At 38.5% G+C, this 576,716-nt stretch overlaps 4 protein-coding genes across 7 annotated transcripts; 1 reads left to right on the top strand and 3 right to left on the bottom strand.

Moving 5' to 3' along the window:
• Positions 1-57,582: 57,582 nt before the first annotated feature.
• On the bottom strand, positions 57,583-81,952 carry RAB38 (RAB38, member RAS oncogene family). The gene is made up of 3 exons (XM_040544294.1): positions 81,708-81,952; positions 73,014-73,294; positions 57,583-60,119 (listed from the first exon to the last, which is right to left on the bottom strand). The coding sequence occupies exons 1-3, from the start codon at positions 81,910-81,912 to the stop codon at positions 59,967-59,969; spliced, it is 639 nt and encodes a 212-aa protein (XP_040400228.1). The 5' UTR covers positions 81,913-81,952; the 3' UTR covers positions 57,583-59,966.
• Positions 81,953-100,157: 18,205 nt separating this feature from the next.
• CTSC (cathepsin C) lies at positions 100,158-119,364 on the bottom strand. Its single transcript, XM_040544293.1, has 7 exons — positions 118,911-119,364; positions 117,394-117,539; positions 107,194-107,360; positions 106,590-106,745; positions 104,868-104,983; positions 102,058-102,189; positions 100,158-101,319 (listed from the first exon to the last, which is right to left on the bottom strand). The coding sequence occupies exons 1-7, from the start codon at positions 119,071-119,073 to the stop codon at positions 100,817-100,819; spliced, it is 1,383 nt and encodes a 460-aa protein (XP_040400227.1). The 5' UTR covers positions 119,074-119,364; the 3' UTR covers positions 100,158-100,816.
• A 55,077-nt stretch (positions 119,365-174,441) lies between these two features.
• On the bottom strand, positions 174,442-462,854 carry GRM5 (glutamate metabotropic receptor 5). Of its 3 annotated transcripts, XM_040544290.1 has the most exons (12): positions 462,823-462,854; positions 461,191-461,353; positions 452,740-453,618; positions 330,150-330,399; positions 241,832-242,067; positions 226,171-226,417; positions 220,160-220,328; positions 216,199-216,325; positions 203,981-204,920; positions 189,823-189,918; positions 188,116-188,277; positions 174,442-178,827 (listed from the first exon to the last, which is right to left on the bottom strand). In XM_040544290.1, exons 3-12 carry the CDS (start codon positions 453,416-453,418, stop codon positions 178,005-178,007), a joined length of 3,729 nt encoding a protein of 1,242 aa, XP_040400224.1. In that variant the 5' UTR covers positions 453,419-453,618; positions 461,191-461,353; positions 462,823-462,854; the 3' UTR covers positions 174,442-178,004. The 3 variants fall into 3 exon arrangements, with proteins under 3 accessions (XP_040400224.1, XP_040400225.1, XP_040400226.1); XM_040544291.1 differs by lacking the exons at positions 188,116-188,277; positions 462,823-462,854 and having other exon boundaries at positions 461,191-461,813; XM_040544292.1 differs by lacking the exons at positions 188,116-188,277; positions 189,823-189,918; positions 462,823-462,854 and having other exon boundaries at positions 461,191-461,813.
• A 31,425-nt stretch (positions 462,855-494,279) lies between these two features.
• Positions 494,280-553,825, top strand: TYR (tyrosinase). 2 transcript variants are annotated; one of them, XM_040544289.1, is made up of 5 exons: positions 494,280-495,259; positions 512,794-513,010; positions 522,915-523,062; positions 545,421-545,485; positions 553,346-553,825. In XM_040544289.1, exons 1-5 carry the CDS (start codon positions 494,417-494,419, stop codon positions 553,567-553,569), a joined length of 1,497 nt encoding a protein of 498 aa, XP_040400223.1. In that variant the 5' UTR covers positions 494,280-494,416; the 3' UTR covers positions 553,570-553,825. The 2 variants fall into 2 exon arrangements, with proteins under 2 accessions (XP_040400223.1, XP_040400222.1); XM_040544288.1 differs by having other exon boundaries at positions 545,304-545,485.
• Positions 553,826-576,716: the final 22,891 nt, after the last annotated feature.

Genomic DNA, 576,716 nt, shown 5'->3' with positions numbered 1-576,716 from the left:
GTAACAGCAGAGGGCACTCATCGATTCTTAATCTTTCACCTTTCAGCACACACCACTCACCCATACTCCACTGTGTTACAGGAGTACAGCCTCTCCTGGGGTAGAGGATTTATAAAAGCATAATTCCTAATTTATTATTGCACACATTGAGGTACAGTTTTTCAGTGGGGTGCTCAGATCCTACCAAGCAATTTCCATCATCAGCAGTGGGGGAGTTGCATGAGTGAATCCCACAGTGTGTTGAAAATGCTGTCGTTTCAGCTTCTACCCACTGCACTTTCCTGATTGTTTTTCCTGCATTGTATCAAAGTCTGCTGTAATGCAAATCTGGCTGTTCTGTTATTTGTGTTTAGCAGCAGGATCTCCAGGTTAGTTCCCTGCTTGACGCTTTACGTTAATCCATTTTCTTGTTGGAAAAGATGTGAAATTTACTCAAGAATGAAATTGTATTCCACATCATTACACTGTTCTCATTAAATCTATTATTTCCACATCATTGCCCGAGAAAATACCCAATGCGAGAATCCTCCGAGAGTTCACTTCCCTAATTCACAGGACAATTACAAAATTGTTTTTGCCACAGTGGGAAATGTTGACTGCTGGGTCACTTAAATTCTTGCGGTGCCAGATAATAAAAAAGAGCAACTATTTCTCCTTGCAGAACTAGAATGCAGCAATGCAGCCAGACAATACAAAAATGCTTTATTTTGACTTTTTTTCCCTTTGTTTTGTTATTTAATTTTCTTTAATTCTAGAAAAAAAAAAGTTTTCTGGAATAAATAAAAAAGATTTTTTTTTTTCAAGGTTGCTGCCTTTGTTTTAATAAATGAAACAATGATTTGTAAGTCAAGCAATCTATTTGTGTAAGTAGATAGCGATATAATACAGAGTATAATCCCCCCTAAACTATTTTGACATCCTCTGGATAGAAAAACAAATGTTCTCATATAATCATTTCTAAGAGTATATTGACAAATTATAACAGCTTTAACAACAAATTTGTGGGATTTTCTCTCTACACATTCTCTGCCATTCTGTGCTAATTATGATAGCATTCACAGAAACATTTTCCTGTCTTTTGCAAAGATTTCAGTATTTTTTTTTAGTACTGAAAATGGGTGAGTACTCCCTCCACACAGAGTTGAAAAAAGCTCACTCCAAGCAGCTGTGTGGGCTACAAACTGATCCATATTATTCTGAGAAGGGATACGATCAGCAAAACCACTTACACGTCTAGCTGAAATAAGTGGCAAAATCTTGTTTATTGCTTTGAGTGGAGATTCAGGGCAGTTTTGAGGATTTTGGACGTCTCACCTGACATTCTCAATGTCCAAGACTATTCTGGAAATGTAAAATCTGCTTCCCAGATATATTAGGCTGAATATGTAATCACCATAAGACTGTTACTTAATCACTCACAAAGACAGATTTTAATGATGTTTTGGTGGTCTTGTTTCTACTTGCTGGAAGAAAAGAAAAATATATATATATATATAATATATAAAATATATTTTATATTTTTATATATATATATATATATATATACAGGTTTTGCAAATAGTCCCACAAAAAGGAACTGTGTAAATTTGTGTAAATTCTGTATGCAAATGGAGAGTTTGGTTTATCATTTAATTAGTTTTTCTCACTTGTATTTCTTTTAAACATTGACTTCTCTTCCAGAGGAAACCTGCGGGATAGTTGATCCTAAACGGAAAGAAGGCCAATATGGGAGTCTGTAATCCTTGTGTTAGACATTTCCATAAAAGCTACTTTTCTAACTGCTACTTGTAAAATTGTACATTGCAGAGAGAGAAACTTAGTGTTAAATTGAATTTCTCCTCATCTTAAATTATACACCACACCTTAGCTGAACCCTCTCTCTCTTCCCAGTGTGTGTAAAAGGAGCCTCTAGTGACTGTTCAGATGGAGCTTCTGCACTGTACATGTCTGACATTAGGGAAGAATATCCTAGTCTATTACTGTGCCAGAAAAAGAGCTTTCTTAAAAATATGACTTCCTAAAGCACATTCAAACCAAAGAGAGGAAAATATTGTACTGTATAAGCTTGTTCCCTAAAAACCAACAAAACAAAACAGAAAATCAAATAAACATTTCTTTTCAACTTTATTTTTCTTCTTGCTAAAAGGAAGAAAAATAGAACAAGAGTTGAGGTCTTATTTGAATAATGCATAGAATGGCCTTGGTTGAAAAGGACCTTAAAGATCATCTAGTTTCAACCCCCCTGCTCCGGGTAGAGTTGCTAACCACTACAGCAGGCTGCCCAGAGCCGCATCCAGCCTGGCCTTAAATGCCTCTAGGGATGGGGCATCCACAACCTCTCTGGGCAACCTGTTCCAGTGCCTCACCACCCCTTGAGTGAAAAACTTTCTTCTAATTTCTAACTTAAATGTCCCCTGTCTTAGTTGAAAACCGTTCCCCCTTGTCCTATCACTATCAACACACATAAACAGGCGTCCCCCCTCCTGTTTATATGTTCCCTTCAAGTACTGGAAGGCCACAATGAGGTCTCCCCGGAGCTTTCTCTTCTCCAAGCTAAACAAGCCCAGTTCCCTCAACCTTTCTGCATACGAGAGGTGCTCCAGCCCTCTGATCATCCTAGTGGCCCTCCTCTGGACCCTTTCCAAGAGCTCCACATCCTTCTTGTGCTGGGGGCCCCAGGCCTGCACGTGGGGTCTCCTTCCACGTGAGGTCTCACAAGAGCAGAGTAGAGGGGGACAATCACCTCCCTCTCCCTGCTGGCCACCCCTTTTTTAATACATCTATATTCATATCTGTTTTTACATATGTACAGATTATTGTGTCTGTCTATAGTGTCTTCCATTTCATCACGACAAATATCCCACTGGATTTGCCTCTAAATATGCTACAGATTTTCCATATGTGCAAGGAAATTTGCACACTGCCTGCACACCTGATTTTCACATGTATTTACCAGTAATCACAAATATTCATGTAAGATAAAAGTTACACACCTGTTTGAAAAGGTAAATATATTTACAAAATTACTCTTCATGTATATAAGGTCTCTGCTCTGCATACATGCCTAAATTAATGTACTGCTCATGTATTTGCACGTTCACATTAGCAGCAAATGCAGTGACTAAGCTTGGCTGTTTGTAAGATTGAATGTTAGCAAAGAAGAAAAAGACTAAAAAGAGGTTGATGAAAAATTAATAATCACAAGGCTGTTCAGCATTTCGCTATCAGGAACTATATACATAGCAGAAGAGAAAATGCATGAATTTCCTCTGTTTCTGAGTGAATGCAAAAGCAGTGATACTTCTGAAACGTAATTATGAGCATGAAAGATCTGTCCTAGCCTTGTTTTATATATATTTTAGATATATATAATATATATCTATATATATAAATATATAGATATATTTAGATATATTTTAAATTATTATAGATATATTTTATATATATCTATATCTATATATAGATATACTCTATCTATCTATCTATATCTATATCTAATATATATCTATATCTATATATAAATATATGTAGAGATATATAGATATAGATAGATAGATAGATAGATAGATATGTATATATAGATGTATATGTATGTATACTCACTTTCACTAGTACCAGATGGCATTTTTTGTTTTGTATGCAATTAAATATAACTATATGTCAAAGTTGAATTAACAGATTTCATTTTTTTTAAAGCATTCCTAACCACTTCAGTGTTGGAGACCTAATAAAAGAAAAATAATATTTAAAAATATGCAAACAGCTCAGGCTACCTTGGTGATGATTTGCAAGATGACTGAGACAGAAGATTGGTATAAACATACTACCCTCTCCCTTAAACTATTTTATTCCTTATGAGTTCAAGCTTAATAATAAATATAATCCCAACAGAGCGAAGCACTTTCAGGTACAGAAATGTACAGAAAACAAAAGAACTATCAATGCGCTTTTTTTTTTTTTTTGTGTGTGTGTGTGAAAGAGAATTGCTGCAAATTTTCCTTATACACCATGAAATTATCTGTGCTGTTATTCATATATGTCATATTCCTTTTGATACTACTGTTATCATAGTCAGTGATTGTACTTAGCATTATGGAAGCTGCCTGTAGAAACCCCGCAGTCATTAGTATTATTCTTTTAAGGATTTTTATAGTATGGCTGTAAAAAATTGCAGTCTCAGCCCTAATCTACTTTTTGTTGTTGTTATTATTTCCAGTTGTTCTAAGTTAAAAAAGAAATCCAGATTTTCTTAATCAGTGATGTTATATAGTCCCCATGTTGGAAAGACATGGAATATTTTGTATATATATCGTGGGTTGACCTTGGCCAAGCAGCTAATCCTCACAAAATTTCTTGTTCATTCCCCTTCCAGCAGGGGGAGAAAGGCAGAAGTGTGAAAAACTCATGTGCTGGGATAAAGACAATTTAATAAGTGGAGAAAAAAAAAATGTTTTGTTTTGTTTGTTTGTTTGTTTTGTTTTGTTTTAATCTTTTTTAATAGTAGAGCACAGGCAAATTAGCTGTATATTAGAATCATAGGATCATTAAGGTTGGAAAAGACCTCCAAGATCATTTGGTCCAACCATCATCCTACCCCCAATGTCACCTGCTAAACCGCTTCCCTAAGCACCAGGTCTTACCTTTCCTTGAACAACCCCGGGGATGGTGACACCACCGTCTCCCTGGGCAAAATGTTCCAATGCCTGACTACTCTTTCTGGGAAGAAATTTCTCTTAATTTCCAACCTGAAAGACTGGAATATTCTGCAGATTGTACTTGCTGTGAGGTATTAATGGATATTGTTGAAAAAACAGAGAAATAGCTGATCTTCTCAGAACCTCGTTGAAGTTTCTTATCATGCATCATTTTTTTTTTTCTTTCCCAGATTTTTAAAACCAAAGGAGAGACCTACAACTTTTTTGTTGTTGTTGTTCTTAGGGAAAAAAAAAAAGGAAGTTCAAATTCTCATGTTCTTACTCCATTTTACTTTAATCCTTTGTTTGAAGCAAAACTCTGCTACCTTCACATTGATCAAATCCTCATCCCTGAAACTTTATTAGACCTTCTGTCTGAGGAAAGGCTGTGTAATAAAGACACAACTTGATGAGAAACTTTTATATTGTTCAGGAAGTTATATATGGAACAGTAGTATACTCTATCTTGCTGAAAGAGTGAATGCTTCAAGTCTTTCCCTCACCGCATATAACAAAATAATCCTTCTGGTTCTGTACAGATACTCACTCATTTATAATGGTTTTATGGGGTGAAACAAATTGTACTTTCTTTCACACAAATCCTTCATTTTTTATCCATCAATATCTAAATCAAAGACCTAGGGAAGAATGCTGCCTATATGCAAGTAAATTACTCATCACCCTTTGATGAAGAGTGTCCCCACCCAGAATAAACTCAGTGGGTGTTTTCAGATCTCTAGCAAAGTTCTTTAAACATAATCTATTCAAGCATTTTCATACATACTGTAGGATGAATAACAATTTACACTTCACTTTTATTTTAACTTTTTAATATTTTTCTTCTAAATTTCAGTAACACATCAGTGTTGCAGAGCACTGAGGAAGCAGCTTGGAAATGTTTTTCATAGTCTAAATGAGTGAAGCCCATAAATGTTTTAGTACTGGAGGTTTTTGCAAATGCTGTTTTTTAACGCTCCTAGTAAATTCCAGCTCTGCATATTGCACTCTCTAGGGTGACATGCAATATGTCAAAAATTTTTCTGCCAGATTTCACAGGTCTTAAAATATACGAGATTCAAAATTGTTGATAGACTGGAGGCCTTAGTAAAGCTAAAGAGAAGGAGGGCAGTGAAAATGTTTATTTTCTTTTAGGTTCTATACAGATATTTGCATCTTCACAGTTACATTTTATCTAACATTTACTAATCACCATTTAAAGTTTGTAAAGTTGACTGAGGGATCAAAGAAGTCTAAGAACTTTATGAAGTTTAAATAGACCCAAACTTTTCTGAAAACTTAAGCTAAATGAGAAAAATACCCGACTAATATTGTTAGGAATTTTACCTATTTTATAAAGAAAAGGTGTCAAGCTATTTACAAAAATCATATGAAATAGTGAAAGCTGATTAGAAGGGCATATCTAACAACTGTAAAATTACAATTCTATATCGTCTAACTGCTGCCTGTATTGTAATGCCAAAGACACTTTCTTCAGTTGGCTTAACAGGATGAGGTTTATAAGTGCAGGGTCTTTGATTTGAAACTTGCGACAACAGGTGGTGTGTTTAGCTGTTGAAAAACAGAATTTTCCTTGCAAATAAAGCAATTATTAAGTATGTTATTAGTAAGTTAAGTTTTATTGGATATGAAGTATTTTCATGAAGTCAGATAAGGCATTTAAAAAACAAAAAAACAGGCATAAGTTATTCCATCTCCATACAGACTCTGCCTTGGTGGTATTCTTCAGCCATTGTGCTATGACACCTTATTTTATTAAGATTTCTAAGAACAGTATAGTTTTAAAGTAATGAAAGACTTTCCAGCTTATATCAAGAAGGTTTGTAAATCCATCTTAACTTTCTTTTGAATCCAGTGGAGGGTAATTAAATTGGGCAGGGCAGGGAGTTGAGTCCTACATTGTTTCTTGCTCTCACTGTACCCTGTCCGTCCTGGCTGTTTTCTGAACTTAAAAGTATGCAGAAATCTCTTCTGTTCATAATACCAATGTGCATTAGTCTGGAAGAGAGCCCTCCACTGTCCTCTGTTCATTAAAATGATTGATTTAGACAATATATACCATTTCAGGACAGTACACAAAAAAGGTCTATGGTATCCAGGGCTGCATTAAGAAAGTATTGCCAGCAGGTAGGGGGAGATGATCCTTCCCCTGTATTCAGGGCTGATGAGGTCATACCTGGAGTAGTATGCCCAGTTCTGAGTCTCCCAGTACAAGAGAGACCTGGGTATACTGGAGACAGTCCAACAAAGGGCCACCAAGATGATCAAGGGACCAGACATCTCCTATGAGGAGAGGCTGAGAGAGCTGGGACTGTTCAGCCTTGAGAAGAAGAGGCTTAAGGGTGACCTTATAAATAAATATAAATACGTGAAGGGAGGGTGCAAAGAAGATGGAGCCAGGTGCAGTGATGTTCAGTGACAGGGCAAAAAGCAATGGACACAAACTGAAACACAGGAGATTCTGTTTAAACATTGTGTCAGGAGATTCTGTTTAAACATTCTGCCTAAACATTGGGAAGAACTTCTTTACTGGCACAGGTTGCCGAGAGAGGCTGTGGAGTCTCCCTCCTTGGAGACCTTTGAAGGCATTTTGGATGTGGTCCTGGGCAACCTGCTCTGGGTGTCCCTGCCTGAGCAGGGGTTGGACTAGACGTTCTCTGGAGGCCCATTCTAGCCTCAATCATTCTGATTCAGTGATATTATTAAGAGGTATTAGTAGGATAAATTATTTCTTAGGACTTAGAGAAGAAATATATTTCTTGCTGTCTTTTTAAAGGATCTTGGCATGCGTTTGAAAGTCAGCAGTGGTTTTGGTGGGAAAAAAAAGTGTGGAACTTATCAAATATGTTTGGTAAATATTTAAAGGATGGATTTACAGTTTATCACTTAGATATAACTGTTAGGAAACACACCTACAATTACTAGAGCACTTTCTTTTTATACATTCATTTATGCAGTGTACAAAGCCCCAAAGCTTTATTTATTTATTTATTTTGGTGTCGCACATTTATAATAATTAAGAAAGCAAAACAATAGATAAACAATACTGTTTTAGATACTTGTATTGATGTTCTTGAGGCTTCCTACTCTGGTCCTCCAATTAGGAATCTTGCAAATAGTATAGATAACTGACTTTCACTCCATGGTGAACAGTGTACTCCTACAATAGTTTACAGGACTTTTCAGATGTGTATCCTTGAAGTAGGACTTTTTGAAATGCAGTGCAGGGAATAAATAATAATAGTAATAATAATAATAATAATATAATAATAAAACACACAAAAATGTCCTTAAAATAGTATACTAATAGTGCCACATCCAGTGAAGATTATATGATTCTATACAAGGGTGTTTTCATCTTCTCAAATATATCCCTGTTGCAGTTCTGATGTGAGCTCCTCCTAGTTCCTTCATCTGTTTCTGTTGTTGAGTTATTTACCTGATTTGGTTCAGGAACACAATTCATATGACTCATTTTCTTGGTGCCTCTACTCTGAAGAACTATTTGATGTAAAAGTTGAATAGGCCCTATGCATTTAAATGCTGCATATACACAGCAGACATATGCAATCAGTCTCACAGAGCTACTACCATACAGGTTGGTTTTCAATTACCAATGACTGGAGTGTTTTAGTGTAACAGTTGATTTTAACTTTGGTTCTTTATACATGGGAGCATCCTTCTGTTCTGCTTCCAATGCTGGCTAATAAAAGACATTTTAAAAATCTGACAGAAACATTTTCATAGGCAAATTCAATGGCATGAAGATAGAAAATATCTGGTGATACCTGTGATAATTTATAGAATAGTTTTCATAGTGAAAACTTATATATATATATATATATTTAATTTCACTTAAATATTGAAACCTTCTCTTTATTCATTTTAGCTTTGTTATGTATTCTACATGCTAGTATTAAATATTTGTAAAAAGTAGTATTTGTGAAGAGAAATTAAGATAATACGGTAGAAAAATCATATTTTATTTTATTAAAAAAAAAAAAAAAAAAAAAAAAAAAAACACTGTAATGGTCTCAAATTCTTTTGGGCTATGACAGAAAGCTTTGGAAGATTTTCTTCAACCTTATCATTGAGGGAAAATTTCCAAATCTATAGGAACTTTCATTTTCAACTTTTCCATTTAGAAAGAATACGATAATACTGAAGTAGCTCAGTCATGCTTGTTCCTTGGGGTGTGGATTATTGCAGTCTAATTTTCTCTTGCAACTGAAGCAGGAGGTGCTTGATAGAACCTCTCTAAATATTGCTCTTGGCTGCAATAGGATTTGGAAATGTCAAAATTTTGTCTCTTGCAAGAAAAGGACTACCTGAGAACCAGTGACAGGGACAGCTGAGCCTAAACAGGCGTTGCTCACACAACAGAAGGTCAGGATGCCACTTGCTGCATTCTGCAGTTGTTTCTGCGATCAGCTTGCATGTGAAGCATACAGACTGGCTTAATGATACACATTCACAGTTCCTTTGTCTGTTCAAAACCACTCAGTCCTTCCAAGAACAGCGAGGTTTAGAGAGTTTGGCAGTTTAAATATGTGTTGCAGGCAAAGGCGGTTTAATAGTTTGTTTGAAAATTTTCCTGGTCAAAACCGGATAATTTCTGTCTGCAAATTGTATCTGAGATGAAGGGAATAAAGTTTGGACCTTACTTTTAAAAATCTCTTTCATAAAAAATAAAGTCTTATAAATTCAAGCCTCTACTGTCAAAATCTCACAACAGCTGTCACTGGAGGAGAGCCTGTTTGCATGCCTACCTCTCTGTAGACTGGTTTGGAGCTCATTGCATGGCACATTCTTGTACAGACAGAAATACAATCCATGAACCGAAGCTCTGCTGCTCTGAGATTTCTTTACACAGCACTGCCTCGTCAGTCAATTTGTAGGCATTTTAGAAAGCTTTTCCCCAGTTGCTAAAGTTTCAAGGGGCATCAGATACAGTTTTCAATATTTGATGACTGGAGTTAGCACTAAGTGAATTTTCAGAATGTTTACAGAGCAAAGAATGTCATTTCTGTGGATGGGATCTCTGTCTGCAAGTCAGTTCGTTTCCCACAGGCCAGGGAGCAGCTATAAGACTGTAATAACTCTCAGTCACTGTTAAATGGGCCTGAATATGACCCAGATGTTGAAAGGTTTTTACTTTTCATTTGAAAACTTCTGTGTGCTTTATAACAGTCTCTTAGCATCTGTTTTCATTACCAGTTGTTTAATTCTCCTTTTGTTTCTGTTGATGGAAACTACTTACAACTGGATTATAAATGTCTGTATTACAAGAATCCTGGCAATAGCAAAAAATAAAAATTAAAAAAAAAAAAAATTGCAAAGCAAGAAATATTGGGACAAGAAAATTGAGTTTTCATTGGTTTCCCATTTTCATTGGAAAATGTCTAATAAACCTGAACAATTATGTGGTATATTTCCTTTCTTTTCTGAGAGTACACATTTTGAATGGATACCATGAAAAGTGATTGAATGGAAAAACAGGTGACTGTGAGGTTCAAATTGTTACATATTAAGCAAAACCAGTAAATGTAAGGAGTAATTCTTTACACATGTAATAACTACTACCTTTTTCATTACAGGCAAAATGAACCCACGACCTACAGGGTTAGAACATCCATTTACAGGTCAAGTTTTTTTTAATGAGTAAAACCTCACAGACATATTTTCTTTTTTTTTTTTTTTTCTTTTTGTTTATTTTCTAAATATAAAACTTTGTGTAACGCATTTTTTTCCTTTGTATTAGCAAAAATTAAAAAAGAAAAGAAGAAAAATTAAATAAGAGAATAATTTTTAAAGTAGAGATTATAAAGGTAATAAGCAATTGTAGCTATGGAAATTTGGTGTTGCCAAATTCCTTTCTGGACCATTGTATTTATAAATAGACCAGCAGTTCAATTGAGGGATTTTTACATTACTTAGGGAATAAAGAGAGAAATATTTCTCAGTGTCTCGTTTTATTTCATTGTACTATGGTCTAAGCTAAAAACTCCTTTTATGATATACAGCATTTCAGACAGACATGAAAATTCCTGTCTCTGCAGTCAAAGCAGTGTGCATCAAACACTGAACTTTTGGAAACCTATTTGCTTGGAGCTTCACTAATCCATTTCCTGTACAGGATGATGATATACCTTGTTCTTTATTGGTTTATTTCTGTCCCTTTTTGTGTGAAAGGCTGTTTAAAGAGAACTTGCTTCAAAATTGCATGCAAGTTATTCTCCCCCTAAGAATGCTGCTAGAGAAACTGTGTGGACCACGGGGAAAAAATCAGGTGATATGCTAATAAAAGTGTGTACATGCCTTCAGCATTTTTCAGAAAAGCTTTAAAAATTCTTGTTATTCTTTCCACTTCTTATGCTCTGAGAAAAGATGATCATGTGCTTTAGATCAAAGCTCTAAAAAAGGTTGCAAAAGTCTCAGCAGACATCTGATCCCTGATCAGTTTAACCAAGAATGAGTTATATAGCAAGGTATTTCCATTTCTTCAGACTTTTCAAAAGATGTGGGTCAGAATTGTTTTGCAACTCATAGTGCAATGTCCATAATATATCAACTATCTGTATAAAAAAGGTTGGATATGTTGGATATGATGCCATTTACACTGTTACTGTACTAATGGGCTTACCCTGATGTTTCTTGTGTGGTTGATGGGCTGTGGTGTTGATAAACTTTCTGAATTTTCAGCATTGTTCCTACTTTGTTGGTGACTGTTCTGGTAGCAGTTTCATTTTGCAGTATTATGTGAAATGCAGCAATTGTGCACAAAAGAATTTGCATTCAATTCTTCACTGGATGAAGTCTGTATTACTAAAGGACTAGCACAGGCTAGAGCTACTCCCTGCTTTTTTCTGGATACACGCAGTAGCAAAGTGTTCTTATTTATGATGAACTCTTTCAGGTCAGGAATTTCATCCAAGGAGCAATTTTATTTAAAATGGTTGAAATAAGTTTCTCCCCTATTCCAGACAGAGCTCTGTAGGTCTCCACTAAGGACAAGAGCACAGACAGAATGTGTTCACTTCCTTCCACATTGTGTATATCTATACTTCCATTCCTGCAAGCATTGAAATAACATTTTTTCTCGAGCTAAACCATTTAGTTTCTGTTCTTGGTCTCCTATATGCAATCTGGAAGTCACAAACTCATGTAATCTTTCTTTAGAATGGTGATTATCAGGATTTAAGACTACACCTTTCATACAGTCAGCAAGAACTTGCCCTCACTTCTTAAAGCTAGATTCTTCAAAAAGCCTTTTCTTATGCTGTTATCTCCCAACACCTGTTCTGTTGCTCTCATTGAAATGCACTTCTCTAAAGAAAGTGTCTTTTTTTTTTTTTTTTTTTTTTTTTTTTTTTTTTTTTTAAGTAAGGAGGGAGAAAATGACGTACAGGGTTTTATAGCTGAATAACTAGTCAATAATCTTCATGGTTCCAGAATTTTATACTTGTCTTATAAAGTTAAATGCCTTACATGCAGGTTAGTTCTCTTTTTATGTTTTCAGTATGTTCAGAGGAATCTTTCCCTTTCCTTATATCTTGGGAAGTCCAACCAAGTTGTCTCTTTGATTTGTTTCTGCTGCAGAATGACATAATAATCCTTACACCTTCAGCCTGCCCTATGTCTGTCATTCAAGAACAGGTGGAGCTGTTTACTCATGGATGAGTTCCAAGATATTAGTTTGATTTCTGCAGATAGATGTTTGTTTCTCATAGTCTTTTTAATTCCCCAAGGGAATCCTTAAAACTGTGGAAAAATCTAAAACTATGAACTTTTTGGTTGGTTTTGTCAGATCAATTTTTAGCCATTATCAAGCAAAGAATGTATCTTAAATCTGATTTTCCTTTACTGATGTATGTCATGTGCTCAGCAGTGGCCACATCCCCACATATGGTTGAGAGTTTCATAAATCCATGCCTTGGGTAGAGGGTGTAGGAAGGGTTGTAATGGACATCCTGCAGCATTACTGCATTACTGAGCCTATTATTTCCCCTTTGGTTTTCCTTTAAGGAACACCCCCAGAAGAATTTATGGCCATCTCTCCTGCTGCTTCAGGCACAGACCTTCCTCTGCATTCTCCATTGCCTCCTGTGACTTATGAAAACAAGATGTAGCTCTACTTGTTTATTTTTTCAATGATTTAGCTAATCAAGGATTTATATTGTCCTTCTGAAATGGCTGTCACTGGAGATGGATTGGAGATGCAGTCTATCACTAGCTCAGTAAACGATATCAGTCATTTCTCAAAGTCCTTTTCATATAGCGATTATGTTGTATACATTTTTCTTGGAATATATGATATATCTGTAGATGAGAAGCAGGTGTCAAAATGATCTCATTATTTTTTTTTTCTGAAAATAGAAGTAAAATCAAATACTTTTGCTACTCTCATTTGATAGTCAAGTCTGTAGCTTAGTAATTAAGCTGAATATCCTGCTATCCTGATGAGTGTATTTTTATGAAAAAATGTGTACTTCTATTACTTTCTCAATTTGGTTTTGACTTGGTTCACAGAAGGCAGTTGAACAGTTTATGGGAAGTAGGACATAATATTTTTGTCATCATATTCCTTTTCTACCAGGTTCTTAGTGTCGTTGAAATATGTGCAAAAACTGGAATGTCTGTGTCCCCTTTTCAGCTCTGTTGATTTGACGTATCCTTACATCAAAAATTAGATTTTTTTCTGATGAGGTGATAATGACCACCTATCACACTTGTTTGTTTGCAGCTTTTCAGGGTTTAGTCATTTTTATAATAATGCTTCATGAGTGGTCTATTTTATTTATTTATTTATTTATTTGCCTAAATCTGAGCTTCTGCTGTGCTGTATGATGCATTTTGGTATATAATGCAATCAGTACAATTGAACGTCTGTCTTTAGAATAAATAAATAATAGAATAAATAAATATTACTCACATCCCATTTTACAGTATGAGGATTCCAGGCAATCATCACAAAGTCACCAGGCATTGGAATTAAATTCTCAAAGACATATTTCTCTTCAAAAATATTATTATTTTTTCAGTGTCATGAAGGGGTAATGCACCTTCTTTTTACATATTATACAGGTACCAAGGGTTATTCATTTTTAAAGTCTAGTTCAAGAGATTTGTGGAGATGGAAGAAAAGCTACTGTTTCATATCACTAACTTGTAGTGAAATCTTCACACATGCCACACAGATATATATCTGTTTATTTTTGTCTTTCTTTCCCCATATTCTGTTTGATATAGCTGTTGTATCTATTAGAGGTTTCAGTGTGTAGAAAATTAGATATAACTCTTTCAGGAAAACATTTTCCTGCAAGAGCAAAAATGTCATCCACGTGTCCTTGTCTTTACAATTAACTCCTTTTCTTTTGCCACTAGCTTGCATGCTCCAGAATTTCTCCACCATAAAACAAGCTTTCTGGAGAAGAGCAATAATATTCCCTTCAGAGACAATCAAAGGAGTCTTAAAACATAAACTAGTTATGCAATCAATAACTTCTTGGCTCATATAATATAAATGCAGTTCAACTGAAAATGTTAAAGGGAAATATCTATTTTTACTTCCTGGGAGGTAGAAGTTCATTTAAAAACATCTGTGAAAATAATGTCAGTCAAAGCTTCTAGGCTGGTATGATAGAGATCTTTACACCCAAGCAAATAAAACCAAACGTCTTGACATGCCGAGTGTTTCTTTCCAAATATGTTCATATCACTGTTTTCCACCTGGTACATCATGTGTTGCTGACATCTTTTTTCCTTTTTGCTAAACTTTGTCTTTTTTTTTTTTTTTTTTTTTTTTTTACCCACAATAAGAAAATAAGAGCACACACCCTATAGGTATTTCTCTATGGATCAAAGTCATCTTTCATTTTTCAAAAGAAGCAGTACTAGGACAGATAGGTAATATTTTATTTTGTTACAGCATTCTATTTCTTGTAGCTGCCCTTTATCCAAGGTCTATATTTCTTCCACTGGTATGTCATATCAACAAGTGGTTCTTTCTTTTATTTGCAGCCTCTTTTGAAAACCTTGAATAATCATAGTCTGACATCTCTTCTTTGCATTTTAAAATATCTGTTGTCAGGAGTAGTGTATTTGGACTTATAGCTTGTAACCAATGTGACATAAATTTTCAATGTTCTTTTCAAAATTTGGTTTTCCTTAAAAGCAGTTGTATTGAAATCTTCCTTGACGTGTAAAATAGTATTGAAGAGACAACAATACTGTTATATATTTCTCCTTCCAATTATTACCCTTCTGTGCAGTCAACACAGATAGTGAGACATGCCCAGTCTTTTCAGAGATTTTTTAGTTCTAGCCCTGCATTTTGAGGTATGGAAGTCCTGCGCTGTGGCCTTGCGCTTCTGATAATACATGTTACTGTTACCCAGACTTGTCCACTAGATATGTACTGAATAGCTACTTTGTGTCAAATGTTTTCAGAATTCCCCTTAAACCTTCATCACCATCACTGTCATGGCTGATGGAGGAGTGCTCTTTGCCCACTTGGTCTTTCTCCTCCAAAGATATCTCAACAATTTGATTTAATGTTATTATCAGTGCCAATACAAATATACCACCTTTTCACCTCTAGGAGAGAGCACTTGCTAAACTCAGTTCCAAGCAACTGTAACCATTCTTCCAGTCACAGAAGTAAGTTGTTTCCCCATATGCCCCTCCATGTATCTCAAAACCAAGACTCAGAAGTTTTCTCTAGGAGCTTATGCCACAAAAGCTGCTACAATCAACCAGACCAAAGGGCCAAGGACATGCAAATCCTTATAAGACCGATATCTGACACTGGATTGAAGTCCCATATCACTTTTCCAGATCATTCCAGATCATTGCTTTGTTAATTTTAAGCAGGAAGCTGGAGGCACTCAAACTTTCTGTGTTTGCTTTGGTATAAGAACTTCTCAGCTCTCAGAGCTCTAAGGGAGGCAGGGTGTCAATCTGTACATATTCTGCAGGAAATCAATCTTGTTTCACAGTTCCTGGACTGACCCCAGAGTAGACCCATTGCAAATGAAATGTATACGTTCCACTCCATTGTTTCATGCCAAGGAATCACCCAAGTGTGTGCCTGCCTTTGCTGATACTTCACAACAGCCTGGCACTGCCTATGAATGAAGGAATTCTGCCTACCTATCAGATGGGCAGCAACTTCATTTGCAGCCACATCCCCTATGTTGCAGGAAAAAGTCCCATGAAAATGTTAATTTTTAAAAACTGATTTATATATTCCTACCATTTACCTTTGGTGGCTCCTGAAGCCTCAAAAGGAAGTAGGTGGTCATGAGAGACGACCATATTTCTATACAAGCTCATGACCTTTAAAAGTCTGTAGATTATGTAGAACAGATCACTCACCTAGGACACGATAAATTAAATCCTGAGGTTGGTCAGACAACTGTCATTCTAAGAGTGACCATTTCTATTGCCTACAAAGGAGTTAAAGGGAGACAAAATTGGATGCAGACATTTTTACACTATAAACATCAATGAGATTACGCATTCATCTCAGATATTTGAGCCCATCACAAATCTTGCAAAACGATGGCCAGACGCTGCTTTCATTTTGCATGCAAGCAAATACCTCTTCGGTTCCCAGTTACAGGTGGGTATCCTTCCACATATTTTTCAGTGTGGACACCCCCTGAATGGTCTTTGGAAGAAAAAATATTAAAAGAGTTTAATTCATATTTTACAGAAAAGTCCAGTCCTCAAGTTTTAAAGCAGAAAGGTCAGAAGACTTAAACATTGTTTTGTTTGAAGGTCATTATGTCTCCGTTTGTTCTACAAATACCCAGGAAATGAAGACCAGTTGGTTTCCATTTGCAGTCTAAAGCTGGATGAAAGCTGTTTGCATGCTTTACAGGAAAATATGAACTTGCTGTATCTTCAGAAACTTTTTTCCTCCTATTTCTGAATAAGCACAGTCATTCACTTTTTGAGTTGTCTCATGCTTTATAGAAAGTAGGATATGTTTTTTTTTTTTTTTTTTTTTTTTTTTTTCCAGGTGCATCTCATCTTCAGTCTTATTGTTGTACCAAAATATTGTTGATGTTTGGCAATTCTGGGAATTAAATCAATTAAAATTTCTTTGTATTCTTCCTTTCCCGTGAGATAGCTTATTACTACAACAGAGCTTATCTCATTTTTCTCTGGCAGATTTTTTTTTTCATTCCACAGATATGAGGAACTCTGATGCTACTCTTCTTTATGTACCAGAGCCTGTCCTCAATTAATCTTTACAGAAAAGACCAGTTTCTTTTGTTGCACTACAAATAGATCTTCTACATTGCTTTTGGTAAGGTATTAAATTAACAGAAAATTCTTTCTTCTTTGCTCTTCTGAAAAACCTGGGTAGTAACAGATTTATATGGTCTTCCTTCCCCATGAACCACACTTATCTGCTACAATTGGATTTTGTGGGACAAGAGTCACAGTCTATATGCATGTGGACTTGCTTTTTTTTTTTTTTTTTTTTTTTTTCTATTTCTGAAAGACTTGATCTTTCCGAAAACAGAAAGAGAATAGGAGAACAGGATTATCAAAAACATTAATATTGTCAATACCTTTCAGCACTTTTTCAGCACTGTTGCAGGTTTTCCTTCTCTATTGGTAATATTAAGAGTCTATATTCTACATTTCTTTATGAACTATAATCTTTGCCCTCTGAGGCAGAAATGACCCCAAAACACATACCCAAGCCATATGCCACCTTCTGGTAAATCTCCTTCTCTTATGATTATTGTCAGTATAATGTTGTCCAACTCACAATCAGTAACCATTTCTTAAAATCTTGCTCTTCTGAAACTACTGCTGTCATTAAAAAATCTTGCCACATGCACTGCTGGGTGGGAGACTGTAAGAATATGTTTTTGAAGGACACAATTCCATCCACCAGTACTCTGATGGTACTTCCAATCAGTATTTGTGATAATATAACAGTAAATTCAGTGCCTCCACAATAAAGCTGCTAGCATAGCAGAATAAAAACTTCTATAGAAATACCACGGGTCTCCATTGGTCTTTGTTATACATCAGGAGATGAAGAAAACTGATTGCCATTTTTCTTCTTCCAGAATTTTGTTCAGGCAACTCCTGTAGAGCACCCAATTCCCTGAGTACCTGATTCTTCATTACATCTCTTCAGAGAAGGAAGCTATACATTTTTGCAATGATATTTCACTTGTATGAATTTGTAAGGGTATTTTTTTAGGTCTATAATACTCTTCTGTGCACAGCTTCTTAGTATCAATATTACTAATTTTTTATATTCTACTTCTTTATAGAAAATGATCTGTGGTTTGTCTTACTATTTGGTATAATTAAAGAGACTCAGCATGGATGGAAAGATCTTTTCCATTGTTATTCTGAACAAGGTTCTCCAATTCTGGTATAAAACATGTGGCCTCTTTATTCTGCTAGATCATGCTCCAGCATTGTTGAACTTATGCATTTGTCCTGGATGTCAGATTTCTCTCTGCTAAAATCATTTTCTTATTGTTTTCATACCCTGCATGGGAGAAAATTATATATGGAAGTGTATCCCTTATTTTCAACAGGGATTTACCAAGAAAGGCTGTGATGCTGTTTAATGGTTAACAAGAAACCATATGTCATCTTCTGCATTGTTTGAAAAAACATGAATTGAATAAATCAACATTTCTGGTGCAAGTCTCCAGCACTTCTTGAATGATCTGCAGGGTCGCAGGCTGACAGTGCCTGTGCTTGTAATAATTAACAGATGTGACTGAATGTGGATTTGAAGATATTCTGTCATAGATTCAACATCAGTTGGACTTGTTTCTCAAAGTCCTATTCCTCTTCAGAAAGGAAAATTACTGTTGTCAGAAGCTCTCCTGCAATTTAAACTATCATTATAAGTGAAATGCAGGTGTCAAAGACAATTTCTTTCTTTCAGACAGCAAGTTCAGCCAAGGATTCCTATGAAAAAATGAAGCAATCAATCAGTATTGCTGAAATTCCTTGACATGTTGGGTACTGTTGGTAAAGTGTTTTCTTCCTTACCCTGTATGTTCACATCTCTACCTTCTCCTGGAAACTATAGTGACTAAATTCTCATTTTTTGTTTTGAAGCTACTTTAGAAAAACCTCCAGGCTGTAAGATGAATCATCCATCTTTACTCTCAGCATTGTATTGGTCTTCTGTAAGGAGCAGGCAGCACCATTACCTCTTTCACGCTGTTTTTATAAGATTGCCTATTTCTTCACCATCAGAGCAACCTCAGCCCCTGCAATGTTATTCCTAAAATATCTTTAATGCATATGAGAATTGCAATACATTTTGTTTTGGGAAAATGTCAGTCCTTATTAATTCTGTTTCTCACCCCACAATTAGAAGAATCTGTGTACCAAGAAATTGCAAATCACATTTCTGGGTTACCTTAACTAAGAAAAGTGGTGGGATTCTCATTTATGTCATCAAATCAGATATAGTATAAAAAAATTCACTCCTCTCACCCAGCAATCTAGACTTTGTAGACTATTAGAAGGCTATGTTCTGCTTAAGGCAAAAGCATATATTATGCTGTTTTTCTTAATATAGTTGCTTTTCATTTGGGGCATTGCTGCTATCTAATATGATTTCCAATAAGAGTAGTTCTGGGCAACCTGCCCTAGATAGCCCTGCCTGAGCAGGGAGATTGGACCAGATTACCCCAGAGGTCTGTTCCAATCTCAGCCATTCTGTGATTCTATGAAATACAGAATATTTCAGGTCTTTCAGAGATTTGACATGCATTTCCACTTATTTCTCCAAATCCTTTTTCCTGTAGAATGTTTACTGTAATCAGAAAATCTGTTGGAAAAGTTCTCTATTTCAGGTAACACACAGGGTTATAAGATACAACTATTGTTCACATAATCTCATATGTGAATTTTGACAACACATTACCCTATTCAATTTATTGTTTGTTTTTACCGTGAACTGCATATACTTGCTAAACACTTAATAATGTAGTATTGTGACACCTATTTTTCCAAAATGCTCATATCTCAAAAATTTCCTCTTTTGAACAATAATAATTTACCCTCTTTTTCAAATCTGTAAGGAAGTGGGTGCAGGGCAAAGGGCAGTATTGACTGTACCAGAGAATCATTCCTGGGAGTTAATCTTCAAATTTCAGTAGGAACTCTGTGAATGTCTCTGTTCTCCAAGACCCGTCATCTTTATCTGAGGTACATTGTTTGAAGAAACATGAAGTAAATAAATCAACATTTCTGGTACAAGTCTCCAGTATTTCTTGAATGATCTGTAGGGTCACAAATTGACAATATCTGTATTTGTAATTTTCCCTTTCAGTTTTGGAAATTTAGGACCATTGCTTGCTGAAAAAGTACAGTTCTGGAACTATCATATTTTGTTACTGGTGGAAGATTTAGAACAAATATTTTTCACAAAACTCAACATTCTCCTTGATCTATCTATCTATCTTTCTTCCTTCCTTCCTTCCTTCCTTCCTTCCTTCCTTCCTTCCTTTCTTCCTTTCTTCCTTCCTTTCTTCCTTCCTTTCTTCCTTCCTTTCTTCCTTCCTTTCTTCCTTCCTTTCTTCCTTCCTTCCTTTCTCTTCCTTTATTCCTTTCTTCATAACTTTTTCTCTTCCTTTATTCCTTTCTTCCTTTCTTTCTTCCTTTCTCTCTTTCTTCCTTTCTCTCTTCCTTCCTTTCTCTCTTCCTTTCCTTCTTTCTTTCCTTCTTTCTTTCCTTCTTTCTTTCTTTCTTTTATTTCTTCCTTCCTTCCTTCCTTCCTTCTTTTTATTTCTTTCTCTCTTTCTTCCTTCCTTCTTTCTTTCTTTCTTTCTTTCTTTCTTTCTTTCTTTCTTTCTTTCTTTCTTTCTTTCTCTCTTTCCTTCCTTCCTTCCTTCCTTCCTTCCTTCCTTCCTTCCTTCCTTCCTTCTTTCTTTCTTTCTTTCTTTCTTTCTTTCTTTCAAGTCCTGTTCCTCTTTCAGATGAGAAGTTACATTACATCACTCTTTTGGCACAAAGTGCAGGATGTCTAAATTGATTCTAATTTGATTGTCTTTTTGCTGGATGAAAATCTAACAAGCACTCATGCCAGGTCTTCTAGTCGTCTTAATTTTCAATGGTAACTTTGTAAAAAAAAAAATGCACCGATGCACTGATCTAGGTTAAAAAAGAAACAGGCCTTGTTCTCAGTTCACTTTTTTTTTTTTCCTCATCCACTCATGTTTTCTCAGAGCATCCACCAATAGAAGAACATCAAACTATTGCTGTGTCTGAGGAAACCTTTTCCTTGACTTGTATCTTTAATCCAATATAAACAAATGCATATTTTAGGTCAGGAGCCAAAATGTCTATTTGTTGGTATTTTTCTGCCTCCGTAGAAGGAGAGAGAAAAGAAATATTATTTTTCTATAGCTTGCCCCATCCTGGCTATTGGAACTTCCTCTTTTTTGACTTTAGCAAAAAATACAGATGTTCCCCACTACTAGTGCTCCAGTGAAACCACATTACCCAGGCAAGCATTGCTGTAATTTTCATACATACAGCTGTTGATCTCTTAGCAACTGCTGCAGGGCCACAATAGTCTGCTCATGGATCTTCTGGCTTCTATTCTGTCTCATACAGGCCAGGCAGTGACATTCCACACACCCTGTGTGGTGACTTTACCCAGCTGGGCAGCTGAGCTCCACCACAACCCCCTCATTCCCCCTCCTCAAAGGGAAGGGGGGAGAAAATACGATGAAAAGGACTCAAGGGCTAAGATAAGGACAAGGAAATCATTCAACAATTATCATCACAGGCAAAACAGAATCAGTGTACGGAGATTAGAGAAATTTATTACCTACTACTAACAAGCTAGTAAAGTGAAAAACAAACAAAACAAACCAAAAACACCTTCCACTCCCCATCCATCCTCTTCCACCTCCTCCTCCTGAGTGGCACAGAGGAACAGGGAATGGGGGCTGCAGTCAGTCCCTGATGCTTTGTCAGGGTCACTCTCTGCCCCTGCTCCACGTGGGGTCCCTCCCATGGGATGCCGTCCTTCCCGAACTGAGCCTGCGTGGGCTGCCCACAAGCTGCAGCTCTTCAAGAACTGCTCCCACATGGCTCCGTACCACAGGGTCCATCCCTCAGGAGCAAACTGCTCCAGCACAGGTCCTCCATGGGCAGCAGCTCCCCCCAGACCCCCTGCTCCTGTGTGGGCTCCTCTCCATGGGCTGCAGCTCCGGCCCGGTGCCTGCTCCTGTGGGGGCTCTCCATTGGCCGCAGATTCCTCCAGGCCACATCCATCTGCTCCGCCAGGGGCTCCTCCACGGGCTGCAGCATGGAGATCTGCTCCATGTAGGACCCATGGGCTGCAGGGGAACCACCTGCTCCACCAGGGGCCTCTCCACAGGCCGCAGGGGAACTTGTGCTCTGTGCCTGGAACACCTTCTGTCCTCCTTCTGCACTGACCTGGGGGATGCAGGGTTGCTTCTCGCTCCTCATTCTCCCAGCTGCTGTTGTGCAGCAGTGTTTTTTTTTGTTTGTTTGTTTTTTCCCCTTTCTTAAATCTGCTCTCACAGAGGTGCAAACATTGCATCGCTTATTGGCTCGGCTCTAGGCAGTGGTAGGTCCTTTTGGAGCTAGCTGAAACTTGCCCTTGTCTAACATGGGGCAGCTTCTGGATTCCTCTCATAGAAGTCACCTCTACAACCCCCTGCTACCAAAATCTTGACACATAAACCCACTACATCCCCATGAACCTCTTAGTTCTTTTCCTGCTTCCTTTCTGCTTTACAGTGATTTTTGTTCCCACATTTTCTTTGTTTCGCTCAAATATGAGAACAAATTTCCATTTAATTTCCAGTTTCTTTATAATGGTAGGAAAGACACAAAGTTTTCCTCTGCTCTTCCACTATACCCACCTGCCCTTCTCTTCAGCACCCTTCCTTCCTTCCATATTTTCTTTCCCAAATCCTTCCCATGGGTGAAGTACACTGACCAAATCTCATTCAGGAGTGAAGCCAGAAGCTGAGCCCACTTAGGCCCTTCAGGTGTGGATAGAAGTCTTTTCCAGTGCTAATTCTCTACGAACACAAAGAAGAGGACAGACAATCATGAGGAAGATGAAGTCAGTTCTACTTATCATTATGTGAGGATGATTTCTCGCTCCTGAACCAACTCCTTTTGCTGATCAAAATAACTCTCTAGCACAAAATCTTTTCATATCTGTGTCCTAAAACCTTTGTATTTAAGATCATGAAATGGAAAAGTCACTCACTGCAAAATATTCCCTTCCTATGTATTCCAAGTATCCCAAAGTCCCATTTGGGGTCTCTCAACAGGTGTTCTGTTATACATATGTATATATTTACACATGTACGCACACACAAGGAGCTTTTTTTTTTTTTTTTTTTTTTTTTTTTTCAATCTCCAGGACAGGTCCATCCTATCTCCTTCCTAACTTCAGTTTAATGGTAGATTTGGATTCCTTTTCAGGACTATTTTCCAATAGCAGAAATTACACCTTATACAGTCACTGAACAATAAATAAAATATTTCCACTGCCTGGTAACTTATATTTGAAGAACTCTTGACATGGTTTCCTTTTTTAGATAATTAAACAATTCCCTGCATTTTGTTATTGATATTATTTTCTGTCATGAATCTATTACATACTTCTAAAATTATCTACTTATATTTTAAGTATGCACTCATAAAGTGGCAATCTGGGGTCTTCATGTACATTTACACTTCACTCTGTTTCTTCAACTAGATATACTGGATTGAAGATCTTTCTCACTGTATACCATACTGTAACCAGGTAGCCCTATAATACAGTATTGCCATTGGCCATAAGTTGTGTTCTGAGTCTGTAGGGTCTCAGGCCTGAGGCTTTCCAGGCTCGTTCTGTCTGGACATTTCCTGACCTGTCCAAAGTTTTGTTTGACTTCATGTAGCTGTGACAGCAATGTCTCTACTCTTTCAGGTGTTTGTTGTTAGTTTGTTTTACCTTTGTTTATCTTTGTGCGGTACCACTATAGTTTTATGTAGATAGCAGTAGCAGCCAGTTGTTCTAGGTAGAATGACATATTTATGACCAACACATTGATGTAGTGTACAGAAATACAGGTAAGTGAGCATAGGCCTTGAGAATTGGAGGCACAGGGTATGGTGCAGGGGAGTACAGGCACGAGATAGTAGGAGATGGGGCACAGGCTGACACTGGAGAACCCATGCTACAACAACTCATCAGTATTCAATTAAAAATATCTCCAGATCTAGAGATGGACAAAACTGGTTTTAGGGGTAACAGAATGAAAAAAAAAAAAAAAAAAAGTGTGTGTGATAGATATTTTACATAGATGTGGCCTGGTGCTGCAAGCAAAGACAGAGAAAAGTGTAAATACACATATAAAAGAGGACTACTTCCTCTTTGCCCATAAACAATCAATATCTTGAACATAACACTACAAATATGACATGATGATGTGTTATGACAATAACTGGGACTCTGATCCACAATGTGATTGATCATCTGAGGACATAACAGCAAGCTTAGAATGGAAAAGTGTGCTATTTCAAGAGGAATGGGATAACAGGTTTCACCAGCCCAGACTTTATCTGTATAATGTTCTTAGCATTATTTCATGTAGATTGTTGTGTTTGCTTGTTTGTTGTTTTTTTTTTTTTTTCTTCAGACCGTGCTGTAAAATACCTCCTAGTTACTATAAGTTCCTATGAGCCTTTTATCCTGTTACGCTGTTGTAATTCTGTGCAACTGACAGTGTTTATACTGAATCGTTAATTTTCTTGGGTTAGAGCAGCACAGATGCATCTATTATCCTGAAATAATTTGAAAATAGGATATTTATTGCTTTCATTTATTTTGGAACATCAAGACAGAAACAGTTCTGATCGATTCTCTCAATTTTCTACTCATCTAATGCTGGGTTGCTTTTTGCAGTAATTTCTCCCCATTATTTGTAGATACGACATGATGTAGTCTATTGTGCTGCCAAGATTCAAAGGAGTTTCCTATCATCTTTTCTTCCCAAGGGAACTGCAATCTATAGCTATTTTCCGCTGCTGAATTTTCATAAAAGCACTTGTCCTGAAAGTTTGTATATAATAGTCTATTATAGTAGATAGTTTTATTGCCAAGGAAAGAGAAGCAGTAAAGTTATTCAAAGCTCACAACTTCACACTTGCTCTTTCCTCCTTCAAAACGGTAGAGTAGGAAGTATTATTTATTCTCCTTTATAACAACTAAAGAATCAGTCAACACCCAAATAACAGAATATATTTTTTTAACAGATATATACTTATATATTTCAAAAATAGATGATATTAATCAATAGCAGGGATATCTGTCCTTGGAATTATTTATTTTTTTTCCTAAGATATATTGCACTCTGAGAGTGTTTCATTAAAATTTCTGTGATGGGATGTTTTTACTACTGTACAATATGCAAATAACCTGAGCCAGAAAACAAAAGAAAACAAAGTATGTCTTCAGGTCAATGTTACAAGTAGATGTGTGTATATGTGTGTGAGTATGGAAATTATATATATATATTTATTTCTATATGCATTCAGTAAAAAATTCCATTCTGAGGGATTTCAATTCCAGATGGAAATCTTTCCAGAAAGCCTTTCCTCATAAAATATTCTTCCTATTCATTTTGAAGCTGTAAGTTCAGACATTCTTTATGAGTGAGACCAACAGCTAGGATCAGCCTTTGAATTTTTTGCTCATCCCTTGACTGGGACAGACAGATAAGAAAGAATTTAATTTAGGTACAGGGTGAGAATTTCAGTTTTACTCACATTTATAGGAGAAAGTACCACAGCCAACATTTCTATCTGTGCTTTCTCTTTAAGTGTTTCTGTGAGATCTAGGTAGAAAAGGCTTCAATTTCTTATGCATGGTGAGAGCTATAGACACAACTATAATGTTCCTGTTACTTTTGGCAAAAGTAAAAAACATGGTAAACTTTTATTTTGCAATTGTCCTTGTCATCGCAGTAGAAACTAGACTAAGAAATTGTCATTTGGGCCTCTATCATCTAGAATTTTGAGGAAAGAATATTGAAGTCATCCAGGAAAGACAGATTTCATTTATTTATTTATTTATTTTTATTTATTTATTTAAGAAGACAGTTAAGAGTTCCCTTGTAATGTAAATTTGCATATTAGCTAGGCTTTGGTATAAGTTTTGCTTAAAAGAGACAGAATTCCATGGTAAGGGTAAATATGAGATTAATACATCTACCTTTAGGCTACATTTATATTAACAAGGAATTTGTCATAACAGAACTAACTCAGAAGACTGAGACATTTTGTTGTTGGCATACCTGTATCTGTAGTATTTGTCACTTTATGGGTTTATTTTGACCAAGACTTTGACTGGAGTTGTGGATTGAAGGTGCCCGTAGTACATATGGACCGATGTTCTGTGAATGCCCATCCTTTGGCTTGGTTCCTCATGTACATATTCAAGGTGGGACTGTTTTATGAACTGAACCAATGCACTGAAAATGAGAGGAAATTGAAGATTGAAGCCAAACTACTGCTCCAATGTTGCTAGGGTTGATAGATACAATATATTAGGTGTCAATGTGTGAACTCAGTGCCTTCCCTTCTGTCACAGTCAGCTGAGATATACAGAGTAGATTCAGCTGCCTAGGTTTAGATGCCTAGCACCATTTCATGCACTAATGTATCCTGCCTGGCTTTGATGTGCTGTTCCAGAATATTAGGGGTTTTCTATAGGTCTTCCACCAGATTTTTCAAATACAGAGCTTTTGGAGCCTTGATAGGTCATGCCTTTAGGCATCTACTTTGAGTGAGATGAGTTACTCCATGAGCAGTATCGAGTAACTACATTGATTATAGCATGGTTCAAACACCCAGTTGATGTGCAGGCACTTAGATATCTTGTTTAGAAGCTGAATCCCACTCTCAGGGTTTAGTTTAGTTACCTAATTGTAGGTATTTATTTATTTGAAATCCCATAGGCTATGTGAAGTATTTTCAAAGTGCCAGAATAGACTCAGAGGAGCCCATGCTCATCTGCAGCAACTGCTGGAGGACACAGATTGCCCTGGATCAGAGTAGCATACATTTAGACAACAGAATTGAACTGCTGATGTAAAACCTTTAGTTTATTATTTCCTTGACTGCATGGCATAATATATGTTAGAAAATCAACATTATTTACTCTGTTCATGATAAACACTTGCAAATTTTTTTTTTGAAAAAAAAAAAAAAAAAGATCATTGCAAATGATCTTATTGGTCATGACATAAATATCAGGCCATTCTATAAATCAACACTATATTGTTTACATCTATAAGAAGCTGTTCTGTCAATGTTGTTATGGTCAACTGATAACTGTTCTGCTTATATAAGGTCATATCTTAAACCTGTTGGAACATCTGCGGAGAGATTTTGAGGGTAAACTTCCAATCGCTGTTATTTAACATCATTCTCTTACATGGCCTTGTGTACATACATTGAAGAGTGGTAACTTCAGTAAATGAGTTCAAGTATACTGTTTTTGAAATGATGGGACCAGCTGTGAAGACATAAAAATCATTGTTGATTATGGAAAATTTCTTGACATCTTTCACAACAAAGGCGTCACAGTTATTTTGGCATGGTACAAAATGATATTTTTCAGCTGTCAATGATGTCTCAATAGAGAAGAAAAAGCTGAGACAATCATTATCATTGAATCACTGGAGTTTTACAACTCCAGCAACAATAGTTTAGTTCATAATGTCTTTCACTAAAAATGAGACTTTTGTTAAAGAATGTTCTCTTAGCTGTTTTCCTGGCTCTGCCTTTTCCTTTTACAAAATGAAATGGAGGAATATTCTGGAAACAAATTTTGTTTATAGGAGCAAAAAATTCTGTCTGAAAGCATTACACATCCACATCTTGTAACTTTTCCCTGAAAACCTTTATATTACCTCTACAGTAACTTCTTGATCAACAACAAACATTACTTTGCAAATTTTCATCATCATTAGACCTTTTGCCATATGGAGGTGACTCTATTCTCACCTAGGAGGAACCAAATCTGTTGCAAGCTCTATCTCAAATTCTCATAATCTTTTGCAAAGTCTGATGAGTCATACACAGATGTCCTCTGTCTTTTGAACTGCCATCTGTTGTAACTGGATGGAAGATGTTTGGAGATTTCTGTCAAAGTGTATAAACTTTTTTTTTACTGAAAAGCCTATTCCTCAGACAGTATGTGTTAAAGAGTAGCCCTGGAAAGACAGCAGCTGTTTTTGAGAGCATAGCAAGGCTCTGCTTCTGTTAATTTACTTGCAGTCCTTTCAGAATGAAAATTGGATGCCATTCTCATTCATCCTGAAAGTTTTAAGGACTGTCCAAGCTGTACAATTAGGATTTCTTCACTGCCATCTTCTTTTGCTTCGTTCACTCCTGTTGAAACAGATGGAGTCATAACAGTTCTCTGAGTTATTCTTTAGCTGGTACAATATGAGTGATGAATGTTTGTATATGTTTGATGTGTTTTTTTTCATCCAGAGGTCATACCATTTGAGTCCAAGGATATTTTACACTAGCCTGTAAAGTGAGTTTTGTAAGCATTATGGTAGGTATGCACTTTATGTGGATAATATTTGTGAAAAATGTGCCTATTATGTACATCTATTCATATTATTTTAGCCTTAAAGATAGAAGCTTATGAAATTCTCTAACTTTTTTAATTTCCAGAGACAGCAACGTAATTGTAATAGGCATCTGAGATATTTTATAAGTCTTGGAGCTTTTTGCATCTTGTATTGTACTGTATGAAGCTCCTTACCACGACAGTATTCCTACTCTACCCAGACTGGAACCTATCAGGATTAAGTCAGACCCATGTGACTATTTATTTTGCTCTACATTAAGAAAGTGATTTCTGTGGTCTCCGTTCTTTTTTCTTTTTCTGTTTCAACACCATAAATTACATGCCAGGGAGAGACAAATTACAGTGGTGCTTTAATTGTGAGTAAGATGACTTGTCATAAAAATCGCCAAGTCCATTTAGAAAATTAGTTAGTGGTGAAAGAAATCACATCTTAAATGCTGCTTAGAACCTTATCCTCAGCTATGAAATAGTAGATGCTCTGAATGCCATAGATCCTCTATTCTTTTAATCATTCACAGAATTATTGCCCAGTGGTCCAGTGACTTTGCAGATTTGGCTGTTTCACTTGGTGACCCGAAGAAAGTTACAGGTTTTCACCCCCAAAGAGCAATAGCTTCATATCATTCCCCTACGTCAACAGCTAACATCACTGTTCAGCAAAATATTGATTCTCTACATCAGGAGAATACTTCAGGGAATTTGAAATTCACTTTCTTCTTAATTTTCAGCCCAGTGCATAGCTCTTCAGCACTGTATCTACTTTTGTCCATTCTGTTTTTTAATCAAAATCGTCTGTGTATAAAAGAATATTTCTGTGACATACATTGATAACCTAAAATAAAAGATGATAACAAGATAATATGATGTCTTAATGTGTATTCTGCAGTCTTCTACATGTACCTGTGTATCTGTCAGTTCATCTATCCATCCACCTATCCATCTGTGATGGATGAACTTGGAAAAAGAACTGGGAAATAAAAGTTGTTTTGCCTGTGTTTTTAGAACATTATTGCATTTGAATATGATTCTGTCAGATCAGAGTTCAAAACAGCTCAGGTTATTTCATATTTTTATTAGAAAAGATAGGTTATGAATGGCATTTTCCACCTAATATTCATAGCCATACTATCATAGAGTTTTTATGTAGGGAAGGCTTTCTACAATGTTTTAAATAATAGGAGTAAATGTAAAAGTGAAGATATGAGCACATGAAACAGAGATAAGATCTAAAAATGAAAAAGAAGAAAAGAAAGAGAAGATGGAAAAGAAAAAAAGGAGTTGGGAAGGAACGTGCCATGAAGAATGGGAGGAACATATGAAATTTTGTAACATTTCTTCCTGTTATTCATACTGCTGTTTTAACAAGGTGAATCACTTATTCCAGGACCAAAGTCAATTTATTTTTCATTTAGAAAACATAGTTCTGGATTTTCAGTTAAAATAATTTTGGATATTTTAATATATAGGAAACAATAGCAAAGATTAAGGTTAAACATATGCAAGAGATCCCTTTACTTATTGCAAGAGATCCCCTTATTCCATTCTGTAAAATCCTTCATCAACCTTTCTTCACATGTGAGTGGCAAGTGGTTAGAAATGTAAAAGATCACTAGAAGCTAGATATTACTTGATGACAGCAGCTAATGAAAACAGTTGCTTCTGACTCAGTGGACACAGGCCAGTGAAGAGGATAAAAAGTATGAGGTACATATGGCATTTGTAGAACTATACATCCTTTGAAATTGAACCAAGATAGCACAGCCAGAAAGAAATGTTGCTGAAGAAGTGACTAAGCAAAGAAAAGTAGAAATACTATTTTGGATCCTTACCAACATAACTAAACCATTGCTCTAGCTTTGTTTAATTGTTACATACCAGAGGAGAGGTTCTTCCAAAAGCCCAGATCCTCCCTCATGCCCAGAGACCTGAGAAAAGGAAGAACAATATGACAGCTGTTATTGGGCACTCCTCTTCTGAGGAACTACATTCCTGACAGATGCTCTTATTTACAGGGGATGCTGCAATAGCCTTCAGCCCTCTAAATCTAATATTACTGAAGTGCTGTATCAGTATTAACTAATTGTACTCTCACCATCAGCCTGTGGCATACATAAGCAAATGAGAGAGTTTTGTTTTGTCAAAGGAAAAGCAGGCTGTAGGGGAATAACTAACACTCATACGATTAGACTTTAGAACTTCACAGTGAGTATACCTGTGTTTCTGCTTGTTTACTGTTGCTGTTAAAGAAAGAAAGAAAACAAATGTTCCACCTGCAGGTCAAGCAGCTCAAGGCTTTTCACAGCTCTCCTGGCACTTTCATTCCTGCCTTGCATCATGGTGTGATGACAGAGTGTCTCTGAGGGACAAAATGTCAAGTTCAGTTGTAACTCTTCAGCCAGGTGGGTTCAGAGTTTATTGGCAGTGGTGACCAGCACATGTTAACAATCTAGAGAGTTATTTAAAAAAACTGGAGGAAAAAAAGGCTTTTTGATCTGTTTCATTGCTGTCATAAGCAACCCAAGAGAAGTGAGAGGACAAGGGACAAAAAGTCCCTCTAACTTTCATTATTCAGTATCTTCAATTGTGCCCAGGCCGTTTCTAAATCTTTGGGAAGATTAGTTTTTGTTTGTTTGTTTGTTTTTGTTTTGTTTTGTTGGTTTGTTTAACAAGTACTCCCTCCCCCTTCCCCCCCCCCTTTTTTTTTTTCTCTCAAATGTTGTGTTTATAAGTTTTTTAGATTTGCAGATAATGTAAAGGACTTCAAAGGGTTATACAGTCACTCACAGTTGTCTTCCTGAATACAGCTGGGAGTCAAACTAATTGGCAGTCTGCAGTGAGGCAATTAGCCACAGGATGAAGTAAAATGGAGAAAAAGACCTAACATTATGTACGCATCATTACTTGGCTATATGTTTTGTTTTGTGTGAGTGAAACTACTATCAGAGTATTAAGATATTTTAAGTGTTAGATGTTTTAAAACACAAATACACAATACAAAGATGAAATTCATCTGAGGGGGGGAAAAACACTGAACCCTCCATTCTCATTCTGTAGGCAAAGCTGGCAATCTAAGTATGATAAAGACACTACATTTTAAAATGGTGTCTTTGTACTACAAACTTTATACTTGATAAGCTAGTACTAAAGCAGGAACTGAGGGAGTTCCTCATCTCTCTTGCACAGTAAAAAGCAAAATAACTCCATTGACTTAAATTATATTATTCTGTTTTAATTCTGAGGTAGGAATCAGACCCATCTCCATTGTATTTGCATCATAGTCATTATATAAAGAATGTTAAATAACTTTTACTTGGGTTTATGCTGGCAGTAAGATAACAGGACTGCTTCTTTCCTCTTTTCTTCCTCCAGGATCACAGGGGCTGCAGCAAACATTCAAAGAGTAACTTTCTTTTATAAATACAAAAATGTAGTGGTGCCATTCAGTGTGAGAGATTGAAGGATTTGAAAATGTCATAAGACTGAAAATATTTTCACTTTATCGGCAATGTTCACTCATAATTTTTCTCTGGTCTATGGGGAATCACACTACAGTCATTTGCAATGAGATCAAGCATAGCCCTCACTGCTCAGAGACTGGGCAGAAGAGTGATTGGACTTGTTACCCTGAATCATGTAGATTCAGCAAAACAAATCTTCTGGAGGAAAATGGAATCTCAAATTGAGACCAGTTCCAAAGGCTCAAAGGAAAATATTTTTTGACCACAGAATTTTTTGTAGGAAGGAAGTATCATTGCTATTCAGGCTTCAATTGCTTTGGCTTTTCAGGAATGATGTTACCATTTATTAGTAATTTTTTGTATTTACCGTACAAAAAGGTTTACATTTCACACGTTCTTCTCAAGTGTGGCATGTGGAGAGACTCATATCTACCAATTATCAAGAGATAACTGGGATTCAGAAGCCATACAGAAATTTTCCTCCAATAGGAAAGGGAACACTGAAACCCTTCCAAGAGGAAGGTGACACTGAAACATCTCCACTAAGTAAAAAGGTTACAAATCCAGAAGAGGAGATCTGATTTTATCTTACAGTTGTGAGTGGAAGGATCAAGCAAGGAGTTAAATGCTAAATGATCAGGAGCAAGAACTCCTTGCTGACTTACAGCTTTGTTACATTTTTCCTTCTTACTCCTTCTCTTCTAATTCTGCAATGGATCACCTCCAAATGCTCGAGTGGTATGATACATATTCTGCTTGTTTAGTAAATGGAAATACATGGTTGAATCTGTGTTTCTAGATCTGGACTGCTCTACAGGATAAGTTTGCTGATGCTGCTCATCCTTCTGCCCCCCATCCTGACCTAAAATGAAATACTCTTTTGGATTTCTACTTTGAGACTCTTCATTTCTCAGTGTATGCTTCTGGTGTTTGTTCCATTTCTCATTCTCTCTTATAATCCTTTGGGATCTTTTAACACTATAAGCTTTTGACAAGAGGAGAAGGACTTGGGTGTGTTGGCTGATGAGAAGCTCAATGAGTTGACAATGTCCATTTGCAGCCCAGAAAGTCAAATATATCCTGAGTTGCACCAAAAGCAGTGTGGCCAGCAGGATGAGGGAGGGGATAGTTCCCCTCTGCTTTGTTCTCATGAGACCCCATCTGGAGCCCTGTGTTCAGCTTTGGAACCGCCAGCACAAGGAGGACATGGAAGTATTAGAACAGGTCTAGAGGAGGACCACGAGGATGATCAAAGTCTGGAGAACCTCTTCTACAAAGACAGGCAGAGGGAGTTGGGGTTGTTTAGCCTGGAGAAGAGAAGGCTCTGGGGAGACCTTACAGTGGCCTGCCAGTACCTAAAGGGGGCTACAGGAAAGCTGGGGAGGGACTCTTTGTCAGGGAGTGTAGTGATAGGACAAGGGGGAATGGCTTTAAACTAAAAGAAGGTAAGTTTAGATTAGATATTAGGAGGAAACTCTTTACTGTGAGAGCGGCGAGGCACTGGCACAGGCTGCCCACAGAAGCTGTGGATGCCCCATCCCTGGAGGTGTTCAAGGCCAGGCTGGATGGGGCTTTGGGCAACCTGGTCTGGTGGGAGGTGTCCCTGCCCATGGCAGGGAGGTTGTAATTAGATGATCTTTAAGGTCCCTTCCAACCTAAACCATTCTATGATTCTATGATGCCAATTCTTTTTAAGCATGTTTCTAAAAAGTTGCTGTTGCAACTAGTAATGAATAGACTCATAAAACTTTGCTAGTTTAGGTTTAGCTGTGGGAAAGAAATAGTAAAATGAACATGATGGAATGTAGCTTGATGAGATTATGCACTACTTCATAGCAGCACATGTTATTATGAGCTTGTCATCACCAATAATTTATCTAGGTTTGCTAGATATTATTCCACAGCTAGTTTGGAATAGTCTTCAAGTGGCCACTGTATTCTGAAATCACAGAATCGTTTAGGTTGGAAAAGACCTCCAAGATCATAAAAACCAACTGTTAACCCAGCATTGCCAGAGCTACCACTAAACCATGTCCATAAATACCACCTCTACATGTCTTTTGAATACCTCCAGAAATCAGTGACATAATTCTGAAATAGATATTCTTTTCATGAAGTGCCTTTGCATATTTCTGAATTAATTACTTTTATTTCAAAGCAGAAATCATAGAGAGGTTATACAGAGACAGACTAGTTGGTTGCTTTCCACCATGCATTGTTGATATCTTCATTGCATTTTTCTACCCGCTTTTCCCTCTTGAACTGAATTTCATCCATTCAACAAAGTTGCTAGGGATAATTAGGAAAGATGGGGTATTGTCACAACCTTGCTGCCAAGAATAGGAAGCTACTCTTTTGAGCTGTAGCTTGTCCCACTTTTGGGCTAAACTTACCTAGAAAAGAACAGTTCAAGATGAATGACATGTTGGAACATCTGATATAAGTTTCTTTCCTATTAGTGTCTTTTCTCTTGTAACAGTTAATGAAGAGAAGCTCTTATAAAGGAAGGTCACCTGTTCTATCCACCTCTGTATGCACTATCTCTTATTGTTATTCATGTCTCAGTTGGGTAATTTGAATACATTACAGTCTACTGCAAAGAGAGATCTGAAAAGGTAGAAAAGATGGAGGGGAGCAAAATGATATATCTTTCCTGAGTCTGAAAATAGTGTTGTCAAAAAAAGTAAAAAATAGCTTAAGAGTACATAACTCTTAGGTATAAGTTACTCCAGAAACACTAAAAGTTCTTTGTAGCATTTTATGAGTTTGAATTAAAACTATATCTCTTATGATTGCTCTCATGGTAGACTGGTAAAGGAAGATTAAGCTTTGAAACATTTCCACTTTTTTTCAAATACCAGATCTTCCTAACACCAGAGGAAACTGCTACCTAGATGTTGTGGTTTAGCCCGGCTGGCAGCCAAACACCACACAGCCGTTCGCTCACCCTCCCCCCTCCCTCTCCGGGATGGGGGAGAGAAACGGGAAAGTGAAGTCTGTGAGTTGAGATAAAGACAGTTTATTAAGACAGGGAAAAGAATAATAATAATAATAATAATAATAATAATAATAATAATAATAATAATAATAATAGTATTAATAGTAATAATGTGTACGAAATAAGTGATGCACAATGCAATTGCTCACCACCCATTGACCGATGCCAAGCCTATCCCCGAGCAGCCGGCCCCCCCCACCACCCCGGCTAGCCACCCCTATATATTGTTCAGCATGACGTCAGATGGTATGGAATACCCCTTTGGCCAGTTTGGGTCAGCTGTCCTGGGTCTGTCCCGTCCCAGCTCCTGCTGCATCCCTAGCCTGCTCGCTAGCAGGACAGAGCGAGAAGCTGAAAAGTCCTTGGCTTGGTGTAAGCACTGCTCTACAACAATTAAAACATCAGCATGTTATCAGCGCTCTTCTCATTCTAATCCAAAACATAGCACCCTGCCAGCTACTAGGAGGAAAATTAACTCTGTCCTACCTGAAACCAGGACACTAGATTTTTCGGTCTGAAGGGATGGTGAAGAAAGACAATGCTGGCAAAATTATTTATTCAACTATAGATCATCTCTATCTAACTAGAGATTAGATAATCTTTAATCCCCCCACATAACTGCATTTTTTTTGTAACGATGAATTGTGTTTTTCTAGGTTTATTATGCTCCTAAATTACCACTGCAATGTGTACCACCAGCACATTAATACTCCTCAGACAGCCCACTCTATCAGTCAAATCACTTCCTACCATGTATAACAGCATTTATTAGAAAGGCATATATACTGTTTTCTTGTGCTTTTGAAAATATTTTATTGTACTCTGAACACAGATATGCCATATGTGGTGTCATACACATTAAAGGTTCAGCAGCAGATTAACTTCTGCTACACTTCCCCATTTAGCTTTTTAAATATTTGTTTGGATGTTTGTTTCTGCAGTGAGCAGGATTTAATATGATATAAAACTGATAATGAAACAATAAGCGTTCCCCTGTGCAGAATTCTTACTGCATTTAATTGGCACAATGGAGCACTTTATGGCTAGTGTTCTTGGATATGTGAAAGTTTACTGCTATTGTGCTGCAGATGTTTCTAGGTAACCTTTAATAAGAGTGGGAAATATAGATCTTTGAAATTGTTGCTCGTGCTTTTATAAGCATATTTTATAGAAATCTAAGGAATTGGGGCTGACCTGCTGGGAAAGCAGCTCTGCAGAGAGAGACCTGGGAATCCTGGTGGACAGCAGGATGACCATGAGCAAGCAATGTGCCCTGGTGGCCAAGAAGGCCAACAGTATCCTGGGCCTGTTTAGCCTGGAAAAGAGAAGACTGAGGGGAGACCTCATCAATGTGTATAAATATCCGAGGGGAGGATGTCAAGAGGATGGAGCTGGTCTCTTTTCAGTTGTGCCCAGCGAGAGGATGAGAGGCAACTGGCACAAACTGAAGCACAGGAGGTTCTGGCTCAATATGAGGGGCCACTTTACTGTAAGGGTGATAGAGCACTGGAACAGGCTGTCCAGAGAGGTTGTGGAGTCTTCTCCTCTGAAGATATTCAAAACCCGCCTGGATGCCATCCTGCGCAATGTGCTCTAGGTGATCCTGCTCGGCAGGGGGGTTGGACCAGGTGATCTTCAGAGGTTCCTTCCAACTTCGTCCATTCTGTAATTCTGGGAATGACACAAAATATTGGAGACATTATCGCCTGAGAGCAGGGCACCGGTAATGTATCTCAGTGGGAGTTCAGTAAACCCCACAGTCATGATGCAGCTTAGTGGGAGACTCGCATTAGTCTTCTGCAGGGATGGAGACTTGTGGAAAATCATTAGAGAAAAGTACAGGAAAAACTCACAGTCAAGGTTGGAAAAAGGTTCTGAAGCTATTCACAAGGTAAGAAAATGCATTACTTGTAATATTATTCTAAAGTATAAAGCAGTTATATATATATGTGCCTGTGCATATATATCATATAAGAGTTCTAAATACTTTCTGAATATGATGCCATGACTGTTAATTACATCTGTTAACAGCAGCTCTGTGAATAACTGTGTGAAAATTTTGGAATATACCCTCCATCTTGTTATTTCTGTTGTGGTTTGGTCTGAACAGTTAATAAAATCCATGTATCTGTTTGAAGCCCCAAGAAGTCACTAAACCTGAAGTGATTAGCAATGGCTGAGATGTTAGTAGACAAGACCTGCAAATGGAGTTGTCTAGGTTTCTTAAAAGAGCTTTAAAACTCTTTGGGATTGGCGGGGCTTATCTCTTCATGCTTTTTTCCTATGGTGTTACTGTAGAAAGTTTTTTGTCCCCTTCATGTTCATTTCCGTGCTAGCCCTCTTTGCATTTTTGCCATATCATTAATGAGCATGTTTACCAATATGGAGTCCAGGATGGCTCACTGGATGAGGTGCAATATTCTCAACTGAAGCTCAAACTCAAGCTCCGGTACAAAGGACAGTAATCCTGGAGAATCCATGGACATCCAGGTCCATGGATATTCTCCTAGGGAAAATAAAAATAAAAATAGAAATAAAGAATTAGACATATTAACAACCAAAATTTGTCAACTGGGGAGTAATACAGATGTCTAAACATAGGTGTCTGGTTGTCTGATATTTCCATTGGAGTTGTTTTCTGGTAAATGGGAGAGAAGGGTTCAGTTTTCCTTAGCATGATTGGGGATTTGAACATGTGTTTCTCATACTTTTTCTGTACTAATGTCTGGATAGAAATAAAAGTGAGCAATGCACCAATCTGTCCCCTTATTTTCTTGAATTTTATTACAAATGTCAGACCCACACACACAAGCTCTGCTGGAAAATCCAGGCGATGCATTCTGACTAATACTCTGTCTATTTATTTTAGCTGTACTCATCTAGTAAATTTGACCTGAACTTAGGAAACATTCTGGTTGCCCTCATAGTATGGAGGTTTAATATATGTAACAAATAAATGGTTTATTATGGTGAATTTGTAGAAAACAATCACTCTAGTTATATATATCCTCCAGCTGGAGGAGTTTCCTATAAACGGAAGCACACCACAACTTTGGGTTTTGGATGTATTCCCATTCGAGCTAGAGAGCCCCAGCAATAAAAGCATATTTAACTATTTTAACATTTATCATCTTATGTGACATTTCCTAAACCTAAAGTAGTTTTCATTGGATCTGGCAGTGAGAACCACCCTTAATTATTTTCACTGCATGTTTGATTCAAGATCAGATACACGCTTGATTCAAGATGAGATACATGTTTTTTGCGTGACTAGAGAGAGCATTACTCTGTGCAATAATTCAGGAGATGATTCCTGAATGTATCCTAAATGGACTTAAGGTAGGTAATAAAGAAAGTGGAACTAGAATTTTCTCCAAGTGCACAATGAAAACAAGGAGCAACAGACACCACTTCCAACAAAAATTTTCAGTGAGACAGTGGAATTATCAATCTTAAAGATTTTCAAAATTTGTCTAGACAAGACCATGAGCATCCTCCTCCAGTTTTAGATTAAACCTGATTTGGGGAGGCAGCAGGATTAAATGAGATGCAGAAGTCACTTCCCACATATATTATTCCAGGTTTCTATGCAGCTAAGTAGGAACCTGAAGCCTGACACAATGAAAATGTTTGCTTTGGTCATAGAAAATAGAACATAGATCGTAGATCATGGAATGGCTTGGGTTGGAGGGACCTTAAAGATCATGTAGTTCCAACTCCCCTGCCATAGACAAGGATGTCACCCACTAGATCAGGCTGCTCAGGGACTCATCTAACCTGCTCTAGAACACCTACAGGGATGGGGCATCCACAGCCTCCCTATTGGTCCATTTTCTTGTAGATTTCATAGGCCTGCAGATATCTTCCAGTCTGAGAGGCCTCTGTGCATGCTCTCAGCATTAGCACACAACTGCTGTACAGAAGATTACCAAAACCCCTGTTCTGCTCATTTGAGTCGTAAAGTTAAGTAGCTTTAATTGTTACAATATCTGTTCCTTTCCTGCAATACTGTCCAGCCTGAAACACTGTGGAAGGTTTTAAACATACAGCATGCAGTCACAAATTTAAATGTATGGGTTTGATTAGAAAGGGATTGAACAGGGTTGCAGTTAGTAGGAATGAAATTCTGTTTAATAGCAACTGCAAACACCCATTCCCACAAGGTATGAGGTTCATGACTTTGAAGTGCTACTGAAACTCTTCTCTAGTTTAGTTCTTCATCAACATGCATTAGCCAGCTATTATCAACTCTTTGCTAAAGATCCTGGTTTCACATTTCTCCTCTTGCTTAAAAAAAAATTGAAGCATGCTTTACTTCTGTCACTTAACACATGTACTAGCTCCATTTAGAGAGTTCACAATAATGAATTGTGCATATTGCCAACTGATTTGCACAACTTCAGCAATGAGTGTTGTATTTTCTCCAGTGCCCTTTTGGGTTTTATCTCGTTTACATCTTCCTCTACAGATGAAGACTTTTTTTCCACTAAAGTCTCCAATCCTTATATGATTTCATTTGTTTCCATGGGCAAAATTGACATTTTAAATAGGAATTTCTCTATTTTTGTTTTGTAAGCAGACATAACCTATATTCAGTATATTCCATTAATATACTCTATACATTCAACCTAGAATAGCACATCAGTGTGTCTGGCTGAGGACTGTGACTTAAAGGTAGGATCCCTGACTGAGATTGACATTAATTAAACCTGACAGCCACCCAACACTCAGGCTCAGTGCAGATCCTGCAAGTGTCAGGAGCTAGCACATAACAAGCAGGAGCCTCTGTCCTTGACAACAGAGTGGTGAATACCAATCTAACATGCTTGAAAAGGACTTTGCAGTATTCATTGATTAAAATGATGGGAGAACTACCATCTCATTAAGTGTGGGATTGTTTAATTGTTTCTTGCATTTTTAATGTGATAAGTAAAATACTTTCTCAACAGCACAACAAAAAATACAGATATGGTAATGCAAAAACGATAAGTTTCTAGCTCTGAGGGCTGTCATACATTCAGCTATGCAGTACAGGCAAACTCAGCCAGATGTTAAAATTGTCTGTGCATGACTCAGATAGAAATGCCTCATCAGGAACTGTGAGCACAAAGTACCTTTAAAGATTAACTTAGCCCCAGTCTGATAGACATGATTCCACGGAGTGGTTGGGCATACCACGTCTGGGGACATCTCCAGAATAAACGTCTGCTCTGGGTCTTCTTAAAATCACTGAGTTTTGAACATGGATTTCAAAGTAAACATGTTTAAGAGCAATGAGAATTGGGCTTGGTGGAAATGAAAGGAGAAAAAGAATGTCAGACGATATAAAGCCCAGAATCTTGGTTTAGGAGAGCACGTCAAATTTAAGCACAAGCCAGAAACACTTTTCTGCCCAGGATATGCAGTATGAATCCATACATTGCAAAGTATGGTATAATGCATAATAAAGGGTGAAAATAATAAGAAAACATGACTGTTTAGATCTTTAAACAAATGTTTAAATCTTTTGATTCCATCATTACTAATGGCCTAAAGCTTCTTCTTGTAGGTTGGAGTGGTTTCTTGAACTTACAGTCCCCTAGTTTCTTAACCTAAGCTAAAGATAGCAAAATAATGTTAAAGGGAAAAGAACAGCATATTTTCATCTATCGATATTGGCTGAAGCACATAATTTTGTGTTAACTATCCTGATTAAAGTAGACATGAAGAGACAAGACCAAGTGGAAGACTGCACACAGGGTGTGAGTCCTTCATCTTCCATGGGTACTTCATCTTCCAACCTACTGAGTCGTCTTCAGTTAATATTTTATAAGGGAAGCAGAATATTTTAAGAGTTACATGTATTGTAATTTTATATGTTATATATATATAGGATTGTATTATACTATATTAAGATTTAAGTATATTTTATATATGGTTTTATATTATGATTTCCATGTAGTTTTATAAATTTAAGAAGTTTGAGAAAATTCAACACTAGATACTGTGGAGAGTTTTCTTGGCCCGTCACAGTGGAAAGCTGCAGTGCTCTCCAGTGGGAGCTGTCATGAAGGGATTACAGTGTATAACTACTGGTTATTTGTTTTTCCATGCGCGATGTGTGATTAGCCAAATGGAGCCATGCTGTGAAAAGAAGACCAGACATGCATATTCCAGAATTTAAAGGGTGGCTACAAAGAGAATGGAGGCTCTTATCTTCACGAGGAACCACATGGAGATGACAAAGGGCAATGGATACAAGCTGCACCATGAGAGGTTTCATCTTGATGTAAGAAAGGAATTTTACAGTTGAGAACATCAATTTATGGAACAACGTCTCCAGGATGTGGTAGAATCCCCCTCACTGGGGTTTCAAGATACAATTGGACAGCATGCAAGACATTCTCATCTAGACTCTCTTTTCCAGTGAAAGGTTGGACCTGATGATCTTCCCAAGGTCCCTTCCAACGTGGTCTGTTCGATGATTCTAAATTCTCTGATTCCTCTGAGAACAGGGAGTATCTTGGCTTGGTAGTATCCTTGACTGTCTTTTCATGGCATGATATTATTTCTTTTTCCTCTGTTATTTTTCGTCTAGTGATTTACTGACATGATTATATTTGCACAAACTAGGTACAAAGAAACATCTTTACCAAAGACGGAACAAAAAGAAAAGCATTGAGACTGATCATATGGAAGTCTCTAAGGCAGACCCGTTGATTTCTGAATCATGATGTAAATCTGTATTTATATATTTGTATGTAAATAACTTGATCTTCAGAAGTTTGGCAACATTCATTGTCATTTTATACTATTTCACAAGTAGTAGCATCTGTCAGAGTTCTTATCTACGTTATCATTCCTCTTACAAATCTCAAAGAGTTTTGTAGTTGTAAGAATTGTGGAACAAGAAACATATGTTATCAGCCAAGAAGCCAATAATCTCAGTTACAGAATAATTAAGATTGATCTCCTGCACTTTGAAGATTGTGTTTTCTATCCCTCTGCCTGTTTAATGGCACACTGGGTGCATGGTTAAGTACTATTCAAAACTCTTATTACAATAAGACTGTCTTCTAGAGCTGAAATGAATGCATTCTACCCAGCTTTTCCTGATGGTTGCATCCATTACCACAAGTAAATGCTGCACTATGAAACCATTTTCTCTGATGATCTTTGGCAGTAGAAGGGTTCTTTAAAGGAGTTTCTATCGTGTTTTGCCAGTCATGATTTCAGAAGGTAGGCTGCAATGCTTTGCTTACCATGTATCTTTATTCACTTCATAGGCAATAAGAGGAAGAAAGGATATATGTTCCTGGGTGCTGCAGAAATAATGTACAAGATTTATTCCTCTTCATTTTTCCACCCAAGTCAGCTCATTAGCTTCAGATGTAGATTGAGAATTTTGTCCATTGACTTAGATCTTGGTCAAACAACTGAATGTTACCACAACATTTCACTCAAGACTGCTGTGAGAAATCTTTAAATCTTTTTGCTAATTTGTGGAGGGAAGTACCCGATTTAAAGCGAGGTGTGCTCTAACATTCTAGAGATGAAGCCCCTTGCCAAGTCTCTGTTACCTGTTATGGTAGTAATGACTGTATAATTATCCTCCGATCTAGGCAGTTATTCTTTCCCTCACAAAGCTTGTCTCCAACCATTTTTTTCTGTCCTGAAAGCTTATTTCCTCAGTATCCACCCAAACTCAATATAATATGCCCACAAGAAAGTTCTTGGAGCAGTGTCAGAACCCAGAGATAGATCTCAAAACATTGTGTTTCTTCCAATCCTTCCTCTTGCAACTCTGAGGAATACAGTACAGGAGCAAAGCATATTCATTTCATAGTGTCTGGGTAAAACTTGCAGTGAGCATAGGAGTGAGCCAAACTCAATGAATTTGTGTGTCCTAGAAACATGGTTTTGGATGCCAAAACCTTCCTAGGAGAAAAAGGTGGGAAAAACAGAAAGCGATTCCTTTAAGACCTTATCCTAAACAGATGTGAACATTATTCTGTCATATAAAGAGATTTCTCTTCCAGCTCAGTAGTCTGCTATTCATGACCCGGTGGAAGCTGGACACAGCAAGATGTAGGTGGGGTGGATCTAGCCCCAGAGACAGACAATGAGGCAGCCACACATTTTCCAGTTTAACAAGGACAGAAAGAATAATCTTATGAAATAATCAATGTGATGGATGTAATGAGAAAGCCTTAAAAAAAAAAAAATCCACAATGTTTCTTGCTGTTATGGCACAATGGGAGTTAAAAATCAGCATCTTATTTAGCTTGGCAGATTGTTTACAGTGTCAGCATTTCAAGATGCTTCTGCCACCATGACTTTTACTTTACTAAGAAAACCATTACATTTTACATCAGTAAGTTAGATTGTTCACTTACCTAGGTGCAGATTTCTTCTAGAAAGACATTTCATAATCTTTCTGCTTCACTGCAAGCAAGAAACATGCATAAAAAGATATTTATCAGAAATGCATGGAACTAACATTTAATGCCATTCTTAGGATTCTGTAGGAAGAATAATAAAGCCAGATAATTTTAGAGAATTATTCATCATCTGCAAAACCATTTTATTCCCAGTAAGAAGGCTCAAAGACCATTTTAGCTAACATGCTGCATTATTCCTTTTCTTTCAGATTCATCTGTGAGAATAGCTCCAATACTTTTGAAACCTTCAATACACCAAGCAAGAAGAATACTTTATCTTAAAAGACACATATAATTGAGATAAGGTCCAAGAATAGAGTAAACGTGTAAGATTACTTCAGTCACACCTGTGTGGCCTCATACTTCATGTACAGTCTGTAATTATATTGAAAAACCCTTTGACACAAGATGTGTTACTTTTAATTAACAACTTTTAGCATTACTTCCATTACATGTAGCAAAATAATAAGGCTGATTTTATCCAATATAGCAGGCTGTTGGTCCACCTACAAAATAATTCTGTTGTGTTAGTGTAAAAGCAAGTCTGTGGGCACTGAGATATTAACAGATTCATGAGCTTTGAAGTTATGCTGAGAGAGAAATTCTTGAAATTGTGCTAAAGAAATCAATACCTTTGCTATATCTTTTTAATTCAGTTACCCAGCACCTTGCATACAAGGTCTATACACTGAGCTTCAATACAAAACAAACATTTCATGATGCAGTGTGGTGATAGAGGGGTGGTTTCCACTAGTTATAACACAGCTCTTTATAAATCCCCTCTTTAAGAGAGTATTTTGTGGACATCTTGCTAGGCAGAATGCTTAACACTGGAGAAGCTACAAAGCAGGAAAATGCTAAGTATGAACCAAGAAGTGGTATTGAAAAAGTGGGATAAATTGAGTGAAGTTCAGTGTTATGCTAACTTGACTTCATTTCTATCAAGGACATGAAACATAAGGAAGATCACATCTACTCAGAACATAACTCATGCACCCAATCTGATATGTATTCATGTAGTGACATGACAACGTATGGACAATATAAGGACAACATATGACTTGCAAGCCAATTATGAGATTAAGTGTTGCTGAGGTTCTGTGTTGCTCCCATGGAAAAGGGTGCTTCCCAACTCAGATTTCCAAATTCGCTTATCGTTGTTGTCCATGTAAGTCAGGCAACTACAATGCAGACATAGGTATCTGTCCATCTGCCTACGTAAATAGGCATTCATTATATCAAATTGTGGCATCACTGTGTACAAACTATCACAAAGTTAAGACAGGAAAATACTAATGTTATCTACAGAACATTCTATTAACAAAAAATTCAACCCAAAACAGTATGAATTGCTTCATATGACCTCAGTGAAGACATTTGTTTCTTGTTTCTTCTATATAGAATGAGATAATGAGGCAAAAAGATTTCCCAGGTGTCCTGGTTTTAGCTAGGATAGAATTAATTTTCCTCCTAGTAGCTGGTAGGGTGCTATGTTTTGGATTAGGATGAGAAGAGTGCTGATAACATGCTGATGTTTTAATTGTTGTAGAGCAGTGCTTACACTAAGGCAAGGACTTTCAGCTTCTCGCTCTGTGCTGCCAGCGGGCAGGCTGGGGGGTGCAGCAGGAGGTGGGGGGGGACAGACCCAGGACAGCTGACCCAAACTGGCCAAGGGGTATTCCATACCATCTGACGTCATGCTGAACATATATAGGGGTGGCTAGCCGGGGGGGGGGGGGGGGGGGGGGGCTGGCTGCTCGGGGATAGGCTGGTCATCGGTCAGCAGGTGGTGAGCAATTGCATTGTGCATCACTTGTTTTATACATATTATTATTATTATTATTATTGTTGTTGTTATTCTCTTCCCTGTCTTAATAAACTGTTTCTATCTCAACCCACAGGCTTTTCTTGTTTCTCTCCCCCATCCCAAAGAGGGAGGGGGGAGTGTGTGTGAACGGCTGTGTGGTTTAGCTGCCGGCTGGGTTAAAACCACAACACCAGGGCAAGGTGAAAACTGAGCACGCTTCATTCATCTTGGTAAATATTCCAAGTCATTTTCAGAGATAGGAAAGAGGAAAAACAAAAAAGCTCTTCAAACCTTCAGTCTGTTTTTATATACTTCAAAATTGGAAAGTTTACAATTCACATCTTTTAATGTCTATGATGTTCATTCTATCTGCCTGCGCTAAAATTAATATTATTTGGATATTTAATATACACAAAATTTGGTTTTAACGTTGTGGGAAAAAAAAAAAAAAAAAAGAATACTAAATCACTAGAAATTATGAGACTGATTTCTAAACAAAATAAATGGATTTTGTGGCTAAAGCTTCAGTTGAACTGATTGTTCAAAAGAACTTAACGTGTGGACATAATATTCTGAAGGATTTCCCAGAAGGCTAATATGATAAAACAAGTCAGATATGTTACAAGATTAATACAGCTGCTTCGTCATCGTAATTCAAACAGTCATCAATTAGAACAGTGTAATGGGGTCAACTGTAAACTGTCGAACCTGTACAGAGTACAAAGGGGACAACCACATAGATAAAGAGGGGAAAAATAAAATTCAACAAATGGAAAACATACATCATTTTGTGGGCTGATAGGACATATCTTACCATAGGTTGACTATCCAAAACCTCACAAATGGGTTATGACAAGTTTAATAAGCCTACAGTCATATGGATGTGGTAGTACACCTTATATAAATGAAACATGTGAATATATATCTTATATAAGATATATACATATATATACATGTTTCATGTTTTATATATACATATATATACATGTTTCACTTATATAAGTGAAACATGTGCTGCAATCAAGCAAGCCAAATGGTCAAAGCCTCTTGGTATGGGGGACAATGCTGAAATATAAATATGGAGAGGCCTGGCAGATTGATTACATCACACTCCCCCAAACCCGCAACAGCAAGCCCCACGTACTTACAATGGTGGAAGCAACCACCGAATGGCTGGAAACATATCCTGTGCCCCATGCCACCGCCCGGAACACTATCCTGGGCCTTGAAAAGCAAGTCCTATGGTGACATTTCCCTGGAGGGGAAAATTTACTGCAGCATGAATATTGGTTAGAATTGACTAAAATCTTGGGTTGGAAAAAAAAAATATATATTCATCACCTATTAGTGTTTTTGACAAAAGATAAAAGACAGCCAGGTAAGGTGCAACCAAGAAAGAGCCAATTTACAAGAAAAGAAGAAAGGAAGAAAGGAAAAAAAGAAAAAAAAGAAAGGAAGAAAGAAAAGAAAGAAGGAAGGAAGAAGGAAGGAAGGAAGGAAGGAAGGAAGAAAAGAAAGAAAGAAGGAAGAAAGGAAGGAAGGAGGAAAGGAAGAAAAGGAAAAATGCACCTGTAACCTGACATCTTACTTGGTTTTGTAAACAGGCTCCAAAGCAGATGTAGATATGACAAGCAATTTCAAATACCAAAGAAAACTACAAACAAATGGACAAGAAAATAGAAATCTGAAGTCGTTTGCCTTGTAGAAAATCTGTAGTTCTTGGGAGGGGAAAAAAAAAAAAAAAAAAGAGACATTCTCAACATATTAAAAAAATAAAAATAAATGTATATAGAGGATGTTAATCTAAGATTATTAGAAGGGACAGGATTTTTTATATGTTATCTACTTTTCCACATTTATGCTGTACTTCTTACATTTTAGTACATTTGGAGATTATTATTTTTTTAGGCCTCATTTTCCATAGTTGTAGTCAGTACATCATGTGATAATGCACCTCCCTTAAAATTCAACTATTTATTCTGGTAATGTATGCTTCCGTGACAGCCAATGTCAATCATACTTAAGGATCGTCTCAAAATAGAAACCTCAACAAGTGTGATTCCTTGATATTTTTTTCTTCCTCTCCAGAGCCGAATGGGAGAAAAGGAAATGAGTTTAGGTTAGACGTTGACTTCTTAGGAACCAGAAGCCTGTTGTGGTAAATCCAACCACTGATGGTATGAGTAAAAGAAAATCTAGGATAAGCCATTTGTCATGTCAGAGACATTATGCAAGGTGACATTTTATGTGATGTTAAGAATATGAGTATAATTACTTAGGATGTCAAATAGCTTGGCTTCAAGCTGCTATTGCAGAACTGTTTTCCTAATATATATATAATTCTGCTTTTTGAGAATACAGGGCCAAAAAATTTTTACCCAAATACCCTGACTTTCTACTGGAAGAAGGCTTGTAGTCCCCAGAAAAAAGACTTCAACTGACTTCATTCCCTGTCCTGCATAAAAGGAATCATTCTGGGTTAGAGCAAAGGGGCAGTGCCTCTTTTCCACTAATCACCAAAAGCAATGAAGGGATAATAAACAGAGCATAACTACCTGATATTGTCTCAGATACCTTCTGTTCTCAGCTCATGAACTTTGTAAGCTGAATGTGATTGTTCAGTAGATTCCTCATCCACTAATTAGTTTAGTCTTTGAGTACATTTAAAGTCCTCCCTGGCTCTCACATAGTCCTGCTACCCTCAGATTCCTGCTGTGTTAGGGAAATGATCTGAGAAAAAGCTAGAACAATTATCTGAGAAAATCTTATCTTGTTGTCATAGTTATAAACAAATTAAAAGATTTCTTATTAATGGCCGCAATCTTGAGAGCTTAATGACCCAATTGATTGTGCTGATTTCTGTGGCTGAGGCTACCCCTGGTTTTAGTGAAGATTTCTCTGAGCCCAGTAATTCACTGGTGGCAAAACAAAAATGGACACAAGAAAAAGAGACAGAAAGGGATCTAGATGTCCCAGTGAGGTGGGGGACCATAGTGGAGATCTCATAGGGAATTGGTCCATATGCTGAATGACAGGTATGGTTCAGTGGCTCAGCTACTGAATCTTTCTCCTTTCTGTTTCTGTCTTTCTAACCTGTAAAAGAAAGATGCACAGGGGTCTTAATCTAAGAGGGTGATTTCCTTTGTTCTTCACCCTTTTAGAGGTATGGCTTTTGCATAACAGTCATCAAGAAATAGGAAGGTAAATTTTACATCAACCTTTCAACCTGTACATCAATGTGCTGAGACTGATAAATCCCAAGAGACTACAATGAACTGTCCTTTTGTGAAGGTACTTTAATCAGCATTCTGTAATGTAAAACATTCTACCTTCCATTGACCTATCATAACATCTGCTTTTAATTTTCTAGATCGTTCTTAGTTATCTGCCTTCAGAGGTTGGTCTCATTGATTTCAGTGAGTGCAAGGTCTTGCTAGGGATTTTTAAAACTGTCACAGCAATTGTGCTGCTAGAAGCAAAGGAAGGGCAAAGCTTGGCTGCCTTCTGCAGCTAGTCAAAATGGTGGTCTACAGCAAGAGTGCAGAACTGGGGGCCAGGTCCATGGATACTGGTGGATGAGAGGAGACTTGATGGCTCTGTATTGTAAGGGAGAGGAGGATACAGATACCGGTGTGAAGAAACAGTCACATTAGGTTCAGCAGCACTGGGCTATCGATAACGTGAAAGGTCCTAGGGCAGGAAGAGTGTTGTGTGCATGGCGTATCTAACAAAGATCCCTATTTAGGTGAGAGGACACTTACACAGGACTGCACCTCACCTCTGTCACAACTCTTACCCATTCCTTTCACTGGACATTATTTTTTCCCTTTGTAAATTTAGCAGCCATACAAAACTGCACACATCACTAACATCAGTTATATGTTGTATTGATATATATATATAATACTATATATGCATATCTATATACATATGCACATACATATACCAGACTATGTATACTGTACTAAAGCCGACATTTTCAGCAACTGACCATTGAATTTGGACCACAACTTGAGGTTGCTTCTTAAAACAAGTTAGTGGTGAGCCTTCTGATGAATTTTGTTAATCTCCCACATTCTGGGATCCCATAGGTCTGTAGGAATTTTGTCTTTCATTATCTTTTCTAGAAAAAAGGATGATTCTAAATCTTGTCTGATGAGAAAAAATGGGAGGAAAAAATGCTCAGAAATCAGAACGGAAGGTTTTGCTTTTAAAGGGGTCTTATGTCTCTGAAACCAACATGTCATTATTTTGGAATGGTTTTCCTTGTGACTTTTGAATACTCCAAAAGTGATGTTGTTAGTGTCATATTTCCTGTGTCTCTCATGCAACAGTAACATGTCCACCTACAGCTCAGCAGGAACTGCAGGGCTCCCTTAGTTCCAGGATTCAGACTATATTGAATTCTTTGTTGTAGATACTTCACCGTGGCTATTCAGTGGACAATAAATATATAAGAATCTGAGACCTGACGTAAATCTGTGTGATTTTTGGTGCCATTTGCAATCCTGATTTCCCTTTTGTAAGTATCGTATTCCTGCAGTAATTTGATATGCTTTCTGTTGCTGATATATCTTTACTCAGTGTGTTACAAGAACTACAATACCTATTGTTTCTTTTGTGATTTTGAAATGCTGTCTTTATTTCCTGTTTAAACTGAAATAATGTTATCATGTTATTTCCTACTTCCTTGTTCTTTTCTTTAATAATTTCAACACATTGCTCCACCATGTTCTTAGTCTGTTTGACATACGCATTTATTCTGATTTGCAATTGTTTACTTAATGAGAATACCTTTTTATGAATCTCCATTGTAAGATTATCTCTTATTTCTTCCTCAACACTTAAAAGACATTTTGCAATGAATTTCTCCATTTGCATTTTTTAATTTGCATTTTTTATTTTACCCTTCAATTTCTTTATTAGGTGGTAAATCACATCACAAATACATTTATTGTTGTCACAGCAGAAGACCAAATTGCATCCAGATCTATTTATAGCTTTTGTAGCTCTTAAATCAAACATGGCTTTGCATGAATATAAAGGCAGCCATTTCATTCATACGCACAAAGTTTACCATAAATACACAGAGGCTATATATAAAAATGAGAAGAGACAGCTGTTATAAAGCTGGATATTTTATAGATTTTATAGAAGTTGCACCTGTAATTATTAGACTTGGTTCTCATCTGTACTTCTACAGCAGTCTCCAGATCACCAGGATATGGGGTGTGTGAGCAGAGGTGTGAGGCTTATAAACAGTGTCATGAAGATCATTCACCCTCCATTAAGCAATTCAGGATTTCTTGAGGAAAATTAAGCCCATGACCATGTGGCTTTTTACCATGTTGGTTATTGCATCCAGCCATGGAGGAGAGAGGTAAGAGTACTGCTTTCTTTGCTTTAATAAGTAAATAAATAAAATAAAATAAATAAAATAAAATAAAATAAAATAAAAGTGAGTGTTTTTGCTGCCAGGTTAGATAATCTTTTGACTAATTAAAGTCTAAACCCTGCTCCCAGTATGTTTATTCTAGGAAGGCAATTGCTTGCTCCACCTCAGGGCAGCATGAGATAGGACTTTGAAGCCCACCAGGAAGGAAAAGTTGAACACTTTAACTAGTGGGCAATTACATAGTTAAGAAGGTGGCAGTAAGACTTTGAAGTTGTTATTTAAAAATTAATAATTGAGGGCTGTGTGGTAGAGGAATACTGAAAATTAATTGGGTACAGAACTGCTCAGAGTTATCACCAGAGAGGCATCCATCAGCATGCCAGGAGGCAAAACATAGGCACCTGGAGAACTGCTGCTGCCAGGAACTGAGGCAATGCAGAGCTGGGTGTCAAGGGGCTGGCAGCTGCCTTGGTGTTTTGAGGACTGCAGTTTTGGATTTCAGGCAACCCCACTCAGCAATGTCCCTGCAATTTCCTTGATGGTTGGATTAGTTTCTAGCTGAACTACCTGAATTGAAGAGCTCTTGTAATCCATTTGGGCTAACAGTCTCTGGAAACTGGTCCCCTTCCTCCTTGCAGCTTGCTTCCTTTTTGAACTTCAACAGCAAGATAGCTAGGGAAACTTCCCCCTGTATCCCTTCCTGAGGGTATTCTGATTTTATCACTTCTCCCAGACAGTGGTTTTCCAGAGTGAATTTGTTCTGATAGACTGAAGTGGAAAAAAGAAGCACAGGTATAATCACAGGTCACTGTTAGCACTGAACAGTTACCCAGACCCATTGGTGTAAAATCAAAAATTTGATCAGACACTGAAATAATCTATTAGCGCATGCACACACAGAAATGCAAATGCAAAAAAAAAAAAAATCTCTTTGTGTGAATAAGTATTCAGCAAAAAGTCTGAGGCTACTGTTATGTAAATGTTTTAAAAAAAAAGTATGTTACATATTTTTTCTTTTATTGACCTTTATTGCCTTTTTTTTTTTTTTTTTTCCCTAGCTGATTTGTGCCTCCAGATTGTCCCTATCTCTCCTTTCTTTCTATGTGTTGGTTCTCTCTTATAGAATTGTAGAATAATTCAAGTCAAAAAAGACCTCAGGAAGTCAGCTAGTCCAGCATATTTTACCTGTTCTCATTAACTGTCTGCTCATGTAGTCTCATTTCTGTTGTCCCCAGGGGTCCGTATCACCCCTGAGCTCCCACCTCCCGCTCCTGTAATGCCATCGTCTCTCCAACTGCCTGCCTCCTGCCTTCAGCAGTGTTCATACAGAGGAAAGGAGCTGAATGGCCTGAAGAGTCCTGACTCACACGCTTTTTAAAGTATAAGTGTCAGCGTGTCATTTTCTAGCCCTGAAAAGATGTTTAAGAAATGCATCATCACTGGGTTTTTTGAGGTCTGTTAACTCAATATTGGTCCAGTAAAGCAGAAGTTATGGACCAGATGAGATTGCATGAGACACATCTGTTTTTTTACCTGGGCAATGCATGTTTTGAGTTGCTGGTGGCCACCCAAGTTAAAATAAAACCAGACTTGGAACTTAGGGTAGAAGAAAATGGGTTTCATTCCTGGAAGGGGGAGGAAACATCAACCAGAAGAGCTATGCTCTGTATATCCCTGTGCCTCTTTGCCCTGGGATTAGTTGATTCCAAAGAAGAGTTTCTGTCAGTGCTGGTGCATCCAGACACCAAGGGTTTCTCTGTTTCATCACCTCTGCTTAAAAACGACCCAGCCAGTACTAGGATGCTCATCCACTCCAGTCTGGAGGAACAATGAACCTCAATATCAAGGCACTGTGAGGAATATAGACTAGTACAAATGATTGTTTTTGCTTTTGCCTATTAGAGAGCTGCTGGCCAAGGACAGTCCTGCTATACCTTGGCAGAACTGCCACACTCCTGGAAGATGCTCAGAGCAATAAAGTGACCTGGAATACAGCTGGAGGTGCCATCCCTTACCACGACCCTGGCAGAAGGCTGACCTGACAGTCTGTCCCCAGATTCGAATCAAAACTCTTTCCATGCAGCCTGTGCAGGATGTCTCCCATCTGCCTTGCACACACGATGCCTAAGCAGTAACAGCCAGTCAAGCAGAATAACAAAACTTCTTTTGACCTGTTAATTTCTCTTCCTTTCATCATTCGCTTCCATTTGCTTTTCATTTAAATCCCCCCTTCATTCCAATCAGAGTTAATTCTGTTTACTTCATGTCTAAATATCTGATGTACTGTCATATCCTCCAAAAGCACCTTGATAAGTTGTCTTATTTTAAAATCACTTAGAGCTAAATGATGCCTGCCTAGCCTACAGGTGGCCTTTACACGGACGGAAAACACACGATACTAATTTTGCATTTACAAGATGGTTAAATAATTATAGATCTTTGATGTTTTTATGATGGGAGATTCATATTCTCGCATATTACTGGAAAAGGTTCATTGCCTTAAAGGTCTGTTTTTGATGTTGACTACATGTACACTCCAGGCCTTAGGATTTCATCTGCCTATGATGCCTGGATCTCCCCCATATGGCTTATAGAGTATAAACATCCTATTTATAACATGTCCAAATAGAGTGGGAAGATCTTGTCATTAATTAACCCCTCTTCCCATTGCAATACTTGACAGTTGGAAGATACCTTTTCTCCTGGCCCATTTCACCAATTCTGACTACTCTTTAGGAAGAGAAATACATTGGTCTTAGCTAAAGGAATGAGAAGTTTATGCTTTATAAAAAGCTGTGCTTTAAGAGTGAATTAACCAAATGAACTTTTACTACATTTACTTAATGGGAAAGGTAATAGGTTTGTAGCTCCTTTTTACTTTTAGCAGATACAACTAAAGCACAGACAGTTGTGCTCCACAATTTGAAGACACCACCCAGCTTAATAGCTGCAGAGGCGTCATGTGCAGAGCCTCCAATTGCATTGCAAACATAATAGCAAACAGGGAAATAAGGCTCTCTTTAGCAATCAGTCAGTAGTCTGACAGACCTCTCAGGGTTTCATAACATGTTATAGCTGTCCTCTCAGAGATTTACTTCCATCTGGAAAAATGCCTTTTGTGCACACATGTCCCAGCGAAGATACAGAGTCCTGTCACGTAGTCCACTTTGTCAATATATTGCTTCTGTCAGGGAAAATCAAAGAAATTCATAAAGTAATGCAGAATATTTAATACTGTTGCTTCTTCCCATATGCTGTCTGTGTGCTATTTTCCAGCCTCTGTCTCACTCTCAGGTTCCTCTTTAGGAAACCAGAGGAAACAAAGTTTTCCTCCAGAATTTAAACCCCTAGGATGGGTTTGACATGCTAGCCAGGAACAGATGAAGCCTAAGATATCCATTGCCTGTATATTGCCCAACAGCATACATAGATTTCATGCTAATGCAGGATGACAAGAGGCTCGTGGAGGTACAATCTGGATGCAAGAAACATAGACACTGCAGCATGAGCCTCAGTGCTAATGACTGATAAAAGCTCCTCACTGAAGCATCAAGACGAGGAGATGAGATGGCACCAAAGACCAAAGAGAGAAATCCTGAAAGAAGCCAGGAAGCTTCACCAAGGTAGCCAATGAAGAAGTGAATTTCAAGGCACACAAGACAGAAGCATAGCTCTTTGTGCCCTGGAAAATTCGTAGACCTCTAAGTGATAAAAGCTAAACAGAGTCAGATTATCACTAAGCAATTTCTGCAGTTCTAAGGAACTTTTTGAGCATCTTTTCATTGCCCTTGAGCACTTCTTGAATTGGTCCTGGTGGAGTCCCAGATGCTTCTCTCTACCCTGACTCTAGGGTATCCAAACCATTCTATGATTCTATGATATTCCCTTCATTATGTTCATCTCCTTTGGGTGTGGTTGAAATGTCTCTGCTAAAGGAGCATCTTATAGTTGCCCTTTCCTTGCATGTTTTGTGAAAGCCAAAGGCATGAATTCACAAAAGCAGGAGATGTGGATAGATTAGTTTAGGAAACTGGATACCCAAATGATCTTTTGGGTGCCTGATAAAATATTTAGGCACCACTGACATTTAAACTTTTAACAAAGATGCCATTTCTGAATGAAATAGTGGCTGGTCTTTTAAAACTACATAAACTCCAGATGCCAGGTGCAAATACTGCCAGCAGCACTTTTTTGATTCTGGAGAATTCAGATACTAAAACTTAAATGAAAGCTCATTTCCTGGAATCTGATATTTCCAGGCAAATATCAGACTGGAGAAACTTTCTCCTGTTACTAACATGCAGAGAAGTCTGCCAGGATATGTTCATTAGCTTAGCTTCCACTCTGGGGAGTTGTATGCTGTGCCTTTGCTCAGTTTAATATCTTATCTTTGTAAACTATTATTACTACATTTGAAACATAAAACATGCAGATTCCAGTCTTAATTAGGCAGCTGATGCACTGCAACTGTAAAGGGAGATGGTTTTCAGGAAATGAATATTCCCAAATTGTTCAGTTAAAGATGTTTCCTCATTATAAGGTGATTGTTCAGTGTAGCAGAAGCAGTATCACTAAATTCCAGGGATTTTATTATGGGTCTTGAAGCATCTCCAGCCATAGGGTGAGAGAATGTCAGTTTTCATTACCAAACAAACAAACAAACAAAAATTGATATATTTTTTTTTGGTGGTTACAGAAAAACTAAAAACTGTAAAATAAACACTAGACTCACATTGTAAGGAAGCTGCTTTTTATTATTATTTTTTAAACGTTAATTATTAAGACAATATAATAGTTGTAGGGACAAGGAAGGAATCATGAAAGGTCAAGTGTGTAACATTGCTGCAGGTACAAGTTTGCCCTGACAGCTGAAGATGAATGCAGTTTCTACATCCTAGATATGCAGCTGGCTGAATTGCAGATGTAGCCCACTTATTACCCAGCCAGACTTCCAAGAATGGAGCTTGTGGTTAATAATGAGCCCCCAAACTGATGATGCATCTATTTGTGAGCCAAAAATTCTGCCGGTAAAATCAGACTTTGAACTGTGGTTCTTTCAAGAGCTGGAGCCATAAACGCTGCATCTGGAATTGCATATCAAATAGGATGATGAAGGGAGAAAGGGTGGAAAGTTTCTGTCTCTGATAGGCAAGCCTTTAATCAATGTCAAACACTAACCTGGACAGTTTAAGAGAGAGGGTGTACAGAAACTAAACAGTCTAAATGAAACTATTCTGGGGAAAATGAAAAATATATATATCGTGGATTGACTATGGATGAGAACAGTTGACTTAGCTTGTGATACTTATATCTGCTTTTTTTTTTTTTTAATGAATTAATTTTACAAAACATACATATTCCACGTCTTGTCAGAAATATATTTGATTACAATAAAACCTGCAGTCACATGCATAAATACCGGTGAAGTAAAATATATTTTCATTGACTGTTTGCTGGCAATTGACATAAAATTGCATTTCCTGCATATATTTAACAAGTTCACTTCTTTCAGCTGTTTTAAGAAATAAAACAAAACTGCTATTTAAACATGCTCCTTCTCCCTTCATCCCTCCTTTCTTCCCTCCCTACCTCTCTCCCTCCTTCTCTCCCTCACCCTTTAATATGGTCAGGTAGACTAAAATAGAAGCAAAAAAAAAAAAAAAGAAGTCTGAAGACAAAATATTGACATACAACAATCCAGGCTGCGTACACAAGGTACAGTTGGAAACAACTATTTCTAAATAGAAAAGTTCAATGAAAATACATAATCTTAAAAATAGTGTATAAGAAGAACAAAGCCTGATTTTCAGAGTCCAAACGGCTCTTTATTGAAAACCCAACCTGGTCAAATTAATTATGATCTTTCTGGAATAACAGAGCATAATTTACATTTCACTCTATTCATTTTCCTATCTGAGTAATATGTATGTGCTTTCCAAGGTATATAGGATCACCATTGTATTTAGGATTGTCAGATACTGATTGTATGGAGCTTCAAAGTTGGAAAATAGAAGACACCCCATCATTGCTGGTGATGTAGCTGAGTTGGAAATTGAAGCTTTGGGTGGAGATGTTCATCCACCATTTTTCATGGGTGTTTGGAACTAAGTCTTTATGCCTGGCAACTCACCTGTGTGAGTGCATCAGCCTGTGGTCCTAGGTGCTGGGATACGCAGAGGTGGTTTTATGGAGAACTAGAATGAAAATTAATTTTAAATCCATTTTGTAGTATCTTTACCCACTTGGAAGGCAATAGAGACTCATACATTTTATTATTTATTGCAGAACGGGAAAATGTTTCATTTTGAAATGGTCATCTAATTAAGACAACTCATCTCTAATGACCAGTAAAGAGGACATAATATAGAACATATCAATTAAAAAAAAAAAAAAAAAGGAAAGAAAGCAATGTTAGGGCTTGAATCAATATAATTAAATTTTACATTTGCTCTTGAAAGGGTATCAGAACAAAGTGAGCTCCTTAACTCCAAATTAAATCTTTCATTCTGGCCTGCCTATGACAACCCCTTCAGAAAAGGCTCTGTTTACTAGATACCCAGGTGACATTCACACATTTATTGCATTATAGAAAGAGACTTGACAGGTTCTTATCACTTCAGTAAAAATAAAATTGAACATTTAGAATTATGTAACCACCTAAACAGGCCTTATTCTTCATGATATTGTTTTAATTCTTACATTGTAAATACGTTCTGTCCTCCTGCTATCAAAAGCAGAAAATACGGCCCAAAACTGTGACTGCAGTGGAACTTGATGCAACAGAAGCAGGAGGAACAAATGGTAAGATCAGAGTTTAATGCAGGTTTATAAATATATTGAAGAAAGAAAAAAGAAAGAAAGAAAGAAAAGAAAAAAAAAACACCAAATGAACAAATAACTATATATCCTCTAAGTGTTTGATTTTTTAAAATTATTTTTAATTGCTATTATCCCAGATTTTAAGTCATAGCTCTCATAAATATTTGTGAGAGGAAGTTATCATTATGCTTTCTGAATGTTGACTGTAAGCCACCAAAGACAAGCGATCAATAGAGACCTAAAACACATCAGCAACTGCTAAGTTGGTTGCAAATTGAGTACATAATTGTTTTTGGAAGAAGCAACGACTTCCTTTGCTTCACCTGAGGCACCTAGATTTTTAAGTAAAGCATGGGATTCAGCTCATGAAGCTTAGCCCTTTAGAAGCCATCTAAATATCTAGGTGCTTGCATTCACCCCAGTGCTGACTGAAGGTATGAATTACGTGTTATCCTTAATAAGGCATCCATACAACTTGACTTAAATAATGTTTTAAATTTGAAATAGCTGACCTGGCACTGGGTCTAAATTACAGCCTAGCTGCTGAGATTATTAAACCAGTAGCATGACATCCATGCAGCCAGTTTCCATTTGCAGCACATCTGCAGCTAATCAAATCATCCCATACAACTTGACTTAAATAATGTTTTAAATTTGAAATAGCTGACCTGGCACTGGGTCTAAATTACAGCCTAGCTGCTGAGATTATTAAACCAGTAGCATGACATCCGTGCAGCCAGTTTCCATTTGCAGCACATCTGCAGCTAATCAAATCATCCCATGCAGTCACATGCTGCTTTATAACCTCAACTGGGTTAACTGAGGTGGAATAATTGAAGCTAATTGTTGCAGCTCAGGCAAGCCCTGGATAGATTTAAAATGTTAAGGCATTACAGCACCATGTACTTATGCTAGAGGGCACTCATAATTCATTCTGAGCAATAATACAGCTTGGCATTTGTATAACATATATCACTGAGGCACTATGCCAACAGTAACTTTCAAGGAGTGCTGTGAGGTAGGTGTGTACATCAATCCCTATTTTACAGGTGAGGAAATTGAGGCAGAAAGATATTTGACCCAGATCACAGCAGGAGTCTGTGCTGAAGGATAACACTGAGATCAAGACAACTGGAAGTTATTCTCCTTGATTAAAAAAAGCCAGTTTATTCATATATATATTTATATATATATATATATATATATATATATATGAGTCCTTATGTCTATGTGTGTGCACAGGTTAATTCTGGATGTGGATTTTTATTTTTAAAATTATAGACCTTATTTTCTTGTTTTAAAATTCTGTGACAAAATGTATCTGTCCTCCCCTCCATGGTGTTACACATCTCTAAGGACAGAAACCTATCTCAGAAGACAGCACTTGCCACTGAAAGTTCACAGCTTAGGAAGGAAAGGACTGAGTGAGAGCAAGAAAATGGAAGTAATATGTCTGTGGCAGGAGACAGGTAAAATTTGTCTTGCAGGCTTGCAGCCAGGTGTCAAGACTTCTTGTCTAGACATGCTTGCCTGAATGACTCCACCAACCTGCATATTTTGTGATATTCTGAAAATCAGCCACTTCATTTCCACAGTACAGCTCAACAATTTCTGCAAATAAATATTCCAGGAGTATTTACTCTCAAGACTGTTTCGTTTTGCTTCCTATGGTCATTCACACAATTGTTTTTGTTTGTTTGTTTTAAAGAATGTTCTTCAAAAACAAATACCCCGCTATTCAACAAAGACGTATTCCTTAAAGGTTCATCTGTTATGTTATTGTATATTTTCCCATGAGAATCAACATAATGGGGAGGTTGCATTCAGGGGTTTTTGGCGTACAGACAGTTTAAACACATGGGGACAACATACATGGATGGAGGGGCAAGAACAAAATTAAGGAGTTCTTTTTTAAGGAGATGCTGGCTTTCTGAAATAGATAACATTTCTGAAAACTGTCAGCCACTTCACCTGTGAGACTGTATCCCTGATTCCCTGTTTGGTCACCTCTCACCCTTGACTTGTTCCATTTTGCTTCATCTGAAGATAATTATAACAACTATGAGAATGTAACTCCTCAGGGAGGGACAGCAAAAACTATCTCATGTTCAGTTTCACAGGCTGAGACTTTCTGGGGAATTGAATGACATGAAAGGTTGTTTCATGTTCAACCTTACCACTTCATCCAGGAGACTGAACTTGGCAATATTTCACTGTAGTGTTGTTGCCCCTTCCTGAACAGCTATATTGTCATCATCACCTTCCTCATACGAAACAAGATTATTCAACTGTAATAGGGGGACAAAACAGTGTAATGATTATGGTTGTCTGGTCAGAGAATTGAGAAGATGGGCTGGAGGACCAAAGGATAAGTAGGGTGTTGCTGCAGTCACGTCACAAATAAGAGATTTCAGAAACCACACCGCAAGGAAATAGATTTTGATATCAGTGATGGTGCTACCCAACTAGGAAAACACAGCCATCATTATGAGACTTATTTGACTAGTAGTCAGACAGTTTTGAGTAGTTGCTATCAATGAACAGTTCACAACAAATTTTAGCTGTTAAAAATTTCTGGAAAATTTTAAGTATATTTTTGAGATAACTGAAATTTGCTTATGGACAATCTGTGCAGGTTGGGTACTTTTGGATACAGTATACATTGCGAGTCATAGTTGCTCAGCTCTTGTAATAGTCTGGAAGTCTCTTAGGATTTAAAGCAAGCTGAACAACTGACAATCTTGCTGGAATTCAAGTGTGGTTTTATAATATCTGGTTCAATAGGCTGAACTGGATCACTCTCACTAGCAATTATGTGTTTCACCAGGCATCTGGAAGCTTCATTGATGTTTATATTTTCCTGCAAGTGAAAGAGAAAGAGAGGGTGTTTAGTCAATATTAATTACAATATGCTGCGTATTGCCTGTGTATAATTAAACTTTTCTCTAGGCTACATCAAAAGTTTACTTTTCTTAATAAACAGCTTTTAAAAATTGATTTTGACATTTTAAAAATGTTTACTTTCATTTTTTAATTAGTTACATTTTATGTATATTATGATTCACATCTCCTTTAAACTATGCATAGAACTCACTTTAAATTACCCCAAAGTCTTGGTGATATGATTGCTTCAATAAACTATACAAACACTAAAGAGATGTTAAAGACAAATGGCTGAAGTAAAGCTCCAGAATCCATATTTCACTGCTTGAATAATGGTTACTCTGATTTTCAAATTGTTAATTATCTGTCAGCAACTACAGGCATAAATAGCTCTTATTTTTTTAAACTTTATCCATAGTTTCAGGAGGGTTTCTTTATACCATATTCACAATGAAACTTGTGATGAACAGATTCATTGAAAAAATAATACAATCTCAAATTATTCACAAAACAGCAAGAAAAGTTCTATATCATTAAGATTTCTTATTTATTATTTATTTTTTGTTATTTTTTGTTGAGGCTGTATCTCCAATGTACTGCTTCAGAAGACATATATTAACATTGTTTTCATTTTCAAGACAGAAATCCTCACTCTAGAGACTTTCTTCCATAGCATGATTAACTTGCAGCAACCCATACTCTATAGAATAAGCAAAGTTGAAACAGCCTGATCAGTGAGACACAGCTCAGCACAGCATATAAAATAAGCAGGAATACTGAGTAAGGATTTTTTTAATGACAGCAACTGGTATGGCTGGAATGAGAAGCCAGGCTTTCTGGCATAAAATACACTCTCCTACTCTAGGTCTTGGCACTGATCACTTATTTCATATGACAAGAGATAGAAACTCATTGCACCTTCAGTCTTACAGGAAATCATATCACACCTACATGCACATATATATATATATATATATGCTTATATATATAAATATAAGTATGTATTTATTTGTATGCACATACTTCTCTTGCTCCATGAAAATTATGTGTTACTTGCAATTTAAGACTGACCCAGGTTTCCAAGCTGAATCTGGGGCCTGCTGTACTGAGACCACACCCACACACACACACAATGCCATAAAGTCTACCTTCAGCAAATGCTCAGCATCAGTGCAGCATCACAAACAAAATAATCTGTAAAATTCAATGTGAAACCCTTTTTTATGTGTGTTCAAAATAGTCAGATGAGATGTTTAAGTATGTAGTTCAGCTATAAAAAAAGAAAACAAAGCGCATGTGTGTGTTTTAGTAGAGACGGTACAATTATATGAAAGATCAAAAGCCAAAATAATGGATTCTGTGAGGCTGATTTCTAATCCTCTTGCAGTCAATTGCAAAGCTCCATAAACTCCACTGGCCATAACTTTGCACCACAACAAAGAGTTGAAATCTGGAGATTTAACTGGAAATGTTAATTAGTGCCAACATTTCACAGGATTCTTCAACTACACAAATGAATTGAAATATTTCAACTTTGACCTTTGAAAAGAATATCATCTGGTTTTAAAAAATCAAAACTTTAGACAAGCCATTTACATACTAACCCCTGGAAAGTAATAAAGAGCTGAGAATCAGGTCTGTACTGAGCTGTCAAAACGCAACTCTATCACATGATTTTCCTGACCCAGACAAGTAAATTCCTCAACTGTGTATGGAAAGCTTTTTTTCAGGACACTGTGAAATGTTCTTAGAAAAAATAGACATCGAAAAATATCTCAGTACTGCTTAAAGAGCTGACAATAAAGAAGGTTACCAAAAGGAGAAAAAAAAAAAGAAAAAAGAAAAAAATCCGTCCCTCCTCCACCCCCCCAAAAAAAGTCTTTTCCATTATGTATTCTGTTATTAATGGACTGATAATCATTTTGTTTACCCATGTGCTGCTTCTCTTCTGGGATGGGAGCATTTAGTTTTTTTCAAGAATGTCTTAGTGACTATCTCAGTTTGTGCCTAAATACATTAATATTCACATGTATTAACATGTGAAAGCTCTTCGTCAGAGACTTAAGATCAGCATTTTATAGGAGTGGGAAAGAGGAAATGAACCCAAGCCCACAAAGGCTTGGGTATAGCTGAATGTCCCTTATCCGCACTGGTGCTAGATGGAATTCCAGGTGCCTGAGACTAAAAATTCAGACAAAAAAATACCATCAACACCACCAACAACAAAACACAATGCTGTTCTATTTCAGCCTGAACTAAAACTAAAGCAAAACTAGGTTATTAAATCCTCTATTGATTTTTTGGGGAAGTAAGCCAAATTTGAACAGGCAAATATTGTTTTGACATAAAAAATCAAAATATTTAATTTTGGAAGTATCAAAATGAAATGTTTTTCTTTTTCTGTGTTACTCATTCTCCTTTTTTATGAAATTATTTTCCAAATTTTACTCATATTGCTGATTTCACTGCTAGTTGCATCTTGGATTGAGTCTACTGTTTCACTGGTAGGTGTCTGCCCAGATCTGCTGATTCTCTGTAAAGTAGGATTAAATAAAGCTAAGTTTTGTGCTCAGCTCTGGCCTTTCCACCCAAATAGGATTCCGCTTTCAGTCCATGCCCACCTTCCTCTCTGCCAGAGCACCATCCCTTAGATGTGCCTACAGAAGTTTATGTGACTGAGCTCTTGCTTCTTCAAGCAAAATGTGCTGGTTTGCAAGGTTTCACTATTTAAAGCATTTGCAGCCAAGCAGTTAAAATTCTTCTCTTTGTTCTGTATAAGAGGTAAGGTATAAAAATAAGAGGTATGTAAGAGGTAAGGAATAAAAAGTCCTGTCCATAGTGTGTGCTGGATCAGAGTAATATTCTCATCCAGCTTTTGTCCCAGTCATTCCTGAACATTTATATGTATGGTCTAGATATGGGGATGAAAATTTTTGCCAGGGGACAAGGGAGCAAGAGGTGGCCCTTACAGCCAGCAAAGCTGTTTTTAAGCTTTTGTCTAACTCCACCTTTCTCCCATGGTTCAGGTGACAACAGGTACATGGTACAAATAAGAAGCAGTGCATTAAGTCGCTCACTACAAGGAGGTTGTTCTGCCACCAAAGCAGCTCCAGCAGTCCCAGCTGTGCCTTGACCACCTCCCTTCTGATGCTGTTGTTGCTGTTTATTCTAAACCTAATCCTTGTCCCAGATCTGTTGATCAGACATTGCTATGTTGCTATGTTCTGGTCTGTCTAATGAAATATTGATTTCTGCACCTCTCATCCTACAGTGTGTTTTGAAAAAAAAAAAAAAAAAAATCAATATTCTCTTAGGCAGCAAAGCAGCAGCTGCAGACAGTAGAAGGTGATCTGCTCTCCAAACAGACACCCAGAGACCTGGCAATTTTAGAGAATAGGAGGTGTTGAAAAGCAATCTAGGGAAGGACAGAGAAATAGAAGCAGGTGAAAATCCATCCAACAAATACAAAGAAACCAACAAACAGGATGCAAGACTGGACAGAGAGGAATAATCACAGACACCTTACTAATTGTACCGAAACAGGGAAACTGGCCCCATTATGCCTAAGAATAAAATTCATCATTTGAAAAACAGAAAAGAAAGTAAAAGTGAGACAACAGAGTGAAATGATGTCTTTCTATCAGTCTCTAGGTAGAAATCCTTTAACTGTCATCTCTCTTATGACTTTTGTTCTACACAAAACACCACAGAAATTGTGATGGTGCTGCAGATCACCTTTCTTTTCCTTTCTTTTTCATTTTTACTTTGTTTCTTTCATGTTCTGAGCAAATTCTTTAGGCCATCCTGAAGAATGTACCCTGCCTTAATGGTGGAGGAACTTTTGACTATCAGGATGGGGTTACAGACTCATCTAGTCCTTGACATGGTACTAGATGCACTACTGTTTCTGTAGCTTATTTTCTAGGCTCCTTTGAGGTTCCTTCTACCTTCATAGTTATCCAAAGACTAGGGAAGGTCTGTCTACCTACACTACTTTAAGGCTGTTAATACTTAACACTGCATCTTTGATTTGTTTTTCTCCACAACATCTTTCTGAGATAGGGAAGTTCTCCCAGAACCATTTACCAAACGAGGAAAATACAGAGCCCCAAACAAAGCAAACTGCAAGAAACCTGGTCCAGTTCATAGTGACTAATTGGGAAGTGGGTGAAGTGTTCAAGTGTTCTCATGATGAGGTAGGAGCTCAAAACCTTTTTATTTTGTTTTGTTTTATTTTATTTTATTTTATTTTATTTTATTTTATTTTATTTTATTTTATTTTTCCCAAGGCTTGTGCAGGGTTTATACTATAAGACCAAGAACTAGGGATCTTGCCACAAACATGGTGCCTTTATTGTTTTGGGTCCTCTCCCTTCTCTTTTCCTCTGCCTCTCACATTGACTTCCTGCATGATAGCTTTTATGAAACCTTTTCCTGGGCATCTCTCCTTGAACAGGAGGTGCCATTTCTGTGGCTTCTGTGGCTTTTGTGCCTTAGTAAGCCCCAGCACATGAAAGATGCTGTCGCGGTCAGTGCTGCAAAAACTGAGTTGTGAATCCAGCCCCAAGTGATTTACCCTGTCTGCCAGGGATCTGAAACCAATTCCTGTGGTGATGTCTGACTACTAGAGTCAGTCTTTCTCTTGACCCCATTAAGAAGGAATGCAAAAGTGAAAATCAAAACATGTTACTGTTAATTCTATTACCAAACAAAGTAAGGCAAATAAAATAAATCTATGCAATCTTTGAAAACCAGAAAGGAACACTGAAAGAAACAAATGTAATTACAGTTTGCTGTGTAGATAGATCTCCTTCAAAAGTGTCTCAAAGGACAGTTTTGCGGAAAGAATAGCAACTCAGGGGAGCGGAAGGTTGCATGACTTAAAACATTTGATCCCACTGCTATGGGAAATTTCATAGTCTTGTAATGCAACAATCAACCGAAGGGAAAATAAATAATCTGTTGAATGTCTCACAGTAGTATACAAGCCCAGCAAGCTTCTTTGTATTCTGGATTGTTTTCCTCCTTATCTGCCACCTCTAACACAAACATAGAACACAAATATTTAGAGCATCACATTTGAATATAAGAAAAAAAAACTCAAAATGGACTGACTCTTAGCTCTTTACTGAAGAAAAAAGACATTTATTAGTTTTATGGGCCTGTCTCACTTCCAAATTAAACTTTATTTATTCATTTTTTCTTTTCCGTATAGATATCTTAGGTTTGTCTTTCTGGTTGTTTTCAGATATAAAATTGCTCCCGCTCTATATTCAGGTATTTTGTTTCTCTGACTGAATCTGATGCTTCTGAGTCTTGTCTTGAAAGTCAGGGAGAAGAGCTGGAAACTAGCCAGTGTTAGACCCATGTACAAAAAGGGCATGAGAGAAGACCCAGGAAACTACAGACCTATTAGTCTGACCTCAGTCCCTGAAAAAGTTATGGAGAAGATGGTCCTGGGGGTTATTGAAAGGCAGTTACTGAACAAAGCTATTATCAGGCATAGTCAACATGGGTTCCTGAAGGGAAAGTCCTGCCTTGGTAATTTGATATCCTTCTAGGATAAGGTCAAGGATAAGGTGGATGAAGGGAGGGTGGCGGTTGTCATCTTTCTGGATTTTAGTAAGGCCTTTGATACTGTATCTCACAGCACCCTTCTGGATAGATGGTCTAACTGTGAGATGAGCCAGCAGTGTGCCCTGACAGCCAAGAGGGCAAACCGCATTTTTGGGTGCATTGAACACAACATGGCCAGCTGGTCAAAAGTGGTGATTCTCCCACTTTATTTAGCATCTAGGTGTGGCATCACCTTCAATATTGTGTACAGCTCTGGGCTCCACAATAGAAAAAAGGATGTTAACATCCTTGTAAGACTCCAGAGGAGGCCAACAAAGATGGCAAAAGGGCAAGAAGGCATGTGTTGTGAGGAGAAGCTGAGGATCCTTGAGGTATCCAGTCTGGAGAAGAGGAGGCTGCAAGACGACTTCATCATTTTCCAATTTTATTTCTATTATGCACTAAAATCCAGGAGAAGGGATATGACTTAAAATTCATTTTAATGTGCACTCTCCCAGTGCAAGCAATCTGAGGGAAAAGCTACACATACTTGCTTATCAGAGTGGATAATCTTGTAAATCCCGGGCAGCAGAGACTTATTACGATGTTGTGTTGTATTGCTGTGGTTGGGTTTCTAGGAAAACATAACAGCGTGAATTAAAAGGCATCCAGGTGAATGAACATGAAACTCATGGATGTGAAGTTCTGTGACTGCACCCCTGAGAACAAGATAATTTCTGGGACTGAATTCTTAGAGTTGTTTGGAAATCCTGCAACAAAATCCTTTCCATCAGAAGAAGCTGATTGTGTGGTTTCAGGGCAGTCTGCCTAAGGAAACATTGGCTGCACACAGAGGCAGCTTGCATTGCCAGGCCTCACAGCTGAGGAACCAGAGCAACATGTCCTTCGAACCTCAGAGCTCAGCCAAGGGCTCTCTTAGATTTTAGATTTTCCTAAGCAGAACAATTTAATTATTTTTAATAAAATTTTTTGAATTTTCATTTTGGAAGGAAACATCAAAATTTCCAGGTTATTGTGAGCAGCAGATGTACTGGAACTGAAGTAAAACACATGAAATTGAATCTAAACATGAGAACACTTTATTACAGTGGGGATGACTGAGCACTATCACAGGCTGCCCAGAGAGGCTGAGGAGTGTCCAACCTTGGAGATCTTCAAAACCCTACTGGACTCCATTGGGCTAAACTAGATGACCTCAAGAGGCACCTTCCTCAATAATTCTGTAATTCTGTGAATTTTCAGCTTTTGGCCAGTACTAAATAATGTATTTAAGAACAGTGATCCAGAGAGCTATAAGACAGCTCTGATACCTCTAGTATGCTCTGAAGCAACTCTTCTTTCAGTTTCAGGAAACAAAATCTGCAGAGGGCTCCATATAGAGTGACTGTATATCTGAACTGGAAGCTTCTGCCTTAGGTGTCAGCTTCGTTTCACACGTTTTATGGCAGAAACAGAAGTATTTTCTAAGTCTCTGTCCAGTAAGATGGATTAGACTTTTTTTTTTTTTTTTTTCACGAATTAGAAAGACAATGTAAGGAGCCATACATTCCTAACCGTGTCTGGCAGCCTCAAATAGATTGCTTTGGTTTCAGTTACCAGATCAGTAAATTAGCTGTTGTGTGTCAGCATAATCCATACACATGTCCAAATTACATACACATGACCTTATTTTGTATTCATGGAAATCAAAACCATGTCCTTCTTTGAGTCTACCATATAGCTTCATTTTCGTTTGTTTGTTTTTTGTTGTTTTTGGTTTGGTTTGGTTTTTGTTGTCTTTTTTTTTTTTTTTTTTTTTTTAACTTTCATGATTGTACAGTCAGAAGAATTTATACTTTAAACAAGGGACGGTAGAGCTTGCTTCATTCACAGAGCTCATTGGTAAGACAAGCAGAACTGCTATCCTTGCTTGGAAGAAGAGGCTGGGTCAGAGGAGAGAGTGACTTTCTGAAAGGTCACCCAGCAGATTAATGGCAAAGAGGACTCCTGATTCCTGTTGCACTACAACACATTATGTATAGCTTGTCTAACAAGAGTGGAAAAAGGACACATTATTACCTACCTTTTCTAGAGAAGGAAAGATTATATAACTTTTTCTAGGTCCAAATAGGATGTGTCCAAATAGCCCAAAGACTTGGTGTTCAGTCTCCCGGTCACAGTGCTCAGCACAGAAGGAACTCTGTGCTTAGCCTAGGTTGGTAAGGATCTGGAAAGCATGGCTACCAGACCTTCTGGGCAATATGGACAAAATGTGACTGTCTTTTTACCTAATTCTCCATTGTTGACAGTGGAATTATAGCATGGAATGAGAAACTCAAATACGATCATATCACAGCGATGGTAAGTGGTAAGGTATTTCAATTCATTTCTGAAGTAGGTATTTTCAAGCACATTTAGTTTTGCCTGACTTGTCTGTTTTGATGCATGAGTTCCATTTTCATTATGAAGTGATAATAAGCTTCAAATTGCTGCTCTTCTAATCCAAGTGAAAAGCTAGTCTCTTTGAACTGGGAATGGTGGGGATGACAGTTTAAAGGCTTGGAAAAGTGAGTGGACTTCTCAGCTACTCTGGCCACATGCTGGATGATTGAAGGTATGACAAGAATGAAAAATTTCCTTCCTTTAAATAAATGTACCTTTCACGATAATTGTAATGAAATTGATTAAATAATTTGCTATTAAGGATTATTTTGTGAATATCTGGGGATGTGTTTTTAAGGCTGCAATCAATATGAGCAAACCGAAGATATGTGTAAAAGAGAAAAAGCTCCCCACTGGAAATATGGTGTTATATATAACATGACTATACTGCATTGTGCTGTTGTCCAATGAGGTCCTTCTTACATGAGAAACTATCAAAAGAAGTTTCTATCTTTGTAGGGAGCAGAAGATTGGAATAGGTTGAATATTTCCTTTAGATTAATGTAAGAATCAAAGCTAATACAAGAGAATACATTACGTGGCTCAAATAGTTTACATTAAAGTTGTTAACTTAAGAAAAACCAGCACCAGGAAATAATACAGTGATGTCTTTTGGTGTAATCTGCCAGTGCCACAGACAAAAATTTCAAATCATTGACAGCTTGAAATATGGTAGGTACATATATAGCATGCTACTTTAGGCATGGCAACTAGAACTTAAAAAAAAAAAAAATGTTTTTATAAATAATCACCTTTGTTTTTCCAAAACACATAAATCATATTCAGTTTGTTCTGAAGGCTATAACATTTCCAGGCACGTTGGCAGAAAACCTCTGGAGATCTAATTATTCCAGGATACCACAAAAAAAGAGTTATTACTTATTTGAACTGCTAAAACTGCTAGCTGCAATACGATGACTTCTCTGTCAGTGTTTTTCTACTTCAGAAAACGAGTTTCTATTCTCTATAGCAAACATAGCTAGCTTTTTATTTTCCCTGGAGCTGAGTTCAACTATTTAATATGCCTTAGGCTGAAAGAATACCGGATACATGTAACATCCAATATTTTAAAATAACAGTAATAACAACTTCTGTTTAGGGAAAAAAAAAAAAGAAAAAAAAAGGCAAAAAAACCAAAAGCATAGGTTTAGTTCAGAACTTAGACCAAATGGGGAAATTATTTTGATATAACTTAGCCTAAATGTTGTGATTTTACAGTCCTTAGTGGGATTACTTTGCTTTGAATCATTTTAAAGTCAGGAGTCTACAATTCTGGATGGATATCAGGTATGCGAATTGAAGAATATCAGATCCTAGGCTATAGATTCAAAGAACAATCTACAGTAGTCATGTGGCTTCAACTCTCACTGCTCCTATCACAATGGGTGTTGAAGAAAAGTCTTGTCATAACTGGATTTCTTTCTGTTCAAACATGTCTGGACTGGTAAACAAAGGACTGCTTGGCTAGCAGTTATTTCTGAGCTAAATAAAGTAAGGAAGATCTAAATAAAGTAAGCTAAAAAAAGTAAGGAAAAGAAGTAGTGTTTTTTTTTTTTTTTTTTTTTTAAGTCAAAATCTTATACCTGTTTGTCTCAGAAAAACCCAGACTGAATTTTCCTCTGTTGTCACTTCTTTTAGGTTTAATTGTCCTTTACATTTCCACAATTCTCCACAAGAGTGCCTACCTTCTACCATCATGGTAAAAACTCTTCCTCCTTTGAAATTGTTTGTACATTCATTCCCTGCCTTGACTCGAAGTAGTCCATAGCACAATAAATGTTTTTTGTTTTTTGTTTTTTGTTTTTTTTTTTTCCTAAGAGGAGGACAGATGCTTGCTGTGGACTAATTCATGGAACTCACAGTATGGATTCCTTCCTCATATGCTTTTTCATATGCTAAAGAGCAGTGACCAGCTGCTGATCCAAACCACCTAGAATAACGAAACCTGTGTCCTTTAAACAATGGTCCATCTTGTTCCCCTGTTCCATCTCATTCTCTTTGTAAATCTTTTAGATCCAGGCATTTTAAAAGAACCTGTTATTCATTTCTCTCCAGATGATTTTTGTGGTGATTTTGCCCTCAGGCCTGAGTTTTCAGTGAATTGGTTCTTGTCCCCAGGATATGTAGAGTCATGTAAATGTCAGAAATGAAGAAAAAGTAGTTTTGAAGAAAATAGCCACATACAATGTTATACATCACTGGTGAGCTGGATCCCAAATGCTCACAACTAGATATTTCATGTTATTTGTGGCCTGAAATGCAGCTAGACACCTAAGAAAATATTGAAAAGGTCCAGAACATGTCATTCTTACACAAATGATAATTTGTCCTGATAAAATCCCCTCACTCTCCAGATCTTCTACTGACAGCTGCTATTCAAAGTGTTTTGCTCTCTGGGTTTTTCTTTCCCTTTTAAAATTTATTTATTTATTTTATTATTTCCTGGAATAATTAACTCTCTGCCAAAATCATCATGAAGAATCTGATGTAAGACATCTCAGCCTGTTTTCTTAAACAGAACTAGATACCACCCTTACTGGATTCTGGTGGCTTCATCTAGCAAAAATCAGCAGATAACCACACTGAAATCAGCAGATAACCACACTGAATTCAAACCATGTCCTGCAAATGCTGCAATGAAAATAACCTTATATATAGAGAAAGATAACTTACACATGAACCTAGACCAAAATGTCTCCCTAGAAATGCCATTTTGAAGAGACAGTGGCTAGTTTTGAGGCCCATTCAGTAGGAAAGTAAAGACACTGGTCACAATGACCTCTCAGCCAACAATTCATACAATGCTTGAGGCAATTACTTGCTGTTACCTCTGCTGATTGCAAGTGATATTTCTTTTAAATTTTAATATTTTAGAAGATATCAAGACCAGAAAAGTAAAATACAGGTATACATTTCAAAGATTCTTAAGTAATTTTCTCAAAGTGTTTAAAAGAAATTAAACAACTAAATATAACATTTTGGTTTTCAGTCTACTAATAACTTTAGCCAAACCAGTGCCAAACTGTTTACATTTCAAACATTCAAGCATTCTTCTGTGCTGTTAATGATGAGAGCAGCTTTCATAATCAAAGAATACAATAAACATAATATCCACTTAGATGTTGTGTTTAAATCAGTATTTCACATACAATCAAGTTTCTACTAAAAGTCATTGTCATAACAGGAATGAAATAATTTGAATAGCAGAAATTCAAGTTCAAGCAACACGGGACTGATTAGATACCTTTGTTGCTGATGGGAATCAAGACATGAGATTTCCTACGTTTTAATTTTATGTGCTAGAAAAAATCAAAGTCACATTGTGGTAGAGACTATACAAATATAATAAGGGTATAAATCATGTAGCCTAATTTTAGACAGCTATTGAGAGGATATAGAGAGTTAAGATACCCTGATAGTAAATGGAGAGCTAATATTCCTTTTGGGAGAAAATTTTCTTTGTGTCCGATTCAGGGTAGTATAGAAGGGTATGTTTTTTTCAATTGAATCCAAGAGGAGTCTGGACAACTTCTCTGCTCCAAAGCAGTTAGAAAACAGAAGCAAAAATGGATTCAGGCACTGAGATGACAGTGTAGGTGGAATTTAGGTACTTGGGGCCAATAAAACTATCCAAAAACTCCCGTTTAACATCAGGAGAAGCCAAATGCTGCTTTCCTACATTCCATAGTCATGAGCCAAAGGCAGACAATAGGCTGGAGATACAAGAGTATCCATGTTTTATAGATGAAGTATAGAGGACAAAGGCTATATTTAGAAGACTAAAAATACTGAAAGCTTTTGAAAATGTGTCTGTGGGTATTGGTGTTACACATTTATTTATTCCTGGTCATATCTTCTCTTCATAAATAGAAATCTTGTTTCAGAAGCAGAAGTTTTCCATTAGTCCCGTATGGTAACCTTATTCTTCATTAAAAGTTCACTGCATTTTTGAGTATAGTTTTTATATATTAATAAAATTACTTGGGACCTTTTGTCAAAGTCAACCACACATCTGAAAATCCTCAAGGCTATGACCATCTTCCACAAGCCATAGCAATATCCAGGTGCCATGTAGTCACACAGTCTGTGAGACAGTTCCCTTTCAGGAAACCTTAGGCTTACTGTGCCAGCTCTGCAAATTTGCATGTACTGATGTTGTCTGAGAAATCTCAAAGTGGTATACAGGAGCACTGTATGCTGGGCCATTGTGCCCTAAGCACCCCAGTGCCTTTTTAATCTTGAGTTTCTTACCCAGGAAATCTGTACAAGGCAAAGAATTTAACCCAAGAGAAGCTCATTCAGCAGTTTGACTACTGATCTTCTCTTCCTCTCCGGACATGTGATTTTTCTGAAAAGATTTTTGAGGATGAGAACTTACAACAGTCAGAGTAGTACAACCAGAGTAGTGCTACCATGGACTGGCTTTCTGGAATCTAACACAATGAAGCTCTTGTCTCAAATCAGGAGATCTTACCGACAGTGGTTATACAAAAACTTAGAGACAATGTTCATTGTTAAGAATTATGAAAAATATCCTCATATTCTCATAAGAGGTAGTCTTTGTGTCTTGCCAAAGGTCATCTTCTTTCTTAAGCTATTACGCAGTAAATTGTTGACTGTTTACATACTTTACTGCTGGCCTATAATCTTAGAGCTGTAGCATTTCATAACATTGCATATAACTTGTTTTGAAAGAAAAGGCCTAAAACAAATATAAATTGCCATAGAAGACTGTATTACTTTCCAAATTCACCTTTAATTAAATCCACCAAGATAAGACCTTTGCAAAGTACATATTTCAACAGAGTGACTTATTTTGGAAACCAATTTCTCTGTGCTTGGAAAAACACTTAAAAAGAAATGGAAACATTACCTTGGCTGATGTTTCAAACCAGCCCACGAACCCATTTTCTTTGCAGAACTGATCCATCTTGATGCCGTTGTTCATAAGAACATCTATTCCCTGGTCACATTTGTTTGCTAACAGGACTGTTGGCACAGGTTTGCCATTTGGAAGAACCAGCTTAGAGTCCAAGTCCTCTTTCCATTTTGTCACTGCTTCAAATGTTGCGGGTCTTGTAACATCAAAGACAATGAACGCCCCCATGGCCTCTCTGTAATAGACCCTGGTCATGTTTCCAAATCTTTCCTGACCTGTGATCATGAATGTGGGGAGAAAAAAAAAACTGTAAAAATCATTGTTTCCAGTCTAAGTCAATATTTCACATACAAGGTTTTCTAATAAAATATTACTGAAGGTAGGGCTTGATTTTGTAAGTAAGTCTGACACCTCTGGAAGGGTACTATTTATCTAAAGAAAGATAAGTAGAGTACTAAACTCATTTGTATGAAAATGTGAGTACAGCAAGAAAAAGGAGTTTTAAAGCAAACATACAAGGAAATGTAATAAATTTATGACAGCTTGAACTTCAGTGTACAGTCTTATTAAGCTGCCAGATTTCTGTGGACAGTACTCAGACTCTTGGTGTACATCACAGGAATTTAAACGACTCACAAAACGTCTAGGTATAAGATTTGAAGCTCCTTGATACTACAGTATTATGTGGGAAACATCTAATGCAGTTGATCTCATGCGTGACAGAAAGTCCCACACAGTTTCATGCAAGTGATTTTAGTAAACAGTAACTTAATTAAGCTCTGGAACCATACCAGACAGTAGAGTCATTATGAGCCTGCTGTCACTGGCAAAGTAAAGCACAGAGGTGCAAAAGGTGTATTTAAAGCTTTACAAAAGTGGAAAGCATTATCAGAAAACAGAAAACTGCAGTAGCAATACAAGGAGACATATAGCTCCAGTAAGAGGAACTGGGAGGAAAAGTTTTACATTAGATGTGTTCTTAAGTTTTATAGCTTTATTTGCTGAATTCAAAGGGTTCTGTGGAAAGGTATTTAGGGGTCTTCTTTCTTTCGCCTTTTTTTTTGTTGTTGTTAATGATTTCTTAAATGATTGTTAATGTTAATGATGTCAGGATATGATATGACATGACATGACATGACATGACATGATATATGATATGATATGATATGTTGATCATCTGTGTTGTTTTTTAATATTTATGCTGTTTTCATGGGAAATTTGTCAAAAAATATATATATACATATATATATATTTCCAAGAATGGAAATAAAGCACACATAACTTTCCTTATTTGAAAAAATAAAAACATTAAAAAAAAATCATTGATCTCACTGCTGAGCTGTGATCCCAAAAGGAATAATTATAAATGCTTGAAACATCTCAAAGTAACAGCAGATTTAAGTAAGACAGCCATTGTATTTAACCATATGTTTCCATATCTGAGAAAACATGCTGTGAAAATAGACAATACTTCATGGAAACCTGTTTCTAGCCTGATTTTCCTAATGTGCATGGTTTTGAGTGGGTTATGAAGACAAGAAGATTGCCTGTCTGTCTGACCCCAAGAAGTTTACCTGTAGAGGTTTTATGTGATGGAATTTGTGCTGTCAAATGTAAAGCTGGGATGAGACCTGATGTGTCCTGATTGCTGGGCTTCTAAGCCATGCAGTTTCATTTAATGGAAATGACACTGACCAGACATACTTAGGGCCAGCCCCTGGAATTTACTTAATGCATGTTATGGAGCCAACACCATCTATTTGTGTCATTCATCTTTGGTTTTATGCAATAGTTGTTCTAGCAAACATGAAGTCATTCACATGATACAGAAATCAAAAGCAGATATCTGTCATCCCCAAATTTATTCTAGATTTGTTTTATCTTAAACAAACATTGTTTTCCATTGATAAAGCAAGACAGAAATATAAAAAAAAATCTGAAAAATATAAGGTCTGATTGAAAATTTCTTATGGTCATGCTTTATTAAAACGTCTTATGATTCTTATTAGTGGGCTGATCAGATGAATGGCTAAGTCATGTGTTATTCAACAACCCCCTTGTTGAGCAAATTTTTTTAATCTGCAAGAAGGTACTTTCAAACAAAAGTCAAGGACTGATTAGAATCTCATCAGTGAGGTCAACAGCAACATATACAATTAATTTTTGATGCATATTGCGTTACAGTGATACTTTACACTTCTCATGCAGTCTTGAGTTGCTTGCACTGTAGATGAGATGTAGATGATGTAAGAATAAGTAAACTTGGGCCTTACACATATACAGCACTACACGGTTCTCTAAGATAGGTGTGATGTGTTGTTATAGAATATGTATTAAATTATTAATTTGCAGCACAAAGTCCTTCATCACAAACAATGAAGATTAGAGGAATAAAAGGCTCAGAAGATGTGTTCTTCTGGCTAGCGGTGACAAAGTACTGACAAATGGTGTGACTGATGGGTCTGGAGAGCAAGTCTTACGAGGAGCGGCTGAGGGAGCTGGGATTGTACAGCCTGGAAAAGAGAAGGCTCAGGGGCGACCTTATCGCACGCTACAGGTACCTTAAAGGAGGCTGTAGCGAGGCGGGGGTTGGTCTATTCTCCCACGTGCCTGGTGACAGGACGAGGGGGAATGGGCTAAAGTTGTGCCAGGGGAGGTTTAGGTTGGATATTAGGACGAACTTCTTTACTGAAAGGGTTGTTAGGCATTGGAATGGGCTGCCCAGGGAAGTGGTTCAGGCACCATCCCTGGAGGTCTTTAAAAGACATTTAGATGTAGAGCTTAGTGATATGGTTTAGTGGAGGACTTGTTAGTGTTAGGTCAGAGGTTGGACTTGGTGATCTTGGAGGTCTCTTTCAACCTATATGATTCTGTGATTCTGTGATTTCTTGTTCTGCTTCCAACTGCATTTGCAGATACCTAGGTTTTCACTCCATGGAAAAGTCCCTGTACTAGTAAAATCAACTTTATGCAGGCAGACAGAGCTCACCAACTTCCATTACAAATCACCTCAGAGAAAGAGAATGAATGGAGCTGGTGACTGAATGTTAATTTGTATTCAGATGACTGAATATTAATATATGAACATATTTAGCATAAAGATATTATGAAATTTTGAAAAGAGGTGGTTTGTAGCCACAGACATTTAGCTTTATGCCATTTGCATAATGGCTTCACTCTTATTTAAATTACATTGTGAAAAGGGGATCTCTGTGTTTGTGTTGTGCTTCAAGTACAAAATATTTTATCAAAGCACCTGGGAACACTCTTCTTCCAAAGATTCCAAATTAGTTGAACAAATAGTTACCTTAATAGATGAGGTTCCTAAAACCATTTCACTTAGCAGAATTACTCATGAAAATAGGCACCATTTGATGGTGTCAGAATGTGGACTTGTGTTTTCAGAAACACAATGGCTTAGGCAGTAATTATGTTGCAAATCAGGTCAACCATTAGGTATTCAGTGGTATCCCACAAGCAGCCTTGAACATTAGAACCTACTTTATTGCATGAGGGACTGAGGCAGGTGGGTTTTGCTTTTTGTAGGAAGGATCAGAAACTTGTGAAACGCTTGTTTGATCTGGCCCATTGGGCTTTGCTGTATCTCTTGCAAGGCCACTGACATCTGGCATCAGGCCCATGAGTCTGGTGGCTTTTGCCCACTGAGATGGTGCTCTATGGTGGGATTCATCAGCCCTAACTTAGGTTCTAAAAAATTAATTCTCTATCTAAGATTAGGGTCCCTTTGTAGTCAGGGACTGAGAAGAGATATCTAGAGGACATATTCTCAGCAAGGACAGACATTTAAGAGAGGTCACATAAGCTTCCATATGGAGGTATTTACGCTCTGCCCTTGACACCCTGGTGAGCCCAAGGTGGCTAGCTTACACTCAGTTCAGGAAAAGATGTCTAATTGTTAAACCAGATGAATCTTACTCCACTTTGAAGTCATCGCAAAGAGATGAAGGTGCCAAAGCAACAAGATTTCCATTAAAGGGAAGGACTTCCTGTGTGAATGGTACCCGTCCACACTTTTATATTGATCTCAGAGACTTCTGTAGCAGGGTAAGGTATCATTTAATAAGCTTAAAGCAATCAGCATCTGAACAATTGTAGTTTATAAAAATGCACACTGCATAAGCATGACTTCTACAGAACTGCAATCTCCACTAACCACTATTATCTTTGATAAAGTTATAAAAAATTACGAGAAAGTGCTAAAACTCAGATAATTTCCACCATAATATCTGAAAAAATAGTGTAGATAAAAATTGATTAAAATTGTCTAATGCTCAGTTTTACTGTGGGTTTTATTTCTTACTACTATCCCTCATCCTAGGAGGGAAAAGCTTCTGGGAACCACACGGCGTTACACAGAGGGCCTTTAGCCAACACTGAAAAGCTGGAAAATGTGAAAAAGGATTAAATATTTTTTATCTTCTACTTCAAAACAACTTTCAGAATTCTGACTCTTCAAGTTAAGTCATTGACTTTGTGGAAGCAAGACTGAAACATAAACCAGACTAAAAAACACCCCATACTGAGCACATGAGAATGTGGAGAAGCAGGCTCTGAGCTGGATCAGGCCCACAGATACCATCAAATCCCCGCCAAAATAAAACTGTCACAGTGAGGGACTTATTTATGATTGCAGAACAGTGATTTCAAGGTAACTTAGCCTAGAAATCACCATGACTATCTTATTTATGCATATGTACTGAAATGCTTAGCAGCCACTAAAACCCTAAACCATTGAGGATGTACAGTGCCTTGTATCTGTGAATGGCCTGTTTAGTCCTTGTGGAGTATACTGGTCCCCAAAACTTTACAACTATTCAGACATTTGACTATATCTAAGCAAATACTGTTGTTTTTGATTGTAAAAATTGCAGGGAAAGGAAACCAAACTGGTCTTTTGTTACCAGTATGGTGTGAATGTCTCCAATGCAGTGGACCAACCATTTATGAGACGAGATCCAGCCTTGTGAAAGTAAACCAAGCTATTTTTGGTAGCAATGAATAATCCAGCCCACACGTGCAGCAGAAGGGGTAATGGCAGTGATGCCTGCTCTGAAAAAGTAGCTGGGGAGTGGGAGGCTCTGAATGCTGCCCTCTGCCCCTTGTGACTCTCCCAGAGAGCTGCTCCCTTGGACTTCCTGTCTGCAACAGTTGGCTTCATCAAAAATGGTTCCACTCTGCATCTGCAGGACCATCCCACCACAGGAGGGAAGCCTACAGTAATCCTATCTTGTAAGAACCTTGTTCCAAATATGACTAAGTATTTCTTTTAAATCTGCCCTTCCAACAATCTGTCCACAAATTTAAAGGATGATCATATAGAGGTAACAGAACTGCTAAAGAAACAGAACAAAACAAAAGACAGAGGATCAAGATTTAAAGATATTTGACACAACAGTAGAGGTGATAGAACACTTCAAGAGGGACAAGAACACCATAACAGAGAGTTTGGGACATTCAGTGAAATAAAGTGGATGAAATTAAAGACAATGAGAAATTTACCATGTGTATCTTCTCCCACACAAAATAGCAAACATTCAGTCACCTGAATTATTAGACACTTCACTGGATCAGACATAAATTAGTATATTTTAATGCCAGTATGTTGTTACAGACATCATAACATGAGAAACCATGAATTTTTACCTAATTATTCCTGTCTTACAGCCATAGCTTTAGGAACAGACATATTATTTCTCCAAAAACAAAAACAAAACCAAACAAACAATGAAACCAATGTAATAATATGTGAAGAACAACCAATTTTATCTTAGAATTATTTTCTCTAGTGATTAGTTATTGTTCAGCATTTGTCTCTCGTGTAAAAAAATGCATGCTCAACATTTAGCTATTAGATCTTATTTTAGTTTTGTTTACCAAATTAAGGGATACACAATAATATATTACAGAAAAATATATGGTATTTCACTATGAAATGAGATGGCACCAAACAAATTTTCTTTCTTCCTGTTATATCTCATAGGAGGTATGTAATGGGTAAAATTGGTCCTTCTATGGATGGAGTGCACCACTCCTCCCATGAAATCACCAGGTATTTAAATCTTACTAATAACATAGATAAGCTTGATGGTAGTTTTACTCAAAACATTTTTGAGAAAATTATTTATATTTTGTTAAAAAATTTACTACCTACTGATGCACACAGTGAAGTGCAAGGAAGAATACACATTATGCTCAGTAGTAGCGTTCACTGGAGCATAATGAAGGGGGAGGCTAGGATGTGAGAGATGCAAAAATACCTGAAATATATATATTTATATGTTTATATTTATATATAAGTATTGATATGAAATGTTATTAACACATTTGCAGCATTTGTTTCAGTTAAAAATGTCCTAAATGCTAAGCCAACATCCTTAGTTTTGGTTAAAGAGAGAAAATGTATTGCTTTACCCCTAAAGCTAAGCATGACCTAATAACAAGGATTCAAGCAAAAGACAGGGATTGTTCTGAAACCAGATATTTTTTTTATCCCCTCCTACTCCTACATATCTGTGTTTTGCACACGGTGACAAATGAAAGCCACAGACAGGGAAAACGCTTCCATTCCCTCCGTAAGCCCAATCAGTTTCATTTCGTTTTCATTTTGAAACAACTTTTTTCACATCAGCCAGATGCCATATTTATTGTCTATGCCAGCACCACGCTGATCTGAATTCAGAATGTTGCTTGCAGAACTTAATTTCTATGTATAGCCATCAACAGCTAAAGCTCCTTACACAGAAGTCATTAAAACTGAGACAGCAACTCTGTTTATTACTGGCCGCTGTCTTGACCTTCACAGAGATGTTTTGAATTGAGCAATTCATATGAAATTTAGTACTATGCTGTAATTCTCTCTGTCATGTGTGATAACTCAGAAAGCATGCTAGTCATTCAGTACTACAACTCGGTGTAATTGCTTCTGCAGACTGACTGAAAGCTACATCATATGATCTGCCAGCACATGATTAGTAGTGTAATAAATCTCTGAAACAAAGCATGCAAAATACATTCTTTAAGTCCCCAGTGTACTCAGAATTTACTATTAAGGGCTTTTTTTTTTTTTTTTTCTCATGCAGAAAAGTTTTGCAGAATATGTACACATTTATCGTTATAATCAGTCACTGGTGAGCAATAAAAGCAATGCTTTCCCCATTATTCCAACCTGTAATAAAAAACAAAACAAAACAACAACAACAAAAAAACAGGTTTATCTAATATCATAAACCCCCCAAATTATATTACTGTGTAAAAAAAAAAAAAAAAAAAAAGCTGAGGATATGCACATTCTGTATAACACAGTGTTGTTGCATAAGTTTTAGTACCTTGGTGCTAAATTCAGAGCTCAGATATGAACTAGCTAAGCACAGAAGAAAGGCACTCCCTCCGTTGATAAGAATGTTAAGAATTTTCCTATTCCACTGGTTTTACTATGTACAACTCCAGACTAGATCATTGAACCCACAGGCTGGCACAGCTGCCTAACAGCTGATGTAATTTTCACCTTCATTCCCTACTTCATGAACATAAATTCTTATTTTAATTGAGTTTAAAAAATGCCATCATTTTTGCTGTAAGATACTGTGTTATTGCTTAACGTGGATTCTCATGTACACTACACGAAAAATGATTACTTATATCATGTAAAATATGCCATGCACAACTTCTATTTTGTGCACTGAATCAAAAGTGGTTCATTCCTAGGAAGGCATGTGGCAAGAAGAAGCAGCTGTGGTTTTAGTTGGAAGCTATGTATAAAAAATCTGAAACACTGACTGCAACAATGTCAATTCTGTATTTTTTCAATAATGCAGGCATGCAAGGATAGATGGACTTCTTTACTCTTTTTCTCCCCAGAGCCTAAAGTACCTTATTTTGCTTGATGTTAGAAAAAAGAACAAGTAAACCTGAGTAAATAAATTCTAACAAAGAATTGCCAAATACAAACACTAGTCTTTTCAAAGTGTGTCAGAAGTTTTTACATTTCATTGGACACAAGGAATTGGTCACAAGGAAAGTAAGATGGAGAGGATGAGGAAGGAAGGAAGGAAGGAAGGGAGGGAGGGAGGGAGGGAGGGAGGGAGGAAAGAAGGAAGGGAGGAAGGGAGGGAGGGAGGAAGGAAGGAAGGAATAGAGGGAGGGAGGGAAGGAGGGAGGGAGGGAGGAAGAAAGGGAGGGAGGGAGGGAGGGAGGGAGGGAGGGAGGGAGGAAAGTAGGTATTGTGATCAGGTAACCCTGATATATTTTTTCCTCATTTTTTAACTATAAAAATCATATTAACCGTCTTACTTAATCCCTCATCTCTTCCACTAAATTAAATAGACACAGCAAGAAATTCTTGTCAGCCTCCCTCCCATCACAGAGATCTCTTAGTATAATGATGTGGCAGCTGCAGGGGAAGAATCGGGCCATTCAGAGAGAGGAGACCGTGTCTGAGGGCTTGGGAGAAAAATCAGACAAGACAGGTTTTGCTCTGAAATCCCTTGTCTGTGGGTCTGCTGGCTTTAAGGAAACTCCAAAATTTCAAGCTGCCCTGAAGTTCTCTCTCCTCAGTCTCCTCTCCCTCACTGCACAGGTAACTTAAAGACTAGAACAAATGAATTTGGGTCTATGTTTTGTACTGTCTCTAGATGGGTTACAGGGCACAGGGTTCCCTTCTGTACTCACCCGCAATATCCCAGAGCTGCAGCCGTACCACAGTCTCAGCATCCCAGCTGAGGACCTTCAAGGCAAAGTCCACACCGATGGTGGCCCGGTAGTGGGGGGAGAAGTTCTGGTGGACATAGCGTTTGATGATGCTGGTTTTGCCCACTCCCAGGTCCCCAATCACCAGCAGCTTGTAGAGGTGCTCCTTCTGATTGTGCTTCTGCATCTTTCCTGTTGCTGCGACTGCTCCCTGCAAACTGATTGCATGCTCTGCCCCAGGAATCCTGCCAGCCCGAGGGGAAGAGAGGGAATGAGGAGCTGGGGAGGGAAGCGAAGAAGGTAGGTGGAGGCTCCTTCCCTTTGTACAGAAGCAGGATCACCAGGTCCAGCAGGCAGCCCTGCCGGGAGATGAAGTAAGCAAGGGACTCGGGGAAGAAAAGTCTCCCAGAAAGTTTAGTGTGTATATGTGTAAAGGTCAGCACGAGGTGTGTCTGGGATTAGTCTGACTGCTAAAGACTTTGCAGGAAAATTAGTGCCACAGTCCTGTTCCCTGTTTCACTCCTCACTGCAAGGACAGTGTTTCTATTGTACACTAGTTTTGCAAGCTTTTTTTTTTCACTGTCTTCTTGGTGATAATTTATTACCCCCTGTTCATTTCCAGACATGTTTAAAATGACAGTCACCACAAAAAAGGCAGAAATCTCCTTTCAGGATGTCACCCCTCCATTAAAGTGTAAAAATTAAACCAATGTGACTAACTTTAGATGTGATTTTTTTTTTTTAAATCAATGTAAGTCAGTGTGAATTCACTTATATCTCTAGAAGTGGCAGTTAATAACAATATAAAACATCTTTACATTTTTCCATGCTAGGAAGGATGTGTGAATTTAATTATAACAGATACATATTTTTAATTTGTTTTAACATAATAATTTGTTATCATCTGTCTGTACCGATATTCATGCTCAAATCTACTGAATGCAGTACATGGCTCATACTTTGTGTTTTCATACAACAGGAATCTAAAATGCAAAAAATCTAGAAGATTTATCCCATGACTCTGATAATTAGAAGTTATGAAAGCATAAAAGCATTAGAGCATGTGAATGCCAGTGTCTCAACGATTCTCTATTTTCCAATATGACTGATATCAAACTTACAAACAATTAAAAATATTTGAGTAAATCATTCCATTGACATGATTGACCCTATCTTTTAAATGAAAATTACAGTGACAGTTTCAATTAGGCAGCTTTGTTGGCAACCTTTACCTGCTGCCTTGAGATATCTGAACCGTTTAACAGTTTTGATAGCAAACTCCCATAATTTTGATATTACGTGAAACTCATCCATGAATGATTTTAACTTTTATCAATGACAGTGATAAAATGAAAAGATATTATACACTTACTGAAATACCATTTAATGGAGTTCTTATCCAAATGTGCACTGAAATGGCATTAGGAATTTGTCATCTATCCAAAACCTGGATTTTAGAAGACAAAGAGTTCAGAGTACCATTAGGAACATTTATGTTATGTACTGTTTTATAATCACTTTTTAAACTCAAAAGTTTTTTTATATACACATATATGGAAAAGTGTAGTTTGAGGATTAAAAAAAAAAAAAATTTTTTTCCTTGAAACTTTTTATTTTTAATAAAAGGTCTTTTTTTTTTTTTAATTTATTTTTTATTAAGACACTTTACAAAAATAAGCTGTGATTTGTATACTTCTCTTTGGAGAGAAAATTATGAAGAGATTAGCTTTGTTAGCTAAGGGCATCATTAAAGACTGCAATTTGAGAAGCAAATCATTTCACTCCTCTCAGCTACTACCTTTGTGTGATTCAAGCTTATTATCTTTGCTATCTGGCAGTGTGCAAGCTGTGACTCTTGCCTTCCTAGCACTGCCATTTTCAGAGAGTATCCACTAGCCAAGCAATTCAAAGTGTTTACAGCTCCTCTCTAAAGTTGAAGATTCCTGTTTTACAGGTTAGAAAAGAACAGGCCTGGATTGTTTAGATACTCTTTGATATGCCAATGCTCAGAAAACAGTGCACGAAACCTAGTTGTGAGCAGATATTACTTAGGTAACCGTCTCTACAGTCTTATTCTGTTAGTGAGTTTAGTAAGAGATTGGCCTACAACCAGAAGCATGAGGCTTTACCTCCCTTCCAAAGTTTTTGTTAGCATTAGCTATAATAACTGAATAATCACATTATTTAGGTTTCCAATTCTTCTTTGAAACTAGTTAAATTCTTGGCCCCAGCAACACCCTGGTACAATGAGCTCCTCACAGGCTAAATCCAGGTCACCCCAGGATGGCAGCAGGGCCACGAGTGAGGTGTTCAGATGTGGGGTGAGCATGTAAGAACCTCCATTGCCTTTAGAGGAATGATTCTCTGAGTTAATGTGAAGCACACACCAAAGTGTCTCTCTGATGTACAGCTATATCCAGATCTCCTAATTTCTCTCCATGGTAAATCAGGTTTTATAAATGTCCTTTATAGAAGGCTGCTGAGCTGGGATAAGGCTTTCATCCCTGCTTTAATCCATGTTCTTGCAGGACTGTTCCTGCCTCCTGAACTATGTGTCAGTACTGGTTTGGCCTCATTGGCATCCGAAGGCACTGGACAGGGAGGTGTGGATGTACTGCCCATTTGCACAGCTCTGCTGCAGGAACAACAAGCACTGCCACAGACCAAGGCAGACAGTTTGGGCTGGCTGGGTCTTAAATGATAACTGCAAGACTTGTTTGACAACACTGGCTGATCCCTTTAGGCATAAAACCAGGTTACCATGCCTCAATGATTTGCTGTCCAGGGAAGCGTGCTCAGCCTGGAGTGGATGCAAAGCAATCTGTCTTTGCTGAGACCACAGTTGAGGGCAGTTGCTATAAACCATATTAGCTTGCATTAACTGCCCACAAGTAGGTAGTTACCATGGCTCAGATGACACTTGTTAAACCAGGAGAGCCTGATGGTGTCTCTGGGTCCTTACTTCAAGTAAGGATCAAGTAAGGACTTCAAGTCCTGCTTCAAGTTTTTCAACAACATCTAGGCAATAAGCACATGTAAACATATTAAAATTTATGTAATGTTTAAGTGTTTATATTTTGGCTGCCTCTGTTTCCTCTGGTAAAGACATGCATTTTAAATGTTATTAAATCATAATAATTTGAAAATATTCCACATGATACTATGTGTATCTATGTTGTTTTATTTTTATGGTCCTTGTCTAATCACTGTTCTATTTGCCACAATAGAGTCATTCCATGGTCTGCTACCTCTATTTTATGAGCATACTAATACTCTATTTTAATTTGCAGGAATTGATGCAAACTCTACAACTACATTGTAAATAATAATCAAGAAAGCTCCATCAGATTAAGGCATTATGGACTGTGTTGGTCACAGCAGAGAAGCTATGCTCATTTTACAGTGATAATTTACAGGGATTTCTCACTATATCTCTGACATTAGTAGAGATCTTTTCCTCTAGAAGAAGTGATAAAATTCAGGGTGCAATTGCATTGGCAGGAGTCAAGGACAATGTAACTGCATCCTGCATTTTATCACTCCTTATCTTTGTGTGGCATTAAAAAAACACAGAAACCACAGAAAAAGATTGCAGTCTTAACTGAGCACTGTGGTTGTTACCAACACACCTTCAAAAAAACACAATGTTGTCTGAAATATTAAAACCATGAGGTGAAAGTTTTTGGCCAAGGAAATAGATTTAAATTATTGGAAATGGATGTACTATAAGGATTGCCAACTAACTAGATACAGCATTTAAACCACAGCTATCATGGTTGTACCTGGTAACTTTAAATGCCTTGAAGGGATTGGGATATGACATACTTATACAAGTGTATACATATACATATATATATGTATATATACATTTACATCTATCTATCTATATACATACAAATTCATCTGACAGATTATCTTATTAAATGCTTTAAAAACACACACACAACATTAAAATTCTATACACATTTCTGCTAGACTTCCATATCCCAAATAATCCTGGGGTATGGATCAAATTCTAAGTTGTTAGCTACACAGAAGACAGTTCATCTTTTATTAATATATTGTCTTCTTCAATTCAGTCACAACGTATTCACTGACTTCATTAGAGGAATGGTTAATCATGGCAAGAATAACCTCTTACAGAGAAATAGATTGTTTTAACAAAATGGTGCATTTCTCCCAGTTATATTCTTAGAGAAGTAAGATTTAATTAGTTTGGATTTTCCCCTCTTCCATTCCAACTGCTCTTGTGATTAAGACATTTGGTTAAAAATTACTATTGACTCATCAAACATACCCATAGTGGGATGGTTTTTGACTTGTCAAACATAGTTAGAGCTCTCCTTTGATTAAATTATGATCTTTCTAACTTATAATTAACTTAGTAGAAAATACACTTTATCAGCAAAGATCCCTCAGGGAATATCTAAACAAATATTTATGCAACCAGTTGAGATACCATTTAGCTTTCTTTTAAAGTCAGATGCCAAGTTATTGTTATATCTCTGACACTCAGTTATTCTCACTCATTTTAAGCACAGTCTGCACCATGGCTGAAAGCACTCAATCAATAGCATAGCAATATGGACTTAATGGGCATGCCCAAGTGTTACTTCCTGAGAATAAACTTTTCCTAACACCCAGCCTAAACCTCCCCTGTCCCATCTCCATGTTGTTCTCTCAGGTCCTGTCACTGTTGCCAGAGAGCAGAGCTCAGCGCCTGCCCCTCCGCTCCCCTCGTGAGGGAGCTGCAGGCCGCCATGAGGCCTCCCATCAGCCTGCTCTGCTCTGGGCTGAACGAACCAAGGGACCTCAACTGCTCTTCATACGTTTTCCCCTCTAGACCCTTCACCATCTTCATAGTTCTTCTTTGGACACTCTCTGATAGTTTTATGTCCTTTTTATACTGTGGTGCCCCAAACTGCATTTAGTACTTGAGGTGAGGCCGCATCAGCGCAGAGCAGAGCAGGACAATCCCTCCCTCGACCAGCTAGCAATGCTGTGCCTGATGTACCCCAGGGTCTGGTTGGCCTTTTTGGCTGTCAGGACACACTGCTGACTCAGATTCAACTTGTTGATCAAAATCCTCAGATCCTCCTCTGCAGGGCTGTTTGTCCAGCCTTCTGCCTTTCATGCCCCAGTCTGTACATACAGCCAGGTTGCCCCATCACAGATGCAGAATCCAGCACTTGCTCTTGTTAAACTTTGTTAGTGATTGCCTAGCACTATAATTTGTAAAGATTTCTCTGCAAGGCCTTTCGACCCTTGAAGGTGACAACAGCTCCTCCCAATTTAGTGTACATATGTAAACTTACTCAGTATACCTTCAAGTGCTACACCCAAGTCATTTACGGAAAACATTAAAGAGAAAGGGCCCAAAAATGGAGCCCTGGGGAACCACACTAGTGACTAAGATCACTAGTGGAGATTAAAGCCATCTAGGACGTGTGTGTAAGCACAGTCAGTGCTCAAATGCAAACACAAGCTTCTTTTCCAACAGACTCAAAAATAATTAGACACAATTACCTTTTCTCATGGCTGAATTCTGGTAGGTTTTACCTACCTGACTCACATGATCAAATTCTAACAGAGAGCCAAAGATGATTACCTGAATACCTTTGAAGAAGAATTTGTAATATGTTATGTTTTTTGTTTGTTTGTTTGTTTGTTTTTTATTCTCATATAGATCCACACAACCTAATACATTAAGTCTATTCTTTGAAGCCTGCGGCAAAATCTTTGATGGGTTGCAGTGCATTTTACACCCAGTACATTTGAACAATCACCTGGGAATACGTGAACACAGTGCAACTTGAAAAGCAATAAGGGGTAGGAGAAGAATGTCTGCCATGGATAAAATCTAATAACAGGGGGGTCAGTAATACTCTGAGAAAAGAAAAACTGATTTCTCCTCAAGGCTAAATGGCAGTGGAAACATCATACAGCACAAAATTAGTCTGAAATGTGGCAGTTCCAAATACGTTTTGCTGTATCTCAGAATCAATAAGCAAAGTGTAAAAGCATCTCAATGAGGTTGTAGACTAAACCATTACATTCATTGTAGAGTTGCTACTATGCAGCTACCAACAAAAGCCTGGATCAAACTGACAGTACAGCAGTTTTCACTCTCCAGTTACTGTGATTTGTGCAGTGAAGACAGAACAGTTGCAATGCTAGAGGTACGTATGCATGATGAAGAAAATTTTTGATAGTTATCTGTACTATGACCTTCCACAAGGGTTTGTATGCAATCATCACAGCAGGAGCTTGGTGACTAGTCAACAGTGTCCTCAACAACAGAACATCACCTTTAAGAACAGAGCTGAATCATATCAGCAAAATTTCTGTCTGATTCATGTAGATTTAAGCGTGATTCTTGGAGACTATTATTGTCTAATGGTGCTCACCTAGCATGGACTTTATGTGCAGGAACATTTATAAGGATAGATCCAAAATTAATATGTATTGGTTTAAATCATTTTCTTTGAGGTCTGGGTCCCCACACTGCATATTTATACCTTGGAACAAAACAACAAAAGTTACTTTTTTACCTGATCAAGGTTCAACAGGAATATAGTTTGCAAGTCATATCTGCTAAAATTTAAAATATCACAGGATCACAGAACTGATGAGGTGGGAAGGTGTTTTGGAAATTGATGAGTCCAACCCCCATGCTCAAAGCAAGGTCAGTGAGAGCAAGTTGGTCAGGGCCACATACAGTTGAGATTTGAGTATCTTCAAGGATGGAAGCTTCACAATCTCTGTGCAACCTGTTCTAATGTTTGACCACAGCCAGAGTAAAAAAAGAAAAAAGAAAAAAAAAAGAAAAAGCTTTTTTCTTCTGTTTAAACAGAATCTCCATCTTTGTCTGCCTTCTTCATACCCCCTTTCAGATATCTATACGCACTAACAAGACTCCCCTTAGTGTTCTCTTTCTCAGGTTCAAGTCCCAAATCTCTTGGTCTTTTCTCAGCGCTCCAAACACTTAAACTTTGTAGTTCTTTGCCAGACTTAGTCCTCCTTGTTTCTCTTGTACTAGAGAGACCAGCACTGGACACAGCACTCCAGGTGTATCTCATCAGTGCTAATTACAGGGAAAATATTACCTTCACAATGCAGCCCAGGATGCTGTTGGCTTCCTTTGCTGCAAGAGACCATCACTGGCTTGGCTTAGGTTCAGCTCAGTAGCTGCCAAGACCACAAGGTCTTACTCTACAAATCTCCTTTCCAACTGGTAATCCGCCAGCATGCTTGTGGTTATTCCTCTCCAGGCACAGAATTTGGCATTTCCCCTTGAACTTCATGAGATTCATCTCTGCTCAGTTCTCCAGCCCACTGAAGTCCCTCTACATGGCACCAAACACATCTGGTGTATCAATCACTTTGCATCATCTTCAAAGTTGCAGAGGGTGCAACCTGTCCCATCACTTTTCCCCTGCTCTAAGTATCCTGATCTCCACCCTATCGTGGTCACTGCAGCCAAAGCCACCCACAAGTTTCATATCTACATATAGGTATTCCTTGTTTGTAAGCATGAGGTACAGCAGTGAAACTTCCCTTATCAGCTCGTCAATCATCTGTGTCAGGAAGTTACCATCAATACATTCCAGAAACCTTCTGCATAGCTCGTGCCCTGTTGGCCCATCCCTGCAACAGATAATGGGGTGACTGAAAGTCCCCCATGAGGGTCAGAGCCTGCAAACCTAAGGTTTCTTCCAGGTGTCTGAAGAAGGGCAAAATATGTAAGAATATTTCTAATACCAAGGAAAATAAAAGATATTCAGAAATAAATTCAGTTTAAGGAACAGGTCCATCTAAATTATTTAGGTCATCATGGATTAGGAGCCTTACAGTAGTTGACCATCATAAAAAAAATTGACCAATTTATTCATACAGCACTGCCAGCTGCAATCTTCTTTGTTTCATTTGTCTCCTGCTGTAACTGTCTCAGAAGGGATGGTGCACAGCAAAGCCCCCAAGAGAGCTTTACTGTACTAGAATAGACATTACAATGGTATTCGGTAAGAAATATCAGATGTCCAGAGGGCCTGATTCTGTGTGGTCCACAGTATCTCATCGAAGACATGAAATATCCACAGTGCCTTGCAGTCAGAGAAAGTTGAGACCTGTGGGTATCTCAAAAGAAGAGTTCAGAGGCTTTTAATAGCTGACTGATATGTTGAATTAATCAGATTATTGGAGCAATAGGTTTATAGAATAGTTCATGTTGCAGTCAAGTAAGATTCATGCTCCAGTGTTAGTACATTTTATGTCTGCAGAGGCTGAAATGCAGGCAGGCACAAGGAGATGCTTAATTAGAAGACTGCTGCTCATGAAAGTGAGCAGTAGTATGGGGGCTCTGAAACCCTACAGTATGTCAGACAGTTTATTTGTGCAAGACGTCACTATGGTAATGGACACATGCAGAAATAGTAAGGAACCACATGCAGTTAGATCTTCAACAGTCCCCTTTCTCTGATATTTCTGTCCTGTGTTTCTCTTTCTAGTGACTCTCTGTGGCAGGCTACAAAAAGGATTGCTAAACCCTCGACAGCCTAAAGATCACATCCTTAAGCACTCTCATATCAAGGCTCAGTTCAAGTGAGTCTTTCTTCTCAGGGAAAATTAAACACCCACTACGGACTCAGGTGATGAAGAGTGGGAAAACTGATATCCTCAGGTCTCACCTCAGCTGCAAATGCTGCTACATTCAGCATGCAAGAACTATGGGGAAGTGAGCAGTGACTTCAGCTAGCTTGTTTTACAACATCTAGCACAAGATGCATTGCACAGAAACTAATGGCTAAAATGACATCAAAGTTGCCTCACTGGTGACAGGAACAATGCACCCTTGACTGCCAAAACAAGTTGGCAGGAACAGAAGTGCTAGTGGGAATATGTGGAAACTTACAAATCCCAAAGTTATCCATTTGTCTTTTGTGGAGTTATGGGCAGCTTTTCTGGTCACTTCTGTGTTGTCTTGAGTGTGCCTGGTCACCATCACTCTGGGATGCATGTGTTATTAGTTTCCTCTTCCTGAGGCCACATTGGCAGTTTTTGTAAAGAAAGTATTGATACAAACATATGAAAATTATAAACACCAGTCTTGAAAACACCTGTAAAAGGCATAGTTGTGCAAAGCAGACAGCACCGAGGGCAATTTTCAACATCTTTCTGGTATGCTTAATAAGTTCTGCTGAACCACAGGCATCTGTCTACCTGAACAGGGAGGGCAGATCCTGATCTCTTACTCATTCAGACTGATGTTTGGTGGCCTGAGTCTCCATGTCATTCATGACATCATGTCACATGGCTCACTGTAAGTAACATTTATCAGCCTAAGAATAAAGTGCCTGAAAATTACAGACAGTTTCCCGAACTACCATCCTGGTTTCTTTCTTCCAGTGACAACTTAATATTTGCAGAAATTCACCCCAGCGTATTGAAGAGTTTTCCATGGTTACTCAAGATTCACAATCACAGATGGACACTGGTACCCCATCATTACTGATGCTTACTGTGTCTTATCAGAGACTAACCCCCAATGTTCAGATGTAAGAGCATGACATGCAAATGAAATGCAACATGAGTAATGACCCAGTTCTGAGAATTTCTAAATAAGCAGCAACCTCTCCTCCATTTCTGATTGCAGAACTGCAGAGACATACTGAACTGCGCACCTATTACCTTTCGGGGACACATCACACTGCCATTCACAGGCAAGACTGAAACATTATTATTGCTACTTTCAAGAGAAAGGTCAAGAAAGAAGGAATTGCTTTATACTTGCAGAGATGAGGGTTGTTTTTCCTAAGGAAAAAAAAAAGGGGGGGGGGGACACACTTGTTCCCCATTTTCTTCCTAAGAAAGTATGATGATTCTGGACATTTTTACACAGAAATGTTAGTCCTATAGTTAATTTAAAAAAATAAAATAAAAAAATTCTTGAAGCACATTATAAATGTATTACCACAGCATTTCACTTGCATGAGGAGCTAAACCTCAGATCTGATTATATGTCCACACTGTCCTCAGTTAGAATGGCTTTTATTAATGGTATAGCAAAGCCCAGAAACCTTTCCCATTGGCTCTTCACCAGAATCAAGATCTCATTCTTTATTAATATGACCAAAAAGCATATTGTTTCTCCAAGCCTAATGTCTCCTTGCTTCACACAGGCATGGGAATGATCCATTCTGACTGAAGACTTCTGCTTACTTCGTATGGTGATGATGTTGCTCTAACGGCCAAATACTGCCCTCATGCAGCCCACACATACCAACTGCAAAACATTGCCACAAATGTCAAACATCAAGAAAAGCCACATCCTGCTCAAAGTAAGCATTTCTTATAAAAGCAATGGGGATTTTTACCAAATGAGAGATTTAATAGAGTGGTCTCTTCACAAGGGAGCCAGATCTTCACCTGATGTATTCCAGCCAGGCTACATTAAAGTTTCTGCTCCAAAAACCTCCCTTTGCTTTCAGACACTCAATGGCCTCAGTGGAACATGAAGGTCTGCATGATCATCCAAGAGCATAACCAGACACTGAGCTGACCATAAAGAGGAACAGAACTCCTGCCTTGGCCACATCAGACAATGTGGTTGCACCTTTCTCAGTCTACCACAAGGAAATGGGATCTTAAAGGTAGGTTTTAGTGCAATGGGATTTAGAACAAAGCCATGGTTTGTGAAATTCAGAGATATCTTTTTGCAGCACAGGTACATATTCCTTTAATCTTGCTCGCCACAATCTTGCTGCTCCTTCAAGAGGTCTTCCCTTCTCCACCAGTCTCACTCATGCTCCAGGGAAGAAGCAACTCATGTGTCGTTCTAGAAGGAGCCACCTAAACCCAAAATAGCAACTAGGAGTCCATTTTACTTCCTATTGCACAAAGGCAATACTTTGAAAAGAAAATAAGACACAATAAAAGTCTTTACAAAGACAGCACTGGGTTTTTGCTCCTTCCACCTTCTATTATTCATTATTTAGCCCACTCTCCAGAACAGTTCTTCAGTGCTCAACAAGAAAGGTTCCTGTGTGGTGAACGCTGCTCGGGCTCTGGACGGTCCTGGTCAGACCTGGTCCTGAAAACCTTATCTCAACAGGCAAGAAAAGCAAAGGTTAGAGATAAGGAGGGTAAAGTAATATTGTGCCGATCTCAGTCCATCGGATGAAGGGTTTCCAGACCATGATCTTTGGCTGCATTCTGAACTGCAAAAAGGAGAGAAAAAAAAATCTTTTCTGTTTGTGTATAAAAGTAATGCCAGGACATGCTGCTGAGCAGATGAAACTTCATGCATTTATCAAATCTTCCTTTTTTTTGTGGCTTTTTATGAACACATTATTAAATAAGAAAGTTATTAATTCAGAAATGCCAGCTTTTTACATTTTTGACCACTTTTATCCCATTTTTAGCACTCTTTTCAAACAAAAGAAACCATATCCATTTTGAAAGTCATTTTACTGATGAGAGACCTGTCCTTTCCACTGGTAACCAGGCTGACAGCTATGTTTCTTAGCTTAATCTATAATTTATGTAAGAGGGCCACCACCTGACATGGCAGATCCAACATTTCTTTTCTTTGTGGAAGTGCAATTGCAGAGAAGAGTGTAGGCAAATTAGAAGGTAAACATGAGCTTTGCCATACAGGATCAAAACACCACACAAGTTAATGCTCAGGAACGGGGCTGCACTTAGAGTCCTGTAGCTGAACTCTTAAGCCAGAGATTTTGTAATAATTAACATTGCTTCACCGTAAGCAGCAGCATAGCAGAGCTCAATGCAAGATCTATAGGGGGGAAAGTGATTTTATTTTAAAACATACAGCAACACTCTCACACCCACCTTCTCACAAGTTCTAAGATGTGTGTTCAGGTAGCCTCTGTACTTATTCCCACATGCACCTGAGTGTTTTGGCCAGGTTTCCTTGAAGCAATGGGAAGGGAAAGGCATGCCAGCCACCCAGCCTTCACCTCTTCCTCCTTCTTAGGCTAGCTTTCAGCTGCTGGTTTTGGATGACTCTTTCTTGCACTGTTTAGGATCTGACAATGGTTGTGTGTGATCCTTGGCCTCTCCATTCTGTCCCACCTCTGTGAAGCACTGGCACAGGCTGCCCAGAGAAGCTGTGGATGCCCCATCCCTGGAGGTGTTCAAGGTCAGGCTGGATGGGGCTTTGAGCAACCTGGTCTGGTGGAAGGTGTCCCTGCCCATGGCAGGGAGGTGGAACTGGGTGGGCTTTAAGGTCCCTTCCAACCCAAACCATTCTGTGATTTGCCTATTAAAGTATCAACTCTTTTCCCAGCTGCTACTACTGTAAAGGATTTGAATTTCTTGCCACCACCTCTTAATGGCATAGGTAGATGATATCCTTTTTTTCAAACAAAACAAAACAAAAAACAGCTCCCTCTTTTAGGTTTCTCCCCTTTGTTACCTGTCCAGGACTTCATGCAGTTCTGCTGGGAACTTAATGCATTATCAACCCATGTGCAGGGCCATCAGCGCTTGCCTTCTTTACAGCTCGTCCCCTGCTATCCCTCCTGATGTTTCCACACCCAGCCAGTTCCATTCATTTTCCATTTAGAGCTGTTTTAATGCTGCTATTACAAATCTCTGCAATTCAATTGGATAAGAGAAATAACATTAAGTTTTGCTTTGCCAGCATCTTTAATTAAAAAAGAAAAAAATTAACCTCTCAATGTCACAGCTGAAAAATCAGCCCCCAGCAGTCAGAAAGATGCAATCATCCTATTTCTACTTCTTTCCTCAGGGCAGCACATACAGAAAATAGATACATTCTGTGCAAAACAAAAGCATTGCATTTGTTATATTTTATTATCCCACTGTAGAATTTTATGTATTTGATTTGGCCTTTTAGTCAAGTTCTTGTAATTGATTTCCCCCCACCCACACAACTGGATGCTGTTTCCTGCAGTTATTATCCTGCAGAAAATTTTAACCTGTGCATATAATCCCAAGGTTAATGGAGGGCTTCAGGAAAGGAGGGAGAAACATAACTGAGTGATAAAATTCACATCCTCAACAACCTTATTAATGTCTGAGATTTAGAAGGAAATCCTTGTGCACAGTGACAATACAGTACAGACTGCAGACTTAGTCCCCCTATCTACAAACATTTAGCTTTTGAGTATACCTATTTATGCCTGAACAGTTACAGTCTGAGGAGAGATGTTCCCAGAATAGGAACGCAATTTTAAGTGGTCTCAAGAGATTTACCAAAACTCCAATGCAGGAATGTGGCTCGCAAAGAGGCTGGGAGCAAGAAGAGCAGAGAAGGGAGCCAAAAGGCAGAAGAGTGGTACTTTGGGCGTCCTGGTTTCCAGGTGAAGTAGAGGCCTCCCAGGGGTCACAGCGTGCCTGCTTTCAGGAAGGTTTATCTGCTGAGATACTCAGTTTTTTAGTTGACGTCACAGATGAGTGAAAACATCTTAAGGAATCCCTGTACACTCCAGACCAAACATCCTATTTATCTTGGCTAAACACTACCAGAACACAAGAAGAGACCACCACTTTATATTACGTTACTGTCACAAGTGTTGAAGCAGCAGAGAGTATTGGTAAAGGTAATTAAACAGTGGTGGCTTTGTTGTTGTTGTTCTTAATGTATACATTTCAGGTATTTTATTTCTTTTGTTAAATAGAATCATAAGGATTCTGTACACTTAACTTTTTGGGAAATTTTTCCCTGACTACACACAGAGCACCAAGGTTGGAATTGTTGGACATTTAAGAATGTACAATATTTTCCAAACTACTGAAATCCTTCTAAGGCAAAGACATCACTTTTAATAACTTTAGCGATCACTTTTAATAACTTTGGTGCTTATGACTGTACTTAAAATTTATCACCTGTGGTACTGCCAAAATGCTATCAGCCCTTCTACACAACCCTTACAAATATCCTCTGAGTATTTAATGAGTTAACCCAGAGGTCCAAAGGATCACTTCAAATATAAACTTGTATATATGTCTTGAAGTGCAAATAGCAAAATTTTCTGGGGGAAGAAAGAGCTTAGCTATCATCCCGGCAAGATGTTACCACGAGAAAGATTCATTTAGCTTGTACATCTCGTGCTAACTGGCATCTGTAGGATCAAATCAGTCAATCCAAATGAAGTGATTAGGAATAATTGGCAGAAATACATGTCAGAGTCTTTCCTCTTACAGGTATAGAAAATTCCTGCATATATACATACCTGTTCCACTGTAGCCTGCAAGGAGAGGCTTCAACTTCCCCCCTATTCTGCCCCACCTGATATTCAGAGACCTGACAAAAACTGATGCTCTGTTCCTATTCTGCACTTGACCACCTGGGGGGGAGGAAACCTTCAAACTGATTTTGTGGGTCACTATTAATTTCCCAGCTGCCATTAAATGTTTCTTCATTTTCTTTTTTTTGAAACCTAAACATGCACACACACACATGCTCACATGCTGCTTCAGCCTACAGTCACTTCTAGAAACCATAGCAACCAGCAGAGAAACCTCAGCTTGCTTGAACCGTATGCACTGACACTTTTTTCTGATCACACAGTATGCCCTGGGTCTCAGCCAAGAAGGGTGCAAGCCTTTTTGCTTAAAACTTACTGTTCAGAAGAGGTAGGCGAGTACATTTTGTTATTTCATACTGCAGTCAAAGCCTCTGCCTCTTTTTTTTGGCTATCACATGATGCCCATGACATCCAGAATATGGAAAGGATTTATTAAAAAAAAAAAAAAAAAAAAAAAAAGAACAAACGCTTGGGCTGCTTGGGTTCCCCTCGAGTCACTGGTTCAAACTGAGTTCAATTGTACTTTTAAAAGGCAGCTAAATATACATCTACATGCATAATGCATGTGGTGGGGGAAACCAGAGTTAGTTGTGAACCTGTTTTGGTAGCACCCAAGGGCTTCTTGACCTATCTCATACCCTTCATTCTACAACTCAAGTGCTGTTTTGCTCTCTACAGCGTTTGTGCAAATGCCGGCGTTAGTAAGGCTGTGCTGTGACACTCAGCAAGGACAGGCATCTCCACACCTGTGGATCTGAACAGCCCTCCACTAACACATGAACAGGCCAAGATGACTATTTGCCCAGCTTTGATGCTGCAAATACCACGAGCAAACTTTTGCCCTCCATCCTGCATCCAGAAGTTGGGTCTTCAATATATTTACCCTACTCCTGCAACACCCCAAGGTTCCCACAAAGTCACTGGCAGGCCTGACAATAGACACCCCAAAAAAAACTTTTATTATAAAGTATTCGAAGTATAATATTATCCCAGGGTTGTGTGCCATTTTAATAAAGTGCCATTTTTTAATAAAGGTGCACATTATGGTTTTTCCTGTCTTCCCAATGGACACTTGGACCAATACAGCTAAAATTCTCAATCCCAATTTTAGCAGTTTGAATAAATCTAGGAAAAAGTCTCTTCGGTCATTTTACGTGCAGTTTATTGTGTCAAGTTAGACTGACAAGTTGGGAAGCTAGGAGTCACCGTCAATTTCAAGTCTTCAAATCCCATGATGGTCTGGCCAGGTCACCTTAATAAACCACCTACCAGATTTCCCTGAGCAGTTCTTGTACCAGGGAAATGCTCAAACTAGAAGGTCACCCAGCTCTAGAGATGGAGACTCCACCACAGCCCTTGAAAGATTTGCTACACTTGCTGTTTGTTAAACAGCTGTAGTTTATTTGTCCTCTGTATGTAACCAATTTCAAAACTGAATTTTTATCTTTCTGCTGGGCTGATGATCAATTCTGTTTCACCCGTATTTATCAACCATGGCATTATCTATTAACTTTCCTTTGGTAAGTTAAATAGATACTTGTTCACTGCAAGACCTATTTGTCAAATGTGTTCTTTATTTCCCCATTTCAAGCTACTCCAGATAACGCAGGTAGAAGTGTTACAAACTACAGTCTCTTAGAAAATGTGAATTGGAGTTGCAAAGTCCCATACCTCTTCATTTTGTCTATTTTGTGGGTAGCAACTTATTTGCAATCTTCTGCACTTAGAGCCAAGCTTACCCAACACTTCTCTGCTTCTGAGGACCTGGAAGGATACCAGAAGGATTTGCTCTTTGCAACCCAGGATGGGAAACTGTGCCATAGCCACCGTTACAAAAAGGTTTATCAACTCCTGCAGTTGCATTTCTTTTGGCCACTAGGAAGAAAAATCTCTGTTTTTCAGCATCTGGCTCCATAATGTTCTTTCTGTGCTCAGCCTCACAATCCCAAATAAAAGTTGAGAATCCAAATGTGTCACGTTGGCCACATAGCCAGCTCCATCAGGCTGATTGCTTGACATTTCTCTGTGCAACTTTGAAATACAGAAAAGAGGGACATTCTCATACTGCAATCAGCCAGAGGCAAAGAAGTACATCTGATGACAGCTGTCAGGGACAGCAATGGTGACAGACAGCTCTGAGAACTCTCCCATCCTCAAGTTAGCATCAGTGCAGCTGTCACACAGAAGCAGTGACAGGTATATAGACAGACACAGGAATTTCTAACAGAAGATATAATATTTTTTAAAACACATGTAGCTAACATGAATAAAGGTATGGTGAACAGCAAGTCTTTATATTAATAATGCTACAAGTGTCAGCAGTAGTTTGGTGATAATGAGTCAATTAAGACCCAATTTTCTAATGGCTGATGCATTGTAAAACTAATAAGGATGACCTAGCTTTTATATCTGTTCTCAAACTAACCTCCTTAATAAATACCAGAGCTATTAAAGAAATCCAAGATCCTAGCACATCCATGCAAAGCTGTAACTTCAGGAAGATTGCTCTTTGAATTCAAAATGCATTGTACCTGTGTAGTGAACCTACAGGCATTCACAGGTGACAGAACAAACCTGCAGATCACCTACACATAGAAGACCATATTCTGTGCCTCGTAAGAGTTTATACTTGTGTCAACACAGCTGCATACGTACAGAAAAGCTGTCATCCAAATTAGGTCAAGCTGTGGAGCTTTAACACCAATATAGCAGGCAGCACGTTGCTGGCATTGCAGTACAGCCAGTATTGTTGTCTTCCATAATGACGGCACAAGCAACAATTTCTTTCATTCTTGATTACTTTGTTTCAAGCAATTTTCAGCTTTAGTTTTATTACTGTTACTCAAATCAATCCCCGCTTAAAAGTTGTTGTGTGGCCTAATGAGAGCTGTTTATCAGCACATGAACTATCACACCACTTCATTATGCACGGTGACACAGCAGACACAAACCATGCATAGATTGCTTAGGGAAAGCAACCCCTGCCATCCCTCTCCCTGTTCCACAAAAGGGGAAAGGAGAGCAGTATTGCCTCCCCCCACCCCAGCAACATTTTTCCCAGGGACAGCACTAGTATGGGAGGAAATAGGAAGAGAACACAAAAGAAAATGGATGCGTGGTTGTGCGTTTCAGGCAAATAGTTGTGTGGGAGAACTACATATCCTCCTGGTGTAATGCACCCCCCTACCACAGCATTAAGTTATTACAGGACATAGCCCAGTTTTGCAGCACTATCACATAACCCAAGTGGGAAGGAGCATGTTGAAAGTGCCCTGCTCTTCTCCCACCCCCACTTGCCTCAGCTAGTAAGATCCAGTGGACAATATGAACTATTCTTGAGAATCTCGTTAACATAGTTTGGTACTTTTTGGCAGGGAGGTTCAAAAAGAACAGCCAAAAACACAAAGCCATTCTTCCCCTGTCCCTCAGTAAAAGCAAATTTGGGTCACAAAGTTCTTGAAGGGAGTTTTCCCACCTAAGTTAAATGAAACATTTTGATTACAAACAGACAAGCAATGCATTTATAAAGTTCCCCATGCCCTTAAAAAAAAAAAAGGAAAACAAGGATGTATTTTTATATATATATATATATATATATATATATAAAAAAAAATAAAATACTGGTTTGGTCATTAACTGTTGTAGCAGATTACTGAAGTTATCTTCTACTCAAGAAACAAGGTCTCCTCACCGGTAAGCTACTCATACCTACTGATGGGAACAACAAAGACCAGTACTGCAATAACTAAGTACTGTTCTTAAGTTTCATCTAGAAAGAAATGGCTCATTCCAAGTGTTGCAACCCCCTCCTCAAAGCCATTCTTCTACCCTGTATATTTAGTTAATAAGGCAAGAGATGAACAGAGGTTACTGGGGAACTAGCCAATTTATTGAACAAGTTGTCCCTTATCCACAGCAAGGATTACCAGGCTCGTGGACAATCTTGCTTGGCATTGCCAACTTTGCCTGGTGTTGCTGAACCTTGGTCTCACTTGGATGATTTTTAGTTCATCTCTCCTCTCATCTTCCTTCCCCATCAGTTTACATCCTGCTAAAGGAACAAGTTCTTGACAAGTTCAAAACTTAGGATAGGTCACAGAAATAAAGAACTAACTAATTCCACAAGTACAAACTCCTATTGGAATGGGTTATTTTTTATTGAACTCTGAGATGATCAATTGCAAAGCACAGTAATAAAATCTAGAACTGGAACATTTAGTAACAGCCCAAAACATAGAATTGATTTTTGTCATAAGGATTTAACTTGCAGCTTTTGCAGGACACTTAAAGCTTTAAAATTTCCTTTTAATCAATGAAATTGCCCACTCTCTCCCCAGTGCACACTTAAGTTCTAAATTGCAGTGACTTCATGATTTCTGAGAAATAAGGCATTACACAGTGTCCTTTCAGAGTAGCTGCAGATTATCATACCAGTTGCTTCCCTCTGACATCTGAAGTGCAAGATTGTCCATGGAAGAAAATGCAAGTGGTGACTGAAATCAAAAAGTTTATCTAATGATGAATAACCACCACCACTGTTACCAAAATGGCAATTGCATTCTAGGTGATCTACCATCAGATTCCAGAGAGGAAGCCTCCAGTACACACAGCAGAGCTTACGGTGTTCATACTCTCACCCAGGGAAACTGTTTTCTCTCTTCTGGAAAATTTCATTAAAGCTCTCCTGTTTAAGCTAGGGTACAGATTTTAATCATAGTCTCTTAAAAAAAAAATGGTACGTTCTTATGGCTGGGGATTTGTTTCTCAGACAAAGGCACTGGATGAACACTTCTGCATTTATAGTTTTGGGATAGGAGTTGCAGCCACTGCAATGCTTTCAATTGCACATTCATCCGTGCCACGGCGGATTCTGAAGTAACCATCTTCTCCCCATGAAGTGCCCCAGCTGTTCTTGACAATCCAGAACTTCTCACCACTTTTTGGGTCTTTACCGTAGCCCACCAGCAAGACAGCATGATTAGTCAGTTCAAAAGGGTTGAAGTCATCCTTCAGCCCAGTGTGATGGTAGATTCCCTCTTTATAAAGCATGAAATCATCATAAACTTCAAAGGCAACAGCCATTGGCCCACCCAGAACAAGCTCGAGTTTCATCAGGGCTTCATTGCAGCCTCCATAGAAACCACCAACATAGTGGTACTCAGAAGTGTAGTAGTGGTAACAGCTACGCTTGAACAGGCATGGAGAATCTTGGGCTGTGTAAGGGAAGCAGTCCTCTTCCACCACACCAAAGTCTTGGACATATTTCCCAGCAATGAGGTATGGGAAACCACCATCACAACCTAAACCAAAAAAATATCTGGTTAATTCCCTTGCAGAGTTATTTGATGTAGGAGAATTTCCTACTCAAATCTTGGAATGCTTACAGATTACAGTATTGAACACAAGCTGCAGCGACTCTGATAATCCTAGTATTCCAGTTAGATATAGCTATCTTTCTAAAACACACAAAATAAAATTCAGAGCACATTGGAGCTGTACTAGGAACACAAATGCATGGACCACCTCCTCATCCATTTGCTCCTGACACCCCATCAGGAACAGAAGTTAGTTACATGCTGTAAAAAAGCTGTCATATACTGGGTACCATCCTTCCTTTGGAAATTTGAAGCCTTAGTCATTGCTTTTGCTCATCTCCCCCTCCCCATATGTTCCTTCTCTCTGAATATGCTTTTAGGATATTTGGTTCCTCTTTCTAGGCATGCATTGCAACCTAGATGTGTTTTCAGCCCTGTTCCTTCAATCTCTGTTCTCCATCTCTCAGGCAGATCTACTTAAAATCCAATAACATCCTTAGTGTGGGGCCATGAACACTTGGTTCAATACCACCTCTATGCAAGGTGGGCTGACAACTCTGGAATATTTAATATCTTTCAAAAGAAGTACTAAAAATATAGTCTGCCAGGTGACTTGGTTCTGTTGTCAAAATAACAGGTCACAGAAAGGTGTGGAAATTATTAATATACTTCTGCAGTGTCATTATTATTGAAAGTTAACTTCGTATACACTAGTGTACTTACCCTGAGAATACTGGCTGCAAGACACAACCTGCTGGGGACTAAAGATTGGTTTCTGAGTGTTATTTGTGAGGATACGTATTCTTGCTTCCAGCATGCCCATGGAGGCAAACGCATAACAGCTACCACATGAGGCTGAGGAGAGAAATAGAAAAAAAAAACAAAACATGAAGAGCAGACAGTAACATAAACAAGGTGAGTCACCTGCATTCGGGTATTGCTATTACTGGAATGCACTAAGAAGAGTCAAAACCTGCAAGACCGTCTTAGAGTGATTGGAAGTTCAACACTGATAGCACAAGAACTTTAAATATACATTTAGCTATTAAGCATGTAAGCAGTTCTGTTCAAAACACTTTTAGCAACTTTTTAAGGAACACTGAATTTATTCCAGAATAAGAGATGACATATTGCTCCTGAGTACTTTTCAGCAGTATCATGTAACATCCATGCTATTCACACAGAATGCAGCTACAGAGACTATGTTACAGAAGAGAAGGCTTACAACCTACTGCCTCAGGCTATAACCTTTTACGTTGCACATTTGCTAAGGGACGGTGAACTATTTTAAGTGAATACTGATATTGTTCTAGATTATTTCAGCCTATCCATGTATTTAATGCTGTAACTTTCTGTTAAAAGTATTCCACCTCTAGAACTACCCATAAAATAACTCACTTTGGAGAGTCTAGTGGTGTAAATACTGGGTTTGATATAATGGATTCAGCCCACTCCCCTTACTTACCAAGGCCATCTATTTGTACGCTGGCTTTTCAGAGACACTTAAATCTCCCTTCTGTTGCCTGGCAGAGAGCTAAGTCTCCCTACCTTTGAATCAAAATTTAGTATTGCTTCTAGTTTTAGGCCTCTTCACTCCCTAGAAACTTTCTGTAACACATTAAAAGCCTTTGGAAGTAGAATAACAAACATCACAGGAAAGGACAATTACTTGGATGAGGTCCTATTTTATCTACTGATTGTCACCAAGGTGCCCGATTTCCTTTTGTTTTCTGACAGTTGGAAAGTCAAGTATTGCAGAACTATGAAAAAGGAGGGAGGCATGAGGAACAAAACAAAATACTTTTTCCTGAACTGTGTAGGTGTGTAAAAGCAGAGCTATTACAAAAGCAAGACTTTGAAATTGCAGCTTTATTCAGTTAGATGCATCTCTGAGGAAAAGGGGCAAAAATCAGCCTGAACAAGAATGCTTTTTGCCCAGCAGGGCTAACTGAAGCAGTGAAAGGTGCCTCCCACTCATCATACAGTCACAGCATACAAGGTGGGCTGTGCTGCAGAAAACTCTTGTATTTTTGGCACACTTTGCACACCAAATGCAGTTATTTCAACCTGAAAGTCTGTAGGGGCAGTTAGTTTTAAAAAAAAAAAAAAAAAAAAAAAAAAAACCTGTTACCACAAGGGTATTTGTGAGGCTTTTAATGTGAAAACTACACTATCAGCAGAGTCAACATAGCTGCAAGAGTAGCTGCTTTACTGAGGCTTTCTAGAAATTCTCTTCCAGAGTCAACTAAAGCTTCAGCCATATCAGATTCCACTCACTTAACATTAAGGGTTGTTAAATGATGAGGGGTAAGAAGGGCACCTAGTGAAAAATCAGTTGACCAGGCTTTCCACGTACTTTGATCTGCAAAAAAAGCTTACAGGAACTCATAGAAATTGGAACTCTAAGGTTAACAAAATCTGTACATTTCCCTCCTCTCCCCCTAGTAAATTTGATAAACAATGACAGGGCTATCTTCTAGAAGACAAGTTTCTGGCTGAAAGAGGCCATCAATGCTCTATAAGCAACCTGATAAGTCAGCTTTGACTATATAGTAGGGATGCTACCATCTTAGCAGTAAGTATTATAATATGATACAATTCTAGTTGCATGAAGCCTGCCACGTCTTGAGGTATTATACAAAGAATGCACAAGCCTTTCTACGCTTCTGCTACCAGGAAACTAGCTGGCAGAATTTGGCAGAAGAACTAAACCATAAACCAAGGACCAGTAATTTAAGTAGCACTAGCATGGTGGTGGGGAATGTATTCTGTTCCACTAAAAGCTGTAACTGGATAACTACCAGCATATGCAAATTTGTTTGTAAATATAGGAAAGGGACGTATTAACTTAGTCCACACCTGGTTTCCAGTGCATAGGTATCTAATTAAGAGGTAGAAAAGGTATCTTGCATCACAATGCTGTAAAAGCACTGCCTATAGAATAGAAGAACACCATTTAAGTATGTTTAACACATTGTTTTTCCACAGGTATTATATATCTATCAGCATACATATTTTTCATAGCAACCAACAGCTCTTCTTTCAACTAGCCATTTAAATAGCTCCTAAAGTTAACAAAGTGATATGACTTAGGGGCAGCATAAACAATTCTCATGGATTTATTCATTAAAGCTGTGTGCTAATTTGCCATCAGAAGGAATTAAGTAAAGAATTAAACGTACATCAGTTCTGTCAGCATGCAGAAAGCCATGACTGTGACTATCTGGACAAGTCTTGACAGCTGTCTTTATGCAGAGCACTGTGGTTGTCGGCTTTCACTCCAGCAAAAGACCCTGTTGTTTGGATAACAGTACTGCCACCACTAGCACCTACTATTTTGGCAAAGTGTTGCCAGCCAGGACTCCACCCAGTTTCCACAAATTACTCATAGTAAAGACGCCATCTATCAACTACAGGACATTAAAAAGAGTGAGGTAAGATCTTGCTAACAGCAGGATACAGAGTATATCTAAGGAGCTCTAGAGCATTTCATCCAGAGTTTTTTGTTGTTGTTGTTGTTGTTTTTTTTTCACCTTGATTCCGAACAGGGCTGACATAATTGACACCATTCACATTTCTCCAGTCCCAGGATTCTGGTAAGCCTGCAACTTTTTTGAGTAACTCAGGTGTTAGAGGTGCCGGCTTTGGTCTAAAAAAGAAAAAAAAAAAAAAAAAGAGAGAATATACTTCTTAGTAACATATCACAGTAGGTAAGGAAACTATCATGTAACACTATTGTCATCTTTCAGCTTCTACTGGTTGCTTAGTTTCACACTAAGTGGTTTGAAATAGTCTCCATCTATGCTGAGTGGGCGTCGATCTCAAAAGATTATTTTCAGCAGGATGCAAGACCTACTTAAATCCCTCCCAGAGTGAACTGTATTATGAAGCATCTACAAACTGGTTAGGTCAAATACTTTTGAACTAATCAGAAGCACCAAGGTAACTCTCAGCAACCATAGCAATGTAGTTCTGCAACAGCTATTCGATCTCTCTTCTACAACCAGGTATACAGATTCTCTATCTGCAGAGGGCGCCTCGCCTCGGCAGCATGCATTGACAGCAACTACTGACTGTTTAATTGCAGACACAGTGTCATGGCTTGCATCAACACTTCAATAACTGCAGTCCCACTTGCCCAAGAGACTTCCCTGGAGCAAGTTTTTACTGTGACTATTAAAGCAGCACTAAGTGCTACTTGTCCTCATTTGCCACTTGCAGCCAAGTGATGCTCATGTATCAGCAAGCCAAGAGCTCCCTGCATTCGGCATTCACAACCTGATGCTTGTCCCATAAGTCATGCATCAAGTGCCATTCACAAACACCAGGCACTGGAGCCTGTTCTGAAAGCATTAGCAGGACAAAACACTGTCATAGGACTGTGTGGTACAACAGTTTCCAAAGAGGTTTTTGTATTTAACACCACCTACAAGGAAACATCTGTCTATAAATGACATCATGATCATCTGCACAATCCTCCCATGCAAGTCAGTTATTGTATTGTATGAACGTCTTCCAAAAACATATAATTGACACAGCTTGGAAGAATCAGTAGCATTCTACCCACAGCAGTATTACAGTGGAAAATGCGAAAATATAAAGGTAAAATAGCCAAAGGGAAACTCTGAATCAAAGAACTCTAGTTCTCACATTAATGAATGATATAAAGGAGGACCATGCATCCATTCTTATTGCAACTCTATCATGTGACCTGCAAGACCTTAAATATACTCACAAGGCTACTTCATTCTACTTCACTACACTCCAAGCAGGGAGTACCCTGGCTGCTGGCAAGGCAAGTTGCCAAAGTAACCACGAACTTCCCTCAGAAAAACTCTATTTGTGTTTAGTAACAGAATACTGCTTTTTAATTGCAATTATGAACTAGGAGAACCAGGAAGACTGTCATGCACAGGCTCGAGGCTACGGCAAACTACTGATGGGTAGACAGGTGTGAGAGATTGCAGCTAACACTGTCCCTACTTCTCTGTGGGTATGAACACACTAGCAAGTTACTGGGCAAGATTAAAGTGTGGGTAACCCCATATGTCACAACTGCTTGAGACAACAGATGCTAAGAATAGTCATTCAAATGGTGAAATACGTTGGCACTCTATGAAAGTGAGATGAAGGTCTTGAAACATTAAACATCTGAACTACAAGCCAAAACCCAGCTAGGAAAGGTGAAGGTAAATACAAGCAGATTTTCGGCAGCAGTGGATGTAGCTTTATGAGAAAGCAGAAGGCTGTAGTACCTTGAAGTCCTGGAATAGAGACCCCCAGCTCTCCTAGTTAGCTCTTCCAGGGCAAAATTCTCATACTCCTTGTATCTTGTTGCTCTCCAGGACTTCTGTTGAGTATTGATAGCATTTACAAAGTCAAAGTTGTGCACATAGCGTCTGCCTGAAAGTCTGCAAACAAGAAATGAAATAGCACGATAAGAAAAGGACTGGGATTGAAATGTAAAAACATTCTCCACACTAAATATGGAGAAGGCTCTAATTCTGGAAGAGTCTTCTGCTATGTATTAATACGGAGATATGCAATCATTGGATCAAAGCAAGGTTTCTGAAATTTAACACAGACCATAACTGGCAGGATACAACCATCTCTTTTAGACATGCCAGTTTTGTAATTGGACTTCAACAGTAACTGCAGGAAAACACAGACTGAAGGAGCATCTGCGTGATATGACTGGCACAGCCTCCCCTGTCTTTGTACATTCAGGGTTTATTCCAACATTATCACTGGCATTAGCTTCATCCCCAGCCAAAGAATTGATCCATATGGTTCTGCTGAAACCTGAAGCACAGTTACCAAATATTTTATCCAGTGAAAGGTCACTTATCTGTTGCTTACCTTCCTTGGGGTTTCTGGAGAGGTAGCTGGTTTACATGAACATCTGAGAGAGATGAAGAAATCTTCTGTCCACTGAAGCAAGCCCAATTGTGGCCAAGTACATCATGTACCCAGCCTGGTAGAGTTTCATTACAGTAGCTGGTTACCTTCTGGCCTTCCTTTTTATACTGTAATGTGAAGAGGTTATGTTGTGTTAAATACATGCACTTGCTAGCATACCAATGGTCCCTACCCACCCAGCTGCTTTCTGTTCTGTTTCAGAGGAAGTGGCCAAACATTCTAGATCAACCATCATCTTTGATTTCAAAAGAAAGCATCAAGAGAACATCAGGCAAGTAAAAGAAAACAATCTTTATCAACTTGCTAAAGGACTGTGACTTGCACCTTTAACAACAAACCACGTATTAGTACTTGTATCAACTAACGCATAGTAATTCTTTGGGTTGAACAGTTAACTTTCTAGATAAAGTGTAATAGACATCTTAACATTTATTCTTCTCTTCAAGGCCCCTGTGGATTCTTGCACCACATCTGTATCTAGTCAAAAGTAACCCTAGACTGCTGCAAATGTTAGAAGAAACCAAGACCCATGGCAGCCTGAAAAGTAAATGCAGGGAGAACAGCAGGTTTCCTCACATAGTAATGTCTCAGGGCAAATTAGAGCATTCCTCTTTTAGAAGTCACAGCTGAAGGTGGGACATCTTGCAACTGCTTGAAGTCTGAACTGTGGTGAAAGAGCACAAAGAACCAGTTTCACCTGAGCTATCAAAATAAGCCAGTAAGAAAAGGATGATCCATTGAGTGCAACTCAACAGGAATTGGGGGGGTGAGGAGGTGCTACTAAAGCATGAAGTCCCAAGTCCTAATGCTTCCTTATTCTGCCATGGGTCTTCAGTAGTGGTACTGAAGAATAACAATAAATGAATCTATTCAGTGAAGTACTTCTGCATATGACACCTACAACTAACATGCTACCCAGCTGCATGAAAAGTTTCGTAAATTAGCCATTCTTTCACAGTAGAATGCCTTTTTAGGGGGAGGAAGGGTGGGGATGGGGTATCTTTTAAGGTTCATCCTTCAAGGTGCAAGTCTGTTTAGTATTAAGTTACACAGGAACTTGGAAATTCATACTACAAAAGCTTTACCTTTACTTTTCTAATCATAGATTACTTCAATGAAATCCAAGTTTCCTAATCCAAGGAGACTTCATTAAATCCCATCCTGTTCAAGTTTCATATGTACAAACGGTAAATGGATTTGGAGCTGTATTTCAACAAAATGCTGCTCAGCCTCTTCAATGAAAAAGATGATGGCTTACAGCAATAGAAATGCCTGAAGATAGACCACAGAGCAAGTTTGTGCACTGGGAAGTTTGTGACTATGACAGTTCTATAGGAAAACTGAAGGAGAAGACAATGAAATAATTAAGTTTATCAATCAGAAGAATAAAATTAAAGGTTTTAATCCTCTGACTGTTTTAGAACAATGGGAGTTTACTTTGTCCCCAGTTTGGAGATTGCAGAGGCATCAGATCTAAATCCGTGCTTGTCTAGCAAAACAAGCATGGCTGTTGATCAGGCACTAAAAGGCTGAGCTGTTATTTTGTTCTGTTCATCCCATCTTACTGTGAAGAAAGATTTCACAATACAAGGCAGAACTACACTTGGCCAAATACAAGGGCAAGGTCCAGAGATAACTTTTGAGAAATACCCTCTTCACAACAGCATTACTGAAATATACATACACAAACAAAAAGTTACTGACTTTGCATCAGTAAGTTACTGTGAAAGCACTTTATTTGGCTCTACACGATAGTGTAAATGAATACCTACTCGCCTTTCTTAAAAGCTGCCTGATTTTACAGAATGGTTGAGGTTGGAAGGGACCTCTGCAGATCACCTAGTCCAACCCACCCCTTGCCAAACAGGGTGACCTAACACACCTAGAATTACACAGAATCACCTAGATTTAAACAAGACTATGCACAACCATTCTTGATGACCACTGGCCTTGAAGCTGAATACTTGAAAAATACTCAAGGAACAGGCCTGCTTTCTATACCATTCAGATGCAGATCCTGTCTAGCACGAAGAAAATATTAATTTGTAACAAGCAGAACAGATTTAGGACTTATCCACACTGAGAAAACAGGTAGTGAGTTATCCGCCAAATTGCAAATTGAAACTACAACTCGCCTGTTTGTCCATTGTTAAACAACATTTGCCATTAAACAGCATTTGTGCTGAATTCCTAGAACCAGCTAACTCCCAAATGAGCCACATGTTGGAAGAGCCAAACTGAGATTGCAAAGTCATTGCTGCCATAAGAATGACACCAACTGCTTACTACTAAAGGGTACGCAATTAGATCAGTATTCCATTGGTAACCACATCTAGGATTTCATACTCAGATCAGAGAAGAGCTCTGACAAGGTTAGATTTAGCAAATCTGTGAGCACCAGTTTTAGAGGATCTGCTTTGGGTATGCCTGCTCAAAGCACAGGCAAACAGAGGCGTGACCAGCTTCAGGAGTGCTAGTTCAGTGCAGCACCACTGGCTGCACAATCACCAGCTCAGCTGCATATGAATTATGGTGCTGAACTACCAGAGCTGCTGGCACACCAGCACAGCTGCAGAACTCCCAGCAGAACAACGTGCTTCAGAGGATAACAGCCATGCAGCTGTGACCACCAGCAATTGCTGAACTACTACTGAATCCACTTCCTCTGCAGTCTTACAAACACGGTTTCCTCTTTTTTTCTATTTTTTTTTTATTAAAGTGATAAAAGACCACTGCAGCCATGCTGTGTGATAATTTCATCAGCCAATGCTCACGTCTGCAGCTTCAAGTACACTCAATCCAACATAATCTGACTGTATCAGAACAAATCCTGTAGAAAAGACAAACAAACTATATTCACGGTTCAAATTCTAAGACTTGAAAACATGAAACTTGAATTCCATTTCAAACACTTATTTTTTCTAGTGAGACATCTCACATGACTTCATCTAATGCCAGAAGTTAGCTAAACAATTCCAATCCTAACCTCAGAAGATTTCATCTACCTCAACTTCAAGGCTTGCTATTAGATACCTGAACCTAGGTAAGCTTTTTGGTATTTTATTAAAGTCTTGCTTGTGTAGGTCATCATGACATAACCTAAATGTAATTCTAGTGTTGGTAAAATTGTTTAAAATTTTCTTTAAGTTTTAAATCTCCCAAACAGGAAAGAAAGGATTACTATCCTTAATTACTATCACTTGTCTGGATTGCTTATTTCAGCAAGAAGTCCTTAGTTTTAAAAAGATTTGGGTGTGGTGGGAAATAGAAGAAAAGCTGCAAGAGGGAAATGTCAAAGAAAGTCTAGAAAAGCTTAGTACCTTGTGTAGTGGAATAGTCTCTCTCTTTCAACTGGAGTAGTGGTAACATTTTAATATGAAAAAGACAAGCCTTTTTTTTTTCCCCCCTTAAGTACAACTCAAAAGTCAGAAATAATACAATCATAGAACGGCTCAGGTTGGAAGGACCCTTACACATCACCTATCTCCAACCCCCCTGCCATAGGCAGGGACACCTCCCACTAGATCAGGTTGGCCAAGGCCCCATCCAGCCTGGCCTTGAACACCTCCAGGGATGGGGCATCCACAGCTTCTCTGGACAACCTGTGCCAGTGCCTCATTACCCTTACAGTGAAGAATTTCCTCCTAATATCTAGTCTAAATCTATCCTCTTTTAGTTTAAGACCATTCCCCCTTGTCCTATGCTTATCTACCCAAGCAAAGAGTCCTTCTCCATCCTTTTTGTAAGCCCCCATCAAGCACTGAAAGGCTGCGATGAGGTCTCCCCAGAGCCTTCTCTTCTCCAGGCTGAACATCCCCAGCTCTCTCAGCCTTTCTTCATAGGAGAGGTGCTCTAGCCCTCTGATCATCTTTGTAGCTCTCCTCTGGAACCGCTCTAACAAGACATCTTTCTTGTGCTGGGGGCCCCAGACCTGGACATAGCACTCCAGGTGGGGCCTCACAAGGGCAGAGGAGAAGGGAACAATCCCCTCCCTCCACCTGCTGAACCCTTCTCTGTTGATGCAGCCCAGGTTGCAGCCGGCCTTCTGGGCTGCCAGCACATGCTGCTGGCTTATGTTGAGCCTCTCCTGGAAAGAGTCCAGTGGAGGGCCACAGAGATGATATGGGGCCTGGAGCATCTTCCCTATGAAGAAAGGCTGAGAGACATGGGTCTGTTCAGCCTTGAGAAGGCTGAGAGGGGATCTTATCAATGTTTATAAATACCTGAAGTGTGGGAGACAGAGGGATTTGGCCAACATCTTTTCAGTGGTTTGTGGGGACAGGACAAGGGGCAATGGCCACAAGATGGAGCCCAGGAAGTTCTGCACCAACATCTGAAAGTACTTCTTCACAGTGAGGGTGACAGAGCACTGGAACAGGCTGCCCAGGGAGGTTGTGGAGTCTCCTTCTCTGGAGATATTCAAGGTCCATCTGGACACCTACCTGGGCAGCCTGCTCTAAGGAACCTGTTTTGGCAGGGGGGTTGGACTCAATGATCTCTCGAGGTCCCTTCCAACCCCTACAATTCTGTGATTCTTTCATCTACCAGAACCCCCTAGTCCTTCTACGCAGTGCTGCACTCAACGAGTTCTTCTCTCAGGGTGTACTCATGTCTGAGGCTGCCCCAGCCCAGGTGCAGCACCTTGCAGTTGGTCTTGTTGAACCTCGTGCGGTTCACATGGGCCCACTTCTCCAGCCTGTCCAGGTCCCTTTGGATGGCATCCCTTCCTTCTGTTGTATTGACTGCACCACTCAGCTTGATGTTGTCTGCAAACTTGCTGAGGGTGCACTCGATCCCATCTCTTACGTCATTGATGAAGATATTGAAAAGCACCAGTCCCAGGACAGACCCCTGAGGGACACCACTCGTCATCAGCCTCCACCTGGACACAGAACCATTGACCACTACTCTCTGGGTGTGGCCATCGAGCTGATTCCTTATCCACCGAATGGTCCACCCTTCACATCCATAATACCACTTACGGGATAAACTAAGATTTTTACAAGACTCTCTCTCTCCAAAGCAGTAGTCTCCTATAGTATTTATTACACATCAAATGATTGAAACAAATAGGCCTCAATCTTCCTTTCAGACTCACTCTAGCTTTTTATACTATTCCACTGCTGTTTCTATTGCTATCACTTGAAAAACACTTTGCAGCCTTGCATGTTGTGTAGCCATACAGAATCCTTACATTATCCAGCAGAAGCACATGCTAAGGCTTCTGCCAGGAGTCGGCACACTTACTTCACATCCAAGTTCAGCATGTGTGCTGTTTCAGCAGCACACGTTAAATAAGAAGTGAGCAATCCCATAAACAAACAAGTTGTGTGCTGCAAACAAACACCAAGCAGTATCCATGACTTGTGACAAGCCGAATGCATGAATCCAGTAAGAAACTGCATTTAACTTGGAAAGTCTAGATAGACAAGTCTATGCAAAAGAATAATTAGAAGTAAAATACCGCTAGCGCTTATTCACTTATTCTATTAAAACAATCTGCGGAAAACAAATGCATTGGTGAGCTCACCCAATCCACTCCTTTTGTGTTGAAAGTCATTTGCTCATAGTCTCCCAGTGAAAGAACAAATAGCTTGTAAAGTCTGTGAGGTCCTACAAAAGCTTGAGTATGTGGCTGTTTAGTAAGTCCCAAGAACAAAAGACTACTAGAAAAACTAACTGAAACGTGCATTATCAAACAGACTGTATCCATACAGTACAGTAGCTCTGCTAAAGCCACAGTTTAGACAAGCCCACAGCATTCTTTTTAGTTATTAAGTTTGATTCTTTAACATTAAGCAAAAATACACTGCAAATTCAGCTAGTACCTTGTTGAACTTCTATGCTTGAGACACATGAAGTACTGTATTGGCTGAAATACGACTCTTCATTTAGCCCAGCATCTCTGTCTTCGGCTCAATGGCAGAATATGAAGAAAGTGCTAAAGCATCATAGTAAGTCAGGATACTTTTTATCTGTTCTGTTACAACTGGGTTTTCAGCCACATAATTTAACTTCAGTGCAGCAAACAGAACTTCAAATTTATGAGCAAACTTTAAACAATGAATACTTTCCTGACAAGCCCAAACCCACAGCCATGAAAGGAGATGCGCAAACTTTGTATTATGGCTGCTCTGTAAGCATTTTCAGGAGAGCAGAAGTCTTAAAGGATGGTATGAGACCAGCCTCAGAGTTTTATTTTCTGTATTTTCGCATTATAACAACTGAAATATTAAAAAAAAAAAAAAAGGCATTTTAAAAGTGGGAAATAGTTTATCCTATTGTATTTTATTTATATATATATATTTTTTTTTTTTTTTTTCAGTAATTTAGACTATGTTTCTCTTCCAAAGTAACTCATAAATATGAAATCTTTCTTTTGGAAATCAAAATCAAACTGTTCATGAACCAAAAAGGTCAATCCAGAATCTGTAACTCCAGAACAGTGAGTAAATTGGAAAGTTATTTCAGAGTAAAACTAAGTAATTTTATCAAGTAGTAAAAACCAATATGCAATTACTCTGTATTAGACATAATAGTTCTGTATCTACTTGCTATAAACCAAGAGTGCTAACAGACCGATAATTCTTCCTTTCCATGAACTCCAAAGGGACTGTGTCTAATGACTTACCACATTCTACATAGTAATCAAGGCTAAGCAATATTCTAAGAAATGGCTTTCATGCTTTCCTCTTGCTCCACTGCTCCATTTCCAGGTAGGAAGGCCATCTCTAATTAGCTTTCTAGTTCACCCTATTTTACTCCAAGGACTGCTAGATTACGACCATCACTAAGCAAATGAAGTCTGCTATGGTTAAGTTATTTCAGGTGCAAATGGTAGGATTATTTTAAACAATAAGCAATCATTCCTCAAAAAAAAAAATCCTAAGTGTGCACTGAACTGAGTATATTATTTTCCCCTAGAAGTTTTATAGTAGATGACAATGGAATCAATCCTAGAAGAGTGTAAATTGCATTTGAGGGGGAAAAAAAAAAAAAAAACATTGTCAGTTTTTATCAGGACTAGATATTTTGTATTTCTATTTCCTATGTAATGCAACATTGACTGGATTATAAAAAAACAACATATGTCATAAGGTCAGGCAGCTTGTAAGGAATTATTTCTACTCTAGTGCCCACTGACAATTGTGAAATAAGTTTGGTGATGATCAGTATGACAAATTCTTGCCCAAAGTCAACTAGCTGTCTGCAGGAAAAAAAAACGCATTTACTAAGTGCTGCTATATTTCCTCTTGCTTCTTTAGCCATTGCACTTCCATTTTGGTAATCTGTGGTTTCTTTTACAGCAATAACATGAATGAAAGATTACACAGAGGGTAAATGACTTGGGCTCTAATCCTCTCTATAATTTTTAAGGAAACAAGTCTTCAAATTAAGCACATCTAGATGATGGAATCCCTACCACTAAACAATGGGACAAACAAGCTTCCTATTTCTCAATATCAAAAGCAACTGCAAAACTAACAATGAACCCTTTTACCTACAAAAGACTAAGACACATTCACGCTCATGAAATGCAAGGTAACATGCATTACTAATACTCAAGCATGTATTTGACTCTGTTTTTGAATAAATTGGATCTTAAGATGTCCTGAAGTTCCTTTCAGACCAAATTATTCTATGACAACTAAGTCATAGAATCACAGAATATCCTCATTTGGAAGGGACCCACAAGGATCAAGTCCAAGTCATGGCTCCACAGGGGAACCTAAGAGTTGGATAATATCAAGGAGCATTGTCCAAACACTTGTTGAACATTGACAGGCTTGGGACCATGACCACTTCCTTAGGGAGCCCGTTCTAGGAACCCAACCACCACCTCAGTAAAGAATTTTTTCCTAATAACCCATTTGAACATCCCCTAACACTACTTCATGACATTCCCTTGTATCCTATTGCTTGGTCACCAGAGAAAAGAGAGCATTACCTCTAGTCTCTGCTTCCCTTCATGAGGAAGCTGTAGACAGCAATGAGGTCACTTCTCAGTCTGCTCTAAGCTGAACAAACCAACTATCCTCAGCCACTCTTTAGTCACACCTCCTGGAATTCTCATAATCCCTTTTGCCCCCTTTTGGGGACATTCTACTATTTTTGGTATATTGCTTAACAGCACTCTTATCAGAGTACTTCCTTTTCATAAATGTCAAGGAAGATACTAAATCAGCACTTATCGGTCACTTGATTTAGATCTCATCTTTCAAGAAGATATTTCACAAGTGAAAAGTAGTAGTAAATAAAGCCTTCAGAGACTCTGAAGTGCCTTCAAGTTGGTGCCTAACATTGTGGAGCAGGCCACTGTTTCTGTGATCAAATTAAAGAATTAGTTTGATAATCAACACTTCCTCAACCGCTTACCCTACCAGCTTGTGAAACAACTGCATTTCAGTGTAAGGTATCAGCCTCAGGATTCCCATGTGTCAGTCGAACTGCCTCTCCTAAGATGACACGGTTTAGTGGGTAATATCGATGGTAGAGGGGACAGTTGGACTAGATGATCTTGGGGGTCTTTTCCAACCTTAATTATGATTCTATGAACCCACCAAGGACAGCAATGATTGCCGAATTCCAGCTGCTGGAGATGTTCATGAATTCAGGCTTCATATGGCATTACTACAACATACAGTGGTCCACTTCCCACACAGATGCAGCAATTCCTGTAACTTTTGAGGTGAGCACTCCCCCACTGTAGGAAAGCTTGCAGAGCGTCCCTGTCTGAGAAGTTTCAGAGGCAAATCTGCCCAATTAGAGCACTCTTCACTGTCTGTAGTTTTTGTTGTATCACCTGCCAATCTGGGGCATATGTATCATGGTAGTTTAGTGTCACTATCTTGACGATATCTACAGATGAGAGAAAGTCATTTGGGTATTTCTCTCTCAAACTTTGCTCCTGCTCAAATATAAGACCCTGTTTTAAAATAGTAAAACTTCTGCATAAAAGGTTACATTTTTTTAACGTGTAAAAAACATCACTGACAGTCTTAAAACAACAACCTACACTGTCCTTTCTTTTTAACTTAAATGGACTCCAATAGACACGGAGGAAGCTACAGTTCAGTTACAGCTTCATTTATCCTTACTGAATAGGAATGACTATGGCTCCCCAGAAGAAAAGATCACTCACTTTTCTTAACATCTGACAACACTGACTTGAAAATAGCTGCTGTGAAATAAACTATCCACAATTGCTCCCAGAAAACCAATTTGAAACAGAAGTCATTTCTTTACCCTCCTTAAGACTAGCCAAGGTTCAGAGATTTTATGCTTGGACAAGGCCTGGGTGTTTACTATCAATTCATCTGAAACCAAACACAGGATCACACCTTCTAAAATAACCAAGAAACATATTCATTGCTCCTGCTGAGGGCTGCACTCACATGTTCTGTGCAGCAGGACTGTCTGCCAAGTACACAAGTCATCCTGCAGATTGTTTAAATCCACCCGATTCATAACGTCATTCCTCAGCTGACCAGCAGAGTGCTCCTTAGCAAGTGGGTCTTCACTGGTCTATCCCCTGACTACTAGTCGTTTTCAGCTTGACCTGAAGTCATTAACAGGGACTGGAGAACACAGTATTACTTAAAAAAAAAAAAAGGAAGAATTATAAGGGGTAGGAAGGTTCCTTGATGATATAAGGCTTACTCTGACATAAGAATTACAGATCCTAGAAATCCTCCAACATGGAGGACAGATGATCTTTCTACAGTGAGGAGGGTACATTTCACAAGTTTGAGAACATCTTTAAGGAAAGATAAAAGCAATTACGTTTGATATTTCATTTGGGTGCAAGATGTCAGGAAGAAAACTGAAAAAGTTATTTTTCCCAGGCCACTGGGAGAGTTAGCTTCATGAAGGTCTTCAATTGAAGTAAGCACACCCAGAAGCAGAAGCTGCAGCATTGTTACCAGATTTTTCAAATACCTTTTCTACTCTTTTCTCTCTACCCAGCCACTGACAAACATTTGTGATTGTTCTTAATGTAAGAAAACAGCCACTTGTCTGGTTATCCAGGCAAAGAGAAACAAGTGTTCTCACTTCTCTACTGTGGCACTCAGCAACTAAACAGAAAAACAAGCAAAGACCTTTCAGCAAGTCACTGATGCAGACCACAAGTTAACTCACCTTAAAAAATGCAAACCACTTGTAGTTGTTTAGCACAATTTCAAAGCCTTGATTGTAAACCAAAGTGAAGAAACCATAATTGCCCAGACTATCCTGAGCCACATCTAACTTCTGAAGATTCACAAGTACTGTTTTTTCCACAGGCCCTGCAAGAAAGAACATTATTGCAAAGATTACAATTAAAATAAGAAAGAGTAAAGAGAATATCAGATTTTTTTTTTTCCAAAATACACTAAAATACACTTGTTGCATAAAGCCTCCTGCAAAAAGGCATCAAGCAAACACACCTCACAGACCTCACTTACCTATCACTGCAAACATGTTCATTTTGCAATGCTAGACAGTATTTGCACATTTAATTGCTAACAGCAGCAGTACCAAACAGCTGTTACAGGAAAACATCAGCTTAATTAATGTAACTTGCTACACAGCTACGTAGGACTTGGATACTCTGTCACTCAAGACACTGTGTCTGCAGTGACAAATCTTCCTCTGAAACATCTGGTTTCAGGTATCAGCCACCACACTACCTCACACCACTGCTCCAAACCCTGCCAGGTCCAGTATCACCTCCCATATTCTCACCTGCCACTTGCCTGGTCTGATCAAACTAACACAGTTTAGATGCGATGCATTAACTACTTTTACAATAATACCATCAAATAATAATCAAGTAACAGCTCCTCACTACTATTCTATTATGCTCTCAAGAGAAATACTATTTTTACTTCTCCTGATGTTATCAGACTTGAGCTTTTACAGCTGGGAGCCTCCTGGGACACAGGTGTAGCCCAGGAGCAACAACACACTTTGCCACTTAAGAGCCACTTTGTTAAGAGCCACTTTCAGGAGAGGCTGAGCTGAGAGGAAAGACATCTGGAGCTGTGAAGGAGGAAGCAAACCAGCATGAGGCAGTAGAAAAACAGAAAGGTCTAGGTGAATCCAAAATATACAAGAGAAAGAATAATGCAAGAATAAATCAAAACAACAACAAAAAAGGGAGTGCTGTAACTGGGCTGCCCACAGTGGTCACCCTGAGCAAAACAGGTTAATTTTCACACAGTTTAATTCGGATCAGCCCCTTTTTGCCTTAAGCCCAGCTGTCAGGAGCTTCAGCACCAACCTCTGCATGCTGCTACAGGCTCTGGCAAAACCGGCAGCATGTGGGGGCCCACTACTGCCAAAGCGGGTATTATAAACCGAAAACCTTAAATAACACGCTGCTAGCGAGCTTCTGCTGGCAACTAAGTGCTGAGGGCTACAAGGAATAGCCCCAGATGAGAAAAAGAGACCAAAAAAAAAAAAACTGAGCAAACAGGCCGGCTGCAAGCAAGCACACCAAAGGCAGACACCCGCTTCCTCGCCACCAGTTTCGCTTTTCGGGCCTGGCGGCGCGGAGCTTTCGGGGACCCCTCCACCGAGCTTTAGGGGACCCCCACCCACACCCGGGGCCCCCCACACCCGGATCCACCCAGGCGGGGAAAAGGGGAAACGGGACGTGGCCGCCGCGCTCTCACCCGCCTGGGAGCAGTTGCCGTGTCGGCCGCCCCCCCGCCAAACACGGAGCTGCCAGGCGCCCAGCAGGTCGGCGAAGGAGCAGTTGGCCGGGGTATCGGCCACCAGCTCGGCAGGCAACGCCGCCAGCACCATGGCCGCTGCCCACAAAGCCCACCCTGCCATGGCGCCGCGCCCGCCGCCACCCGCTGCAGCCGCCCTTAATATGGACGCGGGAGCCGCGGCCTCCCCGCCCCGCCGCTTCCCTGGGCCCGCCCCGGAGCGGCCCTGGTCGTGCTGCGCTGAGGGGCCGGGCTTCTGGACCTAACCCCCAGCTCTGGGGGGCTGCCTGGGGGTGTGTGGCACCCCCTGAAGGGGGACATCGTCCCCAAAGAGTGACCTTATCCCCAAAGGGTGTCCTTCCCAAAGGACGTCCTCTCCCCTGCAAAGGGTGTCCTCCTCGTCAATAGGCGTCTCCAACCGCTCAGAATGACCTGTCCAAAGGGAGTCCTCCTCCCCAAAGAGTGTCCTGCCCAAAGGACAGTCTCCCCTGCAAACGCCGCCTTCCTCACCAAAAGGCATTGCCCACACAAATAGAATCATAGAGTCATTAGGTTTGGAAAAGACCTCTGAGATCATCTGGTCCAAACATCCCCCTACCACCAATATCACCCACTAAACCATGTCCTTAAGCACCACGTCCAACCTTTCCCTAAACACCCCCAGGAATGGTGACTCCACCTTCCCTGGGCAACCCATTCCAATGCCATTCTCTCCTAAATGGAGTCCCCCTATCCAAAGAGCATCCTCATCCCCAACATGCCTCCTTCTCTCCAAAGTGCCTTGTCCTCCCCAAAGCCCATTCACCTCCCCAGACAGTATATTTCCCCTGAAGGGCATCCTCCCCTGTAAAGGGCAATGTCATCTCTGGAGCCCCTGCTCCAAAATCCAAGCCAAGGCCTCCACTCTCAGAGAAGTCCTGGCAGAGAGGGGCAGGCCGGCAGGCTTGGTCTCTGGTGTTATTTCAGGCAGGAGTCTTGCAGCTGTGGAGGACAAGGCCACTGGTCTACCACAGGTTTTAGCTGTACAAGGTGACTCAGGGTTTCCGCACCAGCTGCACACTGTGGCCAGAAAACCACACAGCACCAGTCCTGCATGGGATGTGGGACCCCAGAAACCTGCGGCAGTCAACCCCAGCCCATAGCCTGCAAAAATGCAGAAAAATCCCCCAGAAGGTGTAAGACTTAGTAACATGCAAATTCTTGCAGGTCCAGTGACCAGACTGTTTGCACAGCATGGGTGTTGTCAAAGGGCAGAGATGTTTCCACCAAACTGAGCCTCTCAGTGCAGCCCAGTGCATGTTTATGAGTATGCACTCAAAGTGGTGCTTGTTTCGCTGCCTCTCCAGATTCAAAATGTACATACTTTCACATCCCCAAAGTTATACGTACAACCAAGAAGGCTAAAGGACTCTCTGATGAGTAAATATACCCTAATTAAAAACAAAGTTATGCAAAAAATAGCCTCTCTAAGGGGAACAATAAATGCCTATAGTACTGTGTTTGCTATGAACATGAAGCACTAGCTTAACTACGGATGTAGATTTAAAATAATTTTGCTAAACTGGTGTAAATCTCCATGATAGATACTCTTATTACTGATCTCAACAGTTTAGTTTTAAACCAGAATCATAGAATGGTTTGGGTTGGAAGGGACCTTAAAATCATACAGTTCCAACCCCCCTACCACAGGCAGGGACAAAACTTACTTCTGAACTAAACTAGATTTAAACTAGAAATGTCCTGATTTTATTTATCTATTTATTTTCATAATAGTTTAAATCAGGAAATTAGAAATAAGTCAATAAATTTTAACGGTTTCAAGCAATATGTTATTTTATGTCCATCCCTTTGCTTTTATGCCATCTTCTCAACCTTTTATGGAAGGATTCATTTAACATTTTATTGCTGACTCATAGAACAACCAGCTAGCATACGTTCATACTCAGGGTGATAAAGAGATAAAAATACATGTCATTTTTTGGGGGGACAGTCTTTTGAGGATCTTGAAACATTGATTTGGTAGGAAAAGCAGAATTTCCTGTGTTACAGACAAGAAAACAAATGCTGTTTCACTTCACTGAGACTGCATTGGTCAATAATGTTATTATGGGTATTAAAAAGAGAGAGAGATCTGGGCCTTTTTTTTTTTAATTTTTTTTTTTTTTTTTTTCAAAGGCAGCTATATTCTGCTGGACTTACCATATCAGTGCATGTGCCTTGCCATTCCTGATAAAGCCTGACTAAGGAGAGGTGGCTATGCAGTCTCTTTTCTTCACCAAAGATATATATACATATATATATAAGCTCTGTAATTTCCAAAGAAAGCCAAAACTTCCCAGTAACTTTAGGAAACATCTGTTACAGTACTTTACATTATCTATGCAGGAGCAGAAAATGATTATGGTATCTTCACATCACAATGCTGGTTGGATGATCCTGTCCCATTGCATATGTACTGTGCTTTGAACTTCAATTTTCAGTTTCATTTTGTAGCCTCTGCAGGTTGCCATTGTACAAAAACATACTGATTTCACTTTAATTGCTTTGGAGTCACAATAGCTTATTGCACATAAAGCTCATTTTACATAATGTGGATGTAAAATCATCACTGTAACTGGGCAGAAGTGATTTAAATTCAGCCTGGCCTGTGCAGTTCACCCTGATTCTGCTCTTCAGGTGTAGTTTATTTTTACCTTTTTGAGCAAAGTAAAGACTCCCTGTGCTCTGTCTCCAATAGTAATGCATATTTAATTATTACTGTGGGAAAAACCAACAACAACAACAAGCAAAAATAAAAAACAGACAAAAAACACTCTCCTCACAAGCACTGACAGCCCTGGTTTTGGCAGTGAAATACAGCCTTGAATTAGTACCCCTGCATGTGTCAGACACACAGGACTTTTTCTGTGTTTGGTCATGACACTCAGGTAAGCTACTCTCTTGAAAGAGAAATTATATCAAATCTGTTATAAGGCCTCTCAATTCTGTGTACTAACAGTGTTACAAAACTCCTGAGACCGAGGGCAAAGTCACACAGAAGAGACCAAGCCAATGGAGTGGTTTATTGCCTCCAAAGAGAGGGGCTGGGCTAGTAACCTGCTGACAGCTGCAAAATGCACCAATCTGTTTTGTAGGGTAACTGAAATCACCGTTGTGTGGCTCAAAACTAAATATACAATCAAAATCCTGCAAGGGAAAAAAAAAAAAAAAAAAGGCTTTCTTCTGGGTTAGGGAGTTGAATCAGCTCCACAAAAGATCCAGCACTCACGAGAACTAGCCCAGGGGAACCCCACAGCCAGCAGCAATTGCATGGGGAAAAGCAAAGAGATTTTCATTCAGTGACAACATATGTGAAGATTAGCTCACCAGATATTGAATGCTTATAGTCAGAATTTGGGCAATAATGCTAAATTAAGCATTTATTTCTAGCTTGTCCCAATCCTGGCTGCTTTGACCTGTCACTGACTGTACAAGTCAAAGAGTTGTGTGACCATTTGTTGAAGTGATGTGAGGAAATGATCTGGCTGAAAATAATCTTGGAAGCAAAAACCCGAGGTGTGGTTGTTATTCAGTCAGGTCAGTTTCCCAGGCTGGGAGCTAACCATGACCTGAGTGGTAATGAGCCATCCACAATTTTAAAGGAGAGAACATAAAGATTACGTGTGGAGTGCTTCGCAAAAAGCTAATGTTAGGGAAAACTGAAATGAAAAAGGATTCCTGTGCACAAAAGCCTATCCACTTATTTCAGCTGTATCTGTCTAATTAAAAAATGATATCTCCTTGCCAACCCTGCTGCAATTTAGTTGGTGTATCATCACCCCCACTGCTGCTGAAGCTGTTAGCACAGTATAACGGAACTAATTGTTAAAAATACAGAAGCTAAACATAACATGAGAATTCTGAATTAATTCTTTTGCCTGTTTTGGAAATATGCAAGAATAAAAGTATTTTTATGATCCTATGCAGTCTTTGATGTTAACTCCTTACTGAGACTGTTGTTGCTGTTCTGCAGATGGTTCTCTGCAAGAGCAATGTCCTAATTACATGCTGATAAAAAGTGAAAAGCTGTACTCTGAGACTCATTTTTCAGAGCATTAATTCATACATGATCATTATCTCACTATATAAAATCTGATTTTTTTTTTCCTTTTTTTACTGCAGGATACTTAAACCAGCTTAACAATATATTCTTTTATGCATGATTGAACTTCACAGTAAAACTAGAATCATAGAATCATTAGGGCTGGATAAGACCTCCAAGATCATCTGGTCCAACCATCACCCTATCTACAACGTCACCCACTAAACCATGTCCTTAAGCACCAGGTCCAACCTTTCCTTAAACATCCCCAGGGTGGTGACTCCACCAGCTTCCTGGGCAACCCGTTCCAATGCCTGACTACCTGTTCTGAGAAAAAAATTTCTCCTAGTTCCCAACCTGAACAACCACTGGTGCAACTTGAGGCCCTTCCCTCTCATCCTATCAATAATTATCTGCGAGAAGAGGCCAACCCCCAGCTCTCCGCAACTTTCTTTCAGATGCTGTTTACTTCACAGTAAAACTACACAGCCTTGCTTCTGGAGATTTTTAGGAGGAGGTAGCTAATGCATTTATTTGTTGCACCTATAAACCTGTTTTGTTTTGATTTGATTTGTTTTAAGTGAAGATACTTGCTATGTGGAACAACTCAAACAGTTGCTAGCAATTATGGAAATTAATTTCACAAACAGAATTAGTAAGATGGGTTCTTGAGTGTGTATGTAATGAACATGGAGAGGTGAGTCACCAGGTCCCATATGCACTGACAAAGTTAGTAAACAACTGCCTTTTCCACTCTGTTGTGCTAGTTCCTTAAATTATATACATTACATTGTTACCTAAATTATACTCACCTTGAAGCTAACTCTGTCTTCCAGCTTGATGGACAGCTGTGTGCCTAGGAGGTCTGAATTCATTACTGAAACCTGTAGCTGACGGGGAAAAAAAACAAACAGTTTTTCAGAAAGTTTGCCTTTTTTATTTCATGACTTATTCTGAGGCAGTGATTAATAATAATAATAATAATAAAGCAGTGCAGAAGAACTCTTTTTAAATGATTCTTTTTAGAAACAGACAGTATATGTTCTCAAATCTATTTTATTATTGTTTTTATTGGCTCAAAAAGATATGGTCAAAAAGATAACTTTTAAAGTACCACCACTATCCCAAGTCTAAGTAATAACAATCATATAAATAATAATGCTCACATAGGAACTTAGCGGAATCTGACTCAATGGTTTAATGTTTATGTGAACTCTGTTCACCAAGATTGCTGCTGAAGCACCCAAATTGTAGAAGGATGTCACTGAAGGCTGTTTTTTCTGACAGCACACTGCAAGGACAAAAATCATAGTGGAATCTGATCCCATAAGTCAAATATAAATATCACCTCTTGGTAAGTTTGTCTGGCTTTTGTCCTCTGATGACTTATTTTTTCTGCCAACTTTTTCTGAAAGATGACACACAGAATACTTGACTACACAGCTTGTGTGTGTGTGCATGCATATGCGTGTATAAATATATATCCCTTGTTCCTGGAAAAACATGTCTTGATTTAAGAGATGTTGAGGTTGCTCCACTGCTTAGAAAATTAGGAAATTTGGGTGGAAGCTTCCCAGATACTATTGTTATTTTAATAGTCATTAAAATAACAATGCTGCTTCCATATTGACTAAAACACTATAAAATTATCCAACTAATTTTCCAATTAGGGCCGAATAACAGGAAATATTACTGTAATTACAAGCAACATGAAAACTGCATTATCTTCAAAACTGCTGCAAGCTCAGCAAGTTTTAATATAGAGAACCCCGTGTTTAGAGTTCTCTTTCTTTCAGGTATTTAAATCTTTAGAATATCGCAGCATATTGAAACATCAAGGAGGTGTTACCTGGAGTGAAAGGGTACACTTTGGGGCAGCCAACCCCAGAAGACATGTCTGAGTTGCTGACAGTCCAGAAACATCTCCCCAGAGCACATCAAGCAAACAGTGGAAGATGTAGGCTGGTACTGAGTGGATGGTGACCTCCTGGAAAGCCCTCCAGCCCTGCAAATCAAAGCAAAAACATGAAGAAGCTCATAAAATTACAGCAAACGTCTAAAATCTGCCTTCACAGAAAAGCAATTCCATTTTTTAGAACCATCACGTTATATGTAAACAGCCTCTCTGTCTGAATGCTTGATACACCTTAATCTTCAAAGGATTTTACAAACCTGAAATAATGAATTATCTACACATCCCTGTAGGTAAACACTTATTTTCACTATTAAGAACTGGAAAAAGAAAAGAAGTTAAATTAATCTAGAGGGTCTTATGTGTCCTGCATTGTACCTGTAGATGTTACAATGCATGAGTCAGGGGGGAAATTGGATGGCCACGGAAAGTAGAAGTCCTGATGGCAATATCATCTCATGTTGAGATAAAGCAATAACAAACCTCCAAGGAGATCCACAACATTTAAGTTTTCCAGTCAGCTTTCAAATCAGTAAACAATTAAAATGATAACACATTTCATGTTCCCAGGGTTTGTTTGCAGTTTGACATTAAGCTTTAGCTGATGTAATTGCAGGCTGCCAACACAAAGAACAACCCTGCTCTGTCTCTTCATTCCCCTCCCTCCAGGCCCAGCTGGTACTTTTGGGACATTCCAGGCATCAGAGACCAAGCAGCTGCAGGTAAGCTAGGTGACCAGGCAAAAAAAATAATAATAACCCATCCTCCCAGAAAGGAGTATTTTATCCATAACATCACCTCTCTGGATGATGCACTAACCTGTGGCCAGACATCTGATGGGTCTGACGGAAGGCAGGAACTAGAGGAGGGGAACAGCAGCACCTCATCTCTACACTCACAGCAGTGGATTTGTTGCAGTGCTCAGCTGCACTCTGTTACAGGCCTAATTAATTCGTGACCTAACCCACTTCTCCCAGGCTTCTGGCATAGTTTCTTATTCTGAGGCACAAGTCAGCAATATGCTAAAAGCACTGATTTGCACCAGACAAAAAGATCATCTATTTTGGTTCTCTCCTGAGAAGGGGTATATGCTCCAACACTGGAAGGCAAAACCACAATTTTTTTTTGTGCCATGCACTTGAACACTGCCTTACTGGATAATGCAAAGTTTGGTTGTGGCACACAGGTCCTCCGTGCATGTGACTTCTGGGAGCTCTGATCATCCAGGAGGATGTTACTGGTGCTTGCCTTGTCTGGCTGAGCTCCCTCAAAAATGGGTGACAAAGACGTATTCAATATAGCTATGGTGGCTACAGTCCTTGGAGCATGTTTCCTGGGCAGGTGGAAAGGTATTTCCAATGCACAGCAAGCCATCACTGCCTAGTAGGAGATGAGGGCACCCATAAATTGTTCCTATGCTTTATCGACTGCTGAAATAAAAATGAAAAAGGTAAGCTCCCACTCAAATGCCAGTGCTTCTCTGCTTGTTGCTAAGTAGAGCTGCCTGCAAACCACAAAATAAAAATAAATAAATAATTAAAATCCAGTCGTATATTGGGCACACTGCTGCCTGATGAAGAATGAAGAACCAAAAGACATTCACCGTGGCAAGTGCTTAGCAGATATCTTTTCTATTTTTGCTATGTGCAACTCATCTGAAGTCCTGCCTAGTTTTAAAGCAAGGCTGCACAGGGTGAATATGCATACAGAAGTGTGTGGTGTGGCCTCAAAGCCAAACATTGGTTACACACCGTGAGTACCAAAGAGCCATGTGCATATGCCAAATATACATTATTGCTTTTCTACCCTGAGTTTTGAAAACAAACATTGTATTCTTTTTATCTTTTATTTTTCTTTTATTCCTTCCCTTGTTACTACAAGCTGCCTTGTGCATTCTACAGCTGATGCATTTTAAGTGTCAAGAGCTTGTCAGTTTGTAGCACTTTTCCTGAAGTGCTGCCAGCCCTAGATGTTCCATTTTTCCATCAAACCTGAAGGTTTGTAGGAAAAAAAAGTAATGTATTCTCCCAAAGAACTCTTTAATTGCCTTTCTGTTTATCACCAATTTCAGTCTTTAATTGGTTTTCAGTCCTTTGACATCAGAGCCATGAAGAAGGGGAATCTGTCTCGGACTCTTTCTCTTTCACCTTGTTTTAGACATGAGATGAAAAAGCTTTTTATCTGAGGCCATTTATCAGCTCATTTGAGGCACAGATGCAATCAGACTTCAGTCCAAATTGCTGGTTTTGCAAATGCACTTTGGTTGCCTCAGTTTGAAGGAGATAAAGAAGATTTTTTAATCAGCTCCAGCTCTGCCAATCACTCCTAGCATCCAGGCACTTGTGAAATACAGGACGTGCTGCTACTGGTATTAATGCACTGGGAGAGAGGATACCAGAGATGAAGATGTGGGTGATCAGAAGCCAAATGGTTGCTGGCAGAGCAGATGGGCACATACTGGCCAGGTCAAAAGTCACTTTGGACATTTGAAGAAGGCTCCTAACCTGGAAGCAGCTGGGTTATTGCAAAGAAGGGGAGGAAACTGAGTGACTCTAAGGTGGAGCACAGTAAAGGATTATAAGATGCTGTGATTGCCATGGCCCAGACTGAGCTCTGTGGCCATGGGGGTATCTCCAGTCCTTTAAGAATAAGTAGGCATGTATATGAAACATATTAAGAGTACTTTAAGGAGCCTAATTTAGGCTGCTGTTTTGAATTGCCTTTTGAAAAAATCCTCTTTCTTTCTGTTGCCACTGTTTCCAACAGTGGGAACCTAAGGAAACTAACGTACTCCAGCATGTTTAAAATTACCTGTTTTCTCAGTGATGCTAAACTAAAGAAATAACAGCACTGAGCTGTTCATTTCTTTTATGCAGTACTCTGATCTTTCTTTAAAGAGACCAAAGTTTCTCTTCAGAGAAAATCTTAACTGAGTTAGTGTTGGCTTTAATAGAATGAATTGAGTATCAGAAGCTGCTGTTCCTGTTTTTAATCTATAAAGCCACAGTTAGCTGTCTTGAGTCTATCTCATCTTTAAACATGAGGCTTTTAGCTATGAATAAATTTGAGAAACTTGCAGTAAGCCATTCAGTGCATATTCATTCGTTTCTCAATAAATAAATAAATAAATAAAGGAAAATTTTCCATCATTTACAAATATAATTTTCTAAAATACAATTAACGAAACCATTATATCCAAGATGCTTAAAGAAATCTGCACCTAATTTGGGATGCCTTAAACCATGCTAATTCTCTGTGATTGCATCACAACCATCTTTTAAACAGCAGAACCCAAATACCAAATACACATGATTTTGTACATCATCCACATTTATAGGGATGCTTTTATTTCTTTAAATGCAGAATTACAAGAATGAGTTGTCTCATGATACTATGAATTGGAACAAATACATTGTGTAGAGTGAGATAACTAACAGGAGGTAAAGGTGTTCTGCTCTGATTGAAGTTGTCATAAATACAAAATACAGCAAAAAAAAGCACAAGAAGACTGTCTTTAAAAATCAACTTTTTTTATTGGGGGGGGGGGGGGGAAGAATGATGGATCAGGGGAGGCTCAGGAGCTCCAGATTTGAGCTTCTTTTCCAATTCATTTCAGTTGTGTGACTCTCATGGAGGTGAACATTCATGTTTTGTTGAAAGGAAATAGGTGCGATCTGCCCTCACATATCTGCACTGCCGCTTAATCTTAATCACTACAAAACAGATGCACTGCCCACACTGAACTAGACCTTTTCTTCCTTTTGCTTAGCATTTGCTCTTTTAGAAACAGAGGCAAAAATGGTAGTTGTTTTCTTTTTTCTTTTTTTTTTCTTTTTAAGTAATTTTCTGCCAGTAGTTGGAGTCACATGTCAAAGCAACATCTGCGCCTTCAAAATTAAAAACTTCTGTCTCCATCTACCTCCACTTTTTCTTCCTCTTCTGTTCAAGTTATTTTGTTTTCTGTGTTATTTCTTTCCTCTTTTATTTATTTATTTATTTATTTATTTTTATCTTGCTATTCTCAGTTTCTCCCTTCTCATTTCCCCTTTGATTCTCCTCTGCTTGTTCCCTCTTGCAAGCAATTTTTACTTTATTGAAAACAATACCAGACCTATTACATAGCTGCAGGGCTTACTTGCGTTAACCTTAAGATTGCCTCACACCTCTCTGAGTGTTCTTCGCTATGTCTTTGCTATGCTAAATTCTTCGCTATGTCTTTGTTTGCCATCTCCATCTATTGTCTCTAGTTATCGTCTTGTCTGGTGCCTGGATAATAATAGGGGGACAGAGCACAAGGGAGTTGGGTCTCATTCTTTATTTTGTTTTTGTACAGAAGCTACCCCAGTGGGGTCCTACAGCTTCTAGGTACTGTTGCAACATAAACAATGCATTATTTTAAATCCAAAAAAAAAAAATCTGGAAGTTGTAAATACAATTTATATGGTTATCTTCATGCAAGTCTGCATATGTCAAAGCAGGAAAAAGAGGCTTCTGTAATACTGAAAATCCTCATTTTCTCCAGATTTTAGCCTTGCAGGCCTAATTATTTTCACAGTGATTGTGTTCCTGTGTTGATCCACTTTCAACGCAGAAAGACTTGCATGGCATCGCATAGTGGAAACCCAGCAGTGTCCTCTGGAGACATGCAGTGATGTTACTTTCACCTACATTGGACAGCTTCTAAGACAGCAGTGCTGAAATAGGAGAGGAATGAGGCCTGAAGCACTGAACAACATCCCAGCACATTTTCTTTGTCTAACCTCCATTTTATATCAGTGTAAACTGATGCACGAAGCTACAACCAGGAGCAGTGTCCTGCACATCTGTTTCAGAGACAGTACAGATCCATCTCTCGCTGCCTCACAGCGATCACTTTGGATGAGAAGTTAGAAAATGCAGAATGCATTCATGCAGTCCTGAAGTAATTACCTTCCCAGAAACCTGGGGAAGATGCTGGAGAAAACATCTTCCAGGCTTGGATTAAATATCGCTTGATTCATAGACAACCAAGATGATGATGACTTCAGTAAGGTAATTCCAAGACCCAAACAGATATTGTTCCACACGAGTACTGTGGTGAAAAATGACCTTTTCTGAACACTGACACTATTTTACAAAGGATGGGGATTTCTGCTGTGAGTATGTATGAAACCAAGCCTTTCTTAAATTCTGTGGACATAATTTCTGTTTCTTCACCGGGCCTGTCCTGTACATCAGGATCCCCATCCATTTTCCTAGTCATTGAAGTAGTGAGGCATGATTGTCATTCTCCTCAGACAGTCCACGATATTGCTGACAAAAACTGCTCAATGGCTATGGAAAGGGCACTTACAGATTTTGATATTGTTTGGAATAATTTGGAATAAAATTCCTTGGATTGGGAGAGAAAATCCTTTGTCTCCTCTGGCTTGTAAAACACTCCTTAGCACCTACTCGAGGCAGTATCAACACCTACTCAAGGAGACACCAGCCAGACAGTGCCTCACCCACAAAGGTACTCAGTGTGCTAGAGCTCTTGGGACATGCACAGGACACGAGGACTTGCCTAAGCACAGAGCTGGCATTGCACTACTCCTCTCTGCATTTCATATCAGCCACTATTATGAAAATTAACTCTATCCCAGCTGAAACCAGAACAATATCCAGACTGAATATCTTCTGTTGTCTCTCACCTGTGTACCATGCACCACTGTGAAGAGCTTGACTGTGTTTTTGTGATGACACAAGAGGGAAAGACCTTCAAAGGAGGCAATGAAAACATAAGATGTAGCTGCAAGCAAACACATGGGACATATGATGCTTGCTTGATATAGAATTGCAGTCACCTCTTTACCCTATGGGCTGGGGCAGGTTAGATGCAAAAAGAGGCTGTGAGAGGTCATAGAATCATTCAGGTTGGAAAAGACCTCTAAGATCATCTAGTTCAACCTTTAAGCTACTACTAAAGTCCACCACTAAAACATGCTACTAAGTTCTACATCTAGATGTTTCTTGAAGACTTCCTGGGCAGCCAGTTCCAATGCCCCACAACTCTTTCAGTAAATAAATTTCTCCTAAAACCCACTCTAAACCTCCCCTGGCCCAACTTGAGGCCATGTCCCCTTGGTTTATCAGTTGGATAGGTCTTGTGAGCTTTAAAGAGTCCTGAAATGGCCTGAGAACCTGGGAGAGCAATCAGCCTTCCTTCCACTGAGCTCTGCAAGTGTATGCCCTGATGGCATCCTGTGGGCTGGAGAGAGCTCTCTGTGATGCTGGGAATGGCTGTGAGGACACAACACAGCCCTGACCTGTACCTGACTGCTGGTACTGCTCCTCTTTTCGGGGCATTGTTGGGTGTAGCACACTCCTGAAGCCCAGCTCTCAAGGATCAGCTGAAATAACAGTCTGTGGTTGTCAGAAGTGAGCAGACTTGTGTGGTCAGCACAAAAGCCTCTGCTTTCTGGTGTATAGTGTCAGCCTGGCAGGATTATCTTGTGTGTGCTGCTTTGCTTTGTGTCGTGCCTGGGTGGAGGGGATGTTATGTCCGCGTTGCCACCGCTCTCCGTGTGACAGCAAGTGCTATCAGCTTTGTGTGTTTGAGAAAGGAAAGGTCAAACCTCCGTGTGACACAGCTTTAAGAGGAAGAAAGAAACCCTGGCTGGGAGAGGTTTGTACTGAGATCAGCAGCAGTGGCCACAGAGAATCTGCAGCTGTTTTGCAAGCAGCACCCAGCTCTCCCCCAGCTCTGGGGCGATGTTTCTGCCCCAAGGCTGTCCTCCCCCAGGCACAGAAGAGGAAAAGTGCAGTCCCTGCCCTGCTCTCTCTAAAGGCTTATCTACAGCAAAAAGGCTTGAATACTTCTGTGTACTCCATTTAATAAAAATTCACGACACTCCTGTCCAAAGAAATGTCAAGCAAGTGTCAAGTGATCACATCATTTCTTTGGTAACCTTCAAAAGGAGACAGAAGAGTTTACTCTGCACTTTCCAAGTGTGAAGTGCCCATTCATTGCTCTTCACGCTTGTTCTTGTGTTTCTCTACTTGTTTCTCTACTTCCTGACTTTGCAGCCTCTCCCACTTACATCCTCTTTTCTGGGCAGTTATGTCCTTGTAGCAAAGAGCTGTTGCAGGGTGTGCAAGGATAGCAGATCTCGTTGCAAATTGGTGCTAAACTGAGATACCCAAAAATATGGGATGTCTGTGTGAAATATTATATTTAAGCAGTCAGGATGGCTTTTACCATGATTGCTCGTTACCTACTAGGGAGGATTTGTTAATTATTAGCATTAAAAGCTAAAATCTATGAAAAAAAATGATTACCCCAGTGCTTGCCTTCATTTTAGGAAGATCACAAGAGAAGAAGAAATTTGATAGCCAGTCAGACATATACTGATTGAGCAAGAGCCTGCCTAGGCAAACAAGTATATTGCAAACTAAGGGCTTCCTCATAACTAGTTTTGCAATACATTTAATGTATGTTATCCAGGAGAACAATAAATTTAATGTTTTCACTTCTCTTATTTCCCAGCCAATGGTTGTGTTGTGAGTTTTGTTTTCAAGTGGGTAAGAAAAAGCAAAATTGGAAGAAACAGAAATATATTATAAATTAACTCCTTTACTGGTCATCATAATTTTGCTAGCTATTCTCTTACAGCTGTGATTTTGAAGTGGTGGTTGGGTTGTATATCCTGCCTAACTTGCCCATGTACAGAGCTCATTACATCTCTGCAGGGAAGAGTCAAGGTCTGAGTGATTTCATGAGGCACCAAATGAAGAAAAACAGGAAACTCCATAAGGGTGAAACAAGAAAAAGACAACATTTTTTTTCTTAAACATAACCCTCAAAGATGTTTGACGACTGACTGTTACTATCTTGACAGAATCTGGATTCTACAGGTCAACCATTGTGCCCAGATAACTCCTTACCTAAAAAGATATTTGAGAAAAATAACAGGTAGGAGAAAAAAGGAAAAAGATAAAGATTTGGGCTCTGATATCTTACTGGGGTTACCATGGTGGTATCTCAGCTGAGCTGGCAGGACAGAGCATGTACTCTACATGTGTCCAGCACATGCAGTACAGCCTTGCTAGACCACAGCCTGGCACGCTAGCTGAGGCTGGGGGTTTACACGTGAGTTACCTGAGGGAGAAGGTTTGCCATGAGGATCCGGGAGAGCTCATCACTTTGGAACTAGTTTAAAGCTTCCAGACAAATGTGAATCCAAGCATGTTTTCATAGATTTGATGTTTAACATAGCCCTCTTTCTCAAGAAAGGAGTGCCTAGAAGAGGTGTGGTTTGTCCTAAAGTAGTCAATAACAATGCTATGCATTTTTCTCTCCCTAAAAAAAATGTTATTCCAATAATGAAAAGGCTTAACTGATACTGATACTTGATACCTGAATTCCTGAGTTTTCTAAATAAATTTCAGAGATGACATTGAGAAACACATTGATGTTTATGATCTTTGACAGTCCCTTCCAACTGAACTTCTATTCTATTCTATTCTATTCTATTCTATTCTATTCTATTCTATTCTATTCTATTCATGGAGGATTCCCCGTGGCTTGTGGGCTCTGGCTGAAGTGAAGTTCCTCTGCCTGACCTCAGATGTCCTGTTTCTCTCTGTTTCATGAGAAAAGCCTGGCACATGCAACACTAAAACTAAAAAAAAGTGTGGTGCCAAGCACTGTTCAAAAGACTCAGGCAAAGCAGAGCACATGGGGTTTAAAACACCATCTTCTGACTGTGGAGAGAGCTGCTGCTGAAAGGGACTAAGCAACAACTCATGCTGCAACACCCACTCACTTTGTGTTCTCAGCTTGCAAAGAAGCAGCTCTCCTTACCCAGCAGCTTGGCTGGACAAAGTCTGGTAGGGTAACATTAAGTTAACATTTGTGGCATGTGTGGGTGGAAGCACAGGGGCTTGGAATCACTCATTACCACAGGGGAAAAGTTCTCACTATGAAGACTCTCAAAGCCTTTTTTTTTTTTTTTTTCTTTTCTTTTAGTGCTCAGAAAAAAAAAATAATAATTCTGTAACAATATTAATTCTGAGAATTTCTGAATTTATTTCATGCAATCTTTACAGAAAGTTTTAAAATCAGACTGAATTTTTGGCAAAATGTTTGATCAAACAGGAACACAAAGATGCAGTATGCAAGGAAGAAGAACCTAAGCTATTTATAGTAGACCATCTGAACTCTTTCTAGTGATACATGAAAGCAAGTAATTAACCTCTTCCCTGGATTGTTATTTCTCTTTCTAGTGATTCCCCTTCCGTGGCATGAAGGTTAACAGAGGATGCTTGTTTTGTTTGAGTGTTGTTTTATTTTATAGGGAAAAAAAATATACAGTACTTGTTAGGCAAAAATCTCTTGGTCTGGATGCTCTGATGCTTTTTCCTTTGACCAGCGCAGAAAGACTATGAAATAATGATCTACAGAGATTTTACATCCCTATTGCTCAAAAGCAGAAACAAAAGACAACATGAGTTTTGGGTACCTGGTGCAAAGGATTAGGTGTGAAGTATCCTGTTGCTGCCCTGCTGGTTTCCCCCTATCTTGTTTTTGGGAGGTGTCAGAGGGCTGTGTGGTTGTGCCATGCAGTTCATGGACTTTGTTGAGAAGGTCTCAGTGTCCTGCTTGGTGCTGGATCTTTGTCTCATGGAGATGGAAGAGATCACGACTTATGGGTCTTGCTGACTGCTGGGGTACTAAAAATGTACACTAGTTGCTGATGCCACAGTGCAGCTGGCAGTTTAAATATATTTCACTGGTTTTATGTCCAGAAAGGAAAATGAACATATGCTTTTCTAAAGAATGAGCTGCCAGCAAAGACATTCATGACAAAATGATCTAGTTTTCAGATAAAATTGGCCTTAATGAAGCAAGAACCATTTGGGTTTTGGAAAATGAATTGGAGATAAAACCTCATGGGATTTCTTCCTCCTTTGAAGTGTTCATGCAATTCTCATTCACAAGTGAGAGCTACACAAACCTGGCAGGCAGATGAGTTTTGCAGAGCACAGCTTCCATGGCAACTTCATATGTAGGGTCTTAGTCTGCATGCTCCTCCTCCAGTGACACACTGGTGACATTGAGTGGCACAGGTGACAAGCATCCTTGAACATGAAATGCATTTTCTATAAGGGCTCTGATTCTCCTGTCAGCTGGACACAGCAGCACCCACAGCTCAGTGGAATAGTTCTGGGAGATCTGTACACTACAGAGTCCCTGCCATGACCTCTACTGTATTACTTCTATGGACTTACACGTAGCTAAACAAAGGATATTGCATGCTTAGAGTCATATTGTATCCTTACTCAAAACATGGAAGAAGGATTATCTTGTAGTGAAGTCACCTAATTTGGACAGATGGGGGAAGGGATCAGTGGAAGAAAGAAGTCTGAGCTGGTGGATAGGCCACAGAATTCACACATGACTGTAGACAACTTGCACATAAGCACCTGAGTTTGCCATTTGTGGAGCTGGGCAGTACTTTATCGTTTTGTTTCATCAGGGCAATGATGAGAGTATAGATCATGTGATTGTGGAGAGGCTCTTGTAGGTGTTCCTTAAAAGGAAAAAATAGATAGAGGAATGTGATGTCTTCATATTTCTTGAAAGCCAAAAGGTTCCCCCCAAATGCATATTAACATACCAAAATCATATTCATCCAGCTGCAATCCAGCCCATTACCCACAAATCCCAGAGACAAATCCTAGCATTTAGTCTGAGCGCCCAAAGAGCCAAGCTGCTTATACGCATGGCACCTCCGGTAGTCAGCTCCATTCAACACTGTTCATAGATTTTCCTGAGTTACCTATTTGTTTTTCAAGCAGCATTTAACTGTTTTCTGACTGTGTTCAGCTGTTCTCTGACTGTGCTAACATAAAAGATAATGAAAACTAGTCATTCACCAATGTTTCATGAATATACATGAGACTAACTGCACATAAAATATTACTTGGAACCTGACAACTGCCTTCATACATGCTGATGATCATTGTGTTGTAATAGCAGAGACTGAAGAAAGGAACAAGTGGTAAGCTTTAAACAGGAAGTAAAGAGCAGAGCTTTATTAAAGTAACTTTACAAAATCTGTGTTTAGTAGCAAACTAGACAAAGAAACAAGGTAATTGCAAACATAGAGCAAATGTAATAAGTTAGTGTTTCTTTTTCAGATAGATTTAATGGTTTTGTTCAAAAAAGAAAAGAAAAAAAAGTGATGCATGTGTCCTACAAACCCTGCATTTACAATCAGTAGATCTAATTACATGGAATATTGCTCCTCAAGTTCAAATGACTTTAGAATAAGCAAAGACAGTTAGCTAACTAGCAGCCAGGATACAGAAAAAAAATCTCTGAGCTGAGGCAGTCAAACCGCAGCATAGTGCCTTGTGACTGCAGGAGGGTGATTAACTCTTGATTCACTGTTCTGAGATGAGCAGGCAGCAGCCACTTCCTCTTGAAGAGTGTTGATAGTGCAGTGTACTACCTTCAGGCAAAAAGTGTGTATCTTGCATGCTTTCCCAGACATTTGCTCATGTCTCTTGCACCGATTCTGCTCATACACTGATATTTAAGAACTGCTTTCTTAACTTTATCATCAGATAAAGAACCTGACATACTGCTGGCAGCTGGTTGCATGTCCACTCTAAGGAATTTGCTGCCTGTAATTTTGATGAGGAATAACCATTAACAAAATGGGGAGATGTCTGTACATTATTTTTTTTATTTTTATTTTTTTGCTAGTGTATTACTAACCACATGGTAAATACCAGATTGTATGAAGCTTCAATCTTATGTGTTAAATGAGGTACATAAGCTAGTAAGCTAGTATGTATTCCTACCCTTTGTCAGTGGAGAAGAAACCAACAGACAACAACCTGGATCCTAGCATTTGGAGGTTGTTGTTGACTCAGAGGAACCCATGGGTGACCATGTGCCTAACTTGAGTGCATAAATTAAACTATCTGTACTACTAAATCAATTATTTATTGCTAATTTATTTTCACTTTGTTTGGGCATGGCCTTCTCTTTAGAAGGTCTTGAGGGCAGCTAGTTGGAATGATCGAGAACAACCACAGGGACAGAGGTAACCAGCTGCAGAAACCATTTATGTCCAGTGCTTCAGCTTGTTTGGGGGAATTCTGGTTTAGCAGCCCAAATGTGCTCACAGGTGCCTAAAGATGGGTGGGACTGATTCAGGGTTCACTACCCTATGGGACTGGAACATTTATCTAGGTGCAACATTTGCAAATATCTTCCTCAAGGTCCTTTTTCTTCTCATTGAACTCCACAAATGGTGCTAATGAATGCAGGATGGTCTACCCATCAAATCTATTCCAGGGAGATTTCTAGGACACCTTTTTCTAACTCCTAAGAATACTAATAGGTATTCAAGATAAAGAAATAACTGCAATGGACCAAAGGCTCTTTAAAAGTGTGTGTCCTGTGTGGGCAATGCAAAGGTGGTACCTCCGATTGTGTTGTCAAACTGTAAATAGCACAGGTCACCCTTGAAGGTCTGATTTCATGATTATTGATGCTGTTTCTGCTGGACCAGGCAGCAGAATATAGTGCACATAGTCATACTGGTGTTTTGATGGCTTTTTTTTTTTTTCTTCCCCACTCAAAGCCTTCTGGTACAAAATTAGCCTACCAACATTTTGTGAAAATATATAGATGGAAGAGTTTCCATTCTTTCAAGCCTGAGGCTGTGATGGTTATCTGATAATAGGAATCTCATTGTCTCATTGCTGTCTTCACATGACCTGCAACCACAGTTCAAAGAAATGAGGAACACAGAAGTGATGAACAGTGAAAGAAGAGCAGTGAAAGAACAAGTCCTAATTGGTGGTTTCACTGCCAGCTAAAAGTGATCTTATTGTTCACTCACGTCTCTTTTGTTACTGGTTTCCATCACGTGTTTTTGTCAGTTCTAAATCTTGCCCCCCAAAAGGGCAAAGTGCAACTAAAATCTTATCTTGTGACATCAGGCAGCTTCATGACTTTGCATTAGAATCTTTCTCAAGATTAACTTATTTTCACCCTGCTGAGGGGCCCAGTTATTCACCTTTTTGTTGTTGACTTTTAAAAATAGTCCTCCTCACTTGTTTCATTTATTTTGAGTTTAAATCCTAGAAGCTGGTAATTGTTATTATATACACTTCAAGTCTTACACATTGATGACCAAAACCAGCCAACCAAACAAAAAAGCCCACCAAATATTAAAACACATCATTCTGAAGAAAACCCCCAAAATACTTATTTTAAAAGTAAACAAAACACAACATATTCGTTGTTATGTTTTAGCAGTGAAAAACATATCTGTAAAACTTAGTTGCAAAGTGTTTCTGAAGTGTTTTTCCTGACACTCCAGGCACAGGTAATTCAGTTTGACTTGACATGAAGAGAGTTTTCAGTTATTGCTACATCTCTAGCTCGCTCAACCAGAATAGCATTGATTGATCAGATGTTCTCACCTAGTATTTGTAGCAGAGGATACTGAGAAAATAATAGGGTACCAGATGGAGATGGCATCATCAGAATCTCACCCTGCACAAATCGTATGTTTCTGTGCATTTTAGAAGTGCTCAATGACCAGATCAAGTAAAAAACACAGTGAAATGCTAGGATCTCGTGGATCCGTTCCTGTCTCCCCTCTAAATCTTGTTTGTCATTGCTCCAGATTCCCAGCTGTAAGAGAACAAAATAATCACTGATTAAATATGATGCTGTGAATGCTCATGAGTTGGTTAATTTACAAGTCACATGAGTAAATCAAAAGGTCTGTTATTTGAGGTGTGATTTTTTTATTTTTTATTTTTTTGTTGTCTTTTCAAATAGAAACTTCTACAATAAGCTGAAAAATAAGCAATAGATGCACACATATGTTTAAAGGAAATATTCATCCACAAGTCCTGAATAAGAATATCTGTCATGTTTTATAAGGAGAAGTACGGATTTGCCCTCCAGATACGTTGATTTGCATTAATACATTGTTCCCCTGAGACAAATGTTTGTTTGTCTGATTATCCTAATGATAGCTACACAGACGGTACAGTAAAGAAAAAAAAAAATTAGACACCTCTGCCACCCCAGTTTATTGTCTGAGAGATCTTGTAGTGCCAAAGGAAACAGAGGCCTTTGCTAGAAAGTGAAAACTGCATCCCAATAATATTTAAAATATCAATTATGTTTTAGACAGAGTTTGCAAATACTTTCCTAGGAAGACTGTCTGACTTGGGAATTCATTTGGGATCTCTTCCAGGATGCTAGGCTAGTAGGAAGAAAGTGACACCCTAGTAGGAAGTAGGATTGCGTCAGATACCAGTCAGAAAATATTAGTTATGCAGCTAATAGAAAAATCTCTTCATTCACCTAAAACCTCAAATCATTAAGATAATTAATTTTTATTTACTGTGTAAAACAGGCCTGAGGATTTCATCTGAAGAATCCTGTACTTACTCCAGTAAAACTCATGGAAAAGAGAGCTTTATTTTCTGGTAAAAGCAGAAACATTCAATATTGTGTTTGGGAGAGATGCGTTGTATGTCATCATAATTTCCACCATTGCTATAAGATTATGATGCAGAAGGATAACTCAGGTAACCCCTTGGTGTCCCTTTTTGTCTCTGTTTTCTATCATTTAAAAATTAACAGTTAACCATGTGTTTAAATCTGGACAGATCTATCCTGCTAGATATTGGTATGTAATATATCTATGGCAAGAGTTTGTCCAGGTAAAACCATCCAAACACTGCTAAAATCTTAGTCAAGAGTCATTTTCTAAATGTCAAGACAGAAATTGCAATAAGGGTTTAACCAGCCAAGTTCCTAGAGTATGAATACGTAATTTTGATTATGTAGAGGGAAATCAAAAGTGCTCACACATGTAATTATTTGACTGACTTTTCATCTTTCCCCTAATGTCTATAAACTCTAGTTTCTTTGATTACAACCTGCTTACCTTGGAGGGTCACAGATTGCTTGGAAAGAAGTCACTTCACAAAGTAGAAATTTTCCCTAGAGGCAGATCTGGCCAAGAGGCCAGATTAGATTATTCACAGCCAACTTCTATATTAACTACAGTCTACGTGAAGCATTTTCTATCAACCATGGTTACCATGTTGTTAATTTTACCGATGGATTCATTACATTGGTCTCATTTTAAGCTTGAAATGCAATTCTTTTCTTTAAACAAAGCATTAATTGAGTTCCACTGTGCAAACAGCATGAGTGCTCACGATTTATACCCAATTATTAATGCAAAGATAAGAATTTAGAAAAGATTTTGGGATGGTGTTTCAAACCTGAAACAGCAATCAAATCTAGATGATGAATTATTTAACTTGAAAAAGTAGTGAAGAGGAAATGACCTCTAATTAATGTTTAAACTGATTAAGATGATTAATTTGCCTTAAATTGAATACACGTGGGGTTGAATCCATTGCACCTGAGACCACATATATAAAGGGTACATGTCTAAGTTCTATTCAGAAGACTAGCCAATGCCTTTTTAAGGCTTTGAGGATGGGAAGGGGAATGGACTAAATCAGATCAAGATTTGTTCATTTTCCTTCCTTGTCTATGAAGCGGAGTCACCTGGATTTAGTCTACTTAGATGATTTATTACTGGGTATCTAAATTTTAGGTCAAGTGAAGATCACCTTTAGTATACTTATTCAACCTGTGCAAGCTGAGAACATACGGTGGTACTGCACATAGAAGGCTACCTCTAGAATAGTCTTTGCTCCCCAAAAGTGGGTAATAGTAGGAAAATTAATCTTCAAGGTGATTCTGGAGCGCTCCTGAGATATCCTTTTCATGATTTAAAATGTGTCTGGGAAGGGGTGTAGCCTGTTGACTAGGCCCTAGCCTGAGGCTTAGCTAACATGAGGAACTGGTGGATATAGCAGCTAACAGAGTGAGAAGTTGCAAAAGACAAAGAGTACCATAAGGGCTGGAAGATTTCAGAGGTGTTTAAGGGAAGTTGTATGAGAGACTGCCAGACCCCAATGATATCTAAAAGCAACACTGGGGACTTCTGGGAAATTGAGGTGTCATAGCCTGAGGAACCATTTCAGTAACACCTGGTATGACTGAGACAACCAAGGTAATCCTATTAGAATTATCAATTTTGTGTACAAATACAGCAAAAGTGCGAGCAACAGGGAAAAAGTAACTAGGAGGGTTGTTTATTTGGGAAGATACAAGGGTGGAGGAAAGGGAAGCATTAAGGTGGACTGGGAAAGAACAAGTTTAGGAAAATGGGGAGAAAGGGAAAAAATGAGCGTGTTATGTGTAAGCAAGTGGTTGGTCAATATCTTTGGCCAAACACTCTGCCCAAACAGTGCACTTTACATCTTTTTCGTATTAAAATCTGTTTCAATTTTCTGCATAAGCACAATTTCAGTTCTGTGAGATGTTTGCCAACTTCACTGTCTGGTGAATAGGACAAGGGGTAAAGAAAAGGAAAAAGTGAGTCCAGAGAAAGGTGAGAGGTGAGACAAGTAATATAGGGATGTATAGACTGCTGTCAAAGGGCAGCTCCTACAGTCTGTGGGGTGACAGACTCAAGGTGTCTGCAACACTTACTCCATTTTGTGGAACTGAGTAGGCGCCAATTCCATTTTGAGTTCCATAAAAATTGTTTACTAGAACCCCAGTCAACAAAGAATTCAACTTTAGGCTCTTCCTACTCTTCAAAGTCCAGCTGTGCTTCTGAGAAAATCTACTTTGTCAGGAAGGTCTGCAGTTTCGCATGCTTGGGCCAGTTCTGATCCAGCAATTAACTTCTGTGAGTCGTTGGGATATAGGAAATTGACTGTTGTGCAAAGTATATCAGCTGTAATTACAAGAGAATGACTGGAAGAAAGGAAAGTATTTCAAATAATGAAAGGATCTCAGTCTGAGATGAAATGTTTTTTTTCAGAGAAGTTCAACAATCTACCTCAATATACAGTGCAAGTGCGTATTTTCTGTTCTGGAATATTCAGTTTAGAGTCTGACTTTGAGCAAGGTAAAGAAAAGCACAGCAGAAACATGAAAGACCAGAGATAAACTCTGTAAGGAATCAGTGCTTCAGTTCTAAGTCAGTCGTTCTCCTAGACAGTATCTTACCCTTTGGTTTCTTAAAGAAAAAAGCCTACTGATAAAGCAAATGACATCAACAGGATTATATATCAACTATTTCTTCTACAAAGGTTTATTTCACCAAAGGTCTTAAATATGGCAGTTTCAAAAGTGCAGAAACAAGCTATCACAGCATTAGCTAGAAAGACTGTTATATACAGAAGTGTTTCTGTATATCACCATTTCCTAAAATATGAGGCCTCACTAATTTATATTCTAGGACTTATTCTAGGATGTTATTCCAACATCATCTTCATGGTGAGAGGTGGAACTGATTTTGCACTACCTTCTGCATGCAATGAGACCGTATTTTTCAGAGGTTCCCTGTGTCCTTAGGCTCTTTGGAGAAAGAGCAGGACTTGTGGATTTGTTGCTGGCTTGGGAAATGTATTTCTCAGTCCTGAGGAGGTAACCCACCATGGCTGAACTCTAAATATTGACTCTAACTCATTATTGGGTCCAGCTTTTGACAGATAAAATACATTTCACTTTCAGTGCACAGTGTTACCAGTGGTTGCCCATCGGCCAAATTTCCTTCACTGTAAAATTGGTTTCAGAGACTTGAGATAAAGCCTTGTAAAGATGCTCCTAATTCACATCAATGACTACAGCACCAGCCTGGGACACAGGTTGTTCAAAATGCTCCAACTGTTTTTGACAGATAGTTTTGTTGAAGCTTACAACATTGAGTAAAACAAACATCATCAGCAACCACTTCCATTCCGTTGAATTTATAACAGCAAGATGCTTTTTTATGTGTCAAATCCTCAGACCATGTAATACTGATATGTTCTAATGGGAAGAAGAAATACAAGGTCCTTTCCTCCCAGCGCTTCATGGTTCAGCTGCCAACAAATCTTTTAACATTTTTTCTTCCCAAAACAAGCAACAGATGATGCTTCTAAATACACTCAGTTTGAAAGGAAAACAGAAGTGAAATAAAATGCTTCCAGATCATCTTGGGGAGTAGATACCTTTTCAAGAAATTAGGAAATGTGCATGATTAAATATGAAGGACATTAGCAATTTGTGATGTCCTTCTTTCTGATGTCCACTCTTTTTCAAGCATTTTTAATTTATAATTTCTGATGGGCTATCTAGGTTTGAAAAGTAATCATAAATAGCAAGGAGACATCAGAAGCTGTAAAACCCAAATACAATAACACATTTAATAAATGTCAGTAGGATTTTAAACTTTGGCCTAGGATTTTCCAATATAGATATCTTAACTTAAGCACATCTCTTTAAGCGCTGGAATATGTAAATGATTTGATAGTCAGATTACTTAGAGCACTCACCAACCTAAATGTGAGATCAAACAAACTATTTGCATATTAGTGACCAGTTCTAGCATCTGTACTTATTATTAACTTTAGTTTTCCTGTGTCTTAGTTTCCAGTTGTATGGTAGGACTACTTACCCAGTTTGATTGAATATGTGGAATACACTGAATAATTGGAAAATTTGACTGTCTTGTACAACCTAACTAAAATTAGTGAATTCCATTTATGGTGTCTAGGGCTGTTAGAATCACCCCCATCTTGATGATGTCCTCAAGAATTTACAATATAAGATAGACAGTGTGTGGACACAACAAATGGGGAGAATGCAATGTGCCACTAAGATCAGTGTATTAGCTGTATTTCAGCTAAGTTAGATACAAAATCTTTCATATGTAAAGATGACCTTTAGCAAAACACTTGCCACACTTCTGGTGCTTTACAGGGAATTGATAATAACACTTAATTAGACGTCTAAAGTTCACGGGAAAATATTGAGTGCTTTGTTTTGTAAGTTAGCTTTAGAAATCAGACTTGAAATCATTCAGCAAATGCATCTGTTCACCATCAATATTTTTCTGTAACATTCTGATTTCTTAATTAGCGGGATCGAATACTAGAAGAGACACTGTGTTTGTACTGTTTTCCCTGAGGGCTACTTATCATCCCTTGATGACCATGTCAAACTCCCGTTCATTTCTGCAATAGCCATTTCCTATCCAAGGGTATAATTTAGCCTAGGGAATTTATCGGCTACAAAATAGACATCAGCTGCTCAGAAGAGGCAATAATACCATATTTTAACTCATCCCATAGTCATTACGCTTGATGAGGCTATTTCTAAGTCTGTCACTAAAGGAAATGTCATTAAAACTGGAAGGCTCCAGATGTTTGGAGCTGCTCTGTAAAATGACTTCAACAAAACAAGTCCAAGCATTATGGGGCAAATATACATGGTATATAATTCAAGAAAATGTCTAGTGAACCCAAAGCCAGTTCATTGGGTGGTTCTGAATTCACACTGAACCAAGGGCAAAAGGTAAATTAATGCTATTTCCAGAAGGTTTCTGGACTGGGCTGCTGGTTAGAGAAATGCTTTTTCAAGATTTTATTCACTGATTAATGAAAAATTGCTCAGTTCTTCCAAAGAAAAAAGTCTAATATTAAAACAAAACAAAACAATTCCCCTCTGGCTTCACAGTCTTCTGCATTTCTGGTATAGAAAACCCTGCAACCACAATGATGTAGGTGAATGTTTATCTGTGTGCATATGTGTAAGTAGCCATGTATGTAGTGTGTATTAGTGTGTGTTGTATGTTGCGTGTGGTTAATCAATGAAACATTTGGACTCTGGCCCTTTTTCTTGAATTTATTATCATGTAATAACAATCTTTTTTACATTTGTAAGGACAGAAAATAGCATAGAAATAAATGTTCAGTCTTTCCCTTATTCTGCTCTCAGCAAAGACTAGAAATCTGAAGAAAACTGGAGGAAGGGGGAATCTTCTGAACTCCTGATTCCTAATAGACCTCTCAGTCCTCTCTCTTACTTGTGATTACGTGTTATGACAGGTCAAGTGAAGTGTGTGGCATCCACTCTGCCAGGTCTTTTAAAATCTGAGCCAAGAAGGCCTGCTGGTTAACCCATTTTGAACACTCTGCCTTGAGAGTCGTCATATTTCATTGGTGTACAACACTGTGGTTTCTCTCCCACTTTGTGATATGTCTTTCTAGATCAACCAGATAATGTTTTTGATATTTAAGAATTAGCAAGGCATAAGAAAGTACCAGTTTTACTCTAAATGCAGGGAATGCTGGGCTAGATGCAGGAGAGAGAAATAGGAGGTGAAAGCTAATTTTGCAGGTGACAAGGCCCAGTTGGTTTGTCTTGGTGATGAGCTTCCTTAATTATCCTGTACTCCATAAGGCCACAGAAATTTACCTTCTTCTGCACTCAGCTATATAGGAGAACAAAATTGCACAGCCATTCACCTTAACTGCATGTGTCTGAAGTTACTGAAAGTTCTGAGCAACAACATATGGAAAGGCTGGATGAAAATCCAACCTTCTGGTCTTGCAGGTAACAAAAAGTAGACAGTTACTTGGATACTGCTGAGATATAATGAACAAAAAGAGAAAAAAACCTTCTGGAGAAGTATCAGCAAGCTGTCTGGACTGTATGGAAATGTATAGAAAATAAAGTGTTTTCTTTATCAAATCAAACTGAGAGTGAGAACAATTCCAGTTAAAATAGTTGGGTGCCATGAGGTGGATAAGTCAAATAACTTAGTTGGCTTCTTGGAGGGATGACTTCCAAAGTGCGACAGAGCTGGAAAATCATCTATAGCCTGAAAGAGCATACGTTGTTAAAAGAAGATGAGCAAAGTATAAGAAAGACTATGTCAATGTATGTATCCATGATACATAGTTAACAAAGACATAGAGAGGTAGATATATACAGTCCATAACCAAGAGTCCCAGATGGACTTTCTTCAACTGAGTTTTACACAGCATAGAGCAAGATGATATGGAGAAGATTTTAAGAAAACTTTTGAAGGAAAAAGGAAAACAATAATGTTTATTCAAGCTCAATCTGGGATGAATCATTCAATATGAAAAGCATTTTATCAGACCTAAGACTTCAGGGCAGACTCAGAAAATAGAGAACGTGCAAATGATAGAGTCATTAGTAAATAGTTAAATAGTGTGAGAGAAAGAAGCTAAATTATTCACAGTTGACTGCTGAGTGTCTGCAACAGCATTCAGGTGTCTGGTCAAAAACAAACAAACAACAACAAAAAAACCAACAACACTAAACTACTTCCTTTCAGAAATGCTAAGGTATTTCAAGGGAGTTTCACCTTAAATTCTGACGTAAGTGAGAGCAAAAGTGGTCTTTGCATTGTTTGTACTCTATACTTAAAATCAAATAACTGTTGAGGTGGAAAGGCACCTCAGTAGACTAGTCCCAAATCCCGCTCAAAGCAGAGTCAGATACAATTATTTTCCCAAGGCCTTGTCTGGTTGGGTTTTGGATATCTTTAAGGATGGAGACTCTAAACCTCTTTGGGCAACCTGTTCCATTGTTTGACCACACTCACTGTGAAAGAGTTTATTCTTATATTTTATCAGTATTTTCTGAATTTCAGTTTGTGCCCATTGAATCTTATTCTATCACTAGAATTAGTGAGCCAAGAAGAGTTAGACTCCAACTTCTTTTCTTTTTCTAATCAGGTATTTATACACATTGGCCAGATTCCCCTGCACCTTTTCTTCTCCAGGCTGATCAGTCATAACTCTCTCAGCCTCTCCTAATGTGTAAGACCCTCCTCACATATTTTCATGTCCTTTTGTTAGACTCATTCCAGTATGTCCATGGGGAGTCCAGCTCTACACATAACACTGCATTTGTGTCTCACCGGTGCTATGCAGAGGGGAAGGATCGTTTCCTGTTGGTGACATTCTGCCTAATGCAGCCCAGGAAGCTGATGATCTCTGCTGTAAGGGTCCACTGCTTGTTTGTGTTCAAGTTGGGATCCACCAGGACCCCCCGTCTTTCTCTGCAAAGGTACTTTCCAGATGTCAGCCCCAGCTTGTCCTGGTGCCTGGGGTTATTTGTTACCAAGGAGAGTATACCTTTCCTTTTCTTGAACTTCATGAGGTTCCTCTTGTCCCATTCCTCCAGTCTGTCAAGGTCCCTCTGAATGACAGCACCAGCCACTCCTCCCCATTTTGTACTGCCAGCAGACTTGCTTAGGCTGCAGCCTGTCTCATCCAAATCCTTAATGAAGATTTTGGGCAGCGTTGGCCTGAGTTGGGACCCCTGGGCCCAACACTACTGACAGATAGCCAGCTGGGCTTTGTCCTGCTTACATAAAAAATGCTTTAATCATGCCTACAGCATTAATGCCCTGGAATACCACCATGCTGTACTCACAAGAAGAGAAAATGGGGAGAAAGAGAGAAACTATCAGGCTGTGAAGACTTAATCCCAACCACTGGCTTTGACTTCTAATCCTATAAAGGAACCATTTTCCATCCAAGACTGACGATATGGGGAATAATCTTTCCACTTTTACCTCCGCCTACTCCTCTGCAGTGTATGGGGACAAAGTAGAAGCAAGAAAATATCTCTTTGCAGGGCTGACTAACAGCATCTACAGCAGGGATGTTCATAAAAGTAGCATGCTGTTGATGCTTCTTTGTTGACAGAGAGGCATTAGACAGCTGTTATCAACAAAGATACTCTCTCTGCTTGGATCCTTACCTGCATATTTTACTGCATGTTGCTAGCCTTTTTCTCAAAGATACTCTCTCTGCTTGGATCCTTACCTGCATATTTTACTGCATGTTGCTAGCCTTTTTCTCCTCTGTCCACAGTAGTCTTGATAAATTCAGGGCCTGATCATAAGCATGATCTCCTATGCTATTCATAGTGCAGCACAATTACACCTATTGCAGCATGATTAGCAGAAGAATTCAGCTCTGGTAGAGGAATAAAAACCTTCATTGCAGTTAGATTAATTAATCTGCAAATAAATATTATGAAAATTTTCTTACTCTGTGGACTGAGTAGAATACATTAGCCCAAAAGAGTATAAGTTTTTGTCAATATAACACTTAATAGTTCATTTTTTAGAGGAACTAAATAAAGGTTTCTAACCAGTTTGAATAAATCAATTTAAACATTACATAAATGCATGAGATGGCATCTAGTTTCTTTTATAATAGGGCAGCATTATGGAAAAATTCTCCATTACAATAAGAGTATGTCAGGTGTAGAATATATTATTCTAGAATAGCTAAAACTAGAATATATTAATACATAATGATGAAAGAAGCTATAATACCTAATGTATTTCCATCTAATGCAGAAATCTGTCTTCCATATAAAACCTAACAAATCATCTTTCCAGTATATCAGACTTTAACTGTCCTACAACAGATACTTTTCACAACAGTGTTACATGGGTGGTAGTATATAGTGCAGTATATGCGGTGTATACAATATATAAAATCCCTTTGTAGCAGGATTGAATTCTTATTCTGGTATTGTGATTACTAGTTAGATTTTTTTTTTTTTAAGTAATCATAGGATCTTCAGTTCCATAAACATATATATATATATATATATATATTTCAATTTGATTTCACATTTAGCTTAAACATTTCATGGACACTCAGTTCTATTTTTCTATGGATTCTTGTAAACATTTGTGTTTACCTTAGAAGTTTCACTATCCCTTTTTTATATAAAACTCAAGACACTGTTGAATTCATAGTACCTTTTGTAATTTTTTGTCAATATCTTTCACTATCTGCAGCAAAGCGAGGGTCTGACAATCTTAGTGTGAGGTACACTGTCTCAGTTACTGGTAACCATAACAGTTTTAAATGGCCTAAACCAGTCAGGCAGTCACTACTGAAGGGTGAGATTGCTTTGAAGTTACCTGGACTAAAACTTCTGTGTGGATTTACTTTTCTTATTTCATTGTTTACCTTGAAGAATACTGCTGTGAAATCACTGCAATTGGTGTTGACCATTAAACTAATCTATATTCTTAATTAAAGCCATGAAATTAAATGTAATTGTAATTTAATTAAATTTAATTGTAATTGTAATTGCCATTGTAATTGTATTTATTAGCCAGACCTTTAAAACATTTTTTTTGTGACCTGACTCTGCTCAGCCTTTCTCAGTGGCCTGTTCTACAGCCACTCCATAGGATGGAGAGTGTCAGGTAATCACGCCAAGAGCAGTCCACGTTGTTACTGTCTATGCTCAACTCAAAGTCCCTACATTTTTATTCCTGTGCTGGAATCTAGTTACATGTTGTTATATATGCTGTATCCTTAACAATGCATTCATTTCAAAAGAATAGACTATTTAAACGTTAATAAAAGATGAGAAACCATCATCTTTTCTTTTTACAATTAAAATTTTAGCAAATATAAGATACTACAATTCAGTAGAAAAGAATATCGTGCCTGGCTTGCTGGCCATTTTTAACTGAATTAGTTTTCCAGACTATTCTTCAGAATTTTCAATTTTCATTTGCAACAGATATCTTCAGTAGAGTCTTAAGATGAGATAACTGGGCAGATAGCAGTACCTTATGACATGTTTAGATACAGGTCCTAACTGAGTTGAATCAGAGTATCTCTGAAGAGCTGGGTTCTAATCTTACTTCGTTCTCAAATGAGAAATTTTTCTTCTGTGACAGAGATTCTGGTCACTAGTTCATAACAAAGTCTGATACAAAAGGAAGTATTGCTGTGCAAAGGCCTTGGATTAGAAGAGGCAAGATGCAGGAATTACTCCAGAATTTTTGAAGAATTTATGGCTCTCTACAGTGGGGTTACAGCACTGGTGGATGGGGAAAGAAAAACTGATGTCATCTACCTGGACACGTGCAAAGCATTTGACACTGTCTCCTATTACATCCTTCTTTCTAAATTGGAGAGACATTGAATTTATGGATGGACCTCTCGGTGGGTAAAGAATTGGCTGGATGGTTGCACTCAAAGAGTTGCGGTCAATGGCTCAACGGCCAGGTGGAGATCAGTAATCAGTGATGTTCCTCAGGGGTCAGTGTTGGGACCAGCGCTGTTTATCATCTTTAGCACTGACATGAACAGTGGGATTGAGTGCACCATCAGCAAGTTTGCTGATGACACCAAACTGTGTGGTGCAGTCTACACACTGGAGGGAAGGGATGCCATCCAGAGGGACCTGGGCAGGCCTGAGAGGTGGGCCTGTGCGAACCTCATGAGGTTCAACAAGGCCAAGTGCAAGGTCCTGCATCTGACTCAGGAAAAAAAAAATCCCAAGCCCAAATACAGGCTGGGTGGAGAGTGGATTGAGAGCACCCCTGAGAAGGACCTGGGGTTGTTGGTGGATGAGAAGCTAGACATGAGCTAGATGTGTGTTTACGGTCCAGAAAGCCAACCGTATCCCAGGCTGCATCAAACGCAGCGGGGTCAGCGGGGCGAGGGAGGGGATTGTCCCCTTCTGCTCTGCTCCTGTGAGACCCCCCCCGGAGCCCTGCACTCAGCTCTGGGGCCCCCACCACAAGAAGGTCATGGAAGTATTACAGAGGGTCCAGAGGATGGCCACGAAGATGATCAAGGGGCTGGAGCACCTCTCCTATGATGTAAGTGTGAGAAAGGTGGAATTGTTCAGCCTGGAGAAGAGCAGGCTCCAGAAGACCTTACAACAGCCTTCCAGTACATAAAAGGGTCTACAGGAAAGCTGGGGAGAGACTCTTTGTCAGGGGTGTACTGATAGGACAAGGGGGAATGGCTTTAAACTGAAAGAGGGTAGGTTTAGATTAGATATTAGGAGGAAATGCTTTACTTGGAGGGTGGTGAGGCACTGGCACAGGTTGCCCAGAGAAAGTGTGAATGCCCCATCACTGGAGGTATTCAAGACCATCTTGGATGGGGCTTTGAGCAACCTGGTCTGGTGGGAGGTGTCCCTGCCCCCTTGCAGGGGGGTTGGAATTGAATGATCTTTAAGCTCTCTTTCAAGCTGAAACATTCTATGATTCTATGATCAGTTTTAGTTTACATGCCTAGAATCCACACCTTAATTAAGCAGTATCTAGAATACGATAATGAAAAGTATCCCAAGAGAATATATGATCTAAAGGGAAGAGAGAACAACTGGAAATGGATTAAGAAAATAGAAAGTTAGAGAAAATAGAAAGTTAGAGAAATTAGGAAGTTATTATTATTATTATTATTATTATTATTCCATTGGAGAAGAATAAGGAGTGAATGATACCCTGCTGTCAAGAAAATATTGCATAACATGCTGGAAGAGCCAGTGAAGGTGACTGACAAATGTTGTAATTCCACACACAATGACACTTTAGAGAGAAATGCTTTAAAGCCAAAAACAGTCAGCAGAAGAGAGAATACATACCAGAGTAAAGAACTTTGCATTGGCATGGATCCGTGGAGGCAGTGCATGTTACATTAATATGACATTACATAGCCTTGTTAAAGACAGCATCATACTCAAAGTGGTTGGTTTCATGTTTTAGGGCATACTCTAGAGAAAAAACAATATAGCTCCATAGAGATCTCACCTACTGTCAAGGGCAGAAGAATTTGTCTACCCTGAAAGTGAAGACAGTAATAGTGATTAGCTCAAAACGAGCTCACAGAACTATGAAAAATAACCTTTTCCAGACAGGGACAGGAGGACCAAAAAGGTAAGTAACACAATCCAGTTTATACATCATAGAAGACAACAGGAAAGCAGTAGTAAAAATGCCTGAACTATGGCCAGTGAAGCAAATAGGTTTTTGAAAGAATCAATTCATTTCCCATTCTGAGAGAGAGAGAAAGAAAGAAAATGAATGAATAAAACAAAGGACGGAAGAAAAGGGAAGAAAGAAAGAAACAAAGAAAGAGAAAGAAGGAAGGAAGGAAGGAAGGAAGGAAGGAAGGAAGGAAGGAAGGAAGGAAGGAAGGAAAAAATCTTGCTTTCTGCACTATCCAGGAAGAGGAGAGCACTTCCAGCAAGTCCTGCAGATCCCAAGGTTCTCACTTCACTGAAGAAGAATGCTGCATTTTATGTTCTGTTTTTACATTAAATAGCAATTTGTACTCTGATAGATGATGCAGCTAGCCATAATATCAACCCACAAAAATGACTAAAGGCAATTTTAGATTGAAGAAAATGCGGCCAAGTAAAGGGCATATACAACACAAGTAGCCTGAAGCTGTTCATGAAAGAAATAAGGGGGAGAAGCAATAAACATCATTGCCTGGAGTTCAAAGGAGCTGAAATGAATACTATCAAGTGCAAAACTAACCTTCAACTAAGTTCTCTAGCTCAGTAAACTTTCAGTGTAAATAAAATCTTGGTGTGAGAGAAGAGGAAAACAAGTCATAGTGAACATGGCCAACATTTTAATAGAAAGTGTGCTTCAAAGTCGAAATTTAGAGGTCAAAAAAAGTTAAATTGCCACAAACTGTCTGTGAGCCCACTAACATATGTAACTCTTTTAATTTGGAGGGAAGCTTGAAGGTTGCAAAGAAGTCACAGAATCACGGAATGGCTGAGGTTGGAGGGGACCTCTGAAGATCATCTAGTCCAACCACAGAATGGCCAAGCAGGATCAGCTAGAGCACATTAAGCAGGATGGCATCCAGGCAGGTTTTGAATATCTCCAGAGAAGGAGACTCCACAACCTCTCTGGACAACCTGTCCCAGTGCTCTGTCAATCTCACAGTAAAGAAATGTCCTCCTGTATTCAGCCAGAACCTCCTGTGCTTCAGTTTGTGCCCATTGCCTCTCATCCTCTTGCTGGGCACAACTGAAAAGAGATTGGCTCCATCTTCTTGAGATTCTCCCATCACATACTTATACACGTTGATGAGGTCTCCCCTCAGTCTTCTCTTTTCTAGGCTAAACAGGCCCAGATCTCTCAGCCTGTCCTTGTACAATAGGTGCTCCAGTCCTCTAATCATCTTCTTAGCCCTCCTCTGGACTCACTCCAGTAGTTCTATGTCTCTCTTGTACTGGGGAGCCCAGAACTGAACACAATATTCCAGGTGTGGCCTCACCAGGGCTGAGTAGAGGGGGGGGGGATCACCTCCCTTGGCCTGCTGGCAACACTCTTCGGAATGCAGCACAGTATCCCGTTGGCCTTCTTGGCCACAAGGGCACATTGCTGATTCGTGGTCATCCTGCTGTCCACCAGGACTCCCAGGTCTCTCTCTAAAGAGCTGCTCTCCAGTAGGTCAGCCCCCAGCCTGTACTGGTGTTTGGGATTATTCCTCTCTAGGTGCCGGACCCTGCAATTGCCCTTGTTGAACTTTATGAGGTTCCTTATGGCCCAACCCTCCAGCCTGTTGAGGTCCCTCTGAATGGCAGCACAGCCTTCTGGGGTATCAGCCACTCCTCCCAGCTTTGTGTAGTCAACAGGTCACATTAATACACCTATTAAATTTAGCACTGAGCATGGTAACAATGTAATATTGGCCAGGTTAGCTGCATTGCTTGAAAGACATTTAACATACAATATAAAAGAAACCAGTGTTTGTAATGAATGGCTAAAGAGGTTCCACTAGGTTTACTCAGGATAAAAATCATACTGGAAACTGATTGACATAAGATTCCTATTCCTCTGAAAGCCTTTTTAACTGAAATAACTGGGTGTGAAAGCCTTTAGTTCTCATCTTCATTGATGGTCAACATTAGCCAACAAACTCTCACCCAGAGTAAGTCCCATGTGCTGGGATTTTTTGTTGGTAGTGTTATTAATATGAGAAAATAAATGAATGGAGTCAGGAAACTGAAGTACACACATCAAGGACAAGCATATCCCAGCCCTCGTAATGTAATAGTGAGTCACAGAACCTGACACTAAATTCAAACAGAAGAACACTGCATGGGAACATGAGCACAAGTTGTCCTGTTCTGCGTATTCACAAAACAACATAAATATGGCATTGATAGTAAAGAGACTGATACCAATGGCAACATAGACAGGAACATTTTTGACACCTCTTGAATTAGAAAACACTAGTGCTGTGGTTGCCTGCTTCACTGGATGGGCAGTCTATTGCTGTCAAAGAGAGTTGGAACTACTGTGCACTGGAGGTGACATCAAATAAATACACCAGGCAAGAACAGCCATCCAAGCTCTATGAAATGCAAAACAGATGAAGAAGCAGCAAATTCAAACATTGATATAGACAACACTGCTGATAGTATTCCTGTCTGAAGATAGATTTTCCACTTTCTCAAACAAGCAGAACATAGACCAAGAGGTAGAAGACCCAGACTTCAGCAAGACTAACACAGACATGTTGGGAGGAAGGAAACATGAAAGATCAACAGTCTAACTGAAGGGTTCTGAATTTTAAGAAGGATTAAGAGTCACAGCAAAGGCACATCTCTTTAGTGGTATGTGTCTTAGTGACTCCTAACAAATTACTAACAAATCAACCAACCTGTTAAAAGAGAAAAGGCAAAGATCTCCATGAAATAGGGAAAGAAGAATCCAGACTACAACAGGGCATAATCTGGAGGAAACATTAGAAAGTTTATAGGATCATCAAATCAAAGAATCATTTAGGTTGGAAAAGACCTTGAAGATCATCAAGTCCAACCTTTAACCTAGCACTGCCAAGTCTACCATTAAACCGCATTACTAAGCTTCACATCTACACGTCTTTTGAATACCTCCAGGTGGATGGTGACTCAACCACTTCCCTTGGCAGCCTGTTCCAATGCTTCACAACCCTTTCAGTGAAGAAATGTTTCCTAATATCAAACCTAAACCTCCCCTGACTCAACTTGAGGCCATTTCCTCTTGTCTTATTGCTTGATGCTTTGGGGAAAAAGACTGACCCCTACCCCACTACAGCCTCCTTTGAGGTAGTTGTAGAGAGTAATAAGATCTTCCCTTAGCCTCCTTTTCTCTATGATCAGTAACCTCAGTTATTTATGAAAGTAATACTCAATTGCAGCTCCTGTGTAAAGGGTTCTATTTACAGAAATCGTTAGTTTTAAAAACACAGTATCAAGATATTATACAGCATATCATATGTGCAGTGTTACAGATATTGATTATGGTTAATTTTGGCTCATCAGTTATGTCCACTGTCCACTGTAGTTTTGGTGTATCTTTTTTTTTTTTTTTTCTTTTGAGATACCCATTACTGCCCATTACTGCAAATCTTTGGTAGGTTAAAATCACAAAAATGGTTCAGAAGAGCTCATCACTTTGATCATATACTCCAAAACTGATACTTGGCAGGTTTCTGTAATGAAGATATACTACTTTCAACTAATACATGTCCAGCATATGTCCTTCTTGCTTTCATCACTCTGGCAATGAAAACATTTGTTGGCACAGTTCAGTGAGTGGTTTCAAAAATCTTCAGAGAGAAGGTCAGAACATCTGATTCATTCTCAGTTCTACAGTAATTGCTGTAGAGTTTACTTAGGCATTGATTACATACACAAATGATTACTTGGAACAACATTCTGGTTTGAAAAATATGTTTTAGCCAAAGTCCTGTCCTTTCCCACAGGAAGAAAAGATCTTGGAAGGGGGCAGATAAAGACAAGAAAAACACCACCAAGTTCTCCAGAACATTTCCCTAAAACAAGGAAGAGTATGCAAGTCTACATTTCCAGCATGCCAGAATTTTAAATCCTTTAGATGAAAGAAAGCTCATGATGAATGTTAACTTGACTTGTATCTTATTTGTTCTATACTAGGTCCCTAACAGGGATAATCTATGTCATTTACTACTTTATCTGTGGCTTCAGAGCAGCCATTTAGGGATTCAGAGGGAATCATGGATGAGAGGACCAGAGGGAGTTAATATTCTTCAAGAGGAACAAAGTGCCCAAATCCAGGCAGTACAGACACATCTTTGCTCTGAGTATGAGGATTTCCATCAACATTCAACGACAAGAAAAGAGAAACCACATTATTCCAGACATACTGACAATGGTACTATTAAAGAAAGATTCTTCACTTTCATCAAGTTTAAAATAGAGGGTCCTCAAGAACGTCTACAGACACCAAATCATGTAAATGTAGTGCCTACACTCTGTATCTACACTGTGTTAAGTGAACTACCTGTTAGTTATTTTACTGGATGTTTGATACAGGCTAAAGTCACAGCATCCTCTCACCTACAGTCTCAGCAATGAGATTAAGTTTTCCTTTGTTCTACAAATAACAGTTGGAGTTACAATCTTTGTTTCATGTGACTCTACTTTCTCATCTTTATTTATTTATTTATTTATTTGTATTACTGCATGTTTTTAGAATGGGAAATACAGTCTCAATCAAGTGAGAAAAATCTTCATGTGTAGTGAGTACCATATATGTATATTTGCAGGAGAGTGTTTTCTTCTGTGAAAGAATCTATCTGTGCACAGTACCTATCTGTGTAATTTACTGTCAGATTACACTACTATTTTAACTATTGGATATTTCTAAGTATGGCTGGCTGTATACTTTAAATAGAAAAGGAGGAAAGAAGACAAGCTTAATCAAAACTGCCTTTGGCACCAATAGATCCAAAAGTGCCACTTGGAGCTGAGCATTTTGGTAGTTATTCTCTCAGTGAGTTTGGAAATGGTCTTCTTCTGCCAGAGCAGCAAAAATAAACAAAGACAGACAGAAAGAAAACAAACAAGCAAACGAAAAGGAAATAAAAAAAAAAGCATTTTAAAGCATTTTAAGTGCAAATCCAACCAATGAGCATAGTGCTTTTGCTTTTCTGGAAATACTTCAATGCGGGAGTTGTTTGCAGTTTAAAATTCTGATTACATGTAGCAGGAGAAAAACAACCCCCTTTAACAGGAATAAAATGCCTTGCTCCGTGGATTTGGATTTTGATAGGGCTCCTAGGGAAGGCAGAGAACACTCAAGCACAGAGAAAACCAATGGCAATTTGTGACTCTTTGTTTTGTTCATTTTTGTACACCAAATTATCTGGGATTAAACCTCAGTTATCGAAGTATCCAGCAGGAGGATTTTGTGAAATATGATTAGAGAAATGATTGGAACAATTTTACAAAGGTCTGCTAGCTAAAGGATCATGCAATCTTTTGATCACCAGCTTAGGTTGAACATGAAGAAAATCTCTAACAGTAAATTATATCAGTAATCTATATGTTATTGTCAATGCCATTGATAATCCTTTGGGTCATCTTACTTCTTTGAGCAGCACTGAAGAACCATCTCATACAACATTTTAATAATAATTTGTCACTTTATACTGATGAAAAAAAAAAAAGGCAGAGATATGAGAACAATCTTGGATTTACTGCTATGCGTCCCACATTGTTCCTCATTTCAATAAATATGATTTTTTTATTTTTTTTTTCTAATTTCCATCAGGAATCAGTAAAAAATGTAACTGCCGTAATTTTATATAGCACATGTTGAGAAGAAATCTCATTTCAGACTAAATGTAGCAGCTGGTAAGACAGTCTTGGGAAAAGGGTCACTGGCTATTACATACTCTTGACATTTTTTTGAAAGGTTTGGTAGCACTATCCAGCTTTCATTACTTCACCTTTCATCAGTCAATCTCAAAAGATGGGATTCAATTTAAGTACTCACGTTTGCCAATCCAAAAGCCAGGCACTCTCTATAAGCTGGTTGTCTAAGTTCTTTCTGAGGGAAATAGACACTCCAAAGTATGATCCGTCTCCACTTTCTTAGACATTGATGTCTGGCTAAAATGAATTTGTACAGACATCACAAAGAGGCCAAACCCCAGCCTGAATTATATACAGATAAACTGACTTGAGGTGATTTCTACCTTGAGAATCTCGGTGTCAATATTTCCATTCTGGAAAGAGGTGTAGTGAGGAATAGAGAACTGAAGCAACTTGTTCAGAATTATCCAGAAACAATCAGGGGTCACTTCTATTAATTGGAGGATCCAGTGAAGTATCAGGTATAGCTATTTTCCTGTTCCACAGTGAGTTAACAACTGTTTAAATCACTTACAGTCACTGTAGTTTTATTATTATTAATTATTATTATTATTATTATCAATTTCCAAATCAAATAGACAAGGGTATTTTAAACCAGATTATATCTCAATTTTAACATATTATAAGACCTACTCTTGCTGTGAAATATGATAGAACAGAATTACAAGGTATTTTGACATTTCCAGTAGAGAAGTATGACGCAATAGGTCTCAGTTTCAGAATGAGAAAGGGTCTTACTCCTTTTGTTATGAATTTTGTGATAATTGCTTGTAATTTTTCTAGGCAAACACATATTTCACAGTCTTTGACAGTAAGATTTTTTGAGAAGTGTTGAAGACTTCAGTAGTGCCGGAGTTCTGATAAATGGGTGAGTTGTTTTAACAATAACAATAGGTTTACTTCAAATGAGTTCCTGGTTCCAATGTAACAAAATCTGAGAAAACTGATATCATTTATAACAAGCAGAATATTAGACCATATGATCAAGTAATCTTAACTGGTCTTAAAATGTTGGATTGTGTGTAATGTTGGCTATAATGGTGGCAGAAAATAATAGCCTTTATGCAATGATTATATTCTCAAGCCTGTTGTCCTTTATGAGTATATTGTGACAAATATATGAGCTGTCTTTCTTATTCTTGTCAGTGATGTATTTGGTGCTTATAACAGTAATGCCAAGTAATGGAAGTAGATCATCCCTTATTCAGAAGGACTGAAAATTTAAAAAAAAATAAGATTTTGAAGTTTCCCTGTTTTTTTGTTTTGTTTTTTTTTTTGTTTTTTTTTTTTTTTTTTGTTTTTCAGAAGATTCATCGTGTCACTTACTGTTGATTTTGTCCTTAGAATGATGTTTATGAAATTAACAATCTATATTGCTAATCAGTGTTTGTTTAGCTGGCCCTGCCAAAACCAGATGTTTTTGCATAACCTTCAACAAATAAGTCTCCAAAAATCAATGTTAAGGAAAATCTCTCTGCTAAAACATCAAGCTGGAGTGCTTTCCAAACTGCTTCTTTTTCATTACTCTTCTCTGGCTCCCAGAAATATGTCAATAGTGTTTCTTGTTATTGATTATGTTTGACTTATAGTCTCAGTGAATCATATTTAACACTGGAGAAAAAGCTCCCTCTCTCTCTTCCCTGCATTTAAATCCTCTACCACTTACATTCCTGAATCTCTTTATACCTATGAATTACTTTATGACAGAACATAATATAGAATGGATGGATGACCATGAATTTTCTGTTTGCTTTCCAATTACTTTATATTTCTTCATTTGCAAGCAAGGCATTAAATAAGCAACAGCCATTTGACATCTCTCTTCACTAGATTTCCTCCTCTCTGTGAATAATGTTAATGACTGTTGTAAAAACTGTTAGTTGCCTAGTAGCTGAAATGAAGAATCGCATTCAGTTTAATAGTATGAAACAAAACAAAACAAAACCCACAGAAATCTGCTACAAATGTTTTCTTGTTTAATGGACAAAACAACACTTGCTTCTATACAGAGGTATTAATGTCACAATATAAGGAAGCACTAGTTTCAAAGAAACTAGTTTTATTTTATTATTCAAAAATTTATTTATTTTATTTTTCAAAACCAGTCTAATTATATACTGTACACATAACTGTTGCAGAAAAATATACAGTAAGTTAATATTTTATCATAAACAATGGAAACAATATTTGAATGCTAACATTTAGCAAATTTCCTCGTATCAGTACAAAACAAAAACAATATTCAAAGGTCACCAGTTTAATTCATATTCATTATGTCAGCAGATAGAGTAGTTTTAGAGCAAACGTCTTAATGACCTCATCAATATCCAGATATACAGCTAAAATAATTGATCATTGCTAATCGGTTGCTTGATTCGATACTTAGTTGCTTACTTATACAAAAGAAAAGTGGACAATGCTACTTTTCCAGCAACCTTTTTCTTAGTTATGAAATAATGTAATTTATATAACAATTTTGTCATTCCTTCATTCCTTGATGTTATACTTGTCATGGTAAAAAGAAAGTGACCTTTCACAGCCTTCAATATTAGCATTAGCTATCAAGGACAGGATTCAGTAATGTTGAGACTGAAATTTGCAATGGTGAAGCCACTGAATTATTTTGCTGTGAAACACAGGCAAACATTTATCGTTGGAGACTCAAGATGCTTAGCTCAGTTCTAAGCAAGAACTTCTTATTGCATAGAGTAAACTGGTGGGGAAATGACACAAACATGGAACATCATTAGTGTAGGTTTTCAAATTCTCAAAACTTTCTTGGCTCATATGCTTTCAACTGCTTAACTGTGAGATATGACAGAGCTGACAAAGCTGATGAGAGCATTTCTCTATTTATATGTTTTGATTTCTGTTTTATCGTAACTACTAAGAAAGAGTCAATATTGTTCTTGGAGAAAAGATCCTATTGACAAAATCTCCAGTTGCTTTCTGATGCTATATTACCTTAATGGATTGTAAATGTCTCCATCTGTGTTAGCCATTCTTGGTGGCTTTTGGAGTTAATGGAAGTAAATGGCTTTTTAAAGGGACATCTTAGTTTGATGTAGCTTGTGTGCCTATTTACAATGTATCTCTATGACTAAAATTGCAAATCTGTCGTTAGATGTGTTTGCATTTCTTTCCAATTACCTACAATTCAAAAATACCAGTTTCAGGTCATGTTTTTGAGGCTCTAGAGGGACTCATGAGAACTCTTACAATGTGTCTATATCAACACTGTCTATCCTGTTCACAGTGGCAGCACTTCATACACATACTGTGCATGAAGATTCATCTCAAATGCAACCCAAGGTAGTTCTCTTGTTGGAAAAGACATCAGGAAAAGTAGGTCACCACTTGGTTTCCAGAATCTAAAAATACAGATGTGAGCCAGTATGTTCTGCTTGATTCACGGGTTACAGGGTGTTCTCCAAAGCTAACAAAAACAGTATCAGTGTAACTGAAACGATGGAAACTGAAATGAAGGAGTGCATAGATGGTCTGATGATGATATACTAAGTTCTGGACTGAAAAATGCAAAGACAGTTAAATGTCGCTCTTTCAGATTCTCTGTTAGTTTTAATAGCTATCATTATTAAAGATCTGGGATCTACCCAGGTTATTTGCCAAAACACAACAGCTTTTTTTTCAGGCTTTGAACGTGAAAGTGATAGTACATATGCAAAACAGCAGGTGGAGTTAGTAAGATATGGGAAAACACATTGTCATGGATGAGTTTATACATTTCTGTTGTTCCAGGGAAAAGCAGTGACACGGAGTAATCTCCAGCTGAAATTTTTTTTCAGTTGCTCAAATCATGCAGATTTTATGGATGATTGTGCTTAAGAGTGAAAATGCAGCAGGTTAGGGAACAGTCTGCTTCTTGACATGGTGTTTGCTGTTGTGATTAGGCAAGGAGGTTAGTAGTGCTGTTCAGGCATCTTGTTTTGTTAGGGGAGGGAGAGTCTTCTTCAGATGAAACCATGTGGATGCAGAAGAGGCAGAAAACTTCCAAAGTGTTCAGAAATCAAATTTTAAAGCTGCTTAGCCATCAGTGTTTTTTGCTGTCAAAGTGTTGCGGTTTAAACTGGCAGGCAGCTAAGCACCACACAGCCATTCACTCACTCCATCCTGCCCAGAGTAGGGTGGAGGAGAGAATCAGAAAACAAAAGTAAAAACTCATGGGTTGAGATAAAGCCAATTTAATAGGGCAGAAAAGGAAGGGATGATGATGATGATGATGATGATGATAATAATAATAATAATAATAATAATAATAATAATAATAATAATAATAAACAAAACAAGTGATACACAGTGCAATTTCTCACCACTTGCTGACCGATGCCCAGCCAGTCCCCAAGCAGCAGTCACCCCTACTCTGGCCAAACACCCCATAATTATTGATGATCATGACACCGCATGGTATAGGGCATCCCTTTGGCTAGACTGGGTCAGCTCCTGGCTGTGTCCCCTTCCAGCTCCTTGTGCACCCCCAGGTACCTTGCTGGCAGGGCAGCACGAGGAGCTGAACAGTCCTTGGCTTAGTGTAAGCACTGCTTTGCAACAACTAAAACATCTGTATGTTACCAGCATTATTCTCATCCTAAATCCAAAACACGGCACCATACCAGCTACTAGGAGGAAAATTAACTCTGTCCCAGCCTAAACCAGGACAAAAATGAAGATAGAACCCTCCTTATTTTAAAGAGCTGAGCTTCTAAGCCATGAACCTTCAGCTATTAGTACTATCACTCCTATGCCTGCTGTGGGTGCAGATACATCTACCCCAGCCTAAATCGCCCAGGTCAGTTATCAATATCATTTAATCTGTGGCAATGAAAAACATGGCATGATCTATGTCTAATTGTTTGCTGAGATCATAGGTCAGTCCTGTGACACCTCTACTAGAATGTAACCTTTCCCCAGGCTGGGTGGCTTAAAACTTTCTCAAATACAGCAACACCTTAATGGCACGAGCAGTGTGGAACCTTAGTGTTAAAACATTTGTGAGAGTGGATGTATCACTTTCCTGGTGTGAGCTTTCTGTTTCTCCTCTTGCTTTTCTATTTAGGTTTTAGAGTCTTTAAGGCCAAGCTGGCTTTAAAAATAAATAAATAAATAAATAAATAAAGAAAGAAAGAAAGAAAGAAAGGTCAAGCTGGCTTTCACCAGGGTTGTTAGCAAAATTGAGCTTGCTTCCTCCTCCATTACCCAGCTGGTGTAAATCAATACAGTTCTGGTGCATCCACTGGTACTTTATGCCAGTTACTCTAGTTACAAACTCAGTCCAGTTTTTCCTGTAACCATCATGGATGAGAACAAAGAATATCAATGAAACAGCATTGCTTCCTGTATTTCTCCAGTGGAGAAGGTTTCTTTCTCAGCATCATCTCAGCAGTCTTTTTATTTATTTATTTATTTATTTATTTCCATTTGCCAGCCCCACTGTATTGTACTGTGAGCTATTCAGAGAACAGTGGTGTAATCTTTTGTTACACTGGCCTTACTGCAGAGTTATCCCCTGTGAACAGAAGGGTAAGCTAAACAGGTTCCAATGGCACTTGCTACTTGATAACTGCAGAGGCTTAAGTAACAATTTTAGACACGAAGAAAAGAAAAGGCTCCCTGAATGCTAAATAACTCTGTGTGGTTCGCCACCCACCCACTCTGCTGAAACACAGTCCATTAACTCGGTATGGCTGATGTAATTTGAAAAGGGGCACCAGTTCATAAAGCAGTCTGCATCTGCCAATAATAACTTCACAGATGCTGGGAAAATAACAAGAAAAAGAAAAAGAAAAACTGACACTACACAATGTTATGCAGTACATCTAATTCACTCTGAAAACTATCTGATACTTACCAGCGACTTTAAGGAGCAGATATCTTCTGAGGTGAAGAATTTTCAGCATGATACCATGCATGAAACCAATGAGCATGAAGGCTAATGTGCAGTGTTTGTAAAAGTTTGATTTCCTCTCTTTGGCTTTGTGCAACATTTATGTGAGACCGAATGAGAGGAAAATAATGAATAAAGATGGATAAACAGTACCTCTGCCAGGATGCAACTATCCATATGTATGTTGGCATTAAGACTAATGTATTTATTCAGTTATGAAAGGGTGACAGCAGTATTTCCAGTATACTCGAAAAAAATATCAAGCCCTAACCTATGCTCTCCTTAACAAACATTAATATTTCCACTGCACACAAGAAGACAGCATGACACGTAATTGTGGAAAGGAGTGGGGAAAATGAGATGTAAGAGGGAGGTAAGAGCTGCTTATCAGGAAACAGCCTTTTTTTTTTTTTTTTAAAGACTTCAGCTGAATTCCTTAGCCAAGTTTAAATGGCCAGCTTCAGAAATGCATATTGGGAAAACAAACAAACAAAAAAAGTTAATGGGGCATTCACTGATAATTTTTAGCTGGCTCCAATCAATCAGGAAGAACCAAAGTGTTATTGATTTATTGGGATGAGAGAAGAGAAGATGAATTAAGGATGTTACCCAGGATTTGGGATGAATGAATTCAATTAATTGTTCTGCATAGACTTTATAGAAGATTTGCGGCCGATCATGGCTACAGTAGCTCATTAGAGATTTGATTCAAAGACAGAGAGGAGTGGCTGAAACTGAGAATCAGCTGAGCCAGTAATAAGACATAAGAAAGAATTGAACAGGTTGGAATGAACTGTACCTCCTCGAAATTTCCTGATATTTGCAGCTTTCTCTACACCATCACATGTTGTGGGTATTATTTCATTTTTCTATCTCTTGTTTTATAGCTTTTCATTTTCTTCACCCTTATGAAGCAAGTTCAAGGAAGAAATAATAGGATTATCTCTGATGTGACAAGACAGTAAAATCCACAGAGCTGACAGCCAGCACCATTCTCACTCCACCAAAGGGATTTCTGACATTAGAAAGTAGGGCTGTGGTAGATGGAAGAAAAACTGCTTAAATAACCCTATTTGGAAATAAACTCTCAGGAAGAGCTTTGTGAAGATATTATTCTTCACAGGTTTTTTTTTGCAAATACTTTAACCAAGTAGCAGTTGAGATGGGAAGTGTAGAAATGGCAAAGCTAAGGTTCTAGCTGTATGATTTATTGCCCTGTATCAGAATATCTGCCTACACAACCTAGGCGGAATGAAGCTATGCTGAGGGAGTAGGATGGATGAGAGGGTTTCAGACCTTTTAAGCTGACCATTAAATCCTTCCTGTAACAGAACCAAACTTGGTCTTTTTACAAGTCATAGAGATAATTAGCTAAATCCTACTGAGTACAAGACGGTTCACAGGGTGTCTTCAGGGTCAGTCTTAAATTATCCACCATGGATTAGCCTCAGGTTTGCTACACTGCATAAAAAATCTGTCACTGCCTTGTCTTCAATAGGATTTTGCAATGCTAATAATATCAGTGCAAAACAAAATTTTATTATCATTTTTAAAAGTGGAAACACAGCTAATGGAATTAGGAAGGTAGAATTTACATGACATGTTTTATTTGTGTCTTTTCCCTAGCCCACATATTGATCTCTTTTACAGTACACCAAAATTTTCTTCCTTTTAACTAACATTAATTTAGAGCCTGTTTTTTCTTCATCTGTTCTCTTTTTAGTTTTTGTTTTGTTCTGTTTTATTTTTTATTTTCCATAACACTGAATTTTTGTTTGGTTAAGGGGAATACTAGGGAGGAAGGGATTTGGTTGTTTAGTTTTCTTTTGGGTTGTCAAGTACTTCTCAGCTTGCTGAGTTACTGTATGTTGAGTGATGCATAACTGACTCTGTGCGCGCTTTAACCTTGTGGCAAAAATGAGCCAAAAGTTGTATAGCTTAAAATTCAGTGAAGAATATTTGAAATAATACATTTTACCATGCAGTTGCATTGCTCCATCAAGATGAATGCATTCAGGTGACCATGGCCAGGCAACTCACAGTAACTACGTGTATCAAGGCCAATAAGTAAGAGATCTCTCAAACAAATTAACTAAACTCATTATCTTTTCTATCCTCATGATTGAGACAAATGTTGTTAATATCACAAAATACTAAAATAATATTAAAATAGTTAATTTTTCTTTTAAAATTCTGTAGCATTTTGTCACAAATGATCCTTTTTTGTTGCTCTACTTCTCATGCAAAGATGTTTATTATGAAAAATCATTCAGATACAGCATGGATAAAATTAGTCACCGAAAATGCCAAATTCAATTATTATAGCTAGTATCACAGTGGCTTTGAATATCAGAAAACCTCTTATTGTCACTTGAATCTAAGCTGACAAATAAAAAGAAATGTTCAAAGCATGAAACCATGTCATACGAACTGTAATTACATTTGACCTATTCTATGACTTTTGTTTTGAAGTGTGGGTGGAAGAAAAAAAATTCTTTTTTCCTTGTGTAGGTAACATGCTTCACCTGTCAGGTGCTGTGCAATGTGAGATGACATGCTGCAGAAATACAGAGTCAGAGGCACTTGTGCTCTAGAAGGAAGTTATAGAGAAAACAGGAAAACAAAGGTGATGAGCAATTAGAATATTTTTACTGCTGTCTACTGATAAAAAAACTTACAAATAAAAGTAGTCACTTCTTCTGTGTGCAGAAGTGACATCTTTAGAAAACAGAACATGTTATGAGAAAGAGGCCTCATTGAAGACAGCTGCTTAAAATGCCACCTTGACCAGTCACGTACAAAACTGCCTATTGTAAAATCATGCAATGTATGTGTAAACTACGTGTTTATCACCTAGCCAATGGGTATAGGGAGTTAATTACAGCCCTTTGGAAAACTTTTCTATCCCTTTGTAGTAAAGCAATAGTATATTTTCTGGATATTGTCTGGATACATTATTGTAGCATCATAGGTGAATTAAAATACTGAAAGTCTATCCCCTTCCTCCCCCCCAAAATGTTGCTAATAATTCACAAGTGAATGTAAATCTGAATAGTGGTGTATTTACTTCTGTCTTTATGCAGAGGAAGGAAAGAATGGTATTTCTGTGAACAAGTGTTCTCCAGGATATTCTCCCCATTCAGCTCTTACTTACCAGGAACGTTACACCTGTTGACGCATATGGGCTGTTACCAGCTCCAACACAAACTGTATTAACAATAAATTTCCGACTTAGTCATGGGGTAAGTAACTCTATGTCCGTTTTCCAATTATTTTAATTATAACTGGGATTTGTTTTTCTGGGTTTTACTTTAGGTAAAAAATAACCAGTACTGGCAATACTAATGGAAAATTTCCAAAGATTGATTAATATAAAAAAGGCAAAAGGTTGTAGGAGATTTCCAATGGAATTCAGATTTTTTTTTTTTTTTTTTTTTTTTTTTTTGTTATAGACAACTTTCTGAGGAAAATTCAAAGACAAGAAAAACTAAAAAATAAATTTTGACAATTACAAAATATAGAGGCTGGGAAAAAAATACAGATTAACAAAAGCTACACATTCTCTGCCAAACGTCTGCTATGGATTTTTTTTTACGAAAAACAAATATAGCAAGTATTTGTAAAGTATATTACACTGTCAGTCATTCTGAACACAGCATCAGACTCTGATCTGTTACATACACATAAGTCTAATTCACACTCATCAGCAGTATTTTCAATGAAATTATTCAGGACTGATAGTGCTGTAACCTGATTCTATTTCTTTACCTTGTTTGGTAAAACACATGTGGTGTTTTGCTTCTTTCAGCTGACTGCATATTGCCTCTCAGCCAATGTTGACTCATCGCTTATATCTCTCAGTCTATTTTGAAGACAACTGCTATCAATGAAGAATCAGATGATCGAATATCTTCTGTCAGTTATCATGTTGTGAATTTGTTGCCTGCTTGGGGTAGTGAAAGGACAATGAAGGAATTAGAAACTCACTACCCCATGGGCTGTCATCAGCAGATAACTGCGGAATAACAGAGCAAAAGTAATTCCTATCCTTTCACGTAATCCTTCACAGTAGAGTTGCCCTTTTCTATGCAATCCTATATATTTTCTCCTCTTTCCTTTGGCATTCAGCCTGTTTTAACAAAGCTACAGGCAAATAAAATTTTGCTGCATGGTACAAGAAATTTGCACTCTCTTGGACTAAATTCAAGTTGTTCTTGCCAGTTGAGCTTCCCTTTATTTCTGTGGGTATTTGCCACAGATGGGACTTCTCTGTAGCCATGTTCAGCTATGGATTTTCATCTACTTTTTTTTTTTTTTTTTTTTTTTTTTTTTTTAATTCAGTGGAGACACACACGTCTTGTCAAAATCAGGCTATCATTTTGCTTTCCCCCAGCCTCAACAGATGCTGCTTGCTGCTGGAGCAACAGTGCAACCAAAAAGCTTGGCATTTTGTAACCAAATGAACTCCTCATTCCAAGCCTCCCAGGGCCACTTGGACAGCAGCTGAGATAAACTGCAAGTGGCACAAGCCAAGGCACTCTCTCATATTGCTTTAAGATGGAGCTTGGTGGAGTCTGCTGTTTGGCTGAATGTTTTCTGACATTTGGTATTCACATACGGGTGATGCTTGCCAGCCTCATCTTCCCAAGGAATGTGGCAAGTCTTTGTGTTTCCAACTTCACTGCACAAACTTAATAACAGATTTTTCTATGGCAGTTACCTAACTATCCAGTGTCTTTCTGGACAGGATATTACAAAGAAAAAGACTCAGAGGAGGAAATGGAAGAAATTAATCTGGGAGGAAATACTGGGTCTCTCACAGTTTATAGCTCTTGGCAGGATTTCAATATGACACTGTCACAGAAATCCAGTGACCTTGTTAAGATCATTAAAGGATTTTTCTCCCACTCTTTAATGCTCTCCCATCCACAGCCTGCTTCCTGGCAATGTGGTATCTAGCACTTTTGACTGGTCAGGTGGGCCTCCACTGTTGTGTTGGCCCCTTGCTTTCTGTTGCTTTCTGAATTCATGGTCTAAAGACTACATTTCTAGTAATATCTCAGAAAACATTTCTAATACATTTTATTTCTGATTCTTATACTGCATTTTTGGTTTTGGTGTCTTTTTTTTTTTTTTTTTTCCTTAGTCAATTTATCTCAATATTCTATATGCTACTTTCAGTCTTTTTACATAGACAAAGAACATCTCTTTTTCTTATTTTACCTTGCTGGCATTTTATTTGTAACCTTGCATTGGCACCATAATTTGTGAACACTCTGTAGTGGTTTTTGTCCTCAGAAGTCAATTGCGTCCTTTCAGTTCTAAACTGAGATTCTTAGAAGTCCATGTCCTTCTTCCATCTTCCTTTCCATATTCAAGAGTGATGTATCTAAACCGTTACATGTGAGTATAAAGTGAATCTTAAGCTGACATTCGACTGACATCCTTGTTGCTTAAATACTTATTTTAAATGTGTTCATAATTGAAGCTCTGGACCAACCTGAATAGTGGCTCAGCTTGAAGGTGCTTAATAGAGAAGATTCAAGTTCCGGGAATTGCTTTCTTTTGGACCAAGCTTCAGCCTGCAGTGTGTATAACACACTACATATATTTCTGACAAGTACTCAAGCATTCCTTACTAAACAGGCACAACTCCGAAGTCTCCCTCCTTTTACATATATATATATATATACATATATATACATATATATAACGTGATAAAACCCAGTCAACATTTGTCAGAGGAGATTTTAGCTTACTATTTTAGTTTACTAATCCTTGGAAAAAGTTAAATGTGATAAGTTATGAGAAGGAAATTTTCCAGTCCCCTGTTGCAAAAAATCACACTGAACAATCATGTTGGCTGCTTTGTGTTAGCTAAAAAATATTGAATAAATTGTAAGACTTGGCTTACAAACAAATAAAAGCAGATGGTGGTTTTAAGCTGAACATCCCTTAAAGAAAAAGTAAATAAATCACAAAGGTCTTCATATCTGTGAAAGCAACTGAGTTAATTCTTTTTCTATAACAAATGGTTTATGCATTCCAGTGTGGTTTGGTCTTAAACTCCTACAAATGGAAAACAAGTTATTAAACAGCCCTGAGGAGACACAAAGACAGATTGCATTTCTTAAAATTCCAGCCTGATTCCCAAGGTCCATCCTTGCTGTGAGCAGAAGGAGGATGGGAGAAGGAAAGAAGCTACTACAGTAATACATGCATTAGTTCAGCTAAGCAGGGGCAAGAGGAGCCGTGAACTTACTTTCTTATTCTTAAGGGACACTTTACTTATTGCTGCTTAATAACCTAACTAGATAGCTGAAATAAGGTGTGTGTGATTAGGAGTGGCATTTTAGAAAACAACCCTCTACATTGAAAATGATGTGTTGTTGTTGTTGTTATTATTATTATTATTATTATTATTATTAATTTTAGTAGGAACATAGCAGTGCTGTCTTCTGGTATCAGATGACATTCATGGACCAAACATGAAAGAAAGATTATAATCCAGGCCAAGTAATTAGACTCAAACCTTTTCAAGAAAGTGAGCTTTTGTTTTTCCAACCCAAAGTGCTCAGCACACAAAGTGCTCTGATATTTCTGAAGGCGTAAGCTGGAATCTTACCCCTCTCCTCTTACGTAAACTCTAATTTGTGATTAAACCTGGGATGGGATTTATAAGTTTATTAGTTTCTGAAGATCAGAATGTATTGATAGTAGAAATTCATAAGAAACACAGTTGGGAGAAGGGGATACAGATGGCAAAACCTTTTTTTTTTCCCACACAAAGACAATCCAAGCCTGTGCTCCAACATATACTCTTAAAATAAATAAATACATAAATAAATGTTCTGCAACATTGTACTTCAGTGAAGCAAGCTAGTGCATGTTGTTTTTAAAATCTTTGTCTCCAAAGTGCAGTATTGTACTGTTTCTTCTGCTAAAACATTCTTCACCTAAAGCAGTGTGTTTCACTGCACTGAAAGTACTTTGGGGTTTGGACTGTTAGGCAATTCAAAGACACAATGGAATTCACATTATTTTTAGCTGGAGATGGTTACTTCCACTTTCTTTCCATTGTGTCATGAAATTCTTCCCCTTAATTTTTCTACAGCATATAAAAAACATCATCCGGCTCTCTGGAAATGTATTTAGAAAATAATATGTATGATGTTTTTTATCTGAGGGCTGCAGTTTACATTCTGTTGCTTTACTGTATGCAGTGCAATTATTCCAGATGCATGACAGTCTAAGTAAGACCAGATTGTGTAATGACATGGAGAGGATTTCTAAAGATGAATTTTGTTGTTGTTGTTGTTCTTCCTTTAGCAAGGAATGTCCATCAAAATCCATTGGCTGGAAACAGAAGGAAGAGAGATTTGAGGTAAGTCATTGATTTCTAGTGGCAACAACAGCAGACCACTATAAACCAAAGCATTAAAGGATATAGAAATTTTCCTCTGATGTTCTGTTTGTAATTCAGGATAGGATGTGATACTGCAATTGTAGGAGTAATGTGGGTTCTTACAACAACTACAAAAATAATATTTTGATGTAGGAATTCTGACTGAACAGCTTTTTGTGTGTGTCTGTTATTCTAGACTAAATTATTTTACTACTTCCTCCTGACGTGATAATCCATGTATGCCTCATCAATGATATTGTGTTTATTTTGAAAGAGAAAAGGATCCAATTATATTAGAGCATTACGTAACTATTATTTATGGATGTAAAGTTAATCCTTTAAAAGTACAGACAGCAAGAAATATTATTTAAGAATTTGTGTTTATGCACACCTGGTTTGCAGAAAAATGCATTGAAAACATAGCTGTAAGCATTTCAAAGGAAAAAAATCAAGATTTAAGTCATATCACAGAATTTTTTTAATACTGTTCAAAAAGTACCTGACTCTACATAAACACCAATTATAACATGATGTAGACAATCGAGAAACAGGCAAATGTGGTTTTCAATGCTAAAATAAATTACATTTGTACAGGTATAAAGCAAAACCAAAGCTGATAAAAATGTTAATTTTATGAAAAATCATTTTCAGTTCACATCAAAATAATAACTTTACATTCTCTATTTTTAATAGTATAAGCAGCAACAACATAAAAAAGAACAAACGCTCACAGAATGTTTGAAACCAGTTGTTCATAAGTTATTAGCAAATCAAAAAAAAAATAAAAATAATTACAAGCACTTGTAGCCCACGCAAATCTTTTAGAATTGGCACCATCTCTCTAAAACATCTATATTCTATATAGATTTCTAATTACAAATACCACCAGCAGCTGCCATATAATCCTATTAGTACATGTAATATACATGGTATATTTGTTCCCATTTGGCAGATCAGAGTGACTTAATGATTATTGTTTGTTTGTACTGTCATTACTCAGATAAGACAAAACCAGCCACATACACCAATTCATCATCTAGATGAATTTTTTACTTACCTTTATGCTTCACTGGTCTGTATCTTTTTCCCTATTCACAGTATAAAATTGTAAGTGGCAATTGCAGAGATTTGAACAGAGGTTATAATAATAAGCTATGGCAAAATAAGTGAATTCAGATAATTCAGCTGAAGTATTTAATATGTGCAGTGCACACTGAAATGGGTAGCAGAGGAATGATTTTGTTGCTCATGGAGAGTATTGACTTCCTTTCATGAGATTCATGAAACTTCAGGAAAACTGTGACCTGTTTCTTATTTTGGGGTTTATTATCTCACATCCCATAACAGATTTAGTCAAAGTACAATTTTCCCACTGGGATACCTGTTAGAGTAGCAGTGCTTACGAAGAATAGTGGGAAGGTACTGTTCACCAAGCCTAGTAAGTTGGTTTGAGAATGAGCCTAATAAAATACATCTGCTGCTTGGTTCAAAAGACAGTGGGAAGAACAAAATGTATTTATTGTTCTCTGCTCCAGCAAATAAATAGCCAAGATCTAGACTTGGCTCATGACTATCAAACATAGATTTTCTCTACATGGATATAAATCTGGAGTGATTCCATTGACTCAAAAAAACCTCAAAAGTTAAAGGGCCAGTGCCAGCAAAGGACTTTAGCACTTAAAGTTATGCAATGTAATACCTAATTTTTTTTTATTGTATCTGGTTCTAGTGTGGAGGCCAGAACCCTTTGTTAAAAGTCTAAGCTTACTGTGAAATTCATAAGAAGAACTTGGTGCCCAAGAAAACAATGCAACAAGGAAAGAGATGTTTGAGATGAATCTACACAAGCCAGTATTGAAATGCAATGTACAGAAAATACCCATTTCTGCAGATGGGTACAGTTTTTGTTCAGATATGGGGTGCCTTTGTAAAAGGTGGCTGAAGGAAAACCAAATGAGCTCTTTTTTTTTCTTTTTTTTTTTCTTTTTCTTTCTCTTTCTTTCTTCTTTTTCTTTTCTGCAGTTTTAGAGAAGAAACAGGAACCCCAAGTTTAATTCCTTTCCCCATCAAAGAAGACTCAGACTCTCTCTTTGCATGGAGAGGGCTCAGAACTCCAGGTGGAAGACAAGATGGTTGCAGACACGGAGGTAAGGAAGGGCATATCCTCCCTTCCTGTCACTAAAGCACTTTGCAGGGAAGATTTAAGGAATTTTTGAGCCAATATATAGCGCAGAAAAAAATGTTGGCTCCACTTCCTTTGAGTTAAAATACCCACCCAGTCCTTGCTTCCAAGATTTTAAAAGTATTTTATATTAAATGGTCATACCATCCCTAACTATACCAAGTGTCCTATCAGCATGCAGAGTAACTCTTCATTTTCTACTCTGGAACTCTTGAATATGTTTCTCTAATGTGAAGTTACCTCAGTGAGATGAACAGAGGGTGCCCTGACACAGAGTCATTAGAGCACTTTCCAACCGGGGGGAGACTTCAGTCATCTCTGACAATGGCAGGGTCTCAATTTTGGTCTCTCACCTTCTACCTGAGTGCTCTAATCTCAAGACTATTATAAAAACAGCAGCAATAACCACATTCACAACCTTAAAACAAAGGAAGGTTTCTTCTCTATAGGGAGTATAATCCTGTTGACATATGTTCTGTAAGCTCTGTATAATTACCCATGGGATATACAGGGATTTAAACTTAGGTACCACTATTTTCTAGATCCCTAATGGATTTTCCATTGAGTTAGATGCAAAGACCTTTAGATGTGTCAAGACGAGGGCAGTTCTGACAACATACAGAGATGCAATGCTAGATGCCTGAGTGAGGTGGCAGTTGATCAGGGGGTTTTAAAATTGAGTGTTGAAGGTAGGTATTACATTTCACTGAAATCCTAACTTTAGGCACCAAAGTCCTGTTTTAGGTCAGCCCAGTAACTGGACCCAATATTTTCAGTACGCTGTCTGTCCCTTTCATGTTTCTTTCCTCTCACCTCATAAATGATTTATTAAGCCAAACAGCAAAGCTGCTCTCTTTCCTCTGCAGAATTTACACACACAGCTTTGCTGTCTTTCTGGGTTTGTTCTCTCTAAAGAAAACATTCCCAAATGAACTCTACTATCATCCAGAGTCTGAATCATGGATTGTCCCTCCCATTTAGTCTTTTTGGAGATCTCATTCTCCCAGCTTTGATCACAAAGCTTTCCTTTTGCAAATCCAGCAACTGAATAAACTTCCAAACAAGCTAACATTTCTTTTAAAAACTTCTACCAGTTAATTTTAAATTAACATTTAACTTTTAATTCATTTTTGTATCTGGAAATCAAAGGAATAAAACATATCATGTGATCAATCAGACTTCCACGATGCATCAGCAAGTGCTTTGTGGATTATGATCTAAGAATCTCTGGTCTGTGTATGAGTACAAGGAAGTACAAGGAAGGACATCTCCAAAGTTATGCAATTATTTTTCAGAGCCAATTGAAAAATATAGATCTTCTTTAGTATTGCTAATATTTCTTCCCAACTGGCCTGCCAGACTGATTCACATATATTTCAGAATCATAGCTTCCAAAGATGGTTACACTTTCAGTCTTCAGGGTTAACCTCAAGCACAAAAGAAACAAATGATTTTCTGAGGTTCCTGTGGTCAAGAATGACAATAGTTTCAACTTCTTTAATTCCCTTTTTGGCAGCAGCACTAAAATGGAAGGCAATTTCAAGCCATTCAGCTGATACTTGCACATTCTTTCATTCTTTAGTTAGACTGGAAAGTGTTCATGATTGTAACCTTTACTTTAATACTTTAATGGATGAAAAACCTTGCTTTTTTTTTTTTTTTTTTTTTAAATCTTAATGTCCTTAAACGAGAGTAGCATACAAACAACATAATGAAATCATAATGTCTGTCACTCATAATTTTCTTCTTTCTTGTATCAAACTCACTGGTTTCTTTCATAGGACTTTTCAGTCTTGCAAATCTCCTACTGGGCACATTACTGCTATGTTCAATACATGATTGTTATTTTCTTCCTCCAGAAATTTTTCCTCCCTTTGGCAAAATCCAAACATTTTTAAAGTAAAGTCATCACATTCCAGTGTGTACAATTGAAATGCATTCTAACTTCTTCATAAGAAGCAGCTAATGCTGACCTAACATTCATTGAGTATAGACTGATAACAGAGGTACTATTGCAGCAGGGTCCATCCTGGGTTCCTTGTGCAATTAAAATTTCTGCTCTGGCTGATAGATATACAAAAGATACAGAACTCTTCCCAAAAATGAGAGTAAGCAAGTGTTTGAAATTTGGTAGTGTAACACTAGGGTTCTAGCCTCTGAAAATATGTACTCAGACATTAGATTGTTTTGTATGTGTGCGTGTATATATATGCACACATACATGCATAAATATATCTTCTTGGCATTACAGACAAAAGTTGTCAAGAATCTCTGAGCAATAGCTATGGCCAGGATTGTGCAGAATTGCAATTTGGTAGCATAAGAGGTATATTTATGCTGTGTCATGGTTTGACAGCTTCTATTTCTCTCTCCTTTTTACTAATTTTATTTTATTTTTTACATCTCTCTGTATAATCCTTATTTCCACTGTTCATTATTTCACAGTGCAGTGAAGCCCACTTATTTCCTCTTAGCAGGATAAGTAAGTGTCTACCAACAAAAGAGAAGACTTCAGAAATGAGGACCTATAAGGTTAGGGAAAGTTCAGGTTGAAGAGGGATGTAGTAAGGACATTAGTGAACAGCTTGAAGTATAAGAGAATGTGTACAATTAGAATTCCTTTGAAATTCACATTAATTATCTCATCACAGTCCACATATATCAAAAAAATATAGCACTGATGGGAAACATACATTATCATATGAATCTGCCATGAACAACATTTAAGTGGTCTAGACTCCCTATATGAGAATGTTTGTGTCATAGGCTGATTGGGTATGCCCTTTCCTTAAACGTGGGTTGTAACCTATGAAAGAAGATGCTTTCTCCTAAAGATGTGGGCAGCTAGAAAATGGTGAGACATGCTAGTACTCTGAACCAGGAGGGCAAAAGCAAGCTCTGGTCTGGAAACTATACAGCTGCACAGAACTGATTCTATGCTAATCACTTGTGCTAGGAAATGAGAATAAGGTAAGGAACAAGGACCTATAATCATAACTTGTATCTACCTGACTTCCAGAATAGAGCTGGGTTGTGACCTGCTGGTTCATGCTATAGGCAAAGCTAGAAAGTGACTGTACCTGGCAAAATAAACATGCTCATACACTAGATATTGGATAACACTGCCTTGTGCAGGATGTACAGAATCCTTAGGGTATGTCTTTGAGGTGTTAGCCTGGACTCATTCATCTAGTCCTTTTTTTTAATGTTGTTGAGAAGCAAATTGGAGTACAACACATAATGGTGAAACTAACTTCAAAAGGAACAGAAAATGTATGTTGCTAAAGTATGTGAATGTGCTTTCATTTTTTTATCTTTTTTTTTTTTTGTATTAAATATTTCAAATATTTGTGTTTTTTTTGGACTTGGGGGAGAGAAAATATATATGAATTTTGATTAATATTTTTGAAGAAATAAGCTCTAAATATTTTGAAAAGAAACAAAGAAGCCTTATTTCAAGGCTTCTTTCCATGAAGCTGTCTTCTGTATAAGGCTGTGTCAACTCAACTATGAACTGAACTATGTTACTCACCACTTCATACTATCCTTAATTAAAATAAAACAAACCCATAAAAGTTTGGCACCTGAGAACAGTTGTGTCGTGAAGTAGTGTCATGAAGCCAATACAGTGTGCGTTTAGGGCCTGACTTACCAGTTCTACTTAACTACACCTAACAAAAATTATTCAGCTTCTATTCAAACTTTAAATCCCTTCCCTGCCTTTATCAAAAAAGTCCCATGACAGTATGAAGTGCACTAAACTGTACTACCTTCATATAGGAAAAAATAGGACTCCGTTCATTTATATCTCATTAGGTCTTCTCTGCTTTAACCTTTACTCTGTATTGCTTTGAAAGTCTTTTTTTTTTAATTATTTTTATTTTTTATTTTTATTTTTGTCACAGTTCATAGCTGCAAGGCATCAGCAGCTAAATAAAGTTAAAATTGTTGCTTATTAAAGAGTAGCTAAACCACCTCTAAGCAGATTTTGACACAGGCTTTTTCTCTGCATATAAATTATGATTATGACAACATTTCCACTGGCAGTTAACATTCATCATAATCCATATTGGTCTCTTAGAATTCTGTCATTCAAAAAGATGGAGAAAATCCTTAGAGTGTTTACCTGTTCCTTACAAGCAAAGACTATGGGAGCCCGAATAAGTGTTTTAACTGGCAATGTTAGCACAAGAACGTCCATAAAAATGTATTAATTTCAGTAGGGAGTGCAGCTGTAATATAGCTTGGTAATGCTGCTAGAAAGAGAATATTCACCACAACAACTTGCCCTGATATGGGAATTACAAAACAGTACTCCAGAAAATATTTTTTGCTACTTCGTTATTAGTTGGCAACATGGTGAAATAGTCAGGAAATCTTCCTTGGGTTCTGTTGCTGTGAAGGTGAATCCAATGTTCACAAATTGATTTTTTTTTCAATACTGATAGAAGAGAATTTCATAAACAAACGTGTAGTTGAGAAGTCACTTGTAAAACCCTCCATATTGCAGTCACTCACTGCAAAGCCTCAGCTTAGTGTTATCCACGTATAACGTATCACAGACACAATATGCTTCAGCAAAATGTTTTGTAGTTATTGAACATACATTACTGCTTTTTGAGATCTTCTTAGAAAAAAAAAAAAGAAAGAAAAAAAAAGAAAAGAAAGAAAGCTTGACAGGTTGGTCCCAGATTTGAGTCTTTGAGTCTGTTAGAAAATGTACATTCAATGTTTGGTCTTCTATTCTTGATAAAAGATCAAGGTTCACTTCTGGGTAAGGAATCAGAGTAAACAAACAAACCATTGTACAGTTGTTTACAATCTAATTTCCCCCCTCCCCCATATATATTGTACACACAGTTCATTGTAATACTAAAGCAAAGCACTTGGTATGTAACTGATTTAACAGACTCCTTATAAGCCCTCAAAAATAGATTCAGTGTTTCTGAAAAGCCCATGTTTTTTTAAGGCCACGATAATCTGCCAAGAGTCATTTTGTCTTTAAAACAGCATCATTAATCTGATGTTTCCACTTATCAAGTAACTCCACTTCTTCCTCTCTGTTTCTCAGAAGATGACCCAATGCCTCTCACTCTGAGTAAACACTGGAGATCTTGAAGGCTCGGCTTGTCCCCTCACAACTTGCTTGTAGTCATTGAGATCCAACGTTTTCTTGAATTACATTCACAGCGAAGAAGAACTTTGAGTATAATCTCTGATGAGGAGGGTGTCATACTTTGGGGAGGATGGGATACAGAGAGCTGATTCAGAAACTGGAGAGCTGGGAGATGCACTTCCAGAATCAATGGAGTCTCTAAAAGGAGAAGGAGGAGTTAAAGCTACCAGCTCCTCAAGGTCTTGCTTTGCTGATGGGGTCTCTGAGGTGCCTTCTTTGACGCTGTCATTTGAAGGTTTCCTGGCTGACTGTGAAGCGCCATTGACTTCAATGGAAGGAAGCGGCTGGATCTCTGCAAATGTGGTCATCGTTGTAGGGAGCTGGATTTCCCGTGGAATCAGGTATGAAGAGCAGAGAGGAGTGGCCACCATTGTCCCTGGAGTGGCTGTTGAAAGCATCATAGAGTTCAGCTCGCTGATATTGGCTGTAAAACGAGTAACCACGCTACTGATCTGCTCCATGAGGGAGCCTTGAGAGGAGCTACTTCGCTGAGGAGGCTCTGACTGGAAAGTAGGGACATCATCTTCTGTTCGGCTAACAGAAGCAGTTCTGTGGCTCACGGTGCTGACAGGTGAGGGAGTCTGCGGTCTGTACTGAGCTGGGTATTGCTCTTCTGCTTCCGAAACATCATAAAGCGTTTTGGCACTGGACTCGGGAAATGTAGCACTGCTACTGTGTCGGCTACTATCTGTGCTTTTTGAGAAAGGCTTGATCACTGCAGTTTGATTGGGGTTCTCTTTTTTGTTGATGTGGATTGATAGCCTCTGCCAAAGGTGTGCTCCTCTGCTGCTTTTCTCATTCTGGGCCCAGGAAACAGATTTCCCATTAGAGCTGTAAACAGAAATGAGATCAGATGGTAACTTGCATCAAAGTTAAAAGTATAATCAATGTACCTATACCATGGATATGTGTTATCCCAGAGTTCACATTTATTATAAAGCTGACTGTAATTTCATCTCTCCATATCTATATCTATAAAATATCTATCTAAATCTAGATCTATATTTATATCTACCTACATCTACATCTATATCTATCTATATCTATATCTAATCTATATCATGTATACCATCTATATCATCTATCTATATCTATATCTATCTATACCTATATTTAATCTATCTATCTATATCTATATCTATATCTATATATAATCTATATCTATATCACCTATATCTATATCTATCTATGTCTACCTATTGCAATATATTTAAATCTATCATTTATACTTATATGTTCTGGAAAAAATAACAGAGTGGGCCAGCTTATTGCACAGGCCACTTGTGCATCAAACTACTCTGTGCTAGTTCATGGCCACTGCTGACCCCTCTGATGCTGCCCCTGGGGCATGGTTGGTGCCTGTCCTGGTGGAAGGAGCAGCTTGGTGGTTTTTCTTCTGTTGGATTGGTGTCATGAAGGGGGACTGTGGGACTGAGGGCTGCATGGAAGAGTGAGGAAAAAAAAAGGTAAATGCTTGAAGGGAATAGGTGGGAGACTTGGACTGGCTTGGCTGCAGGGAACAGTTATGTACGCTAGCCGGGGAGCATTCAATGGTAAGGAGCTCAGTGTAGGGCGCTGACCATGGCTTGTGGTATAGGGTGAGGGTTATAGATTGGGATATGGAGAAGTGTAGTCTGTTATGGCTGGGAGCAAGTTTGTTTATAAGATTGGAATTACTGGACTGATACTCAGAAAGTGTCTATACTGGTAGTGTGTGGAGAAATGTTTCTGGTGGGTGACCTCTTCTTGGTAAAAATACTTGACAGGTTAGCCACCACTAGTTTAAAGAAGCTAATTTTTTAATTGCAGGTCAGCTCAGAGAACGTCTTTCAAGAAGGAAAGAAATGATAGAGTATCAGGGTATACACGTAGTTTCTCATGCTGGCCTGAATTTGGAGACAACAATAAACATTTTACTTTACGATCCTCCAAAATGAGTCCTCTTAGGGTCACTTCTCTTCAGATCCCATAATGATCTGTTTTTCATCAAAGTTGCTTATTTTTCTGCTCTTCCTGCTTAAGGCAACATCTCACGGAGCAAAGCCAGCTATGGTGCTTATAAAAACACACTACGCAATAATTCCTTTCCTTTTACTTGATCCTTAGGCCGAAGAGCTATTGCTTATGTATACTTTAACCTATAGATTTTGGGATTAAGAAAGACCATTAGCAATATTTCTTAGCTGAAACAGACAATGACTCTGAAATGATGTCAACAGGGAAAACATAGTCTCCACATACAGATAAATGTGATTTATATATATGATGCAACAGAACTTTAAACAATTCACTTTGGTTTCTAGAACATTTGGTACAGACATTTAGGATTTTTGGAAATATGAGCAAATTGGAGACCCTGTTGAAGTGTCACAAATTTGCTGTTCGTTTATTTGCTTTTTTAGCCTGAAATAGATGTACTCAGACACGATAGCCTGCAGTGAAACAGTTTGCAAGACACACAGTTTACTAAACACAAATGACTTTATACCAGCTTTCATGTGGAGGCACTATCAGTATAATAACTCTTCCAGGCATCTAAGAAAAAGGTTGTGTGCTGAGAGTAAACAAAATCTTCTCGTAGGTTCACATCCACGATTACATTATATGGAATTACTATGGGTCATGTAACACAACATATGCCAACAGCTTTTCCCTTCAAAAGCAGCATGACAAAGTCCAGCAGACAAACACAATGTAAACCAGGGGATATTTTAAGACAGGCTAGACTGGGAGATAATCTGTATGAGTATGTAAGGGGTCACCCTTCTATTGCAGTCCTCACTAGGCTGTTCTCTGGAACTTGTAGACAACTATTACGCACCTACCTCCAAAATGCCAGATAGAACATTTGATGGTTTGCAGCTTGCTTTTACAATACACCCTTTGCTGTACCTCAATCAGAGCAAGCAGGAAAAGCAAAATCTAACCTGTAGCACTAATCACTTCAACTCTTTGCATATCTGTGGATGTGATTCTGAGCTGAACAGGAGCTTGTGCTAATGTCTTTCAGAAAGAAACCATTGCCTCTGAGGATTGTGTGATTCTCTCGTTAGCACAGATACCCAGCAGGTGCACAGAGCCATTTGAGAGCCCTGACTCCTTGGTCATGCTGAGTCCTGAGCTCACTGATAGTTCAGTGCCAGCAGCAGGACCCAAATTTAGGTACTTTGGGAGGCAAACTCTTGCCGCTATTTCTGTTATGATGATGATGATGGGACTTCCCCCCAGCTTGTGCCAAATTTGAGCTGGACCGGGAGACAGTGTCACCCGGCACTCTTAATCTTGATCTAACAGTATGAGAGCCTAGTTCCAGTCCTGGGTGTCCTACCTGAGGTCTCTTAACTCCTGATGAGCGCAGAGCCCAGAGGAGTTTGTGACAGATCTGCCTGCCACAGGGACAATATAAATTCTATTAACATGGAAAATTTACCAATACAGATAGAAACACTTGCCCAAAGAAAGCTGTGCTTTGTCTGTACACCACTTACCCCAAGCACAGTACTCTAGCGCACCTCCATGGTTGACACTGGCTCAGTAAGGAAGTTCAAACCCTATGGATACAAGTGTGTAACTAAACACTAAAAGCATGTAGACATTTTCAGTTGAATGAAGATCAGATTGTAAAAGGCTGTGAAGGTACCATATTACTCCCTTCCTGGTCAGGAGACATTTATTAAGGAGGACATGTGATATGAGGCTGAGGAGCCTGAGGAAAGAAAAAGGATGAAATCTGGGGATGCATCCAGCTAGCAGTTAAATATTCAGTGGAACAGCTGTTACCAGCCCCCTAAATCCCAGTTTGATTTTGGGTCAGTCTTGACTGATGTACTCACTTACGGGCTCTGTGCTGTGCCAAATATAATTATGCCATATGTGTGGCCCTAATGGAGATCCTGGGGCCCTAAAGGAGACCCAGAGGCTGTTTGATATAAATGTCATTAAAATTTTTGTGGTTAAAGGCCCTGTGGTTAAAATTCCAGTAGTTTGCCCAGCAATAATTGGGAGTATAAATGTATCGTCCCATTTATCATGTTGCACCTACTTACTACAAAATCAACACCTGACCGAGATGTGCAATCACTTATCATCTGTATGAAAGCAACAACATTTGTTTTGTGGAGGTATGAGGCTGGGTTAGGGGTAAATTTCAGGGGGGGAATTTTAAGATCTTGCTTTAACTGTATACTGTTACTCCGTCAAGTTAACTGAAAACCACCACAATGCACACAACTTAGAGAAATAAAGATACAGCAAGGACATAGATTGCAATGTCTCCTGATGTAATATCACAACCAATTGTTTACATTTACTATGACCAGCTGTTCCATATCCCTTAGAATGACTGGAAATTTTAGGTCAGTTAATTGTTTAGAGTTTTCTTGCAAACAGATTTTGGCTCTCTCAGTTGAGAACAACAGAATTACACTTTTGTGCTCCCTAATAATTCTACTAAGTCCATCTGAATACAGGTTATGTTTCTTTACTCTGCTCTGCCCTTTCCACTGGCACAATCCACTGACTGGAGCAGAGCAACGTACAGGTCATGTTTGGAGATGAGCAAACTCCAATTATTGACATAATTTCCAAACCAAAATGTTAGCAAGATATATATATACATATATTAAAGTCTTTTGCATGGCATATTTTTTTCATTGCTTTCACTATAGGTTAATTATGCTCAGTTTTATGTACAATAGGGATTTCCTCAGAACCAGTCACACTAATTATTTTTTCTGTCTCTTTACTAAAAGCTGCTTCGACTTTGATAGCTAGTTTTTTTCCCAGTCTTATAGACATAACATAATATGTACAAGAAATGAAAGTGGTATAAATGAGAGAGCTTTTGAAGTCTCTGATATTTAAAATATTTTCCCTATAGCTGTCCACTTCCTAACAGAATAACAATTAGTACTGTTTCTTATTTATATATTCCATTACTTAAACTTTTTAGAGTCATATAAGTTTTGTCTTTAGGACTTTGCTCTGTATTCATAAGGTGTATTAACTGCTTTTCATCTACTTAGGTGGTAGGAAAAAAAATCCCTTCCATTACATATCTTTTTTATTTATTTTTTCTTTTTCTTTTAACATCCAAAATAAATCACTTTTCCCTGGTTTTGGTTGATATAGCAGTTTTGTTTCAGATTTTTTGCTCTGTGTTATGATTCTCTATGAAACAGTGCATAGCTCTGCCACCAGGGTTTCTTTAGCCAGCTGCCATTAAAGCAACTGTGATTTGTGAAGTCCTTCAAAATACAGAAGAAATGGAAATCAGGAAGTGGAACTGACAGTCACAGCAGCTGAAACCCCTTGTATTTTAGCAAGTGTGCCATTCTCATTAATCTCCTAAAGCTGCTAAAATTAATTCTGATGAAATGTGCCTAGTTACTAGCATTGGGACAGTTACTGAAACTATGTTTAATTAGTTTTCAAGTGAAACCATGTTTAACTTGAAAATAAGTCATTTATACTCTTGTTAACAAGTTTAAATGAAATAGTCAAATAAGTTTAAAATTATGTAATTTAATATTTTCTGAGAAAGCTTAGAATGCATATCTACATACTTAGTATTTATATTTAGAAGGGAAAACTGGTAGCAATGGACATGATTCTATGACTTTATGATTCTATAATTCTATGACATGGAGAAGGTGTTGGTACTCAATGAGTTCCTTGCCTCAGTCTTCACTGTCAGTCAGGCTTCCCATGTCTCTCATTTCCCTGAACCTCTAGGCGAGGGCTGGGGAAGCAAAGTCCCTCCCACTGTAAGCAAAGATCAGGTTCGAGACCACCTGATGAAGGTGAAGAAGTATGAGTCTATGGCGCCTGAGGTCATGCAACCCAGGGTCCTGAGGGAACTGGCTGATGAAGTTGCCAAACCTCTCTTCATCATATTTGAAAAGTCCTGGGAGTCAGGTGAAGTCCCCAGTGACTGGAAAAAGGGCAACATTGCTCCCATGTTATAAGGGGTAGAAAGGAGGACCTGGGGAACAACAGATTAGTAATCCTCACCTCTGTGCCTGGGAAGATCATGGAATAGATCCTCCTGGAAGCAGTGTCAAGGCACATGCAGGACAAGAAGGTGATCCAGCAGCCAACATAGCTTCACCAAGGGAAAATCATGCCTGACCAATCTAGGGGCCCTCTACAATGGAGTGACTTCATCAATCAACAAGGGAAGACTGACTGATATCATCTACCTGGATTTCTGTAAGGCTTTTGACATGGCCCCACATGACTTCCTGATCTCCAAATTGGAGAGAGAGAGAGATATGAAAGGTGAACCATTCAGTGGATAAAGAGTTGGCTTGAAGGTTGCACTGAGAAAGTGGTGGTCAATGGCTCTATGTCCAAGTGGAGGCTGGTGATGAGTGGTGTCCCTAAGGAGGCTGTCTTGGGACTGGTACTGTACCTTTATCAATGACATAGTGGGACCAAGTTCACCCTCATCAAGTTTGCAGCTGACACCAAGCCAAGTGGTGAGGTTGATACAACAGAAGGAAGGGATACCATCCAAAGGGACCTGGACAAGCTTGAGAAGTGGGCCCATGTAAACCTAATGAGGTTCAACAAGTCAAAGTGCAAGGTGCTGCACCTGGGTTGGGGCAATCCCAGCTGTGAGCACAGTCTAGAAGAACTCATTCAGAGCAGGACTTGGGGATTCTGGTAGATAAAAAGCTTGACATGAGCCAACAGTGTGCGCTTGCAGCCCAGAAGGCCAACAGTATACTGGGCTGCATCAAAAGCAGTGTGGCCAGCAGGGAGAGTTAGGGGATTGTCCCCCTCTACTCTACCTTTGTGAGGCCCTACTTGGACTGCTGCATTCAGGTCTGGGGCCACCAGCACCAGAAGGATGTGGATCTGTTAGAACAGGTCCAGAGGAGGGCCACGAAGTTAATCAAAGGGCTGGAGCACCTCCTATGAAGAAAGGCTGAGAGAGCTGGGGCTGTTCAGCCTGAAGAAAAGAAGGCTCTGAGGTGACCTCATTGCAGCTTTTCAATATTTAAAGGAGTCTTATAAAAAAGATGGAGAGCAAACTTTTTCATGGGCAGACTATGACAGGACAAGGGAGAATGCTTTTAAATGAAAAGAGGGGAGATTTAGATTAGAGGTTAGGAGGAAATTCTTCACGCAGAGGGTGGTGAGGCACTGGCACATGTTGCCCAGAGAAGCTGTGGATGCCCCATCCCTGGAAGTGTTCAAGGCCAGACTGGATGGGGCCTTGAGCAACCTGGTCTGGAGGGAGGTGTCCCTGCCCATGGCAGGGGGTTGGAACTGGGTGGTCTTTAAGGTCACTTCCAACCTGAGCCATTCTATGATTCTACTTTTCACCTGTGAAAACTGGAATACAAGGGGGATCGGTGGAGTTTAAAATAAAAAATTAAGAGAAGTTTTGTTCTCTATCATGTAAAAATATTAGTATCTGATTCCAGACTTGAAATGATAGAGCTGAAAAAAGAAGCTGGAAAAAAAATAAAGGGGACCTTTATGGTCAGTATGGAACCACTGCTGACATGAATACAATAAGAATTAAAATTCTATAATTTATAAGTCCAAGGGTGAAAGTTCATGTTTCAGAACATTCATTGGTCTACATTTTTTTTTTAATTTTATTTTTTATATTTTTTTAGCTAAATTTAGTAGTTTAGTGTCTACTTTAGTGGCTAAAGTAGAGCGTTGCTTTCCAACTTGAAGCAACATCTTATTTTTAAGAAGGTGATGATGAGTTACTGCTCCAACACTGTGCAGAGCAAGCCTGTTTATCAAGGACAGTCTTCTCCTGTGCTTAAGGGAGCCTCCTCCCTCCTTGCTCCTGGCTTTTACACAGAAACAGCTGACAGTGGTAAGGAGGTATCACTCAATGATATAATTATTCTACCTGAAAAAGATTTGTGTGATATCTGTATATTTAATTAAAAATTTCTGATGAGGTGATCTGTGTGTGTGCCCACAATGTGTGCAAGTATGGATGCATGAGTGTGTTTCTCTAGTCTTGCCAGTTGAGTCCACTCAGATCAACAGATATTTTGCTTGTAGTGACCCATGTTCTTCATCCCTCAGAGCATGCAAATGCCTCGTAACATGCCAACAACACTGAAATGAACTAAGTAGTTGAAGAGGAGTGCTCCTCTAACCTTATACAAAGAATTGTGTAGTTTCTCTTGTGAATGCATGACAACCTGGATAACTGGCTGAAAGGATGCAGAACTGGAAGGTAGCTAAACTAGCTCAGTTCTACCACTGTAATGGTTTATCTTGTTACCCTTTCTCTTATTTTAAATAGCTGTTTGTTCTGTGGAGATAAATAACAATGAAACACAAAAGAAGAATGATACAGGGGAAAAAAAAATCATTTTGTCCTGTACTAAGTACCAGAAGTAAATGTCTTTCGCAATCACGTTGTGAACAAACAAACAAAAAAGTGCTTTTCTGTTTACAAGGACAAGGACATTTACTAGTATTACTCCTTGAACTGTAATCAGTCATTATCTCCTTTCCTCATGGAAGTCACAGCTGATATTTACAAGAATAACTATAATCTATGAGGATGAAAGAAACTAAAAAGTGAGGGATAGCTGGCAGACAGAACCTTTGCAATTGACCTCACAGCACAGCCACCAGTGACAGCAATGTCAGCATCTGTTTCAGCAGCATGCCTGGTTGGAATGGGAAACGAAGTGTCTGGTGTCTGAATGAAACATTTCTATTGTCATGACCTAAAATGCAAAAATGATTTCAATATCAAATACAACTTTTTCCCTCTCTTACTGAGAATTAATCTCAATTGTTAATCAAGGCAGCTAGTGCTGGGTTTTACTTCTCATCTGAAAAATGTCACTTCAAGCATCTCTGAGCACACCTCTGCTACACTGGAGCATCCTATCAACCAGATAGGGAGAGAAGAATGCCACTTCTTGAACTGTCAGTTCTGCTTCCAGATGCACACAGCTTTAAGATGTTTTCAACATTGCTTAGCTGACATGTTCTGTTATTAATTTCAGTGGACTTTATGATAATTTGCTAAAGGTATGAAACTGAAATGGGAAAAAATAGTAAACATCAGCTTAGCACTGACTGAAATTAGAAGCACAAGCAGTGCACAAGAAAAGCAAATTAAAAAAAAAAAAAAAGAAAAAGAAAAAGAAAGGGAAAAAATATAAAGGAAGAAAAAAAATTAAAAGGATTTAACACCTAGTTTTATACCCAGAAAAAAGGTAAACAAGGATTGATTGGAATTCCATCCTCTGCAAAGCACACACGATTGGCGGAACTTCCAGTGTTCTGCATGCCTGATAAATAACTACAGGAACATTTATGTATATTGGCAAAACAATTACTACACTGAATTAAGTAGTTTCTTATTTGTTGCATTTAATCAAACCAAAAATGCAAATATGACAATGTCTTGATGCTTGCTTTGTGAAAGCCTCATAAAACACCCCATTCCATAATTGATTTTATCTGATATATGTGAATGATGCTTACTGGTGTTACAGATGTATTAACTCTGTTAATCATAAATTGCCTTTCAAAGCATACCCATTTACTAAGTTATGTCACTTTTCATCTTGAGGGAAAAAAAAAAAAGAAAAAAAAAAAGAAAGCTATTTGTAAGACATATTCAGGGATCATTAAGCCCCGATGTGAAAAATATCCACACTAGGTTTGGAACAAAAAAATGATATTGCATGAGGGATTTGAGAACATGAGCTGAACAATCCTGTCCAGATGAAACTGCACAGACTTTTTTAGGCTAACTGGGACTTGGTCAGTGTCATGGGACCTCTTCATTGCCATTACAATACAAGCAAGAATAGATGATGGGATCTTTTCATTTTCCATATGTGGTCAGATGCCTGTATCTGTCTTTTTCCATGTGCACTTCATCACAGTGATGTTCAGCACTGGTCTGGTACTTACTAAGACAGAAGATCTGCGCCTACTTTCCTTTCTGCAACATCTGTGCTCTCTCTGGGAGGTTCCTAGGCTACTCAGTGGCAACTTTACTGAGCTCACAAAATTTGACAGGACCACTGGCCAGGACACTATGGCTGGAGACAACAAAACACAGCCATCAAATGCAATTGCACTCTCTGTTAAGCAGCACATATTCTTAACTGTTTGAGTAGGTCTTGCAGCTGACAGTCTTGCTGTGGTACTATTAGACTGACACAGTTTCCAGTCTTTTTGCCTGTTAGGGCATCCTCTTTAACGGGAACCTCTTTCTCATCTCTACTTGACTCAGATCGATTACTCTCTGGAATGCAAACAGATTCTTCACTGTGAAGATATAAAATATAAAAAAGAAGTTTTTCAAGTGTTTATATATGGCTGGGAAAAACAAAGCTGAATACTGTACAATGAAATACAGTTGTTTGACATGTACATGTACTTTTCTGCTCTACAAAATTCTGTTATATAGCAACTCCATGTAACTTTAAAAGGAAGAATAATTATCACCAAAGGCAATGCAATGTAGGAAAAAAAATAAAAATCTAGACATCACACAGACAAGAAACAGAATCCCGGCTGACAAAAAGTAACAGGGCTGTATACATTTGGTACACCACAGTTATGAACATTCCTGATGTTACTTAAATGGCAGGAATCCCCCAGGTGTGTGCTAAGTGGCATTATAGGTGATAGCCTTATGTACATGAGTGGATATAGTTGCACCCTAGGGGAACGTAACACCGTGAGTGTTTCACTGAACACCCTCCTACAGTAATAAAATCCACCTGTGATGTAACACTTGGGAAAAATAAAGGTATAATTTGGTCAAACTGTGCTCAATGGATGCATTTACAAAAACCTTGCAGGGGTCAATAAAGATCTTTTAATAAACAATAAAGCAAATGTTTCTAACTTGTAGTAGAATGCAACATATAGATAAAATGCTTATTAAGAGTATCATTTTTTGATACCCTTATTTAGGTTTACAGCCAGCTGTGACACAAGTAGTTTATTCATTTTTTTAATGGACATGTCTGGAGAAATGGATTTTCTGTCCTATTGGAGAGTCCAACATTTAGAAATCTGACTGGACTCAAAATGAGATGGATAGTTGAAACCTCCAAATATTTCTTAGAACTAAATTGTGCAAAATATTCATTACAAAAACATAAAAATGTCCATATTAAAATGGCTCATCCCAGGAACACTTAAAAATGTAGTACATAATATTCATTAAAGTCATAACATTGATATATAATGTTATCCAACATGTCTAAAACAAAAAACAAATATTTAAATTAGATTAAATGGAGAAAGTTTTGAAAAATATGTTCTGAGCTCTATTTAAAATGTGTTTGAAACCTTTCCTTAGAACCACTGTACAACTTAGCACTTTTCCACAAGACATTTTGACTGGGAAGAACCAACATTTTCATTTTGCAAACATTTTCATCAATCTTGTTTTCTTTTTATGAGTGCTGTTGATTAGACAAATTATAGCCCCTAATATGTAGTGGGGCCACCATTCTAAAGTGGTTCTGGAGCTGTTGATGTTTGAATGCTGTCTCTCTTTATCTGTCCTACTGGGTCAGGTGTGAAGTTTCTCCTCCCCAAAGCACCATATTATGACAACATCACACAGGACACGTGATTCGCATCACTCAAATGAACACGGTGCAGGTTTTTTGCAGTCAGATGAAACACAGAAATCAGCAGTGGCCATGTGGGTTTTTTTAGATACTTTTTTTTCTAGACATACTATATGGGATGCACAGGAATTACAGAGAGGATCTGGGCTGGCATTGTCCCAGGGCTGTTCCTCTTGTTCACAGACATATCACACTGACCTAAGGCCACTTGCTTTTGGCTTACCTGGTCATTGTAGCTCTCCCACCATTCCCCATACTCCCTTTTGGGGTGAAACACTCTATTTCCGACTTGTGCGGGGCCAGTCTCCTGCCTTTGTACCTAATAAATCACGACAACAACAGGAGCAAACAGAAAGAAGTGATTGTGTGCTCAGCTTTCTGTGACAGCTGCTGTGCAAAGGGCCATGCACATGAGTGTTACTGTGGCAGTGGTGAGATATAGTGCAAAGCAGCTGTGGGAGCGGTAGAATAGCTCCCCAGACCTGTGCTAAAGCAAACAGGGCTATGTAGGAGAGGTGCTCACCATTTATCCATATATATGCATATTGGAAGAGCTAAAAAATTCTACAGAATAAATAACACAGTAACCTTTTGTCTGTAACAAGTTTTGGAGTTAGACCAGCATGTGAAGGCCAGTAGTTTAAGCCAAACAACACAAATTAAGGAGCAGTGAGAAATCAACTGGTGGCCACATTCTCAATTTTAACTTATCCTCTTTCTCTGATACTCCATGTCCGTAACACTTGTCTTCTTCCTCTGCTTGCCAAAGCAAGCACCAGTGTGGTTGACTGCTTGGCTAAAATTTGGGTGGCATCACAGTTCATGTCACGAAAGGGCCTTTAACTCTCCATTTGCAATAAAAGGAGGCTAGATGACTTTCAAGACTTAGATATGAAGTCAAGTGAAAACAATACCAATGCTAGAGCCCAGTGCAGTACTATGAATGCCTTAAATACCATACCTTGAACTTGGATTAAAAAAAAAAAATACTTGGATAAACAATTTAATACTTGAGGATTTAATTAATCCCTGGATAAGATACCAAGATAAGATCTGGTCATCATTTACTCTCTGAGCACTTAAATGGGATATGAATATTGCAGAGATCTTATGCTGGCTCTCTTCCCAGTGGTGATTTTCATCTTAATTGTGCAAATTTCTGTGCTATGTGTTGAAATATCTAGTCAAATGCTTTAATAAAATTTAGGCAAAATGCGTGCAGCAGATCACTTCTCAAAAAGTTGTTTGTGATATTTCATTCCCACATGCTATAAGCTTCATCATGGGTATTTAACAAAATTCTGTGGGAAGAAGTCAGTTTAGTTTAACACTGCTAACATGACAGACTAAATGGATTATTTATTGCTTGTCCATTAACCTGATCTAGATAACAAAAGGTACCTTGAAGACAACAATCCTGAAAAAGAGAAATATCTTGAGTGAACACAAAGTCTTAACTTTGGATGCAATTATGGTAGATCGTCAGGGGTAGTGTATATTGCATAAATAGCTGAGGAAGCAGCTTAGTGAACCTGAGAGTGAACTGGAGACAGTAAAGTGAGATGTGCTCAGTGCAGAGAAGTCCTTTCATTTACAAATTATAACCTTACTGAAAGAAGGAACAACAGGAGCTTTGCAGACTGGCTACCAAGGGTTTTAAGTCAATCCACAGGGTGGTATGTGCAGTGCTCCCAAATAGGTATCAAGCTCACGCAGGACACATACATAGTATATGGAAGTTGATTCCTAGAGCAGAGGAAAAAGCGGACGGGCTTAGAGAACAGCAAAATTCACTGAAAATACAAAGGAAGTCAAACTGCATCATACAAATTCAATTGAGGTAACAAGAGAGAAAGAGCAAAGAGAAAAGAATGTGTGAAAACTTCATAGGAAAGAAAGGAGATAAAGATGGTGTGAAGGTTATATGTCAAAGAAGATAGAGTTTAGGAAGAGCAGGAAGAAAACACAGTTACATTTAGACCTGTTAAGCAAAAGAGATGCTTTGTGCTCAAAAAGACAGAAGGAGGAAAAGGCACGACTAAGAAAAGGGATTTGGAGAACCTAAATGCTCACAATAAGCAGAATTCTAAAAAAGTAGCCAACAGAGGGAAGAAGAGGTAAGTCCTTGGTAATCCATTCTGAAACAAAACCCTGGTTGAGATGCTTGTGAAACAGATAAAAAAATATCCCATTCCCCAGTCACCACCACAAATTTCACTGCCATGCAAGTCATCAGAATGGTTCTCAGAGAGATTTCTATGAATGTCTCAAGTTTTGCTATTCACTCAAGAGCAAATTAATCAACAGAAGAAATATGTTGTCACAGACTGCTCTGAAGTAACTGTTTCATGACAATTCAGTGCTCAAAACTCATATAATTATGAAAGCAGTGACCAAGCTCTAATCAACCTTCCTACTGTGGAAAGTGCGTCTCTGGAAAGAGATACCAGAGGTTCTGCATAAAAAGGGTTTTCAGCATTCAAAACAGATAAAGGTCATAATATGCCCCAGAATGTCTTATATCAGAAAAATGTCAAGGTAATTTGTCCCCCTCTTGGTTGTTAAAACAAATAACTTTAAATTATTTAATATGAGGAGATTAAAAAAGAAAACAAACAAACAAAACAAAAACAAAAACAAACAAACAAAAAAACACCCTGAAACTTTTTTTTTGCAGTTTTCATATCAAATGCTAACACTAAAATGATTTTGCATTTCACCTGGCATATGGAGGAGGCATAAAACACTACAGTGTGAGCAGTGTTTGCAAGAATGGATTTCTTTTCTTAGGGTCAGTTCCAGGACTGTGTACTGGTTAGAAGAGAGAGAGGACTTTGTGTCTGTGCAAAAGAGCAGTTCAGGAGCAAATGCAGCTAAATTCTGTTGAAGGCTTTGAAAAGTTCTGCATTGGCCTTAGGGTCTTTTTTGTATTTTTTATGTTTGTTTGCTTGTTTATTTGTTTCATCTGTGGGCATGGAGTTGCAAGTTGTTTCATTTTGTTGTTTTTCAATCTTTTTATTTATTTATTTATTTTTCACAGAGGTGAGTTGTCCTCAAAAGAAATGTTTAATGATGCACCCCAATATGATTTATGAATGTCAATCAGTTACAAGAAAGTAGAGAATTAATTCCCAGTAATTCAATCACTGCAGTGCTTTGTCACCAAACACTTTGGAAACCTACTCTGTCTTACAGAGCAGTGCTCTGCACTTTCCAGAAGGGATCAGGAGAGAGAATTAAACTCAGTCCTGGGCTGAGAGAAACCACATCTGTATTGCCCGAGCTTTGGCAATACTCGATGCACATATTAGAAGGAAACACAAGTGTGACTGCTCGGATTTGAGGAACCATTACATCTTCTCCTTGCCACCTTCACCTTCCACCAAAACTCACCTTGTAGACCAAAATTAATGGATATTATGGGAAGTAAGGGTGGAATCAACATCCTGAGCGACACCAATAGTCATCTATTGCAATGCTTTAGAAACCATGTTTAGATCTCGATATGTCTCCCCCTACTTTTATATTTTTTATTTTTTCAATGAAGGTGTGAGTCCCTGTATTAATGAGTGCTTTACATAGTCTTTGAATATGGACTATTTTAGACTTTTTTAGACTATGTCTTCACTTTATAGACAGGTGTTGGCAACCTGGATATATATATATATGTGTGTATATATATATATATATATACACATATATACATTGAACGAAGCGTTAAGCAAATCTAATTTGTTGTGTAGGAGATGGAGGTCTATCATCAGTTCATATTTCAAATGCAATCTCATAATGATATGCAGAAATTTATTTATTGAACACCAAATATGTACTTGGCACTGTTTAGACCCAGAGGAAAAGAGTAGGTTTGGACAACAGGATTTTTCTACTGCAAGGTAGGAGTAATGTCTTCATGAAATCGTACCTTGCAGGGGTGGAAAAAGGGACATTTCCATGGGAACATTTAACAAGACAGAGAAAGTAGAGCCAAATCTGATTGTAGGGCAAGGGCTAATCCTGTACTGGGGACAGAAGTTCAGCATTGCAATTATTAATTCCTAAGGGTCTTGTTAATTATTATGATTACAGGTTTTGGTCTGAGATAATGAGCACGGTATAAGTGTCTAATACTTAAGTGTCTAATACTCTTTCTGAATAATGCTTTTCCCCTTAAGTTAATAGTAATAAAAGCAGGTGATATCTATTATTTCAACCCCAAAACTCTGTTTTTCTCTATTTTGGAATGAAACTGAAGCAAGACTTTTTAAATCCCTGAAAAGGGAAATTAATAGAGGAGAGGAGAGGAAAGAAGAAGAGAGGAGAGGGGATTCAGAAAGCTTAATAGGGCATTGATGAAATATTGTCTCTTTGTTTTCCATCACTTTTACTGATTTTTTTTTCAGTGCACTTATGCCTGGTACTTGGACAGACAGCTGAATGTTACAAACCTGCCCACTTTTCCAGGATCAGTTATGTATGTCAAATCTTATGTACAAGTAGTATTTTTCACCTGCAGTATTACTTGGCATTATTATTAAGAAACAACGAAGATCTTGCATTTCACAGCAGCAGAGTTAGGGCTGACCTTTAGACTAGATTAAAATAAATAAATAAATAAATAAATTTATGAAATTTTCATCATAAATGGGTAAAGGATGGACTGTGAAGGATATTTAGCATTGTTACTGTTTTGAACTGCAAACACACTGTTCTTGAAAAGCCATTCTGCAAGGTGGGTCATGCTACTTTGATACTGTACTACATTGCACTGAACAATTTTAAAGAGGTCTAAGTTTATTATGGGCATTTTCCCATCTATATCATGAATAATTGTATATTATTAAATATGACACTTTTTGATTCTTTCTTTTTTTTAAAAAAATCAACATGGAAATATTATTTGCTTAATAGCACAATTTCAGCAAGCAAAATATGTTAAACAAAATGCATAATTAATTTATTTCTTTCAAGTGTAGCAGAATCTTTTTTCTTTTTTCCTTTTTTTTTTTTTTTTCAACTTATTCTAGTTAAGCAATTGCTTATGTAATTGCAACTGGTGGATCAAGATGAGTTTTTTGATGGTGTGCTATACAAAGCATTATAATGAATTAAGGAAAGAAGAATAGTCCAATAATAAAATATTGCCAGTATGTTTATTTCCCTTCCTCCAGAAGCGATATTTCTGAGATGTTGGACAAAGAATTTTATAGGATTTCTGTACATTAGCATATTATTTACACAAAACTTGTCGTTATCCTTAATGTGTTCACTACATTGAATTTCTGTCCTCCCTTTTGTGAGGTTTATGTAACTACAGATGCCATAGGAAGGTCTCATTACTTTATTCATTAATTCATTCTTCACGTTGAAAAAGAAAGATACACTTCATTTGCTCTGAAACACTGTAAATGTTAGAAACTTCTGTAGGTTTGCGAAGTAGATGGATGGGAACCCACTTTGCAGAGGCAAATATCACATTTTTTAAGATATTTTTAAAATTTGTTGACTTATAAGAAAGGTGTTTCTCTTTTCTGATGTTTTTTATCAATTCAATCCATTATGCTATCCTGTGTATTTCATATATTGACTAATATATTGATATTTTCATATATATATTTCATATATTGATATTTTGTTTTCTAATGTTTTGCATCTTTTCTGGATGTTTATAAAATTTTGAACCTTTCCTTTTCTGCTACCACATTATTGAATTGTGAACTGAAAAAGGACTTTTTTTTCTCTCTCTCTCTCTTTTTTTTTTTTTTTTTTGTTTTGTAAATGTGTTGTTGTGTTGCAGTCCTCAATTGTCAACATACTGGGTAAACATTTCAACATATAATCCTGTAACCAAAACTATAGAGAAGTAAAATATAGCGTTTTTATATATTTTAGCAAACCCCTGGCTTGAATTTCAGTTACAGTTTTTAGAAAATATCTGTAATCAGAAACAGTTCTAAATCAGCTGATATTCCGTCTCCTCTACCTCTCTATACCAAATTCCAGTATTCAAGTACAAATACCATATTTGTAATTCATACAGGCATTTTCATATGGATAGATGTCTTGTTTGGACCTAGGCTAGAAGTCTTAGTCTTCTGTTTACCAAATTAAATATAATGACAGTTCATGTACAAGTTTGCTCTGGAAAGAACCAGAAGTTCCTTTCGTAGAAAAACCTGTGTTCAGACCAGATGGTAGTGTGCAACAGAATTTACATCCTGCTTGCAAAATGGACATGAGACCATATGCATGGCTTGTCTCTCATACTCTTCAACGTGAGTGACAAAGATAATATTGATACAGTATAGAGTGACATTTATTTGTCACCAGAATTTCAGGAGACAAGTTGGAAGATGAAACACAAAGCAAAATGTGTAGGCACTGCTGTTAAAAAATAGAAAACTCCTCAGCTCTTCCCCTTAAGAAAACATGCTGGTCCCATCTTCACTGTTCCTTTATTTATTTTTTTATTTATTTTTTTGTAGTACTAACGAGACTGCATTTTGCCGTCTAGAGCATATTTGTGCAAGAGTAGGCAGGGAACTGTTTATAATTTAATTTGAACGGTTCAGCTACAGTATTTGATTCAAAGTGATGGGGACACTGTCCTAATAATATAAATAATTCCAAAAATTAAGCTTGAATACTCAACGTGCTCAGTCAATGCAGTCAAACAATTTATATAAATCAATCAATATTTTAATTAAATTTAAGTTGTGTGGAAATTCAAAACAACAACACTAGCACTGCACACATATTAAAATTCATTGTAATCAGGGCAGTCAAGAATACCAATTCATTGTACAGAGGGAATGTTTTAGCAACAATTCATCAAAATCTTTCAGACCTAATTCCTCTCACTGAGTTTCATAAAATATTCTTCAATCATCTCACAATATTTGAAGTTTAATTAATCACAGCATCAAGCTTGTTCAAAAAGACACCAGGAGTATATGGAAAAAATGAAAGACTTAAACCATTCAGTAATCTCACAATCCAAGTTTCTGTAGCATATTAGATTAGAATATGTCAGAATGATTCATTTGGGAAATGATTCACTAATAAATGCAGACTAATCAGTCAAATGAATAATGACTTCCTCTAAAGAGTCAAAGATTTTTTCCTGTATGTCTCAAAATTCTCTTCTAGCAAGGCTCTGAAGCGACCAACTAATACTTTGTAGTATCATTATGGTTAGATTTCATTTCTGAAATAATAACAATCCCCTTTGACCAGACCTCCAACTCACGTAAATTGTTATGTTCTCTAATGACATTACATAATGTATGAAATTTATCTCCCAAGTCCATACCATACACGAGTTAATTTAAATAATTTAATTTCTTTAAGAAATTATTTTCTTATTCTATAAAACTTCAGGATTTCAAATAACATTGACTTTTTTTTTTTTTTTCCACTGAGATAAAACCAGAATCATAAAGGTCTTTTAGTGTATAGGTCTTTTAGACTCAGGCTGGAATCTCTCCTCTGCCATCATTTGGCATTGAAAATCACTGCTCTTTTCACCAGGTTAGAAAATAACTCTCTGTCTTTTCTAATCAATGCTTATTTTATTCAAGACAAAATGGTTCCACCAGGCTTCAGGAGGAAAACAATCCATCCTGGCATAACTGACAGGCTGCCGATACAGCTCTGTATAGCAGGTGATATGTCTGTCTTGATCTCAGTATTGTGAGGTTACCACCTCTTCTATACTCTCTTACATACTTCTGTGAGAAAAACAGTGCAACTACTTGTAGAAAAGGCAGAACCAATTATTTATTTGTTATATGTTATTCCGTGGATAAGGAGCATTGTGTTTTTCGTGTTTTGCCAGGCAATGGACCTGATGAAGTGTTAGTGTGTCATAAGACCACTCTGATCACCAAGAGTTTCTCAGCCCTTAACCCATAACCCATAATGCATGCCCTGACAAAGCCTGGTAAGTAAACAGTTTCTCAACTGAGTTTGGAGGAAAACTATAACATTCTTTCTATCATCATTCAAAATGTGTCAAAGAAATTGTTCATGTTGCATATAAATGAAGACAAAATTGGCATTTGTACTGTAAGAAATGTGTCTCCATAGAATATGCTGTGGCAGAAATTCATAATCAGTATCTTTCTCAATGAGCATGCACGTACTAAATGCCAGCCAGCTTCAGCTTTCAACAAAACTTCAACCCCTCCCTCCCCCTGCCCTAGCACATACACACACTTTCTTATTTCCTACTCTGCTAAATCAGGTTTGTAGGTCTCCTGTCTTTTTAAGAGGTCTGAAAGCTCCATGTCAGATAACCATCCTGTTTTATCTCTCAGGAAGCTTATCTTACCCCCTGTGTTACAGGGAACTTGAATCTCTTATATTTATGTCAGAATTCCTCATTCTGGTATGTGTACACATATTATTTATTATAACAGCATACAGTTTGATGATGGCCAGGGCTTCAATCCATCTACTTATTCATGTATGTGGCACTCCCAATCAAAATTTAACTTCTAGGCCGTGCAAACTGTATGGACTGTATCTTGGAGCCCCTTGGCAAATTGCACATAACAGTGTCAGAGATTTATTCCAGGAGTATTTGGCTGGAATCTCAATGCTTTCTCAAGGTTCTTTTCATAATAAAATGTTATAGTCAGACTTTTCAGAACTTTATGTAACAGGTAAAATTAGTTCTCTGGTTAGTTCAAGCCTGAGACTTTCAGCCTTTTTTTTTTTTTTCTCCAGTGTTTTAAATGAATTTTTATCAGTTTCAGATTTTTTTGAATGTTTGAAATTTTTCCTGTAGAAAAGAAGGTAGTGCTTTTGTTGTTGTTAGTGGTTTTTGTTTGTTTGTTTTATTTTATTTTGAGAAATTTTGATTCAGGCTTCTGAAAAGGTCATTTCAAGATTTTGGTGCTGAGATAAGACATGCTGCTGTATGACATAGTACTTTAACTGCAATACTTTTAAACCATGAATGGCAGCTTCTAGGTGGATCCAAGCACAGTTTTCTTATTTTGTGGATCAAAATATCTCATTTGAATTGTCACAAAACAGATATAGACAGACATAAGAGGCAAAAAGAGAGAGAATAGATAGAAGAGAGATGGGGAAAAAAAAGAGTCATTCCTTGCAGAAAACAGAGTTCATAATGTAATGGTAGACACCTGTTCCCAAAATGCCTCATTATGGCACAGTCTGGGACATTCTGATGTAAATACTAATTATAGCAACTGGTGGTCCAAGGCTGAATCCAGTTCAGTGGAAAAACCTACCTTTATCATCACTTTGTCCCCATAGGAGACAGGAAATGGCTGTCAACAGCATGTGCGCCTGGGAAGGTGAATGATACCTGTGCAAGGCAGGTATCATATTGGACCCTCACACTGTTGCCACTGTACCAAAATAATGCTTGAGAAAAAAATGCCTCCGAATGACACTAATTCTTTGCTGAAGTTGTGAATATCTTTGTCTAGGTCGAATAAGGAAAACCAAAATTAATAGTGATTTATATGAGTGTAGAATTTCTAGTGGTCCACCTGAGGGCGAGCACTGGTTACCAGAGCAAGGGGACCCCACTCCCAAATGAAAGATTTCAGTTCTATCACTTCTGCAGAGATGAAGAGAACAACACCCAGTTCTGCAATCACACAGTGGAGTGACAAAATTCTTTACAGGGCAAGATAAGGCATTAACATATAAGTGAGTAGTTTATTTGCTTTGACTACTAACATTTCTGTTCAATTATTTAAGAAATAATACCTCATGGACTAGTAATTCCATGTGGAAAGAAACATCACTGCCACAGCGGGCTATTAATCTTTAATTTCAATGAGATCTGTAGATTGCTGGGGGTAGGTGTGTATGATAAGCTGCAGAAATAGCTGTGCATCTTTTCTGTTGTCTGGAGCTGTGCTGTTCACATCTGGATGGAGGAAGTATGCATAGTACAGGAAACATACAATGTATTTTGAATACGGCTAATGCTATCTGACACTCTGGTGATGATTCTTTTCTTTTGAGTGATCATATCCAGCTGCCTGGATAACAGATCAGAAGTAATGCTCAGTCCTTTGCTTAAAATAACAGTCAGATATAATAGAAGAAATCTGAGTGACACTGACACTGTCACAGGGAGAATGGTCAAGTGGCAATTAAAAAAAATTCCTGCAGCACCTTAATTTATTTCTTCTGTCTCTCAATGTTACTGCAAAAAAATAAATAAAAGGGGAGGAACATGAATTAAGGCTCTAATCTTCAAGCAGAGAGCATTACCTTGCGATTACAGTGGTGTTTTCTGAACGTCTTCTTTCAGAGGTTCCCGCTTCACTGCCTGAATAGCTTCACTCTCTGTGTCCAGGTCATGGCTTGATCTACAGAAGGATTCCAGGTTCCTCTTGTCTTTCCCTTAACATGTTACAGGCTGCAGCAGTTCAGAATTTGATGCTCAAGTGACTGAGCAGCTCCTGAAGGTGTTTTGGAGACCTCCAGCAGAAATTAAGGGCAGGAAACACTGTGTCATCCACAACCAATAGTGGGAGAATTCAAGAGGAGGGGCATGGGCTGCACCGTGAAGACTTTGGAGTAATTTGAAGGGCACATCAAAGAATATTGGTAAGATTAGAAAGAATGTCATGTGTGGGAGAGACAGAGTGTTTATGTGTGTTTTTAACACTTCACTGGTTTCTCAGAACAGGCAATTACCTACCTTAAAAGAAAGAAAACTTGTCCTTTTGCAGGTGGAGGGAGATGTGTGTGTGTTTAAAGGGACAGCATAAGCTTGGAAAATGAAAATTCTGTGGTGTGGGTCATTTAACAACATGTTCCTAAAGAAACAAACACCTACAATGGTTAAACTGATGTGTGCAATTTAGGGCTAAAATATTAGAAATGTAAAAGGAGCACTGGAACATCTGCTTTATGTCCCAGGCCAAATTAATGTAACTGAGACCTTGTGGTGTGTAGCCCTTCCTAGAAATACCATAGTATCAGCTCTTGTAGGAGAAATATACAGTCCTTATCTTACCAGGATATGGAGTTACTTGAATCGAGGGGAGGATGAGCCAGCCTGTATTTCAGACAAAGAGCTGTGTAGCATATGTGATAACAATTCCTGGGACCATAAGGTAAGATTTTTTCTCAAATTATTTATGGTCTTCCTAGTCCCCATGAAATTGACTGATAACTGGAAGCAGGAAGTCCAGATGCTTCTCTGTACAGGTTGTGTGGCTTTCACTCCAGCTATGTGGTGTTCAGGATGCTTCTTTGTGGTGTCACTTCTACTAATGTCCACTGTGGTAGCCTTGGTTTGAAATGATGGTAGAATATATTTTGCTGAGTACTGCTGATTCATAATAGCCTACATGAAATAGTTTTCATTTCACTGGGTAAAGAACACTTTACCCTGCCCCTTTACAGACTTCGTTTGTGAAGATACATTCCAACACAAAGCCACAATTTGTCTAAGTTTCTTAATTGAAGAGCACCCCATGCAAAAAGTCTTTTAGTACTGTAACAGATGCATTGCTTTATTTAGGCAAAAACAGCCTTGTTATCTGTCATCTCGCAGCTGATGTAAGAGCTCTGAATGGAGCCTTGGCATTATCTGTTTGACAATGATTTGATGCCATACTACACTGCTATAAATTAGTGTCAAGAAGCAAAATGCTAATGATAGGGGCCCCTCTCTGCACTGGTGATTTAAATAGCATGTTTCTTTAAAATTCAACACTGACTCACTCTCTTTTAAATAAACCCCCTCCATGTTATTTAAATAATACGTAGCTCTACTGCATATTTCCTTTGATTCTAAAAACTTCATTGTTTACCTGAAAAACTATCCAAACAACCTTTTGAACACTGTGTTGAATAACACTGTGAAACATATTAATTTGTGTACTTAAAAAAATAAAAATATTTGAATATTAGGAAAACAGTTGGACTCTAGTTGTTCATGCTCTACAGTGAGCAGAATTGAGGCTGAAAGTGGCTTTCTGTTCTTTCTTGGAGATGATATCAAACATAGGTGAAGTCCTGAACAGCATTTAAATTTTTTTTCAGTACATTTCAGGACTCTGTTTCATTTTCTTTCATGCAAGTAAAGAGGCCTTGATTAGAGAATTTCTCATAATTGATGGAATCAGTTTGCTCTTGGATTCCCAAATCCTTCAGGCACATAATGGCTAAGCACTGATAAACTCATTGATACCATCATAGTTTAACCAGCTGAGGATTCAGACACATGCATTTAGAAGTGTCTCCTTTGTTGCAGTTTCAAGTGTTGATGAGCACTGCTGATGGCATGAAAGCTTTTCTCCAAGTTTTAACTGAAACGTTCTAGTTTTTTATATCTAGGTAAATATGCCAATATATCAACCTTGTGCTTCTTCATTCTTAAACACATACATCAGACACACTCAGTGCTCTTCAGAACTGAAGTCATTTCCAAGACGGTGCTAATGAAAAAGAAATCACTACCAATTACAATCTATTATGTTTTACTAATAACTCTCTACTACGGGTATTATCTACACATTGAAGCATATAAAGAAATGGAAACAGAGTCCTCAAAAAGAAGAAAATACATGTTGTCTTTAAGGGTATTTAGTAGCAAGTTACATTCCTTACTCATCAGAATAGAACAAAGATTTTAGAGCGATATCTTTTAAAACTGAGTCTTAATAGATGACAAACAAATCCTTCCCAAGCCTAAGATCTTCCCGTCATCTAAAACTTCATCTTGCCCAGGATAAAAAAGTTGTGAGATGGCAAACAAGCTCTGCAGATAAAGTGAGGGAAAATAATAATGACCCCAAAGAGCAAGAAGGCCCTCCTGTTGAGGATATATTATGAAGAATGTCTCTTTCAGCCAGGTTATAGGACTTCTGGCCTGAATTTCTTAGGTCATTCATGTATACAAAAAGAGGCTGTAGAGAGGGGTAACCATCACTTAAGCTGGTACAGAATTTATCATTTTGAAACAGCACCTTAATCTGCACCTGGAAATGAACTGGAAGATAACACTGTTTACAGATCATAAGCATTAAATATCTTGTAAAAAACTGATCATTTCTGTACCAATTAAAAGTCACTGAAAGACAATCATGAGTAATGTTCTGGCAGAAACAAATCATCATTTGGCATAATCTGCCCTCTGGGTGTTAATATTAAAATCCTCCCTTGGGTCTGAACTGTGGTTCACACAAAAATTGAAGCATAAATTGCCCTTGTCCCATGACAAGTCCCGTTGTGAAAAATGGCATGTCTGGAAACATTCATATTATCAATCCTAAAATCCATGTATATTTTACTGAGGAAGGAAATACAGCTACCTGTCACTTCTAGGCAAGATATATATGGTTGAGGAATGACAAGACTGTTTTCCTGCTCTGTCATTCATATAGGCCGAATTCCTAGTTTAAGTTAACAATTAAATAACTCCAAATCATCCCCATACCACCCATATCAAAAGTGAAAGGAATAAAAAGATTAAAATGAACCACCAGGATGGTTACACTCCAGTGTATTATGTCTATGAGGCTATACAATATTTCCACTCAAGAATTCTCCTTTTTCTTTGGTGTTCACTCAATGCAGTTTATATACACTGAACATACAAGCTGTCTTCATGACCACTGAATTCAGATAATTTCTTAGGAAGAAACAAGAAATATCTATCAGGGGAGTATCTGGTTAATGTCAGGAAGGGTAGCAAGAGTGGGGCCTGTGAACTTCTGAATTTGATGGAGTTAGGAAAATGAGTATCGAAAAAGGTATCAAGATAGATAAAGAAGAGAAGATAGGTAAGGACAAAAAGAAAAGTCAGCAAGAGATGGTAGAAGAAAGGAAAATCAAGGGAATAGGAAAGTAAAGGCATAACAGAAGAGTCATACGAAACAAGTCCTCAGATGCCTGAGAGTAGCTCACGATGCCACTTGTGTTGACTACTCCACCTTGATTGTGTAGCATTAGCAGCAACCCTATTTTTTTCCTGCTGTGACTAGAGGAAAAATACCGTGCTATGCAATTCATTCAAGTGAAGGAGATTGCAAATGAGTGCTTAAGGACAAGGCAATTAGTTATATTCTCTTTTTTTTTTTTTTTTTTTTTAGCTCCTAAGATCTTGTTTCCTTCCCTGCAACAAGTGTACAGTTGATACAGACCATGTTTCCATCAATGTAATTGTTTGCCCATTGCTCTCTGTCCAGCTTTTGTACAGTGTTTTGACTAAATCAGACCTTGGAGCTGTTACAGATGTGGGAGAGAGGTCTTGTTCTTCTCCCAATGCAGAGGCAAACATAATTAATATATGTCCCTTTGTCTTTTCGCTATTTGTATTATTAATTAACTCTCAGAAGAACATAATTAATTCCCCACACTCACACAGTAGCAAACTTTACCTAAGGGTTTCACCAGATGATCCCCTTCTTTTCCACAGGTTCACCAGGCTGCTTGACCGGCTTGCAGCCGAAGATGACTTTCCATCCCCTACGTGCATGCGGACCACAGTTGATGTGGTGAATGCGCTGCGTACGTTCCTTTCAGGCTTAGCAAGGATGATATAGACCTTGGGCACAAACATACAGCCAAGGGCCACCGTGGCACTCAGACTCACTGAGAAACACATGGTGATAATCTTGTAGTTGCTTCCAAAATATATTGGCACAAAAGCCAGCCAAATGATGCAGGTGGTATACATTGTAAAGGCAATATACTTTGCTTCGTTGAAATTAGCTGGGACATTTCTTGTCTTAAACGCATAAAAGGTGCAACTCAAAATTAATAATCCATTATATCCAAGGGGAGTTACAACACCCAAGTTGGTGGTGTTACAAATCAGGTAGACCTCCCGGATGCTTGGGTAATCATGCATTATATCAGGTGGCTCCATTATAAAGAGGGCAACAATTATGCCTAATTGTATACATATCAAAATAAATGCAATAACCAGTTGGGCACAGGCACTCATGAACCTAGGTTTCTTTGTACAAATTTTCTTCTTGCTGCCAGCCAGGATTCTTGCAATGCGGTTGGTCTTAGTTACTAGAGCAGAATAACTCATAGCTGGGGAGAGACCTATGCCAATTCGTTGAAGATAACAGTAAATCTGTTGAGGTTTTGCGATGAGACAGAAAGTGCACAAGTAACCCAAGCAGATGCCAGCTAGAATGATATAGCAAAGTTCTCGGCTGGATGATTTGACCACTGGAGTATCACGGTACATTATGAATATAGCTGTAACAAACAAGGTGGCCAGCAGACCCAGGCATGCAAAAACAACTGCTGCAATTGGTTCAGGATCACCCCATCTGAGATACTGGACTGGGATGAGGTCACAACCTACAGAAAAGAAAAAGAAAAAAAAAAAAAAAAAAGGTAAATTGAGGTGTGTAGGTCTGAGATTCTTTAATGATAAAGCTACAGATTCTTCTGATATTTCTATTCTTTTTCTCTTTCAGGAATTTGCCTTTCTAATAAAAGTAGGTTAAGATTTTGTTGATAATAATGGCAATATTTTTCAGTGATAGCTTATTTCAGTAACAAAGTTTATCTGTTTGAAGCCTAACACAGTGATTGAAAAAATGACCAAACTGATTAGGAGAAGTCATAAGATCACAGAATCATAGAATGGTTTGGGTTGGAAGGGACCTTAAATATCATGTAATTGATCTGTCCTGTCCCATGGGCAGGGACACCTCCCACCAGACCAGGTTGCACAAAGTGCATCCAGTCTGGCCTTGAGCACTTCCAGGGATGGGACATCCACAGCTTCTCTGGGCAACCTGTGCCTCACAATCCTCGTAAAATTTCTTCTTCATATCTAATCTAAATCTACCCTCTTTTAGCTTAAAGCCATTCCCCCTTGTCCTATCACTACACTCCCTGACAAAGAGTCCCTCCCCAGCTTTCCTGTAGGCCCACTTTAGGCACTGGAAGGCTACAAAGAGGTCTCCCCAGAGCCTTCTCTTCTCCAGGCTGAACAACACCAACTTCCTCAGCCTGTCTTTATAAGAGAGGCTCCAGTCCTCTCATCATCCTTATGGCCCTCCTCTGGACTTGCTCTAATACTTCCATGTCCTTCTTGTGCTGGGGGCCCAGAGCTGAACTCAGGGCTCCAGGTGGGATCTCACAAAAACAGAGCAGAGGGGGACAATCCACGTCTCTCCAATTTAGAGAGAAGCATATCATGGGGGACAGCGTCAAATATTTTGCACAAGTTCAGATAGATTATGTCAGTTGCTCTTCCCTTATCCACCAATGCTTTAACCCCATCACAGAATTCCACCAGATTTGTCAGGCATAATCTGCCCTTAGTGAATCCATGTTGGCTGTCACTGATCGCCTTCTTTTTTTCCATGTGCCTTAGCAGAGTTTCCAGGAGAATCTACACCCTGATTTTGCCAGGCACAGAGGTGAGACTGACTGGCCTGTAGTTCCCTGGGTCTTCCTTTTTCCCCTTTTTAAAAATGGCATGACTTCCAGTCAGTGAGAAGTGCATTGGACTGCCGCATATCTGAAATATGACAGACAGTGGCTTAGCACCTACATCCATCAGTTCCCTCAGGACCCATGGATGTATCTCATAAGGTCCCATGGACTTGTTCATGTTCAGGTTCTTTAGAAGGTCTCAAACCTGATCTTCTCTTACAGTGGGATGTTCATCATTCTTCCAGTACCTGCCTTTGCCTTCTGGGATTTGGCTATGTGGCTAGAGCGCTTACTGGTGAAGACTGAGGTTAAAGTCACCTCAGCCTTCTTCATATCCCAGGTAGCCAGTGTCCTTCTGGAGAGGGCCCACAATTTCCATTGTCTTCCTTTTATCACCAGTATGTACCTACCTACAGAAGCCATCTAGAGATGTTTAAGCCTGGAGAAGTCATCTCTAATCACAGTGGAATTTTCCCTTTAAATTATTTTAAATATAGTAATTTATGAACAAATTTCAATATCAGATTTCATTTATTTGATGTAAAATGTTTCAGAATTGTCTGTATACTATATACCCTTTAAGAACCAGACGTCAATCATATTAATTATAACATATTCTAACTGAATTATATTGGTGCTCGTTTAATGATTATGCAGAGATTCTACTTGTCAAGAAAAAGAGAGTATTTCTTTCTCAGATATGATACCTTTTCCCCAGCCAACCTTTTCTTGGATTAAAAATGCAGATGATATGTAATTTGGGATGTCCCACTATGCTCATTTCTTTACACGTCATTCATGTTTTTGAGACTTTTGAGGAATTAGTTCCCTCATATAATTCACGAAATTAAACTGGTTTTAGATTCAAAGTTGAACTAAAACTTGCAGTGATTTCTAAGGACATTTATTTTTTAGTTTATGCACAGCTTTTAATAAGTCATTCTTTGTGCATACCATAGGCAACAAGCTTTTCATTCTGCAGTGCATATATCAATGGACAGCAATAAAAACTCGCAGAATATTTGTTGTTGATCAGCCTCCTCTGCCTCTCCTTTTCTTTTGCACTGTAAAGCCTGTATGGCTCTGGAAGCCAAAAGGAATAAGGAGAGGACCTTGCTGCTCTGGGACGCAACTTCCTGATGATAGTAGACACACGAGTACTACCAGCCAGGGCGGGACTGATGGAAGAAGATGCTGGAGAGAAGGAAATGCAACTAAAAGCTTTAATTTTCCCCTATACTTGTATTTAGTTTGACTAACCTTGATTGCAAATTATAAATGACTTCACAATTTAGGACTTAAACAATCAGATTGCTTGCTGTTGGCTGGGTTAGACAGAAAGGGGTCTCAGGGTGGATGGTGGTAAGGGACTTTTTCCCCATGGGGAAGGAGTGCTGGGCACTCACCTGTCTATTCTCAGCAGTGAGGGTACTCTGGACGTCAACCAGTCCAAATTAATTAGGGAGTCTGGGACCTCCATATCTTGCTGATCAGGAGTAAATGTAGGCATCATTTTTTGGGGGGATTTTCTACATGACAGAAGTCTAGTCCTTGCCTTTTCTTTTCAGTGGAGCTTAAAGTATTTTCAAGGCTGTAACTGATATTCTTAATGGTAAAAATATTTCCATGAAAATGATATTAATTAATATTACAATTAGATCTTCTGTCATTTCATTATTTCCATATTCTATATTTCTATACAATTAAGGTTATGAAAAATATAAGCAACCAAAATATACTGGTGTAATCAATAGATTTTGTGGCAACAGTAGAAGGCAAATAATTCTGTATTCCTGCAGAAACATCAAGAGAATTGAGGTAACTAAATCTTTGACATTACTGCAGTTAAAGGATACACATTTGCAGTCAATCCAGAGTAACAAAATTTTGCTCTTAGTTACTGAAAGCAGATTAATTTGCCATTTGTATTTTAACTACTTTGGTGTGAAAAGCTTTCTGTTGCAATAATAAAGTTATTGCTATGTCTTAATGTAACAAAGACATTTAGATTTTCATGAAACACTCCCATGAGCATTCATTGAAAATACCTATTTGACTCCTTTTGGTTTTAAAGGGTTTACTTATATAGAGTGAGGGAGACAACAGGGTATTTCATTCTGACCTCATCAAGATTAATGTAGCACAGGAATGGCATCATTAAAATTATTTTATACCAGTGGGAGAAGGGTGAATACCAGAAAGCATACCCTGGTGTGTGAAGATATACCCCATGTGGGTTCTTCCACAAGTTTTATGAATGTGACTTCTAAATCCATCTCCAGATTCACCAAAATTTAATAAATGTTTTGGAGAAACAATTTGTTACTAGCTTCTAATGCTACTATAGATTCTTGGATAAGAAATTTGAAGAGAAAACATTTTTACCTGACAACTGGCCTTTACATGCAGACAATGATATAGAATCTGACTTTTGCACAGTTTCTAACGTTGCAACAGAGGTGAAACATAGCCTAGAATTTTTCAATGTTTTCAGACTATTTCATGCCTTCCTTGCTTTATTACCCTTTTACATTCGCTTAATAAAATACCTGAGAAAAGAGATGAAAACTTTTTTTTTTTTTTTCTACATCACTTGGTGTATTTAGCAAGGGGAAAAGGGGAATGTTAAACTATGCAATGATTTATTCTTCAATTAAGATTTAAGAACTGGATATTCTTTATAAAAGAATGATTGGTGTGGTTTTCATATAACAGTTTTGCAGCTAATCATTTCTAACAGCACTTTGCAGAAAGTGGCAACTGGATCAAGTAAAAGACATATGGGAAAACAGCACTGTCACTGTTCAGGTCAGGCTGATGACCAACATAATACCAAGGTAAATGATGAAAAATACTAACAAAAGAGCTCACTGATATCCCCTAAATAAGTGTATACTCAATGATCATTTGGAAAAGATTCTGCTCCACAGCCCAGCTCTTACACTTCATCAACATCTCCAAGCACCTGGAAAGTCTTCTCTCCTTGCTGGCTCATAAACTGCAGTTGGAACAGAGCCAGCAGCCCAGTCTTGTGGTCTGCAGTGTACTAAGGTAATCTTTCACTTCTGGAAAGGCAGTTAGGAGCCAGTCCAATTTGGAGCAGGTGTAGAGCTGTTGTACTCTGTGCTCAGGAGTGTTCTGCTTCTGGGACCAGAGCCCCAGTAAAATTGACATAAAACTATCCCTATGTTTCTCTAGCCAGAGACATAGCCAGTGGGAGCAAGGTACTAGACATCCATGTGAATAGCAAGAGAAGCAGATATAAAATGTCAGAGTCCTATTTGACACACTAGGGAAAGGTTTTCTAAAAGGAGCATAAAAACAAACAAACAAATAAATAAATAAATAACAGATAAGGAAGATTTTCTTGGGTGGGAAAAAAATAAATAAAAAAATAATAAAATAATCTGTTATTCCAGAAGAATATCTAGTTTCTTTAAGGTTCGGCTAAGTTGTGTCATAAATAAGATGAGAGCCCTTGAAGGCTTGACCACCGTCATAGGTCTGTTAGTGTCTTCTGCTCTCCCTGTAGAGCTAAACTTATCACTTACTTCTGATCTTTCATATTGCTTTAAAATTAGTTCATCTGGGATAAGAGTTCACAAATGTGAGGCATTGTAGTATTGTCCCCATTTTCTGTGGATTTGGTCATGACACTGTTTTAATTTGTTATTACAGCCTCAACACCTAAGAGATTTTACTGTGTCTTCACCATCCATAAACCTGTGTTATTTTAGCACTGAAAATAACTTTAGCAGTAGGCAATATAAAATATATAATTAAACTAGTTCTAAAGGTAAGCATCACAGACTAAGGCTTGTGAATAGGATACATCCTGCAAAGTGAAAGGAATTCAGTGAAATCCCTTAAATCAATGTTATGAACTAAAGTTTACTGACTCTGCACATGGAGAGGAAAAATGAGCAGCAAATTCTGCTGTTTTGTATATTTTTCAGTGGTTTAAAGCATCCTGGACAGTGAGTAAAACACCTTAACATAATACTTGTTTTTTTTCCTTGCTTTTCACAGATTCTTTCATGAATATTAGGAGTTCAAATGTAGTGTAAAAGATTCTCCACATAGGGCTGGCTTAGCACACATTATTTAAAGCATATTGATGCCATGCTATGCTGAGAGGGGACATTTTTAACATTTCATTACTAACTTCTGGTGGCTTTAGCTTTAGTAATTTGAAATATTAAAATCAATAGCTGTTTGTCTTGTTCTGGTGGGACTTCTCATAGTTGCTAAAACAGGAGAGCATGTAGAGGTGACCAAGTGTTGGCTAGGACCTGCTGCAGGTCCTAGGTTGGCACATTTACTGAAACTATCCATGGGTTTGTGTGGTCAATGGGTGAGGCTGAGAACTGAGCACGTGTCCCTTCTGCATCCTCAGCAGAGTAGGAGCTGGGACCTGTCACATCCTAAACTGCAACAGCTGGGGCCTCTGCATCTCAGAAGGTTTATTTTCAAGCAAGTCAACTATAATGATTTAGCTCTGCATTCTAGCAAAAGGCAAGGCCATGAATAGTTAAAGTTTCTCTGCTACCACATGAGGAATGATTCCTTAATAACAAATGTGCAGAGTGACTTGATCAACTGATGAATTGCAACAATTTGGTACATCCATATGTTAGCTCTAATGTTTTTATTTAAATTTCACCCCCCAAAAATGCTGTCTTCATGAGTTTTAAATGTTTTGTTCAGAATATGTCATGATCAGCAAACTTTCCATAATGTAAGGAACAATTACAAGTGGATCCTTCTGGCTTTCTTGACAAGTCCCCCTTCATCCAGCCCAGGAACCTCTAAGAGCTGTTCATTGAGCTCAACATTCTTGAACCAGCTCACATTGGCATGAAGTGCTGTGTGGCTCATGCTAGATACTTGGAATTTAAATAGACTAAAATCTAAAATCCTCATCTTACCTGAAACAAGAAACTGAGGGAAGAGAAGTCCACAAGTCCAATAACAAGGGAAGTGAGAAAATGACAGACAGAGATCCTGGTCATAATATTGCCATCTGAACACTTAACTCATCCTCATCTGCTTTTTCCCAACAGGCTGATGTGAAAAGGAATTATGGAAATGGCTACATTTCATTTGGAATAAAAAGGAAAAGGAAAGGCAGGACGTGGAAGATCAGGACGAAAATTTGATTTTAACTCTGCTGATGTGTATCTATAATGCTGAAATCAACCTGACAAAACATAGTGTCTTTTCTCTACCCTCTGTCTGAATTATAGCCTTAGTAATTATGATCAAAAGCAGGATCTTAATAATGTTTCAGCAGAAAAATCAATGTCAGCACAGGCTAAATTGTGTTCTGCCTTATGCTCACAACTGTCAGACAATTGCTGAAATTACCAATGGTTATAACTTTATTACAAGCTGTGGTAGAAGAAAGCCATTTTACAGCAACAAGCAGTTACTTTGGGAAAATATTTCAGGCACGGATATGAATGTTATTTTTCATTCAGGTTCCAGACTTATGAGACATCCAGGCTTCAGACCCCCCCACATCACAGCCCAGATGGGCAGGTTTCAGGAAGAACCAGCCAACCCCTGCAAGGATGTGCCATATTTCAATACTGAATATTGCCCCTGCCCTCAGCCCCATGGGCGGTGTGCACCAGGGCTCCTGGAGCTCCTGGAGCTACCTGTTTTCTGCTGATCTCACTGACAGCACAAGCAATGCCTGCAGGATGAGGGAGCCATTCCGTTGCATTTCTCAGTGCAGACCAGTGCAAGCCTAGGCTTGGGAAAGAGCATGCTGTGAACAGGATACAGAACCAGTGTGTTCAGAGCCCACTGAAATGACTGTGTCACTTAGAGGTGGTGTCATTTTTTCAGTCCTTTCTGTTCAGGGATTGTTTGGATGCTCCAGTTCTTACCTGGCACTTTCAAATAGGAAGCTTAAATAATGCTGCTGTCCTGGGCGTATTGCATCTTATCAGGTGTAAGAATTTTTAGTGACTATAGCAAAATATATATTTGTGACTGTAATTTAACTACTAATACAATAATTTCACACAATAATTTTTGTGACTATAGCCTTATCCATGAATGTCAACGAAAACTTTTCAAGAACTGTAAAATACTTCAGCTCCTATGTTCATTTGAATCTAATTAAGAAAATCAAATAACCAGCATATTTGGAGTACACAAGGAGTGAGGAAAATGTCAATACAGCCTGAAGATAATCCAAATGTCACTTAATTAATATCATCTGCTTTCTTTATTATCCCTGAGGTTACTAGACAAAACTGTTTCTGTTATTGTTGTGTGTTGTCCCTGAATCACAGAAAGAGGGAATAATTGTCTCTTCCCTCCACTCCCAAATTCCCCTTAAAGCCGCCATTAAAACAATCACTAGAGATACCTGGTGCAAGATGTTCCTACAGCCATTGACAAAGCTATGGATTGCTGGTTTGCTTGTCTGGTCTTCCCAAGGTACCCCTTCTGAATGCAGAAGATCATGTCCTCAAAGTAAGCTGTTTTTCTTGGAGAACCAAAAAGCTGTCCTCATCAGACTACTGAAAAATTCGTTGCATTGAGGTTTGGACCAGAGATGTCAAGAAAATCCCTTAATTTACATCTAAATACACCTAGCATTCATTTCTTTTCCTTCTGCTCTGAAAGTAACACCATGAAGTACTATGAGAAAGAGTGGAGAAGTGGGTATATAATTCTGGATGTCAAACCATGAGATTCTCCTGCTATAATTGAATATGCCTCAGCCACACTAGTTGACTCCTGTGTGAAGTAGAGACTCCTGTCACGTATGGGTGTTTTTAACACAATGCATGAGGAAGAAAGGGAACTACAGTAGATTGAAAAATACATCTTGACACTAAGGCAGGAAGAAGAAATGGACTTGGATTTCATTTTGAGATGGTATACGTAGACTGGGGAGAAAAGGAAAAAAGAATTATTAAGTCTGTGTTCAAGGCAGAGCCTGCTCCCTGGGGAACGTTTTGTGCACAAGGGATGAGAAAAACATTTAAGAGGAAATAAAATATTGGCAGCTAAACATTGTCTTTCTAGCCTCAGCTTCTCTTCTAGATGGAGATATTTTCCAGTAACTGATTTAATCAAGAGAAACTCTTCCTCCCACTTGTCTTTCCCTTTGGACTTGCTAAGCCTTATTGTACTTGAGATCTCACAGCTCTTTTTCTGTTCTGAGAATAACTTTGTTTTCCTACACATATTGCATCCCTTCTGTCTTCTCCCCTCCTGCATCTGAATTCTGATATTCCACAGGTGGCTGAAAAAACAACACTAAACTCTGTTCCTTTCTGTGTGCAACATCCTAGCCATTACACATTTTATATATTGATGTTGGTGGCACAAAAGTGATGCTGGCCATTGAACACAAGAAAGATGAAGTAATGTTTTGTTGTGTGAGCCAAGAAAGCATTCCAAAAATGTTTTTATCTAAGTTTAGATCTCTGGCAGACAGTGAGGTGCTGTGCCACATTGAAAGCCTTCTCAGTTGCATGGATGATATATTTACTGGAGATGCAAAACCAGGACTCTCATATGAAAGTGACAGTGCAAGGAAGACTTACTCCAATGAGCTTTTTATGTGTAGCCTTGTTGAGCTAACCTTACCTAAGATATGGCTTTATTTGGCAGAAAAGAGGCATGGACTGCTGCAGTATCAGACGTAGGGACATTTCAAGGAGACTGGTGTATGCTTTGTAAAAATAACAGGAAATTTCCTAACTAGAATACAAAATACACCTCCCTCTCCTCACTTTTGATTCACATGTATTACTAAATTTTATGCTGTAAACAAGGTTAGACTGAGAGGCAGTTTCTTTACAAGCTGCAAAAGTTGGGGCTATAAATATGATCATAAAAATATACAGCTCAATATATTGTATGGATAAACTGGGAATAGAATTTTTAAAATCTGTTTTTGATACAAGGCTAAATAAGACCAGATCCAGCCATAATGTGAATAGTAATTTAGATGGGAACTACAGAGCCATGAAGCTATGATGATATGATGGGTGTCCTGTTACCAGGAATGCATACAGCAGTACTCGTGGAAGCCTAGCGGGGTTCAGTGTCCAAATACTGTCTGCTGAATTTGTTCCTGGCTGAAGAGCAAGGGCTAGATCTGCTGAGGAGCATTGCTTGGCACTGATGTCCAAGAGGTTGTTTTATTTGTGCATATCAGCTTTGGTCCCTGTAAAGGCATAAAATGCATGTCTAAAGCCAGATGAATGGTTTTCAAAATGTAGCAGCACATGTATTATATGAAGCAGTTGGCTTGACTAAAGATATCTACTTTCCTTTAAAATAATCAGAGCTAGGTAGAAAACTGTTGATTCATCCCACAGGGACTTTCAAAGTGCCACCCTCTCCTGCTCTTCCATCCTGAGGGCAAAGTAATATCTTCAAAAGATAAATCCTCCCACAAGCCCAGACTAATGCCTTGGCTGAGGCCAAGACCTGAGTGCCCTAGGGAACCAGGAGAAAGCATTGAACCCCAAGGCTACCCTGGTGGCTGTTCTCTTCACTTTGCCTTATGCACAGTTCATAAAGGCTAATTACCCCAAATTCTCTGAGTCAACGGGCAGTTCCCATCACCCATGTTTCAGAACTGGACCCTCTGCTGATCAGATTAAGCACTTAGAGCTTTTCCTCCTAACCTAGTTAGCAGCTGCTGATCCAGTTGATCTACTTTGGGTAAAAATTCAGGTGCTCATTGAAACAAACATGTGATCTGGGGTCTGCCACATGTCAGACAAGAGCCCTGGTGTTTGAAGAGTTGACTGTTTGCAATAGTTGACCTTCATAAGTTGACCAGGCTTGCCTAGGCCTGGTCCCTGCAACGATGAGTCTTGGATTCTGATGGATGGCCTAGCTAGAATGTGAACCTGAGCTTACACCATGCCCTGTGTAGTCTGCACTGGGGGAGAGGGTCACATGGGTCAGTGCTTTTTTCTCCTTTTTTACCATTCCCATGACATAAGAAAGCTTTCCCTGATGTGAGAAGGATTATCTGTGTGATTGCCAAGGGCTCAGGAAGGCAGGGCTTTGGGAGCAGGGCTGGAGGAGAGCTTACAAATCTATTTTATTGATATTTCACTTTTCTTACTTCAAAATTTTTTCTCAAAGGAAGTTTCATATTTGAAATTTTCTGATAAATCCCCTATCAGTTTCATGACTAAATGATATTTTTGCAGTAATTAGGTATCCTAGCTTGTATTACCACAATGTAATATTCCATACCAGGGAATCATTTTAATTAACTTCATTGATAAAAATCTATCTATAGGCCAAACCTTGCTTGACTTTCTTTCACTTACATAAATTCATCCAGCAGTGTTTTTCCTTTTGTCTTCCTTCTCTTTCATCTCATTTATTCCTTCCCTCGTCCATAGAAATAAGTAAACCAAGTCTGCGAGCTTCTCTGGAAAAAGCCTGTCTCTTCTCCCTATGTATAGTCTGTCACAATGAAAACTTGATCCCTGAACAGCATTTTGAAGTGTCTGTGTGCTCTAAGTGTCTGCATACTCAAATTCTGCTTTTTAATTATAAAGAAGAAGGACTGTGGGATACAAGTGTTACAGCGATTTTGCCTCTGACGTAAGCAAACTGGCATTCTGCAAGAGCATAGAGATCTACACCATGGAAAGGAGAACATGAATATTATATTTTAGCAGACTCCATGGTGAACAAAGGACTGTTGCAAACCTAAGTCTGTTTGGAGCACTCATGCTGACAGAAGCAGTAATTGCAACTACTAGTTCAGAGTAGAAAGGAGATATTACACAACTCTTTTGTGCCTTCTTGGGAAGAAAATAAAACCATCTAAAATCTGATCTCCCTTAATAACTTTTCCAGTGATGACTCATTTTTTCTACCTGTTTGACGAAGCTCATGATTTACATCACCTGTTTGGTGTTAGGACAGCTTTGAATTCAAAACAAGGATTAGATTTTTTATTTCTAGATCCAGTAATTCATGTCTTTAGAGAGCAGCTCAATTAAATGAAAGACTCCTGGATCTTGAGGCAAGATGACAAATACCAGTCTTAATTCAAATTTCAGTTTTATCCCTTGGTTCAATCTGATTGAAACAGTCCTCATACTCACATATATGGCTTTTGTTTCTTCAGCTTAACAGATGAACATTTTGATTGACAACATAAGCACACCCATAACCTATTTACCTGTAAGTTCATCGTTGGGCCAGGAGCCGAGCTGGCAGGCTTTGCATGTGTATTCATCAAAGACATATTCATTCTCTTTACAAGGGGTGCAGGTCCAACAGCAACTGACTTCTCCTTTACGGATCACCTGAGACAAAAATCAACATTTGGTTTAGCAACACAAATATACTTTCGTGCTACCCCTGTTGCTAATTTGATTTCATTTTTTTTTTATTTTTTGAGAGATTTTTTTTTAAATTTTATTTTAAAGATAACTCCTTTTCATGATATGTTTGCTTATCCAAAACCATGACCCAAGTTCTCAGTTTTCATACCATGTACGTACCAGTAGAAAAAAAACATCAACTGAACAAAAGTATAGATGGGGTTACAGAACCACAACCTGTGATTTTTCCCTCTCTTTGAAGAAAATAAGTAAAATTCAAAATTTCATAGATGTCGATGTGCAAACAGAAACCAATGCATGATACTCAAGACGTATAACTCACTCCATTGTGGTCAATACAGGGAATCATGTCAGCAACATTATTTAACAGAATCACAGAATGGTTGAGGTTGGAAGGGCTCTCTGGAGGCTATCTGGTCCAACTTGTCCTGCTCAGGCAGGTATACCCAGAGCAGGTGGCCCAGGACTTCAAAAGCCCATGGGGTTTTCCAAGGGGGGAGACTCCACAAACCTCTGGACAACCTGTGCCAGTGCTCTGTCATCCCCACAGAACACAAATGTTTCTTTATGTCTTGTGTTCTTGTCTGTACCCATTGCCTCTTGTCCTGCCACTGGGCACCACTGAGAAGAGTTTGAGCGTTCATTACCCAAAGATTTTTGGGTGGTTATTTTTCATCCAGTTGTGAGTAATTTGCTAAAACAGATTTTTTCCAAACATTAAACTGAGCATCCTCTTCCAGAATCATTTAGATTACTGCATTTGTAATTAACATTTAGGAGTGAGAATATTATCTTCATCCATTTTAACATCTGACCTGATTTCTCGTTTTATAATTTGCTACCAAATGATATTGCATACTCATGATTGAGATGCAGATTTTTCAAGATCCTTATTTATCATCTCTGGGCATTGAAAACATCTGTGCTTCTTGTCAATATGTCTTTCTTTTGAAAGAAAAGTATTCCCAGTCTCTCTGTTCTTTCCAAACAATTTATAAACAAATAGTTCCAATTATAGCATAAGAAGTAGGTTGACTTACATTTTGGGTGGCTGGTTTTTTAATGATTAATTTAGAAGGGGACTTCAAAACCAAATGTCTTTTTATAACAATTTCAATAAATGAAATACAAAGGAGTGTAACCGAAAAGGACTGTATTGCTCATATTGCTTTTTACAATGCAGCAGTGAAAAAACGTTTAATTTGCATCTCTTCATCAGCAACATGAGGACTTGAAAACTACAATTTGGGGTTTTGTTTTTAAAACTGTAGAGCATGAAAAGAGGTAAAAATCACCTGAATAGCTAAACTTGGAGAAAAGCCGCAAGAGCATAAATGATTTGTTCTATAAGGGTTTAGACTACAGCTACTTGCAAAGCAGCATATCGGTCCTCCAGAAAAATTCACATCTTTGGATTTGTTCTAGTTCAAAATGAAAGAAAAAGCCAAAAACATGATTTTTTAAAATATATTGTGTTCAGGAAAATAAATTTTCAGAAAACTTGTACTAATTTTTAGACATATTTTGGTAAATTATGCATTATAAAAATCATCATTTTACACCATCTGATACACTCAAGAAAGTGAAATGTCAAAATAGAAACCATAGGGTATTATTAAAACAATTTAATCAAAACAATTCATTTACAGTTTTCTATTAAACTTTTCAACAAACCAACTTCTTCTTGAATTTCTTCTAAAAGACTTAGAATTTGACAAGTCTGACAGAAAACTAGTACACTGAGTATTTTTTTCCCAGCACTAACTGTGATTATGTATCTTTCTCTAGGAATTAAAAAAATTGTTCTCAACCACTCAGAATCATGTCAGATATTTTGTATATAATCATTTAGCCAACTACTTCTTCATCCTTTTATTGGTAATTTCTTGAACATTTTTGTGTGAACACTTTTAACAATAAAACAATCTTTTCTGTCCCTTAAGAAAAATAAAAATACAAAAAAAAATATTTCACCCTCTTCTTCTCATTGTCTAATTCTTTGAACCTGTACTTATTCGAATAATTGTATGTCTTTGCATTATTTCAAATGTATAGAGTTAGGTTGTGTTTGGATTTTATCCTGTCTTGCAGATGGATATACCAAATACTGCTGAGTAAGAGCATATTATTGCACGAAACTTTCAAATTCCTCCATAATAACTCGGTCCCACAAGATTCTGTAAGAAAACCACCATGGAGTTACTCAAGGTCAAGCTTTCCCCATCATCTGTGAAAGCCATAAAGATAAAGGACTGTAACATAAACTTTGAGATTTATAGTCAACAGCGTAAAGCAGAGAATAAAGAAAACTTCAGATACTGGACTTCAAGTATATGTATAAGTGTGTGATGAGCTGCCTTGACAGGGAAGAATCCTCCTGGGAGTTTCCTTGAAAGCATAAGCAGAAGGTGGAAGGAACCTTAATGAAGGTTAATGAAGACACTTCCCATCAACTGAGCTGTGGAAACATTGTAGAGGATCTCAGAGCCATCCTGTTCTGAAATAATATCTGTTTGTCCATATCTATCCTCTCAAATATGTCTTTGTAGCTGGAGCAGGCTAGCATGCTGTAAAACTATGATTAATTACTGTGGGTGTAATTCATCCCACTTTCCTTTATGTGTCTGCTGAAAGTGTGTTCTTATCTGAACCAACTGTCCCAGCTGGACAGTGAAAAGAAATAAGTGCTTCTATATCAAGATTCATCTTATCTATTTTTAAATCCTAACTGAGAATGAGAGGACTCCTGATCTTGAAAAATCTACGTATTTCCGCTGACTATAAAGAAAGTTTGAAAATCTCATATAACTTTATATGCATGCACTGGAGACACATGCATTTAATCTGATGAAACTCGTTTACTGACTGCCAAAGACCAGCTAGTGAATAAATCATGGTAACTGTCCTAAAACTGTACAAGACTGAGAAGAGTTTCACCCTCTGTGTTGCAGAGCATGGTCAGCCTCCCATCAGCCCCTGCTCATCTTCCAGTGAAATGTCAGAAATTAAAATTGCCTTCCCCCCCCGCCCCCAGTCTTAGCCACACTGTTGTCCCTACTCATCCCTTCAGTCCATTAATTTTCTTGTAAATGTCTGCAAGGTAAGCCAAGGACTTGCAGCATTTTTAGATCATTAGTGTCACGGGATGCTCAAGAATAACAGAGTACCATTAATATATGACAGATTTGTGCACCCCTACTCCTTACACCAACAAGGAAAGGGAGGAAGGAAAAATCTAAAACCTAAGGAAGAAAGGAAATGATAAAACAGGTATGATTAAAAAAAAAAAAAAAGTTACTAAAATTTACTTACTTTTGCTGTAGTTCTAAGTAGCAGTAGTTACTGATGTTCTCTGAAGATACCACAGATTCAAGGTCTGAGTAATAATGTCCCAGTTTAGGTGCCTATGTCTAGCACTGAATTAGTAGCAATTATTATTTATGAATTACCTGCAATTGTACTGACAAATCCCAGTCAGGGATTTGCACTCTGCTGAATCAGATATTAATAAAATACTAAACAAAATAAAAGAAAATAAAACAAAAAAGCAAAACCTGCTCTAAAGCATTTGGAATAAAAGTGTAAAAAAGGTAACAGTTCATAGATATAGGAGTACAAGAAAATAGCAATTCATGAAAACAGTGAGATGACTATGATCCGAGTAAAAACCATATACATAAGTTTGTACACTTTAATTAAGATAGATGATACTGTCTCCATGCAAGAGTCAGGAAAATCTTGTTTTCAAATTTCATGGCTATGCATACAACTGAAATAAATGAAGAAAATATTTACCTTTATCTGGCCTTTTTCACAGGGTTCACTGCACACAGATCTGATGATATTATTTTTCTCTGACCATATTTCATCATCATCCATTTTCAGCTCACCATTGTCCCAGCTGCCAACATTGATATAATCAAAGTAGTCTTTGCCCATTTTCTTAAAATTCATGATTTCGTATCTTTGGAAACACAAAGGGAAAATAAGCTGAGTTTAGGAGTGCATCATCTGATCTAGTGAGAGATGTCTCTGCCCATGGCAGGGGTGTTGGATTAGATGTTCTTTTAAAGGTGCATTCTAACCCAAACCATTCTCTGATTTTATGATCACAAAATGTTTCACGTTAAAGTAACACCATACAGTCAACATCAAGCTCATTAAAAGTAAATGAAAAATTTCCAGCATTATGCTTGTCCTTGAGGTTCTCCCTGTATATATATACACATATATTTTCTTTTCTGATTTCACCATCTTTCTTTTCCTTTGCATTTTAATTTGTTTTCTTCTGAGACCCTGAAAATTCACTGAACCCTCAGAGGCTAAACGACTGAGCTCTTTAGACTGTTTATTTTTTAAAGGAAAACAATGAAACAAGACAAGATTCACACTCTCTAACTTTAGGCATTGAAATGTACTAAGTAGGGAACCTCAGCTATTCTAGGTCCCTTTTATAGCAGATGCAGAGAAATCTAAACACATGATGGTGATTCCCAATACCAAATGCTCCTCACTGTCTGCAAGTGCCCATTTAGCTGTTGAGATTAAGCCAGGTAAGTGAGATAGAAGCAATCTAGACCTGCAGAATGAAAAGACTTCGACTGCATAATGCAATTTGGTGTGATACCTGGAGAGGTATCAGGCATCATCCATCAGGCACAGACTCCAGGACTCTGGGACTTGCTGGAGTCTTCAGGGAGACCCGACCAAGAGGCACTGCTTCCTTATTTCTTTTTTTCTTTCACTGCATTGTAGCATCAAATGCTATTATCATCCATCCACACAACCCACTTCACGTTTAAATACCTCAGTGATCAGAACATGTTTAATTCCTCATAGAATACAGTATGGAAGGGAAAGACTATTCATACCTGAGTTCTAGGCTGCTTCTGGGTAAGACCTTTTTGACCTTTATTAACACAAGTGTTAACAGTACAGCCAAAGCTGATCCCAGTGTTCAGGTTCACATTTCTCCATCTCCCTCTTCCTCTTACTTTCTTATTAGCTCCCACAGGGTCCTAAAGAAAGTCTGTGGAGCAGCCTAGGATTCACCAGCCTCCTACTAACATGCTGAACACCAGGCCACCTTTCTGCCGTACAGGTCAGTTCTTTTGGCACTTATTTGTAATTCATGCTTAGACAGTTGGGCAGTTCCTGAAGTAATGACGTTATCTGTTCTTTACTTCCTTTTCAGTGAATTCTGCAGTAATCACACTAAGCAACATTATATTCACTGATGAAAAATAAACAAACAATATAGACAGAAAATGAATATGAATGCCATCATAGGCCTATAAAACCTGGCTGAATCATAAGCGAGGAGCCTATGTTTTCCTGGCAGCAGGCAAAAAAATTAGTCCCCAGGAGAAAGCGTATTGACTGAGCTGGATTAAAAGTGATATTGTCAGAGTACACATTATGAAGCCCAATGTACAGATAATGAAAAGAACCAACCCATTAAATCATACAGTCTCTTAAATAAGGTACTGAAGGATCTCTTATAAGTTTTGAGGTAACGGTTTTGAGGCTGGCAAGCAGTAATCATGCTATAACATCAATATTTTTCCCAGGCTGACATAGTGCATATATACAGTAAAACTCTTCTGAGTAAAACTCTTCTTCTTCTCCATCCATGGATCTTAGAATGCTTTAAACAAAGAGATAAAGTCCAACTGCCTCAGTGGAGAAACTATGTGAGGGAGTCAATGCCAAAGTCACACACAGGTCAGGACCAGGACTGCAAGCAACCTGTGAAAGAAAATGGAAGTGGAGCCTGACCAAATGGGTGATATGTTGTTACCCATATCATGAGAGTTTTGAATCTTTCCAAAACAAGAAGAAATGAAAGATAACACAGCTAGGAAGAAAAAAATATGATTATCCTAGATTTAGAGTATCTTACTTTCCATCCTGTACAAAGAAGTGTCCGCAGCCTTGAGACTCAGCTACTTTGTGAAAGTTAGAGAAGTGAATACCAAGCTGACACAAATTAATTTATTTCAGATAATGCATACACAAACCCAAATAAACAGGTTGATTTTATACATTTAAAAAACTTTTTTTTTTTTTTCCTGAGGTTCACAGACACAGTTTGTTCAAGGATAAACAGACTAACTCAAAAGTTAGCCCAAAATCCCTTGTGGGGTCTTTATTCAGCATTGGCAGGACATCAAAACACTCCTCTGAGGGTTGCGTTGTTAAAGCTGTCAATTCAGAGTTTTATGGGCAGATGAACAAAAGTACTGCCAATGCTCATCAGACCACAGGAACTAAAATAATTATCCCTCCACTAGCAGCAAAGTAGTTCCATGCATATATCCCAGGGGGAATACTGGAAAGAAACCTGACAAATTAAATAAACCTATTGCCTCAATGTGTAGTGTCTCTCACAAGACCTCTGACGAGAACAGTGCTGGTGGACTGATAGTAATAGCCAGACTCAGGAAGTCCATTTCTACAGTGGAAGTTCATGAATCACTGGTTCCCTGGATCTTTCTTGAGTTACCGCAGGGACAGTTTATCACTTTAGGACAGGAGAGACCAGATGGTGCAATAACACATTTCCAGCAGTACCCTAATTGCAGTGCAAAACACTTGTTTCAAATCAGAAGTGCCACAAAGTTGCTGAGAATCCCTATCCTGTTGGTAGCAAAACCAAAGTATTAGCATCTTGTTTTTCTTGTCTTTTCTTGCCTTTTCAATTTTTTCTTTGGAATTTCCATAGTAGTTACATGTAGTTGTTATTTCCCCAAGAAATCATAGATGTTGCTTTTTTTGTTATTATTTTTTTTCCCATGCCTTCTATCCCTCCTAAAGCAAGCTCTCCACCAGACTATCTATCTGTTTAAGCTCAGCATATAGATAAAGGATTTTGGAATAGGGCCAGGACTGGAAGCATCTAGTGAGATTAATCATCTGATGTATAGTATCAAAACCCTTTTGCTATAAATTGAAATCCCAAGCTATCTAGGTCAGAAAGGCCTTTTATGTTGTGTTTCCCTGCTTAACACCAGCACCACAGTACAGCTGCAAGGATTTAAATTTCTGTTTAACAAAGTGAAGATGCAGATATCAACAAAAGTGAACAGGGTACATGAGTCATTCCAGTACAACTGCACCCTCTCCCAGCTGTTGCACATAGTATTTGACAGTGCTCAAATGACTAGAAACTACTGAAACCTGGGAATTAAAGATGGTGCTTACTACAAACCCTTCTTAAACACTAAACTGTAAATTTTTACTCAGTGTTGGCTAATTTAAGCACATAGTCTGGATTTAATCACATGATTTTAGGAGAAGAGGGAACAAAGACCCATATTTCTAAAATGACCAAGTTCTGAGTACATTTTTCCCCTCACACATTTAATTAGTTTGAGTAGACAGAGCACTACTGTATCTCACACACACGGAGGACCCATGCTCTACAGTGAAACACTGATGCTCTACAGTGCCTTGAGCAAATAACTATACACAATATGGTTCCTTCATCTTGTTCCTTAGAATTTAATATTGAATATAAAGAGACAAAAGACATTCAGTTAAATTCCTTGCAACAAATGGAGTTAGTGTTATTGTTAAGCATGCCTACATGAGGAAAAGGTAACAATAAAGGTCTCTTTGAAAAATGTAGATGTTGTCATTGGTGTATGGTGTTACATGTCATTTGTTTGCTGAAGTCTTCAGTCTTTCTGCAAGAAATGAGTGAAAAAGAGATAGGAATAAGGTAGGATGCAATCCACTGCATCCAAACATCACTAAATTCAAATGGGAATCTTTTAAGAAAAGTCTTTTTAAAACATTATATCAGAAAAATCCAGACTGAGCACTTTTCTTCAGAATTCAGCTACTGGTAAAAATAGAAATGTTTAATGGAAGACAGCCTTGCTCACCAAAACAGTGCTGAAAATAAATTTCCATCCAAATTTTTCCTGGATTTCTGCCAGTTTGTGTTTGAGTTCTCCTGCCAGCTCATGGTGCAGTTCCTTAGAGTTTGAGTACGAAGATTTCTGAAATATGTGTCTCCAGAGAACTAGTTAAAGCAGACTGTTTTGTAGGTGGCTGGCCTGCTGTCTTTTGGGGAAAATGCTGACATTACAGTTTTTCAAATAAAATGGGGAAAAAAAATCTGAAATTGCAGAAAACTTTTGAAATATTGCAATATTGTGACCAATAGAATTTCCTTTTCCTGCCCAACATTACACTGGAGTTAATGATTTTGTCTTAATTCACATTACTGGGAGAATACAGAATTTAAATAATGAATACACAGCATAAACAGTTTTCCCGCTAGTCATCTGTTTACATAGCGTCAGCACATAGATATTTAAAAATTTCCCAATAATGCAGACAGAAAGGGCTGCTTCAATCAAACTGGAATAAATGTAGTGAATGAGGCAGAAATCAATCCACTGAACTGTAAGGATAAATATATATACTTTGAATGCTATCATACTTGCTGTTCATCTTCTGACAGTTCAGTAGGCAGAAACCTAGGAAAAAAATCTCATTACTATTCTGAATATGCACTTCTATATGGACACTGCATGTATGTCATAAACAAACAAACAAACAAAACTCTCAGATATTTAAATTATCAACAAAATGAGCTTTGTTTAAATTCACTTTAGTTTATATCACCACAATATGAATTAATAGCTTAATCTGTTATGCAAGTGTTTGTTATGACTTTATTTGGAAGGTGATGAAGTAGTTGCGCCAGCAGTGTGCCCTGGCAGCCAGGACGGCCAACCGTATCCTGGGATGCATCAAGCATGGCGTTGCTAGTCGGTCAAGGGAAGTGATTGTCCCGCTCTACTCTGCGCTGGTGCGGCCTCACCCCCAGTACTGTGTGCAGTTCTGGGCACCACAGTACAAAAAGGACATTAAACTGTTGGAGAGTGTCCACAGGAGGGCGACGAAGATGGTGAAGGGCCTAGAGGGGAAGACATATGAGGAGCGGCTGAGGTCACTGGGCCTGTTCAGCCTGGAGAAGAGGAGGCTGAGGGGGGACCTCATCACAGTCTACAACTTCCTCACGAGGGGGAGTGGAGAGGCAGGTGACCTATTCTCCGTTATCACCAGTGACAGGACCCGTGGGAACGGTGTCAAGCTGAGGCACGGGAAGTTTAGGCTAGACATCAGGAAGAGGTTCTTCACCGAAAGGGTGGTTGCACATTGGAACAGGCTCCCCACTGAAGTAGTCACTGCACCAAGCCTGTCTGAATTTAAGAAGTGATTGGACTGTGCGCTTAGTCACATGGTCTAAACTTTTGGGCAGACCTGTGCGGTGCCAGGAATTGGACTTGATGATCCTTATGGGTCCCTTCCAACTCGGGATATTCTATGATTCTATGATTCTAGTTTGTAATTATTCAGATGGGAAAAAAATCCCAGATAAATCTATACAATGTGTTTTTTATAGTTTAGATTTCTTAATAAAGAAACTATATCCAGGTGATTATTCAAATAATGACTGCTTACCTCTTGAACACAGGTTTTTAAATACTCAAAGAGAGAGGGTAATGCTATGATGGCTGTCATGGTATATGAAAATAAAATTGAAAGTCTCGTGGTTTATTGTTCACATGGGAAGACTGTGTACCTGAAAACTCTTCTCCAACCATAATTTAGATATCATTAAAATTACTCATTAATGAAAAGAGTTATTTTGGAAAAATAAGCTCAGAAAGTATGAAAATATGAAAAATAAAGTGGGAGATCTTAGTTCTGATGTCAAGTGTGAATGCATCTGCTTTGTACAGTTAGCATATCTGGTATTTAAGTAGTTTGACAGATGTTAACATTACCTCCCCGGCGAGTCGCCATTCTCATCAAACAAGATCATGTCCCCAGAGACCCCAGTAAAGTTGGTCTTCATGAGGGACTCCAGGAGCTTCCGGCCATCAATGGGCTTCATGGCGTCGCAGAGGCCTACATAGCCTGGACACAGCGACAGCTGCATGTTGTGGAGGCCGTATGCCATTGAGTATATCGCATTGATTACAAAGCCCATCTTGGAGTCCTGAACGTGCTGTGTCCTCAGAGTCATCTGGCCTGTCGGGGAACATCAGAAAGCAGATGTTTAGTGCACACGGTTGAAATACAATCAGCTCCTTAGACATCTGTTGATGCTATTCATAGTGGAAAAAGTCTTCTTAAGCAGCTCATAGTGGATGCTGTTCTCAGTATGTGCACTGACCATTTTTTTTTTTTTTTTAAGAGGAAAAAAGGAACTAACGAACAGGTTCCCTTTATATGTTTTACTATCCAGCTGATGCCGTTCTCTGTGCAACTCCACAGCATCTTCAAAGCAACTTCAAAGCGTCTGTCACTAACTATAAATAAACCTTCTGTGATTCCAGGAACTTCTCCCAGACTTCAGAAATCTCTCTAAAGCCTCAGAAATCTTTTTGTGAATACTGGAGTTGGAAATGCTAACATGGGTTATATCCAGTAGTGGCCTGGAAGACAATACTTTTATTTCAGAGATATGGGAACCAATCCTGTGTGAACAAAGTGACTTGGCACAATTTCTTTACTGTATCAAAAGATTGCCACGCTAATAACTCTCCTATCTCTATGTCCTTTGCCCCTCTCCATTTGCAAAGTGAGGATAATGATGCAATGCAGATGAATGCATTAAAATGTCCATGAAGAGTTTGATGATGTGCTTAGTTGATGACTCTTAAGTGAGAGAATTGCTGTCTGCTTAAGACAGAATTGGTAACCATACTTTTTTGGCTTTTAATATATAATGTCTAGATTTCTATTTCCTGCTTAAGCTTCTGTAAGATGTACAATAAAAAATCACCCTGAAGTTTTTTTTTTTTTTTTTTTTTTTTTTTTTTTTTTTAAGTGCAGTGTTATTAATGACATATTCACCCTGTTGGCAGCACCAGCCCAGATAAGGCAGAGTAGGCTGGAGGTTTTCTGTCTCACATGTCATCAGCAAAGCTGCCAGCTGCACTTCAGCCACCAGATCTTTAACACAGGGGTGGGGACAAGAGTCAGAGACAAAACAACTTCATCAATAGTGCTGGGAATTTGTCAGGCACCTGGAAAGATTTGGCTCTGGAGGGAGGACTTGCAAAGAGCTCTTCAGTGTCTGTTTTAGAACATTTGCTCTTTTATCAATCGAGCAGCTGTCCCCAGGGAGCCCTGTGTGTGGGCAGCCAGGAGCAAAGGGAATGCAAATAACCCTCTCTGTCCACTGTATGAGTTTCCCTCCCAAAGAGTCACTGGCAAGCGGCAGGGATGGAGCTTACACATGCCCATGTGAGCTGCAGGAGCTGCACAATGTGAGAAGCAAGATATGTCATGAAAAGATGATGTAAAGACAATTGTTTCTTGAAAGAAATGAAGACTAATATATGGCTTTGTGGGTGGCACACATCTACTGTACCATTATCCACCTCAAAGACAAGCATCTGATCTGATGTCTAGGCACTTTCTGTGGATATGAACAAGGCTCTCCAGCAAGTGCCTGATACCATCATAAAATAGGTGCATCTACATTTTGATGGTGAATAATAACATCACAATGCAGTTCTAACTACTGAAAAAAATTTGGAGTACTGAAAACATCAGGAGTCGTAACAAAGATACATTCTTCGTATTGAAAATCATTGCATAGAGGTCCCTTCTCTCCTTCTACTTCATGCTGGAACTGGCACTCCCAGTTCCAGTTCTAGTCAGCCTCAGAAGCAGTTATTAATGTTTCAGATAGTTAAGTGATATGCGCTTGAAGTATCTGTAATAGAATTAAAACTTGGAAACAACATGCAGTGTTGCTTGTTTCTTCTGTTCTACCAAGGTATTGCTTTTTCCTAATTAAAAATAATAGGCATAAAAACTGCAACAGTGGAGTACATGTAAAACCCATACTAATTGAAATTAAGTGGAAAATTGAACAAGCACATTACATTGCAATACACAAAACTTGTTTTAACCAATTATTCACCCTCAAAATTGACAGCTCACAAACCATGCAGTTAATTATAGTAGCCATTAGAATGAATCAGATTTGCATCAGCAATAGTATTTATTGTGAAACAATATTTCAGCTGCTTTATTGCATATGATTGCTTAAAATTTAATAACTAAATTTTTACAGTAGCACTCTCCACTGGGCTTTGTGCTTCAATTTTATTGAATTATTATTCTGACTTTCTTTAAACATTGAATCTCATTCAGTTCACCTGATAATTTGTAATGAGGCTGCTTAGCTCTTCATAGAGGCTGCTAGCAATTGTCAATGGAGTTGTGAGGGAATTAGCTGTTTTAGAGAATTTTAATATACTTCCTGCAGCTGCAGAACATTTTACTGAGATGTTATCTGGCCCACTTTGCTACATAGGGGCATATCCAACCTGCCACGTCTGACTGCCAGCTTACATGACCTCAACACTCTGTAGTTAAGGTGAACATCTCAAAAAATGAGACAAATTTTTTTTTTTTTTCTTTTTAATGTACTGTAATAGAGTCTTCAAAAATGCCAATATTAACAACAGCAGCAATAACAAAAATTAAGTCTGAAAGTGATTTTCAACTCCCGCTTCACAAAGTATTTAAGCATGTCAGACTAGAAGCATATACATAACCCTACTGACATGAGTGATCCTATTAGTGGTTTTAATACAAGTCTGAATACACAAGTTAAGAGCTGGCCTCTCAGCCAGATAAATAAATAAATAAATAAATATTAAGTCTGTCTCTACAGAAAGTACGATTTAGGTAGCCTTAAATGCACTGTTCACTTAAGTGTTATTTTCCACTGTCTTCAATGGAACTCAAACATTCTTAAATTTATTGATGAGTGCTATCTTCAGTCAAGAGCCTTTCCTGATGCAGGGTCATCATGAGATTGAGAGGTGGCACTGATGAATTTAATGATGATGACGCTAGTGATGTTCAACAGTACTGACTGCACCGATTAAACTTTTAATCAAGAAAAATGTAAAATTCTAATAGAAGTTGAGGAGTTCCTAAGAATAAGAGGACAGGGAATAAATATCCACCCACTGAAACTCATATGCATGCTCTTAATACCCATAGCAGAACTTTTCTATCACAGTCAAAACAAAATCTATTTCTATAAAAGATCTTTTTTGCTCTGTCTTGTACATTCCCATATGAGACAAATTTGTAAAGAAGGAAATTAAAAATTTTTGCTTTCCTATGGGCTGTGAAAAGCTAATGTGATGCCACTGAACTTTGGCATGGACAGATAAACAGGCCATGTCGAGGTGAATGTTTTAGTTCAGTTCAGGAGTGGGCTTTCAAAGTCAATCTCCAAATCATTTCTGCTCACTGTACTTTGATTTGCATTGAGTGTCACAGTCTCAGAGAAGTGTACTGAATTTCTTTCAAATTAAACTCAACTGGATGAAGTGCTCCAAGAGAGCACCTGATGTACCACAGCTACAGGTGGGCATTCAAACCATACAACCAGGCTAGTGTCAGTTTGGAGCAAAATTCCCCCAAGCTATGAATCCTGCTTGGCTCCCAGCATTTGAGAACAAACTCAGCACCTCTCCCAGGAGCAGTGCAGAGGCAGCGAGTGCATGGGCCAAGTACAAAGCTGAGCTTTGTAGGTCTCCAGTGGATACCTATTGCAATTTTGACAGGCTGAAGTACCTATTCTGTGGCCAAACTGTTTTTTTTTTTTTGTTTTTGTTTTTGTTTTTTTTTTGAGATGTAGCTTACCTTCCCATAAATATCATTTGAAATAATATCAAACTATTTATGAGTCTATGCTGTACTTGGTGATTATGTCTACAGGATTATAGAAAGTGATCTGTACTGCAGTACATTAAAACCAATTAATATTAGCTCTGTGTCATGCTAATTACTGCAGAAATAAAAAATCTCGCCTCATGCAATTAGGAGGTACAAGGCAGTGGAAGAATGCAGAGTGAATCAAATCATACTGAACCTTAATGAAGAAACTGGGATAACACTTGTTACACAGAATGACCACATTTGGTGGAATTATCCAAGAAAAAAAAAAAAAAAAAAAAAAAAGAAATCTCAGTGGTTAATGCACATGAGCAGATCTCTGTTTATTCCTTAGTCTTTCTTGCCCAAGACATTTTGGAAATAAATAAGGGCTTATCCTATTACTTCCCAAGCTGTGAGATCATGAGGATTTGGACTCTGGATCCGAAGTCACACAGCCATTTCTGTCTAAAAAATACTATGGAGAAACACCCTGTACCTTCTTTGTCAAATCAGGCAACCCACCCGTCCTTCAGTTTCCCATCCAATATTTCTTTTCTACTACATTTTATTTGCCATTTTTCCTTAGACTGAATATTCCTCAGGAAGAGGACTGCTTTTTATCATCTTCTGCCTTTCCTGTGCCTAATGCAATGGGGCTTATTACTGGCTGGAGTTTTTAGGTGCTACTGTACTGTCTCTGAAAAGTAAAATTATCCTTGATTAATTAAAAAAAAATAAAGTAAAAAATATATATATGTAAAAAAAAATAAATCTATAGATCATTTAGAAATCTCTTGTTATGTAATCAAATCACATACAAGATTCAGGGGAGCCTTTCCAATATGGGTAAATGAATTAAACACCAACTTAAAAATTTGCTGCCTTTGGAATGTGTGGTTAATATATATATTTTTTTTTTCTTTCCCCATGTAAATATGCATTCTGCATTCCTGGATGTATCTGTATCTGTCCCTAGGTTTATCACAGGACTGTGACTTCCCCAAAGGTGAAGAGTGGTTTTATGAGTTGTAAACATCCAGAGCATCACAGCCTGCACCTTTTCTGCCCACACTGCTGGGAGAGACCCAGTTTAGGATGCTCCAACAATATCACAACGGAGGATAAATGCAGGGCAATCACACACGGTGCTACTCAGCTACTTAGTGAAGGCAAGCTTGGGTGCGAGCACTTCAGAGTTGTTGAGGCACCCTGACAGGGTGAACGTGGGAGCTGGTACAGGGCACTGGGCAGGACTGGCTCTGAAAGCAGCCTCGAACCCCTTCAGCAGGGGCTGCCCAGCACCTTGTCCAGATTTGTTCCTTAAACTTGTCCCGTCTCCAAAACGCAAACACGTAGATGACGGAAGAGAAACATGTTCTTTCACCAAGAAAAGTGAGTCCAGCTGGCAACGGCTCTTGTCTTGGATCCATTTAAAACCAATTAGTGTTCTTATGGGCACGGAGTCACGAAAGCACTTTAGGGCTCTCGCAGTCCCGCTTCTGCTCCAGCGCGGCCGCCGCACGCCCAAGGCTCCGGCTGGCCTGGCTGCGGCCGCTGGACTGTGGCTCCACCTGCTGGGCACGGCAAAATAACATAAAATAAACGGCCCTTGCAGGAAATTCTGAAATTTCACAGTTTCCTGTACTTGCAATGCAAGTTTTTGAAAAATACTCATCGAATTATAGAATCACAGAATGGTTTGGTTTGGAAGGGACCTTAAAGATCATCTAATTCCAACCTACTTGCCATTATTCTTCAATAAAATTCATCATTGTTCTTTTTTTTTTTCATGTAAATCTTGTCACTTTTTTTTTTTTTTTTTTTTTTTTTTTTTTAACTAACTCTGACTTTTTACCCCCAAGGAAGATAAGATACTATTTTGTCTGTTCTTCTCTTTGCCAGCTGGTGACATCTGGAAGCCTCACCATCTTGGGTGCTAAAGACTGCAAAGCTACCATTGTTCAATATGCTTTTCCTGTTTTCTAACTTTTCTAAAGTTGAAGTTAGTTAGTTTGAAGTTAGTTTGAAGTTAGAAGAATGGAGAAAAGGTAAAAAAAAAAGAGTGAAAATATTTGAAATTCCCAGAAGCCCTCTCTGTATTTCTTTATACAAGGAGAAGCAAGTGAAACAAATGTGAGATAGAATATGTGAGAATATTTTTTTACAACATGCAGAGCAAGTTGCCTTTTTTTTTTTTTTTTGCTATGCAGTGACTTCAAGATTGAAATAAAGGGGAGTGGGTTGTGCTTATTTTTATTTTTCCTTTATTTTTTTCAATGATCAAAATGTTGTTTATGATAAAGTCTTAGAGAACATCACAGAAGAAACAAGAACTATAACTTACAGTCTCAAACTATCCCATGATGTTTCCTTATGACTAATTTACAAATTAGTTTCCATATATGTCATTAAAGATTTCATTGAATCTTTGGGCAAATTTTGTTTTCAGATACAATAAACATACAGAGATGAATACTAGTTTTGCTAGCAAATATGTCCTACCTCCATTTTCTGCTAGCAGCAGTAGAAGCAGTAGAAGTTCAAGCCCACCAGTGAGACTTTTTTCTTTTTATTTCCCCTTTGCTTTAGTGAATAACTCTAACAAAAATCATTAACAGCCTGCCCTTTGTAGCCAAAATATGGCAGGGACAGTCTGTTGTCTATTAAGGTTCAGGACTTTTTAGGGCTGCAATGGGTCCATTGTGCTCCTTGGGAACACATCAGATTCTGCCCCTGGAGCTGCAAATTCTGGGTTTGTTTGTCATCCCAGAAATACACATCACCTCAGTGAAGAAATGACTGTAGTCTATGAAATGGAGGAAAGGCTGTATATGTGAACCAAGGTAAAGCACAGTATTCATACCTAATCAAGTTATTTTTGTTTAAAGAGACAGAAAAAGACTGAGTTGGAAACGTTTCCAAAATCTGTCATCACAGCTTTTTGTTAATGCAATGTGGAAGAAAAAATAAAATTCAGTTCTCTATTATTTGTAAGGTCACAGGTGTATTTTTTCTGCTAAAAATCAAATGTAACAGTTTACTTATTTTTTCATTTCACTAATTTAATTTCCTACAGGCTCTTGGCTTCATGAACAAATATATTTTTCATTTCTATAGAAAATTTCATCTAGTTTAAATGTCCTTTTCCATTCAAAATGAAAACAAAACCTCAAGATTGTATTATATCTTTTCTGAAAAGGAAATTACGAGAAAAAATAGAGATTTGGCAACATTGGAAATGTCATTTTGACGTTGAGGCAAAAAAAAAAAAACAAAACACAGTAACAAACAACACAGCAACACAGACTGAAACAATGTGAAAGCAAATTATAAATTTGAAACAAAACACTTCAGAGTTACTGAAATGAGAAAATAGTACTAATAAAAAAAAAGACTCATTTCAACGTTTTTCTGTTAGAGTGTGTGTCATTGAGTCAACATGCTGGTAGGGAATGTTTCAGATTTGACAAGCAAATATCTTCCAGTTAAGTCCACTTACCAAATTACAGAATTGTATAATCATTCAGGTTGGAAAATACCTCTAGGATCATCTACTCCAACCTCTAACCTAGTACTAACGTCCACCACTAAACAATGCTACCAAGTTCTACGTCTACACCTTTATTGAAGACCTCCAGGGATGGTGTCTCAACCACACCCCTGGGCAGCCTGTTCCAAAGATGCACAACCCTGTCAGTAAAGAAATTTCTCCTAACGTCCAACCTAAACCTCCACTGGTGCAACTTGGGGACATTTCCCCTCATCCTATCACTCAGTGATTTCAAAATGTTTTTGATCAGCCCCAAATATTTTTTTTTCACTGTCCAAAAATGCAGAGAGAACTTCCAGAGGATGTTTTTAACATGCTTAGTTGACTTTGGTGTCTTACTTCTTTTTAAGTCTACAAAAGCAAGATGTATTCAGAGCTCTCACAGCTCTGCCTGGAGGTTGACCTGCATCCTTGGGTGCCTGCATACTAGTGAAAGTCTGGGTTCTGTTGTCAAGTTCAGTAACATCAGAGAAAAGGGTAACAGTGATCATAAGTCTCAGAAGACGGTAAATAAATAGATATCCATTACCTCACACCATTTTCTTAGGAATAATATTATTATTCCACCTTCTACGGAATTCAATTTCTTTGATCATAAATTGCAATGACATACAACTGCTACAGAAGCAAGAGCACATTAAAAGTGGGCCTAAAACTTTCTGCACTTGCAAACATGCTTGTGTGAAGTATTTGAATCTATGTAGGAAGCTGAATTGTTGTGAGAAGAGAATGATGGGAATTACTCTAATTCATCGTTCTAATAGGAAACATCTATAATCTGGATACATCTAATTACAATTTGCATTTATTCTTAAGGCTAAAGAGACATGGTCTACCAGTACAATTGTATTAATATCTCCTAGGTAGTTTTCAGGGTTTAGAAAAGCAGTGAGAAAAGGAATGGTAGCATAAAGGATATAACCACAGTTGAATGGTATATCGTCAAAGGATCCTAATGTATGGAAGGAGGAAGGCAGGGATGGATTTTGGAGGAGTTTGTGGAATTCAATAATAGTAAAGGGAAGACTGCAGTTATTCAAGGGTTTTAGTTGCAGGGGTGTTAAAATCAGGTTCAATGTATATATATATATAAAAAGTCTTTCAAATAGGTGTAACAGAATATATAGCAGTCATCAGTGCCATACTGCTTCTTTCTCTGAGTGAATCAAAAAATTGTGACATGTCTGTGTAGGCTCCTGTATCAGATTATGTCAGACTTCTGGAAAATTCAGAACTGAATCTATACCTTGCAGCTAATCCACCTTTGGGAATTTCTGGACCTGAAACAGCATTACTGTAAAAGTAGTGATAAACAAAATTTGAGCTTCAAATCCGAAATGTTGGGCATAAAGATGAGGCTTGGATCATCTTCCAGCTTGCAAGTGCCCAAACATGATACATCATATATCAAGTAACAAGCTAAGTGAGAGACAGGATGCACTCAGGAGAATTAAAATGTCCTTTAATTCACTGTTAAAAAAATACAAATAAATTTTAACTTAATTTGTTTTGATTTGTTTTCACTAGAAATCTAAAGATAAAAGTGTGGGAATACCACGTTTGGGGAATATGGGGTTTAAAAGTGACACATTCATTGAAATACGGAAAAAAAACCATCCACTCTGACAGGACTTACTTTTTTATCAGCTAGGGTTTGACTAAACCAATTTTGGCATTTGAGTTTAAATTTAACAAACAGATTATTATCCTGTTGCAGTACAAAGACTAGACACTTATGCGTGATTCCTAAATTCTATCTGGAAATACAATAGGGCCATTTGTTATACCAAGTTCCTTTTCAGCTGAAGCTCTAGGATTTTCTGTGGGTTGTTTTGACCTCATTAGAAGTAGCTGGAGCTGGACGATATTGAGCAAACAAGCAGATATTTTTCACATTTATACTTTTTGTGCTTTTCTGTACATTTAGCCACAAAACTTTTCTCACATTTATCCCAGATCTCCCTTTCTGCAAATAAACTCTTTCACTCTTAATCCTGTTACTAATTGCTTGGAGAATTATGGCAATAATTCTCCCATGTGCATTTTAGTACACTTGAAAAAAATTGTTTTTAATCTCACAGAAGCCACATGGTTAAATCAAAAAGGGATGAATTGACTTGCTTCATCTTGCTAAGACTCATTCAAGATGCTGCTGCAAGTCTCATTTTCCCTGATTATTTCTTTACGTTCTTCTTCCCTATAATACCTGCCACTGGCTCCTTGCTCCCCAGCATGTCAGATATAAGTTGCTTTCCTCATTTTCTGTGCCCTCTGTGTCCTGTCTATAGTTGATCTCTGACTGATTAACTCAGCTTCCGTCATTTACCTTTGTGTTTTCTCCCTGGCTGCTTTTAACCACAGTATTTAATGTCAGGACCCTGCTGTAAACACCTGCAAAAATGGTCTATCACCTTTCTTCAGATTCTTGTTTCTATGATGCCTTTACATGAGGCTATGAGTATTTCTGAAGTCCGTAACTTCTGCTGGTCAAACCAAGATGTTACAATGCTTCATCAGCATTAGCCTCTATTACTTCTATCTTCTTTGTCTTAGATCATAGACAATTGGGATATGTATTCTGGTTTTGCTCTGTCTTTAAGTAACACTTTTAAAAATAATGTTCCATCTATGCCTCTGGATTTTAGGAACTATAAGAAAAAAAATAATTCAGAAGCAGAGGCAAAAGGATTCATTTAACAGACAGGTAGATGTAATAAATATGCTTTTGCTCCTGGTGACTTTGAAGGCTTAACTTTTTCCAGTAATGTCAGTTGAGCCAGAGTTTAATGTACTTTCCTTACATTTTGTTTTCTTTCTGTTCTGTGTTAAGATGCATTTGTAAAACACCCTCACCAGGAGAAAAATTCGAGCTTTGATGGGAAGACTTGCCTGTGAGCATGCAAGTGCATACACACCCTGTCTCTAAAGGTGCAAAGACAATTGATAACAAAGGATTGGATTAACCTTTTATGACCTGAAGACAGTCATTGAGTAGAGTTACTTATCTGGTTCAAGTTGCACACCTATTCACAAACTTCACTGAGTCGTGGCATTAGATAATAAAAAAGATATCTGTCTGGTGCCAGAGGAGAAGCCAAATCCAATTCTTGTAAAATCCCTACTGTTTTGAGGCCATTATACATCTGTTCAAGATGCATTATAAATTCTTTGCTCTGACTCTTGGTGTCTGGAGGTGGCTTGTAGCACCTGTCCTGTGGAATGGAACTGATTACACTGAAAATCAACTCAAATAAGCCTGCAAACTTCTCACTTTCTGTAGTACTCCAGCTGGGCAGAAAATCAATGTACTTAGTGACAGCAGTGACACCCATTTGGATTAGGTATGTTCAAATCTGCAAATGAAAAGCATTCTTGATGCTAATATTTTTACCTCATTGTGAACTAAATGTACATGAAGGGATGGATACCTTTTAGAATTTGATAAAAATGAATGAATAAAAAATGCTTTGGGATTGTTTTCTCATATTCTTTATATATGGCTGATTTCACAATCTTATTTTACGTATCTTATTAAACTGCCTCTTCATTTCATAATAATACCTGTGTGTATTTTCTTGCTGTTTAAATAAGTTGTTGATATTATTAACAATTTTTTTTTTCATGATATTGCAACCAGATAATGTAGAATAATTCATTTTTTTCCCTCCAAATTAATGGTTATTGTTTTCTATATAGATGTCATCATTTAATAATGACCTCATCTATCAACCTTATATCTTTTTATCATTATCCCAAGAAGTAATAAATGGCTTGCCTTTTGGTGCAGAGATAGATTTTTATTTGTCTCCAGCATTCCTCTATAAGCTCAACATCTTTGGGATCCTGAGAAACTCCTTAGCCTGTTTGTTTGTTTTTCTGTTTTTAATATGGAGCTGCTGGAGAAGAAAATGTATTTACCAAGGTAAACTAAAGGGCACATTCCTGTTTTCTTATCAGGATAAATCTGAGACAATACTAACATATACATCATCATGCAGAAGCTCTCAGGACAGCCTACAAAATGCTTGTGACCATGGAGGGCAAGTTTTATCTTTATTCTAGGGAAGCCTGAAGTGGGGGAATTCCAGACTCAAAACTAGGCATGGTTAAAGTTAGGAAATCAAATATGAATTTAGGAAATGATATATAAGGTTTTAAAAGCCATGGGGAACATAGGAAATTAAGTAGAACTAAAAGCTACCATGACAAGTCTCAAAAATTCAAGCTAATTTGGAGGTTAAACTCCCAACATCAAAATCTCTCCTGAAAGCAATTCACAGAGAATACATTTGTGACTTACCTGCTGATAAAGCCACCAAGTGATAAGGCTGTATATTACTAACTGCAATATTTCTTCACTTTATTGCACACCCTTGCCTAGTTTGGGGGCTATTGTGAAAAAAAACAGCATTGCTGTCTTAGCACTTATTAAGCAAATGAATGACATGAAATAAATCTGCATGTAATTATATTGGGTTTATGTGGAAGTTTTTTGGCGGGGTTCTGCAAGGAGTGGGTAGCATCTGTGAGCAGAGCCCACCCAGCAGCTGCCCCATGTCAGATCAGAACCAGCTCCAGATGGCTCCAAAAGGGACCTGCCACTGGCCAGAACTGAGCCATGAGCGACGCTGGGTGGGCCTCTGGGAGAGCAGAGTTAAGGAAGGGGGGAAAAAAATCCTGCTGTGCTACAGCAGCTGGGAGAGAGGGGTGAGAGCTGAGAGAGAAGCAGTCCTGCAGCCCCCAGCGTCAGCACAGAAGGAGGGCAGGAGGTGCTCCAGGCATGTAGCACAAGTTCCCCTGCAGCCTGTGGGGAGGCCCCTGGTGGAGCAGGCTGTCCTCCTGCAGCCCATGGGTCCCACATGGAGCAGATCTCCATGCTGCAGCCCGTGGAGGAGCCCCCGGTGGAGCAGGTGGATGTGGCCTGGAGGAGGCTGTGGCCCATGGAGAGCCCCCGCAGGAGCATGCCCCGGGCCGGTGCTGCAGCCCGTGGAGAGGAGCCCATGCAGGAGCAGGGGGTCTGGAGGGAGTTGCCGCCCGTGGGGGACCTGTGCTGGAGCAGTTTGCTCTTGAGGGATGGACCCCGTGGTACAGAGCCATGTGGGAGCAGTTCCTGAAGAGCTGCAGCCTGTGGGCAGCCCCCGCAGGCTCAGTTCGGGAAGGACGGCATCCCGTGGGAGGGACCCCACGTGGAGCAGGGGCAGAGAGTGACCGTGAAGGAGCAGTGGAGACGAAGCGTCAGGGACTGACCACAGCCCCCGTTCCCCGTTCCCTTACGCCGCTCTCGAGGAGGAGGTGGAAGAGAGTGGATGAGGGGGGGAAGGTGTTTGTAGTTTTTTTTTTTTTTTTTCACTGCTCTGTTAGTAGTTGGCAATAAATTATATTAATCTCTCTACACCGAGTCTGTTTTGCCAGTGATAGTGACTGGTCTTCCAGTCCTTATCTCAGCCCCATGAGTTTTTTTCCTTATATTTTCCCTGTGCTTCTGAGGAGAAGGAGCAAGAGAACAGCATGAGTGAGCTTAAGATGCCCATCAGTTGTTAAACAACAACAGTCATTGAATATCCTTTTCAGGAATTTTGACCAATGATCTAGATCAAAATCAGAATGGTAAAATTGAGTAATGTGATGATCAACAATTCTCTGTGTGAAAACCCTGATTAAATGGACAGTTTTAATGATAAGACTTATTGATTGCTGTGGAGTAGTGTCCTTAATCTGGGGAATTCCACAACTGAATTAACATTTTTCTGCCCTACAGCAATGAAAAAGAATTAAAGCTATTATAATATTTATTTCTCTCTCTATCTTTTTTTTTTTTTTTTTCCTTTTAATATAGTTATCATGGCCTAGCAGTGAATATGACAATAAAGCCGGAGAAAAAGTAATTAGAACAATATATTTGGAAAAGTAGTTTTTTTTTTTTTTTTTTTTTTTTTTCCTCTGATCATGATTTGCAAATCAGCGCAGTATGATTCTTACACATTTATTTGTGTGTTTGAAACTCATGGGCTCTAGGAATCTCGTTGAGCTGTGGCTCATTTAGGATTTCTTTGTGGGAAACCTTCCAGCAATGAATGCTGTTCCAAATGTGCTATCAAGCTTTATGATTAAGTTGTCTCATATCCACAACTGGATGACTTCATGTTTAAAATAACATCTCCCTGCACCCCTGAGATAATTTTTTTTTTCAGCAGTGAATTTTATTTTAGGCACTATAAAAGACTCTGTAGGCACACGTTTCACACTTCTCAATCTTTCATATAAAACAGAAATTAGACTCTCCCAGTGCTGGTAAAAAGTATGTAAAATAAAAGATACCCCCAAAAAGTCAATCTGAAGTGTCACTGCTAATGCATCACATTGATAGAAAAGAGGTTTTTGTTAGCTTGTAGCCAGTCATATCCACTGTACTGGTATCTCAAGAAAAATATCTACGTTATCGTGGGGAAATCAATGAAGTTTACTGCTCAATATGCAGTACCTGTCAATAGAGCAAATAAAACCTGTGTCAGGCTGTGTTGGAAGGATAGCAGAAGAAAAATACTAGGGAAAAGTCAGTTGAATGCTGAAGGTGTACACAGAGATTTTGGGATTCTTAGGTTCGATTTCCACTTCAGCCACAAACTTCCCCTGCAGCCTTGTGCAAATCAAAAAAAAAAAAAAAAAAAAAAGAAAAGAGACTTATGAAACATAAGTGGGACTTGAAAGGGATTAGATTTGTGGGGGATTTTTTCTTGTGTAAATCCAAAACTTTAATCCTTAAAGCCATTTTGTAGTCTCACAGGTGTGGAAATTATGGACGTTTTTAGGAGGGAAGGTCCTTTGGGCTGATGTCCAACATGGAACCCCAGGATATCTACTACGGTGTTCCCTCTGTCAAAGGCATGCAGTCCCCAAAGCCACAGCAAATCTGAAGGAAATCTGAAGGAAAACCTGTCATACTATCATTTAAGTATAACTTGGGTAAGGAGGGGGAGACTCAGGTTAATGCCTTACACTGTCTGAAGAGCTTCAAAGCTACAACATCCACTTACCATCAGGACAATTGACCATTAGGTCTCCTCTTTTGCTTCCTTCATTTTCAAATTATTTGAAGCTTTTTCAGAAACTCAAATAATGGGAAAGTGAGCAAGGACAATGACAAAACTTTCTTTTCACAGCCTTGTTGGTTTGCAGTATATTGTCATCATCTGAAGTGCATGGGAAAGCCTTGAAAGCATTCATGCATCTGAAGATGCGTGGAAAAATTCAGCGTTATACATGCAGTGACATTCACTACATGCTAAACAGAGACACTGTCTGCTTGTAAGGCTTGCGCCTATTTTTTCTGTGCTGTAAAACAACAACGTAGTATTTGCTGAGTTGGTGTCAGTGTCATCTTAAACTTCCATTGTAGCTTAAGGACTTACTTCAAGGAAATAAAGGAGAAAGGATGTTTCAATCAGAACTAATAAGCTGTTACCCCTCAAGATAATAATGAAATGGGGCATTGTCTTAGTATTGCAAGGCATCTCATGAAATAGAGAGTAATTAATGGAAGTAATACAAAAATTTTGAGAAGAAGAAGAAAAAAAAAAGCATCACATTTTTCTGGGAAAAAAAAAAAAGTCAGTGTTTTGCAAAAATGACAAAATGTTGTGGCAGTTTTTTGCTAAAATCAGTACAATTTTATGAAAAATATCAGTTTAGTCAAAATGGCATTTCCTGAAATGACTCACATCTGAAAGAAAATTTAATGAAATCCTTCAAACCAACTAGTCTTCTATCTGAAATACACAAATGATCTTCATCATTACCATCTGGACTTCAGATATTTTTTAGTGTATTAACTCTCTGATTGGTCTTGTGCCATAAAGAAATATAGTTAGCCTTGTTTCAGAAAAGAAGCATTGGATTTTGGAGGATAAGATTTTTGAAAGTATTTAGATGACTGTAACGGCACACTAGCATCAAGATTTTCAAATTTAGAGAGGTGTTAGTTACTGAGGCGCTATATATTTGTTTCTCTAGAGATCTGAATACTTTTAAAATTGTGTCTTTTGTCCTTTTGTAAAAAGCAAGTGTTTCCATTCCAGCATCTTCGCTTCCAATCCCACTCACTATTCCATCAGACCAGGCTGCGTCAGCTCAACACGACCTATTCACACCAGAACTTCAGTCACAGTGGTTTATACAGCAAAAGTAATAAATTCACTTACTTGTGCAAGTCTTGTTGTATTTAGGGTTCTCTTGAGGAAACCCTTCCAAACGGCACTGGAACCTGTGCTGCCAAAATTCCTGAAACCATGGGTTTCGGTGATTGGTTTCTGGCCGAAGCTGCAGGTAGTAATCATCAAACCATTTCACGTCAGGAGACTGGAGCTTGATCGTTATTCCACCAACGGCTTCACGCTGATACCCATCTGTCACATCGTACCTGTCTGCCCAGCCATCACTGCAGGGATAAATGAAAGAGAGACAACATTGACAATTCAACAGAATAAGAAAAGAGCTTTCTCAAAAACAAAATTAGGAGCCTAAGAGCACATACCCACACTTGTGATTCTGTGTGCAGTTTAGTAAAACACCTGCAATACTTCTGCTAGGATTCAGTGTTTTTCTTTTCCTTATGTTTGCTTGTAACTGGCACCTTCTACTTAGATAAAATATTCTTTATCCTCCAGGTAATTGAAACAACATTACAAATCACAGATCCTGAAATCTGCTGTGTATAAACAGAGCTCTGCATCACACAAAGCTCCTGTGAGCTTTGGGGAGAAAAATTGTGGAGTGTTTTACTGACACTGGGATGATGCTTCTCTTACTTGAAAGGAGATGACCTTGAGGACAGGATCTCTGACAATGCCAAGAGACAGTGAAACAAAGCACTGTGTTACCGACCATGCCTCTACTGCACAGTGGGACATGGAACAAAGAGCTAGAAGCAAATTTTGAATGAGTTGACACTGCTGAAGCAGAAATGCCAGCTCAGAGTTCAGCTGCTGTGATAGTACAGCATTGCATCTGAAGCAATAAATCCTCTCTGCAGACATGACTAATGAAGTTGGGCAGAGCATTATGCAGATGTCATGTTTTACTTCTGTTTCTTGGTTGTTGGTGGTTGGAGTATTATGGATCTTGTGTGGTACTGTACCACACACAGAATTTTAATTCCCTTTGGTTAACCTCTCTGCTTGCAACACTCTGACCACAGGTAGCTAACATAAGTGACTGAAAACCCAATTCAAACAAAATGTCCCAAACTTCTTAGGGTAATTCCCCTCTGGTTTCATAATGGAGTTCCATGGAAGTACTGACATTTATGAAATTTCACTGAGCTCTATTAAAAATATGCATATCTCATTAGAGCAACGCAGATTTCTGCTCTTTTATCATGAGCATGATATTTCAGATTTTCAAAAGCCTCAGGTCTTACTGTCACAGAACTGTAGAATATTCTCAGATTCTTTTTTACTTTTTTATTTTTTTGTTCTCTAGAAAGGCACTGATGTTAATGATTGTAGAGAACAACTTTAAATACTAAAGGTTGAATAACTGAAGGATTAAAAAGAAGAAAAAAAAAACTACCTTAATTTATTTTATTTTAAAACTTCATGTATTGTTCAAAGGTAGCCCTAACTATTTTAAGCTAGTCATGGAGTAACTGATGGAGGTGACCTTTCACTGTATCGTTCTGTTGTTCTATTTTGACCGTCTGATGTCTGGTTTAAACCTGGCTCCTGTATTTCAGATCATGCATTTCAGTCTGCTGCAGTCACCTGGTCCCTAGCACATTCCGTATTCTCTACATGGAGACTCAGCTGTCATCACACAGTGCGGAAGTCAAGACCTCAGACAGGGACCCCTTCTGCACAAGACACTATTGTCATGAAGCTTGGACCCTTGACTACATCTCACAAACACAGCTGCAATGTCAGTAAATAAAAGTTTCAGCAGTGCAAAAATAATATCCAATATCTGAAAGTAAAAGGAAGGGATTACTAAACATGCTTCAGATTTCAAATGCACTGATTTACTCAGCACAAAGGAGTAAAATACACATTCATGAAAGGAGGGATGAACACTGATTTTCAGCCTGAATACAGCTCTTGGAAAATTTACCTTTAAGTTTAGATCCACTTAGAGATGTTAATGTTAGGAAGTTAATTAACAGGAGTTAATGTTCCCAAACGATCTCAGGAAGCTCACTATAGGCAAACAGTTTCCACCTTCCATCAGGACTCTGTAGTGGTCAAAGACTTAGCACACTTTTTATAGGTTATTTTGTGATAAAAACTGCAGGTTTTTTTTTTTTTTTAACATATGAATGATTTTACCTTTTCTTTGAAACATTTATCTTAATCTTTGGCAAGATTTTAAGCTGTTTTATCCATCCTCACAAAATCTGACAGTTTTTATGAATGCAGGAAGTGATAGATTTTCTGTAGGTTTAAAAAAGTATTAATAATACTGAATGGAATTTGACAGAAATAGAGCTGTGCTGTCAGTATCTGAGCTTTATGAGTTCCCACATAAACAACTTAGAGACTGTTTTCCTGTAATTAATTTCTTTATCATTTTTCTGAAGAATAGCTTTGTAGACCTAATCCAGCAGAGTGCTGTAAAATTTATAGTACTACTTTATGAATAGTTATCTCCTCTAAGAAGATTTGCAGCAGAGATATTATTTTAAAACTTTAAGTTATTAAAAAGATAGAAATAACAGCTTCAAATTGCATAACTCTTCTTCTCAACTTTTCCACAGAAGGACTTCTTAATTCAACAGAGCTGCTTTTCATTCAAATAAGTATTTTAGCTTAGCTTCTTGGGCCAGAGGCTTTTGGGAGGCTTATATAAAAGATTTACTCAAACTGTGCATTGTAGAGACAACAATGTAGAAACAACGCCTCAAACAGACAAGGTAGCAAAGCAAAAACTAGACTAATGCCTTAAAAGCCAGTGAAAGTGATTTGCATAAAAATGCAAAGGCACCAGTAGTGTCTGATATTTTAATTCTGCACCCATATTATAGTAACAATGCTTATGCGATATCAAAAACAGGATGATATAGCTGTATTTGTCAGATGCCTTTGCTATTCTCTGAACTCAGCAAGGGTTGTGAAGGTGAGGGGGAAGAGAACAAGTGTCTCCTTACTTTCATACAGACTTCACAGTCCCTCCTTAGAACTTCTTTCTTCTCCTAATGACTTAATTGTACTGCAGTAGCTGGTGATAACATTGTACTCCATTCGTTGCTGTGTCATGAAAGGTTAACAGTAGTATTACCCATCACTAAAATCTGCTGGTTCAAGTGGAGAAAGGTTTGGAACCCAAAACTAGCTGAAAGGAGGAGCTCCAGCAAAAGCCTGGTATAATCTCCACTGTCACCCACAGAAGCGGTGAGGTTCATAGGCTTCCACTGACACAGGGCAGGACTGTGCACTCATGAGGGAGACAGTTCTTTCTGTTAGCAGTGGACTCGGTAGGATATTTAGGTAAATAAATGTTTAAGAAAACTTCCTTATAGGTGGTTAAAAAAGTCCAAGTGAACAGTACTCCAGTAAAGATATGAAAAGGTCCAAACAGCTTAAGCAGGACTTGAATGTCCTTAACAGATCATTACACATTCTTCCCATCACACCCCCTCTCCCCTTGCGTGGGCTGTGCTTTTCAGTCTTATTCTGATTTACCAACCTCTTGATACTTTTCACTTACGCCCTTGTGCATATATGCTTGTAGTTTGAAATGGAACATTTGACTCGTATAGAATCATAGAATCATTATCTCACTTTTCTCTTCATATGACCACAAATTAACTTTCCTTGAAGGCGTCTAACAGTTTAGCCATTGCTTTTGTTGTACAAGCAAATGAATTAGTTGTTTTGTTTGCTTGTTTGTTTGTTTTTCCTAATGTATGTCCCTGCCGTCACAGCAAGTTACAAAGACCAGGAGTCATCTTCAAGTGTAACACAGAAACATGTAATTTGAGACTTGGGATCATCCCTTTATTTTTCCATATTTTTCTTTTCAAGTAATACAAGACCCTGTTGGAAGAGGCAAGTTATTTGAAGGTGTTGTCCCATACTGAATGCGTACTTCCCTACTGTTTGTCATGATTGCTGTACTAGCAAGTTTCACACAAGCTTGAATTGTAAATTTAGGTTTTAAACTACAACATGGAATTTTAAACAGGGCAGCATAGTCTACTTTCCAGATAGGTCTGGCAACTTACAGTGTGTCTGTGCCTGTTCAGGCTGATGTGTCAGTATGTGAGCCACCCAGAGTAACCTGACAAACAGGGATTGCGAGGTTATAGAGAACAGATAATCCATTTCTCGTCCTTGGGGAAATGTTGTGTATATCCATGTCACCATAGACAGCATCTTATTCTATGATATATAAAACCTTCCAATTACAAACCACTCTTGAGTAATTTATTCCCACACTCAACTACATTTATGAGCAGAATGCTCTTTCCCATTATGCAATAGAATGATTCTGACTGTAGCTTACAGCCATTATTTCTTATTCTATTCAAGAGATGAAGAACAGACTGAAAGTCAGCCAAATACCTCCTCCTTATATCAGTCAGTGCAGTGTAGGTGCATTCTCAACTTCATAGGTGAGACATATATCTATAAAGATATCTTTGCAGTCAAAGAGAGCATTTTATACACTAGAGAAAATATATATTCCTCCAGCTCTGGTACAAATATGCTTCTATGGATTCTATCCTTGACCCTCCACTATATCTCTACAAACTCTCTTCTCTGAGGATTACCTCCCATTGCAAAGGGAATAAACTGAATATCACCTCATAACCTTATGTGCCATTAGTTCTAACATTGTCTTTATTGAGCTAATGAGCCACCTCACTCACATTTCTGACTTTAATGTTTGGAGACAGATATTTTAGTAACAGAATATTCCTAAAAGCTGGAAAAGGTGATATCAGAACTGAAGAATAAAAGACATTTTCTTGCACCAAAACCTAAGTTATTTACCTCTGCAATTGTTCTATGTACCAGAAATAGGTGTTGTTGTTTTTTAACTGATGGGCAAATGTTCTAAATATGATCCCACCTAGACTTAAAGTTAGAGTTGAGTAGGAAGAAATCTTACTGTGAAATGAGGCAGTATTTGCACAGCTGCAGCACCAAACCTAAAAGCCCCTTGCTGAGATATCTGTCAGGTGTAAGTGGTAATGCATATATCTCATTCATCAGCTTGTCCAGATAGAAAGTTGTCAACAAGATAAGATGACTATGACATGTGCAGATCTGGCTGGTGTTAATATTACACTCACATCTAGCACAGTGGGGAATTGTCTTTCAGGATTATGGCATGTTTTCCCTTGTCCAGTTCTTTTGTGTTTGTATTTTTGACAGTCAGACTAATGTCTGGTGCATTTTCCTTAAAGACTTGCTGTGTGATATAGGATAATATCTATACTATATTAAATAAAATATATATCGTTGTTAATGCTTCTAAAAAAAAAGAAAAGAAAAGAAAAAGAAAATATATTTAAGAAAATTCTTGTACTCCAAAAATAAGGAATCACAGAAAGAAAGAAGGGAAAAAGTGACTTTTACTTTTGCAGCACTAGCAAGAGATGAACCTGAAATAGGAGGGCAATCATCATAATGTTCCTTCATCAGATCTTATTTATATGTGTACACTGTCCCAGCTATGAGTTTTTGAAAGATATGCTGGGGTGATGGAGAGTTTAGTGAAAATTATCCTTCAGCAAACTGAGGGGCAGTACTCTGCTCCTGTTTCAAAGGTCTTTTTAGTTTACGTACAGGACATCACAGCATAGTTTTATATCACAGAATATCTCCAATAGGTGACAGAACAGAGTCATCAATACTTATAAAATTTATTAACGAATAAATGTAACAATTATTGAATAAATATAAATATACAATGAAGTCATTCAGTGCTTTAGATCATTGCTGTATATACAATTATTTTTTAAATTTTGAATGCAAAAGTAGAGGCAAATGAAACCCTATTTAAATGACGGTTGCACAGCAGTGACCACAGAATATGTCACAGAGCCCACCACTCCCTTCCTCCCTCACAACTCTTGGTAGTAATGGGAGAGAATAAGTCTTCTGACTCGTCTAGATGAACATACCTGGTCACATAGGACTGTCACTATAGGACAAGTATCTATTATACTGCATGCACATAGAAGATAGAAGTGCAAACTTTTTAGGATTATGTTTGCTATACTAAAATGTGAGAAACCTAATTGTGGCTTCCTGGATTTTCTGTTTTGCTCTTTCTCATCTTTCTTGTAACAAAGCCAGCACCAATAAGAGCTTCCCTGGATGAGTGGCACTATTGTGCAGACTTCAATCCACCTTGCCTGTCATATACAGGGATTGAGAGAGGAACAAAAATGAATCTTTGACAAGAAAGTGTTGATACCCAAGAAAGATGAGATGCAGTACCACACCTGTTGTGAAGCAATCTCCACGTGTTTGAATGAAGTCTGTTGGTCTCCTCTGGAAAGAAGCATCATAGAGGGAAGAGAACATTCAAGCAAAGAAGAGCAGAACAGAAAGCTCATGTTTGAAGTGTTATGAAGAAGTCATTAAAAAGGCAGTTAATGACTATACAGACAATTCATTCAATATGCATGGTGGTGATGGCTGCTTTGGGCTTATACAGTACAGTCAAGAAATTCCTAACCCTCTTGAAAGGCGTTTACAAAAAGGTAAGGTGAGCCATTCCCTGTAAGCAATGAGCTAAACATTTAATTGCAGAAAATGTCTAGGAAAAGACAGAATGGATATTGCTCCAAAACCACTCCACATCTACTTGATATTTAGCATTAGGATCAGCCACATGGAATATGTTACTGATGTCAATCTGATTATCATGGGTAAAAGGGACTTGCAGAGCTGATTGATACCTTCCACAGGACTAGCAAATTATTAGAGTTGCACATTACTGTAAACAGGTCAAAGGAAGAGAACTACTGCCAACTTAAGCTAACCAGTTTATTGTGAAAGGAAGAGTAAAGAAAGTGTTGTCTTGCAGTTTAGTATGGGGAGAAAGCTTCCAAAGACAAATTTAGGACAGCTTTTAGTATCAAACTTCCCAACTGGAAAAGCAAGTGGTTAGCACAGTTGACAGTAGCAACAGAGGTAGGGTGTCAGTGAGGAAGTGGGAAGGTGGTCTAGAGAACAGGCTTGATTGAATTAGCTGTAGATTCACAGCTTGAAGTACTAAACGCAATACTAGGAGAGAGATGTGATAACTGTATTCAAGTATATAAAAAGCTGCAGCAGAAAGACCATAATTTGTTTATCATCTCGATGTAAGCATTCATGACTTAACCTGGAAGGAGAAAGATTTAATTTAGACACCAGAAAAATGTTCCTCACAGTAAAAAGCATAATGGACTAGAATAGACTGGAGACTCAGGGCGGGGGTGAGGAGGGAGGAAGGAGTATGTCAATGAACTGGTGAGGCAAACATCCATCTGACAGAAATGGCCCTGCCTTGAAAAAGGGAGGACAGTTAGCTACCTATCTACATCTGTTCTGCCCTGTATTTGTATTAGTTTATGTTAAGGTTTGACATATCTAGGAATGCTGATTGCATAAAAACCCAGTGGATTAGAATAAAGAATGCAAAGAAAATTAAAATACTGCCCCTCCCTCGCAATTTCCCCAGCTTCTCATGTCATTTTGTCTTGTTCCTTTTCTCATTATTGCATCTTTTTTTCTCTCTGCAGTTGCTGTGTGAAGCATCAACAAACAGCAGAAATTGATTTAGGATTAATCATGTGTTTGACACAGCTAACTCCAGTGATGCAGTCAGAGTACTCAGGGGTGTGAAGGGAGCTCATATCTGTGCCCAGCAGTCAGAATTCCCGTTCTAAAGAGAAATTACCCATCCAGAAATTACCCATCCAGAAAAACACTTCCTTAAGTGCAAGATGAAAGAAATAGGGGAAAAAAAATAATTAAAAAAATATCCTAATTAGAGCCAGCTAACATTTTACAGAGTCGAGATATTTTAAATGAAAAGCCATTTTTTTTCCCCTCTGGATTAGAAATGTTTCTTTATGTTGCATTTTTAATTTTCTCTCTTCTCAAAATTACTCTAAATGAAACTTACACTGGTTTCTCTCCTGTTTTTATTTTTGTTGTTTTTATTTTTTTATTTATTTATTTTGTGAAAGGAAGGGGTTTAGGTATAGTTTCCAAGTAGCACTATCTTTTAGTATAATTCAGTTAATCCTTTGTGCTTTTAAAACAGAAATTCTATGTTCTCTAATTTAAACACTTTGGCTAAAACTCTGAAGTAAACACAGGTTTGGTAGTTTCAGACTACCCACTCATTTCTGAATATCCTAATCTACAATTCTGTATTGTTGTTGCCACAGACAAGATCTGTTACTTTTGTGTTCCATCTCACCTCAGTTACAGGAGCTGAAACTCTAATACCAGTTATTCAATGATAAGACATCAGATCTGAACAATATCAAAGTGATAGCACAAATTGACATGCCTACATACTAAATGGATGCAGAATTTATTTATTTATTTTTTAATGTTACGAGTCTTTTATACCGTTTATGACATTTCTTAAATCTCAACTACAGGGTTCAGATTTTTCTTGATAACTTTGTCTTTAGTGAATGTTTTCAGATTCTTGAGAAGTCTTCCAAGGTAGTAGGAAAGCCTGCAACTTTTGAAGGCCAGCTGGATTAAAGTGTTTCAAAGAAGACAATTCTGCACTGATAAAGGGATGAAATAAATACTATTTTTTAAGTTTTTTTTTTTTCCACATTCCATTTCCACAATACCTTTCAAGGACAGTTTCAGATTTAAGTATCCCTGAAAAATGCCAATTCCTGTTATATTTTTGTTGTCTTTCCATGCAGCATCCTGATATTACAAATCAGAATTGGAGCTTTATTGTGCTGAGAGTCAAGTATATGGAGGAGGATACACAACCCATGACTTGAAGAGTATTACTTATAATCTACTTCAAAGTTTAACAAGTGCATGTGTTGGACAATAAAAGAGAAGAGCAAGCTGGTAACACTGTGCAAATTGGCAGTCCCCAAAACTACTGCTACCCTTCATAGTCCCTGTATTATAAGAAGCTTTTATTGTAAACTTATTTTAACTTTATTTTAATGCTAAATTAAGCAACAGTGAATTATAAATATGACTTTTTGCTAATGGGGAGATTTCCATTAGCTGCTCACTTTGAAAAAGTTAATCTGGTATATAACATCAGGATATCAGGTATACACTACCAATATACATTAGGTATAATCAGATTTATGGGGAAAGATCAAGATTAAATTTCTTCATATTTTGAAATGTGAAACCACCCTCCTTAAAGGGTGTGTTGTATTAATAATATATTTGGATTGTTCAGCTAAGAAATGTTGATATATTATACAGTCAAAATGTGAATGTCCTTTTACACTAGTGGGATACAGCGTAGAAAGTTGGAAATATGACCACTGGTTTATTCCATTAAGTAACTCACTGTATCAAATACAACCTTCTAGTAATTCATTCTGGATAAACTATTATCAACTACAATCAAACGGCATGAGTCAATAACAGTAAGTCGGGAAATGCAGCTTTAGGATCTGTGTAAAAGCTCCCTGGAATATTAAGTGTACATTTCTCAACCACTGTTTCTAAAATTAGACAAAATGCTAAGAGATACATGTATACAACAAAAATAGACTCCCCACCCTCCCTTTTGTAAACATTTCTATTTATTTTCTGAATTGAAAATGCAGCAGTATCTTGGGATCAGTTGGGCTGATTTCTTTTTCTCTAAGGTCCCTCCCCCCCTTCAGTTTATAGCTAATGCTATTACAGTTAATGAGTGCATTCATTAGGCTGTACACTGGTCTTTTTTGTTATGCAAAAATATGTTTACAGGCCACATAATGATGATGGAAACTGCTGTTCTGCCCACGTGTAATCATTCTCCTGCCAAAAAATCTGACTGATAGCATTTGAGAATATATTTGGGAATTTTTCTTCACCTATGTAGGAGTTTGTTGACTGAGTGGCTGTCTTTAATTTTTCCTTCCTTTTTTTTTTTTTTTTTCCCTCTTTCATTTTTTTTTTCCTTCTATATCTTAAAAGCTCTAAAAACATTAAAAAGTCCTCCTGCTCTTCTGAAAAGTGCTGCCAGTTTCCAAAGGTAAATTCATTTAGTTAAATGGTGGTTGTGGGGAGAAATTGCTCATGGTGAGCAGCTGTAAATTGTTGCATTTAGATGAGTTCATTTTATATTATAAGTCTATGCAATGAATGGGAATTCTTGTCTTGCTGCCTGTTTTTTTGTTTTTGTTTTTGTTTTTGTTTTTTAAGATTACAATTCCTAGTCTTTGTCTTCTTTTTTCATGCATATTATAAAGATAAATGAATTTAAGGGTAATTCAAAGGAAAGAAATTAAGTGGTTATTTTTATGCAGCATGACACAGTGTTTTCTACAAGATGATATCTAGAAGTAACTATGCAGTGAATTTGGCAGATACCTTGCACAGGAGAATACTGGTACTAATTACTTGCTGAGTATCCAAACTTCCCCGAGCTGAGAAAGGTTGTGATGGCAACTTGCAAGATTGGTAGTCTATAGCAACATCTAATTTGCATGAAAACAGAGTTTTACAGCTGTCTGCATCTGTAGTTCAGATCTGCACAGTAATTCAGCCTGACTGTAGTCTGTTCTACAGAAAAATATATTTTGTTTCTAGAGTGTGATGCCACTTCTTTATGCTTGCAATCTTTTATAGCTAGTCAGACTAACTGGAGGATGTTGTACTCAGACATATCAATTGTATGGGCCATTCCTTGAAATTGAAGAGATCTAACTGGATGTTACCCCTTACAACGCCAAAGATATTCAATTTGTGCTGTTTTTTTTCTGTTGATTCCTGAATAATTCTTTGATGAGCAGAAGGTAAATATCAAACCTATTACCACAAAGAAAGGTATTTTGGATGCCTAGACAACTTTACAAGCTCTTAAAGTTGTTTTTCCTAAGATCTAATGTAAACCCGTGCTGAAATTTAAATCCTTCACTTCCGTAAGGGTTGTTTTTTGCCTTTGTTTTTTGAGCAATAGTTTGCATAGACTTTCAGGCTTGTCTAGACTAAATAAATTCATCCCACCTTTCCTTTTAATAGATTTTTTCTAGACTTGCTATAATTCCGGGTCTCCTTCTTGAAAGTGACCAGCGGGTCCCTGTCTTTGCAGACACAGTGCACAGTGCTTTGAAAGCACCAACAATCAGTCAATGATGTGTCCTGGCACTCGATGGGGATACTAGTGAACACCAAAGTGAGAAAGAATTTAATGGGCTAAGCATGAGAGGGATTGACTCTCCATCTGGGATCTACATAGACAAGGACATAGTACCTTGGGACCTTCTCATACTTGTCTACACTGAAGTCAGCAGGCAGTTCCTGTATGGTTCCCAGTAGGAACCACTAGGCCTTCAATAATAGGGTCAGAAGAGGAAGAAAGCTTGATGATTTTAAGCTTGATTTTTTTTTTCTCTCATGACAACATGTTGGGAAAAGAGGAACAGGGAGCAGAAACCATTTTTTTTTTCAGCTTTCATATTAGATAAGGGCAGCCAAAAGAGCAAGTAAAAGCAAAGGAAGGAGTATATGCTATAAGAAAACTCAAAAATATATTTGGCCTATCCAGTTTCATCAAGCTGGACACCAGAATTGCTCCTATTGCTCAACTTTGTTATAGAGGAGAAGGACTACTTCAGATCCTTGAAGCACATTTTCCAAATATGGCTGAAGCTTCTCTTTTCAACAATATTAAAGCTGTTGACTCATATTTATAATTCACTCTAAGCTCCTTAAACTGCAAACTTCTCATAATGACAGCCTAATAAAACACCACTTACATAATGTCAGCAGCAGCAGCTAAGAAAAACAGGAAAGAAAAGATGGTTCATCTATAAAACATTTCAATCAAATAAGTGTTTGTACTGTGAACATGCTGATTTCACTAGCAGAAGTGAAGATTTTCTATCTTCCCCAGAATGCCTGAATTCTGTATGGCATCTCAGACACTAAAACATCTGTAATGCAATGTTATGCACCTATTAAGCCTATATAAGCAAACGCTAAAAAAGTCATGCCCAGAAGTCGTGTCTTGGCAGAAACGAAGAAAAAATTAACTGTCTTGAAACACTGTCACAAAGCCATTATATATGCAAACCATCCCCCCCAAATGGAAAGAGCATTAGGATGACCTTGCATGCAGGAGGATCCTTAGTTTGTTCTACGGCAGCACAACATGATTTATTTAATTTGCTTGCATAGATTGCAAGGATTTTTCATTATAAACAAGTCCACCAGGAGAAAAATATCATATTCTGAATCAGAATTAGCTTTTATGAATGATTTACTGGGGCTGCCATTAATGGAATGATTCTCCATTAGACATCCAGGTACTGCTTTTATGAATATGCAACAACATCCTTTGTAATAAATTCAATTGTACTTGTAAGATTGAACTGATAACTGAGACAGCCTTACTACTTAACAGATACTTCAGAAATGGGTAAAAAATTGATCTGAGTAAAACCATGCACTTACTTGACAGAAAATGCAATATATATATAAATGTATGTATAGATGTATGTATAGACCTGTATATTTATATTTCTTATGAGTATACATTTACAGCATTTTTCCCTTAAAATATAGCATGCAACATTTCTATACAGTTGTTATTATGTGCTTTGTTGTAGAGAGTTGTGAAATTGTTAAAACTATTGTAACATCATGAAATATAATTTTAAAGAACATTTGAGATATATCTTATTGTTTTTATAGAAGAATATTTTTAGTCATAACTAATATACTTAATTTTTAGGCATACAAATGAGGAAACAATATGAGTGAATCAGTACATATGCATGTCTATGTGTTCTAAAATGGTGCAAACATTAAACAGTGAGTTTAAAAGACAGACAAAATAAAATTTAAGTGAAAAAATAAATTTTACATATTTTATCAGATATTTTTAATTATAATGTATTAGTACTAACCCTTCTTATTACTTTGGAGATAATTTGACTAATAATAGAAAATTAGAAATTTAGGGGTAAATCTTAATCTTGCGCTCATGTACTAACAAATGGGACATGGAACAAAAAGGTGAGGATGATATGTTAACATTTTTATTTGTATTTTTAGCATTTATTTTAAAACCATACATAACTGTAAAGGTTCCGCTAGCTTAACAGTGAGTTAAGCAGATTCTTATCTATTTTTATAAGGAAAGCTACAGTTCTTAAATATCCAGACTTCAGTGTATGCTCTGTAATAAGTCAAGAGACTAATATCAAACTGGCAACTTTACAATAGATTGAAAGTTTTGTGCGCAAAGTTTTTGAGATGACAATGTTATGTATTTTTTCATAGAAAAAATAAGTCATTTAAAGGTAACAATTGCAATAATTAACACCCAATTAATAATAAAATATAAATAAATTAATATTCACAGCCCCCCAATGAATCAGTAATTTCATTTTATTTTTTTTTTATTTTTTTGACAAAAATGACAAATATGAAAAAGGAAACCAAGTCAGACCTAGAATAATGATCCAAGCAGAGTAGATATTGTGAAATCCTATTCCTGCTGAAATAAACTGGAGCTTTGCTACTGTCATTAGTCAGGACTGCATTCCTAGCTCTGTGATAAGATCAGGACATAGCCCTCTAATTAATTCAGTGCCTACCTTTAGGTAATGTAACTGGTATTACCACTCACATTGGTGATACCATTCGTGTTGGTATTGCCTGTAGTTACCCACAGACTTAAATTGGTAGAACTGCTGTAATAAACCCTTTGTCTTCTTCAGTTCAGAATAACTCAGATGTCAGAGGTGATAAACATAAGTTCTTTCAGTCAACTGTTTGAGGATGTCAAAGAACATGTTAATGGTTATCAGAGGAGGAACATCACAAAAAAAGGTGCAATATTGACTGAAGGAACAAACTGAGTCAAAGACCTTGTAGACCGAACATTTCATCACTGGCCATACAGCTCTCAAAGCCATTTTCTTCTTGAAAAGAGTGTGTCATAATAAATGTGTTGAAATGACATAGCTAATCTATAATATATACATCACAAGATATGTGAAGCCTGAACTAAAAGATTCTTTGCTGCAGCAAATCACAAATTTCTTCTAAGACTCACAGCAGGTCTCCACAGGAATACATTCATATCTGGTTGGTGTAAATAATGTGAAAACAAAGATTGATATCATTTGCTACATATTTTCTTTTGCTGAAGTGGGCGTATTTCTTCTTTCTGCAGAAAGCATATTTAAAAGCATTCTTTTCAAAAGAGAACACATATCTATGCACTCAGGCTGTTTCACATCAACTACTTGAGTTGGCTACTGCTTGCAATTAGACATTTTAGGTGACTCTAATTCCCACAATAAGGCATTGACTTGATTTCTGTATTGATGTCCACACAAGCAAGACACATTTAGTATCATAAAAATACAAAGCCTACTTTACTATACCCAAATCAAAGCCTACAAAGCCCAGCGTTCTGTCCCTGATAGTATCCAGTACAAAATTCTTGTACTCAGTCAAGACCCAAAATAGAATTGGATGGTTTTAGCAAACGCCAACTCATGTTCTCCTACCATTTTACTGGTGAGGATTTATGTCTTTATCATAAACCACCAGAACTCTGATGCAAAGTGGTCTCTAGGCACATGAGATGATTCCAGTTTTGGGTGAAGTGTGTAGATCAAAGAGCTTTTCCCCTAAATTACTTCCAAAATAAAGTACAGGAAATCTTAAAAAACGTGCAGCCAGCCAGACACACAAAATTCACACTGAGAACTTTTATGGCTCCTTTATTGTACAGAGTTGTCAGAATCTGGTCTTAGCGAAAATAAACCTGAAGCCCAGGGGTGATCTGCACCCTAGGTGAGTAATTGTGTTCTGCATAAGAAATTTGCTTAAGATGTGAGTAGGCAATGTAAAAATTTGAAACCAAATGTAGTCCAGAATATATTTGAGAAAAAAAAAAAAAAAGCATAAAAATGAGATCAGATCGTCTCACGTGAAGTCAAAATGTGCCAACTAGGGAAGTGATTGTCCCCCTGTACTCGGCTCTGGTGAGGCTGCACCTTGAGTACTGTGTTCAGTTTTGGGCCCCTCGCTACAAGAAGGACATGGAGGTACTCGAGCAAGTCCAGAGAAGGGCAACGAAGCTGGTGAGGGGTCTGGAGAGCAAGTCTTACGAGGGGCGGCTGAGGGAGCTGGGATTGTTCAGTCTGGAAAAGAGGAGGCTCAGGGGCGACCTTATCAAACTCTACAGGTACCTTAAAGGAGGCTGTAGCGAGGTAGGAAGAACTTCTTTACTGAAAGGGTTGTTAGGCATTGGAATACGCTGCCCAGGGAGGTGGCTCAGTCACCATCCCTGGAGGTCTTTAAGAGATGTTTAGATGTAGAGCTTAGTGATATGGTTTAGTGGAGGACTTGTTAGTGTTAGGTCAGAGGTTGGACTAGGTGATCTTGGAGGTCTCTTCCAACCTAGACGATTCTGTGATTCTGTGATTCTGTGATTTTTGACAATATCTTTATCTAACTATAAATCTGAAAAGAATAAAGGATTAGTATAGGACTCAACATGCTTTGGGTGAAACACTACTGACAAAAGTGCTTACTCTCATGCAAAGTCCTTAAGACATCATAATCAGGCTTTAGGTTTCAGAACTGTGGCTATGGTTACCAACAATGAATACATGTGAAATGTATCAGTATCTCCATGTCTTTGTCTCTGCAAACACAGACTTGTCGCAAAAAGTACACATTCATCTGAGACAGTTTTATTTATTTATTTATTTTGAGCTAAAGATGTGATAGAAAAGGCATAGAAAAAAATAGTGTTATTGGTTTACAGAAAAACTAAGCACTTACAGGTTATTTATAAACTTTAGATATTTGTTCTGTAGTACAATAACACAGCATTTTTTTTTCTTTGACAAGAGCTTTAGAAAATTGTATTGTAAAGTACGTTCCAGAATTGAGTTATATACAGAGGTATAGGAATGACATAAATTTTAGGAAATAGTGATGCAAAGTGAAAAACTGATTCTTTTTAGTAAAATTAATTTTAACTTTACGAAGTGCATACTCTTCTATAATGCAATTGTATTTCACAGAGGATGTTGGATAAGTGACATTTGAGAAGTACCTTTTAAACATTTCACAGTGATATGCAATGCAGAATGATTCCATCTGGAATTTTTTCTTACTTTTCTTGTTGTATCCAGGCCTTTGACATACTAAACCAATAATAACTTATGATAATAGAGTATAACCTATCATGACTTATCAATTAATTCATAGCAAGGCCTTCTTCTGTGACAGCTGAGTAATTGAAAGCTCTCTAACTAACACAGTAAATTATGTGGTTCAAGTATATGATTATATTTTCTCACTATTCCTCTGTAAATAACTGTAAGAATAGATCCCTTGTTTAAAATATGTTGTATACACATTTCCATTTAGTACCCTTTCATTCAGCGTTCATACTTAAGTCAAGGGCAAGACTCTTAATGACTTCAGCTATTTATCACTGGCTTCATGGGCAACTCAAACATCGTTGCTGGGAGTAGTTTCATGAATCTATTTCTGCGAGTGTGTTTGAACCAAACCTTAACATGAATATTCCAGGTACTGGAAAATTGGTTCCACTTTTTATGGATCAATTGTATGCTTCAGAAACTTGATTGTCATCAGTCAGTATGAACTAACAGCAACATGGGCTCTATACATATGCTTTGCTTTTCTATATCTTAACTTCCCAGTTGTCTAGGCCAGTGATCTGTAGTTTTAGTTCAGTGTCTACAATATTCTAGCTATTTCATAAAAGATTATGGGAATATTTCTGTACCATTACAAATACTAAGGAAATCAAATCAAATCTGTTTGTCAAAAGAAAAAATAATTGTTCAAAGCCAGACACAATATAATGATCTGAATTCATATCCATGTTGCCAAGCAACAATTTACAACTAAGTAAAAGTAAATATAAAAGGAAATATTAGATAAATAAATTAGATAAATAAAGATTAGAAATATGAGATCTGTTAGATCTCTGATTAGAAATATGAGATCTGTTCCACACCAGATGACTAAACCATGTTGAACATTAAACATATTTTCCTTAATGAGAGCCACAAGAGATATTCTTGTGTTTCACTGGCATAAAAGAGATATTAATTAAGGACATGGATTTGCTTTACTAGCTACATATGCATGAGAAAAGGTAAATTTCTGTCCTCCTTCAGAGACATTTAAAAGTTTAGTAGAGGGAACCCGCATGCCAATTCTAATTCATTTTCATTTCAAAGTCTATTGGAATATGTATTCTGAAGCAGTTAATCTCAATCAATTTGCAACAAAAGTTGTTCTGACTTTTTTACCATCTAACCCCTTCAGCAAAGCTCTGGCTCACAGTAGCAAACATGCTAGTCTAGCTAGATATTTTAAATGCCTTTATTGATCTTTTGAAAGCAACTCTATCATGATTAAATGAAATTTGATTATTTCAACAGAGTCTTTGATTATTTTTAAACATATGTTGTTTAAAATAATATTTACTGTAAGGCTAGAGTTCTTTTATTTTTTATTTTTTTTCCTTTTAATTCTGCATTAAAGATTGTCCTACCTACTCTAACACCCAGAATAATTTTACTTTTAATTTTATTAATTTTCTGGTATGAAAAGTGTTTCTACTACTTAATAAAAAGAAACTAATACTCTCTCTCTCTCTCTCTCTCTCTTTCTCTCTCTCTCATCTCTCTTCCTCTCTCTTCCTCTCAATTCTCTTTCTTATAAGCAACATGTTGATGCATTCTATTTTATTGTCATTATTATTTTTTAACAAAGCTGTGTCTTAAGCAATTTATGAACTGGGCTGGAAAGGCTAAGAGGGCTGGACTGTTCAGCCTGAGAAGAGGAGGCTCAGAGGGGATGTCATCAGTGCATATAAATACCTGAAGAGAGGATGAAAAGAGGATGGAGCCAGGCTCTTCTTGGTGGTGCCAAATGTCAGGACAAGAGGCAATGGGCACAAACTGGAACACAGGAGGTTCCAGCTGAACACCAGGAAGAAGTTCTTTGCTGTACTGGTCATGGAGCATTGGCACAGGTTGCCTGGAGAGGTTATGGAGTCTCCTTCTTTGAGATTCAAAAGGTGTCTGGGCAACCTTCTCCGGGTGTCCCTGCTTGAACAGGGGGGCTAGACCAGATGATCTCCAGAAGACCCTTTCAACCTCAAACTTTCTGTGATTCTGTGATATGCTCCAAATATACCACAAATTCTGGTGATACAAAAGAAATACCACAGCCACTGATCTTTTTAATGTAGCTTGTGAGAGGTTGGTTACCCAGAGCTAACTGCAGTGTTCGCTGACATTTGCCCAGCCAAGAATATATAGTCACAGGAAACCATCTTCTCCAGTGTATCATGGAAAATCTAGGACAGACATATAGCAGTATATTACTGTATTTGTGCTTTGGAGTTTTCTTGGAGATGTAATAAGAACAAGAAAAACAAGAGGGAAATGCTGTTGTTCAAATGAAAAAAAAAAAGTATGAAAAAGTGTCGTGTTTGAAAAGACAGAAATATGTAGTAGAGGCAGAATTCACATGTGGATAGGTTGGTAGAAATCATAGTGTGTGGACTGCAGGCACCCAGCCGTGCTTGTTAGAAATATAGCTGCTTCATCCACTGATACAGAAATACCAAAGTGGACAGAAGTGAACAATAATTTAGGTAAAGTAGTCATGGCATATGAGATCTGTAGCAAATATGGCTAGTGAGGACTGGTGTAAGAAAACTGTGTTAACTTTGGGCCTGAATATACCAGAGGAATACTATTTTCTTTAAATGAGTAGGTCATCTACTCTGTTACTTCCCTCATAAAGTGACTATCCCAAAAAGTGAAACTGGAAATAAAGTAATATAGTATGAGAAAATGTAAAATATGCACAATTAAAATCAAGAAAATCTAAAAACAAATCATTGCAGATGCAGAATTTTTCAGGAAAGAACTTTGTGATTATACAGAAACCAGGTTTACTTAGATTCCTACATGATGTCTTCATGGATGAAGTTGAGCAGAAAAGGTTTTGTGTCTTGGAAATAACAAAATGCTATCAGTGAAAAAGTGCATCAAGACTGAAGTCTGACAAGCCATCATGCAGATGTCTCCACTTAATTTTCAGGCCAATGATCCTATGAGCAAGAAGTCAGTCATCCTCCTATGGGTTACACGCAGATTATTATTATTATTATTATTATTATTATTATTATTATTATTATTATTATTATTAAATTTTCTGTTTCTGAAAATAAAGTTCTAGGATCTTAGAGCTGCCTGTCTACCCACAGAGTGCTAGTATAACAAGAAGTGAGAACAGCAACTCCAATGAAGAAAACTGAAACAACTTGTGCTTATAACTTTATAGCTCTCAAAGCTTTAGAAACTTGGCAACACTCCTGTACTTGATACTAAAATAGGATTCTCCATATCATAGTATTTTGTGACATATGAGGCTTTTATTTTGAGCTCATCTTTCTGGAGTCTTTGCTATGCTGTAGACCATCCAGCCTTATACAGATTTGGAAGAATGACATTTAATTGGTTTTAGTGGGATAATGCATTTGACATATTTAATGAGAAAGTTAATTAGTGATAGCAGTGATCGTAGTATAATAAGGATTTGGGAGCTTAAGTCTGAAGTCTTCCTGGACTAAGAACCCAAGACTCATACTTGTCTTTATTTGTCACACATCTATATTTATACTCAACCATATTTTTGAAAGTGTTTTAATCACTTGAGTAGCTCAAAAAAAGAAAGATGAAGAAGAGATGGAGGGAGCTGAAGAGGGGAAATTGCCTTAAACTTCAGGAAAATAAGAAATTGGAAGGATTTTTCTAGCAGGAACTTGTCCCAAAATAGACTCAACAATCAGGGCCTGACACTACTGAAGTTTTATTACATTTTGATCTTTCATGACTGGCTTCGAAATGTCTGAAAAAAGGGAAATTTTGATACATTTTGATACATTTTGATACATTGCTCATCACAGAGAGACTTCTAAAATATAAACACCACTTAATCTAAGGTCCCTATGTTAGTCAGTACAAGTTTGTAAGTTTTTTTTTCCTTAAATTATAAAAATGAAGAAATATTTAATGCTTCTGATGAATTTTATAAAAAAAAAAAAGTGAGGGAGAGAAAAAAAGAGAAAGAACACAAAAGAACATAAAAAAAAAAAACTTGCATAGATATTATTTTTATAATCTAGGGCAATCCAGTAGTTCTCACGCCATGAGTTGCGAGCCCGTTACATGGACACAACCCAAACTAATAAGTTCTCCTGATGTACCCTCTGTCAGTGGGATCTGTCATAGTCAGCATGAAATTTGGCTTAGAAAAATTGGGAATTATTGAAACAAACATTGCATGTACAACATCCCTATGTTCCTCAGAAAGCTGTACTTAATTTTGATGTAGCGCGAAAATTCTCTGGAAAAAAAGTAAATTAGAAGTCTAGTTGCTAAGAAACTAGTGACAGGGAAATAAAACATAAGTCTTTGATCACAGCTCATGTAACAGGAGAAAAGATAGAGGGCAGATGGAATGTAGGGAGAGTTTTATATTGGTTGGTTTCTATTCATGGGTTTCTTGGTCTTTTCCAACAGATTGCTGTCAACTGTCTTGGGACACTTTCATGGGGCTGTGTTTGGCAACAAAGATGTGGATCATTCCCTGAACAAAATTAACATTGTAGGATATAGTTTTTACTGAGCCAACCAAACTAATGCACCCAAAAACGTTTTATGCTCCTAGGTCTCTGTGTTGGCTGTAAGCACAGCACTGCCTGTGGCTCTTGGAAAGATAGCAGAGAATTCTTTTTTTCATTTTAATTTAGGGTTTGCTGATCATCAAAGTATTTCTGCAGGGAAGGAGGTGTTCACTGTAAAAGTACACATAGAAAAGTGAATTTAATAATAGAGCAAGAGTGCATCTGCAGTGCCAGATTTAAAAAGGAATAGTTCAGGAATTAGGTTAAATCCTTAACTTGGAATTTGGCAGGATGTATAGCATAAATGAAAATAGGAAGGAAACAAAAGTTGGAGGCTGAAACCACAGAAAACAAGAGGAAGGGGAAGGGGAAGGGGAAGGGGAAGGGGAAGGGGAAGGGGAAGGGGAAGGGGAAGGGGAAGGGGAAGGGGAAGGGGAAGGGGAAGGGGAAGGGGAAGGGGAAGGGGAAGGGGAAGGGGAAGGGGAAGGAAGGGAAGGGGAAGGGGAAGAGAAGGAGAAGGAGAAGGAGAAGGAGAAGGAGAAGGAGAAGGAGAAGGAGAAGGAGAAGGAGAAGGAGAAGGAGAAGGAGAAGAAGAAGAAGAAGAAGAAGAAGAAGAAGAAGAAGAAGAAGAAGAAGAAGAAGAAGAAGAAGAAGAAGAAGAAGAAGAAGAAGAAGAAGAAGAAGAAGAAGAAGAAGAAGAAGGAACCAAAGAGTGTTTGCAGTGAAGGTATAAGAAAATTATTGTAGTGTTGTAGTGACCTCTAGCATATGTATGATAAGAGGAATAAATTTCCTTTCACTTTATCCTCTAGGATGCTTCTAACTGCCAAATGATAACAGTAAAACATTCAGGCAGTGGTGAATCCAGCTCCAAATCTAAAAGGCGACATTACAAAAGTCCTATTTATATTGACAAAAACATAGTGGTTCAAGAAATACAGGGTTTAGATAGCTAACCATCACTGAGCATCCTTAAAGTGCCTGTCTCTGGTGTTTCGCCTTCCTTTACCATCACCTCTTCTATTAACATTTGTTGCTTTTGCAGTAGCCATGCAAATGGATTAGCTGCAATGGTGCCATCTTTTTGATTCAGTGCAGAAATTGTCAGGTTTTGTATGATGCATTTAATTTTCACTATTTATTGCTGTTTTCTTGATCTAGACCTGGACAGGCCTGAGAGGTGGGCCTGTGCAAACCTCATGAGGTTCAACAAGGACAGGTGTAAGGTCCTGCACCTGGGCTGGGGAAATCCCAAGCACAAATACAGGCTGGGTGGGGAATGGATTGAGAGCAGCCCTGTGGAGAAGAACTAGGGGGACTTGGTGGATGAGAAGCTCGACGTGAGCTGGCAGTGTGCACTTGCAGCCCAGAAAGCCAACCGTACCCTGGGCTGCATCAAAAGCAGTGTGGCCAGCAGGGCAAGGGAGGGGATTGTCCCACTCTGCTCTCTAGGCTCCAGGCAGACCTTACAGTGGCTTTACAGTACATTAAGGGGACCTAGAGGTAAGCTGGGTGGGACTCTTTGTCAGGGGGTGTGATGACAGGACAAGGGTGAATGGCTTTAAACTAAAAGAAGATAGATCTACATTAGATTTAAGGAAGAAATTCTTTACTCAGAGAAGCTGTGGATGCCCCATTCCTGGAAGTGTTCAAGACCAGGCTGGATGAAGCTTTGAGCAACCTGATCTGGTGGATGGCATATTTACCCTGGCAAGGGGGTTTGGAATTAGATAATCTTTAAGGTCTCTTCCAAACTAAAACATTATATGACTCTATGATTCTATTAAAATGGAGCTCCCAGTAAAGCTGGACGTTCATCAGGTTTGAGTTCTCCTTGGACCTGAGAATATTTAATGAATCAGCTGTACATTTTATTTTCAAAGATTCATTCTTCTAGAAAGATAAAGATTTCTACTGGTATACAGGTATGCCATGTAAGATGTTGGTTCTTTAAAAACATCTGTAAAAGTACTGTGGATTTGATTTAGATGTCTTCTGTATAACAATTATAATTTCATTAATATGTTTTAAATTGAAGGGTAATTAGAATTGTCTGCTTTATTACAGCTTAATTCAGCGTGCAAACTAAAATACTTGTTCTAGTATTTTATGGAGAAGAAAACGTTAATTTTATTCTATCTTTTGAAATGTTTACTCTAACTGGTTAGAATGATGGACAGAAAGCATTAGGTGAATCTGAGTAATATATCCCATCCATACAACAATGTATTTGGAGAACTTAAGTTAAAAATATAGCAGAATTACAAGTACATTTTTTTTTCACTTTAACAAAAGGGGGTAAAGAGAACTAACAGACTTAAATAAATAAACCTTACTTCCATTGCAATAGATGTAAGGTAGTAAATCTCTGTCTCATTTTACTAAAAAAGTTAAGATTCTGTGAACTTTATGTCATATTATTTTCTTTCCTGCCTCTTAAAAATAGACAATCATATTAGCTTGTGTTTTGTTGTGTTTTTTTGTAGGGTTCAGAGAAGTGTCACTTTATGACTGTGACCTCCAGGCATGAAATAATTAACAGCTGCCTACAGTAGTGAACAGGGATTGCAACCTTCTATGAGACAAATTCAGAAATATGTTTAATTTATGCATTTCTGTCTGAGTGTTTTTCTTTTTTTTTTTTTTTTTTTTTTTTTCTGTTGTGACTAGAAGTAAATCTATTCATTATAAAGAAAGACTATGTCTGGTCCCTACTTTCATCTTTTGTATAAGGACTATTTCATACAAGCTACATCTTCCTGTCAGTAGAGCCCAAAATCCAGCCAATCTTGTATCCCATCCAGGTACGCTTTTAACTTTGTTTTCCATGTTCTACTAATCCCAGTGAAGCCTGTTTTTCATGATGTACACTGTACTGGATTAAGGAGGTGTATGATAACCTCTTTTTTTTTTTTTTTTTTTTTCAAATCTCACTTGGGTGTAGGGTGTTTTCTTTTATAAGTGTAAGTCTGCTGTCCCTTGGACTGAAGAAAGAGTAGAAAGCAAGCTTCTTTCCTCCTGGTCAAGTGCTATAGATTCATGAAAAATAAGTATTGTCTCTGAATATGTGCCTCTGCAAAAGTGATAACAGTGACTGGTTTTTGGGTGGTTAATACTGTGACTGTTTTGCAGTGGCACATTACAGGGTAGTTTAGACTAGAAGGGATCTCTGGAGGTCACCTGGTCAAACCCCTCTGCTCAAGCAGGGATTCTTAGAGCAGGTTGGCCAGGACCATATCCAGGCAGCTTTTGAAGATCTCCAAGGGGCAAAACACCACAACATCTCTGGGGAAATTCTCTAATTAAACACGTGAAATGATTCAGAAACATGAATGTTTGTCTTGCAAATTCCTGCTAGGGATGTTTGCACCTGCTGGACAGCTGAATTCCACCACAGCTACTATCTCACTCCCCCTCCTCAGAGGAAAAAAGGGAGAAAATATGATGAAAGGGGCTCAAGGATTGAGATAAGGACAGGGAGATCACCCATCAACTGTCATCATGGGCAAAACAGATTCAACACAGGGAGATTGATATAATTTATTGCTTATCACTAGCAGATTTGAAGATTGAGAAGCTAAAAGCAAACTAAAAAAAATCTTCCCCCCCCACCCCCTCACCCCCCACGAGTGGTGGTGCAGGTGAATGAGGGATGTGGTCAGTCCCTGACGCTTTGTCTCCGCTGCTCCTTCACGGTCACTCTACCCCTGCTCCACGTGGGGTCCCTCCCATGGGATGCCGTCCTTCCCAAACTGAGCCTGCGGGGGCTGCCCACAGCAGCCCCCATGGGTCCCCCATGGGCGGCAGCTCCCCCCAGACCCCCTGCTCCTGTGTGGGCTCCTCTCCACAGGCTGCAGCTCTGGCCCAGGGCCTGCTTCTGCGAGGGCTCTCCATGGGCCGCAGCCTCCTCCAGGCCACATCCACCTGCTCCACCGGGGGCTCCTCCACAGGCCGCAGCGTGGAGATCTGCTCCATGTGGGACCCATGGGCTGCAGGGGGACAGCCTGCTCCACCAGGGGCCTCTCCACGGGCCGCAGGGGAGGAATTTAATCTCCGTGCCTGGGAACTTCTGCTGCTGCCCTCCTTCTGCACTTACCTTGCTGGCTGCAGGGCTGTTTCTCACTCCCTGCTCTCCCAGCTGCTGTAGCACAGCAGGCTTTTTTTTTTTCCTTTCTTAAATCTGCTCTCACAGAGGCGCAAAGAACATCTCCTGTCGGCTCAGCTCTAGTCAGCGTTGGGTCCCTTTTGGAGCCATCTGGAACTGGTTCTGACCTGACATGGGGCAGCTGCAATATGTTTGGGCATGGGATATCATGATCGTGTTCAGATCTGTGGAAGCAAAGCAATATGCCCTCAAGAAGCCTACTGGCACAAATAAGGGCTTCCTGCTTCCCAGGTCAACGATCAGGCAGAGTGTGCATGACTGCAAGGTGAGCAGTAAGTGCCTAACACTGTTTGCAAACCCCTGGGACCCGAACAACTTCTGTCAGTTTGAAGTCTAAGGAACCTCTGTGCAATAGGACAAAACCAGAATGGAGGTAATGAAGAGAATATTGCTTCAGACCTGCTTGCTATCTGTATGTAGATAAGGACAATCATAACTTAAGGCTCTGATTCACTCTTATAATGGGTTTCTCCATGCTACTCTACTGGTACTTAGGCACCTTTCATACACAGTTTAATGAACTGATTTAATCAACTATGGTAGGATTCCTCCTGTGAAAAGCAGTCTGTAATCAACATAAAACCATCACACCAACTCTGTGTTGTCCCCCGTCATAGCCACATGGAGGAATATAGTTTGCAATAAAAAGGAAAGAATAAGGTCAACTGTTGCAGAAAAACAAATACATTATTATGTAAGAAGTTATGCCTGGGGAGCAAGAACAGAGCTAAAAACGCTGCCAAGATAGGATGTGTGTCTGCAAAATTTAAACAATTAGTGTGATCTAAAGTCCTTGTAGTCAGCTCAGCTTCACTTCACTTGACATTTCTGAAAACTGCAGTATGAAGCATACTCATCATTACTAGGGTTTAAATCAAAAAATTTTCTTCATGAAACATGAAAAAACCTTATAGTACCTCTGTAGCTCCTAAATAAAATTAAAATAAAACAATATTTACTGGAAAGAGTAAAGCACAATTCAGCATACAAGCAGACTGCATTTTAGAAAAAGGTGGAGACGCATGCCAAACCCAACTGTTTACATCTCTGTGCAAGATAGCATGATTTTAATTAATTTTACTACCAGATACTTCATCAAAATGAGACTGTGACATTCACCAGACCTGCAAAATATAGTGACAGGTAAACACCTGTTGTAAGATAAGCAAAATAACTTACAATAAATAATAAAAATAATAATAAAAAATAATAAACCTGTGATCTATACTGAGATTCCTTTAGTTCTCGGTGTACAGTGACATGGTGTAGCAACTGAAGATCCCACACTGATTTAATTATTGGACCTGTAGTCTCAGCCTGGAAGCAACGTGTTAGGGTTATAAAGTAAACAGTGCTTTCAAGGAATATCCCATTTAATTTAGGCACTGACTACAATGTCTGGCCAGACACTCAAAAATGAGTGGTGGCAGCATGCGTTACTGGGAGCACTAGGATAAGGATGGTGTCACAGAAGAGAATCAGAATGAGAAAAAAGCAAAGCTCTTTCTTCCAAAAAGTGTATCACATGGTTCCAGAACAGCCCCTTCCAAAATAGGGCCACTTAAACTCCCTCTGCAAACAAGCAACAAGATATAAAAACAGAAAGCAGAAATTGCAAGGTGTAGACAAGACATCCTTCCCGATGTTAACTAACCATGCAGTGAATATAAGGAATACACTGAGATAAGGAGACATCACTCACGCTTTGGACAAAATACAGGGAAAGGCAAAGAGTGTTCCTACTAAGGATCACGGAAAAAAAAAACAATAAAAATGCAATTGGTTCCAGAGGCTCTTTGTCATGATGGGTTAAAAAGTGTAGCAATGCAGGATTGCCACTGGGAGGGGAAATCACTTCCCAGATACGGGTGTTTCAGGTGCCCAACTTAATGACAATTTCAAAGAGGCTGCCAAGAGGGCCTGTAGAAAGAACAGCAAGTCTTTGTAGAGAATTAGAAATTATAAAGATGGATGAATGCAGATGGGTTTGGAAAAAGTGCTTTATGTATCTCAGCTACACGCCAGTGGTCATTCTGGTGCAATGCAGAGCATTAAAAGATCAAAGAACAGGCACTATTGTTTTTGCAAAATCACCCACTTATACTTGGGAGTTGTAATTTTGATTTCACTTTGACTCACCACATCAGTTAGATTGCCTTCCTTATTTCTATTAGGAATAAGACCTGATATATTTAAAGTATGGATCTGTTAAGGTAATATTAAATTATCTAAGAGGATAAGAGAGTAATTAGAGCTGCAGGTAGCTGTAATAAATTAGAAGGTACCCAGTTGCTTAGTTTTCTTTGCTTTAGTACAGAAGAAGATAAGGAGAGCAACCAAAGAGACTAAATTTTTTTATTATTATTAGTTTTCTGATGCAATATATCAAGTTTTCCTCAAATTTTGAACCCAAATATTTTACTTAAAAATAAAATCCTTATAAACTATTTACAAAATCATAAACATATAGAGGATATCCCCATCTGAAGCATTTACATGACAGTTTAACTGGGTGGGTATCAAGTAATTTATGCTCCAGAATGATTTGCATTTAAATGAACTTCATTCCTGTTTCAGTTATCTGGTTTTTGATGAAGTCATTTAAAATGATTCCAGCCTATGAGAAAGAAGGGTTTTAATCTGAGTTGTAAAATAGGAAACACTGCAAATTATGCAAATTTAGTAGTTATCAACAAACTTATGCTTTATCCCCCAGGATAAAACTGCTTCACATTAAAGTTTTGCTCTGTAAAGGAAAAACAAAGAAACAAACCAACAACAACAACCAAAACTAATTACATGAAAAGATTTATTTGTCTGTAAAAAGTAACTAGACACCACACTTGTAAAACAGCTAATTGGATTAACACCGCTGTAAACTCTTCAGTCTATTATTATGTGCATTGAAGGCCATCTGGAGAGTTTGTGCATATAAATTTAGGGCTAACAAGAGTTGTCCTGAATAAAAGATTTACCAATTTATTTAAATGGGGCCTGGAAGAGTACCAAAATGCTTCTAACTCATGCTAGATAACCTGCATCTAGGAGTCAAAGAACAAAACAAAGTTTGGCTTATCTGGCAAGATCCCTGGGAATAAGATGAGTACTGAGTTAGGGATTTTATAAGGAAAAAAAAATAAATCAAAAAACAACAACAACAAAAACCACCACCACCAACAACAAAACATGCTTATAAATAATTACAAACATGTTACTATGGAGATTAGTTTAGCACCATAGACCGAAGATAGCTTTTGGCCACTGCTGCTAAAGATTGGAAATCCTTTTGCAGTACCACGATGATAACTCTTTGTATCCAGCCTCCAAAGTCTAGTCCCCGTACTTGAAAACCTATGTTAAGTTACTAGGAATATAAAACTAAAATTTCTGCCTCTAAAATATTCTGGGACTGTTTCCTGGCACTGATGACAAATGACACTGTGAAATTTGCCCATTTTTCTTTCTCTCTCTCCCTGCAACAAGGTGGTCCCAATCATACTGCCCATTGAGAACAATTCCTATCATGTCATTTCCTAAATTCATTCTTGTCCAGGAAAGTGATGCTGGGTTCAGGCCAAAATCATGCCCAAGAATGTGCTAATCACATGAGGTTCTGGACAATGATGGATTAGTGTTAGTGTCTGAACTGTTTTCTTAGCTAGTACATACACCAATGAAAGGATCTCCTGAGTTATCAATTCAATTCTCTTTTTTTTCACAGGTGACAGATAGACGCAAGCTCCATCTTTGAATCACTTAATTAATTATTTTTCTCTGGAAGGCTGTTCCAAAGCCTCAGCGGTTTTATCATTAGAAAAATTCTTCTAATGTCTAACTCTTCTTTGCTCATAGCAAACTGATAATTTTTTTTTTTTTGGCAAGTTTTTATTTTCCTTCCTTATGATTGATATTTTTCTTATTTTCTATCTCTCCCACACAATCCTAGGCCTCAGTCCTTCAAAGGGAGCAATTCAACCCTCTCATAATCTATCATCTCAACAAAGTGACTTTATCTGGCCTTCCTATAATACAGGATCTTCACTGTTTACATAATAAGCATCTCCCACTCCAATTTCAATAGATCTTTGTAAAACCAGGTGAGTAGCAGAGTATGAACTATTCCTACCCAAGGCTTTGTACATCATCATTTTCTTCTCTCTGCTGGAAGTACTACACCTGATTGGAGGAAAATCATGGATTTTAGGCAACTGGCCTCTTCTCTGAAGCATATTTAATCTGACAGAAGTCATTAGAAAGACTGTAACTGGCTTCAGAAGTATACACTATCTAGTCCTCTGTGAATTTATGGCCTTTTCAGGATGTTTGTTTTAGAACTGATGGCAATCTAAAATGCTTTATTACACAATTTATTTCATCACCGAATAAATTGTTTTAAATTTCCATTGTGGGAAAGTGAATAGTACTGTTCACGCCTCTGTGATGATTCATGTTGTTTAAGACAAATTGTGTGAGTGATTCCTGTGGTAGCACAAACATTATATCATTCTCTATGTTAGCAAAGACAGACTGTACTTAGATGTGGCAGACCTATGGTGAGAACCTCCCTTCATGGAACACCTTATATTGTGCAACACCACTCATCTTGTCTGCATGGTGCTGTGGCATTTGTGTACATGGATTTAAAAGGTACAAGATGCATTTGCAGTCAAGAATGCTGCCACAGACTTTTCTGGATGAAAGACAAGGAGACTTGTTCACACACTCCTCACCATATGGTCCCGTAAGTTTGACTTATTCCCTGTGTCAACAAGCCCTCATGGATTTGGAGCTAACACTGCTTTTATTCTGTTGTATAATGTCAGTCCTTGTAATTGAGTTTCTTCTGGATTGGATGAAAGGATTCAGCAATTCCATTTTGAATGGATTCCAAGTGAGAATTTCTCTCTGATGCTTGTCTGCTACCCTCAGATGAGAGTCAGCTGAGTTGCACACCCAGAATTCATATATCACTTTCCTCCCTTATTAAGCCAGCAAATTCATTGAAAAGTAAACATGACATATATCTTTAAAATAGCAAGTTTATGCATGCTGGTATGTGCCAGATATTGAAAGTAGCACTTACACTGCTATCTTGAATTCTTCTTGTATGGTGAATTCATACTTAAAAACAAATAAATAGATAAATCAATAGCTTCCCCTTATTAACTCAATTTCTTGATAAATTTAATGTACTTTGAGAAGAAACTCAGTCAAAAGAAACAAGCAAACAAACAAAAACAACAACAAAAACAACAACAACAAAAACTGAAAACTAGAGCTTTATATTCTCAGCTAGCAAATCTGAGTTCCAGAAACAGTAAATTTCCCTTCTGATCAGCAGATAACCCATTATATTTTTCTCTTTTCTTGATATATGAATTTATCAATGCTTAAACCTATTTTTCCAACAAGGAGAAAAAGTCTGAGCCTTTGAATTGTTTTGTAACTTTCATAGGGAAACAGGTTTTATCTCTTCACCAGAGTAATTTTCTTCTCTTACTACAGCAATTCACAGTGATTTCACTTGTAGCAAAACAGCAAGTTCAAACAGATGCAAAGTTATGGCTAAACAGCTATACCTTTCAGCTATAACATTCAAATGTTATATAGTCTTGCCAATAACCTTGAGAAATTACTAGTATTTCTCATACCACTCTCACCATTTGCAGTGGGTCAGTCAATCTGACCTAGCTGTAAGGTAAAACATCTTATCTTAACATGTTTGGAGTATGAAAAAAGTCTTGTTTATGTGGTCTGTTCTTGCTTCTTTCCTTTTACTTTCTTTTCTTGAGCCACCAGCCATTCCTGTTCTAGTCTTTTGGTGCCACAGTGGGGTCATAGGAGGTGATTTTTGTGTTTGGTACAATTCCTTCCACTACATCAGTTCTTTCTCATGGTTAGTATGGACAGGAGTCATTAATCCCACTCACCTGGGAATTGTATCCATTGTCTTCATTGTCTACTCTTTATGTAGGTAGCAAACCCTTCTTTTTCCAAGCTTCCACCCTATTTTTTTAAGTTGGCTGATACGACTCGACAAAGCCCTGAGCAACCTGATCAAAACTAGTCTTGTGTTGGGAAGAGTTGGATCAACTGACTTTACAGAGGTCCATCCAAGCTGTATTGTTCTATGATTCTATGTCTACGGCCATCTCATATGGATATACTACAGATAATTTTCATCTATTTCAAGCTTTTTAAATCTCTCAGGCCTGTTCATCTAATTCTCTTTCTCTCTCTCTCTCTCTCTCTTTTTTTTTTTTTTTAATATAACTTCAAAATACTCTGGCTATAAAATGGAGTATGCTAGTCCATGCAGCCTTGTTCTCTTTTTAAAAATAATTTTCATAATAATTATGAGGGAAACACAGATACTTCCTAATGAAACTGTGGAGTACTGATGGGTATTTAACATGTCTGATTCATGAAGTCAGGGAACTTGAAGAAAATAATACCTTGATCTGGAATATAAATACGCTGCCTATTAGCTCATCATACTTAATATCAGAAGGTGTTCATGAGGTCTTGTACTGAATGATAAGTTGTTGGCAGTTTCCTCAGAGAATCAATGAGATTTCTGGCATTGATTAGTATATGAATTTCAAATAGGGCACTGGAATATCACACTTGTAAGTGTTAACCCAGACTGAAATGGATAATATTATTATCTGTAAGTGCTTGAAAATTTACCTGTCAGTAAAACAAGATATAGGAAAATAATAAAAAACGATACATTGGTTTTTGAATTGGTAATTTCTGTTAAAAGTAGTAATCTCAAACCGGGATAATTATCGTTCTTCATGTTATGTACATAAAATCTCATTTTCCTGATATTAATTATATGGGAGAAATATTTTTGATGTTTTAATATAATTTCATAGAATCATAGAATATCCCGAGTTGGAAGGGACCCATAAGGATCATCAAGTCCAACTCCTGGCACCGCACAGGTCTGCCCAAAAGTTTAGACCATGTGACTAAGCGCACAGTCCAATCACTTCTTAAATTCAGACAGGCTTGGTGCAGTGACTACTTCAGTGGGGAGCCTGTTCCAATGTGCAACCACCCTTTCGGTGAAGAACCTCTTCCTGATGTCTAGCCTAAACTTCCCGTGCCTCAGCTTGACACCGTTCCCATGGGTCCTGTCACTGGTGATAACGGAGAATAGGTCACCTGCCTCTCCACTCCCCCTCGTGAGGAAGTTGTAGACTGCGATGAGGTCCCCCCTCAGCCTCCTCTTCTCCAGGCTGAACAGGCCAAGTGACCTCAGCCGCTCAAATGTCTTCCCCTCTAGGCCCTTCACCATCTTCGTCGCCCTCCTGTGGACACTCTCCAACAGTTTAATGTCCTTTTTGTACTGTGGTGCCCAGAACTGCACACAGTACTGGAGGTGAGGCCGCACCAGTGCAGACTAGAGCAGGACAATCACTTCCCTTGACCGACTAGCAATGCCGTGCTTGATGCATCCCAGGATGCGGTTGGCCCTCCTGGCTGCCAGGGCACGCTGCTGGCTCATATTCAACTTGCTGTCAACCACAACCCCCAGATCCCTCTCTGTGGGACTGGTCTTGAGCGTCTCGTCGCCCAGTCTGTACGTATAGCCAGGGTTGCCCCCACCCAGGTGCAGGACCCGGCACTTGCTTTTGTTAAACTTCATGTGGTTGGTGATTGCCCAGCTCTCCAATCTGTCCAGATCTCTCTGCAAGGCCTTTCCACCCTCATCCGAGTCCACAACTTCTCCAAGTTTGATGTCGTCGGCAAATTTGCTCAGAACACCTTCTAGTCCTACATCCAAATCATTTATAAAAACATTGAAGAGGACTGGCCCTAAAATGGAGCCTTGAGGGACCCCACTAGTGACCATCCACCAGCCAGATGTGGCCCCATTTACCACAACCCTTTGAGCCCTGCCCTTCAGCCAATTGCTCACCCATCGTATGACGTTTTTGTTTAGCTGTATGCTGGACATTTTGTCCAGTAGGATCCTATGGGAAACCGTGTCAAAAGCTTTGCTGAAGTCCAAAAAGATCACATCAGCTGGTTTCCCTTGATCGACTAGATGGGTGATCTTATCATAAAAAGAAATCAAATTTGTTAGGCAGAACCTACCCCTCATGAACCCATGTTGGCTGGGACCAATGACTGCATTGTCCCCCAGGTGCGCTTCAATAACTTGAAGGATCATCCTCTCCATAATTTTACCAGGCACTGATGTGAGACTGACAGGCCTGTAATTGCTAGGTCTTCTTTCTTACCCTTCTTGAAAATTGGCACAACATTCACCAGCTTCCAGTCCAATGGGACCTCTCCAGATTCCCAAGATCATTGAAAAATAATTGAGAGAGGTCCCGCGATGACGTCAGCCAGCTCTTTAAGCACCCTGGGATGAATCCCATCCGGATCCATGGACTTGTATGGATCCAGGTGGAGCAGCAATTCCCGCACACGTTCAGGGTCGGTTGGGATTTTGTCATTCCCACTGTCATGGTCCTCCAGCTCAGGGTACCCTGGGTCCCGAAGCCCATCATCAGTGTTGAAGACAGAGGCGAAGAAGGCGTTAAACGTCTCTGCTTTGCCTATGTCATTGTCTGTGGGGAGACCCTCCCCATGTAGTAGTGGACCTATGTTTTCTTTGGTTCTCCTTTTTCTGTTCACATATCTAAAAAAAACTTTTTTATTGTCTCCCACAGACATGGCCAGCTTCAACTCTAGTTGGGCACAAATTTTCTCCCTACAAACACGAACAGCATCCCTGTATTCCTTCCTCGTCGCCTGACCTTCCTTCCAGCAGCCATACACTTTCTTTTTTCGCCTAAGCTCCAGTAGAAGTTCCCTGGTCAGCCAGGCTGGCCTTCTGCCACGCTTGCCTGACTTCTGATATTTTGGAATTGCCTGATCTTGTGCTTTTAGGAGGCAGTGCTTAAAGACTGACCAGCACTGATGGACGCCAATGCCTTCAAAAGCAGTTTCCCAGGGGACCTTGCTGACTAGTTCCCTGAACAGCCTGAAGTCTGCTTTTCCCACATCCAGGGCTGAAGTTTTGGTGACAGTTTTCCTCCTGTCACCATAAATTCTAAACTCAACCACTTCATGGTCACTATGACCGAGACGGCCGCCAATTGCCACGTCTCCCACAAGACCCTCTCTGTTCTCCAGCAACAGATCTAGGAGGGCACCTTTCCTAGTTGGCTCCCTTAGCACCTGCACCAAGAAGTTATCATCTAGGTGCTTTATGAACCTCCTGGACTTGCTCGTGTCAGCCGTGTGGTGATCCCAGTTGACGTCTGGCAAGTTGAAATCCCCCATTAAGACAAGGGGAGTTGATCTTGAGGCATCTCTTAGTTATGCAAAGAATAATTCATCAGCGTTGTCGTCCTGGCCAGGTGGTCTGTAATAGACTCCCACAACGACATCCCCTTTATTTGTTTGTCCCTTAATCCTTACCCAGAGGCTCTCAACTTTGCCATCGCCAACTTGAAGTTCCACACAGTCCAGCCCATGCTCCACATACATAGCCACCATGCCACCTCGCCTACCCTGCCTGTCCCTCTTGAAGAGCCTGTAACCATCTATTGCAGCACACCAGCCACAGGCCTCATCCCACCAGGTTTCGCTTATGCCGATAATGTCATAGCTGTGGGACAAGGCCATGACTTCTAGCTCATCCATTTTATTCCTCATACTGCGTGTGTTTGTGTAGAAGCACTTCAAATATGCCTCCCTACACGCAGCACCTTGTATAGCCGACCGAAGGGCCTCACTAGCACACAGTCCCTCTGATTCTAGCACACCATCCCTTAGCTCATCACCAGCATGCCTGGTTTTATCCCCTTCCCCCTTCAACTCTAGTTTAAAGCCCTATCTATCAGCCCTGCCAACTCCTGAGCAAAAATCCTCACCCCTCTCTGAGAGAGGTGCATCCCATCTAGTGCCAGGAGGCCCAGTGTTGCGTAGACCTTGCCGTGATCGAAAAACCTGAAATTCTGCCGGTTGCACCAGTCCCGAAGCCACGTGCTAATGTGATGAGTCTGTTTGTCAGCATCGATCCCCCCTATCGGAAGGACAGAGGCAAACGCAACCTGTGCCCCTGATCCTTTAAGTAGTCGCCCCATAGCCCTAAAGTCCCTTTTGATCGCTCTCGGACTTCTCGTTGTTACCTCATCATTACCAGCCTGAAAGACCAGTAGTGGGTATTAGTCGGTGGGCCGTACCAGACACTTGACTTTCTTAGCGAAGTCTCTCACCCGAGCCCCAGGGAGGCAACAGACTTCCCTGCGGTTTGGGTCCGGTCGGCATATTGGGCCCTCTGTCCCTTTCAAAAGGGAGTCCCCCATGACAATAACCCTTCTTTCTTTTTTTGACAGTTGATGTAGCAATGCGGGGGATAGGTTGCTTTGCCTTAGGCATCCTGTCCAACTGGGACAGGCTTTCGTCTACTTCGTTGTTCTGACTGTCATGTTCTAGACCCTCATACCTGTTATATAAGGGTAGATGGGAAGGTGAGGTGGGCAGAGGCAGGGCTCGCCTACCACCCCGAACAGGAACCTGCCTCCATTCCCCCCCTTGGCCTAGGTCTCCTCCTATTGCCTGGCGGGATGAGGGAACTTTTGTCTTCTGCGTAGCAGGAGACATTTGTGCTATGGCAGGCTCGTGAGTCTGTCTCAGAGAGGGTAGAGTACACCTCCACCAGTCAATTTCCCTCTCTGACTCCCTGATGCTCCTGAGCCTCCTCACCTCCTCCCAAAGCTCCGCTACCTGGCTGAGCAGCTCTTCAATCTGGGCACACCTCCCACAGGCATACCCCTCGCTGCTGCTGTCGGATACCGACAGAAGACTTGGGCACACCCTGCAGCCCAAGACCTGGATGGCTGTGTGTTTCCCCGAGCCCTCCGTCTGAGTGGCCACATTGGTGACTGTGGCTGGGGAGGCTGCAAGAGATGTGGAGGCCATGGTTTTCTGCCTGGTTGATACCATGACCAGGTTCCTCGCAGGCAGGTTACAAGTACCGAAGGGAAAGACCGCTGCAAAAGAGCGGTGAGGGGCCCTCCCTGCTCGCCCTGCCTGCGCGAACTGCCACGCAAACTGCCCCGCCCCACCCTTCTGACGCGCCACGCCCTGTTTGCCCGCCCTGTTCGCCGCGCTCCTGGTCGCTCGCGCTCCCTAGGGGCTGCTTTTGAACGGCCGGGGAGGGGGCGCTGCTGGCTCCGCCTACGCCTCGTCAGCCTCCCTCGTGAGGGCTGCCGGGTCCTGGCGGCTCCATTGGCTGCTTTGAGTGGCCTCGATGCCGAAAAAAAAGCCCTGCCTGTCTCGATCCCTGGCTCCACTGCAGAACGTGTCTGCCCCAGAGCCGATCGCCTCGGCAAGTTTTTTCTGTGGATACCTTTCTTTAGAAAGGTGTTTTTTTTTTTTTTTGTTTTGTTTTTTTCTATTTATGGAAAAAAATTGCATACTTCAGTCGTACACATTGGGAATAAAATCTGAACAATGTTTTTGGTAGGGTTTTTTGTTTGATTGGTTGGTTGTTCTGTTTTGTTTTGGTTTTGTATATAGTGTCTATGTTATAATAAGGCAAAAACTCTAAAACTACCTGGACTAACACCTGTGAGTTAACAATGTTGAAGTCCTGCTTCACATGGCACATCATACTAGAGGCTTCCATTTACTCAAGATGAATTACAGAAATATTGATTCTTATTTTCCCTATTACAAATGTAGTTTATTTTCGTAAAGTATATCATTAGCTCCAGTTGAACACTTTGGTTTATCTCAAATAATACAGATGATCATCAGTGGCTGAATCATAGAAGTAATGGCAGTCATGTTAGCAAAACATGTTAGAAAGCAACTTTAGGAGGCCTATGACTTCATAAACTAAGAACAAAGAATTCGATTAGAAACTTCCTAACAGCACTTACAGTTAATTGTATGGGAGTTGTGTGAGATGATTTTTATTATATAAAAAAGAAGAAGCTTTATTTGTAATAGTCTTTGCATTTTGGGGAATGAACACACCATATAGGACAGTAATGGTGATATCCAACTCCAGCATAAAACATAAGTTAAGTTTCTCCACGTGTCTACATGTAATTAAGCCATCTTGACTCATGTTGTAGTGTATCAACATTTAAGGGTGATTCAGTTGCCTAAGGGCAAATATCTGGCATCATTTCAGGCACAGGGCTCCTGTCTGACTCCCTGTTGCCACTCTAGAAGGGTAGAAGTCTCCCACAGGGCCTATGCCAATCTGAAACCTTATCTAGATATTTCATATAGTTTAGCTAGAGCAAATAGATCTAACTACCAATGTTTAGTTAACTGAATTGAGCCCTAGGCTTCTCTTTCAAGGTGACATTTCTCTCTAGATTTCTCAGTCTGTGTTGTTGAAGGTTCGGTTTGGTTGCCTATACATGAGCATCTACAGGTCTTTGAGACAATGGACTGGCAGATATGGACTTATAGGACATCGTTGTATTTCTACAGACAGAAGCCAGAGTACTATAGGACATCTCAAATTACACTAGATAAATATGTGCAAATGTAAGCAAACTTCTAACGGCTGAGAGGTAAATCCTCTCTAGGCTCAAGTGGGTAGTGACTAGACTTCAATCCACTGCAAAAGGATATGATACATCTCTGAGTCCTGTTCAAAACTTCTCCAGCTGGTTTAATAGTTGTCATAGATCCCTTTTAAGTCACTTTTCAATGTTAAAACAGAAACAACAAAGATAGGCAAAATGTGAACATCAAATTTTCTCTTCCTCTCAAGTCTACTTCTCATAATTGCCTGACACAGCTTCTACCCTATTGAGAGTAGCCTTGAAGATTGACACATTGAGGTGATTTATGACCAGAATGCATGGATGAAAAACATGCAGTGGCTAGGGCTGTAAACATAAGGTCTGGATAATCACACATGCGTAAATGGATCCATAAGAAAGATTTACCAAAGAATGACCATGGTTATGCAGTTTCACTGACTGTCCCACACACTGCAAGATATATCTTGAACAAGTTCTATCCATTCTCAAGAAGATGCAGTGAAGCACATTAATGTAGTCATATACGTTAAACTGTATGTGATTCTTTTTATGTGACCCCAAGGAGTGAAGACAGAACCTGAGGTAAGAATACAGAATGAGGGAGCTGTCAGAGCACAGCAGATGTGTGCACAACTCAAGCTCTTAACTTGCCTCTGCTGTAGTAGGAGGAGGTGGAGTGAGAAGCAGACTGGAGACATAAGGGTGTCAAGCCAAGGGTGAAGCTGTGTCAAGTGTGCAAAAGGCTGAAGGTTTCTGAATGGTTTTAAGTCTTATCCCTGCAAAGTGTATGATGAGATGAAATAATTCAATGTAGAGGTGAGAAAATCTTATTAAAATTAGTGTTGAGTTGGACAGAAATAGACACAAGAGAACAGAATAGACAGCAGTATATATATATATGTATATATATATATAAATATATATATATTTTCACATATCCTATTAGTGTAGAAGCTGTCAGACTGACACCCAAGCTGTGAGCACAGATTAAAAGAGCTTCAGCCAAAGATTGAAATGTAAGTCATCCATGTCCTTCAGTGATTTCCCTTAAGTCCTTAGAACCACTTCTGTCTTCTCAGCTTTGGACTTCCCTGGGTGACTGCTGTCCTCATTCTAACCTTGCCACAATAATGGGAAAGGATTCTAGATGAATTCTATCAACCAGATGAGACAGTGATAAAAGACTGGAAGATATGAACTGGCTAAAAACACTTCAATCTCCTTCCTCTATCTTTCTTCTTAAGTCTTGAAACAACCTTACAAACATTGAGCAACAGAAGCAAAGCAGATTGGTTTGACAAAAGATGTAATAGAAATCTTGGGACTGCAGAACAACTCCTAGCATTGGTAGCTAAGGTTTCAGAGGAGAATAAAATAAGCCTTGAGCATAGTCCCGTTCATCTCCATCAGTCTGTAAATCTATCAACATGTCTGTGTGTGCATGTGTATGTATATGTGCATTCATACAATATCCAGTATGGGATAGTAACCCGTGCCACACATTTTCATCAAAATATACATAAAGAGAGAAATGAGTAGATGTGATCACCTTATGGAGAGGAATAAATGCTCTCCTATTCTACAGTTTTGGCTTACAGAAACAAAGAACTCAAAGGACACAGAAATTCACTGTACTTTGTGTTTATTCCCATCACATAGACCCTGGAGTAGCAATAAAATTGTTCAACTCAAGCTGGAAAAGCATTATGGCTGTTGGCAAGCAATGAGCACAGCAAATATCTTACTTTGGCTCTAAAGTTCTCATATCTTCAGAGTGTCTGTTTGCATACCAATAAGTAGAAAGTTGTTCTAACTTCTAAGAAAACTCAGACTTTGTTAAAAATAAAAGTAAAGTGGAGAGTAAATATCTGAACCACAAGAACTAGTACAGTGGGTCAGATCAAAATGACATGGGTATCAGTATTCCACCTCTGATGTTTGCCAGAAGTGGACGTGAGTATAGTTATCTTCCCATTGCTAATTTATGCCAGTTTCCTGCTACTGGCAGTTTAGCAGCTCCCTGAAACTGAGTATGCATTTGTTCCTACTGCATTTAATATTCACTGAAGAAATTAATTTGTCTGATCTTTTTAGAGCCATTTTAGGTGCAAATTTCTGAAATAACTCTCTGTACTCCTACACAGTGTTTCAAATGGCCACACAAGCAGCAAACCTCTTTCACTGCCCTATGGCTCTGTTACCTGACTTTTCCTTTCAGTGACTAGTGTGTTAGACTGGTGTATTCTGCTTATTTTTGAAATAATATCAGAGAATATTAATATTTTGATGTTATTTATATTTCACTTTTCACCTTTTTTTTTTTTTTGTGACAAAGATGCCAGGTTTATATGTGTATATATAAGCATTTCATTCACTTCACCACAATGAAGACTCTTTCTAATGATTGTATTTGAATTTGCTTCTAAGTACGAGTGATCCCATGCTACTTTATAAAACATTGTTTCTACAATTAAGTGTAGACTAATCAAAGTCAATTTTAACATGTAGTGTTTTTAAAGTGTATTATGAGTTTTATGATTTTATTCAAGAGTGAGAAAATATTTTAAATAATCTCCACTGTTTTTTGTTTGTTTGTTTGTCTGGGGAGGGGAGCAGAATGAAACATTCATTCTTTGTTCCACAGTGCTGGTTTTAATAATAAATTCATCTCTGCTCCCCCAAAATTAGCCCTAAAGAACATAAACTTTATTCTGTATTGCAAGTAGGAGAGACAAAGAAAATGCAGAAAGTTGGTCCATTGAAGAGTTTTGTGTGAAACACAATAACATGTATTCAAAAAAACAGTCAATAGTTTCTGTAAAAAGCTAATTATTGGAAATCTGGTTTGTTTGGGAATATTTTTTTGGTAAACTTAATACAATTGGCACAATGCATCCAAATAATATCAAAGATGAACTGTGAGATTCATATAAAGGTAGTTAAAGGCAGCAAGAAATTCATGGCATATAATTTTCTATAATTTAGCTGTAAAATGCAGTACACACTATAAACGGACAAAAATAACCTTCACTTTAGGCAGCCTTCTTTTCAGAAAGCAATTACTACTTGTTAGCTTTTGAATTTTGCTTCTCCTTAACAGCATTAAAAAGAACAGAGTTTTTAGCTTCAGAGGTCCAAAATGTTTTATAGAAGCTTTGTTATAAGGTTATTTCATGTGCCAAATGTCCGCTATCCAATTTTAGAAAAAATAAAAAATAATAAAAAAAAAAAAAGCTCAGTGGTGCATTTTTGGTCTTTCATTTCCAACAGAGACATGCTTCAAATTTCTATTCTTCTGTATTGCGTAAACTAATATGGTATATAATCATGCCTCAATTTTGCACTCAGAACTGTTATCACAGACCTTTATACTGACACAGTCCTATCTACTTAAACCAAACTCTACATGAGTGAGAAGGTCTGCTGTACTACAGAAAGAGATGTTAAATTAGAAAGAGTAAGAATAGCTTTCTCCATACAACATGTGGAAGTTAAGGAGAATTTGAAAAGTACAGTTCAGCATAGTATTTAATCTTCACTGCACTTCTGAGTGTTCAGGGAGGATTTTAGTTCAATAGTGCTATTCTTACTTTCACTTTCCAAAGAAGGGCAATGAAACTGGTGAAGGGTCTAGAGAACAAATCTTATGAGGAGTGACTGAGGAAAGTGGGACTGTTTTGCCAAGAGAGAAGGAGGCTCAGGAGAACTTATTGCTCTCTACAGCTACCTCAAAGGAAGCTGTAGCAAGGTGGGGTGTCAGTGTTTTCTTCCAGTCAACAAGCCAAAGTACAATAGAAAATGGCCTCAAGTTGCACCAGGGGAGGTTTAGGTTGGATATTAGGAAAAACAAATGAAATACTGAAAGGGTTGTGAAGCATTCAACAGGCTGCCCAGGGAACTAGTTGAGTCACCATCCCTGGAGGTATTCGAAAGACATGTAGTTGTGGTGCTTAGGGACATGCTTTGGTTGTAGACTTGGCAGTGCTACATAAACAGTTAGACTTGATCTTGGAGGTCTTTTCCAACCTAAATAATTCTATGATTCTTACCTGTATATTGACTACAACCCTGCCTGGGATGTGACCTATTACTATGTGGGGTATTTTGTCCGAGAAAGAGTAGTCACAAACTAAGATAGGTGTTTCCACAGACCCTTTCTGAACATTCTCTTCTTCATTCTGCTTCTCTTATAGCAAAGTCCCCTACAGCCCTTTGCTTAACAGTCCAACATAGCTGATCACTAACTTCAGCAATGGAAAGCTGGGGTTATTTCATGGCAATCAAGTCTCATGAAATCAGAAGCATGCTGTTTCATTTTTGTTAGATTAATGTTATCTCCTGCTGCAAGCCGTTCACAAACTCTCCTAAAAGTGAGCACAGTCCAGTGCTTACTGTTGCTCTATTGTTCATTTATCACCAGAATGGACACAAAACACAGGCTGGTCTAACAGTGGGCAAGAGCAAGATCAGTGCTTGACACAGCAAGCTGTGTAACTCTGAAATACAATTCACTTTTATGATGACACACCTCATTACTTTCTCATTCCTTTTGAGAAAAAGCAGATTGGGGTTGTACTGTGTGTCTTGCCAACAGCTGATACCTAGTTATCACTGACAGAACGTACTGGCTACAGAGAGTATCTGGTCAATGGGCATTTCCAAAATTAGAAATGTTCTGAGCAAAATGGAAATGTAATGGAATTGGAAATGTCTGCAAGTATGCTCAGTTGCCCTTGTATAATGCAAACAAGGGAAAGAATAATGTCAGAAAAGTGGTAGAATTCTGGTATTGTTTTCCTAAGCGTAATTACATTCCTACCTCTTTTAATGGAAATGTATTATAAACCTAAGCTGGTAAGAGGCCAGGTGCCTGACAACCACCATGTATTGAAGTGCTGAGATTAAAATACATCTGCCAGGAATATCATGCTCATTTTAGCACATGTTCTAGCAACCAGGAAAAGTAAAAGCAACACATATGTTTGATGTGACAGATTAAGCCAGCACACTAAAGCATATGATTAAGAAAATGAAAGACATATTGATATTCAGATGGGTACCTTTAAAAACTTTTTTTTTTCCTTTTTTTTTTTTTTTTTTTTTTAGTTAGTTTAATTTTCTGGTAAAAGTAAGTGTTTTGTTACCCAGTTGCTTTATGAGTTACCATGACAGGTATTCATCAGCTGCAAAAGTAAATCACCAGCCAGTCACAGAAGAGGTCTTAAGCTTTCTATTTGATTTTATTTGAAATTGCCAACATTTTTTTTTCAATATGCGTTCCTGTGTAGATATCCTAAGACATAAAGTGCATGCAAAAAAAGTATGAAGAGAGAGAGGGAGTTTAAAATACCATGAAGCTTCATTAAATAAAGCAAGGATAACAGTTTTTCTGGAGTCCTTCCTAGCTGAAGATGAAGATGCTTATTTTCATGTTTGAAGTCTCTTCCAGTACATAAAGCAGTTGCAAAGGCAGCAGAAGACAGTTACCTCTTTGCAGCAATTGCTGGAATCGAACACCTCTATTTTAAAGGCTGCTTGTGTCTCAGGAAGTATATCTTTTACTTACCCTAGTACAAATTCCCTCCCTATTACATTAATATTACAATTTAGAGATTCGTGTGCTGGGAACTGTTCACCAGACCAGGATTCATGTACCAGTGCCATCAGGAGTGAGAGATTAACCTGAATCAGAAATCTGCACTGCCTCTGCTACTGCTGTGCACAGTGCTCCAGGGAAGACACCCTCCTCGCAGGAGACAGCAGAGAGGACTGAAGCTGTTTGCCAGTCTGTGAAATACTGATACTCCCGATTCCTCCACTATGGATGGAAAAGCTGCAGTGGTGCCAAGAGAGTTAAAGAGCTTGCATCTGGTATTGGCACCTGTGCTTGCACAATTGCAAACCAGTGGGATCTGAACAGGCTTTTCATTCATGAAGGAGAATATGAAGCTCAGTTACTTTGGTGGCATGAGCAAAAACTGCTGGAAATGGCATTTGTGCCTGAGAAAATCTGATACTTTTGTTTAAGCCACAGACACTTTGATATCATCTCTCTGTATCCTTCTACACATTGAATATCTTTCCCTTCACACTAGTATGCACAGTTCTGGTTAGAAGCTCCTTAGTGCTAAGATTATAACATCATACTTTAAATATTTATATTTCAAATATTGAGGGGCCAACAGTTACTGCTTAACTACCAGAATTTCTATTTGAAATAAAAAGATAACCTACAAGCCACAGAAGCTGCATAATTTTGCAGTAGATGTTGTTAATCCTCATTTGTTTTATGACTATACTGATTTGAGTGGATTATAAGAACAGCTCGCTCAGAAAAAGCTTAGCCCAGCTGGGTGCCATATCAAAACAGAGTGGGCACAGGGATACACAGCTTTCATGTTTTAAGCTGTAATGTTGAAAGGAGATAATCAATTTTAAATTACATTTCTGTCTTGGATTGTTTTACTGGCTGCTATTATAAAAACACCTGTGCTTATCAGAACCGTAAACCATTATTTCTCAGAAAATTTGCTATTTGGGCATTTGACATTACTTTACATCTGATCTCTGCTATTTCTCCTGTAAAATCAGTATTTTACTTTAAAGTAAATGATTTTGCTACTGCATATCATTGAATTTTACATCTGAGATCTGCAAATATAATTACCTGTGATATCATCGTTGCTAACAATTTGGCAATATTATCCTGACATGCTGCTTCCAAAGCAAAGAGAAAGTAAATCAGCATTTAAATAAAATATGAAAATATTACTGTAAAATAATTGGCTTGGGCAACTGATTGTAGATATATAGCTAAAACTGTTTTGTAACTGAAATATGACTAAATTTTGCTTAGGTTTCCTGAGTCGTCTCATTCTATTCTTGTTCATGGGCTTTAGATATTTACATTATATGTAACAAATTGCCAACTTCCATCTGTTATTTGAAGTGTTCTGCCTTCGTGTATTTTTGAACTTATGCATTACTTTCCATATCAATAATGGCTATTGGATAAGTATTGATTTTATAATGCTGATAAGAAAAGGTGTTGTATGGTACCAGGGTCACGTAACCTTGTAATAATAAAGAAAGACAATTTTATGATCACTGTTTGCATTGGTGGTAAACAAATGCTATAGAACTGGAGTATAAACTCTTTCTTTTTCAGTGCACTGATTTCACTTTGAAAGAGCTTCAAGAAAAACAGATAAATAAAATTTTGGCTAACCAGATGACTATCCTCATCTGAAAGACAGAAACAAACTTTGCAAGCAAGACTTCCCAGTGATAGTCTGAATCATTCTTTTAAGATTTCATAATCCCTTTTATTTTTCACCTGAGGGACTGGTCACTGGTTATCCCTGTCGTTGCTCCCAGAGAGAGCAGAAAACATCAGTACAGGAAACAAGGAGACATGCCAAGGTAAGCATCTCATTTGATACACAAGGATAAGGTGCTTGGTAATTTTCCAGCAAAATTATATAGAGTTGGAAAAAGTGATTCATCGGAATCAGGCATTCTTTGGGAAGTCTTTTCCTGTCTCCGTTTCAACAGGTCAGAGACAAAGAGCTTCTTCTTCATTGCCATAAGGTCATCAATACTAAGGACACTCTTTGAATATGACACTATGGTTCAAGTCCTTATTCTTGATTTAGATTGGAAACTCAAGCTTTTTTTTTTTTTTTTTTCCATATCAAATATAAATGATATGCCCTGGCACCTACATTGCAGTCTGCCTAAAGGTTTCTATTGCTGGGGTTGTTTCACACACAAAAAAACATTGTACATATTCATTGCCCCAGAAAGGGAAGTTGAGTCATTCTGACTTTATAGTCAAGTGTTTGTAGTACTCATGTAGGAGGATGGTATTACGTACAATCAATATTTAGTACTTTGTTAACAGAAATAAGTCTTGCCAGAGAAATTGGTTATCCTGTGTACCTCTTCAATGGTAGTCAGTAGACTCATGATTCAGGCCCTTGCCTAGGGCTGTTTTTGCAGTGCTGCCACTCAGAGCAAAATGTGTTTCTCTCATTTTCTTATTTGAATGGAAATGGAAAGTTTTATGCAATCTTAACAGCACTCATAATGCGACAAAATACACTTCTGACCAGTGTTAAGCAAGGCATGAGAATGAAGCTCCCTTTCTAAGCATTGCAGGATTTCTGTCCAGAAAAAGAGTAGTAAGTAGGGATATGACATAAATGTCTAGAGCCATTCTAAAATCTGTCTCTAGAATCTGTCTGCATAGGAGTGGCAGGTACAATACAGAGGCAGTGGGAAACCTGCACTAGAAAGGCCAGGGGCCAGGCAGGATTACCACGAACATCTGAAATAGAAGTAAGCTTTTTACTTCTAGGTCATCTGTTAATGACTGGAAAGGCTAGAGGCTCATACCGAGAGTCTAGGAGGCAAAGGGGTAAAGCAGTTCCCAGAAACTATTAAGCTTTTCTTTCATATTTTCCTGTTACATATCCACAAGACAGGATTTGTTTGCCTAATTATAAGCATCTAGTTCCATTTGTGATGCCTGAAGGCATCCCACTCTTCTTCCAACTGCTGCTTCAGCAGGAATTGATAAATCCTGTGTGGTATAATCCAGCTCTGTGAGGTTATCCTGGATCCTCAATACACACACACACACACACACACACTTGACTGGTGTCTGGATGACTTACTGTATAGCTAAAGTCATAATCAGCCCAGGAATTGCAAAACCCTAACTGACAAATGTGGTCAAAGGTATTAAGTGACAGCTATTTGTGAGCTTACATTATGTAATATGCATGTATGGTCTAATTCTATCTAGAATTGGACAAATATTCATTCCATAAAATTGTTGACTTAATTTGAAATCTGCTTTAGTAGACACAAGAGAGAGATAAATATTTTTTTCTTAATCTTTCCTATGATTTATTTAATATTTGCTGTATTACCTGAACTAATGTTACTGCAGTTTGGAGCTTTGATATTGTCCTGCCAATGTAATTGATATAGTGCTGATTTATGTTTGGTGAATATTGTCTCTAGTGTCTAATTTTTTTTTCTGACTCTATTAGACCTTGTCCAAGTACTCCCAAGGACATCAGTATAAGCATATCAATGAAAAGATGAGTTAAGTTTAACATGGCAAGAAGTAAATGCAAAGTAGATGTCAATGTCTGATTAATGACTCCCCTAATAGTCACTGAACAGAAACAGAAAGAAAAAAAAATAATAAAATCCAACCCTAACAGCCCTAAAAAGATCTGAGAATGATCACACTAAAATAGAAAATGTAGTCCAAGCTGAGACTATCTCATTTCCAAGGCAGAGGGGACGAACCAACCCATGGCATCCACTTACAGAATTTTTAAAACCTTGATTAATTTTGGAAGTTCTGTCAGTCACAGTAATAACATTTTAAAAAGATGAAAGTGTCTGAGTTTCTCTTGTATTTTCTACACATATAACCATGTATATCCTGTCTTCCAGAAACACAAAAGTCAAAGATTATGATAAAGCCTTTGGCAATATTCCCAGAGCTTTACCATTATATTATTTAAGAAGAGGGCCAATCGTGTATATCATAAAAGAAATACGTGGTCTTGTAGCCCTCATAGCTGAAGCTCGTTACTCTGCCGGCTGCATGCTTGCTGTACTCTCTTCCTGTGTTTCAGTTGCTGGGAGAAATTCTATGAGAATGGTAAAGGGAGGAAAGATGGTGGAGGCAGGATGACTTCCCCTCACTCCGTCATTCACAAACATTTTATTGGTAATACTAGTTAAAGGTCATTGGCAGTTCTGTGGGAATGAAAGCAATGCAGAGAAAGGGTACAGTGGTTTATTACTTGTGCCACAAAGCTCACTTGAATAGACTGTTGCTTTTGTGTTAACTCAAGGTGTAATATAACTTAAAACCACCATGTCCCTTGCACTTTGGCAGTTTAAAAAGAGAGACAACAGCATTTCAAATTTATTTGCAGCCATCTTTGTAGAAAATTCTTCTCTATCCACCGACTCCTGGAGCCAAACCCACCCCTTTCTGCCCCAAATCCACACTTATTAAAAGAAGTGTCTCTTTTTCTGTGACAAAAAATCTACAGTGCTAGTTTTTTATGACGTCTAAACCAGCCCATGATTTAAAACTTTACTTTAAATTATCCACAGTTGATGTAACAACTATGACCTTTTGTACGGTGGTGATTTTCAGGTTCATTGTGAAGATCTACAGATTACAGTATTCAAAAATTTCAAAACTAGATTCTTATGCCTTTTGTCTTTCAAGTATTACTCAGTTCCAGAATCTCTTTTTCCAGATAAACCAAAGGTAATGGACAATTGCTGTATATCTTGTTTTCAGACAGAAGATTTAGGTTTGATGTCATCATTTTCTTATTCTAAAGTTAAGAAACAGCTCATTTAGACAATTATTTATATAAACTCCAATCATCTTCTGTTCCTTCAGGGTTCCAAAAATGAATTAATTACTTTGGCTATTAAAAAAAAATATATATTATATTATATAATATATATAATATATATATTATATTATATATATTATATATTATAAAGAAGAAAAGACAGAATAATGATAAAAAACGTTTAGATATTTTTCAAAGGAGATGTTACTCTATTTTAGTAGTGCAGAAGGTGCTTCCATTTTATTCTGCAAACATTCTTACATGTTTGTGTGTATAGAGTAAGACATTTATAATTGCTGGAGTACGCAATGCAATCCTTATGAAAGTATATAAGCAAATCTGCTGGATGATACTCATTTTTCTCTATGTATCTTTCGTTCAAACACTTGTTTCCATCTCTTTGATTCTTAGAAGATATATCGAGCAGCATAGGGACATCCGGCAACTGCAAGAAATGACTTTGGTGTCAGAATCTAAGAAACTGAAACTTGTGGTGGCATCATTAGGCTATCTAAACATGATTCTTGAGAACCAGGTAACAGAACTGGAATCTATGTTAGTTTATATATTTCATATTTTCATTGGAGATATCTGCCTATCCACCTATAATTCCTTCTACATGGGTCCAAACAGTAAGATCTTTATGGAGTCTCTGATTAAGCGTAAATCATTGCCATCTTTGGTTTCTATTGCAATGTGTTCCCTTACAGTCAAGGAGCTTGGTGATGATCAAAGGGTAAACAACAGGATTATACTTTGGTAGCACAGAAAACAATGAAAGAAAATTTGTGCTGCTTCAGTGAACCGAATGATCTCTTCTCAGGGTTCTTATAGGTTAACATCACTGTGCAGGGCAGCTTATTTGAAACCAAGCATTCCAGGGAGAAAAAAAAAAAAAAAAAAAAAAAAAGGAAAACATAGCTTTTCTTAATGCTACTGGGGAGGCTGATGCAGGTCTCCATATGGAACATTTGTAATTTTAAAGGGCATTTTGCCACTGCATTTTTTTTCCTTTCTTATCTCACAGACAGAACAATGACATTTCTATCATACACAGCAGAGTACTAGAGAGAAACTGTTTGCTGCATGACATTTCTGTTTAGTACTCAGAGCTCCTGCTGAGCTATGTGCAGACAGGCTCCTGGAAATAATACCCATTTATTTTCCATCCACTAATACAGAGGAAAAAAAAAAAAAAACAAACCTTCTTCCTATAAAAGGAGTAATGACTTAGTACATCCCTCTGAGGTAGAATACATAGTCCTTTAAACTAAGAGTCTTAATACCTCTATGGTTCAGGAATGAAGGTTAATGAAGGTGGAAATGACATCAAAGGAGAGAAACCAGCAGGGACTGGACTTTTAACATACAGTAGAGGAGGGACTTCTTCGAACTTGTGAAGAAGAATAAAATTAAGAAGAGTTGTTTTTTAAGCTGAATATTGCAAAGGAGAGGTGACCACAGTGAATAGTAATAATAAAACAATAACAGCAATAATAATTAAGAATAATATAAAGAAAGGCAGGAAATAGGAAATCAGGGAATATGATAGTCAAGATGCAATGGAAAGTCTTCCTGTGAGGCTTAGCTGAGCAAAACCACATCCAGCATCAACTTCCTGAGAGCATGAGATGGGAGGACAGATCATCACCTCTACATTTCTCCTCGTCTTTGGACAGGTAAGTATTAGCTACACTCCTTTCTGAAGGCTGTGTGGCAAGGGAGACATGGCAAGAAAAAGGAAGAAGAGGAAACAAAGATAGGAAAGAGGAATAAGAAAAGAAGAACACAGGAGACAGCAAGACACATAGACTATGTCAAGGGGAGAGATAAGGCTAACAGGAATAAAGAAGCACGTAGCAGCATATGGATGGGGAACAATATACTTACAGTGACAGCAAGGGAGATGCACTAACAGTAGCATAACTGTGAATGAGATCTGAGTATGAGACTCACGCTGGCAGAGTGCCAGTTTGCCTTTTTACACATTACCAGTGGACCAAACTGCCTGCCCAAAACAGAATCAGGGCAAATCAAGTCATATTGCATTATGTACACAAAATACAGAAACAACAGCAAAAGAGCCCCTACTGTTCTTGCCCAGTGGTAGACACATGATGAAAAATGACAAACCACATGAGCAATTTTTTTATCCTAAGTTTTACCAAGTTCTGGCTGACATTTATGCTTCTGTCTTTTCCTAAATGACATTTTAAAATCGTCATTTTGTTCACATATCTGTACTGCTTTCCTGGGAAATCTAAGTTGCAAATATGTCTTTTGCATTAAACATTTTTGATGGGGTATCCAGTTGCCCAGGAAGACTGTGTGTTATATGTTATTATTCTATGACATCTCTAGGTAATCCTTCGGAAATCAGAGTAATTGCCTCTAATCTTCCCTTAGCTCTCATGCAGTGCTGTCTAAATGTTAAAGTTTATTAGTTTTCTTCAAATATGGAAAAAAAAAAAAAAAAAAGAATTTGTGTTTGACAAAGCAAAAGGCTACAGAACCAGGAGTATTAAAGACAGATGGAAATTATAATAATTTGCCTTTGAAATGGAGAAAGAAGGATTATTGCTAGCCATTCAAGAAGATCAAACTTAGATAGATCAATTAAATAGATTAAAAAAAAAAAACACTTATTAATTGCTTTGATTTAAAGGTCTGATAAAAGATTGAGTATACATAATATTACATTTATTTATTTAATTTAATATATTTTAAATGAATAGAGTATGAGAAATGTAGTTTACTGTGGAACCATATACGTATTATGTATAGCTCCCTCATGAATATAAAAATTAACTGGCACAGAAATAAGAGGATTATTGAAGAATGGTTCTTCAGGATGGCTCATAAGGTGACATATTTATTTATTTTTCCTTTTCCTTGTTAGGGTTTTATGACTTACTACAACTCCCTACCATGACATTGAACTTCAGCTGTTCAGAGGGACAGAAGCAACAAATCTAAAAGGTCTTCAGAAATCCAGGAAATACATCAGTGCTGTATCTGAAGAGAGGATACAGAGGTACCTCAAAAGGCAAAGGATTAAGTTATTCTCTATAACTCTATGTATGCTGGTTTGTAAGAGACATAAGAACAGCCATCCCTACTACCTAAATGTTAATACATGCTCTGGTATATTTTAGCCCATGCCAACCAGAACTGTTGTCTAGGGTAGATAGTCTGGAGGCATGGTATATTATAGCATATTCTAGTAAGTAATTTGGTTGTTACCACCCCATTTGGGAAGTGAAGATAGTTTTGCTATGTATACGCACGTTACAACAATTCGGAAATCCTCAAAACCAGGGAATGGTCCTTAACCTCTTTAATTTATTAGGTTAGATATTTTCTGCATGTCTCATCCATTTTCCACTGGCTATACAGACAGTGACTTTGTGTTTAAGCTACTCTCCCCAGGCGAGAGTTTAATGATGAGCGGATGAATATGGGCCAAAGTGAAAAACAGGGTGGCAATAACGACATTCATTGCTAGTTCACCTTAGGAGGAGATACCAAAGAAACTGAATTTAAAAAATACACCTCACCCAACTGTGCTCTACTTAGAAAGCCGAGATAAGTGAGCTATATCTCACATCTCCTGGTATCACTACGCATGGTATATTGATCTCAGCTTGAAACAGGTCTGTTTGTTCTAAAGGCTGCTGCTCTCTCGTGAAACTTCTGTAATAGCAAAACTCTGTAAGTGTACAATTTAGATGTGTAAATACACTACAGAAATGAATTCAATCTAAAAATAGGTGAATCTAAGTACACAAAGCATAGCTTTGCAGGGCATTTAGAAAGAGCCATTGTAAATAATACGTATTTGTGTTAGTCTAGAGATGGGAACATACTCACATGTTCAAACTTTTCTCAGTTTAGGAATTCTAGATCGTTCCATAGATGAGACTTCAAGAGAATCATTCATTTGCCTCCACATGGATAGATTCAGTATTAGATGTTCTCTAATGCATCTCAACCAGCATCCAGCTGCTATTACAGAGTGCAAATCATAGAATCCTAGAATGGCTTGAGTTGGAAGGGACGTTATAGATCATCATGGGCAGGGACACCTTCCACTAGACCAGCTTGCTCAAAGCCCCATCCAAACTATTCTTGAACATCTCCAGGGATGGAACATCCACAATCTCTCTGGGCAACTTGTGTTAGTGCCTCACCACCCTCTGCATGAATTTCCTCCTAAAATCTAATCTAAATCTTCCTTCTTCTAGTTTTAAACCATTCCCTCTTGTCCTATCATTATCTGCCTGTGTAAAAAGTTGCTCTCCGTCTTTTTATATGTCCCCTTTAAGTACTGAAAGCCCAGTTGGGAGGACTTGGATTTCCTAGATACACCTACCAAAAGTTACTATGGTGAATATGAATAGGCAACAGAAACTAGCTCTGGAATACACTCCATTTATCTCTAGACATTCTAAAGTATATGTCTGCAGCTAAACTACTCATCTAGTCTTTCTTGAAGTCAATAGAGAGAAGGAAGCACCTATGGCCTCTTAAGGCCATTTCCCATTATCTTTTATAGGGTAAAGTCAGCCGTGTCTAAGAAGGATCTCTTTTCTATTAATGAATATAAAAGGTGTCTGGACAATCAATTTATTTACAGTGTACTCACTGGAGATAATCTGGAGTGAGAAAAATCATTTTAATGCCTACAAGCTACTAAAATACTAGTCCTGCCCAGTCCTTCTGTCCAACTCCAGTTTGTCCAGATAAACTTTAAGAACAATAGCTCTTTTTCAGGATGCTAAGCATGTTACTAGGAAAAAAAGGACATTTCCACATCAGAGAAAATATAAGAAAGAAAGAAAGAAAGAAAAAAAAAAAGTCAAGATTTTCAACCTAACACTGAAGCTATTGCAATTTTTTTTCTCTCAACAGTCTTTTCATCCTTCATGAAAAAATCTTGAAGATTCTTCCAAAAGCAGACTTTTTTTCAGGTCTTCTCTAAAGCCAAAGAAGGCAACTTTTGCTGATCACTTAGGAGATATATAAGTGCATTAAACTACACCAATGTGTTTTTTCTAGAACTTCAAGTCTTTAGCCTATAGTAGTTATAGAGGGATCGTCAGTCATTGATATCATTACAAACTAAACTATACATGCACTAAACTTGTGATTTTCATGTGTTGATGATTTATATGCCCATTTATCATTTTGGGTGCTTCTGTATGACAATTATTTTGTCCTTCCAATCTCTCCAACCCAATCAGAATCAGTCCTAAAATTTGAAATTAAAAGATGTTTGTTACAATTGATGCAAGGGTGATGTTTACCTCCTTATAAATTACTCCCCCTTCTGCATCCAGCTCAGATGGGAAGCATACCTTTACTGGCCCTGGCTACTTAGTTTAGTCTAATTTGTATCTACTTGGACCTTTAGACTTTGAAATTCCTACTCTTGCTATGATGTGAACCAGACTGAAGCAAGATGAACTCATTAAACCAGTGGCAACCATTATAGCTCTATATGCTCTATTATATGCCAAAATAGGATTAATAAGTACTACAATGACTTTTTCCTCATCCAGTTTTCCACTCTGTTAAAGAATCTGGAATTTGTGTTCCTATTCCATTTTCAATGTTAAAAACAAACAAACAAACAAAAAACACAACTTATTTTAATATCACCATTCCCCAAAAAACAGCAACAGATTTTTGTCTTTAATAAATGTGTGGACTAAACATGGACAAAAATATAAAATATTAGTTCTGAAACCTTTTGTACTCCAGGGATCTTTGTAAACAATATATAAAGCCAGATGTGTAGTTTGCAAATTGATTCCAAAAACATAAGGAACTGAACCAAAGTCCCAAATCCAAGGCCTCATCAAGCAAGTAAATCAAAGTGCTAAGCTTCCAAATTAAAACCTTTGTATGTGGGGAGTTACTGATCAAAAATATCAATCAGCCTGTGTGTGTGTGTTTGTATGTACATGCGAGACATATATTTTATCACAGATATCTCAACAACCAAGAGAATAGACTTTTTGTCTGTATCTTCTCCCCATCCTGAGTTTATTTCAGTCTTCGACTTTAATTCTTCTCAACTTCTTCCATTTCAGTAACATTTTGCACATCTTTGTCTGAGTAGGAGGAAGCTTGGCCTTTGCTGTTTCTTTGAAAAAGATAAAGAACAATACCCATAGCTACCTTACACCAAGTTTATTGGTTTAACAATGTGCAAAATCACAAACCACAGTAATATGGGAGATCTTTGATATCATTCCCCAAGGTTGACATTGCTTGAAGATAATTTTGCTGCATGTGGCCTTTGACATTTTGTCATTCACATCTAGTTCATCCAGACAGAGAAGCCAAAGCCTGTAGGTATAACTTTTATAGTCCATGACATTATTTCAGCTCATCTCTGTGTAGAGAAATGATATGGAGTCTATTACTGATGACAAAACAAACAAACAAACAAACAAACAACAAAAAAAAAACCTCAGAGCAAAAAAACACAGCCACTCCCAAGACCAACAACAATTATACATCAGGCAGTGCCCTCCACAGATTTTTTTAAGAAGTTTATTTTTCTAATGTATAAACCAAATAAATTAATTAATCAGGATACATGTATTCTGTTTCTTATCTACACAAATATACTAGTTAAGTGCTACTGTGTCAACAGCAGAAAAGACTGAAGTCTACTTCTTACTTTTATTTCATCACACCCCTGAGCAGCTTTTAAAAGCCTCATTCTTGTTCCTCGTAGATGGAACTTGCTCAAACATCTTTTTCTGATGGGTGAAGTTTTTGAAATGCATCATTCATTGAAAGACATTATTTAAATAGTAACTTTTTGTATGCTTGTATGCTTCTACTGTTATCCAAAGAGATAAACTCCTGCCTTGCTGGTTCAGAGAAAAGGCCTGAAAATCTCTCCTGCTTCTGCTAGCAACCTTACTCTTCAATAATTGCCACAGATATTCCAGAGCAATTTACTACTTGGTATGAGTAAAAGCATCAGAATTTGTCTCAGATTACTAGCTCCATTTACAAAGTATCTGTCTTCTAGAAAATGATCTTCAAAAACCTAAGAAGTCAAGCACTATTGTTAGGAGAGAGAAGATAATTAAAATAATTGGTAGTTCCTTGGTGCTTGAACTGTCAATGTAGGCAGTGAAAAAGGACAAGATGTTCACCTTCTGTTAATGTACTCCTGCACTGTGGTTTCATTGGTCTTTGCAAGAATTAATGTATCCTATAGATCTGTACATGCTGAACACTTTCTGGAGCTGGCACTAAGACTACTTATATGTTTTGAGCCTCAACTGAAAGAGACAGCTATTTCTATGCAACCGATCTAGCATTTAGTGAGAGTTTCTAATTGCTGAGAAATTACTAGTGTACATACAGATGTATGTGTCTTAAAATGCTTTAAGAATCCAGCTTTACAGCTCTGCTTATAAGCATATATAAATTGTATATGACTGAAAACAGTTATTAAAGATATGTATTTTGCTGTCCTAAAAAAAAAAGAAAAAAAAAAAAAGAAAGCTTTTGCCTTTTGAAGAACTTGTCTATCCCCACCCATTATACAGGATATCTAAATAATAACACTTCCAATTTAGGCACATCGTTTAATGCTTCATTTGGGTGAGATAATTCCAAGTAATGGATATTTACTTTCTGTGAGAAATTAGAGATGTTGCTTTGCTTCAGGTGCAGGTCAATAACAACTTCATGACTGCTATTAAATGACAGAAAGCAAGTCAATAGAATCATGATCTCACAAGCCAATTAGACACAAACTTAAATGCTCAGATGTCATAGTGCTTAAAGACATTGTTGTGTTTATTAAAAAGTAGGAATTTGAAAGGGAGATAGTTAACTCTGTAGGTTTTACTTGGGTCTCATCATTGTGGATTCTGATGATCTAAGTTTCTTCTTTTACTAATTCTTACATATTTGATATCATAGCTGTCATATTCTGTTGTATTTTCATACCTAAACTTGATAAACTTGAATTTCACATATCTGTTTATAGAGTTCCAATTATGATAGCACTTAATTGGTGTAAAAACATGAAGATTCATGTCTTCAAATCAATTTAAGTTTGAAATTTCTCTGTTCTAGTTTTTGTCTTAGTTTTAGAAACAATCAGATCATCCAGAAAAAAAAAATACTTGTTTTGGCAGTATTCTTATGATGGTATGGTGCATAAAGCTATTCTCTGTGATTATAAAGTGGTGTTCAGAATGTTCCAATATAGAGAGGACTTAGGTCTTCAAGTTCCAGAAATAGCAAGAACAGAAACTCTTTGCTCTGAATCAGCATCTGAGAACACTGGTCTTCCAAGCCTGGAGTTTTTCTTACTTTAAAGAAGCCAATGTTTTGATCTGGAAATGCTCAGTCAGACACACATTCCATTTTCACAGGAAAATTTATTTAGTTGGTGATCATCATACTGTGAAAAGATAAAAAAGAATTTGAAAACTGAAAACTTATAAAAAAGAAGCATTACATTTTGGTCAGTTTATCTCTTTTTAATCTGGAGCAAAATGGATTCAGGGTACAAACAAAAAGTGATGTAATCTGAAATAAAAGAGCATTTTCTTCTATCGAACTAAAAAAACACTGGCCAGATTTACCACATACTCTTACAAACTTCAGGCTGAGAGCCCAGATATGGAAATTCTGCCAGCTGTGGAGGAGGTAAAACGACATCGTATCTTCCAATGGGTCTTCAGGCAGTCAGTGAAAAGAGTTGAAGTGCTTGGTGCCTTGATAGGATGGCATGTCCAGAAAATGTGCTGATTGAGAATGATTCACAAGGAAAGATTCTTAGTTTTCCTATCGTCTTATAACCTGTGTGGTTATATATGTACATAACCTTATAACTGTTTTGTAATGGAGAGTCACACATGAAGAAGGAAGGGAATAGCTGCAGATGAATAAAACTTCGTGAGAAAAAGACATCAAAGATACTCCATCACAGAGCTTAAAATCCACACAGGCTTGTGTCTACAGTTCACCCCTCAAGTAACTGTTTGAAGTGAATCTTTGCACTGATTATTCTAATGACGGACTCTGTCTATATGACAATATATAATAAATGCAGCATGGCAAATAGTCAAGGAAGTGTGGATAGTGAAGTATAGAGGGAGATGACACTGGCATAAAGACATGAATTACTTGGTTACAAGGTGAAAGACAGGATGCCCCATCTCTGGAGGTGTTCAAGACCAGGTTAGATGAGGCCCTGAGCAACCTGATCTAGTGGGTGGTGTCCATCCCTATGGCAATAGGGTTGGAACTAGATAAGATCATTAAGGTCCCTTCCAGCCTGAGCCATTCCATGATTCTATGATTCTATGATAAGATTTATGAAGAATGGTGGGTTTCATACAGTAATTGAAATAAGTATAAACCTCTTAGTTAACTTTGTGAGTAGTTTTTTGAATATTGTGAGAGAAAGTTTTAGGTTGAAAGAGAAGACAAGAAAGAAACTCATCAATGTTTTCTGCTTTGAAAACACTGTCAGTGAAAGGGATTATGAGATTTATTCTAATTTTTGAAATGTAAAACAGATCCTTTTATTTATACTTCTTAATTCCCTTCTGGATAATTTAAAAATTTGGATGATTAGATTTAGCTGGATGACTGCAAGGGAAGATCTTGGACTAGAACACTTTTGAAAAATGCCAGAGTTTCTAAATTTAACATTCTGTCTTTTCTGTCCTTTACTACTGGTCTAATTGGTCAAGATAGATATTTTAAATTTGCAGTTTTACATATTGCAGAGGTTGATGTCTAAAAATAAACAGTTATCTTTTAATGGCTTAAAAGTGATGTTTTATTTCATGCCTTCATTACATCTAGCTTTTTTTTTTTTTTTGGAATGCTGATTTGAAATTGTATTAGTGAGAATCCATATAGAAAACAAAAAACAAACAAAAAATATAGATTAGTTCCTGAACAATAACACATACAGATACCTACCCAGACCAGTTTTACTTTATAATTTTCTAGATGACTGAATTAATAGTCATTTGCATTATCTTGAAATCCAGAGAAAAAATATTCTTTTTAGTTCTTCTTTTCAGACTTCCTTTATCTATTCATATCAGTCAGTTAGACCTCAGATTGGAAAAGAACTCATGCAGCTGAAAAAATTAATGACTGTGAAAAGTTTCGCCAAATATTTATTCCAATAATCTTTTCCAATTCTCTTCTAACATTCAATTGCTTTTGTATTTTTGCTGATGTATTTAGAGGTCATCTAATCTAACTTGTTGTTCCCTACATTAATTTTTCTCTTCAGTTACTTTAATTTCCAAAATCATCATGTCTCATTCTATACCAGAAGACTGTCTAAGGTAGGGCCACATGTCCATAATTAGGCAGTGTGCTGTGCGGGAAACATGGGCAGAGGACTTTCTGAGTGTGACATCACACCAACACAAAGATGAACTTGAGTATGGTGGTTCTGGGTGTATGACAAGACATCCTTATGTAGGTACGGGTAGACATATCCAGCAGCAATGCCAAACATGGCTTGGTGGGAATATTATCATCCACTGTCATATTTTGAGCACTGTCAGGAGCAAAACTTTAAGACCCAAATGTTAGTTAGATAGTTAGTTATGTGCCATTTAAATTAAATGGTTTCAGAGAATCTACCAGCTAAAGGCAAGCCTGTCAAAATCAAAAGGATACTGTAAAATATGATGGTGTTACTATTATGGGTCTAGTCAATGCAATTTAACTCATGAGTCATATTATCCTTATCCACTGTGAAGCCTGCCCAATTTTGCTTGAGGTCCATCCTTCTAAAAGAACTTTCTTCTCTTTAAACATTTTAATCTATTTCTCTACTGGATCTCCCGAGACAGCCAGATAGCCGCCCTTGTCCTTGTTTTGCTTGACAGGATGCCTTTAGTTTCTTATGTCAAGCAAGTGCGATAGAAACAGCAGAATAAGGGTTACTGGCTTCTGTCCTTAAAACGTTTCTAAGTGGTAATCACCAGTCTCCATGAAAGACATGAGTTCACTCAGCTGCCTCTCACAGGATATTTAAGATGGATGTAAAGCAATGACCATCCTCCAGTTCTGGTGAAATCATGTCTCTAAAACAGTGCTGGAAATGTACTTGTGTAAGCTTCTCCTGTGGTATCTGTCTTGTTCCTGCTGAGCTGTAAAGAAGCAATTTAGAATGCTTAGAAACAGTAGTGTTCATGGTAAGCCTGTGACTCATTCGCTGTTCAACAGCCTCACTGAAAAACTGCTTTTATTTATTTATTTATTTTTATTCATTTGGACACACAAAAACAGGGTTGGAAGAGACTTCCTGGCTCACTAAGGTCAGTTCCCTGATGACACAGGTAATATGTTATGCAATCCATTTCATAAACCCTTCTATCTCTCTGTCTTAAAGATGATAAGGTGTTTTAAGCTTGATTTTTGCCACCACTAATTTGTTGTACAAGAAAATGGGTAAGAAAATGTTCAGTCTGGTGACATGACACTCCAGTTGTCTGTCACCAGTGCTGATTAGAGGAGAAGGATCACCTCCCTCAAAATCTTGGCAAGGCTCTTCCTCATGCCACCCAGGAGGCTGTTGGCCTTCTTTGCTCGAGGGCTTATTGCTGGCTTAAGGTCAGCTTATTGTCTACCAGCATCTGAAGGGCCATCTTTTCATGGCTTTTTCCAGCCAGTTTGTCCCCAGCATGTGTTGATGCATGGTTCATTGACATTTTATTAATGTATTTTTCTTCTTAAAGAACATTGTTCCCTCTTTAATTTTTGCTGGCATACTGTATTTACTGGGAAGAACTACACCATCTTTAATTCTTCACTATGTCACACCGAACGAGTTTTCATTCTTATATCTCTATTTTAGAAAAATTAAGGAAATTTTTGAGGAATTTCCTGAAGTTCGTCAAACTGTGCTTTTGCATTTATGTTCCAGTTGTACTGAACTTTTTTACATACACAGAGGACACTATAGAGCCTTCCAGATGAGACTGTAAGAAGAATCACTGTGGATGATACCAAAGGTTCTGATTTATCTATCCAAGTATCTCATCTCAGCTGTACTTATACAGTGGTTTTATATGTGGGTGCAGTACTACCTGATTTCTGCTGGAAGCATACCACCAGCTTATTTTAAGGAGAGTAGAGAACAGTCTATAAAACATAGTCTTCTCTGATGAATTAATATGTGCATGTGTATATTTTATGATTTTTATTATTAACTGCATGTTTACAGTGAAAATCTCAGCCAAACCATCCAAAAAATAAGTTTTGTGGTGATGCACACTTTTGAACATTGTAGCATTACTTTCATCCCATTTGTATTGCTATAGCCTTTGTCTTCTCATCTAATTTTCTGGTTGTTGTTGTTTGTTTTCTGTTTGGCAGGCTGTCTTAATATTGACTTATCAGCAACATTCATTAGTGCTTTTTTATTTTTTTTGTGCCATGTGCCTTTGTGAAAATAATAAACTTGGCCCCAAGACACATCTTTACATTTCCTCTATTACAATATTTTCTCTTTCAACAAAACTAGTAGTCATAAAGTCTTGACCATTTTTTTTTTTTCCCAAAATGTTTACGTTTTATCACTTCATTTTATCTAACACTTTTTTACTGACATTATACCAGCCACCTTACAGAAATTCAAGTAATGAATGGAATGAATTTATTTTGATCAGAGAACTATTTATGTTACTAAAGAAAGCTACCAGGTAGCTGTGAAAAGTACCTTTGGTGAGACGTTACATTTTTAAAAAAATTTATTCCCTTTTTCTGGCTTTCTCTATATACTTAAAACTAAAAGGTCTTTAGCTGCCTACAGAACATCCCTGTTTTTAGATAGGGTATCTCTTTTTACTAAGAGGCCTTGTTACTGCTCTCACAACTCCATTTGCCAATTTCACCAAAATTCTGGGAGGGAAACAGCTAGTCTGCATTCATTGGATGCATTGGTTTTATCTTAATCAAGCTGAAATAACGGCCTTAATAGACATAGTGTGAACAGTGTACTGTACAAGTTTTCTCCACTTTACCTTCAGGTGGTCCATAGGACTGCCTTATGTTAACAAGCAGAAGTTTTTCCTGGCATGTCCAGCTGTTTGTTAATCCACTGAGAATATTCAGGTACAGTCTTATGTGCTCTGTATTTTATATTCCGAGTCTGCAAACTTTCAGGCTTTCAGTGTAGTCCAGACAGGAAAGTCTAGTACTGACATAGTCCTAAGGACAACCTTTAACAGAGAATTAAGATAGGTCCTCAGGTTTAATACTACTTCAAGTAGTTAAATTCCAATTCCATATCCACTAATAAATGGATGTCTCCATTTTCTCATATTTGTCAACATTATCTTTGCTGAAAAGTGAGAGGAAGGTATTTATTCAGCTTTTGGACCATATCTAGATTATCTTTAAGCATCGTCCCTTTTCAACTTTATAGCAACTTCACATCTTATTTCCTTGGGATTCTTTTGCTTCACATAGGAAGAAGACACTTTCGCTGCTTCTTTTGAATTCCTCTGATACTTCTGTAGAAAATTTGCCTTATATGTGTATTTAGAGATGCCAAGAAATTAGTTTTTTTCTTTCTTTTTGTTCACTCTGTTAATTCCCTGCTTTTTGAGATGTTGGGTTGCCCTGATGGGCCCAAAGACCTTCTATACACATCCTGAGACACAGCTATACAATTATCAGACACTTTATCTAAGCTGTTTTCTACAACTGTGTCTTCTTTATTGCCCCCTTTGTTTACTGGTAACAACTCTAAAATAATATGTCTTTGATTGGCCAAGCAACAGTCTTCTGGCTAAACACTTTAAGAAACAGTAAGCTCTTACCGTTACTATGTATGTATCTTTTTCATTTTGTGTGTGGCAAGTCAAAGGTTCTCACTAAGACCAGTTCTAGTAGAGCTTATTTCTTGATTCCAAGTGTAATAGATAGCCAGCACTAAACTAATAGAATCTCTTTAACCACTCAAAGTTGTTTCAACATAAAAAACTCTATTTTATGACTTATCTCCTTTTTTATCTCTATGCAGTCTATCATATCTTTGATTTGGGATATGATGCCGTGACAATATTTTTTATTTCTACATTCTTAATCACCATGTCCTTAAGTACCAATGTTCTGTACCATGAAGGCTGTAGTGAGGCCACACCAGCACAGAGCAGAGCAGAACTGGATAATCACTTCCCTCAGTCACTCTAGAAATGCTGTAATTGGTGCACTGCATTGTACGGTAGGCCCTTTTGGCTGCCAGGGCACACTGCTGACTCATATTCAACTTGTTGACCAAAACCCCTAGATCCCTTTCTGTGAGGCTGCTCTCCAGCCTCTCATCCCACAGTCTGTACATAAGTCCAGGATTGCCCCAACTCAGATACAGAATCTGGCACTTGTTCTTGTTAAATTTCACGTGTTTGATGAATGCCCAGACCTCTACTTTGTCAAGATTTCTCTGCAAGGCCTCTCCGTCCTCTAGGGAGTCAACGCCTCCTCATAATTCAGTATCATTTAGTAACAAGCTTACTTAGCGTGCATTCAAGTCCTGTGTCCAGATCATTTATAACAACATCGAATAGATCTGGCCTATAATGGAGCCCTGTCAAGTCAAGGGAGTCACTAGGGACTAGCTGCCAGCCTGATGTAACTCCATTTACTATAACCGTTTGAGCTCAACTTGTCAGAAAATTGTTCACAATTGTTGTTGTATTATATATTTGTCTGGCTGTATGCTGAACATTTTGCCCGGAAGGATACTGTGAGAAACAGTACTGAGTAACCTGAAATATATATGAAGTAACTTTTATATATAAAGGTTACTAAAGCATTACAAAAAGTAAATCTTAACCCTCTAAATATTTCCACTTCACTTCCACCCTCAGAATTTCCTATAAAACCAGAGAAATCGAAAGGAAAACTCACTCTTCCTTGATTGTGAGATAAAGGACACTTGTCCTAGTGTAAATTAATCTTTTCCCATGTATTTAAACATCTAAGTTGTTTCTTCTACTATTTAAATTCTGTAGGTAAATTTATGACTTACTTTATTTCATCTGGTGTAGGTGGAGATTAATCACTATTTAAATTTAAAAGATATAACAGCAACTTCTGTTACTTATTAAGACATTATTATATTCTGAGATAATTAGCACAAGCTTTTTTGAGGAAATTACGTAGTTCATTAGACTTAAAGTCACCTACACTCTACACACACTGTGTGCTAGTGCAAATTATGTACACAAATTGCTCTGGAGACATGTTTGCCTTAAGCTACACCTGCTGGGGCTAACGTGGCTGGAAGAGGGCTGGTACCCACTTGAACTGCTGAGTCACAGCACATCACAACTGGAATCAGGATGCACCTGCATCTTGCAGTCTGCAGTGCTACACTTGCTATTACCAGAGGTCCAGAGAGGATTGTCTGAAGCACTTAGCCTTAGAAGTAGAGAGAAAGAGACTTTTTTGGCTGGGGCAGAAGTAGTCAGGTAACACAGAGGTGGTGAAACAGTGGAAATTCAAATGACAGATTTGAGAAGTGTGAAAACACACATATCTATCAAAATGTAGTTGTCTAAAATAAAAGGATCAGGAAATCTAGAAGGGTCCCTGAAGGAATATAATAATCCAGGAACTTGCAGAAAGATGGGACAAACAAGATGAACTATTAATTAAATAAGATATTGAGTCAGACTCAGTTTCTGTAAGAATACTTATATTTGCTGGAATATGTGCAGCTGGTTGCTGATGGCACCCTTATGTGGTCTGCAGTATTTCAGGTTGAGTTATACAGCACTTACTTCTTCTCCATTGCTGCTGATGAGATTGATGACATTGGCTACATGAGGCTTAAGTATGTCCTGCACAAAGTGCATCACACTCTCCAAGAACTGCATAGCTGACATCTGCAGGCTCTACCTCACAGAAAGTTGTATAAAAAGGAGAAGACAACAACTGAAGTGATGTGTGAATGAAGCAAATTGTACCATCATAGGTCAAGAGTTGGATGTTGCCTCCCCAAAGAAGATGTAAGCAGGAATAAAATTACCATTTGGGGCCTTAATGATTTACATATGTTCTACATGTTTTTATAACTTTATCTTCTTCCCTGTGTGCATGTGTCACCCACAGATTGTGACATCCTTCTTTGACAACAGCACCTGAATGCAGAACTGCCAATGAATGTTGAAGCATTAAAGAGCAAGAACACAAAACAAACAACCATTATTCCATTTCTGCTACTATACCTACTGTTTTCTGTTTGCTAGTGATGCTTTTTGTCTGCCCTTTTCTGAATTGTTTTTAATTCGTAGATCTGATTTAGAGCTGAATATTCATGATGGACTTGGATAAACGTAAGAAGATATTGGGAGACTGTGACTGAGGTAAGCTAAAACAGGTTCTCAGCTATAGTTCTTGTGCTCTCTTCTTACAGAAGTGCTCCTAAGTCAACCTGTTTTACCATGTTGCAAGAAGTAGTAACATTTTTTAAAAAAAGCTTTTTTTTTTTTTTTTTTTTGGTGAGGCATGTTCTAAAGAATCACCTCATATTAATCAAAACCTTTTAAAGAGCCATAAAAAATAAACCTTCCTTTTAAAAATGAAACTCAGAAGAAGTAACACTTCACGTTAATTTTGCACTCTACTTTCAGTTGATTAGAGTCCATTATAATCAGAATGAACTGAGAATTAAGTGATGTCTTGAAATATTTTTTTCCTTTGATTAATAAAATCCTTCTTAGCAAGTAGAAATATTTCGGGATAAGACACATTATATTACATAGTGCAACACAGTCTCAATCTTCACTTTAACTAGTCAAATGGCTGTAAGGAATAATAATAAAAAAAATGAAACAAATACATTTGAGAGAAATATTTTGTGTGTTGTAACTGAAAGTCAATTGAGGGCCACAGAAACTGCACAAGGAATTCCAATCTGGGCCATAAACAAACATGAACACTCCCTAGCACTCACAAAAATATTTTACTCCAGAATGAGTAAATGAGAATTTTGTAATTCAAAATATTGAAATAAAAAAAGAATAAATAGTAATTAAGAAGCTAGAAAAGTATTGAACATAGCTATCTCATGATTAGACACTGAATGCACAAATGGACATTTTCTGACTGGCATGTCTTGGAAAGCTGTCAGACTTGCCACCTGGCAGTGGTATTTTTCTTTCGTTTGTTGTTATTTTGTAGTTGATGGTTTGTTTTTTAATTAATGTTATGTTGTTCTTTTAATGCACCTCTTTTAGTGATGTATAATAAGATCTCATGAAGACATCTGGCACTTCATAGAATGACTGTATTATATGACATGCAAGGACTTTGATGTTTTTGTGATGATTTTTCTTAAAAGACAATAAACATTCACATAATTTTTTGATACATCTTGCACTAACTTTTTATAACAAATGCTTAGCACTGAGTTGTTGTGGTTGGAATACATGTTATCACATTAGCATTAATTACTATGAGCCTTCTAAGGTGTTTATAAATTCAAATACTCAAAGGCTAAAAGGACTTTGAAGAGTAAACTGACTAACAGAGGCAACCTTAAAACACTAATACACTCCAGGAAAAACTCTTGTTTTCTTGCTGACGTAAGGATTGCCACCAAAATCTGTTCCCACAAAAAGAACCCTGAGCCTCCATCTGTCCTGCCTCAACCAAAAGTCTCTGTTATCCTGCAGCTGTCACACTTCCAGTCTGGACTACCCATGTGCAAGAAAAGGCAGAATCAGATGCTGAGATTCACCTCCCTTAAATATATTCAGTGGTGAAGATGGACACTTGGATAGGTGCCTCACAAGCACCTAAAAAGATTAGTAATGGTTGCTTGAACAAATAAACAAACAAACAAACCAAAATTTAAAAGAAAAAAAAAAAAGAGAAAAAAGAGGAAAAAAGAGACCTCAGACTAAGTCAGACTAAGTGATGTTCCTCATATCCTATCTGCAATTAAAATTAGACATATGCATAAGATTTTTCAAGGTCTGTGTTTAAATTTCAAAAACAGAGATGAGTGTCAAAAATTTCTTTTAAAGCATATAAATGTTTAGATATAAGTAAATGAGTGTATCCAAAACACTACATGTGGCAACCCGTTCCCACATATATACTTAAAACACTCACAATTTTACCAAAAAAAAAAAAGTCACATGCATGAATATTTTTACTATCTTCTTGAACTATAAACTGAAGAATACAAAAACAATAAACTGAAGAATTTTTATATACAAATAGTCATATCTAAAATAAATACATTTTTAGGAAATAAACTCTACGGGTGGCCACATCTATTTCTGATGACAATCATATAGCTGTTATACTAACAGACAAATATATACTAATTTTTTAAATTGTTCGTTTCATGGAAAATAAAACTCACTTTTTGGATTCAAGCTACTGGCAAATGTGCAGCCAATGTGGAAATGTATTTATGCAATATATTTTGTTTTAAGTGTTTACCTGTTCTCTTTCTGAGACTGTAGGCAAATTAATACCTATGTCATTAATAATAATTAAGTATCTAGCATGGGATTCAGTCCCCAGACAATTGGCAAATAGATCCAACATTAAAAATTATACAAATATATTTTTAAAATGCACATTATTAGGGTAGAAGATAACTCTGCTTAAAGACCCTCCCCCTACCTTTTTTTTTTTTTTAAACTTTATATTATGCTTTGTGCTTTCTTACCTTCTTGGAATGACACTTTTTGTTTTAGTATATGACTTAATTAATGTTAAAGAAATAAATCTTTGCGTTTTTCTCTGATCATGAAGTTGACACTGCTTCTATCAAATAGTTTAGTGGTAAAACTAAGTTTTGCAACTGCTTTGCTGATTTTTACAAATCTATGTGTTCTTTGGGGATGGGATGGGGGGTGGGCAGAGAGAGATGTTCAAAACAGTAGGGATAAGGTTAATTTTTAAACTCTATATCTCCTATAAGTTGTTTATCAACTGGAAATTGATCCATTTACCTGGTGTGTACTTCATTTAAGTCACCTCATTGCATATGAGAAATTAGCAAAAGGTTAGCAGAGACAAAACAGGACTTACATGACATCCATGTCATTTTGCAGTAGCAGCTAGAGGCCAGGCATAATAAGACAAAACTTCTAAAACCAATCTCTTAGATTCCTTCTATAACTGATGGAAGGATAATACTTCTATTTTAGGGAGGGATGAATTGTCCTCCAGAAATGCCTTTTTCCATTTACCATAGAGCAAAACTAATTAATCAGCTTGGGTCAGATATCAAACTTTTAGCAGACTAAAGTAAAGTAAAATGAGTCTAGTCCAAAGGCATTCTCAGTGCCTTTACAGACCTTTTCTAAGCTACACCAAATTTTAAATCACAACACCTGCTAAGTCGCCACAAAAAAAATCTGCATAGCCAATGCATAGTGATGTCTGAAGCTTTTAAAACCTTGAAATCCTTCAGCTTCAAGGTCACAGACATCCTAATACTGCCCAATTTCTTTATATAAAATTTCCACAAAATACAACAGGCCATTTTTGTTTGTGTGCTACAGAGTGATAATGAAATATGATGAAGGAGATATTGATAAGTCATTCCAGCTGTAGCTGCTCCCTATTGAAATCTTACATAAAATGACAGCAGCTAAAAAAACAACCAGTGTTCTACTTCCCTATATTGGTACTTAAATAATAGTAAGTTGAGCTGCAAAACATTCCATTGGCATTAAACGAGATGTGGTTTTGTCTTGATATGAATACAAATAATGCATCTTAAAACTAATAGCTTTGCCTGGATCTGTTTCAAGTCCTGAAGATGATTTTATACTCACATTTCTACAAAATTCATGTGATGAGAGGTCTCTGGGAACTGTTAATTTTAGCGGTAACTAATTAACAATCTTAGGCATGCACAAGTGGAAACCGTATTCCAAAACACATCTCCTTTTGTCTTTGAGTTAAAATGTTTGCCTTGGCATAGGGATTACTGCTCACCAACAATTAAGATTTTTGGAAGCATTCATAATTATTTGTTTTCTTGAAGTTATAGGAGAAAAATGACTGATAAAAATTGAAGTAGCATCATGTTATTTTCAGGTAGCCTTTGATGATGAATTTTTTAAAACCTTGTGCTGGTTATTTGAATAGTCAGAACTGTGAGTGCAAATGAAACAAGGTCTTCAGACTCATTCTTGGCTAGCAGAGGGCGCTCCAGACCACCATTATAATTTTAGTGTTATCATACTCACGGAGGAACAAAAAGCTTCCCTTATTTGTGAATCCCCAATGTATTTCCCTGATGAGACTGGAATGGTTGGAATAGCCCAGGGGAGTTAAGGGACGCTTTTACTTTCCTCGAAGTCAACCTTGTATTCCACATAGAAACAAAGCTGATGATCTGGTCTGTTCTCATAGTAACTGTCTTTGTTCCTTAACATCATTTGTCTTCTGTACCTTCTCTGCTTCATTTTTCCTTTCCATCCAGTTTATGATTGTTTGCATTCTTCTCATTTTATCAATTTTTCCTTGTCTTCCAATATACTATTATACTACATTTTTCTCTATTTTTATATAAAATCTTTTCCTAGCTTTTCTCCTTTAGATCCATTTTTCTTCATAGTACATTTATCCTTGAATATCGGAAGTCATTATCCATCGTTATTCAGAGAATGAGTAACAACAACTTCATTTACCCATATACTGGCATGTAACATCTGATCTCCGCATTACATTTATCTTTAATTTTTCTCCAAGGCTCTTGAGAAAAAAAAAAAAAAAAAAAAAAAAGCATTATTGAAATAAATGTATACATATCTTATTAGCTTTATTCACATTAGCTGAATTCACACTTTCAGGTTTGCACAGCATCCAGATAAGTAATAGGAATACTATTTTCTTGCTAGCTACTATGAACAAGATTTTGCAAGTGACTGTAACTCTATTGATAGTCATAATTAATTCTAGCATGAAGGACAATACCCCAAACCTGACATTTCTTTCAAATCAAAGACTACCAGAACTGTTTGATTGGACATTTTCAAGGGGGGATGAAAAGAAATCGCCTTTGGGTTCTTTTGTAGATAGTGAAAATGTCACATGCATAACAAATCTTACATGTTATTTTATTTATTATTGATTTTGAACACCCAAATGTCTTCTGAGAAATCACCATGAATCAGCAATGTGCCCTTGTGGCCAAGAAGACCAGCGGTATCCTGAGGTGCACTTGGAAGAGTGTTGCCAGGAGGTCAAGGGAGGTGATCCTTCCCCTCTACTCAGCCCTGGTGAGGTCACACCTGGAATATTGTGTTCAGTTCTCGGCTCCCCAGTACAAGAGGGACATAGAACTACTGGAGCGAGTTCAGAGGAGGGCTAAGAAGATGATTAGAGGACTGGACCACCTGTCATACGAGCACAGGCTGAGAGAACTGGGCCTGTTTAGCCTGGAAAAGAGAAGACTAAGGGAAGACCTCATCAATATGTATAAATATCTGAGGGGAGGGTGTCAAGAAGATGGAGCCAGTCTCTTTTCAGTTGTGCCCAGCAAGAGGATGAGAGGCAATGGGCACAAACTGAAGCACAGGAGGTTCTGGCTGAATACAAGAGGACATTTCTTTACTGTGAGGGTGACAGAACACTGGAACAGGCTGCCCAGAGAGGTTGTGGAGTCTCCTTCTCTGGAGATAATCAAAACCCGCCTGGACGCCATCCTGTGCAATGTAGTCTAGGTGATCCTGCTGGGCCATTCTGTGGCTGGACTAGATGATCTTCAGAGGTCCCTTCCAACCTTGGCCATTCTGTGATCTGTGAAATCCTTAGGCATAAAGGACAGATCCTTTTCTTGTAGAATTTGGACACTCAAGAGACATGTGAAGAAAAAAGTACGGATTTCCTTTTAGGATATGCAAAATCTAGGCTTGATTTTAAGCGCTACAGCAGGCTTCCATATGAGTTTGAAGTGAAGTGGGTAATTGTTCTGCAGATAGATGTGAGTTTCTCTCTTTGCATTTGAAGTTGTTTAAATACAGTCCCGTTTTAGGTTATTAGGATGACACTGAACTTGAGTGAATGCACTCTTCCTCAGACCTACATGTAAACCAGAATTGGTGAATTTAACTATGTGGTACATATGGCCTATGACTTCATTTGAAACAGTGAAATTATTAAGTAGGCAATATCATTTCCAGCTACTAAGGAAGTAAAGTCCAGCAATGCATTCGAATTAATGCATGAAAATACATTTTCTCCTTATTAAAAGCATTTGAAACGCTGAAGGTTATTCAGAACATCCAATTTTAGTCTAACATTAGGTGATTAAGCTGATTGGCTAGTTTCCACATATAGACAATGGAGGGGATGATTTATAGTAGGATCCATAGATTTCCAATCCAAATGTTAAATAAACAGCATAAATGCTACCTGCTGTATCCTCTATACCTGCTGCCTTGTACTGGTCTTGAAATTCTACTCAGAGGTCAATTTTTAATTTATCTATTTATTTTTCCCCAGAAGATGATTTTCAATAAGGCAGGATGGAAATCTCAATTTTATCAAGGCTAAGAACATGTGCGAACTGCAGTAATTTCAGATTTGATGAACCTGTATGCCAAACTCAGAGGATGAGATGTCATTGCCCTGAGTGAAACCCATTACCGAAGTCCCAAGACTCAACACATCTGACATAGTCTCCAAAATCAAAAGAGAACACCTTGCACATCTGAAAAATGCTTGTTGATTCAAGGAATGGGGGACCCTGGCAGATAAAACTCCCATGTATTTAAAATCCAGCAACTTTTCTCTCTCTCTTAACATCTCAGTATCTCTGCAAAATAAACAGCCAGCCCAAGTGTTTCAGTTCAGAACAAACACACTTCATTTCCCTTACAATGATACATCATGCTTGAATAAAGCACTTCTGGTATTTTTAACCTAGTGACTCTACTTTGGGTTTTTCAGCCTACTTGAAGCTTCTCTGTGTTGTTAGTTCCTTGGCATATCAGCAATTCAGCTGCCATAACAAAATGCACAATTTTAAAGGGCTTGTTTTTAGATTAGTGTCATCATGAGATATTCATTTGTAAATTGCTTATTTATCATCTGACATAGATTTCCATGATAAATCTCCATTACTTTACTTATTGTTCATACAGGACAGTGGAGTCATCAGGAAGATGATGCACATAAGCACAAAATCAAGGGAAAAATGTAAAAAGTGAGAAAAAGTATACATGACAAGTATATGCTCAAGGACCCAAGAATAGAACTGATAGGAGGATTACAAAATGGAAGAAAATCACTTTTACAGTGGTTAAAGCAAATGATCTGTTTATTCCAATAAAACTTGTCCACAAACTTGTCCTAGGATCCACAGTCTGAGCCCTTTCTGAATGTGGAATTTCTCTTGTCTCCTGAACTTTCTCTTGTCTTGTGAACTTTAAAATATCACAACTTCCCAAAGAGAAGACAAGTTGAATAATTCCACAACATGTTCCAATACCTCCAAAATTTTGCTGCAGCATGAAAAGCTTAATTTCATATTTTCTAATTCTATTTCAAGTGATTTTTTTTATTATTTATTGATTTTTATTTTTAAGAAAATGCTGTGATTGTAGTGGTAAGTTTCTTTCTGAAAATGTAAACATGGAACTCTGCAACTTTTTAAATATCTTTCAACATTTTTAAAGGAAGTTGGAAGTAGGAAAAAGAAGTCAAAACCCAACAAAATAAAACTGTCATTCTTACAATCACTTTTTAATTTCACCATAATGGATTTTGCCTGTGTTATTTTTTTCATTCTAAAAGGTCCTAATCTGTTACTGAAAGTGACTCTCCAAGGTCATTTCATGCAAATCTCTTAGGACTGTTAAAGGAGACTGAGTAAACTTTTTGTGTGTGTGAGTGTGTGTGTGTGTGTGTGTGTTTAATGTACTTCATATACTTTAAATGATTTTTGAACATTTTAGCAGATTGAGTATGGGGAGATCCAAGTACTTTCTTTGGAGTACGATTCAGAAATACTGCTTCACTTCCTGACTGTATGTTGTTAAATCTCATGGGTCTTTCTATAATGATTTTAATGAGTGAAATGAAAGATTCTTATACACAGAAAACAGATTTTCCTTTGAATGATTTACAGTAATATTCAGAAAATTGATGTTTTTAATAGAAGCATGAATCCTTGCATAAAAAAAAAAAAAGTGAACTTATTGATTTTAGTGAACTTCTATGAACTTCTTGAAGTACCGCATGAACCTTTTAGGTTCCCAAAACATAGGTTGAAAACTATTCACATTGATCACTGTATCACTGTACCTACAGCATGCTGATGCTATGAAGAAAGGAGTGTAAACAACACCTGCAGACAGGAATTTAATAACTCAGTTGCATTTATGAATCTATTATATTGGAATATATAATGGTTCCATCCTTTCTTTTCCCACTATAGTTTAAATGTGTTCCGGATCCACATACTTGATGAATTTCACAGCAGAAATAGGGTAGTAGGTCTTTTGACTATGGAAGAGATTACGAAAATCTCCATCCTTCTTATTAGCTTTGTGAAATGTTAAATTTTCACCCTGTAAAGATAGGGATTGGCATAAAATCTGCACATCCTTGTACAATGCTGAAGATATGCAATAATCTCTGTGTTAGTATTTCTGAGCATAAAGTCATCTGGAGACAAAACAGTGAAAAAAACCACTGTCCACCTGTTGAAAAAAGCCTGGTAATGAACAATGTGAATAAGGTGAGTATGTTCAAAAATAGTAACTTAAATTATGTTCAACACTGACAGAGCCATCTAAGTTCAACATTTTTTTAGAATATTAAAATTGAACTGTGAAGTAATGAATGACAAATTCTTCTTACAGAGTCAGTAATAATCTGGCACAGGACTGTAGTGCATAGCAATTGGTAAATCTCTCCAACCTTGCACTTGGAGAGTGTGTCATGTAAGAAAGACATGCTGAATGGTGTAAAATCTGTGACTATTTCATAAACAGGAAATTTTCATTTCAGAAAACTGGTTTTAGGTAAAGTGCAAGGCAAATATAAAACAAATAAATAAATAAATAAATAAATAATAAAGGTTTATATTTATTTACAAAGCATTTGGTTCTAGATAAAAATAATTCAAGGCTCCAGAGAAATTTCCTTAATTAGTGTTAAGCAAAGCACAGAACTTGCTTCAAATGCAGAAGAAAATCTTTTATTAAGATACTGATTTCAATTCAATTGATTTTTTCAATAACCATGTCCACTAGGATAGAAAATTCAATTTAGAAAACCATTTACTATATCTTAATTAAATATTGAAGAATGTTGGAACATCTTTTCTGAGATCTAATAACAAGATAGCCAATTAAGATGTTAATTCTGAAATAACAGACAAATTGTGCCCCGTGATTTTTACAGCGGCTCTGAGTTTTGCAATTGTTTATGTGAAGAGTGGCTGAGAACAGTCTCTCATTTAAGTGACTGATTCATTTGTTTGAACCTGAATGCTCAAATTTTCCATGTCTCTTTGAGCAAGTAAAGGAGGATTCACCTGCAAAAGGCTCAGACAGAGACAGAGATTAAATGGACTGAAATAATTTAATACCTGAAACCAATAGATGGGACTTTATTAGAAGCAGTGAGTAGCATCTATTATTAATATTAGTTTAGAACTTAGAATTCTCAGACACAAACAAGGCATCTGGGGTGTTAATTCCTCTACAGAACACAGGCCACATAAAATCCTCAGACATAAAATCAGACACAAAAGAAACAAAAAAACAAACAAACAAAAAAAAAAAAAAAAACCAAAACACCACATCTTTTAAATACTCAAAGATAGGGAAATATAAATAAATAATATCATGAGATAACATGATAGTTGATGGTCTTGGTATATTAAGTTTTGTCATATTTTTCGAAGGAGAGGAGAGGAAGACATCCAGAGATTTCAAAGAGAATAGGATATTTTGTGGATGTTGATAGGAAGCATGTCCCAGATATAATGGACTACCATGGAAAAAAGTGCTTTGCAGAAGTTACTTCTCTCCCTAAAATACTAATTGACAGAAGCTTAATTCACAAACATTACTTATTACTGTGCCTCATGGTTTGGCACAGGAAAAGCTTAGCAGTCCATACAAAATGAATTTCTCTCTGCAGTGAAAAAAATCAATAATAACAACCAAAAAAAAAAAAAACCACCACAAAACCTAGACACAACCAAACCAACAAAATAAAGAAACAAACAGCACCAAAAACTAACAAAGAAAATAAATGTTTATTGATATTGCTTACAGCTGCTATGTTTCATGTAAGAGTCCATTTAAACTAGAATAGTGATGAGAACTACATCCCTAATGTGATACAACCATAATGAAATGAATCATATCACAAGAAATTAAGGTAATTCCCACAGAACAGAACAAAACAAAAGAAGCGAACAAACAAACAACAACAACAACAAAAAACACATAAAAACACATATATAAACACAAATTTTTCTAGCTGAATGTTTTTTAACTGTCATACCAAAATAATCTAATTTGTATAACTTTAGGGAGCTTTTTGAATACTGGCATATTTTTTTTGTTTTTTTGAAGTACTTTGAAAGAACACAGGTTATTAGAGCTGGGAACTTCTATAAAAGTTAATTTCTATAGAAATGATTTATTTTTCCTGAAGTGCATATTATCAAGGAAAATTGTTAACAAAGTTTCAACAATTTTTTGTGTACCAATTTCATGAGTGAATGCTAATCAGTAATTTATTTATTTTTTTTTAAAGTGATTTGTTTTGAACTCTTCAGATGAAGTTTCCTTGTTCTTGACCACTAATACAGATTGTACAAACAAAATAGCCATGAGATACCTTGGATTACTTTTATGAGGTTCATTTCCAAATAGAGCCATTCAAAGAATATCCTTGTGGGTAATCTAGAAGAGTCTGGAACAAACCTTAAAAGGTCACTCACTTGCTTCTGTTATTGAGTACCCGGTTGCTATAAACATATGAAGTGTTAGAGACTGTGGATTCTGCTTTAAGAGCCCTGTGGGAGAGGGTCACCACTAAAGATGATGCATATAAGCAACATAAAGCAACCTTAGAAACTATTTTGTGGTTTCATGCATCCAGATTTGCTCTTTCTCTCAGAACTTCCAGCCATCTAACACACCAGAAATGCCAGGATGTGAAATCCCCTGACAAAATCAGAATGGGGATGAAATCAAGGTACAAAATCAAATTTCTTTCTTGAAATTTCTCCCCTGACATGCGCATATGGTAACTGATTCAAACCTTTGAAATTTATATTCCCCAGGTTAGTCCTGGCTAGGAATTCCCAAACCTGGAAGGATTTGGGGGCACTCAGGTCCTTACAGTTGGTAGGGAAACTATTTCGTCTATATTTAGTTATTATTAAGCTGCTAAACAGTAATTGATATTTAACTTGAAGCTCCTTTTCAAGTTAAAAGGCAGTAAACAATGCCAGAACCAGCCACTGAGTACAGAGGGAAGGTGTAGGAGCGTGCAGGAATGTGAATTTGCTATAGTGTTTCTGGAAAGGATTCAAGGTAAAGAATGCTTCCTGATGTTCAGACAGAACCTCCTGTGTTCCAGTTCGTGCCCATTGCCTCTTATCCTGTCGCTGGGCACCACTGAACAGAGCCTGGCTCTGTCCTCTTTGCACCCTCCCTTCAGGTATTTAAACATATTCATAAGTTCTCTCTAAGCCTCCTCTTCTTCAGGCGGAACAGTCTCAACTCTCTCAGCTTCTCCTCACGGGAGATGTGCTCCAGTCCCTTAACCATAATCTTGGTGGCCATCCCTTGGACTCTTTCTAGTACATCCAGGTCTGTTATGTACTGGGGGACCCAGAACTGGTCACAGTACTCCAGATGCAGCCTCACCAATGCTGAGTAGAGGGGCAGGATCACCTCTCCTGACCTGCTGATGATATTTTGCCTCCTGCAGCCAAGAATACCATTAGCCTTCTTAGCATCAAGGGCACATTGCTGACTCATGTCCAACTTGGACTCCTAGGTCTTTTTTGGCAGAGCTGTTTTCCAGCTGGGTTGCCCCCAGCATGTCCTGGTGCCTGGAGTTGTTTCTTCCCAGGTGCAGGACTCTGCACTTCTCCTTGCTGAACTTTATGAGATTTTTTTGTCAGCCCACCTCTACAGCCTGTCAAGGTCCCTCTGGATGACTGCACAGGTCTCTGGTGAGTCAGCCACTCCTCCCAGCTTCATTTCATTCACAAATTTACTGAGGGTGCACTCAACCCCATTGTCCAGATCGTTAATGAAGATGTTAAACAGGACTGGACTCAGTATTGACACCTGCAGTACTCCACTCTTTACTTGCCTACAACTAGACTTTGCACTATTGACCACTACCCTCTGGGCCTGTCTGTTCAGCCAGTTTTCAGTCCCCCCACACTGTCTGCTCATCCACAGAATCATAGAATGGTTTGGGTTGGAAGGGACCTTAAAAATCTAATTCCTATCTCCCTGCCATGGGCAGGGACACCTCCCAATAGACCAGGTTCCTCCATTCTTCACTAGCTTCTTTATGAGGATCTTATGGGGGATGATGGCAATGGCCTTACCAAAGTCTAGGAAGACAATATCCGCTGCTCCATTAGGCTGATGATTTCATTATAGAGGCTTCTCAGGTTTGTCAGGCATGACTTCCGCTCGATGAATCTATGCTGACTTCTGATAATTTTATTCTCTTTCATGTGTCTGGAAATGGTTTCCAGGATCTATGATTAGCTGTTCCATCACCTTCCCAGAGACTGAAGTGAGGCTGACTGTCCTGGGTCTTCCTTCTTGCACTTTTTGAAGATACAAGTGACATACACTTCTTCTAGTTGCCATGAATGGACAAAGATTATAGAGTGGCCTCACAATCACATCTGCCAGATTCCTCAGCACTCTTGTGTGCATCCCATCAGGGTCCATGGACTTGTGAATGTCCAGTTTGCTCGAGTATTCCCTGACCTGATCCTCTTCTAGAATGGGTGCATCTTCCTTACTCCAGCCAATCTGTCTGGCCTCTGGGGCCTGGCATTCCTGAAGGACAGTCTTTCTGGTAAAGACTGAGGCAAAGAAGGTATTCAGTACTGCAGCCCTTGAACTGTCTTGGGTAACCAGACTCCCTTGGTCCCCCATTTCCTTCAGGAGAGGGCCTTCCTTTTGTCATTGAGGTTCTTGCAGAAGGCCTTCTTGTTGCCCTTGATTTCCTTGGCCAGATTCAATTCTACCTGGGCTTTAGCTTTACTAACCTGATCCCTGGCTAGGAAAGCTAAAACCCTGACAGAATTGTTCATTAAAGAATTCTCTTTCTTGAACATGAATAAGTTCCTACAATTGAGTAGACTCCCTTTGTAGACCCCTCATTTTTGAAGAGCAGGTGTCTTTTAAACCTGTACCTGAGGAAGTCCTGGTTCACAGGACAGTTCACAGACAGTTCACATCTGTCCACCCACCTGAAGATCAACAGCACCTCTGTTTTCCCAGGAAGCCCGTGTGCCTTTTAATAGAGTAGCAGGATCAAGGGGAATGCTAGTAAAGGGTTGTCTTCCCTATTTCTCAGCACATAATATACGTCAGGATGTATTCATCCCAAACCCCCTTTGCTGGCAACAGAAGAAAACAATTCACCTTACCTAAGATCAGATTCACACTGTGTATATGTCTGTGTCTTTCCATTGATTTAAGTGAGCTCAGGCCAGTTCAGCTCTGACCATATGTGAGATCAATATTGCTCCTCTCAATCAGTGCTATAAAATGTTCAGATATAAAATTGTTTGAATTAGAGTGAAATTATGATGTAAAACCATTACAGAGATAGGTCTTTTTCTTTGATATGCATGACTCAAGGGTCAGAAAATTCCCATCTCAGAAAGAGTCAAACAACTTTCTCTGGGAAACATCCTGAGCTCAAGATAAGCTTCCCTCTTTGAGAAAATTAATGTTCAATATAGCCTGTTATAAGAAAGCCTTAGAAAAAAGCAACTGTTTCCCAGGGTGGGATAATTTTCCTGATCCTGATAGGATTCCCAAGAACTTCAGAAGAGAGCACAGAAAAGTGTTTTCACTGGTGAATCAGAAACACCTTGACTGCATTCCTGTGGGTACAACTTTCTGCACTTCCCAACTGAATTATTGTAGCTGAACATAACAGAGGATCTGTGCTATCTGCTGCTGTTTGTTATTGCTGTTGTTCCCAGGGTGCTTCTTTAGCCCTATTGTTTTCAACTGGGAAAGAGGAGTTAATGTTTTGTGGAGTATGAATCACTTAGTCTTCTAGCTATAAGAGCACAACCAGAATGAAATAGAAAACTGCCATGGAGCTTCTGGCGGCCAGTAACTGAAACTGGCACAATTAAGTTCAATGTACTGTGGAATAACAGGGGGAGATTATTAGAAAACACTAATTACCTTTACCCAAGACCTTGTACTAGGAGATCCCCCATGACAAGGACTTATGGAGGACCAAGAAGTAATTAGATTCCTGACAGACCAAATGCTGCATAAGTAATTAAGCTATTTTCTTATTATTGCTACATAATATCAGTTATATATCTTATAGAATAAAGAAATAAACAAAAACAAACAAACAAAAAAGATAAATCTTCCTAAAATTTTCAGCTAAGAGATGACAGTTTCAGAAGCAACTGTCTTAGATTTTTTTTTCTTTTGGAAAACAAACAAACAAACAAACAAACAAAAAAAACCACACACACGGTGTATTCAGTAATATCCATCTACTTGGCATTTCAAGTAATTAGCTACTTACAAAAACAGATGAACTTCCTGCAGTTAGCCTTTTTGTTTCTGGGCATTCACTTCTATACAGGGGTTTCTAGATGCTTATATAAATATCTGTGGCCAGAGCAAGACATTAAACAACACTTTTTAGTATATTTCTTCTAGTTAATCCCCCCCAAATCTCTATTACCTGCATAGCTAACATTAAGCCTTCTGGTTTATGGCAGTCATCCTCCTCGAGACATTGATGATAAAAGAATATATTAAAATATAATTTTCATTAGGTTAGAAATGCTCAGTTAAAATCAGGTTTTGGGTGGTTAGCCCTGCACATTTTGTTACCCAGAAAAAATTTAATGAAGCACATATTTGGCTATGAAAAGCAAATTGATTTAGCCAAACCCAGAAATGTTTGAACCCATGCAGAGTTTGGAATATGATTAAAAAAAAAGAAAATTATTTAGCTTTGTTTTAACTGCTACAATAGAAGAAATAGTTTATATTTGGTTTCCACTGGTAGAACTATATTAAGAATCTTCTAAGCCAATCATGTTTTAAAAGTGTCGACATTGGAGATTAACATTGATTTGTGCATATCAACAATTATAGACAATTAATGTTTAACAGTGTACTAGTTAAAATGTATTAAATCACTATGTTTTATAACTGCATTTTCCAAGATAGAGATGACTTTTTCATAATGATTCTGTTAGTCTCCACTTCATTCATTGGTACAACTCAACATGAATAAAGGTTGAAGGATACATCCCCTGAGTAAGTATAGATTTTATTTTATTATCTTTGCCTTCCTAGTTAAAATACTGTTCATTAAATCCATTCTGTTATTACATTGTTTGTAATTAATAAGAAAAAGATCAATGTAGTTCAGCTTGGATCTTATTCCTTGAAATGGTACATGGCTCTTTTATCTGCTCTTCCTGAAAGCAGTATCTTCTTGCCAAGATTTACAATGTCTTTTCAAGGCTGTAGTGAACTGAATTCTACCAGAATGAGGTTTAGGGAGTTTTGGTATTTCATCCACGTTATCAGTTACCTTCAACCTTAACCTCTGGAGACACGACAGCTTTACTAAAAACTATAATTTCAGCCATAGTGAGGGGGAAATTCATTGCTGTGTGTGCTACTTTGTCATTTTAATAGAGTGATAGAAAAGTGAATTACATCACAAGTTTACAAATCAGAAGTTTTCATTACTTCTAGTAAGATTCTTCCATAATCATTCAGCAGTGTTAACGAGATAGATTCCTCTGTATAAATCTCTGTTGCATGGATAACGTCTTAATGTTCAGGTCTTTGGGGTGTTCTAAGTAATCTTAAATCATCTCAGATGTAGAGTTAGAGAAAGCCTTTCTCTGCTTTTCTGATTCCTGTTTTACTCTTCTAACCAAAAAATGGGATATATGTAACAATAACTGTGAAGCTGAAACAATTAAATGAATATGCTTCTGTCAATCCAGTACTTCTGTTCCTTTGTCTGCTATGCTTTTCTCCTGTTTACCTACAGAAAGAATTTCTGGGGGACACAGAAACAAAGACTTGAACAGAATGGGTGGCAGATTCGCTGGGAGAACAGAATGCTCCTGGGCCATGTGATTTGGAAGAGATGCACTTCATCAGGAGGTGATACTATGGAGCCACCAACCACTGGGTCTTCCTCTCTCATAAACACCTTCTCTGTGTCCAGGCACGTGCACATGGTTTGTGTGTGTGCAATGAATAACTCTTTCTGGGTGCAGATTCTGGGTTCATGTAGATACATCAGAAAAGAAAGAACGAAAGAATGAATGAAAGCTTAAAAAATAACATACCTACAGAAAATAGAGAAAAGTAATATAAAGGAAATCAATTTTAAAACCTAATCAATACCTCTCAGCAAACTTATATTTGTCACAATGGTAATTTTAGAGGAGCAGAAACACCTTTTTTTTTTTTTTTTTTTTTTTTTAACAAATATGCACCACACATTTAATGGAGAGCATTTTAGGCTCACTTAACTTCATTATCAGAAAATCTATAGCTGTTGTAAAGATCAGAAAATCTCAAGGCCAATAACAGCTTTCATCGTGTTCTGAATATCTTTAAATCTTTCCAGGAATATACACTGGAACACATTTTCAGTGTTACTTTTAATGTTTTAAATAATTACTTATTATCAAATATCAAATTACCAAATGTTGAAAAACCACACTGGAATTTAAGTTCTGAATTTCTTTTCATCTCTTGATTTTCTATTTTTGAGAAGAAAGCATCTCATTGTTTCTCAAGCTTAAACAGAAAATGCTTCCATTGTTTCAAGATTATGTTTAATTTCTTAGACTTGAAGGAGTCTTTTTCATCTCAAAATGGACTCACCTACTCACCTCAGAAAACTCGCAGTGAGCACTGCCCATCATTCCTAGGAGACATATTTGAAGAGAACAGTCTTAAATGAACCACCCTTAGACTTTTCTCAGTCTGAGTTTTAATATGCTTTTGGCTACAGCAGAGCCTTAAAGTCATAGATAAAATCAGAAGCATACACTTCTCGTGAGAGAGTGAAGTGTACCCACAAATGGACACAATTTTCCAACAAAGCCAGTGACTAGATCTCACATAAGACTGCAAGAATAGGTCTGTTGGCAATGTAGAGTTGTCTGAGATCACATCATCATCTTTTTTTTTTTTTTTTTCAGCCTGAGGATGTCACCTCATGAATTTGTCCTTTAGCAGTAAGAATAAACCTTTTATACTGCTTCAGAATTCTTTGCCTCTTTTTCTCTGTTTCCCCTCATCTCATTTCCATTGAGACAATAGAAGTCTCATGTTATTCCAAAGTGTGAAACAGTTTAAAAATTAAGTTAGAGATTAGGAAGAATGTAAAGAGCAGCTGAGCATGGGAAACAGTTGCCTGAGGAATCTATGGGATTTTCATCTTTGAAAGATTGTAATTAGATCTATCTAAAGATGGAACAAGCATGAATCATGTAGAATAATCCTGCACTGCAGAAGTGGAATGACACCCTGATGCCCCAGCCAGTGCCATTTCCTACAGTCTCATGGCACAACTCCGCACAAGTGTACAGCTGCAAAAGCTATCTTCTCTTGCTTTTAAACACCAGTCTTAGATAAGAAATATCAGATCCTCCAGGAAATAAATCATTTAATTAGACACGCTCTTGCAATGCAATATTTGACTTGTCATGTCATAAGAAGGACATATTCACTACCAATGCCAACCAATTCTTTGTTTCCTATTGAGCAAGACTGCCTACTGGGCTCACTGAAGTAGTGACACTTTATGGCATGTGTGAATAACCAAAAGAACTTAGGGCCTTGTAGTGTGAAGGGTGTGAAAGGCAACACAGGTGCATAGTAAAAGAGAATCTCCACCCCCAGCTGCTCAAAGTTGAAAGAAGCCATAAAAGACAAAGTTACTGAGGAAATCCAAGGACATAGAAATGCAATGATACATGCAAAAACACTAATAAGGACAGTGACAGTGCTAGGATTAAAACTTTTATCTCTGAGGTCTAAACTCCGTATTCGTGACATACCCCTGTCTGAACTTCCATTTTACTCACACCACTGCATTGCACAAGGGCTTTCCTTACTGAGACATTACTTTTGATTTAGAAGATTCCTAAACTGCAGATTAGTCAAATATTTAACAATGCACTGGAAAACTTTGCTCCATCCTAGATTGTTGTCACTTTTTGCCAGTCATTTGCCATTCACCACTTCCAGAAACAATAGATAGGTTTGGTGGACCTTTGATCTGACCTCATACAGCTACGTTTATTGATCACATATATATTGTCTCCATTCAATCCTCAAGCCTTGACTTGTGGAGTTCTTACTTTCATCTTTTGTGATTCATAACATAGAAAGAAAATGATCCTCCTTTCAGTTATTACACAAACATCCTTGGACAGCCACTGTACTTCTTCCATCTGCTGCAGGACACACCTGGAGGTATCTATTGTTCATAATGAGGGCCACTGAGCTACAGGGCTGCCAGGTAGAGGAAAACCACAAAGCTTTCTTTCAAAGCTAAGTCATTCTTTAGCCTCTAGTCTGCATTACCACTGACTAAGGCCACAGTTTGAATAAAGAAGGTAAGACAGCTTTTCACTTCTCATGTTTGTTTTTTGTTTGTTTGTTTTTGTTTTGTTTTGTTTTTCCAGCTCTAGAAAAGCAAACCTTTGTTTCAGTTTGGGTGGTAATGAAGATTCTGACTTAATGCTGCTAATTACAGTGCATATGAATACTAGGTATAATGTGATAGCTGCTTTTCTACACTACACATGGGTACCTGAATGAGAGAACTCAATGAGATAAATGAACGGGCAGCAGAGAGTTGCATCAGATGCAACAGTATTGAGGTGAGGCTGTAGCAGGCTCCCATCCACCATGGACTGAAAAAAAAAAAAAAAGAAAAAGGAGCAGATTCCTGGAAGATGTTGGGTTTGCATGATTGTGTGCTGAAAATATTTTTTTTTACCCACACATTTTATCCCCATGGAAGAGATCTGAACACTTATACTATGTTTAGCTTCTACATTTTCTGTCAAGGACTACACTGTTAGAATTATTCTAGACAGAAGAATTTTGGCAGATTTATTTTTTCCCTGAAGCAGCAGAAATAACCAAAAATGAATTTAGAGAATATTTCAGGCCTGCAAAATTTCATTTCTTCATTTATTTTACAATAACTACTCAATTTCTCAAGTTTGGACTTGTACAAACACAGAAAAAGGCATGTTAACTATAGCATTCACCCACACCACCCAGGGCACTTTCAGAAGGCAAATTATTACATCCTCTGCAGTAAGATCTTTCTTCATCCAAGAGACACTTTTGCAAGTCTCACAAAAGATCTCTCTTTGAATTATTGAAGAGCTCATTTCCTTCAGATCATCTATCTTGCTTTAATTTTACTTCAGCAATAGTATCCCTTTTTGGTTCCTAACCAAGTTTTCTTCATATATTGCTGAGTTTCCTATCAGTCAAATGACTTTTTGGACTTCCTGGAACTAATGGTCCTCCACATTTTATTCTCCCTCCTTATCCTCATCTCTACTACTAACCTTATACTTAGCTCTTTTTGCTGCAAGATCTGTGAGCCTCAGAATCGATAACAATTTCCTCCAATCCACCTTTACAGGAGCTAAACAGGTATCTTTTATTAGCAGAGAGATGAGCTTCAAGAGGTGATTTGCAAAGGTTAAAGCATACATGCGCTGTTCTGAGAAGAACAGACGCTGATTCCTAGTACAGTTTCTTAATACTCGATTCATCCTTTCTATAACTATGATAATTATCACCAAGCCTTTCCTGAGCCACTGGACCTTCTTCTACCCTCTTGGAGACCCTCACTTGAATTGCTTGTGATCATTGCTTGTGACACTCTTAGAACTAATGTCTTCCCCTTACCCACCATCAGCTGGATGGCTGAAAATCAGAATCAGTACTAGAGTCTAAGGAAATATTTATTTACACCTCCACTAGATTTTTTTTTTACAGTGTTTGTTTAATTTTGTCACTTTATACAGAACAAAGTCCAGAACATATTAATTAACCTCTTTTTACTCATAAAAAAAATGTAGTTAATAACAGAGTAAAACTGAGATGATACATATACTGGAACATGAAGCATATGGAAGACTCAATAATTCCTTCTAGATCAATACCACTTTTGAAATGCCATTTGGAAGCTGGAGATATTGAGTAAGCCATTTTATCTAAGTATGCCTCTATTTTCCCTTCTCCTTTCCATTCTCCTCTCCTTTAAGGCAGGAAAAGTCCTATTATAATCCATTTGGAACCACAAATATTTTGCAAAACTTACTCTCTTGTTCTCTGGGTTTGTACAATAGCTACTTTTATCCTATAAAATAAAACAAACTGGGGACAGCTCTCTTGTCTGGAAGTAAAAGGCATGCAAACCCTACATCCGTGTATCTTAATACTGTTATAGACCAGAACACAGTGTGTGTGTCCCAACTGCCTGCTGGTAACCATCCCTGACAGTGCCATCACCAACACCATGCCTGAGACTCCTCCCAAAAATGTTAATTGCTACAGGCTAAAATAATACCAGCAAGAATAAATAAACAAATAATTAATTAATATGCAGAACTTCTGCTTGTTCTATGACTCCATTTTATTTAACACATGTAAAGGGAATATGCATAATTTCAGTTGTGTCTAGTAGTTTCTATTATGTTATAAAAACTCATGTGAATTGGCACTATAACTTTTAGTTATAAAACTAAAGGTGTGAGAGATATGTTGGAATACCTGTAGATTAAAAGCATTAGATGAAATTATTACCAGAGAGAGTTATCACAGAGGTTTTCTTCAAATATGAGAAACTAATAGTTAAGAGGAAACTAATAGTTAAGAGGAGCAGGATGAAGGTGTACTTATAACCTGAAACAAAACTTCCGCTCTTAAGGCCAACTATTACACAAAATGAAGAGCAGATGAAAATCACATACAACCAAATCATTTTTACCTACGCTATTAATACTCCATATTCATTTCTGAAATATGTTTCAAAGTTATTCTGCTACATGAGTGTATAATTTCTTCTCCAGTGAATTTTATCTGGAAGTATATCTCCTGGCATATGACTTGTGGATGACCAAAGCAATAAGCACTAATAGATGTAGCCTGGTGTCTGTATCTTAAGTTGCATAATGGTTAGGTTAAAACAGCACTTTTTCCCACACTTGAAAGTCATCACATTCACCTTTTTATTTGAGGTTAAGTCCAGTTCCTCAAGGTGCATGAGGTAAATATTTGCTGAGCTTTTAAAACATTTTCCATTAATCAAAATCTCTTGAACACTACAATCACTAATGACCTGCCATCTTTCATTTCTGTCACAGGCAGGCAATGCAATTTCTAGAACTGTGTAGTACATCAAGAGTGGAGTGTTTATTGAAGGATATCTTTTGGCCTCCCTCTATTCCCCTTGGGGTTCTACAGTGTGATTTATTTGATATACGTGTTTCTTGACCACTCTGTTTTTTGTTTGTCTGAGCATAAAAAAGATGGGAGCAAACCCAAATCAAATATTTTACAAAAAAGGTAAGAGGAAGTGGAAAGTTTGATATCTTGTGATTTCCCACAGAACCGCTGTGTGGCTTTGGGAATTTAATTCTTTTTGTGCACTTAAAAATTAAGTCAAATAACTCTCCACAGCAGGGAGAAGCAACATGCGTTTGTGTAGGTAGAGTAACATAAGTATCCATTAGTAGATGAAACTTTCCTTGTGAACCCATTGCATTTCAGCAACAGGAACTCTCTCTTCTAGTTGGAGCATCTATTTATAAACTTCTCAGTTTAATTTGGTAGCCCAGATCAAACCCAAGATCAGAGCACAAATGAAAGTGTAAATCCTATCCCAGCCCATTTTCCAGTGTAGCTTCACATGAGACATTAGTTGCATGAGCTTTCTTTTATTTCAGAGGTAGGATTTTCCCCTTTGAATGGTCTGACATATCTGTTCATTTCAAACTTTTGCTATTCTGGTTGTAAAATCTGGGTTCATTCTGGTGTCACATCCATCCTAGGTTAGTGCCTTAAGATTTTCTCCACAGAGACAACAAATGAGCCTAGCTCTGGACCAACAATTACATGTTCATAACCAAAAGAGCCCAACAGATGAAGTCAAAATAGTCTTCAACACATTGGGATTCTGGAAAATGGAGCTTTAACTCCCTACAGGAACTCAGTACATCAATGGACAACAACGATATTATTGTCTCACATCCCATCTATCTCAAGAAGCTTTCCTGCAAGCTTTTTATAGTCATATAAAAGTCATATACTGAATAACAGTTTTCTTATAGTTAGTCATGACAGTTCCCATTGCAGCTAGAAACAGATATTTTAAACTGAGAAAATGAAAAGCCAGTTCTCTCTAGACTTTGTTTTATTGAAGAGCTAAAACTTTGCAATTTTCAGTTCTGAAGTCCTTACGCATAAAAGGATCTCTTAAAGCTGACTAGCACTGTTGTAAATAAGCAAATTCTATACAAAATTAAATATGTTTTGGGATCTGCAGTAGCTAAGGGCCACCATAGCTTTTGAAAGCAATGCTTACATACTTTATTTGTTTGATGTGGCAATGGAGTGACAATTTCTTGTGTTTAGGATAAAAGAAGACAACACAGGTCATATGGCACCAGTTCCAGATGAAGACAGTGCAGGTGGTTTTTGCTACACTTCACTCTGAGCAACTAGCAAGTAGGGTTTCCATCTAAGTCAGTCTTCAAGACACTCTTTGTACAAGCCCTTTTCTGCAAGATGATTCCTCTGAGCTACTTTAAATGTCCACATTAAAAGTAATGGACCTAAGAGGGTCTTATCTTTTTATTTTACTTTACTTTATTTTATTTTATTTTATTTTATTTTATTTTATTTTGCATTAACTACAGTGGTGACTTGTTCACATGCAAATGTCTAAATTGTAGACATATGAATACGTTTAGATGAATATCATCCTAAGGACAGTAGTCCATTTGGATGTCAGAAAAGAATCAAGATGACCCATAGAAGAGACTACAGAGAAAAGTATTTGATGTATTTGAAAGGAAGGGCAGCCACAGCAACCATAAGACAGAGAAATATATAAGTAATGCATCTCAAATTACCAAAAAAATATATATATATAAAATAAATATATATATATATACGTATATATATATAGGTTGGTTCTAAAAAGGAAGGGTAGAGGTAGAAATCCCTGTTGTTGCTTTCCCCTTTGTGTAATAGGGAAGGATAGCTGTGTGCAACAGGTAGTCTGTGAATAGAGGCTGCTGTCCTACCTGTGGGACAATCTTAGCAGACCAGCTTTCAAGGCAGTTGGGCAGAGCTACACTCCTTACATGTTCCCCTGAGTATCTCTCCAAGACAGCTGGTTTCACTGTCACTGTTTTATTCCTGTTCCTGTATTGTTCATTCTTGGGATGACGTCAGGTCATCTTTCTAATAATGCACCAGAAAGGCAGCAGGCCGCATTATCTGACTCCTGGAATGCTCCATTTTGTGGTCAAGACACCATTTTTCTTGTTTTATCTAAGGTCCACCAGTTGATTCAGAATATGTGGTAAATAAAAAGGTCCCAGAAGGTGTACATTTATGTCTTTTACTTTTCTGCCTACTAACCCAGGGACCTTTTCTGTTGGGCGAACATATATCTGAGAGAGCTTTCCTTTCCCCCCTTGATGGTTAGGGAAAGAAAAGCTGCTATCATTGAGCCCCATGTAAGGGAAAGGATTACCTATTTTTTGCCTTTAGCACACTAAGAACAGATAAGTACATCAGCTGAAGAAAAGGAAGAAAAGGTGGTGGTTAACCTTCGTTTTGGAGAGATTTCACATTTACCCAGAAGACACATCAGCAATTCTTAACACGATGTTACATGAACAAGTCTTATCTTCAGGCTGTATATGTACATTATGAATTTTAAACCTCTGTGAATGTAATGGATGATACAAATCAAATGTTTGTGTGTCAGCTTTCCCTCACACAATGCTGTTAATAGGTCTGGCCAATATTGTGTTGCATGACATGTCATGACAATTATATATGTCTTTGTACAATATGTACCACTATGACATGGCTGACGTTACTTTCTATCTTTTAGATATGCACATCTCTAGGAGAGACCATGAGTGTGGGCTTTACATATGCTTGACTGGACTGTCTTTTATTTCGCCCTACTCTGAAAAGACTGGCTATAATTGCCTAGCATTACTCACCTGCCCAGCAGCAAAAATTCTCCAGCGAGTCCCAGGCGCCTCATAGCCATTAAGAGCCCTCTCACAGTCATGCCTTCGCAGAAGCAGGCAACCACTCTTGCCTTGGGCAAGTGGCTCCGGAGCTTTCGCAGCAACTTGTCAAAGCTCTGTTCGCCAGCATTGCTATAGATCTTGTAGGAATGTGCAATGCAGATCCCTTCCTTGGCTGCCATATCTTTGAAAGCTTCCATTCCACTTTCACCATAGTTTCCTAAATGCAAACAGAGACACGTATGCACATATTAAAATCTGCAGAAGTTTTTTTTGCTCTGGAAACAGCAAATATTTTAAAAAGTACATAATATAACTGCACAGACATCAGTGAAGCCATCTTAAAAAAAATAACACAAACACTTTAATTTATTCATCCATTTTTCAAGTCAAGATCAACAAAGTTTCCTAGAAACCTCACTTCTGTTTAGCAGCCTTCTTCTATGTTGAAACCAGTCTGTTAAGTACCTCAATACCTGTGAGAATCTGTTCCAAAATGTCTACAGCAAAATCTGTATAAATTGCACGTTGCCTTCTGATTCTCTTAAGTTGACTGAATGTGGTCAGTTGCTCTGAGGTTTACTTAAAAACAAAACCAAAAACAAACACAAAAAACATACACACACACACAAAAATCTTTTGGATGTATTCTTTGGTGTAATATTTTGACTATAAACAAAACCAAAATAATTGCTAATAACAACATGACTGTTCATAGTGCAATCTGAACAGCAACAACATTTAAATTACACTGAAAGGTAATAGCTATCCTGTGAAGAAAGTTTTTCAGATGACTCAGGAGAATGAGAGGCAAAATTGAGGACTAACGTTACAGAGACCACAGAATTACAGATGAACTAAAGGTACTTTTTTCTTTTTTTTTAATTAAATGTCAGCAAAACCAACAGAAAATTCTTCATATTTTCTTTCAAGCTGTTCTCCTGTAGGATAAACTGGTAATAAATACGAGTAGATAGATATGTCTATTGTTTTTTATTCTATCTCACCATAGAAAATTTCTTCATTTGAAATTGTAGATTGTAGATTGCAGTGCTTAAACAGTGGGTGTAGTGTTCCCACTGACAATCATACTAACCAGGACTGTCCTTTTGGTTCCTTGTGTTCTTCCATCTACCTTTCTAAATCTGTTTCTTGTCTAATTTAAATCAGAAGGATTTGGGGGAAGGAACTCTCTCTTCTCCAAAATATTGCCTTAACTTCCAAGTAATATTCCACAGAAACACAGTCAATAAATGAATAAGACTGAGAGTGTTAAAGTAACAGATTTGCAAGGAACTGTTGATCCATCACTTCTGTTGGTTTGCAAATATTAAAATCTGTAATGACAAAAAGATTTCTTTGCCAGCTGTGTTATATGAGTGTTGATAGTGAAAAAATATGTGAAGTACTTAGAATCAGACTACAGGATTTGGGCTGTCTCTGCCCTCATTTGCTTTTGTGACTTTGGACACTGCAGCCACCAAACACTCAGCCTGCCTGCCTAGGAAATCACCCCTATTTCTCTACTGCCAGAGTTTACAGGCTGCATTAGCTTCCAGACTGTACATGAACATGAAAGAAACAGTCTCCAGTTTAAAGATCTTAGCATCTGAATAGCCCAAAGAGACAGGGTATAAGAAAGGAAGTATCACTACCTTAATTTCATATCAGAAATAAATCACTGAGAATTTGAAATTTCCAAATGGTACCCCCAACCAGAATGGCAACTTGAATGCAGGTCTCCTTATCTAATGTGCACCAACTTTTATTTTTCTCCCTGCTGTGTCTAGGTCTGATGAAGAATCCATTACTATGCAGCTTGTGCCTGAGCAAAATGTCATAGAAGTTTTAAACTTAGTTGTAGCGGTGCTTCCTGGGAATTGCTGTGCTTCCCTATGCGTCATACTCATAGGGCAAACATTTCCTGTGATAGATCATCATCAAGTGATTGCCATGAGATGCTGAAGGAGTTCAGCTACAGGTTAAAAACATGATGCCTAATGAAAGACTTATTATAGCCCCAGAAGTCAGTCTGAAGGAAAAATGGGGGTCTGTCACATAAATCTTCCACCAGGCCCTGAGGCCATCTGAAGTAAAATTAAGCAGTATGGCAGGAAATACACTTCTTTGTTTAAAGTCAGTCTCTTTTTTTGTCAGTCTGGATCAAAAAAAAAAAAAAAAAAGTTTTGTTTCACTTTTCCTAACAGGAAAAAAAAAAAAAAAAAAGGAAAAAAGTCATATCAAGTTTTACCATAGAACTTGGAAGTTTGAGAGAAAAAAAAAATCTACAGTATATCTCAAAGAAATTGAAATTCTGAAGATTTCATTTTCTGTCAAGAAACTGTCAATGGAAAATTCCTGGTTAAGTCTAATTGACTTACAGAACTAGATCTCTTCAGTGTTCCAGACACCGAATTCTTTGTTTGAGAGTGTTATAAACGCACAAAAGTATTACCCTGAGGCTTGCTATAAAGCTGAGAACAGGCTTAATTACAGTCCTGAAAAAGTAGTAGGTCTTTCAATGAACACAAAGTGCTTTAACTCTTTTCCAATCAAGTAAAGGTTGCTCCAGCACAAATGCTATTGTCTCATCATGTATCAAGACACGGTGGTTTTGTGAAACTGTGCAGAAATCAATGCCTCACCAAAAATGAGAGGAAATGTACTAAACTACCAAGGCCACTTAACAAAGTGTTACATCCTTAACATTTGGAAAACAATATCCTGGCACTCTAAATCTGAATGTGACAAGGTTCTCCACTGGGAAAACTACGTCTGCATAACATGAGCTCAGGGGAGAGTTGATGAAAACAGAAAGCAGCTTTGCTTCAAGATGCTCGTACAAATACACCAGTAGAGACCTTGTCATGATCATTACTGATTAAACTCTACTTAATTAATTATTCATAGTGAATTCTCCTGTTGTGTAAGAGGTATGATGAGGTATGTATGTTTAATTTGAGCTATACTGTGGGGATAATGAACGATTCTTGATGGAAAATTTCCTCCTTTTCTGCTAAATTTCTTTGCAACACACATTAGGATGAATTTCCTCTGAGCAATTTTTTTGTGGAAAACCTGTATGTGCATGAAGGCATACACGTAGCACAGGCATTGGGAATCTGGGGAAGTTGCATTATCTAATTTCTTTGAAGATGAGATTTGAGGTTCACAGCATGAGTGCATCTTCACGCTTTCTGTATGGAATTGTGTTTCTCATACATATTTTATTCATGAACTGTGGCATTTCCATAGTAGAAAGTTGTAAAATTGCCAAAATTGGCCCAGGAAGAACAAGTTTCCACTGACAGGGCAGTTCCCAGTCTTCAGACATTTCTATGACTCGAAGCGAAAGATATAGGGACTTTTGGGCTTGCACACATGGTTGGTCAAGGCAAGGATTTGTACTCTGAGAAGAATATTATAGTTTCACTTCCAAATGAAAACTAATTCAGAAGCCCTGTGCTGGAACCAGTGTAACATCTTCTGTGAGTCCTTTGTGACAAAAGCTGCTTACATCCTGGAAATCTAGCCACGTAGCTATTTTATTTCTACTTCTAAATCTAATGAAAATTCCTAAGGAAAAATTAGGGAGAAGGGAGGGATTGATTTACTTCTACTTGGCTAGTCTCAGTTCAGCAAAAGAAATTCCACAAACAACACAAGCTGGAACTGAAATATGGTCAATTTATCTTCAGTTCCTCCTGGCCCATCAAGTTCCATCTTCGTTTCAGTGTTTGGGAGGTTGCATCTCCATATTGCGACTTGTTCTGCTGGAAGAGGTAGCACCTTTTTTTTTACTGGATGTTCACCTCCTCTTGAAAGTTTTTCTGTTGGTGGCATAATCAGAGTTGCTGACAGTTGAAATATGTTCTATACTTGTGGCAACAATGGCCAGCTGGGTTCTTTTAAAATACCAGTCTGAATCCTGCATGTTGCCTACCTCAATGTCTGACCCTAATCCCAGTTCAAAAGCTGCTCCTGTTTGTCTCTGCATGTTTAAAACAAACAAACAAACAAACAGAAATCCATATTGATCATCTGTAATGCTTATCCCTGCTTCACAGTTGGAACTTTGTTCCAAACTCAAGCATATGCATACCCACCTACAGTTTAACTATAGCAATCTGTTAGTTCCACTTCCAATGAATCAATTCGAAAAACTATTAAGAAGCTTAAAAAGAACAGATTGTGCTTTTTTTTTTTTTTTTCCCAGATGAGGCTTAATATAGTACAGTACATAATAATACTTCAATCTGATAGAAAAGGGTCAGGCAAACTGCAGGTTGCTCTTGCTGCTCCTCCTGCCCAGCAATTGAGCCAGTTAAACTACCTGATCAGAAACCGTTAAGATCTTATCTGCATTACACAGCAAAACAGCAAGGTTTTTAAACTAAAAATAATAAACAAAGTACACTGACGTGCTTTATAACACTAAACATTACTGATATAAGATTAAAACATCCCTACAGCCAAATGGAATAACGAACTACATTTTCTCCTGCCCAGGGATTTTTAGGATTTCACACATTCATTTGGAGTACGGGAAGGCTTTTTTGTTTGTTTGTTTGTTTGTTTTCCTTGTAATCATTACTTGGACATGCATATTGCTATCATATTTTTATTTATTTTTTTTTTCTTATAAGAGAGTTTCAGTGAACATGGATGAGAAACAGCCTTTATGAGATATTTAGGATGTACAATTGCTTCAGGAAGCACACAGCAAAAATCAGAAAATAAAAGAAGAGGAGGCTCAAGTAAAATTAAAGAAATGCATTATACCATTAATTTAGCTTGTAATAACCTTACCGATCTCAGAACATATTTATTTAAACAGAAGTGCTACTATTATTTTTATAGACAGAGAAGAGCAAAACACAAAGTAATATTCTATGGTGTATCTGAGCCACAGAAAAGAAGCCAAGTCAAGTTAAAATTCTCAGTAGATATCTTGCAAGCAATATGAGGATACAGAGCTTCATTTTTTATTAGCTTTTATTGGCATCAACTGGATGAACTTTGCCAGAAATACCCCCAAAAAACCCAACTAGGTATAATTCTGAAAATGTGTGTGGGAGTAATTGAAGGTGTTTATGAAGGCAATGTGTTGGCTGATTATCAAGATGATCTTCCTTCAAGTCAAGGAATGGACAGAAGTGTTTCTCAAATGGAGATGTTAGAAGACTCTTTGACTGTTACACCTAAAATTAATCATCACAGAACACCAACACCTATCTACTACTACTTGTATCTACTAGATATTGTCTACATTTAACTGTTGTGAATGTATGAGCCTTCTAAACTTTTGTCACATATAAAAATAAAGGCATAATACCAAATCCCTTGAGCAACCACAAGCATGGTGAAAGGCACACTTATGTCTGCAGGAGCAGGAACTGAATTATTCGTTTGATGGGAAGCACATGATTTATTTGTAGAGTACAAACCAAAAGAAATCAAATCAAATGTCTGAAATTCTGAAGTTGTCCACGTGTGTTAAAGAAAAAAAAAAAAAAAAAAGACCCATTGCCTGGTGTTTTTAAAATAGGAATTTTTTAAAATGGGAATTTCAGTTTCTATTTTAAGTATATATGTGTAAAACAAAACAAAACAAAATTTTAAAAGTTCATCTTGATAACAGCCCATTAAAACATCTTAAAGGAGGATATTTCCTCAAAATATATTCCACTTAACTACCTCCAACCAGTTTTCTTAATAATCACTCTGAGACTGGACTGTTGTAATACAAGTAGCCAAATGTTGCGAACAAGTCACACTATGCTTTCGTCAGCATGATACCAGCTTGTAACTCCAGTGTTATGCTTCACTCGGAGCCACACATTGAAGAATCATTATGAAGTTTCTGCATGGGGCCACTACAGAACTGTGGCACAGCACAGTATGCAAACAAGATGGAAGATTTCTTGATGAAAATTTGTGCTGTTATATACTATTAGTTTTCACTGATGAGAGTAGTTGTCTTGTGAGGTTCTGGTCTTTGGCAGGAGGTGTGAAGAAGGTTTATCTGTTGTGTCCCATGCAGGATCAAGCGATCATGTCAATGGAAGGTTTCTGCAAAGACATGACTATACAAGCAGAGTAACCATCTAATGTTGACTGGCCTTGAAGATGTATCAGAGAACTAGAAAACAACAAAGAAGTGACATGGGGCAAAAATTCCCTTTGTGATTAACTAGAAGAAAAAAAAAACACTACTCTGTCATTAATCTTGCTGTAACTGTCTTCCTTAAGCAGAGACAATTGCAAAGTGATTCGGAGTGTATGATCTAACTGCTAAGGCCTTAGAAGGGACATGAAAAAACGATGACTGCATTTAGGACTCTGTCCTTAGCTATACATATGATCATGGAGAACTGATATATAAATTTATTTGGATGGTCATCTTTTATATTCAAACTGTTAGCTTTTTGAACAGGTTGTCTATTGCTCAATGTCCATAAAACTCAGAAAAATAAGGGTACCTTGTACAACTGGTAGCTTGATAGATGAAGACATAATTCAAGTGTTGTCAATATAAAGAAGCATTAGTTACTATGACATCATACTGGTTATAAACTTAATTTTCTTTTCTGTGAACAGTTCTGAAATTCTTATATTTTTACATTTTTACATCTGGGGACAAGAAATGTTTTCATAATCTTAAAATATTAGCCAACCAAAAAACCCTGCTTCTAATCCTCTTAAGATTCAATTCAGTCTGATTGAAGTAATTTGTTTAAATGATCTCATAATATTTAATTTAGGTATTGACCATTTTATCATTTTACTATAAACCTCCTTTCACTTTCTGTAACATAACATAAAACATATGCATTCTGAATTCAGAAAAGGGCTTATTTTTATTTCAAATGTCATTAACTGAAATATTTTGATGTTTAAAAATAAATTCAATTCAAATGTTTAAAGAAATTAATGGACCTTTTGAGTTTTGTTAGTTTTAGCTGTTAGGTATTTTCTGACTGGAAGTTTTCATTGAAAGCTTTTTAAACCAATCTAGTGAACAATGCAATATACAGAAAACATGATCATACTGAATTAAATTAAATATATCTGTTTATTACTTTCTTATCTAAGAGAGCTGAGAAGAATCAGTTTGATACCAAAGTTTTTCTCCTCTTTCTCATCTTCTTTTGTCTATACATTTTGGCTATATATAATATATTCATGCCTCAAGGAAATTATGTATGACCTGCTTCCACAGTTTGATGAAGCTCACTTCTATTTATTTTTAAATTATCACTTCATAACTTTAAAAGAAAGGCTTATTTTAAATGCCTCTGTAAACTGAGTAGAAGGGACAGTCTGGAACAATCTTTTGTGTACAGAATGAACACTTCAGACCAAAGACTCTTCCTTAGTCTGAGCACCTTTGATCCATCCTGCTAACTGATACACCTATAGCTTTGTGGCCTTGTCCACTGACAGATGTTGGAAGTCCACTGTGATACTAATGTCTGATAAAGAAATCTAAGCTTGACAGCTTTTGTAGAAATGTGTAGTTGCCATCTCTGACTGTTCTCTTTATTTTCAGACAAAAAGATTAATAATTTTATATGTTTTGTTTGTGAAAAAGCTCTTCCTATCCATCTGAGTCTAAAATATTTCCCTTAGATATTTCCCATACCATTTCATCATTTCATTTCAAAATGAAATCATTAATGAAAGTACAGTTTGTAGTGGACTCCAGGGATATGCTGGCTTTTCTTTCATTTGCAGTATTGCTTTAGGGTTATACTCTTCATTTTTTATTTGGTTTTCAGATGGAAATGAAGACATGAGAGACCGATGGTATTAGACTGGAGGTTGCTCCTTTCAGAAGATAAATACTATGTCAGAAAGGAGAGGGAGGGCTTTGGTGTATGATCCTGCATCCTTCATTGTGGGCAGAGTGAATTCTCAAGGAATGCACCTAGCTGGGATTCTAATATTTGGACCTATACCCAGTTCAGGCTTAGACAGTTAACTATTATGTTTCTGGCCCTTTCTACAAGTGAACAACATCCCACTTGCCTAAGTTCACAACTTGGAGCATACCTTCACTTAATATCAGTTATTCAACTATGGTTTGTAACAGGTCTTTTCTGAAATACGTTCAATGCTATACTCTGCTGCTGCAGTAGGTGAGCACTACTCGAAGTCACCCAGCAAAAGGAAGCATAATTCAGGGATTAGATAGACTTTGAAGACCTTCAATAATGTCTTTTGTATGTTTAAGTGCCCCTTTTTCTGCCCTATCTTCTCATACTCATGCTCAATGGAGGTAAACACATATTCTTATCAGTGGTGCTGTGAGAATAATCATATCATAGACTGAGAGAAACTCACATAACTACAGTAATGAGTGTCGCATATTTACATTGAACAGAATGAATGACACCTGATGATTTTCCCTCATTGTTGTGGTTTAACCTGGCAGGCAGCAAAGCACCACACAGCCCTTTGCTCACTCCCTGCTCAGTGGGTTGGGGGAGAAAATCAGAAAAAGGTAAAACACATGGACTGAGATAAAGAGTTTAATAGGGAATAAAAGGAACATACAATAACAATAATATTAATAACAATAATTATTTATTATAATATAGTAATAAGAATAATTGTTCCTAATAATAAAGAATGTGCAAAACAAATTATACATAATGTAATTGCTCACCACATGCTGACCAATGCCCAACCAGTCCTGGAGCAGCAACTGTACCCTAGGCCAACTCTCCCCAGTTTATTTTTCAGCATGATACCACATAGTAGGGGATATCCCTTTGGCTAGTCTGGGTCAGCTCCTGGTGGTGTTCCCTCCCAGGTCCTTGTGCACCCCCAGGTACTTCTCAGGCAGGACAGCATGAGAAGCTGAAAAGTCCTTGTCTCTGTGTAAGCACTGCTCTGCAACCACTAAAACACTGGTGTGTTATCAACATAATTTTTCTCCTAAATCCAAAACAGAGCATCATACCACTATTAGGAAAATTATCTCAACTGAAACCAGGACACTCATAAAAGCTCATATTTGCTTAGTTGTATAAATAACTACATCATATTTATTACAGCAAGTCACTTTGTATAACATCTGTTTTAATAATAACATATAATATTTCCTGCAGTAACTGTAGATGATGGCAAAGCCATTCCTAACAGCTAAATTTCACTGCAACTGCTTGTGCAACCATTCATATTCAGCATGTTCATTTGGCACAAGAGCAGATTGACTGTCCCAATCTAAACTCTCAGAGCAATCAGGTCTATCAGGAATCCATGAATACTTACAGTGGTGACTGGAAGGCAGATCTGTGACTGCTTGCATTTCCCAGGAGTGCTTGTCAACAGATTTTGAAGGGGGTAATATGAAGGTTCTTGGGGCATGTGAATGATTCATAAAGAACAACATGGCTTAAAAATGACACACCATGCCTGACTAACTTGGTATCCTTCCACTACAGAGTGACAGAATTGGTGGACAAAGCATGAGCAACTACGGCCATCTTGACGTCACCTTGACATACATAAAAACTTTGATACAGTCCCACACAACGTTCTTGTCTCTAAATTGGAAAGATATGGATTTGATGGATGGACTATTCAGTAGATAAGGATTGGCTGCATGTCTATATCTAAAAAGTTGTGGTCAAGAACTCAAATCCAGTGACAAGTAATGTCCCTTAGGGGTCCATATTGGGTCTGACACTGGTACCTTCATTGGTGACATGAACAGTGCCACCAAGTGGTACTGTTGACATGTTGGAGGGAAGGGATGCCATCCAGGGTGACCTTGACAAGCTTGAGAGTTGGGCGCATGAGAACTTCATGAAGTTCAACTAGGACAAGTGTAAGGCCCTGCACATAGTTTGGAGAAATCCCAAACATCAGTAAGGACTGGATGATAAATGGATAGAAAACAGCCCTGCAAAGAAGGATTTTAGTGAAGAAAAAGCTTAACATGAGACATCAACCTGTGCTTGCAGTCCGGAAAGCCAAACATATCCTGGGCTGCATCAAAATAAATGCAGTCAGCAGGTCAGTGGAGGTGATTCTCCCCCTCTACTCCGCTCTCCTGAGACCCCACCTGGAGTACTGTGTACAGCTCTGGGGCCCCCAACATAAGAAGGACATGGACTTGTTAGAGTGGGTCAAGAGTAGGGCCACAGAAATGATCAGAGGTCTAGAGCACCTCTTTGATGAAGACAGATTGACAGTTGGTGTTGTTCAGCCTGGAAAGTGGAAGGCTCCAGGGAGACTCTATCATGGACTTCCAGTATTTTAAGGGGGGCCTACAAGGAAGATGGCAAGGTACTCTTTATATGACAATGTAGGGATAGGACAAGAGGTAATGGTTTTAAACTACCGGAGGATAAACTTAGATGAGATATGAGTAAGAAATTATTTACAATGAAGGTGGTTAAATAGTGGAACAGGTTGCCCAGAGAAGCTATGGATGCCCTATCCTTGGGAATGTTCAAGGCCAGGTTGGAAGGGGCTTTGAGCAACCTGGTCTAGTGGGAAGTGTCCCTGTCCATGGCAGGTGAGTTGGAACTAGATAATCCTTAAGGTCCTTTCCAACTGAAGCCACCCTATAAATCTATGAATATTGTTTTATTTTTTATTCTTTATTGATTAGCTGCAGCTGTGGTTTTAATAGGTATATCTAGCAATTCAGCCAAGAGCTAGAGCTGTGTTGTTATAAGATCTTAGTGCATACGGAAACTAAGACTGTTTTTGGCTACATTGGTGGCAAGCACATTTGATACTCACAGATGTTCTCCTGGCTTCCCACACTCATACCTGTTTATAAGGCTGGTTGATTTAGAACTAGATAGATGACCTTTAAGGTCCCTTCCAACCCAAACCATTCTATGATTCTATGATCCTATGATTCTATGATGATTCTGTGATTCTAGGATTCTATGATTCTCTTTAACCTGAATGCCTGTGGTGGTGTCAGTGATGGAGAAAAGTGGAACTGATCCTATAGCCTATTTGACTATTACATTGTGAGTTTTAACATTTGCAGAATCAGCATTGGCACTTGGCATAGCAGACTAATGAATGTTCAGAGCATTCAGGAAGATCAGTCTCTGCTTATTTGGCTATATTTCCCTACCAAGTACCCTTTAGTTGGCATGATTTCAAGGATGTCATTGACACGAAAGGAAATGTTCTTTGGGCACTACTGTTACATACTGCCATTGTCTGCTTAGGTCCTGGAGGGAAAACTATTACCAAAATGTTTACAGGCAACTTTTGTCCAATGGAAATTATATATATATTTATACACACAGTTATTCTGGAATGCTGGGGTTTCCTGCAATGAGACAAAATAGAAGCCTTTTGACCAAAAAGCAAATGGTGAAATGATCAGAGGCCTTGAAACTTTTTTTTGACTGTGAAATGCTCAAGTGCAGAGAAAATGATGGTCTCATCTGATGTGTTAAACACTGTCATCTATCATGTTTAGCTTCTTCATTAATGAGCTGAAAAGGGAGTAAACAATGTTAATAAAAGTTGTAAATGATATTGAACACTGGGGATGCCAGTCAGGATGCAGAAATATTGCAAAGGTTTCTAAAGATACTTGGCTAGATATTTGGGAAAAGAAAGAGGTTCACCTCAGCATAGTGTCCTGGTTTTGGCTAGGATAGAGTTAATTTTCTTCCTAGTAGCTGGTAGGGTACTGTGTTTGGGATTTTGGATGAGAATAATGTTGATACCATGCTGATGTTTTAATTGTTGCAGAGCAGTACTTACACAAAGCCAAGGGCTTTTCAGCTTCTCGCTCTGTCCTGCCAGCGGGCAGACTGGAGGTGCAGCAGGAGCTGGGAGGGGACAGAATCAGGACAGTTGACCCCAGCTGGCTAAAGGGGTATTCCATACCATCTGACGTCATGCTAATTGCAATATATAGGGGTGGCTAGCCGGGGTGGGGGGACCAGCTGCTCGGGGGTAGGCTGGGCATTGGTCAGCGGGTGGTGAGCAATTGCATTGTGCATCACTTGTTTTGTATACAGTATTACTAGCAGTACTTTTATCATTATTATTATTATTTCTTTTCTTTTCCATCCTAATAAACAGTCTTTATCTCAACCCACAGGCTTTCATTTTTTTCTGATTAACTCCTCCATCCCAGAGAGGGAAGGGGGAGAGTGAGCAAACAGCTGTGTGGTGCTTAGCTGCTGACCAGGTTAAACCACAACACAGGCTAAAAAATATTCTGTATGGGGTGGAAGGGTGGTAACAACAGTGAAATAGAGAAAGCAGAAAGAAAACGAGGCAATTTTGCAGTGAGATATGAAAAAGTAAACATACAAAAGGCATGTTTCTGATTTTTTCTTGCTTTTAATTGCTGGCTTAGACTTTGGGATATATATATACATATATATATATTTCTGTCATCCTAAACTGCTTGCAAGAAAGTTTGTTATTCTGAATGCTTTCATGATGGGGAAAAAAAAATAATAATTTTTTTTTTTTTGGATCTTCATTCCCCAAACTGCCACTAATATGCTCTTGTATTCTCTTGTAGAATCCTTACAAAGGTGTTGAAAATACAGTTTCAGTTCCCTCTGACAACAGAGTGTGAACCTGAGTCTTCCACTGTAGGTGGTCTATTTACCATGTCAAAATTCAATATGGGAAGTTCTCTTAAACTTTTTTGGTTGTGGTTGCCCATTTTTTAAAAGTTATATTTTGTTTTGCTTCTCCCCATAGTTAATCAGCAGTGCTGAATTTTGTGATCCAGTAATCACTCCGGGACATTTTCTGAACTGATTGTGTCAACATAACGTTCATCTTTACACACGTAGGCTTTTGTCAACTATAGAGCATGAGATGTTCAATAACAGCATGACAGCAGTTGTCATGGGAGTTGACATGGTAAGTATAAGAATGAAAAATTAGAACGTGAATTACCATCTGTTTCCTAGAACAATAAGGTACATATGCAAATAAATACTTTAAATACACAATTCATTTGGAAAGCAATTGTGGTGGCTTCTAGCAAGAAAAAGACAATTTTCAAGGTAAAAAGTAAATTTCCTTACCTGAAATAAATCCTAAAAATACTTGGCAGTAGTTTAAAAAGATCTGAATTAAGGGCTAGGCCTCTGTTTAATGTTTCTGCAGTATCTAGCATGCTAAGATTCCACTGCAGGAGTAGTAACCAGCACTCCTAGATCTGGAGTAAGAATAATACCATCTCTGCTAATAGTACTTTAAACAAGAAAATGGGAAAAGTGAAAGAAAAATTTATTCAAAGTATGCACTATATAAAACTATTTGGAAACGGCCTTTAAAAAGCCTAATTTAAACTTTTTTTTTTTTTTTAATGGATAAATGGATAAACTTTTAGAATGTACTAACTTCTACTTCATTTTTCAAGGGAAAAGTTTATTTTAGCACATCAGAAATGTCATCATGTCTTGATTTGGCTTATTCCCTTTAGACCAAAATAATAGAACATGGAGTTAATTGTGTACTATAATATATGACACTTATCGCAGGTAAATTTATATTGTATTGTAAAGTACTAAATACTTTTCCATACAGCTGAAATCAGACACGTTCTAATAAAGTACAAATTAACCAAAACAATTGAAATGACTCCATAAAAATGAAACATTTCTGTGATGTTTACAGAAAATATTTTAATAATCTGTAGGTTTTATTTTATTTTATTTTATTTTATTTTATTTTTAGAAAATAACTATTCATGAAGGATTTTCTAGACATTACTTGTTCCTTCTGAGATAGAATTTTAAGAACTCAGAATATTAAAATTTTGATTCCTGGCCATTTCTAATGCTAGTTTTTATCTTAACTCTAGAGCAGACATATATTTTTTAAAAGTCTATAAAGTTATCTAATGTTATCTCCCTTTTAGAGATATACACAAACATCACAATTAGGTCTAAAAGGCTGTGGCAGGAGACTTTCACTGTATGTTTTTATGAGGGAATCTGAAATCTAAACCTGCCCAGATTTAATTTAATTTGGACTATAGAGTATACATTACTATAGACTATAAATTAACTTTAAATAAATTAACTCTAATAAAGTAATTCTATCCCAACTGAAACCGAGACAGGAACACACAGAAAGAAAAAGCAGAAAACAAAGTGAACTATGAAAAGTTTTATTTATTTATTTATTTATTTATTTATTTATTCTCTATCCATATATGAAGCTCTCCTGGAGTTTCATTGTCATTTCTACCCTTTCTGAACCACTATCTCACAATGCTCTTGCAAACCTTATAGACCTGCTTAAGGAACTGACACTGAATTTGGTAAAAGTGTTTGTCAGTAATGAAGTGCTTCATTATGAAATGCCCTTTATAATAATTCCTTGGGTAAACAGCAAATAACAGAGCAAAGCAAAACAAAAATAGCCTTAATCTCTGAAACTTTTTTTTTTTAAACTACAGAGTACAAAAAATTGGTGTTCTTCAGTATTTCATCTCTAAATATGTCACCTGCACTCCTTATCAGGCACAAGACTCAGGGCTGACTGGGTATGTCAGAGCAAAATCCTTTTCATCGTCTATATGTCATTGTATTAATTTCAGATATGCATGGAGATCACACAAATCAAGCCACACCACAGCAGCAATCTACTTTCTGAAAAGTCTGACCATGGTGCACTGTGTTGTTATGAGGTGAAAATCAAAGGAAATTTTTGAAAAGTACAAGAATGGCACAGATATGTAACAGAGAAAAGACAAAAAGATAATTGAGTGGGGAGATAACTTTTTACTACTTTACTGATAAAACAATGTTGTGTTAAATATTTATATCTTTCATCTGTATACCTTTAACTACTATTATCATGAATGCGACGGCTATTAAATATTGCTGGAAGACCCCAGCTAAGATTTGGCAACACTCTGTTAATCACAGAATCACAGAATGGTTGAGGCTGGAAGGGACCTCTGGAGGTCATCTGGTCCAAACTCCCCAGCTCAAGCAAGGCCATCTACAGCGGGTTGCCTAGGACCATGCCCAGGCATCTTTTGTAAATCTGCAAGGCAGAACCTCTCTGGGCAAACAGCTCCATTACTCTGTCACCCACATGGTAAAGAAGTGTTTCCTGATGTTCAGAGGTAACCTACTTTATTCCAGTTTCTGGCCATTGCCTGGCACTGGGCACCACTGAAAAGAACATGCTTCTGTCTTCTTTGCACCTTCATTTCAGGTGTTTATAGACATAGATAAGATGCTCCTTGAGCCTCCTTTTCTAGGCTGAACAGTCCCAGCTCTCTCAATCTATCCTCATAGGAGGGGTATTCCAGTCCCTTGATCATCTTGTTGGAGCTCCATTGGAATGTTTCCGTTATGTCCCAGTTTCTCTTGCACTGGGGGGCCCAGGACTGGGCACAGTAATCCAGATACAGCTGAATAGAGGGAAGGTTAAGCATGATACAAAGGCAGGTTAAGAGTCCCTTTTCTAATATAGTTAATTCTAATTAGACAAGGCAGACAAGGAATGAGAATTGAAATGAAATCACAAGAAATAAAAGGACTTGCAGTGTCAGACAAGTAAAGATAGATAAATTGTCCCCTGTAACACTTGTTAGTTGAGATATTAAGCATTTTAGCTGGGATCTTAACCGTCATCCTCCTAGGCACAGTTTATCTTCCATCTCTAGTCAGTGAAACAAGCCTATTTATCTGTCTTGCATATTTTTTTTTAATTTTTTTTTTTTCTAAATGAGGTGCTCAGAGTTGTAGTGTATAATTTGGTTTAGTTGGTTAGTTTATTTTCAGATATCTAAAGATACTGAAAAACATGCAATATGTGTGAAACTGATTTTTATAAAACTGTTTTTCAACACATGAGGGGAATAAGTCTTTAGCTTACAGCTATTCCTCCAGAATCAGATAGGACAATGATCTTCACAAAATGAAAGACCATCAGTAGGTGAGTTTAAGTACTCCACAACCCAGAATTTCTCACGGGGCAATCAAGGAATTGTCCTAGGTAATGTTGGTTAGGTTCACATTTCCTTGGGAAGAGAGAAGGGAACTGAAGCCCACATCTGCTGCTTGCCAGCTGAGTACCCTGAACACAGAACCACTCACCAAAATGGGAATACCTTTGCCTTTCTTATTTATTAATCTAATTCCAAGAAAACCCTCCCTTCCTCTCCCCACAGGGGAAAACTAATTGATTTGTGATGTATTTTTGGACCAAATTTACAAGGTGGTTTTGGACAAGAAAAAGAGGTGGTTCTTCACCCTTAAAATAATTTTCCAGCACTAGTGAGAGTTTCATCAAAGAAATGATTTAGTCACCCAGTCAAGGCTAGGAAACTGAGCAAGAGAACAAATCTAAAACAGTGTTTAGGAAATTTTAGATTGCCAGGTTCCAGTGAAAGAACAAGGATATTTGGAAAATCTCTGCTTATTTTGGTAAACTTCTCCTCCCGTGTTTCTGTGAGTTTGCTTTCTTCTACTGCTTGATTTCATGTTAGGGGAAAATAAAAATAAACTTTCCTAAGGATATTTTGTAAACCATAGGTGGTAGACTACTTCTGTTATCTGCATTCAGATGTCCCAGGATCAGCTCTTAAGGTTTGATTTATTTACTATGGAGTAGCTGGTATCACTTTCACTATTAAAGTTACAACCAAAACCCTTATTTATCAAATTTTGATAACTTGTTTAATCAAATCTTAAAGCTAGAAGTGATTTAAGACTAATCAGTGGCATACAGACTTTGTTCTAACTTTTTTTAGTGAATTGGCATCCTTTGCAAACAATTTGTTCTAGGTATAATGGGTTTTCTAACTTTTTTTTCCTCTTTTACTTCAATGTAATGACAATTTATCAAAATTTAAAAGATAAATAGACTCCATTCCCCCTGCAGAACTCCAATAAATTTCACTGTTATTTTTTACCCAGTGTAAACTGTTCTTTGAGGATACAATGAGAATTTATTTAGATATAAAAATGAAATGAAGATTAGGTCAATTGTCACATTGCCTGACTCAAAATGCAAAGACAGGACATCATTTGAGAAGTCCACATTATTTGATAAGTATATTGCTTATCTGTGCTCAAGTTTGTTAGGGAGTATATCAGACCAGATTTCCCCCCCCCCAGAAATTCATTATCTTAGGTTATTTTCATCTACTGGAATTCAATGCTATGTTAAACTTGTAAAAATCTTTCACTGTTCACTAATCCTTCACTATTGTAAGCTGAAGACTCTTCCAAACTAGGTATTTTCTCATTTTAAGTAGATTATTCAAAATTTCTCCCCTTATTTCAGTATGATTTAGGTGCCTGTTGCTTTCATAGCTCTTTACATCCATTTATTCAGATCCTAAGCCACAGTAAACCTTGCTTCCTTCAACCAACTCTTCTTTACAGGCCCAATTCTAGACTATTATGTTACACAGTTTAAACAAACCTTCACCACAAGGACAAAGAAAGAGAACACTTCCATACCTGGAGTGCCAAAGAAAATTTCGCCATTATTATTCTCTTGAGTCATTTACATCTAAAGCTCATTTTCCATTCTTATTTGAGGACATGAAGACTTTATTGCCTTCTTTTGCAGCTTGCCTGTAGAGTTATTCATCCTCAGTCTTAAACAGAAATTTCTCCAGTAGCTTTTACATTGTCTTCATAACAAATAAGCATTTCTCTTGTCAAATTCAAAGAAATGCAAGTTAAAAAGTAGGTGGGTGCTTGCAACAAACTTCTCAGTATTTTCCAGACCTCTTTGCTTTCCTAATTGCCTCATTAACTGTAATGGTGTGTTTGCTTAAAAAAGACTACAACAATACTGAATGCTGATGTTATGAAATGTATTAGCATTTCAAACTGAGCAGACCAGGCTGCTGAACACACCATATCTGACTGCTCAAATGGTACAAAGACTAATGGACCACAATGAGTAGGTATCACAGCACTTTAATCACAGTGTAAAATAGATGTGAATTTAAGTAATGATGCTCGCACTTATACCAAATTCCAAAATTATTGCAGAAAACAGCAAACTTTCTGATCTGGTGCCAGGTCGTCAGGCACTGCTTTGAACAGATACTCCCAGTGGAATTTATTGTATGAAAGAAGGAACACCAGTTAATCTGATTTACAAGGTTATGCATAATATTTCTGCACTGCAAATTTCCAATTTGTTATAAGCAAACTTTTAATTCTCTAATAAATACATTTGAGAAGATTTGCACTGGGCTTTTTCAGTATATATAGAAAGAGCTGCTTTGCATAGATCCCTATCCCCATAGCATGTGAAATGATTTGTAATTCTGAAAAGTACATGAATAATGTGAGTAATTTTAACTGAAGGCTGCAATAAACTGCATAAATTAGGTTCATAAGTAAGAATAATATTAATGAGGCTGACAGGTGGAAAACTTCTGTAACAATGCCTGTTTGCCTTCAAATTATCTGGTGTATCTGTATGTGTGTTTATGTGTGAGGGATCTTGTGCATATTTACCAGATTATCAGGGCAATTTATAGCAGTATTAATAGCCTCTCCTCCCTTTTTTTTTTTTTTTTTTTTTTTTTTGGTTTTGTGTATGGCTCCTGTACAAATCTTAATGGTGCTATGTTGATTTCCTCTCAGTATAAGCAGTTTAAGGCAATAAATCCTGACAGAAGCTCTGCAAACAAAATAGAGCTATGCTTTTATTTTTATTTTTATTTTTATTTTTATTTTTATTTTTATTTTTATTATTTTTTTTTTTTCCCTGGTGTATAAAGGAAAAAAAATGCAGTTCTACTTTTGTTCTTTCTTTTTCACCAGTGCAGTACATGCTTTATAAACTTATTTGGGTATCCACTAAAGATTTGTGTTATCCCCATTTTGCCAGCAATACCTACTGTGACAACATCCTATTCTAAAACCAAAGTCCTAACTCCTTCTACCTCCTCCTTCCTTTTGGAAAGATTATATATTTAAACTCTCCCATGAAATTTCCAAGATGATTTCCAGCATGGAATGGTTTCAAAGAGAAAAGGACCTTCTGTAATCAGCTTGATGTCATCTTTCATAACAGCAATGGATTTTATGTTTCCACAGAATTTCTTGCATTTGGCTAAAGCAAATTCTTCAGAATGCTCTCTGAGAACAAAATAACAGTGAGTTATTGTTTTCTCTAAGGTTTAATAATATAATATATTTACTAGCAAATTCTACAATTTAGAATTGTGCCTCTAACCAGTTTTTCATGTAATAACCTGCAGGGTGTCTGCTAGAATGTCTTGTTGGCCATGTCACTGAAAGGCTGGGTGATAACACTGCTTGAACATGACATGCTGAATCCTCATCTTCCTCTAAGCCACAGAATCTGGACTAACACTAGTGGGAAGATGGCAAAGTATCTTCAATATTCTGAGCTACTGCTCAAAATAACCATGCAATACTCAGCAACTGAGTAGTAGGGAAATAACAAGTGAACAGTGTAGAATTTTAAGGAAGATAAATAAATCTATTCAAAATAAGCAAGAAATGTTGCCTGAGGCATAATGTTCTTTTACAATATTGTGAAGTTGATGAATTATCAAAAGAACATTGTTACAACCCTAAATATCATAAGGTTAAAAGGCCAGACTACATATCTCATTATTTATTGCAAGCCAATGTTCATTTCTGACTTTTGATTGCTTCTTCTTTTAAAATTATGGGAAAAACCAACAAATCCAGATTCTTCTTTCCCATTTAACCATAACAGACCTCAGTATGGAATCATTTCCTTTCTTTAAACTTCTTTAAATGCTAAGTTCAATGAAAAGAGACAGAAAACATCTGTGTTAGAATGGTTCGCTTGTTTAATCATCTTGCCCTCTTCCAAAGTGTCAAAACTTATAGAAGTAAGAATCTTAAAAGTAATATGTGTTTTTACTTCTACCCTGTTTTCCTTTCACACTTGTACTCTGAAAGAAGGATATTCTGATATAAACAGGCTAAGTGCAATGACGGCATTATCTAAAACAGCAGAGAGCAGCAGTCTTTAAAAGGTTCTACTTTTGACTTGGTTTCAGATTTAACTCTTATTTTCCACGGTCATCTGCAAATATGAACCAGTGGAGCTGTTGCGTTCAGATGGCTAATCATAGAATTATATAATAGTTTGAATTGGAAAGGACCTTAAACATTACCCAGTTCCAACCCCCTGCCATGGACAGGGACACCTCCCACTGGACCAGGTTGTTCAAAGCCCCTTCCAATTTGGCCTTAAACAATTCCACAGATGGGGCACCCACAGGTTCTCTGAGCAACCTGTTCCAATGCCTTACTATTCCCATATTAAATCATCAGTATCTAAAGCAGAAGCAGTAGAAGGTTCTAGACAAGGAGAGATTTTGGGCCTCTGGCAGCCTTCGGACACCAACTTATACCTAATATTAGTGATAAACTTAGTCTGCCTGGAGAACTCCTGTTTCATGTGATCAAACAATAACTGCCATAGGAAAAGGTAAACCTGGAAGTTCAAAGCTCTCCATCAACTCCACGAGGGAAAGTTTTGTGGTAACAAGAAGTCTTTCTCTTTGGAAGAAGAAACAGCTCTCCTGGTTTATTATAAAAAGAACTCCATCAGACCATGGAGGAATCATAGAATAGAATCTTAGAATATCAGAGTTCGAAGGGACCCTCAAGGATCACTGAGTCCAACTCCTGTCGCCCCAAAGGACTGCCAAAGCAAAAAAAAAAAATAAAAAATAAAAATCAGATCATGTGTCTGAGAGCATTGTCCAAATGCTTCTTGAACGTTGGCAGGCTTGGTGCCGTGATCTCTTCCCTGGGGAGCCTGTTCCAGTGCACAACCACCCGCTCAATAAAGAACCTCTTCCTGATATCCAGCCTGAACCTCTCATCACAGCTTCAAGCTGTTCCCTTGTGTCCCATTACTGGTCATTAGAGAGAAGAGATCAGCACCTGTCTCTCCACTCACCCTCATGAGCAAGTTGTAGATCACAATGAGGTCTCCCCTCAGTCTCCTCTTCTCCAGGCTGAACAATCCAAGTGATTTCAGCCACTCCTCATACATTTTCCCCTCTAGACCCTTTACCATTTTGTTGCCCTGCTTTGGACACTCTCTAACAGTTTTATATCCTATACCGTGGTACCCAAAACTGCACACAGTACTCAAAGTGAGGCCACACCAGCACAGACTGGAGTGGGACAATCATTTCCCTCGCCCAGCTAGCAATGTCGTGCCTGATGCACCCCAGAATATGGCTGGCCCTCCAGGCTGCCAAGGCACACTGCTGGCTCATGTTCAGCTTGCTGTTGATCAAAACCCCCAGATCCCCTTTTGCGGGGCTGCTCTCCAGCATCTCGTCCCCCAGTGTAAATCAATGTTTTACACTGAAACTTAATGCTCACCCCAGACAGAAGCACCTAGAATGGCTGCAAGATGAAAAATGATGCAGCACAACTTTTAAAATGACCATCTCATAACTGAGCACTTTGTAACGTGTTTTCTCTGATGTCAAGGGAGAAAGTGATTTTACTGTGGGTATAGACTGTGTCTGGTTGTTGCTTAGTTCCCAGTACTGCTATGGACAACTTGAGGTTCTCAAGGCAGTCACTAAACTTACTGTATTCTACATGAGCACTGCCTGTCAAGAGTTTAAATACACAGAAGAGAGGTAATGAAAAAGTGATAGAAGTTGGTCGTGGATACTGAAACTTTTACTTGTTAAGTGCAGTGTTGGGGTAGTACTCTTCATAAAAGGAAAAGAGTACATCCAAAATATGTTTCCTGAGGCTAATAACTTCATTAAATGGCTGGGTGAGAAAAGAATTGCCTTCAGACATCCAGGCTCTCTGGTTTCCTGGAATACCAGAAATCTATACCTTTGTAACTTTCTGAGATAGGAATCATCTCCTACAGCTTTAGAAATTTATGTTATAAATATTTGGTTAGATGAATGCCACCTCTGAAAACAGCATACAGTGTCTTGCTCTTCCCATCTCTTATGTAGGAAGGCTTCACATGTCTATTAGAAGCATCACGTCTCTTGCTCTCCCCTCCTTTTCCAGATCTGAACCTCAAGCTGCACTTGTCACTTCTGTGTTAACTCTGGCAATGGTGAGCACTTCTCCAACTAAATAATGCAGCTTCCAGAGTTTATTCCATATAGAGGAATGGAGTTGAGGCAATACAGACTATCACTTCTGTGGGCTATTAAAAAGTTGATTTTAATTCTGAGTAGACTATAAACACAAGCAGTCCCATGAGAGCTTGCATCTTAATTCATGTTGAAAAGCTAATGGGATTTTGGTCCAATGCCATTTCATCTTCCTCAGCAACCTTTGGTCCATACTGATACCGCTATGAGTACCAACAGACCTCTAAATGAAACCAAATAATGCAGAGTAAAATTATAAGTACAAAATTAGATTTTTTTTTTTGAAATGAACTAAGAATAATGCAAACTGACAGAGGAAAAAAAATAACACCCAGAAACAAGGGAACTGAACTAATTAAACCATGAAGAAAACAATACTAAATCTATTTCCCCAAATTGATAATAATTAGTAGTAATAACTTTCACTTATATTGAATGAGTCACCCAAGGATCTCTAAATGCTATTTAAATATGAATGTTAATTTTTCCTCATGCTCACTTCTTTGGAACCTGAGACACAATATGATTAAATAAATTCTCTAAACTCTTTCTTTAAGCTGTTGACAGAGCACAGAAACTGTCCTAGTCCATTGCTTCCCAAATCTTTGCTCTGATTAGTTCTCTGTCAGTGTTTTGCTGAAAATCAGAGAAATCTTTGAGAATGATCATGCACACATGCTACATAAATGCAACATCAAAGCCAATGCAGCATGATATTTTGCATTTTTAGCAGGTATGATGTATAATATTTGAACAAGGTAGTGGGTTTACATGGCAAGGTTTTGGAACCGGGAGGGGGGGAGGGGAGAAGAAGGTGGGGAGGGGGGAAGCTGCAGTGATGGCCTGTCTGAGAAGAGTCTAGAAGCTGTCCCATGTTAGTAAAGAGACAGTTCCAGCCAGCTCCAAAAGGGACCTGCCACTGGCCAGAGCTGAGCCATGGGTGACACCAGTTCAGCATCTGGGAGAGCAGAGTTAAGGAAGTGGGAAAAAAATGATGCACTACATGAAGAGAAAGGTAAGAATGAAGTGGTGGCATCACTGTCCCTGGGGGTTTTCAAGGAAAGGTTGGACCTGGAGCTTAGGAGCATGGTTTAGTGGGTGACATTGTTAATAGGCTGATGGTTGGACCAGATGATCTTGAAGGTTTTTTCCAACCTTAATGATTCTATGAGAGCAGCAACCCTGCAGCCAGCAAGGTCAGTGCAGAAGGAGGGCAGGAGGTGCTCCAGCACAAGTTCCCCTGAAGCCCATGGAGAGGCCCCTGGTGGAGCAGGCTGTTCCCCTGCAGCCCATGGGTCCCACATAGAGCAGATCTCCATGCTGCGGCCTGTGGAGGAGCCCCCGGTGGAGCAGGTGGATGTGGCCTGGAGGAGGCTGCGGCCCATGGAGAGCCCCCCGTAGGAGCATGCCCCGGGCCAGAGCTGCAGTCTGTGGAGAGGAGCCCACGCAGGAGCAGGGGGTCTGGGGGGAGCTGCTGCCCATGGGGGACCTGCACTGGAGCAGTTTGCTCCTGACGGATGGACCCCGTGGTACATGTGGGAACAGTTCTTGAAGAGTTGCTGTGGCAACCTCTGCAGGATCAGTTTGGGAAGGACAGCATCCCGTGGGAGGGACCCCACATGGAGCAGGGGCAGAGAGTGACCGTGAAGGGGCGGCGGAGATGAAGCGTCATGGACTGACCGCAAGCCCCCATTCCCCATCCCCCGAGCCACTCGGGGGAGGAGGTGGAAGAGGGTGGTCTCAACCCCTGAGACCTTTTTCATTGTATTTTCATTGTATGTTCTATTGAGGAGGAAGAGTGAGAAAGCAGTGTTGTGGAGCTTGGCTACCTGCTGGTGCAAAACCACTACTCAAGGTATCTCAAAATTCATATTCTTAAGGCCTACATTCAGAAGTTAAGGACACCTATGGTAACAAAAATACGACACACAAACGGGCCTTTGTCAACAGAAACATATTAAAGGACTTTTTTTTTTTTTTTTTTTTTTTTTAATAAAAAAGGCATTGTTCTTTCTCTTCATGGTCAAGCAAGAAACCCTTTCCTCTCTAACTGTGCAGACCTATGGCTTTGTGTGGAAATACGGGTCTGGTCATTGATATACATCAGAGAAGTTGTAGTTAGGTAAAAATGGAGGGTTACCTGCTTATTCTAGTCACACAACACCACGAAAGGCAAAGGACAACAGTATGGTTTCAGATCACATATCTTGTTATTCAGGTGAGACACAGCTGGTGCTCAAGGGCCCTCCCAGATAATCATTTATAATAAGCCTTAAATAATTAATCAATCAATCCACTATACAACACATGAATCTAAGAAGCTTTGCAGTAAAACACGGGGAAAAATGCCTGAAGAACAGCTTAAGGGCTAGTCTAACAAGAAGTGCTGAAAATACACACTTCAGCATGCCCTGTCTAGCTCAATATTTGCTTTAGGATGAGTAAACTATTACCTGCCCAGTAATAATATTTGAAAGTGTCCCTGTAGACAGAACTCTTGACGCTAGTTTTTGTCCTGAGATTTGGCCTCATTTACACACAACACTCAACCTACTGATATACCTTCCTTTCATAATTATCAACAAAAACAAAAAGTGGTTTTGGAACAGTCAAGCCTCTGTCGTACCATGTTAATAGTAAGAATCTTGCTAAACATTTTTGAGAGACCAAGTCATAGCTGTGAAGTGACAACAGGGCAACCATCCTTAGCCTCTTTTAAATTTTTCCCTCAGAACAGATCCTAGTTTTAAGAAAAAAAAATAATTTATCTAGAAACCTGAGAACTTTGATGGAAATGGAAGTCTTTACTTATCTGACTGATAAACATTTTTAATATTTGGCAATAATCATAGAATGTAATTAGCCCGTAGGTACCTAACTTAAACACAGCCACTCAATCTTACAGAGAAATACAGACAATTTTTTATATTACTTAACGCTCTAATTTGTTTACTTTTTTCATTACAAAAGCATTAATTATGTTGAAAAATGGTAAACTATGATCAGTTAATACACCACTTGGATAACAGTCTAACAGTTCATCACATATCTGGAATTCATTCATTTGCAGTAATTCAAATTGCCATTGTTTCAACATGTCATCTAGATAAATCTTTTTCATTATATATTTCCTTTGTTTCTCTGTGCTTCACATAATTCACCAGAGTTTCAGTATACACCAAGAACAGAAGTTGGAATCAGAATACTTACTTTCCCTTACGTTCTACATTTTCTGCTCAGTTGTGGTGTGCAGATCAGTGACTAGCCTGAGGTTTATCTAACTGAACAGACCATGAGACATGACATGAAAAATTGGCAGACATGACATAAAACAATCTGAAAAGCAAACAAAAGTCATGCATAGTGCTGTGAGGGATGACCAGGCTTCAAGGTGGTTAAGGGGGGATTTGTATGAGAAACTCCCAAGCCCCACCTGGAGATGAATTCTGGGGACTGGTAGAACCACCTCAGCAACACCAGTTAAAGCTGAGGATACTGCAGTAGTGGTATTAAATCTGGCTACAGATGTAGCAAAAGCAGATCAATGAAAAAACAAAAACAAACAAACAAAAAAAACAGAACAATAATGGGGTTGTTGTTTATATGGAAAGAGTGAAAGGGTAAAGAAAAACAGTGATGGATGTGGAGGAGGGAAGTACAAACATGGAGAGAAAAGCATAAAAGGACTGGTCACGTTTAAGCATGCTTTGGGCCTTCCAAAGTAATTCATCATTTTGCAGAAATCTGACATTAGATACTTCAGACTAAATTGTCAACATTTGACACCTTTCCTACCAGTTTACACTTTTGTTTCAAGTTGTCTTGCATGATGTGATTCAAGTTGCACTATCTTTGCAGATCAAGACACTGAGATCAGATTTTCTGTGTAATAATATTAGGCAAAATTAAGTTTCAAGCTTAAGTTTTCAAGTTTCATTTCAAGTATCATTGTCAGACTTATGCAAGGTGAAATTGCAATTTTTTGTCCAAAGCCTGAACACTGCTTTGGGCAAAAAGTTATGTGTATAAGTATACACACATAATTATGTACAGGAAAGCAGGTAACTTCATGATACATGTGCATCTTTCATGCTCTCTGCATTCATTTCATTTTGGAAATCTGTTTAAACCAGCATTTGCTACATTGTTGTACAATGACTATTGGGAATCTATGAGATCATTGTATACTAATGTTGAGTGATCCACTCATTGTGTCCTGAGACCTCTTCTATACCATGAGACAGTCAGCTTGTCCAGTCCAACAAAAAAAAAAAAAAAAAAAAAAAAGCTAAAGAATCACAAAATCTCTTTCTTTTCAATTCTACAATTCAATTAAATCTACAATTCAATACTGTCTAAAAATACATGAATATTTCCAGACAGCATGTTTACATATATCTGTAAAAACAAATATGATGCCTTGAATTTGAAGTTATGAAAGCATTTTAACTATTCAGTATGCATTTAAAATCCTGTAATGTAGATCTGGATTAAAACTGTTTCAGACACATAGGAGACCAGGAAAAATAAGTTTGTTCAAGGTCACATAAAACTATTTAATGAAAGAGACAATCAATATTAGAATAAAAAAGTCTAGATTAACCAGTCCCCATAGTCTTTACTAATCTCTAGCCTCCTTAGCATCAAAAGCTCTAGAATAATAGATCACAAAGTAAATTTAGGATAGACTTACAGCTTTCATATTGAATGAGCATTAGTGGGTCTATTAAACTTGTCTGCTATTTGAGAGTTGCATATCCCTTTATTCTATTATTTGTTAATACGTATTGGCAGGCATCACCATCTCAGATGTTGTGAGCTTCACTTCAGAACAGCTGCCAAGATAATACTTCTTAGTCCGAGGGCATTTCATTGATGTGGACATAGCATCCTCAAGGGAGTCTCCTCAGCAAAGATGCTGGTTATTAATGCAGACACGTATCTATTGTAGCTAAATGTATCTTTTCCTCTATGGCATCACAGAGATTGAGAAGGGTTGACATTTTCCAGTAAAAGTCCTTTCCTGCATATAACATGCAGAGAGATTGTGTAAGGACAGCTGGCCTTTTATAAATGCAAAAGAACACATTCTGCTGCAGAATTTAGAAGTGTATGTTCCAAACACTAATAGATGTTCAGTAACTAATTCTAACAAATAAAGGTTGATTTAAAAGTAACAAGAACCATCATGATTTTATTTTATTATGATTTTTCCCCCAACAACCCTGGGTACTCAAGGCACTTCCTTCTTGTAGCTCCAAATTAACAAAATATATATGGATATGTTTAATTATAGATAACTTCAGTAAAGTCAGATGGATTATTTGTTTTTACTATTAAAGACATACTTGAGTGCCTCTTTCCACTGGCTGTGTGCCAAACTGCTTTTCAGTTCCATCTGTTTTCCCTTCCAAGGCTGTGAGCAGCTTTTCCTCACCTACTCTCATTTCTCACTGTATCCCGAAATATCAGTTTCACTTCTGATCAGCCTGTGATATCAAGATCTTTCACCTGCTTGTTACACTTTTAAGTAGGCAATTTTGTGTTCTCTGTCACACCTGGGAGAAGTACTTCATAGACATCTTCAAGCGCACTCCATTGTTCTTAAACTTCTTCAGTGCTGTGACGCACCCAAAGCTCAATAATTACTCGATTGCTGGAGCAACAAGAATACAGTATTGCCTGTCAAATTTTCCTTGTACGTGCATGTTTTATACTTTTACTGTGAAATAAAACTATTTATTCATGGAAGAAAACACCTCTCCTTTCCTGGAACTTCATTGCTAACAACACAGCCTCTGGCTCATCTGCTCTTTATGATGGTTTGTGACACTCACTTACCTGATACTCCCCAAAAGGGAAAAAGTGTTACCAACCTCTTGGCAACTGACTGGCTAGGTAACAAGGACATGTTTGGTGAGATTTGAATAGATTCTAGAACTGCTGCTAGAATACTAAACAAACAAATAACTGTAAATAAATAAATAAATATATATACCTATTATGTGCTATGTTGATTCTACTTCTGACCTCAGCTCAAACCATGTGAGCTTGTATCTTCACTGAATCACATAAGTAAAATTATACAAAAATGTGTTTCTGGCACTTTATTTATTTATTTTGGTGGAGAGGTATATATAATTTGGGATATAATTGGTACAGCTTCTCAGAATTTGTGACAAGTTGCATGAAATGACAGATGTCAATACACATTAAAGGAAAGAATGATATGATACCACAAATAACTGACCTGAAATGGCCACATATTTACAAAAATCCTTAAAAAGAAGACTTCTATAAATATATTTTGATTAGTTTTTAATATTCTTTACAGCAAGATAGACATTTTCCAACAGACAAGAAGGTTAATCAGAGTTCAAAATTTAAAGTGGATTTCTACTAAGCTTTTAATTCATAAAAAGGCACAACTACATACAGTTTCACTCCATTAAGAGTCATAGTAAGTTATCAAATTAACTGAACCTCTTGACTGCTGGCAAAGTGCATTCTCAGATATGTATTCAAAGGCAAACACAGAAAAGGCTCAAGTATTTTGTATAACTTTCTTAATAAGTTTACTTTTCTTTTATATTACAATATACGTTTGAAAAACTGTTTATTGAGAGATTCGGAGTTTTAAAGCTCCATGAAAGGAAAGTTTAAAGATCCATTTACCACAGAGGAAATTTTGAGGCCTATTTGGGGTAGGAGTTTTTTCAGATCACTAAATACATAACTTAGATGCTATGTGATTTATACATTCCTCAGAGTGACAAAGGTAATTGATCAGAAACTGAAACAGATGGCTGTGTCAGAAAGGACATACAGATGGCCATGGGGTTTGACTGGAATTATAAGCCTTTATAATGGGTTAAAAATTGTTGAAGAGAATATCATAATAATGGTATATGAGATAGGCTGGATGACATCTAAAAGAACTCAAAAGCATTTCAGAAGTCCCTAAGCTAAAGGAAACAGCAATATCTAACTGGAGAAGCATAGATAAGCATATGAATAGTGTTGTCAACATATTAAAAAAAACAACAACAACAAGAAAAACACTCTAAAAGTTGACATAAATATGAGGGAATGGAAAAACACGTACCGACCACCTTTCTCTTGACAGCTATATATTTCTTCTTGTCCCACACATAGGACTTTGGATGCAGGCTGGTATAGTATCTACATGACAGAAGTGGAGTATGAAGTATTTCTCCTCTTTTATATGTACTGGCCAAAAATAAATAAATAAATAAATAAATAAATCTGGGAGCCACTTCTAGGTAGAAATAGCCTCTGTGGACATCCCAAAACTATGATCTTGTCCCTGTGGCTGCCAACAGTGAACAATCTGGGAACCTATACTATGATATGAACTGACTTCAATATCCTCATTTTCTTCCTTAAAATGAAACTCATTCTTTTCATTTGTTCTGATTTTAAACCTCTTCCAACTTCATTCACTTAATTCAGAAAGTAAAGAATCAAATCAGATTGTCTGGATCATATCTGCCAAGATTTGTGTAGGAAGGTCTACAGTGAGTGAAGCCAAACACTGGGAGGGGCTCAACAGATCTCAATCACATTAACAGATGGGTCACAGGTTCTTTGGCTGAAACATAAAAAGTCACCTGATTTCATTTGAGACACTTCAGACACTGACAATTAAATAACCAATTAATTTTTAAACAACTTAAACAAATTAAATGATCTGGTTTTGTTTCCTCTGATCTACATATTCTTTTCTCTGTAGGGAGCCAATACACTAAGCCAAAGCACTATCTTATTTATCAGGACATAATGTAGACCTAATCTTCATAAAAAAATATAGATTTCTAAGTAGCATTTTCTATCAGGGAGATTTTAAAATGTCACACTTAAAATTTTCATTTTCCTCATATTTTCCATCTTCTTCTAGCAGTCTACACCAAAGTACACAAGTCGGACAAGATCCTGCAATACCGACAGCTGGAAAGGCAAAATTTACATCTGTTCTTAATTTCTTTAAATTTATTTCCTGTGAAAATATGTATCTGGAAAGGAGATTTTTTTTTTCCAATATTTACCCCAAATTTTCTCATGGGACAGAAATGTGTACTTACTAACAGCTCTATTTCAAACACATCAGTCTGGAGTATTTTCTGAGAAAATCCACTCTGGCATACTTTTATCATCAGGTATGGTGGTTTTACTCAGCTGGGCAGCCGAGCTCCGCCACAACCGCTCTCTCGCTCCTCCTCCTCAAAGGGAAAGGTGGAGAAAATACGATGAAAAGGGCTCACAGGTTGAGATGAGGGGAGAGAGATCATTCAACAATTATTGTCACAGGTAAAACAGATTCAGTGTAGGGAGATTAGAGAACTTTATTGCCTATTACTAACAAGCAAGAGAAGTGAGAAACAAGGAAAAGAAACTAAAAACACCTCACCACAATCCACCCTCTTCCACATTCTCCTCCTTGAGCGAAGGAGGGGAATGGGGGCTGCGGTCAGTCCCTGACGCTTCGTCTCCGCTGGTCCTTCACGGTCACTCTCTGCCCCTGCTCCACATGGGGTCCCTTCCACGGGATGCCGTCCTTCCCAAACTGAGCCTGCGGGGGCTGCCCACAGGCTGCAGCTCTTCAAGAACTGCTCCCACATGGTCCTCTCCACGGGCTGCAGCTCTGGCCCGGGGCATGCTCCTGCAGGGGCTCTCCATGGGCTGCAGCCTCCTCCAGGCCACATCCACCTGCTCCACCGGGGACTCCTCCACAGGCTGCAGCATGGAGATCTGCTCTATGTGGGACCCATGGGCTGCAGGGGAACAGCCTGCTCCACCAGGGGCCTCTCCACAGGCTGCAGGGGAACTTGTGCTGGAGCACCTCCTGCCCTCCTTCTGCACTGACCTTGCTGGCTGCAGGGGTGCTTCTCTCTCTCTTTTCTTACCTCTCTCTTCCAGCTGCTGTAGTACAGGCATTTTGTTGTTGTTGTTTGTTTTCCCCTTTCTTAAGTCTGCTCTCACAAAAGTACAAACAACATCAGTTATTGGCTCAGCTCTGGCCAGGGGCACATCCATCCCTTTTGTAGCTAGCTGAAACTGGCCCTTGTCTAACATGGGCAGCTTCTCGATTCTTCTCACAGAGGCCACAACTCAAGCCCCCCACTACCAAAATCCTGCCATGTAAACCCAATATATAAGGTAAAGAAGTTAAATCAGATGAATGAGATTTGTTGTGATTAGCTTCAAAATGGCTTATTTTTGTCTTTTCTATGTGGTAAAAAGCAAGTCCAAGGAAACAACAGTAAGTTGGTAACATGCACTATGTACTTATATATATATATATATATTTAAGTACACATATATATATACTATATATATATATTTGTATACATATAAAAAGGACTGGTAGGTACTAAAAATTTCCCAGCATATTCACACATCAGTTAGCTGTAGCAATCTCTGTTCTATAGATACATGAAATAAGCTAGTATACTGCTTTGTCCCAAGATATCTTTTTCTCCCTGTGAAACTTAGTAAACAAAAAATGCTGCAATGGCAGCCACTAATACAAAAGAAAATAGTGTGACTGGTTTTGGTCTGCAGTGTCTCCATTATTTGTTATTTATTGCCTCAGCTCCTTCAAATAAAAATACTGCAACACTGAGCTCATAAGACATCAAAGAGGTGAAATTTTGATTCACTGTTAACAGAAGAAAATATTCTTTCTTTTTTGTGTATTAATTATTGAGTAAAAGGTTTTGGAACTTTTAAACTGACTTTTTTATGCACAATATTTTGAAGTCCATAATGTACTAAATCCAAAGTGCAAGAGTTAAAAATCCTTAAAATAGTAAAACGTAACTTTTTTGCTTTAAGAACCATTACAAAAAAAAAAAAAAAAAAAAAAAAAAAAAAAAAAAAAGAAGGAAGGAAGGAAAAAGAAAAAAGAATACTGCTTTCTGACGGTCTTTATAGCTTTGGATTTCTTATGCACAGAATATATAAATATTTAAATAAAAAGTACTCTCAAAAGAGGGTTTAATGTAACTAAATGGTCAAATTTTCTGATAAATGTTTGATATACATAGAATATGTATGGTTTGATATACATAGAGTGCATAGAAACCTGAACAGAGATCACAGTCTGAAAGTACTATACAATATCTAAGGATAAATTGGACTAATATCACTTGACTTCAGGCATCAACTTTAGCCTCAGTAGTTGGTAGAAAAGGACTGGCTCCTCCATCAGACTCTTTGTGACAGTCTCTTCTGACTGATTGTACATGAAATGAAGAGGCACTCTAGCCAGTTTACATACTTATCTGGTGTGAATAATCCCCCAGGTACCTTTTTTTTTTTTTTTTTGGGGGGGGGGGTGAAATTTATAATCTGCATATAAGAAAGCATGAGATTAAATATTATCCATAATTCCTATGTGTCTCCAGAAAAAAGGAAAGTGAGAGAGGGAGATTAAAGGTATTGCAAGTCATTGGTCTCTAAGCAATTTTCCACAGAGGAAACCATAGTAATAGAATAAAATTGGTGCTGGAAGCTATTGAGCATGTACTATAACGTTAAAAGAAATTTTTGTGATAAGTATGCATGATGCTATGATAAATAGCATGCTTAGAATAGAGGTCTGTTTTTCTAAAGATTATTCTGAATCAATAGCAGAAGATCTGGTAACTGTATTTATAGCTAAGCGTGTTTTCAAGTTTCACAATGCACAGTTCTGTTATTATCTACATTCTTTAATCATTCCCCTAAGACTTTTTCAAAGGCTTTGTTTGTACAAAGTTAGAAAGATATTTACAGATTATCTCCCCCCGAGAAGGTGTCTGCTTGGACAAGAAATAATTTATGTGCAAGGAACTGAAGTATAGAAAGGGGAGAAAGCAGCAGTTTTATTATTATGTCAATCCACTCAGCATTAGCTAGCCCTCAGCTAGCTAGCCAGCATTAGCTGGCCCTCAGTCATACCCTCTCACACTGCTCCCAGTCACACCTTCTCGCCTCTTTCTTTCCCCAGCATTATAGAGCTAATGACACTTCAACAACAAAAAATGTTATTTATTTTTCTTTCTCATCTTGACCATAGAGACAGTACAAAGGAAGGATGGGAAAACACAGATGGGGAAAATAATGGGTCTAACAACTTCTCAGGCAATGCAAGCTTAACATGAAAACTTCCTGTTTCTTATTGTCTCGTTCTGCATTGTGTCAATTATCTTAAGCTTACTGATGAAAAACACCATACATCCATCTGGTCTTGGCATAATAAATATGGCTGGCTTCCACAGCAAGCTTTGTCTTTTGGCAACAAGCCACTTCATGAACTGAGAGTCAACAGGTCTAGATGAAGATTCATTCTTCAGTATTTAGGAAGTTGACATGGCTGACCCAGACTGGCCAAAGGGATGTCCCATGGTGTCATGCTCAGCAATAACAGCTGGGGTAAAGAAGGGGTGGGAGAGGGGGAAAGAGATGAGGGGGGTGACACATATGGAGTGATGGCATTTGTCTTCCCAAGGAACCATTACGTGTGATGAGCCCTACTTTCCTGGAGGTAGCTGAAGACCCGCCAAACAATGGGAAGTAGCATATTAATTCCTTGGTTTGCTTGCTTGCACATGCACCTTTTGCCTTACGTAGTAAACTGCCTTATCTCAATGAAGGAGTTCTCACACTTTTACCTTTCTGATTCTCTCCTCCATCCCACCTGGGGAGAGTGAGTGGGTGGTTTTGTGGCCTGCTAGGGTTAAATGACAATAGAACTATTGTATTGAGAACCCATAATTGTTTTGGGAATATTGAAACTGAAGCATTGTAGTAAAACATAAAAAAACACATATCAAATGGAGTACATGGACTTCATACATCTTCCGGAACAAAATGGGTTTTGTTGATGTTGTTTTGCATGTTTGTTTGTTTGTTTGTTGTTAGTGAGTCACTGTCTCCTTTCATTCATGTCAATAACGTATAATGAGTTCAAAAATGGACTTTCATACAAAAATACTTTGAAGATGCAATTTATAGACCATATTCTGTTACTAAATGCACATAATGTCAATCAAATGCATCATGATAGAAAGGAATGAATAGAGTTTTTTTGTATCATAGTTTTATTTAATCTTAGAATCTTCTCATCTTAAAATATTTAATATCCTTCTCTGAGTGGAAATAAGATTATTCTACAATTTAATATCAGTGCTGTTTTTCTCTGGGTTCAGTAAACATCAATTCTGATTTTGACAGGGTTTATTGGAAACACATTTCACCATTTACATTTCCTGAGATTATCAGCTGCAAATATAAGACAGTTTTGTAGATGATGTAAATATAGTGTACATCTTCCTATTGTATAAAATGAAAGAAAGAGAAATGCAGAAGTGTCAGAGTATTACACTCTAAGAAAGCGCATCTCTCTTTTTATCAACAGAAATGTGATAGAGTAGAATTTCAATACAGAATGTTGTAGACTCCAAAAGCATTCGTGTAATTCAATAGGGAAAAAAAAAATCAGCTAAATTAGTGGAAGAAAATGACTGGATCCCCTCAAAAAGACATGGGTATAGCTGCCAAAGAGGTCCTATGCTGAACTTAGCAATAAGCTGAGAAAGCGTGTGAAAGAGAGCATTCTGTGTTCTTTCCATAAATATTTGACCACACTCAATAGTGAGAATACCAGTCAGGTATTTCTCTCATTTATTACAGGTTTTTTTTTTTTTTTTTTTTTTTTTTTTTTTAATGCCCTGGTCAAGATGCTGCTGCTATTTGTGGCCAAGACTTTTCAAGGCCATCCGGTTATATTTAACCCACTACTAAATATATTTGAAAGTTGAACATGTGAGGAAGAAGCTGCAGGATCGAAAGCTGTGTGAATACTTCCCCTGTCATCACCAGAGAGGTGCATATTTGTCAATCTGTCTCTTAATGGTGAAAAAATTGACTATGATTTCCATGCCTGAAATCAAATGTTCAAAGCTTACTGTTGCACGCTCAGTGCTGAGAACCCAGTAGTCTTTATTAGACTTAGCAGAAAATGCCACATGAGGAAAAGATGATTTCAAGATTACGTTTGGAAATTTTTGAAAATGGAACATTTTAAGTGCATCAGAGCATTCATTCTGGCTTTTCTTTCTCCTTTAGAAAAAAAAAAAAAAAAAAAAAGGAATTTCAAAGTTCATTCCAAAATATAAAGGTGCAAAAGAATACTATTTTACCACAGAATAGAACATATAAATCTGAATTATTTTAATCAAAAATCAATTATTTTTAAGTTGTATCTTTTAGAAACTAATTCAAAAGCCAACACTTGATTGTCTTTTAGAATGAAAATGTCTTTTTTTTAAATCCTTTAAAATGACTTTTTTTTTTTTTAAATGTGAATTATTAGTTTCATTAACATCACTGAACTACGCAAGTGCTTAATCATCTTGTACAGTTGGAGCTCTTCTGCTACAATGTCTTCAGCTAATCACCCAACTTTTATCCTCATCCTAAATAACATAATATTTATTAAAAACTGTTTCCAGGAGACCTAAAATAATCTCTTAGGTACATGATGTTACAGTCTTCTGTTCTTATCCTCTTCTTTCTTCTTTTCTATTTTAGATAATTTCTTTTAGATATTTCTTTTAGATTTTTAGAATTCTTTTAGAATTCTTTTAGAATTTTTAGATATTTCTTTTTAGATACTCACTCCAATTTACCTTATAGTATATTTCTTCATGTGACCCATAGCACAGCAAACCCATATCTCTATGCAAGAGCTGGGCAACATTGTATTATAGTTAATAAACAGTAATCACCAAGAAAACTCAATTGCAACAGACGAATAATCACAGCTCACACAGGTCACAAATAACCATCTGCAATGTATCAGTTGAATCATATCATTATTCAACTACCCATTTAATGTATTTGTAGTCATTCTTTGCCAAGGTATGAAAATATCAGTTGCTGCAATTCAAAATACACAATTTAAGTGTAAAGCTCATTTGATGAAACTAAATTATTGGGAATAATTAAAGACTTTTCTTTCTCAAATAACAACAGTGAGCAGAATATTATTAATTCATCTGACCGCTCACAGTTTATATCCAAGAGTAAGGGAACACTACTGTGTGGTTCATAATTTGGAACTGAATTTCTTTTATTTGTAATATATGCGTATGCAAAGAATATATCAGAGTCAATACAGAATAAAGGCAACAAAACCATATTTTAGGTAAACTGTTTAGGTAAACATAAACTGATAGGAAAATAGACGAAACTAACACAGAATGCTCTCAAATGATTATTAACCAAAATGAAGACTGGTGAATGAGAATGGAAGATAGTTTGTAGCTAAGTTTGATTTCTAAATTTTCCTCCTTAGATGCACTGCTCATAAACCTCCCTATTCGTACATTCAGCATGACAAGTCTAGTAATCACCATAGTGCCAAGTCTGAAAACCAGTAGTACAAGGAGGACCATGAAGATGATGAAAGGGCTGGAGCACCTCTCCTATGAAGACAGGCTGAGAGAGGTGGGGTTATTCAGCCTGGAGAAGAGGAGGCTCCGGGGAAACCTTATAGTGGCCTTCCAATACCTAAAGGTAGGGGAAAAGCTGGGGAGGAACTTTCTCTTACAGGAAAGCTGTGGAGGGACTCTTTATCGGGAGTGTAGATGTTGACTTGTTTGAGATACAGCCTTTTCTTCTACTCATATCTCTTTTCATTTATGAATAGTGCATCTTTTGGACAGCTAGTTCAGTGAAAATGTGGTTTCTTGAAACATAGACCTGTTAATGAATATGTTATTAATTCCTGACCTAAGTCTCCTTCAAACCTAAGTGATGTCTGACCTTTGTATTTGTAAGCCTTAAATTTTCAGCCTCATTGATGAGCTTTCAGATGGAACAGTACCGAAAGGTCACCAATACATATTTAGCAGGTTCAGTTTCATCGCTGTGTACATTGTTTTGAAGTCACGGGTATAATAGTACAGGAGACAGTAACCACATTCAAATAAGAGACTGGAGAAGAACAAAGCAAAAAACTCACCTATAATTAACTTTGGTTGGAGCTATTACAGAAGTAAAGACCATAATTTACCATTTAAACTTGAATTTGAATGTGAAATATCCTTCAACATAAAAATTTTCAAGTCAAGGTTTATGGTTCATGTAGTATGGAATGGTATTTTGTTATTGACACAGAGAGGTGATCTAGTTCACATTTGCTGTAGATAAGCAGTATTTCTTTCTTTTTGATTCTTAGTAGAATATGTACTTCCCAATTAGAACAATAGTATCTTATAGTCATTTCATATCAAAATAACACAAATCAGGAAGGTTTAGATTCCCAGGACTCTTAAAATACCCATTGCAACATCCTTTTTTGTCATTCATGCCAGAAGTCTTAACACTTGGAATACATTCAAGATAGCTGAGAGGAGGAACAAAGTGGAAAAACAGTAATGTCTATCTGGGTGAAAGAAAATGTCTTGAGATAAGATTTATATTTTAATAATATTCTAATAATAATAATAAACAACAACAATAAATAATAATAATAATAATAAATAAAAGCCCTGTCCAGTGAACAAATCTACTTCATCTTTTTTCAGCAGTTATATGCAACATCATGGTTTTGAACTACATAACAATGAAGATCCCTCCAGAAACATGTCATTTCAATAAGGTATTTTGTGATCTAATGTATCATTACATCAATCCATCACCACATACTGATAGGAAATCAGAAGGATGACAGAGAATGACTTCCCACTCTAGAACCATTACATTCAGGAGGATCTAACTGTAGTTTGTATGAAAAATTCCTGAAAAATCCTTTAAAATCTGGGTAGACTGGCTAAAATCTTAACTGGTCCCCATTCGTACCCCATTGCTGAAAATTTTGTGATAATTTGATCAGGCCCCAGGATCATTAATATTATGGCAGTGTCCTGCAATGCAGTACTTGCCAATGAAAAAATCTAAAGGAAGAGGTAATTACACTCTCACAAGCTTACAACGTAATTTAAATGTAGATATAAAAAGGGATCATAATTCAAAAGTAGGGAAAGTAAGACTGTAGAAAATGGTAATAGGAGCATAAAATATATTGGCCACCGATGTAGATGGATATATGACTTCACAAGAAGATTGGGAAGCTTAATTTATGTTTGATCTTCAGAAAAGAGGTCACCTTTAATTGCTACATATTATTGCCATTATCTATTATTATCACTAATGTTAGCTCTAAGGAATCAGTGATGGAAGGCACAATAAACCGAGGAGGTATCTTAATAATTTAACTCATTTAACTATCTCTTAAAAAATAATTACTTTTAAGCTGTGAAGCTTCTTAAACAGGATGATCATCAGTCTTCACATGCTTGCTTTACACTTACCCTGAAAACTTCTTGCTGAACAGTCTATATTTTTTGGCACCATGATCTTGGGAATGTTAGTCATCTTAAGACTTAGAAACAGAAATGTGGTGCTGAAAGGAAATTCCATGAGATAAAATAAATCAACAAATGAAATCCAAGTGATCAAGTGCAGACTGTCATCTAGACTCTCTTCATGACAGAGTGAAGAAAAGCAGCGCTTTGAAGGCAAAATCTCTCTAATTTTAAAGGAGACATATAGCACTAGTGGAAGAATATCCCGTGTAAAACACTTATTTCTCCCCATGTTTTTAATGTATCTTGCAGTGGGTACAAATAGATATCATGTGTTTCAAAAGTCTATCAAATAAGGAAATGCAATGGATAGGAACTGGATATGTGAGATGAGTTTTAGACAATAATTACTAAACCACCTGGCTAGCTGGAAAATTTAAAATAAATAAATTACGGGTGATGTTGGTTTACTAGTTTAAAATAAATGTTGTTTATTTGCATATCGATTTTGAAAACTCATTCATCTGAACATTATTTTGTCTCCACATACAGCAGATGAAGCTGAACGTTCACAGAGAGCAAAGCAGAGTTAATTCAGTGTCGGTGGTAGCAGTGTTCATTCTTTCTATATTTGTGTCTCACCTGAAACGCTTGTCTCCAAAGTGGTAGATCCGGATTTAAAATCTCTGACAGTGTTCAGGACGAGGCTGGATGGGGCTTTGAGCAACCTGGTCTGGTGGGAGGTGTTCGCTGCCCATGGCAGGGGGGTGGATTTAGGTGGTCTTTAAGGTCCCTTCCAACCTAAACCATTCTATGATTCTACGAACATGCAGCTACTGCTGTTCAAGGGTGTAACCCTAGTTATCAGCTAACACTATTACAGTTGGAAACATTCTCCTCCTCTCTTCTGAGACATGTGCAGTGGATGTGCAAAGAATCAAGGAAACCCAAGTGATTCTGAATCTGTTCCTTTCTCTAGAGAGGCACTTTTAGGAGATGCGTAGAACAGCAACTTGGCAATCCCTGGACAGCCTGTTCCTTGGTCAGGAGGCCTTCCTTTTCTTTTTCTTTTCCATCTGACAGTTGCCAATCATAAAGACTGCAGACACTCCTAGACACAGTATTCCCTACTGACTGAGTCAGGTAGTTTCTCAGTATGCAGCAGTATCTCCGAATAGACCGTTAAGGACTGTCGAAAGATAGTACTGTTTGAAGAACTATTAATTCTAAGTCTAAGTGCTCTGAATAATTACATGGGAATAGATATCTACAATGCTAGACTTTATAATGCCTAACTTACTGCTCAAAGTAAATGATCTGACCATGTTAGTGCTTGATAAGTTTTCCAAGATTCTCAATACCATTTAAATGTCTTGTTCTTGTTGTTTCAGATTTATTTATTTATTTATTTCACTAAGAATATGTATAACATTTTTTCTCAGGAATGACAGAGTTCTTATTAGTGCTTGTGTTCCTGTTTATGTCAAGACACAACTCTGGCCCTGCTTCCATGTAGGAGTAATTTGTAGGATAAGAAAGAGTGGTAGATGATCTTTTCTTCTCAGCATGTTGCATAGTGAAGAAAAGCATCCTTCATCAATTTTAAATTGTCTTCCACTGAGAATGTTCTGATCTACTTTTCAATATTTTGCAATAGAAGGATGTGAGGGAAGTTGAAGATATTATACTCAGAGAAAAAAAAAAAAAATGCAGTATGCAAATTTGAGAAATTTAAGTGTTATTTTTAACCACAGAACAGAATTAGCAAAAAGTCTAATGAAAGTTTTTTTCTCCTTTTGCATGCATTGCTACTATCTATGGCAAGAATGGAAACAATAACACTGAATTGTTTAGAACCTCTCCTTCGGACACAACAGAAATCTGCTTTTATATGATTGTTGCAATGGTGTTCATCTGACTGTCCCAAATATAGCTTATTTTCCACTATCTGGTATATTACTCACTTCAGCTGATGAGTTCATACTCTCCCCTGCATCTTCCTCACACAAATCAAAGTACCCACAACAGGCCAGTCACCACTATCTACTTCTTTGACTTAAACCTCTGTATTTTTTTACAGCTTCTTTGTAGATCTCATTGTAGATCTAGGAAATAGAATAAGCTATATTTCCACACTCACACAACCAGCATAAGTAAATATTTTATTACCTGTAAGAATATTTCTGTGTAGACCCTCATAATAGCAGAAGGAGAAGAGGCAAAGAATGCAGTCAGATGGGAATTCTTGGTAAGGTGTCCTATATAACTTCATCTGTGACTCTGTTCTAAGGGTGCAAAACTCCCCAGTGTGACAGTATAATTTAGAGCAGAGTGAAGAGTAACAAAAAAATGTTTTCTAGTAAGAATTAACTTCCATTTTATGTGAAGATTTCACAGCTGTTGATGACTATACCAGGGGCAAGTAGCCGTAAATGCTCTTGTGTAGCTTTCAAATTGCTGTGAGTAGCGCATAACTCTAGTCAAAGTACTCAGTAAAGAAAAAATAAATTTTATTAGTACTGCCACATTTATAAGAACAGTTGATGTAATTAAAAGGATCCATACCATAGTAAGCAGAGCACTGGGCAGCGCTCATAATGGCAAAAGCAATGGCATGGTTCTCCAAGCCTTCCAAACAAATTACCTAATGACTTCATTCAGAGGACTGCAGCTGCAAACTCTGTTTGGTGTGGGTACAATGCAAATTTTATCACTTCTTGGTAGCATTTATTCCTTATCCAGACTTCTGTTTCTTTGCTTCCCCTTCGCTCACTTACTATTCTTGCTACTCTCATGAGAATCTTAATTCCTACTGCTAGCAAACAGATTATTCAATTCCACATTCCTCAAAGTGACCAAAAAATCACATGCCATATTTAATACAAATGAACTGGTTCATGTATTTTGATCACGTTAACCACTGACTGAATTAGGTTGAGTTTCCTGCAGTTCCTTTCTTCTGCTGCTAAAGTTATTTTTCATGCCTTTAGCCTACTCATTATATTTAGCTTCTGACTCATTTCTTTAGAGCTCTGAATTCTTTTCTGACTCACTGGGAATCATTTATTCTGTTTTGGTTTCACCAGGACAGGTTTCCAGATTTCATCTCTCAAATGTCATCACTAATGTCATCACAAAGTTTGTTTACAAATGACTTTTTGTCTCACGTGGAGGAACATTGATGTCAGATGCTGCTTCACCAATCAAATGTCTTAAGAAAGACATTCTGTCCCAGAGCAATTAGGAAGGGTTCCTCTTTAAAGGTGATGCAACCGATAGCCTAGCTGAAGTGCCTCTACACCAATGCAAGCAGCATAGGAAACAAGTAGGAGGAGGTGGAAACAATGGTGCAGTTAGACAAACATGACCCGATTGCTATCACAGAAATGTGATGGGTCAGATCACATAACTGGAACACTGGAACAGAGGACTACAACCTTTTCAGAAGAAATAGACAGGAGAGAAGGGAGAGGGTGTTGCTCTCTATATTAGGGAATGGATTGATTGTGAAGAGATGCCTCTGAGAAACAGCCATGGACAGGTGAGAGCCTGTCAGTAAAAGTCGTGGACTAGACCAATAAAGGACACCTTGTGGTTGGCGTCTACTAGAGCCTACCTGATCAAGGGGAGCCTTCTGATGAGGCCTTCCTGTTTCAGCTACAAGAAGCATTGCACTCTCATCCTGATGGGGGACTTCAGCCACCTAGATGTCTGCTGGAAAAGCTACACAGCAGGCTGTAAGCAATTCAGGAGACTTCTAGAGTGTGTTGAGGATAACTTCCTAATCCAGGTGTTAGACAAACCAACCAGGGGAGAAGCTTTACTTGACCTGGTGCTCACCAATGCAGATGAACTCATTAAGAAAGGTTAAGACTGGAGGCAGTCTGGGCTGCAGTGACCACCCCCTGGTTGAGTTTGTGATCTAGAGGAATACAGGTCTCGCAAAGAGCAAAGTTAGAACCCTGAACTTCCAGCTATTTAAAGACCTAGTAGATGAGATCCCCTGTCCTCAGGGACAAAGGATTTAAACAGAGCTGGAGACTCTTTAAGGATGTTTTCCTTAGAGCGTAAGGACTCTCCATTCCCCTGAGTAAGAAAGCAAGCAGGGAGTGCAGAAAGCCAGGTTGGCTGAGCAAGGATCTGTTGGTCAAAATGTGGCACAGGAAGGAAATGTACAGGCAGTGGAAGCAGGGACATTTGGCTTGGGAAGAATACAGGAATGCTCTTTGGATATGCAGGGATGAGATCAGGAAATCCAAGGCACAGACAGAACTGAGCTTGGCAAGAGATGCAAAAAGTAACACAAAGAGATTCTATGGGTACATTGGACAGAAAAGAAAGGCCAAGGAGAGTGTACCACTCTGATAAATGAGAAGGGTGAACTGGTAACAACAGACATGGAGAAGGTTCAGTGAGTTCTTTGCTTCAGTCTTCACTGTCAGTCAGGCTTTCCACATCTCTTGTCTCCCCTGAACCCGTAGATGGAGGCTGGAGGAGCAAAGTCCCTCCCACTGTAACCAAAGAGCAGGTTCGAGACCACCTGGTGAAGCTGAACAGGTACAGGTCTATAGGGCCTGATGACATGCATGCCTGGGTCCTGAGGGAACTGGCTGGTGGAGTTGGAAAGCCTCTCTCCATCTTATTTGAAAAGGCATGGAAGTCAGGTGAAGTCCCCAGTGACTGGAAAAAGGGAAACGTTGCTCCCTTTTTAAAAAGGGTAGAAAGGAGGACTTGGGAACTACAGACTGGTGATCCTCACCTTTGTGCCTCGAAAGATCATGGAATGGGTCCTCCTGGAAGCAATGTCAAGGCACATGCAGGACAAAGAGGTGATCTTAGAGACTGAGTTGCATACAGGTGTGCTCAGGTGCTTCAGCCAGTCACTGTGTAAGGGCTTATTTCAGTTGACCACAGATGATACTGCCATGACTGGCAGCATTTAAGACACTAGGAATGCTGGGACTTAGACATAGGGCTGGCAAATACGATCTGGGACATATAGAATATACATGCCCTTTGGGACTGGTACCTGGAGATCAGTCAGAACAACTTTACGAAACCTAGTGTCTACTTTCTGGTGAGATGAATAGTTTCTAGACCCCATTGAATAAATCTCTAATGGCTATCATTGGAATTTAGACCAACAGTTCACATGAGCCCATGCATGTAGGCATATTGGAGGAGATTAAGAAGCGTTTGGACTACGCTCTTAGTCATATGGTCTGAATTTTTGGGTAGACCTGTGTGGAGCCAGGAGTTGGACTCGATGATCCTTTTGGGTCCCTTCCAACTCGGGATATTCTATGGTTCTATGATATTTCAATGTCTTAATCTGGAATTAAACTCTGCTACAGGATTTTGATTTTAACTAATATACACAATCCACTAAAGTCCAGCAATTTGCATTCTGGTGAAACATTTTAAAAGTTTCCTTAAAAATGAAATTAATAACTTGGAGAATTATTAATAACTTGAAAGTATGTATATTGTAGTAGGCAATGAAGTACTCTAACTATAATATACAAATAAAAAGTAAGAGCTGAGCAAAAGCAAGAATTTCTGTCATAGGTAGTATTCCACTTTCATAATTTCCTCTTATCCTGGAGAAGAATTGAGCTTTGGGATGTCAAACAAACAAACAAAAATAGGTCAAGTAAATAAATAAATAAAAATCAATTCAGAAAGTATTTGAAATGCTAGTCTTCTATCTTTGTTTGAATTGAGAACAATGATGACATTACAATTTTTCCCTTACTTAGACACAGAAAGGATATTATGATCAGCTTTTCTCAGGCATATAGAGGTGTAGCATGGAATTATTTAGACACCTGAATATTTCCAAGATGTTTAAAATTAGAACTGATAAAAGCTCAAAAGCTGATAAAAGATGTTAAATTTAGAGCTGCAAGAAATATATCAATGAATCTCTGAGTTAGGATGGGATATCTCTGTGCTGTGATTCAGTTTCTTACAGGAAGTGAGCAATTAGGATATGTATTTAAAGTAGGTTACCTTTTGATAAATATTACACCCATGACATGCAAAATAGTAAGAAGTAGGGCGACTCAAGCAAGCGTGAAATAATCCCTTTTAATACCAACATAACAAGAAAGAATTTTAAAAGCAAGATCTTAACATCCTTCAAAGAAGTGCGGTTTACTTTGAAACAAGGTTAACAAATGACAAATAGAATGTAGTTTTATAAATCTTCTTGGCCCCCAAAATAAACAAAAGTGCACAATGAATGAAATCAAACTGAATGTGAGAACATTAAAAATTTGAGATATTGAATTTCTGATTAAAATAATTCTTTAAAACTCTTGTTATTATATGGAAATAATTGGAAGAGCTCCTAGGATCATAATAATAGCAGAAAAAACATTATAAACATTCATTTTGTTTTCAGTAGCAAATCTTTTATTTTCTAAGTGGAAAGGACAGCTCACTGTGCCTATTGCAACAGAAGAACATTTCGGCCTTTCCTATTTCGTCTGTTTTTAAACCAGCATCACTTGTCTGGGTCAATATTAGCATGGGAGCATAGACGTATCTGTTTGATTTAAATCTTAACCAAAGAAAATACACAGTTTAACCAACTAAGAAGAACTAAAAAAGGGAAATAATTAATAGGATATGAAAAACTGGTGTTATCAAACCAATATTATTTTAATTATTAAATTAGAATTTTGTTTTAATAAGGTTAATAATGTTGATAAGATTCATTTCGACCTACTAATGCACAGTATTTTAATTAAGAGACCTGAAAAAGAGTATTTTACAGAAATTAAACATTAAATTAAGAATTGACTGATAGATTTTAAATTGTGTAAAGGGGGAATTAATTAATGTAATGTAGCCAGATCCTGCAGAGAGTCATCCTGGACCTTCTGGCATTTAACATTCTTATTAAAAGCCTGGAAAAAAAATTAAGATGTGTTAAGCAATTCCAAAAACAGCCTGAAGACAGACGAACTGCAAAATATTAACAAAAATAGACAAAAGTTGTGGAACATCTTGGATGATTCAGATGGTTGGGCATAAACTAGTGAAGTGTTTGCATATAGCCAAATGGGAAGTTATATATCTAGGAAGCGAAGTGGAAGGCTATATTTGTACAATGGAAATCTATATTCAGACAGTAAAAGACTCCTGAAAAGGATTTGAATCTTAAAATAATTCATTAACTGAACATAGGTTGTTGGGTGTAGATATGTTCAAAAGGCTGCATATAAACTAAGGTAGATCAAAGCAGAATAAAGAGTCACCTTATCTCTGTGTTTTGCTTTGATACAGCTGCTACTGTTGGATTGATTTTGTATAAAACAAGAGGAATGATGATTTCATGATCACTCGGAAAAGAACCATACAAATATTTAGAAGACATCTTTTATAACAAAAAAAGAGGAAGAGATCAGTCTGTTTACTTCCCCCAAATAAAGAGTAACTTTTGTGATTTGTTCACTGTCCGATTACTTAACACAGAGTAAGAGATTCAAATGGACATGCAAAGTAGGATTATTTTGTTTGACTTCAAATGTCTACCATGTACATACCCTTATCTAAGTTTCTCACAAAGGGATCCTTGTTAAAAAAAGGCTTTTAAAGTAATTTCTGAATTCTGTTCTAGTTTCACAGAAGTCCCTGTCTAGCATCAACTAGGTAAGCATCTGTAGTAGATTCTGTTTAACAGAGGTGTCACCTTAATAAAGGGGTGAACTGTGGTTCTAAATATAAATTTAAATACAGAATTCAAACTTATATTATACAGAGATTTTTATTTCTTTCAATTATAACAAACTGAACAACTGAATGAACATAGAATCATAGAATCATTAGGGTTGGATAAGACCTCCAAGATCATCTGGTCCAACCATCATCCTATCACCAATGTCACCCACTAAACCATGTCCCTATGCATCAGGTCCAACCTTTCCTTGAACACCCCCATGGATGGTGATGCCACCACTTCCCTGGACAACCCCTTTCCAATGCCTAACTACTCTTAGACTGTTAATCTTCACCTGGGTTATAGGAATAGTCGGAAGAACTTTAACAAGCACTTTACATTCCACTGGAAACTTTTGGGTGCAGTAATGGTGTCATTCTGATACATTTAAGACCAGAATATGGTCTAACGAAAACATAAGAACATTTTTTCTTGTTTCCATAGCCAACACTCTGACAGGAGTTATTGTTATGAAAAAGTATTCAAATGAGATGGTCCCAAAACTAAATGAATCTTTGAATAGGAGTTCCTAGAATGACATTTTGTGTACATGGAGATCCAGAGTGATGGATGATACCGTAAAAAGATTGTCTGGCTGCAGGAAGGGACTCAAACAATTTCAGTGAATAAAATTACCATAAAACTTCTTGAAGTTTTATTTTTTCATAATTACTGTACAGAGTTATTGCTTTTCTGGCTTTTTTTGTTGTTGTTGTTTGTTTGTTTGTTTGTTTGTTTGTTAATATTCTAATCCCGTGAATGGCAAAGGAAATCAAAAACTTATATTCCTCTTGGGGAGCCAGACACCAATTTTAGGTGCAGGAACTCACAGTCGTTATCTGGTAGCAGTATGTTGGGCTGCCTTTAAAGAGAAAGTTTTCTTGAAGAGGTCATCCACAAAAAATGTCACCTCTGCATTTGGCTTGCCATTTGTATACACAATGACTGCTCCAGGTAAAAGCCTGAAAAATTAAATAGCTATCATGTCATTCCTGTAAATGGTTTCTTCTATCCCACACTCAGAGGTGACATATTCTAGGAGGGATACACAGACTGAGAGTATGTAATCATAAGGTTAATGCAACCAGACAAACTTAATGGAATCATAGAACATCCTGAGTTGGAATGAACCCACAAGGATCATCGAGTCCAAACCCTGTCTCCACACAGGACCACCCTAAAATCAGACCCTGTGTCTGAGAGCATTGTCCAAACGCTCTTGAATGCTGTCAGGCTTGGTGCTGTGACCACTGACCTGGGGAGCTTGTTCCCTCGGGTTCTGTCGCTGTCCCCAGAGAGCAGAGCTCAGCACCTGCCCCTCCACTCCCCTCGCGAGGGAGCTGCAGGCCGCCATGAGGCCTCCCCTCGCGAGGGAGCTGCAGGCCGCCATGAGGCCTCCCCTCAGCTTCCTCTGCTCTCTGCTGAACAAATCCAGTGACCTCAGCTAGCAATGCTATGCTTGATGTACAGCAACTCTCTGTTGTGTGTTTGACTTGTGGAGAAAATCTCAGCAGATTACCACATATGAGTCTGCATCAGGCTTTGCCTGACTTCATTTGCTCTAGTTGAGAAGGCAAATTTTCACTTATGCTATAAGGATGAAAGAAGCTGCCCAGAGAACACTTGCTGCAAGGTTTCAGATTAGGATTGTGGTGGTAGAGGTGTGTCAGCCAGTCATGACTTGTGGTGCAAAAGTGTCCCAGTTCAAGACAGAAAGGATTTTCTCAAGCTCTCTCAAGAGAGAGAAACTACATGACTCTACAACTATCAAACAAAAGGCATTCTTCAAAATGCTCATGATCTACTTAACATTGTTTTTGAGCCTCCCCACCCTCCCCCATCTGCACTGACGCTATGTGCCTGTGGCAGATAATGAGGCACTCAAACTGAAATAAATGCCCATACTGTGGCTTGACTCAGACACAGAGAAGCAAGTAAATTAGGATTTATGGCTGACGTGCTGTCCGTACCTGGTCTTATTATACATCAATACTGCAAATGTCTTCACCAGCAGGATAACCATTTTACCCCTAACAATATGTTGACATTTTAATGATGATTTAAGGATGGAACTTAAGTTTTAATTTGGAAATTTCTTGACTTTATGGGTTTAAAGGTGACTTGCAAGTGACTTGAAAGAGAAACTAGTTAGCTGGAGATATATGTAGAGTGTCATCTGTGTTCAGGGTGATTTTGAAAGCCTTGAACTGTGACTGGCCTAATTTTGCTCATTTCCAGTCCATTCCAGTGAACAACTTGAAGTTTTAATTTAATCTTCACAGCACATTAAGGTTTATTCCCCAGATATGAAGCTTCCCAGCTTCCAAAACTGCCAGGATAAGTGTGTTTTTCTGGGGCAATAAAAATCATAAGATGCGAGTTGTTGCAGACGAGGTGCAAAATAAAACTTTCTCAAAAGCTACTGTGCAGGAAAAACTGGAGAATGTTGGATAGATCTAGTGTGTGATCACCTTTAGGAAAAAAAGGTAAATACCAATAAGGGGAAACTTCCCTGTTACAGCAACAACAACCACAGCATTCATACACCCTGTCTCTTCAATATTCTAAGAGTTTAGATGGACAATCAACATTTCATACATGGTGAAATATCTCAGTATTCTCATTTTTGGTGAAACAGTAGGTCAAAAAGCCACAGGACAAGACATTTTTTATGGCCTTTGACAATGTATTCCAGATTAATGAATTTTCATCTCTTTAGTTTGTCAGAAAGAAGAACAAGGTGACTTGATTAAGATGTGTAACAGCATGGCTGATGTTACTATGATGTTGGGATGTTAGGAAGATGTCCACAGAAGTGAAGAGACTTTTATCTGTAATGTAGGTCAATGTAACAGCAGACCACATAGGAGCAGATTCCCATCTTGATCAAGCCCATGTGCTGGCTGCTAGGCCACGATGTTTTAACAGAGGGAAAACATCATGGGGTAAATATCTAAATATACTAGAAACTTGGAACTGGAAGTAAGAGTTTCTATATAATTACGCTGATCATCTTAGTGAACAAGCTGCCAGGAGAACAGCTGATATGGATGTCTTCAACTCACAAAATTAAGCACAGCTTAGAAGATACATGAGGGAACTTGGAGAAATTCATAGACTGTTAAAAAGAGCAAGCTATATGAGCTAGTCCAAAACGACTCTTTGCCCTAAAATATGCAGAATGACATTCAGAACAAAAACCTGTGGGTACCAGTGGTAAGGAATGAATCCGAAAAGTTACGGTTGTGGTGGAGTGATTTGTAAACACTTTCCCTATGTTTTCTTATTTCCAGTGAATAATTTCAAAAAATACAGAACACCATAAACTGAAAAGAGACCAAAACCATCACATGATCCCTACTCATTTTCTGCTTGGAAATAGCAATTATATAGATTGTCTTTGATGAAAGGTGTAATGTGTGAAATGTACATAATTATGGTCCAGCTAGGAGTTCAGAAGTAAGAACATCGGAAAAACATTGATTAAAAGAAAAAAAAAAAAAAAAAAAAGAGCTAGCTTACAGCTATACTAAGCATTTCTGCAGCTGCAACAATCAATACATACACCGTAAAACTACAGAACTAAATGTTCACTTCAAAGATAATCAGATTATTACTTTCACACTTCATCTTGCATTGGTTTTAGTTACATTCTTTCTGAAATGTTATGAAAGAAAAATTGATGTATCTTTTTCCTCCCATTTCCTTGTGATTGTCTTAGCACAGAAAAGGAAATCAAACCCTGAGAGAAAAAGTCAGTTCCAGATGATATAGACCTTTTAAATATTTGCTTCTTATCACCCTCCTGCTTTCAGAAGCTCTGTTACTAGTCTCTGTAGGGTTTATATCACTTCCTTTAATTTTGTGCAAAACTCACAAGAACTTGAAGGTACATACACTGCCAGAAATATACAAATAATTAAGAATAATAGTGAAAAATTAAAGCATCAATTATTAAACTGTTCATACTATGTTATTAGAATCTTGACCTTTTTAATGTTTGTTGAAAAATTTCACTGGCAAATGACCAGACTCTGGAGTGGTTGTATTGTATTAAATCAAAGCAAAAAATATCTGGAAATGTGGAACATTGCTTCAGTAAAGGAACTACCTGTGAAATCCAAAGACTGTAATAGGCAGAGATGGTCAACATTTAGGCTGCCAACTAAAACCAAAAATAAACACTTTCAGACTGAAATGGAAACAGGAAGTCAGAACTTACTGTAAAATGAAAATTTTGAAAACATTTCAAAATAAGTTCATAGAATCATAGAATCATAGAATATCCCGAGTTGGAAGGGACCCATAAGGATCATCAAGTCCAACTCCTGGCACCGCACAGGTCTGCCCAAAATTTTAGACCATGTGACTAAGTGCACAGTCCAATCACTTCTTAAATTCAGACAGGCTTGGTGCAGTGACTACTTCACTGGGGAGCCTGTTCCAGTGTGTGACCACCCTCTTGGTGAAGAACCTCTTCCTGATGTCCAGCCTAAACTTCCCCTGCCTCAGCTTAACACCGTTCCCATGGGTCCTATCATTGGTGTTTACAGAGAATAGGTCACCTGCCTCTCCACTCCCCCTCGTGAGGAAGTTGTAGACTGTGATGAGGTCCCCCCTCAGCCTCCTCTTCTCCAGGCTGAACAGGCCCAATGACCTCAGCCGCTCCTCATATGTCTTCCCCTCTAGGCCCTTCACCATCTTCATCGCCCTCCTGTGGACACTCTCCAACAGTTTAATGTTCTTTTTGCCCAGAACTGCACACAGTACTCGAGGTGAGGCCGCACCAGGGCAGAGTAGAGCAGGAAGGTCTACTTTGAAAAGATACTTTGTTACAACTTACAAGTTACTTTGAAAAGATATTTTTAATGAAATTTGAGGGTTAAGCTGTTTTTCTGGCATGGATTTATGCTGTCATTTCTTCATGTTATTTCACAGTGTGTAAGTAGTAGTAGAACATAATAACACATCATTGCATATCAGATTTTGAAATGACATTCACATCATACACAAAGACCAAAACATCTTGAAATATTGTAAGAATAGTAGTTGTGAAGAATATGACACATCTTAGCATATTCTGAAGAGAAATTACATGTCATTTTGCTCTACTACTATTGACATGCCACTGGAATTCTGTAAAACAGGTAAAGATATATGAAAAAAAAAAAAAAAAAAAGCCTTATGGATTTTGTCTTAAGATTGCATTTTTTTTCTTTTTTTTCTTTTCTTTTTTTTTTTTTTTTTAATGGAAACAAGCAAACAAACAAACAATTTTCAAGAGGCATTACATTCGACTCAATCTCATAGCAATCCTCCTCTCTGATCTTCTGGATATTGCCCTTACGGCCTGAAATAGAATGTGTAGGCCCATCAAACTGAAGGAATTAATTAATCAAAAGAAAGGAAGAAAGATAGAAGGAAAAAGTCAACCATTCTGTACAGGACTTAATTTTGCACTCACCAAGAAGTGAACGAAATGGCCATAAAATTGTATTGTCATCCTAAGTCTGTCAAAACTCTTTCCAGTTAACTTGGAAAAAAATTAAATAACAAACAAAACAAAACAAAACAAACAAAAAACAAACACGATTACGAGGGTAATATCGGGGGTGTCATCCCTGCCCATGGCGTTGGAACTATATGATCTTTAAGGTCCCTTCCAACCCAAGCCATTCTATTGTTATGGCTAAATAGATTACATCTACTTTTACCTGACTAGAGCAAAATAAACTGAATATTGCTAATAAATCAAATAATAGCCTATTTCTGCTACTACTCTTACTAGGAATGAATTCTACTGCAAGATTAAGAAAGGGAGCCCTTTATCATTCTTTGATTCTATGTTTTCATGAAGAATTCTTTAAATTCTTCTTCACCAGCTTATTTGCTTTTGTCTGCACAGCTTGAACAACTCAATTATTTGTCCTGTAGTAGGATGCCCAAAACTCAATGCAATATTCAAGGTGCAGTCTCACTGTTGCCAAGTACAGAGGAACAATCACCTCTCTAGTCCTCCTGGCCGCACTATTTCTGATACAAGCCAGGATGCCATTGGTCTTCTTGCCAACCTGGGCACACAGCTCGTGTTCAGCCAGATGTCGACCAGCACCCCCAGGTCCTTTGCCAGCCAATCTTTCCCAAACCTATACTGCTGCATGGTGATGCTTAGCTACCAACCAGTGTTAAACCACCACAGTCCTTTCTGATGTTGCATTACTTTCACTTATCTACAACTCTTGTGGGAGACAGTCCCAGCCCGAATGAGAGAAGAAGTAAAGTTTTAGCACCTCTGGTAGTATCGTGTGCTTTGGGAACAGATTCTGCACCTCTCAATAGGAGAGGGAGGAGAGTAAAGGTACTTTAATCCATCTTCCCCAGTAAAACACAACTAAGTGATACATCTTCAATTTTCAGTGGTGAGTGTTCACAGCAAATAGTTTTCAATCAGTCTGTGCAGTGACATAAACGAAAGAATCATGGAAATTATACTGAGTGAGATAGAAAAATAAAACTCCTTGAAGAAATTGCAATTTCTACTTGAATGTCATATAAGAATAAGAAAGATATGTTGGTGAATTATCCTTTTTAAAGTGTTTTCTCAGGTCTTGTCTGCTGGTGTGAATCATTTCACTAAAATTGCATAGAGAAAATCCATAGTGTATTACTGATTTCTAAGTACTTCAGTGCTGACAATTCCAGAAATACTTTGACTAATTAGAACAGATTAGGCAGATCAGAGTTCTTGAAATAACATTTATATCAAGAATAGTTATATGTTGTGGAAATTACAGTTCTTTCTGAAATCTTTGACATGGGAATGTGATATGCTACCTATAAGCTCCGATAACCCCTGAATAAGACACATATATCTATCCTTTTGAAATGGATCATTCCAGTGTTAGTTAAGGCTCTATGTCTTTGCCTCATTTTGGATAGAAAGCTATATGGAAATATGGTAATAGTGAGTGCGTAGAAATTAATGTATCAGGTAGTTTAAATGAAGCCATTATTTGTTTCTTTGTTGTATTTGAAAGGAATGATCAACTCAAAAAAAAAAAAAGAAAAAAAAAAGTGCTGTTTACATATAAACAAAAGAACTAGACTAAGTAAAGCAAAACTAATTAGAAGTTTAGAAAAGGTTTCATTTTCCTCCACATCTGCCAATTCACCAGATGAATCTGATAATACAAAATCACAAACACATATTACAACAGATTCAGTGATGAAAGCAAAACTTCAATCCATAAAAGGCAATCAGGTTTGCAGAATGTTCCCTTACAGCACATCTGATAGCCCTTTTTGATTTCCAAAATGAATTAATTTGATACATTATAACTTAGCTGGTTGTTTTAAGAGTTTTACTTGGGAAATTACAAAGAGTCTAATAAAGATTGGTATTACATACACTGCCGTTACCACCAGTCCTGAGTTTTAGGACATCAGAGAGCACAGTATGCAGCTTTTAAATAAACCAAATAAATTTTGGGCTACTTCATGTCGTTTAAGGGAACATTTCTGTAATTAAAAACAGTAAAATACTTAAATGGCAGATGGCAGCTCTTGACAGGAATTTTTTTCCACTTTTGTGAGAGGTCTTCACATTTTCCTAGATTGAACAATAACAGTGTGATCTTATTAAAATCATAGGGAAAAATCTGTAAACAAGATGCATTTACATATATTAGTGTGGGAGTTTGAAAGCCAAGTACTGGTTTGATAAAAAGAAAATTTTAATTAAATATATTATTACATTCAGAACATGTGCCTAAAATAATCAATCAGTTCTGATTACTGCGGGTAAATGTGGTCTGTGTTTGAAAGCATAATGATGTTTTATGCAACAGACCTGCATAATATGACCTCACACCACTGCTTGTGATGGGGCAGTAGGGAAGTTCAGATCACTCTCTTCTGAAGAGGCAGAACATTGCTAGGAGAAGCAGAAAAGTCTCCTCTGAATAAATGGGTTATTGGAAAAGCACCAAGTTTGCCACACATTTGGGCAGAAGTGCTGAATATTAGGATTCCTGAGCTTTGATTCCGCCTTATAAACTGTCTGATGAAAGGCAGCAGTGAAAAATCAAAATTAAGACAATTTAAATGGATCTAGCCCAATCATTCTGGAAGGCATGGAAGATGAGACAGCAAGGGAGCTGATGAAACATAACCCATGAGGTCTCCATGATTGCATTCAAAGAAACCTCTCAGATCAATGATTTGCACAGTAGAGGTTTTGTTGCTGTCCCTGGATCAGGGAGGGTTGATGCATATGGCAAAGCTGTACGTGTGGGAAAAATTCCCTTGATTTTATTCTAATCAAAACACTTCACGCTGAATATGATTTTCAAAACACTGACTTCACTATGCTAAATCTAAACAATGTTAATGCTATTTGCAAGCTACATATGAAACTAAACCTTTAAAATGTTTAAATAAAAAAAATAAATAAATAAAAAAATTTTAAAAATTGAAATTATCAAATGTGTGGCAGATGTGTTACCAGTGACCAGTGACCACACTCATAATAATCTGTTTTACCAGCATGGAGTTTGTTTAGTTGTTACATTGCTGCTGCTGACAGCTGAATACAGCACAGAGCCTGACATTAAATGTCTTCTTGCTCAAACAGCCTACATTACTTCCCCAGAATAAACTGCTGTTGCTGTCAGCTGCAAGGTTACAACTACTATCTATCAGATGCAACATCATTGCTAGACAGTTCCAGACCTTGCAAACCGTTGGTAGCCGTTAAGAGAATCGATGGCAGAGTCAACGTAAAGGAGAACCATGAAGTTGAAAACAAGCTAATAGATCAGTGGTTTTGCTTTATATGTTTCAATATACAAAACTGCAAAGTGAATGGTAATTGTTACAAGGTGAGTTGAACACATGCCAAATCCAAGAACAAGGGAAATGAACTTAAGCAGAAAGAGAGGCAGGTACTAAATTAATTTGGTCAGAACGTCTTTCCAAATAGAAGAGCTGCAATATGAAATATGCAATCAATGTCAAATCTGGGACACCTATCAACATATTTTTTTTAAAATGGATCAAAAAGTCATTTCTATGAAATAAATATGATGGAGAAAACTGCTGAAGTACAGATGGGTTTGTTAACTTTTCTTTCAGTTAAGACTTCTGTTCTTTTGTCTTTTAGATAAAATGTCAGCTTAATCCAGTTCTCAAGTAATTTATCTGTGAGTAAAAAGGAATAAGCATAAGTGTATTGGTGATATAAAGTATTTGGCAAATGGTAAACATTAATGCTCATAAAGCCTTTATTTTATGAAAAAAAAATAATGTGGTAATAAATGCCTTAAGGAAAAGAAGACAGCAAACATAAGGAAAATTGACCTTGTGCTGTATCAACAATGAGGGTCAAAGAATGTTTTTAGTATTTTAAAGTTGGGAAATCATCTCCCATATTCCAGGTCCTGGAAGGCAAGGGGATATGTAAACAGAATTAAGTAGCTGCTATAATCTCCCCAGTTAAAGAACTGGTCACAAAATCCTTTGGCCTACAACTACAGAAGGGATTGGATAGGTTTACGTAAGGGTCAGCTACATGGAGATAAAGGCAGTTACAAAACCTAGTGCCAGATTTGAGAGCAAGGGAGGTGTCTGAGTTCTTTTATGCCTGAAGTACTTGTTAGTCTTAACTCCAGGGATAAAGTTTTTGAGACTGAAGCCCAAGAGAAGACTGTTGATGTGACTGATCTTAGATTGTTACTGGTAGCAAATTTGGAGTACTTGCTGGGTGAATTCCTAGCACCTCAAAGGTTATTGGAGGGTTGTCCATCCTTCAGACTGTCTGTTCAAAATTGCCCAATTACAAGTAAACTCCTTTACAGGCTAAATATTTAAATCCCCAAAATAAAGGAAGAGACAGAAAAGGTTTTCTGGTGTGACCTTATTTAGAATGTGACAACTTAGAGTAACCACCATTTTAAACTTCTCTGCACACTTTGTGCAGTCAAAAGTGTAAAATTCTTACTTGTATTTCCTGGGATACACAAAAGAGTCATTAATTTTATATTTGAGAAGATGTGATTGAAACAGGGTGTGCCCAGGTTTCAACAGGAAAAAGTTTCTCTAAAGGACAGGAAAGACGATATGTATAAAAATAAATGCTACTGCCTTTCATTATATTATTCTCAGAAAAAAAAAAAAAAAAAAAAAAAAAAAAAGTGATGATCCAGGGTATTTGATTATTAGTATGAATAAGTGTTCAGAGCCCAGAGGGCAATAGGCTCAACATGTGCTGTTTAGGAAAAAACAAACAAACAAAACCGCCTCCAAATAGTTGTATGACACAGCTCATTGCCTAAGAGAATACAGAACCTGAAAACAAATAAATAAATAATACTAGCATGTAAAAAGACTTTTGAATTAGTTTCTGCTGCTCTATGGACCTTGGTATTAGCTGAAACTAAATAAAATAAAATAAAATAAATAATATATATACATATAATGTATTAAATATAAATGTATATAAAAAAATGTGTTTTGGCTCTCCCTTTGTGGAAAGTGCAAATTAAACCTTCTCTGAAGATGTGACAAATGTTAATGAAAGCTTGAATATGAGGAGGAACTAGTTTATGTCTAAACAAGCTTGCCTTATAGCCAAGAATATGACAGTCCTTAGGCTGGACAGAGGAAAAGCAAAATTACTAGTTTCTCCTGACTATTGGTTAAAGTACATTTCTTTTCCTTGCTGTTAGGACTATCTAAAAAACTTCAACTGTACAATAGTTGGAGGAAAAAGAGAATTTGCATGAGAAACAGAAAATATCTTAAACACTATTCTGAAGAAAGAAGTGTCCTCTTTCTATTCTCAAGATTTTACACTTTCCCAGCTGCTCATCAGCTCAGCTTTAGTGAGACATGTAGACAGTGCAATGCATTTTGCAGCAGGTAGCTTAGGATAGCTTCCTGCTATATGGGAAATTAGAGTCCTCTCAGGTCAGACCACTTTGAACCATTTCACATTCTGTATGACATTCCTTTTCACTGGACCTCCAGAAAATAAAAGTGACAAACCTGCACCCTACCGCATTCTGAAAGAAATGTTGCCCAAAGTTCTAGAGTGGCTTCACACTGAATTACAGCCTTCAGAATCACCTGATTACAACATCTGAAACAAAACTAGATCTTCCAGAATGTTATTTCCTGACACCTTCTCTTTTGCTGGTTTGCATCTCATTTTCTTGATCTGCAAACCCTGTTTGGAAAAGCCTTTGTTTCCCTGAACATTGTACAAAGAAATGTAGCTACCTAGTCTTATTATCTAAACAGAGTCTTTTAAAAGTAAGCAGGCTAGTGTCCAACACAGTCATGTGTGCATGAATTTCTAGATCTCACCAGAAACATTCTGGTGAGACTTCTAAGGCCATTCTACATTCATCACTATTTATGAATTATAATGTTATTAGCTCTCTGACAAGTTCTCTTAAAAATCATTAAAATTAATGACATTCTTACACAGATTTAGCTTTGAAAGGAATAATTGAGACATGTTTGGCAACTCATTTTCACAGGGGCTTAGATTTGCCATTTACATTTAACCTATAAGATCTGCATTCCAAATTTTCTTTTAACAAAGTCCCAGAGAAGCATCTTTCTAATTAAAGCATGTCCCCTTTTTCAAACAGCAGAAGAGACTGTAGCAGCAGTTGAAGAAAATTGGATTATGTTAACTGGGAAAGTGATGAAACAGGTGTATGCGTTCCTTCAAGATCTGTTGAAACAATAAGGAAAATACCAGTTGTTTACCATCATTTATATGCTTACTTCCATTATATTTGAATAACACATTTCAGTTGCGTGTAAAAGCTGCCAATGAAGATTAAACAATGTTGAGTTGATTCTAAATTCCATTGTTCAATCTGACATATTTCTCTTCACATTTTCCCATAACAATCAACAGAAAACAAAACTAAATGCAAATGGAAGGAAAGAAAAAGGCAGTACTCTGAATCATATATATTATTGTAGTGACATCTACAAATGAATTTCAATACATCTTGAACTGCATACCAAATCATTTTTCCTAGGACCTACTCTGAGAGATTTGTAGGTTGTATAGTGCCTACAAGGGTCAGTGAGTACCTCAGAACTGTTGCACTAAATAAGTTGGTTGTGAATTATCTAATTAAACATTTCATCATTGGAAAACATCAACCTCTTGAAAATTAAGTTTATTTTGAAAATTGTAACGTTAAGATAAGTTTTATAATCACTGAAAACAAAAACTACATAAAGGTCAAAATCAAATAAAATATTTTGTGATAATGAAAGTTTTAATTAAACCAATATAATTTGATTTGGTTTGTGATCAGGTTACTGCAGGAAGGCAATATATATATATTTTTTTTTTCTTAGTGTCTTTTGCTATTCTTCTTAGTATTGTAAGCTGTGAGTGCTTATGAGTATATAGGAGTACTTTACCCTTTGTCCTGAAGTGGATTGCTAGCTGCAGAGTATCAGCTTTAACAGGTTCAAACAAAACTATACAGTCACATTTAAAGGCAAGCCTTACATAATGAGCTTTTTACAGTTTTACTTTATTGTTCTCTTCCAAAAGGTTAAAGGTTGTGCAGACATTGTAAATTATAGTTAATATTTTAATGTTTCATTTATAATGTCAATCACAAATACACAGTGATTGGAAATCATTATGAATTCATGTTATCTTCTTTGTGACACAGATAATTTGGATCACAATTACCAAGTACATCAGAAAAAAATAAATAAAAGTATAACCCAAGAATATAAACTGAACTTTTATTGCTTCCTGACAATCAATAATAGGAAAACAAACACTGAATAAAAAGAGAGAGAGTGAAACAAAAACTGACTGATAATCTTTTGCTTAAGAAAAATTAAATAAATGTCAGGCATTATATAACCCACACCAGTTATGACTGTACTCTGGAGTAGATCAGTTAAGCTCTACAGCATAGCTTTTTCTATCAACATGAAGATGTTATACAAACATATCTGGCTTGTGAGTACCTCCATAATTCTCCCTTTGCACCCCCAAATTTTTACGTATTTTGACAAATTCCAGTTTTAATCTGCATTTCTAAACCCAGATGGATAAACTTTTCTCAGATGACATGGTATTTCTTTGTGAGTAGACATATTGTTATTCTTCTTTGCACAAATGGAAATGATCATTTATCAATCTCCAATCAGTTTTTTACTTACTAAATGTGATCCTCCATTCGAAGATGCCACTGCCTATGTATCCTGTGGAATATTAGGACAAGTATTCTTGAATATCTGAATATCCTCTTTTCCTTATTCTCCCTTTGATGGTGCATAATGTTAAAAATCAATATTGTGATCATTCAAGGAACAATTTATTCTATTCCATCCAGTGGCTAAACATATTTTTCTTTTTCTTTTCCTTTTTTTTTTTTTTCTCTTATTAAAAAAAAAAAAACAAAAACTTTGTTGTAAAATGCTGAAGAAGATGTGGCTTAAATTAAAGGATTTTGCTGCCACTTATATCAGGAAAAAATAAAAATAAAAAATAAAATAAATAAAATAAATAAATCCAACCCAAAACACTGTATGGGAAAACAACAACAAATAAAAATCAGAAGAAATAATAATAATAAAAAAAAAAAAAGAGAGCTTTGCAGTAGATTAGAAAACAAATTCAGCTATATGTAACAAATAAGCTTATTCAGGTTATTTTTCCTCCATGATAATGCTTGTGTCCCTCTGTGTAGATAGGCTGTTTGAACCACCTTTTGTACAAAAGCAACAGTACCCTCTTCCCTCTTACCCTTTGATTTTGCCTGACACTGGAGGTTTCTCCTCACTGTCTCTCGAGAAGCTGCAATTTCCTGAAACTAGTCTGCTTCAGTGCTTAGCATGAAGTATGGGAGCTGGGTTGTTCACAGCAGCTTGTGGTGATACCTTGGGCATCTTGATTGCTAAAACAGTTCTTCCACAGGGTCCCTAGATCCTCCTGAATTCCGCTCCATGTCCTGTGACTCATTTTTGCGGAACACTTCCTGCTCCTGACTGCATTGGACATGGCTTATTATCCATAGCATAACATATAAATATATAAAATATAATATCATAGAATCAATCATAGAATCATAGAATGGCTTGGGTGGGAATACTAATAATAACAATAACAATAACAATAACAATAATAATAATAATAATAATAATAATAAGCAGCTATTCTTGTATGTGACTTTTAATATTATGGTGAATTCTCTACTTTGGAGAGAACAGCATAATTCTTATAATTCTCCAAACTTGCTAACAGTCTTGGTCACTACTTTTCTTACACATAAGAAAACCAAGGATTCTTTCAGAGTAAGTAGTGGATCGCAGTAGAAATCTACCAGAATATCTCTCAATTAATATACATTCCCTGTGACTTCTAGTAGCACATTTTAAACCTGTATTTATTTCTTACAAGCATTAAAACATCTATTATTAAATAAGTTTTCCTAGAGGGAAAATGAGTACTACAGTCAGGTTTTCACCTGTGAATCATCAGGAAAAGGAGTTAACAAGTAAAGTCTCTTGTGCTCCCAGGCATGCAAAGAATTTCTTCAGTGCAGTAATTTCATGAAGATCACTTTTTAAATCCCCCACACACACCCTTTTTCATTTCTACATGGGCAGAACCCAGAACAGACATGTTCCTTATTGAGATTATTGCAGTGACATATATGTTTACTGAACTTCAGAGTGTAGAAAGGAGTATAATGAAATCTTCCTGAACACTATTCATAAAAGATTGAAAAATCCAAGCTTAAACTTAGTTTTTTTTCTTCTTCTTCACTGTTTTATGCTAACGGTAATCCTTTACTTCTCTCTACAGCTACATGTTTTTCTTGACAAATTGAATGTTCTTTCTTTCAAGTTCTTTCCTTCTTTACATTTTAATTTATAAGAAATGGCTAGTAAACTAATTAAATGGAAAATCTATCAAGCACACAAAGGTTTTATGTGAATTGTTGCTGGACTCAGATAACATCATTACATTTGAATTTTACTCCGATAAGATTTCTTCTTTACCTCTTCTGGGTTACTAAACAGAGAAACAGAATCATAACATTTCCACTGGAGTTTCTGTGCATACACAGAAATTCATTTTCTGTCTCTGTTGGATGGTTGCAGGAACGCAGTAGCTGCTCACCAATAACTATCCACTACTATTCAGCCTTCCTGGTTGCAAAAACATTCATGGTTGAATACCTGAGCAAGAAGTACTACAAATCCTAGTTTCTACCAAATCCTAAATTAACAGAAAAGGAAGTACTCCAGCGACTTTAAATCTCTTGTGTAACCTTTGAAGCAGATGGTTTACAAAGAGGAAGATGCAGGGAGCATCTCCCCCACCACCCTATGGGTGTGAGACTGAGGTACAGAACAAGGAGAACTCAGAGGTCACCGAGACCAGAAATTATTCTAACAGTCCTCTGACCTTGCCATTAGCACAATGTTGGCCACTGAATATAATTACCTTCGTGGATTCCAGAATCTGACTGACCTGGGCAGGAAGCCTTAATTCAAAAGTACTAATGAGTAGAGATCACTCCTCTAGACATAGAGGTTTAGTGGTTAAATAGCCCTATTGGCTTCCCACTATTGCCAAGGCATATTTCACCATCTTTGGTGAAAATAATTTGGTAAAGAATCCAGTGTGATAATCTGAAAATAAAATAATAATAATAATAAAGTAAATAAAATCAGGCTGAAATCTCAAAGCCTGAAGTCAGCACACTGGAAGCAAGCAAAGCCTTTTTTATGAGAATGTGGAACAGGGAATTTTTATGTACACAGGGATATGTACACTCCCACATCATCAAACCACAGCCACATAGGTCTTAAAGGACTTCAGACCCAGCCACCTGCTATCTTTATCAAAGGATACCATCCTACATGCATCACAGCAGAAGTGAGTATGCATGATATAATACAGCACAGACCAACAAATCCCACAAATCCCCACAAATCTGAGAAGTGGAGTCAGCTGCAAGTGAGATTGAGTGGGGATATGATTAATGATTTAAAATATTCAGATGTGCAGAAAAATCAGACCTACTCTGCACATCATCTGATAGGCAATTATGTTTAAATAATTCAATGTTATCACTTAAAGGTGAAATCAACATTTTCATGCATCTTAGTTTCTAAGTTTTTGTCAGCAGTTTTCTATCAGTAGGGTAATGTAGTCCAGAAATCCTTGTTCATTGAATGGATCTTATTTAAAGCAGTAAATATTATTTTTATATGTCATTTTTCTTTACATTATCATTTTAGTAATTATTTGAGTCTCTAATTCCATTTATTTTTCATAATACCATTGCCTATAGTAACAAAGACATAAGGGAGTTATACTTTAATGTAGGAAGGTACAGGCCATATTTATTTTGTATGGGGCCAGTAGCTTCAGTATATAATACATCATGTATTTATCATAACCAAGTTTCTTCTGTTTAATATACTTGGGAATGTTGCAAAGTATTAAAGGAAGAATTATAGAATCCAAGACCAAAAAGAGCAAAATAGTCAAGGTTTTATCTCTAAAATATGTGAAACCTAGTTACAAACAACCTTTTGAATTGATTTTGAATTAACAGGTATTTATACAAATTATACACGTTTAATTCCACATGGCATGGCACATTTAATCCAGGAAATTTTCAGGTCTGTTGGCAATCAACTTTCTCCTCAATTCCTGATTTAGGTCAGCCAGCAGGATGCTAATAATAAAGATCATACTCTGCATGGTAAATTTTCTTCTTTTAATCCTAAAATATTTATCAAGGTCTCAGATCTCTAGATCCAGCAATGGTAACTACATTTTGAAGAAAGACCCTTTCTAGCTGACACAATGTTCTCTGATCATATTTTTATCTCTTTTCTTCTGAGAAGAAGCCATAAAATAAGGAGTTTATTATTATTATTATTATTATTATTATTATTATTATTATTATTATTATTATTATTTTATTCTGCGCTAACATAAAAAGAAAAACAAAACAAATAAACAAACAACAAGAAAATCCTGTTCTTAAACTCTCAGCTGAATCAGGACACTGTATTTTACAGTAATTATATTATTAGATCCCAATTCTCCAAAACACTTAATTGCCACATGCATTTCTTTATCTATAATGGAACTGAGAAGTGCATAATGTTTTCCTGAATGGGGGTTACAGTGAGTTATCAATATCGGCTTAATGTCACCATAACTTGAGCCTATTTAAACCTTCAGCAAGCAAATAGATCAAACTCTATACTTGGTTAGTCTTCAAGGACTCCATAAGAATGGTAACCTCTCCTTTCATGTTCTATGAAACAAAAAATATTAATATTCTTTTTTCAGCTCCCTTACAAGAGTTTTTAATAAACATGCTTTTCATTGGTCAGAACATAGGTGGTTTTTGTATTAAGAAAAGTTCATGCGTTCAGTATCTATACTAAATTTAATAACTGCGTTTAAATTATCATCACTTTCCTTCCTTTTTGAGGATCAGAATCCATGATTATGAACTCAAATTATTTTAATTAAAACATCATTAAGTTCTGAAAATAACATATCAAATGAGAGGTAGCATTCTGTATAAGAGATAAGCACACAGTTTCAAAAGCAGCTTTGTACACATCCCACAGTGTGTAGCACCATAAATTCAATGAAGTAAATGTCACCAAAAGACTTATACCATGTAAGTACAGAAAAGGGCAGATGCGCTGGAGGGCAGATCAGATCAGCGTACATCAGCAGGATACAGAAAGCGCAGGGCCTTGATAAAGACAGAAAAATTAACATCCTGCACAGTCATAAAATAAACACTTTCATGGTGTGACTCAGCTTTTAGAAGAGAAACTATTCATATACATTTTTCCACACTGATTTACTCTTGTTAGTTGCCCCCATTGCACAAACCATCTTGTTTTACAAGTTATTGGGTAAGGCAGCAGATTGTTTCATTTGCTACAAGGTCATCACAGTCACAGCCCTCTGCACTGTATCTGTGGTGTTGGGGGATATCTAAAGTGTCTCAACCCATGTCTTTAGTCTTTGGGACCAAGTAAAAGAGTGGTGAGACAAGCCTTAGCTTTTTTTCCACCAGTAGTAGTAGTCCTAGTTGAGTCTGGAAGAGACCTCTAAACATCACATGGTTGAATGCTCCAGTCAGAGCTGGATCTACAGGGCCTTGTTGGTCAAGCTATAAATATCTTCGAGAAAGGAGATTCCACAATATTTCTCAACCTGTGCTCGTGCTTGATCACCATCATTATCAAAATATCTTTCCAAACAATCAGAATTTTTTTATTTTCCTGTTTTTCACATTTTTGTGGATTTCATTTTTCTCATTTGCTCCTCCATTCTCTATCCTGTCATGCTGAGGAAAAGGAGTAAGAGAGAGATGGTGTGGTACTTACTTGCCTATTAGTGTTAAGCCACAACAGGCACGGACTTAAACATGACCCTACTGTTGTGTGTGCCGTTTAACTGTAACTGTGTTCCCTGATGTGGTTTTTTTAAGCATCAGTGTTCTGGGCAGGCATGTTTCACAAGACGAACCACAAGTCATTCTCACAATAGCCAAGTACTATGAGAGAAATGTGGACATTTTATGATAAATATGTCATAACAGGGTAATCATCTAGTTATAAATTCTAGATACAATGATATACATAGAGAAATCTTATATAGTCATATAAATATACAGTCTAAGGTTCAAAGAATACTGAGTCATGCTTTTATAGCCCACATGATCATTCATTACACTGAAGTACAGTGTTCCACAAAGACAAAGATTGTGAAGAAAACACTGAAAACTGCAACAAATTCTGAAGGTACTGAATGACTATGCAAATACATGAGTTACACAAACAGGGAAACAAGAAAGGCTTATGGTCCATTTAAAGGCCTAAGAAAATATCTGGACTTTGTCTTTCACAAAGTAGAAGACTACAGACTGAAAAGAAAAAAAAAAAGAAAAAACACTTTTGGTTATTCCAATTACAATTCAATAGAAATCTTAGGATACTACTCACTAACTCATCAGTAATAGATAACAAGCTGAAATGATGTCTGATTTCTATAGTGATAGAATCTCGTAGCAGTGACCAAATTTATGAGTTCTACTCTTATTTGCAAGAAATACTGAATGCCATGAATGCATCTTTACTTCCTCTTAACTCAGCTTTTGATTCTTGATAAAATTTATTTCAAGGAGCATACAGACTGAATGAAGACTGGTTAATACGTGCACACTCCAAGAAAGGCATGATAATTTCCTCATAAATTAATTGTAAAATTTCTATCTTCAAAATTAATCTGATCAGAATGCTAGTGTGAATCATATTCACTATTTCTTAATGTGATATTAAGATTTGTTAGGGATTCTTAGGCAGGTCAGTTCTTGGGATCAGCTAAACAGAGGGGTTGTGATATATCATTGGTAGAAAAGCTTTTTAAACAACTCCAAACTTCTCTAAAAAGATGAAAATATACAAACAATATTTGCACATTATATTTAGAGTCATTTGCTTTGCATTCATTTCTCTTGCTGCTACTAAGAAAAACGATCTCTCTATTATTTTAAGAAGTCTTTCATAAGGGAAAACAGGATGAATACCACTCACAATGTTTTCTTCTCCACTTTGTGTTCTGAAGGTACTTTTCCACTTCAAACACCTCCTTGTTTATTTCCACGGAAAGCTGAAGGCTCAGCTTTAAATTTTGTGCCTGTTTCTAAGTCACTTAATGCAGTACCACTTCTAAATAGGCGCAAATAGATTTGGCAGCATATGTAACTTTTTTTCACACTACCCCTCTCTTATTAGTATCTGATACTAATCACATTTTTAACTATGTCTTGACAGAATGTCATACATAAACCTATTCCTTTCTACAGATTGAGGCCAATATCAACAATATGTTTTCACTTAATGTAGTTAAAACAGCAGGTTAGCTTATGTACCTTAGTCTACCAATGTCACAGATGTGGAGCTAACAGGGTAAAAATAAATGTCTGTCTGAATTACAGTGCTAAAAAATCTCAGAATTTAGTGCAAATCACAACTGATTTTCTTCTTCTTAAAGTCCCATGTCCTGAATTCATATCGTTTATAAGGAGAAATACAGTCTCTTTTGAAACATAAAAGTTCTTAAACTGGTTGAGAAGGAGAACATGAAAACATAGTCAGTGTTCCTGAAAGGCTCGTAAACCAACAAGAAAGTAAATGGATATTGGTAAGATCAGTCTTATATAATTTGGAGGAGTCTGGCAGGTTTGAAATGACTGGGCTGAAAGGCTTAGATTACTTGTGGGGGAAGAAAAGGGTGCACAGACTATTACTTTATCATATAGCCCCTTGGTACAGAGGTTCCTAAATCTTTTACAATTCCAAGACATGTAGTAGGGTTGTACATAGGGCTGCTAAGAACACTCATTTGTTTTCACTATCATAAATACTAGTAGGGTTTATGTTTATTAGTGATTGATTGAAGGAAGTGGAATGCCATTCAGGGATCAAGAAAATTAGATATGACAATTTTTTTGGCTGTCAAGACTTGAACTTTCAAAGACTGATGGAGCAGTACAGTGAATAGACAAGGAATGAAGGATGTCTTCAGATAAAATAATTTCCAGAATGATGTAAGAATCTAAAGAAAGAATTTTCACTATAAAATATGTGAAGTCTAAGGAACCTATTCTTTACCTTCAGAGTGACTAAATGAAGCTTTCAGAACATCGCCAATAAATTGTTTTTATATTCATACTTATTTCTTTTACTATTTCCAAACAACTGGTGAACTATTGGGTCTGAAAAGGGCATGGACATGTGGCATTGGGAAGGTCCAATATTTGAATTCTTCTGAGTCAGACACTTATGTGCTGAGTTGTCTTGAAGCAGCAGTAAATTATTTTATGCCTGAAGAACGATGATTTTTTTGTTGTTGTTGTTTTGGTTTGGTTATTTTTAGCAGCATTTGGGATCTTCAGGTATGATACATTTTTTTTTTTTTTCTAAATTACAAAGTTGTTAAAAATATTTGAACATATCAACTGTCAAGGTTTTTATATCCTAAACTAAAACATTTTTCCAGTGCTCATTACTTAGAAATTAAACATCTGAAATCCTCCATACAATGTTATTCCTTTCCAATGCAGACAGAAGAGTTTTCATAGTTTTCATCATTTAATTTGAAATGTTTGAAGAAGTGTTATACCAGTCCATAAGGATACGGCATCATTATTGAAGACAAGTCTGTTTTCCTAAGCTTGCTTTCAATTAAAGAAGAAAACTTCTGGCAGTCTCAAAATGGGAAGTTAGGTTTCTGTAGTGCAAGAGAATAAATAACCCTGATTCTTTATATAATTCCATGCTGTTTTTTTCTCTTTATCATTTTTAACTTTTCAAGCCATAGATACTTGATATTAATAAGGATTTATTAAACATGAATATAAGCTAAATGTCTCTCAGATAAAGGGAAGAAAGAATTAAATTGTGTGGAGATCTTGGTGGTATCTGCAGAGTGGAAGTCAAAGATATGGTGGGAGACCCAGGCCCATACGTTCACAATATGGTTTTATTTCAGCCTTTAATTACGTCTGCATTTTCTGACACTGCTTCTCTGCAGGCCTGCTGTTCCTTATTCACAAACTCCCACAATTCAGCCACTCTACAACAAACCTCTAACTTAAGCAAAGACATTGGTCAATCAGTCAGGTGTAAGTGTGTCAACCAGCATGGGCTGTCACCCACAAAATTTTGTTTCTGAGACCTGTGGGGGGGGAAAAACAAACAAACAAAAAAAGTGATAGCAGCTGTTTCTCCAGAACAAAATCAGATTCATAATATTAAAAGCAATATAGCACCCAGGAGAACAACTGAGTCTAATATTTCACTAATATTTGACTTTCTAATCTTCTAGGGACCTGATTCAACCTTGGAATTTCCCATTTGCTTCTTGTGAGCTGCAGCTCTTGACAGACTGCTCCTCAGGTGCTGGGCAGGATTTGACACCTTTGCCTTCCTGCTCACTCCCTTGACCAGTGCTCTTCCTCTTCTCAACCATCATCAGCAAGCAGTATTATGATCAGCCAGCTCCCCAGATATTTGTTTAAAAGAATATTCTTTATTCCTTGCTGTTGTTCTACCATTTATGCCTGATTTTGACAAGTCCTTTTTATCTATCTATATGTATTCAAGCTGGGTAATATCATACTGACAGACTGGGGTGTGTGAGATTTTTTAAAGAAAACACACTAATCCAAACATTTCCCTCTTCTCCCTAATATATTATTGTATTCCCCATGGTTTTCTGGACTATAAAGCAAAGCAGGATTGTCTATCATGAATGAGGCATATTCACATCATTTTCATGATCATGTCAGTGGGCTAATTTCCCAGCTAGATAAGAACCAGCCATCTGAACACAGACACATAGTGGGTTTTTTTTTGGTAGCTGTGAAGTTCCAGCCCTCTAAATATAAATTTGTTATTACAGGTCAATAGTCACAATCTTTTTAGTGGCCTGACAATGTGGGATCTTGGCTTGGCTTGAGCTGGTTTTAGCTTGTCTTAGCTGTGATCGCAGTACTACAGCAGTCAGTTGACAATTGTTTGGATTTGTTTCAGTTTTAGCTTAGCTTTGTAAAATTGTGTGGTGCAGCCACCAGTGTCAATTAATGGTAGAAACAACCAGCTTTCCTGTGTAGAAGGAACTATGATCCTAGAATAAAAAAGTGAACACAGTAGGCAGTTATGGGTCCTAGAGGGAGTGCAGCCTTCTGCGTCAGGTAAAACCAGTTTCAGGGCTCGTAAAGAGATACAACGTGGAACTGCAATCCAGTGAGGAAAGAGCTAGTAGGGAGATTGTGTTAAAAACATATTAGAACAACCTGGATCAGACATAACTCTGGAGAGAAGGCAGGGAAGAAATCCCTGCCATCACAAACACACATACACACACACACACAGATACACACAAGACTGTTAATACTTTAATTAGATCAATAATTAGACCACTATAGAGTCTGGGGCTCTGCTTATCAGATATGTTCCCATAAAACAATGTTAAGCAGAAGATGGTATCCTGCTTTGTTTTCAGTATCCTAGCGTGGCATGTCTCCCGTAGTTCTTGAAATGTATGTGTGCCCTGTGAAGGTGCATTACATGCCCTCAGGTGCCTAACAGCAACCAGAACCCTATTTGAATCCTATCTTTGATACCCATTACTTTTTCTCCTCTTTGTTCCAAGCCACACTTTCAGCCAAGAAGGGAAACTAACATGAAAGTATCTTTCAGTCACATAAGCGGTGACTGTGCAGGGCCACTGCCAGCTGCATCTGGCACCCACCCTAGCTTCAGTGAAAGGGAGCCGTACACAAAGGTCACTGCAAAGTGTGGTGTCCCCATTCTCCTGTTTTACCACAGAGTCACACAGAGATCATGAACAGGCCAAAAGGATGGCCAGCAGAAAGGCAGCTGAAAGTTAGCTAGCTGACAGGTATGTTTGTGCCTCTAGATATACAAAACCTCAAGTAGAAAGAAAATCTACACAGTAGGCAGTGAAGAGTAATGATTATGGTAAAATCCAGATTAGCAGTGTCAGTGATTCAAAAACTGCTATCAAAGAAAATATATTCTTTTTACCCATACAATAATCCCATAAATAGTTATATTGAGGCTTAGCAAAAGAGATTAGGTTTTGAACCAAAATGACTCTTCTTCCTTCTTCTGGTCCCTGCTGTTCCTTAGGTTTCTAGCTTTCCATATGACAAGGCTCATGTATAGCACTCAGGGTTATCATTGCATCACCAAAGTCAAAAGAAGGCTGTCCATTGTTTTCAACAAAAACAGGAATAAGCTCTAAAGCTTGTCATAGGACCTGCTGGCTGTGAACAGTGCATTTGTGATGACTTGAAGAAAAAAGGATTTGGGGCCCCACGATCCTCCATTTCATTCCTCTCATATGATCAGAGATGGGGAAAATAGGAATGCACAGATGCATCAATTGAAGTATAATTTTTATGGCATTTTTATCCTTGTACACAAATGAACCCTCAGGAGATAAGACAAAAGTTGCCACAGTGATTATTTCCTTATTTCATAAGTACACATTTGTCAGCGAGTCAGCACGCAGCTGCATTTCTCAGCTGTCACTTAGCAAAGTTGCTACCAAGTTCACTGGGAGTGTGGCTGAAGAATATGCCTATATTGCCAGCATATGAGAGCTCTGCTTCTTCCATTAACACAATCTTTTATGGTAAAACACAATGACAGTTTCTTCTTTCTGTTCCACATTAAAGTTTCTGCATAAATTTAATCAGTACACCGTGGACCACCCACAGACTGTCACACAAAGCACTTTCCTTTTAAGAGACAAGCTCACTGTATAGCTCCTCAATTATGGACCAAAACCCCCTCATCTAAATTCAATTCATTCCTTAGTCAAGTATTTATTGCAATCAGTGCCTAGCAATCTAGTTCATAAAGTCCATTTTCGCTTTTAGTTACTTGGAGAAATGGAATGTACTGATCTAAAAAAAGACAGTATTCAGATTTTCATCTCATTTTGGTCTTTCTTTCAAGTGGATAGACAAACAGTAACCATCTAATTGGTAATTTAAAGATGCAGATCTAAAGATCTAAAAGGTATATCTTCAAATTTCAAGGGGTTGTGCAATGACTATTCGTTTTGAAATATTTTCGAGCATTTAAAAATATATAGTAATTCATGTATACTGATTAAGACCAAGCATCCATCTATTCTCTGTAGTATCTTGCCTTCAGTAACCAAAAGATGATGTTTAGAAACAACATACTAAAAATGTGGCAAACATATCATAATGGTGAAAGAGTCTCCCTTAGGTTTCAACTGAACATAAAATGTTGTTTTACCTGAAAAAAAAAAAAAAAAAAAAAGTCCACTAATTTGCTACTATATGTTTTCCAGCACTCATAAACTGTAACCCAGGAGACTAATTTTTCTCTGTAATAACCAATGAATTTCTTAGTGTGTCTCTTTGAATATTGTGTAGCTGAGAAAATCAGCGATTTTCTTCATCTCTCAAAACAGAGAACTATAAAAGCATTTTTAATGTGATGCATTTGCTATGTCACATAGTCAATGAGCTTTAGATTTCAGAGAGGCAATAATTATGAGTTTCGTGTCACTTACTATTGAGTGAGGTTTCCATGAACCTTCCTGAGAGTGGAAAAAGCTGGATGAAGTGACAGAAATGGTACTGAGAATTTTGTTTTAGCAGTGAAGAAGGTGAAGAAAGAGAGTGGATACAGTTATTAGGAAGGACTTGGATTTGACTGGCTTGCAACTGTTATGGAAAAGCTGAATGAATGGAGTGTTGCTATGGCTGGATAAAGCTCAGAGTGCAGTTAAAAGAGATAAGGAGTTGCCAAGATGGTCACTGGTGACTGCTTGTGTGGAATAGTGTTGAGATTGTGGGGATCTGTGGGTAGGAGAATAACTGGGCTATGGAGATTGGTGAATGAGCAAAGATGGTGGGTACTAGATGTGAGAAGGATGGGATGATACAAGGAGGTGGAGGCTGTGAAACATGCTAAATGGGGACTGAGATACTGACACAGTGCTTGAGTGAACTGGTTGTGATAGAAATGAGGGTGCTGGGATGGTACAAGGGCTTGCTGGAGATACTGGATATGAAAAGGCTGTATGATACTGGAGATGGGAGAGATAGAACAACCCTGAAGACACAAAGTTTGTGTGGGAGGAGGCTGGAGAGATCTGGCCTCACTCAGAAGACAAGGAACAGCAGCAGGGAAAAGATAGGCCCAGAGATACAAGCTGACCTAACAGAGCACAAAAATACATCTGAAACTGAACCAGAGGACCATTGACTCCAAAAGGGAAGCCTCACCATCTTCTAGTGGTGAGAGAGGATTGCATAGACAGTGATCTCAGGAACCTCACTAGTCCAATGAAATCATCCTTACCTGAAATCTCCTTTAGGTTACAACCTTACACCCTTACCTGAACTCTCTTTTTGCTTATACCCCTACCAGTGTGAAACATTACTGTATCTGTGCATTAGGATTATTATCCTTTCTTTCTGTCTTACAAGGATGCAGTGAGGCTTAATTTCTGAACCACTTGGAGAATTTCAGATGAAATAGCTGTGTAACTGCATACTAGTTAGAAGAGTGGATACGTGTCAGCCAGTAGGCATTCTTTAAGTGCATTTAGAATACTATGAGATCTATACGAGACTATGCAAGACTTAACTAGGCATGAATGATTCATTTCTTACCCTAACACCATTTTGTGCTACAGTTCCCTAATCACAGTGGGCTTTGTACAATTTTATCTTGTCAGCAGTCATTACAACATATTGGTGAGCTATGAATCTTAGGGAAGGCTTTGCACTTGGATAAGCATCCAAGTGTTTCCTAGTGATAACAACTTGTCAGTGGAATAGATTTCTGAGGGGGGTAGTTAAAGCTCTATTCCTAGAGAAACTGAAGTGAGATAAATCAGTTAAAAGAAAGCAAACAATAGGGAGTCAGGAAAAATGCAGAGGACTAGACTTAATCACACATGGATTTTTCTGATCCTGTTTTGTCATAGGTTATCTATTTTTCAGTACTTGTTTATAAAACCCATGAAGACAATGATAATAACTAGTGACAGTTCCTAGCAACCAGTCTGATAACTCTGCTTCTGAACTGAGTACCTTTCACTCATAAGTAAGATGCAAGTAAAAGTGAGGTTTAAATGACCCATGTTTGCTTGGATGCCATCCTGCAGCAATGTGCTCTAGGTGATCCTGCCTGGCAGGGGGTTTGGACTAGATGATCTTCAGAGGTCCCTTCCAACCTCAACCATTCTGTGATTCTGTGATATATGTGTGATTTGGGTTTTCAAATATAGGCTGGGAGAGTGGTAGATTCTTAACAGGAGATCCAGAGTTTTAATATAATTATTATTCATGATAAGTGTCCTCTATAAGTGCCCATCACTCTCTGTGTAGAAAATTATGGAATAGTTGCCGGAAGTGACCTAGTGAGGCTAAATGTTTGTCTACATTTTAAGAGAAGGTTCATCACTGATGAAACTTCCAGAGTGAGATGTGGCAGATATGCAAGGAATCTGTTCCATGATAGTTCCCTTGGCGATATAGCCTGCAACCTTATGTATTGGTAACACCAGGGGAGCTTGGTGTGCTGACTCTAAGAGATATAGAACAGAGGGTGGAGCAGCGTGAAGACACTACGGCCAGGCACTGTGCTGTCACTGCAGGGATGGGGAACCTGATGGTACTATGGAACTGATAGATTGCATGGTCAGCCCTGAGTCTAACTGATAACATGTACTCTGGGTGAACTTTGCTCATTATAATCTCATTATAATGCCAAAACACACCTCCATCCCAAAGGCTACCCACCTCCAAGTTGTGAACACCCCTCACCGAGCATGTGCTCTGAAGTTCTCTGAGCCTATAAAGAATCACAAAATCACAGAATTGTAGGGGTCGGAAGGGACCTCAAGAGATCATCTGGTCCAACCCCCCTGCCAAAACAGGTTCCCTAGATCAGGTTGCCCAGGTAGGCATCCAGACAGGCCTTGAATATCTCCAGAGAAGGAGACTCCACAACCTCGCTGGGCAGCCTGTTCCAGCGCTCCATCACTCTCACCATGAAGAAGTTCTTTCGCATGTTGGTGTGGAACTTCCTGTGCTCCATTTTGTGGCCATTGCCCCTTGTCCTGTCCCCACAAACCACTGAGAAGAGGTTGGCCAAATACCTCTGTCTCCCACACTTAAGATATTTGTAAACATTGATAAGATCCCCTCTCAGTCTTCTCTTCTCAAGGCTGAACAGACCCATGTCTCTCAGCCTTTCCTCATAGGGAAGATGCTTCAGGCCCCGTAACATCTTTGTTGCCCTCCACTGGACTCTTTCCAGGAGATCCCTGTCTTTTTTGTACCGGTGAGCCCAGAACTGAACAGAGTACTCCAGGTGAGGCCTGACCAGGGCAGAGTAGAGGGGGAGGATCACCTCCCTTGACCTGCTGGCCACTCTCCTTTTTATGAACGCCAGGATCCCATTGGCCTTCTTCGCCACCAGAGCACACTGCTGGCTCACAGTCAACCTGTCATCCACCAGGACCCCCAGGTCCTTCTCCTCAGAGCTCCTCTCCAGCAGGTCATCCCCCAGCCTGTACTGATACATGTAGTTGTTCCTTCCCAGGTGCAGGACTCTACACTTGCTCTTGTTAAACCTCATTTGGTTATCTCCTTCCAAGCTCTCCAGCTTGTCCAGGTCTCACTGAATGGCAGCACAGCCTTCTGGCATGTCGGCCATTCCTCCCAGCTTTGTATCATCAGGTACTTGCTGAGGGCAGACACTATTCCCTCATCAAGGTCGTCGATGAAGATGTTGAACAAGACCGGACCCAGCACCGACCCCTGGGGAACATCTCTAGTCACAGGTCTCCAGCCAGACTCTGTGCCGCCAATCACCACCCTCTGAGCTCGGCCAGTCAGCCAATTCTCAACCCACCTAACTGTCCACTCGTCTATCCCACACTTTCTCAGCTTTGCTAGCAGGATGTCATGGGAGACAGTATCAAAAGCCTTGCTAAAGTCTAGGTAGATGACATCCACTGCTCTCCCCTCGTCTACCCAGCTGGTGATGCCATCATAGAAGACTACGAGGTTGGTCAAAGACGACTTCTCTTTGGTGAATCCATGCTGACTACTCCTCATAACCTTCTTCTCTTCCAGTTGCTTGGAGATGGCATCCAGAACAAGCTGTTCCAACACCTTTCCAGGGACAGAGGTGAGACTGGCCTGTAGTTTCCCGGATCCTCCTTCTTGCCCTTCTTGAAGACCGGAGTGACATTGGCTATCCTCCAGTCTTCAGGCACCTCTCCTGTTCTCCAGAACCTTTCAAAGATGATAGAGAGCGGTTCAGCGATCACCTCCACTAACTCCCTCAGCACACGTGGATGCATCTCAACAGGACCCATGGATTTGTGTGCATTGAGCCCACCCAGATGCTCCTGAACCATTCCCTTGTCAACCAGGGGGGGAGATCTCCACTTCCCAGACTCTTTCTCCTCCCTCCAGGGTCCAGCAGTCCCGGGGGGAGTCTTTGAAGCAAAAACTGAAGCAAAGAAGGCATTCAGTATCTCTGCCTTTTCAGTGTCCCCCGTTACCAGGACACCCCCCTCATTCAGCTGGGGACCCACATTATCTCTAGTCTTTCTTTTACTGTTTACATAATTAAAGAAACCCCTCTTATTATCCTTTATCTCATACCTATCTTATACCTTTAAAAAAAAGCAAGAAAAAATTTATACTAGTGACAATGAAGACACATTTGACTAGAGTCACTCAAGCTCCACCTAAAAGTAAGAAAATAGTAGAAAAATGTCTCAAAAGAAGGAAAATGTCAGGGGAAAACACCATTTCAGACAAGTTGGAAGGACATCGCTGACTGCTGGGATCAGTCAACAGGCTGAACCTCTCTTTCTGCCCCATAGGGCTGCCTCTTGGGTGAGATTTGAACACTCAGTTATACCAAGTGCTTCCCCGGGAAACGTAACATTCTCTACAGAGTTGCTTCATAAGGTATCACATGTGTAGTTAGTTGGTTGTGTTTGTCATATTCTTGGTATTTGCATGTGTTTTGCAGACTGTATTTATCACAAGCAATCCAAAAGAACTCGTACTCCTGTTGCTTCAGTAAACTACACCAGTCATTTATTAGACTGAAAATGTATTGAGCTATTTGTGCATCTGTGATTGTGATAATTTAATATACTGAATGTGACTGGACTTAGTGCCAAACTGGGCATCACTCAGAATCTAAGCCCAGCCACCCCCAGCCCATCTGATATCTGAGGACAAGCTGGAATGCAAGGGAGTTTAGGTCCTGTCAAACTTACTTACCATCTAACGCAACAAAAATATAGAGACAAGATACTGGAGTTGGAAGGAAGCTTGAGAACCCAAATTGTACTTGCCACTAACAGCTGATTTGGAACTCTTAGAGCGGAATCAGATTCTTGGATGAATTTATTAACATATATTTCTCCTTCAAGATAATTTTCTTGCTTTTAAATTCTACATGGAAATTATAGTCTGCATGACTATTTTCACAATTTATCTTAATTAACAGCCTAAGCCTTCATGTACATTCCAGATATTTTAATATTATGCAACCAATTAGTACTATCTTTATTCCCTTAACTCATCAATGGAAATTTCCTTGCATAAAAAGATAACTCCCATCTTGATCACATTTGAAAATAGAATTAGAAAGATATGAAAACCAAAAAGGTTTTGTAAACCTAGGCATTTTTAAGAATTCTAATTGAAGCCTCCAAGTTATATAGATTACACAAGAGGAAAGCTTCTGTACTGGGATACAAAAGCTATAAGCAAGAGATGACCAAGGAGAAACTGTGTACCAAGGAGAAACCATGATGCTAACAGTCATTGCCTGTCACTCTACTAGCCATCACATGCCAAACAGTTGCTAATGTCTCACAGTGTTATTTCCAAAATTTAAATTGGAAATAACATGTATGCTCTTTACACTAAGGACAAATTCAACAAGCTTAGGAAGAAAGTAATAAATCCATTACAACATGAAGTCTTTACAAAAGTCTGTTCGTATGTTAGTTATAAATTGGACTGGTATAATAATTTTGTTTCATCCTAGAAAAAGATAATTCTCCCCACAGTCAGAATTGCTATTATTCTAGGCTAACACCATACACCTGCCATACAGGTTAGACAGGATTTGAGTTTTCCTTTCTAAAAATCTGACTCCGTAAGAAAAAAAGAAGCCAGATTTTTTGCCTCAGATTCTTATGTTGCTATATCAGTGTTAAGCAGACACACCAATTCCTATTGATTTTCATGAACCTGAACTTGTTTACAACGAAGACAAACCTGTTTCAGTGGGTTGCCTATACTAAATATTTAAACTTTAAAAGGTTTTGACATCAAAGCATTTTCTGACTGGATAAAAAAAAGATGCCTCCCTTTTCTTGCAGGTACTTTTTCCCATTTAACTCAACATTTGCATTTTACATAGTTATTTTTTCCCCTGGTCTTGCAACTGTAATTAAATATGACTGTGGATAAAAAGATGAGGGAAAAAAATAAATAAAAAATAAAATAAAATTGATTGCATACTGTACAAATCTAGAAAGAAAGATTAAGTGGTGTTAATGATGTGTAATTTGCATGCCTGCTGATGACAATGTGTTTATACTGAGTTTTCTGAAAGTACTTCTCTCTTGTGGTTGAAGAGATCTAGGTAACTGGCATTATCACAGATCATATTAGTATTTTAGAATATTCAATGTTTAGTAAGTATATGTATAAATGAAAATCTAAAAATACTAATTACTGTCTGTTTTGGCTCATTACCAACATGAAGACATATGCCTATTCTGGTAGATTCAAACATGTTGTCTTTTCACAGTGAAGCAGCCCTAGTAGCATACAAACTGCTTTTCAAACGTGAATTCCTTTTGTCATCCTTCACTCAAGCAGAGAATAATTTATGAAAAGCATAAGAGTTACATATCAGTAACTTTATTTAAAAAAATCTGTCAGTGATCAAAGCCAAACATGCTCCATTTGCACATCACATTGTTTTGCTACCTGTAGCATTGTTACAACCTTCTTTATGACCAGAAAATTAAAATTTAAGTTTACCAGGCCAGTAATGTGCTTGTACATCAACATTTAAGATAATTTCCAAGTTAGCGTCCAAACCATTAACCAATTTTCATACAGTTCTTCTCTCAAAAGCATCTCATACCTGGATGTACTTTACTCTGTGTCTGTTACTTTAATTGGGGTTGGAAAAGAGGATGGTAAATTCTTCATGCTAACATACAGAAATCCATGGTAAATATCCATAACGCAGACCTCTAGTGTGTATACTTATATACAAAAGAGTTAACCTCTCTGTGTTAACAGTGGGTTAGGAAATATCCCGTCATTTTTTCACTCATCCAAAACAAATAGAAAAAAAAGGAAGTATTATTCAGCTGTTAAAGCACTAAGTTATGTGGTTTTAACAGCTATTTAGTGTGCTTGTGGACTGAGAAAGAGTATTTAATTAACATTTCTTCAGGATTCTTGTTAGTCTGAGTAGGAGTGAGAATACTTCCCTATATGAAGGATGTAGAATAATGTTATGGGAACATAACCCCCCATTTTCTTGATGGTGCTGGAAAGTCTGTAATGAGGGGGGAAGGGATAATGAGCAACTCAGTGCCACAGATCCAGAAGGTTTGTGAGCAATTTGTCTCAAATCTAAAAGGGTAGCTTTATACAGTTTTCCCAGATACTTTTCCCCATTTATTGTTGTTAACAATGTGTCTGTATTGCATTAAACACTGGGTTATTTACTATTTGCAATTAAATCAAGACTGCTGGGGGACAAGTTGGAAGATAAAGTTATGATCTTGGGGAACTGCTGTGAACATGAGGTGTTTCAGAACTGCAGAACCAAAAGCCCTGAGGAGATTGACTTGACCTTCAAAGTAGCTTGCCAAAATTGTCTCATAACTAGCAAAGCCAAAAAAATAAAAGAGAAATAATGTCTAGACTAAAAGTGAGAAGCATTTCAGGCAGATATCCTGGACATTTGAAGATGGCCAGAAAATCTCTTTGCTTGGCCCATAGATCATTATGGCATCAAGCTGTGTGGTGCGGTCAACATGCTGGAGGGAAGGGATGCCATCCAGAGGGACCTGGACGGGCCTGAGAGGTGGGCCTGTGTGCACATCTTGAGGTTCAACAAGGCCAAGTGCAAGGTCCTGCATCCGGGCCAGGGCAATCCCAAACACAAATACAGGCTGGGAGTAGAAGGGATTGAGAGCAGTCCTGAGGAGAAGGACCTGGGGGTGCTGGTTGATGAGAAAATTGACATGAGCTGGCAATGTGAGCTCGTAGCCCAGAAAGCCAGCCATATCCTGGGCCGCATCAAAAGAAGTGTGGCCAGCAGGGTGAGGGAGGGGATTCTCCTGCTCTGCTCTGCTCTTATGGGACCCAACCTGGAGCCCTGCATTCAGCTCTGGGGCCCCACACATTAGAAAGACGTGGACCTGTTAGAGTGGGTACAGAGGAGGGCCATAAAGATGATCAGAGGTCTGGAGCACCTCTGTTATGAAGACAGGTTGAGGGAGTTGGGGTTGTTCAGCCTGGAGAAGAGAAGGCTCCAGGGAGACCTTACAGCGTTCTTCCAGTACCCAAAGGAGACCTACAAGGAAAGCTATAGAAACATAGAGAAATGTTTCTGTATCCAAGTAGGACTTAGGTCAAGCCTCAATGGATGCTTTGGAAGTAAAGAAGACAGTTTAATTGAAAGCTGACTGACATTTGCAAAATAAAACTTCATTTTTTATTTTTTTTTTAGGATTTTCTCTCTAAAGGAAACGCAGGTACAGTTCCTAGTGAATTTCAAAGATGTTAATTTCCTTGATCCTTCATACCCCTTTATAAATTCCCAGACTCTATCTGCATTTTGCAAATTTTTGCATTTCAAACGTTGTTCCATTACTCTTTTTAGTCTTGACCCAAAAGGGAAATAATAATGTTCATAGAATCACAGAATAATAGAATATCCTGATTTGGAAAGGATCCACAGGGATCCCTGAGTCCAACTCCTGGCTTCACACAGGACCACCCAAAAATCAGACCTTATGTCTAAGAGCATTGTCCAAATGTTTACTGAACTCTGGTAGGCTTGGAGCCATGACCACTGCCCTGGGAAGCCTGTCCCAGTGCCCAACCACCCTCTCAGTGAAGAACCTTTTCCTAACATCCAACCTGAGACTTCCTTGTCGCAGTTCCATGTCATTCCCTCGGGTTCTATCGCTGTCACCTGAGAGAAGAGATCAGTGCCTGCCCCTCCATGGGCAAAAATAATTTCCAATTCTTTTGTTTTCTTTATCCTTTTTTTTTTTCTTCCAGTTAGCTGAAATGTGTTTCATGTGCTGCATAGGTGAAAACATACAGCTGTTATGACACTTTGAGAATCCCTGAGACTGAGACTGTGAAATTTATGTAGTTTACAGTCTATCATCACAATTTGTCTAATATATATATATATAAAAGATTGTATTCTGAATGAATTATAGGATGATGGTAAAATTAAATTTGTTGGCTTATTTGCTATATGTACATATTTCAATGTATACTTAATTCCATGGATTATATACGCATAATTCTTAAGAAAGGCTTTATGTTTTTAATTAAAAAAAAATATATTTCATGTAATTTTGACTGCATTTCCTATTTCTGCATTAGCAATTTACTCCTCAATTTCTAATTTACATGAGGAAACATTTTTTTTTCCCTTTGGCCTCCAGAAGACATCTTGTTTGCCTATGTATAGCAGTTGGACTTGCAGCATATGGAATGACCGAGAATTGAGATGTATATGTGCAGTGGGGATCATACTGAAAATCTGCAGGAAATGAGCTGTAAGCACTCTTTTTCTCAGCCTCACTGCTAGACCATATTCCCAGCCTTGTCAATCAGCTTGGCTCTCTCCTACACCAGTATGGTATGCAGTGATTTTAATTCTCTGGTTGGGCTTGGACATATGTCTTTGTAAGGATGCTGGGTCAGTCTGATCTTTTCAACAGCCACATTGATTATCTCCTATAAATGCATTTTCTCCAGTTCTTCCACAACTTAATAATAAATTAATTAACTTGTAAAAAGTGATTTATTTTGTTTGAATCCACAGCACTAAAATACAGTTGTATCATGCATTACTAATACTCCTTCTCAGACCCTTTTCAATGCATTATAGAGAAAAGCGCTATGTCTGTCAAGACAGCTGGATCCATCTTCACTCCCAGTCTCTCTGGCAACAGTCTTGTTACTAAATAAAACAACACAAGAAGAACCAGAGACCCATTGGTGTTACATCTCTACATCGAAGATCCTATTATACAGGAGGCCATATGCATCTGTCTACTGGAAATAGTTTTTGGCTGTGCTAGCTCCTGAGCCATGGCCACATATTATTTTGTACAGGATTAGTTGACATGGACAGAAACTTGGTAGGGACAATGATAATGATTAAGTGGGATGGATGAATGCTGTTTGAGTTAGTGTTCACAGCCAAGCCCTGAATCTGCCTAGTTAGAAATACATTTAATATTTTATTTATTTATTTATTTATTTCCCTTTCTCTGATGGAATCTCATATTTTTCCTATTCTGTAATGGACCTACGGCACTCTGTCTCTAGGTTCGTGCAATACCATACAGCTCTTGGTAAAAGTGCAGTGCCAAGCTAAGCTGTCTAAACTGTATCTGGACTTAATCTTAGAAAACGACTCTGGCATTATTCTGTTATGAGTGGATTTTCCAGCTCTGCTCTCCATGAGCTCAGAGATCTCTGTGTTATGCTTTGTTGTCTGGTTCAAAGCTGCCCAGTGTACTCACTGTTACTCTATGGTATTTTTGGGTTTGGAACCTGCAGTTCTTTCCTTCATGAACCATTTTGTTGAATAACTAAGGCTTAAAGATCCCTCTGAAGACAAAGTTCAGTTCAAATTCATCAATTAAAATAGAGCATTCCAGAGAGAAAAAAACAAAACAAACAAACAACAAAACAAACAAACAAACATGATCATAGAATCATAGAATGGTTTCGGTTGAAAGGAACCCAAGATTCCCAAGGAACCTAAAGATCAAATAATTCCATCTCCCCTGCCATAGGCAGGGACACCGCCCACCAATCCAGGTTGCTCAAAACCCCATCCAACCTGGCCTTGAATACTTCCATTGATGGGGCATCCACAGCTTCTATGGGCAACCTGTTCCAGTGCCTCACCACCCTCTGAGTGAAGAATTTCCACCTAATACATAATCTAAATCTATCATCTTTTTAGTTAAAAGCCATTCCCCCTTGTCCTATCACTGCACTCTCTGATAAAGCGTCCCTCCCCAGCTTTCCTGTAGGCCCCGTTAGGTACTGGAAGGCCACTGTAAGGTCTCACCAGAGCATTCTATACTGTAGGCTGAACAACCCCAACTCCCTAAGTCTGTCTTCATAACAGAGGTGCTCCAGCCCTCTCATCATCCTTGTGGCCCTCCTCTGGACTAGTTCTAATACTTCAATACTTCAAGTCATTCTAATACTACGATACTTCTTGTGCTGGTGGCCCCAGAGCTGAATTCAGGGCTCCAGGTTGGGTCCCATAAGAGCAGAGCAGAGCAGGAGAATCCCCTCCCTCATCCTGCTGGCCACACTTCTTTTGATGCAGCCCAGGATACGGCTGGCTTTCTGGGCTACGAGCTCACATTGCCAGCTCATGTCAATTTTCTCATCAACCAGCACCCCCAGGTCCTTCTCCTCAGGACTGCTCTCAATCCCTTCTACTCCCAGCCTGTATTTGTGTTTGGGATTGCCCTGGCCCGGATGCAGGACCTTGCACTTGGCCTTGTTGAACCTCAAGATGTGCACACAGGCCCACCTCTCAGGCCTGTCCAGGTCCCTCTGGATGGCATCCCTTCCTGCACCACACAGCGTGGTGTCATCGGCAAACTTGCCGAGGGTGCACTTGATCCCACTGTCCATGTCGCTGACAAGGGGATGACAGAAGGTAAAGCAAGGAAAGCAAGACTAATGCCATGGACTCACACTCATGGACTCTTCACGACAATGAATTAAACATCTATCAACAGTGTACTTTTGCAATGATAGCGGTTAATCACATCCTGGGCTGCACAAGCAAAAGCATACCCATCCAGCTAAGGGAATTGATTTTTCCCTTCTATTTGTCACTTGTGAGGTTTCACTGTGGAGCCAAGAAAGTCAACTAAGACTAACAGGCAAGGAAAATTAAATTTGCAACTCAAAATGAATTCTAGACTTGAACAAATCTCTTCAATGAGGAGGAACAGGCCTTTCAATGATGACTTTTCTACTGCTGTTTACTTTTTCTCAAGAAATCATCTGAATGATTGACATACACGTACACAGTGACCTGGCTTTCCATAACTATGATATAACTATAGCCAAGATTGTCACCTCCAGACTGCCTTTAAGTGGGAAAAATATTACATGTTTCTGGTGCAAAAATTTATTGATGTCTTTGAGACATCTACTTTAGGATTAAATAAATCTCATTATAGAAATGCCTTCAAATACCTTTGAATCTCTACTGAGAGCAGAGACATCCACCCATGATCCTCTCAGAGGAAGACACTGATGCTGTAGACATACATCTTGCCTGGTGAATCCCTCCTTATCTATCAGTTTCAGTTACATCAATAACCTGAAGTGTGTTTCGTAACATAGAGACCCAAAGTGAGGATTCTTTAACTGGGGCTTGATTTTTCAAGAAAAACACATTAACTCCCATTGCAACTGATCATTCATTTCAAAGTTTTGTACCAGGGTATCCAAGAACTTGTTTGAGGCTTTGGAGAAAAAAAAAAAGTTCTTGCTTTTACCACCCTTTCCACCCAGACAGTTTCCAACCCTTCTCCTCTCTTGCAGCCATCCCAGAATCACTCATGATTTTTGATGAGCTTAGCTCAATTAATCTTCTGAACCTAATTAAAATGATGGTTTAGTTGTTCAATAAAAAAAATACCCATCACACTATATTTATTTAATATCTTTCCTTTGTTACTTTGGAAACCTCAATATCACAGGTTATGTTCAGGAACAATTTGGTTTCCCTGCAGTGAAATTACTTTTTTCACACTATCATATTAAGTTCTACATTCTGATATTTCCCTTTATCATGTACAAGGCAGGGATATCAGCACCAGAGAACACAGAGCAACATAATGTAGGACACCTTTTGTAAGAAGCAGTATAAAATATTCAGCATGTGTATGAAGGACTGAAACAGGTTATAAGCACCCACTGATGTAGTACAATGTTTGAATGTGAACTTATCAGACACTGACTTAATACCTTTTCAACTGACTTAGTCAAGCTCTCCTTAAATTAATGAGAGTTTCCAGAGTAGGAACTTAATAAAGGAAGCTGGAGAGGCCTCAGGATATGACCTGTGGCCAAAAGATGGACATTTCCTTCATTCATTGAATCCCCACTTGGCAAAACTACCAAAAGAAACCTTGGGAGAGTATATTTTTCCATTCTCTTTGGCATGCCAAATGTTCAGCAAATATTCTGCCAAATGAGGATGAACTACTCAGAAGTACTTGACTAATATCAAGTAGTTGTATATCTGGAGAGTACAGAAGAAATGCAGCTGTGGTATGGTAATAAAGAATAGCTGAGGGATCTGTGGCCCATGTGCGCTTTCCCTTTGGTACAGTACAGCTTTTGTGTGATATAATGTGGTAACAAACATGCAGTTTTTCACCTTTGGATCTAGTCTGTGTCTGTTCTTATGGATTCAAATGCTTTGGATGTGTCTTAATTGCAAGAGTGTTTTATTAATATAACCTTTATGTATTGAAACTGAAAAACAAGTAGAATACTCAACAGAACTTAAAGCTGACTTTGTAGCTATATATATATATATATATATATATTTTTTTTTTCCATCTTTTGATACCACATCAGGCAGGAGACATGACTTGTTCTGATTAGAAACGATATAGCATCTCTTGCCATGGACTTTTTTTTTTTTTTTTAAACTGAATAACTACTGGCAGCCAAGTTCTCTTGTACCCCCACATCTGTCCTGCTGTGCTAAACATCTGCTGAATCTTGGAGAAAAAGGGAAAGGCCAATTCAGAATGAGAACAGTCTGGGGATAAGGTCAAGAAACTCACTCGTATTTGTTCTGTACTGTTCTCAGTTCCATACAACTTGTCAAGCTGGTTTACCAAAGTGATTTGAGTAGATATTTCAGTCAAGATCAGTTTGACAGCTTACAAAAGAAATCCAAGACTCTCATTTTCTCCTGTCTGAATAAGACCTCTAATAAGTACAGAAGCAACTGTTGTTTTTTGTTTGTTTGTTTGTTTCAGTCTGACTAAAGAGCTATGGAAAAAAAAAAAAAAAAAAAGATGAGAAATAATGAAATAAGGATGTAAACTCAGCAGAATGTGAGACAATGGGGAAAAATAAAATAGGACAGGTTGTGTTTTTTTTTTAGGGTATGGAAAAAGTGAATGAAAGGCAAAGCAAAACAAAGTGAATGAGACTGATTGGGAAGACCTACCAAATGTCCCAGTTTCTGATCAAAACAATCTTGAGAAGAACAATAAACTAGTTATTCAAGCAACACCGTGCATACCTGACTATCTTCCAGGGGACCCTGGAGATCTTCCCCTGATGTTAGTGAAGAGAGGTAGTAGCAGTGTCCAGAGAGGACAGATCAGAGCCCTCTAGGACGTTTAAGAATATCCTTCAATCAATGTAAATCAAGGTTCTGATTAACTGTAAACTTAACTCAGGCTCCCCACAGAAGTAGGTGCAGTCACATTCACCTGTGCCCCCAAAATTGAATCATTGCTCCAAGTGAACCCTAATTTGGCAAACAGTATCAAGAGATCTGACAAGTAATTTCAGCTGAACTACATTTCCTCAGGCTAAATATCAGAACATGAACAATTTGACACTGTAATGACTATTCACCTTGCCAAGTAATAGAACTGTGCCGTATGTCTTCAACATCCTTTCAGCTGCACTGTAGACGAGTAAGGAAATAATACAGAATTTCGTGCTACTTAAAGATTTTTGGTTTGTTTGTCTTGAATAGCTGCTTAAGAAATTGACTATTTAGAGGTGTTGGGATTTTTTAATTATTTTTTTAAAAACATATTGATAACAACATATTTGGTGAGTCTGGCTAGGAGGACTGGGTGTCTTGTGAGACTACAGTATGAAATAAGTCTGCACAAAGGGGAAAAACATCCCATTTCTGCATTCTGAACCAACTGGTAGAAGCAATGCAGAAACACGGGAAAAATCTGGACTAAAGATTTTTTTGTTTTGTTTTGTTTTCTCATTGAATGATGGTATGGAAATGTTCAGCACATCTTTGCAATCTGTACAATGGAGAAAGTAATTGTCATTCCATAATTAAAGATTAGAAATAAAACTGTACCAGATCAAGCTTTAAAGCAGTACGAACTGAGATGTTAGGATGCTGAAAATCATGAGTTATGAGATTTGGGAGACAAAAGAAATTTGAGAATTAAAGAGTAGCAATTCAATTCACTGAGAAATGTAGTTTGATTTTTTTTTTCCCCAGGCCTCTTAAACAAAATAAACTAGAATGAAGTAAATAGATAAACTGACTGTTACTGTTTGTGATTTCTCTTTTGTATACAACCTTAATCTATTTACGTGGGGACAGATTAAGGTTAGAGAAGTCTGTAAGATTTAGTTCATTCATTTGGAGTAAAAAGTAAAATGTTAATATTAATTTTACACTAATAAGAACATCATTTCCCTAAGCTAAACTTCTTGCCTTGTGTGAAAGTGAGGGACTAGCCCAGGGTAAGTGTTCCAGCCAGATTCTCAGTCATTTACAAAAGTCTAAGGGTTTGTAAATTTTGTTTTATTTGATTTTATTTTAAAAACATAGTTTCCAGCTGTTAAAGATTCAAATAATATTTTCAGAGTCTCTTTCTGAATCTGCAGAATGCATAAGGAGTTGCTTTGATCTATCAAACTGAAGCACATATTGCAGAGATTGCTAAATTCATCTACCAGTATTTTAAGTATCACCATACTAATTATTTTACTATGATCAGAGCACAAAACAGAGGACAGAAAGTGTCTTTTGAAGAATATTTACCTTAAACAGGGAAGTGAAAACTATGTCAGAGGCTATGTGGTAATGTGGCTGCAAATGTATTGTAGACTTGTATCCTTTCTTTTCTTTTTCCTCTGAAGCACATGTTCAGTTTGAAAAGGTATATTGAGAGCATGTCCATTATGTGACATACTTTCACAGAAACAAAAATACCAGGTACTTTGACTTTAACAATGAAAGGCATAAGGAGGTAGTAGCTGTGAATTGTAGTTGAACATATTCCAAATGCAGATTACACATGCATTTCTAAGAATGAGGGTAACTCGAACCACCAAGAGATTCTCAATCTGTTCATTTTTCAGTTCCATCTCTGACACCTTTCTAGAAGCTCATCTTTAGTTGATAACAAGTTTCAAGGCCCAGTACAAAAGAAACTGGGTATGCTGCAATAGGCAGGCATCCAAATTAGGTGATCTAATGATCTCCTTATCCTTGAACTATCTCAAACTTCAAATCTAAGAAAAAGGACTTGACAAATAACCCTTCTTCCACATAACAGTGCAACCAGACTACCGTCAGCTTCCCACTATTTTCTGTCTGTGTTTTCACTGTTTGTTTTCCTCTCTCAGAGCGTCTGGACTTCAAGTAGATTATTTAGCCTCTGAGAGCTGGGCTACAGTGCCCTGCATGCTGGGATGCATGCAGTGGAGCTGCAGCCCTAACTGAGCAAAATAAATTGGTGAAAAAACAGATATTGCAATGGGTATTCAAGAGATGGCAGTGTTGTACTCACCATCCATCTCTGCTGCTGGAGATTTCAGCTGAAGTGATCCTGTTTCAGTGAGTTTTCCAGGCTTTTCAGACCCCTTTTATTTCCCCTTTTCAGTCTTTCAATTTCAGTTTTGCTATTTTAAATTCTAATTATGCAACTGAACCATTAAAAAGTACGTATAAATCTCATGTATAGCAACCTCAGGGCAAGGAACATGTTTGAGGCTCTCTGAATGGAGTAGAAGTTTTCCTAACAGCCCCACAATGAAATAAAGGCATTTTCCTCTATCTGGAAATATCCAGCAGTACCCGGTACTTAACAGTTTGACACATGCTCAGCGACAGGCATTTGAGTGACTGCTGAATATCAGAGTGATTCTCTAGTGAGCAAAGTGTGAGCATTCGTAAGCAGAATTAGCCACTAAACTTAGACACAAAAAGAAGAAACAAGTACTGACTGATACAGCAAACAGTCACTGCTAATATTACACTGGCTGGTGCCAGCAAGCTGGAACAGGACAGAATTATGTTAACGTCATCCTGATGATACTCTGCATCAATAATGCACAGCAGCAAGTAACAAGTAATGTCTTATTGACTCTCTTGTGTTACCTTGCAGCACTGTTAATTAATACCTGCCCTAGAGGCAAACATTCAGGCAATTTTTCAACACATGCAGTGGAAGTCAGGTGCCAGCTCCTCCAGTACCCAGCTGGGAGCCACGGGAGAGCCTGTGTCAGGGGCTGAGCATGGGAAGAGCCTGGCAAATAGCTGGGTGGAATGACTACTCTAAAAGTTGAGCTAAACAAGATACATCACATCATCCAAGAAAGTGGGGACAGTTTCTTAAACAGAAAAGATTTCAAAACCTCAGCTAAACAATAAGCACTATTTAAATGTAAATGGGCAAGTCATCTAGAAGAAAGTAGAATGGCTTCATTCATCAGTACTTAATTCATATACACAGGATCTCAATTTATATGTTGTTCCACTACACCACTTGGCATCCATCAGCAAGAACAGCTGAGCTATGCAGCTGGGACTGGCATCTGTGCTGACAGGAGTCTTGTATTCATATGTCAAGTTTTGGCACAGGGCACCTTTTTTCTGACCTTATTTAAGTCAGAAGTCTGATGTAGAGTATCACAGCACAGTCAGAAGCAAACCACCATGCTGATTTCAAGGTACAGAATTTCTTCAAACAGAATGATGGGCAAATGCAGTTTCCTCTGCTTGAGAAATGTATGGGTGTCTGAATTTTCACAAACAGTTTCTGCCCAACTGAAATTTCTGGAATATTAGGAAAAAAAAAAAAAAGTTTGTGGTTTTTTTTTCATCTTTTTACTCTACTTTTTTGTAGACATATCAGCTTTGCCTACACAACAGAAGCCAAAAGGTATGTGCATAAATGATGGGGAAATTCTGCCTTAGTCAAAGTCTTTGCCAATGCTGAGCACTTACTGTAAAGAAGAAAGCTTTGCTCTCTTCATTCCCAGGGATTTTACAGGATGTTGACAGCTCTCAGTCCCTTTTAGCACTTACCCATGGGGACATATCTCACTCATAGAGTCTTTTAAAAGGTCATCTTTAATCTTTGTGATTCTCTTTTTGCCATTATCCCAACGTCATCAAATATCACTCCACCACTTCAGTAAATAATGGTGAACACATCAAAAGCTATGTACTCCAGAGGCCAGAAGGTGAAACGATTGTTTCACACAGTACAGAGCCAGGCTACAGGACTACATAAAAAAATCTGTTCTTAAATGGGAAGTGTTTTTTGTTTTAGGAGAAATTCCTAAAATCTCCTAGAATGTTGTATGAGGTTTGTACTTCAGCACAACATGACAGTGACTGATTACAGCATTGTCAGAGACAGGGGCCAAAACCAAAGCCCCATGGGTTCAAAGGAGCCTGTCAGTGATCTTTGGATAAGGTTTCTAATCTATTCAAATGTGTAGATGTGTCTACTGTGACACATCAACACCATTATTCTTTATCTCAAGTACTGTCATTGCTTTTGAGCCCTGGAATGTGGAAATTGGGGTTTAGAAGGATGTGGCATCTGCCACTTTAAACCTGTCTGCAGAGATGCTGCCTAGTACTGTAGCAGACATGTCAGATGTGCAATGCAGAGAAAGGCAGAAAAGACAGAGATTTGGTTTAAACCTCTGTGCTCAGTTTCAATAACAGCATTAAAACAAAAATGACTTTTCACTCTTTCTCTCCTTAAAAGCAGTCATTTCACAAGCAGTGGCCAAGCTCTTTCTAGAGAGAATTAGAGGCTGAAAGAATCGTAGAATCATAGAATGGCTCGAATTAGAAGGGACCTTAAAATCATCTAGTTCCACCCCCCCTGCCATAGGCAGGGACACCACCCACTAGATCAGGTTGGCCAAGGCCTCATCTAACGTGTTCTTGAGCACCTCCAGGGATAGGGAACCCACAGCTTCTCTGGGCAAGCTGTTCCAGTGCCTCACCACCCTCTGAGTGAAGAATTTCCTCCTAACCTCTAATCTAAGTCTCCCCTCTTTTAGTTTAAAACCATTCTGCCTTGTCCTGTCTATTGACACTAAGTACACTGATTGAGCAAAGAGTAACTCTCCATCTTTTTTATAAGCCCCCTTCAAGTACTGAAAGGTTGCCATGATGTCACCCCGGAACCTTTTCTTCTTTAGGCTGAACAGCCCCAGCTCTCTCAGCCTCTCTTCGTAGGAAAGGTTCTCCAGCCCCTTCATCATCCTCGTGGCCCTCCTCTGGACTCATTCTAACAGATTAACATCTTTCTTATGCTGGGGGTCCCAGCACTCCAAGTGAGGCCTCACAAGGGCAGAGCAGAGGGGGACAATCACCTCCCTCGACCTGCTGGCCACTCCTCTTTTGATGCAGCCCAGGATACAGTTGGCCTTCTGGGCTGCAAGCGTGCACTGCTGACTCATGTCAAGCTTTTCATCCACCAATACCCCTGAGTCCTTCTCTGCAGGGCTGCTCTTAATGACTTCTTCTCCCAGTCTATACTCATGTCCTGGACCCAGGTGCAGCACGTGATACTTTGACTTGTTGAACTTCATTAGGTCCACATGGGCCCAATTCTCAAGCTTTTCCAGGTCCCTTTGGATGGCATCCTTTCCTTCTATTGTATCCACTACACCACTCAGCTCAGTGTCACCTGCAAATTTTCTGAGGGTGCACTCAATCCCACTGCTATGTCACTGATAAAGATATTAAACAGTATCAGGCCCAGGACAGACCCCTGCGGTACACTACTCGTCACCAACCTCCACTTGGACACAGAGCCATTAACCACCACTCTCTGGGTGAGACCTTCAGGCCAACTCTTTATCCACTGAATGGTCCACCCATCAAATCCATCTCTCTCCAATTTGGGAACCAGGATGTCATGTCTCCAGACATGAGATACGACCAGATGTCATATCTCCATCATACAAGGCCACCAGATTACCCAAGACTAATTTGCCCTTGGTGAAGTCATGTTGGCTTCCTCAAATCACATCCCTATCTTCCATATGTTACAACAGAACTTCTGAGAGGATCTGTTCCATGATCTTATCAGGCACTGAGATAAGGCAGATTGGTCAGTAGTTCCTAGGATACTTTTTAAAATGAGTGTGATATTCCCTTTTCTCTCGTCACTGGAGATTTTACCTGACTGCCATGACTTTTGAAATGTGTTGGAGAGTGGCTTGGTAACTACATCAGCTAGTTCCCTGAGGATCCTTGAATGTGTTTAACTGGGTTCCATGTATGTGTGTATGTTCCAACAGTGGTCTCAAACCTGAACTCCTATGGTGACAGGGGCTTCATTCCCCCAGGCCCTGCCTTGAGTTTCAGGGACTTGAGAGACGTGGGAAGAGAGATTGCCAGTGAAAACTGCTCATGCCAGGAAGAAAGATATTAGGGTTAATTTAATCAGGTAAAAAGAAAGACCAATGCACTAATGTCAAATGAAGAGTATAAAAGGAGGACAGGAAGAAAGGCAAATGTACAGAAAATTAAGGATCAGAAAATGTCTGAAACACTGTAAATATGAGCCTGTGGATCTTGAAGGCAAGATTAACATTAAAAAAAAAAATGGGGAAGAAATGTCTGGAGTTCTTTGAAACTTTGGAAAGTGCTTTCAAACAAGTTCATTTGGTATTTTGGACAGGACAAAGGGATGTACAAGGGCACCTGATGGGGCTCTGGGTAGACGAAGACCAGGCCTCATGGCCTTCCAGGAAATGCTGGTACCCAGCAGAAGACAAAAGGGGAGAGGAGAGGGTGGAAGTGGCATTGCAGTAGCCCCAGATGCACATGAGGATGCATGACTGCTGGTGCTGGCTGTACTGTTGCAGGGGTGGATGGACCACAGTGACATCACTGAGCGACAGACTGTGATGCGTGGTTCTCACGGCTTACATCTGGGTGCTTGGCCCAGCCCAGCCTGTCTTGTGCCTAGACTCCCACTGAGTGGGTGTGCAAGGCTTGGAGGTCAAGCAACCACGTGGTTTGGGTGCTGGCTTGTGCTCTTGGGACTGCTGGCAGCAGCTCTCAATACCTGTCCCCACAGCCATCACCTGGTCTTTCCCTGGCCCTGCCCAGGTCAGGCAGATGGGGCTCCGTGGGGTGCACTCGCTGCAGCAGAGGTGAGTTGTGCAGGGACATATGCCCTGGGATGGCTGTGGTGGGTGCTGGAGATCAGGGAGCTGTGTGAGTGGGGAGCATGAGATGGTCTGCGTATTGTGCTAGGAAGGTTTCCTGCTGAAGGACCTAGACATTTCTTCTTCCCGTCCTTGGGACAACAAATGGCCGTGTCTCCTCTTCCTCTCACAGTGCATTCATAACATTCACCAGTGCGCCACTGGTGAGGGGTGCAGCTCATCACCCTCGGTTCTTCCCAGCCCACTGCACTGTGAAGATCTTGGCAGCAGAGGTGGCATGACTATGTCCAATCTGCCAGGATGACAGAAAGGATGTTTCCTACGCAATATGCCATCACCAATTCTGTCTCAGATTCATCCTGAGGTGGTCCAAGCAGAAAGAGAACTGTCTGCTCTGCAGGAGACTCATGACAACCATCAATGTTCCTGTATGAGCAGATGACAGTGATCTGGAGGTTCATCATCTGTCCCCCAGTAATACCACTACCAGCCTACTTCCAGGAAGGCACTGCTCCCAACCCCCTTGCTGCCACAGCTCCCACAGACTTGTGGCATCCACTTCACCCTCTCTGCTATTGCCAGATGAGAAGGGGGCTGTGGAGAAAGAATCCAGTGTTCCACCAGTGGCTGGTCTGCCGCACGAAGTCTGGGCAGCACTTTTCAGGCAGAGAGATCCTTGACCCCTTGCTGCCCTGGCTATGCCAAGAGCTGGCAGTCATCTTTGGGACAGCATAGTGGCTGGCAATGGCAGCCAAAAACCTCATCCTGCAAGCCCTATGCCTCTTCGGGATGGACAGCGAAGTCCTGATCCAGCAGCTGCAACCTGGCCTGGAGGACAGCATGGTGATGCTGATCCAGGGTGTCATCAACACCGTTGTTCAGCAATGTGGCAAGCAGGCTTGGAGGTTGCTGGGCCTCTGAGATGCCTACGCTACCAGGGGGCAGGAGGACAGCCCCACAGCCATCCTTGGCATTACCACCTCCTCACGGATGACTCTAAGCTCCAGTCCTGGACCCTCCAGCAGCACTACAGGTCCCAGCACAGAGGAGCTCCCCAGCACATCAGGAACCATCCTTCATGTGGGGCACAGCCAGCCCCCCACTGTGTCCATCCTGAGGGGGCAAGAGGAGCCCCGTGAGGAGCCAGGGAAGGCGGTGACTGTGGAGGCAGCAGGACAATTTGCCAGGGCAGGAGGGGGCAAGAGAGACCCCTGAGGAGCCAGAGCAGGAAGCAGCAACAGGACCCTCGCTGGTATAGTGGGTTTACATGGCAAGGTTTTTGTAGCAGGGGGCTTGCGGTAGTTTTACTCAAGTGGGCAGCCAAGTTCCACCATGGCTGCTCTCTTACTCCCCCTCCTCAAAGGCGAAGGGGGAGAAAATATGACACACAGGGCTCAAGGGTTGAGATAAGGACAGGGAGATCACTCAACAATTATCGTAACAGGCAAAACAGACTCAGTAAGGATATAGTAATATTTATTGCCTATTACTAACAATAGTTAGATAGTCAGATAGAGAACTGAGAAACAAAGAAAAACAAACAAACAAACAAAAAAAACGCCTTCACCCCATCCACCCTCTTTCACCTCCTCTCCCCCAAGCAGTGCAGGGGAATGGGGAATGGGGGCTGCAGTCAGTCTACAGCATTTTGCCACTGCTTCATGGTTACCCTCTGCCCCTGCTCCACATAGGGTCCCTCCCATGGGGTGCCATCCTTCCCGAACTGAGCCTTTGGGGGCTGCCCACAGGCAGCAGCTCTTCAAGAACTGCTCTGGATATGGGTCCATACCACGGGTTCCATCCGTCAGCAGCAAACTGCTCCAACCTGGGTCCCCCACGGGCAGCAGCTCCTGCCAGGCCACCTGCTCCTGTGTGGGGTCCTCTCCACGGGCTGCAGCGTGAAACCCTGCTCCACCGTGGTATTCCATGGGCTGCAGGGGGACAGCCTTCTTCACCATGGTCCTCACCGCAGGCCGCAAGGGACTTCTGCTCCAGTGCCTGGAGCACCTCTCGCCCTCCTTTTTGCTGACCTTGGTGCCTGCAAGGCATTTTTGTTTTTATCTCCTTTCTTAAATATGCTCTCACAGAAGCATCAAGGATGGCAAGCTGTGGGAGGGACCCCATGGCACAAGGATGAGAATGACTGAGAAGGAGTGGTGGAGATGAAGGTCTATAGACTGACTGCAGCTCCCATTCCTCGTTCCCCTGCACCACTCGGGGGGAGGAGGTGGAAGAGGGTGGACAGGTGGGAAGGTGTTGTTTGTTTGTTTGTTTGTTTGTTTTTCCTTTGTTTCTCAGTTCTCTAGCTTGTTAGTAATAGGCAATAAATATTACTATCTCCCTACTCTGAGTCTGCTTTGCCCATCATGATAATTACTGAGCAATCTCCCCGTCCTTATCTCAACCCTTGAGCCCTTTGCATAGTATTTACTCCCCATTTCCCTTTGAGGAGGGGGAGTGAGAGAGCAGCTGTGGTGGAGCTCGGTTGCCCACCTGAGAAAAAAACACCAAAGCTGAGGCAGGGACCACTCACCCAGGGTCCCTGGCGACCCCCAAAAAGGAAGGTCCAACAGTGCTCAGGCCTCCCCATGCCCTGCAAGAAGCTTCCTCCTTGGCGTAACTAGCAGGTCTTACATTTCTCTTTAATTAAAGATAGACAGATAGATAGATAGATAGATAGATAGATAAATAAATAAATAAATAAATATTATTCTGAAATGTCTCAGTCTTATTCCAAACAGAGCTGGTGTTGCCATGAGGGTGGTACTGCTCTCCCCTTTTTTCCTGCTGCCTTTCCCCCTTCACTGCCGGGCCCCACCAATGGTGGCACCAGCCTGCTGGGGAGTGCTACCACCAAAATATCACCAACCTATCACCACCAAACTATCATGTTTGCACAGCTTGTTTTGTTTCTAAGGATCTCAGAGCACTTAAACGGTATGAGTCTGAGGAGAGCTGCTGAATATGTTAATGATGAACTCTGTACAAGAATAACAAAAAGAAGCAGATTTTAGAAGTACTCTCAAATATGTCCATTCTAGTGACTGCTGTCATGAAAGTTTTAAACAGGTAACAGAATAGACCACACATTGGGTTTGAAGACTTTATTTGAAAAACACAAGAAACACATGGGTATATCAATTCATCCTGAGAGCGGTGGGCCAAGTGGAAAGAGAACTGCATACTCTGCATGAGAGTCATGACAACCATCGAAGTTTCTGCTTGGTCAGATGATGACAATCTGGAGTTCATTTTCTGTCCTCAGGAACACACTGGCTGAGCAGTCAACGGTACTAGAAAGCTCTGGCATACAGTTGGTTTACACATCATAACACATTACAGCGCGTGAATAATGAAAGACATCCAAACCAGTGAACTTTATTGATGGTCAGTTGAGACCATGACTTCATAACACAGCATTCAATAACTCAGTAAATTCTAACAAATTCATCACACATATGAGTGGATATTTATCTGCTTTTCATGTCTATGTTGCTATAGTATTTAAATAACTAGGAAATGAAACAACAAGTAATTCATCTGTTCTGCTTCTGCAAGAACAAATGCACTGATAATCATTTAACAAAATCAAGGGACATGAAGTTACAATTCCTAATTATAGGAAATTATATGCAAGTTCCAGCAACAGACTTGCATAGGGAAAGTACTTGAAGTCAATATTTAATACCTACTGGAAAATTAAACATATGGGACAGGGCTTGTCTTTCACCTAAAAATTAAAAGAATGTAATTAGATTTTGTGTTTTGAAAACAGCAGGGATACTGCAAAGCACAAGTGAATTCCAAAAAGGCAAGTAGGTTGCTTTTGTTCACAACAGCTTCATTTCCTTAACATTCTGCTATGTTTAGTACTAATAACATTTATAAACTGTGTTCTGGAAAAGACAAACCATGATCCAGGAAAATAAATTTTTCATTCATAAAACAAGGAATATTTTATTCAACTAATTCTTATGGATTACAAATCAGAAGCTGCCAAACAATTTCATCTCTCACTAAAAGCACTCCACAGAAGGTCAGGCTAATATGATACCATCTCTTTTCCCAAAAATATATTTGATCTCTGAATAAATTTGAAAATATCTCAGACATATATGCATTTGCTCTCATGAAAAAAAAATGCAATAAATATTAATGCAATAAACTTTAACAAGTTGCACTGAAAATGTCACCATTTTTATTAGATGAAATGGAATTGCTTCTAAACATAAATGAGTAGAAATAAAATTAAAAGACAGTTGTCTTTGGGTCTCATTTGTAAGTATTTTCTATAACTAGTCACTGTGAAGTATGATATAAAATGCAAATCAATACAGACCCCAAAACCTACTAGTAGAGAAAAGAAGGAAGGACAAAAGGGAGAAAAGGGAAGAAAAGTGAATCAATCCTGTCCCTCTCTACGTGAAATGTAGAAGACATTTTTGTTTCCAAAACAGGTGCTAATGGATGACTTCAGAGTCAGAAAAAAAAGTTGTTGGCAGTACGAAGTTTTGTTTCTTCCTTTGTTTAAAATTGGAAATTTTGAAGACCATGAAAAATTGGAGACTATGCAGTGGAGGGCTACCAAGGTGCTTAGAAGCTGGAGAAACTGATATAAAAAGAAAGGTTGAAAGAACTGGGTTTATTCAGCCTAGAAAAGATAAAGGTCAGAAAGATCTAATCACTGTCTTCCAGCACTTAAAAGGTTATTGCAAAGAAGATGACAGTGCTCTCATCACAGCAATCCACAGTGACAAGACAAGGGAGCAGGGGTGCAAGCTGCTTCAGGGGAAATTCCATCCAGACACAGGAAAAATATTCTTTACCATGAAACTAAAATAAAGATTCATATAGGTAGCCCCATGGAGTGGTGAAATGTTCCTCTCTGAAAATTAGTTTGAGTGGTCCTAGGTCATAGAATCATAGAATCAAAGAACAGTTTGGATTGGAAGGGACCTTAAAGATCATCTTTAAGGTAATCTAATCAAAGGGCCAGCTTTCACCGGGAGGTTGGACTGCGAGATGCCCAGGGCTCTTTTACAGGCTGAAGTTTTCTATTTTACTGTAGTTCCAACAAGTCCTTAAACTGACACATATTTCTGAAATTCATCTAGACAAAACTTCTTTTGCAGATTTTAGAATCTGTCTTCTAGAAGAATGATGAATGGTGTTATCAGAAGTTCATAGTTATTAAATGATGATAGATTTCATTATATCTTCTTGTGTGATTGACATTACATATTATTATTTCTCTCCCCTCCTGACAGGTCTTTTCTATGGGCCAGAAAGTGACCCGGCATCTCTGAAGAATATATATATGTACATATTTAAATTTATTATTTACTTAAATCAGTAAGGTGCAAATAAAAAGTCAGCAAGACTGTTTTAATGTTTCATTAAAAAAAAAAAAAAAAAAGATTTTATGTTCTTAATTTCTGAAGTGCTTAAATGAAATGTAATTATACTTCAATAATTTCCCCAATGATGGGTTTGTTTCTGTTTAAGAAACAAAATAATCTTTTGGCATTACACTGCCTTTTCATTAATATGTTTCTGAGATATAAAAAGCCACATAAATGATCATTGCCTTATAAGTAATTTTGCTTTATCTGATAACAAAATTTATGACTTGCTGCAGAAATTATGAACACAAATATTTGTCTATATTTGTCATCCCAAAAGATGATGCTAGATGACCATAAAAATGAAACACAATTAAGACTTAAGGACTGTACTGTTGTCAAATGAAATGAAACAGCAGAAGAGCTTAAGCCTGTTTTTCCCACCTGACATACCACTTTCAACACACATCTTTGAAGTTTAAAATCTCATTTTTTTCCTGAAAAGTTATATGATTTTTACTCTTTATTCTGTTCCCACAAAGCCTTCCTAATTATCATAGCTTGCTTTCTGCAGAAGACATAATGTATTATATATCAGTCCTCTCCTTACAAAATCTTTCAGCCAGTTTGAGCCACATTAGAAAAAAATAAAAAATAATAATAAAAAAATCAATGGAAATCACAAAGATGTTAAGTGAAAATGACTAAATAAATAAATGAATGAAAATAAATAAATCAATAAATAAATAAAAGAAAATGGAAATGAATAAATAAACAAATAAGTCTATTCAGTGATTAGAATGACTGAAATGAAAATTTAAAATAAAATATAAATAAATAAATAAATAAATAAATAAATAAATAAATAAAGCTATTCAGTGTCAGGGTAGAGGAAGGTTACCCAAATCACTGCATCTACCAAGGGAAAGGGAAATGGAGGCAGAACTCAGCCATTTTGTGCTACGTTTAGCAGCACCTGCACATAACACTCCACATGCTACCTCTTGCCTACATGGAGGAACCAGCTCACATTTGGTTGAGTACAAAACTAGGTCTATCGAGATAGAGGAGTTAAGAGAACGATAACAACAACAACAAAAGGGGAAATCCTGACTCTTTAGTTCAAGGGCTTGCAAGACTGATTTCAGTCTCAATGTTACAAAGAAAGAAAGAGACAAATAAACAAACAGAAAAGCCTTTGATGACTCTACCTTGCCATGCAAACACTCCCCAGAGTCCTAGAGCTCTCCACTCCTATTTTCAGTGGGCAGCGGGGAAAATTTCCTAAGACCAAACTCCTCCTTAGGTTCACCAGTCACCTCCATCACTGCTGAGGGCTGAGGTCTCACACAAACCAACCTGTGATATGCTATAAGTCCTCCTGACTTTCTTATGTTCATACTTCCCTGCAGCCTTATGTGAGGGCAGAGAAGTCCTGGAAAAAAATTCCATGCCAAAGTATTTTAGAGATGAAGAATTTCACAACTTTATGCTTAAGGTTGAATATATGTAGAGAACAGTCAGAATTATCATACTTTACAGAAAACTGAAGCTATTAAATCAAATCTGATGAACTGATAGAAAGGACTTTAGGGTTGCTCCAATTCTTCCAGGGCATACTTCAGGACAAGTATTGTTCTCTGTACCTTTCCACTCCACTCCTTGTGTTCATGCTGTGCCTGAGTACACTTTGGGAACAGACAATTTCTAACATTTAGAAGAACACAAATAAGGGTACAGATTACCCAACCATGGGATTTTCCTGAAAGACCGGTTGTGAGGCACTATCTGACTAACATCCTGGGACAAACTGGCCTTCATTTATGTGTTTTGAGGTTATTCCTATTTCTCTAGGCATCTCATTAGGAATGGTATTTTTAACTACTGTTGTAAAAAGTTGACCAATTTGCAGACTGGTACATTCAGCCTTAACAAGGAGTAATATTTTACTCAGTGCCTTTGAAATCATTAGTGAATTCAGATGTTCTGTCAGTATGGGTGTGGAAGTCAGCCTAGACACTCCTCCCCCTCCAATTCACAAATTCTTTGGATATCGCACATGTGAGTCAATATCAAACTTCTCATCACCATGGAGAGAAAGTATGGGACAAAATGGGATGAAGCTGAAGAGCATAATTAATGAAAATACCTCCATGACTTTTTCAGCACAGAATCCTGTAATAATCCTGTATGCTGCTGGTTTAAGGTCTTCTGCTTCTTGAGATGAGACTAGAAAGTGTTTAAGTAAAAGTAAATGCTAAATATATTGGTCCTGAACATCTGCCACTAAGCAGTGCTATCTAGTGTATCCCAGGTCAGTAAAATTAGATTTTTAGAGCTCTGATTACTTTTTCATTATTCTGGTGTTTAAAACAGGTAGAAGAAAGAAGAAAAAATATGCATAGCCAAACCTAATTGTTTTGGTCAAGCTTAGCTAGAAACAAGCATATGTTAAAACTCCCAAATCCTGGATCACATAAAGTAACTGATTTGTGCTCAAAGAGTGTGAGTGTAAGTTTACAGCCACAGACAAGGAAAGAGAAGACACGAGTATGTCATGGACTGCCCTGACTTTGCCTCAGAATCCCAGATTTCAAGGGCAAGGCTTAAGAAAGTGAAGAAATCAACAGCAGAAAATAAATAAATAAACAAACAAAATAAAATAAAATAAAGGGGTCAGGCTCTGTTTTCAGCAGGTTCCTAAAACCATCAGTACTGACTTCTGAGTAACTGCTCCCTGACATCACAACATAATAAAATCAGGTCAATATCAGTAATAAGCAAGCCTCTCCTTGAGAAAGATTAATATCTTCTTTCAAGATGTCTTTTATGAAGGTGAAATCTATGGCATTGACAAGAATAGTTCCCCCTTCCCTGAGGCTAATAGCCAAGTTGAATGGAAATCAAAACTGGAAACCTTCACTAAGTTGGTTCAGGTGAGGCCAAACTCAAGTACATTTTACAGACAAGGATTTCTTCTAGCAATAAAGAACAGCATGCAAACTGCAAGATCCTGATTTTGATATCCCTTGTACTCATGTAAATCCGAAGCACATCTTTTGCAGTGATTAGAGGAGATCTTTACTTACAAGAAGCATCCATCAGTTAGGACAACTGTAGCCTGAGATTAAGAGAAACAATCTACCAAGGAAGGCAACAAATAGAAAACTCTACGAGGAGAGAGGTCACGGTGCCCTATTCTTTCTGTAGAAGAATGTCTCCATGGAGACAGACACATTCAGATTGGAAGCAAGACAACTTTTAACGGCAAGAGTAATTAACTGTTGCAACATAATTAAAGGATGTAGCTGATTAATCATCTCCTGGAGGCCCTACATTTAGACCAAATGTCTTTCAATAAGATATACACTGGTTTAGTCACAAGTTCTTGGGATTGAAAACATTTGCATTACAGGATAGAATGATTTCTTCCCATGCTTGTTTTACTGGACAAAATTCTGTGACCTATGTTATGTAGAAGGTCCCTGTGTCTGAGCAGAAAAATTTCCTGTGACGTTTAAATCTACGGAACAATGCAAAAATTCACAACACAGAACCCTCCTTAGGGCAAACAGGTAATGCAGCCTCATGTACTCAGCAATACTCAGAAAACAAGCCTTAGCATATTCTCTACATTGATTGTATGAGCACAGGGTCTGCTCTTGGCTGGGGTGAAAAAATGGCCTTATTCTTCCATTCACACAGGTAATCAATAACCTAGGAAAGATAAATGTTGTCCTCACATCCATATAACTGGACAGTAGAGCAGATGAAGGAGAGGAAAAGGAGACAGAACATACATAATTACTCCCTCTTCACTTCCTATTCCTTCCATACATTTACTCTCTCTTGCAGATTTGTGTTTGGGTAGAATAAATAGCTCCATGTAATTTCTTTGACATTTGAGACAGACACATAATTTTTTACACAATAAATATGTGGATGTTTATTTATGGATATAAATATGTGAATATGTCAGACCAATAATAAGTATGTGTCCCACTTCTTATACAAGTCAGTTACTTCACAGCTATCAGATTATTTAAATCTGCTCGTCATAGGTAAATAGAAACATTTTTTTCTTTTTTTCCTTTTTTTTTTTTTTTCTGTGAATAGTGGTTATTCAAGCTAGAATCCACTTTAGTTCTCTTGACACACTGAAATATTGCTTGCTGTCTGACTGCATTTGTCAGGGGAAAGAAAAAAAAATCAAATCACCAGCACTGAATCATTGCAACATACACGAAGGTGGCAGAAATCTTCAGTACAACTCCTGGTACAACCACTTAATGATAACATTGTCTTTCTGCTAAGAATACAGACCTCAACTGATCACACAGTCATTCTACACAGCTAGAGAGTTAGATTACACATGCACATGGATGGGCAGACACTTGCACTATACAGGCTTCCAAATGGACATGCATTAGTCCTGATATGAAATTCTTTCATGTTGCAGCAATGCCCATAAAAGCTCTGTTTTGTTTTGTTTTTCCTGAGTGTGTCAGGATGGAACAATCCCACTCTGCACCATTTTGATCATGGTGTCTGTAAACACACTACGGAAGTCAGATTACAGTAACACAGATCTATTTAAAATTAATGGTTAGAAGTAGAGGTATTTGTGCTCTTTAACTATTTCCAGTATTACAGCAGAAAATCAAAGGTTAATTAAAAAAAAAAAAAAGCAACATATCAGCATCAAGTATCATCCCACAGCCAATCTGTCTACCTCCCATCTTGAATTTCATTTTAGCTTTTAAAACTATTGTTTGATAACTCAGAAAGATACCACAGGCCCACAAAATTCAGCACTGTTTATAGTCACATTCTCAGCTCTAAAGGAATGTGTTCTCTTTCTTGAAAAGAAACAAGGAACATCGACTTCATTTTCTTCCACCTACATCAAGTTTCCCAGAGTACATTTTGAGGAGAGCTTTCTAGATATGCTGCAGAACATTTGTACTCTGCATCAATACGTTCAGACACAGTTCAGTGGGAAACAGGGGACTTGCATCCCTGCCCGTCTTCGGCACTGTTCAGAAAGGCATGGCCATTCTCATCTCACAATGTCACCAGTGAGATCAGGACTTCACCTGCTTCTGGTTTCTGTTGGCCATAGCTATATCCCACTGCCTGAAACAAGGGCTGATCCAGACTTAGCTTGGGATTCAGAAGTCCTGCTTCACCAATATGATTTAGAAATATACAGTGACCACTGTCCCCTCCTGCAATAACGAGGATCACAGTCTCTGTCTCACAGGACTGCTGAGAGAGTATTATATCTGAAATATTACATTAGGAGAAGAGAGAGATAAGAATAAGATGGGACAAAATTCACTGTGGCCTATCTCCTTGTTTTTCACCCAAACCATAATTAATCCAGAGAACAGAATGGTAGTATTTGGAAGCAGCTTCTGGAGGTCACCTGGTCTAATCCCTGCTTCAAAGAGGGGCAACTTAGATCAGGTTGCTCAGGGTCTTGTCCAGTCAGGTTTTGAACTCCACCCTGGATGAAGATTTCACAAACCCTCTGAAGAACTTGCTGCAAGGTTTACCATCCTCATGGTAAAAAAATAGCAATAGTAATATATATATGGAACTCCACTTGGTAACTTTTGTGATCCCTTCTGGGTAAGACAACAAACCAAAAAGAATTCAGGTATCTAGCTACCAACTTGCACCAGCATACAATTAACCATCCAGACTTCTGCAGTGCAAGGAAGAGCACAGCCAGAGACCCCAAAATCAACATTCTGCTTTGACCATTATGCCAAATAGACAGTATAACATACTGCAGAAGATCTGCCCTGCATAAAGGTGAAGATGCCTGATTTAGCTAGACTGAATCTCTTCTCTCTGCTTAAATCACAACTTAAGCCAAATTAAGCTTTTACCTGGGGTTGCTCACTTGAACAGGGTCAATCTTTTCTCATGTGATTTTGGCATAATAATGCCCATGTGAGAAGTGAGTTTCCATTTCCCTCTGTGCCTGAGCTGAAGCAGAGAGTTCAGATCTCCTAGCAGTGGCAACTATAAGGCATGGTGGTAAAGGTCTCCTTCAGTCACTCCAATCAAAGATTTTCCTTTTGTATAAATTTCCCAAGCATACGGTCAGTCCAGGCAAGAACAGGAATACAACTTTGAGGAAAGCACTCCCCTTGGACAATGAAATTCCAGCTTCTGAAGCAATCGTTACTGTGGGTTTTATAAAGTGATGATAGCAAAACATCCAGTCTCTGACCTAACATTTAGCAATACACTGAGAAATATCTCAGGTGTGGGGGTTTTGGTGGGCTGGTTTCTTGTGTGGTCAGTCCCAAATTATAATCTATTCCTATACCAAGAAAATTTTATTATTTTATTTTTTCCCTAATTTGTTATTAACATACTAGGCAGCCAAAAATACATGTTAAGTGATTCCCTTAGAAGTTGCAGATTTTCTCTATGTACAAAACTGCTTTCCATTCAATTCTTCCTTTCTTTTTATTGCATAGTGAATTCAAGAAGAAAAGGGGACAGGAGAATGTAGCCACAGGAATTACTTCTATTTTATTGAACAATAGGCCATTTTTTCTTGCCCTCTTATCTGTCTTGAACATGGCATAACAATTGGTTTATTTGAATGATGACATAGATTTTAACATCAAGCTGTATACTCTCTGTTCCACTGATCAGGGCATAGTGAATCCAGTTTATAAATTGCTGTTTTTCCTCTATTTTCAGCCATGTAGCTCAGCTCATTTCCAAGTTCATTAATGCCAATATTTTTTTCTGTGGAGTGAAATTAAACTAGCCAGAAAATTCATTACGTCTTACTGTCTTCATCAAGATTAAACACACCAATGTTCCCATAATCATTTTCTTCTCCTTGCTGGTATTTTCAAATATTTTGGGCTTTCAGATGTGTTTCAATTCACTCGTTTCTTCTAAAATGCATATGCACATACTGTTAAAGATCACACATGCACTACTAGTGTAAACTCACTAAATGACCTCCCAAGGTGACTCCAGCAGCCCACAGTGACACGTGAACAATCTTTCATAAATTTATTAAATTTGATCTCAAATCCAGTTCAATCTACACACAAAGTTTACCCATTGTAAAGCTATTCTAGAGCCACACTACCCTGAGAGCTGGAAATCCTTCTAATGCTCAGTGTCCACTTATTTATTAACATTTTTTCTTTTAGTCATCATTACTATCCAGTGTGTTGTATTTAAAGACAGCAATATTATTCAGGCTTCCTTTTGCTCCACTAAATAAAGCCAATTCTTTTAGGCTCTTGTTTCATGATAGGCTTCAGGTTACACTAATAACCCTTCACCACAGCTGTTCCTTATTTGATTCTCTCTTACCCCAACCAATGACTGTGTGCAATCATCAGAATGTGATTTACAGGATCCTGTACAGCAGGACTAACAGTTCTCTATTTTTCCTGGAAATACCCGTCCAAGATCACATTTGCCTTTTCCACATCTCTGTCAGAATTTCTTACTAACTTATAGAAGAAGCCTTGAATGACTGTGATACAAGATTGTATTATTCCATTAAATACCTAAAAACAGGGAAAATTTTAAGTACAAATTCTTTTACTCTAGTCTCCAAAACCATCTAATTATTCCTGTACAAGTACTGTTTTTCTCCTTTCTACTGGTTAATAATTTTAATAATTTTCTATTATTAGAAACCCACGTAGATTAAACTTATTGTACTTATACCAGTTACAAAAGCACTACATAAAACCAGTACCAGTGTTGATCACTGAAGACTTTTGTGAAGAATCTTATGCAGTCTTACACCTTCTTTTTTCATGCCACCTATTTCCAACCAAACACATATTAAACCACTGTATTTGCTGTTCTCCAATAATACACTGCTATCCCCTAAGCAATGATTTCTTTAAAGGATCTCAAAAAGAGGGTGCAACGTTCCCCCTGGAAAAGACCTGCTGCCTTGCTACCTGGGTTTGTGAAAATCATTTGACACTATCCCACAAGACATCTTTGTCTCCAAAATGGAGAGACATGGATTTGATGGATGGGCTGCTTTATGGACAAGAAAATGACTGGACAGTCTCAACCAACAGTTTGGTATCCAGGTGGAGACCAGTGACAAGTGGTAGAGTGGTATTTTTCAAGGATTTTTACTGGGACCAATACTATTAATCATCTTTGTTGGCAACATGGACAGAGGAATTGAGTGCACCCTCAGCAAATTTGCAGATGACACCAAGCTCTGTGGTGCATGCTGGAGGGAAGGTGTGCCATCCAGAAGGACCCAGACAGGCTCAAGAGGTGGGCCTGTGTGAAAAACACATGGTTCAACAGGGCCAAGTGCAAGGTCCTGCACCTAAGTTAGGGCAATCCCAAGCATGAATACAGGCTGGGTGATGAGTGGATAGAGAGCAGCCCTATCGAGAAGGATGTGAGGGTAGCAGTGGATGAAAAGCTCAACACAAGCTGGCTCTATATGCTTGCGGCCTGGAAAGCCAGTGATATCCCATGCTTCATCAAAAGAAGTGTATCTAGCAAGTCAAAGGAGGTGATGTTCCACTCTCATGAGACCCCACCTGGAGTTCTGCATTCAGCAGTAATTTTAAATACTTATTTAAAGTACCAGAGTTAGGAAGGCAGTCATCCAAGGTCACTAATGAAGAGGTTAAATAAAATGAAGGGTTGAATCACTACTTGGAGATCTCACTCTCCATTGAGTGTACAGTATCTCTGGGACAGTTTAGTTAGCAGCTTGAAGAAAAAATTAAATAGAGCCAGCTGTGCCACCTAGAGCCACTTCTATGCCAAGAAATGTTTATTTTGGTTTGGCAACAAAAATGAATTACTTTTAATGTTGACTCAATCTGTTCTTGTTCTTCATAACTTCGCACACCTCAGTGGTAGATTTACCTATCTATTTTACTTTGCAAGATTTTTACAATTTTCACTTTGTTACTGTTTTGGACAGGCATAATACATTATCTAAATAAACTTTCTGAGGGATTTTGGAGCTCTTCCTTCCATTCACAATTGGAAAATCCATTCCCAACAGATCCCATTCAATGCCATTAACTGAGATGTAAACTTTGAATTAGAAAGATATCTTTGCCTTAAAAGAGTGCCCATTCTGTTTTATATTTGACTGTCTGATCATGAGTAGTGTAATTTATATAATCTATTACCTTTTTTTAAATTTCTCAAATATCTGTTCTTTTGAAATTATCCCTCCTTCAATAAACGGTAATGTTTACACAAAATATATTCATTTAATTAAAACTGAATGAGTTCACAGCTAGCTCTTCTTAGTGTCTCATTATTCACTCCAATAAGACAAAGCACGTTTAATAATAATACATTTTCAGCTATTAAATATCTCAACAAGCTGTAGAGAGCTGCAAAGAAATTAGGATCCTTGGAAAGCAAAGAAGACTATGAAAACATTCAGGTGGAGTGAACATCCATTTGTTTGTGCTTGTATTCAGAACTGCTTTCTTCAATACGTGCCTGCAGGTTAAGAAAGATATTTTTCAGAAAACAAAGATAACATTTATGCTAGGATATCAAGCAATACAGACGACTATTCCATAGCTCTGAAACATGATTCTCTGTGGAATTTAATTGCTAGAGTAGTCCCAATAATCCTTTTTGCCTGGACCAAATAAGACTGTCCCAAATAATTCTCAGACACAGCTGAAGAGAGTATGAATCATGGTCTATTTAAAATAGGCAGGTCGCACATGATCAGATTGTATCAGCTTTTCAAGAACAAACATCTTTCAGGTATAGCAACTGTAAATTCAGAATTGCATATTTACTACGGTAAAGCTCACTATAAGGACAAGGGACATGACATGGACACATAACATAGATCAGTTTGCATCCACTGCTTAGGTCTGGTCCTCTTTATTACAGATTTCCTTTATAAAAGGATTATTGCAGTGGTCCAAAAGAGAAACAAGAATGAAACTAATAGTTAGGAAATGTAGTGCTTAAACTCAGCCCTTTGCCTTTATCATTTAATGGTGTAAATTTGTCCATGGAGTCCCTGTTCCAAACAGCTTCAGATTATTTATTTCAAAAAGACTAGAATTACCCTTAGAAACATAAAAAATATAAAGTCTTCACACCAGAACTGAAAAAATATATGTTTTGGAATAGTGTCTAAAACTGTGAGTGCTTAAAATTTTCAAATATAATTTTCATAGAACGGCTCAGGTTAGAAGGGCCCTTAAAGATCATCTAGTTCCAACCCCCTGCCATGGGCAGGGACATCACCCACTAGATCAGGTTGGCCAAGGCCTCATCCAGCCTGGTCTTGAATGGCTCCAGGGATGGGGCATCCACAGCTTCTATAGGCAACCTGTTCCTGTCTCACCATTATCTGAGTAAAGAATTTTCACCTAACCTCTAATCTAAATTCCCCTCTTTTAGTTTAAAACTGTCCCTCCTCATCCTATCACTACCTGCCCAAGTAAAAAGTTGCTCTCCATTTTAGCCCCCTTTAAGTACTGAAAGGCTACAATGAGAGGCACAGAGCTTTCTTTTTTCCAGGCCGAACATCCCCAGCCTTTCTTCATAGGACAGGTGCTCCAGCCCCTTCATCATCTTCGTGGCCCTCCTCTGGACCCATTCTAACAGATCAACATCCTTCTTGTGATGGGGGCCTCAGACCTGGACACAGGGCCCCACGTGGAGTGTCATGAGAGCAGAGCAGAGGGGGACAATCACCTCCCTCGACCTGCTGGCCCCTCCTCTGTTGATACAGCCCTGGATGCAGTTGGCCTTCTGGGCTGCAAGCGTGCACTGCTGACTTTTGTCAAGGTTTTCATCCACCAGAACCCCCAAGTCTTTCTCTTCAGGGCTGCTCTCAAGGATTTCTTCTCCCAGTCTATACTCATGTCTGGGATTGCCCTGGCCCAGCTGCAGCACCTTGCATTTAGACTTGTTGAACCTCGTTAGGTTCACATGGGCCCACTTGTCAAGCTTGTCCAGGTCCCTTTGGATGGCACCCCTTCCTTCTGTTGTATTGACTGCACCACTCAGCTACCATATTATATATTTTGTGCTCTCATATTACATTTTGCATATTAACAACACAAATATATAGAAGAAGCATTTTGCTAGCCATCACTGACCTCCAACAGAAAGTTTATTTCAAGGTACTAGTTTTACAGATCTTACAGTAATATCACTATTTCTACTTCAGTCAAGACTGAAGAGTCAGGGAGCTTTGCTCAGAGAAAAACATTGCAAAGAAGAAAATGAATAAACTGACTGCCACACAGAATGAGTCCTTGAGGAAAGATCTAATTAAAGCAACAGCCAGTTTCTTCATCATCATTGTTCTTATTCTAGCAGATAATACTAAAGACTTGTCCATCGTGAATTCAAAGTCTATTGTCTATCAGCGAAGAATGCTTTTTGATATGATGCCTCTTAACCACTTGAACTGTACAGATAAGAAATAGCAAACAGGTTCAGAACACTTACTGAACCAGAACCCCGAAGTGTATATGATGGATTGAAACTGCCATTTCTTTTTGTCTAATTCCATTGCACTCTCTGGACTAAAGAAATAAAACAGCTTAAACAATGAAAGAAAAGGACTCAGGCTGCAAGAGTAAAGTAAGTCCAGACTGCATGTGCTACTATTTGGAAATGGAAAATGGTTTTCATAAATTACTTATAACAACATATATGGGTACCAGCTAAGGTCAGGGTACCTTTATGCTAGGTACTATTCAAATGCATAACAAGAGAGAAAAAAAGCCAGAAGTTCAAATAAGTAGACAGTAGAAACACAGTGAAAGCACAAAGATATTCAGACTGGTAGGAAAAACAACAACAGCAACAACATTAATTCTTGGCTTGAGAGAGAAATCCTCATGTTCCTGTTGAAAAAACTGGCAATGTAAGTTAACACTTAATGGCACTCAGCAAAAGTGTGTGATAGGATCTCAAAAAAGAACAAAAGCATTGAATCAAGGCTACGTAGTTCAGGTCAAGCAATGGTTTAACTAGGGGTGTAATTTCCACAACTGTTCTTATCCACAGATAGGACAGATATCTCTTCTTAATACTGAAATCCTGAACTTCTCAGGAGACTGCTCAACTGCAGGGCTGGGTGTTTCAGTACTGTCTTTTTATTAGAAAGGTTGGGCACCCAAATAATATGTAGTTTATAAGTGAATGATAAAAGACTTTATTAATTACTTGAAAATTATTCATAATCTTAAAGCAATGTGCAATTGAAAAGAAGGTAGCAATATCTTATTACAAAATCCTTCCTATCAGAAAATGTCACTTGGTAACCTTGTGCAGATTTTACTAAGCTGAAGACCTCACCATGGATTTTACAATAACATAGTAGTTTGCAGATTACAACAGTTAAAGCAAAGTCCATAAATGGAAAATATTAATGAAAAAAAAGATGCTGATCTTTGAAATTAGAGCATCTTCTCACACACCCATGCATGTTAGCAAAATAGTTTCACTGCAAAGGTTACCATCACTATTTTAGAGGACAGCAAAAAAAAAAAAAAATTGGCCATCTGAAGCCTTCATTTTTGTAAGTAAAACCAATAGCCATCCAGAAGTATGGTGTGTAGGTGATAAGACTAACAAATTCCACCAGCAGAAAATGATAATGCAAAAACATCCATTCTTTCTATTTGGGAAATAAATTTTCATTTATTTATTCCCCTTTTTCTATATGTTTATGTCTTTTTGTTTTTAACAGAGAAAAATGAAGAAAAATGTTATGTTTTTTTTTCACAGTAATACAGAGAGCAAACACACACAGAAAAAAAAGACCTCTCAAATGTTGTCAGTTTGTTACTTTTTTTTTCACAAACTTCTTTACAAAATTGTGAAGCATTATTCATTTCTTGCTTATGTGAAGAAGTTAGTAGCACCTCTATCATGATCATAGCAAAATGACAGATCCACCTAGCTAGAGAGAAACCATCATCTTATGAGAAGTTTTTAACATGATTGATTTGAAGGGCCATTTTATAAAGCAAAATTCAGTCATTTCTACTTGACATATTTAGGACAGATCAACAGCTTATAAATGATTTTAAATTATTGTTGTATACAATAATTTGCTCTTACTGGAAATTTAGCTACATCTGCAGAAACATTTAGTCCCATAAGAACACTTTGCCACATTCTTGCTCCTGATCTGAAGAGCAGCTTCAGGACATTGTCTGGATGGTCACACTCAAAGAGTTGTGGTCAACAACTCTGTGTCCAGGCAAGTGGCATTCCTTAAGCATCGGTATGGGGACTGGCACTCTTCTCCAGTGCTGACATCTTTGTTGGTGAAATGAACAGTGGGATTGAGTGCACCCTCAGAATGGTTGCCAATGACACCAAGCTGTGTGTGGTACGGTTGACATGCTGGAGGGGAGGGATGCCATCCAGAGGGACCAGGACAGGCTTGAGAAGTGGGCCTGTGAGGACAACACGTATTTCAACAAGGCCAAGTGCAAAGTCCTGCACCTGGGCCACGGCAATCCCAATCACAAATACATGCTGGGTGGAGAATGGATTGAGAGCAGCCCTGAGAAGGGCCTGGGGGTGTTTGTTGGTAGGTGATAAGCTCGACACGAGCTGGCAGTGTGAGCTTGCAGCCCAGAAAACCAAATTTATCCTGGGCTGCATCAAAAGTAGTGTGGACAGCAGGGTGATGGAGGGGATTCTCCCCCTCTGCTCTGCTCTCATGAGACCCCACCCAGAGCCCTGCATTCAGCTCTGGGCCCCCCAACATAAGAAAGACATGGATCTGTTGTAGCCTTCCATAACCTAAAGGGGGGCTACAAGAAAGCTGAAGAGAGACTTTTTAGAAAGGCATGTAGTGATAGGACAAGGTTTTAAACTGAAAGATATTAGATTTAGATTAGATATAAGGAAGGTTTTTTTTTCACTATGAGGTTGGCGATGCACTGGAACAGGTTGTGCAGAGAAAGTTGTGGATGCCCCATCCCCGGAACTGTTCAAGGCCAGGTTCAATGGTGCTTTGCACAGCCTGGGCTAGGGAGTGGCATCCCTGCCTATGGCAGGTGGGTTGGAACTAGATGATCTTTAAGGTCCATTCCAATCCAAAACATTTTAGTTTCGAGTCTATGATTTTATGACTAGTGTTCCCCACAGAATTCACATAATAAGCAAAGGACCTGATGTGGCACCTTCCAGATGGCAAAGGGTTATGACTGTCCTCCATGAAAGACAGCCCAGTATAAGAGAGAGCAGAGGTGTGGGAGCCAAGATAGGTGCCATGGTTGACTTCCAGCAAAGTACTCCAGCTTTTAGTCCTCTCATTACCTACTGGTAAAATATTTAATTTGTGGAGTGTTTTGGGGTCTCTTGATGTTATTTTCTTAATAGAATCTGAGGTGTGTTAAATACTCAGATACAGAAATTGTATCAGTGAAAGAGTTCTTCTTGATCACCACTATTTCTGCAATTTGTTTCTCTATACCTTGTTCTGTCCTTTCTCCTTCATCTAGACTTTTGATGTCTGCTGCTTCTCCTCTTACTAAGAATCTTCTTGACTTTCATACCCAACCTGCACAGAGTTCACTCATGCCCTTCTACAGCCCTCCTGATAAAATAATCTGTTATGAAATTGCTGCAAATGAAATTATATAGTGCTCTTGTCTTTGAAAGAACATCCCAGCAAGACAGACAGAGCAGGGAGAGCACTGCCAAATCTGGGACACTTCTTTTCAGATTGCCTGTAGATACAGGACAGCAACACTCCACCATTATAAGGATTGGCTACCTTTGGCCAGTTTTCTTTATGGACATGATTGGTCCACTGCAAAAGGCTGAAATGCTACTTTCTGGGAAGACCTTGACTTTTTTTTTTTTTCATTTATCCATATAAATATGATGATGCCACAATATCCCACAACAAAACTTCCACTTTGTGAGTATAAATTCACTTTTTATTTCAGTTATATGTTAAAGGTTATTCTCTACATATCTCAGTTAAGCCATGAATGTTGCAAATGTCAAATGAATGCCCTGTTTTCTGTAGGCAAAAATATAGGTTCTATAGGGCCCGTGCACATACAGCAAACATTTCCTTTGGAACTTGCACCTGTATTTTAGCTGGCAGCATAATTAGGTCCCATATGTTTAATGAAATGTAACGTGTCAGTATTTTGTAGGCTGAGATTTGTCACACGGAGGTGTTGGATGTAACACCCACTCTACCAACTGTTCAAAAGTAGAAAAAACAAAATCAGTGAAAAGCTTGTATGTAAAAGAGAAATAGGAATTAGCTTTTAAGCTTTCAGTTTTTCAGGTTTTGGTGTCCATTGTCTGTCTGCCTTCCTAGGGGAGTTATGTCAATCAATGTACTTTTTCTCAATAATGTTTCAGAGGAAATTTATACTTGGTATCTTCTCTAAGGGCACAAACCTCTGTGGTTGGTGACAGAACGTGTACGCAAACTGCATGTCCAAGGCTTTGTCTGGCCTATATTATCAGTAGTATCTAAATGTTCCTTACTCTCTTCTGGAGTATCGATACTCACAACACCTCCATTACACATTTCAAATGTGGGTGTTTGGAGCAAATGCTTCAAGGACACCCATGTGTGCCAATTCTCAACCTACAAAATACCAAACCATTACAAAGTCATTAAACAGGCCCCCTTGCAGATGGTTGCAGACAGGCCCACAGCAAGCTACAGAAGGGGCTGCAAGCATGCCCAGAATAGCTCTGATCTAGCTGGCTGTGCTGCAGCACTAGCTGATATGTTCGTCTCCTCAGCATCATATCTTATGCTATACTTCCCAGTGGATGGATCAGCTTGAGCACAATGCTGTAATGGTGCAACGGTGCAGCCCAGTGCAACCTTCGAGTACCTGAACCATTCTCTCCATCATGTGACATTGGCACAGTCTCTGCAACTTCATCAGGGCCACATGCATAGTCTAGGGGAGCACAGAAATGGGTATCTTACTTCCATGTAAAGCATCCCAAACTCCCTGCTCCAGTAGCCACTGCACTGTCCTGCTTCCTACGCCCAATACACTCAGGCCATGTTTTCTAGTGCTATAAATTCTGGTGATTTATTTTCACTCCCACTCCTGACTGGAGCAGTTGAATGTGGCTGAAATAAGTGACAGTACTATGTTTCCAGCCCACAGGAACATGAACTAACCAAACAGCAAAGGCAGATTCACAGCACAAAGCTGAGGAGGCAATAGTCTTCCCTCTCATAGTGTAACTTAATGTGATGCACATGCCACTTCATGTGGATGGAGAGGCTTCAGCATTGCCCTGACACGGTCATAAGCAACCATGCATGACTCAGAGGCTTCTCAGCACACCACCTCCAGGGTCAGCACCATTTATGTGTCACTCCTCCCACAGGGTGGTGCCTAAAGGCACCTTCTAGCCCTGCCTGAGCAGCCTGTGAACAGCTCACATAGCAGAAGCTGTCTGCATAAACTGTTCACTAAATACACATGAATAATGCATAGAGCTGTAATAAAGTCAGCTTGGGAGCAGGGAAAGAAAAGGACAATGTTAGCTGGGATGATTCAGACAGTTCTAGTTAACAAGCGAGAGGCCAGAGACAGAGGGAGGGGGAGGAAGGGCTCACCATTAAGAAACATAAAAATGGGAAACAGAGGAGGAAAAGATAAATTGGTAAGTCCATAGGTCATGTAACCTTCACTTTTTCAATAAAACTGTATATCAGTAGGTTGTTATAACTATAAATATTGTACTCCTTGGTGGCATCTTACATAGCTTACAAAAAGAACCTGCACTCCCAGCCTGTTCCAGTCATTGAATAAATCAGATTTTTATTCAAAATCCATGAGGTTGAGAACCCTGAATGCATGCTCTATGAGATGCTTCCTTTTGAGCTACTTAGACATGTTGGCATTTATGCTTTTGCATAAATGCCTTCGAATTTGTGCACTTTAGATTCAAATATTAGCAGTCAAAATCTATCCCTCCACAGAATTTCTGAGTGAACAAAACCTTCAGCCCCATATCCAGTGAGACTTAAAGCATCTACATTCCCTATTGATTTCAGTAAGCGTGGAGGTACCAAGAAAGAAGTTAAGTATCTAAATAACCCTATGCAGTGGGCTCTCTTGGGAAAGATGCAAAACGAAAGAAAGAACGGGAAAGGGAAAGGGAAAGGGAAAGGGAAAGGGAAAGGGAAAGGGAAAGGGAAAGGGAAAGGGAAAGGGAAAGCATCTGATCCAACTTCAGCATTTATTTAGACCCCTGAATTTGAACTAGTCATCATACTTTCCCTTAAGGGAAAGAAATAGGTCAGACAAATTGCGTTTGTGTATATGCATGAAAATAAGCAAGGTAACTTCACATCCCATGGCAGTTTTGGAAGGAAAAACAAACAAACAAAAAAGCAAACAAACAAACAAAACAACAACAACAACAAAACTTTATATATGTAACCATGACTGGAGACATATGAGAAGCTTATATTGGAAAGATAGTATACACTCTCACATTCTCCTTTTGGGCACTTAGCCTAAACTTTCTGAAAGCTTCTGTTGACGTGAGCAGGTTTTAGATTGCATATTTTTGTGTGGTAAAGATGAGAGAGAATGAAAAAGGAAGAACCGCAGACATACGAAATGCATCCTTAACTTCTGTTCTACTCATAAAAGCAAATGAGAAGCACCTGCAAAGGTTGTCTCTGAGGCAACCAGGTGGAGAGAAGGTGGAGGGGACATGGGTTTGAGCTCTTCAGGTACAACAGAAATTTGATGAATAACCCTGTTTCAGTGTAATTGAGAACTAAGTTGGATATGAAAACTTGAAATTGATGAAGATAAAGCAGAGGAATAATTTCAATTTATATTTCCCTTTTAAGGCTTCACTTGCAAATGAAAAAAATATCCTGTTTTCAACCTAATGACAAATCTGCAAATTCATCAACTGTGATACTCATTAATTAAGAAAATGTAATTAAGAAAAAACAAATGTAGAACTGCTGAAGAATATATCTAGTCTAAATGTTATTTTTTAAATGAGAATCTGGACTTTAAATGTGAACTTTAAAAGACATCTGGACTAAAACTAGATTCACCAGGTGAATTAACTTTAAAAAAAAAAAGTATTCATTTTTGATAGCCTTTATTTTAGCCAGGGCTTGATCTGCTTTGAATGGTAGTTGTGATCATATAAGGCAGAAGTTTTAGAAATATCCAAATCTGTGCATCATATCTTATTCATGCAATTATCCACCTAAAATGGTTTGGCAATCTTATTTTGACTGGAGAGATAAGAGGAAAAAGATTTAGACATAACCATGGGAAGGGGTAGGAATGGGAGGTGGTGAGCAAGGAGTTAAGTAACCAGAAAAAGAAAGAGGGGAAAAAAGAAAAAAAAAAGAAAAAAGAAAAAAAAAACTACCAAGGAAGGTGAGATAGTAAGCCAGATGGGCAGAAGATGGGTTATGACAAGATGGGGGCTGTAAAAGGGAGAAATAAACCATACATGTTTATAGGCAACCACTGCATTGGTTTGCTGATAAGGTCTGTATCAGCAGCTTGTATGCTGATTTACGGAAAAATAGTTCCCACATGACTGCAGGCTGAAGAAGTAAATGAGGTAACAATTTCACTAAAAAGGGTCAAAAAAGCAGTATATGCTCTTTAAAAAGGATCTTGACAAAGCTAGAAAGATTTAGAAAATGATCTATAAGAATAACTTAATATCAGGAAGGACCACTTTACAGAACTGACTGGAAAACTAAAACTAAAATTCCTTGTTTTAGCCAAAAGAAAGATTAGAACAAAAACTGCAAAGAGAACCACTGAGAACAAATGAAAATCAAGGAGTTATATGTTGGAGCATTGTGATAATGTAATTTCACATATCTTGATCAAAGTTCTCTCACTACAGTTTTGCACCTTTCTTTTCATATCTCTATTCATCTTACTAGGGAAATTTTCCTCTTTACGTGTCTAACACCACCTAGGAATTTTGTAAAAATTTGTCTCAGGGGAAAAATGTTTTTAAAAAATGAAACCCTAGGTTATGGCAGATGAGAAACATGTGACTAGATCACAACAGACGGAGGAACAGATAATTCTTCTCATCTTTCTACTATTCCTAGAAGTTAGGTTTGATTTTGGCTGTGGGATTCATTCAGTGAGCTGATTTACCAGCTACCCTAGTTATTATCTTTGCAACTTATCTAGTACATATTCCTCTCCCAGCAATAGCCGTTCCAGATACATCGTTTATCTGCCATTTGACAATGTAATGGATATTATGTGGTGGCTTCCACATACACCGCCTGGATCAGGTATCTGGCCAGTCATAAATGCTGCCAGACAGTTCCAGAAAAAATAAATAAATAAGATAAAAATATAACCATCAATTAAAGGAAATCTTTACTGTGGTTTTCACCAGTCAGCATATTTAGAATGATGAGTTAAATCATGTTAGTTTAAAAACAAGCATATGCTTTATGAAAGGCATTGTTTCAAAAATCTGTTGCCAAGGTAGATTGTAACTCTTCTCTTAATAACCTTCCCAATCACTTCTCCAATGTACACACGTACTATATGTATACTTATAATACTATGCATTACAGCATGGTATGCTTCCACATCATCAGGAGCCTGCAATCACGTTTTAGTACGATGGATGTAATGTTATCCTCCATCCAGTAGCTTCCAAATTGCATTAAAGCAAAGTCTACAATTTTTGGTTTACCTCCATGATCACTGCCTCCTGGATGATTCAAGAATCAGCTAGTCAGAACCACCCTAGACAACACTGAAAAGTTTAAAAGATCCAGCACAGCCCTTTTGTCTTTCTTAACTTTCAGAGGAATTGCAAGCTATCTCTTGTAAATACAGGAAGTGGTCCTACACATATCGATCAATGCTCCTTAATTACACAGAAACATTCTGATTTTGAAACAATGTTGATTTAATTCCTGCACTACTAATATACAACAATAAGTTTTTTGATACACAAAGATACTGGCAAGAGTTGGACATACCTCTTTTCCTTGATTATGTATGAAATTAAATTCTAGTGTCTTGTAAATTCTTTTCGTACCCAGGGACTTTAAACTAAAGTTTTAAACTAAAATTAGATTTAGATTAGATGTTAGGTGAAAATTCTTTACACAGAGGGTGATGAGGCCATGGAACATGTTGCCCAGAGAAGTTATGGATGCTCCATCCCTGGAGGTGTTCAAGGCCAGGCTGGATGGGATTCTGGACAACTTGGTCTGGTGGATGGCATCCCTGTCCATGGCAGGGGGGTTGGAACTAGATGATCTTGTTTCCTTCCAACCCAAGCTGTTCTATGATTCTATTCTATGAAATAGTGACATTAAAACACTGAGCACCTAAACAAAAGAAGCAATGTGACCTTTTGCTGATCCAAATATCGTGGTTTTAGCTACATCCACCCTATACCATTCCTTTCAAAGTGATATTTTTTAACTCCATAATACACCTCTTTGACCACCTTCCCTTTTCTCTCTCATGATATTTCTCCTCACAATCTTCATCCCTGTTACATTCCAGAGTATAGCACTCATTTTGTATTTTTCTATCTATCAATATATTTCACCACGGGTACGTCTGACAGACTGCCTGCAATATTAAAGTACTTTCAGGTTAGTCAGTCACTGTAGAAAAAAAGTAAAAATTAATTTTATACTACTTGAGTTTTTTATCTCAATACTTCCTGATGATTAATAGCATTTGTTCGATTTTCACAATTTTGATACTAGGAGAAATACATGAAATTGAGCAACAAAAAGCAACATCATTATAAATGATGATATTCAATCAAAAGCAAGTAAATACCTCAACAGAATATGACTGGAACTGTATTTTTGATTTCCTATATTTTCTTTCAGGTAATGAAATGTATTTTTTTTATTTTTGCTACAAGATTAATACTTGTGAGCATATCAAATTGTGATCAACCTGATCTCAACATTTATGTTTCAAACAGTGTCAAAGTAGCAAAAAATAGAAAATAAAATTAATTTCAAAAATAAAAATAAAGTATTTTTTTTTGCCTAAGGACAGAAATGAAACATTGCCACAGTAAAACATTCTCCAGTCTTTAGACTAGAGATTCTTCCATTTTCAGAAACAGGTTTTCAGAAATAAATTTTCATTGAAATTGAAATTTTTTGCATGGAGTAACAATGATTTTTGGTATATCTTTTCTATGTGTTTTTATATATAGGCATAAATATAGGCATATAAGGCATAAATAATATCACCAATGATTAAAAATCCAATTAATCTAATTTTGAGTCATGATATTGTGTGAAAAGCAAAGTCTCTGAACATTATATAGTTTGAATATAAAGGAAAAAAATCTAGATTCTGAAGGAAAATCTCCACATCATATAAGCACAATTTATTCCAAGCAGCAAGTTTAAGGTCAACTTGTTGCAGTTCTTTCATTCATTTCTTCATTCTATTCTCACAGACTATGACTAATTTTCATTTTGCTCTTTACTTGGTAGCAAGAGATGTAGGCAAAAATAGTCTTGTAACCAAGCACAATTGAACAAATATGAAAGGAAATGTGAGAAATAAAACTTATCTAAAGGAAAATAAAGTCCTGTTTCTGTTACACTTGCCAGGGTATGTCCTGAGAAAATGAAGGCGAATCGCCTCTTTATATGCATTTATGATAAATTTAAATGGAGGAAAACATTATTAAAAAGAAAGCACTTTGAGGAGGAGTTTGATCCCATGCTTACCTGATACCTCTCTAAAGAAAATGTTAACAGAGTGGCTTATTTCTTAAGGCTGTGTTCAAAAGTAAATCACACTTTTTACATACTGGAGTGAAATTTATCCCTTGCCACCCCCAATAAATTTGGTCTATTGTGTTTCAGTCGTACTTTTGTGTGGTTGTGTTTTTCCAGCATATATTACCTCTTTACTCCATTCAGAGAGGCAAAACAAATGGTTTGAAATGAAAATGAAAAATATCTTTTAAATTATTAATTCATTCGCCTCCAGGCAAATTTTATGCTCTGACTTGCAGGGACTGACCTTGTTTCTGACTAGGAAGGCCTGATCCAAATATTACTCTAGTCAAAGGGAGCAAACTGACTTCAAATGGGCTTTCAAAGAGGTCTTTGCACCTCAATGATGGGAGAAGATAAAATTGTATACATGTTTCTCTGATCTATGGGAAAGACCAGGGAATGTTTTCACATGTGACATGAGGTGAACAAACAGTCCTTTGTGCCTTGTGGCAGACAGCCAGATTCTCCCCAGTTTCTGCAACAATTTCCACTTAGTTGTGTGGTGCTAAGTGGTTAAGCAAGAAAAATCTGAGACAAAGCTCCAAGGTGCTCGAGCTGCATGGCACATCCGCATGCCAACCATAACGACCCAAAATTCAGACACGGGCCCAAATTTTCCTCTCTACTATCCTGTCCATGCACTAGTCTCCCCAGGTGTAGACAGAACATAAATGGGCTAAAAAGGATCCCCTTCTTATTGGTGGTGGTTTTTTGTTGTTCTTTGCGTGTTTTTTTTTTTTTTTAATCTTTCTATTTCTGTAAGGGACAACATCTGTCATAATGTTTGGAAAGTGTCCAGAACATCAGACATCACCAAGTTTCAGATAAATACCTTGTTCAGTTTGTATTTGTCTATCCCATTATAAATACCATCTGTTCTACAGTTAGAAAACGTTTGTATGGTGCTATTTGACTGAAGAACATATTAATCATCATGACCAGACCATGCAAATAGATCATAAGGTTCACAGAATCTGAGTTTAATGTTCATTCACTGAAGTCCAGAATTATACTCTTGTAAATATAGTATGAATGGTATAAGGCCTCAGGTATTAACTTAATGGTACCACCTATCTTGTCCACTTCAATATAGGCAGAAGTAGGCACATTTTACTGATGAAATATATCATTCATCTGGTTTTATTCACATCCAGCTCCCCTGACATTTATTACATTTGTCTTATAGCAGCTGTCTCCAGTTTTTATTCTTGTGTCCTTATTCCCTTCTTTCCAATGCACAGTGCGAAGTTCCTTTGCCATGAGATTAACATGCCATATGTTACCATCTGCTCCAAGTAGTGTCCATGTGAAGCGGCAAAAGTATTATCACTCTGTGCACTCAGACCTCCATATAAGCTTGACAGTTCCCAAACTGAATACATAAGCATCCCTGCTCAATAAACAGAAGTGTAAAAGTTGTTCATAACAAAAGTTAGATGAGTCATCAAAGTACTCAGAATATACAAACTTAAACTAATGCAGCACATCACTGGCAACATTTTTGACCATGATGTTATTCAAACACATTTGTGCAATGAAGGCTGCACACTAAGCCATGCCAAAGACATCAGCTGGCACAGAGTATTTTCATTACATGATATGGTGTATGGTGATTTGTACATTATTATATTAAACTGCTAATATATTCATGCATCCTCATAGAAAAGAGACTGAAGTTATTTACCAGTCTTATGATGGAAGGATGGTTACAACAATCTGCATCTAAACTTTAACATGTATATATATATATATATGTATACTGCAGAATTCTCTCTCTACATATTTTTAGGAGGAAAATGATCTCTACATACTTGCATCAGACCAGCATCACCCCAAAAAGGCTTTTGAATATGAAGTCTGCCAGAGAAGCATACTCTGTGTGTGGGAAGGACAATCTGTTTTCTATTGGTTGTAATAAAGCCAGCAGCATCTGCTGCTGTTCAGCAATGCTGTCACCACTACTCAATCTCTTAATAACATTTTACATTCTCCAGATCATATTCTGCGCCTTCCATTTCAGGTTCATCTGTTTGAACAGAGGTGAGATCCTAAAATTCATCACAGAATGTAATTCCAGAAAACGCATTACATTGTGGTGCCGTTAGAGAGGGACTGGTGAAACTTGCTCTTAAGGCAGTATGAAATTCTAGTCACTTACAGCAAGACGAAACCACTCAAGTCTGTCAATACAAGGATAATGAATTCAGGCAATCTTTTCCATTTCTTTTCCCTCATACTCTTCTGAGCACTAGGCAAAAAGCTTAAGCTCTATCTCAAATTAATAAAAAGAGGGAAGCAATATAGCACATAGTTCTGATTTTCTGGACTCCTGATGGTGTGTAAAGAAGATGCAGGGAGACCTCCCTTGCTCGCTTCCAAAACCAATGACCAGATGCAGAGCAAGAAGTGGCTAAGTGGCTGCAATACTCCACAGGGTACTATAAAAAGGACAGAAATAGTACTGATCTCAAGAAGCCAGGACAACTTGCATTCAGATATTAGCCAGAACCTTAGGTCTTCTGTTATTTGTGCTTCTGTGACTCAGATACTAATCAGGAAATATTCTGGTTCAGCTGCAGTTTCAAATGGTGATTTAGGCCTCTTCTGCACTAGAAAGACCAGACACTTTCTCATTACACATTGATAACAATGTAGTTAAAATAATTATTCCACATAAGTATACTGATTGGTAGATTAAGAAAAATAGATAAATGCCAACTACATTAAGTTAAGGTCACTTACAAAACTCCAGAGTAAGCATGTTTAATAACAAGTGGCCTTGTAGACCACACAGTTCTGTATTTCAAACTGTTTTCAGTGGTTATCAATGGGATGCTACTTCACCCTAGGGAATGTGAAATCACTGTTAACTGAAATAAAAGTCTATGCAGTTGACAACAGACTGGGGGAAAAAAATAAAATATCAAACTGTCGTCATCTAGCTATTTGATCACATCAGAGTAGTTCAAAGGCATACATATATTAAAATAATAATAATAATAATAATAAAATAATGACAACAACCACCTCTTACCTTCAGTATGTACAGCAGAAACATAGGTCCAGTTATAGCGCTTGACAATGTCCACCATAGCCCGTGCTTGCTGTGCATCAGATGGCACAACTCTCATAAAATACTTGAACAGAGTTTTGTCACTTAGGTCCATGCTTGTAGCAGAATAAGCAATCTGAGGTATATTGAAAAGCTGCAACAAGTTCTGTACCTGGATAGCAACTGAGCTAGAGCCAGGGCCAATGACACCAACGATGGGTTTCTTGGAACGGAAAGATGATGAAGATCCATCCACACATCGCACCATCCCTTCCTCTTCTTCTGATGAAATAAGAGAGTCCCTTATAAACTCAATGCTCTGCTCCAGAGCCACAGCAGAATGCCAGCAAGAGTCCCTTATTTCACATCCTAGTGTGATATTTGGCAACAGTGTGGGGTCCAAATTAATTCTGTCAAGGGTATGTAGCATTGCCTCCACTCTCTGAATGCCATACTGCTCTCTTACCTCTCCACATTTCCTTTCATGAACCTTGTCAACTGTTGGTTGATGATGGACAGAGAACAGAGCTCCAATGATAATATCACCAGGCATGTGTGCAACCACCCTTCTTTCATTGGCCTGTGCAGAAACCAAAAGCCCAACATTTCCACAGACATCTTCCTTCAATAACAGGATTGCAAGTAAAAGCAAAAGGATCATTTTAGGAAATGGTTTAGGCTGGTAGAGACAACATGGTGGAACAAAACCGGAGAGCTGGTGAAAAGCAGTTAAATCTTTTAGATAAAAGGAGCAGAATGCTGATGATTAACCAGGAGTTTGCATGTATTCTCTAAGGAGTCACCATCATCTTCAGGTGGACAGCTATGCAGAGCTGTGCATGTGATCATAATCCTCATAACCTTCAAAAATGAATAAATAAGAGAAAGAGCTTTAAAATTAGCAATAAAGTCAGCTTTGTAATCTGTTCTAAAGTTGTACTTATTCCTACTGCTGTCAATGACTGTAATACATTTCTTTCCACCATTTTTCAAGTTGGAAAACTTTGTTATACTTCAGTGTTTCACAGTCTTAGGCTTGCACTTCTGCTGTTATAAATCAGTGTCTCTCTCTTTGACACTCTTGTTTAAAAACTCTTTTGTGAAACATTTTCACAAGCACAAAAGACAGACAAGTATTACATTCCAAAGAAGAAAGACGCTACCACACCTAATGCATGTCTTTGAAAACAGCCCTCTTTATTTACAGGTGTTTATTATCTCACAAATGCATATATCACACTAATGTACCTTGAACCATGTTATCAACTACAGCACTAGGAAACTTCTACTCTTAAATAAAGCCTTTCTTGAAATATGTTAAGAAAAGGAGAATATGTCTCTTCCAATCTGAAAATGTGTTTTTTGTCGTTGTTGGTTTTTGTCAGCCTCAACATGAAACCAATGATCTTTTAAAATAAGTTAAGATTAAGAAAACTGATGTCTTCATTAATATTTGTGTTTGTTTCAGCAGTGAATGTTTCAGCAGAGGAACAACAGATTCTTTCCAATTCTAAAACAGCAAATCAGAGTGAAATCTTTTTCACTGATTTTCACTGATTTTTTTTTTTTACTGATTTTAAATCAGCAAAAAATTGTGATTAATGGAACTTGACAATGTACTTGAAAATGTTCTGTACCTAGCAGTGGATTTACAATAGTCTGCTTCTGATTTTAAATGTAGTGCTTAAACAGTAGTTTGACCAGGTCTTGATCACTGACCACATTAAAGTATCGTCTGTTGCTCTACTCCTACCAGTGGATCCATTGGCAGTACAGAAAGTTGAGCACAGTCTTAAATCTTGGAAGATGCTGAGCTAGTTAGTGAACTGCATGCCCAGTCTCATTATTGGGAAAAAAAAAAAAAAAAAAAAAGCTGCAAAATCCTGGGACAGAGCCTGATCTCAGTTTTACTCACATAAATCTTTCTAATGTAATAAAAAAGAATATAGGAGTTTTGATACATTTCAGATCCACTAGTCATTTATAATCCATTAACATGACTCTGACAGTGCTCAGATGTTGCAAAATGAAAGAAACCCTTTGCCATGGGAAATCTGCTGCTGCTTCTTCCAAGGTTCAAAATCTGGCAGGATTTTAATCTTGAATTTACCACTTGCAGCTAGATCATTCAATACAGTACCACAATGAAAATCTTCCTGATTCTAAAGATGAGAAAGTGAAATCTAAAAACAATTTTCTGCTTGAGGTTAGCCTTGTTTAGTTGTTATTGTACCTTGACATCTATAGATTATAAAATATTTACACAGAGGGCATCATGCAATAGTTTCAGTGAGTATTCCCAAATGAAATCCAAATCTTTAAAAACATTGCATAGAAATGGTCTTGTAATATTAATTGCAATATTAATAAGTTCATGTAATATTAATTTCTAGAAATAAAAAGTGATAATAATGACATAGGGTTAAGAAAGCTGTAGAATGCTTCAACAGTTTTTTTGTTTGTTTGTTTGTGAAGAGCTGGCTTATCAATACTGCAACCCCTTGCCACCGTGGAATAACAGCAGTTCAATTCAGGTTAATTAGTCTCTAATTACAGAATATAACTACTGCTTATGTATTCCAGTTGTTTGTTCTGTGGCTCTGAAGACAACACTGCATAATTTGTAAACAGTCTAAAGCATGAATGACAGTGCGTATCTTTGTACAATATCATAGCTATTAAATTCCTATACCTCCAAGTAATTTAATGTTTTATCACTTTATTAAAATCTTTTAAATATTTATTAACTTATTAGCATTTTAACAGACGTAGTACTCTGCTATTTAAAACATGGATGCTTAATTTTCTGAGCTCTTCAAATTAAAGCTACATGTACAGAGCATGACTATATTGAGATCAAAAGTTAGCCCTGCCTCATACTGTAACTGGATATACAATTAGATGTCTTTTTATAACCTAGCTGCCTATGCAGCTGCATATGCACAAATAGAGAGAGACTGGGTGGGGTGGAGTGAGCTTATGACTCAAAAAGAATCCAGTCCTCATCCACCATTTTAATTCTACAGCACACATTCCAAGGATTCTGGTCAGGTTTACTAATACCGTCCTTGGACTTATATCTTTAGGTTAAACAATTTCTATACAGGGTATATGGGAAAGAGAGGGCGGGGACATTTTTATCGTCTTCACTCCAAAGAACAGCTGTTTGCTCTTCTCTGTCCACTGTTGTATCTATCAGTATAAAACTACAGGATAAAGAATGAAGTAAAGCTGAAGGTCTCCTTTATAATTCTAGTTCAACAATAACAGCAGATATCAGGGCTAAGGGGTTCCTAGGGCCCAAGAGCAAGTCCTAAAAGCAAAAAAATCCTTCCACTCCATGGCATCCAAGGGAAAAGAAGGGGCCAGATGCTGACTGGAGTAGCTCCAGAATTAATGAACTGTCTTCTCATACCCTGCTGTACTACACTGAAATTCAATTTACTTGAGATTTTCAATGTTGTTACTAATTGCACCAAGCAAACTACTTATGTTATGTAGTATTAGGCTTAGGACTCCAAAGTATCTAAAGTCAATGTCTTCTGTGGGCTTTCATGTTGTGGTGAAACAACCTGGAATTGATACAGACATGGTTAAGTGAGCCTACTAAGTTACTATGGATTTGCATTTGTATAATAGAGATCTGGTTCTGTTCTTACTCTTGCTCTCATAATCCTAAAAATCACAGAATGGCTGAGGTGGGAAGGAACCTCTGGAGATCATCTGGTCCATCTAACCTCATGAAAGCAAGTTCAGCTGAAGCAGGTTAATCAGAGTCATGCCCATTCAGGTTTTGAATACCTCCAAGGTTGGAGGCTCCCCAGTTTTTCTGGTCAGCCAGTGTCTGAGCACACTGAAAATAAGGAGGGTTTTTTTGTTTGTTTGTTTGTTTTCTTCTTATATTTAAACTGAATTTCCTGTATTTTAGTTTGTGCCCATTGCCTGTCATTCTTCCCTAGATATCACTGGATATGCCAGAGGTGCCACAAGGGTAGTTAGGTAACGTATCACATTCTAGGACAAAAGATGGCTGAGCAGTGAGTTAATAGACTAACCACACAAATTACATTTCCTGGAGAACTCCTCCATTCCTCCCTGAAAAGAGGATGGCCAAGGGATCTATCTGTTCAAATGTACAATTGTACTGCCATCTTATTCCCAGAGAATCACATACAAGTCATTCCACATTTTGATTTCCATTCTTTCCTCCTCCTGGAAGCTTATTATTACAAGCAGTATGATTACTAAAACAAAATGAAGTAAAAACTTCAGAAGCTTAAATATAATTCCTGTGTTAAATATTAGGGAGTTAAAAGGAGTTTCCTTAAACCTTAAAGGGAGTTTCGCATGCTATAGACTTCAGATTGAGAACAGTGTTATCAACAGCATCATAGACAAAGAACTCTTAAACACATGCATAAAGTAGTAGAAATTGTTTCCCAATTAATGATTTACCTGCATTTACTTGTTTTCATTGGTGGACAAGCAAATCAACATGCACAGCATTTAGGGTCAAACTTATTTTTCACACTGTTCAGCATCAAGGGAGTTACTACTAATTTACTGAAAGACAGACAAAATGGAATCAGGCACTTAATTACTGGTGTATCAAGGTTCCTATCACATTTCAGCTATGGATCTAGCTATAAACTATTCTTGAAGTCACATGCTATAACAATAGCTGACAGACACTTGAGTCTCAGTCCTTTGCTGCACTAGCTTCACACTTGGAACGACTGTGGAAATGTTAAGGTCAAAACATAATTCTGCCTATCTGGTCTTTGTGTACTCTTGCTCTAGTTGAAAATTTAAGGGCTACTCAGGTGACTGAAGACACGGATATGATGAAGCATTCAACACATTCCTCTAACCTTTGCTCTCCCTGGCAGGAAAAACTTTTTCTCTGTCAGGAGAAATTCTCAGTTGTTCCTTTAGGGCAGACTTCCAGCTACTTCATGTTGAGGTTTAACAAAGTAGAAAATGAGCATCTGTAATATTGCATGAAAGATCATCGAATTCTTAAAATGATTTATTTCAACCTCAAATGCAAGTCCATTTATAATTACAGTCTGAACAGACCAAAACAAACAAAAGAGCCCTAATATCTAACTGTGTTAATTAAAATTTGATAAAAAATCCCACAGCAGTTCACAGAGGGCTAATTTCCACTATGTACGTGCCTGAGAGTTTATACATGGGGCACATCTGACTTTTCATAAGGTCTTCTACTACAGCAGGTCTAACTGTTTAAACCTTAAGAATGAAACCCTTTCCAGTGACTTACATTATTATAGCAGCGCCCACTAGTGACCCCAGAGTGAATGACCTGTCTTTTTTACAGTGAATTCTTTTGGCCGTGTGGTTTCTTTATGTAAAATACAAACTCAGCAAAGGGAGGTTTTGATTTCAGGTATTTTGTATCAGGAAAAAAAGAAGGAGCAAAAGATCAATACTTTCTTTCAGGTTTCTTATTGATAACATTTTTGTAAGCTTATAATCTGTAGTTCAGAGTCTCTAAATCTTCAGGTAGATATAAATAATAAAAATAAAATTCCAGATTATTGAACCACAGAACAGTGCTGTGATGAAATGAGAACTCAAGGCCCGATCCAGGAAAGCACTTGGAAATATGCTCCATGCTAAACACATGAAGAATGCTGTTGATTAATCATCTGTTAAAAAATACCTAAGTTTAATGTCTCTTTAAAGGATTTTCCCAATCAGAAAAATCACAAAAAATTATGGTCCCAAAATCCATTGATTTGCAGTGACAGATTTACTTATAGGCTATGTATATATAGCCTACAACCATGTACCTGACAATGAAAGGCTTTCCAGGCATTCATTTACAGCACACAATGCAATTAATTCTGTGCCATCAGATGTGAGATAATAAATGTCAATATAGGCATAGATATGAATTAAATCAATATATGCCAAGGAACTAAACCAGGTTCCATCATCATAGAAGACAAAGCAGGCAGCAACTGAATTACTGGTCCAGGGTCAGCCCTGCCACTTTTCTTGCAGTGAAGATCTTTGGGAGACAGAAGATGGAACAACCTTAGAAAAGTGATTATATAAGTAGAAAGACCTCTCAGCTCTTCTCAACAGGGAACAATGTGAGCAAACAGTGTACATATAGGATGCTAAGCTTTTGCTCAATTCTTCTGACTATTGGCATTGCAAACACTAAGCATTGGGTTCAAACTATTCTCGCAACCTTGTTCCCTATGCTATAGAAAGGTTCAAACTGCAGAAGGTCCCACACACATTACTCAGAGTTAATTTTATTTGTTCACACAAAACCTGATGCACTCTAATAGTCTTTAGTTGCAAAACATGAATATGAGCACACTGATATGTTTTGAGACTGCAACTGCCACTCAACTTTTCCATTCACTAAAAAAAAAAAAAATAAAATAAAAAAATCAGCTCCATGAATTCCAGCAGGTTTTGGATCAAGCCCTTTGACAAAAGAAACAGCCTTATACAACAGGAGAGACTATGAAACAGTTTTCAGCAATTCCACTTAGATATAGAAGGAAACTAAGCAGCACAGAAGATTTCTAACCATTTGGTCAGAGCAGCCACAGAAAATAGCAGACTAGTGGGCAGATCTTATGCATGCCTTCATAGATAATAAACATAGAAGGCTATAATTATCAGCAAGATCCTTAGCAATCCCAGGAAGTTCTTCCCCATATTCTCACATGCACACACACTTTCTGGTTAATGAAACATTTTTTTTTCTAATGTGTAGGTGCTTAACATCACAGCAAAACTTGCAATGATCCCTGCAATTCTGCTAAATATACTAATTCTTACTGCTATACCATATGACACAGAAACTAATAGCTCTGGTGTGATTTCAGTTGTAATCCTAGACATTTTAATAATTAGCAAAACTGTATGATCTGGAGGAAGTGATCAAGGAAAAGCAATAGCAATTCCAAAAAACATAAGAACTTCTATCTTCTAGCAAGTCACAACAAGAGTATCATTGGAGTGGCATTCCAGTACTACCACTATATAAAACAAACAAACAAAAAGACAACGATACACTGGCTGGCAAATAAAACAACAAAGAACCTATATAGAGACACAATAAATATTCTCTGATCAGTTGAAATAGTGATTAACGCTGGCGTCCCTGATCACATAGCATAAATATTAGCATGTAGTTAAAGTCTTTGAGAATGCGCAAAATGTTAGTGTGTGATAGAGATGTTTAGGAATACTGTGATAATAATAATAATAAAGATATAGAGAATGAAAAGAACCCAGCAGTTAAGTTCATTATACACTTTCTCATTTTAGGATTGCTTAAAGTGATGTATTTTCAAAACAGTCCTCTGACACTGCTTTCAAGCTGGTCCTCCCGCTTTGTCCTTAGGACTAGCAGAAACAAAACGCTCGGTCGCCCCTCAACTCCCAGCCACCCCTGCCTCCCAGAAAGCCGTGGTCGAGGGGGAGGGAGGTCGAATGGCAGTGGCACGACGAGAGAGAAGGAGCCCCGGGGTGCGGGGCAGCGCTGCTGCGGGCTGCGGGCGCCCGGCGGGGCGGGCGCCTGCCCTGGCTCTGTCCATGGTGCTGAGCAGCACCAGCACCACCGCTCACCTCGCCGGAGGTTTTTTTTGGGAAAGCGGTTAAAAAAAATAATCTGAAAATCAACCAGTGGTTAAAAAATGCCACGGCGGTCACTGTTGTTTTGCAGAACCACTTTTTGTTATAAATGCATTGGGTGCTCAGAGCTGAGTCGGAGAGGAAACTATTGGACAAGGTTAACTCCCGGAATAGCTACCTGCGCTGCTACAACTGTGCGGCTGGGCATGCACACGTATATGTGTGCATGCACACCGGTTCTTAGGTCTCTGTCTCCCCAGTGGTGTCACACTCAGTCCTTAATGAATCATTTTTGCACACAGAGGCATTAGCTCTCATTATTAAATGAGAAGCAGACGGGAGTTGCCGAGCAGAGCCAAAGTGATTTGTCCCAAGGTCACACGGAAAAGTCCACGGATGGGCTCAGCCTGGCTGTCTCCGAAAAACAAATACATCCCATTTCCATTCTCCCCTTCTGGCAAGGCAAATCCCCACCGGTGAATGGAAGGGATATACCACATGCATCACCAAGCCCAGGTATTGCAGCACCCCCATCTCCTTCTGCCCCACATACACCACACTCCTCGGGAGGGGTCAGTGCCCACTGCCCTCCAGTGCCCCAACCTCCAGGTGCCTCAGCAGCCTCTGGAGGTGTGCCCCACAGGCTGCTTTGCTTGCCCCTCAATAGCCTTGCTTGTCCTCCGGCAACCAGGGCACGGAGCAATAGCAGGAAGGAGGGAGGGAGGGGAAAGAGTTCCTCCTGCATCCACAGGGTTTCTGTCCGCAACCGGGGGTTCACAAATCCCTTCTCCCACCCCGCAGCATTACCTTGTCGGTGGGAGCAATCGTTCTTTCCTACGGTGGCGGCAAAGCAGTCCTTTCGGTGGCAGCAATCAAGACGGGTAGAGGTAGGCACCTCCTATTTTCAGCCACGGCAGAGATAGCATTCCTCGCAACAGATCTTCTGGAGCTGAATAATCCTCAAATGCCTCTGCAAAGATCACCAGCAGGTGAGCCCCACTCGGCTAGCATTGTCACTCCTCCAGCTATGGGCACATCCTGTTTTCTTCTGATCACAGGCAAACGCTGAGCACCGCGAATCCTTCCCCCGCGCATGCATGCACACACACACGCCATGCAACACGCTGCTCGCTCAGCATCGCACAAGTCTCATTTGCAAGAGGCGTGAATGGTCCCTGGATTTAAGGGGGGAGGAGGGGGAGCGAGAGGCGTGAGGAGGAGGAGGAATAAACAAACAAACAATGAAACAACAGATGGGTCTTTGCTCTCTGCCACCACAGCCTTGGTCAGCCGAAATACTTGCTGCGTCTTGACCCACCGGCTTAAACACCTCATCCCCTCTTCACTTCTAGACGGCAGCAACCTCTGCATTTATAAGGGGTTAATCCTGCCTTTTGCCCCGCAGGGAGATCTCTCCAGGTGCTCGGAAGGTTGCAAAGTCCCCCCATAAAGCAGACACCTCCCTGCCGCACCCCTCCTCATTCGGCTCCGGACACCATTACCAAAAAAAAAAAAAAAAAAAAAAAAAAAAAGGCGAGACCTTCTTCGGGAGGGTCTGTTTTAAACCGAGTCGAGGGGAAGAGCTCACCCCTGCAGTCTCGGCGGGGTTTTGGGGAATTCACTCCGCCAAAGTTTTGCCTCCCCTCGGGGACCGCGCTACACGGTGGCTCCTGCACCTGCGAGGCTGGGGGGGCGGAGGGGGGCAGAGGGCTCGCAGGGAGAGAGCCGGGCTCCAGAGCAACTTTTTAGTGCCACCAAGTGGCACAGATCCCTCTAGGAAAGCGAGCAGCCTGCCAGTCCTGGGCTCTGCCTGCTGCTCCTTGGCAAGGGGAGAGAGGGGGTTGCGAGAGCATCGACCCCCTCCACACCCACCCACGTCCAGGGCTACCAAGCACAAAGGAGGAGCTACGTGCCACTGGAAGGGCAAGCTGCCCTCTCCCTCCCTTGCCTTGGCTGCAGGGCGACAGCACCGGGCACGGCGAGACGAGGAGCGGTGCCCCGGCCAAGGGCAGCCGGGGCTGCCAGCCCTGCCGGAGGGATGCGCCCCCTGCTCCTCTCCCCATCCCCGGACTGCCCCCGCTCGTCCCCACAGCAGAAGCCACTTGCACCCATCTTGTCCAGCTCCTCTTCCCGCCCCCCTCCCCGGAGCCCCCCCCCGCCCCGGATCCCCTCGGGCTCCCTGGACCCCCGGGCTCTGCCGTTCCCTGCCAGCCCCCTGCCTCCGCAGCCAGCATCCCTGGGACCGTTCCTGCAGCTGCATGGGTGGGTTTCCTCGTCGCCTACCTTCTGCCTCCGAGCTCGGCGCCCTCCATCCCTTCTGCTTCCCCACCTCCCCCCAAAAAAACCCTCAGCAACTCCCTGCCCTGCTAACTACGAGCTCCCCACACATGCACCTTTCCTCGGTTAGCCCTTCCCTCCTGGAGCCGGCTGAGGCTTTACCTTCCCTTCCAGCATCCCTGCATCCTCCCAAAGCTTCCTCCCTCCCTCTCTCCTCCTCCTCACGTCTTAGCCCTACACACCCCGGCTCCTGTTCTGATTCACACTCAGCCGTCCCGCTCCTCTCCCACCGGCTGCACCACGCTGCCCGGGGTGAGCAGGGACCCCCGGCACAGGGTCGGGCACGATGGTTTTGGGGGGATTTTGGGTGTGTGGGTATGGGTGTGGGTGTGGGAGGAGTCCTAGGTGGCCTGAGCCCTGACAAACTCATCACCTCCCAGCACTCCCGCAGCAGCAGCGGCAGACGGCAACAAACCATCGCAACACAACGCCGGACAGAGATCATCTCTTAATTCAAAGTTATTCTTAGTAAATAAATAAATAAAAGTAAAATAAATAAATAATAAAACAAAATGCCATTTAAGTAAGAGCTGATCTGGCATTTAAAAGGCTGCTGGGTCCGACCATTTATGAGGCTGTATTTGCAGGGGAGGATTAGCTCGTGCATCCATTTTCGAGAATTAACAGACATTCTCTGCCGCTGCACCACAGCTTGGCACTCCCTGCTGGTTCCCCCCTCTTTGGGTTGCTGCTTAAAATATTATCTTTTTTTTTTTTTTTTTTTAAATGAATACTGAATAACCTAAATCCTGGCTGCTACTTGACATGGCTCCCCCAGGGTGACTGCACTGACACATCCAAGCTGCACCTCTGCCCAGCTGGGGTAACTTTGATAAAGTTGTTGGGGAGCAGGGGAAGAGGGATTGTCTTGCTATGGCTCCATCTATGCTCCTAATCCTCTGTGATCTCTTTACTGCTGTCTCTCTAACACCAGATTCCCAGCTTGACTGGTCCTTTCATCCCAAGGGGTGAAGGATAGTAATCCCATTTGTGCTTACCAGGTGCGGTGCCTGGCCTCTTTCTCCTTCACATCCTCCTTCAATCCCAGCCTGGGACTGGCTGGGAGCCCATCAGCCAGCACCTGCTTCATATTTTCCCCCAGCTTTCCTGGCTCCTGCTGCCACTGACACCCTGGCAGCAGCCAGTCCTTAAAGCAGAGGGCACTGTGAGCATGTGTGCATGTGGCTCCAGCCGTTTGTTCCCCCTACTCAGCTCCCAGGGACTTTGGGGGATTGCCTCTTGAAGGTATGGGGGTAGGTTAGATGAGAGGGGAGAGTTCACTAGTTACAAGGGCTTCCAACTCCTGCTAGTGCCCTGGTCAGGTGATGAAGAAGGAGCATCCTTCTTCCTCATCCCCACACCCATGCTGTTCTCAGACATCGTCTTCCCACCCAAAAAAGCATAAACTGTGAAATTAATGGAAACTCAGCAATTTCAGGCTGGAGACAGATTAAAATACAGGCCAGATACCTATAGAGAAGGGGCAGATATCTATAGAGAAGGGGCAGATATCTATAGAGAAGGCACAGATCAGAAAAAGGAGGGGAAGGATGGGTCTGTAGAAGGGGAAGGGGAGCAAAGTGGAATTCCAGTGCACAGCATTCCTGGAAAGAAGCAGTGTTGGGGATCTGCAGAAAGGGGAGATGCTGTTGCTCAGCTGGACTGTCACAGCAGTTCTTGGTCTCCCAGGGACCGTGTGTGTGATGAAGGAGTCAGAAAGCAGCCACCTCTCATTGGTAATGGAGACACCCATCTGGCTGGGATGATGGTGGGTGGCCGCAGCAGGTGAGGGAGAGGATCCCCACACGAGCAGAACACACAGATTCACATGGATGCAGCGACACTGGATGCAAAGCAGCTCCCACACACATATCCCCAAGGACTCCCCGTGAGTCAGAGCCCAGAGTCAGAGTTCACTGTGCCAGATGTTTGGAGCAGCTGGATCAAGGATTAAAAGAGGCAAACAGAATGGATGGGGGTGGCCATGGCACTTATATTCTTAGTGCTTCACACTGACCTTTTAAATGGGTTCCCTATAAATACAAATATATAAGGCTTTTTCCCTTTGCTCTCTTCCTTCCCATCCTCCCTTTCCTTCATTATCAACCATTTTACAGAACCCATAAAAGTAGTCACTGTCTTTTCGACTGATGGTAGATTAGTTTTTCCCTGCCAGGAATTTTTTCCCTCTTATTCTGACACTATTTTAAAAGTAAATAAAATGAAAGCTTCCTGTGCCACTTTGTAACATCATCAGTAAAAAATAAGCATATCAGTACCTGGATGAGGAGATATAATGACTACATTTTCTGAGCCCACTACTAGTAACATTCATTATTTCTGCAGCAGTAGCATCTATAAACACTAACACATTAGGCAAATCTGCACACGTTCTGAAACTGCACTCTGAGGAGCTCATCCATACAGCAAATCACAGGGGTAAAAAAAGTATGAAGTCTCCAGGTATGATCAGTATCTTCAAAGAGCATTCTAACCACTCCACCACTCTAAGACTAAAAGCAATGAGGCTGAAGGACTATTAATTTGAATTCTCTTCAGTTCCAGAATTAATAAACCTGTGGGACACTGGTGGCACAAAGACAGAGTGTGGACAAGAAGGTGAGATTGTGAAGATGAGCCAGATGTTGTTTTTCTACAAAGTTGTCTGTAATATAAGCATAAGCATAATATGTTTTTATTTATATATGTATAACCTAATCAAAACAACACTATTTACTCCCTACTAGAAAAGGAGGTGAAGATGGAGCAAGGTGGGAATCTATCAATCTAGCACACACATAGTTTCTGACATAATTAAAATCAAGATAATTATTATTGGTTCCCAGGAAAGTATATGAATGGCAAGTCTACAATGTAAAAGGAGAGATTAAAAGTGCAAATTATGCTATACAACACATTGTAAAAGAAAATAGTAGTCTGCCAGTGCATAATAAGGGTGCTACTCTCAGAATCCTTATTTCGTGTTGCCCTTCAAACCTCAAGGAAAGTGATGGTCTGGCTTTATATGTCTATTTGGTAGAGACTTGCAAATAAACTCTGTGTTCTCTTTAGACTAAATATGGAGAAACAGGTTTTTGTAGTGTGCAATTCACTTGACCTACCTTAAACATTTCTTTTAGGGTGATGAAGAAAGAGGCATTAAGATGTGCCTGCTTCTCTTCTCAGATTCTGAGGGGTACCTATTCCTCATAAGGATATCTGTGTTATGCTGGTGTGCATTTAAGGAATCTATGAGTAATTTTTGGCTCTTGGCTGTGCGTAGGTGTAAATGAGGAACTGAAATGCCCAATGCTGCCAAGACTGTTCTAGTTCTGTGCAAGGCAATGGCCCAGCTCTTAGTATCTGAGAAGACTCAGAAATCCCAGACTGAGCCTGGCTGTGAAACTCCTTCAGCGTTACGCAGTCCTTGGGTAAGTATCCTTATGCTTGCAGACCGGAGGTGTCTGTATATGTCCTTTTTTGGTCTGCCTCTTGTGTCCATTATTAGAAAACAGGGCATGGGAGAATAAGACCAGAATACAGACCTCTGAGAAGGATGCATGCAAGAATAGTGTAAAAGAGAAGCACAAACTTTTACATGTCTACAGAGATTTCAGTGAGTAATGGGATGTGTCAAATGCAACTAAAAGATACCCCCAGCTTTGCCTATAAATCATTATTTAGGAGAATTAAACTAGTTTGCAGGACATCTGAATATAAATCTAACACAATTTTTTGAATTTATTCTATGGCATTGTTCTAGATGTCCTCCCTTTAATTTCTTCTTTGCTCTTTCCATTTCATGTCTTAAGTGGCAGCATTTGCCAAAATGAGTAGAACTTTCACAGCAATAGAGCTCTCTGATTCATATTAATTCAGGGTCAGTAACTCCAACTGAGGAAATTTGACTTACATTTTACCTTTATGAATAAAGCTATTATTCCTATTATTCAAGGTCTCTATGAAGTTATTTTGCTGTAAACATGTTCAATTTTGTAAAATTAATTTTTAAGTGATGACATTTATGTGATTTCTTCTGCTTTTCTCTATTATTTTCCACATCTTTATGTTAAATATGTATGCATTTTATGTCTAGCTACCATCTCAGAGGCAATTCCCATCATTGTTTTCCACCAAAGGATTCCAGTGCCCTTGACAAAAAAGACTTAAAACTGATGTATGAGGATCTTAGTTAAAGGCAATCAGAATGGAAACATTAAAATGGGAGTTTGGGGTATAGATAGACTTCAGTACTGAAATTTGCAGAAATGAAGGTGACTCTCCATTAAAAAAAATAATAATAATAAAAATAAAAATAAAAAAAAAAGTGTCATTCAAAATCTGAAACTGGTTCTCCTATTTCTACTCAGTGAGTTCAGATCTGAGTGGGAGAGTGCTTCTAATAAGGTTGGAGGAATGTGAAACCTCCAATTATGCTGCCATGTGATATGCTATCATTGCTCTGCAGTGAGAGTAGAGTATTGAGTGAGTGAAACTCACCTGGTAGGTTCCTGCGGGGTTTTGAACTCACCACTGTTTACATCTGCACTCCAGACTGGCATCTTCTGCTGAACAGCACAGAGACAACGAGTACAGGATTTTTGATCTTGCAAAGCCACCAAAACTACTCATAATGAGATAAGATCTTTGCCATTGTAATTGATTCATATGAAAACAGAGCAGAGGAGGTGCAGGCTCTGAAACTGGTTCTTCCATGGGAACTTTGTTCATCACAGTACCCAAAATTTGCTCAAATATGACATATTAATATCAGAGATACACAATGTTTTTACAGACGAATTTTATTTCCATTGTTGAGAACCACCCTTTGGTTGAAGAGACACCCTTGGGAATACCCTGCACGGAAACAAACATAACAGAATAAAAACGTGATGAATTTCACGTGAACAAAACTGTCCTCCAAATGAAAGTGGCAAAACATCCCTGCAGTGATACATACTAGTCACTCCACTGGTGAATTTCAGCTGAAGCACTGTTGTTTCTAGCTATTCTTGGCCAGCTAATTCCTCCCGCTGACACTGTGGTTTGATTCCCGTTCCCTCCATGAACAAAGGAGGTTGGCAAAAGACTGGGAAATACGTAGCACAAAACAGTCTTGCTCCAGCAGAAACACAGACTAGAATCAGCACGTGGCTGCTTGGCAGTCCACCTACCACAGAAGGTGACTTGGAGCCAGCTCTGCCTCCTTCTTTGTAGCTCTTTATGTGCAAAACATCAGCTGGGAAGGATAACTTGCAAAAGACACATGAGACATAGACACAAAATAATTTCAGCCTTTCTCCTTCCTGTAGAGCATCAAAGGAGATTAAAAAAAAAAAAAGAGAGAGAGAGAGAGAGAGAGAAGTAAACCCATCAGTAACCAAAAAGAATCATATGTTTGGTATGCAGCTTGAAATTACAAATCCCCAATACTGCTTTTCCAGGTAAACAATTATTGTAGTTACCATAGGAACACAGAGTGGACAAAAAGTCTTTGTATTTTGAAGATGACTACTTCTCTGACACCAACAAAGAGAACGTAGGTTGTTCATAAATTTATAGTTTCTGCTCAAATTAAGTTTTTGCATGGCCCAGTGAAGAAGCAGGTTCACCTCAATTTTTTTATTGGCATGACTTCAAGCAGTGAGCAAGCTCTTGAGATTGTGAAGCAGGTTCATTCCAGAAATGGAAGAGGTTGGAGAAGTAAATGAGTAATTACATGACTTTAAACTATAGTTAAGTACCAAATGTATTTCTGATCACTTACATATAGAGCTCTTTTTCCCTTTAGGTAAATCTGTCTATACAAACAGCCCAAAAGCTTGTTCTGTCAAAGTGGGTGGTGCTCACAGTAACCATCCTTTTTTTCTTTGAATACCTATGCCAACTAAAAGGAAATGCAACGAAAAGAAAAGCAGCTTGGATGTTGGGTGCTCTATGATATTTTATGTCTAACGCAGCTTTGTTAAAATAAATTAAAAAACCAGTAGGACAGTCATTTATAATTAGTGTTTCCCCAATATCTCTTCCGTCTTCTTCACTGAAGGTCAGAACAGTTAAGCCATGGTAGCGTGCTGGCTGGATAATCTCATTGCTGATGAATCAAAATTATTTTCCAGTAATGTTTGATAAGCTTAGGGATTGCTCATGGGTACATAGTGGGATTCTCCTCATCAAACATGTACTACAGTAATGTGATATTCAACTCTGGTTGTCCGTGCTCCCTTCATAATCAATGGAGAACTGGTACTTGAGTGATGCAATTAGTCTCATTCCTGTGCAGGTTTCAGATAAATTTACCTTAAAATTGACTGATTTGTGGAAGCAAGACTAACTAGCTGAGGAGCAGCTACTTACATTATGAACTGGTACAGTTAGGTGACAGGAACACATTAAATGCTTTTCATTAAACAAGAAAAACAGCATTTAAAAATTACCCTGTTGAGCTGTGGTGGTTTCACACTGATGACTAGCTAAACTCCACCACACTGTTCTCTCACTTTACTCTTCAAAAGAACATCTGATGAAAATATGATGAAAAAGGTCTTAAGGGTTGAGATAAGGACAGGGAGAACACTCAACAATTATCGCCATGGGCAAAACAGACTCAGCATAAGGGACGTTAACGTAATTTATTGCCTATCACTAGCAGACTAGATCAGTGAGAATTAAAAGCAACATAAAACCACCTTCCCCCAATCCACGTTCTTCCACCTCCTCCCCCGAAGCGGCAGAGGGGAACAGGGAATGCGGGCTGCGGTCAGTCCACGACATCTCATCTCCACTGGTCCATCATGGTCACTCTCTGCCCCTGCTCCACGTGGGGTCCCTCCCACAGGATGCCGTCCTTCCTGAACTGAGCCTGCGGGGGCTGCCCACAGGCTGCAGCTCTTCAAGAACTGCTCCCACACGACTCCGTACCACGGGGTCCATCCCCCAGGAGCAAACTGCTCCAGCACGGGTCCCCCACGGGCGGCAGCTCCCCCCCAGACCCCCTGCTCTTGCGTGGACTCCTCTCCACGGTCGGCAGCTCCGGCCCAGGGCCTGCTCCTGCGGGGGCTCTCCATGGGCCACAGCCTCCTCCAGGCCACATCCACCTGCTCCACCGGGGGCTCCTCCACGGGCTGCAGCGTGGAGATCTGCTCCATGTGGGACACATGGACTGCAGGAGGACAGCCTGCTCCACCAGGGGCCTCTCCACAGGCTGCAGGGGAACTTGTGCTGTGTGCCTGGAGCACCTCCTGCCCTCCTTTTTCACTCACCCTTGGGGCTGCAGGGCTGCTTCTCTCAGTTCTCACCACTCTCTCCCAGCTGCTGTAGCACAGCAGGTTTTCCCTTCATTAACTCTGCTCTCCTAGAGGCCCAGCCAGCGTTGCTTATGGCTCGGCTCAGGCCAGCAATGGGTCCCTTTTGGAGTGGGCTGGAGCTGGCTCTGATCTGACATGTGGCAGTTCCTGGGCTCTGCTCACAGAGACCACCCCTGCAGCCCCCCCTGCTACCAAAACCTTTCCAATGTAATCCCGATATATAGGTAATTGTCAATACACAGGTATAAACTTCTGTTTAGGGGGAGGAGGAGTGAGCAGAACAACTGTCTGCTTTTTCCCCAGCATGGGCCACTAGCTGAATATGAAGTTTAAATGTTCACTTTTCCACTTTTTCTGTGGTTAAACATTAGGCTGTGGAGTAAAGTAGCTCAGAGACCTAGTGTATTCAAGAGCACTCCAGTGTTCATTTGACCAACCTACCCAATTGTTCATATTTCTAATGCAGCTACTCCCACAGCATCAAGCTGATAGAAGTGCTTATCATAATACAGACCCACTGAGATTCCCTATATGTATTCTGAAACCATATGAGAAGTCCCACTGTGGCCCCAAAAAGTTCTGAGAGAAAATTTCAGACTTAAATATGATGAAAAAAGAAATACATGAAAAAAAAAGATTTGGTTAGAATTTTGACTCTAGAGAAAGGTTGATGGATGGGCATTTGGATCATCTCTGAGGACAGCAGAATTTTAAAAAGTGTAAAGAAAGAGTAAAGGTACACTGAAACCCTTCTTGCTCACCCTGTGCTTTGGTAGAAAGAAATAGTCTCTCTTTTCCATCTAAAAATACCAGTACAGGTCTATTACTCTGATATAAGAAAGCTACAGTAAATTCACAAATTTTCTAGTAGCTACCTAGAAAAGGCTAGATGTTTTTATCATGCCAATGAAAGCATGCTGATGAGGGCAATGGGAAAAGAAATGAGTCATTATGTCAAGTCAACAAAGATGCTTATCATGTACATTTACTGGACCCTTATTTAAGGGCCATGTATACGCAGTTGCATAAAGCAAATATCCTTACTGTAGAGGAACTGTGCACTCCCTGTTTCCTACACTTTTCTTAAAGGAGGTAGTTTCCTGTTAAGAAAATAAATTTAGAAAGGAAGTAGTCAAAATCTGCCATACCCTATTTACCTGATGGGAAGCTGTAGTAAGAAGAACACATGCCTAGCTTACATTTTATATTATCCAAAGCCTGTGCTAGGACAGAAAAATACTTATTCCCATACAGGCAGATGGTTTCTTCATTGGTCCTGTCAGTACCCACTGAATAAATGAAAACAAAGTAAAATAAAGGACCAGATATGACAGAGCGAAACAGCATCATCTCTTGTGGCTGGAGGACATGACATAAGAAATAGCTATTTGGTTACATGCAATGTCTAAATTGCCATAACAGCTATGAATATGTTGCTGGAAAAACAAAACAAACAAACAAACAAAAGAACAACAAAACAACAACAAAACAGAATTGTTTTAAGCAGAGATATAACCTTATGCTGTACAGAAAAATAAAACAACCCACAACTTTCAGTCAGTCAGCAAGTCAAAGTTCCATATACAAAGTGGCCTCAGAACCTTACTTTGTCCACTGGTCTGTTAATCACAGTGGAGGGAGTAAAACACAGCTCTCATAATATGGTCAATTAGCTTGTTAAGAGCATGTTTGAGCAGACAGCTTCATTCTAAGGTGATGCTTATAGTTTTCCATTAAACAGCTTCAGTTTTCTAGGTTTTTTAGGAATATTGGTACTACTTACGTTTCCAAATATATCACCATGAATTTGCTTACATGGCATTTAACAGTCTGGAAACCAAGGATGTAAAAGCTTGCAGCCTGTCTCTGAGATTGACACTACTGGCATTATTCTTTCAGTAGCAAGAGGAGACCTGTGAATTCTCCAGAAATACCCATTAACAATCTCAGTCAAGAAATAAATCTAAAGAACAAGAGTTAAGTGTGGAGGAAGACTGTGAAGCCACTGAAGATAGTACAATCAATTTGGTAATGATGTTCTAATTTAAAGAAGACAGAGAATATACATTGCCATATTATCTCTGTAATACTATTCAAGAAATTCTTTCCAACGGTAACAAGTTTGTTGCTTGTGTTGACTGAAAACAAATTAGTCCTGTAGCCAGAAGCAAATTATTCTAAGATTATTTCTACAACATATGAGAGAGTTTTAAAATAACATTAGGAAAATCACTTTAGCCATCAAAATATTCAGGGCTTTGTCCTTACGATTCAGCATAGTACCTAAGCCTGCTACCAGATCACTTGAACCGATAGGCAGTATTTATCTCACCTCACTTTGGGCTTCTGTAATATAGATTCATTATTTTTTCTACAACTCTGTTCGTGCCAAGATGCAATGTCAAGATATAATTAAACAAACTACATTCCCTTTTCAAAAATCATAAGGTATAAGACACAGAACTTTGCTCTGTTGCAGCCCTATAAACTGCAGTCCTCCGGGGTTTTAATATCACAACTGTCCATGTAAATTAAGTTTTATGGGTTTGCTACTATTCCAAAGCCCTGCAGATTATCATCTTGCTGTGTGACCTTCTCCTGAACCTGTTAAAATAATCAGGATTTTGATACAAGTGGAAAAACAAGATGAGAAGTAGTTAGCTCTACATATTTTAGAGCTCGCCTTTTCCTCACTTTCATATTATTTCTGTGATTTTCGTGGGGACATTGAAAAGTCAATCTTTCAATCTTGTCATTATTTTTGGGAGGAGGGGAGGGGGGAGAAGGGGTGGGAGGGGGGAGGACAGGACACAGACAATGCTGCTATCAGTTTCCAAAGTATGAAATGAAAAATGCTCAAGTAGACCCTTAGATAGTAAGCAGAAGAATCTCCCCCCATACACACACACATACAAACGCAAACACACACACACACACACACATACACATCAAATGTGGCAAATGCAGATAGAAGTCCCCATGGTCATCAAGAGGCAGAAGCAGTTAGTACATCTTCAATTTATGGAACTGGGAATTTAACATCACTTTACTAGTCAACGGAATAGCACAGAGATTACTCCAACCTTCATCTAAGCCTAGAGACCAGTTAGACAAGAAAGCATGAACCTTTGATTTTTGGAATTAGCCTCTTGTTTATAATTAGGATGACAAAATTAATACATTAAATCAGCAAACTTCATCTTCCAAAGCTAAGACTGTAAAAATGCCCTTCAATTGTAATCCCATTAGTTTGATCATGTTGTTTAGGATTGTCATGAAAAAAAAAAAAAAAAAAGATTTTGTTAATTTTACTTAACTTTTTGCCTTAATTTAAATATAACATACAGCAAGAGTCATCCCTGATTATCCCTTTCAATGGACACACTGTAAAAGAACTCAAGAATTTTTGGAAAAAAAAAAAAAGCCATTTTTATATCGGGGTTCCTTTTAATGCAGACAGAACACTGAGCCCAATCTGGCAAACTCACAATATCTTTCCTAAAAGCATTGAGCTGCTGTCAAGTGCTTACCATCCAAAGCTAAATTTGTATGGAGGAATTGATATTATTTATAAAACACTATAACAGGACATGGTAGATCTAGGGTTGGTTTCTAACAGTACTTCTATGTGATTTTTGGTGTGTCATCTTTTTTTCTTTACTTCATAACTTAATGTCCATAACACCATAGAAGGAATTCATCTAGAACTCTTCTTCTAGACCTCCTAGTTCAGTCAGGATGATTTTAAAGGATTGCTTCTTAATTTTTTTGTTTGGTTGTGTTTTATTTGCTTGCTTGCTTGTTTGTTTTGGTGTTTACTTGTTTTTCCCCATAAGAACATGCTATTTACATTAATTTATTAAAAAAAATAATAATTTGATTTTACATTAAAAAGATACATTTTGTAATAAATCCTAAATAGATAAAAATTGCAAACAATAATGAAATAAAAGTTAATAAATTAAATACAGCACTCCAAAAGAGTTCAGAAACTTTGAATATATTCAAAACTTACAGACAATGGATATACTGGAAATAAAAGAATGATCTCAAAAAAATCTAGCAGAATAGTAAAAGTCTGTTTACATTTGTTATACTACCATTTACTGTCTACTCCAAAAGATAGTATTGTAAAGCAAATATCTTGATGAATTTTTGAGATTCAGATGCTCTAGAGGTAGGAGACATACATGGATATCCTGCTCTGATGAGCTGCCACTGTCTGCATGAGAACACAAGGTTGGAATCTCTGAACCTTCTTACAGTTATGGTTGCAGAAAGAACATCTAAAAGGTCTTTTAACCTTTAGATACCTAGTAATTGTGTTTTCTTTCGGCCTCTTCCCTGTACAGAAATAAATAAATAAATAAACAAACAAACAGAAAAAAAAATTATTTTACCCAGAATGAGTACTGAGATGCAGACCTCAATACATTTTTTCCACGTGTACAAAATCAGCAAGCCATTTGTTTTGCAATAAAAGCTGTTTGATATGTTGCCTCAAAAGCACTACAAGAAAGCTGATAACATACTTCACCATTTTAGAGATAGCAAGGACCACGCATGCTCCATGCAGTTATCACCTAGGAAACAAATGATTGCATCTTATTTTTGGCATAAAGCTGTAGGTGTACGAAAGATCTGAAATGCGCTCCCACACAGTACTGAACTCATTCCTCATGATGCCAGCAAGAGTAATGAGCGGAGCTGTTGGGAAGCACCTCCTAGCGGTAGCCAGAGAACCACCCACGGGTACTAGACGTTATGTCAGGGCTCCTCACCGCATGCATTCCCCAAGAACACTGTGTTACGGCCTGCATAATGCAGAAGTCAGGCCAGGCAATCATAATAGGCTCTTTGGGCTGAAGATCTCCTAATAAAATCTGTGAGGCACCCAGAAGCAGCTTGCATCAAGATGTAAAAGCATTCAAATGGATTTTAATGAAACAATTAATTTAAGTGCTCTTCAGATCTTGATGTAAATTGCCTCTGCATCACAGCTTTACAGCGGGTTGCCTAATAAATTGATAGATTTTAAGGCCAGAAGGGACCATTACAATCATCTAACCTGTCTGCTTGTATAGCACAGGTCAGAGAATCTCAGCCGGAAATTCTGTAAATAAAGCCAGTAACTCTGGATTAAGCAAGAGCATCTCTTCCTGAAAGCCTTCCAAACTTAATTTAAAGATTTTAAACAATATCCACCAAAAGGCCCAGATAAATAGCGTAATGAGGCATTATCATAACTCCAAAGTGTTAGCATCTTATTTTTAATCTTTAATTTCTAGATTTTTACCTAATGCATCATTTCATGCAAACAGCTTGCAATAAAACTGTGATCTACTTGGAAAGAACTTGATTGTGAAGTCTTGTGCAGATCTGCCAATCATAAACTATGTACATTTACCTTTCCTTTTTTTTGTTTTTCTCTGCCTGAAGAGCCATCTCTATAACATTCCTAACACAGACAAGCCTGCTCTTACCTTGGTTCTGTGGATCAGGTTTTTCTACAGGGGGAAAGTCTGCAAAGCAATATTAGGCATAAATTTATAGGGAAATAGTTATTTTTACACTGTCTGTCCACATGGACATGTTTAGTGCATAATAGCAAAATGGTGATTAATTCCTCTTTCAGAAAGGAGTGAGCTCCTGCAAGATTATTAATGCACTACTCATTCACAATATTCCTTATTTCACAGTGGCCTCTCTCCATAGAAAAGCCCACCATGCAAAACTGTCTCATTCTAATCTTAACACACATATGTGGTACCTCATAGACAGCAGGAAAGAGGACTTAGGATTTGTACCCAGAAAGAAAATAGAGTGACCCCTTCTAGAGAGCTGCACGTTAAAATGGATGATCTTTTTATTGAATATAATAGAATAATAAACATAGGTACCATTTAACAACATAGTCTGCCACCATTATGATTTGCAGAGTTCACTCTATCTGCATTGTGATGGGCCTTCTGCTAACAGGAAGATGAACTTTTTCTTTTTGTCTATACAGTGCCTGGCACAACAGGATATATGGTTAGGGATAAATGCATGTTGCTATAGCAGAAATAAAAAATGCTAACCATAGTTTACTTCAGTGGGACTCAGTGTGCACATATGGTCTGTCCATATGGAGCTGATTTCGTGATGGGTTCCTTTATGTGCAGAACCTTATGGGTTCATCGGTAGAAAATATGAACTTTTCAATAAAGAAAGTAGAGAAGCAAAAAGTAAAGCTGATGGCCAGAGGCCATAATGTTCTTTTTCATTTAAAATTTCACAGATTAAAAACAATGAAAAAATCAGCCACCCAGCAATTAAAGTCATGACTGCCTTGTTGATCATTAATTTTGGATACCGCTTTCTGTCAAACAATGTTAATGCTATAACCTAGACATGTGCTAATAGAATTAATAGCGAGAATAAATGATCCAATGTGGGGAGGGCCACTTCTCTTTTTGAGCAAAATAATGGATAGCTCTATTCCAGCCTGATAATATTTCACAGCTTATAAACTATTGCTTGGTATGCTGAGGTTAAAGTGAGCATCTAAAAATTCCATGTCCTGAGACATCTGCAAAACAGTTTCATCTTCGCAAAAGAGAATGCACACAAATCAGTGTTAATTGCAACATTCATATTTCTGACATAGTCAAATGCCTTTGAAGCTTGATGATAACAACAAAGCTGAAATGAGCACAGAGAATGTAGCAAGATGGAGCCGACACAAGGATCAAGTGATAGGAAAGCAGAACATTTCTGGCATCTAAGCCACCACTTTGAAAGTCTCTGTCCATGGAAATCAGCTTGACCTCCCTCCAAAATGACTTTGCTCCTATTTTTGCAAACAACTCTCTTCAGAAAAGCTGTGCAGCTTTTCCTGCTGCTTCAGTGCTGCTTCAGGTTTATAGTGAAAGTGAAGTTATCACAAAGTAAAGATCAAAGAGGATATTTTTACTTGGACAGTGATGACTTTTTATGAAAAGCTACAAGGTAAATAACTAGAGCTCTGTAGGTAGATTTGAAGAGGTATAGATGTATATAATGGATCACAGCTAAGCTGTCTGCCTCTGCAGCCTTTATTAGAATTAGTGTGTATTTCCATACGTGTCTAAGTAAACCAGACTCCAGAAATCCCATGCTAGGACTGCAGTTACTCCTGTAATTAACAGTATTTGTTCATTTTCATTTTGACATTCTGATGTCACTGTTTACAGCAAACTGTCCCAACCCCCTGCTTTTCTTGCAGTTTTCAAACTGCCTTAATGTAATTATGTTAAAATTGTGTTAAGACTGAAAACAAGTCAAACAATACTCTTTATTCCTGAGTCAGATTTTCTTCCTAATCCCTTGTTTGAAATGCACTCAGCAGGGTTATTCTGAAGCATCTGTCATTTACATGCAGCTTTCAGGAACTATCACTTTTCAAGTAAAACAGCTCTAGAAGCGACCACCTAATTCTCACCCCTGAGCCGTTCAACCCATACCTGTATTCCACAGAGAAGCTTGTATGGGATACTGTGAAACCGGAGTATGTGAAAGACAATACAAAGATGCCCACCTCTTGCCACCCTTATTATTAATATATATATATATTAAGAGAGAAAAAAGGGGAGAAGTGGACCTGGTGTCTGACAGCACATTCTGACCAGCACCCACCCACTGAAAGAATGTCATGCACAAGCACAGGAGATTTCATGACAATGGGCATGTTTTTCATGTATGTGTATTGCGATGAATGCAGAACTGTTCCGGTTTCATATTGAATTTCATAGTTATAACATTTAACATTTTTTGTTGACTTTTTGCCTTAGTAAGGGAGATGGATTGTAAAATGTCTCCTCTACAGTAGCCAGAGTCATAACATGTATTAAGTGAAATGATCTATTACACAGGCCATGGTACTATAAGACTGGAAGTGTCACTTTGTAATTAAAGTGTCAGAACAGCTGGGAAGATTTATAAGGGTGATATAATGAAATTATTATTCTAAGGTTTGTCTGTTTCTTGTAAATTTTGTCTGCCACTGGCATGTGCATTAGCCATGTGATATTTATAGCATGGGCTTTCCAAGCATAGTTGCAGGGATTAATGTATGAAAAATTAATGTATAAATCTTTGAAAATCAGATTAGTAGGATACAATAATAAGAATATTGTCAAAACAAGAATAACGGCCTGGGTTCCCAATGTGTTAATTCTATTTTGTGGGGCTCTGAAGACATAGCACAGGTTTAAATGTGTTATGCCTTACACATAACACTGTTGGATCTAGCTGAGTGCAGATTCATTTTGCCCAAGGGAGTCCTCCTGTGGAGCACAAGCTAAAAGCATTGAGGATGTGGCAAAGGAGAGGGAAAGGTGAGTTCACAAATGGTGATACTTATTGCTCACAACAGTGCTTCAAAGCCACACACATAAGTAAATATGCATCACTTCCTTAAAGGATTTCAAGCTCTACTCTGAGCCAATCCTTCATGCAGCTAACATGTTCAACGTACGTGTAAACATGGTTTTCTACTTATGTCACTACTACAACATACTTCCAAGTACTGAGTTTATTCTTCACAATTTATAAACACCATTTGTTTTTGTGACTAAAGTGAAGAAGGAAAAAAAAAAAAAAAAGGAACATGAACGAGTCAATAAGATTCTGTTTCAGATCACGACTCTGTCATGTACATATCAACACAAGAGCTGGGTGTCTAAGCTTCTTCCACTTCTGCTGTAGATATGTAGGGCAATTGTCTGCAGATAGGTATCTGCTAATATATGGAAAACAATGGTGTGTTTGAGACTGAACTGGGCTGGCAAAACAGCATGGGAGGTGAGGGAAGGATGTGATGGGACACCACTGGGATATACTCAAGACTAGAAAGGCACTGGGTGCCTACACTTCAGTGGTTGAATCTCTCCTAGTCAGTGTGTCTGGTGGCACCCATGAAGAGATGGATCTTACGAGCAGATTCCTACAGACATATTCAGTTGTTCAGAAAAATGGCATCTGGAGCCATTTGAGAATCCTTAGGCTATTTCACCAGGTTTCCAGCTGCCTTTTGCGGAAGGTGCCAACCTGCCTGGTGGCATATTCTTCTAACCCTCTCTATCTAAAATTGCTCAAACATCTACATTCAAGGAACTAAATCCTTACCTTACCCATGACACCTCCATGGAGTTACCTGTATGCAGGTATCTAAATTCATGCATCTTAACTTCCAACATAAATTGCATCTGTCAGATATCACTCTTGTTTTTCAAGAGGCCACACAAGCCCTTTAAATTCTAAAAACAAACATTGCAAGAAAATGTCAAAATAAAGCTGTTTTAATTTGAATTTTAGCAATTTATGAAATATTTTGCACGAGTTTTCTTGTGTGTTTGTTTGTTTGTTCTGAAGCCAGATTGTGTGTCTTCAGATCTCTGAACAGATCTTTAAAAGAAAGAAAGTCATTTTTTTCTTTGATAAATATAGATTTGGTCACTCCATACCAAACACAATTTCAGTTTGAATAACAGTGAAAAACATAAGAGGAAATTAAGACAGATCAAGATTCATGTTGAGTATTTTTAATAAAATACATGGCTTTTTCATTTTCAAATGGCATTGCAGGCAACCTTTCAATAAACTGAAATGTAACAAAACAATTAGAACTTTTAGATGAATTGTGCTCAGCCCAAAATGTAATGAAAGGTTTGGGATTTTTGTGAGAAAAATAATTTTATTTCTTTTTCTTTTGAACTAGAGTGATTTTTTTTTTCCCCGGGGGAGGGTGAGGTGGGGGGGGGTGAGGGGGGTGCTACTGAAGATAACAATATTAATTATACTTATCGTCCAAGAAAGAGGATCCTCGGCCTTCTCTATATTGATGTATTTTTAAATGAGTCTTTTTTTCCTTCCACCATTTTAATTGTGCTCAAAAGTCTCTCCTCTATCCCAGCACAATATGTGAAAATGTGAAATAGTACTAAGCAAACTGATGCAAAAAATAAAAATAAAATAAAAATATAAATAATAAAATAAATAAATAAATAAAAATTAATGATTCCAGGCATAAAAAAGTGGTAATGAAGTTATTATTCTATTTCCTACATTCCCAAGAACTACATAGAAACTGCAAAATCAGTCTCAAAAATCCTGATTCATCCTTGTTTTTTTAAAGATAATTTTTAGACATTTAATAGACATTGCTTTACACACTGTAATATTTAATGAAAATTACCTTTTTTTTTCATTTACAAAATTTTTATGAACGACATATTCCATGTCTTAAAAGCTTTAATACTTTCTCCAAATATTACCTCTCCCAATGTAATTTTTACTAAATTTAAATTTGAAACCACTGCAACATATTTTTTATTTTTGCCAAAAATACTTTTTTAAATATGGGTTTTCAGTAACTGGAAAAATGTTTTGGTCTTTAAACATACCACACAAGCTGATCAATAAAAGAAACAAACCCTCTGGATGATTGCATTTTATTGATTTATCAAAATACTAATTATTTTCCAAGTTTTTCAGGATTTTTTCTTCATCTTTAACAATTCTTTTTAAAAAAACAGGCACAGTTTTTCTGCAGGGAAACAATTTGTACATTACAGATTATCTTGTATATGTACCTACTATAAGTGACATAGTACATATGGTAATGGTTAATGGCACCCACACATACATATATGCCAATGTAAGTATGCTACAGACTTCCTTTACAGTAAATAGAAAGAAACAGGTTCTTATAGCATGCAATACAGATCATCATGAAATAGTCTGAAAAGGTCATACAGATTGCAATTAAAATTGTCCTTATCTCTCCACTGATTATAAAACCCTGCAGTAACTTACTAAGATGTGTACTTCTACAGTGCTAGCAATGTTTGGTAATTTTTTTAAATGAAAGTGATTTTAGCAAATAAATACTCCAAATTAAGGATTATTCAACATAATTATTCGACATTATTAACCTTGAAAAAAAAAAAAAGTTATTTATGCCTTGTAATCATAATGGAGGGTGAGGAAGCTGAGGAATTAAAATGACATACTGGAAGAGAATTCCTATAGAGTTCAGCCTGAAAACCTTCAGCTGTAGCTCTTAGCGAGGAAAAGACTTGAAATGAGTCCAGGCGTGAATTTCAGCTTGGCAATCTCTAAGATATCCTCTTTGTTTGTTGTTTCCATAGTAATTTCATTCTGAAGTCAACATATCTATGTACTCTTTCAGTGAAAAATGGATATTCTAGTTTACATCATTCTACTTTACATCTTCAGTAATATTCTTACAAAAAGCGAAAAACATTCCATGTCATCTATTTGCTTATATATATGATATCATTGAGCTTTTCTTTCTGTTTGCAAAAAATATACTGTTCATTAGAAGGAAAGGTTACCTACCTCTTAATATTGTTTGTATTTCAAAATCTTGTCTAGAAACAAAATAAAGATTAAAGAACAACTGATACTGCAGGAATCTGTCTCCTCTGATTTGTCAGTACTTACAAGTATATACGCGACACAGCTTGCATTTAAAAGTGAGAGCATTTTTCTAGCCATCGAAAAGATGGTTTGTACAAAATTGATGTAAACTGATCAGTACAGCTAAAAAAATGCATAGACAAGTTCATTTTTGTGATAGATGTCTTGGGCAACTCAATCAACAACTCATTCAGGGTTGTTTTTATTTCTGTCACTTGTAAGAAATAGGAAAATGTTTCACTGAAGCTGAATGTAAAACAGTGCCATAATGGTGGGCAGCACATGGCATCTTTGCTGGATTCAAGGACTGCTTGGGCTTGGTCTGGTGAAGTAATGCATGGTTAAATGCAAGGTTAAAATCACTCTTCTTGCATCAGATGTCTGTGTCTGAGGTGGCCACTTTGTTCTTTGTAGCAACGGAGAGAAATTGGCACCTCCAGGAAGTGGTTCAATTGAACTATCTTGGTCACCTGTTTTAAGTGAAATGACTGCACTCACAAGCTTTCAGCATTTCCTCTGAAGGAAGCCTAGGGTGACCGTTCAGGTTTGCACATCTGAAGTAAGGACAGATTTATTCCACTTGGAGTTTCATTCATTCGTATTTACTCATTTATCATATCTGCTATATAAATCATGTGATATGTATTGTTTTGCTGTTGACAGGATTTTTTTCCAGAATTTTTCAGCCATGAGTCAAGATCTGTGTGTTTAGACTATACATAAAAGAATAAATAAAGATGTAATTCATCAACAGTCAAACATAAGAAACTGTACTGGGTTTATGTGGCAAGGTTTTGGTAGCGGGGGGCTGCAGGGCTGGCCTTTGTGAGAAGATTCAAGAAGCTGCCCCATGTTAGATAAGGGCCAGTTTCATACAGCTCCAAAGGGATCTGCCACTGGCCAGAGCCAAGCCAGTAAGCAATGTTGTTTGCACCTCTGTGAGAGCAGAGTTAAGAAAGGGAAAAAGAAAACAAACAAACAAACAAACAAAAACCACCTGCTGCACAACAGCAGCTGGGAGAGTGAGGAGTCAGAAGCAGCCCTGCAGCCCCCAAGGTGAGTGCAGCAGGAGGGCAGGAGGTGCTCCAGGCACACAGCACAAGTTCCCCTTCGGCCTGTGGAGAGGCCCCTGGTGGAGCAGGCTGTCCCCCTGCAGCCCATGGGTCCCACATGGAGCAGATCTCCATGCTGCAGCCCGTGGAGGAGCCCCTGGCGGAGCAGATGGATGTGGCCTGGAGGAGGCTGCGGCCCATGGAGAGCCCCCGCAGGAGCAGGCCCTGGGCCGGAGCTGCAGCCCGTGGAGAGGAGCCCACACAGGAGCAGGGGGTCTGGGGGGAGCTGCCGCCCGTGGGGGACCCGTGCTGGAGCAGTTTGCTCCTGGGGGATGGACCCTGTGGTACAGAGCCATGTGGGAGCAGTTCTTGAAGAGCTGCAGCCTGTGGGCAGCCCCCGCAGGCTCAGTTCGGGAAGGACGGCATCTCCCTGTACTAATCTCAACCCTTGAGCCCTTTTCATTCGATTTTCTCCCCCTTTCCCTTTGAGGAGGGGAAATGAGAGAGCAGATGTGGTAGAGCTCAGCTGCACAGCTGGGTAAAACCAGCACTGAAACTTGAATAGTTAAGATAAAACATCTAGTGTGGGACACATCTCACCAAATTTTGGATGTCTATAAAGCAGATATCGTATAGGTAAATAGCCTAAGATCCCATGATAATAAATGGAATTTATAATAATGGTATAATAATAAAAGGAATGTGTATTTCATTTACATTATTTTAGGTATTTGCTTTATTTTATGATGAGGTAATTTAAATTCTAAAATTTTCCTCAATTTTTTTGTAATTTTGTTATTGTTAATTTTGCTACAAATTCCCAAACTTAAAAGAGGATTTGTGTGGCCTTGTGACAGGTTGCTTCATCTCTCTTCACTTCAGTTTCTTTACCTTTAAATGAAGGCAAAATAATTATATGGTATACTAATACATAAAACATATTTATACTTCTTAACCATTTCCAGTTCTCTGGGTGACATAAAGTATTCAAGGCACTTACAGGAATGTGTTGATCACACCACATATGAACGCATACAAGGACAGTTAAAAAATGTAGTGCACCAGCAGATTACTTTGGTGATTATTAGCTTTTCCTTGTCGTGTCCAAGTACATGAGCCTATTATTAATTTAGCTAATATAAACTTTGGCCCAAAAGGAAAGAATGTACTTGTAGTATTGTAGACTGTCAGGCATATATTAGGAATCTGTTCTTCCTTCTAGATTTTAGTTAGCACAAATTTATAGGAATTATCTGTGGCCCAATTCCAATGCAGCTAATTGGGGCACCTTAGAGGTGCAACCTGATTTGATGTATCAGGGTGAAAGGACTAGTAGAGTTCAACTCCACAGTATTAACGATGATGCAGGAACCAAGGGGTAAAATCCATTACTGCCAATTTAGTCTTCAAAATGACAGAGTTCTGAGGTTTTCCCCATGGTATCAAACTGTTTCAGGCAGCAGTTTCACAACCTGTATAAATGATATAGATCACAAAAAGGAAGAAAACGCAGTGAGAGCAAAAGGGTTTTGCTATCACCTCACTGCTGTTACCATATACCTTGCAGAAGTGGCAGTGTGCATGGGTCATTGGAATGTGTTGAGTGAAGGGAAAGAAGGATTTGCCTCTTCATTCCCCCGATAAACTATATTTCAAGGTCTGTATGCTAAATACAGTTGCAGAACAGACATGCTTCTTTGCATGGTTGAATTCCATCCACTAATCTAACATGCAGGGTATGTGAGCAATAAAAAAATCAGAAAAAAAAATGTAATCCAGAAAATTATTACCATGCAAAACATCAGGAATCTGACTAGAAAGGCTCAAGTCCGAAGTTTTCAAGCACTGAAAGAGAAAAAAGGAGCTTTGCCCCCATGAAACAAAGATATTCCCAAAAGTAGAGCAGAACTAATGCTTACTTTTAATTCTAGGAGATCCCAAAATATCAGACCTAGAAAATTTGAGACATCACTCCATATAGAAAAGCTACAGGAAAATGCTTTTAGAGATTTCTGAGCTTTATATATTTTCCATGGTGGAATCTTATAGCAGAAATCTCCAAGGACCCTGAATTGAGGCTGGGTAGGCTTTTAAGCAGCACGTGCAAAATAATCACTATAAAATAGCCAAAAATATGGACCCCTCAAGTAATAATTTGTACAAAATGGGTTGAATTCCAACTCCCTCTTCACTGATGTTTGACCAATGGTGGTGTAAGAGGGGCAATTAAAATTAACTACATACATATAGTCAGTAATTTTCATGCTGTGGCCCCACTTTCGGTACTCCTCTCATGGTATTCTCATCATTCCTCAGTGATGAAGCTGTCTTTGTTTATGCTGGTAGGTATATGCATATTGCTTTGCAGTTTCCACATGTTTAAAGGCATTTTAACTAACATAACATTAAATGTGTTTTTGTCCTTTGTGACTGGAAGACCAAGTTCAAAATAAATCTGGCTGTATTTAACACTAAATCAAACTAAAATTTACTAACATATGTGAAGCTTCTTCCAGCAGAACCTTCTTGGTGTCTGATACTGAATTTATTTTCAAAGCAAAATAATTAGTTTCTGGTGTCAGCTGAAATGTCTCTAAATGACCAGTTCTACATCAGTACAAACCACTAAAATTTCACTGTTACTGAAATACTATTCTTTTGTCATACTCCACCACTATGTATCAGCTTGTTTTCCTTAACCAGCTAGCAAACACAAACAAAACATAGTACCTGTAGGTTTAGAAAGTAGATAAATATTTCATGTAGGGAGATAAACACATTGTGTCTATTTTATCTAAGGACAGGGAAATTGGTGACAAAAAGATCCAGGCCATAAGCATGAGGATTTTGCTATGTTTTATGTATTCTTGTAAAAATATAAGGAATGATATAAAGTTCCCTTCAGAAACTCACTCTGAAGTCTTTACTTCTCATGCTTCCCAAGTGATCTGCTAAATCACTGCTCTCAGAACTCAGTCAGTCCTTTGCACTTACTGAAATTAGCCTTTTGATGCCACAAGGTTTTTTGATTAGCCACAAGACTTTTGATGGTCTTGATGGATTTGCCTTTTTGGCCAAACCATATTTTGACGAAAAGACTTTAATGTTTAGGCCAGGTCTATCACATGTGACTAGTCACAAAGGTTAGTTTAAACATTCTGGTTATAAGAATCTCTTACACATATATCAGAAATACTAAACATATTTTCTCTTAAATCTGTTTAATTTGTCCCAATTAATACCTTAGTACTTTGCAAAACTGATGCATGCCTTGCTTCCCAAACTGTTTATTTTTGGTTTCTTCTACATGTAGGTTCTCTGGCTTGAGGAGAAGAAAGGACTTCAAGAAACATACTGGGCTATTCATTTATTCCAACTTTCTTTCTAGATAAATCTCCAAAGACCTGTAAGTGGTGCAAAGACATTTATAATATCAGTGTGAATCACCTGGAAGAAATCTGTTCTGCTGGCAACAAAAACTACTTTTTTTTCATCCAGCTGTTTGCTTTTTATTCTGAAAAAATTAAAATAGGCCTACTTTTCATTTCTAAATGAAACCCAAAATTTGTATGTATTAATTATTCCAAGATCCTTGCTGTTGAATATGAAGGAGATACATGTTGTAATACGTGTTTGCCCAGAGGGGTGGTGGAGTCCTTCAAGAGCCGCCTGGACATGGTCCTGGGCACCCTGCTCTGGGTGTTCGTGCTTGAGCAGGGGTTGGAGAAGGTGGCCTCCAGAGGTCCCTTCCAATCTCAGCCATTCTGAGATTCTGTGACAATACTTGTGCTGTAGTAGAGACCAGAAAAAGGATGGTGAACTCTGTGCTAAACATAATGCCATCTTCAATGGGGCAGTATTTAATTTGTATTTGTCATAGAAGTGGTCAAACCAAAGGATTGCATTGTCCAGGATCCTGGCCCCACTACGGGCCATAGCCAACACACCATGATTCTGGAAACAGAACAAGCCTGAAGAGGCATTTCTCTGGGGTGATCTAGCATCCTCAGACAATTTAGAGTTCAAAGTCTTCTGGAGCCAGAGTTGGTGTCTTTGCACTGAACTTGGCTTGATAAATTTTTCTTCATGAGTTTTCCTGGTCAGTTTTTCTACCTATGAATATTTTCATCTGCAAAGGATCCAGCAAATTAACTATGACTTACATGAAGAAAAATCTCTTTTTGCATTTTTTGAACATACTACCTCCTAATAGCAAAGAATGAGAAACATAAAAATCATTCCTAATTCACCTTCTGTTTGTAACTCAAAACCATCACCTATTATCAGAATCACTGAATGTTACTCTGGAAGGATTTTTTTTTTCCCAAACTCTTAATGCTTTACCAAGACATTTTGTTCTTTATTCAGAAAGTTTGCAGCATGAGAAACTGAGTTTCCTATCTGCTATTTGCATTAAATTGAAATTGAATGTCAAGGTCTTATTTATATATTTATTTAGCTGTAGATTAATTAGTGAAGTTCTACAAAGAAAGTCAAATTCAGTACAATTTGATTCTTCATTAGTGATTATTTGGATGGCGGGTAGAAATCGAAGACTACATCTAATATTTGAGTCTTTTGTGTAGCTGGGCCTTTGAGTATTGTCAGAGAGTTATGGAAGGTTAATAAGATTTTTTGAATTCTAAACAATGTATGTCTTTTTCCTTTATCTTCTATATGCTGTAGAGAGGTTTAAATTAATAGAAATGTGAGTGGAGCTATTATAATTTCCTACTTTATCATCTGCATTTTCTCTCTGCAATGATCTGGGACTGAAGAACCACATGATCTTCTCCACTCTGCAGAGCAGGGGAAGCAGATGTGGGCCGTTCTTCTGCAGGCACTTTGGACTTGTAGGTCGGCTTGTTCTTGTCCATTGCATCTCAAGAGGCCTCTCCTCGAAAATCTTGCAGTAATAAGCAGATATGCAGGTAGCAGGCTGGGAGGTTAGGGAACATTTATTTCCCACTGATTGTCTTATGGTGGCTCAAGTTTCCATGTCTACTGTGTATTGTAGTCTTGGACAGCCTGGTTTTATCTGATCTGGTCCTTCTACCACAGTTACATAAGGGGGGTTCAGGCAAAGCAAAAACTATGGGCTTTAAGAACCCATTCAAAATAAAAAGTCAGGATGTTTAAGGAGTTCTCTGAGGTACCTGAAAGTCTAGTCAGCCAAGGTGGTCTTCAAGCCCAGAGGAGATAAAGCTTATTCCAGGTTAGGACAGCATTCAAAGGAAAAAATCAAACTGCAACAAATTAGATTAATTTCTTCTGTACATATTTTCTCCATTAAAACTAGACACATTTAATCACATTTCTAGTACTTTTTATTTTCAAAAGATATTACATATATATTATATGAAATAGTCCATTATCTTTTCCCATCCAAAAAGTTTGGACTTATACTGGCAAATCTCTGGAATACATTTTTAAATGGCTGTAGCATTTTCCTCATCATTTTTGAGTATTCAAATGAACTTTTTTTTTTTTTTTTTTGGTAGTATGTCAAAAGGACCAATTTATAACCAAAATGAAGTATGCTTAAACATTAAAAAAATATATATAAAAAAAATATGTGTGAACTACTTATCTGATGCATAGGTCCCACTTCTATCTGCAAGCAAAGGCAAGGCTTCATGGAATCCCAGCTGTGCTTGGCTCAAGAGGTTATATGAGGTGATCTCCACCTCAGAAGGTCCCAGCTGGTTTGTACACATGTACCTGTTCTGACTGATTCTCCCATTCCTTTTCCAAATTTAGTTTTTGACACTAAAGCCCTGTTTGTCTTACTGCCAGGAGTAGAAGAGACCTGCTCTTGTGCTAAATGTCACTCTTGTGCTTTTTAATAAACCATTTGATTATCTTTTTTTCCCCAAACATGCACACAAACAACAGGCAGCTACTAGGAGTTTATTACTCTTTCCTGTCTCTGCAGAGCTGGATAAATGGAGCGGGACAAGCCTGTAAGAAGGGCCTAGAGGCATCCAGGAATAGAGTAGCACTTATTACACACAGCTCTTTCTGAAGAGGAGCCAAGCACGGTGGGCAACCCCAGAGGAAGGTCTGTCCATCCGTCCCACAAACACTGCCCCCACAAACAGGTCAACCTGCAGAGAGTTAGGTTTATCAGGGAACACAGAAAAGGAGGAGTAAGATGATAGGTTATAACTGCAAAACTAAGATTCTGCAGCTGATGGAGACTCAGCAGTGGGGTACCTGCCGCAAGGACTAAGAATGCAGTTTAACAGAATGGGAGAGTTAAGTCTGAGAGCTCTCCAAGAGAGAAAAGTCTGGCCTTGTTTCTCCTCAAGCTGTTTCCACTGCTGGTTTTGCATGAGTTAGAGTGCTTGTCTGACCCCTCAGCAGGGCAGTTCCCCTTGGAAAATAAGCAGAACATTAACCCAGCAAAAAATATTGATAGTTTCCTGGCAGGCTGCTGAAAACTTTCTGTGCTTTCAGCCTCAGTGAGCTGTTAGATGAAACAGGGATTTCCTGAACCACCACACTATTATCTATCTAGTTAAACCTGGCCTCTAGCCTGCTATCAAGGCCAAATTCACGTATCAGCCACACAGTAGTAAAAAATTGTTTGGTGCTTTTCCTCTGAAAGCTCACTTACCAAAATTTCCACTCTGCCCAGCATGCTCCCAAAAACCAGAAACCAGGCTGTCTTTCAGCACTGAGCTGAAAGCAGAAGTGAAGTATAAGCGGAGTTTAACAAAATTAAAGAAAATATTCAGAAATGCTTCAGCATCCCCCTTAGCTGCTGTCTTGTCATCAAGACTGATAGGTATCAGATAGGTTTTGTGTAGCCTGCAGCAAAGATCTAAACCGTATAGATTGCTAGGGTAGCAGCCACTTTAATACTGTCCTCAGTCTATAATAGGAAAACTGAGTTTTGACTTCTGCTACTGTTTCTATACCATTATTGCTTTGATTGCATTAACATATCTTCTTCCTTGCTTTGAGTAGCAGATCAGTGACTCTCTTTTTCATATTCCTACATATTGACTGTAATGCCCGGCCAATGTTTTCAGATCTGTGTGAATTCCTATTTTCTGGTGCACACTGTCTCTAGTGCTCCCAGTATCAGATCAAAAATACCATGGCCACGTTAGAAAAGCACTGATACAGTAAAACTCATTGGTTCAATGTTGTTAAAATGTGTAGACTAACTTTGTGCCAGCAGACTTTGTACCCAATCAAATATCATCTGTCCAAACATTTCTGTTTCTGCTAGAACGTGTATTTCTCCTCTTTGTATAAAATATAAAACCAGCATATAACTATAGCACTAGCTCCGTCTTCTCTGGCTGATTCAGCAATGCTGAGACTGGGGATTCATGCACAGAGCAGGATATGCTGTTATCAGGAAGGGGATTGATCCAATATTGCAGTGATTGCTCTTATTAAAATTATGTGATAAAATAATTTTAGCCTGGGAAGCCAACTACATCTGTGGATTCTTCTGCAAGAGCTCAGGGCTAAGGCTGGCGTGGGGTGACAGGAGTGCTTTGAATTGCTGCACAAGCTAAGCTTAATCGAACTTTGCACTGAATTTCAGATTAGGGGCCCGTCATCCCACTCATGACTGAATATGCCCACGGGTACATCCATCAGACCATCAGCTGTGCTGACTGGATATTAGGCATGCTGCTTTTGAGTTAAAAGTTGATTACTTAGAGCATTCAGAACCATTTTTCAGCCCAGGGCTATGCTCCTTTCATACATCCAAATGGGTGTTTAAGCCTTATCTTCAAACATCATACCAAAAAGGGTGTGGAGATATTTGTCTTAGGCTAAAAAGCTTGTGGGAATTTGTAGTCTGCTTCTCTTAATAAAGAGCCTTGATTTGTAGAACTGAGCTGAGCTAAATTCTTATTTTCTAATCAGAAACTTTATTTTTTCTCACCTAAGGATGTAATGTTTAAATGCCTAGCTTTTTCATGGCTCTTAATGATAGTCAGGACTCTTCTTAAACTTATCCTACTCATTTATCAGCAGCCAGAAAACAGGCATTTAATACTAGTTTTAACCACAAATTAGTATCTATGACATATACAGAAGTCATCATCCTACATTCACTACTGTTTTGCTTCTTCTGGGGGCCAGGAGACAGATTTGGCTCACTGGCAAACCACCAGGAAGAATGATAGCTCCATCTGGTACATGGCACATGGGGCAAGGGGAAGAAAAAACAATGCTTTGTCCTTCAGGTACCTGAAATGCAAGTTCAGCAGGAGCTCAGGCAAACCTCTGAAACCGGGTGCCTTGTGCAGTACATAAGGATGCTGATGCTGAACAACAGCGTGTAGCAGGTAAGGATCAGAGAACACAATTTAAGCTTATTGGTTTGTCAGACTGAATTTCCTGGCTGGCTAATAGGCTATCTTTCCTTCCATTTGTCAGTGCTCTCTCATTGTCAAAAGGTCCTTGTACACATCTATCTCAAATAGCCATGTATTATTTTACTATTTCTCTCTTTACAGAAGTTTTTCTCTCCACTGGAACTGAGCAGCACCAACTTTCTTTGTTTATCTAGCCTTTGTTTCTTAACAGTTTTATACCTGGCTTTTAAAATATTTGCTATTAAATTGATTCTCCACTTTCCCAACCTAGGTTTCGCTGTTTCCCTGCTCAACATAGACAACTGGACCTTAAAAAACACCAAATCTCTAAAAAATGTTAAGAATGATATTGAGAGATACAATCGTCACAGTATTATCCAAGTGCTAGAAGTTTTTAAACCCCACTAATATTACCTGAAACTTTGATTGCTTCAGTATCAGCAGCCTGAATTTGAAATTTCCTATGTTATTTTCCAAAAGTAAGAAATTGTCTTTTTGAAGATCAGCCTGGTCAGACCTGAGGAAGCCAAGGGTTATTTTTATGAGCTGATACTGTTTGTGATTTGGCTTGTTCCTTTTCTTTGCCTGTAACTACATAAGAAAGCCATGGGTGGTGTCTATGTGAAGACTTTGGTTTAGCAATAGCAGCATAGTGCTAAAAGCTGTTTCTCACACCACAAGAATACCAGCATGTGAACTTCAAGAAGACTTTTCACCGTGTCTGATGGTTTTCTTATTCATAACTACTGACTTCTCTAGAAAGCACTTAAGGACCTTGTAATGAAAGCACAAGTTAGATATTAATATTATTGTGTTGCTTTCCTAGACTGAAAGCGATACTTTACTGATCTAGTTGCAAAGTCTAGGGTAGAGTTAAGATATAAGGACATGAAGTAAAGTCCCGTGCTAGCTTGTTGTCAAAGACTGCCTCCACGAGACACAAAAGTAAGGTGATTCACGATCATTTTTGGTTTGGAATCAAGTAAACTTGGATATGGCCATCAAGCTGCTGCCTTTGGATACAGAAATTGGCATGCTTTAACCATGCTAGTCTTATGGATCATCTAACATTTGTGGGCCTTAAGTGAATGTCTCGAGCCCTACTCAAATTCAGAGACCCAGACATGAGAATGAAATCTCTTGGTGCATGCAGTGTGATGATACTAATCCACTGGAAGAACTCAAGAAAGAGTTCTCAGTCAAAAAAACTAAATTCAACTTACACAAAAACTTCAGCTAGATATGATGGTTGTGTTAGATGAACAGTGAAACAAAAGAGTGCTGGGCTGAAGCACAAGAGGAATGGAAAGTCTCATGAGGCCTTTTAAGTGATGAGAATTTTGCCTGGATGCAGCATGTGAGGTGTGACTGTCTCATGTTTTGGTGATTCTACAGTCACGCATGGGAATAGGAACACATATTGTCTTACTTGGTTAACTCTTATGCCTGCTTATATATGGAAAGCTTGGTTTTCCAAATACTATCTGAATCACTCACAATTAATCAAAAGAGGCCTCTGCTCAGCAGTAGGTCAAAAAAGACGTATGTTGCTCCTCAGTCACATTTCTCATTCAGAGTTTCTCATTCATACAGTTTCACAGGGGATTCCTCTGTTAACTAGCTGTTTCAGAAACTTGTCATATGATAACTGTTAAGGCTTGTATTCAATTATTTATTTTTTTTTAACATTGAACATTAAATCTCCATTGAATATAAAAGTAAGATATTGAATGTATTTTTTGTGTATGGTTGTCTGCATATATTTGAGGGCTTTTCTGGTTCACTCTGAGGCTGTACCTCAAGCCTTTCCCAATCCCTGTGTCTTTTCAGTGAAAATTGATTACATTTCATTACAATGTCCTTAATGATATATATATTTATCATTATCCTCAGAGATGGGTCTCTTCTCATATATACCAGTTTTGCACTAGCCTCCATAGGAGGAACACTAAATGAAATGAATTGCAAAGGTTTCCCAAACAGCCAGGCAGAGAGAAAATAAAATAAATCAAACAAGTAACATTTCTGTGATTAAATCTGTTTTACAAGCTTAGCATGGAAACCAGGGGAATCGGTCAAACAACAGTAAGTATCAGCCTGTGGTTAGAAACATTTAAAATAATTAATTAATTAATTAATTAAAATAAAAACAGCTCTTTTTTCATTGTTCTTCCTGCTCCGAGTGCCTCCATCACTGGCTCCCCGGCACCAGGACTCAGGGATAATCTCTCTGAATATCTGAGGCATAGAAGCCAACAGGATTAAAGCACCTCGTGCTCCTCAGCACAGTCATGTGGTGAGCTGCTGATCCCAGCAAAAGGCATCGTTTCTCAGCAGAGTTCTCACTTCATTTCCCTATATGTTGTCCCTGCCTTCCTGACATTCTCTGTAACCATGAGGAAATAATTCATTGTGCTTTTAGGAAAAAAAAAAATAAAAATAAAACACTCTTCTAATAACAATGACAGCTGAAGAAAACTGGATAATTCATGTGCAATTCACCCAGAAGGAAACCAACTGCTGTCCCTTTAATTCAAGGGGCAATTTCAAAGTATGTATAACGTCCAATGTCTCTCATATTGCTCCATTAGCTCTGATCAGGCTTTCTTAGAAGAAGCAAAAGGAGGTGGGAGGTCTGGAGTAACATATTGAGCAAACAACATAGATAGGGGATTTGCAGACTTCATGGTGGGAGAAAGACCAAAGTCAAGGCTTGTTTTCCAGGTCCTGCTAAAAGTACTTTTGTCAAGTCTGTTGGCAAATTGCCTGTACTTTCCAAAAAAACTGCAGATTTGGGCACAGATTTGAGTGTAGTCTTAACCATTAAAGTGCTATTGATTCCAGTGAAATTAAACTATTTTTTCTTGAAAAGTTTATCAGCTCTCTTGTGAAGATACTTTGTCATATGCTAGCCTGGGAAAAGCAGCTGTTGCTGAAATATGAAAAATGCCATGCCAAATCATGTATTTGGTTTCTGCCCTCTATGCACACTTAATTTGACTCCATCTTATGTTTACTTTCTCTTAAAAAAAATAAAATGTAGCCTACCCCAAAAATATTTTTCTCATTTTCATATTCACTGTGCTTATTTAATTGATCAGATTCTTCTGAGTTTTTTTTAAACAATCATTTACACCAAAGTGTATTATCAAACAACTATTTTGAAGACCCGACAGTTGTTTCTGGGTCCAAATTTTAATTTTACTTCCTCTCCAATTGCCAGAAGAAAGCAATCATGTGCTAGGCAGAAGATTAACAAATTGTAATAAATGTCTTTATTTTGAAACCTGTAGGGGGTGGGCGAAAAAGTCAGTTGGCTTTCGCCCAGAACATGTGATAATCAGATTAACCATGAAGTGTATTCTCTGTGAAAATAGCCCAGGGTAGGAATGGGGAAGGACATTGGTGGGTGTACTGTAGTAGAAGTCAGCAGTGAAGCATTCCCAGCAGAAGGGAGAAAATTCTTTTATACCCAGGACATTGCAGGGGTCAGAGAGGGCTCTCCATGCACTGAAGCGTAACGCTGATGCTCTCCTGCTGCTCTGTGAGGATGTCTCTGTTTGCCATGGGTTTCCTGCTAGTCATCCTTCAGCCGTCTGCCGGGCAGTTCCCCAGAGCCTGTGCAAACACCCAGAGCTTGCTGAGGAAGGAGTGCTGTCCTCTCTGGGATGGAGACGGGTCCCCTTGTGGGGAGCGTTCCAACAGAGGGGCCTGCCAGGCCATACTTCTCTCTCAAGCTCCACTGGGGCCACAGTTCCCTTTCTCAGGAGTGGATGACAGAGAGGACTGGCCTTCTGTGTTTTACAACCGGACCTGCAAATGTAAAGGTAACTTCATGGGATTCAGCTGCGGGGAGTGCAAGTTTGGTTTCTCGGGACTCAACTGCACTAAAAGGCGACTGAGAACAAGAAGAAACATCTTCCAGCTCACCAACAGCGAGAAGGACAAGTTTCTTGCCTACCTTAACTTGGCAAAGAACACCCCCAGCCAGGACTATGTCATTGCCACTGGCACGTATACCCAGATGAACAACGGCTCCAACCCCATGTTCAGAAACATCAATGTGTATGACCTCTTTGTGTGGATGCATTATTATGCCTCTCGAGACACACTCTTAGGTGGGTCCAATGTGTGGCGGGACATCGATTTTGCCCATGAAGCCCCTGGTTTTCTGCCTTGGCATCGTGTCTTTCTGCTCCTCTGGGAAAGTGAGATCCAGAAGATAACAGGTGATGAGAACTTCACCATCCCCTACTGGGACTGGCGAGATGCAGAGGACTGTGTGGTCTGCACGGATGAATACATGGGTGGCAGACATCCAACTAACCCTAATTTACTCAGCCCAGCATCATTTTTCTCCTCCTGGCAGGTAAGGACAGGCCGAGGGGAAAAGATGGGGAAGGAGAAGAGGAAGGGAAAGGCAAGAGGAAGGGAAAATCTGATTGTGTCAGAACTATCCTACCTGACTTTAGGTACTTAAGTGAGGTGCACAAGCTGGAGAGAAAGTAAACTGCCAGAGAACAAATGATTTTACATGGACTTGATCTTCATTTAGAGCTGTTCATTCATCTCTCTGTCTCTTCTTTGACTGTAGGACTTAGACAGTTTAATTAAGAACAAAAAAGTTAGTCTAGAAGGAGGAAAGTCATGTCTTTGTGTCCAAGCATGACCTTTAGCAGGCTAAACAGGCTCAGGTTTGCTGAAGCAGCCAGCAAAGATAAAAAAGGATTTATGTATGCAAGTTGCTAGCACACAACCATTGCAAGACAGCTGGTGACTGAATAATGGAAACAGAAGGAAACAGTTTTCAGAGGCTCTACCCCTGTCCAGGCGTCTTCCTCCCTGCAAGTGTTAAAAACTATCCAATTAGTCTTGTCTGCTTTCAACTTAAATAAACAGACAAATAAATAAGTAATCTTTAGAGCATGGAAGAAACAGCTGTGTTATTCTCCTCTGTAGTTCAAAAGAAAAATAAGAAGTGATCTCTGTTGCTCAGAGGAACTAAGAAATAATAGCTATTCCCGCCACTTAAAAGCACTGCAAGTTAGTCCCTAAACCAGGATTACTGTACATATTCACCTAGGAGATATTTACCTAGGTCTCATATATTTGAACTATACTGTGCTGTTCTAACACCAGAGGCTTCTAGATGTTTTTAGTCTCTTGCTCATTACTACCAGTGCCTAAAATACAGTGACATTAGCTTCCATAGACATACTCCATCTTGACAATAGCAACAGTCCCTTCTGGTGCTGAAGTCTATGAATATGTTGGTGTAAATCTTGCTTTGTTCTATTTATTTCTGTACCAATAGCCCAAACAAAGGTTGAGCAGTTTTAGTGATTTAATGAAAAGTGAAAGAGATACAAGCCAGCAGCTCTCAGATTACAAAACAATGACTAACAGGGCTTAATGTACTGGTTTTCTGTGTTTAATCTTGATTTGTGTCCCCTAAACAACATAGACTGAGTCTATACCTGTAAACTCAATCATTCCTGGGTACTGTAACATACCTATTTTAGGACATTCTTTGGCATACATTTTATATGTATTATACAGATATATATATATGTAAATATATATATATTATATATGTATATTTATATGTAGTTGTACCCCAAGCAGGTACTTTTCAGGGACCATTTCTAGGAGGTTGTTTGCATACAGTTAAACCGTTTGGGAGACAAAGATGGGTTTGCTAGCATAGACATGGATTATTCTGTGCCATTTGGTCCTAGTGCCTGGGAACATTCCTGGCCACTTTTAATTTACCGGTGTAGGCATAGCCATAAAATATATATAGCCAAAAACATATATTTTGATCCCATATATAAACCTTCAACTCATTTCTAACAGTATTTATCTGTATGAACTCTACTAATTTAATTAGATTGCATTACCAGAATGAAGTGGATCTGATGCTGTTCAGTGCTAAACTAAATAAAAAGTTACATGGAAATGGTGCAAGTGTTAAAGTGGAATAAATGAAACTGGAATTGAGTGGGCTACCTGTGTCAAGTGGATCTATCAGTGCAATACACTGGATGAGATAACCAAAGTAGTAGGAGACAGGGACTATAAAGGAATCAGCAAGTTGCCAGCAGTGTTTTCTAAAAGCCCTGGAGGGATCAGATAATTACATGTAGCTTACTTTTTCAAAGGTATTATTAATCATATCCAGATTCTTAGAATTTCTCCATCATTGTAATAAATACCCAGACACTTTACCAGTGGTAATGAATATATTTAAGAAATAGTCAGTTTATAACTTCTCATTTAAGGTCATTGTCACAAATATACTCTGAAAATAACTGCTTTTTTAATGAAATAAGTTGATTTTAAAATATATTTTTATAACTTCAGTGGGCACAACAATGAAAATTGTGCTATATTTAAAACACGTTCAATGTCAGCACGTAAAAACACCTAAGTATTTGCTGAAGCTTTTCAAGTAATTTCTGCAAATGGTTGTTTATCACTTACATTTTTCAGTCACTTCTGGAAATATTACACTTTCATCAAAATTTCCAAAACAGGATTATAAACAATTTTAACTTCAAATAGTGACATTCCATTTAACATCTTCTATCTGCTGCCTTATTTAGAGAAAGAATGAACGAGATTGATCAGAGCTGCATTTTCAGTCAGTTCAGGATGAAGATACCACACAAACTGATATTTCTTTATTGGCCTTGAATTCAAATTTAAATAATTGCTTAAGATAGAATAACTTAGTTGATACAAGTAGCACAAAATAAGAGATCAGAATCTCACTCCAGAAAATCAAAAGGGAACAAAAATAGAATTAGCTTCAGCCGGAAAACAGCCATAGGTTTGCTGCAGAATATGTTGATTATCCAAGCTCTGTAGCTAAACAACAAGGGGTTAAAAAAAAAAAAAAAAAAAAAAAAAGAGGAGGATCCAAATATGTGAAGGAATTTAGGCTTTTATAGGCTTTTATAAAGCATTCAAAATAAAAAGAGGGCAGGAGAAACCTTTTCAATAAAACATCTATAATATGGTATCCTTCAATAATTTTAAGTCTATTTCCAAAGCATAACAAAATAATGTTTGTTACATTAGGAAATTCTGCGCGAGATGCAGTTATGGATTTATTTTAAAAAAAGGCAAAGTGCTTATTTGCAGAACAGCATCTCTTTTTTTTTTCTTTTCTTTTTAAGCCCTAAAGAAAAGAGAAAATACTTTATTCCATTGAGAAGTTGCCATGGCAACATGGATACCCATGAATACATGCTGAAATTCTTGCTTTCCCCTTACTTTTTCTTCGGCATGCTGCTGTTACCACTTAGCTGAGTGAATTATCTGTCCACATTTTTCTCATGTTTATTATCTAAGTGAAACTTTTGATTCCTGACTCTGTTTTTACCAGCAAGACTATCAGGAATCTTTAGTGTTTTTGTTTGTTTGCTTTGTTCATGATTTAGGGTGGGTGGGAAGGATTTTTTTTTATGCTTTCGGTTGCTTGCTTGTGATGATTCAAGTGTTGCATTTAGATTTATTTAGGACTGCATGACACCTACTAATGCTTTACCAAGTTTTGCAATTCCATGCTGATTTAACAGAAAGTGAGGTGGCAAATACAGCTTTTCCATGACATTCTGAGAGTTTTTTGTTTTTGTATTCATTTGTATCCAAGCTAATGGATTTGCTAAAGAAATAGTTATTATGCCTCACTTAAATAGTAATAGATGAAATTCTGCTCTCCTCTGCACCAGAGATAATTTGGAGAAATTACTGAAGTCAGTGGAGCATTTTCTGCAATTAAAAGCAGAATCTTTCTGTTGGAAGTTAGCATCAGAGCTTTGGGGTTCCCTCCATGTGCTAGAGAGACAACAAGGAAAGTGCTGCTTTAGGTTTGCAGTTGTGGAAACACGGCCACACCACTGGGTTCATCCCCCTGAATTTTGTCTCTTCCAAAAGAAGAGTGCCTTGAGAGAAGTAATTACACAGTGTGGAGAGCTGTCTGCTCTCAACTGCGCTGGTGTAAGCCTGGAGCCAATTCTTTGCTGCAAGCACCGAGAATTTCCCTTAGCACTTCATTCCGTATCGTCCTGCAGAACCACTTACACAAATACAAAGCTACTACAGAAAGGGAACAAGTTACACAAATAGCAAATGGATACAAGTCTCCTGAACTAATAATGGCAGTACTTTAGATCCATTACCTGGAAATATGACTTCATAAGAAATATGAATTTCAGCTATTCAGGTGCAGTTACTTAATTCTAAGCACAGTTTACCAAGGAACTGTACTTGTTAGTTGAATAGTCTGACGGGAACATTTGAAGCTTTATTTTCTGTTCGCCATTAAAAAGGGTTAATAAATTTCAAAAACATAAACACCAGCAGCCAACACATCTTGATTCTTAAACCAGCCAAGCCCCACATCCTTGTGGACAGCTGAGTATCTCATAAATTATAACAGTTAATTTTTATTGCAACTTATAGTTTTTGTGTCATCCATAAGCGGGTAAATAAATAAATAAAGCCCAAATGGAGCAAACAACTGTAAAAGACGAATTTATCAGGACTGATCTCATGATATGCTATCCCCACCCTGAGGGAAGTGGAATCTGCACACAGCAGGGACAGCCAGTTGAGCATCCTCTGCCATTTTATGTCATTATCTGAAACTACTGAAACTCTGAAAGTAATTCCTGCGCTTCCATGGGATCATGGATGGCTAAAAGCAGAGTTTGGCATGTGTCTGTCTCTTCTCTAAAATATAGCCATTGTTGATCAGGAATTGTGTAGTGTGGAAAAATAAACATATTCCAAGGTATAGAAATAAATAACTAAGGAATTTCATAAAAAATATTGTTTGCTTTTGTTTTGTTTTTAATAATGCACCAGAAAAAGAACCTTCCTGTAGAAAGGTAAGTCTGAGAATTTATGTTAGATGTGAAGACAACAACTCTAACAGGGCACAGCTTGAAGACGAGTAGAGATCAGGGAATCAGATTCTGTCAAGCCAGAAAGTGTTAATGAATATTTCAGCTGTAATTGATAGCAGAGTTTCCTACTCCACCCAAGCACAGTTCTGAGGTGTTGAACCAGATGTAAATTATCCACTAGTTTTGGGCTGTCTCTGAGCAAAGAGATTAAACTCAGCCAGCCTTTCCTGAAGGCTGAGAAAATACCTTGAAGGGCCTGGGTTTGTTTCAGTGCTGTCACTTCATGTTTGTCTCATCTCTTTGTAGCCTGAGTTTTGTAGCTCCTCCAGTTAATGCTTATGCTAGAAGGGTCACAAAGATAATTAAATTTCTTTAAAGTTTAACTTTGCGATTTATTTTTATTTTTTTAATTTTTTTGCCTGTTTTACCTTTCAGTTCCTGGTAATATTCAGGAGTACGTGAACAATCAGATATAATGATACACAGTCTATTACAAACCTTTTGGGCTACTATAGATACAACACCTTTTAAAGTTCTACCTATAAAAGTGATCTCCCAAAGTACAGTTGAACAATTTGTTCTATTGTAGATCGTTTGGGGATTTCCTTGTATTTTTCTCATTTTGCGAGTACATTAGCTTCTGCATGCCACTTAATTAGGATTAGATCATGCCAGGCCCTAATGCAGCCAAAATAAATAAATAAATAAATAAAAATAAAAAGTAAACCTCTTTACAATTGCCATGTTTTAAATCTGGCATGAGGGCTGCACTTTAATGCCATTCCCAAGCAAGAACATGTGAATAAATGGAGAGAGACAGAGCAGAGAAAGGCACTGAACCAGTACAAAAGTTCTTTTAGACACATAATGGGACCCAGGGCTCCGATTTAGGCATCTAGACTTGTTGTAGAACAAGCAGACACAGGGGAATGCAGCAAGGAGGACTTGGAAATGCCCACATCCCACCCTTGGGAGAGGCAGGATGTGTCCCACAGACAAGCAAGTCAAGTGGTTGCTCTGGCTGCACTCTGAAGTACGTATGTTTAGGTTATATTACCCTGGAGCATAACACCATGAAAACATACAGAATCACAGAAGTACAGAATCGTCTAGGTTGGAAGAGACCTCCAAGATCACCTAGTCCAACCTCTGACCTAACACTAACAAGTCCTCCACTAAACCATATCACTAAGTTCAACATCTAAAAGTCTCTTAAAGACCCCCAGGGATGGTGACTCAACCACTTCCCTGGGCAGCCTATTCCAATGCCTAACAACCCTTTCAGTAAAGAAGTTCTTCCTAATATCCAACCTAAACCTCCCCTGGCACAACTTTAGCCCATTCCCCCTCGTCCTGTCACCAGGCACGTGGGAGAATAGACCAATCCCCACCTCGCTACAGCCTCCTTTAATGTACCTATAGATAGTGATAAGGTCGCCCCTGAGCCTCCTCTTCTCCAGGCTGAACAATCCCAGCTCCCTCAGCCGCTCCTCATAAGACTTGTTCTCCAGACCCCTCACCAGCTTCATTGACATTCTCTGGACTAGAGCTTCTGGAGAGGGGTGGATTTGGGCTTGGTGAACTTTTGGGTGGTCCTTTGTGGAGCCAGGAGTTGGTCTCGACGATCCTTGTGGGTCCATCCTGACTTGGGATATTCTGTGGTTCTTTGATTCTATGCTACACATATTGCAGGTCCCTATGAGCACAGATACAAAGCAAGCACAAAGAATTTATCACCAAAAACCCCAAGGCTTTGAATTTAAAAATAGCAGACATAGGACTGAACACTGCCAAAGAGTCCTGTAACACAATTCCTTTTATTTAGGCACAGGGGCTGGTCTGTGTAAGCAGTAGCATACTAAAAGACAAAAGGGTTTCCCATTTGTGAAAAGGTGCGAGACAGCTGCAACAGTTCCACACATTTACATTCTGTTTTCTAAGAAATGATACAAAGAGCTGTGCTAAAGATCTCAGCTGCAGTGCACCAAGGGATTTTTTCTTTTTTTTCTTTTTGGGTGCTACAAGGCCCAGGAATGATGTTGCACATTCTGGACTGCCATCTACCGGCATTTACTCTGCTAACTACTTACATAAGCTGATCCTCAGAGCATCTTGCTAACTATTTCTCTGGAGAGTGTGGATTTATAACGCAGAAGAGCAGACATTCGATCTGAGTATGAAGCTTTTTACAGGGTGAAGAGAGAAATTTGCTCAGGACTGTTACAAAATGGAATAAAAAAAAAAAAAAAAAAAAAAAACGTGTTTAAGCAGTGTTTTGCTAGTAGAAACACCTACTGAATTGTGAGAAAAATCTCAAATAATTTTCTTCAGACAGGATCTTCTGTGAAACTATTTTATTCGCGATTGCAATGGCGGGCGTCCTGTCAATCAGGAGCGCATTTTAGTAAACAAATCATAACCTTTATTCCCTATTACCCGATGCCTGATCACCTCCCCTGTTTCCTCATTGGCTGAGTACTACAGGTTCACAAGCTACTCGACGCTCCTCTATACCATATATGTGCATTTTTTTCTTTTTTTTTCAACCCTTTAATTTCTCCTTTCTTATGTTTTGAGAACTTGTGATCTTTGTTTTACCATTCTCACACTGCCCATCCTGTTTTTCTCAAGCTTCTACCTTATTTTGGAACAGTGAGGCCTTCTACTGTCCACTTATCTACTTAGCATTTCTCCTTATTATGACTACACAACTACCTTGGAATACAGAAAAGTAATTCTCTACAGCAAAAACACAACTTAGTTTCTCACAATTCCCCCCTCTTCTTTTCTTACTCCTATTGTTGTTTTTGCACCTCTTCACATACTGTATTCTAGAGTTTTTCCAACATTAAGGTGCAATATTCTTCTTCGGATGTCATGGGGGGGTGATAGATATACAATGCCATTATTATTACAATACCAACAAATAGCTGTTTGAGCCAATTCTATTCAGGTAATCACGAAATTAGTTTCTCCAAAATGTTTCTAAATCCCCAGAAAGTGTCATCTTGAGCTACTCTGTGTAGGATCTTGTTGTGTTTTTTGTTTTGTTTTGTTTTTTCCCAAATATTTTTGAGATCAGTCAAATTCATCCCATTTGATCTACAAATATACAGCAACTAGTATTAACTACAGTGCACACTCCTCCTTATGAGGTTATTAATAAATCTAATACTATTTGATTCTAGAGTACTATTTTTGCAAACTTATCTAACTTATTTTCAAGATCTTCAATATATTTACAATATTTTTTGTATTTTGAGATATTTACAATAGCTTTTTCTAATTCACTCACCCCTAACCAAGGTAAAAAACACCTTGCAAAGCTGTGAAATGCTGGAGAATTTTACTAGAGAATTATCTGGAGTCCACTTAATTCTGCATGTGGTCTCAAGGGGCTTCAGATTTGTGGGTCTTCAATAATAGTTACATTTGAAATTATTGCCTCCAGGGTGCAAGCTCCCTTCCATCCTAGGGGCAACACCTTCCTGGCTTTATTACCACATAGCCAGTACCACCCCTTGCCATTTGGGACAGGCCATCTGGTTACAGGTTTCTCATGTTGTAACTGGTGTGCATTACGTATATTAGCATTCCCGTGGCTACCATATTCAGTACAGTATGGATTATTCCCTATTTCATGGATATTTCCACACCCAGGGTCAGTAATATTGCCCCCTGAGTTTTCTATCAATGTTGTTTAAAAGGCACCTTTGATAACACAATATGTTGTAGCCAGGACTATGTGTAGGGAGCTCAATTTCAAAATCTATTCCTTCCCAGGACTGGGTACGATTTGTCATTTTTAGAAATCTAGAGAATCCAGGCACAGTTGCTGCTGGAAATAGCAATCAGGGACAAGGCCTTTTCAATCTTTCTAGTCATCTGGGTGTAAATCCAATAATTATTTTGAGATAGAACTCAAGAGATGTTCTGGATTAATTGGAAATGCTAATTTTTCCCTCCATCCTATCACTAATCCCTTGAGAATATGTATTACTAAGATAAACTTAAAATACATCATTTCTATGTATATATACACCCCTATATTAATTAAGAAATAATAATTAAGAAAAACAATAAAAATCACAAACTAATAAAGATTCTTCTGGTGGGGATTGAATACCCTCCTTTCTTTTTCTCCCACTTCCAGAGAGTGTTCACTGGAAACACTCCAATTCTGTGTAATTCAATCCCTTTTACTTATTAATTCATTAATAATTCTTCTTAGGAGAAGTTAAAGGTTTACGATAGATAGTTTTAACAGTTTTAACCTTAAAAGTCTTTGTTAATGCAGTCTCTCAGGTATCAGGGTTAACTGATGCTTTTACCCAGGTATGAGTCCACCCTTTCTCAGCCATTCTTACTGTTGACTCAGTAGTCAGGACCACTTGGAACAGTCCGTCCCACTCAGGTTGCAGTTTCAGTTCTCCCCGTGTTTGCATCAGATCCCAGTCTCCTGCTCAGAATGGATGGATCAGGACTTCCAAGGGTGGGGTTTGAGCTAATGATCCACAGGTCCTGAGAGATGACAAAGAGGACAACAGCCTGAGTATATAGTTCTTAAGAAAAGCATCTTTTGTCTCAATTTGAGGTAATTCTTTCCCTTTGTCCAGGTACAACAATCCAAATAATATTTCATATGGTGAAACTCCCACATCTTTTCTTGGTGCAGTTTGAATTCAGGGAAGTGCCAAAGGTAAGCACTTCGTTTGGGGAAGCTGAGTTTCAATTGCTTCTTTACTGTCTGATCCGCTCCACCCTTCCAGAAGAGGAAGGATGCCAAGGAGTGTGAAATTTCCACTTAATTCCTAGAGTCCACATTAGCCCTTGCAATATTTCTGACATAAAGTGATTTCCTTGATCAGAGTCAATATTTTCAACAATTCCATACCTGGGAGTTATTTGTTCTAGAATTACTTTAGTTACTATGTTCGCAGTAGCAGATACTGAAGGGAAAGCTTCCAGCCACCCTGACAAATGATCTACCAAGACTAATAAGTATTTAAATCTACCTACTCTAAGGAGTTCTGTAAAATCTACCTATACATTTTGGAAGTGTTGAATTCCTGGTTCTCGCCCCCTTTGGGCTGACTGCAGATAATTTTCCCATTTGACTTTTGGCATACTACACAACTCCTGTGTACTTGTTCAGCCAGAGTACATATATTCCTACACATACATATTTCCACAGCACAGTGTCACACATTCCTTGAATTCCCCAATGACCCTCTTGATGTAAAACAGTTAATATTTGCCTCATTAGCACTTTATTCAGCATTTCTCTCCCATCAGGGAGTATCTATTTTCCTTTGGACTTTGTAACTCCTAATTCCTTAAAAACATCTTTCTCTTAGAACTTTTACTTTTTAGTTTTGGGTAGGGGTAGCTCAACAATTCCCTGAATCCTCTCTGGATTTATTCTTCATTCCTCCTCAGACACTACATATACCCTAAATATTTGACTTCTCTTTCTACGAATTTTAATTTATTTTCCAATACTTTCAAGCCCTGTTTTCAACAGAAAGTCGAATAGCCTGTTAATGTCTTCCTTCACAACTGTTTTCTCCTGTCCTGACAATAAAAGATCATCCACATATTGTAACAGTAACACCTCCTTTGGAGGTTGGAATTACTCCAAAATTTGTTCTAGAACTTGCCCAAATAAATTGGTGGCCCTGTAAACCCTTGAAGTAAAATTGTCCATCTGTATTGCTGCTTCCGCTCCATTTCAGAGTCTTTCCACTCAAAGGCAAATATATCTTTGCTTTCAGGGTTTGAAAGCACCCCATTAATAATACTGTTATTCCAGCCTAACAATTTATTATTTGAATGCCCAATTACATTATCGAATCCTTTCCCAACAAGTTAGTCCCTGCCTCGGGTGCATACAATAATTGCCCAGTGATCATTCTATCCCTAGTCTCAGCTTGGTGTCCCCAAAAAGTGGCACTGTTATCCCAGTCCCTTCTACCCCCATCACATTTAGGGTTTCATTAGTTAATTTAAGCCTTGATACTTTACAGGCCAGTAATGACCTAGCTGTCTCAGTGTATTGGGTTCACATGGCAAGGTTCTGGTAGCGGAGGGGACTGCAGTGGTAGCCCCCTGTGAGAAGAATCCAGCAGCTGCCCCATGTTAGATAAGGGCCAGTTTTAGCCAGCTCCAAAGGGGCCCACCGCTGCCCAGAGCCAAGCCATGAGCAATGCAGTTTAAATCTCTATAAGAGCACACCCAAGAAAAGGAAAAAAAAAAAAAAAAGGTGCACAACAGCAGCTGGGAGAGTGAGGAGTGAGAAACCTCCCTGCAGACACCAAGGTCAGTGCAGAGGAGGGGGAGTGCAGTGCAGAGGTGCTCCAGGTGCTGGAGCCGAAGCCCCCCTGCAGCCCACAGAGAGGGCCCTGATGGGGAAGGCAGACCCCCACAGCCCATGGTGTACCACAGCAGAGCAGATCTCCACGCTGCAGCCCATTTAGGAACAGCCCAGGAAGGTCAGCATCCCACGAGAGGGACCCCATACCAGAGCAGCTCCCAAAGAGCCTATTTTTTGCTGCTTGTGGAGAAACCCACACAGGACCAGCCCAGGAAGGTCGGCACCCCACAACAGAGCAGGGAGGAGTGTGACCGTGAAGGAGCAGTGGAAACAAAGCACCACGGACTGACTGCAGTCCCCATTCCTCCCCCCCACCCCCCCGCACCACTCAGAGCAGGGAAGAGGTGGAAGAGAGTGGTGGATGGTGGAAGGTGCCCCCAGCTTGTTTCTTTGTTTCTCACTGCTCCAGCCCGTCAGCAATAGGTAATAAATTTTATTAATCTTCCTATGCTGTCTGTTTTGCCCCTAACAATAATTGTAGAGTGATCCCCATTGAGGTACACTTGAGGAACCCTTGAGGTACACTTTTTCATTTAGCAGGGAACTAGATTTTTGAGAAGCCCTGACTCCCCTATTCTGAATTTATAACAGCAATCTCTCCTCCATCTTCCACTCCGGATACTCCTATTTGAAGTGGCCAGCCTGGCCACACTTAAAACATCTTCTCAAAGCCTGTCCCTGCTAGGATTTAGGCTGCAACACAGGTAGCTTTCCTTGTCTGCCATTCCTTCATCTCTCTTCCTCTCCTTTCCATCCTGGGCCCGCCTCCTCCCGAAAGTCCCTCTATCTCTAGCCCTCTGCCTCACTACCCAGTACGCTGTGAATACCATTAGTTTCACTCTCTGCTTTTCCTTCTCATCTCCCCTCTTGGCGTACACCTTCACACTACCTGCACTGTACACTCCATCCTCCCACCTTCTGGAGTTTTTTCTGTGTATCTGGCCAGGCTTTAATCACAAAATGGACTTTAAAGAGCCCTTGAGCTACCGGGTCCTCAGGATTCATCCCCGAGTACTTTCTAATTCTGACCCCAAGTCTCTCATAGGATTTCTATGTTGTGGGTTGTTATTATTTCAGTTGGATAAGCGGATATTTCTGCTCTATTGGAATTACTCTCGGTCCGGGGGGGAGGCGAGGGGGGGGGGGGGGGGTAGTTCTTTCCCATTGTTGCATAGCTGCCTGCCGAATCACATTCTTCTCCAGGGAATAACATACTCAGGATTGACATTTCCCCCCCAGGAATACAATCTAGGCCTTAGAAATGGATTTGACTGTTCTGCTAGGCCCTCAATTAAAGCCTTCATTTCCTTCTTAAAACTCCTAACCTCTCTGCTGGTAAGGGGGGAGTGGCACCAGCCCCACGTCAGCCCTGCACGGCCCCGAGGCCCCACCAGGACCCCCCCACCTCTGCTCCTGCTACTCCGCACTCCCCGGCAGGACTTCTCCAAGGACAGCGTCAATTGCAGTCCCTGTCTCCCCTCCTGGAGCACCTGCCACTGCCTCCGGTGCAATATTAGGATTATAGGGAGCATAACTTGATTCCGCCTCTGAAAACCTTATTGTTTACATATAAATTTCAAGCCCGAATTTTCATCAGACCCGTATTTTACCCAAAATACTGAAGTTCCTTTTATTAGCTTTTTAGGCCAGACAATTACACAGTATCAAACCATTTTTTAAAATTATATATTTTTAATCTTTTTCCCCAGTTTTTGGGTTGTTTTTCCAAATCCTTATCATTCTCTCCAAAGGGCTATCTTTAGGCAAAATCCCAGGGTCTCCAACCCCACCCTGCTGACTCTTGGAACCCTTAATCCCCAGCTCTTCCTGACGTGCTGCTGTGGACTTTACCACCCACAGGGTACCACACGCCTTCACCTAGGATTAGGACAGAGGTGGGGTGTACTGCCCAGCACCCCACTTCACCGTGCTTGGGGTACCGTACACCTAAGGGCCCAAACCCCCCGAGACTCTCTTTCCCTCCTTTCCTCTCCCTTTCGCTTCGTCCCTCTCCAGCCGAGGGGACTTCGTTCGTCCCCTCGCAGGACTACCGAGCCTCGCGGATCGGGACTTCACATTCGCTTCGCACTAAAAGTGTGTATCATTCACACTCCACAAAAGAGTCTCCCCGAACCCAACCCGAGGCAAGACATGATAAAGTTTCCCTTACCTCGGTCCGTGCACGGCTTCCCGGTCCAGGTTATCAGCAGTAATCCCCGTGCCTGTTCTCGATCCGGGCTGTGTCTGTGTATGTCAGTGTCTGGCCTCCCTTCTCCCCAGAGCTTCACAAAGCCTGTCTTCAGATTAACAGTCTCGGTCCTTTGCCGGCGGTACCAAGATGACTCACCACCCCCAACTGGACCGCTGAAATCAGCGAGGTGCACCTTCCTGTCTGTGGTGGCAAGAAATCTTCGGCAGGCGACAAGATCCCGGACAAGCTCCCAAACTGTGAGAAAAATCTCAAATAATTTTCTTCAGACAGGATCTTCTGTGAAGCTATTTTATTCGCGATTGCAATGGCGGGCGTCCTGTCAATCAGGAGCGCATTTTAGTAAACAAATCATAACTTTTATTCCCTATTACCCGATGCCTGATCACCTCCCCTGTTTCCTCATTGGCTGAGTACTACAGGTTCACAAGCTACTCAACGCTCCTCTATACCATATATATACATTTTTTCTTTTTTTTCAACCCTTTAATTTCTCCTTTCTTATGTTTTGAGAACTTGTGATCTTTGTTTTACCACTCTCACACTGCCCATCCTGTTTTTCTCAAGCTTCTACCTTATTTTGGAACAGTGAGGCCTTCTACTGTCCACTTATCTACTTAGCATTTCTCCTTATTATGACTACACAACTACCTTGGAATACAGAAAAGTAATTCTCTACAGCAAAAACACAGCTTAGTTTCTCACATGAAGCTTTTTACAGGGTGAAGAGAGATATTTGCTCAGGACTGTTACAAAATGGAATAAAAAAAAAAAACGTGTTTAAGCAGTGTTTTGCTAGTAGAAACACCTACTGAATGAAAAGAAGGCAATTATGTGACCTATTTTGTGTAAACTTTAAGCAGATTAAATCTAAAAAATAAAAATAAAAATGTTTGACTGGCCTTTGTGCTGTTACAACTTACACAACACATGACTGATAAAACAGCAAATAATAGTTTCAGGATAGAACCATACTTTGTAATACCTCAGTTATACCTTTCTGGAAAAGCATCCTGGCTAACTTTACGTCCAGTCTTTAATTTGTAGTGCAGAACAAATGGCAGAAGGGCACAGATAAGCATTTTCGTTCCTTTGCCTTATGCTGTTATTTCATGATCATGAGTTAATGGATACCTTATAGCATCTGGCTTCTGTTTGGTTAATCAGACAGTTAACAAGGGCTACACTGAGACATAAATTGAACAATAACAAAATAAATAGACATTTATAAGCCTCATAACATTAAGAGTTGCATTAAATCACGCTGAAACAGATAAACAAAACACTGGGGAAACGTTCCTTTGTTTAGTATATTCGAGCTCATGCCTGAAGATTGCCCATCTGAATATTTGAGTTTTGAAGGCAACATGCGATTCCTCTTTAGGACGCAATAGGGATGTGTCTCCATGGTGGTGGGGAGAAGATGAAAAGACAGGAGATGACAGGGCAGAGAAGCCGAAAGAAGATCTACATAAGGACTGGAGAAAACAGAGCTAGACAGAAAGCTTACATGCATGTAGTTTCCAAGCCAAATGCAGACTGGGAAATGGGTTGAGATCCACCAGCCAAGGCTCACTTGTTTTCTTCACTAGTGCATTTCTAGGGACGTAAGACTGTCCATTCTTTACAAACAAATTACTAGAGCATTTCCCACAGCCTGAAACCTGTTTTCCTTTTAACTGGGTTGAACTACAAGAAAGTAAATTTTTACAAAGAGAAAACAATCATAAAAACAATAGCATAGCTGTACTTTGTGTTTATAAATGTAGGTCTTTCCATGTTGCTACATCTCCCTTCCTGGTGAATTCTGAAAAGAAACTTTTTAGAGCTGCCAGGAGGGATCAAGTTCTGCACACATGAAACTCTGCTGGATAACCACCTAAAGCCTCCAAGGGCATCTCACTAGTTTTAACAGACTGGGGCAAATCTCAGTTAAAAGAGAGTCTCAGTGGATAAATTTCTCTGAAAAGCTTTCTTATCTCCTCAAAAAAAAAATATTTGTGAGATTCATATTCATAGGAAACTTATCACTTAAGAACTCCATCTCCTTAAGAAATCTAGGTTATATCACCAGCTCTGTCACACATTTTCCGTGAATTTGTGGTCAAATCACTTAGAAAAATGGTATTTCTCATCTCCTTCCAGTCATCCAAAAGTTCATTAGACAGCAAAGCAAGTTGCCTTTCTCTCTGTCTTTAGTGACTTCAGAGGCACATCCATGCCTCCAGGGTGTGATTCAGCCCATCCTAATGCAGAAGCAGAACATTAAGTTGAACGCTCTTAATTTTGCTTTCCTTGCTAACTGCAGTACAGAGACAGTTTTCACATTGATTTTTTTTTACACATTTTCTTTCATTGACTTAATCAATGGAGAGAGTTTGGTACCCCTTAGAAGTAAGTACACCTCACCTACCAGGCGTCCGGTTTCGGAGTGCTGAATCACACGCGGGAGATGCCTCTCTCTCTCTGTCGATTGCAGAAGTTGCTCTAAAGCACTGCTTCAATCCAGCAATTCGTACACAGCTAGTGCCAGCAAAGTGAATCTCCCGCTCAACTCCTTCACTAACAGAGAATCTCATGTTCTTCTACCTCATTCACAGCAGAAATGACTGCTTTCAATAACTTTCTTCATCGTTTCTGTCCATGAAACAGGAACACATCTCCAGGATGAAAGACTTCTGGAGGTTTCAGTGTTAACGTGTTTTCTCTTGAGATATATCACTCGATATTAAGACCTGTTATTTTTCCATACAGTTTTCTCATTAACTGCACTGATTACCTGTTAACCACAGAATCCTATATTTTGAATAGATCTCTGCTTGTTTGGAGTATTGTTTGGGTGTTTTGGTTTTTTGTTTTGTTTTCGGAAAAAAATAATGCAAAGCACTAGACAACACACTTTGTTCAGACTCGCAGCCTCATCTGCGGTACATATGAAACAACTCCTGGAAGTTTTGAGCCACTGTTATTCGTTTTCATTTTTGTAGACCCCATCAGCTGTGCCACAAGACAGGACCACCAAACCGTCTAGTCTGATCTTCTACTTGTTATTGTGTCATTACCTTTTCCTCCATCCTCCATTCTGACTGCACGTCAGGCAGGTTTTCCTGAATGTAAAGAAGAAATGTGTGTTAGTACCTGTACTAAGTGCCTACGGGTTTATTTTAGCAGAACGTGGGGAAAAAATAAATAAATAAAATAAAATAAAACAAAATAAAATAAAATAAAATAAATATAAAATAAAATAAAATAAAATAAAATAAAATAAAATAAAATAAAATAAAATAAATCCTGGCCAAGCAGTGGATGCAGTGAGAGCTAGTATATGAGAGTTCTTATGATGACCATGAGATCTTCATGGTCATCATAGGACCTACATCCTTAGGTAACTAATAAGTTGTTGTGGCTTTTAAAAGATTCTGAGTGACACCTGAGTAACACTGATGGTCTGTGTGGTCACTTTTAACCCATAGCAAATGTGAAGGAGTTTGACTTACAACTATCTGAGTATCATTTAAAGTTACATTGAGCTACTAGTTACTTAACTACTGATTTGAGTATTCTCAAAGTGGACTGGCAGTTTCCACTTCCAGTCATCTGATGGTCATCTGATTAATAATGACTTGTTATGTCATGGTACTTTGTGAACCCAGAACATTTATACAAACAATGCTAGATTCTGACAGTATTTAATACTCCTATCCCTCTTTCTGCCTCAGGTCCTTTTCCAATACTCATGACTATGGTACCTCAGATTCCGATATATGTACATCTCCACAACATTCCTGTGAGGAACGCAGTATTTTCCTGTTCTGAACATAAAGTGTCATCAAAACATAGTGAAATTAAGTGATTTGCCCATTTATTCTGAATAAGCACAGACAGATATTTTCAGAACAGAAGATAACTTTTTTTCATATTCCAAATCAACAGTTCTCTCTTTCCCACATGGGGAGACAAATCTGCAATTATGGCTTTGTTCAGTAGTCTGCTGAAGCCAAAAACCTCCATTAGCAACTGCAGTAGCAGATTTAACTCCATTTGAGTCCCGCTGCATTGGTTGGTACACTGAATTTATCTTCAGTGAGCTTTCAAGTGCATAAATAAGAACCGATGCCTTAGTCCATATGGACAGCTTCAGACACCCACAAATGTATTATTTCAAAATGTGCACCATTATTAGAGGTGTCTTCTATGAAATATACAAGCTCATATTAAAATCATTCATTAAAATAATTAAAATTAATGTATATTATTGCAAGAAACATTATATTGTACATTTCCTTAACTCCTTTCTAAATAATAATAATAATAATAATAATAATAAACAAAGTACCTCTTTCCTGCTTGATTTTTTTTTCTGTTTTTACAACTGCAACTCTGCTAACAGAAAGTGTTTTATACAGGTAATCTGTACTCAGTCTGAAGAGTACAACAGCCAACAGTCTTTATGCAATGCTACTAGTGAAGGACCTATACTGCGAAATCCTGGGAACAACGACAAATCAAGGACTCCAAGGCTCCCATCTTCAGCTGAAGTTGAATTTTGTCTGTCACTGACTCAATATGAATCTGGATCCATGGATAAAATGGCCAATTACAGCTTCCGGAACACTTTGGAAGGTAACATATTTTATTCTGTTTTGCCATTTCTAACAGTAACTTGAATTTCTCTAGGATTAGAACCTTTAAACTTTGGACAGTTTTAGCCGGTTCCATGAAGCAAAACTAAAGGAAAAGCTTCCTCCTGTAATAGCAACATAGAAAGAAGCATGTTAAAGTTGATAAGAAAATAGAAACTGCAGGCTAGATCAGACTCTAAATCCATCTATGAGATATTGTCTCTGCAATAGTCAGTACCAGGCATAGAAATGTAATGCTGCATAAAAAAGAGATCCTCTAATAACTTGCTTACACATGATCATAACCACGTCCATTTGGGTTACAGGACTGTCTTGGGGTCAACATTATACCTAAAACGTTACCTTTAGTATCTCTTCCTAAAGTGTTTAGTTATTCGTCTTAGTTATCAAACTCTCCATCTCGTTATGAATGTTCCTAATTTTCTAAGAAACATGGATTCTTTTGTAAATGGAATAGTTATTCTTAATCATCTATCAACCCAATCTCATTTGGATATTGCTAAATTGCTAATAAACAAGGATAGCACATTATAGCTATCAATAAACATTGCTTCCCTGCTGCATTATATAACTACTGAATCAAATAGGACATATTTACATCGATATCCCAGAGATTTTTGCTTGCAAGGAAACATGCAAGTGTCAAAACAATACAATATAGGTTGGTGTGAGCATAAGAAAACAAAGGTTTTAATATGTTCAGTGTTGCTCTTAATGTAGTGTGGAATGTTATAAAGCTGTCTTGGGGGTGGGGGGGGTGGAGGGTGGGGGGAAGGGCAGTTAATGCAATTATTCCATAAAAACAGTCAAAAATGTGGAATTTGTGTGCTGGAGTCAAAAGAGAATATAGACATTGACTCCAGCTCTGGATATAGTTTTGCTTTCTACCCTTGCAAACAGAAAACAAGTGAAGTATGGAAAAAAAAAAGGTGACAACTGAGTAGAATTTTTTCTGCATTTTTCTCCATGAAGTATATAAACAAATACAAAGAGTAGAATAGGAAGAGTAGAGAAAAAGGAATTGAAGTAAACAAGTCATGAAATAATGACATGCTGTCAGTATTGTAGACAAAAGCATAGCCATAGTCTATGGAAGTTAAGCAGAGCTATGGATGTGTTTACTGAGTGGGCATAATCAAAATGGACCCCTCACTTTCAAAGGCTATATTTCAGTATCATGACTGCTCATTAAATAAGGATAATTCAGTACTTGCTTAAAAAGAAGAAAACCTGTGTTTGGTCAAAGCTGAGCCTAAACTGACAGCTAAACAAAGCCATAGATCAAGTACAGGCCTTTGAAGCAAAAATATACAAATAACATTTCCATATTAAATCAACAGTAGCTATTTGAAAAAAAAAAAAAAAAGTCAATAACATTTGACAGAATTGTGCAATGACCAGGAATGTACCTACAGCTTCCAGAGAGCCAGGAAGTAATTATTTTAGTTCTAAAATCAGAATCAGTGTTCTGTCTGAATAATTTATCAAACCCTTTCTCTATCATTGTCTCTGTCATGTTAATTTCATGGCAGTCATGATTGATCATGGCGTTACTGCTGTCGTCTGTCAGTCATATCATGGAGAGGGTCATGCTTTAATCTGAATTGTGGCAATGTTACTGCATCTGAAAGGAGATCTTGTAGATCAAATTTTCCTCCAAGTAAGTTCCGTTCTGTGTAACAACCCTTCAGGAGCTGAAGAGTGTTCAACTTTCTCCTTAGTGAGATGGTGAAGCTCCATCTCACCGCCACAATCGTTCAGATGCACTAGGTAGGCACCATTAGGTTCTGGTGGATTTCATGTGATTTAGACAATTCTTCCAATAGACTGGAGACAAAACTACATGTTATTGAGGAAGGACACAAGTCAAATATGATCCAGAAGCTTAAGTAGTTACAGAAGCAGTGTATATTATCTTGGGCATAGTGTTGCATGGCTTCTGGATGCATCCATTTAGTCCAGAGCAGGGGCAGAGCAAATTCATTCCTGTCACATTGGTCCATCCATATGTGCCTTCCCTAGCATGCACCACAACCCTTTCAGAGCATCTGTCTGATCCATCACATGTGATTCAAGGAGGGAAGAAAAGAGATGGAACTCCTTTTCTCTGGCAGTGAAGGCCATTTGCAAGTCCTAGAATCCATGTGAAGGGAGGCTAGGAGGCTGCAGAGAAGCTCAGTGAGGAATGACTGAGGCAATGAATGTCCCCTCCTTAGAAATTCTGTAGACATGAAACCAAAAACCAAAACAATCCAATACTACAGTGCTCTCTCTTCTAGGGGAAATCCTGTTAGGTGACCATGTTGGCTTGTAGTCCAACTGCCAATGCACTTACTAGATGCCTTATTGTTGTTTAACTTTAATAGCCCAGCCTAAGGAGATCTACAGTGCTCAAGAGCTGTTGTGAAAGAAAATAAAGGTCAACAGAGTGCAGAAGCACTACAGCAGCACGTAACTACGTGAAAATAACTCCTCCTTTTTCCTTTTAGCCTTGTGGTATCTTTTAAACTCAAGGAGCTAGTCCTAAGATCTGATCACTTTGTTTGTTTCATGAAAGGCATTTTTTTTTAACCCATTCTTCTAAAAATTGTTACTGAAAACTCCAAAAGAATAAGACATTCCCTTCCAGTACAACTACCATTTCCCTCTTTGGTGCTTCCATGAGGAAAGCTGTTTCAGAGCATTGATTTTAGTTCACTGTAAGGTTTTGGTTTTGCTTTCTTTTTTTTTTTTCTTTTTTCTTTTTGCCTTTTTTTTTTATATAAGACAATGATTCCTGTCAAAATCTTGAATCACTCCTTTTCTTCCATATATATATAAGTAATTTTGAATGACTCCCTTGTTATAAGTGCAATGTACAAAAGGTAAGACACTAAATGTGTATTAAATGGCCTCATGGTATGAAAGCTCTTCTTACCTCAATATTTCACAAGGTTTCTCAGCCATAAAATGTCTTTATTTTCATTAACACAAATATGTCTCAATATATTGTCAGGGTTGGACCCCTCTGTTTGTTCTCGATTCATTAAGCATTTTCTTATGCTAATGAGATACATATTGACTTTAATAGTGAACAAATGCAGAAAAAAATAATGGCTACGGACAGAATTAGGGTGAGGACTATAACTTGTCCAAATTGACCCACTTTGACAGCACCTTCAGGTTTTTGTTTGTTTGTTTGTTTGTTTTCCCAGGTACATTCCTCATTTGTTTTACAATCATTAAAATAGAAAAGTAGCAGTAATTACAAAACGGAATTTCAGAACACTGGGCAGATTTTGTCCATCAAATTAAGTTACTGCCTTCCTGTGTGCAGAAGTTGTATACGATGTATACTACAAGTCTTCTGAATATTTTAAAAGACTTTTCTATTCCAATATGCAGCTAACTCCTCTATGGTATCACAGGCTGAAATTCCCCTGTACAACTAGAACTTTAAAGAACACGCTTTTGATTTTCACTCTTGGTGCACAAGAGTACACAATAAGCACTCTTATAGCATAAGAGTGCATAATAATGGCACTCTGTTTAAAGAGGTCCTGTAAGTTTTTGAAAAAGATAGGAAATAAAGCATCTCAGAAAATATCAGCACAGAAGATTCCAGAGGACAGTAACCATGATGTTACATTTTTTTCCATAAGAATATTTCATTAGAGCAGTCACTAGATTGCTGGAGTGAAACTTTGCCCACAACATTCCACGATAAGGGACTTTTTTGGTGATGAGCCTGTCAAAGTGCAAGCCAGACCCATCTCAGTAGGTGTTTATCTGTGTTACTACAGAGATGGAGCTTATTCCATCAGACACAGTATCATTCTCAGATTTTTTTTTTTCCTTTGAGGATATTTTATTTTTGACCTGATGTATTTCAACACTTAAGTTTATACTGCAGGTCCATAAACATTTCGGTCTATTCATCTAAAGAGAGACTGAACTTCAATACCACGTCAAGAATATATGCTTAAGGTTGAAAAGGATGGTGGGGAGTTCTTAAACTAGCTTTACTGCCAAAACCAAAAACAAACAGATAACAACAACAACAACAACAATAAAACAAAAAACCCACCACCACCATCAAAAATAAGCAGACATATTTTGTTTGCTCCTTTCCTATGAGTGGTGTGTTTAGTTTGTTGTTTGTTGTTGTTGTGTACATTTGCCAAGTTTAAATTACCATTTTTCTTGCATTGTGCCAGTGCCCACTTCTGTGATGACATTTCTGACAAACCTCCTAATAGTCTGTAGTTCCTAACATTTACCTCCTTTTCTAAGTGAAAATCTTTTCAATCCTTCTTTACTTGTTTACACAAGTTTGTGCCAATACACCTAAGGTCAAATTCTAATCTTTTTTAGATCTGAAATAAATCCAAGGTAACTCCAGTGATTTTAGTGGAGTTACTCAAGACTTACAAAAGATGACCAGAACTGGGCCAGTGACTCTAATGGAGTGGTTCTTGATTTACATCAATGTGAGATTTGCTACTCAGTTTTAGTTCTGTAATGGAAAAAGCTGTGATCACTTGGAAGAACTAAGTACATGGTAAGGCCAGAGTACTCCAGTCCTACGCATGTTGTTGTGCACTTCTGGGCAAAACTTTATGATCTTCTATGCCTGTTCCATGTAAACTGGAACAAAGACAAACACCTTTTTACCCATCTAAGAGGTAGGTATCAGCATCCTTATGAGCAGGTGCCAACAAGACATGATAGATCCTTGTTTGACTAAGAGAAAATGCTGCTATATGGACACAAATAATGTCATTTAAGAGTAACTACATCTATGTACAGCTAAGGTCAATATTGTTCATTAAAGCATCACCCCACTGAACATGAGCACACAGGCTGTCCTCTTAATCTGGGACAGGACAGTTTCTTCTTTGACTGAAAACCAGCAGGTTAAAGGCAGGTTGCACATTGCTCCTTGAAGAGTAGTATTTTAAGTAAGATTTGCTTAACTGAGAAACACTTTTGACTGTATCAGACACTTCACAGATGCAAGAAAAAAGTACAGAAAATCAGTCCACCTTATAAGCAACAGGTAAGATCAGAAATGGCTTAGCTGACTGCACATGAAATAGTTGGGTTTCTTCTTTGTTAAGTTCAGTTTTGGTGTGACATATTAATACTACCTCCTACAAATTAAAGATGACTGAAAAACTTAGATTTTTTTTTTTTTTTTATGAGCCAACTCCACATTTGAGATTAATTTATTTATGGCAATTTCAAATAAAAATCAGTGCCTTCTAAGTTTCATTTTTTAAATTCTAAAACTGTATATCACTTCCATTATTCATGAATTAACTCATGACACATGGTATCAAGTCAAGCCATGTCATAGCATTCCATTGCCTGTCACAATTATGTATCGTTACTGCTATTCTGCCATGAAATAATGGAATAAAACATCAAACACTTCAAAAATGTAATTTCATTTTAATAGGATATTTTACTTTTTTTTCTGAAATGGGATGTTTTCATGTGGAAAACTTTTCTCAGCATTTTCACTCTGATCCATATAGCTAATGAAAAATGGCATCTCAAAATGTAGTCTTCCGATAGAAAACTTCTAATTAAAAAAGTTTTAGCCTACAGCCAACATCCCTCACCCAGCTCAAATTCTCAATCTCTGTGTAAATTTATGCTGCACGTTGAAAAATGGCTGGCAAGTCACAGAGGGTCATTACCAGAGAACCAGAAAGTCTGTTCAGCCCAGACCACAATGAAGCTCTACAAGAATCATTTTAAGTAAAAAACTAAATGGTGACATGGTCTAAATGAAATAACCACAAACTTTCATTTACTACAACACCTTAGGCCAAATTGCTGTTCCTGTAGCTACCTTACTCTGGAAAGATTACAGTAATAATGTTGCTTGAGAAAATATATAAGATTTAACCCTGAAAATTTTCCTTTGACATTGCCAGTGGTTGAAAAACGCCAGCTTCATAAGCCAGAACATCACTAGCTTCAAAGACAAGTAAGGATACGGCCTTAAAATTTTTATATCTGTATCTTCCTTTCTGTTTTAAAGTAGGTGTATCTGTCTGACCTGAACTTCTCTAAAATGTAGAATTTAGAGAATTCTACATTTATTTAAGAAAATATCATCCCCAGGGAAAGTGGGGCTAAGTATAACTGTCAGTTGGACTTGGACACGCAACAAAGCAACATGCAAAGCAGAATATGGCATTTAAAGTATCTGTTGCCACAACCACAGACCTAGAAAGTCATACAAAACTAAATTTTATTGTATAAGAAAATCAGTTTTGCATTTAGAAAAAAAAAAAAGTTTTGCAGTTAATAACAACAACAAAAAGGCTAAACTGCTATAAATCACTCAGTGATAGGATTGTTGGAATGGTTTCTCCATTCCTGTAGCACTGAAGGCTGCTGACACTCTTCAAATTCTGCATACCCTCTGCTAAACATATAGCTCTTCAGCCAGTGGCAATGAGCACTTAAGGAAAACACTATTTGCTTAAGGAAAACACTATTTGCTCCCAATACATAAAGCTTTGCCCTTGACTGATTGTGCATGGACTTCTACTGCCTCTGTTATTAGACAGTAAAATCTGTAGTTACTATAATTAAATACTCTATTAAAGGACATATATCTGACCCAACTGCACATTTAATGAGAACCACCTATATATCATCTTAAAAATGTTAGGCAGCCTTAATTGTGAGTGACATAGTTAGCTCCTCCTATAATAAACTTTGGGCTAACTCCCCATTTGATTTAATTTGGCCTGGCTCCAGTGAACCTACTTCAACCTCACTGAATCACTGTCAATGACTTACAAGGCTATGAGCAGCAGCAGAAAGTGGTTGAGGCACTGAGCCTGCCAGAGTTCAAGAGCATTTGGACAACACTCTCAGACATATGGTCTGATTTTTTGGGTAATCCTTTGGGGACCCAGGAGTTGGACTCAATGATCCTTGTGTGTCCCTTCCAACTGGGGATATTCTATGATTCAATGATTCTATGATTCTTAAAAAATGTGATTCTTTTCTCATTGAAAAACAAGCACTGGTAAAACTTCAAGTTACTTCAGTGATGTATCCCCTAACAGCTATTCCTAATACACCATAAGTAAATGAGAGTTTAAAAGGTTGTCTGAATGTTACAGCTTCCTATACTGGCCAGATGATTTAATAGCTCACCACCACGGGGGGCAGTCCTAATTCTCTATGCAATCTCCTCCATCCTCCAGTCAGTCACTTTTTTGGTACCAGCCCCAGTACTCATCATATTTTTATATAAGATACTGCATCTCAGTAGCCTAGAAAATGAATAAAAACAACCCTCAAGGTAGTTTTCTGCCAGGTTAGGGAGTTCACGGAAGGCCTGACAAGAGCTGCAGTTAATGCATAGGAGGGGCTGTGAAGGTACAGAATGGGGTGAGGCAGGCATATGCTTCATTTCAGCTCACTGCTGCTTGTAGATCTGTAGCCTTACATTTGCAATAAAGGTGATTTTTCTACAGCTACTTCAGCAAAGTGTCCTGTACTTTAAAGAAAATTCTCATGTTTTCACATATGATTTTTAATTGGCTCTACCCCACTTCATAGTGTTATCCTGAACAGCTGATTGTCCTGAAGTCTTTTAGAAAGTCTGAGAGAAAAGACTAAGACCCAGACAAATAAAATAAAGTGATATCACACTATGTTTTTATTCATGATAGCTTTATACGGAGTTTTTTATATGGAGTTTTCATAATAAGATATCAGATATTAAAACTTCTCATGTGCATGGTTAGCCACGATGTCACCTTTGAGACTGACTGAATGCACCCCAATTAACTGGGAGGTAGGGTTATCAAAGTTGTCTGACTTACAAAGCTTACGATCATTGCAACAAATTGCAGAAGTGCAGAAGTTCCATGAAAGTTGTCCAGAACCAGAATGTTCTGTATATTTTTTTTTCTAAATTACTAAATAAAATGTTTGTAGTGCAATAAGAAATTTTAAGAAGTATCCACATGTGGTATAAGACATCTAGCCTTTTACTTAGACTCTGCATAAAGTTTATTTTACCTTTAATATATCATAATGTAGCTGCATATAAGTAGGAGAGTGTTTCAGAATGATATACAGATAGATCTTTTTCAGTTAACATTCACAGAGATTCACTTGTAAGAGGTATTGCTGCATCAGATGATCCCAGTGATCACCTGCTGTGGCCATCAGTAAGAAAGGTCAAAATTGTTGCCATCAGTTCCTATGAATTCTGCTCAGATTGTCAATGTACATTATTCTTCACAGCACGCTTGGTAATATTTTATCCTGCTGTTTCCCCTGGGTGACTACTAGGTAATATAACATTCACCATCAGACAACTTTCTGTGGGCAAGAGTTTCCCTTTGAGAAATTCTGCCCATTGTTGTTTATGTCACCATGCAGTATCTTCAATAATCCTGTTATACATCTGATGTACTTAACACCTGCAGTTATCTGTATGCATTGACATGATTCTCTCTCTCCAAAACCCAGATTAACCCCACCTTGAAGTCTTAGAAATTTCATCATAAGCCAGGTCTACCCCCACCAGCTCTCCTGATTATGTTTTCTTCTCTGAATTCCCTTGAATTTCTCAAAATCCTTGTGATAATATTGCAATCAAAAAGATGGATAGTTGTTATCGCATATTAGTTCCTAGGTACTATAGCTATGATTTGATCCTTAGTATGATTAGTAAAGGTTTTACACCAGAAGATTTTCCTCAAAGAGGTTAATAGACAAGGCAAAACCTGATGAGGGAATTCAGAGGTACAAAGAGACGAAAACATCTCACACAGCAGATCAGTCTCAGTGGGGTCTGAAACCCAGGTTTCCAAGTTCATAGAATATGACTCTTCTGATAAAGCATCTCTGACCATGTATCAATTAATACTTTGTGTGACACAAGAGCAGCAAATCCAAAGAGCAAAACAAAACTGAGTACCTGACTTCCATGTTATATATGAGGGGTTTGATGAAAAAGGGTTTTTTTCAAACTAACTCCAGTGCTGTGAACTGAACACCTATGGACGTTAGATTTCCTCCAAAAGGAATCTAGTACTAAGTCAAAAATTACCCTGTGATGTGAGTCATTGCAGGAAACAGAAGGACTGTTGGGAGATTCACTTCAAAAGAATACTGCTGCTCCTCATTCAAATGCTAGTTCTTGGTCCAAATAAGTAAATAAAGCATGTGTTTAAACTGTGTGAGGCATTTTCTAAGGAGGAGAGCTAAGAGTCTGGGGGCTGGTCTGTGTGACTCTCTCAAAGCCCATATTCTAAGTGGACTCCAAAATAACTGCAGTCCACAAACTTTTCATCCTGCAAGTCTGAATGGGGAAGATTATCAATTGATTATTTACCAAATGCTTTTGTAGAGGTAATAGCTTATATTGTGTTGGCACCTATCGATGAAAGAATGTATTCTATAGAGAAAAATTATATTAAATGACTGCATATATGATGAGATACAGTAGCCTGTTGTAACTTAGAAATGTATAAGTATAGAGATAAAAAATAATATTAAAAAATTAATAAAGTTACTCAACATGAATAAATGTATATACGTAAATGTCTGCAGGGATTAGGTTTCCTTTTAACAGTCAGACACAATGGACAAAGAAATTTAAAAATATAAGGCAATTAAGCAGTACATTTGCTGACATGCTGCATTAGCTACATGGCAGGAGTTTTAATTTAGCTTATTCTAATTTCATCTTTGCTACACCTTTGAAATATATTAACACTCCTTTACGTGTTTTCTGAAGCTCGTCTAAAAAGCTGAAAGTAAATGAAGTGAAATTAGCTACTTTGATCTTCAGTCTTACTGCAGAAAGAATTATACACATTGCCATATCAGCATATGATTTCCTCTTGAATATACAGGCTTTGCTGATCCACACACTGCAATATCAAACATATCTCAAAGCGGTTTGCATAATGCACTTCACATCTACATGAATGGCTCCATGTCCCAAGTACAAGGCTCTGCAAATGATCCTATCTTCATACTACACCATGCTTTTGTTGACAGGTGAGTTTAATTCTTCTTGGTAAACCTAATTAATTTTGTGTTTTTACAGTGTAGTTTTCACATATATTTCAAAACTGCAAATATTTTACATGCAATTACATGCACAGCATTCTCAGACATGTAGAACTGAGCTCTTCTATTACTTGAGAGTGTCTTCCCTAATATGTCTTTATGCTCACTGGATTAAATATCACTTGAAAAGTTGACAAATGCATTCAGCTTTAATAACCAAGATAAAAATAGTCCTTCAGTGATGTTACAGTGATTAATATATATGGATGTGTATGTCAAGAAGTTTGGACCAAAAGCGCATGACTCATTTTAACACGACTATAATCAGTTGGAGTAATTCCTTTACATTCTAAATGTCAGTGCTGTTTTAATTTCTATTCCATAAGGAAAATCCGAGTGTGCTACCCATAAATAAAAAACTTAAAAAAATAAAAATAAAAAATCCGTATTTCACTGTGACAAACAAAATTGTGACTGTCTCTTGCTGAAAGAGAAGACTACAGCTGTGCAGATGGAGAGGAAAGCAAACAGAAAGATGTCATGTTTATTAATAAGAAAGGATAGGGAAGCACAATTCTGCAAGAGGAGAGTGAAATTTCTATGCTAGGGAGGGTATTCCAAGATTTAATGGTCATCTTAAAAATTTCTGTATGTCATTATAAATTATGTGAATGGCTACAATTTGCTGTGTACTGTACTACACAAAACTGTGAAAGCTAAAGAGTAATAAAAATGGAAGTTGACTAAACAAGACTGTAAGATACATACCAAAAAAAATTAAAAAATTTAAAAATACATTAAAAGACAGATTTTTCTAAGTCAGGTTGCTGCCCAGGTAATTTTGAGCAGTAGTAAAGCAGTAATAAAATAATAAATAAATGAATAATAAAAAAGAACATTTTCCTCAGACCTGTTTATGCAACAAAAGTAAGCCATGTTTACACTAGTCCAAGATCTAGCCATAGAAAAGTTTTTTTTTTTTTTTTTAATAGCTGTGATCCTTTTCTTCAAAACTTGGAACCATTCTCCCTGAGAAATGTTCTTACATGTGTGGAATATTAGCTTGTTCAACACCCCCCCCCCTTTTTGACTCTTCCTGTTTTTTATTAAATTACTCTGTCAAATAGCTACACTATAAAGTTGCACTTTACACGTTCTGAAGCATTTCATATTTTCTTTCCAATCTTCCTGTACTTTCTCAACATGCACTGACCATGCCTTGGCAACTGCAATGCTTAGAACAAAAGAACTGTGACCCACTACATACTTTTGTGAGTCTTTCATCAGTTTGTGTGCTCAGAAACCTACTGAGTGAGACCCTGCCTGCACACAGCTAGGCACTTATTCAGATGAAAAACAAAATGGTTTCTTTCTTTGGGTTGCTGAGGCATGCGGCACAGGAGGGATGCAGATTACATCCTCAAGACATCATCTTGCAGGGAAGTTCTGTAGTTTCAGGGAGTTCACACCAGAATTCTTATAAAAAAAAAAAAAACTTATTGTATTTGACCAAAATCTAGTATATGTGAAAAACAAATTTGAAGTTGGGCTTTTTCTCCTCGGATTACATAATTAATGAGCCTAATGGTTGTGGTTTTCGTACCCAAAAATAGGGCATGAAGTCTAAGCAGGTCACTGAGGCATCAGTGGAATGGTTCCTTCAAAGGGTAACCCACCTGTCTTCTGTTCCTTGTACACAGGTTATAATTAGCTTTCTGGAGGTGTCAGCTTTGAAACTTTTCTTTGTGGAAAACTTTTCTTCAGAATACTTTTAAAGTTAAATACTGTTTCTTAACTGTATTTAGCATATCCACCCATTGACTGCTTGACAGGATGGATGCACAAGGGTTTCAGGTGTGGTTACAAATTTCAGGTTTGGCACCTGGAAATTAACATTCCAATGTCTAGGCTATTAAAAATGGATCCATTGAAAATTCAGAGAAAAAAAAGAACACAGAAGGGAACACATTATGCTCTGCAATATCAAAAGACATTGTTTTCCTCAGATATTCACACTTGCATAAGACCTACGCATCTCTTAGCTCCCACTCAGTGCAGGGCTTAAGTAGCACCTTGGTCTTCACGCTGACCCCTCCCACAGAGGAATTTCGGTTATAGTCATTATAAGCCCCTGGAAATACTTTTCATATCTGTAATTGTTATCCATTTTAGAAGGCAAAATTATTTGCAAAAGATAACATCATTAAATCCCACTAGTGTTGAGGAAATAAATCACCGCACAGGCACTGTGGGGGCAATGCAGAAATCCGTGATGCAACCTCATCCGATCTGTGGCAGAAGGAATGTTACCAGTGCTCTGCAGCTGCTGTGTATATGGGTTTCAGTACAAACAGATGTAAAAACTGATGATAATGCTGCCTTTTGTATAAGTGACAGAAATGCATTAGCATGATTAGGGTTACTTAGCAGCCTTATCCATGACAGATTAATCATGCTTTTAGTTATAATTAATAAGTAGGTGAGTGATAGGTACATACAGTACATTTAAAAGAACCCCATTCCTCTCCTACATAGACTTTAAATATGAAGGGCTGCAAAGAAATTCTCTTTTGAGAGGCAGGCAAGAATACAAAGCATAGAGGAAACGGGAGAAACGGTCTACAGAAGAAGAAGCATTATATATATATTTTTTTTCATATCAACTTTTCTCATTTGAGGTAAACACTTTTGAGGTGGCTGCTGTCACAGCATAGGGCCAGTGTGTTTTTAACTATATAACATTTAAACTAAATCTTCCAGGGAGAGTATCCCCTCCAGGACTTGGTACAGGCATGGAGGGTTGTGAGACAAGGGTTTACTGACAAAGGGTGAAAAAAGACTGGGGACCAGCAACCACAGGTCTGCTGGGTCTTGCAATCAGGGAATGGTTCTGTGTCAAGAAGACAAGAAACAGCCCAGTCCTTCGAGCACCCATGTAGGACCCAGAAGAGGGATTCCTCACTCCACTGCAAGTTCCTTGAGTGAAACTGAGCATGTAGTTTTGCTTTCCCAAGATCACATCTGCTGGAGAAGTGTTTCCTGCCCATTGATTTCAAAAAGAGGTGCCTAAAGACTTTTGAGGAGCTGTTGATCTGAGCTTCAGCTAACCCATCTGCAAAGTGGGTGATATTAAATGCCTACGCAACAGGGACGCTGTCAGAGTAAATGCATTAACGACTGTGAAATGCTCAGTTACGACCATAATAGGAGTGATAGAAGTAAGGCAATAGATCATTGGGACTGATTTTACATAGAAACATATGGTACAGAGGAGGATAAACAAGTGTATACGGAGTCTGCTGACAGGTGTGAGCCAAATGTTAGGAGCTGCTTTCCAAACTGAGCAACAGTAAGCCTCCCATCTGCCACCCCCAGCCTTTCCTGCCCAGGCCTGATGCACAAAATGCAGGAAGGATGGAAAGAGCATAGGTGCAGATGAGAAGATCTTTCAGGTGAAAAACAAAGCATTTGCTTACAACTGTTCTTTTTTAGGTCATTCCCCTACAGCAATGCAAAAATATGAAGGTACCCAGGAAACAGTTTTCTTAGCAATGATAGATCAGGTTCCTTGCCCTATTTGCTAGCTAGCAGATTGAGTGATGAAACCCCAGGGCTTGGTAAAAACAGGTGACCACCCCCTGAAAATTATTAATTGTTAATTGAATCAGTTGAAAGAAAGCAAGCATGCAAGGCAAGCAAGCAAGACAGAAAGACAAAGACTGAAAGACAGAAAGACAGAAAGAGAAAGAGAAAAAGAGAGAAAAAGAGAAAAAGAGAGAGAGAGAGAAAGAGAGGAAGAAAATGAAAAAAACTATACATTCAGCAAAAATTAGAGCTTTTTTAGCTCTGTGAAGCATTTCTCTTAATTGCAAATCTCTCTGCCATTCAGATATGCTCTACAGTCAGCACAAGGGAATAACAAGGGAGGAGACAACCCACTCAAGCTGGAAGAGGCAGCTGCACAAGCAGTGAAAGCAAGGGCCCACAATCACACTTGAGCTCACAAGGGTGTTTTCTGTGCTCTGAAAATGGATTTTTTTTTGTGATGACTCTTTTGGCCCCTACATCCCTATAGTCCCATAGTAACTTTATTTGTTCTCCTAGCACATCTGTCCTTTGAATGTTTCTTCCATCTTTCTTCTCGTTTCTGTACTTCAGTATTTTTCTATTTCTCCTCTCCTTGACTTCCACAACTTACCCCAACAATTCTCCTTGCAAAGAGAAAACAAAAACAAAAACAAAAAACTAATAATAATAATAAACTAAAATAAGTTGCAATTAAAGATCTCCACACTACTATATACTTGTACAGCTGTTAATTCAATAGGGTCCCAGTTTTCATCTCATTTCTAAGTTCTGCAGAACGGGAGAAGGTGCATCATAAGAATACATGTGACTTTCAAAGGTCCTGACTTTAGTACAAGCACTTCAGAACTGATTTTCTAGAGACACACAATATGGTGTAGACATTCATTCTCTTGCATCTCTAAAGTTTAGTTTTGTTAGACTCCTCATACAGCTAGACAAAGATTTTCAGTTTTAGTACTGCCACCACTGTGGCACCTTTTTAGCCAGCTTTCACGAGTAACCACACAGCTCAGAATACTTCTGCAGCCATCACTGCATTAATCCAATGCTCTGACCAGATATTTTTCTCTGTTTGTACCTTTCTACCCTTTTGTTGTTCTCTGTCACATCAGATGAACTCTATTTTTAACGCCCTTCACTGCCTGTCCCCAGATCATACCTTACGCATTGCTAAGGAATTTACTCACCCCTCCAATAAGTTTGTGATATCATTCCTTGTCTTACGTCTGTTTGGCATTCAGACAAGTCCCTCCATACTTTTCCTTGTGGGGAATTGTCCACCCTACACTTCCACAAATTTAGTCACTGCTCTTCCTTTTGATGTGAAAATTAAGACATTAATAAGCTGAATCCTTCACAGTTTCACTGGTGAACCATTGTGGCCCCACTGCACCTTTGTCTAGTTCTCCTTCCATCTGTCTGCATCTATCTGTTGTCCCTTGTCCCATGTGTAAGTTATAATTATATAATTATAATGACGGTCCCTCTGTCATTAAGGGACTGTCTAATTGCTCTCAGTTGTGCTGTGTCTGGCATATTCTTAGCCTCAGACTATGATTTTCAGGTATCTAAGCAATAAGGGCAGCAGAAAATAGCAATTGCTTCATTTACAGTTGTAAGAAATGGCAATGACAAGAGAGCTGAGCATCTGTGCGTTGATCTCAGTTCAGTAGTGACTCCATTGCTTGCTACCACACAGGACTTAATATTTGCATCAAGGAGAGAAAACTTTCAAGTGTTTGTTTGCATGTCTGGGTATATGCATGCACATGCACTCTGCCAAAAGCAATCCAAGTTAAGCATAAGGTCACATAGCAAATGGGGACACTTGAACTTTCAGCCACTTATTTGCATACACTCATCACTTTAGAAGGGTGCAAGAAACTCTCCTGCACATCAGCTTCAGAGCCCCATGAAAATGCCACTAACTCTGCCTGATCAAGGCATGTTTCCCTGTGTTGTTCAGCAACACCAGCTGCCATAGACTCCTGTGCAGGAAGCTAAAACAATCCCCTCTGCTGCAGTGGCAGGATGGATCTGGGAGCATTAGGAAATGCCAGACTCTGGCTTATCCCAGGATCTAACAAAAAAATGTTCCTTATCACACTGAAAATCAGTAAAGTGTTAAATTGGAAAGCATGAATGGAGCAATCTGTTCAAAAGTATATTAGAAACCAAAATCTACAGATTCTGAATTTCATGCCAGGAACATCCTATTGTGGACCCTTTCAGCCCCTGTGTACTCAATATACTCACCTTCATGTCAATTCCTTCTCCCTTCATTCCTCCCCAAAAAAATAGTTAGCATTATGTCAAAAGTGATTTTGTTGGAAAATACTTTAACAAGAGGAAATTTGATTTTCATTCTCAGGAGATGTCAAAATAAAAGCCTCTTATTTTTACTCTGTTTAAGAAACAGAACATTTTCATTTTCTCTTAAATGTCATCTCAGGTTTTGGAAACCAAAAAAAAATGCCATGAGAAAACCCAAGTTGTTCTATTGTTTTGAAATGTTGACGGGAAACAAGAACTTTTTTTAGCTCTTAAAAACTGTTTGCTTCAAGAATTTGGAACATTCAGAGTGAAATCATTCAAAAAGAATCATTAGAAATTCTTGTAAGGCAAAACTAGGTTCCAGACTTAATACATGAAATAAGAGGCATTCCTTATCCTGAATTGTCTCAACACAAGCAAAATGTGAAGCCAAGGAAGCATTAACCCCACTTTGTATATGGAAACTTAGAGACACTGAAAAAAATGACTTAAGCAGAGATGGAGATTGCAATAAAATGTTATATCAGCTAATAATAAAACTGTGTAAAAATGGAGAAGTCATTGCATAAACACTAAGCATATGATTAATTTCCTCTCTTGACATGAGCACAGCAAGACTCTTAATTGCTTTCTGAGGTATTTTGCAAAAAAACAATGGCATAGGCTAAAAGTCATATTTTTCTGGAGCTGAATGAACTATGGCATGGACAAAAAAAAAAAAAAAGACTGTGTGAAAATTGTTAGACAAAGGCAGGTCAAGAGGCTGCCATTAGAAATACACCTCCTCCCACCACAGTCCTTCTGCATCATGTCCATCATGTCAGCTCAGGGTCTTACTGTCTGTGCCCAACGCTGTATCCTCCTAAGTGCCCCTGTAAAGGCAGTGGATGAGGTGAAGTCCCTGGCATGAAGGTGAAACATGACTGAAGTCCTTCTACTCAAAGAAAACATTAACATCATAGGTCTACTGCTATTCCCAGGGATAAACTAGTTCAGCTTTTATGGGAGAAGCCCCTGGGATTTGCTCCTGACCTCGAGGTGTTCTGCACCACTTCCAGAACAGAGCTGGGATGATGGTGTGTAGCAGGACAGTCTATAATGCTCCAAGATATTACTTTACTCCATAAAAGCTCTTGTGTTTTTGTAATATAGCTTTTGACATTTGACAGCTAGGTGAAACCTTGTGGAAGCTGGTGGATGTGACACTTATCTCGTACTTAGGATACATATCCTTAATTTTGATGTTGCCTTTTGGAACTAAACAACTGGATTACAAAGTGCCACTGCACAAAGAAAGGAATCGTGTTCACAGGGCTGCAGAGATAGGTGGGGTGAGATGCTGTCACTGGGGGCTGCATGATTTCAGTGGGACAGTATGCATAAGCTGAATGTGTGAAAGATGAATAAAGAAAGGGGAAAAAAGCTTCAGAAGGAAACAAGAGAAGTAGCAGGAAGACAAGGACAGCTGGAGAAGCACTATGTCAGCATTGTGGAGCTCTATCATGATACCCAAAGAAGCCCTAATAAACCATTTTATCTGCAAGTCTGTAGGTGAGGAGCTCCGCACAGGAGATTACCTTGGCCCTCCTACTCAGAAAGCTCTCTGGACTTGTGAGGGAGTGAGTGTTAGTACCGGAGCCGATAACCTGTCCACACCTAGGCATGTATAAGAGCCACAGCTGGCAGAAATACTGTTTTTTTCCCTCTATGGAAAGACACCTTCAGCACTGGCTAGGCTGTATTCTTCTTGCTCTACAATGCAGACTTCTTCTGAGCCCCTACTCATAGCCAGTAGAGACCTTAGTCAGGAAATCACCGCCCAGTGACCAGCTCAGCTGTAAATATCCCTGCTGAGGCACCTTTTTGTTCTTGGATCAGATGGGTCCACTCAAAAAAGACCACTTTTTATCTCTGCCTAATATCTAGCACAGAGGGTTCCTTTAAACTTAAGTTGGGAGATACAGACACTCATAGCACATGGAGTACTTCAGGTATAAGTACTTACTCCTTGTGTACATATGACTGAGGCTGACAAAGTTATCTCCCCACTTTCAAAGCTCTCAGGAGAATTAATTGCATTTTTGGGATGCATCCTGGGTGGCAGTTGCCTATCAGACCTCTCCTACATGCCTTGCATGTATTACATGACCGCTCCTGGGAAGAGAGCCCTGATCAGCATGCACTTTTCAGCTGAGTAACAAAATCCCTTCCTTACCAGCAGCTGCTGTGCTGGAAGCCACCACTTCACAGAAGCCAGCTGTGTTTAACCAGGTGGGATGTCAGAGAAAGAAAAGTGTTTCCCAGCAGAACATCTCATTCAAGTGTGGGCCAGGAGGGACTTTGGTCTCAAGTTTTATTGGCACACACAGGCTCCTGCAACAGGTATGAGATGCAGAGCAGATCAGTACTGAAAGAGTGGGAAACTCAAGCAAAGAATATTTTAGAAATTGTAACAGGGAAGGAGTTGTCTTAATTCTGCTTTCCCTCAGGGGCATCTATAAATCTGCAGGAGGACACACGCTGCCTCTGTTACCACAAGCCAAGTAGCTGCCCTGGGCTGGTGCTGAGCTAGAGCAGTTAAACCTTGCCTCCTAACCTCTCAGGGCTGGTACCATGTTAACCAGCTACTCAGCTTGTTTGATGGAGCTGACTCACTCAAAGTGGGCTCAGTATGTGGGTAGCGTGAGTTCACATCTACTGCAAAATACCATATAAATACCATGGAAAACAGAGTGTAAGTGGGAAGGTTGGGGTGTTGCTGAGAAACACAGCTCCCCAGTATCTCTCCTTTGATATTCCTGTGTCTAGGCTGAAAGGCAAATTGTACACCAAGACACTGAACCTGTTCTCTAGCTTCTATTTCAATAAGGAAGTTGGGCAGTTCCTGCTACTGCAATTGCAAAACACCCAAACAGACACAGAAACAGCCTTAGAGGGTCACACCACAGGCTCTTCTAACCTGTATCATGGCACCAGTTGTGGCCAGAAGCAGAAGGGAAAGAGTACAGGTTTAGGGCAACCATCCTCCAGAACACCCCCCTGCGTTGCCCATTGAACAGATGAGGGCTGAGACTATATAGTGCACTTGAGGCTGCACCTACGTCTTGAGTAACCCACGCTCAGGTCCTCTAGCAATCCACACGTAGATCATAAATAATCAGAGGCATAAAAAAAGTAGGAACAAGGAACAGGTTCTGGAGATAAATGCTCTTGTTATCGATTAAACATATATAAAACCTATAGTGCTGCTGATCTACCTTGCTTTGGGGAATGGTGAGACAAAGGTTAAACAGACACCTTCTGGATTGTATGTGAAATACAGTAGCTGGCAATCTCACCTGCTAGGTCATTATTCAGGCTAGATGTTTCTAATGACCCATTCTGGTCTTAAAAATCAATAGTATAGGAGGTTCAGTTCAAATAGTCCCATTTAAAGTACATGTTTCATATCACTCCTGCTGCAAGATTTGGCTCAGCCAACGCAGTTAAAGAATGGATCACTTTGTACATTACACATTATGCAAGCTATTAGTAGTTTTTAAAAAGAAAGGTTACTTCACCCTGAAACTTGGCGAGAGCCACATGGTTAGTCTTCACCCATTCTCTTAACGCTGGAGGAGGAGAAAGCTCTCTCTGTGACACAGTGATCAAGACAAGCTCTGATGCAGACAGCTAGCATAGCACTGAATTTCCTTCCTGCAGCACTTCTGCAATAATAGCTGCCGTAATTGTTCAAATTGTAAAAAATCACAGGAAAACATGGTACTTTTCTCACCCACATGTACCTACCTTCTATTCATCAAAAGAAATTATCACTTCGCTGCTGTAGATGTGACATATATTACATGCCCTTGTGAGCCTCAATAATGACAATCTTTCAGTCTCCAAAGAAATGAATTACAGAGCACAGGAGTGGGTTACAGTCAGTCCAGCTACTGCCACAGCAGTCCATTTTAATCTGCTTGTTTGCTTTCTCTTCAGGAGAAACTATTTATTAAACTTTGGAGCAGCTGGCATTTGTACTATCTCTTACTTCAAGTGATGTTTTCCTGTTAGCTGCAAACAGTGGCAATGATGAACTTTCTCAAGCTAACAGAGGAAACATATTACAACAAAAGTTACCTTTTTTTTTTCCTTTTTTTTCCTTCCATTCAATGCATGATTACATTTCTATTTCCTTTTTTACAATGGACAGAGGATACACCATCATCTCTTATATCTCCTGGTTTTTACAGTGTTGAGCAACACTGGATACCTAAATGTGAATGAGAAACATATACTTCTAGCCAAAAATTACTCTGGTTCAACAGCAAGAGGTGAAACAACACAGCTACTTTAAGGAACAAAATCTTATCTCCTGCAACTAGTTAGAGTCATTGCTGACTTCTGTTGGTATAAACAGACTGGCTTGACTAAAAAAAAAGATAAGAGTTTAGATCACATATCTGACTGAATCTCAGCCCAGCTAAGCCCTAACCTAAACTCACTGTATTTTCTAGCATAAGTGCAAAATAAGCTTCTGCAGGAGATAACGTGCTCTGTCAATAACTGAGTTATGATGAGGCACTACCTAGTCCACACTAGACAGTACTCACATTCACTTTCCACTGCACAAATTCCTACATGATTTCCAACACTCATCTCCTGCCTTTAGTGTCATGAGCGATGTGTCACACTCATCTATCTATTATCTCCTTCTCCAGTTGGAATAAATTTCTTTATGTTGTAACCCATCAGCAACCCATCAAACATAAGCTGGGCTCAGCACTTGTTGGTTCAGCCTACCTAATTTTCCAAGAAGGGAGAAAACAAGAATCTTTCAGTGAGATTTGTTGAGTGAGAAAGTGGGTTGCAGGGATACCGGCAGGTTAGGCTTTGTAGTATGGCAGCTGTGCTCTGGGCTTATATGCAACGGGGTTGAAGCCCTGAGCAGCTCTCCTCTTAGAGAAGAGCAGCACTTATTTCTACACATGCAGCAGCCATCTCTGCTCACGACTCTTTTGTCTAAATCCTCTTCAGGTCTCAGGTGCCTGAGCAGCTTTTTCTTACAATAGACTTTGGAGGATCTGAGCAGCCTTTACTTTGGAGGATCTGCTGCTTTTTGTATTCCAGAAAAGAAACAGTTGGAGCACTACTTGATTATTGGAGCAATGACTGGAAGCTGCGCAGCCCTTTGCACCCAACTGAACGCAATAAGCAGCAGTGAGAGATCCAACTGTGTGTTCTCCAAATGGCTATGGATATTTAATTTTTTTGACATGAAGAGAAACAATTTCAGCTGGAAAGACTGAAAACCCTTTGTCTTCCCCTAATCCTCTATAGGTGTGGAGGGCCTTTTTAAAAACAGGGGAAAACTGCTCTAAATCACAGTAGAGAGAATATTAAAATATCTCATATCCCCAGCAATTCTAGTAGCCTTGAATATTTCCAAAAAGTGGGACATGGGCAAAGTGGCATTGGTTGTCTTGTAGATGGGGTTGGTCATGTTTACTCTCTCCTTCTTTATTGTTTCCCCTGTCTGATGTTCTCCATGCACCAAGATTGTGCAATGCCATAAATTAAAACAAAGGAGGTGGAAAGAAGCACAGGTGCTTGTGGTGGGATGGTGGAGCAGAGCAGCACCAGGATCCTCAAGCACCACTTGGCTTCCCAGCCCTGATGGTACTGTAAAACAGGTGGGAAGGTTTCAGCATGGTGCACATTATCATGGCTCATCCAGAGAATGCTCTTTTTGGAGGCAGCCTGTAGTTGATGTTACTTTGGCTGGATAAGAAAAGGTCTTCGTGTCAACTGTACATTGGTCCTCAGCTTTAGAGGTGGTCTGGTCTACTGTGGTCCACAAAAAAAAAAAAAAAAAAAAATATTCTTTGGTTCAGAAGGCAGAGTAAAGGAAAACAATGAAGCAGGCCAGACCTTCACTGAAAACGAATATTCAAACTTCAGAGATATATAATTGATTTACATGACAGTATAAGCTCCAAGATAAAATGTAGAAGCACATCATTACATGAGGGAACATCTCCACTGGTCTAAAACATCTTCTTTTTTCTGTTTTTCTGTTTTGTGCAAGTCCGTGTTTAAAGCATGAGGGATTGTCAAATCTGATAGACCACTAGAGGTAAGTCTACCACAGCTCCATGTTCTCAGGTCCAAACAGTGCTGAGTCTGAATATATTTATATATAATATATATATATATATATATATATAAAATATAATATATAATATATATATATATTATTATATATAATATTATATATATAATATTATATATATTATATATATAATATATATATATAATATATAGTGCTGAGTCTGAATATATTTTCCCAATAGGCACAAATACACACAATGCATACAAATGTATATGTATATATATGCATATATGTATGACCAGCCACACAGATCAACACGGAAAATAAAGCACTCACAAATACCAACAGTACGAACAACCTCATCCTCTTGTCCTCTCTGCTTGACGAGGCTGAAAGCCTGTTAGTCAAAAATTTAGATACATATATATACGTAGAGAGAGTCTGGATCCCTCAGTAACTGACCTTGGACACCCAGTTTACCCAGTCTCTGGATCCCCTGGTCTCCCAGTTGCCTCTCTCACAAGCAGATACACACACTGGTCTCTCCACTAGCTAGTCCAGGAATTGGCAGAGAGGCAACTTGGAAGTGGTGTCACAAGGGCTGGTGGAAGAGGTGTCATGCCCAAGGGTGCACATGCACACTGCAACTTGGAAGTGATGGGGGAAGCCTGAAAGTTCCCCAGCAGCCAGGACTGGGACACAGAGCAAGCATTGAAACCCAGGGCAGTCCTCAGCACTGTTTCAATGCAGGGAAGACACAGCTTTGGAAATCTTGGCTGGGTTCCTTACAATAATTGAGGGCAGCAACTTAATTTTTAATCAGACTTTTACATTATGACAGGTTCAATTTGTTTACAAGCAGCCTGAGAGTCCCTGTACTGTCTTTAGTCAACTTAAAAGTAAAAGAAAAAAAAGACCTTGCAATATAACTGCATATACTGGCAAATAATGCCTTGACTTTACAACCTCAGCTTTAGTAGCTCTTCCAGGACTGAATCACCGATGCTTCTCCCAAATGCTTGGGATGGGAATTACCTGAAGTGACTTTGTAATATCAGGTGACTAGTGCCAACTTTTAAAGTGATGACTACTCTGTAATCAGAGTCCTTGGACTAGCATCTCAGCTTCCCTAAATTTGTTTCTTTTCCATTTTTTTACTAATGCAAATACATGTTGCTTGCCAGATTTCTTTTACAGAATGTCAGGTCTCATGATAGTGAAATAAATTGTGTAAACGAGATCTAAGTAACAATGTTCTGCCTTCCTTTTACTGTAGTCAGTCTTACCTTGCCTTAGTCTCACAACAGTAAATCAGGAACGAAAGTCTCTGTGTCAAGTCTGGTGCAACCAGTGATGTAGTACATATTTGAATGTGATAAAGTTATTAGTGACTTGCCAAGTTGCCATGTATCAGCTAAACCCTTAGTACTGGCTGTATGCATGCTTAGCAGAGGTTCATGGATTTATCAGGCTAATGAGAAACACAGAGCACCGTTTCACAGTTGCTTTTAATCAGCTTAATCTGGTTCATAACCACCAGAAGAAACAGTCCTGCTCACCTCTTCTGAGCACCTGGACATGCTTGCCCCTGTTCCTTTATTGTACTGGTATTGGCCATTATGCAAAAGCATAATGAATCAGGTCTGGGATTTTATCTCACCTCAGCTATCCTGGAATAAATGAAAACAAACGAGAAGTTTGTATTTAAAATAAATCAGTTCCTTAATCCCAGTTATAACAAGGTTGTGCGAACACTTACAAGGAAGGTGAGGACAAGGGGTAAAAAGACAACAAGAATGCATCCTGGGACATAGAGTGACCATGAACCTTCATTGTCTTCCCTCTGGGGACACCTGCAGTGTTGCATGTGTTCCTGGTCACCCGGCAGAAGAACTTGCATAGAGGTATCAAACCCCCTTTCCCTCTCTCCAGCTGTTCTTAATTGCTAGGTAAAATACACCAGCTTAAACATCTCCTAGAAAAGATTCCCAAATGGCCAGTTAGGTTTACACTGTCTGTCAGTGTCTCTGCAGTGGTTCAATACAAGGAAATCTTTAATAACAAATATTGGTCTGGTTTCTCCTCCTACGCTGCAATCGGTCAGATGTAGCTCTGTGCCTGACTGTGGAGGCACAGTGTTCAGAAATGGCTCCTAGGGGAGACTCTTCGAAATCGTAAAGAAAATACCTACTCTCGTTGTCTTGTTTCACTTTTTTCCAGGTTTTATGATTTTGTTCTTGCAAGTAGCATCTCTTTTTTTCAGATCACACAACATTAGCTAGAATAGTATGAAGTTATACAGCTTACATATAGCAGTGCTGCTTATGCTCTGCTTGATATTTCCCACTGGCAACATAAACCCATTTATTTCTTGACTCATCCTTTCATTAGTTATAATCCCATTGCATATATTATTCATAAAATAATATGAATCCAGAAATATATATATTGGTGGCCTTTTTTTAATCATCTTCAAATCAATCTTATTCCCCCCACCCCTTTTAAACCAAGGTGGTTTTTTTGTTGGTTTTTCTTTTTTTTTTTTTTCTTTTTTTTTCCCCATATTAATTTTCTGCTATGGCTCATTTCATTTCACTTTGTATAATCTGGTATGTATGAAGCAGAACAAGGAAAATACGCAGGTCTATTTATATGCAATCAAATGAAGTGATATATCCATATCTTTTACAGATGGCTTTAATTTTCTCTGTAAAAGCACCTTACTGCACTAAAATTCATTGTGAAAGCAAAGTATATTTCCCCAGAATGAAAATTTAAACTACCGAAGCATCAACATACCTGGTGGGAGTCTTTGTTACTTTTTACAATATACCAGCTCTTTACAATAGCAGTACTGGGACAAAAAAAAAAAAAAAAAAAAAAAAAGTTCTAACTGAACTGGAGTTTAAGTGATAGTGAATTTATCATGTTGTTCCAAGGTTTAAATAAAAACACAGAGCCTTATTTTAGCCTAAATATGTCTAAATCTAATGTATTCTATGACATTAAAATACTGTTTCTTATCATAAAAATAATTTTTGCATAAGCTGTTGATCATCATAATCTAACAGTTCTAAAACCTTCAATATTTACTCTAATAAAATCCCACTTTAAAATAATTTCTAGTCTGGAAGTGCAATACAGAGAAACTGAGCCTCATTGGGCTTTAAATGTAAGACAGGGCCTCTTTCAAAATTCAAATTATTTTCCTATTCCTTTTGGTTCCTTAACCTCTTATTTGGATATGCAATTCAGGCACTTTGATTTCCTCAAGAGAAGGGAGCAGCCTTCCAGACAGAAGCAGTCTTTGCTCTAATCTAGATACACTTACTTTTTAAGGCCTTTGAAGAAAACCTCTTCCATGTTACTTTTGCTTGCCACTGAATAAAGATGAAGGGTGTTAGGGCTATCATGAGACTGATTTCCATTTCAGTTAGTCCATTTCCATATTTTAATTTTCTATTTCTTAAGTCCTGATTGTCCGTGACCTTTCTAGGCAAGAGCAGTCACCTTGGCTCCCTGGGTAAGATACCTTCTTACCCACTGCTTGTGCAAAGTACCTCTCACTAAGCCACCAAGATGTAGAAATTCAAAGGAATTTGCTTGGGCTGTGAGCCACAATTGTTTGAGGGTTTTGGAGAATTTGTTTTTTGGGAAGGATGAAGCTACGATTTAAAGTTATGATTTCTAAATATGATTTTTTTCAATGTCTAATCCTTGTATCAAAGACAGTCCCCTGATAATCAGGGTTTGTTTTCTGCAGCCCAAGCAGGGGACCCCATTCTGCTCACTCCTCCAAAAGATTTGTGATAGCCAAGCTCAAGTTCTGAGTTCTTTAATCCTATGAAGAAGACAAGGAGGGAAATGGCTTAGACAAAAAGATTTTTCTCTGCACAGTGCCTAGGCGAGTGACCATGCATTTGTTTCTTCTTTCATTTCTTGTAGCCAAATTGATGGTAACCCTTGTGTTTCACACAGAAACACTTCTTCCTTTCCCTCTTCCTTTCCCTCTTCTACTTAATGAGGATTTACTCTCTCTTTTACCCTCTTAGATTCCAGGTTAGGTTCTTCCCATTCACATACCCTGAATAAAATTCCCAATGGATTTCGATTAGTTCTTCTCTCCTTTCCTGTATCCCACTTTATATATCCCACCACCCTCACATCCCATCTGCTCTTTTCAGCATTGCCAGCATCTCCCAGATGACGCCAGTCTAGCTAGGAGTGCATTGCTAAAAATATCTCCATGTCTGGAAAATATTACTGCTACCTGTGCAAGTAGCTAATTAGCTGTTTGCCCTCTTTGTCTATGTGGTGAGGAAGAAAGAAGCCAACCAGACTGCTGTAGGATTTAGGCAGATATTTCCTTCATTGAGCTTCTGCCCAGTACCTTTTGGGGGCAGATTGGATATCACAGAACGCTTATTCATTAGATGTCTTTTTGTTACTTTCAGTCTCATCACGTCAGAAAAAAAAAGGAAGGCAAAGTGTAATAAAACGGCCTTTTAGTTGTCATTTTATTTATAGCCCTGCTTTGTTAGACTCTGTGGGGCAGGGGAGGATGCAGAGGTTCATATAAAGAAAACATAAAAGCAGTTTTGCCAAGGTAACCAAGAAATCCAAGGAGTTCAAGTCTGCCATTCCGCTACAACCTCGGCTTTTCTACCAGCAACACCGTCACTCCACACAGGGACCAGCTAATTGCATCAGCACTTTGCTTCTCTGTGTGAGTTTTTAGTTCTGCAGCTCTAAGCTCTTCTTCCAAGTTTGCAGCTACTGCAAGCATATAAACATGGAATATGAGAATATATTTTCAAGGTATAAAGAAATAGCTTACAACATGGCTGCATTTAAGGGAAGAAAACAAAACCTTCTATCCACAGTGAGTGGAACATCTGATGACCAAAATACTGATTTCTCTCTGCCACAGAAACACATGCCCACTGTCTGATAGAGCAACCATTTCTGTAGACCAGGACATGTAGATGAACATTCAGATGACAAGGAGCTGACAGAGATCTTATGGGTCAGGATTAAAGGGAAGACAAGGACAGGCGACATTATAGTGGAAGTGTGCCACCTGCTCAGGAAGATCAAGCAGATGAGGCCCTTGTTGTGGTTTAGCCCGGCTGGCAGCCAAACACCACACAGCCGTTCGCTCACCCTCCCCCCTCCCTCTCCGGGATGGGGGAAAGAAACGGGAAAGTGAAGTCTGTGAGTTGAGATAAAGACAGTTTATTAAGACAGGGAAAAGAATAACAACAACAACAACAACAATAATAATAATAATAATAATAATAATAATAGTATTAATAGTAATAATGTGTACGAAATAAGTGATGCACAATGCAATTGCTCACCACCCGTTGACCGATGCCCAGCCTATTCCCGAGCAGCCGGCCCCCCCCCCCTCCACCCCGGCTAGCCACCCCTATATATTGTTCAGCATGACGTCAGATGGTATGGAATACCCCTTTGGCCAGTTTGGGTCAGCTGTCCTGGGTCTGTCCCCTCCCAGCTCCTGCTGCGTCCCTAGCCTGCTCGCTAGCAGGACAGAGCGAGAAGCTGAAAAGTCCTTGGCTTGGTGTAAGCACTGCTCTACAACAATTAAAACATCAGCATGTTATCAGCGCTCTTCTCATTCTAATCCAAAACATAGCACCCTGCCAGCTACTAGGAGGAAAATTAACTCTGTCCTACCTGAAACCAGGACAGGCCCTCTATAGACATACAGAAGCAGCCTCACGCTCACATGCCCTGGTCTTCATGGGGGACTTCAACCACCCCAATATCTGTTGGAGGGACAGCACAGCAGGGCATAGGCAACCCAGGAGGTTCCCCGAATGCATTGATGACAAATTCCTTTTTCAAGTGATAGAGGAGACAATGAGGAGAGGTGCTATGCTGGACCTCATTCTCACCAACAAGGAGGGGCAGGTGGGGAATGTGAGGCTCAAGGGCAGCCTTGGCTGCAGTGACCATGAAATGGCGCAGTTTAGGATCCAGAGAGCAGTGATGAGGCAGCACAGCAAGCTCGCTACCATGGACTTTGGGAGAGCAGACTGGCTTCTTCAGGGATCTGCTTGAGACAAAGCCCTGAAGGGCAGAGGGGCCCAAGAAAGCTGGCTAATATTCAAGGATCAGCTCCTCCAAGCTTGGGAGCAATGTATCCCAACAAAGAGGATGTTGGGCAAAAACATCAGGAGGCCTGCACAGACGAATAAGGAGTTCCTGGCCAAACTCAAGCAGAAAAAGGTGGCCTACAGAGAGTAGAAGCAAGGACAGATAGCCTGAGAAGAATACAGAGACATTGTCTGAGCAGCCAGGGATCAGGTTAGGAAACCCAAAGCCCTTTTAGAGTTAAATTTGGCCAGGGACATCAAGGGGAACAAGACAAACTTCTATAGGCACATCCGTGATGAAAGAAAGACTAGAGAAATTGTGGGACCTCTCTGAAAGGAAATGAGAGACCTGGTCACTGAGGATATGGAGAAGGCTGAGGTACTCAATGACTTTTTTGCCTCAGTCTTCACCAGTAAGAACTGCAGCCACATGGCCCAGACCCAGAAGGCAAAGTCAGGGACTGCAAGAATGATGAACCTCCCACTCTAGGAGAAGATCAAATCTGAGACTACCTAAGGAACCTGAAGGTGCACAGATCCACGGGGCCTGATGAGATGCATCCGTGGGTCCCGAGGGAAGTGGCAAATGTAATTGTTAAGCCATTGTTCATCATATTTGAGAAGTAGTGGCAGTCTGATGAAGTTTGCACTGACTGGTAGAGGGAAACATAACCCTCATTTTTAAAAAGGGAAAAAAGGAGACCCAGGGAACTACAGGCCAGTCAGTCTCACCTCTGTGCCTGGCAAGATCATGGAACAGATTCTCCTGGAAACTCTGCTAAGGTACATGAAAAATAAACTGGTGGCTGGTGAATGTATGAAGAGAGTTAACAGCGTCGGTCACGGATGGTCATCATGGGAGTCATAAAATGTAACTCTCTGATACAAAATTGCCTATGATGCCCAACAAGAACTATTTGGATTTTACAACAAATATATATCCTGTTTCACTCTCTCCATGGATTTTCTCCCCAGCTGAATGAACTGGGAGACTTACTTTTCTACCCAGCTGGAAAACCTTTCTTAAAAAGCAAGTGTAAGATTCCTTCTTTCATAACTTTTCTTACAAAATATGGCTAAACCAGGAAATGGCAGTGCACCCTTTTAAACCAAAAGATACAAACAGATGAGATAATTAAAAAAAAAAAAAAAGATTATAATGTATTAAAGAAATGTATTAAAGATGTCAGATTTTTCAGGCAAAAGAATAAAAACATGAAGATGAAGATCCTCACAAAAAATACAGAGCATCATGCATTATCTTGCCAAGGAAAAATGAGTATTGTGAGCCCATCTTACTGAACAAGCTGGGAACAAGTCTTTAATGGAAAGCATGAATGCAACTTCTTTGAATTGCTATATTAGCAAGCAGAATATGATCCTAATATTTCAAAGTGTCAAAAAAATAAATAAATAAAAGCCAAGAAAAAGCCAAGATAAATGCACAGGGCCAGCTATTCTAGAGGGAGAATGGAAAGTGTGACTCTTAAAACCCAAAGGGATATTTTTGAGATTTTTATAGTGACATACAGATATGTTAGAAGAAACATATTTCTGTAAAGATTATATGGTTTTATGTTGGCTAAAGGAGAGACCTGTTCATAAACAACTCAATTAATTGTGCAACATAACTTATGCATTAGCACAAATCATCATATCATTAATTAGAGACATATGATTGCATCTAAATCTGAGAATCAGCTGCAAGAGCCGGCAATTTAATGCTCCTCCTATGGCTAAGAACAGCTTGGTATCTTACGTGGGAACCACACTGCAAATGAAGGAATCCAAAGCACATATATTCATTTCCATGGAAATGCTTTACATTTACATTCTATTTAAAAGATTACTGGCCTAAGAATTCTTGAAACTGCTTATGAAACTGCAACGTTTAAGTCATCCAGGGAGAATGCTGCATTTCAGGGCATGTCATGCAAAGCTATTTCAGGTGAATGACAACTCCTAGCTCTGAATTGTGTGCTCATCAACCCTTCAGATTTTTAGAATGTGGCTGCTGAATGTGGCTTCAGCATTTTCTGAAAAACAGACCCCAAGAAGTACCTCAGATTGAGCATTCAAATGTTAGGGTGTGGATCATCATCAGACCTTGAAAATCTGATCTAAGTCCTTTCTCTGCCTTCTTCTTAAATTATAATCACGTCCTTATAACTTAAGTGCCTCTGTACCTCTAACAGTCCTATGCGCTGACAGTAAGGGTGCCTTGCCCAAAACACAAGTAAGAGGCAAGCAGCATAAGGACTGGAGGCCAACACCCTCCCTCCCTCCCTCCCTCCCTCCCACCCCCAAGCTAAACTAGCAGCCTGATTTCCCATACATTTTATGCCTTTTTAAATGATTACTGAATTTCTCTATGCCATTCTCCAAAGATGTAATCTGATTACAGACTTTCTGTTCAAACTTTCTCATGATAACTGCAGCTGAAGCCTTGATATCATTGTTTAAATTTATTTATTTGAAAGCTTCAGCTGAGCATTATTATTCTGACAAGAGTTTTTCTAGACAGGGCTGATGAAATTAACTGAAGATGAGAGCCACAAATGAAAATCTTAATCAAGATTAATACCTGCATTTTTAAGGGTTGACAAGGTGGATGAACATAGTGATGCTTTCATCTAATAAATCTTTTGATCCTAAAAAAGAACCAAGGTTCTGGCCCAAGCTCTGTTTTGATGAGGGAGAGGGGGCTTTAATTTTGGTGGGATAAACAAAGTGTTTCTCAACATTTCTGCCGAATGACAGGAGGTAAAATTCTACCAGCAGAATTTCTGCATGTTCCACTGAGATCCAGATGCTGCAGAGCACTTGCACTTAGTCTCTGTGTTTTTGAGATAACTTGAGTCCCTGAACAGCTGGTTATTAATTGCAGGGGTATGGGGAGCCTGTGTCCTCCAGCCAGTGGCTGGTGTTAGGGAGCAGCCCTTGCATGAAGCACCTCCAACCCTGAGCAACTGTTGAGACAAGGTCTCAAATAAAGTATAATCTACAAGTCTCTTTAGATCCTTGCATCTTTAAATCCCTCATAACTGATAAATGAATTCAGTGATCCCTCCCTAAGCTTGATGTCGATAATGCCCTCCTACCAAGTTCTTTTGATGGAGTATAGACTCCCCTATCTTTACATGTAAGATACCTGCATCTGCTCCCCTGGCAGCACCTTGCCACCTCCCCTGTTCTAACCTGGCATATCCAGGTGTTTGCTGACAAGCCAAGGTGTAAACACAGTGTAAACAGTAGGGAATTTGGGAAAGGATCTGAGGATTGAATCAAGGTGAAGAATTGAGCAGACAAAGCTCAGGCACAAAGGGAGGAGAACTGAGAATGCTTTGGAGGCTTGTTGATTTTGTTTTCCAAGCATATCCAAGAGTTGACTTGAAAATATCAATACAAACTCCTCTGTTCCCATACTGCAGCACTTAAGCTTTCTCCCTCCACATTAAAGAACAGACTTACAAACCTCTGCTAGGAGACAGCTAAAGGAATGAAAATGGAAAAGACCAGCTCAGGTCAGAAGTGTAGATCACAGCTATGGCTACAGAAAGCATCTTTCCTGACTGCTGAACTGCTTTATCAAGTTTTTGGCCTCATGTAGTGCATCCCTTCTTCCTCAGATATTTCCTTGGTGGTGTCAAATCAGCCATGGTGTAACCACAGTTTAATGCAGGACTGAAAACCTCTAGTTACAATGGAAAAAAATGGGGTAAGGAGAGTGAGCAGCTGGGGACAAGACCATCCAGAAACAGCCATAAAGTTTCTGAGAGTGACAAGCAAGGACTGAGGTCTTTAAACCTTTTCTCTGTATCCCTCACAACCATGTGAATTACTGAGCAGAAATTACAGTCAGGTCATAGTGACACAATGAATTGCATTTAGGGAATTTAAAAGCATATTCAGCCTCTCTAAAGCACTGCAGTCCTTTGCTTTTCAGAGGCTTGAACAGGAACTCAGGACCAAAGTAGCTAAACCCAAACTACTTTTAAAGTATTATACACATAAACAACAGTCATTGAATGCCTCCTTGTCTCCAGAGGTCAAGAAAAATGCATCTACTTTTTTTTTTTTTTTTTTTTTATCTTCAAGTAGAAAATTTCTGCTAATCACCAACATTAATAGACATGTTTTTTCTTCTACAGCATTTTTGAGCGGTGGTTAAGAAGACACAGGCCCATGCTAGAAGTTTACCCAGCAGCCAATGCACCCATCGGCCACAATCGAGAAAATTACATGGTCCCCTTTATTCCTCTTTACAGAAATGGAGAATTTTTTGTACCATCGAGAGAACTGGGGTATGACTATGAGTATCTGCAAGAACCAGGTAACGCTACAATTTTAAGTAAATGTCAAATTTGTTGCTTATAACATGGACTGTGTCTGCAGAATGACTATATATATATAAATATACGTATATAAATCCTTCTATTCCAGCTTTTTCCATAATGTAGTCCCAAGTTGTACCTGCTTGTTTTCATATTTCTCATCTGGTGATATGCAGAGTCAACATAACACCATTAGAAAAAGTCCCAGTCAAAAATAATCACTGACATCAATCCTATCTAGCCTAGCTTCAATAAGAGCTGAATATGACCCAAAGGGTCAACTCGTGATTAGAACAGGGGAGAAAAAGTGCTGGATTTTGAGTCTTAAAATGGTGACCTGTTGACCTTGTGCTTGTCCTGTGGTTATTTATATGGCACGCGACTGAATCATTCATAATGTTAATTTAATGTAATCGAATGAGTTTTGCTCTGTTTAGTAATGGTTTTGACTTGCATTGCTGTTCAGAGATGGTTGGCCATTTTCAGACACTGAAAGGAAAGAGGCCCTCGGGGCTGTAGCTGCTGAAAAACCTCAGGTAGATCAGATCTTGTGCTTAGGGTAGGGGACTTCATCAGTTTTGCTTGAGTCTCTTTATTGTCTAAGGTAAGGGCTAAATTCTGCTAAAGTTATCAAGTTGCCCAGAACTGAGGATTGCTCAGATAATCCTTTATAAAATTAGGCCATTGGAATGATCAGACACATCTCACTAGAATGATCAGACACGTCTGATGTTCACCACCACCAAAAGCTACCAGGGGCGTGGGATGCAGTTACCTTTGCAAAATATTGGCCACTGAAGGAATAGATTACTATGCATGTTTGCTTTTCCTGTTTTAGGCAGAAAACTTTCTGTTAATGTGTCTCTTCGGTTAAAAGGCAATTAAGAGCTAGAAGTGCAATAATTATAAAGCAAAAGCACTAGGGACATTTTAGCAACACTTAACATTCTCGTTGCTTTTTTTTTTTTCCTTTATCAAAATTATATCAGTTCTCAGGACACCCCTGCTTTTCTTATGGATTTTGCTTACTAATGGAGTACTGTGCTTTCTGTGTACTTGATAAACTGTCAAATCATGTATTGAGCTTGTTCATTCAATTCTCAAGTAAAATCTAGCTTGCAATTTACAGTCATGCAGAAAATGCATTTTTTTAAACTATTTTATGTGTGAGGAAAGAAATCTTCAGCTCTCATGGAAGATTGTTAAGACTTTATTTTTACAATAACACAGAGAAAGAAGTCAATATTTTACCTAACATGCCATAAAATATTTGGTCAACTCCATTTATTCAGAGGGAAAACAATCTAATAAATATTTAAAATATAATCTCAAAATTATTATTTTGGTCTTATTAGACGCATTTTTGCCTTTTTGATCATGTCACCATAATTTAGTTCCTAATCAAGACTACAAATAAATATACATATTTTTAATGAGATTCACCAGTTTCTGAAAAAACACATTATTCCTAGAATCGTGCCACTAAAAAAAAATTGCAAAGTACCATGAGAGTCAGAAACATTGAGTCCTGAATTGGTACTACAAAAGAAAGCAAATGGTAAATTATTTACCATGTAGCAATTCAATTCTATTGCCTCCTGATCTCTTGCCTTTCCCTAGAGGAGTACACAGTCCATGGAAAATGAAATTCTTATTAAATTCTGCCCATGTTTTTAACACAGAGGTAAGGAAAGCAGTTTCTTAATTATTTTGTGAAAAGATAATTCACAAAGAGTGAATTAGAGAAAAGAGTGAAATTCAACCTCATTTAGAAAGCCCAGATAATCCTCAGGCGTTGTTCAGCCCTTTGTTAATCTCACTGAGAAGAAGAGAGTTTAAGCTATTTCTTATCTGAAGGGAAGAACTGGTTAGAAGTGGAAAATGGCCTGGAACCACAAAATGCAGATATGGATTTTCTCAGTACTTCAGTGTTTAAACCCATACTGTTCTCTAGAGAGGAACAATGAGTTCCTGTTAAGAGGAGCACGAGAGTAAACAGGAATTTCTTGATACAGGAGCTGAAGCAGGGAAGCTTGCCAACCCCCCTTGAAATCTCCCTTGTACTCAAGGATGCACACAAACTGTATGGCTTGGCAGCCAGGGGTTACTAGACAGATAGGAAAAAAAGATAGGGAAAAAAAAACAACAACAACAACAAAAAAAACACATACTAGCTGTAAAAATCTGGGTGGTCAAGAAGAGGTAACATCTCTGGATGCAGATCATCCAAATGAGGCGGAAGAGGACAAGCAGAGGAACAGGACAGGACAGAGAGAGGAACGAGCACACCAACCAGGTCTTTTAAAGAAAGCATCTGGAGGAAAGCAGCAACAGCGGCAGTTCTGAGACGCGGTACCAGCAGTTTGGTAGAGAACGAGTAGGACTATACAGAACATGATGGGGCTGGTTACAAGGAAAAAAACTGGGAAAGAATCCAATGACAAAATGGTATTTTAACACTAAATTATATTGTTGATCTTCTTATGAGGAAAAGCTGGTGCCTAGAGCCCTGCTTTCCACTGAAAAGCAAATCAATGTGTGACAGTATGCGGCTATTTTAATTGCAGCTTCATTTATTTTTATAAGTATGACAGCCCTGAAGCAGAAGTGGTCACAAATAGTGTAGATGGAAATCCATCCCTCAGGAATCAAAAACACATGTCAGAGTCTGTTTTCTGGGGAGCTGATTTGAGCAGAAACTGAAGCAGACACCCAACTTTGCTTGACTTGAGAACCGTGAACTGTAAAACTGCCACAATTGGCACGGCTTACTGAAAATGAACATTTGTTAGCATCAATAAAAGAGATTTGGAAGACTAACGGCACCACCTAGCAATAGCTGTCAAAACAATTTGCTGTGACAAGAGCTATTCCAAGCACTTATCTACTTATCTTTGAAGGTCTAGACTAAGTATTTTCTTTATTATTATTGTTTTTTTTTTGTTGCTGGTTGTTTTTGTTTCTTTTGTTTGTTTGTTTCAGAAATAGGAATGGATAAATCCATAGACACAGCCCTGACTTTTACCCAGAAAATCTCTCTCTTTCAGTGGGAACAATTTAATGAGCACTCTAAGTGTTGCTGGGTGACTTTTTTTTTTGGGGGGGGGGGGGGGGTACATTTTAACTAAGGGGCCTTGACACTCAGGGCAAAGCAAGAGATAAAAGCATTGTGACTACAATGCAGAAGGCCAGGTTGCTCATGGATGTGTTGCAAGAGAGAGCTCAGATCCAGATTCTGCCTGCAGCTCATTTCTATTTCTGGCTCTTCAGCAGTTTTGTTGCACAATCACAGCCAAGCAACTAGAAAATGTGGCAACTGGCAAATATGTCACCACCACAGAGGGGCTGGGCTGGGTCCCCTTTCTCAGGAGCATACACTGTTGGCCAAAATGTGAAACACTGACGTTGTGCATGGAAAAGCTTACGATAAAACTGTGGTATGTGCAACAAAATGTGGATCCTGGGACAAGAGAATGCAATTAAAGGTGACAGTACTAGAGAAATGCTGTCTTGGGAAGTGGTTTACGTTTCCAAAATAAATAAAAGATGAGAAGAGATTGATTGGGTCCCACCATTTTCTTCAGGCAGAGATAAGGAAGTGTAGAATAAGTTTACTTAAAACAGGGGAAACAACCAAAGAAAGCAGGAAGTAAAAAATATTCTTTGGAAAGAAGAGTATGAGCAGATTTTTTGACAGTTATGTAATAGTGCTTAATAGAGGAGCATAAATATGCATTTTAAAATCTGCTTTTTTTTTTTTTTTTTTTTTTTTTTTTCCCTTGGAGCCATTTAGATGTAGGAAACTGTTTTTTGGTGAGTTAGTAACAACTTAATAGCAGATAGTGTTCTCATATCAGGTGATATGAGACATATCATAGACATATCTCATAGACATATCTCACCTTTTTTTGAGAAATACCTATAAGCAAACTGTGAAAGAGAGGTCCAAGTGTTAATTGAGGATGTCAAACAAACAACAAAAAAAAAACAGTATTGCTCTATAAATACACCTAGGAAATGTTTATTTATCTTCTTTCAATACACCAAAGTAATCTGTTTTTACCAGTAATCCACTCTGCAGATGTGTCATCGTTGCCAGTGAGTGGGCAGGAATGCACAGCAATGTTACTATGCAGAAGTAACAGGCAGAGACAACTCTAAACGACTTCAGCATGGGAAAGGGAAAAGAAAAAAAAAGGAAAGAAAGAAAAAAAAAAAAGAACTATAAGGCTCTTACCAGTCATACAGAAATGTTCTGGTTCTCACTGTTTCTACAGCCAGCCACATGATGTAAAATGGGATGGGTCATAGTTTCCAGATTTATATACCTTAGACTCAAAGTAGAACTGAAAGGGAACAGCTTGAATTTACATCATTAGATACTGTGGTTCTACTGTAAACAACCCACTAACACCCACTGCACAGCATCTCTTTCTTCCAAGATAGTGGACAATGTCTGAGTCTTTAGACTTCCTCTTGTTGTCAGAACACATTATGAAAGACTTTCCAAACTAAGAATAAGAAAAATCTAACGAAGTTTGTGAGAGCTGTGAACTTTCCATCACTGCAGGCTCAACTGATCCTACATTAAGGCTGAGGAAGTCTATAACTTGAAATCCCTACCAGTTCATCTTCCTTGTTGTTGGTTGTAGAAGTCTCACTAGCATTTCCTTTGATCACCCAAAAGGATAGAATCAGTTAAACCATCCACACTGTATCAAGGAAATGGCAGCAACCAAATAGAAATAACTTACTCAACAAGATGAGAAAAAAATTGCAAGCTTGGGCTGATGTCTCAAAGTTTGCACTAAAATCTGGTGCTCCTTAACTGCCCACATTAGGGGTAGAAAAGCATGCCAAATGGAAGAGAAAGACTGCCAAAATATCAGTGGAACATATGCTGATAGAAAAATGTTAGAAAAATTGTTTTGTTTATTTCTTGGCTTGACATAGCTTTTATTTCTAATTTGTGGAATTAACCCTTGACTGTACCATCCTCTAGTTTACATAGAAGGAATATCTAAAATATATAAATATTATTTCAATAACATTTTAAATATTAACTTATTTTTTTTTCCATCCTTGGGATCCATTATATCAATAATGTAGTTTGAGATCACCACAAAAGGATGAATCAATAAAAGTTTACATTATTACCCTAAATATAGGAATCACACATTACTTTTCTCCAAAATTACAGTGCTGTAGTTTCCTGCTCTCTCAATGACATCCAATGACCCGGGCAAAAGGGACTGTTTGTTATTTGTAAATAAGAGAAAGGGGGGGGGGGGGGGAAGGAAGGAAGGAAGGAAGGAAGGAAGGAAGGAAGGAAGGAAGGAAGGAAGGAAAAGTGGAAAAGTGGAAAAGGAAAAAAAAAGAAGGAAAAAATGAAAGAGAAAAGGAAAAGGAAAAGGAAAAGGAAAAGGAAAAGGAAAAGGAAAAGGAAAAGGAAAAGGAAAAGGATCTGATGTATTAAGAGTAAGAAATGCTACGTTGCTGTTACCTAGAGCTAACACTCTTTGAGAAGAAAGAGAACATCAAGAGTTGAATGCTAAGACTGTGATGGAGGTTAATCACTGCTATTTTCCTATCAGAAAGAGCAAGAAGAGGTATTATGGGTGTTAGTCACTAATGGAAGGCTAGATATCAAGCACCAGCATGACCTGGCTTGCTCTTGCTTTGTTATGAACCTAATGACTGAAAAGACAGCTTTAATCAATGTTCATGGCACCTTCCCATGAGGATTATCCTTTGACTCCAAGCACCAATACAGAAGGAAATGAGCTGGCATTGGCTAATGTCTCCCACAACGTAGCTACATGGGAGCTCCGCTCCCTTGACACTTTTCACAGGTAGCCAGCAAACAGTCACTGTGCTCTTGGGCCTTGCACAATTAAAGATTAAAGCATTATGGTAATGTAGTCCTCTAAATCCCAGTTTGCAGGATTTCTGCAGGGTAGCCAGGCCAGTCATAGGTTTTTGGTGGTGTTTTAGTCACAGGTTACAGATTATAGAGTGCCCTGGGGTGCTCCATCCGCTGACACTCAAGGGTTGCCATGGCAACTTTGTGATGGAGAAGACAAGCATCTTTTGTGCAGCAAAAAGAAGTAGAAAATTGGCAGTGGATGCCAGGAGGTGGCTGTTGCCTTTGAGCTAATTACAGAAACTGTACAGACTGAGGCTGAAAGCAAGAGAAAGACATGTTTGACTGAATATCAGGATATAATAAAATACATACATTTTTTCTGAGAGGGACTGCTGTGAAATGTGACAACTCTTCATCTCAAAGTCATGCTGTGTTTTACCAGGGAGAAAGTATCTCAGGTTTCAAAGTAATATTGATGGAGGAGAGAGCCTGTTGAAAGACAACATACAAATTTATGATGTCACTTAAAAATCCTCACTTATAGATAAATTCAACAAGATGTAGAACTTTGTGATAATTCTTCTTCTATACTTTAAAGACCATATCTGTTATGTATCAACTTTCATCTATCATATGCATTCTCCAGTTTGAATAACCGAATTGTTTCTAATTTAGTCATGTTTGCAATATAAACCTGATAGAGTTGGGTTAAAAAACATTGGGATTATGGTGTAAAGCACACAAAGTGAAGAATTGCCAGAATTAAAATTGTGCCTTTAAGTCGTAATTCACCCTCCAGTCCTGTATCTGTGCACTATTTTTAATTGCACACTATTTTGTCCCCAGACCCCCATACACAACCTATCTAGAATCCATTAAGGACCAGATGTCCAAGCCTTTTCAGTTTTGGTTTTCTTTTTCTCAGTTAAGCAGTGTGTAACCTAATATATGATTTATTGAACACTCTTAAAATGTTATCCTGAAAATGTGTCCCCTTGCGCTTTTCTTTGTGACGATCACTATAGCAGCTGTGTCCTGCAGAAATATTAATTTATATTTACAATGCAGAGAATTCAGTGAATGGTACCATCCTTCCTTGTTTGACAGATGAGAAATGAAGGATTAAAGAAAGAAGGTACCTCATACACAGAGGTTTGCAGAATTATTTCTGAACTCATCAAGAACCTATTTATTTATTTATTTTTAATTCTTAGCATTATATAGCATTTAAGTGTCTAATGAGGTCAGAAGCAGAAGGCTGAACATGCAGACTCTTGCAAATCTAATCTCAGAATACAAAATTGGATTAACTTGAAAACAAGGACCAGAAGAGTAACAACAAAGCATTCCCCAAAATGAAGCGGAGTTGAAGGGACAAAACAACTATCTCCTGCCTAAAATCAGGCTAAATTGGAATATATCTCAGAAAGTGATTCAGACATCAAATGTGGTTTAACTTTGAAGGTACCCCAAACCAAAATCATCTTTTCAGAGGGCAGTTACTTCTACTGAACTGGAAGATGGCAGGAAAATATTTATAATCTTGGGGGGAGAAGCTGGAGGGAGGTACTGCAATTGCCAGAGGCTGGGTAAGTATTTTGTGAAAGGATCATGATAGGCTTAACCTGTTCTTAAACTCTTACTTGTACTCAGCTTTGGTTATTGTTGCTAACGAGATGCTGACCTAGCAGGACCTTTGGCCATACTTTATCAAATTGTTCTTGGGTTACATTCTTACAGCTTTCACAAAACCATAAGGAGCACTGGTGATAGTGAACTCTGCTCCTGACTCTAATACAAAAATGGAGAAATTTTAACTATAAGGACTGGAGGTATTTTTTTAAAATTGTTTGTAACCTTCAGACAATTTGTAACAATTTAATATCAATTTTTTACTCTGAACTTTTCAGTATTATCTGTTATACAGCCTCTGTAAACTGATACTACATTACATCATGTAAAACAACCTCTATTTTTCTCCTTTTTTTTCCAGCACTTGATTCTTTCCAGGAGTTTTTAATACCATACCTTGAGCAAGCCCGTCAGATCTGGCCCTGGCTGGTTGGTGCAGCTGTGATTGGAGGCATAGTTACTGCTATACTCTCCGGCCTCATCCTGGCCTGCAAGAAGAAAAGAGCAGGAACTTTTCCGGAGATACAACCCTTACTCACAGAAAGTGAAGTTTACAACAATATATCTTATCAATCCCATTTCTGAAGACCTCCAGTAACTCAATGTTGTTACTAAGGTGCTAATCAAGCATTCAGTGTTTGATTCATGTTTACAAACACCTTGTTGAGGTGTGCTGTAAAAGCAGGCTGGACAGTTTTGTTCCTCATGCCTCTTGTAACCTCCAGTGTTCCAGTAACTTATCAGATAAACTCCTCCAAAATCTCTCAGATCCAACATGTTACCATGCCACCCAAGGAACACCTTGTATTTCCAATGCTTGATTAAATAACGCTCCTATGAACCTGACTGGCCTGTGTGTTGGTTATTCAAATGTATAATTCTCTGCTCTTTTATTTGTTTTCTTTCATCTTTAGACTCTGATCTCATAGGCCAATCCATGTGAAGAAATTCACAGGGCACAAGTAGGTGCATGGATTTAGTGAGAAGCACCTGACTGCAAGGGCAGTGCTACATTCACCCTGTTCTTCAGAGCCCTGTAGTTTAGTGAGAGAAATGTGCTGTGTCTCTGAGCAGAGTGAATGACCCAGAGACACATTTTTCTTTTAGATTATATTTTCCTTCCAGCTCCAGTAATGCCCTGTTTGTCCTTGATTGAACATCAACAGCAGCAAGTGGGCTCTAAGGAACCACTTCTCACTTGTCTCAAACATTCCAATTAGTCTTCTGCTATATCATTTTCCATTTGTCTGGGGTGCAGAGGGGCTTTTAGGAGATGAAACCTAGTCTCACTGTGTATATCCCTCTTCAGTTTGACTTATAGTTTTTTATATCATGGTTGACTTGTGGTTGCTCAGCATGCACATATTCCATACAAGCAATCCACACATGACAGGTATCTAATTACATGATGAGCCTTAACCCAAAAGAAATACTAATTTTCAGGGATGGAGACTCCAACTGGCTTTCAGTAGTTCCAAAACTCATCTCTAGCAAAAAGCGTAAGTTCACACAGTGGTCCCTGTTGTGCTTTAACATTGTTAGGTAGCCAAGCACCACCATGACACTCTCTCACTCCCCCTCCTTAACAGAATGGGGACAGAAAATATGATGAAAAGAACCTCATGGGTTGAGATAAAGACAGGTAGATCACTCGCCAATGACCATCATGGGCAAAACTGTCACAGTGTAAGGGACATAAATGTAATTTAATGCCAATGAATAACAGACTAGAGTAGTAAGAACTAAAAGCAACTTAAAACCACCTTCCTGCCCCATTCACTCTCTTCCATCTCCTCCCCACAAGCGGTGCAGTGAAACCGGGGAATGGGGGCTGAGGTCAGTCCCTGACGCTTCCTCTCCGCCGCTTCTTCACGGTCACTCTCTGCCCCTGCTCCACGTGGGGTCCCTCCCACGGGATGCCGTCCTTCCCGAACTGAGCCTGCAGGGGCTGCCCACAGGCTGCAGCTCTTCAAGAACTGCTCCCACATGGCTCCGTACAACGGGGTCCACCCACCGGGAGCAAACTGCTCCAGCATGGGTCCCCCATGGGGAGCAGGTCCTGCCAGGTCACCTGCTCCTCTCCACAGGCCGCAGGGGAATTTCTGCTCCGTGTCTGGAGCACCTCCTGCCCTCCTTCTGCACTGACCCCGGTGGCTGCAGGGCCGCTTCTCTCAACATTTTCTGACTTCTCTCTCTCAGCTACACCTTGCCATGTAAACCCAATACAGTCCATAAATGATCTATGTTGTGAGTCTGGCTCAGAGAATTCCCATCACTGTCTGTTCTTCTTTTAAAAAATCAGTGGATCAAGACAAGGTCCATCTGAATTTATTCCAGGCATTCAGGATAGTCTTGTGGTGAAAGTGGTACATTTAGCCTCTGGAAAATGAAGTCATGAGCACCTTGAAGGATGTGAGGAGTCACAGACAGGTCCAGGGGAGTTGTGAGAGGGCTGAGGGAGGGAAGGTGAGTGGGAAGGAAGTGCAGACATGGCCTCATTGGAAAATGGGGTAAACATGTCCTTTGACCATTGGTCTGAGTGATATTTCCTAGTTAACAAATGACAAGGGACCTCTCAAACAAGCTGTTCTCTCTCACAACTGCCTTCTGTAAGCATTCTTATGGACCTTTGAAATACATTATTTTTGTATTTTTCATCTGGGCACCTAAATGGATTAATTTCCATTCTGGGGTGATTGCACTGTAATTGGTCTTTGAAGGGCAGGAACAACAGTCCTGCTTAACAAACTTAATTTCCTTTTATGACAAGTTTACCCATCTGGTTTACCAAGGGAAGCCAGTAAATGTGGTCTTTTTGGATTTTAGCGAAGTTTTTGATACTGTCTCTTACAGTATCCTTCTTGACAGTATCTATACTGTCCAGTATACAGCTGGACATGTACACAATGCAATGGGTGAACAATTGGCTGATGAGTTGGACTCAAAGGGTTATAGTAAATGGGTTTACATTAGACTGGTAGCCATACACTAGTGCGGTTCAGCAGGGCCCCATTTTTAGGGCCAGTTCTATTCAATGTTTTTAGAAATTATCTGAATGCAGGACTCAAATGCATGCTAAGTGAGTTTGAATATTAGGAGAAAATGTTGGCTTCCTAGAGGGAAGGGAGACAACTTGCAGAGAGATCTTGACAAATTAGAGAGCTGGGCAATCACCAACAATGTTAAATTTAACAAGAGGAAGTTCTGGATTCTGCACCTGGGATAGGGTAATCCTGGCTGTTCACACAAACTTGGGGACATGCGGCTGGAATGCAGCCCAGCAGAGAAGGATCTGGGGATTTGGTTGGTGGTAAGCTCAATATGTATAAGCAGTGTGCCCTGGCACCCAAAAGGGCCAACTGTATCCTGGGGTGCATTAAGCACAGTATAGCTAACTAGTCAAGAGGTGACTGTGGTTGTCACATTTTACTCAACGTTGATGTGGCCTTACCTCAAATACTCTGTGCAGTCTGGAGCTTGACCACATAAGAAAGATATTATTGGCATGAGTCCAAAGGAGGGCTACAAAGATGGTGAAGAGTCCTGAGGGGAAGATGTATGAAGAGCAGCTGAGGTCACTTGGTTCTTTCAGCCCAGAGCAGAGCAGGCTGAGGGGAGGCCTCATGGCGGCCTGCAGCTCCCTCACGAGGGGAGCCGAGGGGCAGGCGCTGAGCTCTGCTCTCTGCGGACAGCGACAGGACCCGAGGGAATGGCATGGAGCTGGGACAGGGGAGGGTCAGGCTGGGTGTTAGGGAAAGGAAATAGTTCTTCACTGAGAGGGTGGTCGGGCACAGGGACAGGCTCCCCAGGGGCGGGCACTGAGCCTGCTGGAGTTCAAGAAGTGTTTGGACAGTGCTCTCAGACATAAGGCCTGATTTTGGGGAGGTCCAGTGTGGAGCCAGGAGTTGGTCTCGATGATCCTTGTGGGTCCTTTCCCACTCAGGATATTTTTTGATTCTAAGACAACTCTTTACAGGGCAGAGACACAAAAGCGAAAGGGGCTGGGACATCTGTTGAGAAGGGTCCTCCCAAAGCAGAGGGTTATGTAGAGGATGTTCTTCTGTGATTTCTCACAGCAAAGTGTTAATATCCCTCTACTGCTGTGGCAATCCTGCTTTCAAGGAGCATACAAGGACATCTGCAGTCTCCCAGCTATCTGTCTCTGAACAGTAACAATAACATAAACTGACCAAGTGGAAGGTGGAAATCCCATTAACGAGAGAAGGAAAGCTCACCATCGACACCCTCAAATCTAACCGTATCCCATCCCCGGGAGCTAAGTGATTGACTTGTGCCCACTGAAGCTGCTCCACTGCTCTGATAAAGGAAGGCATGGACTGAAATTGCCTCCATCTCAGCAAAGTGAAAGCCTTTTGCTAAATGAAGGTGTTTTTCTGTGTGAAAGACTCTGGTGCCAAATCCAAAAGATTCTTTTCCTATGGCTTCTGACTGATGAGCTGAGATACTAGTAGATGAATGCTTTCCAGTGTCTTAGAAAGTACTAAAAATAAACAGATTGCATGGAATCTTATGATTCTTGGCACTGAGGCACAGGGAGGAAGAACGGAATTATATTATGATAATATTTCATATGGTCAGTTCAGCCATTTAATTTATATTTTGTATAATGCAGAATACCCTATTGGTAGAAATAAATACTAGCAGCAGAATTTAAACAGTAATATTAAAATTCTGACTTCATAAATGTTGATTGGCTTTGAAGTCTGATAAACAGAAAGATTTTATGCAGTCTATTAGAGGACTCTTCACAAATTCTACAAGTAACAACTATTTGTTTTATTTCTCTGAAGTACTTCAACTAATTAAAATGTGAAGAAAAAATGTCTGATATGCTCACATTTTAAAAAAAAAAAAAAAAGCAACCAACCTTTGGTTCTCGGTGATTCCTCTAAAACCATGCTTGATGTGTTCAGTAACCATGGTTTGGCTAAAATATCCAGACTCTAGTATTTTTATTCTTCTGAACAAATAAAAATGTAACAGAATATTTTTGTAAAGATCTCTGGGTGCAAGGAAGGGTGGAATTAAAATAAAAAGTTTTTTTTTTTTTTTTTTTTTTTTAAAGTTGTAACTTTTTGCAGAAGCCTAAGCAGCACAATATCTTGGGAATCCTGGACTCCACACTTCCACTCAGCTCTAGTGGGCAGATGGAGAGCTGGGAGTACACAAACTGTGGAAGCCATGGCACAGTTAAGATCTACAGACTTTGAATCTATGGAGGCAGAGTGAAAATCCCATGAGCTCCCAGGGCCTTCGCAGGCAGAGATATATCTCCTGCAGAAACTCTGCAGCCGATAAACTTCTGTGTTCCCCCTTGTTTCATTGTGTTTTATTGTTTTATTGGAAGTTTGTTGAAAGCAATGCCCATCTGCACAATATTTCTGCCAGTAAAATGTTTTTATTTGGAAAGTTGTTCTGATAGAAAAATCCTAACTGTATTAAGCAAGTTTATCTCAGCCTCTGCAATATTGCATGGGCATTTTATATGTGTGGTGATATAAAGGCTGAAGAGGCTACCTTATTTTCATATCTGCTAAGGTCATTTTTAGCAAAAGTCATCCCCTTGTAAAGGTCATGGCCAACAGGCATTTCTGATCCAATTCCTCAGTTTTTTGTGTCTTTCTTACAGAAGATCTTCACCAGCGTACCATGGGTCTCCCACCCTTGGCCAAAGCAACTCCTCATGTGTGGAAGGATGAAAGTGAAGCTTTGGCTCATCATGTCTTCTAAATCATTTTTTTCCCCTCCCAGCTCTTGATCATCTCTTCATGCCCCAAAGCACTGAATTCATAATTCATACCCTGTGACCAAAGCTTGTGACCTACAAGTAAAGGTTTCTTTATGCTCTACTCATTTTTTTTCCAGAACTTCTACCACTTCCCAGGCAGCCTTTTCCTTTCCTCTTTCTTCAGAGAAGGATTTAATAGCTTCTTTTCTGCCCCACAGAAGTTTCATCATGGAGACCTCACACTAACACCAGGTGACGAAAGGGAATTTGTACCTCTTTCACACTTGTAGGCATATGGCCTAGCAATTTTCCCCTTTAATTCCCATTCTCTGTATGACCTGGAAATCATGTCTGCTTTGACAGGGAATAAACAAGGTAGCCCTGTTTCAGTCAACATGTTCTGTGGCAGGGACTAAATAGTACAGTGTATATTAATCTAAGTAACTAGAACAAGATTAACACAAGCAACACATCCCTGTTCTTTCTATTGTTGTGGGGTTTATACTTAGACCACTGTCCCAATAATAGTTTGGAGTCAAAACTCTCCGTAAGCGTATCTGACTCTGAGCATATGTAAACCCCACTGGACCTCCTCTCTGAGCAAGCTGTTCAGGTTCTTCCAGACTGAGAAGTGAACACCATTGGGAGGTGGGGATTCACTGAACCAATATTAAAGCAGCTATTCTGGGACAGGTTAAATTGTCTTGCAGACATGCCTAATTCTTCCCATAGACTTTTTGGAGGACCTTAGGTGCTACCTTCAACCTGACACCTAGTTTTAGGATGGTTCAGGAGGGAGAGGATTCTTAAAGCACCTTGGCACAAAAAGTTTTTTTGGCACACCTCACCCACACTTGCAAGATATGTGCTTTCTACCTGGAGGCTACAAAGTGAATAGCACATCCCCTTTCTTCTCAGGGCCATGTTCAGGCTCATGCTTACTCCTCAGACATACATAAGTTACGTGTTGAAGGACCAACCTCTCCTTTTTGTAGATGCTTCTCTGAGATGAAAGCAGGAGCTCCTGCTTTGTTTTAAACTGGGATAATATAATGCCATGAGGCTGTGCATGCCATGTTAGCTCATTGAATCAGAGTGGACAGAGCTTAAACACAACCCTGCCTTTACATTTTCCTCTGGCTGGTCAAGGCGACTTCCCCCAGTGTGCCTCCGCTTCTGAAACAAGAAATTCCCTGTCAGCAGTACAATTTCTCAGGCTGTGGGAGTACATTGTGACAGGATCAGTGCCAAAAATGGAGCATTATAGTGCTTGGTGCCTGTATAAAATCTATATTCTGTATATGTAGGTCATGCAACCAGATGCTACTTTGACTCCAGCGGGCACTGAAGGTAGGATTCTCTGAAGGTACTTGTCAGATGAGGATCACACCAGCATCAGTGTCTAGAGATGTATCAGCACCACATTGTTTCACATAATGAAACAAAAATACTGTATGGCTGTCATTCAGAAATCTATAGGATACCTGCCTGGCTGCTTCATTATCATGTACTCAGTACTGTATGGCTCTTGCCTTTGTAAGAGGAGACTGTTACCTCTGTGGAGTCTTCCATTTTCTATCCTCATCTCTTTCTTTCCCAGAATATCAAGAGTCACATTTTATCAAGGCAGGACAATGAGCAGCTGTCAATCTTTTTCTTTCTGTTTTCCCTCCTGCCTTTTCCCAAAATTTGTTTTTAGCACCTGTCCTCTCCATTGAGCTACATCTGTAATTCACCATCTGTGTATACAAACGTGTGTAGGGATGCAAGTCATTTTGAATTAGTCTCCATAGTGAGCTGAAAATTGGCAGCAATGAGACCTTGTCATTGCAAATGGTCTTTTCCTGTAATTTTTGTAATAAGCTCTGAATTAGAAATGAAGTTGCTATTATGACTATAGAAAACCAACCTATTTCTGCATATCCATCTTGCAGCCATTAGGCTTTCTGATAACCCATTTTTTAATATATGAACAGTTCCCCATGAGTTTGCCTGCTACCTCCTCCTCTTGAGGACATCAGGAGTGCAGAACTCACAAGGAGCCAACAAGTTCTGGAAATCATTGGATCAGGGAAAATAAAACATGGAGACTACTTCTTTTCCTGCACACAGAGAAAAAAAAATATATATATCCCCTTCGAAAGAAGAACAATTCAGCAATAAACACTAATTATAGACCCTAGCTTTGGCCTGGCACTATGGATCATCACCCTTTCTGCACCTTGATTCAGCCTTACGTGGCCTTACTCTTCTGTCACCACATGCTGCACTGATCTATCCTTCAGAGAAGGGCTTGGTGGTGGGATTGTCCTGCATTACTGAGGTTGATACAGCAATGGCAATGCAAGACCGCCCACAGGGTTGGTCCCTAGCCATTGCTGTCTGAGTGTGAAATACAGGTTTTAAAAGAATTTGGATGTATGAAAACACCTCCCTGTTTTTATCATCATTTTCAAGTAAAAGAGCCATGCTCCAGCAATAATAAGCAAACAAGGTATTTTCAGTTGGATTACATATTGTGGACAAATTTTCACACATTTTCCTGCAATCACAACAACGTTAAAATGTTTCTGGTTTGAATTGCTTCTTGGAAAAACCTAAGCACAACTGTTTTACTGTGCTACATTTTCTAACTGTTGTACGTATTTCTAAGCACTTCTGACAACAGTGTCATAAATATGAATAAGGGAATATAGTCTGCAGAGCCTCTTAACTCTTAGGGCAAAGCCATGCACCAGGCTGTCCTTGTCTTGCATACCAATACAACCCTCCTTGTAATCAGATTCTGTTTTTCTCCACCAGCAACTGATGCTGATGAGCTTCTTTACAACATTAAGGATATTACTCACCTTCATTCCTCTGTGCAAGCCATTATAAATAAATAGTCTATATGCCCCAACGAAGAAAATACATTTCTGGAAAAAGTGCTGAAAGCTTACACTCTTTGCAGGCAAAGACAAGAACACTGCAAAAATGTGCTGGCTATTTTGTCAAACAGCTGAACATGTCAGGAAGATCTCCTAATAAGGACTTGAAGGCCTGGGTTGTCTTCTCATAAATTTACTGGGAGATTGGCAGGGTGGAAACTACTAGTCCATTAATGATGCTCCGTTAAATTTACTGTGGACTGATTGCATTGTCAGGTGACCTGACTATACAGAATGAAATATATACATGGTTAGATAGTTGGAAAAGTATCAAATGACTGAGATCATTACAGTATCTGTATATGGAACTATTTTTTTTGTTTTTTTTGTTACTAAAGCCTGAAGCACCATGCATATTTGTTTACATGGCAAGGTTTTGGTAGCAAGGGAGCTACAGGGGTGGCCTCTGTGAGCAGAGCCCAGCAGCTGCCCAATGTCAGATCAGAGCCAGCTCCAGATGGCTCCAAAAGGGACCCACTGCTGGCCAGAGCTGAGCCGTGAGTGATGCTGTTTGCACCTTTGTAAGAGCAGATTGAAGAAATGGGGGGTAAAAAACCACCAGCAGCTTGGAGAGAGGTGTGAGAGAAGCAGCCCTGCAGCCCCCAAGGTGAGCGCAGCAGGAGGGCAGGAGGTGCTCCAGGCACGCAGCACAAGTTCCCCTGCGGCCCATGGAGAGGCCCCTGGTGGAGCAGGCTGTCCCCCTGCAGCCCATGGCTCCCACATGGAGCAGATCTCCACGCTGCAGCCCGTGGAGGAGCCCCCGGTGGAGCAGGTGGATGTGGCCTGGAGGAGGCTGTGGCCCATGGAGAGCCCCCGCAGGAGCAGGCCCTGGGCCGGAGCTGCAGTCCCTGGAGAGGAGCCCACACAGGAGCAGGGGGTCTGGGGGGAGCTGCCGCCCGTGGGGCACCCATGCTGGAGCGGTTTGCTCCTGGGGGATGGACCCCGTGGTACGGAGCCATGTGGGAGCAGTTCTTGAAGAGCTGCAGCCTGTGGGCAGCCCCCGCAGGCTCAGTTCGGGAAGGATGGCATCCCGTGGGAGAGACCCCACGTGGAGCAGGGGCAGAGAGTGACCGTGAAGGAGTGGCAGAGATGAAGCGTCAGGGACTGACCGCAGCCCCCATTCCCTGTTCCCCTGCATCACTCGGGGGGAAAGAGGTGGAAGAGGGTGGATGGGGGGAAGGTGGTTTTAGTTTGCTTTTAGTTTTTGTCTGTTCTACTCTGCTAGTGATAGACAATAAATTACATTCATTTCTCTATGGAGAGTCTGTTTTGCCCGTGATGATCATTGTTGAGTGATCTCCCTGTCCTTATCTCAACTCTTGGGCCCTTTCCATCATTTTTTCTCCACTTTTTCTTTGAGGAGAAGGAGTGAGAGAGCAGTTTTGGTGGATTTCAACTGCCTAGCAGGGTAAAACCACCACAACATCCTAATGTGATAAAGCTACAGCCATTAGCTGATAAAAAGATACATATGTTCATGGACACAGAGAGATGCTATATAACTATTTTTACTGTAGTAGTAAAAGTTGTACAACATGCATGTATGTATGTGTGCATGCACCTGTATATGTGTGTAGACAAGCCCTATAAGGACTTTTTTTCCTGCTCTCCTTTCATATGGATGGCGTTTCAGACATTTGTATCAAGAGAAGGTGAATCTGGTTTGTCAAATCAGAACAGCAGCAATTTGTTTTCACTCTGACCTTGCTAATTAATGCCACAGTGACCACAGAAGACATAGGCCAGCAAAGAATCTGGGCTCCATGTCCTCTTTTACACTGCCACAGACTTCAGAAGCTGCTTTAATTTTTTTTGTAGTTTTTTAATTCTACAGTCTGAAGTCCCAGTTATTTAATCCAGCGGGTTGACTGTCAAAGTACCAACCTCCCATTAGCATTCAGGGAAAATCAGGCTCTCGACAACTCTCATTTAGGTGGCTAAATGAAAATGAGACATTTTTGTCTTCCATTCTGCTACCAGAAAAGTTGCTTGTAACTATTCAAAATGAAGTCACTTCTATAAAAGAAAAACTTACTCCTTTCAGTGGTACAAAGATGCTTAAATCCACAAGGCTAGACACCAAGGCTTAAAAATTATGGTCTTTTGTTTCATCCTAGGAGCCATGGTATTCTAGCACCCTGAACAGGGAGGGATGCCTGCAGGGAGGTTGCCACTTTAGAAAATGTGTATAGAGGTATGGATATGCATGACAGATCAGGGAATCACTGCAGTCACCATAGTTAAGGCACCATTATCCTACAAGATGCAACACTGTAAAAAGTTAGAGGAAGGCTTGCTTGGAAAATATATCTAAAGAAATATCAGAAACTTTGAGCTAACAAAATTAATTTCCAGGAAAAGCAGAATGGTTTTTGAGGAGGGAGACAGGACAAGTTGTTGGTTATTCAGACCATCAGTCATCTGTCAACAATGCACAATTTCAGATTAGAAAGTGCAGTTATTAAGCTCAGTCTAATGCAAACGCATATGCTAAACAAGACATCATAAAGGGTAATGACAAATCACGGAGCTATTAAATTCATGGGAATTAAATTTGGGAGGAGTTGGAAAAGGGAAACATGAAAATTGCAGATTATGTGAACTCATCTCACATACAAAAATGATAATGGGTTTTCAAGAGAAACAATCCAAGTTGCACTGACTGCAAATTATTTCAGTGTGCCAATCTTCAGCCTTCCTGAAACATCCAGTGGATTTAATGCCTTTATGGGCACATGTAAGTTTAAGTATTATGCTCTCTGCGGTGAACAGGGCTCTAATTGGATTGTATGGCTGTTCACCAGCTCTTAGGAGTCCGGTAGGACCAGCAACGGGGTACTGATCCCCTTCACCTCAAATTTCAGAATCAGAAACAGGTGAGGAACCACCTGTGTGTGCTCCTCAAATACTCTCAATTTTGTAACACGCACTCCTTCTTCATCTGATCCTCTGGATGAGATACTCTAGGCTGTGGGAGCTAGTTCACACCTAAAGTTTTTGTATCCTGAAATGCAAAAATCCAGTACATTGACTAACCGAAATTTGTGAGAGGCTGGCTCCTGAGCTGAGGGGACAGCTGCTGCTCAGCCCCTGGCTGCTGTTTTTCCCTCTAGAAAGGCTCATCTGTTACTGGGAACAATCTCTGCCTGTCATTGCCCACCCTTCTGCTCACCGTAATATCAGGAATTTATCATGATCAATGATGCCTATACAGAGGTGAAAAGGAGAGGAGGAAACACAATATCTGGCTTATGATAGAAAAACAGCAAAAAGGCTGCAGAACTTTGCTTGTTCTCCTGTGTAAGGAGAGCTCCCCTTGTTGCTTCAGCATTTTTAGCTAGGCTTTGTCAAAATAAATAGTGGCCCAGTTTTAGTGCTCCCCCTCCCTCTCGTTTGAAAGAGATTTTCCTCTTGATCAAATGCATTTGTGAAATGTGTCGTTTCCCATAAAAACTCTCCAAATACCAGACAGAAAATCAAAGCTCATGAGCAAAAACACATTTTTGCCAGACCTCATTACTTGACCAGGGTAAGGTGAACAGGGATATTATTCTAAATGAAAAACACTGTGATTTGAAAATATTGGTGTTTCCTACGATAACTCTGCCCAGCATGCCATCGACACCATGTTAACTATAAACAAACACCTTATCCATTTCCACAGCTCAAAACCTTCTTCACTGGTAATGTTAACTTCCTGTTAACTTCCTGTTTATACCATAACAAATGAGAATAAATGAAAAGGAATTGAAGGAATTCAAAGTTTTTGGTTTTTTTTTTCCCCTCATCTTCCCACACTTAAACTCCTCATCATGGTGGGATGGTACCCTTCTGCCATCATGATATCAACACCACTCTGGAAGGAGAATGTGACAAATACAACCTTGAGATTGATATATGCAGTTTAATTGCGTATCCTTACTTCTCAAAAATAAATAATGAACCAGAACTTTTGACAGCAATTCTGAAATCTGTCTACACACTTGTTTGTTTTTTTTTTGTTTGTTTGTTTGTTTTTCACTGAAATAATTCATGTTTTAATGGAATTTTCATGAAAAAACATAACCCTGCCAATGCAGAAATAAGTAGGTGGACATTTACCAGGACATTCAATATTTTGCAGATAGATTGAGTGGGTGCCTTGGTCCTCGGTGCACTACCAAGACTCCTAACAACACTTCTGAGAAGTGGATTATGAATTTTAGAAAAATTTGGTTTCAGATACGCTGTAGAATCGGCAGTGTCTTGAAGATCATAGTAAAATATCAGCTCTCTATTGAGTTCTATCAAAAGCAATGTGGTCTGAGCAGGTACTTCAAATAAAATACACTGTAAAATCCTTTACCAGACTGAGTAGACTAAAGCAAATGCCCACTCTGTTTCACTCAGTTAGGACCTCAAGTGCTCACATTAAGTCAGAAGGATTTCTGTACACTTCTGGTATGGGAGGAAACTTTGTTCTTCACTGATTTTAGTGGGTTCAGGCAGCTGCTGTCTTCTATTCCCACTGTGCTCTAAAAGGGCAAAGACATGATGCAGAGTGCAAGGGAATGGTGTTCTGCTAAGTTACAGTAGCAGGATGACTGTGTATGAGAATTAAATAAATTCATCCTGCTTCTGAGATGGTCTCACAGTCAGAGATACAACAAGAATATGTTTGGCACAGTCCTTCATTTCAAATGCTCTGGATTTATCAGAAATTCCACAAGATGGCATATGAAGTAAGCACATGCCTAAAATGTACAGAAAATGGCTCTGGGTGACTAAACAAGGGTGTCTAGCACCATTTTGGTACTTCTGGCTCACTGCTCCAGAGGATCGTGGGTTTCCTGTAGCATATCTGCCAACCCCGTTTCAGCTGGTTTAAAGCATTTCAAATGGTTTTAGAGCCTCTGTTTAAGCAGCAAAATCCCATCCTCCCCTGCCAGCAGTAATACTTATGCATATATGCACATACACAATGCTTCCATGATTAAAGCAGTAGGTCATTAATTAAAACCAGGTCACAAACAGCAACTCAACCATGTTTTGCTCAGTCTCGGAATGCTTGTTTATTCCAAAGTCATGAAGCTTCCTGTAAAGCAAATACCTTGAGATTACAGTGCTGTAATTACATGACAAGTAAATGTACGGTGCTTTGTCAAATACAATACAAGACATAAAGTCAAGTTAGGGCGTCCTGCTAATATAACAGAATGCAACAGTAACATCTGAACAGCAACAGAACTCAGCAGCTGAATACTTTACTTGCCAGCATTGCCATTAAGATAAAATGGCTAAATCAGTCTACTATTTCTGGAAAGAAGCATCTTTTCCTTACCGCAACCAGGATCTTGCAATTTAGCTAAACGAATTTGAAAAGAATACCTAGGGATTCACGAGCACTTGGTATAACAACAGGTCCCAGGTAAAACCATAAAGTTCTTCATCAAGTGTGACTTCAGCAAACAAAACGTGAAATTTTAATGCAGCTGGGTATCAAAACTTCAGAGAATTTGGATTCATCATGTTTCTGAAAATCTAAGAAGAGTGGTTGGTTTGTAAGGTAACTCTACAAGAACATCAGATAGAGTCCCGGATTCCTTCCTACCTGATCTCTTCTTTAGCCAATAGTTTGCACCTGCCCTCACAACACTGTGTAATTAAGAAAGGGGCACTAAGGGAAAAGACTTCTGCACGACTCAGAAAAAAGAGAGAGAAGAATAACAAAACAAAACAAAACAAACAAAACAAGACTTTTTATGATCGATTTTGTACCTGTGCCTTGTTATACATCTAACTGGTAAACGGTTTTGCTTCATTTGATGGGGACAAGCAGAGTCAAAAAGCTTATCGCTTACTCTTAAAAGAAGGTCTACTAAGCACGCACTCATAGTAGAGACCTATTTAAATGCTTCCAGCCAGTGAAACACAGGTTCTGTGTCTTGTGGGGGGGGCAGCAAACTGAAGCTACAAAACGGGGTATTTCATATGACAAGGGTATGACTTGCTATTGGCAGGAACCTTCTAAGTACTACTCTTGTTCTTAAAGCCAAGCCTGGGGGAAAAAATACCAATGAAAGTTCAGGACCAAATTTTGCTTTCTGTTCCGCTTGGAAACTGAGCAGTCATTACCCTTCGAAGAATCATACCACGTCCTGATCTATAAAAACACAGGAACAGATTGAAATTGCATTAATGTAAACAAGGATCTCTGAAAAGAACACTGAATCCTTAAAAGTGTAGACATTTATGCTGGCACTTTCCAAAATGGTTATCTTGCACGCTGTATACAGATAAAAAAGTAAATACCACCTTCCTTTTTAATACTTGCTTTTTAATTCAGCTCTAGTAGGAAAATTAAATAATTACAGAATTGGAAATTCAGGACAAATTTTCTGGCCTCTTGCTTTTGGGACACGGAAGACTGCATAAGAATAAGGGAAGAATGTGGTCAGTAGTGAAACAGCTTTCCTTTCCTAAAAGGAAAACATTGGGAAGTTGAACGTTATTTGTTGCTTTTTCCAAATTTTAGTGATGTCGATATTTTCATCTAAAGTCCATCTTTCCCAAAACCGGACTGTGGTTAATTATTTTCTGTCCATGTAGCATGCTGGTTCAGTGAAGTCATTTAACAGTGGGACCACAGGCCAAGGTCTCCACAGGACACCCGTACTTGTATCAGTGCACCCCAGCTCTTGGACACTAACTATGCTAAACTCTCCCACAGCTTCCGAGTCCCAAAGTATCCAAAGTGAGATTAAAATTGTCTTCCTCCTTTCTAAAGCTCTCTATCCTCACCAGCTCACAAGCCATTACGAGATAACCTGTGGCTGAAGACAATGCCCAACATGCCACCTACCTTCGGTACCCGTCTCTCTCCCAGGAAGTCTGATGGGTGCCGAAGAGTCCAGCAAGCCCCCAGTAGCCTGCTCACACCTGGGCTCAAGCTACGGGGCAGTCCAAGTCTAAATGTGCCACAAGTATCATCTTGAGGGGTCAGACAGACAAACTCCTAACGGTGCTCTACTTTAAAAGGACAACATTCACTTAGCTCAGATTGTGGTAGTGCCTTGTGTAGTTTGAACAGTACTTTTCATCAGTGAAGGCTGGGAAGAAACAAAACAAAACAAAACAAAACACAAAGAATGCTTTGCCATTAGAAGAGAATAGTTTGCTGTGGTGTGTGCTGTTTTCCAGAAATTTTTCCTCTTCAAAGAAACCTTAAAGAATCTTTTTTTTTTTTTTTTTTTTTTTTTTTAATAAACAGAGATTTTTGGGACATGCTGACATTTCCTAAGGAAATAGATGGAGGATTTTTTTGTTCTGAAAAAAACAGAAGTATTTATATAAATATTGCAAAATCATAGAACCTGAAATAAAAAAATAAAAAAAAAAAAAACAAACAAGAACATATGCACATTATGAAATAAATATAGCTGGCCCAATCTATATATCTCAGTTTGAGTAAAAATGTCACAGTTATGACTTTTCTCCTGAACTCTCACAGACCAAGGAAACCATTCCTTACCCAAACGAACTTCATCAAATTTGCTCTTGCAAGTGATTGGAAGGAACGCAGAGAGGGAAAAGCTCAGTAAGATTGAGGGTCTCGCAGCCTGGCACTGGTGCGCTAAAGCTCATTAAAGCTAAAGAAGAAGCCGATTAATAAGCCCAGAGCTTCATCAACGCAGGAATTCTGGAAGAAGCTGTTGGTTGCATCTGAATCTCAGTAAAACTCTGCCCTTCTGCAGCTGCAGCGGCATCAGTGCCTCCTTCTCACAGATGCAGAGCAGAACATACATGTTGGGAGTGGTCTGCATAACAGCACAATCCTTCTTCTCTCCCTTTATAAACAGTGAGCTCTCAGGCTCCCTGAAGCAAAGGAACCAGGTGAGGAAACATTTAATCAGTGAAAGGAGGAATTTATATGCAGTTGATAAACTAGGAGCTGTATGGAAATAGAGGATGTAATTGTAAGAAGCAACCATTTCCATCACTGCCCACTGTCCTGCAACACCTATGTGTGAAAGCAGAAACATGACTTAATGTCAGTGACAGCCACAAAAAACCTCAACCTGAATTTCACCAAATGGGTTCCTGTTTCTCATCCACAAGACAATATAATCTTTGCTATTATGTGTTTTTCCCATTTTCTGTTTTCCCATCATTGTGGCACTGCCTCTCTTCCCATTCTAAAAAAACATCTTCAGGGCCAGGATCCTGCATCCCATCACTTACCTAAAGCTAGTCAGAGTGACTAGAAGACCCTCCGTGGATCAGGTACATAAGAAGAGTTACAAAGGCTGGTGACTATGGCCATGACTATGGCTATGATTAAACCAACTTGAGCATTTTCCACAGTAGCATTTTCCTGAGTTAAGAGACTCAGAGGGTGGGAGAAGCCTCTTGACACAACATGTGCTGTTGAGGCAGGGATGTGACAGCAGAAAAGGAAGACACTAGATGATCTTTAAACGTCCCTTCCAACCCAAACCATTTTGTGATTCTGGGACGTATGGATGAGTTTGTTTCCAGTAATCCAGAGGTGAGAGCACCTCTCCATACACAGACTAGAGGTATGCAGAGAGAAAAAGACGGAGCTGAAAGCTCAGCTCCCACTAGACTTCCACAGAGTGGGAGAAGACCGAGATTAATGAAAGCACCAATGACTCCTGCTCCAACAGACGATACTTCACTGTCGGGTGGAGACCCTTAGGCACGCTGCATCTCAGCCACATTTTTTAGCTCTCCTTTGGGGCATTATGGTCATTAAGTTTCTCTCAAAAAGCATGAATTGATCAGTTACAAGTGTTCAAGCAATCAAAAAGAATGCTATGGGTGAATCTTCCTATTATGTATTTTTTTTTCATCAGCTAATGATGTTTTTCTGACACAACAAAGGAAAAACATGGCCCTTGTATCTTCTCTGCAGAATTCCCTCTTTGTTCCCTGTGAACACTAGTGCAAATATGGGTGGGGTATATACATTTGCTGATGGAAATTGGCAAGCATCATCCTTACTTTTTCAGGCTGTTGCTCTTACCAGGAAAGTATATGCTTTCGAGCATCTGACCCCTAATGATAACTCCCTGCTCCCCAGTCACTGAGCAACTTGCTTTTTCAAAGCCAGAGAAATACAATGGGTATGTCCATACCATCAGTTAGCCAGGCGTCTGAGACTGCACTTGAGACTGACCAGCTCATCATCTATACAGTTTGCCCTCAGATATGACAGGTCTGGGCTCCAAGCTGGACACTGCACACAGGTGGCTAACCCAGCTGCATTAAAACCTGGTTTCATCTCACATTGCAGGCTCAATCTGAGAGCCCTCAACTTTCCCTGATGCCAAATGTACTTTTAGGGTAAGCTTTGACTCAGCACCATTCACAGATGTGATGGTCAATGTTGTGACATGGCCTCTTTCTGGCTACAGATCACATATCACTGTTGTGCTTCTCCTTAAAGAGTTATCTTCTTTGCCCAAACCTCGCTTCCTTCTTCCCAGCAGCTTGCAGAGTTTCTGTGCAGCACTGCTAATTTGGCTGCACTGAGAGCAGCTCAGGACACAGTCCACTCTGCATGCTAGCTGGTATTTTGTATTTCTCTTAGATTATTTAAGGGAGAAGAAAGGGCTCAGAGGTGTTATTTATTCAGTTCAGAAGTGACCCATTAACACTGTGCTACATTTCTAACATGCAAACACCACTACTCAGCACCAGCAGAGAATCCACTATTCCTGAAAAAGAAATGACAGGCTCTTTGGAAACAGACAGAAATGCCTTGCTGTCAATGAATATATTCTTGGCTACAGCACAAGGAGGAAGTTTTCGATCTTTCTCCCCCATCTCTCATTCAAATTTCTTCCCCAGGGTTGTAGAGTATGAGACGAGCAACATGACCTTGCAATGACAGAATTTTAATGTGTGACTGGTGCACCAAAAGCAATGCAGCAGCATCGCTCTTCTCAGTGTTGCTATGTACACTACACATTTATGTAACACTGCTTCTCATCTTCAAGGCTGTCTGTACCTAGGGTCACAGCAGCAACGAACACAAAATGTATTTATTAAACTGTTAAGGCTACTGACAGCTAGCACGGAGAACTATACACTCCAGAAATTTGGTGAAAAGGAGTTAACACGTAAAGCCATGCCCAACCCAAAAGCTGCAAAACAGAACTAGGTAGTTCTTGAAACAGGTTAACTAGAAAGAGTCAATGATGAATTTATTTCAAACAAATTACTTATTTTGAAGGCATTTACTAAAATATACTAGTTTTCTTCTGTGCTTAGCTTCGAGTAGTGCACTGCAAGGCTATCTCTTTGCATACATTAGTTCTCAAATCCCAGGGAGACTTTGCATTCATATCAGGCAATGGGGTTTGCTTTCAGTGTCTGGAATTTAGGAGCCAGGAAGAATGACTCCCTCCTTCCCCTTTGCTTCCAGGTTCTAAATATTTCAGACTGCTCAGTGCTGGAATTTATCATCCTCTCCTGCCCTCCTTGGTTTGCTCCTCAGTTGACAGCAATTCTCCTGAAGCTTCAGGAGCTACTCATGGCTTCCCCCTCCTGGTGTGACAGTGCAGATCATTAGGAAGATGGTGCAGATTTCAGGCTGCTGGACAGGCAGATTTTGCCAGAAAAAAAAAAAAATAAAATAAAATAAAAGCAGAAAGAGCATTTGGAATATTGCTAGCATTTTTTGTAAGGTCTGACACCCTCAGAAACCCAAGGGTTCTGTTAAGAGAACCTATAATTGGGATGAGTTGCTTTCACCAGCTTTCTCCCTGTATCCTCCAAATAATGGGAGAGATCCTTTGCTGTTTGTACAGCATACAAATACAATCCTTCTGGAGTATATAATGCTACACTACAAACCTTGAGCATCTACTGCAAGTTTGGAGCTATTCATAACCTCAGAGGAAGTGCACAGCATTCCACAGGACCAAAACAGATCCCTATCTCTCTTACAACATGGGTGATACAGCTAGCAGAATACTAAACCTTTACAAATGCTCAGCCAGCTCTTGAAGAAGCATTTGTTGCTCAAAACCTTTTCTAAGAGCATTCATTATATGTGTCCGTCTAGCAGAGTACTCAGGGTTCAACCTTAAACGATGCTGGCTAAACAATCTACTGTACCTATGAAGGAAATTCCAGACTTTCTTGGATTTACTGTGCTTAGTAAAGGAACAGGTTCTTCATGGGAATGAAAAGTCTCATTTCAGCTCCATGTATGTATCCACTAGTGCACCATCACAGTGGCCTTAATGAAATACACCAGCAGCAGAGATGACTCAAACCCCAAATCACCATTCAAAGTTGAGACCTCAGCTGTATTCTATATATCCCTGATAAATGTACATTCATTACAGAAAAGCTCAGTTCAGCACAAGCGCCAGTGGCGTTTTGATTAAACTTTGCTGTTAAATCATCTTTGTTAAAACAATAAAACTGCTTTTATTTGTGAGGGGTGGGAATTGTGCAGACAAATCTTCTCTGCATAATCCAGAGAAGAACAGATCCAGCTTGTCTTAAATCACACTGGCATGTTTATGAAATGATTGCCAGGCTGAAGTGAAAATTAATCTCCCTAGAAGCCCTTTTATTTTTTAAACAAGTAAACATTGCATTTCAATAACTTTGTGTCTGCTCTGACTTAAGGGGCTCAGGCTCCTACTGACAATGACTAGTTAGCCTCCTGCCGGCTTCTCTAAGCAATGGCTTAGAGTTTGAAACTGTAACCTAGCGTGTTAGTGTTGTGTAGAGGCTTTTCTCTTAGGCTTCTGCTCTAAAAACAAATTTCTTACCAAACCATTGCTTCTCTGATTTTTTAGTCTTTTACAGCTGAATTACTATGCCTCCAGGGGCCAGTCTACCACTCAGATTATCTAACCCTTCTCAGCCAGCTCCAAATCGCTTTCTCACCTGTGTGCTAGAAACATTAGGGGCAAAGGAATGATTCTGCACCTGCTTGCACTGGCTGCACAACACACTCATGGGTTGCTGTGCGCTTATATCAGACTCTGCGCATGCATACAAGCATATGCAGTACCTCTCTCACCTGCAAGACACATCTAGTAACAGGACAGGTGAAGATCTGAATAATGATGGGGACTGAGTGTTGAGGTAGCGAGCCCATGACAGGGATGCAGTGTGTGCACACCCCAGTGCTAGTGGAAGCTGAATGTGTGCAGTGCTTTCATACACATCTTCCATCCCATCAGGCTCACGTGGGCAGGAGTCTTCAAACAGAAAGAGGGTTTATCTCCTTTCCCTTCACAGCAACTGCTCTCTAATTTCTTTGAAGCAAAACAAACAGCGTTTTGCAGAAAAGCAGATTTGACTTAAACTTTCTACCAGGTCCGTAAGCAGTGCAGTCATCAGCTAAGAGGCTGTGGTACACCCTGGTCTCCTCATCCTAGCCCAGGTTCAAGGTTGCACGGAGGGGTCTCTCACACTCCTTTTAGTCCCATCTCCTAAAAGATCTGATAACAGACCAAGGAAGACTTTTCATGCACTCAGTACTGTATGCAGAAACAGGGTATGTTAGGCGAAGTGCCACTCCAAATTGCTGGAATAATCATCATGGAGAGAGAAGGACTGGCCTGCAGACCTCAGAGGTGAAGGTCGCTCCCCATCAGGCCTTCCCACGCTCCATCAGGGCTCACCTCTGCAGCCCTTCACTAGGGCAGTGAACATTTACTCAGACAAGTAATCTCAGTGCTGTGGGAACAGGATTGCTCAAGTAAATCTGACTCACCCAGCTGTTAGCTGTGTAAAGTCCCCGGTCTCTCACTGCTGTACGAGAGGGCTGGACTCTCCTTGCAGAGAAAGGGTTTGGCTTCAATCATGGCATGAAAACCCTCCCGTTTTAAATAAACATTTATGAATCCTGAAACATTTATGATGAATAAAACACAAAGACCCAATGAGTGGTCTGAAGTTATGGGACAACTAAGCGAGAAGTGGCATAACACAGGGTGGGATCCTTCCCCTGCCAGCAGGAAGCTTATGACAGACACTTCCAGGACTCAGTTTAATGCGTAAAGAGACATTCAATTACATAAATCCGGTTGATCTGTAAACGTGGAATTAAGTGCTGTCAGCCTTCACTTACTTGTCTGGCACCAAGTTAATATTTTCATGTACGCTTGGCTTACAGAGAGAAATACTGCATAGTTCAAAAGCAAGCTCAGCTCGGTTTGCAAGCTAGTGACACACTAAAAAGCAGCAAGGAGAATGCAGCCTGACTGCCTTTATCAGTAACATTTGCCATTCCTGAAGCCAAGTCACAGCCACTAACCCTTAAACTTTCTGCTCCTCTAAAAAGCACAGCGCAAAGAAAAGGAAAAGAGCAACTGAAGCTTTTAACCTTTCCCCAAATCCATACTTATCTGGTCTAGCAATACTAACGTGAGCAACAGAAAGGTTCAGTCAAACAAAGCTTTACGAAAAATAAAGCACAAACACTGATGAATAGCAATTACACAGACCTTTTCACTGCAGGTGCACAGAAGTGATCCCAAAAACATTAATTACTCCTCACAACACTCCAGACAGGTAGACAGTCCCCAGCCTGTTTTACAAGTAGGTCAGCTGAGGCTGGCATAGGACAGAGGCAGAAAGAGGAGACCGTGCCTCTGACTGCATCTTGCTCTGACAGCACTGCCTCATGTAACAACAGGAGATAACATTCCTCCACACAGTGTCAGCTCCTGCTAGAATTCAGAGCAAAAGCACAGGACTATTATTATTAATTATAAAACACTACCTATGTTAAGAGGTGAGCCAGAAAATATAATCTGTTTTAGCGCAGAACCAACTACAAAACTAGCTGCTCATTATACAGTGATGGAACCGATATCTATCAGAGAGGAGATGTGAAACCACAAAGAACATCGTGATTAGATGACTCTACACCGTATTTAAAAATCATTAGACAGCAGATCCTAAAACAAGAGGAAAATGATCGCTGTGTGGTTGTAGTTAACAGATGCAGTCATGATTGCAGTCATGCTTTAAGCTAACTGCAAACAACACAAAAGCCGACAGTACAGGCAATACCTGACATCTATGCATTTTGCCATCAGTGTTATGCTTATTATGAAATCCACGCAGGCAATGTTAGAAATATTAGTGATTAAAAAGGATCTGATCTTAGTTAGTGATCTGATACTTTTCTGCATACCTCCTGTTTTACAGAGACAGATGAAGGAGATCCAATGGGAAAACAATGATCCTTCCAGCCTCAAAAAAAATTAAAATCAGTAGCTGCAATGTAGGCTCCCATCTCACACTGCATTTCTATTTTGGCTTCTCTCTCCTCTAGGCTACTTTAAGAATTCTCATCAGTAGGAATAAGTCCGTCTCTGGCTCTTTCTTTCCCTTCTGAATTTCAAATTGGGCAGAGCCAGAGGCAGGACCTTCAGTGCAAAGTCCAGGCACTAAGAAACACATCCCCGTGGGGCTTTGCTGCTGCACTTGGGGCAACTCCTGAGCTGAAGCTGCCAAGGCAAAGACCAAACTCATCTTCACTAGTTACACATACAACATGCCAATACACCACCTACCAGAAAAATGCTTTCCTCTGAACACTGATACTGATAGACCCCTGTACAAAGCTTGTGCTGCGAGCTGAAAATAAGTAAGTCTTTCTTACTAAAATGAAAAATGCATTCATTGGAAAGCAGTAAACTGAATCAAATGCACTGTGCTAAATACAGGTGAACCACAGGTATGAGAGATGATGAGCTATTTTACATCTGCTTATTCTGCAGATGCTACTGGCTGTGTTTCCAAGCTTCTGCTGAAGATGAAGGGCCAGGTTTTCAGCAAGTGTAAAGCAGTGCTGTTGTATTCAGATGCACTAGAATGATTCCTGTTACCAGCTAAGTGTCTGACTCAAGCTTAAATGTCCCCTTCTCAGCAAAATGACATAAAAAAGGGTAAAGAGAAAATAAAGGAAATTGGATTGGCTATTGAACTGAGGGAACAAAATATTGCTCCTCAGAACCAAAAAGTTTTCAAGTGCTTGTTTCAACCCCTAGCCTTTCCTTGGCACCTATCAGCAG

The sequence above is a fragment of the Cygnus olor genome, chromosome 1 (genome assembly GCF_009769625.2).
Source record: "Cygnus olor isolate bCygOlo1 chromosome 1, bCygOlo1.pri.v2, whole genome shotgun sequence".
Lineage (NCBI taxonomy): Eukaryota > Metazoa > Chordata > Aves > Anseriformes > Anatidae > Cygnus > Cygnus olor.
The sequence above is the reverse complement of the archived record's forward strand: the minus strand, read 5'-3'. Positions and strand labels throughout refer to the sequence as shown.

Bases quoted from the DNA above. Each gene is read 5' to 3' on its own strand.
- RAB38 (XM_040544294.1), bottom strand. From the start codon at position 81,912: ATGCAGAAGCACAATCAGAAGGAGCACCTCTACAAGCTGCTGGTGATT. The intron at 73,295-81,707 runs GTGAGTACAGAA...TCATGATCACAG, and splicing joins GCAGCTCTGGGATATTGCGG to GTCAGGAAAGATTTGGAAAC. The intron at 60,120-73,013 runs GTAATGTTTCCA...TTTCACTTGCAG, and splicing joins GGTTTGAAACATCAGCCAAG to GAAAATATAAACATCAATGA.
- CTSC (XM_040544293.1), bottom strand. From the start codon at position 119,073: ATGGCAGGGTGGGCTTTGTGGGCAGCGGCCATGGTGCTGGCGGCGTTG. The intron at 104,984-106,589 runs GTACTACAGCCT...TTTCTTTTTTAG, and splicing joins CTCTATTCCAGGACTTCAAG to ACCAAAGCCGGCACCTCTAA. The intron at 102,190-104,867 runs GTGAAAAAAAAA...TTCTCTCCTCAG, and splicing joins CAGCCCTGTTCGGAATCAAG to CCTCATGTGGTAGCTGTTAT.
- GRM5 (XM_040544290.1), bottom strand. From the start codon at position 453,418: ATGATCCTTTTGCTTTTACTTGCAATCCTGTTATTGAAGGAAGATGTC. The intron at 242,068-330,149 runs GTGAGTAATGCT...TTATCCCTGCAG, and splicing joins GAATTTTTGCTGCTGGGCAG to TGATGGCTGGGCAGACAGGT. The intron at 178,828-188,115 runs GTTAAGAATATG...TTCTGTTTACAG, and splicing joins CTGCAAGACCTACTCAAACA to CTCTAATGGGAAATCTGTTT.
- TYR (XM_040544288.1), top strand. From the start codon at position 494,417: ATGCTCTCCTGCTGCTCTGTGAGGATGTCTCTGTTTGCCATGGGTTTC. The intron at 495,260-512,793 runs GTAAGGACAGGC...TGTTTTATACAG, and splicing joins CATTTTTCTCCTCCTGGCAG to GTAATCTGTACTCAGTCTGA. The intron at 513,011-522,914 runs GTAACATATTTT...TTGAATATACAG, and splicing joins CTTCCGGAACACTTTGGAAG to GCTTTGCTGATCCACACACT.